The following is a 489590-nucleotide window of genomic DNA, read 5'->3' as shown; positions in this document are numbered from 1 at the left end:
AGTGAGACAGCTGTCACTCAGCGTGGGGACGTGTCTGACTGCAACCAATCACAGGAGCCGGTGGGCGGGAAAAGCATGGAATAACTAATTGAATAATGAAGCTGCAGCCATTTTCAAAAGAGGAAATGCCGCTGGAGATTTGTGACAGCTGTGCAGCGAAATGCCCGTGATCGGTGAGTAGGAAAGAGAGGTATTCTGCAGGGAGGATGCATGCAGATACGAAAGGTGTGCACATACTTACTGTGAAAAGCCATGCTTTTCATGCTCAAACCGTTCTTGAACGTAACTCGAACTCCCGAACTTTTAGCAAAAGGCTCGAGTTCGTCAAACGTCTCGAACACCCCCCAAAATCACTCGAACATGAAATTGGCGAACCTCGAGCCTTGAAGATTGCTCATCTCTAGTCATCATACTTACAGGTCCGATGACACGTCCTGTAGACTCTGTCTCCTGGCCGCTGCTTCCGAGTCTAATCATTGCTGTGCCACCGGTAACCAGCACTGACTTACAGGACCTTCAATGACGTCATAGCATGTGACCAGTCTGTTGTGAATGTTGATTGGCTTACAGACTGGTCACATGATTATGACATCATCAAAAGTCCTGGTAACTGAACTTTCATCGTCACTGTGCGAGTGTCACATCACAGTGCACAATCTCCCGACAGGAGTGTGTCAGCTGCGTCTATTTCCATGCAGCTGAAGCACTTCTGTCCTGAGAGCGTCAGGTGCGGGGTGATGCAATGCGAGACACAAGTGCAATCATACCGTCACTGTCGGGCTGCTTCTCGCTCTATACAGAGCGATGTAGCAGAGATGACATGTCTCTTTGTGCTTCTCACTGTGTATAGACTGTGTCAGGACAGCGTGATGAAGCTGACATTGCTGTCCCTGTGGATTATGTCAGACTAAGGTTTTTTTATAATAAAGATTGAGTCTCTAAATTTTTTTTTGTTTTATTTCTAATAAAAAAATGTTCTCTGTGTTGTGCTTTTTTCACTGTTTACTAGAAATTCATACTGGCCATGTCTAATTTGGCGTGACATCATGAATTTCGGGCTTAGTAACATCTGAGAATACAAAGCTGGTATTAACCACTTTATTACCCAGCGAGCCAACCACCACCAGGGCCGCTGGATGAGTCGGATAAAGTGCCTGGAAATGGCGCTAAGAAACAATGCGCCATTTCCAGGGGCGGCTGCGGGCTGCGGAGAATCCCAGCCCCCAGCTGCCTAGCTTAACCTGACTGGCAATCAAAATACGGTGGGAGGCCAGGCATTTCTTTTTAATTATTTTTTTAAATAAAAAAATTAATTGGCTTCCCTGTATTTTGATTATATATACAGTGTTTTGTGAAAGTATTCGGCCCCCTTGAATTTTTCAACCGTTTCCCACATTTCAGGCTTCAAACATAAAGTTAAAAAATTTAATTTTTTGGTGATGAATCAACAACAAGTGGGACAAAATTGTGAAGGTGAACAATATTTATTGCTTATTTTAAATTTTTGTAAAAAATAAAAAACTGAAAATTGGGGCGTGCAATATTATTCGGCCCCTTTACTTTCAGTGCAGCAAACTCACTCCAGTTAATTGAGGATCTCTGCATGATCCAATATTGTGCTAAATGACTGATGATGACAGATATAAGCCACCTGTGTGTAATCACGTCTCCATATAAATGCACCTGCTCTGTGATAGTCTCAGTGTTCTGTTTAAAGCACAGATAGCATCATGAAGACCAAGGAACACAACATGCAGGTCTGTGATACTGTTATGGAGAAGTTTAAAGCTGGATTTGGTTGCAAAAAGATCTCCAAAACTTTAAACATTCCAAGAAGCACTGTGCAAGCGATCATATTGAAATGGAAGGAGTATCATACCACTGCAAATCTACCAAGACCCGTCCATCCCTCAAAAATGTAATGTCAGACAAGGAGAAAGCTGATCAGAGATACAGCCAAGAATCCCATGATCACTCTGGATGTACTGCAGAGATCTACAGCTGAGGTGGGAGAGTCTGTCCATAGGATAACAATCAGTCGTACACTGCACAAATCTGGCCTTTATGGAAGAATGGCAAGAAGAAAGGCATTTCTCAAAGATATCCATAAAAAGTGTTGTTTAAAGTTTACCACAAGCCTCCTGGGAGACACACCAAACATGTGTAAGAAGGTGCTCTGGTCAGATAAAACCAAAATCAAACTATTTGGGCACAATGCCAAATAATATGTTTGGCGTAAAAGCAACACAGCTCATCACCCTGAAAACACCATGCCCACTGTCAAACATGGTGGTGGCAGCATCATGGTTTGGGCCTGCTTTGCTTCAGCAGGGACAAGTAAGATGGTTAAAATTGATGGGAAGATGGATGGAGCCAAACACAGGACTATTCTTGAAGAAAACCTGTTGGAGTCTGCAAAAGACCTGAGACTCGGATGGAGATTTGTCTTTCAACAAGAAAATGATCCCAAACATAAGGGTATGCTCACACGAGCATGAAAATCGGACGAGTGCAATACGAGAAAATCTCGCATTGCACTCGAACCTATGTTAGTCAATGAAGGAGAACAGTTAGTCAGATTTTCTCGCATCCAGATTCTGGATGCGAGAAAAGCGGCAGCATTGCTACGATTTTCTGCTAGAGCCATATCCCTCGCACCCATTCAAGTGAATGGGTGCGACAGATATATTGGACTGCACTCGGATGTTATCCCAGTGCAGTGCGATATACGCACAGGCTGACAATGCAGGGGATGGGGGGATAAACCCCTCCTTCTCCTCCGCAGCACCCCCCCTCAGCTTCACAGCTGTGACCTGATTGCAGGATCGGGTCACAGTCGCATGATACCTGGCTCACGCTCGCAGCAGAGCCTGAGCCGGGAGTCATTAGCATATTGCATCTGATGCTGTCGCATCGGATGCCATACGCTCGTCTGAGTCCAGCCTAAAGCAAAATCTACAATGGAATGGTTCACAAATAAACGTATCCAGGTGTTGGAATAGCCAAGTCAAAGCCCAGACCTGAATCCAATAGAGAATCTGTGGAAAGAGCTGAAAACTGCTATTCACAAACGCTCTCCATCCAACCTCACTCAGCTTGCACTATTTGCAATGGAAGAATGGGCAAGAATTTCAGTCTCTCGATGTGGAAAACTGAAAAAGACATACTACAAGCGACTTGCAGCTGTAATCGCAGCAAAAGGTGGCGCTACAAAGTATTAACTTAAAGGGGCCGAATAATATTGCACGCCCCAATTTTCCGTTTTTTATTTTTTATAGACATGTAAAATAAGCAATAAATATTGTTCACCTTCACAATTGTGTCCCACTCGTTGTTGATTCATCACCATAACATTAAAATTTTTATCTTTGTTTGAAGCCTGAAATGTGGGAAAAGGTTGAAAAATTCAAGGGGGCCAAATACTTTTGCAAGGCACTGTGTATATATGTGTATGTATGTATGTGTATGTGTAATCAGATTCTGGACCGTGAAGAAGGCGTATTTTACCGCTGAAACGCGTAGTCCTATCTGCGCTATTTTCCTGCGATAATGCTGTTCTGAATTGCTTGGAACATTATATTTTAATGAATTTATGAATAAAAAGAAGGAAAAATTTTTTTAACAGCATCCTGGATTGCTCACGTTATTGCTGGACTCTGCTTTGTCGTTGTTCATATATATATATATATATATATATATATATACACATATAAAATCTATTGTACACGATATGTAGTTGTATGAAAATAAATAATTAAAAAAATGATGTAGCGCTCCGCGGTATTTTTGACTCTCAGTGCACATAAAGCAGACGGCTACGGGCTGCCACCTCCATCTGCCTGGCTTTACCTTGGCTGGGAATCAAAATACAGGGAAGCCCAATTTTTTTTTCTGTTTTTTTAAAATAATTAAAAAAAAAATGCATGGGCTTACACTGCATTTTCCATTGCTAGCTAAGGGTAATCCAAGCAGCTACTGGCTTCTAAGCCCCACTGCTTGCTGTTATGTTCACTGGCAATTTTGTGCCAAAAAACTAAAAAAAAATATGTGGGCTTCACTTATTTTTTGTATGCTAGCCAGGTAAAGCAGGCAAGTACGGGCTGCCCCCAACCCACAACTCCCTATTTGTACCTGACTGGGAGTCAAAAATCTAGGGAAGCTTTTTTTTTTAATTATTTCATGAATTTCATGAAAATTATTTAAAAAAATATGACGTGTCTAGCCAGGTACAACTAAGCAAATGGGGATTGGAATCCGCAGTGCGTGGTGGTCCAAGCTTTCTGCCCCCCCCCCCCCCCCGCTGCGAATTGCAATTCGCAGCCGCCCCAGAAATTGGTGCTTTCATAGAAGCGCCATTTTCTGGCACTGTATCCAACGCTCCAACTCTTCCAGTAGCCCTGGTGCTGGGTGGCACGCTGGGTAATAAGGGGTTAATACCAGCTTTGTTTTACCAGTTGATATTAAGCCCGAGATTCTTAATGTCAGGCCAAGTTTGACTCTGCCATTAAGAATCTCCAATAAAGAGTTAAAAAAAACACCACAATGAGAAAAAATACTTTATTAGAAATAAATGCACACTTAGGGACTCCATCTTTATTACTCCCTCTCTTCCCTCTACCATCCTGGTCTTCTGTCACTGATCTAGCTCTGCTATATCACAAAGCATGGGGGGAGGAAGACACTTCTTCTCCCCGTGCTGTCTAATCCCTCAATGATTGAGCACAGAGTGTGGGTTGGTAAGCGGTGACATCCCCGCTGCCACCGTTGCCATAGTGACCTAACGAGCAGGTTACTATAGCAACAGTGATCTCCAACACCTGATTCCTGGCACCACTATATATTGGCTGTGGCATTAGTGTGTGGCAGCCAATCCCTGCATCTGGGCTGACCCTGTAAAGAGCCGAGCATGTGCCCGAGCATCTCGCCAATACTGAGATGCTCGTGCAAGCACCGAGTACTGGCGAGGATGCTCGTCCATAGCTATCCACTGACAGTACAGCACCTTGCATGATGTCATAGTCATGTGTGCAGTCTGTAGTCAATAAGATAATACAACATTCACATATGACTGGTCACATGGCTATGATGTCATGGAAGGTCCTTTAGTCAGCGGTGATTACCGGGAGAGCACATCGATGATCGACTCAGAAGGAGAAGTGGTAGGAGACAGTATGTGGGACCTGTAAGTATAATGACAATGTTTATTATTAACTATATTCTTTATTTTACAGCCCCCCTTGCCTCATCACATAACTGTAAAGTCAAAGATCAGTGATCGGGCGCAAGATCATGTCTCAATCCTTATCTTTACAAAACAATCGGGTGACTCTCCCCGATCCCTACCATCGAGGAGATCGCCCATCAACAATCAGAGGTCATCAGTTGACCTCCAGCTACCATGGCAACATCATAGTGCACCATGATTACATCACCGGGCCACTGATGGTAGCAAGGAATTGCTCAATCCCAACTGCGACCATTTAAATTGCACCATTTAAATTCAGATTCTGATCTAAGTGATAAGCAGGCGCAGGTGGATCTCTTATCCACCAGCGCCTGTTAGCCGCATATGTCTGCTGATGATCAGCTGACATGTGCGGTGATTACCGCAGGCTCACCACTAGAGCCTGTGGTTACCGGGGGCACGATCTAGTAATGATTATTAATCATGGTTTAGAGACAGTTGTGATTTTTCATGAATCACAGCTGTCATTAACCCTTTATATTACCCCAATTACCACTGTGCCATGGCAATTAGTATGAGCCAGGTAAAGTGCTGGAACTGTCACATGTAATGGATGCAACAATTCTGGGGTAGCTGTGGGCTGCTATTTAAGGCTGGGTGTGCCTAATATCTATGGGCCTCCCCAGCCTGAGAATACCAGACCCCAGCTGTTGGCTTTATCTTGGCTATCAAAATTGGAAGGGACTGCCCATCCTTTTTTAAAATTATTTATTTAAATAATAAAAAAGCCACATGGGGTCCCTCATATTTTGATACACAACCAAGATAACATGCACAGCTGGGGCTGCAGCCTGTAGCTGTCTACTTTATTTGCTCTGGTTACCACAATGTGGGGAACTCTACGCCATTTTTTAATTAATTTATTTATTAATTTATTTTACATCACAGACTGCATGTGTGATTCCAACCAATCATAAACACTGTCATAGAGGGTGGGGGCATGGTCTGACTGCAGCCAGTCACAGATGCCGAGACTGATGATGGGCAGGGGAAGCAATGAACATGAATGAGAGCTAATGATCAGACCCGGAAGTAGTGTTACAGCCGCGGGGAAGGTCGGTAAGTAAAACTGTCCTGCTTTATTCCATTTTCTTTCTTTCTCCTTTTAAGGCCTTTATTTTGTGGTAAAAATTACTCCCAATCATGACTCTCCAGAATACTATAACTATGATGATACCAAACTTGCATACATTTTCATAAAGTATGTAAAAAATATTTTTAAAGTTTGTGTCTTCATTTTTTAAGACACATTACATTTTTTATTTTACTATTGATTGAGCTGCATAAGATCTTGTGTTTTTGCATGATGAGCTGACTGTTTTATTGATACCAATTTTGAATCCTTATCTGTTTTTAATATTTTTTTCGAGATGCGTGCAGACCTCCCCTCCCACCTCCACTGCAATTTTGTTGTTTTGATGTAGCTTCTCATTATGTAACTTTATAATTGGGTTAGTTTATTTTACCATTAAGATAGATCACACTTTTACAGAGTTCAGGAATAAAGGGATGATTCAACTTTTTTATTTTTTTTTTTATAGATCTTTTAAAACTTTTTATAAATGTTTAAATTCCCTTAAGGAGTTTGAACCTGTGATATTCCTACATTTCATGATATAGTGTGGCGTCCCTGAGGCTTCTGTCGCCACAGGAACATTGCACCCCAGCCAGAGGTGTGATGTCCCATCCTGGGTAAGGAAAGGAGTAAATGCCGGTCCACAGGCAAATCTGCACTACACCCATTGTTAGGCATATTTTGGGACCGGGGATAGTGGCAGCCACCCCCATGCTGTATGATGGGGGGCATAAGACCCATCCCTTCTCCCATTGGGTGGGGCCTAGCAACTGGGTAGGTGGTAGGAGCCAGCTGAGAGTAGAGTAGAAAGAGGAAGGTCAAGTTTAGTCAGTCTGTGGGAGGCAGAGGAGAGAGAGAGAGTGACCTGAGAGGAGGGAGAAGAGTAGTGCTCTAGTCAGTCAGGAGCAAGAAGGAGAAAGTGACGCTTCCTGGTGAAGACCCTGGGACCCAGCTAGGTCCAGGGGACACCACAACCGAGAAATACAGAAAGGATTCCAGGGCCACTGAACCGCTTTCAAGCACAGGGCCTGTTCCACAGAAAGATCAGGTTGAGGGATCAAGCTGCAGACAGGGGACGGTCCCTAGAAACTGGAGGAAGAGAAGTCAATTCCAAAAGTAAAAACCGAGGTCCAGGGTGGCTGCAAGCGCCCAGGGCCACAGCCCACTGCAGAACCTCTGGGAAGAGGGTGAAGTTCCAGCTAGGCTAGCCCCTTATCTGGAGGCTGTAGTGGAGGCCAAGCCAGGTTCATCCAGCAAAGGCAAGGCTTAGAAGACAGCTGAAGAGAGGTACACAATAGAAGGGTGCACCGGCTTTTATTCCCAGATCTACCCGGGATTAGCGGAGGTCCCTGACAGGGGGGTTCCAGCCGTCCAAAGGCACAGAGCGCCATAAACCAGGAATTGTGAGTAAACAACTTAAAACTGCACCCTTGGTGTTGCCTCTGTTATTTCATCTGCACTGCATAGACTTCCATCATTGCCTAGACTTCCATCACTGCATAGACTCTTACAAGCACTAACGGTTGCCCCAGGGTACCGCTCCACCTGTGGGGAGCAGGACCATCCACGCTGCCATTCCACCAGCCCCGGAGGCCCCATACAGCAGCGGCGGCTTAATAGCCGCAAACCACAGGTGCGTCACGAATATTATAAACTTTAATCACCCCTACTGAAGCCATATTAATTGACTCCCACCAGGGTCACGGAGTCGGGCCCCGCCACCACTGACGACCCCCGGACTAGTCCGGCCCGGCACCGGGTGTCCCATAGCCCTGGGGTGGGCGAGTCATAAATCTTTGTCTCAGCCTCTTGTAAAGCTTCATTGAAGAAACAAGATAGTAAAATGAATCCCAGAAACGTATAAAGTCTCATTTACACATGTGATTTTTGAATGAATGAGAAAAACAGACTGAATATTCTAATCAGACTATAATCAGAGTGTGGGCCAAGATTGCTTCGAATTTCATCCATTTTTCTCATATATAAAGTTTCTTTACCTTCTCCATTCCAACAGCTTATGAAAATAAGACCACACTTAATGCCTCTGTCAGAGATTAACAATATTGATTAAAATGGGAACAGACAGATGCCGGCTATGAAATATAGCCAACATCTAACACGTGATGAAAGAGCTCAGCTTCTGAGTCTTCTCTACACATCTCCTCCCAAACATTTATATGTATGTGATTTTGTATTATTGGGTTAATTAACCAAATACTTGGTTTTGAAGTGGTTAACTATGATATCCCAATTAGATGCACACGGCACAATCCGTTTCTAACTCATTTCAATGTAATAAAGTATATAAAAACATTCTGCTTTACATTCCACATGGAATTTCTTATAACATAATAATGAGTACAGTTTTAGTCAAATGTAACCAGTGTGATATTTATTCAGTCTAATTTGTTTTCCCTTCTTTGACCTCAAGAGGAATACAAGATGCATTCCCTGAACATAATGGCAGCTTTATCCTACATCATCTGATCAATAAAAAGTAAATAGCCTACACTTTTTTTCACTCTGCTATATCGATCTTTCAGCTCTCGCAATCATTTTTTCCCAGAGTCTTGTATCTTTCAACCCCAGGGACAAAAACAATTGCCATAAATTGGACAAGTTAACAAGCTCATGAAAAAGGACTTTTTCATGGAACACAACAGTTGGTATAGTATATAAAGCTAGACTGTATTCAGTCCTGCTGCAGGAGAGACAAGACAGCCCGTATGAGGGAAACAAGAGCATTCCCAGTGCCCTGTTTAAAGAGATGTTGGATTTTATAATGTTCTCATCTATTTAGCCGCTGAAATACTTGAAGTTGACCATTCGGGATCTCTGTGGGACTAAAGCGTAATTGAAGAGTGATAGGTTTTTAAAGGGTACACTTAGGTAAGTTCCCCCTTAACATATTTTAGGTATGGAAAAAAAAAAAAAATATATATATATATGTGTGTGTGTATGTATGTGTCTGGGTGTATATATATATATATATATATATATATATATATATATATATATATATATATATATATATATATATATATATATATATATATATATATATAATATGTATATATATATAAAAAAGTATATACTGTATATATATATATGTATATAAATATACATGCAGTTCTAAACATATATGTGTGTTTATATGTATTTTTTTTGTTTGTTTGTCTTCTATTGCTTTTGGTTGATGATATAAAATAATATTTTTTTCCACATAAACAAGTACATTTTTTCTTGTTCTTTGAAATACCTGCTTCAAAAGGAGGATGGATAGCTTATTTTTATTTTAAAAATGTAAGGAATTGCTGGATGTGCATTTTAGTCTATCAATCTTAAAAGCTCTCTGCCCTCAAGTGCCATTCAGGTTAAGAAAAAAAAAAAATCTTCAAGTTTACTTTGCAGGCTTTTTGATGATCAAAGATCCAAGTGAAAGTGAAAATGGAGGACTGAATAATTTATATTTTATCACATGATTTAGAGGGAAGTATGTATCTACAGCAGGAGATCATATCCCACGTTTCAAAAATAGCTTTTGCTTTGTTTTATATTTCACATCTTTTATTACTACTTTGTGTGGATTTTCCTCTTTTGTTACAATGAAGTCAATGAGCTGCGATGAATAATGTACCGTACATACTGATCTTGTGAGATTTTACTCAGTGTACTGGTTTTATATGGATAGCTGGGTTCACATTGCATTTTCTCAATTAGACGTATACGGCTGAACATGATACATGACTGAAAACACCTTGACTCCGACTGTATCATTATAGACAATAGACCCATCATCGCATACAATAGAATCCTGTTTTGTGAGGGTCCAGATATAACCCCAGTGGAGCTACTGACCATATGAGAAAACACTATGCGAACCCAGCCTCATACTTTATTCAAGCCATAAAGGCATTTAGTAAATTTTTACGTACTATATATATATATTTATTTTACTCACTTATATAATGATATTAATACCACAGCACTTTACATTCATCATTATCATCATCATTACTGTCTCGATTGAGGCTCACAATCCAAGTTCCAGATCAGTATGTATTTAAAGTGTGGGAGGAAACCGGAGAACTCGGAGGAAACCCACACAAAACACAGGGAGAACATTCAAACCCCTAGCAGATATTATCCTTGGTGGGATTTGAACCCAGGACCCCAGCACTGCATGGCTAACCACTGAGCCATGTTGCTGCCCATTGTGATGCGATAAAGCAAACAAATTGTCCTTATTTGACCCTCTCTAGGTTTGCCAGTGCCCTGATTTCCATTGATATCACTTCAAAAACACGGCAGCCAATCACTGACCTCAGTAGTTCAATTATGTCGATGGCAAGAACTGCTGAGCTGAGTAATTGACTACATCAACATGATATTACCACTGCTGCCAAACATTGTTGTGTTTTCTTTTATAACCATGCATATCGCGAAAAGTTTTCTGAGAAGAAACTGTCCCTTTAAGCTATATGGTCATGTTATACGGCATTTTTTACTGAAAAATCTATTTTGAGTTTACAAGTTCTTGTGAAATAGTATAACACTTTAGTATTAGTGATGAGCGAGCATGCTTGTAACTACTCGGTACTCGCACGAGTATCGTTGTACTCGGGCTGCTCGGCGGGGACCGAGTAATCTCACGATACTCGTGCTGTACTCGTGGTCTTCATTTCTGCATGTTGGCGCTCTTTTGAGAGCCAGCCCTCATGCAGGGATTGGCTGGCAGACCACTGCAATGCCACAGCCCTGTTAGTTGTGGAATTGCAGTGATTGGCCGGCCTGCACAGCGTGACCGAGCCTTTATACCGGCCGGCGCGCTGTGCTCTGCTCACAGCTATCCAGACAGTCAGTGCAGGGAGAGTGTCGCTGATTCAGGGAAAGCTTTGCGGCCCTTTATAGTTAGTTCCGGAGCAGGGCTGCAAACAGTGTGACCAGAAGTCCTTCTCAGGACTATTCTAGTTGTATACAGGCAGGCAGGGTATAGCCAGGTCGGAGTACAGTAGCAGAGTCCTTCTCAGGACTATTGTTTCTATATACAGGCAGGGTATAGCCAGGTCGGAATACAGGCTAGTGACCAGAAGAGTCCTTGTCAGGACTATTGTAGCAGTATACAGGCAGGCAGGCAGGGTATATAGCCATTCCTAGTGGTGACCGTATACCAGCCTTCATCATATCTGGGGCTGGTGTACACAGTCTAAAACAGTCCAGATAGTGTCAGACTTCTCAGTAATTGTCGCTCCTAAAAACCAGTTAGGTTCTTATTGCGTCCGTGCTTGCATTTAAAAACAGCACGTGTGTGTCTGTCGGTGGCAGCGTACAGGTGCACGTTTTGCACAAACTATTATATAACGCACAAGTCTAGTGTATAATACACGTCAGTCAGCAGTGTCTGATAGTGTCAGACTTCTCAGTAATTGTCGCTCCTAAAAACCAGTTTAGTTCTTATTGCGTCCGTGCTTGCATTTAAAAACAGCACGTGTGTGTCTGTCGGTGGCAGCGTACAGGTGCGCGTTTTGCACAAACTATTATATAACGCACAAGTCTAGTGTATAATACACGTCAGTCAGCAGTGTCTGATAGTGTCAGACTTCTCAGTAATTGTCGCTCCTAAAAACCAGTTAGGTTCTTATTGCGTCCGTGCTTGCATTTAAAAACAGCACGTGTGTGTCTGTCGGTGGCAGCGTACAGGTGCGCGTTTTGCACAAACTATTATATAACGCACAAGTCTAGTGTATAATACACGTCAGTCAGCAGTGTCTGATAGTGTCAGACTTCTCAGTAATTGTCGCTCCTAAAAACCAGTTAGGTTCTTATTGCGTCCGTGCTTGCATTTAAAAACAGCACGTGTGTGTCTGTCGGTGGCAGCGTACAGGTGCGCGTTTTGCACAAACTATTATATAACGCACAAGTCTAGTGTATAATACACGTCAGTCAGCAGTGTCTGATAGTGTCAGACTTCTCAGTAATTGTCGCTCCTAAAAACCAGTTAGGTTCTTATTGCGTCCGTGCTTGCATTTAAAAACAGCACGTGTGTGTCTGTCGGTGGCAGCGTACAGGTGCGCGTTTTGCACAAACTATTATATAACGCACAAGTCTAGTGTATAATACACATCAGGCAGCAGTGTCTGATAGTGTCAGACTTCTCAGTAATTGTCGCTCCTAAAAACCAGTTAGGTTCTTATTGCGTCCGTGCTTGCATTTAAAAACGGCACGTGTGTGTCTGTCGGTGGCAGCGTACAGGTGCGCGTTTTGCACAAACTATTATATAACGCACAAGTCTAGTGTATAATACACGTCAGTCAGCAGTGTCTGATAGTGTCAGACTTCTCAGTAATTGTCGCTCCTAAAAATCAGTTAGGTTCTTATTGCGTCCGTGCTTGCATTTAAAAACAGCACGTGTGTGGCAGTCGGTGGCAGCGTCAGGCTCCATATTGTCCCTGGATAGAGACGTGCATGATGGCCTGTAAACATGAAGTGCCCATTGTAAGGAAGTCGGTCTATTGTAGTATAGCCCTTAGGCAGGGCAGCCAAAAATTTGGAGGCTCCACATTGTCCCTGGATAGAGATGTGCATGAGGGCCTCAAAACATTGTTCCCATTGCAAAGGAGCGGGTCTCCTGTCGTTGTAATGCCCATTCAGAAAGAATGGGCGAAAAAATTTACCACTGGGGGTATACCTGAAACAACGGCTTAACTATTGTAACGGTCACCATGATGGCGCATGAGGAGAAGGAGGAGCAGTCCAGCGATTAGCCAAAGTCCAGAAGTGTGTTACCATGGGTGAGTGGAGGTACATGGCAAATTCCCGTTACAAACTTTAAATTCCGCTGTCATTTGCTGTTGGTGTGTGGTGAAGTCTGGCCAAATCCAACCCTTGTTCATCTTGATCAGAGTCAGCCTGTCAGCATTTACAGTTGACAGGCGGGTGCGTTTATCTGTAATGATTCCACCTGCGGCACTAAAAACACGCTCTGACAAAACGCTAGCGGCAGGGCAGGCCAGGACTTCCAAGGCGTAGAGAGCCAATTCATGCCACGTGTCCAGCTTGGATACACATTAATTGTAAGGCACAGAGGAATGTCGGAGTACAGTTGTTTGATCTGCAAGGTACTCCTTGAGCATCTGGTCAAACTTAGGATTTCTTGTGGCACTACCCCTCACCTCAGGGGCTGTGGTATGTGAGGGGCTGAGAAAACTGTCCCACATCTTAAAGACTGTTCCCCTACCTCTGGCGGATTGGACTTGTGCCCCTCTCGGCTGTACGCCTTGGTTGTCCACTGATTCCTGACCTATGCCGCTAGCGTTTTGTGAGGGGAATGCTTTGCCTACTTCCGTGACTATGGCCTTCTGGAACTGCTGCATTTTGCCTGACCTCTCTGCCTCGGGAATAAGAGACATAAAGTTCTCCGCAACTTCACCATAGTGACAGACCACAACCCTCTCAGCTGGCTACATCGGGTGGCCGGCGACAATGGTAAGCTACTGCGGTGGAGCTTGGCACTACAGCAGTATGACTTTACCATTCAACACAGGAAGGGTGTTGAGCATGGCAACGCTGATGGGCTGTCCCGGCAGGGGGTTGCCAGCGAGGTAGGCTTAGGAGACGATTGGCAAATCAATCTCCCATGCTACCTCAAAAAGGGGGAGGTGTCATGTAGAACTATTGAAGGGTCTCCATCCCCCTCCTGTCCACCATCAGCCAGAGATCGTCATGACGATTATCTGATTGGCCTGGAAGCTTAAGGTATTTATGACTTTGGGTGATGGTAGAAGAAAAGCCAAAAGCTGCAGAGAAAGACAATTCTTTGTAATATTGGCGGGAAAACTCCCAAAGCAGGTTTTGAAGTGCAACTTTAATGCTAGAAAGATGAAAAACACATTGCCAGAATCCCTGCGTCGTGCGGAACCCAGCGCACCGTCTCACCTGACGGGGAGATCGTCAGAATCTTGACCAATTAGTATTGGCCACTAAAATTGTGCTAGAGGCGTTGTGTTTGGTATCAATGTAACTGTAAAATCGAGATATTAAATATGACGCTAATATCTTTCACCTGTGTGACCCAGGAGCAAAGATATGAAAAACCCTAGAATTATGGAACTCTGTGAACATCAGAGCACAGCCCACAAGAGACCATAAAATGATGTCACAGAGTAAGGGGGGCTACCTAATGTATAATAGGAACAGCTTCGTTCTGGGGGCAGTCAGCACGAGGAGGGCATCATGAAGGGTGATGCTGGCCGATTCTAACATCTCTTGGAGCCCCTCCCTCCATAAGCAGACGTCACTTCTATGGCAGAAGCTTAGTAAGTTTCACGTTTATACCTTTTATTTTAATGTAACTGTTATGCCGTAATGTGTATTGTTCCCTTTTGTAAATTCTTGTATATTCTTTAAACACTGCCTATTTTCGGATTAAATATATAAAAATTTAAGAGTTTCTTTCCTTATGCTTTATATACGAATCCAAAACCCCGAAGGGCCTTATGCTATCTGAACGGGTCCCCAGCTACCTGTAGAAAGTCTGGGTGGTGGCAGCGTAATTGTTATTGCATAGAATTATTGGAGTGCTATCATTAAGGGTACCGAGGTATATAAATATTCCATTAGCAGGAATCAGAGATATACATTTACCCTTGCTGTGAGACCTCCAATATTTGGCATTATCAGCTCAGCAGCCTCATCTTATGCATTGTCCTGCAGTACCAAAAGTGGCCTGCAGACAAGGGGGGCGCTAGAGAGTAGTCGTGTGTAACGAATCAGTGAACAGCTGCGGATTTCTGAGGGACTTCCCCGGCTGTTCGTGACACGTGGGTCTAACAGTGTTACCAACCAGTAATGATTGTCGGCCAAGATGTTCTTAACGCGAGGGTCACGAGACAGGCAGCTTACCATAAAGTCAGCCATGTGTGTCAGACTCTTAACAGCCATCACTTCAGTATCCTGACCAACACGATGACTGAACATGCTGTCCTCCTCCTCCTCCTCCTCATCATCTACCCTGTCCTCTGGCCAGCAACGCTGAACCGAGGATATGACTGCATGTCATATCCTCAATTTGGCCAGAGAGTTGCTCCATGTCTTCATCCTCCTCCTCGTCATAGTCCTCCACTGCACGTTGTGATGAGACGAGGCTGGGCTGTGTGTTATCACCCACACCCACTACTGTTTCTTGCTCAAACTCATCGCGCTCCGCCTGCAATGCATCATGGTTGTTTTTTGAGCAGAGACCATTTTAGAAGGCAGAGAAGCGGTATGGTGACGCTAATAATGTCGTCATCGCCGCTCACCATCTTGGTGGAGTCCTCAAAGTTTTGGCGGATGGTGCATAGGTCGGACATCCATCTCCACTCCTCAGGTGTTATGTGTGGAGTTTGACCCATTTCCCGACGGCTTAGGTGATGCAGGTACTCAACAACTGCCCTCTTCTGCTCACATATCCTGACCAACTTGTGCAGAGTTGAATTCCAACGCGTGGGGACATCACACACCAGTCTGTGTGCCGGAAGATGCAAACGGCGTCTTAAGCCGGCAAGGCCGGCTGAAGCAGTAGGTGACTTTCGAAAACGTGCAGACAGGCGGCGAACTTTTACCAGCAGATCAGACAGCTCTGAGTATGACTTTAGAAACCGCTGAACCACGAGGTTGAGCACATGGGCCACGCATGGAACATGTGTCAGCTGGCCTCGCCTCAAAGCCGCCACCAGGTTCCGGCCATTGTCACACACGACCTTTCCTGGCTTTAGGTTCAGAGTTGTGAGCCAGTGATCTGCCTGCTGTTTCAGAGCTGTCCACACCTCTTCTGCATTGTGGGGTTTGTCACCTATGCAGATTAGCTTCAGCACTGCCTGTTGCCGCTTCGCCGAGGCAGTGCTGCAGTGCTTCTGTGTTGCCCTGGACAAGCCAGGGGCCACAGAGCACAACACTTAAACACCCCACACTCCCTGCAGGCATATCATAGTCAAAACACAAAATCCTTGTTGCCTTCCCCAGGGGCTGTTGTCCACACCAGGGTGTGGAGCCAGGTGGTTGGTCTCCACCCACCGAGGAGGAGGGAAAACACAGGCAGTGAGAGTTAAGCTAAGGAAGTGGAAGGAGGAAAGTAGTAGAGAGGAGAAAAGTGACAGCAAAGAGCCTGAAGTTGGTCCGGGTGTGTGGCCCGGACAGGACAGCAAGGTTGGCAGGATGTGGTGACCGTCTGCAGTGGAGGCCGATTGGAGTCTGCCGCAAGGACCGTGGACGGGTGGTGACCCGGCCGTACCGGACCGGTATACAAAGAGAAGCCAGCACCATTGGCAGAGGACTTTCGGATCCCGGCAAGGCTTGGTGTCGCCATAAATTTGCCAAATCCGTTAGTGAAGGGGACCTCAGGGTTTCCAAACAGCCAAGTCCAGATAGAAGGCAACCGTCCAACCGTGAAGGGGAGACACCGCCACCGCCAAGGGCAAACGTCTCCCAGGGCCAGCGCCTGTGGGCAAAAGGGGCTCCTCCGGCCCATATCCAGGTCGGGGAGCGGGTTACCGTTGGGAAACCATCACTACCAACACTTAACTTAGGTGCAGGGAGAGACAGTCATCACTAACCTGCAGGGAGGAACAACCGCAGCCGTCCGAGTGACCCGTCCATCCAGCCACTTGTTTTACCGTGAACTGTGTCATCATCATTGGGCTGAGTGAGTACCTCCGTGCCGTGCGGCACAGCGCTGCCCCTGCGACCCTGCACCTCATCAGGCCCCGCAACCCGCCTGTCATCCATCTCTACCCCATCACCAGGCCCCGGGACAACCAACCCCCCTACCCACGGAGGGGAGAAATAACAACAAAGCTGCTCCCTGTCACAGGCTCCCGGGATCCCCGTCCAGAGCAGCGGTGGTGTCCACACAATCACCACAACCGTGGGTGGCGTCACGGACAATATCCCCAAAACCCAAACCACCCCTTTTCACTCACGGGCGAGTAGCGCCGCTCGAGTCCCCGGGATCCGGCCATCGCTCGAGCCAACGAGCAGCAGCAGCCGTAGAACAGCGTCAGCCGGACCCGAGCAGTGGGAGAGCGCACCGTCCCCTCCTCCGCCCGCGACACTTCCAGCTTGGGACTGGTGTGGAGGGTAAAGTGGATCAGGATGCGCAGGAGGAGGAGGAGGCTGAGGAGCATGACATTCCGGAGCTGTAGAGTGTGTGTGAAACCCTGACTGAGGTAGGGCCTGCAAAACTTGGTGTGTGAAGGACGTGTTCCGTCCCTCGCTCAGACTGGGTCTCAGCTTGCACAATATTAACCCAGTGTGACGTCAACGAGATGTAGCGGCCTTGCCCACATGCACTTGTCCACGTGTCTGTGATTAGGTGGACTTTGGCTGAAACAGCGTTGTTCAGGGCACGTGTGATGTTTTGTGACACGTGGTTATGCAATGCGGGGACGGCACACCGGGAGAAATAGTGGCGGCTGGGGACCGAGTAACGTGGGACAGCTGCCACCATCAGGTCGCGGAATGCTTCTGTCTCAACCAGCCTAAAAGGCAACATTTCCAGCGCAAGCAGTCGCGAAATGTTAGCATTTAGAACTGTGGCATGTGGGGTGTTGGCAGTGTATTTGCGCCTGCGTTCAAAGGTTTGCTGAATGGATAACTGAACGCTGCGCTGGGACAAGGACGTGCTTGATGATGGTGTTCTTTCTGCGTAGGCAACTGCAGGTGCAGGAGTGGAGGAGGCTTGTTCGCAGGCAGCATGGACAGGGGATTGGCTCGCATGCACAACCAGCGAAGACGTAGCAGTGACATCAGCAAGCACTGCTCCTCGACTCTGTTGTACTTCCCACAAAGTCGGGTGCTTGGCTGACATGTGCCTGATCATGCTGGTGGTGGTCAGGCTGCTAGTTTTGGTACCCCTGCTGATGCTGGCATGGCAGGTGTTGCAAATGGCCTTTTTAGAATCATCTGGAGCCAACTTAAAAAACTGCCAGTGTCAGAGTTCCGGGTTTTCCAGTTTTCTTTTGAAAGAGCTTGCCCTTTGTTAACATGGAGTTTTCTGTTCTGTTGCCCTACTTCCTGTCCATCTGTTTAAAAGCCGCCCCTAAAGCTTAGTCCAGTGCCTGAGTATACTGCTTCCTGTGTGCTCCTGCCCTGCTGCTTTTGGTTCCTGATTGTTATTCGGATCCTCTTGGAAAACAACCGACACCGACTCTGGACTTCATCTGGTATCATCTAGCTGTGCCCGGACTCCGTTTGCTGTCTTTGGTCGGCACTTCTGCCCGGTTCCTTCCGTTTAATACCACTCTGGACTCACATCACGTACGGACATTTTTGGACTTACCTATTGCCCTTTTGTGTCCCGGCTGCTGCGCATTTAGGGCTTCTGGGGTGATTGCCAGACAGTCCCTGTATATGGGTTCGCTCTTGGTGGTCTCCCTGGGGGAGTCCGGTGCGCGGTCCCGGGAATTCCCTTTCGCTCCGTCCCTGGAAGGTATTTCCTGTATTTATGTTCTACTGTGTTTTTGTTCTGTTTATGTACATATTTGCTGGTTGCATATTATAAACGTCTTGCACCAAGAACTCGTCTCTGGTTGTCATTGCCCTAACGCAATCGAAATCCTCAATACATACAATAGTATTACAGCCAGACTCGGGAAGACCTAACATTTGTACAGGCACCTTGTGTCGTGTTGTTCCGGGGAACAGTTGCCTGACGTCTGCCTGGGGCCACCACTCTGCTTCTTACTGCCTGTTGGGATGCTACGCCTCCCTCCCCCTGTGCACTGCTGTCCTCGCTCTGCATATCCTCCTGCCAGGTTGGGTCAGTTACTGGATCATCCACCACATCGTCTTCCTCTTCCACACCCTGCTCCTCCTCCTGACTTCCTGACAATTGTGTCTCATCATCGTCCACCCCTTGTTGAGACACGTTGCCAACTTCGTGAGAACGTGGCTGCTCAAATATTTGGGCATATGTACATACAATCTCGTCATGGCCCACTTCAACAGGAGCTGGCGAGAGGCCAGAATTTGTGAATGGAAACGTGAACGAACAGCTCTTCCGAGTGTCCAAGTGTGGGATCAGTAATGTCCGTGGACGTGTACTCGGCCTGGTGGTAGGAAGGAGGATCAGGTTCTGAAATGTGCGGTGCAGTATCACGGCTACTGACACTTGACCGTGTGGAAGACAGAGTGTTTGTGGTGGTGCCAATCTGACTGGAAGCATTATCCGCTATCCAACTAACAACCTGTTGACACTGGTCTTGGTTCAAGAGCGGTGTACTGCTGCGGTCCCCAAGAATTTGGGACAGGACGTGCGAGCGACTAGATGTGGCCCTTTGTTGTGGCGAAATTAGAGCTTGCACACAACCTCGGTCTCTGCCTGCACCACCATCACGTCCACTTCCTTGTTCGTTGACAACGCCCTTGCGCATTTTGCAATGCTGTGCTGATGTGTATTCACTAGACTTGTGCGTTATATCCAAGTTTTTGCAAAACTCACACAAATGCAGCGGAAAGCTGCCACCAACAGGCACACACATGCGGTTTTTAAATGCAAGCACGGAGGCACTAAGAACCTAACAGGTCTCTATCCAGGGACAACGTGGAGCCTCCCAATTTTTGGCTGCCCTGCCTAAGGGCTATACTATAATACACCCACTTCCTGACAATGGGCACTTCAGGTTTACAGGCCCTCATGCACGTCTCTATCCAGGGACAACGTGGAGCCTCCCAATTTTTGGCTGCCCTGCCTAAGGGCTATACTACAATAGACCCACTTCCTTCCAATGGGCACTTCAGGTTTACAGGCCCTCATGCACGTCTCTATCCAGGGACAACGTGGAGCCTCCCAATTTTTGGCTGCCCTGCCTAAGGGCTATACTACAATAGACCCACTTCCTTCCAATGGGCACTTCAGGTTTACAGGCCCTCATGCACGTCTCTATCCAGGGACAACGTGGAGCCTCCCAATTTTTGGCTGCCCTGCCTAAGGGCTATACTACAATAGACCCACTTCCTTCCAATGGGCACTTCAGGTTTACAGGCCCTCATGCACGTCTCTATCCAGGGACAACGTGGAGCCTCCCAATTTTTGGCTGCCCTGCCTAAGGGCTATACTACAATAGACCCACTTCCTTCCAATGGGCACTTCAGGTTTACAGGCCCTCATGCACGTCTCTATCCAGGGACAACGTGGAGCCTCCCAATTTTTGGCTGCCCTGCCTAAGGGCTATACTACAATAGACCCACTTCCTTCCAATGGGCTCTTCAGGTTTACAGGCCCTCATGCACGTCTCTATCCAGGGACAACGTGGACCCTCCCAATTTTTGTCTGCCCTGCCTAAGGGCTATACTACAATAGACCCACTTCCTTCCAATGGGCACTTCAGGTTTACAGGCCCTCATGCACGTCTCTATCCAGGGACAACGTGGAGCCTCCCAATTTTTGGCTGCCCTGCCTAAGGGCTATACTACAATAGACCCTCTTCCTTCCAATGGGCACTTCAGGTTTACAGGCCCTCATGCACGTCTCTATCCAGGGACAACGTGGAGCCTCCCAATTTTTGGCTGCCCTGCCTAAGGGCTATACTACAATAGACCCACTTCCTTCCAATGGGCACTTCAGGTTTACAGGCCCTCATGCACGTCTCTATCCAGGGACAACGTGGAGCCTCCCAATTTTTGGCTGCCCTGCCTAAGGGCTATACTACAATAGACCCACTTCCTTACAATGGGCACTTCAGGTTTACAGGCCATCATGCACGTCTCTATCCAGGGACAATGTGGAGCCTCCCAATTTTTGGCTGCCCTGCCTAAGGGCTATACTATAATAGACCCACTTCCTGACAATGGGCACTTCAGGTTTACAGGCCCTCATGCACGTCTCTATCCAGGGACAACGTGGAGCCTCCCAATTTTTGGCTGCCCTGCCTAAGGGCTATACTACAATAGACCCACTTCCTTACAATGGGCACTTCAGGTTTACAGGCCATCATGTACGTCTCTATCCAGGGACAATGTGGAGCCTCCCAAATTTTGGCTGCCCTGCCAAAGGGCTATACTATAATACACCCACTTCCTGACAATGGGCACTTCAGGTTTACAGGCCATCATGCACGTCTCTATCCAGGGACAATGTGGAGCCTCCCAATTTTTGGCTGCCCTGCCTAAGGGCTATACTACAATAGACCCACTTCCTTCCAATGGGCACTTCAGGTTTACAGGCCCTCATGCACGTCTCTATCCAGGGACAACGTGGAGCCTCCCAATTTTTGGCTGCCCTGCCTAAGGGCTATACTACAATAGACCCACTTCCTTCCAATGGGCACTTCAGGTTTACAGGCCCTCATGCACGTCTCTATCCAGGGACAACGTGGAGCCTCCCAATTTTTGGCTGCCCTGCCTAAGGGCTATACTACAATAGACCCACTTCCTTCCAATGGGCACTTCAGGTTTACAGGCCCTCATGCACGTCTCTATCCAGGGACAACGTGGAGCCTCCCAATTTTTGGCTGCCCTGCCTAAGGGCTATACTACAATAGACCCACTTCCTTCCAATGGGCACTTCAGGTTTACAGGCCCTCATGCACGTCTCTATCCAGGGACAACGTGGAGCCTCCCAATTTTTGGCTGCCCTGCCTAAGGGCTATACTACAATAGACCCACTTCCTTCCAATGGGCACTTCAGGTTTACAGGCCCTCATGCACGTCTCTATCCAGGGACAACGTGGAGCCTCCCAATTTTTGGCTGCCCTGCCTAAGGGCTATACTACAATAGACCCACTTCCTTCCAATGGGCACTTCAGGTTTACAGGCCCTCATGCACGTCTCTATCCAGGGACAACATGGAGCCTCCCAATTTTTGGCTGCCCTGCCTAAGGGCTATACTACAATAGACCCACTTCCTTACAATGGGCACTTCAGGTTTACAGGCCATCATGCACGTCTCTATCCAGGGACAATGTGGAGCCTCCCAATTTTTGGCTGCCCTGCCTAAGGGCTATACTATAATACACCCACTTCCTGACAATGGGCACTTCAGGTTTACAGGCCCTCATGCACGTCTCTATCCAGGGACAACGTGGAGCCTCCCAATTTTTGGCTGCCCTGCCTAAGGGCTATACTACAATAGACCCACTTCCTTCCAATGGGCACTTCAGGTTTACAGGCCCTCATGCACGTCTCTATCCAGGGACAACGTGGAGCCTCCCAATTTTTGGCTGCCCTGCCTAAGGGCTATACTACAATAGACCCACTTCCTTACAATGGGCACTTCAGGTTTACAGGCCATCATACACGTCTCTATCCAGGGACAATGTGGAGCCTCCCAATTTTTGGCTGCCCTGCCTAAGGGCTATACTATAATACACCCACTTCCTGACAATGGGCACTTCAGGTTTACAGGCCATCATGCACGTCTCTATCCAGGGACAATGTGGAGCCTCCCAATTTTTGGCTGCCCTGCCTAAGGGCTATACTACAATAGACCCACTTCCTTACAATGGGCACTTCAGGTTTACAGGCCCTCATGCACGTCTGTATGCAGGGGCATTGGTGGACCTCACAATTTTGGACTGCCCTGGCAAAGGAAAATACTACAAAGACTCACTTCCTCAAAATGGGCACATTAGACTCAAGAGGCCTTCATGTACGTCTCTTCTCAGGGACATCGGAGTGCCACACAATGTTTTCACGTAAAATCTTTCATGTATTAATCTCAAAAAGTAACATACACCAGCTCTATCTCACTATTGGGTATGTGCCCTTAACATTTCCGCCATGAAAAATCATTTTGGGGTCATTTTGGAAGGTTTTCTGGTGAGTCCGTAAAAATGGCGTAAAACGCGGACAAAATTGTTCACAGCTGTGACTTTTCAGTGATAAATGCTTCAAGGGGTCTTCCCCATGCTGTTGCCATGTCATTTGAGCACTCTTCTGAGACTTTTGTGACATTTTTAGGGTTTCTCCATGCTGCCGGGGGGTCATTTCACAAAAATACTCGGGTCTCCCATAGGATAACATTGGGCTCGTTGCTCGGGCCGAGTACACGAGTATCTTGGGAGGCTCGGCCCGAGCTTCGAGCACCCGAGCTTTTTAGTACTCGCTCATCACTATTTAGTATCAGTTTTAATAATTTTATCACTCTTATCTCAGTGAATTGAATATATGCTGGATAAGTTTGTTTCACTAGCATTGTCAGAAATCCCCAATATGGATACTAAAATACTGTACAGCAGTATTATGAAGTACATCTGCTCTCCAACCTCAGACATGCCAGGAGGGGAAGCGATGGAAGGACATCCAGTCCTACCTCCTGGATGGAAGTAGCCACGTGAGAAAAGGTAAGTAATCCAAAAAAGGTAAGGATCCAAAACTTAAAACAGCACGTTTTATTGGAGATTCTTTAAAAAGTAGAGGACAAATCAATTGTAGACGGTCTGGCAATTTTGAGCTTAGTACGCTCTTAAGCGGGCTTTACACACTACGATATCATTAATGAATTATCGTCGGGGTCACGGTGTTTGTGACGCACATCTGGCGTCATTAACGATATCACAGTGTGTTACACTTATGAGTGACCTTAAACGATCGAAAAAGCAGTCAAAATCGTTTGCTGCAGAGAGGTCGTCCTGAAACAAAAAATCGTTTTCTGTTTATTAGCAATGTTGTTCCTCGTTCCTGCGGCACCACATATCGCTGTGTGTGACACCGCAGGAGCGACAAACATCTCCCTACCTGCCTCCACCGGCAATGCAGAAGGAAGGAGGTGGACGCGATGTTACATTCCGCTCATCTCCGCCGCTCCGCTTCTATTGGACACCTGCCGTGTGACGTCGCTGTGACGCCGCACGAACCGCCCCCTTAAAAAGGAGGCGGTTCGCCGGTCACAGCGATGTCGCAGAGCAGGTATGCGCGTGTGACGCTGCCGTAGCGATAATGTTCACTACGGCAGTGATCACACAATATCGCACGTACAATGGGAGCGAGTGCTATCGCACTCGACATCGCTAGCTGATGCTAGCGATGTGGCAGCGTGTAAAGCCCGCTTTAGTCATGGTTAAGCTCGAAACGAATAGATCGATTCTACATTTGTTTTTTTTATCCATTCACTTTTAAAGAATCTCCAATAATACGTGATGTTTTAAATTTTGGATCCTGTCGCTTGCGGTTGCTGGACTACTTACCTTTTCTCATGTGGCTACAGCAGTATTAAGTCTATATAAAAGTCATACTAAGGAGTCCTGCACACAGTATGTTTGTTCCTAAACTGGGTTAAAAAAATGTAATAAATATATTCTTTAAAATCCTATAGAAACCTTCATGGTAATACGACAGAAACATTGCCATACCTGGGACATGCTACATTTTGAAAGAAAAAAAACAATGTAATTGACACCAAACACAGGAGAAATTTATCATCTACACTACAAAAAAAAGTTTTACAAAAAATATTCCTTTTTTTTAAATTGTCTCTCCAGTAAAGGAGACAAACTCTAGCACAGCGCCACCTATTGGAAGTAGCGATCCTAAAAGTCACAAGTGGATTTTCGACAATCCTTTGCAATATGACTCAGGATATATAAGCCAGATCAGAATCCCAATTTGCAGACACGGTGTTTCGGGGTGCTTGCCCCTCGTCAGTGCAAAGTATGGGGGTGTCTGATCTGGCTCATGAGAAAGCTATGTGGGGACCACGGGGGAACACTATTCTCCTTAAGGAGACTTTGCAAGCCAGTCTGGCTGCCAGGTAAGGGGACTTATAGCTGCAATGCCCCTCTGGGAAATATTCAAATTGTCTCTCCAGTAAAGGAGACAAACTCTAGCACAGCGCCACCTATTGGAAGTAGCGATCCTAAAAGTCACAAGTGGATTTTCGACAATCCTTTGCAATATGACTCAGGATATATAAGCCAGATCAGAATCCCAATTTGCAGACACGGTGTTTCGGGGTGCTTGCCCCTCGTCAGTGCAAAGTATGGGGGTGTCTGATCTGGCTCATGAGAAAGCTATGTGGGGACCACGGGGGAACACTATTCTCCTTAAGGAGACTTTGCAAGCCAGTCTGGCTGCCAGGTAAGGGGACTTATAGCTGCAATGCCCCTCTGGGAAATATTCAAATTGTCTCTCCAGTAAAGGAGACAAACTCTAGCACAGCGCCACCTATTGGAAGTAGCGATCCTAAAAGTCACAAGTGGATTTTCGACAATCCTTTGCAATATGACTCAGGATATATAAGCCAGATCAGAATCCCAATTTGCAGACACGGTGTTTCGGGGTGCTTGCCCCTCGTCAGTGCAAAGTATGGGGGTGTCTGATCTGGCTCATGAGAAAGCTATGTGGGGACCACGGGGGAACACTATTCTCCTTAAGGAGACTTTGCAAGCCAGTCTGGCTGCCAGGTAAGGGGACTTATAGCTGCAATGCCCCTCTGGGAAATATTCAAATTGTCTCTCCAGTAAAGGAGACAAACTCTAGCACAGCGCCACCTATTGGAAGTAGCGATCCTAAAAGTCACAAGTGGATTTTCGACAATCCTTTTTTTTAATCTTTTTGTACTTTTTGTTCAAATAAAAAAAAAAGGACCGCACTTCCACTGCTTGACAAATTAACTATAGAAAGCTGGCTAACCTTGTTGCTGACATCTTCTCCCGCTTATGACTAACACAGATTTAATTTTCCAAAATTTCAAAAATATTTACATAGTTACATAGGTTGAAAAAAGACCTAGGTCCATCTAGTTCAACCTTCCTCCACCCATTATATATTTTGTCATTAAGTCATTTATAACCAACAACGTTGTATGTACTGAGGAAATCATCCAGCCCTTTTTTAAAAGCTGTTTTAGTATCCGCCATTACTACCTCTTGTGGTAGTGTATTCCACAGTCTGACTGCTCTAACTGTAAAGAACCCTTTCCTATTTAGCTGCCGGAATCAATTTTCTTCCACTCGCAGTGTATGCCCCTGGTCCTTAGTATTGTCTTTGGAAGGAATAAGTCATCTGTCAGTCCTTTTATATTGACCACACATGTATTTATACATATAAATGAGATCTCCTCAGAGACGTCTTTTTTCTAAGCTTAATATATCTAACTTTTTCAACCTGTCATCATATGGGAGGCCTTCCATTCCTTGTAGTAGTCTAGTTGCCCGCCTTTGAACTGACTCTAACTTCTGAATGTCCTTTTTAAAATGTGGAACCCAAAACTGAATCCCATATTCCAGATGTGGCCTTACAAGTGATTTATAGACGGGTAACAATACATTGGGATCCCGGGATCTAATCTCTATTTTTATACACCCTAAAATCTTGTTTGCTTTAGCAGCTGCTGCCTGACATTGAGTACTGCTGCTCAGTCTTTTTTTAAGATACATTACTCCAGCTGGCTTTACGTTCAAGAGTGGCACATAAAATGGCAATGTTGATACGTTTCTCATTTGTATTTACTTGATTAATATTTCACTGTACCCTGTAAAAAAAAATAATATAAAAGAGCGTTATTTCTTCATTTTAAAATTTTAGTTAAAAACTCTGCGATTTAAAGGGTTAATTTAATTGGTTTCACAGCAGGGCTAACACAGGAAAAGCAATCCTTGCATTGTTCTGTCCTGCAAACATACTCTACTCCAATGAATTTTATTGGAAGTATTTCACTCTAAAAATGTTACCTTGTGTTTTTTTTTTATGTGAATAAAATTGCCAGCGCTGCTTACACAAATTACATTGACTGTTGAAGCTTTTTATTTCTTATTTTGTTCTATGACATTTTACACACATCTAAGCTAGGAAATTGTTCTGTCTTAGGTTATTATGTAATCCTTAGGGTAGAGCAACTACTGACTCGAACACTATTAATTTTCTATTATAGTGTGCTAAAGATGCTCGGCTGTGTGCAGCTCACCTGCATTATTGAGTCAGTTACCAATTCAAGACTTTCTCTGTAGTGCATTTGAGCTTAACACTGCCCTCTGGGATCTCATTTATTATTTGTAGATATTGATTTTGCAGAAACATGGAAAAATCAAAATGTGTGATTCTAATACTATCTCAATTTAAGCGAAATATTCCCTTCAACAAATTTTATTGATGGTTGATATAAATGTGAAATAAAGATAATTGTGATTTTTTTTTTTTATTACGCTCTATTTTTCAATCACTCTATAACAGTAATTGAAGCCCCCAAAACTTGATAGCTACAATACCCCATTATTCCCGCCGCTGTGGAGTTCCATAAAATAACATGTTCTGGGACTCCTTTACTTTAGGATCATTACAGACCTACAGTATATAGATCCAGCAGACTATATAAAAGGAATAAAAGTAAGTGAACTTTTTTGCTTTTTCAAAGTTATAATTTCTTTAAAATGGAAAGATTGTTTCTTACATCCAGTAATAGTCAGTGATTTTCAGTCATTTTCGTATATTTTAATACATTTGAGTAATCATTGTTTCCTAATTATTTTTACCTAATTACTTGGATATTTTGGGAACTGAAACCACAAATGGGACATGTTTACATTAAACGGCATGAGTTCCTTATACATATTTAAAGGGGAGAGAGGAAAAAGTCACTGCCATACTCCAGTGGCAGCAGGGTATTTCCACCAGGGGATGGTTGGATGGCTCTAAGACACATAAAGGGTTTGGTTGATTTCAATCTAATGTATATGGCCGTCTATAGTCTTTATAGTCTTTATAATGCTATGTAATAGACTCAACTAGAAGAAATAATTATTCTCTTATTGAGAATGCCAGTTTTATGAACATTGCTCTGTCAAAATTTAATGTCTTTTCATTGATATCAAAGTTAGAGAAATTATCCAGGGTTAGAAAACAGTTGCTATTTTCTTTCAGAATCAGCATTGCTCCTAATCAAGAGTTCTGTCTGGTATTGAAACTCAGCCCCGTTGTAGTGAATGGAGATGAGCAGCAGCACCTTGCATAACCTGTTGCCAGTGGTGGCACTGTTTATACAAATGTAGCCTTGTTTTTGAATCTTAGAAAACCCATTTTAACGTGCTTTGTGAACTACCCGATTGCCAAGTTGCTGGACTGCTGTGCTGCTGTGTCCTATAATCTGGCAGTAAGGTAATCTAGCAGCGGGTTTAACTGAGTTCATGATGGGCAACAGGGGAGCTCCAAAGTGTGAACTCTGGCGACCTGATTGCCAGGTTGCTGAACTGCTGTGCCAGTGTGTCCCACAATCCAGCAGTCCAGAAGTCCAGCAGCAGATTTACCAGCTATCACACTTGGCACCATGGGATGTCACCGCTTCTCACAGCCAAGGATTCCCCTCCTGCCCTCAGTGTGTCCTGGAGTCTTTAATGATCATTACATTTCCCATCACTGTAGCCTCTGGATGCAGCACAGCCGGAGATTATCGGGTGACATTGTGTGGATTATGTTGAACCTGCAGGGGTGTTTTGGGGTTTAATAAAGGGGTGAAAGAAGGTGTGTGTATTTTATTTCATATGAGGGGGAGTGTGTTTTTCTTATTCCAAATAAAGCATGACAGACAGAAAGTCTGTTTATTTCTTTTGACTTACAGGTTAATTATGGGGGTGTTTCAAAGATGCCTCCCCATTACTAACATTGAGCTTAATGGCAGCTGTGATTTTTGACAAATCACAACTGTCATACACCACATATATTAATCTAATTGCCACCGCACCAGGGCAATTGGGATAAGCAAAGTAAAGCACCAGAATTGATGTATCTAATGGATGTGCCACTTCTACGTCGGCTGCAGGCTAGTATTTTCAGGCTGGGTTGGGACAATAAGCATGGATCTCTTCCCAGCCTGATAATTCCAATCCCCAGCTGTCAGCTTTACCTTGGCTGGTTATTAAAAATGGGGAGATTCCACACCTTTTTTTAAATTACTTAAAAAAAGAAACGGGATCCCCTCTGTTTTGATAACCAGCCTTGGTCTGTTGGGGGTTGCAGCCTGTAGCAAACTGCTTTACCCCTGCTGGTTATCAAAAATAAGGCAGGAGCCCAAGTCATCTTTTTTTTCACCGTGGTTGCGCTTCCAAATCACAGCCATGCCAATACTTGACAAGGCTGGGATGGGATCCACATCAAAAAAGCTTGCTGTTTGGCTGCTCTGCAAACTTTCAAAAAGATTTATTTGGATGACAAACCCGAACAGGAACCAGACATACAGGTAAAAAGCCGTGAATGGGTTTCCTTATCCTAGAATAGATGTAAGTTTTTGTTTATGGAAGAAAGGGTCATAAATAACTCCAATGGGATGCTGTTTAAAATGCAATGAAAACAAGAATGCAATAATTTCAAAATCTCTTATAGCTATAGTACACAGATCAAAAGTTAACAGTTAGTCATTTTCCCTTTCATCTGAAAAAGTAACTGATTTAGAAATTGATTGCAGCAACACATCTCAAAAAGTTGTGAAAAGGCCATGTCTACAGGCCGCTATACATGCTGCAACATCGCTAGCAATCTACACATCGCTTTAGGGATTAGGGACCACTTGCAATTTCAGCCCTTTTCAGGGCTACATTACAGCCATTCATAGCCATTTTTGCTAGGTAGGTCTGTGCCACCGCTGTGCAGGGGTTTATATCACAGCATTTAGCTACATCAGCTCAGCCAAATCCTTGGGGCATTGTTTCCTTGACAGGGCTAGAAAGTGAGGCTTCCTTTGCTGACAAGCTAGCTACAGTACCTGTGCATTCTACACACCTGTCCATTTTTGCTTTGCAATTTTAATAGCAAAAATTGCTGACACTTTTAGGGGCATACTAAAATTTTCTGGGATACTAACTTAGGGTTCCTCTGCTGTCAAGCAAGGTACACCAACTGTGCATTCTGCACACCTGTCCATTTTTGCTACGCAATTTTATTTGCAAAAAGTGCTGACACTTTTAGGGGCATATTTTCATTGTCTGGGATAGTCAATGTTGGTTCTTCAGCTGTCAATAAAGCTAGACAACCTCTGCAATCTACACCACCTCTCCATTTTTGCTACGACATTTTAAGTGTCCAATTTGGTCACAAACAAAATGAGTGGCAAAAGGACAGATGCTGGTGGAAAGGGGAACAGGCATGTTGGAAAGGGAAAAAAAGTTTGTGTCCATGGGGTAGGTGGTAAAGCTACAGTAACATCTGCTGAAGAAAGGCCATCTTCCAGCAAAACTAAGATGTCTACTACTTTCCGTGGACAATCTGATGTCCTTTTTTACGGAACCGAATAACTCTAACAAAGGTAGATGATTCACAAAAAAAGAACATGCTTGAATGGATCTCAAGTGCTCCATCAAGTGACCTCTCGTCCACCTCAACTTCAACATCCAAAAAACTCCAGTCCTCTGAGTTGTCACCCCAATCGCACTTGCTTTCTACCAGCTCTCAAGTCTCCACCCGCCCTGCAGAATATGGGGTAACAGAGATGGGTGAGTCTGCATAGTTGTTCAGTCCCACTATAGCCTGGGAATCAGAGGTCTCCTCCAAAGCTACAGTGCGTACAGACCAGGAAATGATCTGCAGTGATGGCCAGAAGCTTTTTGAGTCAGATTCAGGCCATTCATTTACATGCTGGAGCACACTCTAAACAGTATTCGGAGTCAGGTGGTGGGACAAGAGGAAGGGGAGGAAGTACAGGAGGATTCTTATGCAGAAGGGATACCAAGATCTACCAGGTCCAGACGTTCAGCATCACCAAGGTGGCAGCCATGGAACGGTGGGGGGGAGAGGGATTAACAAGGGCACATGGTAGCAGCCAAACTGTTGAGGAAGGTGCAGGAGGCCAGGAAGAAATGGAGGACGAACTGGTGATGGGCATGGAAGACTCAGTAGATGAGGGAGACCTTGGTCAAATTTCGGTTGTTCAAGCTTGGAGGGAGATGTCAGAGGAAGGAAGCACGGTTATCACCTCGCCAACACAAACACAGCAAGGACTTGGTCCGCATGGATGCGTAAGACACATGAGCGCCTTCTTGCTGCACTACCTACAACATGGTCCTCTGATTGTCCGAATTAGAAGTAATGCTGATTACTGGGTTGCTACACTCTTAGATCCCCGGTACAAGTCAAAATTTGCAGAAATAATTCCAGCCATAGAAAGGGACGCATGCATGCAGGAGTATCAGCAGAAGCTGTTATGCAATCTTAGCTCAGCTTTTCCACCAAACACTAGTGGTGCACAGAGTGAATCTCCCAGTTGTAACTTGCCAACCAAGGGACTGTCGAGTCATCATCAGTCAAACCATACCAGCAACACCGTATGTGGTGGTAACAGCAATTTTATGAAATCATTTCTTGATTTTTTTAGACCATCCTTTGCAAGACCACAAGAGACAAGAAGTCTGAGACATAGTCAATGGCTCGAGAGGATGATACAGGAGAATCTCCAAGTGAATATAGATGCCATGACTCTGCAACTGGAGCCTTGCTCATTTTGGGCTTCCAATCTTGAAAAATGGCCTGTGCTCGCCACTTACACCTTCGAGATCTTGTCGTGTCCCTCAACTAGCGTTCTCTCGGAACGTGTCTTCACTGCTGCTGGGTGTGTGCTGACAGATAATCGCACGCGTCTGTCCAGTGACAATCTGGACAGACTAACGTTTATCAAGATGAACAAGTCATGGATCCACAAAGACTTTTCTACCCTTGTGTCATCCTGGGGAGAGAAAAGGCTGGCGTATTTTTGAATGTGCTTGATGCAAATCAACATGTCAAGTTTGCAACTGAGGACAGGTGATGCCACTTAAGTGGTGTCTGTGGCCCAATTTTTGGAGAAAAGGGAGACTCTGCTTGGAGTCCCCTTGCTGTTTTTTTTAAAAATGTTCCAAGATGAACAAGTAATGGTTCAGCAAGGACTTTGCTACCCCTGTGTCATCCTGGGGAGAGTAAAGGCTTGTGGATTTGGATTGTGCTTCATGCAAATCAACATGTCAAGTTTGCATCTGGGGGACAACTGATGCCACTTAAGTGGTGTCTGTGGCCCAATTTTTTGAAAAAACTGGGAGACTCTTGTTGGAGTCCCCTTGCTATATTTTACATGATGTTAGAACGACATAACATGCCTATATCTCTGTCTCCTCCTCCTTTCACTCGTCTAGCTCTTTTGTTTCCGCCTGAATATATGTACTTGTCACTTTTCCATGTTTGTGGTGTCTTGTGAGTTGTTTGCCACCTTTTGGACACCTTAGGTGTTTTCTATGTGTTTGTATGTGTTTGTGTTTGCCTGCCATTGTTTTCAATGGGGTTCGAAGGAGTTTGTCGGACGTTTGTCGAACGTTCGTCGAACGCGGACCCCGTTCGACGAACCGAATCGAACTCGAACACTAGGCGGGTGGCTCAACACAACTCCCCACATGCATTTATAGGGAACAACTTATCAGGTAAGCAGGGAAATGCTGCAGAGGATGTGCTTTTTAAACTAGTCACCCATGTGGCTTGATCCTATGCCGGCTCAGAAAATATATATTTTTCTCTGAATAATCACAGCTTTTTAAGGTCAATCATACATGATGGAAATCATACAGCCATTATCTGATTCATGCTGACTTTGGATGGGGCAGTTTGTATCAGCTGTCAGAAATTCCCTTTAACTTGCGTTTGTGAATTGCACAATGAACTTTATTGACAGATAGATAGTGATTTCTGAAAGTAATCCTGAGCCCATGCAGTTACTTGCACAATAAAAGTATGCCTGATTTTAATGTAGTGCAGCCTGAAGACCTGTAGATCACAAGCATTGAATATTGAGTGTCGACTTTGTAACTTGTATACCTGGATTTCTCCAGAATCTCTGAATCTTTTGATGACATTATGTTCTTTAAGTGGTGGGATATTCAAAGTCTTGCAATTTTATGTTGAAGAACATTTTTTTGAAATTATTGCACACATTTTAGACCCAGTTGTTCAAAGATTTGTGATCCTCTGACCATCTTTGCTTCTAAACGACTCTGCCTCTCTAACATGCACTTTTTATACAGCAATGTAACGTAATTGAAGATTGACGCTCCAACTGTTTTTTATTAGTACCACTTACTTATTCCAGCCATATGTTAATCCATGCCCAACTTTGAGATGTGTTTCTGTAGTCAACTTCTAAATTAACGTTTTTAAAATGAAAAAAATTGTCTAATGTTCAACTTCTGATTTGTGTTCTCTGTTCTGTTGCAAACAAAATATGGCTACAAGAGATTTTCAAATAATTACATTCTTATTTTCTTTACATTTTACACAGCGTCCCAACTTTTTTGGAATTGGGTTTTATGACAATTGCAATTGTCCAACCTATGTAATGTTAATTTAAGACAAAGTTCTAACATCAACCATAAATTATGCATGTTGAAGAATAGACTACAATGTTTCAGTTTTGTGAACGCAGATATCATTGGTACTATTCATTTGATTACTTTTGATGTCCATTACTGACTACATACAGGGTGAATCTCTCTCACACAAAGTACTAAAGAATCCTGCATTGGACTAGGGACTGGATAAAGTAATTATAGAACAATCTAATTTGTAGCTGACGATGGTACAAATAACTTGTTTCTATATTATAGTACTAATAATTTGATTTACAAATAACCTACTTAACTTTATTTAGGACATATTTTGTCAAAACTTTAAATAATATGATTAGGGATCATTGAAGCTGAAGTGTAAAGTTCAGGGTTCATACCGAATACTGGGTGTCCGGGTTTCGGACCTTAACCCCTTAGCAACCCATGACGTACTGGGTACGTCATGGATCGTGTGAGGTTAATCCCCGCCCCCTGCCGTGGGCAGGCCATGGCGATCCGCGCACGTATCAGCTAATTTCAACAGCTGACATGTGTGTCTGCTGGTCGCGAGTGGAATCGCTTTCACCTGCAACTATTAACTCCTTACATCTCGCTACCAAAATCTGGTAGCGAAATGTATATGCGCACAGCCATTATTATGACTTAGAAATGCCTGATCTATCAAAATATAAAAACAATTAATCTGATCGGTAAATGGTGTAGCGGTAAAAAAATCCAAACACCAAAATTACATTTTTTGGTTGCCGCAAATTTTGCGCAAATGCAATAACAGCGACCAAAACGTAGCATGTGCGCAAAAATGGTACAGTTAAAAATTTCAGCTCGAGATACAAAAAGTAAGCCATCATTGAGCCATTGTTCCAGATGAGAACGCTACGGGTTTCAGAAAATGGCACAAAACGTGCGCCACTTTTTTTGGAAAAACTTGTGATTTTTTTTAACCCCTTAGACACAAGTAAACCTATTCATGTTTGATGTCTACAAACTCGCACCGACCTCGAGCATCACAACGAAACATCAGTTTTACCATATAGTGAACATAGTGAAAAAAATATCCCAAAAACTATTGTGCGATCACACTTTTTTGCAGTTTTCCCACACTTGAAATTTGTTTGCTGTTTTCCAGTACACTATATGGTAAATTCTATAGTTTAATTTAAAACTACAACTCATCCCACAAAAAACAAGACCTTATATGGCAAAATTGACGGAAAAATAACAAAAGTTACAGCTCTCGGAAGAAAGAGAAGGGAAAAAAAAACGGAAAAATGCAAGTCGCCCGGGGGGCTTGAGGAGTTAACACGGGTTTTTAACTATACATCTGGTTCCTAATTGGATTTCCCACTTGAATAAAGCTTGATAAAAAGCTGCAGAGCAGCCAATCAGCAAGCTATTTTGGTATGGGCACTTCCGAAACCATTGCGGTTGATTGCTGTGATTGGCTGGCGTACCACATGACCTGGCTTATATAAAGGTCGGATCAAGGACTGCACAGCCATTTTGATGTGAATAGAGCAGGGATAGGATGCTGCTGGAGTAGAGACAGAGTTAGGTTTCAGTGTGGCGTACTGTTTCAAAAGGCTCTGTGTGGTGACTGTGCACATGTTTTTATGTGCTCAATATCTTAAAAAGCTTGTAGTGCACTCCAGCACGCCATGTGTCAAATATATAAAAAGCTCAATTTTGCCACTGTGCACCAGTTTCTATGGGCTTAATCTACAAAAAAAGCTCTGTGTGTACATTGTGCACCAGTTTTTGTGGGCTCAATGTCTGAAAAAGCTTGTAGTGTACTGCAGCAGGCCCTGTGTGGCACACCTAAAACAATGTCTATTTGACCACTGTGCACCATTCCTCCATGCAAATCTCCTTTAGAGCAGTGATGTTTTGGCCTGTCGCTGGGCAAAACACAGACTTTCAACTCCCAAAGGTTTTCAATTGGTTGAGATCTGGAAACTGACTAGGCCACTCCAGGACCTTCATATGATTCTTACTAAGCCACTCCTTCATTGCCCTGGCGTTGTGCTTGGGATCATTATCATGCTGAAAGACCTAGCCATGTTTCATCTTCAATGCCCTTGCTGATGGAAGGAGGTTTGCACTCAAAATCTCACGATACATGTCCCCACTCATTCTTTCATGTACACGGATTAGTCGCCCTAGTCCCTATGCAGAGAAATAGCCTCAAAACATGATGCTGCCACCCCATGATTCACAGTAGGTATGGTGTACTTTCGATGCAACTCTGCATTCTGTCTCCTCCAAACACAACGAGTTTTGTTTCTACCAAACTGTTCTACTTTGTTTTTTTTAGACCATATGGCATTCTCCCAATAGTCTTCTGGATAATCCAAATGCTCTCTAGCAAACTTCAGATGGGCCCAGACATGTACTGGCTTAAGCAGGGGAACACATCTGGCACTGCAAGATCTCAGTCCCCAGCGGTGTAAGGTGTTACTGATGGTAGCCTTTGTTATAGTGGTCCCAGCTCTATGCAGGTCATTCACTAGGTCCCCTTGTGTGGTTCTGGGATTTTTGCTCATCGTCCTTGTAACCATTTTCACCCGACGGGGTGAAATCTTGCATGGAGCCCCAGATCGTAAGGAGATTATCAATGGTCTTGTATGTCTTTCATTTTCTTATTATTGCTCCCACAGTTTATTTCATCACACCAATCTGCTTGCCTATTGCAGATTCAGTCTTTCCAGCCTGGTGCAGGACTATAATTTTGTTTCTGGTGTCCTTCAAGAGCTCTTTGGTCTTCACAATAGTTGAGTTGGAGTGTGACTGTTTGAGGTTGTGGACAGGTGTCTTTTATACTGATAAGTTCTAGCAGTTGCCATTATTACAGGTAATGAGTGGAGGACATAGAAGCCTCTGAAAGAAAAAAATTCAGGTTTGTGAGAGCCAGAAATCTTGCATGTTTTTTGATGACTAAATACTTAGGCTGGTTTCACACTACGTCTTTTTAACATCCGCTGAAAACGTTTTTTTAGCGGAAGTACGGATCCTGCTTTTACAGCAAATAACGTATGCAAACGCATATGTTATTTTGCAGGATCCTGCACTGGATATTTAGGGGCGGGCATTGGAGTCATGTGATCGGGAGTGAGGGGAGCTAGACTGGGAGGAGGCTTCTGACAGCTGCAGACGCTGGTAACCAAGGTAAACATCGGCCTTGGATACCCGATATTTATCTTGGTTACGAGTGTCTGCAGCTGCTAGGAGCAGGGCTGCCTGCACACGTAACCAACGTAAACATCGGGTAACTAAGAGAAGTGGTTACGCGATATTTACCTTGGTTACGAGTGTCCGCAGCTCTCAGGTGGGGGAGAGGGAGGGAGGGAGGAAGGGGGAAAGACAGAGATAGAGAGAGAGGGGGTGAGGGAGGGAGTAGAGAGATAGACAGATCACTGGAGACTGGTTCTGGGCATGCTCAGTACTTTCTGGGCATGCTCAGTACAAAAGCAGGATCCTGTTACAACGCAACTGAACGCATTCTGCTAGGCAGGATCCAGCACTCATTGAAATGCATTGCAGCTCGCGGCGCAATGTGAAGGATCCTGTGAGATGCGTTATTTTGACAAAGCAAAAAAACGCTACATGTTGCGTTTTTGAAACATGTCAAAATAACGCAAAAGGACGGATCCTGCGTCTAACGGACGCAAACGCATGCAAACGCAGGTGGACGCGAGTCCATTGAAAATGCATTGCAGTGAAAACGGATTTGCACAGGATCCGTACTTCCGTTAAAAAAACGTTTTTAACGGATGTTAAAAAGACGTAGTGTGAAACCAGCCTTATTTGCAAAAAAAAAAAAATCTTGCCAAATCAGACAAGGTGAGTTTCTGGATTTGTTTTCTCATTTGTCTCTCATAGTTGTGGTCTACCAATGATGTCAATTACATGCCTCTCTTATCTTTTTAAGTAGGAGAACTTGCAGAATTGGTGGCTGACTAAATACTTTTTTTCCCCACTGTACCACAGAAGTGGTGTGAACCTGAAGGTACATGCTGATACTGATAGTGTCACATGTTTTATTATAGTAATCACAGAGCCCATGATCACAGATGGTTGGAGAGATGGGTGGGATTGGCCATCCACATACCCCATGACTGTCTGATGTTTCACATGATACATGTAAAATGTAGTCAGTATGTTTGACATGTGGAGAGTCTACAGTCAGTATGAGAAGTGCTTGGCTGTGGGAAGGAACCTCTGGGAGAAGTTCTGTGTACACACTGGCAGGAGTCAGTGTCTAGAGGCTATACGGACCAGAAGTCCACATGTCCTAACACCACTGAGGATTAATGCACTTTTTTCTGTCCATGTTGCCTTCTGCTACAACTCCGCTTCCTCCTCCTCCGGTCAGCGTAACACCTGCACCACCAACCCCAGTACAGTCAGGGGGAAACAACAGGAGGCTGTTCTGAAATTAAGTTGTTTGGGGTTGAAATCTCCCACTGTGCCAGAGCTGTAGACAGACTCTATATCGGCCTTTTTGAAATTTTTGTTGTGTATGGGAAATATTTAAATTTTGGCTGTGGGGGGAACCCTGAAAATAAACTCTGTGGGGGCCTTTTAAATTAGTTTCTCTGTGGGGGAAGTCTTCAAATTTTGGCTGTGGGGGAAAACTCCGAAAAGAGGCTCTGTAGGTGCCTTTTAAAATTGTTTTTATATGGGGAAAAATCTTCAAAGTTTGGCTGTGGAGGTGAACTCTGACAAGAAGCTCTGTAGATTGGATTCAACTGCGGAAAGAGGCTCTGTTAGGGCCTATATTTAAAATTTGTGCTCTGTGACTAAATTCTGTCAATCTTGACTGTATGGATGAACTGTGGAAAGAGGTTATATTGAGGCCTATATTTAAAATTGTTGCTCTGTGGGAGAATTCTGCCAATCTTATCTGTCTGGGTGACCTCTGAAAACAAACTCTGTAGGGGCCTTTTTGAAAATTCTTGTTCTGTTAGAACTTTTCCAAGACTCACACTGGACCGCCAATTTGATCGCAAATTCAATTACCAGCTTTTTAATTGCTATAGCTATAGTGTAAGGTACTAGACCTGAAATTTTTAATCTGTAGGAGAACTGTGAAAACAGTGAGTTTAATGATCTGACGGGCTCTCTGTATACAGGCCATGTAATACTATGCACATTTTTGGGGTGCAAAGAATGTGGAGAGCATCAAATAGGAGACATGGCCATGGAGCTGCTGCTAGTGGTGGAATAGGAGCTGCTGCAAGGAGAGGATGTGGTCGATCTGTGCCTGCAATGTTCCTAAATGAGACACCTTTGTATGGTGCATCCAGGTGACAGGATGCTCCTCAGCATACCACAACATTCAGCACAACCTTCTGGTACACTCTGTATTAGCAGGATGCATTGTTTGAACAACATGGTGGAATAGTTTGTGCCCACACGTCTCCACGTACTGAGTGATGGGATTTCCACTTTTAGTTCCAATTCCTTTGCTCCGGTTTCCACCAACTCCTCTATATATCACGGCCTTTTGTTCTGACAACAAACAAAATAGAATCTGAGTCCTATTCCAACATTCCTTGCTGTATAATTCAGCCATGGCCGTTTCTTTTCTTTGAACAATAATTGTTTCAAACTAAATGCTTGCCCCCCCCCCCTCCCCAGGACACTCAGTCAACAGCATCGGGGAGACACTTAAAGTGGCTGGGACAGGCGATAGTAAAGCTAGCTGGCGGATCTCCACCTTATTTCCAAATCCAGCTATGAGCTTTTTAACTGCAGCAGCTATAGTGTACGCATCAGGAGCTGAAAATTAGGCTTTGTAGGGGTAACTTGGAAAACAGGCTCTTAGGAACCTTTTCTTAAACTTGTTTCTCTGTGGGGCAACTCTGACAATCTTGGTTGTGTGGATGAACTGGGAATACAGGCTATATAGGGGCCTTTTCTTATACTTGTTTCTTTGTGGGAGAACTATTTCAATCTTGTATGTGTGGATGAACTGGGAATACAGGTTATATAGGTGACATTTGTTAAACTTGTTGCTCTGTGGGGGAACTCTGGCAATCTTGGCAGTGGAGGTCACCTGTGAAAACAGGCTCTGTAAGAGCTTTTTCGTAAATTTTTGCTCTGTGCGTAAAGTCTGCCTAACTTAGCTGTGTGGGTCAATTGCGCAAACAGGCTTTTTAAAATTGTTGGTCTGTGGAGAAATTCTGAAATCCGTATATGTGGGGTCACTGTTTAGTAGTGATGGCGAGACCCAGACTATAAAAGTACGGACCCGCGCAGTTTCAAAGGTACCCAAGTGCCAGGAGATAAAAAAAAAAAAGGAAAAATAAAGAAAAAAATAATAAAGAACACGGGATTTACTTACCAAGGATCTAGCATGGCTCCTCACTGCTCCCGCAGCTGCTCATTCACTTCTGGGGTGGCTCATTACTTTCATTGCATATGCACTGCTTTCCTTGCCCACCGGCATCTGTGATTGGTCGCAATCAGGCACGCCCCCACGCTGAGTGACAGCATGTCTGACGTTTGCAATCACAGACCATGTGTGCATCTATATCATAATGAAAAAAAAATGAATAAAATATTTGGCATAGGGTCCCCCCATATTATGATACCCAGCACAGACAAAGCATATGGCTACAGGCTGCAGCCCCTAGCCATGCGCTTATCTTAGCTGTGTATCAAAATAAGAGGAAACCGCATGCAACTTTTTTAAAAATTATTGAAATAATTTTAAAAACCAGTGTGTGGTTCCCCCAACTTTTGATACCCATCCATGATAAAGCCTGACAGTGGGGGGCTCGTATTCGCAGGCTGGGGAGACCCATGCCTATAGGGTCCCTCAGCCTAAAAATAGCCTGCAGCTGCCTGGAATTGTTGGACCCATTAGCTGTGAGAATCCCAGCACTTTACCCGGTTCTTCCCGATGTTGTGGTGGCAATAGGGGTAATAAGGAGTTAATGGCAGTCCATAGCTATCGCTAAGTCTTAGATTAGTAATGGGAAGCGTCTATCAGACCCTCCCATTACTAATCTGTAAGTGAAAGTAAATAAACAGAAAGGCCAAAAATAACTTTATTTGAAATAAAATACAGAAAACACCCTCTTTCACCACTTTATTAACAACAAAAACATCAATCCACACAAGGCCCCAAGACAATTACAGCTCTGCTACATCTGAATCACAGCGCACAATTGTGGCTCATGACCGAATGATGCAGACTTCAGGCAGACACTGAGCAGCAATCAGTTAGCCATGGTCACAGCTGGTGGTTCCCTCGGTCCTTCACCTGTGACTGCAGGTAACTTGACATCAGTGGACCTCAATGAACTCAGTGACCCCATCTCAGAAGAGGTCACAGAGTTCATTGAGGTTCCCTGGGGTCAGGTTTTCTGAGGTCACAGGTAGAGGACCGTGGGAACCTCCAGCTGTTACTGCAACTTACATCACCGATGATTGTGCAGCTAACTCAGTCTCTGTTATAGTGTGCAGACATGATCCATGATCATGTGCTGTGAATTCAGTAATGTAGCAGATCTGGAATCATCGTGGGACCTCGTGTTTATTATGTCGGTCCTACAGGGGTATTTTGGGGGTTAATAAACTGGTGAAAGAGGGTGTTTTTTGTACTTTCTTTCAAATAAAGGATTTTTTTGGTGTTTGTGTTTATTTACTTTCACTGACAGATTAGTAATGGGGGAGTCTCATAGATGCCTCCCATTACTAATCTAGGGCTTAGTGGCAGTGTGAGCTGTGATTAACCCCTTATTACCCCGATTGACACCGCACCAGGGAATTCGGGAAGAGCCGGGTAAAGAGCTGGGATTGTCGCATCTAATGGATGCAACCATCTTTGGCGGCTGAAGGCTACTATTTTTAGGCAGGGGGACCCAATAAACATGGGTCTTCCCTATCTGAGAATGCCAGCCCCGTAATTGGAAGCAGTCATCTGACACTGATATGGTTTTAAATTTAGGTTGATGCCATTCACATGATACGCATCTATCTCTTTGACACCTGCACTCCAAATTAGTAATTAAAGACCTTTATCGCATGCGATCTATATCTCTACACAAATCAAAGACAGCCAGTCATGATCGATGCAGAATTCTGTTTTATTGAGGAAGTACAAGGAATAATATAAGAAGCCCCTGGCTGAGGGCCAGGGGAGCCTACTATAATCCTATTGGTTAAGTAGCAAAAAGAGCTTATGTTGAGTAATGTATATATGCATTTCATAATGTTATATTAAGCGAACTCAGCATGTATTAACAAAAGTAAAGGCCCCGTTACACACAACAACGTATCTAATGATATATGGTTATATTCAATATGTATTAAATGCCATTCATAACAACACCCTGCCACTCAGGGTGAGGCGCGTCTGACTGCAATTAATCACAGACACCGGTAGGTGGGGAAAGCAATGTATATGCAATTAAGGTACTGAGCTGTCGCTGAAAGACAATGATTTGCAGTGAGAGCAGATACAGCTATGCCGGTGACTCGGTAAGTATAACACGCTTGTTCCTATCCCCATCCATTACCAACATTTTTAATCACTGGATTCTGGTCCCCATAGACTTATATTGGGACTATCATTTGGCCAGATACCCAGGATTGTTCCTGGGCTGGAACCTTGTTTTTTTTTTACCCAGTTAGACCCGCCGGTCCCAGTTCGCCCATCACTACTGTTTAGTTTATTGATTTAGTTGCCTGGTAACCATGATAGCTATGGTGACAAAATCCCTTTAAGTAATTTCCTTATCCACATTTGTTTGTAGTGTAATTTACATGCTCTTACCCTCATATTGCTTTTGCAGCCCTCTAGCCCCTACTATGACCATTTTACAGCTATTTTTCATCACAGAAGTTTGGGTCCCAATTGATTTGTATGGGGTTTATTTTCCGGGGTCAAGTTCAGGTCAAGTCCAGTTACAAACTTTTTTTTCAAGTTCGGCTGAACCCAAACATCCATGGGTCCACTGATCTTTAATTTTGATGCAGTTAAAAGTAAACTTGTACAGTGGAACCTTACTTAACGAGAACAATCCGTTCTGGGACTGTGCTTGTTAACCAAGTTACTCGTTCAGCAAAGCAAGATTTCCCATAGGAAATCATTGCAATGCAGACGATTCGTTCCACGTGTTAAATGTCCCATCCTGGTCCCCTATTCTGTCATTCCACAAATGCACAAACACGTACAAACACACACAAACTCACACAAATACACAAGCACGCACATGCACATATTATATGCTCACCTTACTTTCCATTGCATCGCCGGTCTCCTGGGATTTGCTGTTCTTTGGTACGGGGCCGGGCTGTGTATCGGGTTACCATAATGATGAGGGAGGAACTTCCGCGGCCAAAGCACTGACGTCAAAGGCAGAGCCGCTTGCCTCTGATTGGCCAGCGTGCTGCCTTTGAGTAGCGTCTGACAGGAAGTTCCTGCTTCGTCGCTATGGATGCCGATGCACAGCCTGGAGTGGAGTGGAGCGGAGCGGCGAGCTACAGGACCCAGGAGGCCGGCGATGAAACGGAAGGTACACTATATTATATTATATTATATGCTCACCTTACCTTCCGTTCCATCGCGGGCCTCCTGGGTCTTGTAGTTCGCCGCAAGGACGTCGCGATGTACCCGGGAACTACAAGAACCATGAGGCTGGCGATGGAACGGAAGATAAGGTGAGCATAATACTGTATGTGTGTGTGTGTGCGTGTGTTTTTGTGTGTGTTTGTGCGTACATGTGTGTGTTTCTGTGGACTACAAGTGCGGGTTAGAGCACGGTGGATGTATGGAACCGGAAGTGTGTGCAGTGAGGATTTCGCTCGTACAGCAAAGCTTTCTCGTAAACAGAGTTACAAATTTACAGAAAGCTTTGCTTGTTAAGCGAAATTCTTGTTAAGTGGGTTACTCGTTAAGCGAGGTTCCACTGTACTTGTTTTGTAGAAATGAAGGGTAGATCCTTTGAAACTTTCTTGTGACTGGGCAAGACAGCCTAAGTCACTCACTAGCCATGTCTTGTTTAAGACTTCCAGATTTCCCTGAAATGCAGGGTTAAATATATTAGGTCTACTATTGTAAAATACATCCTTTGCAGTTCAGCTTATTTCTTCACTTTATTACCTCTGAAGGACAATGATCAAATAGCAAAAACTATCTTCAGTTACTTTGAAGGAATGCAGAAGTTTAAGATCAGCAGAAAATATTGTACTGTATATATGTTTCTGTTCCATATTAAGCTGCTCTATTCTGAAACATAAGAGCTGAATGGCAATTTTGTAAACATATTGCACTCTCACTATCTAGAGAAACAGATTGATTATTAGAGTGTAAGATTTATAACACATATCTATGCGTTAGCATCAATAGTTCAGTACCAAACTACGGAGTGATGTTTTCCTAACAATATCGGGGTGTAAAATATTGTTCTAGAACATCTCATTATTCAAGTGAAAGAGACAACCAGCGCTTAACAACAAGCTGGTTCTGTTGTACATCAAAAATACCGCAGAAATATGAGATCTCCGTGCTGACTACAATGCCTAATGCCTTCAGCTACTGTAAGCTGTAAGATAAGAATAATACAGCGCAAAATGATGAACAATACCATAGGCCATTTTGATGACTTTATAAGAAAACGTTCTTTCCGTTGCAAATAATAGATAACATGTGCCAGGATCTACAGCAGCACTAAAAGAAGACGAGGGCGATGCTGCAAAACGCAGAAAAGCTTTGTAATGTTTTGTCTTTTAAACTTAACATTTGTTTTAATACTCTAAATATTTACCCAGTAGCCACGAGCAGCGTAAATCAGAGCCTGGCTGTGCGATTGCAGGCAGACATGTTTTACTCTGAGGCATTTCAGAGAAAACATAGTTTGAAAAGATGTAATTGGACTAGTCATGTCTCTCCCTATAGTCCCTGGTAAGGTTCTCTGCCCTGCTGCAGTTGATTGATAGATTTCTTCCTATGTACACACAAGAGGGAAACTTGTCGATCAAGTGGAGCAGGGTGAAGAAATCATCGGACTGGTCAGATCTCTCCCTATAGTCCCTGGCAAGGTTCTCTGCCCTGCTGCAATTGATTGATAGATTTCTTCCTATGGCACACACAAGAGGGAAACTTGTCGATCAAGTGTAGCAAGGTGAAGAAATCATCGGACTGGTCAGATCTCTCCCTATAGTCCCTGGTAAGCTTTTCAAACTAAGTTTGCACTAACCTGTGGTAGGGAGTTCTAGAGATGAGCGAACTTATTCAAAAAAGGTTCACCAAAGTCACGAGCCTTGGCTCATCTCACTCTAGCTCAGATTCACAAGCAATTTTCTCAAAAATCAGAAAAGATCGGTTATGTTCGGTGACTAGAGTTGAGCGCGGTTCGTGGTTCGTGGTTCTCCAGTTCTAGGCTCGAGTGATTTTGGGGCCTGTTCTAGATCGAACTAGAACTCGAGCTTTTTGCAAAAGCTCGATAGTTCTAGAAACGTTCGAGAACGGTTCTAGCAGCAAAAAAACAGCAAATTCCTAGCTGGCTTTCCGCTGTAATAGTGTAAGTCACTCTGTGACTCACACTATTATGACATTTCAGTGTATAGTGTGCGTGAACAGCGCCTTCAGATCACTCCTGTTTGTATAATGGCGATCGCCATTTTTTTTTTTTTTCCTTGTCTTCCTTCCCTAAGCGCGCGCGTCTTGTGGGGCGGGCCAGCATGTCAGCCAATCCCAGACACACACACAGCTAAGTGGACTTTTAGCCAGAGAAGCAACGGCATGTGTGATAGGATGTCCATGTCACATGTCCCTGCATTATAAAACCGGACATTTTCCTCCAGGACGCCATTATCTCTTCTGCGTCTTTGGTGTCAGACATCACTTGGGCAGCTCCGTCCTGAGTAGAGTTGAGCGCGGTTCGTGGTTCTCCAGTTCTAGGCTCGAGTGATTTTGGGGCATGTTCTAGATCGAACTAGAACTCGAGCTTTTTGCAAAAGCTCGATAGTTCTAGAAACGTTCGAGAACGGTTCTAGCAGCAAAAAAACAGCTAAATCCTAGCTTGGTTTCTGCTGTAATAGTGTAAGTCACTCTGTGAATCACACTATTATGACATTTAAGTGTATACTGTGCGGGAACAGCGCCTTCAGATCACTGCTGTTTGTATAATGGCGATCGCCATTTTTTTTTTTTTTTTCTTGTCTTCCTTCCCTAAGCGCGCGCGTCTTGTGGGGCGGGCCAGCATGTCAGCCAATCCCAGACACACACACAGCTAAGTGGACTTTTAGCCAGAGAAGCAACGGCATGTGTGATAGGATGTCCATGTCACATGTCCCTGCATTATAAAAACGGACATTTTCCTCCAGGACGCCATTATCTCTTCTGCGTCTTTGGTGTCAGACATCACTGTCGCAGCTCCGTCCTCCTGAGTCCTATCGCCGATACAGCTGTATGCGCTCCATACACAGCGCTGGACAGCATAGGGATAGCACTTTCTAGCAGTCCTTTTAAGGGCTCAAACCGGCAGGGTCAGAGTTAAGGTGACAGGTCCTGAAAACAGCGCCAGCGTCTGTGTAGCCAAGGTAAGGGATTTCCTCCCTGCATTTCCCTATTAGGAGGGATAGAAAGGCAGGCTTCCATTCCTCTACCCAGAGCCCCAAAATCCTGGCACTGTACCCTCGTGTCCTCTGCATACTCCAACTCATTATAACTAAGCCATTATACTAGCAAACACTCAGTGTACCTAGTGGCATCCTATCTGTGGCTATTGGACTTTGCTATAGTCCCACTAGTGCAAAGACATTTGCAGAGCGCATCTGCCTGCATTGCACACTCCAACTCATTATAACTAAGCCATTATACTAGCAAACACTCAGTGTACCTAGTGGCATCCTATCTGTGGCTATTGGACTTTGCTATAGTCCCACTAGTGCAAAGACATTTGCAGAGCGCGTCTGCCTGCATTGCACACTCCAACTCATGATAACTAAGCCATTATACTAGCAAACACTCAGTGTACCTAGTGGCATCCTATACGTGGCTATTGGACTTTGCTATAGTCACACTAGTGCAAAGACGTTTGCAGAGCGCGTCTGCCTGCATTGCACACTCCAACTCATTATAACTAAGCCATTATACTAGCAAACACTCAGTGTACCTAGTGGCATCCTATACGTGGCTATTGGACTTTGCTATAGTCACACTAGTGCAAAGACATTTGCAGAGCGCGTCTGCCTGCATTGCACACTCCAACTCATTATAACTAAGCCATTATACTAGCAAACACTCAGTGTACCTAGTGGCATCCTATCTGTGGCTATTGGACTTTGCTATAGTCCCACTAGTGCAAAGACATTTGCAGAGCGCGTCTGCCTGCATTGCACACTCCAACTCATTATAACTAAGCCATTATACTAGCAAACACTCAGTGTACCTAGTGGCATCCTATACGTGGCTATTGGACTTTGCTATAGTCCCACTAGTGCAAAGACATTTGCAGAGCGCGTCTGCCTGCATTGCACACTCCAACTCATTATAACTAAGCCATTATACTAGCAAACACTCAGTGTACCTAGTGGCATCCTATCTGTGGCTATTGGACTTTGCTATAGTCCCACTAGTGCAAAGACATTTGCAGAGCGCGTCTGCCTGCATTGCACACTCCAACTCATTATAACTAAGCCATTATACTAGCAAACACTCAGTGTACCTAGTGGCATCCTATCTGTGGCTATTGGACTTTGCTATAGTCCCACTAGTGCAAAGACATTTGCAGAGCGCGTCTGCCTGCATTGCACACTCCAACTCATTATAACTAAGCCATTATACTAGCAAACACTCAGTGTACCTAGTGGCATCCTATCTGTGGCTATTGGACTTTGCTATAGTCCCACTAGTGCAAAGACATTTGCAGAGCGCGTCTGCCTGCATTGCACACTCCAACTCATTATAACTAAGCCATTATACTAGCAAACACTCAGTGTACCTAGTGGCATCCTATACGTGGCTATTGGACTTTGCTATAGTCCCACTAGTGCAAAGACATTTGCAGAGCGCATCTGCCTGCATTGCACACTCCAACTCATAACTAAGCCATTATACTAGCAAACACTCAGTGTACCTAATGGCATCCTATACGTGGCTATTGGACTTTGCTATAGTCACACTAGTGCAAAGAAATTTGCAGAGCGCGTCTGCCTGCATTGCACACTCCAACTCATTATAACTAAGCCATTATACTAGCAAACACTCAGTGTAGCTAGTGGCATCCTATCTGTGGCTATTGGACTTTGCTATAGTCCCACTAGTGCAAAGACATTTGCAGAGCGCGTCTGCCTGCATTGCACACTCCAACTCATTATAACTAAGCCATTATACTAGCAAACACTCAGTGTACCTAGTGGCATCCTATACGTGGCTATTGGACTTTGCTATAGTCCCACTAGTGCAAAGACATTTGCAGAGCGCATCTGCCTGCATTGCACACTCCAACTCATAACTAAGCCATTATACTAGCAAACACTCAGTGTACCTAGTGGCATCCTATACGTGGCTATTGGACTTTGCTATAGTCCCACTAGTGCAAAGACATTTGCAGAGCGCGTCTGCCTGCATTGCACACTCCAACTCATTATAACTAAGCCATTATACCAGCAAACACTCAGTGTACCTAGTGGCATCCTATCTGTGGCTATTGGACTTTGCTATAGTCCCACTAGTGCAAAGACATTTGCAGAGCGCGTCTGCCTGCATTGCACACTCCAACTCATTATAACTAAGCCATTATACTAGCAATTTTTGCTGCCAGTTTAAGGGCCGTAGTTGCATTGTCGGGGATATTTATTCTTTATTATTCTGCTGTTAATAAAGCTAGACCACCACTGCAATCTTCACCACCTCTCAATTTTTACTACCACATTTTCAGTCCACAATCTTGTCGCAATCAACATGAGTGGCAAAATGACAGATGCTGGTGGAAAGGGGAAGAGGCGTGGTGGAAAAGGCAAAAAAGGTTTTGTCTGTCGGGAAGGTGGCAAAGCTCCATTATCATCTGCTGAAGATAGACCATCTACCAGCAAAAGTAAGATGTCTACTACTTACCGTGGACAATCCGATGTGCTCCCTTTTTTACGGACACGAACAACAGGAAGAAAGGTAGATGATGGGCAAAAAAGGAAAATGCTTGAATGGATCTCAAGTGGTCCAACAAGTGCCCTCTCAGCCACTTCAAGTACCGCATCCAAAAAACACCAGTCCTCTGAGTTGTCATCCCAATCACACTTGATTTCTCCCAGCTCTGAAGTCTCCATCAGCCCTGCACAGTATGGTGGAACTGAGATGGCTGAGTCTGCAGAGCTGTTCAGTCACACTATAGCCTGGGAATCAGAGGTCTGCTCCCAAGCTACAGTGAGTACAGAACAGGAAATGGTCTGCAGTGATGCCCAGAACCTTTGTGAGTCTGATTCAGGCCGTGAGGATCAAGTTTCTGAGCATAATGTTGACCCTTTGTCACAAACTGTAACACCTGTGGTTATAGACAATGAGGAACATACTAATGAAGATGAGACGCAGATACCCGATTGGGATGACAACTTAAATATTCGGTCAGGGTAAGAAGAGGCTCGGTCTGAGGGGGAGGGGAGTGCAAACACAACAATTGATGATGAAGTTCTAGATCCCACCTACTGTCAACCCCCAGTCAGGCACTCGAGGAGGTCAACAGAGGCGGTGGAGGAGGATGCAACCGACGACGAAGTTACCTTGCACCTTCCTGGACAGAGTCGGAGCACTGGTAGCACGTCTACAACTGCATCCTCAGCCACCACTCTGCCTATGAGCATTATTCGGGGTGAATCAACAGGTCGCATGGCCTCTAAGCCTTGCCTAGCCTGGTCCTTTTTTGACATAGAAAAAGATCGCCCAAATTATGTGATCTGTAAACTTTGTCATGGTTCTCTTAGTAGAGGTCAAAACCTCAGCAGTTTGACAACTTCTTCCATGAATCGTCACATGAATAAATATCATAGGTCCCCGTGGGAAGCTCACTGTGCTGCAATGCGGCCTAGCAGGGCGAACCATCCACCGCCTGCCCCTTCCAGTGCATCCGCGCGCTCTTCATCTTCTAGGACTGTGGGGACAGCTGTCACACCTGTTTTTCCACGCCAAACGTCCACCACTGTAACCGCAACAGGCAGTTTGCTTGGTAGGTCGTCAGTTGGTTTGGAAGGGGAAACAAGTGAGTGTGTACAGCTCTCTCAGACATCGATAGCACCAACGTTGGATGAAGGCAACATCATGTCTCCGCCTGCACTTTCCTCACAAACCTGCATTTTTCCAGGGACACCCTACTCAACACCGTCTACACACAGCAGCCAGATCTCTGTCCCTCAGATGTGGTCAAATAAAAGGCCACTTCCTGCGACCCATGACAAAGCTAAGAGGTTGACTCTATCCCTCTGTAAGCTGTTGGCTACCGAAATGCTGCCTTTCCGCCTAGTGGACACACAGGATTTTAGAGACCTTATGTCTGTCGCTGTGCCCCAGTACCAGATGCCTAGTCGCCACTACTTCTCTAAGAAAGGTGTGCCCGCGCTACACCAGCATGTCGCACACAACATCACCGCTTCCTTGAGAAACTCTGTGTGTGAACGGGTGCATTTCACCACCGATACTTGGACCAGTAAGCATGGACAGGGACGTTACATGTCGCTGACTGGGCACTGGGTAACTATGGTGATAGATGGTGAAGGGTCTGCTGCACAAGTCTTGCCGTCCCCACGACTTGTGTGTCAATCCTCTGTCTGTCCAAGTTCCGCCACTGCTTCTGCATCCTCCACCTCATCTGGGTCCTCCACCTCCGCCCCAAGCCTGCCTGGTCAGGCCACCAGCGTTCTCACTGCGCAGAAGGAATCACGCACCCCTCATTACCATGCTGGCAGCAGAGCGCAACGGCATCAGGCGGTCTTTAGCTTGACATGTCTTGGGAATAAGAGTCACACAGCTGAGGAGTTGTGGTCAGCTCTGCGGTCCGAGTTTAATAAATGGTTGTCTCCACTCAACCTGCAGCCTGGTAAGGCCGTGTGCGACAATGCTGCAAACCTGGGTGCGGCCCTTCGCCTGGGCAAGGTGACACACGTACCTTGTATGGCTCACGTGTTGAACCTTGTCGTCCAGCAATTTTTAACACACTATCCCGGCCTAGATGGCCTTCTGAACAGGACACGAAAACTGTCTGCTCACTTCCGCCGTTCAAGCGCCGCAGCAGAGCGACTTGCATCGCTCCAGAAGTCTTTCGGCCTGCCGGTTCATCGCCTGAAATGCGATGTGGCGACACGCTGGAATTCAACTCTCCACATGTTACAGCGACTGTGGCAGAACCGCAGAGCCCTGGTGCAATACGTCATGACGTATAGCCTGGGCCAACGAGATGCAGAGGTGGGGCAGATCACCCTGATGGAGTGGTCTCAGATCAAGGACCTATGCACCCTTCTGCACAGTTTCGACATGGCGACGAATATGTTTAGCTCTGACAATGCCATTATCAGCATGACGATTCCAGTCATTTACATGCTGGAGCACACGCTAAACACTATTCGGAGTCAGGGGGTGGGACAACATAAAGGGGAGGAACTACAGGAGGATTCATATGCGCAAGGGACAACAACATCACCAAGGTCCAGACGTTCATCATCACCAATGCAGCAGGCATGGGACCATGGGGGACAGGGATCGACAAGGGCGCATAGTAGCAGGCGAAATGTTGAGCAAGGTGCAGGAGAACATGAAGAAATGGAGGACGAACTGTCCATGGACATGGAAGACTCAGCGGATGAGGGAGACCTTGGTCAAATTTCAGTTGAAAGAGGTTGGGGGGAGATGTCAGAGGAAGAAAGAACGGGTAGCACCTCTATGCCACAAACACAGCGTGGACTTGGTCCGCATGGCTGCGCAAGACACATGAGTGCCTTTTTGTTGCACTACCTCCAACATGACAGTCGTATTGTCAAAATTAGAAGTGATGATGACTACTGGATTGCCACACTATTAGATCCCCGGTACAAGTCCAAATTTTGTGACATAATTCCAGCCATAGAAAGGGACGCACGTATGCAGGAGTATCAGCAGAAGCTGTTACTCGATCTTAGCTCGGCTTTTCCACCAAACAACCGTGCAGGTGCAGGGAGGGAATCTCCCAGTTGTAACTTGACAAACATGGGACGGTCTCGTCATCTTCAACAGTCTACCCGTACCAGTAGGACCGTATCTGGTGCTGGTAACAGCAATTTTATGGAATCTTTTCATAATTTTTTTAGACCCTCTTTTGCAAGGCCACCAGAGACAACAAGTCTGACACATAGTCAACGGCTGGAGAGGATGATACAGGAGTATCTCCAAATGAACATCGATGCCATGACTGTGCAACTGGAGCCTTGCTCCTTTTTGGCTTCAAACCTAGAAAAATGGCCAGAGCTCTCCAGTTACGCCTTGGAGATTTTGTCATGTCCAGCTGCCAGCGTTGTCTCTGAACGTGTCTTCAGTGCTGCTGGGTGTGTGCTGACAGATAAGCGCACGCGTCTGTCCAGTGACAATGTGGACAGACTGACGATCATCAAAATGAACAAGTCATGGATCCAGAAGGAATTTACAACCCCTGTGTCATCCTGGGGAGAGTACATGCTTGTGGATTTGGAATGTGCTTGATGCAAATCTAGCTGTGAAGTGTACAACTAGGGCACAAGTGCTGCCACTGAATGGGTGGGTGTGTGTGGGGCACAATTTTTCGAAAAAAAGGGAGACTCCGCTTGGAGTAACCCTTGCTTACATTGTTTTTAAAAGAAGCCAAGATGAACAAGTCATGGTTCAGCAAAGACTTTATCTACCTACCCCGGTGTCACGCTGGGGACGGTTAATTATGGCGTATTTTTGAATGTGCTTGATGCAAATCAAAACATCCTGTTTGCAACTAGGGCCCAAGTGCTGCCACTGATGGGGTGGGTGTCTGTGTGGCCCAATTTTTGGAAACAAGGGAGACTCCGCTTGGAGTAACCCTTGCTTGCTGTGTTTTTAAAAGAAGCCAAGATGAACAGAGCTGGGATCAGGAAAGACTTTGCTACCTACCCCGGTGTCATCCTGGGGACGGATAAGAATGGCGTATTTTTGAATGTGCTTGATGCAAATGTAGCTGTGAAGTGTACAACTGGGGCACAACTGCTGCCACTGAAGGGGTGGGTGTGTGTGGGGCCCAATTTTTGGAAAAAAGGGAGACTCCGCTTGGAGTAACCCTTGCTTGCTGTGTTTTTAAAAGAAGCCAAGATGAACAGAGCTGGGATCAGGAAAGACTTTGCTACCTACCCCGGTGTCATCCTGGGGACGGATAAGAATGGCGTATTTTTGAATGTGCTTGATGCAAATGTAGCTGTGAAGTGTACAACTGGGGCACAACTGCTGCCACTGAAGGGGTGGGTGTGTGTGGGGCCCAATTTTTGGAAAAAAGGGAGACTCCGCTTGGAGTAACCCTTGCTTACATTGTTTTTAAAAGAAGCCAAGATGAACAAGTCATGGGTCAGCAAAGACTTTATCTACCTACCCCGGTGTCATGCTGGGGACGGTTAATTATGGTGTATTTTTGAATGTGCTTGATGCAAATCAAAACATCCTGTTTGCAACTAGGGCCCAAGTGCTGCCACTGATGGGGTGGGTGTCTGTGTGGCCCAATTTTTGGAAAAAAGGGAGACTCCGCTTGGAGTAACCCTTGCTTGCTGTGTTTTTAAAAGAAGCCAAGATGAACAGAGCTGGGATCAGGAAAGACTTTGCTACCTACCCCGGTGTCATCCTGGGGACGGATAAGAATGGCGTATTTTTGAATGTGCTTGATGCAAATGTAGCTGTGAAGTGTACAACTGGGGCACAACTGCTGCCACTGAAGGGGTGGGTGTGTGTGGGGCCCAATTTTTGGAAAAAAGGGAGACTCCGCTTGGAGTAACCCTTGCTTACATTGTTTTTAAAAGAAGCCAAGATGAACAAGTCATGGGTCAGCAAAGACTTTATCTACCTACCCCGGTGTCATGCTGGGGACGGTTAATTATGGCGTATTTTTGAATGTGCTTGATGCAAATCAAAACATCCTGTTTGCAACTAGGGCCCAAGTGCTGCCACTGATGGGGTGGGTGTCTGTGTGGCCCAATTTTTGGAAAAAAGGGAGACTCCGCTTGGAGTAACCCTTGCTTGCTGTGTTTTTAAAAGAAGCCAAGATAAACAGAGCTGGGATCAGGAAAGACTTTGCTACCTACCCCGGTGTCATCCTGGGGACGGATAAGAATGGCGTATTTTTGAATGTGCTTGATGCAAATGTAGCTGTGAAGTGTACAACTGGGGCACAACTGCTGCCACTGAAGGGGTGGGTGTGTGTGGGGCCCAATTTTTGGAAAAAAGGGAGACTCCGCTTGGAGTAACCCTTGCTTACATTGTTTTTAAAAGAAGCCAAGATGAGCAAGTCATGGGTCAGCAAAGACTTTATCTACCTACCCCGGATTCATGCTGGGGACGGTTAATTATGGCGTATTTTTGAATGTGCTTGATGCAAATCAAAACATCCTGTTTGCAACTAGGGCCCAAGTGCTGCCACTGATGGGGTGGGTGTCTGTGTGGCCCAATTTTTGGAAAAAAGGGAGACTCCGCTTGGAGTAACCCTTGCTTGCTGTGTTTTTAAAAGAAGCCAAGATGAACAGAGCTGGGATCAGGAAAGACTTTGCTACCTACCCCGGTGTCATCCTGGGGACGGATAAGAATGGCGTATTTTTGAATGTGCTTGATGCAAATGTAGCTGTGAAGTGTACAACTGGGGCACAACTGCTGCCACTGAAGGGGTGGGTGTGTGTGGGGCCCAATTTTTGGAAAAAAGGGAGACTCCGCTTGGAGTAACCCTTGCTTACATTGTTTTTAAAAGAAGCCAAGATGAACAAGTCATGGGTCAGCAAAGACTTTATCTACCTACCCCGGTGTCACGCTGGGGACGGTTAATTATGGCTTATTTTTGAATGTGCTTGATGCAAATCAAAACATCCTGTTTGCAACTAGGGCCCAAGTGCTGCCACTGATGGGGTGGGTGTCTGTGTGGCCCAATTTTTGGAAAAAAGGGAGACTCCGCTTGGAGTAACCCTTGCTTGCTGTGTTTTTAAAAGAAGCCAAGATGAACAGAGCTGGGATCAGGAAAGACTTTGCTACCTACCCCGGTGTCATCCTGGGGACGGATAAGAATGGCGTATTTTTGAATGTGCTTGATGCAAATGTAGCTGTGAAGTGTACAACTGGGGCACAACTGCTGCCACTGAAGGGGTGGGTGTGTGTGGGGCCCAATTTTTGGAAAAAAGGGAGACTCCGCTTGGAGTAACCCTTGCTTACATTGTTTTTAAAAGAAGCCAAGATGAACAAGTCATGGGTCAGCAAAGACTTTATCTACCTACCCCGGTGTCACGCTGGGGACGGTTAATTATGGCGTATTTTTGAATGTGCTTGATGCAAATCAAAACATCCTGTTTGCAACTAGGGCCCAAGTACTGCCACTGATGGGGTGGGTGTCTGTGTGGCCCAATTTTTGGAAAAAAGGGAGACTCCGCTTGGAGTAACCCTTGCTTGCTGTGTTTTTAAAAGAAGCCAAGATGAACAGAACTGGGATCAGGAAAGACTTTGCTACCTACCCCGGTGTCATCCTGGGGACGGATAAGAATGGCGTATTTTTGAATGTGCTTGATGCAAATGTAGCTGTGAAGTGTACAACTGGGGCACAACTGCTGCCACTGAAGGGGTGGGTGTGTGTGGGGCCCAATTTTTGGAAAAAAGGGAGACTCCACTTGGAGTAACCCTTGCTTACATTGTTTTTAAAAGAAGCCAAGATGAACAAGTCATGGGTCAGCAAAGACTTTATCTACCTACCCCGGTGTCATGCTGGGGACGGTTAATTATGGCGTATTTTTGAATGTGCTTGATGCAAATCAAAACATCCTGTTTGCAACTAGGGCCCAAGTGCTGCCACTGATGGGGTGGGTGTCTGTGTGGCCCAATTTTTGGAAAAAAGGGAGACTCCGCTTGGAGTAACCCTTGCTTGCTGTGTTTTTAAAAGAAGCCAAGATGAACAGAGCTGGGATCAGGAAAGACTTTGCTACCTACCCCGGTGTCATCCTGGGGACGGATAAGAATGGCGTATTTTTGAATGTGCTTGATGCAAATGTAGCTGTGAAGTGTACAACTGGGGCACAACTGCTGCCACTGAAGGGGTGGGTGTGTGTGGGGCCCAATTTTTGGAAAAAAGGGAGACTCCGCTTGGAGTAACCCTTGCTTACATTGTTTTTAAAAGAAGCCAAGATGAACAAGTCATGGGTCAGCAAAGACTTTATCTACCTACCCCGGTGTCATGCTGGGGACGGTTAATTATGGCGTATTTTTGAATGTGCTTGATGCAAATGTAGCTGTGAAGTGTACAACTGGGGCACAACTGCTGCCACTGAAGGGGTGGGTGTCTGTGTGGCCCAATTTTTGGAAAAAAGGGAGACTCCGCTTGGAGTCACCTTGCCGTGTTTTACATGACTTTATAAGGGCGTGCCATGCCTATATCTGTGTGTCCTCCTCTTTTTCCTTGTCCAGCTGTTTTGTTTTCGCATGAGTATATGTCCTTGTCACTTTCCCATGTGTTTGAGTTGTTTGTCACCTTTTGGACACCTTTGAGGGTGTTTTCTAGGTGTTTTTCTGTGTTTGTGATTGCCTGCAATTGTTTCCTATGCAGTTCGAGTTCGGTTCGTCGAACGTTCGACGAGCCGAGCTCGAACGGGACCTCCGTTCGGCGAACCGGCCATCTCTAGTCCTGAGTCCTATCGCTGATACAGCTTTATGCGCTCCATACACAGCGCTGGACAGCATAGGGATAGCACTTTCCATCAGTCCTTTTAAGGGCTCGTACGGGCAGGGTCAGAGTTAAGGTGACAGGTCCTGAAAACAGCGACAGCGTCTGTGTAGCAAAGGTCAGGGATTTCGTCGCTGCATTTCCCCATTAGGAGGGAATAGAAAGGCAGGCTTCCATTCCTCTACCCATACCCACAATCCTGGCACTGTACCCTCCTGTCCTCTGCACACTCCAACTCATTATAAGTAAGCCATTATACTAGCAAACACTCAGTGTACCTAGTGGCATCCTAAACGTGGCTATTGGACTTTGCTATAGTCCAACTAGTGCAAAGACATTTGCAGCACCTCTGCCTGCATTGCACACTCAAACTCATTATAACTAAGCCATTATACTAGCAAACACTCAGTGTACCTAGTGGCATCCTAAACGTGGCTATTGGACTTTGCTATAGTCCCAATAGTGCAAAGACATTTGCAGCACCTCTGCCTGCATTGCACACTCCAACTCATTATAAGTAAGCCATTATACTAGCAAACACTCAGTGTACCTAGTGGCATCCTAAACGTGGCTATTGGACTTTGCTATAGTCCCACTAGTGCAAAGACATTTGCAGCACCTCTACCTGCATTGCACACTCAAACTCTTTTTAACTAAGACATTATACTAGCAAACAGTCAGTGTACCTAGTGGCATCCTAAACGTGGCTATTGGACTTTTGTCTAGTCACACTAGTGCAAAGATATTTGCAGCACCTCTACCTGCATTGCACACTCAAACTCTTTTTAACTAAGCCATTATACTAGCAAACAGTCAGTGTACCTAGTGGCATCCTAAACGTGGCTATTGAACTTTTGTCTAGTCACACTAGTGCAAAGATATTTGCAGCACGTCTGCCTGCATTGCACACTCAAACTCATTGTTACTAATACATTATAATACCAAAAATTGTGTAAACTTAGTGTCATACAAGAAGTGGCTGTTGTACTCCATTAATGCCCCACTGGTGCAAATCTATGTGCAGCACCTCTGCAGGACACCCTCCTGCTCTGTTTTTAATAAGCTATTATGATAGCAAAAAATACTGCCATTTAGTGGCATCATAGAACTGGATGTTGTATTTCATTATTGTCCCACTGGTGACAAGCTATTTCTAGCACCTGTGCAGGACACCCTCATGCAGATTTTGCTACGCTAATGTTATAGCAAACTCAGGGAATTCATTGCTGCATTTGATAATTCGGAGGGATATAAAGTGAGGCTTTCTTTAGCTTTTCCTTCTGTTCATAGACAGCATCTCCAAGTCCACACCCGAAGAGCAATTTCTCCTCCACGTTTAAGTGTGGAGAGGCAGCTAGTGCGCATGCGTGTGCCGATTTACCCCAGCTGCAGCCTAACTACAGTGTTTCGCCTAGTGAGTATGCTCAGCCTGACCGTGCCATTCCTGACGCTAAGTCTTCATTTCGGGATACAGCGCATGCTCCCACACTTAGTGTGAAAACCCTCTTTGCACAGGTACTTGCATTCCGTGCCGGGTCTAAGTCCTGTTTTGTGCCTAGACACCATGCTAAAGCTGATAGTCTTTTTTCAGAGACTCTATTTCATGCAACTGACCATGCTCAGGCACTTACTGCATCAGAGACTAGGTCCGGTAATGAACTCTTTGGCCCTGCCCCTGATGTGGGGGGGCCCATATAGACCACAGGGCATCAGGTGTCCTGACGATGTGGCCAGGCCACTCCCAAATGGCTTGCAGAGGCCCGCCCCTATGACTTGTCACCTCATTATTGATGGTCAGACGATGACTGGTGAGGTGTTTGGGTCATGACAGCCATGAGGTCATCATTGAAGTTGCGGTTCCAAATAGGACGCTAGTTATGCCACTCATGACGTGTCACTCTGCTTTTGTCTCCAGGAGGTGCATTGTGGTCCACCCTGGTTTGGGGCGGACCCAGGTTATAGAAGGTGCTGGAGAGAACAAGGAGGTGCTTCTATTATGCTCCGAAAGAGCACACCTCCATGTGTTGAACCCATTGCGGCTTTAGGCCAGAGGTAGGCAGGGATAGGGCGTTGATGCAGGCCGCCACCACAGTTGGTAACGCAGAACGGTTAAGACCAGCTCCTGTCCTACAAGTCCTGCTTGTGCAGCCCAGTGACATTAACAGGCCTGCTGCTGCTGATGCGCCTGCTGTTCACAGGTGTGGCCCCAATGCACACGGTCAGCGTACTGAATGGCCCCTGTGATGTTAACAGGGTGTTCCTGGGCTGGGTGGGCGTGTGGACCCTGTGACGCTAACAGGGCTCCCAGTCTCAAGATCCGAGTGGTGTCAAACTTCGTTCAGGCTACTATTACTTTCATAGCCACACAGCTCTGTATCCTCCACCGAACCTTCCAGTTGCCAACCTCTCCTTTTCCATCTGGGAGCACGGTGGACACTGACTGCTGATGGGGATATATACCTTTCTCTTTCTTTTCTTATTAATTTTCGTTATATAGCGGTAACATAGTATATACCACCTTATCCAAATCTGCCAGTCCCACCGTAACAGATGGTGTTTCTTCATCAAATGTTACTTTTGCTTAACCACCAAACCCACGGACCAAAACTTTTTTCCCCTTTCCAACACACCTGTTCACCTTTTCACCCGCATCTGTCCTTTTTCAACTCATTTTGTATATGACCAAAAGTGCAACTCTGCAGGGACACCGTACTCAATGGCATCTCAGCACAACAGCCACCCCTCGGTCCCTCAGATGTGGACAAGTAAAAGACCATTTCCTCCTATCCATGACAAACCGTTGAGATTCACTCTGTGCAGCACTGGTGTTTAGTGGAAAAGCAGATCTAAGATTGCGTACCACATTCTGCAGATACTCCTGTATACGTGCGTCCATTTCTATGGCAGGAATTATTTCGCCAAATTTTGTCTTGTACCGGGGATCTAACAGTGTGGCAACCCAGTAGTCAGGATTACTTTGAATTCGTACAATCCGAGGGTCATGTTGTAGGTAGTGCAGCAAGAAGGCGCTCATGTGTCTTGTGCATCCAGGAGGACCAAGTCCTTGGTGTGTTGGTGGCAGAGAGGTGAGAATCGTGCCTCCTTCCTCTGCCCTCTCCCCACAACCTCGCACAACCGAAATGTGAGCAAGCTCTCACTCATCTGCTGAGTCTTCCATGCCCATCGCCAGTTCGTCCTACATTTCTTCATGGGCTCCTGCACCTTCCTCAACACTTTTGGCTGATACTATGCGCCCTTGTTAATCCCTCTCCCTCACCATGACTGCCGCATAGGTGCCACTGACCATCTGGACCTCGTAGATCTTGTTATCCCTTCCGCATATGACTCCTCCTGTACTTCCTCCCCTTCCTCTTGTCCCAACACCTGACTCCGATTAATAATTACAGTGTGCTCCATCATGTAGATGACCAGAATTGTCACGCTGAGAATGACATTGCCAGTGCTAAACATCTTCGTCGACATTTGTAAACTGTGTAGCAGGGTGCATAGGTCCTTGATCTGACACCACTCCAGCAGCGTGATCTGCACCACCTCTGGATCAAGTTATCCCAGGCTATATGTCATAACATATTGCAGCAGGGTTCGGCGGTGCTGCCACAAACGCTGCAACATGTGCAGATTCAAATTCCTGCGTGTGGGCACATCGCATTTCAGGCGTTTAACCACCAGACCTAAAGACTTCTGTAGCGACGAAAGTTGTTGAGCTGCTGTGTGCGCACGATGGAAGTGAGCACATAGCGAGCGTGCCCGCTGCACAAGGCCATGTAGGCCGTGATGGTGTTTTAGAAATTGCTGGAGAATTAGGTTCAACACGTGAGCCATACAAGGCACGTGTGTCACATTGCCCTGTCGATGGCCCGCAGCCAGGTTTGCATCATTGCCGCACACGGCTGTTAAGTCACCAACGGAGTACGCTCCGTCAATTTGTACTCCGGTCGCCAGGTGACAACGTGTTCCTTTCATGCATAGTGCTGATGATGGGAGAGGAGTCGATGCCAGCGGCGCAGGTGGACGCAGGTTATGCTCACCCACTGGGCTGCATTATCTTGACAGATGCAGAATCTCTGGCTGAATGTAGCTGGTGGGTATCTCACAGATGAAATACCATCATTCAGCTACAACCAATGGGAAGACACCACACCCTTTTTTATGCCCATCCTGTCTGCAGACCACTGCCAGACATAGCTCTGCTTTTACCCCCAGTTCAGTTTTATGATTTTGTGTGCTTGTTACCTGACTACTTTTCCTGCTTGCTGTTTATGTACCTTGTTGGCCGATCCGCATTTCACCTCTGCTTGTTTTCTGATTAAGTCCTGGCCGTCCCATTCTGTTCCTGTTGCTCAATTAATGTTTTGACCCTGCCTGACTACTATTCTCTGGAACTGCAGCCTTCCACAGGTATTAATCACCTTGGGCCCTGTGTAATTCCTAATCCCTGTATAGGGGTTAAAGGGTTTCAGGGTTCTAGGGGTCCTGCTTGGTGAGTGGCTTCCCTGTAGCCTATCATTTACAGCCCATCTGAGTGTGTGGATCAAGGAAGGCATTACACCGTGCTCTCTGCAGAAGGCCATGTGAGCCAGGATAGTGCTTTAAAAATTGCTGGACAACCAGGTTCAACACGTGAGCCACACAAGGCACGTGTGTCACATTGTCACAGCGAAGGGCCGCACCCATGTTTGCATCATTGTCGCACCCGGCCTTCCCTGGCTGCTGGTTGAGTGGAGACAACCATTGATGAAACTCGGTCTCCAGAGCTAACCGTCCACAACTTCTCAGCGGTGTGACTCACATTTCACATACATTTCAAAGTATACCTTTGACCGCCTGATGGCATTGAGCTCTGCTGCCAGCATAGTAAGGAGGTGTGTGGTATTCCTTGTGCGCAGTTACAAGGAAGGGTGGCCTGACCACACAGGGTTTGCGCCAAGGTGGAGGACCCACACGAGGTTGAAGAGGCAGAAGCAGTGTATTAACTTCTACATATAGAAGAAGGATTGAAACAACTCGTGGGGACGGCAAGACTTGTACAGCAGACCCTTCTACATCTCTCCCCACAGTAACCCATTGCCCAGTCAGCGACATGTAACGCCCCTGTCCATGCTTACTGGGCCAATTATCTGTGGTGAAATGCACCCTGTCACACAGAGTTTCTCAAGGAATCAGTGATGTTTAGTGCGACATGCTGGTGTAGCGCGTGCACGCCTTTGTTGGAGAAGGAGTGGCGCCTGGGCATCGGCTCTTGGGGCACTGCGATGGGCATAAGGTCTCGTAAATCCTCGGTTAAAAAGGTTGGAAAGGCAGCATTTTGGTAGCCAACAGTTTCCAGATGCTGAAAGTCAACCTCTAAGCCATGTCATGCCCTTCTAAAAGCATGTAAAACACAGCGAGGGGACTCCAACCACAGTCTCCCTCGTTGCCACTAACTGGGCCACACACACCCCACTTGACTGGCATGGGTTGACCCCCCTTTTGAATAAGAAACAGATGCTTTGCATGAAGCACTCTCAAAAATACGCGTGCCTTTGCCGTCCCCGGGCTGACCCCGGGGAAGAAAAGTCCTCTGAGAGCCATGACTTGTTCATCTTGGTTCTTTTAGAAACACAGCGAGGGGACTCCAACCACAGTCTCCCTCGTTGCCACTAACTGGGCACACACACCCCACTTGACTGGCATGGGTTGACCCCCCTTTTGAATAAGAAACAGATGCTTTGCATGAAGCACTCTCAAAAATACGCGTGCCTTTGCCGTCCCCTGGCTGACCCAGGGGAAGAAAAGTCCTCTGAGAGCCATTACTTGTTCATCTTGGTTCTTTTAGAAACACAGCGAGGGGACTCCAACCACAGTCTCCCTCGTTGCCACTAACTGGGCCACACACACCCCACTTGACTGGCATGGGTTGACCCCCTTTTGAATAAGAAACAGATGCTTTGCATGAAGCACTCTCAAAAATACGCGTGCCTTTGCCATCCCCTGGCTGACCCAGGGGAAGAAAAGTCCTCTGAGAGCCATGACTTGTTCATCTTGGTTCTTTTAGAAACACAGCGAGGGGACTCCAACCACAGTCTCCCTCGTTGCCACTAACTGGGCCACACACACCCCACTTGACTGGCATGGGTTGACCCCACTTTTGAATAAGAAACAGATGCTTTGCATGAAGCACTCTCAAAAATACGCGTGCCTTTGCCATCCCCTGGCTGACCCAGGGGAAGAAAAGTCCTCTGAGAGCCATGACTTGTTCATCTTGGTTCTTTTAGAAACACAGCGAGGGGACTCCAACCACAGTCTCCCTCGTTGCCACTAACTGGGCCACACACACCCCACTTGACTGGCATGGGTTGACCCCCCTTTTGAATAAGAAACAGATGCTTTGCATGAAGCACTCTCAAAAATACGCGTGCCTTTGCCGTCCCCTGGCTGACCCAGGGGAAGAAAAGTCCTCTGAGAGCCATGACTTGTTCATCTTGGTTCTTTTAGAAACACAGCGAGGGGACTCCAACCACAGTCTCCCTCGTTGCCACTAACTGGGCCACACACACCCCACTTGACTGGCATGGGTTGACCCCCTTTTGAATAAGAAACAGATGCTTTGCATGAAGCACTCTCAAAAATACGCGTGCCTTTGCCGTCCCCTTGCTGACCCAGGGGAAGAAAAGTCCTCTGAGAGCCATGACTTGTTCATCTTGGTTCTTTTAGAAACACAGCGAGGGGACTCCAACCACAGTCTCCCTCGTTGCCACTAACTGGGCCACACACACCCCACTTGACTGGCATGGGTTGACCCCCCTTTTGAATAAGAAACAGATGCTTTGCATGAAGCACTCTCAAAAATACGCGTGCCTTTGCCGTCCCCTGGCTGACCCAGGGGAAGAAAAGTCCTCTGAGAGCCATGACTTGTTCATCTTGGTTCTTTTAGAAACACAGCGAGGGGACTCCAACCACAATCTCCCTCGTTGCCACTAACTGGGCACACACACCCCACTTGACTGGCATGGGTTGACCCCCCTTTTGAATAAGAAACAGATGCTTTGCATGAAGCACTCTCAAAAATACGCGTGCCTTTGCCGTCCCCTGGCTGACCCAGGGGAAGAAAAGTCCTCTGAGAGCCATGACTTGTTCATCTTGGTTCTTTTAGAAACACAGCGAGGGGACTCCAACCACAGTCTCCCTCGTTGCCACTAACTGGGCCACACACACCCCACTTGACTGGCATGGGTTGACCCGCTTTTGAATAAGAAACAGATGCTTTGCATGAAGCACTCTCAAAAATACGCGTGCCTTTGCCGTCCCCTGGCTGACCCAGGGGAAGAAAAGTCCTCTGAGAGCCATGACTTGTTCATCTTGGTTCTTTTAGAAACACAGCGAGGGGACTCCAACCACAGTCTCCCTCGTTGCCACTAACTGGGCCACACACACCCCACTTGACTGGCATGGGTTGACCCCCCTTTTGAATAAGAAACAGATGCTTTGCATGAAGCACTCTCAAAAATACGCGTGCCTTTGCCGTCCCCTGGCTGACCCAGGGGAAGAAAAGTCCTCTGAGAGCCATGACTTGTTCATCTTGGTTCTTTTAGAAACACAGCGAGGGGACTCCAACCACAGTCTCCCTCTTTGCCACTAACTGGGCCACACACACCCCACTTGACTGGCATGGGTTGTCCCCCCTTTTGAATAAGAAACAGATGCTTTGCATGAAGCACTCTCAAAAATACGCGTGCCTTTGCCGTCCCCTGGCTGACCCAGGGGAAGAAAAGTCCTCTGAGAGCCATGACTTGTTCATCTTGGTTCTTTTAGAAACACAGCGAGGGGACTCCAACCACAGTCTCCCTCGTTGCCACTAACTGGGCCACACACACCCCACTTGACTGGCATGGGTTGACCCCCTTTTGAAAAAGAAACAGATGCTTTGCATGAAGCACTCTCAAAAATACGCGTGCCTTTGCCGTCCCCTGGCTGACCCAGGGGAAGAAAAGTCCTCTGAGAGCCATGACTTGTTCATCTTGGTTCTTTTAGAAACACAGCAAGGGGACTCCAACCACAGTCTTCCTCGTTGCCACTAACTGGGCCACACACACCCCACTTGACTGGCATGGGTTGACCCCCCTTTTGAATAAGAAACAGATGCTTTGCATGAAGCACTCTCAAAAATACGCGTGCCTTTGCCGTCCCCTGGCTGAGCCAGGGGAAGAAAAGTCCTCTGAGAGCCATGACTTGTTCATCTTGGTTCTTTTAGAAACACAGCGAGGGGACTCCAACCACAGTCTCCCTCGTTGCCACTAACTGGGCCACACACACCCCACTTGACTGGCATGGGTTGACCCCCCTTTTGAATAAGAAACAGATGCTTTGCATGAAGCACTCAAAAATACGCGTGCCTTTGCCGTCCCCTGGCTGAGCCAGGGGAAGAAAAGTCCTCTGAGAGCCATGTCCACATTGTCAGTGGACAGACACGTGTGCTTATCTGCCAGCAGACCCCCAGCAGCACTGAAGACAGGTTCCGAGAGAACGCTGGCTGCAGGACACGACAAGATCCCCAAGGCGTACGTGGCGAGCTCAGGCAATTTATCCATATTGGAAGCCTAAAATGAGCAGGGCTCAAGTTGCACAATAATGGAATCGATGTTTCCTTGCATATACTCATATATCTGTGTGTCCTCCTCTTTTTCCTTGTCCAGCTGTTTTGTTTTCGCATGATTATATGTCCTTGTCACTTTCCCATGTGTTTGTGTTGTGTTGTGAGTTGTTTGTCACCTTTTGGACACCTTTGAGGGTGTTTTCTAGGTGTTTTTATGTGTTTGTGATTGCCTGCCATTGTTTCCTATGCAGTTCGAGTTCGGTTCGTCGAACGTTCGACGAGCCGAACTCGAACGGGACCTCCGTTCGGCGAGCCGACCTCGAGCCGAACCGGGACCGGTTCGCTCATCTCTATCGGTGACTGATCGTGGTTACACTATTACTTTTCTTCTGCCTTACTACCACTTTGGCCAGAATAATGGTGCTGTGTGAGGAGGGTAGAGACATGTTTGATGATGATGAGAGGGGGTGGGGAGAGGTCGGAGGAGCTGCAGACTGTTTTTTTTTTCTTTCTTACCTTTATGTGTTGATGTTCTGGCAGCCAATCAGGGTGCAGAAAACATCTACAATGTTCAGACATAGGGGCTTGTGTCATTGGCTTCCCATGTCACATTTCCCTCTGCATATAAAATGTGGATTTTCGGCGTCTGCACCATTTTGTGATTGATACAGTTAACCGATGGTGCTGCCGCCACTACTACTGGACAGAACAGCTTAGCTAGTGGGATTAATTTTAGGTAGTTGAGATAGTTAGAAGGGCAATAGTGTAGAATAGGGAAATGCAGTGTAGGGAACGTTGTATGCCACAAATCGGCATGTCATCATCTAGTGATTGCTAATAGTGTGGTCCTTCCAAAAATTGCTATTTCAGCTTCTACATTGTTCAAAATCTGTTCTCCAGCTCCAAATTGCTCTTTCAGCATCTAAATAATACAAATCTGTTCTATGCTCCAAATTGCTATTTCAGCATCTAAATAGTGCCAAATCTGTTGTCCAGCTCAAAGTTGCTATTTCAGCTTCTAAGTAGTGATTGTTAATTTGGTGACAAGTTGACTAACAGGTGTAAGACTAGGATAGTGAAACAGCTGGGAAAAAAGTGAATGGGTACATCAAACATGAGTGGGATATCCCAAGGTCATGGTGGAAAGGGGAAAAAGCATGGTGTTCGAGGTGTATGTGAGGTAGGTGCTAATGTTCCTGAAAGCTCTACTTCACAAACAGCAGCTCGTCTTATATGAAGACTACTTACAACTTTTGTTACCGGACAGGCTACTCCACTCCCTTTCTTTGCCAGGCATACAGCTGTACATCATCACACACAGTATAGTCATGAGACGTGACAGCCCAATTACCCTTGTTTTCCCCTGCGACACAACTCTCCAATGACCCAACTGACAGTGGGGAACCACAGATGAGCGAGTCTGCAGAGGTTTTCACACATTCTATTCTGTGGGCATCAGAGGTCTGCTCCAAAGATTCACAGGCTCAAGTGAACGAAAGCATTTGCACTAATAACCAAACTCTTTGTGAGTTAGATACGGGGCTAGACGAAGTAGGGTCTGAGCAGAATTCAGACCGTGGTCACCAGATGTTAACCCTCAGGGGTAGAGGCCCCCTAAGTCACATTTAACAGTAAGATTCCCAGAATAACACATGTTGGTTGCACATGTGCCAGTTAATGCATGTAGATCACTATTCCGGTCAAGTATATGCTTGAGCACACTTTGAATAGTCTGCGAGAGTAGGTGGTAGTTCCAAAGGAAGAGGAGAAAGGATATGAGGAGAAGGAAGGGAGACTAGTATCTCTAAGATCCGGACTGTTGTCGCACAGGCGGGAGGCGGGAGGCATGGGAGGGTGGAGTACAGCAATCGAGGGGTGCTCATGATACCATACAAGTTGTTAGTGAAGGTGCTGGACCCGAGAACAATGGTGGGTAATGAGGAGCAAGAGGTGATGTGTGCACAACAGTCAGGAGATGAAGTAGATATGGATCCCCTCTCTGTTGTCCATGGTTGGAGGGGCGGGAAGGAGGAAGCAAGCTTGAGTGTTACCCAGCCATCAAGACACAATGAACTTGGACCTCAAGGAAAAATACAACATATGAGCAACTTCTTGCTGCACTATTTGCCACATGATTCCTGAATTATTGCTACTCTGTTAGATCAATGGTACAAGAGTAAATTTTGTAAAGGGACTTGCATATGCTGGAGTATCGATATCATCTTGTACTCAATCTTAATAGTTGTTTTCTCCAAGACCGTAATGAGGTACACAGTGTGCATCGCTAATTTAGACTTCCAACCCTGGGAACATCAAGTGATCATCACAGAAACATTAGCAGCAGCAGCAGTTTGAGTTGTGGCACACATTTTTTAGACCATCCAGTGCACCAGCAGAACAGAGCACAAGTCTGACACATAGTGAATGACTGGAAAGAATGGTGCTGGATTATCTACAGTGCTGGCCAAAAGTATTGGCACCCCTGCAATTCTGTCAGATAATACTCAGTTTCTTTTTGAAAATTATTGCAATCACAAATTCTTTGGTATTATTAACTTAATTTATTTTGCTTGCAATGAAAAAACACAAAAGAGAATGAAACAAAAATCAAATCATTGATCATTTCACACAAAACTCTAAAAATGGGCCAAACAGAAGTATTGGCACCCTTAGCCTAATACTTGGTTGTACAACCTTTAGCCAAAATAACTGGGAACAACCGCTTCTGGTAACCATCAATCAGTTTCTTACAATGCTCTCCTGGAATTTTAGACGATTCTTCTTTGGAAAACAGCTCCAGGTCCCTGATATTTGAAGGGTGCTTTCTCCAAACTGCCATTTTGAGATCTCTCCACAGGTGTTCTATGGGATTCAGGTCTGGACTCATTGCTGGCCACTTTAGTAGTCTCCAGTGCTTTCTTTCAAACCATTTTCTAGTGCTTTTTGAAGTGTGTTTTGGGTCATTGTCCTGCTGGAAGACCCATGACCTCAGAGGGAGACCCAGCTTTCTCACACTGGGCCCTACATTATGCTGCAAAATTTTTTATTAGTCTTCAGACTTCATAATTCCATGCACACAGGCAAGCAGTCCAGTGCCAGAGGCAGCAAAGCAACCCCAAAACATCAGGGAACCTCTGCCATGTTTGACTGTAGGGACTGTGTTCTTTTCTTTGAATGCCTCTTTTTTTTTCCTGTAAACTCTATGTTGATGGCTTTTCCCAAAAAGCTCTACTTTTGTCTTATCTGACCAGAGAACATTCTTCCAAAACGTTTTAGGCTTTCTCAGGTAAGTTTTGGTAAACTCCAGCCTGGCTTTTTTATGTCTCGGAGTAAGAAGTGGGGTCTTCCTGGGTATCTTACCATACAGTCCCTTTTTATTCAGATGCCGACGGATAGTACGGGTTGACACTGTGGTACCCTCGGACTGCAGGGCAGCTTGAACTTGTTTGGATGTTAGTCGAGGTTCTTTATCCACCATTCGCACAATCTTGCGTTGAAATCTCTCGTCAATTTTTCTTTTCTTTCCACATCTAGGGAAGTTAGTCACAGTGCCATGGGCTTTTAACTTCTTGATGACACTGCGCACCGTAGACACAGGAACTTTCAGGTCTTTGGAGATGGACTTGTAGCCTTGAGATTGCTCATGCTTCCTCACAATTTGGATTCTCAAGTCCTCAGACAGTTCTTTGGTCTTCTTTCTTTTCTCCATGCTCAATGTGGTACACACAAGGACACAGGGCAGAGGTTGAGTCAACTTTAATCCATGTCATCTGGCTGCAAGTGTGATTTAGTTATTGCCAACACCTGTTAGGTGCCACAGGTAAGTTACAGGGGCTGTTAATTACACAAATTAGAGAAGCATCACATGATTTTTCAAACAGTGCCAATACTTTTGTCCACCCCCTTTTTTATGTTTGGTGTGGAATTATATCCAATTTGGCTTTATGACAATTTTTTTTATTTTCTTCATTGAAGACAAATTAAATGAAGATAATAATACCAAAGAATTTGTGATTGCAATCATTTTCAAGAAGAAACTGAGTATTATCTGACAGAATTGCAAGGGTGCCAATACTTTTGGCCAGCACTGTAGCACTCAATATCCGACCCTTTTGCATGTTGATCTTCAAAAATGGAAAAGTGGCCTGAGCTCACTGGTGACGCCTTGGAGGGTTTGTCATGCCTCTCAGCCAGCATTCTCTCAATTTAGCTTTTTAATATGTATAAATACCTAATATTCCTCCTATTACTCCTCCATTTGCTTCCTCCTAAGTTCCAACCAGCCCTGTCTGGTGCATGGCCCATGCCTTACTGCTGTGCAAAGGCACTATGGGTTAAGTGGGTCAATTGATGCCACTGTCTTGGTGTATGCCCTTAATTTTTGGAAATGTGGAGAATCCAAGTTGGGTGTCCAAGTTGTTTCTCGTCTGTAGTTGCTAAAGTCTCAGAGGAACAGGCCTTCTCCCGTCACTCATCCACCTATTCACTTGAAAGCTGTAAATTCTGGGCTAGACCCTGTCTGGTGCATGGCCCATGCCTCACTAATGGGTCAAAACACTATGGATACTTTGGGGGAATTGATGCCACGGTCTTGGTTTCTGCCCCTAATTTTTGAAAATGTGCAGACTCCAAGGTAAGTGTCCAAATTATGTCTAGTTTGTAGTGGCTGGAGTCTAAGAGGAATAGGCCTACTTCTGTCACTCCTCCACCTCTTCATTTGAACGCTGTAAATTCTGGGCCAGACACTGTGTGGTGCATAGCCCATGCCTCACAGCTGGGGTAATACACTATGGGTACTCTGGGGCAATTGATCAAACTGTCCTGATGTCTTCCCTAATTTTGGGAAATGAGGATGGGACTCCTAGTTGGATTTCCTTGTTGTGTGTTTCCTGTAGCAGTAGGGCTCTCAGACTGGCAGGAATGCAGCTACCTTTAACCCATCAACCTCTCTTACTATCCTTAAATGTGTCTAGCAATACCAGTCTATGAAGCTAATATTGCGGCCATCCTCAGTGTGGCTGAGCGAAAAAGCAGTTTGAGCTGATGCATATTTCCTATGTTTATAGTCTCAGAAGCTAATGTCTGTGACACAACAGTGTGACTCCATTGTAAAACGGTTTGAGCTGTTTTGGCATAACATGTTTCCGGGAGGATCACACTGCAGTCAGAGTCTCTTCCAAGCCCACTAATTGAGGTTCATTAATATTAACTGCTTCCCCTTCCCCCCTCTTTGCCAGTGTCTATGATTGCTTGCAGACTGCTATACACACCCCCACCCTGTGTCCATGTCTGCGATTGGTTGTAGTAAGTTTTCTGTATAGTAGTGTGAAAAGAAATAAATCATAATTTAAAAAAAATGGGGAGTGAATATCAACCCTGACATTCCCTCCACATTATATTTATGAGATCAATTCAAGATGGTGAATGTTGTTTGACTTTGCTATTTCATCTTTTGCAATGGTCTATATCCTTAGGTTGACATACAGGATATTTTGACACTAACTTGTCCTAGGACTGTTCCTAGGAAAACGACTGGTTCTTGGTAGCCAACATGGTGTATTCATGGGATATTTGGATTTTTTATAGTGGTTGGTAACGGTATTACCTTGAGACTTCTATTTCCCTATAGGACCATTCTAGACCTTGACTGAAGATTAATCCCCTCTCATACATATCAGATAAAGGACATATCAAGTCAGGCTCCCTCATTTGGGTCCTTGTCTTTTATATGCACTTTTTAATTTAATATGTGGCCATTTTGTACTTTGTCACTCTGTCCCTCGTGTGAGGGCAGTCTCTCTTTTTTACCAATTACAATAAAGGAAGTGATTTTATGAGAATTTTTGTCTTTTTCTGTGATCTGGTCTGGTATCAAATTAACTCCTTTTGATATATGGTAACCTACATCCTGACTAAATACTAACACATTGGGGCCACCCAAGCACCTACTGGAGGCTGCACATCACCAGGGAATGTCCATTCAGCTAGTAAATCCTGTAACTCACCCAACAACTGCCCCACAAATCCATTACATCATTATTAGGGCCCTAATTATGCCTTGAAGCTGCTCCAACATTGCTAACCCGGATACCATTACCAAAACTCCCCAACAACACTTAAATTAAAACAATGTCTCCTCACCAAGCTGCCGCGAAGATAACCTCAGAAAAAACACGCCGTTGACCGCCGGAACTCGTTTATCTGCTGACACTCCTAGAGATATCTTGCTTTCCTCTCTGCTGGATTCTCGACTTTGTCGTCATCAGGTCCAAAGGAGACCACAGGAGGAACAGACCAATGACGAGTATGGTCAACCTCGCCTATCGCCATACTCTATTCTTCACCTTCAGCCACTGCATCCTACTTCCTGTTGCCCAATATGAAGATGCTTCTCTAGATGGTGGAGGCCCGCAAACCCTGATGGGATATCCTGATCTCCGACTTTCTGCACCCTCATGTGGCACATACGCGGTCCCTGACTCCCATGCAGACTGCTGGCTGGCTGTACACCTCTTCTCTTTTGCTGGGTTCAACCTCCAGATGGCACCACACAAGTCCGGGGCCTAGCAGGACGCAATCTAGTTTCGGGCCGCAAGCCTCCCTGGTGACCACAGGGAGGCTCATCCTCATCTGGCCTACATATTCAAAGCTATCACATCTTACTATTACATCACCAGAGCCCACCACTATATGAGTCTGAGGCCTAGCACACTGCAAACTGGAAGTTGGCCACGGGTCGGGACTATCCAATTTACGATTGGCTGTGGCTTTGACAAGGATTTCTCCTCAGTCCAGAGGAGAAGACACCAGCCGACGCTGCTAACCCAGCCCCAAAGGATCTCCAAGAAGGATTATGGAAGGCCTCTTGGTTCTCCTTTCTCCCTCCATAGAGTAACACTCTGGCGGCTGAGCTATGTGCATTACAGAAGTGGAGGAGGGACTCATCACAAACTGGGAGGGGATGCACATGCTTCACAACGCTGCTCCTGGATTTACTGGGCACCGTAGTCTGCTAGGTCCACCACCACCATCTCTAGCAAGGCCGCAAGGTCTGTCATGGCTATTCTACTGTAGATTCTTCCTTCTGTCCTGTTGGTTCCTGAGAAACCAGAGGAGATAACAAACACCTCGCTCACCTATTATCGTCCGCCATACCCTGCCCCCCTTTTCCCCCCTCTATTACAGAATCCTGCACATCCATCTCTACTGATCTCCATCTGACCTCTTATAATCTTTAATCCATTCACTCCCCCCAACTGTATGTTCTCATGTGGCCTGTACACCCGATTTTCTGTCTCCTTGGTTGTTCTGAACCGTCACATCCAGTAAACTAAAGCCTGCTTTACACACTACAATTTATCCGGCATCGTAAGATACTTTGTAGTGTGTAACAGCTACGTGCGATTGCGAATGAACGGTAAAACGTTCATCGCACGCACGTCATTCATTCCTCATGAATTGAACGTCAGGTTGTTCATCGTACCCAGGGTAGCACACATCGCAGTGTGTGACAACCCGGGAACGATGAACAGATCTTACCTGCGTCCTGCGGCTCCCGGCCACAATGCGGAAGGAAGGAGGTGGGCGGGATGTTTACGTCCCGCTCATCTCCACTTCTATTGGCCGGCTGCCGCGTGACGTCGATGTGACGCCGAACGTCCCTCCCACTCCAGGAAGTGGACGTTCGCCACCCACAGCAAGGTCGTATGGACGGGTAAGTACGTGTGACGGGGGTTAATCGTTTGTGCGGCACATTCAACAAAATTGAACGTGCCGCACATACGATGGGGCGGTTACGCTCGCATACGATATCGTATGCAGAATCGTAACATGTAAAGAAGGCTTAAGTGATATAGCATTGTATTCAGGGTCTCTTTGCCTATCTCATGCTGCTCTCAGATGAGGTAGCAAAAAACAGCTGACAGATTATAACTAAATGCAGATAAAGGTCAACCGCACTGAAAATGAATTCAAATGTGAAGCTGTTTATTGGAAACACTCAGGCTACAGAAAAGAATAATTTTCTTTAGACCACAAAATAAAGTAACGTTTCGACCCTCCTGCTGTTGAACAAAAGAACAAAAATAAATATTGTGATATGTTACATATGCATCAAGTGTAAAATAAGAAATGACAAATAATAAATTGTAATCATTACATTTACACTGAAAAGTAACTAATAGTATGTCTGACCACATAGTAATCATAATTTCCAGATGAAAGAAAAAAGACCTATATCCAGCTATATAGCCCCATCCTGCTATACACTGTGCAGAATTATTAGGCAAATGAGTATTTTGATCACATGATACTTTTTATACATGTTGTCCTACTCCATGCTGTATAGGCTTGAGAGCCAACTACCAATTAAGTAAATCAGGTGATGTGCATCTCTGTAATGAGGAGGGATGTGGTGTAATGACATCAACACCCTATATAAGGTGTGCTTAATTATTAGGCAACTTCCTTTCCTTTGGCAAAATGGGTCAGAAGAGAGATTTGTCAGGCTCTGAAAAGTCCAAAATTCTGAGATGTCTTGCAGAGGGATGCAGCAGTCTTGAAATTGCCAAACTTTTGAAGCGTGATCACCGAACAATCAAGCATTTCATGGCAAATAGCCAACAGGGTCGCAAGAAGTGTGCTGGGCAAAAAAGGTTCAAAATAACTGCCCATGAATTGAGGAAAATGAAGCATGAAGCTGCCAAGATGCCATTTGCCACCAGTTTGGCCATATTTCAGAGCTGCAATGTTACTGGTGTATCAAAAAGCTCAAGGTGTGCCATACTCAGGAACATGGCCAAGGTAAGGAAGGCTGAAAAATGACCACCTTTGAACAAGAAACATAAGATAAAACGTCAAGACTGGGCCAAGAAATATCTTAAGACTGATTTTCAAAGGTTTTATGGACTGATGAGATGAGAGTGACTCTTGATGGGCCAGATGGATTGGCCAGAGGCTGGATCAGTAAAGGGCATAGAGCTCCACTCCGACTCGGACGCCAGCATGGTGGAGGTGGGGTACTGGTATGGACTGGTATCATCAAAGATGAACTTGTGGGACCTTGTTGGGTTTAGGATGGAGTGAAGCTCAACTCCCAGACCTACTGCCAGTTTCTGGAAGACAACTTCTTCAAGCAGTGATACAGGAAGAAGTCGGTATCGTTCAAGAAAAATATGATTGTCATGCAGGACAATGCTCCATCACATGCATCCAACTACTCCACAGCGTGGCTGGCCAGTAAAGGTCTAAAAGATTAAAAAATAATGACATGGCCCCCTTGTTCACCTGATCTGAACCCCTTAAAGAACCTGTTGTCCCTCATAAAATGTAATATCTATAGGGAGGGAAAACAGTACACCTCTCGGAAGAGTGTCTGGGACGCTGTGGAATGTTGATCGTAAACAGATCAAGCAACTGACAGAATCTATAGATGGTAGGCTTTTGAATGTCATCATAAAGAAAGGTGGTTATATTGGTCACTAATTTTTTTGGGTCTTGTTTTTGCATGTCAGAAATGTTTAGTTCTAACTGTTGTGCAGTTATATTGGTTTACCTGGTGAAAATAAACAAGTGAGATGGGAATAGATTTGGTTTTTATTAAGTTGCTTAATAATTCAGCACAGTAATATTTACCTGCACAAACAGATATCCTCCTAAGATAGCCAAATCTAAAAAAAAAACCATTCCAACTTCCAAAAATATTAAGCTTTGATATTTGAGTCTTTTGGGTTGATTGAGAACTTAGTTGTTGATCAATAATGAAAAAAATCCTCAAAAATACAACTTGCCTAATTCTGCACACAGTGTATACCCCCATCCTGCTATATACCCCCTTCCTGTTATATAGCCCCATCCTGCTATATAGCACAATCTTTCTATATACCCCCATCCTGCTATATAGCCCCATCCTGCTATATAGCCCTATCTTGCTATATAGCACAATCTTGCTATATAACCCCATCTTGCTATATACCCTATCCTGCTATTTGGCCTGTATCCTATGGCAAAGAAACAAAAAAGAATGTTTATACTCACCTTTCCTTACTCCCTGCAGCATCGATCATCTTCCTCTCTGTGTCAGCAGCAGTGCCGCTGACCTGTGTGGAGCTGTTACCTTGCAGCATTGCGATGTCCTCCTGTCTGCTGGCTTCCTGATTTTGCGCACAGGGATGACGTCATCCCTGTGCTCACCGTTCTCTACACAGATCAGCTGGCTGGCAGACAGGAGGACATGGCGATGCTGCAGGGAACGGTGAGTATACTGTACTTATTCGATGGATGAATGAAGAAAATGAGGGACCACACTCTGTACCGCTGTGCAGGAACCTTTAGTTTATTAGACGGTGCAGGGTAAAAAGCAGGAGACGAGCTGTGAGCTGGCTCCCAGGTAGAGGACGACAGCTGTTTCGCCTAATTAATTAGGCTTCCACAGGTCACGGACCTATTTCGCCTAATTAATTAGGCGAAACAGCTGTCGTCCTCTACCTGGGAGCCAGCTCACAGCTCGTCTCCTGCTTTTTACCCTGCACCGTCTAATAAACTAAAGATTCCTGCACAGCGTTACGGAGTGCGGTCCCTCATTTTCTTCATTCATCCATCGGTACTTGGACTTTTCTTCTGGACGAGCACCCCCGCTAAGGATACGGTAATTCCCAGCCCTCGACGAGCACACATGCGTTATTGCTGAGTGACATACAGTGGTGCAGCACCCTCTCTATTTTGCTGGATTACTGTACTTATTCACTGCCCCCCGCGCTGATGATGATGCACGGAGCAGTGAATATAGCTGCAAATGATCACTCCAGGCTGTAGTTGCCAGGGGTGATCACGCGGGCCAGCTCTTTACTATGCATGGACCCCCCACCCATTATCCCACCCACCTGTCAGCGCCGGCTTCAGCACTAAGAGATGATGGGCGTGCATATGAAATGAGTGGGCCCACATGGTGACGGTAGGCGCTGCTACAGTCTGCACATGCTTCCAATAACCCGCCCCACCGCAGTACCCTCATTGCCCGCAGCCATGTCCTAAATTCAGACTATAAGATGCACCCCCCACTTTCCCCTAACATTTGGGGGGGGGGAAAGTGCATCTTATAGTCTGAAAAATACAATAGCTCCAGATTAATTCACCTCCTGTGCAGCTGGTACGTGACCATTTTCATCTCCTTTAAAAAGTCACATGATCCATCACCTGATGCTGGAAATAGAAAATCAATTCTGTTCTAGCCATGTTTGAAGGGAAGGAGCCTTTAGGAGCTGCTGGATCTTTTGCTGAGGTTGTTCTGCTGTTTGGAGTTGTTACCTGCAGCCTTGATGTCTGGTTGCTGCTGTGTAGTTCTGTAAATATACTTTTGTCCCCCCCCCCTGTCTATCTACCTGCCCTTGTGATTTATTATTGCAGTGGTGAGGCTAGTGCTCTTTCCGGCCTTCTCACTAGCCAGTGTGAGTTTAGGGCAACCAAGGGCCTAGGCCATGGATGGAACCCTGATAGTCAGAGTGTGACAAGGAAATGGTATATGAATTCACATACACCTGCTTCTTACAAAACAAATATTATGCCTGGGGTGATCTAAGATATTTTGTAGCCTCACAGTTTTGTTTAACTATCTAGTGACAGCTGCAGCTGATAAAGTCACATTCAACTTAATGCATTCCTTTGGACTACAGCTGTAATTCAATAGGTAAGATATCAATTGCATTACTGATCGAGTCCATGTAGTTAAGCCTTTAATAAGATAAGTAGAGATGAGCGAACCGGTCCCGGTTCGGCTCGAGGTCGGTTCGCCGAACGGAGCTCCCGTTCGAGTTCGGCTCGTCGAACGTTCGACGAACCGAACTCGAACTGCATAGGAAACAATGGCAGGCAATCACAAACACAGAAAAACACCTAGAAAACACCCTCAAAGGTGTCCAAAAGGTGACAAACAACTCACAACACATGGGAAAGTGACAAGGACATATACTCATGCGAAAACAAAACAGCTGGACAAGGAAAAAGAGGAGGACACATAGATATAGGCATGGCACGCCCTTCTAAAGTCATGTAAAACACCGCAAGGTGACTCCAAGCGGAGTCTCCCTTTTTTCCAAAAATTGGGCCCCACACACAACTACCCCTTCATTGGCAGCACTTGTGCCCCAGTTGTACACTTCACAGCTAGATTAGCATCAAGCACATTCAAAAATACGCCATAATTAACCGTCCCCAGGATGACAACGGGGTAGGTAGCAAAGTCTTTCCTGATCCCAGCTCTGTTCATCTTGGCTTCTTTTAAAAACAATGTAAGCAAGGGTTACTCCAAGTGGAGTCTCCCTTTTTTCCAAAAATTGTGCCCCACACACACCCACCCATTCAGTGGCAGCACTTGTGCCCTGGTTGTACACTTCACAGCTAGATTTGCATCAAGCACATTCAAAAATACGCCATAATTAACCGTCCCCAGGATGACAACGGGGTAGGTAACAAAGTCTTTCCTGATCCCAGCTCTGTTCATCTTGGCTTCTTTTAAAAACACAGCAAGCAAGGGTTACTCCAAGCGGAGTCTCCCTTTTTTCCAAAAATTGGGCCACACAGACACCCACCCCATCAGTGGCAGTACTTGGGCCCTAGTTGCAAACAGGATGTTTTGATTTGCATCAAGCACATTCAAAAATACGCCATAATTAACCGTCCCCAGGATGACACCGGGGTAGGTAGATAAAGTCTTTGCTGATCCCAGCTCTGTTCATCTTGGCTTCTTTTAAAAACACAGCAAGCAAGGGTTACTCCAAGCGGAGTCTCCCTTTTTTCCAAAAATTGGGCCACACAGACACCCACCCCATCAGTGGCAGCACTTGGGCCCTAGTTGCAAACAGGATGTTTTGATTTGCATCAAGCACATTCAAAAATACGCCATAATTAACCGTCCCCAGGATGACAACGGGGTAGGTAGCAAAGTCTTTGCTGATCCCAGCTCTGTTCATCTTGGCTTCTTTTAAAAACACAGCAAGCAAGGGTTACTCCAAGCGGAGTCTCCCTTTTTTCCAAAAATTGGGCCACACAGACACCCACCCCATCAGTGGCAGCACTTGGGCCCTAGTTGCAAACAGGATGTTTTGATTTGCATCAAGCACATTCAAAAATACGCCATAATTAACCGTCCCCAGGATGACAACGGGGTAGGTAGCAAAGTCTTTCCTGATCCCAGCTCTGTTCATCTTGGCTTCTTTTAAAAACAATGTAAGCAAGGGTTACTCCAAGTGGAGTCTCCCTTTTTTCCAAAAATTGTGCCCCACACACACCCACCCATTCAGTGGCAGCACTTGTGCCCTAGTTGTACACTTCAGAGCTAGATTTGCATCAAGCACATTCAAAAATACGCCATAATTAACCGTCCCCAGGATGACAACGGGGTAGGTAGCAAAGTGTTTCCTGATCCCAGCTCTGTTCATCTTGGCTTCTTTTAAAAACACAGCAAGCAAGAGTTACTCCAAGCGGAGTCTCCCTTTTTTCCAAAAATTGGGCCACACAGACACCCACCCCATCAGTGGCAGCACTTGGGCCCTAGTTGCAAACAGGATGTTTTGATTTGCATCAAGCACATTCAAAAATACGCCATAATTAACCGTCCCCAGGATGACAACGGGGTAGGTAGATAAAGTCTTTGCTGATCCCAGCTCTGTTCATCTTGGCTTCTTTTAAAAACACAGCAAGCAAGGGTTACTCCAAGCGGAGTCTCCCTTTTTCCCAAAAATTGGGCCACACAGACACCCACCCCATCAGTGGCAGCACTTGGGCCCTAGTTGCAAACAGGATGGTTTGATTTGCATCAAGCACATTCAAAAATACGCCATAATTAACCGTCCCCAGGATGACAACGGGGTAGGTAGATAAAGTCTTTGCTGATCCCAGCTCTGTTCATCTTGGCTTCTTTTAAAAACACAGCAAGCAAGGGTTACTCCAAGCGGAGTCTCCCTTTTTTCCAAAAATTGGGCCACACAGACACCCACCCCATCAGTGGCAGCACTTGGGCCCTAGTTGCAAACAGAATGTTTTGATTTGCATCAAGCACATTCAAAAATACGCCATAATTACCCGTCCCCAGGATGACAACGGGGTAGGTAGCAAAGTCTTTGCTGATCCCAGCTCTGTTCATCTTGGCTTCTTTTAAAAACACAGCAAGCAAGGGTTACTCCAAGCGGAGTCTCCCTTTTTTCCAAAAATTGGGCCACACAGACACCCACCCCATCAGTGGCAGCACTTGGGCCCTAGTTGCAAACAGGATGTTTTGATTTGCATCAAGCACATTCAAAAATACGCCATAATTAACCGTCCCCAGGATGACAACGGGGTAGGTAGCAAAGTCTTTCCTGATCCCAGCTCTATTCATCTTGGCTTCTTTTAAAAACACAGCAAGCAAGGGTTACTCCAAGCGGAGTCTCCCTTTTTTCCAAAAATTGGGCCACACAGACACCCACCCCATCAGTGGCAGCACTTGGGCCCTAGTTGCAAACAGGATGTTTTGATTTGCATCAAGCACATTCAAAAATACGCCATAATTAACCATCCCCAGTTTGACAACGGGGTAGGTAGCAAAGTCTTTCCTGATCCCAGCTCTGTTCATCTTGGCTTCTTTTAAAAACACAGCAAGCAAGGGTTACTCCAAGCGGAGTCTCCCTTTTTTCCAAAAATTGGGCCACACAGACACCCACCCCATCAGTGGCAGCACTTGGGCCCTAGTTGCAAACAGGATGTTTTGATTTGCATCAAGCACATTCAAAAATACGCCATAATTAACCGTCCCCAGGATGACAACGGGGTAGGTAGATAAAGTCTTTGCTGATCCCAGCTCTGTTCATCTTGGCTTCTTTTAAAAACACAGCAAGCAAGGGTTACTCCAAGCGGAGTCTCCCTTTTTTCCAAAAATTGGGCCACACAGACACCCACCCCATCAGTGGCAGCACTTGGGCCCTAGTTGCAAACAGGATGTTTTGATTTGCATCAAGCACATTCAAAAATACGCCATAATTAACCGTCCCCAGGATGACAACGGGGTAGGAAGCAAAGTCTTTCCTGATCCCAGCTCTGTTCATCTTGGCTTCTTTTAAAAACACAGCAAGCAAGGGTTACTCCAAGCGGAGTCTCCCTTTTTTCCAAAAATTGGGCCACACAGACACCCACCCCATCAGTGGCAGCACTTGGGCCCTAGTTGCAAACAGGATGTTTTGATTTGCATCAAGCACATTCAAAAATACGCCATAATTAACCGTCCCCAGGATGACAACGGGGTAGGTAGCAAAGTGTTTGCTGATCCCAGCTCTGTTCATCTTGGCTTCTTTTAAAAACACAGCAAGCAAGGGTTACTCCAAGCGGAGTCTCCCTTTTTTCCAAAAATTGGGCCACACAGACACCCACCCCATCAGTGGCAGCACTTGGGCCCTAGTTGCAAACAGGATGTTTTGATTTGCATCAAGCACATTCAAAAATACGCCATAATTAACCGTCCCCAGGATGACAACGGGGTAGGTAGCAAAGTCTTTCCTGATCCCAGCTCTATTCATCTTGGCTTCTTTTAAAAACACAGCAAGCAAGGGTTACTCCAAGCGGAGTCTCCCTTTTTTCCAAAAATTGGGCCACACAGACACCCACCCCATCAGTGGCAGCACTTGGGCCCTAGTTGCAAACAGGATGGTTTGATTTGCATCAAGCGCATTCAAAAATACGCCATAATTAACCGTCCCCAGGATGACAACGGGGTAGGTAGCAAAGTCTTTGCTGATCCCAGCTCTGTTCATCTTGGCTTCTTTTAAAAACACAGCAAGCAAGGGTTACTCCAAGCGGAGTCTCCCTTTTTTCCAAAAATTGGGCCACACAGACACCCACCCCATCAGTGGCAGCACTTGGGCCCTAGTTGCAAACAGGATGTTTTGATTTGCATCAAGCACATTCAAAAATACGCCATAATTAACCGTCCCCAGTTTGACAACGGGGTAGGTAGCAAAGTCTTTCCTGATCCCAGCTCTGTTCATCTTGGCTTCTTTTAAAAACACAGCAAGCAAGGGTTACTCCAAGCGGAGTCTCCCTTTTTTCCAAAAATTGGGCCACACAGACACCCACCCCATCAGTGGCAGCACTTGGGCCCTAGTTGCAAACAGGATGGTTTGATTTGCATCAAGCACATTCAAAAATACGCCATAATTAACCGTCCCCAGGATGACAACGGGGTAGGTAGATAAAGTCTTTGCTGACCCATGACTTGTTCATCTTGGCTTCTTTTAAAAACAATGTAAGCAAGGGTTACTCCAAGTGGAGTCTCCCTTTTTTCCAAAAATTGTGCCCCACACACACCCACCCATTCAGTGGCAGCACTTGTGCCCTAGTTGTACACTTCAGAGCTAGATTTGCATCAAGCACATTCAAAAATACGCCATAATTAACCGTCCCCAGGATGACAACGGGGTAGGTAGATAAAGTCTTTGCTGACCCATGACTTGTTCATCTTGGCTTCTTTCAAAAACAATGTAAGCAAGGGTTACTCCAAGCGGAGTCTCCCTTTTTTCCAAAAATTGGGCCCCACACACACCCACCCCTTCAGTGGCAGCAGTTGTGCCCCAGTTGTACACTTCACAGCTACATTTGCATCAAGCACATTCAAAAATACGCCATTCTTATCCGTCCCCAGGATGACACCGGGGTAGGTAGCAAAGTCTTTCCTGATCCCAGCTCTGTTCATCTTGGCTTCTTTTAAAAACACAGCAAGCAAGGGTTACTCCAAGCGGAGTCTCCCTTTTTTCCAAAAATTGGGCCACACAGACACCCACCCCATCAGTGGCAGCACTTGGGCCCTAGTTGCAAACAGGATGTTTTGATTTGCATCAAGCACATTCAAAAATACGCCATAATTAACCGTCCCCAGGATGACAACGGGGTAGGAAGCAAAGTCTTTCCTGATCCCAGCTCTGTTCATCTTGGCTTCTTTTAAAAACACAGCAAGCAAGGGTTACTCCAAGCGGAGTCTCCCTTTTTTCCAAAAATTGGGCCACACAGACACCCACCCCATCAGTGGCAGCACTTGGGCCCTAGTTGCAAACAGGATGTTTTGATTTGCATCAAGCACATTCAAAAATACGCCATAATTAACCGTCCCCAGGATGACAACGGGGTAGGTAGCAAAGTGTTTGCTGATCCCAGCTCTGTTCATCTTGGCTTCTTTTAAAAACACAGCAAGCAAGGGTTACTCCAAGCGGAGTCTCCCTTTTTTCCAAAAATTGGGCCACACAGACACCCACCCCATCAGTGGCAGCACTTGGGCCCTAGTTGCAAACAGGATGTTTTGATTTGCATCAAGCACATTCAAAAATACGCCATAATTAACCGTCCCCAGGATGACAACGGGGTAGGTAGCAAAGTCTTTCCTGATCCCAGCTCTATTCATCTTGGCTTCTTTTAAAAACACAGCAAGCAAGGGTTACTCCAAGCGGAGTCTCCCTTTTTTCCAAAAATTGGGCCACACAGACACCCACCCCATCAGTGGCAGCACTTGGGCCCTAGTTGCAAACAGGATGGTTTGATTTGCATCAAGCGCATTCAAAAATACGCCATAATTAACCGTCCCCAGGATGACAACGGGGTAGGTAGCAAAGTCTTTGCTGATCCCAGCTCTGTTCATCTTGGCTTCTTTTAAAAACACAGCAAGCAAGGGTTACTCCAAGCGGAGTCTCCCTTTTTTCCAAAAATTGGGCCACACAGACACCCACCCCATCAGTGGCAGCACTTGGGCCCTAGTTGCAAACAGGATGTTTTGATTTGCATCAAGCACATTCAAAAATACGCCATAATTAACCGTCCCCAGTTTGACAACGGGGTAGGTAGCAAAGTCTTTCCTGATCCCAGCTCTGTTCATCTAGGCTTCTTTTAAAAACACAGCAAGCAAGGGTTACTCCAAGCGGAGTCTCCCTTTTTTCCAAAAATTGGGCCACACAGACACCCACCCCATCAGTGGCAGCACTTGGGCCCTAGTTGCAAACAGGATGGTTTGATTTGCATCAAGCACATTCAAAAATACGCCATAATTAACCGTCCCCAGGATGACAACGGGGTAGGTAGATAAAGTCTTTGCTGACCCATGACTTGTTCATCTTGGCTTCTTTTAAAAACAATGTAAGCAAGGGTTACTCCAAGTGGAGTCTCCCTTTTTTCCAAAAATTGTGCCCCACACACACCCACCCATTCAGTGGCAGCACTTGTGCCCTAGTTGTACACTTCAGAGCTAGATTTGCATCAAGCACATTCAAAAATACGCCATAATTAACCGTCCCCAGGATGACAACGGGGTAGGTAGATAAAGTCTTTGCTGACCCATGACTTGTTCATCTTGGCTTCTTTCAAAAACAATGTAAGCAAGGGTTACTCCAAGCGGAGTCTCCCTTTTTTCCAAAAATTGGGCCCCACACACACCCACCCCTTCAGTGGCAGCACTTGTGCCCTAGTTGTACACTTAACAGCTAGATTTGCATCAAGCACATTCAAAAATACGCCATAATTAACCGTCCCCAGGATGACAACAGGGTAGGTAGCAAAGTCTTTCCTGATCCCAGCTCTGTTCATCTTGGCTTCTTTTAAAAACATAGCAAGCAAGGGTTACTCCAAGCGGAGTCTCCCTTTTTTCCAAAAATTGGGCCACACAGACACCCACCCCATCAGTGGCAGCACTTGGGCCCTAGTTGCAAACAGGATGTTTTGATTTGCATCAAGCACATTCAAAAATACGCCATAATTAACCGTCCCCAGGATGACAACGGGGTAGGTAGCAAAGTCTTTCCTGATCCCAGCTCTGTTCATCTTGGCTTCTTTTAAAAACAATGTAAGCAAGGGTTACTCCAAGTGGAGTCTCCCTTTTTTCCAAAAATTGTGCCCCACACACACCCACCCATTCAGTGGCAGCACTTGTGCCCTAGTTGTACACTTCACAGCTAGATTTGCATCAAGCACATTCCAAATCCACAAGCATTTACTCTCCCCAGGATGACAGAGGGGTTGTAAATTCCTTCTGGATCCATGACTTGTTCATTTTGATGAACGTCAGTCTGTCCACATTGTCACTGGAAAGACGCGTGCGCTTATCTGTCAGCACACACCCAGCAGCACTGAAGACACGTTCAGAGACAACGCTGGCAGCTGGACACGACAAAATCTCCAAGGCGTAAGTTGCGAGCTCTGGCCATTTTTCTAGGTTTGAAGCCCAAAAGGAGCAAGGCTCCAGTTGCACAGTCATGGCATCGATGTTCATTTGGAGATACTCCTGTATCATCCTCTCCAGCCGTTGACTATGTGTCAGACTTGTTGTCTCTGGTGGCCTTGCAAAAGAGGGTCTAAAAAAATTATGAAAAGATTCCATAAAATTGCTGTTACCAGCACCAGATACGGTCCTACTGGTACGGGTAGACTGTTGAAGATGACGAGACCGTCCCATGTTTGTCAAGTTACAACTGGGAGATTCCCTCCCTGCACCTGCACGGTTGTTTGGTGGAAAAGCGGATCTAAGATCGAGTAACAGCTTCTGCTGATACTCCTGCATACGTGCGTCCCTTTCTATGGCTGGAATTATGTCACAAAATTTGGACTTGTACCGGGGATCTAATAGTGTGGCAATCCAGTAGTCATCATCACTTCTAATTTTGACAATACGACTGTCATGTTGGAGGTAGTGCAACAAAAAGGCACTCATGTGTCTTGCGCAGCCATGCGGACCAAGTCCACGCTGTGTTTGTGGCATAGAGGTGCTACCCGTTCTTTCTTCCTCTGACATCTCCCCCCAACCTCTTTCAACTGAAATTTGACCAAGGTCTCCCTCATCCGCTGAGTCTTCCATGTCCATGGACAGTTCGTCCTCCATTTCTTCATGTTCTCCTGCACCTTGCTCAACATTTCGCCTGCTACTATGCGCCCTTGTCGATCCCTGTCCCCCATGGTCCCATGCCTGCTGCGTTGGTGATGATGAACGTCTGGACCTTGGTGATGTTGTTGTCCCTTGCGCATATGAATCCTCCTGTAGTTCCTCCCCTTCATGTTGTCCCACCCCCTGACTCCGAATAGTGTTTAGCGTGTGCTCCAGCATGTAAATGACTGGAATCGTCATGCTGATAATGGCATTGTCAGCGCTAAACATATTCGTCGCCATGTCGAAACTGTGCAGAAGGGTGCATAGGTCCTTGATCTGAGACCACTCCATCAGGGTGATCTGCCCCACCTCTGCATCTCGTTGGCCCAGGCTATACGTCATAACGTATTGCACCAGGGCTCTGCGGTGCTGCCACAGTCGCTGTAACATGTGGAGAGTTGAATTCCAGCGTGTCGCCACATCGCATTTCAGGCGATGAACCGGCAGGCCGAAAGACTTCTGGAGCGATGCAAGTCGCTCTGCTGCGGCGCTTGAACGGCGGAAGTGAGCAGACAGTTTTCGTGCCCTGTTCAGAAGGCCATCTAGGCCGGGATAGTGTGTTAAAAATTGCTGGACGACAAGGTTCAACACGTGAGCCATACAAGGTACGTGTGTCACCTTGCCCAGGCGAAGGGCCGCACCCTTGCAGCATTGTCGCACACGGCCTTACCAGGCTGCAGGTTGAGTGGAGACAACCATTTATTAAACTCGGACCGCAGAGCTGACCACAACTCCTCAGCTGTGTGACTCTTATTCCCAAGACATGTCAAGCTAAAGACCGCCTGATGCCGTTGCGCTCTGCTGCCAGCATAGTAATGAGGCGTGCGTGATTCCTTCTGCGCAGTGAGAACGCTGGTGGCCTGACCAGGCAGGCTTGGGGCGGAGGTGGAGGACCCAGATGAGGTGGAGGATGCAGAAGCAGTGGCGGAACTTGGACAGACAGAGGATTGACACACAAGTCGTGGGGACGGCAAGACTTGTGCAGCAGACCCTTCACCATCTATCACCATAGTTACCCAGTGCCCAGTGAGCGACATGTAACGTCCCTGTCCATGCTTACTGGTCCAAGTATCGGTGGTGAAATGCACCCGTTCACACACAGAGTTTCTCAATGAAGCGGTGATGTTGTGTGCGACATGCTGGTGTAGCGCGGGCACACCTTTCTTAGAGAAGTAGTGGCGACTAGGCATCTGGTACTGGGGCACAGCGACAGACATAAGGTCCCTAAAATCCTGTGTGTCCACTAGGCGGAAAGGCAGCATTTCGGTAGCCAACAGCTTACAGAGGGATAGAGTCAACCTCTTAGCTTTGTCATGGGTCGCAGGAAGTGGCCTTTTATTTGACCACATCTGAGGGACAGAAATCTGGCTGCTGTGTGTAGACGGTGTTGAGTAGGGTGTCCCTGGAAAAATGCAGGTTTGTGAGGAAAGTGCAGGCGGAGACATGATGTTGCCTTCATCCAACGTTGGTGCTATCGATGTCTGAGAGAGCTGTACACACTCACTTGTTTCCCCTTCCAAACCAACTGACGACCTACCAAGCAAACTGCCTGTTGCGGTTACAGTGGTGGAAGTTGTGGGTGGAAAAACAGGTGTGACAGCTGTCCCTACAGTCCTAGAAGATGACGAGCGCGCGGATGCACTGGAAGGGGCAGGCGGTGGATGGTTCGCTCCGCTAGGCCGCATTGCAGCACGGTGAGCTTCCCACCGGGCCATATGATATTTATTCATGTGACGATTCATGGAAGAAGTTGTCAAACTGCTGAGGTTTTGACCTCTACTAAGAGAACCATGACAAATTTTACAGATCACATAATTTGGGCGATCTTTTTCTATGTCAAAAAAGGACCAGGCTAGGCAAGGCTTAGAGGCCATGCGACCTGTTGATCCACCCCGAATAATGCTCAGAGGCAGAGTGGTGGCTGAGGATGCAGTTGTAGACGTGCTACCAGTACTCCGACTCTGTCCAGGAAGGCGCAAGGTAACTTCGTCATCAGTTGCATCCTCCTCCACCACCTCTGTTGACCTCCTCGAGTGCCTGACTGTGGGTTGACAGTAGGTGGGATCTAGAACTTCATCATCAATTGTTGTGTTTGCACTCCCCTCCCCCTCAGACTGAGCCTCTTCTTGCCCTGACCGAATATTTAAGTTGTCATCCCAATCGGGTATCTGCGTCTCATCTTCGTCAGTATGTTCCTCATTGTCTATAACCACAGGTGTTACAGTTTGTGACAAAGGGTCAACATTATGCTCAGAAACTTGGTCCTCACGGCCTGAATCAGAGTCACAAAGGTTCTGGGCATCACTGCAGACCATTTCCTGTTCTGTACTCACTGTAGCTTGGGAGCAGACCTCTGATTCCCAGGCTATAGTGTGACTGAACAGCTCTGCAGACTCAGCCATCTCAGTTCCACCATACTGTGCAGGGCTGATGGAGACTTCAGAGCTGGACGAAATCAAGTGTGATTGGGATGACAACTCAGAGGACTGGTGTTTTTTGGATGCGGTACTTGAAGTGGCTGAGAGGGCACTTGTTGGACCACTTGAGATCCATTCAAGCATTTTCCTTTTTTGCCCATCATCTACCTTTCTTCCTGTTGTTCGTGTCCGTAAAAAAGGGAGCACATCGGATTGTCCACGGTAAGTAGTAGACATCTTACTTTTGCTGGTAGATGGTCTATCTTCAGCAGATGATAATGGAGCTTTGCCACTTTCCCCACAGACAAAACCTTTTTTGCCTTTTCCACCACGCCTCTTCCCCTTTCCACCAACATCTGTCATTTTGCCACTCATGTTGATTGCGACAAGATTGTGGACTGAAAATGTGGTAGTAAAAATTGAGAGGTGGTGAAGATTGCAGTGGTGGTCTAGCTTTATTAACAGCAGAATAATAAAGAATAAATATCCCTGACAATGCAACTACAGGCCTTAAACTGGCAGCAAAAATTGCTAGTCTAATGGCTTAGTTATAATGAGTTGGAGTGTGCAATGCAGGCAGACGCGCTCTGCAAATGTCTTTGCACTAGTGGGACTATAGCAAAGTCCAATAGCCACGTATAGGATGCCACTAGGTACACTGAGTGTTTGCTAGTCTAATGGCTTAGTTATAATGAGTTGGAGTGTGCAACGCAGGCAGATGCGCTCTGCAAATGTCTTTGCACTAGTGGGACTATAGCAAAGTCCAATAGCCACGTATAGGATGCCACTAGGTACACTGAGTGTTTGCTAGTCTAATGGCTTAGTTATAATGAGTTGGAGTGTACAATGCAGGCAGACGCGCTCTGCAAATGTCTTTGCACTAGTGGGACTATAGCAAAGTCCAATAGCCACGTATAGGATGCCACTAGGTACACTGAGTGTTTGCTAGTCTAATGGCTTAGTTATAATGAGTTGGAGTGTGCAACGCAGGCAGATGCGCTCTGCAAATGTCTTTGCACTAGTGGGACTATAGCAAAGTCCAATAGCCACGTATAGGATGCCACTAGGTACACTGAGTGTTTGCTAGTCTAATGGCTTAGTTATAATGAGTTGGAGTGTGCAATGCAGGCAGACGCGCTCTGCAAATGTCTTTGCACTAGTGGGACTATAGCAAAGTCCAATAGCCACGTATAGGATGCCACTAGGTACACTGAGTGTTTGCTAGTCTAATGGCTTAGTTATAATGAGTTGGAGTGTGCAACGCAGGCAGATGCGCTCTGCAAATGTCTTTGCACTAGTGGGACTATAGCAAAGTCCAATAGCCACGTATAGGATGCCACTAGGTACACTGAGTGTTTGCTAGTCTAATGGCTTAGTTATAATGAGTTGGAGTGTGCAACGCAGGCAGATGCGCTCTGCAAATGTCTTTGCACTAGTGGGACTATAGCAAAGTCCAATAGCCACGTATAGGATGCCACTAGGTACACTGAGTGTTTGCTAGTCTAATGGCTTAGTTATAATGAGTTGGAGTGTGCAACGCAGGCAGATGCGCTCTGCAAATGTCTTTGCACTAGTGGTACTATAGCAAAGTCCAATAGCCACGTATAGGATGCCACTAGGTACACTGAGTGTTTGCTAGTCTAATGGCTTAGTTATAATGAGTTGGAGTGTGCAACGCAGGCAGATGCGCTCTGCAAATGTCTTTGCACTAGTGGGACTATAGCAAAGTCCAATAGCCACGTATAGGATGCCACTAGGTACACTGAGTGTTTGCTAGTCTAATGGCTTAGTTATAATGAGTTGGAGTGTGCAACGCAGGCAGATGCGCTCTGCAAATGTCTTTGCACTAGTGGGACTATAGCAAAGTCCAATAGCCACGTATAGGACGCCACTAGGTACACTGAGTGTTTGCTAGTCTAATGGCTTAGTTATAATGAGTTGGAGTGTGCAATGCAGGCAGACGCGCTCTGCAAATGTCTTTGCACTAGTGGGACTATAGCAAAGTCCAATAGCCACGTATAGGATGCCACTAGGTACACTGAGTGTTTGCTAGTCTAATGGCTTAGTTATAATGAGTTGGAGTGTGCAATGCAGGCAGACGCGCTCTGCAAATGTCTTTGCACTAGTGGGACTATAGCAAAGTCCAATAGCCACGTATAGGATGCCACTAGGTACACTGAGTGTTTGCTAGTCTAATGGCTTAGTTATAATGAGTTGGAGTGTGCAACGCAGGCAGACGCGCTCTGCAAATGTCTTTGCACTAGTGGGACTATAGCAAAGTCCAATAGCCACGTATAGGATGCCACTAGGTACACTGAGTGTTTGCTAGTCTAATGGCTTAGTTATAATGAGTTGGAGTGTGCAACGCATGCAGATGCGCTCTGCAAATGTCTTTGCACTAGTGGGACTATAGCAAAGTCCAATAGCCACGTATAGGATGCCACTAGGTACACTGAGTGTTTGCTAGTCTAATGGCTTAGTTATAATGAGTTGGAGTGTGCAATGCAGGCAGACGCGCTCTGCAAATGTCTTTGCACTAGTGGGACTATAGCAAAGTCCAATAGCCACGTATAGGATGCCACTAGGTACACTGAGTGTTTGCTAGTCTAATGGCTTAGTTATAATGAGTTGGAGTGTGCAATGCAGGCAGACGCGCTCTGCAAATGTCTTTGCACTAGTGGGACTATAGCAAAGTCCAATAGCCACAGATAGGATGCCACTAGGTACACTGAGTGTTTGCTAGTCTAATGGCTTAGTTATAATGAGTTGGAGTGTGCAGAGGACAGGAGGGTACAGTGGCAGGATTGTGGGTATGGGTAGAGGAATGGAAGCCTGCCTTTCTATCCCTCCTAATAGGGAAATGCAGGGAGGAAATCCCTGACCTTGGCTACACAGACGCTGGCGCTGTTTTCAGGACCTGTCACCTTAACTCTGACCCTGCCGGTTTGAGCCCTTAAAAGGACTGCTAGAAAGTGCTCTCCCTATGCTGTCCAGCGCTGTGTATGCAGCGCATACAGCTTTATCGGCGATAGGACTCAGGAGGACGGAGCTGCGACAGTGATGTCTGACACCAAAGACGCAGAAGGCAGATAATGGCGTCCTGGAGGAAAATGTCCGGTTTTATAATGCAGGGACATGTGACATGGACATCCTATCACACATGCCGTTGCTTCTCTGGCTCAAAGTCCACTTAGCTGTGTGTGTGTCTGGGATTGGCTGACATGCTGGCCCGCCCCACTACATGCGCGCGCTTAGGGAAGGAAGACAAGAAAAAAAAAAAAAATGGCGATCGCCATTATAGAAACAGCAGTGATCTGAAGGCGCTGTTCACGCACACTATACACTGAAATGTGATAATAGTGTGATTCACAGAGTGACTTACACTATTACAGCAGAAACCAAGCTATGATTTAGCTGTTTTTTTGCTGCTAGAACCGTTCTCGAGTTCTAGTTCGATCTAGAACATGCCCCAAAATCACTCGAGCCTAGAACTGGAGAACCACGAACCACGAACCGCGCTCAACTCTAAAGATAAGGCAGGTGTTAGGTATCAGTGAGGTTAGTTGTAAGCAGAATCAAGTGTTTCTATGCCAAAGTGGACTTTTCTGAGATGTAACTATATGCTGTAGCTTTGCTTGAATAAAGGATCAGATCCCAAACTATGATAAATAGCCAAAAGATTATTGTTCCTCTATTTAAGTTGGTACATTGCGGTTAGTAATCTAGGCTGCCTGATGGAAAGTGAGGTCCCTCACTCAATAAATTCATTCCAACGGCTCCACAGTCCAATCGTCCTGTGATTTACACCACCTCGGCTGACACTTGGCATTGCAAATATTAATCTCAGGCTTGTGTTCAGCCATTTGGCCATGGAGAGTGAATCAATGAAGCTTTTAATGATCAATTCTTGTAAAGACGTTCCTTCCAGAGACACTTAAGAATTTAGTAGCAAGTGATGTTACTAAAGATATAAAATAATTACAATGTACAAGATATCTGCTTCATCAGTTGGCAATTGTTTCACAACTGAATTGTTGTTACTCCCAGACAGTTACAGTTAATAAGTGTTATCATTTTTCTGTGGAAAAGCAGAGATTTTAATATTTTGGAAAGGTAGCATCCTACCATTGTGCCAGATTTAAGCTAGTGTTGCACCATCACATTTGAGATATTGAAAAATCTTCAGGATATTGATGGGAGATGTCATCATTTTCTGTTCAGTGAGGTCTGACTGCCAGAACTGCGACCGGATCTAGAGAATGAACATTTAAAAGTTTTTTTCTTGCTGCTGCCTACCAGGTGTGTACAGAGCTGCAGCACAGATTTCCCCTGTTCTCAGGGTGGTTCTGAGTCCGGTAAGACAGACCTTAACAAATATGAAACAAATAGTATTTTCTAGTTATATGCTTTTCTTTCTGCCATAAAAAACCTTTTAAAAGGAATCTGTCACCAGGTTTTTGCCACCTAATGTGAAAGAAGCATAGTGTAGAGACAGAGATCCTGATTCCAGCGATGTGTCACTTACTGCCTGCTTGCTGATGTTTTGATAAAATCACTGTTTTATCTCCAAGATGTTATCAGTAGAGCACTAGTCAAACTACTGCCATGTAGTCCTTCATATTCATGAGCTTTGTAAACCCCACTCAACCACTGTTTAGCATTTTTTTGCCTATACACACTATGTAGAGAAAGCTGCCAATCAGTGGTGTGGGTGGGCTTATACAGCTCAGCATTCAGAGAACTGTTAAATCTGCAACAGTTAAAACACTTATTTTATCAAAACACCAGCATGCAGCCTCATAAATGATACATTGCTAGTATCAGGGTCTCTGCCCCTACATCAAAGAAGAGCAAGAGAAAAGATGAAGTGCAGAAGAATTTGGGGATCACCAAAAATATCAAAATAAATATTTATTTTATTAAGAATACAACAAAGAAAGGCACACTTTTAAAAACATTTAAAAAAACAGAAAAGCTAATACAAAGACCACACAGTGTGTGTGAATATTAAAGAACAACTCCCATCCTCCATATCCCAAAAGTATGAAAAAAGAAAAAAAACCTCTGCCATGCCCTGGTGTAAGCACATCAACATCACAAAACCTGAGTATGTATACAATAACAGGCAAATCTTACACAAGGCAACACAGGAGAAGCAGGAACAAACCATGTGTGCACAAGATAGAATATACAGTGAAAATACACAGCATGTAATAAAAAAATAGCACATACAAAACCTGTGCACTCTCTGTCCCTGAGGAAGTCTCCTTGGTGTGGCGATACGTATGTGGTCTTCCTCTCCCTCCATCAGTCATGATTTTGTCAATCTAAACACTCTGCCCTTGCTGGAACAGGTTTTGTGTATGCTTTTTTTTTTATTACATGTGTCGCGGACGGCGGGGCGCTGCGCTCACCACGCTCGGGTCCGGCGCAGCTGCTGCTGCTGCACGGTGGCTCGAGCGGTGGGCCGTATCCGGGGACTCGAGCGGCGCTCCTCACCCGTGAGTGAAAGGGGGGTAGTTCGGTTTGGGGATTTAGTCCGTGACGCCACCCACGGGTTGTGGTGAGGTTGGGCACAACCGCTGCTATTGACAGGGATCCCGGGAGCGATGGTAGGGAGCAGCTGGGATGATTCTCTCCCCTCCGTGGGTAGGGGGTTGGTGGTCCCGGGGCCCGGTGAGGTGTCGGGGAGGCAGGGTTGGCAAGGTGCAGGGTTGCTTGGACTGCGCAGCGCGGTGCCGGATGGCACGGTAGTACTCACTCAGCCACAAATGGATGCAAAGTCTCAGGTAAACCAAACGGCTGGATGGACGGGTCCCACAGCCGGCTGCTGTGGTTGCTACCGGACGGTTGGTGGTGGCTGCCTTTCTCTGCACCTTTGTGTATGTTCGGTCCCGATGGCTTCCTACCAGTAACCCGCTCCCCAGCGTGTATATGTGCCGGAGGAGCCCTTTTGCCCGCAGGCTCTGGCCCTTGGAACTCTAGCTGTGGCGGTAGCTGTATTTCCTTTTGCTGGTTGGACGGTTGCCTTCAATCGGGTCTTGGCAGTTAGGAAACCCCTGGGGTTCCGGTCACTGACGGATTTGACCTATTTAACGGTGACTCCAAGCCTGGTCAGGGGTCTGCAGGCCCTGCCGGTTTGTGCTGGCTTCACTTCGCTACCCGGTTCGGTATCGGTGGGCCACCACCCGTCCTTGGTCCTACGGTTCCGCGTCGATCTGCCTCTCCTGCAGACGGCCACCACCGTCTGCCAACCTTGCTCTCGGTGCCGGGGCCACGTACCCGGACACAGTCAGTTTGCTCCTCTACTACCACTTTACTCCTCACTCTTCCACTTCCCTAACTGATCTGCTTTCCTTTTCCCGCCTCCAGGACTGTGAACTCCTCAGTGGGTGGGGCCAACCGCCTGGCTCCATCCCACCTGGTATGGACATCAGCCCCTGGAGGGAGGCAACAAGAATTTTGTGTCTGGCTGATGTGCCTATCTCGGGGTGGGGGTGCATGTTGTAGTACCTGTGATGACCTGGCTAGTCCAGGGCGCCACACATGCTGTGTATATAACACTGCATATTCTATCTGGTGCACACTTGGTTTGTTTCTCCTGTGTTGCCTTGTGTAAGATTTGTCTGTTATTGTATACATTACCATCTCAGGTTTATAGCATGTTCTCTTGTGTTGTTGATGTGCTTACACAAGGGCATGACAGAGGATTTTTCCTTTTTTCATACTTTTGGGATGGATACGTTTTGTCCTTTAATATTCACACCCATTATGTTTATGTGGTCTGGTATTAGCTTTTGTGCTTTGTAAGGCTACATGCGCACACTGCTTTTTTTGCTGCATTTTTGGTGCGTTTTTGGCTGCAGTTTATTTGTCATAACTTTCTGACATCTGACTTCCCAGCAAAGTCTATGAGAAGTCAGATTTGCTCTGCGCACATTGCAGTTTATTTGTCAGCGTTTTATTTGTCAAAAGTTTGTGACAAAAAAATGCAGCATGTTCATTCTTCCTGCGTATTTGTCAACATTTGTCACAAAAACGCAGCAAAAACGCAGGTTGTGAAAAACGCACCAAAAACGCACCGAAAACGCACCAAAAACGCACCTATAAATTACAAGCATTTTTTGTGACATTTCCAGGCTCTCTCTGACAAGGTGCAGTGTTGGCTGCAGTTTTGGCTGCAGTTTGTGAACACAAAAAGATGCAGCGTGCGCATGTAGCCTTAGGCTACATGCGCAAGCTGCGTTTTTGCTGCGTTTTTTTCTGCAGTATTGTTGTCAGAACTGTCTGACATCTGACTTCCCAGCAAAGTCTATGAGAAGTCAGATTTGTCATGCGCACATTGCAGTTTATTTGTCAGCGTTTTATTTGTCAAAAGCTTGTGACAAAAAAATGCAGCATGTTCATTCTTCCTGCGTTTTGTCAACATTTGTCACAAAACGCAGCAAAAATGCATGTTATGAAAAATGCACCAAAAGCGCACCGAAAACGCACTGAAAATGAAGCAAAAATGCACCTACAATTTCAAGCATTTTTTGTGACATTTCCAGGCTCTCTTTGACAAGGTGCAGTTTTGGCTGCATTTTGGCTGCAGTTTTGGCTGCATTTTGGCTGCAGTTTGTGAACACAAAAAGATGCAGCGTGCGCATGTCCCTTTCATTTGTTGCATACCTATTAAAATATTTATTTTGATATTTTGGTGATCTCCAAATTCATCTGCACATCATCTTTCTCTTGCTTTTCTTTCATATTTGTTTATTATGTGTATTTGGGATTGATCCCTTATACTGTGGTGCCCTCTATTCTTCATCGTTCTCATACTCTGCCCCTACATCATGCTGCTCTCAGATGGGGCAGAAAAAAAAAAAAAACACCTGATGACAGTTTACCCTTTAAGCTTCACTGAACATCATACTGTGGTGGTCTGAGATATACTGCAGTGTGGTGTAGCAGAAGTAACACTATATATCAATAGTTTGACCCCTCTTACAAGTGTTTGATCAAGGTTAAGCACTTTGTAAGGCCTCTTTCACACGTCCGTGTCTCCGGTATGTGTTTGGTCTGTTTCCTCACGTGCTGGAGACACAGGAACACGTAGACCCATTAAAATCAATGGGTCTGCGCGCACACGTGCATATTCTGCCATGGACCGTGTGTACATGTGGAGCATACGTGTGCCCGTGTACACCACACGTGAACATGTCCATTTTTCTCCGGCATCACAGGTGTCACACGGCCTGCATACGGACCACACAGAGGTGTTCCGTGTGACACGAACTGGAGAAAACACACGTCTGAAAAAAAATAACAAAACTTTACTCCCCTTCTCCAGCCCTGCTGTGTTTGCCGCTGCTGTCACTCGCTTTCGACCGCCGCTCATTATGCTCATTGCATATTCACTTCACTGCAGCCGGAAGCAGCAGCAACGGGGAGTCAGCAGGACCGGAGACCGAAGATCAGCACCTCGGACAGTGACGCCAGGGACAGGTGAGTAGAAAGTTCCCGTTCTCCGTGTGTTTTCACGGATAACACACGGAGAACACACATGTGCCATAAACACGTCTCACGGAGGGCAAAACGCACCTCTGACACGTCCGTTAAAAACGTGCGTGAATTTTACGGACATGTGAAAGAGGCCTAAAGCAAAGTCTGGTTGGCACCCCACCGTGCAGCAGTCACATGTGCAGCAGGTTCCTGTAATATTGAGGTATTACCTGTAAATTTTTGCACTCATTCACCCCTACAGGTACATATAGCCGTGCTACCATATGCAGTGGCGCCACAGTTTAGATGGACAATTGGATATAAATGAAATTTACTTAATTTCCATAACTTTATGAAGAAATGATGTCTAGTTTATGTTGATAGATTACATAACACACTTCACACCAAAGTTCCATAAGGTAATTTAATTATATACAAATCTCCTCTTATTCTACACTTAAAGGGGTCCACCTCTGACTCTCCACCTCATCTCTCAGTATAAATAAATCTTTATTTTTATATAGCGCTAACATATTCTGCAGCGCATTACATACATCAGGAACACTGTTCCGATTGCGGCTCACAATCTAAATTCCCTATCAGTATATCTTTAGAGTGTGGAAGAAAACCGGAGAACCCGGAGGAAACCAATGCAAACACGGGGAGAACATACAAACTCCTTGCAGATGTTGTCCTTGGCGGGATTTGAACCCAGGACCCCAGCGCTGCAAGACTGCAGTGCTAACCACTGAGCCACCGTGTTGCCCAAATCTGAGCCAGATGCTTAGCATGCAATTATTAGCAAACACTGGGAACAGTGGCAACTCTCTAAAGTTATTTTGTAATTCGAGAAGCATGAACATTTTCAAGTGGAACTGAATTTTACTTGATTATTACAATAAAATGCATTTCTTGTAATTTGCTTTCACACTAATCCAAAAACATTGAGCCCTTTTTTTGAACCATGAAATGCCATCAAAAGGTAAACAATTAAAAATGCTAATAATTATCTTATCACTGCAAAGAAAGCCCTCAAATGTGAGCTGAAGCATGAGTTGGTATACGTGCAACTTATAAGCACATGTTCACATAATGGCGTAAAGCCATCCCACCGCGACAAGGTCCACCCAAATTGGGACGGTACCTAACACTCTCTAGCATTAAAACCTCACCATGTGTCAAAACAGACCTCAATCTGAATAAGGGCAGAGTGACTGGGTCCCGACTATGGACACACAGCTGTGGGTTATCTTATCACTGCAGTAAATACTTAAATCCCCTCTGAAGTTAGGCTTTGAATTCTGGTCCTGGTGAGACCCGGAAGTGTTCTGCGAATGCGCATGCAATGCCAATGTGACCTTATGTGCGCTTACACAAAACTTTCCCCATCCTCAGAGCTGGAGGTCTCAGCCTTGTGTTAGAAGGACCTGAGATTCAGCAATTGGGACAGTGATAAGAAGATGGTGACTTCTAGACAGTTGACGATGAAGAGTGGAGCGACGCACATAGCAGTGACGTGTCTTAAAGGATATTTTTCGCTTTTCACATTATATGTACTATGATGTGAGGTCTGTAGAGTGCCAAGAGCATAAATAGGGAAATTAAATTCGCAGAGAATAACTTCTCTGCCAAAACATTTTCTGTGACAATTCGCCCAAACAGGTAAATTCGTTTTTTTTTCTGTAATATTTACATTAATGACATTTCTTTATAGTCACTAGGATAAATCTGTAGAAGCTATGCAATTTATATAATAATCTTCACGAAATAGCTCCATCCATATAATGAGGATCTTGAAGAAGAAGCTTTGTACAAATCATTTACAGATTAAATAACAATAAAGACAATAAGTTACTGTATTAGCCGTTACATTGTAAGACGCTGTTACAAATCTTAATCATACATTTGATATTCAAATGGTGCAATAAAGGGCATTCATCAGTGTACACAGAGTGAAATTGGTCATTAGTAGATCCATCTGTTTTTAATGCTGAACTTAACATGTGTGTGTCCATTTTATGTCATTTCGAGGAGAAAATGATGTGTGCAAAGTTATTAGAGGATGATTAAATTAAGAACATACTCACCCAGCACTGGTAGAATCTATTAGCTATAATGAGAGAGCAGAATTCTTCCGTACTCGGAAAAATTGAATGCACTAGTTCTCCAATTATAGTGATCACCTGGAAAGATTTGTCATTATCACCCAATTTTTTGGTCTCAGCCATTTTGAAATCATTAGTGTGGAACGTTGTTTCCACCAGCGGCGTCTAAGCCTATTGTTTGTAGTAGAGGGGGTCAAGGGAAGGGCACAACATTTAGATTGAACTCATTTGTCAAAAAGCATGTGTAAAATAAATGATTTTTACCAAGGTATAGGTTCTGTTTTATAGAAGTGGATCCAAATCTTTCAAAGTAACTTCTCATGCTCCTGCTAATAGTACCTTTACTCATCCGGGAATCACAGAACAGACGCGGAGAACATGAATAAAGATGCTAAAGCCAAAATATGCTGCATTTTGAGTTTAGAAATGATGTGTGGGGTTCTTTTCATCTTGACAGTTTAAAATTGCATCTTGAGCACTCGTGATAATCGCTATGCTTTTTAGGCTATGAAAGAAGAAAACAATTCAGTTGGGGACTCATTGTTTAACTGGTGTAACGGCCTAAAGTGTAGCAATTTAATATGGGATACTGGTTTTCCATGGTCAGCAGGAGCCTGCATGAACAATGGGTCATGCTGAGGTAGCATGTGGAAAATGACTTTAATACACTATATAGAATGGCTTATTGCTTTGGTCAATAGGCTGCATTGAAGATGGTGTACTTAACCACTTGGGAAGGTTAAAGCTGTCAAGATACATAGTGACTGATATGCAAGAGCTGCTTATGAGGTCTCTAATGGAAAAAATAGTGACAAGCAAAGTTACAAAGGTTATACCTGACACATACTTCAGCAATATATGTTTTATTAACCCAGTTTAACAGCTTTCTAGTTGTTTGGCTTTCGAAACTTTTCATATCAACACGTTTGTAGAATATAATATCTGGTAATGTCTGATTTTTAATATTTTGGACTACGAGCTGTTATTTTAAATCTTCCATATTTTCTTACAATTTCCAAATCTACGCATCAACTGTCATAACCCAGATAAATGTAAATCATTGAAAACACAATAAAATATTTTAACTATTTCCAGGCAGCTGTATGGGAAAATATAATTCAGAGGAACGGCAGCACTAGATAAGAAAGATATGAAATTTAATAGACTTTGCGCTATTTTACACTTAGGGTATGTGCATTATTTTCGCGTTTTATGATGTGTTGCTTTAGTGCAGTTTTGTCACAAAATTGCATACAAACCCTTATGCCAGCAGAATTAATGAGAATCCTAAAGTTTTGTGCACATGATGATTTTTTTTTCCCTTGCAGATTTGGTGTAGAAATAAATCTGCAGCATGTAAATTCTTTCAGAGTTTATGCAGTGTTTTCCACCCCAGAATGCATGGAAAATGTATGGAAAAAAGGCCTAAAAAAACACAAACAAATCAAGGCAAAAACTCACATTTTATTCACCTTGTGAGTTTCTAGTCTCCTCCCAGCATGTTTGGCGCCTGATTTTCAGCCAATAAACATGCAAGGATTGCGTGCCACAGTAATGCCATAGCTATTTTTGCTACTGGCATTACTGTGATTGGCAGGCACAGTGAAAAAAAAAATGATGCGCAGTCAATAAAGCAGGAAACTTACACTTACAGAGTTTGCCGCGGCTGTCATATTGCTAGCTGTCTGGGTCAGGAAGTGGCGTGTAAAAATGTAAACAACAAACCCAATACAAGTCAATAGGGTCAAGAAGTTCGGGTCTGTAAAATGACCGTAGGAAGCGCTAATGGAAGTTAACTGGTAGTAAGAGCAGGATACTTATACATACCATGCTTCCTGGAGGGTTATGCTGCAGTCAGACTCTCTTTCAGGCCCACTTATTAAGGTTCATCAAAATGCTCTGCTTCCCCTGCCAACCCTCTAGCCGGTCTCTGTGATTGGTTGCAGACTTGACTGTAGACTGAATGCAAATATAGGTGTGGTACACAGTTCAAGCACTATCTTAAATCCTGGTTTTTGGATATCTTCATATAACTCTTTATACTCATAATAGTTCATAATCTTGTCCATAACACAACCAATCACGTATAGGTACGTCATTGGTAGTGAAGGGGTTATATCCAGGGATCCATGTATTAGAGGCCAAACATTGTCCAAGAAAGAGATTGCCCTGAAATAGAAGTTCCATAATACATAGTGCCGTATGCCATAATACAAGGTGCCACGTGCCATAATACAAGTTTCAATGTGCCATTATCACGCCATAATACATTGTGGCCAAAATAGATTGTGTCATATGCCATTACACATCAAGCCATAATATATTGTGCCATATGCCATAATGCATAATGCCATACTACATCATGCCATAAAACACTGTGCCAAACCAGATTGTGCCATTTCACACCAGCCATAATACATTGTGCCATGTACCATAATACACGGTGCTATTATACATTGTGCCTTATGACATGCGTTTTTTTTTCAGCAGCTATTATTCAGTAATCACTTTCAGTACCATTTGCAGAGTTCTAAGCTATAGAATAAACATTTAAAATAGATCACTCTGTGTGTAATGACTTTATATAATATTTGTTTCCCTTTTTGTATTGAATTACTCAAAAAAATTAACTTTTTGATGATATTCTAATTTATTGAGATGCACCTGTATACAGCTTTTTTTCAACGCTACCCACAAGTGTTCGATTGGGTTGAGGTCTGAGGATCGTGGGAGTCAATCTAGAACCTCTACTTTATTGTTATTGAACCATTTCTGCACCATTCTCAACTTTTGCTTCAGGTTGTTGTCCTGCTGGAACACTATACACATAGTACCCAAGTACCAAAGTAACTCCTCTTGTAGGATGCTCACATATAACTCAGCATTAAGATCACTATCAATCCTTGTTAAAGATTCAATGACTTAAAGGTGATTTACACGTTGCGACATTGCTAGCGATGGCGCGACCGATAGCACCCGCCCCCGTCGGTTGCACGATATGTGGTGATCGCTGCCGTCACACACACATACCTGTGTAGCGACATTGCTGTGACCACCGAACAATCCCTCCTTCAAGGGGGAGGTGCGTTTGGCGTCATAGCGTCGTCACTGCAGCGTCACTGAGCAGCCGGCCAATAGAAGCGGAAGGGCGGAGATGAGTGGGACGTAAACATCCCGCCCACCTCTTTCCTTCCGCATTGCCGGTAAAGGCAGGTAAGGAGATGTTTGTCGCTCCTGCGGTGTCACACACAGCGATGTGTGGTGCCACAGGAATGACAAACAACATCGTATCTGTCGCAGCAGCGATATTAAGGAAATGAGCGACATGTCAACGAGCAACAATTTTTCACGTTTTTGTGCTCGTTGATCGTCGCACATTGGTGTTACATGCTGCGATGTCAGGAACTGCAACGGATGTGTGTCACTACCGACGCGACTCCGACGATATATCGTTACTGATATCGCAGGGTGTAAAGCACCCTTTAGGCTGTGAAACAACTCCATATCAGGGTTCCTCCACTGAACTTAACAGTTCCTTCAATATCTCGATCTGTTAGCCCTTTTTTCACTTTTTTCTTCCACTCGTTTGTACCTATCAAAGCCTAGTCTTTTGACTTTCTTTTCATCGCTCCAAATTACCATTTCCAATTTTTGACCATCCACTTGTCAGACTTTTTTTACAAACTCGAGCCACTGCTTCTTATGAAGATATTGAAATTCAGGCTTCATCACCTTTTTTGAGGCCACCATTCAAGGTTTATGTAACGTGCTTTCATGGATGTCTGTAATCTCACTATCAAGACGAATACACACCACATCCACTGCCATGTTTGTCGCACCAGAACCAATAAATGTGTGCAGTGACGGCCTGTCGACAATGCAGAGCAGAAAAGAAGGTGATGCTGTTTTGACAAGTGGTGAAATGAGTCAGGGAAATTGCCAGCTGAATCGGCAGAGATAATTCCTGTGCAAAGCAGGAGTGTGGTTATTAACTACCTGCCTGTTAGCTCTTATCCCGATGCATAACAATAATAAAAGTCCTGGATAACATTTTAAGCTACCAGTGTAAAGAAAAGGCAACACTCCGAAAAAATGAAACAAAAAAATACTTACTCATTTTGTGCTTACAATGTTTCAATTTCTCCACTCCTCCTTGTAAAGGTACCAGAGAGTCTAAATGTTTAAAATGGTAAGTTCTTAGGAATATTTTGTTTTATTTGAAATTTTAAGTAATTGTGTCATGTTGTGAGAAATATTTATCCCCAAACAGCAGCACAACCAGTCCTTAAAAATCTGATTTTTTTCACAAACATATAGGAACGATGAAGAAATATGTGACCCTTGAAATCACAGCAGAACCCCTATTATAGGGTTAATCTCTAGATTAATAGCGTTATATAGATACGTCGTTTCTGTGCTGAAAGTGTGGGACCTGGGAGAAAATTACATTTACAAGCGGCTGCTGATAAGTCTTTGGCTCTGTGATTTTTTTTGTTTCTATGGTAACAAATGTTACATCACATGAAAGCTTTATGTGTCTAATATAAGTTTTCAAATTTTTGTGGCTGTAGCTTATGGCAACAGTGTTCTACGCACGCGGGGAAAAAAATGGTGGAGTCTCATGCGATATTCACAGCAACTGAGAGCAGAGGAGAGATGAAATTCTTATTTCTGCAAGGAAAGTCCGCGAAGGATATTCATGGTGAAATGTCGCAGACAATGGGGGATCAATGCCCTTCATATTCCACAGTAAAGAAGTGGGTTGCCAAATTTAAAACAGGCCACTTCAGCACCAATGATGAGGAACGTCCTGGACGACCGAGAGTGGTTGTTGTTCCAGAGATCGTCGATGCTGTGCACAACCTCATACTGGAGAATCAACGAATTTCAGCTAAAGCAATAGCAGACATCATGGGGATTTCCAGTGAATGTGTATGTGTCATTATCCATGAATATTTGCACATGAGGAAACTATCTGCAAAGTGGGTCCCCAAATGTGTGACAACAGATCAGAGAAGCATGTGAGTGAAAACTTCCTGCTCCATTTGTCAGCGTTTCCAGACTTATAAGAACTTCCTGGATTGACTGATCACTATGGATGAGACCTGGATTTATTTGTATGACACTGAAAACAAGGAGAAGTCAAAACAGTGGAGGCACAGTGGTTCTCCTCATTCAAAGAAGTTCAGGGTGCAAAAATCAGCCACTAAGGTGATGGCATCTGTATTCTGGGATAAAGAGGGCATGCTGCTAGTAGACTACCTTCAAAAGGGTTCCACCATCGATGCAAGGTATTACATTGAACTTTTGGACCAATTGAAGGCAGCTCTGAAGGCCATAAGGCGTAGCAAGCTGTCCAAAGGAATCTTGTTTTTTTTTTTAATTTGGAATACCGATGTAAGAAGTGTGTTGACATCAGTGGAGAGTATGTGGAATAAATGTAAAGTTCCAGCATCCTATCTCGTTTCTTTCTAGGTAAAGCCAAAGACTTATCAGCAGCCCCTTGTATATCAGTCATGTAGGCGTGTCTGGAATAATTACAGTCACATCTCACAGCTCTGAAAGCAGCTTCTCCCAAAACTGACAGACAGCCGGTCCTGCTGTGTAACAGTAAATAGTTGGCTGTCAGTCAGTTCTGGGGCATGCTTACGGAAGCTGCTCTCAGTCCTGTGTGAGTGTAATTGCTCCGGCACACTTGTATGACTGAAAGCTGGCAGTCCCTGAGAGAAATAAAGTTATTTTTCTCCTGGGTGCCACACTTTCAGTACAGTGGCCGGGAACCTTCATAATGCTATTAACCTGCAGATTAACCCTATATTAGATTTATCTGACCTTACAGGTTCGCTTTAATTGGGTTGTCCAATGACAAAAAAGCTCTTTTGTGGTTTGATTAAATGATTACAATGTACAACATGTATATACTAAAAAACTATACAGATGGTGCAATTTTCCTCCTGTGTGGTTTCTCCTGTTTCTTTTGGCTATAATATAGTCTGGACCTTAACTAGTTAGTATAAATATTTTTTATGAAAATTTTAAAAATATTATATATATTTACATTGATTTTTCTGCATTTTAACATATAAGCAAATTATTATTCTAATTGTGACAAATAATTAGATTTAAAACTACTTCATATAATGAACCTTTAAAATTTGGAGCATATTTTTTAGTCAAGTGAAAGAACAGAATAGCGGGAGGGTTGTGATGTTTTATGAGGTTTAGTCTTATGTTTCTTCATTGTATACCAGGTTTTCAGATTATTATGATCTAAAATGTATACATAATTTTAATCTAAAACCTGATTTAAATTGGCAATGAGTTAATTTCTGTAGTTTTCCCCAGTGTGTTAATTTTCATTATATTCATTATGACTATCTATTCTTCAGGGAATTTTATGTAGACATTGAAAAGTTTATCTGGCTGTGGGGCAATAGTATAAATGGCAAACAACTTTTTTTTCTAAAAATAATATTAGATTTATGATTGTAATATTATTTTTAGTATCAAATTGATCATACTCTTAACAATAGCCATGTTTTTTCTAACATTTTTTAATGAAGACAAAAGAACATTTAACAATATGAAATTGAAATGACTTTCTTGGCTGGGTATTTTATGTCATTATTAGTTTCTGTATAATATCCATTCGGCACAAGATATTATCTGATTTATATTCTTTTATGTATATAGTGCTGACATGTTTCAGTGCATTTTTATCATTACACATTCTTCTCCGTGTAATATTATACAATATAACTAAATGTTGATAGCGCTGTTTTTGTTATTGGATCAATAGCCTCTGCATTAAGAGATAGCAACACTAACCACATTAATCTCTCAAAATTTCAATAACAAGTTTCTGGGGTTTGCTGGGTGTCTTGCTAATGATACTTTTGTTTTTTTGTGGTGGAATTACCTTAAATCCGATATTAAGAAATTCTTTTAATGTCAATACTTTTTATTATTATTATTATTATTATTATTATTTATTTTTTTAGCGCACCATAGATTTCATGGTGTTGTATGTAAGAAGCGGTTACATACAAAATACATATATAAATTACAATGAACAAACTAACAATGATAGACTGGTACAGAAAGGAGAGGGTCCAGCCCTTGCTGGCTTAAAGTCTACAGGATAATGGTGAAAGAGTGGGCTTGCAGCTGGATTTCACGACCCAAAACTATTTGTCTTTGAAAGACAAATCCAGCAATGCCTTAACATTGCCAGTCCATTTCTCCATTACTGAGAAATCAGCTTTTGAAGTAATATACAAATAAATATCCACCAAGACTAAGAGCAGGACTGCTCAAAACGCGTCTGGGGTCCCCATTTTTCCTCCATCTTTATTACATTTTTAATGGGAGAGGCACAATTTGTGATTTTAAGTATTATTCTCATTAAACAAGTGCTTTTCATCATTCAAGCCTACTGGAAGCTGGATTGTTCTTTTCCTCCACTGTGCAAAACACTGTGACAGCAGTGGAATCTCGTGCTTTGTGACATCGATCCTCACGATGTCTTCTGAGTATTGAGCTGGATCTCTACCTTTTTCTTCTCTGCTAAAATTCCTGCACAAATCTGCATTTTCTGGCAAAAAAGTATAAATTTCCGCACCAAATCTGCATCTCTTGGGGAAAAAACGCACAATAATGGTTTTGACGCCATTTCGGTGCAGTTTTCTGCCAGGAGATGCAGATTTAGTGCTGAAATGTCTGCACCAGATTTCTGGGCCAAATTTGCACCTCCTAGCAGAAAACCATGTTTTTTTGCCAAGAGATGTAGATATGGTGCTGAAATATACAGTGCCTACAAGTAGTCTTCAACCCCCTGCAGATTTAGCAGGTTTGATAAGATGCAAATAAGTTAGAGCCTGCAAACTTCAAACAAGAGCAGGATTTATTAACAGATGCATAAATCTTACAAACCAACAAGTTATGTTGCTCAGTTAAATTTTAATAAATTTTCAACATAAAAGTGTGGGTCAATTATTATTCAACCCCTAGGTTTAATATTTTGTGGAAAAACCCTTGTTTGCAATTACAGCTAATAATCGTCTTTTATAAGACCTGATCAGGCCGGCACAGGTCTCTGGAGTTATCTTGGCCCACTCCTCCATGCAGATCTTCTCCAAGTTATCTAGGTTCTTTGGGTGTCTCATATGGACTTTAATCTTGAGCTCCTTCCACAAGTTTTCAATTGGGTTAAGGTCAGGAGACTGACTAGGCCACTGCAACACCTTGATTTTTTCCCTCTTGAACCAGGCCTTGGTTTTCTTGGCTGTGTGCTTTGGGTCATTGTCTTGTTGGAAGATGAAATGACGACCCATCTTAAGATCCTTGATGGAGGAACGGAGGTTCTTGGCCAAAATCTCCAGGTAGGCCGTGCTATCCATCTTCCCATGGATGCGGACCAGATGGCCAGGCCCCTTGGATGAGAAACAGCCCCACAGCATGATGCTGCCACCACCATGCTTGACTGTAGGGATGGTATTCTTGGGGTCGTATGCAGTGCCATCCAGTCTCCAAACGTCACGTGTGTGGTTGGCACCAAAGATCTCGATCTTGGTCTCATCAGACCAGAGAACCTTGAACCAGTCTGTCTCAGAGTCCTCCAAGTGATCATGAGCAAACTGTAGACGAGCCTTGACATGACGCTTTGAAAGTAAAGGTACCTTACGGGCTCGTCTGGAACGGAGACCATTGCGGTGGAGTACGTTACTTATGGTATTGACTGAAACCAATGTCCCCACTGCCATGAGATCTTCCCGGAGCTCCTTCCTTGTTGTGCTTGGGTTAGCCTTGACTCTTCGGACAAGCCTGGCCTCGGCACGGGTGGAAACTTTCAAAGGCTGTCCAGGCCGTGGAAGGCTAACAGTAGTTCCATAAGCCTTCCACTTCCTGATGATGCTCCCAACAGTGGAGACAGGTAGACCCAACTCCTTGGAAAGGGTTTTGTACGCCTTGCCAGCCTTGTGACCCTCCACGATCTTGTCTCTGATGGCCTTGGAATGCTCCTTTGTCTTTCCCATGTTGACCAAGTATGAGTGCTGTTCACAAGTTTGGGGAGGGTCTTAATTAGTCAGAAAAGGCTGGAAAAAGAGATAATTAATCCAAACATGTGAAGCTCATTGTTCTTTGTACCTGAAATACTTCTTAATACTTTAGGGGAACCAAACAGAATTCTGGTGGTTTGAGGGGTTGAATAATAAATGACCCTCTGAATAAACTTTTCACAATTTAAAAAAAAAAAAAAAAAAAAAAAGAAATAATATTCTTTTTTGCTGCAGTGCATTTCACACTTCCAGGCTGATCTACAGTCCAAATGTCACAATGCCAAGTTAATTCCGAATGTGTAAACCTGCTAAATCTGCAGGGGGTTGAATACTACTTGTAGGCACTGTATATGGTACCCAAATATATACAAATACGGCAAAAATAGAAAAAACCTCTATAAAGCAGCGGTACAGTAAAAGGAGAAAAATAGTGGTATATATTATTATATTATTATATAGTCTATAGCAAATAATGATACAGGATAACCTCAAGAAGTGGTATAGTGAAAAGATGACAAATGGCTAAACCTGAATATATCCTATATTAGAATGCACCCACAGGGCACAACAATGTCACAATACCCTATTAGAAAGGAAAAAATCTTTAGCCACACATAGAATGAAAAATCAAAAAATCGATACTGTGCAAGGGAGAATATAAATCCCTGGATACTAATGGATACTACAATACCATGTCTGGACCCTGGTAACCCCTGCAAGAGAAATATGGGGACCCAAGGTAAGAGGGACAGTCAGGCAGTCTGCCCGACGCGTGTCGCCGCCTATTGTGGCTTTACCTTGGGTCCCCATATTTCTCTTGCAGCGGTTACTAGGGTCCAGACATGGTATTGTAGTATTCAGGGACACTTCCAGGCTGATCTACAGTCCAAATGTCACAATGCCAAGTTAATTCCGAATGTGTAAACCTGCTAAATCTGCAGGGGGTTGAATACTACTTGTAGGCATTGTATATACAAAATATCACTTCAAAACTGCATTGGGGTTTTTTTGCCTGAAGATGCAGTATTGGTGCAAGAATTTGGTGTATAAATTTCAGCACCATATCTGCATCTCTTGGTCAAAAAAACCCATTGTTTTCTGCAGGAGATGCAGATCTCATTGAACTGAATGACTTCATTTGAGTTCAGTGAGGTCACCTGAGGTCAGTTTACCTGCGGTCACAAATGGGGTATCGTGAAGACCACCAGCTGTGACTGCAGATAAACTGAGTGGCATCACCACTCACAGCTGCAACTTCAGTATGTAGCAGAGCTGGGATCCTCATGGGACCTTGTCTGGATAACGTCAGTACTATGTGTTTGGGGTTAATAAATTGGAGAAAGTATGTGCTTATTTCTTTTCATGTACATTATTAATAATGGGGGGGTGGGGTTCATAGATGTCTTCCATTATTAAGCTAGGGCTTAATGGCAACTGTGAGCTGTCATTAAACCCTTATATTACCCCAATTGCCACTGCATCAGGGCAATCGGAAAAAGCTAGGTAGAGTGCTGAAATTGTCACATCCAATCAATGCAACAATTTTGAACTGCTACAGGCTGCTATTTTTAGACTGGGAGGGCCCAATAACCATGGGTGTCGCTAGCCTGAGAATACCAACCCCCAGCTGTCGGCTTATCATGGCTGGGTATCTACATTAGGGGATCGCATGCTGTTTTTTAAATGATTTATTTAATTCATTTTAAAAAAGCCACATAGTCCCTCTTATTTTGACGCACAGCAAAGATAACAGCTGGTGGCTTCTGCCTGTAGGTATATGCTTTATCTACACTGGGTATCACAATATTGGGGGGAAACTACACCAATTTATTTATTTATGTTTATACTATAGGGATGCAGACAGATTGTGTGATTCCAACTAATCATAAACAAAGAAAAAAAGAAGACAAATGGCATGCACACATTTGGGATCTCCATATAAATTACAGTGTATTTATTATTAATATACAAAAGGAAAAACAACATCGGAAAAAATTAAAAACAATTCAAAATCACATACATAAGGACATGTGTGACGCCCTGGTGCCACCAGGTGGTCGCAGAGAAACAGTACACCCCACACAACACCATCCCACATCAGGTACCATCTGCCACAAAACCCTAGCCACCCCCCTCAGGGTAGGAAGGACACGTCAGTGGGCAGGACCACGCAGAATGGGAGCGCCCACCTAGGGGTCTTGAGGATCCGGGGGAGGGAACCAGAGAGTCTGAAAGTGAGAGTCAGAGAAGGAGTTGGAGTTGAAGTTCAAGGGAGAGTGGAAGTGAAGTCAAGTCTCAACCTAGTGAAGGGTAGCCAGGGTAGTGGCCCTGGTCTACTGGCTAGGTGGCAAGCAGTGAACCATGTCCAAAGGTGACAGGAGTCCAGTCATGGGAAATCCAAAGTGGACCGGGGCAGGGATGGAGCCCGCTGGTACCGACAGTGGAAATCCGGTCCGGAAACCGTGCATTGGCTGGGTACCTGGACCCTAGTTAGAAGACGGTTGCAAGCCTCTTCTCTAATTAACCAGGCTGGGGACAAGGTTCCAGACGTTGTTCCAGTGTATTAGCCCAGATAGAGCGACACGGCAGCCCACCGCGCGTGGATAGGGTGTCCGCAACAACCCACTGAGATCCCAAGGGTCAGTTTTCGCGGGCACAGCTCCCAACAAAAACAGAACTGGGAGAGGACTTCCCCGTTCCACATGAGGTTGTCCAAAAGAGGAGAAAAGTACATAGTGCCGGAGGAAGGGACTTTGGTACACCAGCTGGGTGTAGGAACAGTATACACCAGGAAGCGGCAGCCGGCCACTGACACCTTGGTCTACCAGCGGACTTGTGTACAATCATTTAAAGGAGTTGTCCGACATTAGCTTACCAAAAAATTTTGAGTTTATCTGTGCTGTATTGTTATATAAAACACCCCTACATTGTTATTTTTTGTTTTCTATCTTTTGTTCCTCTTGAATTATCCCTTTATTCTCTGCAACTCTTTGTTTACATTAGGCACAAGCAAACTGACCACTTCCTGTGCAAAACCTCAGTCAGAGATGGCACCGCCCAGCCTCAGTGTCCACCCTCGCCCCCTGCCCGCCCTCACTGTCCAGGCTCGCCCCCTGCCCGCCATCACTGTCCAGGCTCGCCCCCTGCTCACCCTCTGCCTGCCCCGTGCACACACATTCCCTGTCAGTATTCTGCCAAGCACACGACCTGTTATCACTCTAGCAATGGAAATAACAGCCCTACATCGGGCTCTGCGCCACACACACACACACGCACATTGAACTCTGCACCCCACATCACATCAGGCTCTGCAACCCTCCCCCCACCCACACACACAAACACACACATGGCGCTCTGTACTGACCCCCCCCTCACCATCGTTCTGTACCGACCCCTACCCCCATAGGGAACACATGTGGGCTACATTCACATGACCGTTCCGTTTTTGTGGTCTGCAAAAAACGGTCCATTTTTTCACGGATGTATCCGTGAGACATCAGTGTGCCTTCCTTTTTTTTTGCGGACCGCAAAAAAACGGAAGCAGCAAGAAAGATAAATAGATGAGTAGATATAGAGATGAATAGATAGATATAGAGACAGAGATAGAGGGATGAATGAATGAATGAATAGAGGGATAGATAGACAGATAGATAATGGATAGGTGAATAGATAGATGAGAAAGACATATAAATTGTCCCACCCCCCTGCATATTCTAAGCTGGCACCCTTTAGTGACTTTCATGTGGCACTAAAGAGTGCTTAGCCTTGTATTTAGCAAAAAAAATAAATAATTAAAAAAAAAAATGACATGGGATCCCCCCTATCTTTTGTAGCCAGCTAGGGTAAAGCAGATGGCTGCAGCCTGCAGACCACAGCTGGCAGCTTTACCTTGGCTGATAATCCAAAACAGAGGGCACCCCACGCTATTTTAAATTAAATAAATAATTTAAAACAAAAAACATACAGTTAGGTCCAGAAATATTTGGACAGTGACACAATTTTCGCGAGTTGGGCTCTGCATGCCACCACATTGGATTTGAAATGAAACCTCTACAACAGAATTCAAGTGCAGATTGTAACGTTTAATTTGAAGGTTTGAACAAAAATATCTGATAGAAATTGTAGGAATTGTACACATTTCTTTACAAACACTCCACATTTTAGGAGGTAATTGGACAAATAAACCAAACCCAAACAAAATATTTTTATTTTCAATATTTTGTTGCGAATCCTTTGGAGGCAATCACTGCCTTAAGTCTGGAACCCATGGACATCACCAAACGCTGGGTTTCCTCCTTCTTAATGCTTTGCCAGGCCTTTACAGCCGCAGCCTTCAGGTCTTGCTTGTTTGTGGGTCTTTTTGTCTTAAGTCTGGATTTGAGCAAGTGAAATGCATGCTCAATTGGGTTAAGATCTGGTGATTGACTTGGCCATTGCAGAATGTTCCACTTTTTTGCACTCATGAACTCCTGGGTAGCTTTGGCTGTATGCTTGGGGTCATTGTCCATCTGTACTATGAAGCGCCGTCCGATCAACTTTGTGGCATTTGGCTGAATCTGGGCTGAAAGTATATCCCGGTACACTTCAGAATTCATCCGGCTACTCTTGTCTGCTGTTATGTCATCAATAAACACAAGTGACCCAGTGCCATTGAAAGCCATGCATGCCCATGCCATCACGTTGCCTCCACCATGTTTTACATAGGATGTGGTGTATCTTGGATCATGTGCTGTTCCCTTTCTTCTCCAAACTTTTTTCTTCCCATCATTCTGGTACAGGTTGATCTTTGTCTCATCTGTCCATAGAATACTTTTCCAGAACTGAGCTGGCTTCATGAGGTGTTTTTCAGCAAATTTAACTCTGGCCTGTCTATTTTTGGAATTGATGAATGGTTTGCATCTAGATGTGAACCCTTTGTATTTACTTTCATGGAGTCTTCTCTTTACTGTTGACTTAGAGACAGATACACCTACTTCACTGAGAGTGTTCTGGACTTCAGTTGATGTTGTGAACGGGTTCTTCTTCACCAAAGAAAGTATGCGGCGATCATCCACCACTGTTGTCATCCGTGGACGCCCAGGCCTTTTTGAGTTCCCAAGCTCACCAGTCAATTCCTTTTTTCTCAAAATGTACCCGACTGTTGATTTTGCTACTCCAAGCATGTCTGCTATCTCTCTGATGGATTTTTTCTTTTTTTTCAGCCTCAGGATGTTCTGCTTCACCTCAATTGAGAGTTCCTTAGACCGCATGTTGTCTGGTCACAGCAACAGCTTCCAAATGCAAAACCACACACCTGTAATCAACCCCAGACCTTTTAACTACTTCATTGATTACAGGTTAACGATGGAGACGCCTTCAGAGTTAATTGCAGCCCTTAGAGTCCCTTGTCCAAATACTTTTGGTCCCTTGAAAAAGAGAAGGCTATGCATTACAGAGCTATGATTTCTAAACCCTTTCTCCGATTTGGATATGAAAACTCTCATATTGCAGCTGGGAGTGTGCACTTTCAGCCCATATTATATATATAATTGTATTTCTGAACATGTTTTTGTAAACAGCTAAAATAACAAAACTTGTGTCACTGTCCAAATATTTCTGGCCCTGACTGTAGGGTCCCCCCCAAATTGGATCACCAGCCGAGGTAAAGCAGACAGCTGGGGTCTGGTAATCTCAGACTAGGGAGGTCCACTGTTATTGGACACTCTCCAGCCTAAAAATAGCAGGCCGCAGCCACCCCAGAAGTGGCGCATCCATTAGATGTGCCAATCCTGGCGCTTTTCCCCAACTCGTCCCATTGCCCTGGGGCGGTGGCAAATGGGGTAATATATGGGGTTGATGCCAGATGTGTAATGTCACCTGGCATCAAGCCCTGAAGTTAGTGATGTCACGCGTCTATTAGATACCCAACACCACCAACCCAGTCACTAATAAAAAAAATAGACAACAAAAAAAGTTTTATTTGAAAAAACACTCCCCACATTCCCTCTTTTACCATTTTATTGAAAAGAATAATCAAATCCGGGTCCGGCGTAATCCAATAAGGGGGACACATGACTATCCATACCATAGACAATGTCCCCCCAGTCAATAAAGAACAGAATGTTCCCCATTGGCTGGGAGAGGAATGCAGTGACCTGAGCTAACATCAATAGGTCAGCCCAGGTCACTGCAGGGGATGACGAGCGCTGCCAGGAGGTTAGATGAGATCATTACCTGATGTGACGATCTCCTGCAGTCCTGCCATCAGAGCTGTCACTGCCTTCTATGCACGCCGCGTTCTCAGCAGTATCGCCTGTGACGTCACCGCTAGTGACGTCAGAATGCAGCGGGCATAGGCGGCAGTGACAGCGGTGACAGGACTGAAAAGGAGATCTTCACCGCAGGTAATGATGTCATCTAACCTCCTGGCAGCAGCGTTCGTCATCCCCGCGGCAGCCAGCACTGCAAGGTGAGAATCTGCATGCGGGCAGACACTAGAGATGAGCGCGGTTCGTGGTTCGTGGTTCTCCAGTTCGCGGCTCGAGTGATTTTGGGAGCAGTTCTAGATCGAACTAGAACTCGAGCTTTTTTGCAAAAGCTCGATAGTTCTAGATACATTCGAGAACGGTTCTAGCAGCAAAAAAAACAGCTAATTCCTAGCTGGCTTTCCGCTGTAATAGTGTAAGTCACTATGTGACTCACACTATTATGACATTTCAGTGTATAGTGTGCGGGAACAGCGCATTCAGATCACTGCTGTATGTATAATGGCGATCGCCATTTTTTTTTTTCCTTGTCTTCCTTCCCTAAGCGCGCGCGCGCGTGTAGTGGGGAGGGCCAGCATGTCAGCCAATCCCAGAAACACACACAGCTAAGTGGACGTTTAGCCAGAGAAGCAACGTCATGTGTGATAGGATGTCCATGTCACATGTCCCTGCATTAAAAAAACGAGTATCAACCCGTCCGGACGCCATTATCTCTTCTGCGTCCTTGGTGTCAGACATCACTGGCGCAGCTCCTATCGCCGATACTGCTGTGTACGCTCCATACACAGCGCTGTACAGCATAGGGATAGCACTTTCTATCAGTCCTTTTAAGGGCTCATACTGGCAGGGTCAGAGCCATAGGTGACAGGTCCTGAAAACAGAGTTTAACAGCTACACAAGATGACAGCGTCTGTGTAGCTAAGGTCAGGGATTTCCTCGCTGCATTTCCCCATTAGGAGGGATAGAAAGGCAGGCTTCCTTTCCTCTACCCAGAGACCCACAACCCTGTCACTGTACCCTCCTGCCCTTTGCACACTCCAACTCATTGTTACTAAGCCATTATACTAGCAAACACTGAGGAAACTTAGTGGCATCCTAAATGTGGCTATTGGACTTCTGTATAGTCCCAGTAGTTCACAGATATTTGCAGCACCTCTGCCTGCATTGCACACTCAAACTCATTGTTACTAAGCCATTATACTAGCAAACACTGAGGAAACATAGTGGCATCCTAAACGTGGCTATTGGACTTCTGTATAGTCCCACTAGTGCAAAGATATTTGCAGCACCTCTGCCTGCATTGCACACTCAAACTCATTGTTACTAAGCCATTATACTAGCAAACACTGAGGAAACTTAGTGGCATCCTAAACGTGGCTATTGGACTTCTGTATAGTCCCACTAGTGCAAAGATATTTGCAGCACCTCTGCCTGCATTGCACACTCAAACTCATTGTTACTAAGCCATTATACTAGCAAACACTGAGGAAACTTAGTGGCATCCTAAACGTGGCTATTGGACTTCTGTATAGTCCCACTAGTGCAAAGATATTTGCAGCACCTCTGCCTGCATTGCACACTCAAACTCATTGTTACTAAGCCATTATACTAGCAAACACTGAGTGAACTTAGTGGCATCATAAAAGTGGCTGTTTGACATCTGTATCATCCCACTAGTGCAAAGATATTTGCAGCACGTCTGCCTGCATTGCACACTCAAACTCATTGTTACTAAGCCATTATACAAGCAAACACTGAGTGAACTTAGTGGCATCCTAAACGTGGCTATTGGACTTCTGTATAGTCCCACTAGTGCAAAGATATTTGCAGCACCTCTGCCTGCATTGCACACGCAAACTCATTGTTACTAAGCCATTATACTAGCAAACACTGAGGAAACTTAGTGGCATCCTAAAAGTGGCTCTTGGACTTCTGTATAGTCGCAATTGTGCACAGATATTTGCAGCACCTCTGCCTGCATTGCACACTCAAACTCATTGTTACTAAGCCATTATACTAGCAAACACTGAGGAAACTTAGTGGCATCCTAAACGTGGCTATTGGACTTCTGAATAGTCCCACTAGTGCACAGATATTTGCAGCACCTCTGCCTGCATTGCACACTCAAACTCATTGTTACTAAGCCATTATACTAGCAAACACTGAGTGAACTTAGTGGCATCCTAAACGTGGTTATTGGACTTCTGTATAGTCCCAGTAGTGCACAGATATTTGCAGCACCTCTGCCTGCATTGCACACACAAACTCATTGTTACTAAGCCATTATACTAGCAAACACTGAGTGAACTTAGTGGCATCCTAAACGTGGCTATTGGACTTCTGTATAGTCCCAGTAGTGCACAGATATTTGCAGCACCTCTGCCTGCATTGCACACACAAACTCATTGTTACTAAGCCATTATACTAGCAAACACTGAGGACACTTAGTGGCATCCTAAAAGTGGCTCTTGGACTTCTGTATAGTCCCAATAGTGCACAGATATTTGCAGCACCTCTGCCTGCATTGCACACTCAAACTCATTGTTACTAAGCCATTATACTAGCAAACACTGAGGAAACTTAGTGGCATCCTAAACGTGGCTATTGGACTTCTGTATAGTCCCAGTAGTGCACAGATATTTGCAGCACCTCTGCCTGCATTGCACACACAAACTCATTGTTACTAAGCCATTATACTAGCAAACACTGAGTGAACTTAGTGGCATCCTAAACGTGGCTATTGGACTTCTGTATAGTCCCACTAGTGCAAAGATATTTGCAGCACGTCTGCCTGCATTGCACACTCAAACTCATTGTTACTAAGCCATTATACTAGCAAACACTGAGGAAACTTAGTGGCATCCTAAACGTGGCTATTGGACTTCTGTATAGTCCCACTAGTGCACAGATATTTGCAGCACCTCTGCCTGCATTGCACACTCAAACTCATTGTTACTAAGCCATTATACTAGCAAACACTGAGGAAACTTAGTGGCATCCTAAAAGTGGCTGTTGGACTTCTGTATAGTCCCACTAGTGCAAAGATATTTGCAGCACGTCTGCCTGCATTGCACACTCAAACTCATTGTTACTAAGCCATTATACTAGCAAACACTGAGTGAACTTAGTGGCATCCTAAACGTGGCTATTGGACTTCTGTATAGTCCCAGTAGTGCACAGATATTTGCAGCACGTCTGCCTGCATTGCACACCCAAACTCATTGTTACTAAGCCATTATACTAGCAAACACTGAGTGAACTTAGTGGCATCCTAAACGTGGCTGTTGGACTTCTGTATCGTCCCACGAGTGCAAAGATATTTGCAGCACCTCTGCCTGCATTGCACACTCAAACTCATTGTTACTAAGCCATTATACAAGCAAACACTGAGTGAACTTAGTGGCATCCTAAACGTGGCTATTGGACTTCTGTATAGTCCCACTAGTGCAAATATATTTGCAGCACGTCTGCCTACATTGCACACTCAAACTCATTGTTACTAAGCCATTATACTAGGAAACACTGAGGAAACTTAGTGGCATCCTAAACATGGCTATTGGACTTCTGTATAGTCCCACTAGTGCAAAGATATTTGCAGCACGTCTGCCTGCATTGCACACTCAAACTCATTGTTACTAAGCCATTATACTAGCAAACACTGAGGAAACTTAGTGGCATCATAAAAGTGGCTGTTGGACTTCTGTATAGTCCCACTAGTGCACAGATATTTGCAGCATGTCTGCCTGCATTGCACACTCAAACTCATTGTTACTAAGCCATTATACTAGCAAACACTGAGTGAACTTAGTGGCATCCTAAACGTGGCTATTGGACTTCTGTATAGTCCCAGTAGTGCACAGATATTTGCAGCACCTCTGCCTGCATTGCACACTCAAACTCATTGTTACTAAGCCATTATACTAGCAAACACTGAGGAAACTTAGTGGTATCTTAAACGTGGCTATTGGACTTCTGTATAGTCCCACTAGTGCACAGATATTTGCAGCACCTCTGCCTGCATTGCACACTCAAACTCATTGTTACTAAGACATTATAATACCAAAAATTGAGTAAACTTAGTGGCATACAAGAAGTGGCTGTTGTACCCCATTAGTGCCCCACTGGTGCCAAGCTATTTCTAGCACCTGTGCAGGACACCCTCCTGCTCTGTTTTTAACAAGCTATAATGATAGCAAAAAATACTGCCATTTAGTGGCATCATAGAACTGGCTGTTGTATTTCATTATTGTCCCACTGATGCCAAGCTATTTCTAGCACCTGTGCAGGACACCCTCCTGCTCTGTTTTTAATAAGCTATAATGATAGCAAAAAATACTACCATTTAGTGGCATCAGAGAACTGGCTGTTGTATTCCATTAGTGCCCCACTGGTGCCAAGCTATTTCTAGCACCTGTGCAGGACACCCTCATGCCCATTTTGCTACGCTAATGTTATAGCATACTCAGGGAATTCATTGTTGCATTTGATAATTCGGAGGGATAGAAAGTGAGGCTTTCTCTAGCTTTTCCTTCTGTTCATAGACAGCATCTCCAAGTCCACACCCGAAGAGCAATTTCTCCTCCACGTCTAAGTGTGGAGAGGCAGCTAGTGCGCATGCGTGTGCCGATTTACCCCAGCTGCAGCCTAACTACAGTGTTTCGCCTAGTGAGTATGCTCAGCCTGACTGTACCATTCCTGAGGCTAAGTCCTCATTTCCGGATACAGCGCATGCTCCCACACTTAGTATGAAAAGCCTCTTTGCACAGGTACTTGCATTCCGTGCCGGGTCTAAGTCCTGTTTTGTGCCGAGACACCATGCTAAAGCTGATAGTCTTTTTTCAGAGACTCTATTTCATGCAACTGACCATGCTCAGGCACTTACTGCATCAGAAACTAGGTCCGGTAATTAACTCTTTGGCCCTGCCCCTGATGTGGGGGGGCCCATATAGACCACAGGGCATCAGGTGTCCTGACGATGTGGCCAGGCCACTCCCAAATGGCTTGCAGAGGCCCGCCCCTATGACTTGTCACCTCATTATTGATGGTCAGACGATGACTGGTGAGGTGTTTGTGTCGTGGCAGCCATGAGGTCATTATTGAAGTTGCGGTTCCAAATAGGACGCTAGTTATGCCACTCATGACGTGTCACTCTGCTTTTGTCTCCAGGAGGTGCATTGTGGTCCACCCTGGTTTGGGGCGGACCCAGGTTATAAAACGGGCTGGAGCCAATAAGGAGGTGCGCAGTCTTCTATTATGCTCCGAAAGAGCACACCTCCATGTGTTGAACCCATTGCGGCTTTAGGCCAGAGGTAGGCAGGGATAGGGCGTCGATGCAGGCCGCCACCACAGTTGGTAACGCAGAACGGTTAAGACCAGCTCCTGTCCTACAAGTCCTGCTTGTGCAGCCCAGTGGCATTAACAGGCCTGCTGCTGCTGATGCGCCTGCTGTCCACAGGTGTGGCCCCAATGCACACGGTTAGCGTACTCAATGGCCCCTGTGATGTTAACAGGGAGTTCCTGGGCTGGGTGGGCGTGTGGACCCTGTGACGCTAACAGGGCTCCCAGTCTCAAGATCCGAATGGCGTCTAACTCGGTTCAGGCTACTATTAGTTTCATAGCCACACAGAGCTGTATCCTCCACCTAACCTTCCATTTGCCAACCTCTCCTTTTCCATCTGGGAGCACGGTGGACATTGACTGCTGATGGGGATATATACCTTTCTCTTTCTTTTCTTATTAATTGTCGTTATATACCGCTAACATAGTATATACCACCTTATCCAAATCTGCCAGTCCCACCGTAACAGATGGTGTTTCTTCATCAAATGTTACTTTTGCTTAACCACCAAACCCACGGACAAAAACTTTTTTCCCCTTTCCAACACACCTGTTCCCCTTTCCACCAGCATCTGTCCTTTTTCAACTCCTTTTGTATATGACCAAAAGTGCAACTCTGCAGGGACACCGTACTCAATGACATCTCAGCACAGCAGCCAGCCCTCGGTCCCTCAGATGTGGACAAGTAAAAGCCCATTTCCTCCTATCCATGACAAAGCGTTGAGATTCACTCTGTGCAGCACTGGTGTTTACTGGAAAAGCAGATCTAAGAATCCGTACCACCTTCTGCAGATACTCCTGTATACGTGCGTCCCTTTCTATGGCTGGAATTATTTCGCCAAATTTTGTCTTGTACCGGGGATCTAACAGTGTGGCAACCCAGTAGTTAGCATTACTTCGAATTCGTACAATCCGAGGGTCATGTTGTAGGTAGTGCAGCAAGAAGGCGCTCATGTGTCTTGTGCATCCAGGAGGACCAAGTCCTTGGTTTGTTGGTGGCAGAGAGGTGAGAATCGTGCCTCCTTCCTCTGCCCTCTCCCCCCAACCTCGCACAACCGAAATGTGAGCAAGCTCTCACTCATCTGCTGAGTCTTCCATGCCCATCGCAAGTTCGTCCTCCATTTCTTCATGGGCTCCTGCACCTTCCTCAACAATTTTTGCTGATACTATGCACCCTTGTTAATCCCTATCCCCCACCATGACTGCCGCCTACTGCTCAACGTATGGACCTTGTACATCTTATTATCCCTTCTGCATATGACTCCTCCTGTACTTCCTCCCCTTCCTCTTGGACCAACACCTGACTCCGAATAATGCTTACAGTGTGCTCCATCTTGTAGATGACCAGAATTGTCACGCTGAGAATGGCATCGCTAGTGCTAAACATCTTCGTCGACATTTGTAAACTGTGTAGAAGGGTGCAAAGGTCCTTGATCTGACACCACTCCAGCAGCGTGATCTGCACCACCTCTGGATCAAGTTAGCCCAGGGTATACATCATACCGTATTTCAGCAGGGCTCTGCGGTGCTGCCACAGACGCTGCAACATGTGCAGATTCCAATTCCTGCGTGTCGGAACATCGCATTTCCGGCGTTTAACCGCCAGACCCTAAGACTTCAGGAGCGATGAAAGTTGTTGAGCTGCTGGGTGCGAAGGATGAAAGTGAGCACATAGCAGCGTGCCCGCTGCACAAGGCCATGTAGGCCGGGATGGTATTTTAAAAATTGCTGGACAACCAGGTTCAACACGTGAGCCATACAAGGCACGTGTGCCACATTGCCCTGAAGAAGGTTCGCAGACTGGTTTGCATCATTGTCGCACCCGACCTTCCCTGGCTGCTGGTTGAGTGGAGACAACCATTGATGAAACTCGGTCTCACTCTCCAGAGCTAACCGTCCACAATTCCTCAGCGGTGTCTCACATTTCCCCTACATTTCAAAGTAAACATTTGACCGCCTGATGGCCTTGAGCTCTGCTGCCAGCATAGTAAGGAGGTGTGTGGGATTCCTTGGGCGCAGTTACAAGGAAGGGTGGACTAACCACACAGGGTTTGGGCCGAGGTGGAGGACCCACACGAGGTTGAGGAGGCAGAAGCAGTGGAGGAACTTGTACATACAGAGGAAGGATTGACACACAAGTTGTGGGGACGGCACGACTTGTACAGCAAACTCTTCTCCATCTCTCACCATAGTTACCCAGTGCCCAGTCAGCATCATGTAACTCCCCTGTCCATGCTTACTGGTCCAAGTATCTGTGGTGAAATGCACCCTGTCACACACACAGTTTCTCAAGGAATTGGTGAGGTTGTGTGCGACCTACTGTGGTAGCGCGGGCACGCCTTTCTTGGAGAAGGAGTGACGACTGGCCATCGGCTTTTGGGGCACTGCAATGGTCATAAAGTCTCGAAAATGCTCAGTCTCAAAAGGGTGTAAATAAGCAAGCATTGTTGACCTTAGGGAGATCAACATATCCACTGCGGAGACACCATCACGTGTTTCTCAACGCAGTGATTCTAGAGCATTGCCCCCTGGGAAGTATGCAAATAAGAAAGCCGCGGAGACACCATCACGTGTTTCTCAACGCTGCCAGGAAACTAGCCAGGTCTTTCACCGGGAAGGAACAACCACGGGAAGGGCAGTCTCCAGTCAAGGAGACCACCTATACCAAACATGGTATCCATCCACAGACAGCCATTTCGGGGTATTTGCCCCTCATCAGTGTGGAGTAGGAATCTGGCTAGTGGGGGCAATGCCTAGTAAAAGACTACTTAAGCAAGCATTGTTGACCTTAGGGAGATCAACATATCCACTGCGGAGACACCATCACGTGTTTCTCAACGCAGTGATTCTAGAGCATTGCCCCCTGGGAAGTATGCAAATAAGAAAGCCGCGGAGACACCATCACGTGTTTCTCAACGCTGCCAGGAAACTAGCCAGGTCTTTCACCGGGAAGGAACAACCACGGGAAGGGCAGTCTCCAGTCAAGGAGACCACCTATACCAAACATGGTATCCATCCACAGACAGCCATTTCGGGGTATTAGCCCCTCATCAGTGTGGAGTAGGAATCTGGCTAGTGGGGGCAATGCCTAGTAAAAGACTACTTAAGCAAGCATTGTTGACCTTAGGGAGATCAACATATCCACTGCGGAGACACCATCACGTGTTTCTCAACGCAGTGATTCTAGAGCATTGCCCCCTGGGAAGTATGCAAATAAGAAAGCCGCGGAGACACCATCTTCGTGTTTCTCAATGCTGCCAGGAAACTAGCCAGGTCTTTCACCGGGAAGGAACAACCACGGGAAGGGCAGTCTCCAGTCAAGGAGACCACCTATACCAAACATGGTATCCATCCACAGACAGCCATTTCAAAAGGGTGTAAAGGCAGCCTTTCTGTTGCCAACAAGTTGCAGATGATGTAACTCAACCTCTTAGGCATGTCATGCCCTTCGAAAATCATGTAAAACACAGCGAGGGGACTATAACCACAGTCTCCGTCGTTGCCACTAATTGGGCCACACACACCCCACTTGACTGGCATCAGTTGACCCCCCTTTTGAAAAAGAAAAAGATGTTTTGCATGAAGCACTCTCAAAAATACGCATGCCTTTCCCGTCCCCTGGCTGACCCAGGGGAAGAAAAGTCCTCTGAGAGTCATGACTTGTTCATCTTGGTTCTTTTAGAAACACAGCGAGGGGACTCCAACCACAGTCTCCCTCGTTGCCACTAATTGGGCCACACACACCCCACTTGACTGGCATCAGTTGACCCCCCTTTTGAAAAAGAAAAAGATGCTTTGCATGAAGCACTCTAAAAAATACGCGTGCCTTTCCCGTCCCCTGGCTGACCCAGGGGAAGAAAAGTCCTCTGAGAGCCATGACTTGTTCATCTTGGTTATTTTAGAAACACAGCGAGGGGACTCCAACCACAGTCTCCCTCGTTGCCACTAATTGGGCCACACACACCCCACTTGACTGGCATCAGTTTACCCCCCTTTTGAAAAAGAAAAAGATGCTTTGCATGAAGCACTCTCAAAAATACGCGTGCCTTTCCCGTCCCCTGGCTGACCCAGGGGAAGAAAAGTCCTCTGAGAGCCATGACTTGTTCATCTTGGTTCTTTTAGAAACACAGCGAGGGACTCCAACCACAGTCTCCCTCGTTGCCACTAATTGGGCCACACACACCCCACTTGACTGGCATCAGTTGACCCCCCTTTTGAAAAAGAAAAAGATGCTTTGCATGAAGCACTCTCAAAAATACGCGTGCCTTTCCCGTCCCCTGGCTGACCCAGGGGAAGAAAAGTCCTCTGAGAGCCATGACTTGTTCATCTTGGTTCTTTTAGAAACACAGCGAGGGGACTCCAACCACAGTCTCCCTCATTGCCACTAATTGGGCCACACACACCCCACTTGACTGGCATCAGATGACCCCCCTTTTGAAAAAGAAAAAGATGCTTTGCATGAAGCACTCTCAAAAATACGCATGCCTTTCCCGTCCCCTGGCTGACCCAGGGGAAGAAAAGTCCTCTGAGAGCCATGACTTGTTCATCTTGGTTCTTTTAGAAACACAGCGAGGGGACTCCAGCCACAGTCTCCATCGTTGCCACTAATTGGGCCACACACACCCCACTTGACTGGCATCAGTTGACCCCCCTTTTAAAAAAGAAAAAGATGCTTTGCATGAAGCACTCTCAAAAATACGCGTGCCTTTCCCATCCCCTGGCTGACCTAGGGGAAGAAAAGTCCTCTGAGAGCCATGACTTGTTCATCTTGGTTCTTTTACAAACACAGCGAGGGGACTCCAACCACAGTCTCCCTCGTTGCCACTAATTGGGCCACACACACCCCACTTGACTGGCATCAGTTGACCCCCCCTTTTGAAAAAGAAAAAGATGCTTTGCATGAAGCACTCTCAAAAATACGCGTGCCTTTCCCGTCCCCTGGCTGACCCAGGGGAAGAAAAGTCCTCTGAGAGCCATGACTTGTTCATCTTGGTTCTTTTAGAAACACAGCGAGGGACTCCAACCACAGTCTCCCTCGTTGCCACTAATTGGGCCACACACACCCCACTTGACTGGCATCAGTTGACCCCCCTTTTAAAAAAGAAAAAGATGCTTTGCATGAAGCACTCTCAAAAATACGCGTGCCTTTCCCGTCCCCTGGCTGACCCAGGGGAAGAAAAGTCCTCTGAGAGCCATGACTTGTTCATCTTGGTTCTTTTACAAACACAGCGAGGGGACTCCAACCACAGTCTCCCTCGTTGCCACTAATTGGGCCACATACACCCCACTTGACTGGCATCAGTTGACCCCCCCTTTTGAAAAAGAAAAAGATGCTTTGCATGAAGCACTCTCAAAAATACGCGTGCCTTTCTCGTCTCCTGGCTGACCCAGGGGAAGAAAGTCCTCTGAGAGCCATGACTTGTTCATCTTGGTTCTTTTAGAAACACAGCGAGGGGACTCCAACCACAGTCTCCCTCGTTGCCACTAATTGGGCCACACACACCCCACTTGACTGGCATCAGTTGACCCCCCTTTTGAAAAAGAAAAAGATGCTTTGCATGAAGCATTCTCAAAAATACGCGTGCCTTTCGCCTCCCCTGGCTGACCCAGGGGAAGAAAAGTCCTCTGAGAGCCATGACTTGTTCATCTTGGTTCTTTTAGAAACACAGCGAGGGGACTCCAACCACAGTCTCCTTCGTTGCCACTAATTGGGCCACACACACCCCACTTGACTGGCATCAGTTGACCCCCCCTTTTGAAAAAGAAAAAGATGCTTTGCATGAAGCACTCTCAAAAATACGCGTGCCTTTCGCCTCCCCTGGCTGACCCAGGGGAAGAAAAGTCCTCTGAGAGCCATGACTTGTTCATCTTGGTTCTTTTAGAAACACAGCGAGGGGACTCCAACCACAGTCTCCCTCGTTGCCACTAATTGGGCCACACACACCCCACTTGACTGGCATCAGTTGACCCCCCTTTTGAAAAAGAAAAAGATGCTTTGCATGAAGCACTCTCAAAAATACGCGTGCCTTTCCCGTCCCCTGGCTGACCCAGGGGAAGAAAAGTCCTCTGAGAGCCATGACTTGTTCATCTTGGTTCTTTTAGAAACACAGCGAGGGACTCCAACCACAGTCTCCCTCGTTGCCACTAATTGGGCCACACACACCCCACTTGACTGGCATCAGTTGACCCCCCTTTTAAAAAAGAAAAAGATGCTTTGCATGAAGCACTCTCAAAAATACGCGTGCCTTTCCCGTCCCCTGGCTGACCCAGGGGAAGAAAGTCCTCTTAGAGCCATGACTTGTTCATCTTGGTTCTTTTAGAAACACAGCGAGGGGACTCCAACCACAGTCTCCCTCGTTGCCACTAATTGGGCCACACACACCCCACTTGACTGGCATCAGTTGACCCCCCTTTTGAAAAAGAAAAAGATGCTTTGCATGAAGCATTCTCAAAAATACGCGTGCCTTTCGCCTCCCCTGGCTGACCCAGGGGAAGAAAAGTCATCTGAGAGCCATGACTTGTTCATCTTGGTTCTTTTAGAAACACAGCGAGGGGACTCCAACCACAGTCTCCCTCGTTGCCACTAATTGGGCCACACACACCCCACTTGACTGGCATCAGTTGACCCCCCCTTTTGAAAAAGAAAAAGATGCTTTGCATGAAGCACTCTCAAAAATACGCGTGCCTTTCGCCTCCCCTGGCTGACCCAGGGGAAGAAAAGCCCTCTGAGAGCCATGACTTGTTCATCTTGGTTCTTTTAGAAACACAGCGAGGGGACTCCAACCACAGGCTCCCTCGTTGCCACTAATTGGGCCACACACACCCCACTTGACTGGCATCACTTGACCCCCCTTTTGAAAAAGAAAAAGATGCTTTGCATGAAGCACTCTCAAAAATACACGTGCCTTTCGCCTCCCCTGGCTGACCCAGGGGAAGAAAAGTCCTCTGAGAGCCATGACTTGTTCATCTTGGTTCTTTTAGAAACACAGCGAGGGGACTCCAACCACAGTCTCCCTCGTTGCCACTAATTTGGCCACACACACCCCACTTGACTGGCATCACTTGACCCCCCTTTTGAAAAAGAAAAAGATGCTTTGCATGAAGCACTCTCAAAAATACACGTGCCTTTCGCCTCCCCTGGCTGACCCAGAGGAAGAAAAGTCCTCTGAGAGCCATGACTTTTTCATCTTGGTTCTTTTAGAAACACAGCGAGGGGACTCCAACCACAGTCTCCCTCGTTGCCACTAATTTGGCCACACACACCCCACTTGACTGGCATCAGTTGACCCCCCTTTTGAAAAAGAAAAAGATGCTTTGCATGAAGCACTCTCAAAAATACGCGTGCCTTTCCCGTCCCCTGGCTGACCCAGGGGAAGAAAAGTCCTCTGAGAGCCATGTCCACATTGTCAGTGGACAGACGCGTGTGCTTATCTTCCAGCAGACCACCTGCAGCACTGAAGACAGGTTCTGAGAGAACACTGGCTGCAGGACACGACAAGATCCCCAAGGCGTACGTGGCAATCTCAGGCAATTTATCCAGATTGGAAGCCTAAAATGAGCAGGTCTCAAGTTGCACAGTAATGGCATCGATGTTTCCTTGCATATACTCATATATCTTTGTGTCCTCCTCTTTTTCCTTGTCCAGCTCTTTTGTTTTCGCATGAGTATATGTCCTTGTCACTTTCCCATGTGTTTGTGTTGTGTTGTGTTGAGTTTTTTGTCACCTTTTGGACACCTTTGAGGGTGTTTTCTAGGTGTTTTTATGTTTGTGAATGCCTGCCATTGTTTCCTATGCAGTTCGAGTTCGGTTCGTCGAACGTTCGACGAACCGAACTCGAACGGGAGCTCCGTTCGGCAAACCGACCTCGAGCCGAACCGCGACCGGTTCGCTCATCTCTAGCAGACACACACTGCAATGAAGGCAGCCGCGGGGCTGGAGCGGGACACAGACTGCACGGGCACTCTTACTATCCTGAGCAGGGGGCCCAGTGCTGGCAGTGACACCGTTGGCGGTGAGAGTACGGGGTGCGGGGGAATGTGTGGGAGGGTGCAGGGAAGGGGGGCAGGGACTCACACATTGTACCCACCCAGCAGGGCGGCAACAAGCTTTTCCAAATTTGCATGTCAACATGGTCCAGCCCATCTTGACATGAAATGACCGGAAGCAGCAAAATCGCGGCAGGAGCAGTCACATGACCACTCTGAGCTGGGGGAGAGGGGCTGGCAGCAGGGGAGGTAAGTGGTCTCTGTCTACTTACCTGCCCCAATGTAGCCTAATAGTGTAATAATAAAAAAAGTCAAAATATGCCAGATAACCCCTTTAATCGTGAGTACACCAACACTCTCCGGTCCGGCCCGGTGCCCCGCCACCAGCAGCCATCACCTCCCGTGTTCTGGACACTGAGCCTCGGGGCATCCATCCATACCCACGGAGGGGTCAAACACCTAGCTGCCGCTCTATCGCCTACGGGTGCTCCCCAACAGCAGCGGTGATACTCTACCTTACCACACACCGTGGGTGGCATCACGAACTATCTACAACAATCCCCTGTACATATTGCATCCCCTTTTTTATTTGAGTGTCCGCAGGTAGTGTATAACACTCCTGCTTTAATTCCCCACCCCTATCCCTTTCTAACATCATTTTAAAGCACAATGTTTGGGTCTCTACAGTCTTGTATGGGATTTTGGATTTGGGCCGATGTTCAGGTTTAAGTCCGGTTCCAAACCATATTTTTTTTAATTTTTTTTTTTAAATACCCAAACATCTGTGGGTTCACCCATCTTTACTTATAACCCATATTATGGAACCCCTTTTTTAATTTTTGGCATGGTCCCCACTCCTGTATGCATAAAATAATGCCTATTTTCCCAATGCAGTTATATACTTAATGGATGAACCTGATAATATTATTATAACATATATGCTATATTATTGAACTTACTTTTTAATAACTATGGATGTCATAATAACTATACAGTAAAAAAAAATAAAAAACTCACCAGAAAAATCCAGTAGCCAACAATGGTCAAATAGCAAATGCACTTGCAGGATGCAGCAGGCCCCCTAAATTAAAGGTGGGGGTAACACAGGTGCAGAATACCAATGAGACATCCACTCTCAGATTACCATTTTATAGAGGAGGTGGTTGTGACGCACCCCAGGGCCTTGGGGTACTTGGTCCTGGGCCTTGAATCACGGGGATGTATCACGGATGGCTGGTGCCCGGTTCTATGAGCCTGGGGGTCGATTAAAAAAAAGAGCGAATAAATAAAAAGGAAAATAAAAATAAAATGTTTTTCGTAACGCCACTTGCGGTATGCGGCTATGTGGGGAAAGCAGTCGCTGCAAAGTCTCTCACTACTGGGGCTGGTGGTATGGAGCAGCTTGGATGTTATGGCCCTCTGCAGGTAGAACTAGGCCCCAGGGGAGGATGATGGTGGTTGTAGTATGGTGAAAGTTGGTGATGCAGAGGTGCAGTAAGAGTTCAGAGAACACAGGGGTTGAAGTTTTTGTTCTGTACTCAGTGGTTCCGTGAAGCTGCAACCCGGCTGGTGCTGGTCTCTACCAATCTGGGCCTCGGGTGACCCGGTAATCCCTTGATCCCAGTGCCGGTGTAGTGACCTGGTGAGCTTTACTTCCATGCACCTGTCGCGGGCGGAGGAGGGGACGCGGCGCTCTCCCACTGCTCGGGTCCGGCCGCTGCTGCCGCGGCTGCTGCTCGGTGGTGGCTCGAGCGGTGGGCCGGATCCCGGGTACTCGAGCGGCGCTCCTCGCCCGTGAGTGAAAAGGGGAGTTTGATTGTGGGAATTAGATATTGTCCGTGACGCCACCCATGGTTGTGGTGAGATTGGTGACACTACCGCTGCTCTGGATGGGGATCCCGGGAGCGATGACAGGGTGCAGCTTGGATGTTAGTCCTCCCCTCCGTGGGTAGGGGGATTGGTTGTCCCGGGGCCCGGTGATGGGGTAGGGATTGATTGCGGGCGGGTTACGGAGCCTGGCCAGGTGCAGGGTCGCGGGGGCAGCGCTGTGCCGCACGGCACGGTGGTACTCACTCAGCCAATGATGTACACCAAGTCTCCGATAAAACAAACAGCTGGATGGACGGGTCCCACAGATGGATGCGGTGTTTCTCCTCCCGGCAGGTTGATGGTGACTGCCTTTCCCTGCACCTGTGTAGTGTGTACGGTTCCGATGGGTTCCCACCGGTAACCCGCTCCCCAGCTTGAAGGATGCTGAAGGAGCTCCTTTTGTCCGCAGGCTCTGGCCCTGGGAACTTTAGCCTTGGCGGTGACTGTGTTTCCCTCTCTCGGTTGGACTGTTGCCTTCTGTCGGGATTTGGCTGCTGGGAAACCCAGGAGGTTCCCTTCGCTAACGGATTTGACAAATTCACGGCGACTCCTAGCCTTGTCGGGGTCCGTAAGCCCCTGCCGGATGGTGCTGGCTTCTCTTTGCCTACCGGTCCGGTACCGCCGGGCTACTGCCTGTCCACGGTCCTTACGGCTAGCTCCCATAGGCCACTCCTGCAGACGGTCACCACCGTCTGCCAACCTTGCTGTTCCGTCCGGGCCACACACCCGTACCAACTTCAGGCCTCTCAACTGCTACTTCTCTCCTTCCACTTTCACTTCCAAACTCTATCTGCCGACTTTTCCCGCCTCCAGGACTGTGAACTCCTCGGTGGGCGGGACTAACCGCCTGGCCCACCCCCTGGTGTGGACATCAGCCCCTAGAGGAAGGCAACAAGGATTTTTGTCTGACTTTGGTGTGCCTGACCGGGAGTGTGGGGTGTGTGGGTGCAGTGCTTGTGACGTCCTGGCTTGCCCAGGGCACCACATTCCCCCTTAGTAAAATGCAGACCGTTCGCGGTCACAAACTGAAAAAGATTTAAAACGGTAAACAGGTATTACAAGTATATTAACTTCTTCCCACATCGGGAGGCATATTTACTTAATCATTGCTAACGGTAACGGCTTCCGCTCTCTCCCACCCAAGTAACCTGGCCCTGATGCTGCCCCTAAGCAAATGGGCAGCACCCCTTGACCCCAGTCCAGCACCAGTTACCCGAGCGGGTTCTGTCCTTTTCAGGGGACCCACGTCCATGGGGAACCCCTGAAAACCCCAGAGGATCGCCACCGGTTGTGGTAGTGGCGGACCTGGGCCATCACTTCCCTCCAGGCCCATCCTTCAAATCAGCCTCTCCGGAGGCGGTAACGGTAAAGTCAACATTCTTATTTACATGCCACTTAGTTTGTGGTTGCCCTGCCAGTTCTCAGGCTTGTCCGTAGCAGTTTCTACGCATTGATTGCAAACAGTCCCCACGGGGACATCAGTGCTTCGTAGCCAACGGGCTACCACAAACAAAACTGTAGGGTCCTAACGGAGACTTGCCGTAGGGTCCTAACGGGGACTGCCAGCTGGGTCCCAGGGGCCATCCACAACACCTAGCTCCGGTACAGCTTCCTCCTGCAGCTTTCCCACAGTCCACCATCGAACAGCACGAGCCCCCAACGGCACCCTCACACAGGGGTGACACTGTCCCACAGGGCTCCATTTTCAGCTGCCGATGATGCGGGTATGACTGCTCCTCCAACCGGACTCCTTAGCCTTGAGGGCCGTCTGGAACGTCAGCAGAGTCCCAATGGGGACCGACAGCAAGGTAACCGGGAACCGCTACCATGCTCTAACTTTTCTTTCTTAATCAGCAATCCCGCGGCGCAGCTGCCTTTGCTGCCGCTCCCGGTGCGGAGCACTTTCGGCTTGCTCCGGTTCAGGCGGTGTGGGGGATGGGCCTAGCCAGAGTCCCTCCGTGCCGGCTACGACCGGTACCTTCGGTAATGAGGGAACCCGCTGTGACATGGCCTGCTCTGCCTCCTGGCAGCTGCATCCCCGCCGTGCCTCCGGTGCATCTTTGCTGACGGGCTCAGCCTTCGGCTTCTTCCATGGAAGCCGATTAGAGCGGTCACGAGCTTCTGCTGCAGGTTGGTCCGCCGGGGCGGATTGGCAAGGTACTGCTACCGGTGGTGATGGTAGCGGGCCTAGTGGCGGGGCAGCAGCAGCCAACACGGGTAGCGGGGGAGGTAGCATGGCGAGCGGGTGTGGACCGGGTCCCTCGGCCGCGATGACCGACCCACTAGGGGTACAGGGGCGTGGGTCACCTACCCTCCCTTCCAAGACTCCCTCCACCTCGCGTCTCCGTATGGCCGCCACCACTTCCGCCATGTCGGCCTCCCACTCCTCCAGGAGGAGCTGCATGCGGACCTGCAGACGGCTGCTTAGCTGGACGGTCCAGACTTCCACCCACGCTGCAGTGCCAGGCGCGGGGACCACGGTGTTGTGGGTCGGACTCAGCATCTTTAGCAGCTGCCTCTTCCAGGAACCAGTGAATGGCCGCAGGGTCCTGGCGTCCCTGCTTCCATAGCCGCGGGCTACATGCGGCCAGATGCCATCAGTCCCCCTTAGTCTCTTTCCGGCTTCTCCTCTACAGGGGCGGGGTTTAGGCCTTCGCACCTCCACTGCTCGAGGAGACGCTCGAGTGGGAATTTTTCGCGCCCAAGATGGCGGTTTCTCCAAATTTTTGGCCGGACACCTCCGGCAGTCACAAGGCGCACCTCCACCAGACGGCAGAGCGGTAAGATCCTGTTTGTGATGCCAAGTTGTCGCGGGTGGAGGAGGGGACGCGGCGCTCTCCCACTGCTCGGCTCCGGCCGCTGCTGCCGCGGCTGCTGCTCGGTGGTGGCTTGAGCGGTGGGCCAGATCCCGGGGACTCGAGCGGCGTTCCTCGCCCGTGAGTGAAAAGGGGAGTTTGATTGTGGGGATTAGATATTGTCCGTGACGCCACCCATGGTTGTGGTGAGATTGGTGACACCACCGCTGCTCTGGACGGGGATCCCGGGAGCGATGACAGGGAGCAGCTTGGATGTTAGTCCTCCCCTCCGTGGGTAGGGCAGGGCCGGCGTCAGCACCCGGCAAACCCGGGCAAATGCCGGGGCCCTGGAGAGCCGGGGGGGCCCACTCGGCCTCGTCAGTTCTCCTGTCCCTTGGCCGGGGCCCACTCGCCTTTACAGTTCTGCTGCCCCCGGCCGAGTTCCGGGGACCGCAGTCCTCGGCAGCAATCTGCGGCGCCGTCACTTTAAGGTGCGCAGACATCCTGGGTTGAACTTCATCTGTGGGCGGAGCTACCGCCTTCTCAGTCCCACAGATGAAGGAGGCGAGCTTCTGTCCGGCGCTGTGTGGGCCCCCTCTCCACCGTGACCTAATCGGGTAAGTGCCCTCCCCGCCTCCCCATTATGGGCCCCCGTGAGCTGCTTCTACCCCACCAGATGTATGCCCTGCCAATCCCCCCCGCCGATGCCGCAGGTGCTGTCCCCGCCGATGCCGCGGGTGCTGTCCCCGCCGATGCCGTGGGTGCTGTCCCCGCCGAGCCGCGGGTGCTGTCCCCGCCGAGCCTCGGGTGCTGTCCCCGCCGATGCCGCGGGTGCTGTCCCCGCCGATGCCGCGGGTGGTGTCCCCGCCGATGCCGCGGGTGCTGTCCCCGCCGATGCCGCGGGTGCTGTCCCCGCCGATGTTGCGGGTGCTGTCCCCGCCGATGCCGCGGGTGCTGTCCCCGCCGATGCCGCGGGTGTGGGCCCCCCAGAGCAGCAGAGTTGTGTGTGTTTGTCTGTATGTAGCAGAGTTGTGTGTGTGTGTGTGTGTGTGCTTGTCTGTCTGTATGTAGCAGAGTTGTGTGTGTTTGTCTGTATGTAGCAGAGTTGTGTGTGTGTGTGTGCTTGTCTGTCTCTATGTAGCAGAGTTGTGTGTTTGTCTGTCTGTATGTAGCAGAGTTGTGTGTGTTTGTATGTAGCAGAGTTGTGTGTGTTTGTCTGCCTGTATGTAGCAAAGTTGTGTGTGTTTGTCTGCCTGTATGTATAGCAAGGATTTAAAATATAACTTTTAATAAATATAATGATAAAATAGATCAAGGTGCAAAGTGAAGTATAATAAAAGGAAGGATCTCACCCAGTTCTTCTCCTGAGGGATCCACACCACTGTATAATCCAAGGCGGGCGGACACCAGACCAATGACGTAATTATTGTATTTGAATATCTGGCATGGCTGGTTTCTTGGCGTCAGCACCGGATACTACCTCATGGTTAACCGAGGCAAGAGACATTTTTTCTGAGAAAGAATTTGCTCAGAAGAAATTTCTGCCATCATATACGACGGCATTTAAAGAGATCACCAAGACCTATAAGGAACAAACACGAGCTGGTGGGAGGTGCAGAGCCTAGACAATTATATAAAAAACGGAATAGTACCAAGGGGCCTACGTATTTCGCTACTACCTGCACCGAGGTGCCGTACCCCTCAGTTGGTGAGTGCATGGGAAAAAGAAGCAACTGCTAGTTCCTTGAGGCTGATGAAAATTCTGCTGACAGAGGAGAGGGTTTGTCTTGAGGCTCTTGATAATAAACTGAAAGAACAGATTGAATACATTAAGACCTTTCAGGGAGAGGCTGATTTTGTAGCCAAAGAGAACCTTCTACAGAGTACAGTAGAGAAATACCAGTATCGAATTAAGGAGAGGAAGCACAAGCAATTTGTGCGGGATCTCCAAGATTTCAAAGAAAATAAGGTTTACCAGTTTGTTCCAACTGAGGGGACGACCACCAGGGAGCGGGAATCGGACCTCTCGTCTACGGAGACAGAGGCTTCTGACTCAGAGAGTAGACATCCCAATTCATTTAACCAACAGTGAGGGAGAAAGTTCCATAAGGGTAATTTTAGAGGGAATCGCCAATACCCTATTGGCTCAAATAACGGTTCTTTTTTAGAGAGACAACACTTTCTGAGGAGCCACAAAACAAAAAGCAAAGAGTAGATTCCCAAATTATTAATTTGTCTAGGCGACCTCTCACCAGCGCGGAAATGTCGGTCCTAAGCAAGGGACTTTCGTTTGTGCCCACTAGCGACCTGTCTATTTTTGACTTCATTGTTGACCTAAACTTGTTCATCAGGAAACTCCGTTGGAGAAAGTTCTTTAAACTGAAGGATAATCGATTGTGTGAGGAGTTAAATATACCCTCTGATATGTTGGGTGATGTTAGATTGGTGGCTGATCTGGATATGCCCATTACCACTGACACTGGAAGGGGTCCCTTCACCAACCTTAAGAATCCGAGCACCAAAATGCCTCCAAATACCACTGATGTTTCAGCCATAGACATCTTTTTGAATTTGGTGACTCGTGATGTGTGTGAATCATTTGGAAGCCCTTATGACCAACGGGCGTATTTGTCAAAATCCGTAGCCAGCAATCTTGTAACGCAGAGTAATAACCTTACTAAACTTGAGATGAAGGCTCTCTGTACGTTGGAGAAGGACAAGACAATTACCATTAAGCCCTCCGATAAGGGGGGCAATGTGGTTGTTTTGGATTCTCAAGACTATCGTAAAATTTGTCTGGATGGTCTAAAGGATATGGCTACATACAAGAGAGTCTCTATTAGTCCGCTGGAACTCTCCAAAAAAACATTGAGAGATCTGCTTGGTAAAGCAAAGGCAGATGGGCTGATTGGTGCTGATGAATTTTCCTTCTTATTCTCTGACTACCCGGTGATGCCCACGTTCTATGTCCTGCCTAAAATTCATAAGGGGACCACACCCCTAAGAGGTCGACCCATAGTTTCTGGTGTCGGCAGCATAGGACAGAACGTGGGCATCTATTTAGATGAAATCCTTAGTCCATTTGTGACATCACTACCCTCCTATATCCGTGATAGTATGGACTTCATGAAGAGGATAGAGGGGGTCACGGTGGACTCGGAGACTTTCCTGGCAAGTATTGATGTGGAGAGTTTGTACTCTTCAATACCACATGAACAAGGTATAAGGGCCGTGGAGTACTTTTTGTCAACAAGGGGTCAGCAGTTTGAGGCTCACAACCAGTTTGTTCTATCCCTGTTACACTTTGTCCTGTATAACAACTTTTTTACGTTTGACGGTTCGATTTACCACCAGCTCAGGGGCACTGCAATGGGGAGCCCCTGTGCTCCCTGTTATGCAAATCTGTTCCTGGGCTGGTGGGAGGACACGTGTGTGTTCTCCGAAAGAATGTCCAGGTATACGTCTATGATTGAAATTTGGACTAGATTTATAGACGATGTTTTTGTACTATGGAAGGGGCCCCGGGATGAGTTTACGAATTTTGTGAAAGACCTAAACTGTAATTCGATAGGCCTTAATTTCACGTTCGTCATCCATCCCAGCGAATTATCTTTTTTGGACTTAATGGTCTCGATAGACTCTCAGGGGGGCCTACAGACGACCATCTTCAGGAAACCCACTGCAACCAATTCTCTCCTAAATTGGAGAAGTCACCACCCATTCCCTCTGCGACGCGGTATTCCGAAAGGACAATACCTGCGTCTGAGACGGAATTGCTCCACGAGGGATGAATTTGTTGAGAAGGCCAAAGACCTGAGGGAGCGCTTCCTTGACAAGGGCTATCCGAACTATATTCTCAAGGATGCCTACCACCACTCTCTGAGCCAGGATCGGAACCAACTCCTTGTTCCAAAACCTAAAAAGGAGGAGAATGGTGGCCTGGTGAGATTCATCACGACCTTTACAAAGGGGGCAAACCAAGTGAGAGGAATATTGGAGCAGCATTGGGGGATCCTGAAGATGGACACTGATATTGCTGACACAATTGGTGCACAACCGTCTATAACGTTCCGAAAAAATCGTTCCTTACGTGACCGTCTGACGCACAGTCACTTTGTGGCCCCAGACAAACCAACAACGTGGCTCCCAAGTAAACCTACTGGGTGCTTTAGATGTGGGTCTTGTGTGGCCTGTAGTCACATCCAGACAGGCAAGACTTACACTAGCACGGTCACGGGAGAGTGTCTAAAATTGAAGGATTTTATAAATTGCAAGACGAAGGGGGTAGTGTATTTAGCTACGTGTCATTGCGGAAAGCAATATGTTGGAAAGACCACCAGGGAGTTTCGCCGACGGGTGGGTGAGCACCTAGGCGATATAAGGAATGAACGCGAAACTCCTATTTCCAGGCACATGAATACACGGCACTCTGGCAGCAGGGAGGCAATTACCTTCATGGGGATTTTGAGAGTGAATCCATCCCCAAGAGGGGGTAATTTGGATAGATTGCTCCTTCAAAAGGAAGCAAGGATGATCTTTAGACTGCGGACTTGTCGTCCTGAGGGTCTTAATGACCAGATTAATTATGGTAGCTTTATCTAAAATTTTGTGCTTAGGTGTACGTTGTGGTGGTTGATGGTGGTATTCGTCTTTTTAACCGTGCCAATTGATCAGTTATATAGAGCCTTTTTGTTAGCCTACACCGGACCGAGGTTTTTGAGATAGTAGGCTTGTGGGAGCTATTATGGGGGTTGTGGGGTGCAGTGAATTTGCCCCTACAGTTCTTCCAGTATTTGATATTTTGATGGGTTTTCCCATCATTTATGTTCTCCCATTATTGTGCAGTGTTAGTTTGGTCTATGCCGTCCCTATCTTTTTCGATCCCTTATTTCCTTATACACTAATGTGGACATTGTTCAAGTGGCTCTAAAGAATTTCACAATATAATCGATTCATGACTAAGAGACTGATGAATGTGTTATGCTCTATAGGTGCCATTATTCTTGTACCCCTACATATTAGGAGTTACCAGTGGTGGCAGTGATAGCTAACCGATTTAATTTATAATACTATTTCTCTGTGTTTAAAAATCTTTTTTTGGTTGTCCATTATGGTTTGCGCTTGTGCGGCTGGTGCGTTCCAGAGTGGTACGCGGAAGTATCGCCTATCAGTCAATAATATTAGGGTGTGACTCACGCATGCGCGGTAGGTGCGTTCCACCTTGGAACGCGGACGAACTTTGAACCAGCCGCGCGTGCGCACTAGTGGCCGCCCGGGCAACATACACGCGATAGACGGAGAGCGTGATCCCGCGCATGCGCGGTGTGTGCGTTCCACTCTGGAACGCGGAAGAACTATTATCCAGCCACGCGCACGAGTGGCCGCCGGGGCAACCTAGACCCGATAGATTGAGTGCGGATCGCACGGGCACAGCCATTTGAGTCCACTTGAATTGTAAGTTGGATGGGCAGGATGGGTGAAATCGTTCCGATCTGCCCTGCATGAACATGAGGATGTGCATATCTGCTCTGCCTGATAAGAATCTGGGCAGATCCTTCTATGTTTGTAGTTGGTGATCGATTAGTAAGGCTGCTGAAATATGTGCTCCCACTGATTGCAGGTGATACAGGAGTGCTGAGAGAGATATATAAGGTAGGGCTCTGGCAGTATACAGCGTCCCACTGGCCATTAGCACATACACTGAAAGCGGTGTGTGAACACACTGACTGAAAGCAAGTAGTGTAATGTATTGACCTGCCACTGCAGGCTTTACCTTCCTTTTCTCCCCTGAGGAACTCTCCGGTCACACGGAGAGGGAAACGCGTTGGGAGTGGTATTGTGTATTTACTGGGGTAGTTATCCTGACTTGGGTGCTGCCCTTGTAAGGGCGGAAGCTATTGCAGGGGCACGACAGGGGTAATGTAATTGTACTATTTACCCCCTGCTTTACGTCATTGGTCTGGTGTCCGCCCGCCTTGGATTATACAGTGGTGTGGATCCCTCAGGAGAAGAACTGGGTGAGATCCTTCCTTTTATTATACTTCACTTTGCACCTTGATCTATTTTATCATTATATTTATTAAAAGTTATATTTTAAATCCTTGCTATACAATATATCATATTTAGGATTTAGCCTACATCTCCCTGCCAGTTGGCAGGTCTGCTTTTCTGCCTGTATGTAGCAGAGTTGTGTGTGTTTGTCTGCCTGTAGCAGAGTTGTGTGTTTGTCTGCCTGTATGTAGCAGAGTTGTGTGTGTTTGTCTGCCTGTATTTAGCAGAGTTGTGTGTGTTTGTCTGCCTGTATGTAGCACAGTTGTGTGTGTGTGTTTGTCTGCCTGTATGTAGCAGAGTTGTGTGTGTTTGTCTGCCTGTAGCAGAGTTGTGTGTTTGTCTGCCTGTATGTAGCAGAGTTGTGTGTGTTTGTCTGTCTGTATGTAGCAGAGTTGTGTGTGTTTGTCTGTCTGTATCTATCAGAGTTGTGTGTGTTTGTCTGTCTGTATGTAGCAGAGTTGTGTGTGTTTGTCTGTCTGTATGTAGCAGAGTTGTGTGTGTTTGTCTGTATGTAGCAGAGTTGTGTGTATTTGTCTGTATGTAGCAGAGTTGTGTGTGTTTGTCTGTATGTAGCAGAGTTGCGTATGTTTGTCTGTCTGTATGTAGCAGAGTTGTGTGTGTGTGTGTGTGTCTGTAAGTGTATATGACTGTATAGATTTGTCTGTTTATATGTATTTTTGTGAGTTTGTCTTTAAATATGTATATGTACGTGTTCGTATTGGCGTCTGTGTGTGGATGGGGCCCACTGGGACTCTTCCGCCCGGGGCCCACAAAAACCTGGAGCTGGCCCTGGGGTAGGGGGTTGGTTGTCCCGGGGCCCGGTGATGGGGTAGGGATGGATTGCAGGCGGGTTACGGAGCCTGGCCAGGTGCAGGGTCGCGGGGGCAGCGCTGTGCCGCACGGCACGGTCGTGCTCACTCAGCCAATGATGTACACCAAGTCTCCGGTAAAACAAACGGCTGGATGGACGGGTCCCACAGACGGCTGCGGTGTTTCTCCTCCCGGCAGGTTGATGGTGACTGCCTTTCCCTGCACCTGTGTAGTGTGTATGATTCCGATGGGTTCCCACCGGTAACCCGCTCCCCAGCTTGAATGATGCTGAAGGAGCTCCTATTGCCCGCAGGCTCTGGCCCTGGGAACTTTAGCCTTGGCGGTGACTGTGTTTCCCTCTCTCGGTTGGACTGTTGCCTTCTGTCGGGACTTGGCTGCTGGGAAACCCAGGAGGTTCCCTTCGCTAAAGGATTAGACAAATTCACGGCGACTCCTAGCCTTGTCGGGGTCCGTAAGCCCCTGTCGGATGGTGCTGGCTTCTTTTTGCGTACCAGTCCGGTACCGCCGGGCCACCGCCCGTCCACGGTCCTTACGGCTAGCTCCAATAGGCCACTCCTGCAGACGGTCACCACCGTCTGCCAACCTTGCTGTTCCGTCCGGGCCACACACCCGTACCAACTTCAGGCCTCTCAACTGCTACTTCCCTCCTTCCACTTTCACTTCCAAACTCTATCTGCCGACTTTTCCCGCCTCCAGGACTGTGAACTCCTCGGTGGGCGGGACCAACCGCCTGGCCCACCCCCTGGTGTGGACATCAGCCCCTGGAGGAAGGCAACAAGGGTTTTTGTCTGACTTTGGTGTGCCTGACCGGGAGTGTGGGGTGTGTGGGTGTAGTGCTTGTGACGTCCTGGCTTGCCCAGGGCGCCACACACCCTTCTACAGTTGGTGGGTCCCCGTGGCCTGAAGCGTTCTGGGGTCTCCTCCTGTTGTCACAGTCCTGGCCTATATGGCAGGCAGCTTGAACCTCTCTTGGGTTTGACCTCTGTCCCAGTTCCCGGGTGCCCTCTTTGAGGCTGTGCCCCGAACACTAACATTGGTGAGGAACCCTGATAATTCCCTCACCGGTCAGATTTATCAGGTGAGCTTGAAGCACCTTCCTGAACTAGGGCTCTGCACCCCGCCGGTGCTCAGTCCCGTGAGTACTCACACCGTACTCTCCCTGGCCATCGTACACCTTTAGCCCAACAAGTCACTATACACTTTTTGTCTGCACGTCGACTTCTGACTGACTTAGGATGGACCGTCTGACTGACTTTGGACTCACTGTCTGTCAAGATGTCTGTCTCACATCAACTATCTGATTAGCCCCTCCTGCTCCCATGTGTCTGACTAGCGGATTGGATAAGTCCCGACCAATAGGTGGCCATCTATCAGATCCATCCCTAGCCTGTTACCCAGTCTGGGAAAAGGGGCATGGATGAGTGTGTTTGAATGGTATTTACCGGCACTGGTCTTCCAGGAACCCGGGGTTAGCACTGCACCTGTTACTGGATGCAATACCCTGTGGCACCTGATGCCTCAGGGGCATCATAGTTGCTGGTATTAAATATGCACACACATGAGGATTATATAGGGTGCCAGTCACACAGGTAAGTGTGATGCACATTGTCTGGCTTATTGCCTATTAATGACGCTCATATTATTAGATCAGGCGGGCTACCCAGCACTATATAAGTGTTAAGTGTATCCCACAGGACAGACACCCCAAAGGGCCCTGCTGCATCCTGCAGAAAATTGCGCAATAAAACATGATATAAATCATAATTAATAAAGTGAGGTATTGGTCCTATTTTGGCCAAAATATGTAAGCTCGTAATCTAACTTCACGGGTCCCCGGGTTTTGGAGTCCCTATACTATATAAGTAATTCACAGCAAAGGACATAAAATCAGAAAAACAATTGAAAAACTCCCCAGAAAAAGCCAGTAGCCAATAAGGGTCAAATAGCAAATGCACTGGCAGGATGCAGCAGGCCCCCTTAACCCCTTAACGACCCATGACGTACTGGGTACGTCATGGATCGTGTGCAGTTAATCCCCGACCCCAGCCGTTGGCAGGCCGCAGCGATCCATGCACATATCAGCTGATTTCAACAACTGACATGTGTGCCTGCTAGTCGATAGTGGAATCGCTTCCACCCGCAACTATTAACCCCTTACATCTCACTGCCAAAATCTGGCAGCGAGATGTATATGCGCGTTGCCATTATGCTGACTTACCCTGCCCCCATTGGAAGTCACGTGACATTATCACCTGACTTCCGGTGGTTGGCATGGTAGCACAGGGTCATGTGATGACACCTGTAGCTAATGTCGCAGGAAGAGGGGACGGATTCGCCACACTTGGGTCCGGGGCTTCTGCTGCTGCTCGGTGGCTCGGGCAGTGAGCCGGACCCGGGGACTCGAGCAGCGCTCCTCGTCCACGAGTGAAAAGGGGGTGATTTGTTTAGGGAGATAGTTCGTGACGCCATCCACGGGTTGTGGTGATTATTAGCACCACCGCTGCTGGTGAAGGGGATCCCGGGAAGGATGGCAGGGAGCAGCTAGGATGTTGTCCCCTCCGTGGGTAGGGGTTGGTGATTCCGGGGCCCGGTGGTGATACGGGGAGGCTGGATGGCTGGGGGTGCAGGGTTGCAGGGACAGCGCGGCGTGGTGCCGGATGGCACTGGTGTACTCACTCAGACAGTCATTGACAGAGTCCCTGGTAAACCAAACGGCTGGATGGACGGGTCCCGCAGCCAGCTGCAGTGTTGTGCTCTCCCCGGACGGCTGATGGTGGCTGTCTTTCCCTGCACCTGTTAGAATGTTCTGACTCCTGTGGTTGCCCACCGGTAGTCTGCTCCCTGGCATATAGGTGTCGTAGGAGCCCGTTTTGCCCGCAGGCGCTGGCCCTTGGATCTCTAGCCTATGGCGGTGGCTGTATATCCTCTCGGTGTGGACTGTTGCCTTCTGTCGGGTCTTGGTTGTTGGGAAACCCCTGGGATTCCGGTCACACTCGGATTTGACCGTTGTCGGCGGCTCCAAGCCTAGACGGAGGCCGATGGCCCTGCCTGTGTGCTTAGCTTCACTCCGCTCCCCGGTTCGGTACCGGCGGGCCAACGCCCGACCCCGGTCCTACGGCTCTGCAGAGATACACTAACTCCTGCAGATGGCCACCCCCATCTGCCAACCTTGTTGTTTGTGTCTGGGCCCCTACCCAGACACCGACAGTTTGTGACCTCTTACCTTCACTGTCTACACAAATCTCTGTCTCTTTTCCCACCTCCAGACCTGTGAACTCCTCGGTGGGTGGGGCCAACCGCCTGGCTCCGCCCCACCTAATGTGGATATCAGACCCTGGAGGGAAGCAACAACTGTTCTTGTTTGACTGGTGTGACTGTCTAGGGAAGGGAGTGTGTGTGGTGTTATGTCTGTGACTACCTGGCTAGTCCAGGGCGTCACACTAACATGAGCGGCTTCCTCTCAATGCCGGAATACAGACGGCATTGAAAGTAAAGCAGCACATCTGCAGATCTTAGCTCTGTAGCTGTGATCTGGAGATATGGCCAATGTCAATGTCCCCATTACAGCAAACAATAAGCTCTCTTTGCCCCCTGGATCTGCACCTTAGCACTCTAACCGCTTCTGGACTGGAGGATGGCGAACTGAGGAGCTTATTGTTTGCGGTAATGGGGACATTGGACCCGCTTTATACCTAGGGAGTCCTGTGGAGAATGTCCTTATCTGTCGTACACTGAGGCTAAGGCGGGCTTTGCACACTACGACATCGCAGGTGCGATGTCGGTGGGGTCAAATCGAAAGTGACGCACATCCGGCGTCACTTGCGATGTCGTAGTGTGTAAATCCTAGATGATACGATGAACGAGCGCAAAATCGTCGTCATCGTATCATCGCTGCAGCCTCCGACATTTCCATAATGCCGGGGGAGCGACAGGTACGATGTAGTTCCTCGCTCCTGCGGCAGCACACATCGCTGTTTATGAAGCCGCAGGAGCGAGGAACTTCACCTTACCTGCCTCCCGGCTGCAATGAGAAGGACGGAGGTGGGCGGGATGTTTACATCCTGCTCATCTCCGCCCCTCCACTTCAATTGGCCGCCTGCCGTGTGACGTCACTGTGACGCCGCACGACCCGCCCCCTAAGGAAGGAGGCGGGTCGCCGGCCAGAGGGACGTCGCACGGCAGGTATGTGCGTGTAAAGCTGCCGTAGCGATAATAATCGCTACGGCAGCTTTCACTATATATCGAACGTGCGACGGGGGCGGGACTATCGCTGCAGCATCGGTAACACATTGTTACCGATGTTGCAACGTGCAAAGCCCGCCTTAAGATAAGTGGCTATTGCCTTGTATTTTGAACAATTGTTGTTTGTTGCCCCTTTAAATTTGTCCCAACATTATATATACATAGACACCCTGGTTGACTTTTGTTACCCTGATGGGTGTTAGAGACCTGGTTCTTTATCTTGAGGCCGTTTAGGTGCTGAATATAGCCCCCCCCCTCTCTTTTTTTGTTGGGACTGGATATATTTGGGGATAACTGACTCTGTGTTACGTGGGACCACCAGCATTTATCAGTTATTTATTGACTTTTTGAACTAACTATATTTTCCACTCCTGAAGAACCTCAAATAGATGAGGGGAAACGCGTCGGGTGGTTTCCGGTTGGAACCGCTAGTTCATCATTGAGTGTTTTTTTCTGGGTCATTGTACCCCACTATGTCTCCAATCTAATTATATTGGCTATAGTGTATCTGCATTACATATTTGAGATCTGATTGTTGGTTCATTGTTGGAGATTAATTCCTTGTAGTACTATCACCTCATATTGTTAGGGTCACTCCAGTGCCCGAAGGGATAGTCTTCGTTGAGCGGGGGCGCCAAATGCGCAGGCTTTTAGGGTGCCAACCTCTGCGGCAAGGAAGGGCTGAGTCCAGGGCGAAATAAGGGTCAGGCCCCTCCCTTATACTCTTGGATATCTATTTTATTATAAATCTGATGTTGGGATTTTCTTCCCTTTTAAGACTGATTAATATTAAAAATTGTAATTTTAGGAGTTTTTGCTTTAATTTTTCACATTTGTACTTTTAAGCTATTTTTTCCAGAATAAAATAAAGGTGGGGGTAACAAAGACACAGAATACCGATGAGATATCCATTCTCAGCCCACCTTTATCATAGGGTCCTGCTGCATCCTGCGAGTGCATTTGCTATTTGACCATTGTTGGCTAATGGCTGTTTCTGGTGAATGTTTTGATTTTTTTCCTGAATTTATGTCCTTTGCTGTGAATTATTTTTAACTATACAGTTTACCTGCCTGTATGACTGTACGGCGATCATATACAATGATTTTATAGGGAAAAAATAAATATTAGAACAGAATTCAAATATGTATTTCTTGCTCATAATACCAAGTATAAAGAGTTAATATTTAATAAACAAATTTACTGCACGATACAGTGTAAAATATTAGGTTAGGCCAAACATGATTTACCATGCATGCACATGTCAGCGCATCGTGCCTGTAATGACATCATTTAATTTCTCTCACCTCCACAGATATGTTAATATTTGAGAGATACTCCTTTTCCCATTATCACTTTAATCTCTATAGTGCTAAAGCAATCTGCATCTCAATGTGGCAGAATATAGACACTGAATTAACTTCTTAATACTTCATTACAATATGTATTTATTGTTAACTACAATCATGAGTGTCACCAAGTTGTTATTTACAATTCAGTAAAGCAAACATATGTATACAGTATACTTAACACTGGTTGTGTTGGTGGTTGATATTTAACTTATATATATATATATATATATATATATATATATATATATACATTTAGCTGGGATGGTTTTGGAAAGCCTGCATTCACATGGGGTTGGACCCGATAGCCCTTAAGGTCCCTTCCAACTCTATCATTCTATGATTCTATGATTTTATGATTTATACACAGCGGGTAAAATAAGTATTGAACAAATCACCAATTTTCTAAGTAAATATATTTTTAAAAGTGCTATTGGCATGTGTCACCAGATTTCGGTATCAACCCATCCAATCCACACAGGCAAAGAAATCAAACCATAGGTGTCCATAAATTAAGTTATGTTTAATAATGAGAAATGCTACAGGGGAAAGTATTGAATGCATGAAGAAAGAGAGGTACAGATGTTCTGATTTCCTATCCTTGCTATCCTATCACTGTTATTGTTCCTCATGATTGGGTACACTAAACCATGTGATTTTTTTTTTTTTTTTAGCTTTAATTTCTCATTAGTGGAATTGAAAATTCTTCACGTTCACGGGGACATGAAAATTTCAGGAAATTCAAAACACAGTTGATTTGCAGCAGATTGATCTGCTCATCTCTGCTGGGTAACATAAACTTAGAGCACTAGGCAACAGGCACTGTCACCACCAGTGAAAAAAACCCAAATGTTCCATTTCCTCTGTAATTGTCACTTCGCACTGCAGAAGGAGCAGAAACTTATCTGAAAAGATTTCTCACAAACTTCCATCTATTTTAGTGTGGGGCTACCACCAGGAATTTCAGGGCCTCATACTGACAAAATTTGAGGCAACCTTGAGACTTCGCCCAGGTTCAACCCTAGCTTTGCTTTTATCCCTCAAACCTTACACAATCCCACTCAAACTCTTGTAAAAACTCCCCTTCTGCAACACGTTCTCACCAATCACAAATGAACCGTTGTTCAGCTCCGCTATGCAGTGCAATTGTCATTTTGACAGCTTGAAAAAAGCTGCATGCACTGTTTTTTCAGGCTGGAAAAATGACAAACCCAGAACGGAATAGTCTGCCATATGGTATACTGTATATAATACAGAAGATACAGGATACTAGCAGTATTTTAAGCTTATTTCATAAATTAAATTTATTGTAAAGCACATAATGAAAATGTAAAGAGAACACTTTCAGTTACCTGCAAATTATTGGTGTTAATTTGGCTCCTGGTGCTAATTTCCTTAATTATCTGACAAACCCTATGTAACTGGCAGCCTAACTTTCCAGTTTGCACTGAATTACAAAAATGGTGTGCCGTTCTAAAAGGACTGAAACCCTCCAGCAGCAGGTTGTCCAGATGAAGGCCAAAGGGGTGACTCTATCAGCCATAGCAAGTTGGTCGTTCCAAGTCTGTGATCTCGAGAATATTGCATCTTTACAACATCACAAACTCTTTCAAGTCCCCCAAGAAGGCTGGTCACCCTTGAAAGACAAATGTAAGAAAGGGCAGGATAATGCATTTTCATTAGATTAGACCCTTTAAGAGCCTTTTCTTCTTTGATGGTGAGACTAGACTTGGATGAGCTATTCCTCTGCTGAAGATGTTTTAATTCAGACTCAATAAGATGTTTAAAATCCTCCATGATTGGGCTCCTGGACTGTATCAGATAAAAATCCGGATTAGGAACTCTTTTAGAAAAAATATTATAATGTTAGGATGTCGGTTGGAGTCCACATCAGAGAGAGAATGGATAACAAAGACTAAAAGGGCTATACCATGCTAGTACTTAATAATTAATAGACCACTGTTTGAAAAAATTATATAAATTTTATTGCACAAAAATGCAACACTAGTATTACAAAACAGTGAGAATATAACAGTGAATGTTAAACGTAAAAACCAGAAAAAAGGCAATTGGAGGAGGAAAATCCCACAAGGAGGACGGGAGGCTGACCCCTACCATAGCCAAAAATCAGACAGGAGGCCAAGTGTTAGAAGTGACCACCAATGTAGATATGAATACATAGTAAAATATATCAACCCCTAGTACATTGGTGGTAAATAACATTAGCAAAGCCTACCTGTAAATAAATAAAGAAGGGCTGGAGGGGAAAGACTGACGTCCAAGGTGTGGGACCAGTCCCGACACATGTTTCAGTAGCTGCTTCAGGAGACCGGTCTCCTGAAGCAGTTACTGAAACACGTGTCGGGACCACAGAGCGTTGATCTCAACGTCATCTAGTCTGTGAATAATTACATGAAGAGACAGAATGATTGATGCAACCTTACATCACAGAAGATCTGTGGTTAATTCTCACCAAATATTAATTTGATTTACAGTCCCTGACAGAAGTTCTGTGGCTTATCCATGTTATGTAAATAAAAGCTTATAACCTGACTTTAAATTCATCTATTGGTTTCATAAATTACTCTTTTGAAAGCTGAAACCCTCCCAAATTTGGTTTAGATTATGAAAATAAAGTTGCTGCAAAGCTGAAATATTGATCATTTAATGAACACAGAAAGGTCAGATTTTGGCAAGACAAAAGTTTTGTCTCCTTGTCATATAATTCACCCAAACCTAGTTTACATCCTCACCTGTGCTCACTAAATGATCGGTCAATTAGTGGGTGTGTATAAAAAGAAACCCAGCACTCCAGACCTTCAGTTGAACTGCAACTTGACCTCTGACAACATGCCAAAAATCCACCCTACGACCAAAACTTTGATTATCAAGAGGCTGAAGACCAGATCCACTGCAGAGGTAGCTGGCACCTTTCATGAGTCTCAACGTCAAGTACAAAGAATTAAAAAAAGATTTGAAGAGACTGGAGATGGTTTTTGACAAGCCCAGGTCCCACAGACCCCGCAAGACAACTGCTCAGGAGGAACGTTTATTGCATAGAAAATCCAAAGCCAGCCCCTCTTCCACTGCAGCAGAGCTCCAAAAGGTCTTGTCAACTCAAGTCCCTGTGTCAACTAGAACAGTTTGCAGGATTCTGTCTCGAAATGGCCTCCATGGTCGAATCAGTGCCCAGAAGCCAGCACTAAACAAAAGGCAATTAAAAAACAGTGTGGCATTTGCCAAGACCCACAGCCTGCTAAACAGATGGATGCTGGAAAAGTGGCAGAAGGTGGATTTCTCTGATGAATCTTCAGTTGAATTACACCACAGCCTCCACAAATACTGAAGGAGACCTACTGGAGCCCATATGGATCCAGAAAACAGTTAAGTTTGGTGGTAGAACGATCATGGTCTCGGGTTACATTCAGTATGGGGGTGTGCGAAACATTTGCAAGGTGGAAGGCAATATCAATAGCCTAAAATATGAAGAAATATTAGCTACCTCTTACATTCCCAATCATAAAAGTGGTCAAATTCTGCAGCAGGATGGTGCTCCATCTCATACATCCATCTGTACAACAAAGTTCTTCCTGGCAAAGATCAAGATGCTCAAGGACTTGGCAGTCCAGTCACCAGACATGACCATTATTGAGCATGTTTGGGGTAGGATGAAAGAGGAAACTTGGAAGACAGAACCAAAGAATCTAGATGAACTCAGGGAGGCATGTAAGACTGCATGCTTTGCTATTCCTGATGACTTCATCAATAAATTGTATGAATCATTGTTGAACCACATGGATGCAGTCCTTCAAGCTCATGGAAGTCACACAAAATATTAAATATTGCTCTAATAGCACCACAACTTAATTCACCAATGTTATGCAACATATCTTTGTATTAGAAGTTAATTACTTGTTTGAATTTCACATTACATTCTGTGAGCGACAAAACTTTTGTCCTTTCTATGTTCATTAAATGATCAATATTTCAGCTTTGCAGCAACTTTATTTTCATAACCTAAACCAAATTTGGGAGGGTTTCAGCTTTCAAAAGAGTAATTTATGAAACCAATGGATGAATTTAAAGTCAGGTTATAAGCTTTTATTTACATAACATGGATAAGCGACAGAACTTCTGTCAGGGACTGTAGATTCCTCTATTGTTTATTCCCTTTGCATTTTGTTTATTGATAAAAATAAACTATTATCATTTCTATTTTAAAGCCCTTTTTTCACACCTGCCTAAAACTTTGCACAGTACTGCACACATATAATAGTCATGTAAATATATTCAGTTGTCAGCTTCCCCATAACTCAATAGGATAAGGTAGAAAATGAATAGCACTCACTGCTTACAATTATTTATCTGCCTAATGCTATTTAGTACACTGGCAGAATTTTCAATACAGAATCCAATTCAAAGATTATGAAGCGATCTACATTTGAATAACCTAAGGTTGTCAGTTTCCCTTATTAAACCTCTCAGACTTCTCCCATGCTGCACCTGTACTATGGAAAGCACTTTCTTTGTCAATTAGACTAACATTTCCTGTTTTAAACATATTCTGAATGCAACGTTTCTAGTGGTTATTGTATTTCTAAAGTAAATCATAACAACTTGATGATATACCATATAATACATAATTCATAATACTAATGTTTTTAGTAACTTTATACTTTGTCATATATTCCGCAAATTATACTGTCTATTACTTATTTATCTTTTTTTCTTCTTTTTTTATTAAGAGATAAATAGTTTATGGTTTAGCATTTATTTTAAAAAATATGTTAACATTTAATCCTTCTGTATGTCTTTTATTCTCTTATCCCAGTTTATAATGCTTATTATGTTGATAAACTGTATTACTGTTACATATATATATATATAGGTTAGAGCCTGGGGATGCCAAATAACTTGAGGGCAGGCTCAAACGAGTGTATTTTATGTTCTGTATATGGAGCTCAATTCCCAACCTTACACCCCTTTTGAGTCCAGGGATTGTTTTCCATATATGGCCCGTGTAATACATTTGTGTGAACCCAGCCTTATAGTTTGACTATATTCAGGATCCTATTTAAATAAAATGTATTAGTTGTATTTATGGATTTATTTATTCATGTATAGGTGTATCGCTCCTATGATATGATTGAAAGATACTGCAACTTTAAGAGACTGTGCTGCCCTGTAGTTCCTCATGTGATGGACTGGCCGGCTCAACCAGTGCTCTCCCTCTGAACTGTGAACTTGGACTAGCCTGGCCCAAAAAATTTGGGAAGAGAGATAAAGAGCGGGAGAAGAGTTTAGGTGTGAACTGGAGTGGTTGGGTTGCCTGAGAGAGGGAGAAGAACGTTTCCTGTGTTCTGTCTGAAAGCGGCCAATTGGGAAGAGGTACGGTGCCAGCTGCAAGAGCTACTGCAAGTCAGACTGTAAGAGAGCCCTGAAGACAGACGAGTGAGAACCGGACTGAGACATTTCCTGAGGATGGAGATCCCGAGGAAGAAGAGTTCTCCCCTGCCCTAAGGAGAATTGTGCACCGATGAGGATCAAAGATTTGGATCTTGGTAGTGGATGGTTCCTTCTCTATTGAGCCATGAGTCTTTATCATTGTGCGCACTTGGTAGGGTATAGCGTAGGCTTTGTAGCTAGATCGCAGTAGGGAAGGCCAGCTGTGTTGCTATTGAAATGTAGTTATTAATCTACAGTATTGTGCCTGCTAACTTGGATGTTGTACTAATTTTTGTAATAGCTGGGGTGACATACTATTGGCACATCCCAGCTAGGAGTTTCTATGTGTCAAAGCTTAACTGTTGCCAGTACTACTTTACCTGTTCACGTGCATAATGTTTAATTCCTGTTTGTTAATAAACCTAGCCTTGGTTCTGCAATCTCGACTTGAGTACCGTAATTGAATCCTGCACATCGGTGGTTCCTAAGTTACTGCTACACGTGCATGCCAAGATAACATACTGAAACCACATAACTGATTACTATTTTTTAAAGCAGATTTGCACCAGATTCAGATCTTCAGCAGGTAAATTCTTGCAGCCTTTTTGCAGCATATATCAGCTACACTAATGAGTGGGGAAAAAATGCATGTAAAAAATGTGCATTTTATGCAGTGTTCTTCCTTTTGACACATCAGGATTTGCAGTACAATTTTATGCTGCAAATCCTGAATGTGTGCACATAGCCTTAAGGCCGCTTTACACGCTATGACATCGCTAGCAATTGCTAGCGATGTCGAGCGGAATAACACCCACCCTCGTCGTTGTAACGATATGTGGTGATCGCTGCCATAGCGAACATTATCGCTATGGCAGCGTCAAACGCACATACCTGTTCAGCGATGTCGCTGTGACGGCGAACCACCTCCTTTCTAATGGGGCGGTTCGTTCAGTGTCACAGCAACGTCACAGCAGCGTCACTGAACCACCGCCCAACAGAAAAGGAGGGGAGGAGATGAGCGGCCGGAACATGCCGCCCACCTCCTTCCTTCCTCCTTTTCCGGTGGACGCAGGTAAGGAGATGTTTGTCGTTCCAGCGGTGTTACACATAGCGTTGTCTGCTGCCGCAGGAATGACAAACAACATCGCTACTGCAGGAGCAACGATAATTGGGAAGAGGGGGGCATGTGATCGATGAGCGATTTTGCGACGATTCAAAATCGCTCATAGGTGTCACACACAACGACATCGCTAAAGCAGCCGGATGTCCGTCACAAAATCCGTGACCCCAACGATATCGCTTTGGCGATCTTGTAGCGTGTAAAGCCACCTTTAATCCCTGTCCTGTGTCCTTCCCCCACAATTTATCATAAGTCCCTGATAGCTTCATAATGAATTGTAAGGAGAATGATAAGGCACATTCAGGGCCATATAGTGAATTGTAGAGTGGGAAGGACACTAAGGGCCATATAATGAATTGTGGGGTGGGGTGGATTCTATGAGGGCCATATAATGAATTGTGGGATCGGTAGGATGCTATGAGGGCTATATAATGAATTGTAGGGTTCGGGAAGACACTAATAGGGCTATATAATGATGGGGTGGGGAGGAGGCTCTGAGGAACTTAGCATCCTCTCCCACCATCCAATTCATTTTAAAGGGAACCTGTCAGGTTCCTTTTGTCCTCCAACCCAGCAACATTCACATCTGTATGTCAAAACTCTCTGCCTAACCAGCCCTGTGAAATGTTAAACTAAAAAATGAATGTTTAGAAAAGGATTTATAAAGTGTGCTGTACTTAGAGAGGCGCTCTAAGGGGTACTTTGCACACTACGACATCGCAGGTGCGATGTCGGTGAGGTCAAATCGAAAGTGACGCACATCTGGTGTCGCTGTTGATATCGGAGTGTGTAAATCGTTTTTAATACGATTAACGAGCGCAAAAGCGTCTAAATCGTATCATCGGTGTAGCATTGGTCATTTCCATAGTTTCGGAAGGACCGATGTTACGATGTTGTTCCTCGTTCCTGCGGCAGCACACATCGCTGTGTGTGAAGCCGCAGGGGCGAGGAACATCACCTTACCTGAGTCCCGGCTGCAATGAGGAAGGAAGGAGGTGGGCGGGATGTTTACGTCCCGCTCATCTCCGCCCCACTGCTTCTATTGGCCGCCTGCCGTGTGAAGTCGTTGTGACGCCGCATGACCCGCCCCCTTAGGAAGGAGGCGGGTCGCCGGCTAGAGGGACGTCGCAGGGCAGGTAAGTCCATGTGAAGCTGCCGTAGCAATAATGTTCGCTACGGCAGCTATCACAAGATATCGCAGCTGCGACGGGGGCGGGGACTATCGCGCTCGGCATCGCAAGCATCGGCTTGCGATGTCGTAGTGTGCAAAGTACCCCTAAGCATGATTAGATGTGCAGAGGTTGTTCTTTCAATTATGTGCATTTTACCTCTCTAAAGCTGGGGCGTGTACACCCGACTTCAGATAAGATTCAATGTGAGTGAACACAGCTGCACGAAAGAGCAACATTTTCAGGGGCTGGTGGTGATGTCTCGTGGCAATTATGTTATCACGCCCACAGGGCACAGCAACAGCGCATTTTAAAAGTTGTTTTTTTAAACATTCATTTTAGTGAACAACATTACACAGGGCAAGGAATTTTGACATGTATGTGTGCCGCCCCCGTGCCAGCAGCCGGGCTGCTCAGATCCGGATCCGCAGTGTAGCTCGAGGGACTCTACCGGACCCAGGGGACACTTCAAATAAAAGGGGACGTATTTGTATGGGATTTACCGTAAACTGTCTGTGACGCCACCCACGGTGTGTGGTGAAATGTGGCACCACCGCTGCTTTTGTGGGTCACCCGGGGGGTGATTTGATGGCAGCTGGATGTTAACCCCTCCGTGGGTAGGGATGGATGCCCCGGGGCCAAATGTCTCTTATGCTGAGGATAGTTACTCACGATTAAATGAATCACACAAGTCCAATGGTAAACCAAGGTGCTGGTGGCCGGCTACCGCGGTCAGGTGTATCTGGTCCCACACCCAGGCTGGTGGTCTATGTCACTTTCCTCTGCACTCTGTGTTTGGTGTGGTGGACTTCCCGGTGTAAAACACGGGAGTCCGCTCCCGGTCTTTTTGTTGGGAGCCGTGCCCGCTGACGTTGGCCCTTGGGATCTAACGGGCCCTGGCGGATGCCCTATCCCCCGCGGTGGGCTGTTATCTGCTTTTGGGACTTTGGTTGGGACAGGACCTATAATCCTGCCCTCAATTGGTTAATTAGCTAGGCCGTTGGTTCCGGTCCTGGCTTCAGCGTCCAAGTACCCCCTCTGTGCACGGTTTCCGGGTCGGTTCTCCGGTGTCGGTACTGGCGGGCTTCAACCCTGCCTTGGTCCACCTCGGATCTCTGGCAGCCGTCTTCCCGTCTCCTGACAGACACGGACCACCGTCTGCCACCTAGCCAGTACGCCTGGGCTCCAACCCCGATGCCTTTTTTTTCTGTCTCAGCCTTCACTTTCTCCTCCTCAACTACTCCATTCCTCTTCACTTGAACTTCAACTCAGGCTTCAGACTACTGCTTTTTACCACCCCGGGTTCTCCAGACCCCCTAGGTGGGCGTTCTCCATCTGCCTGGTCTCCCCCACTGGTGTGCGTTTCCTACCCTGAGGGAGGTGACTAGAGTTTCAGGTCGGCTGTGTGTAACCCTGTGTGGGATGGTGTTATGCGGGGGCCTAAACTGTGTGACTCCCTGGTTTTGCCAGGGCATTACTTATGTTGCTGGAGGGCATAGAGGGACCTGACAGGTTGCCTTGCCTTTAATTTCACATATAATGTCCCCCCCATTCATCAATAATGGCCTGAAGCCAAACTTCTACCAGTTACTCTGATTCCAAACCTTCCTCTCTTTATTTTCCCCTTCTTAGTAACAGTTTATTAAAAAAAAAAAGTCACCACTCACCTCTAGATACCGACCCTTAAGCGGGTTTTGCACGCTTCGATATATCTAACGAGATGTCAGCGGGGTCACGTCGTAAGTGACGCACATCCGGCATCGTTAGTGATATGATATAGCGTGTGACAGCTACGTGCGACGGTGAACGAGCAGAAATACTCACCTTCTCGTTCATCGTTGACACGTCGCTCATTTTCAAAAAAAACGAGTGTTCGGTTGTTCATTGTTCCCGAGGCAGCACACATCGCTCCGTGTGACACCCCGGGAATGATAAACTGCATCTCACCTGCTTCCCGCCGGCAATGCTGAAGGAAGGAGGTGGGCGGGATGTTTACGTCCCGCTCATCTTCGCCCCTCCTCTTCTATTGGCTGGCCACTGTGTGACGTCGCTGTGACGCCAAACGTCCCTCCCCCTTCAGGAAGTGGATGTTCGCCACCCACAGCGAGGTCGTTTGGAAGGTAAGTACGTGTGGGGTTACAGCATTGTGCGACACGGGCAACAAATTGCCCGTGCCGCACAAACCATGGGTGCGGGTGCGATGGCAAATGCGATCGCACGATTAATTGCACCATGTAAAGCAGGCTTTACAGCACCACTTAATCTCCTGCGAGGTTCTTTTCAAATGACACAGGCGCATGTGGCGTGATGACATTGTGGCGCCCCTGACCTGGTTAGGCACCACAGAGTACTGCACCCATGCTGGGACAGTACTTCCAGGTAATTCCAAAAGGCCAGAATGAGGTGTGTACACACAGACACAAAGCAACCAGGTCTCCAACACCATTAGACGGGACCCTTGGGCCATCCCCACAAGGGGGCAGGCTTAAAATTCTTGTCAAGGGGTGGAGTGGAGAGGCTGGGAACTAGGTTGCAGAGGCAGGCACAGAGGGGAGGAGTTAGCCAGTCTGCTAGTGAAGCTCAGCAGTGAAAGGAAGAGGAGTGGAGCGCAGAGAAGCTAGTGAGACCCTGCAAAAAGTGGTAGCTGTTGGCGGGGGAGAATGGGTACCTGTAAGTCAGCCTGAAAGAAACCTGCAGAGAGGTGGACGAGTACGGGGACTGCTGGTATCCAGGTTCACACGGGGAAACAGGTCCCCAGAGCAGAAATCTATTTACTGGAGCTGCTAAACCTGCCGCTGAGGGGACTAGAGGTACCTCACCAAACACACAGAGTCCGAGCCTCAGCAGCAACAAGGGGACCCATAAGGAGACAGTGCTAGAAGCCATCTCACCAAGGTTCACACTGCCGGCAAGCAGGCCAGAAAGGGAAGGAGAGGCAGTAGCAACTTTCCCTGGATAAATCCCACGAGACTGCAAGTCAGGGGTTTTCCGAAACAAAAGAAGTGCAAGGAAGGTGAGTTAATAGCTACCCTCAAAACGGCCTGCAGGAATTCCTGGTTCTACCTGGTATGATCTCAGCATCTCCCGGGTATCTCACCAACCAACTAAAAGTGAGTAAAAACCTTGAAAGACATTGCTGCCTGTGTGTGAGTTCTTCTGTGACCTGTAGTGCCACGCACTTACACTTGAGCTCCTGGGGCCAGCCTCACTCTCGGGAGGCCACACCATCTAACTGCACATACCAACAGCCCCAGACACTCGCTTAACTGCAGTGGCGGTCATCCCCTGGCCGCAATTACTGAGAGTTGTGTCACGATTCTTATTGGAGTTAACCTGACGTTGCCAGAAGGGTCCCTACAGAGAATTCCCCGCAGGCGACCGCTGCAGCGCTGTGGTGGGCGACTCAACATCATCAAGTTGCCTGTGTCACAGTGAAAGTGCTGGGCAGGGAGCAGAGGATTCCTGCATTCTGTTGCCTACAATGTGTGGTGCTGCGGGATTGCTCCCAGGCCAGCATGCTGCTTGTGGTGATGGCAATCTGGCCAAGAGCTGCCCAGAGCCTCGGGCTCCTGACAATGGGCCAGATTGCCCTCATCACTAACTGGCCAGCATGGGCCCTCTCAACCTCCGGGCCTCGGTGCTCCTGCACCGGCAGTATGTCCACCACTAATTCTGAGAATGCAGATATGTGTGCAGGTTGATCTCAGTTACTTTATATACCGAACAAAAATATAAATGCAACACTTTTGTTTTAGCTCCCATTTTTCAAGAGCTGAACTTAAAGATCTCAGACTTTTTATGTGCACACAAAGAACGCTTTTCTCTCATATTGTTCCCAAATTTGACTAAATCTGTGTTAGTGAGTAGAGATGATCGATCCCGAGGTCCGGTGTTAGTACCAAACACAGACTTCCCCCCAAAACCAGCATTCAATTTCGGATCTTGGGTGCTTTATGTATAAAAATCACTGATGCATGCATCGCTGTGCTAGGTTTCGCCTGGTACTCAGCCCAGTGCGAGCTGCTTGCAGTATTTGAATTATTTGCACTGAGGGTAACAACAGCAGATGTAGTGTGCACCAAACCCCAAAAATTGAAAACCGCACCCACCCCAGAAGTGATTTGTTTAAGTCTGGCTACATGTGGGCGGAGACCAGGACTGCTCAATTAGTGACTTCAATTGGGGTTCAGATCAAGTCCGGTGTAACACTCGTTGCTGGAGATGTTAAAGCGGCAATCTGACATGGAACCACTGAACCACAGGGAAACACCGGGCTTACTCTTTTGTAGGGTAGAGACCGGGACTGTGGCAGCTGACCCCCAGGATAGAGACAGACACAGGTGCAGACAGACTGAGTCTTTAGTATAGACAGGGACCACCAGAGTAGCTGAGGAAGACACTAGAGGCAGGTTTGACTGGCAGAGCCATTAGCAAGGCTGGGACCACAAGAATGGCAGATGCAGATGGCATGGAGAGGACAAATAGCCAGAATCGCTAGCAAGGCTGGGACCACCCGACTGGTTGAGGCTGATGGCACAACCAGGACGGACATAGTCACTAGTACAAACAGGGCATGACGGACAGGTAGCAGGAGCCAACAGAACATGATGAACTAGAAGCAGGTACCAACAGGATAGGATGGAAAGGTAGCTGGAACCTACAGGACAGGACAGACTGGTAGCAGATACCAAAAAGACAGGATGGACTGGCACCATGTGTCAACAGGACAAGACAGCACTGGAGCTAGATACAGGCAGGACAGGTTGGGCTGGGATCAGGTATAGACACGACAGGATGTACAAGGCAGACATGTGGACTTGACAACTAGCTAGCTAGACACATCACAACTAACTAACTGAACTCCAAGCATTGATCGGGCACCTCCCCTAGTGTGAGAGTGCCTTAAATACTCAGTGCCTCGCAGCAATAGGCTAAGAGACACTTCTCGGGAGTGACGTGCTGGTCCTTAAAGAAAAGGGCAGCGGTGTGTGCACACGCCCTCAGAGCAGTCCCGGAAAACCAGTGACTCGCGCACAGGCCCCAGGAGCCAGAAGCAGGAAGAAGCCATGTGGGAGACAGCGATGACACCAAGCAGTGTGGAGAATGGTAGTGAGAGAGAGTGCATCCCTGCAAGATGGAGAGAGAGGAGTCCAGGGACGCCATTCAGGTCCCAAAGAAACCGAATTTCCACAGGTCTGCTTTCCCCGGACGGCTGATGGTGGCTGTCTTTCCCTGAACCTTTTACAATGTTATGACTCCTGTGGTTGCCCACCGGTAGTCCGCTCCCCGGCGTATAGGTGCCGTAGGAGCCCGTTTTGCCCGCAGGCGCTGGCCCTTGGATCTCTAGCCTGTGGTGGTGGCTGTATATGCTCACGGTGTGGACTGTTGCCTTCTGTCGGGACTTGGTTGCTGGGGAACCCCTGGGGTTCCTGTCACACTCGGATTTGACTACTGACGGCGGCTCCAAGCCTGGTCGGGGTCCGATGGCCCTGCCTGTGTGCTTAGCTTCACTCCGCTCCCCAGTTCGGTACCGGCGGGCCAACGCCCGACCCCAGGTCCTTACGGCTTCACAGAGTTCCACCAACTCCTGCAGACGGCCACCACGGTCTGCCAACCTTGCTGTCAGTGCCTGGGCTCCTACCCGGACACAGAAGTGTTTACTCCTCTCACTTCCACCTCCTAAACTGATCTCACACTTTTACCGCCTTCAGGCCTGTGAACTCCTCGGTGGGTGGGGCCAACCGCCTGGCTCCATCCCACCTGGTGTGGACATCATACCTTGGAGGGAGGCAACAAGGGTTTTAGATTGACTGTTGTAACTGTCTAGGGTGGGGGGTGTGTATGTTGGTATGTATAGTCCAGGGCGTCACACAATACCGGTGGCTCCCTCCATGCTTCTGAGCTCCTGCACTTCCTGGTTCTCGGTGCCCGTCATGTGATTGGCACAGCAGAGTGATATCATCTCTGTATGCCTGATCACAGCGGCAGCAGAGAGACCGGGAGATCAGCGCTGGAGGAGGTAAATAAAGAGTTTTTTATTTTACTATGGGCAGCAGCATGGGGGCCATATCTAACACAGAGGGGGGCATGTACCATCAAAGGGGGCGCAGGCAGACATAATATGCGCCGCTGCCCCAGCCCATCACCGTGGTGTGGTTTCAGCACCACGGTGATGGACAGCGGCAGTGCATATTATATGAGCAGGAGATCTAACGCTGCCTCCTGCAGCTTTCACCAGCCCCCACCAGCACTCCAGAGCTGCCCCCACCTCCCTTGGACTCTGTAGTATATATATATATATATATATGCCTAGTAGTATGCATATCCCTGCCTAGTAGTCCCTGTATCTAGTAGCATAGATAAAGAGATCTTTAGAAAAAGTATTTCTAAAGATCCTGTATGATATGCTAATGAGTGCAGGGACTAGTCGAAAGGGCGTTAGTTCCTGCGGTAATTCCACCCTCTTAGCATGTTAGCACTCCCACAGGGACGTACCTGTGTCTCTTGCACTGTCTCAGAACGCCGGGCATAGGGTCAGTGCGCTTGTTAAGAAGACCCTGGAAACTTCTGGTCATGTGCATTACACCAGTTTGAAGCCGGGACGCAAGGGAGAATGTAAATCCCTGAATACTACAATACCATGTCTGGACCCTAGTAACCGCTGCAAGAGAAATATGGGGACCCAAGGTAAAGCCACAATAGGCGGCGACACGCGTCGGGCAGACTGCCTGACTGTCCCTCTTACCTTGGGTCCCCATATTTCTCTTGCAGGGGTTACCAGGGTCCAGACATGGTATTGTAGTATCCATTAGTATCTAGGGATTTATATTCTCCCTTGCACAGTATCGATTTTTTGATTTTTCATTCTATGTGTGGCTAAAGATTTTTTCCTTTCTAATAGGGTATTGTGACATTGTTGTGCCCTGTGGGTGCATTCTAATATAGGATATATTCAGGTTTAGCCATTTGTCATCTTTTCACTATACCACTTCTTGAGGTTATCCTGTATCATTATTTGCTATAGACTATATAATAATATAATAATATATACCACTATTTTTCTCCTTTTACTGTACCGCTGCTTTATAGAGGTTTTTTCTATTTTTGCCGTATTTGTATATATTTGGGTACCATATACAGTGCCTACAAGTAGTATTCAACCCCCTGCAGATTTAGCAAGTTTACACATTCGGAATTAACTTGGCATTGTGACATTTGGACTGTAGATCAGCCTGGAAGTGTGAAATGCACTGCAGCAAAAAAGAATGTTATTTCCTTTTTTTTTTTTAAATTGAGAAAAGTTTATTCAGAGGGTCATTTATTATTCAACCCCTCAAACCACCAGAATTCTGTTTGGTTCCCCTAAAGTATTAAGAAGTATTTCAGGCACAAAGAACAATGAGCTTCACATGTTTGGATTAATTATCTCTTTTTCCAGCCTTTTCTGACTAATTAAGACCCTCCCCAAACTTGTGAACAGCACTCCTACATGGTCAACATGGGAAAGACAAAGGAATATTCCAAGGCCATCAGAGACAAGATCGTGGAGGGTCACAAGGCTGGTAAGGGGTACAAAACCCTTTCCAAGGAGTTGGGCCTACCTGTCTCCACTGTTGGGAGCATCATCCGGAAGTGGAAGGCTTATGGAACTACTGTTAGCCTTCCACGGCCTGGACAGCCTTTAAAAGTTTCCTCCCGTGCCGAGGCCAGGCTTGTCCGAAGAGTCAAGGCTAACCCAAGGACAACAAGGAAGGAGCTCCGGGAAGATCTCATGGCAGTGGGGACATTGGTTTCAGTCAATACCATAAGTAACGTACTCCATCGCAATGGTCTCCGTTCCAGACGAGCCCGTAAGGTACCTTTACTTTCAAAGCGTCATGTCAAGGCTCGTCTACAGTTTGCTCATGATCACTTGGAGGACTCTGAGACAGACTGGTTCAAGGTTCTCTGGTCTGATGAGACCAAGATCGAGATCTTTGGTGCCAACCACACACGTGACGTTTGGAGACTGGATGGCACTGCATACGACCCCAAGAATACCATCCCTACAGTCAAGCATGGTGGTGGCAGCATCATGCTGTGGGGCTGTTTTTCAGCCAAGGGGCCTGGCCATCTGGTCCGCATCTATGGGAAGATGGATAGCACGGCCTACCTGGAGATTTTGGCCAAGAACCTCCGCTCCTCCATCAAGGATCTTAAGATGGGTCTTCATTTCATCTTCCAACAAGACAACGACCCAAAGCACACAGCCAAGAAAACCAAGGCCTGGTTCAAGAGGGAAAAAATCAAGGTGTTGCAGTGGCCTAGTCAGTCTCCTGACCTTAGCCCAATTGAAAACTTGTGGAAGGAGCTCAAGATTAAAGTCCACATGAGACACCCAAAGAACCTAGATAACTTGGAGAAGATCTGCATGGAGGAGTGGGCCAAGATAACTCCAGAGACCTGTGCCGGCCTGATCAGGTCTTATAAAAGACGATTATTAGCTGTAATTGCAAACAAGGGTTATTCCACAAAATATTAAACCTAGGGGTTGAATAATAATTGACCCACACTTTTATGTTGAAAATTTATTAAAATTTAACTGAGCAACATAACTTGTTGGTTTGTAAGATTTATGCATCTGTTAATAAATCCTGCTCTTGTTTGAAGTTTGCAGGCTCTAACTTATTTGCATCTTATCAAACCTGCTAAATCTGCAGGGGGTTGAATACTACTTGTAGGCACTGTATTTCAAATAATATTATATTTATCACAGAATTATATGTACTGTATGGGACAGATGGCTGCTTTGTTCTTAAATGATTTTAATCGTCTATTTGTGTCTTGTATGTTCCGGACATAAAATTTATATATCTTGTTTATACATTGGTGTGCACTTGTTTCTATTGAGGCCTTTTTTTTCCTTTGTTCTTAATTTATATATACATGAACAGAGTAATGAGTAGAGATGAGCGAACCGCTCGAACCCCATAGGAAACAAACACATAAAAACACATTATAAATGTACACATACAGTTAATAAACATTGCCATAACACTTACCTGTCCCCATGATCCGCCCTGCACTCTGTCTCCTGCCGCTATTCCTTCCAATGATCGCTGAATCCTCCCGGTAACCAGCACTGCCAGCAGTGATGCAGGACCTATCGTGACATCAAGTTAGCCATGTGACCAGTCACGTTTCTATTATCTCATTGGCTACAGACTGGTCACATGACTATGACGAGTCATGCTAGGACCTGTCATTGCATCTCTCTGGTACACGGTGCACGTTTGTGTATCGCCGTGTACCGGCGACATGCTCTTGCACACGGTCGACTCCCCACTCTGCTTCCCCGATCCCTTAAGGTACCGTCATACTAAGCGATGCTCTAGCGATCTCACCAGCAACCTGACCTGGCAGGGATCGCTGGAGCGTCGCTACACGGGTTTCTGGTGAGCTGTCAGGCAGATCTCACCAGCAACCAGTGACCAGCCCCCAGCCAGCAGCGACATGTGGAAGCGATGCTGCGCTTGGTAACTAAGGTAAATATCGGGTTACCAACCCGATATTTACCTTGGTTACCAGCGCACACCGCATAGCGCTGGCTCCCTGCACTCCTAGCCAGAGTACACATAGGGTTAATTTTACCCGATGTGTAGTCTGGCTATGTGTGCACGGAGCAGGGAGATGGCACTGACAGCGTGACAGCGGCGGACGCTGGTAACGAAGGTAAACATCGGGTAACCAAGGAAGGGCTTCTTGGTTACCTGATGTTTACCGTAGTTACCAGCATCTGCAGAAGCCAGCTCCTGACCGGTGACAAAGCCAGTCAATAACGGAGATCACCGTTGCCATAGCAACATGCTTGGTAGCGGTGACGGGGACGTCCCGCTACCAGCACGCAGCGGCACCGGATTCACGTGATCGGATAACCGTTGCTATGGCAACCCGTGCCACTGCTTAGAGCCGGGAGCCTGTGGTCACTCTCACAGAGTGATTTCTGCACGGAGCACAGCGTCTTCCCCCATGCAGCTGTGCTGTCTGATGGAGCAGACAGAGCTGCGTGTGTTGAAGGAGAAAGAAGACAGAAGAGCAGGATCGTGGAGGGGTGACAGGGGGTAATAAAGATGGAGTCTCTAAGTGTATCTGTGTATTTATTTCTATTAAAGTATTTTTTCTCTGTGTGGTGTTTTTTTTAACCCTTTATTGGAGATTCTTAATGGCTGGGTCAAACGTGCCTGACATTAAGAATCTCTGGCTTAATACTAGCTAGTAAAACAAAGCCAGGATTAACTCATTATTACCCAGTAAGCCACCCGGCTTCAGGGCTGCTGGAAGAGTTGGATACAGCGCCAGAAGATGGCGATTCTATGAGAGCGCCATTTTCTGGGGCGGCTGCGGACTGCAATTCGCAGCAGAGGGGCCCAGAAACCTCGGGCTAACCTGTGCTGCGGATCCAATCCCCAGCTGCCTAGTTGTACCCGGCTGGACACAAAAATGGGGCGAAGCCCACGTCGTTTCTTTTTTTTAATTATTTCATGAAATTCATGAAATAATTAAAAAAAGGGTTTCCCTATATTTTTAGTTCACAGCCAGGTACAAATAGGCAGCTGGGGGTTACGGGCAGCCCGTACCTGCCTGCTGTACCTGGCTAGCATACAAAAATATGGCGAAGCCCACGTCATTTTTTTTTTAGTTTTTTGGCAAAAAAAATGCTTCCCTGCATTTTCCATTGCGAGTGAAGGTAACACCAAGCAGTGGGGGTTAGCAGCCAGTAGCTGCTCGGATTACCCTCAGCTAGCAATACAAAAAATGCAGCGGGAGCCCATATATATTTTTTTTAATTATTTATTTAAATAACTAAAAAAAAAAAAGGGTTTCCCTGTATTTTGATTGCCTGACATGACAGTGCTGTAAAAATAAATCATTAAAAAAATTACATATTTTTGATTCTCAACGCAGATAAAGCAGACAGCTACGGGTTGCCACCTCCATCTGCCTGGCGTTACCTTGGCTGGCAATCAAAATACAGGGAAGCCCAATAATTTTTTTATTTAAAAAAATTGTTTAAAAAAAAATTACGTGGGGTCTCCCCATTTTTGATAGCCAGCTAGGGTAAAGCAGAAGGCTATAGGCTGAAAACCACAGCTGGCAGCTTTACCATGGTTGGGGATCCAATGTGGAGGTCACCCCAGGCTCTTTTTTATAATTATTTTATAAATAATAATAATTACAAAGAAAAAGTAGGGTCCCCCCCAAATTGGATCACCGGCCAAGGTAAAGCAGACAGCTGTGGTCTGGTATTCTCAGGGTGGGAAGGTCCATAGTTATTGGTCCTTCACAGCCTAAAAATAGCAGGCCGCAGGCGCCCCAGAATTGGCGCATCCACTAGATGCGCCAATCCTGGCGCTTCACCCCAGCTCATCCCGTGCCCTGGTGCAGTGGCAAAAGGGGTAATAAATGGGGTTGATACTAGCTGTAAAGTCACCTGACATCAAGCCCAGCAGTTTGTGATGTCATGGCGTCTATCAGATACCTGACATCCATTAGATGCGCCAATCCTGGTGCTTCGCCCCAGCTCATCCCGTGCCCTGGTGCGGTGGCAAACGGGTTAATATAGGGGGTTAATACCAGATGTGTAATGTCACCTGGCATCAAGCCCTGGGGTTCGTGAGGTCAGGCGTCTATCAAATATCCGACATCACCAACCCAGTCAGTAATAAAAAAAAAATAGACGACAAACACATTTTTATTTGAAAAAACACTGCCCAACACATTCCCTTTTTCACCAATTTATTAGAAAGAAAAACAAATCCAGGTCTGCTGTAATCCAAGGGGTTCCCATGACGATCCATACCATAGTCACTGTCCCAACCAATGAAGAACAGAATGTTCCCCGTTGGCTGGGAGAGCAATGCAGTGACCTGAGCTAACATCAGAAGGTCAGCCCAGGTCACTGCAGGACATGACAAGTGCTGCTGTCAGCGAGGTACATTACCTGCGCTGATCTCCTGCACTGCTGATACTGCACACTGACTTCAAACACCTTCACAGCCAAGTATCGTGAGAGGCCCGTGACATCACCGCTATTGACAGTCTCGGGCTGCAGTGACAGATGTGAAGCGGCAGCCATGGAGGACAGTGTCAGCGCTGAGGTTGGGAGGGCAAGACTTCATCACCGCAGGTAAGCCGAGCGGGGCCATGTGTGCGGTGCGAGGTGGGCGGAGCCTAGCGGGGCTATGTGTGCGGGTGCGAGGTGGGCGGAGCCTAGCGGGGTAATGTGTGTGCGTGCGAGGTGGGCGGAGCCAAGCGGGGCCATGTGTTTGGTGCAAGGTGGGCGGAGCCTAGCAAGGTAATGTGTGAGGGTGCAAGGTGGGCGGAACCTAGCGGTGTAATGTGTGTGGTGCGAGGTGGGCGGAGCCTAGCGGGGCTATGTGTGTGGTGTGAGGTGGGCGGAGCCTAGCGGGGTAATGTGTGCGGGTGAAAGGTGGGCGGAGCCTAGCGGGGTAATGTGTGCGCGTGCGAGGTAGGCGGAGCCAAGCGGGCCATGTGTGTGGTGCAAGGTGGGCGGAGCCTAGCAAGGTAATGTGTGCGGATGCGAGGAGGGCGGAGCCTAGCGAGGTAATGTGTTCGGTGCGAAGTGTGCAAAGCCTAGCGGGGTAATGTGTGCGGGTGCGAGGTGGGCGGAGCCAAGCGAGGGCCATGTGTGTGGTGTGAGATGGGCGGAGCCTAGCGGGGTAATGTGTGCCGGTGCGAGGTGGGTGGAGCCTAGCGAGGCTATGTGTGCGGGTGTGAGGTAGGCGGAGCCTAGCGGGGCTATGTGTGCAGGCGGCGGAGTGCGAAGTGGGTGGAGCCTAGCGGGGCTATGTGGCGCTGAGGACGTCAGTGTCGGGGACTGCATGGCTGCGGACAGGTGAGTGTGAGTGTGTGTGTGTGTGTGTGTGTACATGCTGAGTGCAGGAGGGGGCGGAGCTTAGCGGGGAAGTGTCGGCTCCCTGCACGCGTAACCAGGGTAAATATCGGGTTACTAACCAAAGCGCTTTGCTTAGATACCCGATGTTTATTTTGGTTACCAGCTTCTGGCAGGCTGCCAGCCATGGCTCCCTGCACAGTGTAGCTGTAAAAAGCCCTGCTTTTGCTTATAGAACCGTTCTCGAACGTAACTCGAACTGTCGAGCTTTTAGCAAAAAGCTCAAGTTCTAGTTCGATCTAGAACAGCCCCCAAAATCACTCGAACCGCAAACTGGAGAACCTCGAACCTCGCTCAACTCTAGTAATGAGTGGGGATGTGTCTATAGACAGGTCAAAGTTAGAAAAAAAATTCTGCGTGAGAACATGCAAAACCAAATCTATGTATCAAAGTCTGCCAGGTCTTTTTTCCGACATCTAACTGGCCTATTACCATTCAGAAATATTGATGTAGCTCATGGGAAGTGGTTGAAATCTACTAGCAATCTCTCTATTACATGTAGTTGCTAAATATCCAGGTAAAGAGAATTATTAAACAAAGAATATCCTCAGGAAATGAAAATAATTTTCCACAATGCACTCACTGAAATCCCACTGTGGAAATCTTTAAGTTAGTTAGATTGCTAGACAATTAAGGAAATGATTCATTTAGCATAGAAGTAGATAATGAAGACATTCCTGTACTACTAGAAAATTATCGAAGTACAAGGATTTATAGACATTTGTTAAAGACTAGATTATTTTAATATGAATGGCATTAAATTGTATAGTTTGATATCCATTCTTTAATTTTACTTTTACTATTAGAATTATTAATATATTTTCTATGTTTAACCAATTAAGGACTGGGAGATTTTTCTTTTTTTGTGCTTTAGTTTTTTCCTTCATTTCTTCAAGAGCCATAACATTTAGACTTTTACTTCAATATAGCCACCACTCATTTTAATACATAATATAGTAAAAAAAAAAATCCAAGTGTACTGGAATTGGAGAAAAATAGAAATGTGTCATTGTTTTTTGTTTTAAACAATGTCAACTTTTAGTATTCTGAAAGCCATCATTTTTTATTTTTTAGTAAATAGCATTGTATGAAGGTGAGATTTTATCACCACGAGCCGTAGCTTTTACTCATACAATTTTGGTGTCCATATGATTTTCTGATTTCTTTTTATTACATTTTTTGGGAGCGATAATGTAACAAAAGACCACTGATATGAGCTTTTCAATTATGTTTCCTGTTTTGGCACTCAACATACAGAATTATTATTTTAATATTTGATTGGTTAGCATAATTACATACAGCAATACTAAATATATTATTTTTTAGATTTTGACACCTATATCAGCCATATATGTAGCACCAAGGGGGCAGGGGGTAGTCAGGCATGGGTCTTGTTCCTGAGTTACTTGTCACCGGGCCGATGTGGTGGTCTGGGATTTCATGGTTGCCTGCCCGGCTTCATGCCCCGAGGTGTACACCAATAAAGAGGGAGGATGATGGAGGTTGTAATAGGATGATTATCGTGACATCACCTGTGGTAAGCGGCCAGAGATTAGCCGCCACTGCTGTTGCTGTCCTCCGGGGTAGATAGTAATAGCAGCCAAAGATGGTATCGCTCCCCAAAGGTGGAGCGGACTCCTGGGAAGGAAGATGAGGGGAGTAGTGATTTCGAAGGCAGGGCGGTGGCGCTGGTAATAAGAGTCCGAGTCAGATGCTGCGCTTCCAGGAGTCTTCACTCACTCTTTGTGCCACTCGCCCGGGTAGTACTGGTCACTCGCTGTGATGAGCCCCATCGACCTCGGATAAGTTAGAAGCAATCACCGGTGTTTGAAAGAAGTAAGTCCTTTGTCAGATTTGCCCTTCCAGCCATGAGGAACATGGGCTGAGCACTACGTTCCAAGCCGCAGGCCCCATGAAGAGATGAAAGTGGGGATGGTGTCGTGTCCCAGAACTAGTGTCCCGGGTAAACTGACTGAAGATTGTGTGAATTTGCTCCTACTTCTACCCCAAGTGGAACCCACCCCCCAGGTGGCTGGCTTCAGTGATCGGGAAAGTCCCATGCCTCGTGATGGCCACCACCCTGCCTACCCTGAGCCATCCCCCCGTGAGAAGGCCCCTAAGCTGTATGTAAAGTGTGACTGTGGAACACCGATTATTAACCCCCTCTTTACCCAAGGTGAATATCGCACCTTAAATAAGATGCAATACTCTGTGGCAACTGGAGCCCCAGGGGCGCCACATATACAGCTTCCATTACTTTAACCATGACCATCCTGGCTTGCCTTTAATACCTTGCAACTATCACTTAATAAAGCAAGTCTATCAGTAGGGTGTATCACATACTGTATAAAAGCCAAGGCAGGGAAAGCAGCACACATTTTAGGGATGACTTAGGATAGTGAAAGGGCATCAGCTCACAGGTCCGCAACAGAGATAGGAAGAAAAAAACATAAAACATTGAACAAATACTCAAGAGATTACTGTATTGCACAAGTGAAGCTGGGAAAAAGGTGAATATATTAGTCTGTGAATAGTACAGAGATTAATTTGATGGGAGAGGGATAGGAGAAGTATCAGCAGTTAAAGTGCCAAGCTCAGTGACTCGGTGTAGTTGACATAGTGTTCTGCTGTATTTGGACAATTAGACTATGTGCACACAGTGGGTTTTAACAGCATTTTTTTTAGTGCTTTTTAGTGCAATTTTGGCACAAAACTGCATGCAAAGCTTTCTACCAGCAAAGTCATTGAGAATTCTGACGTTTTGTGCACATGTTGCAGATTTGTAGCAGAAAAATCAACTGCAACATGCCAATTTTTTCAGCATTGTTGTGAGTATTTCTGGACTCCCAATGCATAAAAAATGCATTGGGGAAAAACGCATTGAAAATTCAGCAAAACTGCAGCAATATGCCGAAAGCACGTGTTTTTTTTCTGCCAAGTTATGCAGATTTGTTGCAGAAATTTCTGCCACCATAAACTCATTGTGCGCACATAGCCTTAAACAGTGCACGCAAAAGCAGAAAGTCAGTACAATATTTTTTTGCAGAAAAAAAAATGAAATTAGACGGAGTGTTGAGTGTTTATATATCTTGCGCAATCTTGTTTGTGAAGAGGGAATCATAGTTATTTTTAAATACAAAATAAAATTACACAAAAATCAGACATTTAACGGTTACTGTCTACCTCCGAAAATGTGATTGAAGACTTTGTAGTATTCCTATTCCCTGTAAAAAAATTAAATTAGCAAACTTGGATTATTTTCTGGATTATAAAACGGACATTTCCTCTCAAACGTTTAGGAGGAAAGTGAGGAATGCATCTTATAAGCCGAATGTAGATTACCGGGGGTCATGGTAGAGATCGTCACAGGAGGCTGGGGCAATGCTGCAGGCTGTGCGCACTCCGCTGTGGGAGGTGCGTCATGCTGCGGGCCATGCATTGTGCTGTGCTTCGGATGGTGTGCCATGCTGTGGGCGGTGTGCTGTGCTGAGGGCGGTGCGATTTGCTGCGGGAGGTGTGATGTAATTGGGGAGTTACGCTGTGTTGCGGGCAGTGTGCTCTGCTGCGAGTAGTGCACTATGCTGCAGGAGGTGCACTGTGCTGTGGGAGGTGTGCTGTGCTGTAGGTGGAGTGCTGTGCTGCAGGAGGTGAGGCAGGGGCCATCCTGAAAATGTCAACAGTGTGCAGATTGATCTCTCGGCTCAAGACCTCATCTGAGCATGCATCACCTCCGCCCATTGATCCCCAGCAGTTGACTTAGGGAAAATGACACCCAGAGGTGATGCATGTGCAGATGAGATCTCGGCTTGTCATTGAGCTGATAACTCAATCTATACACGTGCTAACTCCGGACACAATATCTTTGAAGTAGATGGCACTGCCGGTCAGAGTCGGATTGGCTACCGGAAGAATCTCCAGTAATGCCAGGCCTGGATTCAGGTATCTGCATTGCACGCCGGAGCTCTCAACTGAGCTCCGGAGTGCAGCCGAGACTGTACCGCGAGCGCCGAGTGATTGATTCCCCGGCGCTTGCAGTTCAGTTCATGTCAGCTGCAGACATCCCGGGCTGATCTCTGGTGCTCTCACCTGAACTCCAGAGATCAGCCCGACCTGTCTGCAGCTGTCATGAACTGAACCGCAAGCGCCAGGGAATTAATCACTCGTCGCTCACGGTAAAGTCTAGGCTGCACTCCGGAGCTCAGGTGAGAGCTCCGGAGTGCAATGCAAGTACCTGAATCCAGGCCTGGCATTACTGGAGATTTCTCCAGTAGCCAGTCCGACGCTGCCCCCAGTAGTTTCTGGATGTTCCTGCTTCACAGTGTCTGCAGTGAGCATCTGGGACACCCGCCGCACTGCCTGTAGCATTGCCCTACTTCAGCACCGTTCCTGCATCCTGTGACCCCACTCCACCACCACTCCTGCCCACCCCAATAAGACACCATCCGATTATAAGATAGACTCCATTTTTTTTTTTAACTAATCTGTCATTGAAAAACACTATTAACCTGAATATATGGGGCACTGAAAGCCCCACTGCCCGGAGGAATTTAACTTTATTCCTCCCCTCACCACTGTGCTTTCAGTCATAGGAATGGGTCTGCATTGCTTTGGTCACCGCTCAGTACATAGCGAGCGGCGCTGTGACTGCACCCCCAGCACTAACCGACAGCCAGCATTGCAGGTTTATAGTGTTTTTTTTAACCTAACAGGTTCCCTTTAATGAAATCGATAAAGTAAACTTTTATACTTCTCTTTCCTAAGGATACTTTTCTAGCTTTGCATCAGAAAATGCTTGTGCGTTTCCAGCCTTATTCTTTCACCAGGCTGACATTTTATTGTATTTGCATTTGTATTGCACACATAAGTGTGTTCATAATAATAAAACAATGCAATAAACACTGAAGAGAAGTCTAATTATAATCACTTTCAGGTTTATATGTTTTACATGTTTTTGGGCACTTCTTTGTAAAAATGATACAAATACATAATTATTTATGCAGTATTTATCTATGTGATTTCTTATAAAAATCCCTATCATTTAGAGAAAACAATCACAGAGAGAGTAATTGTGTCATCTTTATCTCTTTTATTGTTGTTGTTTTTTCTTTTACTTGGGTAGATTTATTGTAAATAGAATCGTTACTGCAGCACAACCGTAAATCTCTGCTTAAAAGCTAGTTTTGCATACACTGAAGGAATCATTATCGCTTTATGAATATTTTCATGCTGTTTAACAAATATGGCACCACACCAAGATTATGAGCACAGCATATGTAAGCCAGGAACTATCAGTAAAACAAGTCATTTTTGGATACTGTTTAATAATACTTTTTTTTTTTTTTTTTTTTTTTTTTTTTAGCAAAACATTTCAACACATGTAAACTGAAGTGGTAATACTAGTACTACTAATACATGCCATTTTTAAATAGAGATTTATTTTAGGAAGTGATGTTACCCAAATCCCAAATCAGTTATATCAGTTTAGGTGCACAAGTAGCATAGCTTTCATGTGGGCAGAGAGTGCGGTCAACGTGGCCCCGCGATCTGAGGGCCCCATCTGGAGCAATGCTACTTTCAACTGTACTATTCCTGTAACAGAGAGGTTGTTGCTACAGTAAAAAATGGATTTATATATCTAAAGATTAATGGAATTAATAATAATGCAAAAAATATATGTAAAAAAACTAATGCATGTGTATATTTTCAATAATGTAAAAATTATATATAAATTCATGTATAGAAGGAGCAACATCATATTTTGAACTTTAGTTTATAATTGTCCTCTGGCTGGTTTGCAATATTTTTTTAAAAGCAGTACATAATGTATTCATTTTGTTGAAGCATGGTATCTTTTATTGTATTATACACTTCACGTTTTGTGTTTTTTTATGTGCGGGGAGGTCACCTGGATGTACTCTCCTATTTAAGGAGAGTTGGTCTTACCCCACATGTGGAGCCGTAGAAGCCTAATTACAGGCGAAACGGCCGTCGTCCGCAGCGAGGGGCCGCATCCAGGTCTCCTCCACCCGCTTACAGCCCACACCTATTACCTTTAATATGGAATAAAGAATTACCGGATGAAATATTACAGCTTTGGTGCGGTCATATTCTTCTTTCTGTGGATCACTGCTACTTTCAACTATATTGGTGTGTGTAGCGCGCCTATACAGTTAAACTCTGCAGCAGAGCAGGGAGACTCAATCTCCATTCGGTAGCCTGTAGGTCACTTTAGTCTTGTAGCTTACAGAACTGCATCTCCAGAGCAGAAGGACACAATGACGTCATCACGACATGCACAGGACGTTAGTCCAGGTGTGATGATGACACCGCATTCGTCCGAGACCTGCCGCTATCTGCTGCTGCACACACTGGGATAATGTGAGTTTATGATCTTTATATTTATCATTTAAAATTGTGGTATGGAGCTAATGTGTGGGGGCTCCACGATAGTGTTGACTGCTATTTAGGCCTCTACGGAGAGACCCATAAATAGTAGGGTCTACAAAAGAGGCCCTCAAAAATAGTGGGGGCTACTAAGGCATGTACAATTTTTATATGATTGACTAAATAGTGAAATAAACAGGTGTATTCTCCAATTCCAGATCATAAATCAGAGCTTATGATCTTCAGTCAGGGGACTGATTGATCCTAAAAGGACAAGCGAGAAAGAGCCATGAGTCAAGACTAGATGAGTTGATCCAGCTTCTCCCAACCACAGAAATTTCGATGAAGTTTAATGGCAGGAAACATGGAGGGCCCTCTTACCTCTGTACTAGTCTGAAAAAGAAAGAACAGTACTGTACAACGACTCAATTGCAAAAACACTTCAATTTTATTTATATAGGAAAAAGTTTTTTCATACAAATAGCAAAAAGCGATAAAAAAGTAGAGACAGATGGTTTATGCCACCAGGTGGCGCTCTCACCACAACATACGGCAGGCAAAAGTACATGTGCAAAGATGATATTAGCGTGTACACAGCCTAGGGCTCACATATAAAGAAGTGGCCCATGGTAGGGTACATTACAAAGGTAAAGATGCAAAGAACCGCTGATCCAAGATACCAAAGAATCAATATGCCTAGTGGCTAGAAATATAACCCTCGATCAGCAGTTGTACCATTACCATACCTGGAGATGTGGTGGGAACCCTGAACCCCGACCTATAGGTTTCGTTAATAGTTCTTCTTCCGGGGGTGGTCTCTGGATAAAACAATGACCCTTTTAAATGGAAACTCACCAATCACAACCCATAAAAGGTCCACCACTTAGGTAGTAGGATATATAGTGTAGTCCCCTGATGGAAGTAACCAGAACCCTGATTGGAGGATAATCGCAAAGTAACCTCCCATCCATGCGTCATAACGAGGGATGCTAGACCGGAAGCGGAAGTGACGCGCCAAGCACGTCACTCCCATCATGCCCCACGTGTCACACACGCTACACCGGAAGTGGAAGTGACGCGTTAAACACGCCACTCCCATCATGCCTCGCGCATCCACATGCTGCACCGGAAGTGGAAGTGACGCGCAAAACACGTCACTCCCATCATACCTCACGCGTCCTCACACCAACGCTAAACCGGAAGTGGTAGTGACACGACCATCGCGTCACCCTAGGTGCACCAGGAAATAGAGGCGACGCGACCATCACGTCACACCCACCAGACCGTATACATCCAATTACAGGATGGGCATTAGTACCCGGAAAAAAGGGGGGGGATGTGGGGCTATGACATATTAATGTTAAACCCACCTATACTGGACCAAACATAAGGTGATGTGAACATCACCTCACCACTATAAGAACACATAAATCAGGGGTATGCGGCCAACAAGTCTGAATGGGGCATACGTGTCCCAAACACAGTAACCCTGTGTCTACAAGCGTACCAGAATATATATTCACTATGGTCATACCCCACTTGATGTCAGATCACAAATAGGAGGCAATAAAAATCGTATTACTGCCATCAAAGCGTATAAATATCGCTCACGAAATAAAAAACTGGCGAATATATACAACCTAGTCACAAGCAACCATGGCATCAAAACATATCTAAATGTGCCACAACCACCCTATATCTGTCCCAATGTGTCCAATATGTGTTCACAAAATTAAACCCCACAATATTAAAAACAGGGGTATATTTCCACCAGGAGAGCATCTAAGGAGAGAAAATGCTGTACAATAACAGAATACATAACACCATCCTCCCGCGGTTAACCACAATGGCGCGCGGATGAATGTCCAGAAAGCGCCGAACCACAGCGGGCACGTCCAGGCCACACACGCAGGCAACAAAGTTACCACAAGAGTAGCCCAAAAGGACGCGCCGGCGGCCGCACAGCGCAAACACGGCCAGACATCCGCGCGCACTGGTACCGCGAGGCGTGTTACACATATTTAAAAGGCCCACTAGGGACCCATACACAACACATCATGCATTTGATAAGACAAGACATATGGTATTACACAGTTTTCCCCAAATACATAACAATTGTGCGCTCGTATACAGCAGATGAACTCCATAGAATCTTCCAACAAATTCCAAGGGAAGTAGACCTCACAAGTTCCATATATGATAAACATCGGAATCAGGGTGCGATAAAGGTGAGTATAACTAAAAGGAATTAAAAACAATTAAAATCAAGACCAATATGGTGCAAAGCAGAATACATGGGACAAGGTATATCAAGTCATGTGAATCGGAGTCTATGTCACACATCCACTGAACAGAGGTCCAGATAGGGCGGCCACAATCAAGAGTGTATTAATATATATTGTTACAAAAAGGACACAAAACTTAAACACTCATTCAGCCCATTGGGCTGTATGGTCTTCAAGGTCCATATCCACTCTGTTTCCCGCTGTGCGAGGAGTCGACTGATATTACCCCCTCGAACATTTGTCGTAATCTGGTCGATCCCTCGTACTCGTAATAAAGTATGATCACAGCAATGATGTCTCTTGAAATGCCTGGGTATCGTCTTAAGACCCTCAATGTCCACTACATCTATTGCGGCCTGGATGTCCCGCACATGCTCTCTTACACGGACCTTAAGGGCCCGTGTAGTTAGGCCGACATAGACGAGCGGACAGGGACAAATAGCATAATATACGACAGCCTTAGACAGGCAGTTGATTTTTCTCCTAATGGGAAAAACTTTCCCATCCGACGATGTAAAGTCGGTAGCTGTGTCTATATTAGGGCACGCAACGCACGAACCACACGGTGAGCAGCCGAATCTGGACCCCCGAAGGGGAGTGGAAAGCTGTAGAAAAGGAAGGACACTCCCATCTTTTTTGTCTCTCTTATCATAGTGACTTGAAGTCAATATATCCCTCAAATTCTTGGCCTTACGGGCCGCAACCAATGGTCTATCAGGCAGATAGTTCTTTAGAATGGGATCGACAGTAAGGATAGACCAAAAATGGGACATCACATCAATCATCCTACCCCAATGTGAGTGATACTGGGTAATCATTCTCACATTGTTCGAGGTTTTCTTAATTTGATTGCCGTACAATCTAAGAAATTACCCCCTTGTCGGCCTGTCCTAATATTGACCTGTTCGTGCAGCTTGTTTCTAGTGAATTTTCTAAATTCCCCACTAATATTCATCATGATAATCTTACACGGGAAGAGAGGAGCTGCATTGACAGGATCAAAAAATTGGACGATATCGTTATTAAACCGGCCGACAAGGGCGGGAACATTGTGGTGTGGCCCTGTGCATTATACGAAAAGGAGGCATTCAGGCAGCTGAGAGTGAGTAATTGTTACCAACGTCTCACATTCAACCCTCTCAGCAAGTTTATGAAGGAGTTGGATCTTCTGCTGAAGGAGGCTTTGGATGGTGGGATTATAGAGAGGGGGGTTGTTGATTCTCTGCTTGTTTTTGAGCCTAAGGTACCGACACTGTATCTTCTACCGAAAGTGCACAAGGATGCGAATATGCCACCCGGGAGACCTATAGTATCAGGGGTGGGCAATTTTTTGGAGAAAGTATGTATTTATATTGATTCTATATTGAAATCCTTAGTGGAATCTCTTCCCTCGTATACACGGGATACGAGTAGCTTTCTCCAAAAGATTGACTCTCTGCATGTGGGTGAAGGTTCCCTGATGGTCTCTTGCGATGTCGAATCGCTCTATACGAGCATTCGACACCGCGACGGACTACGGGCGACCTCTTATTATCTGTCCATGACCAGCATGTCCGGAGCAGAGAGGGATTTCGTCGTGAGCCTTTTGAGTTTTGCTCTAACACATAATTTTTTCTTTTTTGGGGGGTCCCTGTACCTACAGCTCCAGGGCACAGCGATGGGGGCGGCATTTGCGCCCTCATACGCTAATTTATTCCTGGGGCTGTGGGAAAGGGACCTCTTCCTGTCAGATACGTTGTCGTCGGTGGACCGCATCCCATTTTGGACGCGGTACATCGACGACATCTTTTTTATCTGGCAGGGAGATGCCCATGATCTTAATTTATTCATTCAGAGGTTAAATACTAATGATATTAATCTAAAGCTGACTCATAGGTTCAGTGACGTCTCCCTCGAGTTTCTGGACGTGCTGGTCATACGAGACAATTCTGGCCAGTTACATACTGACCTTTATCGTAAAGACACTGCCGTTAATTCGGTTTTACACGCCACATCTGCCCATCCCGCCCATGTCATACGTGCGGTTCCCGTGGGGCAATTCCTCCGTCTGCGACGGATCTGTTCTTCGGATTCTGTTTTTGAATTGAGGGCTCTGGAACTTAAAGACAGGTTCCGCAAACGCGGATATAGTAATAGGTCTATTAAAAAGGCCTATAACAGAGCCAGGAATTCCCCACGGGTTGAAGTATTGTACGGCAATCAAATTAAGAAAACCTCGAACAATGTGAGAATGATTACCCAGTATCACTCACATTGGGGTAGGATGATTGATGTGATGTCCCATTTTTGGTCTATCCTTACTGTCGATCCCATTCTAAAGAACTATCTGCCTGATAGACCATTGGTTGCGGCCCGTAAGGCCAAGAATTTGAGGGATATATTGACTTCAAGTCACTATGATAAGAGAGACAAAAAAGATGGGAGTGTCCTTCCTTTTCTACAGCTTTCCACTCCCCTTCGGGGGTCCAGATTCGGCTGCTCACCGTGTGGTTCGTGCGTTGCGTGCCCTAATATAGACACAGCTACCGACTTTACATCGTCGGATGGGAAAGTTTTTCCCATTAGGAGAAAAATCAACTGCCTGTCTAAGGCTGTCGTATATTATGCTATTTGTCCCTGTCCGCTCGTCTATGTCGGCCTAACTACACGGGCCCTTAAGGTCCGTGTAAGAGAGCATGTGCGGGACATCCAGGCCGCAATAGATGTAGTGGACATTGAGGGTCTTAAGACGATACCCAGGCATTTCAAGAGACATCATTGCTGTGATCATACTTTATTACGGGTACGAGGGATCGACCAGATTACGACAAATGTTCGAGGGGGTAATATCAGTCGACTCCTCGCACAGCGGGAAACAGAGTGGATATGGACCTTGAAGACCATACAGCCCAATGGGCTGAATGAGTGTTTAAGTTTTGTGTCCTTTTTGTAACAATATATATTAATACACTCTTGATTGTGGCCGCCCTATCTGGACCTCTGTTCAGTGGATGTGTGACATAGACTCCGATTCACATGACTTGATATACCTTGTCCCATGTATTCTGCTTTGCACCATATTGGTCTTGATTTTAATTGTTTTTAATTTCTTTTAGTTATACTCACCTTTATCGCACCCTGATTCCGATGTTTATCATATATGGAACTTGTGAGGTCTACTTCCCTTGGAATTTGTTGGAAGATTCTATGGAGTTCATCTGCTGTATACGAGCGCACAATTGTTATGTATTTGGGGAAAACTGTGTAATACCATATGTCTTGTCTTATCAAATGCATGATGTGTTGTGTATGGGTCCCTAGTGGGCCTTTTAAATATGTGTAACACCCCTCGCGGTACCAGTGCGCGCGGATGTTTGGCCGTGTTTGCGCTGTGCGGCCGCCGGCGCGTCCTTTTGGGCTACTCTTGTGGTAACTTTGTTGCCTGCGTGTGTGGCCTGGACGTGCCCGCTGTGGTTCGGCGCTTTCTGGACATTCATCCGCGCGCCATTGTGGTTAACCGCGGGAGGATGGTGTTATGTATTCTGTTATTGTACAGCATTTTCTCTCCTTAGATGCTCTCCTGGTGGAAATATACCCCTGTTTTTAATATTGTGGGGTTTAATTTTGTGAACACATATTGGACACATTGGGACAGATATAGGGTGGTTGTGGCACATTTAGATATGTTTTGATGCCATGGTTGCTTGTGACTAGGTTGTATATATTCGCCAGTTTTTTATTTCGTGAGCGATATTTATACGCTTTGATGGCAGTAATACGATTTTTATTGCCTCCTATTTGTGATCTGACATCAAGTGGGGTATGACCATAGTGAATATATATTCTGGTACGCTTGTAGACACAGGGTTACTGTGTTTGGGACACGTATGCCCCATTCAGACTTGTTGGCCGCATACCCCTGATTTATGTGTTCTTATAGTGGTGAGGTGATGTTCACATCACCTTATGTTTGGTCCAGTATAGGTGGGTTTAACATTAATATGTCATAGCCCCACATCCCCCGCCTTTTTTCCGGGTACTAATGCCCATCCTGTAATTGGATGTATACGGTCTGGTGGGTGTGACGTGATGGTCGCGTCGCCTCTATTTCCTGGTGCACCTAGGGTGACGCGATGGTCGCGTCACTACCACTTCCGGTTTAGCGTTGGTGTGAGGACGCGTGAGGTATGATGGGAATGACGTGTTTTGCGCGTCACTTCCACTTCCGGTGCAGCATGTGGATGCGCGAGGCATGATGGGAGTGGCGTGTTTAACGCGTCACTTCCACTTCCGGTGTAGCGTGTGTGACACGTGGGGCATGATGGGAGTGACGTGCTTGGCACGTCACTTCCGCTTCCGGTCTAGCATACCTCGTTATGACGCATGGATGGGAGGTTACTTTGCGATTATCCTCCAATCAGGGTTCTGGTTACTTCCATCAGGGGACTACACTATATATCCTACTACCTAAGTGGTGGACCTTTTATGGGTTGTGATTGGTGAGTTTCCATTTAAAAGGGTCATTGTTTTATCCAGAGACCACCCCCGGAAGAAGAACTATTAACGAAACCTATAGGTCGGGGTTCAGGGTTCCCACCACATCTCCAGGTACGGTAATGGTACAACTGCTGATCGAGGGTTATCTTTCTAGACACTAGGCATATTGATTCTTTGGTATCTTGGATCAGCGGTTCTTTGCATCTTTACCTTTGTAATGTACCCTACCATGGGCCACTTCTTTATAGGTGAGCCCTAGGCTGTGTACACGCTAATATCATCTTTGCACATGTACTTTTGCCTGCCGTATGTTGTGGTGAGAGCGCCACCTGGTGGCATAAACCATCTGTCTCTACTTTTTTATCGCTTTTTGCTATTTGTATGAAAAAACTTTTTCCTATATAAATAAAATTGAAGTGTTTTTGCAATTGAGTCGTTGTACAGTACTGTTCTTTCTTGTTCAATCATTTATCTGTATATGGCTCTATCCATATTTAAAAGATGGCACGGGATTGGTCGTGTCTTTTGGTATTCTGTACCTCTGTACTAGTCTGTCTACTGTAACTTGTATATGTATTCTGTATGTAACCCCCTTCTCATGTACAGCACCATGTACAGCACCATGGAATCAATGGTGCTCTATAAATAAATAATAATAATAATAATAATTCATGCCTAGCATTGCAGAAGGGTCGACCCACCAGAGCTGCACTGAGCATCTTGCTTGTTTTTATCCTTTTCAAAAGACCTGTACAGTCTTAGGCCACCATTGCCAAAACAGTTAGAAGAGAGGACTTAGACATGGGAAAGTCCCACTACAAAGGGTAAGGACTCGCCTAGGAGTCCTTGGTCTCCAACCGGCGAAGAAAACCCTTTGCCCCTTCTGCCTATGCCTCAACGTTCAGTCAGGCAGGTTTTCCAAACAGATCTTTCTTCCTCTCTTCCTAAGGGAACACAGTACCTTAGTATTCGGAAATGACAGAAGTGAGTCTTTAGGGGGAACTGTTAAGGGTACGAATTGAGTAACCTGAAATACTTACAGTAATTCAGCTATTTCACAGACCCAAATATGTAGTTTAGTTGATGTAGCCTAACATACATATTTATGAATGCTTTTGTTTTCTACTAACACATATATGAATATATTCAGCGATTTTACTTAATACAAAATACCAACTGTAAACCCTCTAATCCCGGGAAAACTGTTGGGAAAGCCCATCCCACCTGGCTGATGTTTCCCCGGCCTAGTCTGCTGAGCACTGACAGTGACACGCGAGTTAACGTCTTGCCTCAGAAACCAATGGACCTGAAACAACTGAAGCAGAGTCAGCGCCTCAAACTGTTCACATGAAGCCTCACCACGCTTTGGCTCTTTATCAAGAGCAGATCACCAAGGTTCACGAGTTGGACCTGGATGGACTAGCACCGACCAAGTATCCTCCTTCTCATTTAACATCCGAAAAAGAACACCGGACAATCTGTAGCAGATTTTTTTTGGTTATGTGCTGACCTTAAAAAAAGATCTAGATTCAACCTTCCTTGGTCAGGACAATGTGCCCTAATGAAAGTAATAATGACAATCTTAATAGCCCCTGTAAATCATGGAGTTGCCTTTGAACAGATAAAATAGATATTCAAGGGTGGAGCCAGAGCCCGTAGAGCTGTGTCAAACAAGGACCTATTGGAAGACCCCCACGTATATATAGATGTAATTGGACTCCCAAGGGGGTCCCAGACGAGTATAGGGTCTAAGTATGTGACTAGCACGTACCTATATACTGTAGTTTGGGACGTAAAATTCCCTGGGAAACCCCTAGATTTAAGATGAAAGTAGACATATAATCTTATTAAGGGGGGGACCGTGAGGGCCTAGCTATGAATCAATTGTCCAAAATAATAAGATCATCTGTGTTTGTATAATTATTGTTCAGATGCTGATGTGCATACTATGATACTATGATACGCCTTGGAATGTGTTATTGAAAGAAATTATGCTAGGCTGAACAATGCAAGTATTCAGTAGCTGGATCAAACTGGTATTAGAAAGCCAGTAGCAGGCTGATGACATACTACATAAGGGTACCATCACACTTTAGCGACGCTCCAGCGATCCCACCAGCGATCTGACCAGGTCAGGATGGCTGGTGCGTCGCTACATGGTCGCTGGTGAGCTGTCAATCAGACAGATCTCACCAACGACCAGTGACCAGCCCGCAGCCACCAGTAACGCGTGAAAGCGATGCTGCGCTTGGTAACTAAGGTAAATATCGGGTAACCAAGCTTGTTTACCCGATATTTACCTTAGTTACCAGCGCACGCCGCTTAGCGCTGGCTCCCTGCTCTCGTAGCCAGAGTACACACCGGGTTAATAAGCAAACCGCTTTGCTTATTTACTCGATGTGTACTCTGACTACGTGTGCAGGCAGCAGGGAGCCGGCACTGGCAGCCTGAGAGCGGCGGACGCTAGTAACCAAGGTAAATATCGGGTAACCAAGTAAAGCGTTTCGCTTGGTTACCCGATGTGTACCTTGGTTACTAGCATCTGCAGCTTCCAGACGCCGGCTCCCTGCACATTCAGATCGTTGCTCTCTCTCTGTCAAACACAGCGATGAGTGCTTCACAGCGGGAGAGCAACGTCTAAAAAAATCAACCAGCACTGTGTGTAATGAGCAGCGAGCAGGGGCCAGATCGCTGCTCAGTGTCACACACAGCGAGATCGCTCGTGAGGTCACTGGTGCGTCACAAAAAACGTGACTCAGCAGCGATCTCGCTAGCGATCTCGCTGTGTGTGAAGTACCCCTAAGACTCGTCACTTATCTCTAACCAATCAAGGACAATGTTGAATTGTATAGCTGTGATTGTTTTACAATATACGGGTTAGAAGAGCAGTGAGCTTCTCCCGGATAGAGACACGTCTCTGTGTGGTCATTTTTCCTCACACATACATCTGCGCAGATCTAATCTGGAATCCGCCTCTGTGACCCTGAGATACCCCATTTGTGGTTTCCCCAAAATTCCCAACCTTGACAATCAAAGTGCAGGTATAGGGTTATGCACTCACCTCTGAGAGTTGTGCTGACAGGCACAACTCTGTATAACCGTATTGATGCGATCTCCTTGTCCGCGGTTTGCCCCCAGGTTAATACAGGTCAGAACTCCATTGTCCTAAGCTCCGATGAGCGATCCGCTGGCAGCTATAGTAGCCACAGTTGAAGCGATCACTGCTCCTGCAAAGCGCGGTTGGATGAATTCCGGGACAAGATTGCAAAAGTATGAAGTGTCTCTCCCACAGGTTAATACCTATGTTGCGCTGCTGCACCAGACACTGGCTCCCAACGGGAGCTGAATATAACAATAGTATATAGAAAATAAACAGCGGTGTACAGGCATTGCACAAAAACAGACTATACCAGGAGATTAATTATTTAATTAAACTAATTGCACAATGCGTTTCCGGGACCTTATGTCCCCTTCATCAGGTTTTAATTAGACAGTGTTTGATACACCTTATAAAGACAATCATAATTACAACAATTAAAACAATTGGAACAATAAAGTTACCATTTCAAATGACTTTAGTTTTGTGCCATGTCTGTGATCTGCCTTTTTTAAACAAAAGTAAACAACTGAATGAACATCCTCAGAGCCAGGTGAGTCCATAATTTTTGCCAGTGGTGTTTATATATATATATATATATATATATATATATATATATATATACACATATACATACATACAAGTAAGTGAAAGTCCAGCTCCAGCCCACAAGCGACCCGGGCCCACCAGACTCACCAGGCAAACAAAGCCCTGCACGGACATGGACCTGTACAGCACCGGTGTTTCCAAGTCTTTGCTGGATTTCCTTTATAGCTATATATATATATATATATATATATATATATATATATATATATATATAATATGTGTATATACAGTACAGACCAAAAGTTTGGACACACCACCTTATTCAAAGAGTTGTCTTTATTTTCATGACTCTAAAATTTGTAGATTCACATAGAAGGCATCAAAACTATGAATTAAAACATGTGGAATGAAATACTTAAAAAAGTGTGAAACAACTGAAAATATGTCTTATATTCTAGGGTTCTTCAAAGTAGCCATCTTTTGCTTTCATTACTACTTTGCACACTCTTGGCATTCTCTTGATGAGCTTCAAGAGGTAGTCACTGGAAATGGTCTTTCAACAGTCTTGAAGGAGTTCCCAGAGATGCTTAGCACTTGTTGGCCCTTTTGCCTTCACTCTGCGGTCCAGCTCACCCCAAACCATCTCGATTGGGTTCAGGTTTGGTGACTGTGGAGACCAGGTCATCTGGCGTAGCACCCCATCACTCTCCTTCTTAGTCAAATAGCCCTTACACAGCCTGGGGGTGTGTTTTGGGTCAATGTCCTGTTGAAAAATAAATTATGGTCCAACTAAAAGCAAACCGGATGGAATAGCATGCTGCTGCAAGATGCTGTGGTAACCATGCTGATTCAGCATGGCTTCAATTTTCAATAAATCCCCAACAGTGTCAGTAGCAAAGCACCCCCACACCATCACACCTCCTCCATGCTTCACGGTGGGAACCAGGCATGTAGAGTCCATCTGTTCACCTTTTCTACAAAGACACGGTGGTTGGATCCAAAGATCTCAAATTTGGACTTATCAGACCAAAGCACAGATTTACACTGGTCTAATGTCCATTCCTTGTGTTCTTTAGCCCAAACAAGTCTCTTCTGCTTGTTGTCTGTCCTTAGCAGTGGTTTCCTAGCAGCTATTTTACCATGAAGGCCTGCTGCACAAAGTCTCCTCTTAATAGTTGTTCTAGAGATGAGAAGGTGTGTCCAAACTTTTGGTCTGTACTGTATATATACAGTGTGTCCACCCATATACTGTCCACCGCCATTAACTTGAGAATGGCGTTAGCTATAGGAATAGAAGTGGTGTCTAGGTATAGTAAAGTAGCCATGCGCTACGCAATGAAACCACGTATAGCGCCACCTGGTGGAAAACAACGGAGTTCGCATTTTTATCTCGAAAACAGAACGAAGTAGAGAAAAAAAGTCAATTAAAAATTGTAGGGCATCATCAATTCAATATGAATCGACACCTTGCATACAGAAATGCTTTCATATGAAACCCAAGACCCCCCAAAACATTGAATGCTGGTCCCACATGTCTTCAACCACTGCCTTGTGCTGCTCACAAAGCTTTGCCGAAATGCGGAGTTCCAGCATGTGGGCATGTCACACACCAGTTCGTGAGCCACTGCAATACTGCCATACTGGCGGAGCTGTAGCTGACTTGCGGAAATGGGCACACACAAAGTACCTTCACAAGTAGTTCAGGGAAATTTGGGTAGGATTTCAGAAACTTCAGAACCACTAAGTTGAGAATGTGGGCCATGCATGGTACATGTGACAACCGAGGAGAAAATACACGACCAACATCCAAAGTGCAAAAGTGAGATCTTTATTAGAATAGGGGTAGGTGCGGGGCGGCACAGTACAAGTGAGGGCGCGGACAATAAAATACTGACCATAATATATAGACAATTAGTCAAATGAATGATATGTCCATATTAAAGATCATATAACCTTGATCATTATGCATATGATAGACCAAATGATAACTTGTATTATATAGATAAAGAAATACAAGTGTCAACAAGAATAATTACATCACCAGGAAGAAGAGGGGGTGGGTTATTTTTGGAATTACCCACATATCCCATACATCAGAATATCCAATTAATTGCAGTATTGCGTTCTAAAAATCTTTATGTAAAGGGGCTTTATTTAAGATTCAAGGGAACCCCAAAAAGTACATTTAATACTGGAATCTAGCGATGCATATAACTTATGTTGACACCAATTTACAGACTGACACAGTAAGTAATATAGACAGGTAGTAGCTGTGTCAGAAAAAGGCCAATAATGCACATAAGGAAATAAATGGACAAATATATACAACATCATCCAGGAGGAGCCATACCATTGTATGTGATAGAGAAACCTTTTCTACACATTAATCAATGTTAATCCCCAATCCAATATTGAATGGTGTGACAGTTGTAACTGTAACGCCCATATACAAGGGGAAACTTCCACAACCATATAGGTTGCCTGGTGTGGCACTATACCTGGAGGATAGAGTGGTCAATAGGTGTTGTCCGCGTCCTTCCCGACGGCCGTTTCGGCGAGAAGCCTTCGTCAGGGGGCGTGGACAAGTACTTTTATATTATCTCTATACTATTATGATGTCATGACATTTACATTCATATTGAGTAATTATATTGATATTTGTATGTATATGAGGAATGTGATTATATCATACTTTTGAAGCTTTTTATATGATAGTACTGGCGCTCCTTAGTTGTATGCAGGGTATTAATTCCTTTGATATATTATCACTTTGTGCATCTGCTGTCTATATACATAATGTATCATGCTTCCCTGTACGTCACGTCTACTATTAGCTTTGGGTAGTCTTGACTTTATATATGGAATATTTACATGTCTATGGCATGTATATATATTGGCTATATGCAGGCATAATAGCACTTTGTCCCTCTTATGACATCCTTTATCCTATAATTGTGGCAATCCTACATTCCATGGGATGCGGTTATGTGGTTGTGCGCAGGCGTCCTGGGAGCGGTGGGCGTTGCCGTGCTGCCGCGCCGGAATCCTGTAGTGACGTCTGCTTGCATGGCGGCCACGTGATGCGCACACGTGGCGGTCATGTGACCGGAACTGTCGGGCAGGAAGCGGCTCGGCTGACGGCGAGCGTCCTATGCTGCCTTGGTGACAGCCTGCGTCACCACTATGGTAGCGGAAGATGATTGGCTGACGCTGCCTTTTTAATCCACATGTTTCCCCCACTTGTCCACGCCCCCTGACGAAGGCTTCTCGCCGAAACGGCCGTCGGGAAGGACGCGGACAACACCTATTGACCACTCTATCCTCCAGGTATAGTGCCACACCAGGCAACCTATATGGTTGTGGAAGTTTCCCCTTGTATATGGGCGTTACAGTTACAACTGTCACACCATTCAATATTGGATTGGGGATTAACATTGATTAATGTGTAGAAAAGGTTTCTCTATCACATACAATGGTATGGCTCTTCCTGGATGATGTTGTATATATTTGTCCATTTATTTCCTTATGTGCATTATTGGCCTTTTTCTGACACAGCTACTACCTGTCTATATTACTTACTGTGTCAGTCTGTAAATTGGTGTCAACATAAGTTATATGCATCGCTAGATTCCAGTATTAAATGTACTTTTTGGGGTTCCCTTGAATCTTAAATAAAGCCCCTTTACATAAACATTTTTAGAACGCAATACTGCAATTAATTGGATATTCTGATGTATGGGATATGTGGGTAATTCCAAAAATAACCCACCCCCTCTTCTTCCTGGTGATGTAATTATTCTTGTTGACACTTGTATTTCTTTATCTATATAATACAAGTTATCATTTGGTCTATCATATGCATAATGATCAAGGTTATATGATCTTTAATATGGACATATCATTCATTTGACTAATTGTCTATATATTATGGTCAGTATTTTATTGTCCGCGCCCTCACTTGTACTGTGCCTCCCCGCACCTACCCCTATTCTAATAAAGATCTCACTTTTGCACTTTGGATGTTGGTCGTGTATTTTCTCCTCGGTTGCTATCAATTACAACTTATCCTCAGTCCCCATCCAGAACCTATACATATTATGATGGCTACCATTTATATATATGTCTGGTAAATCATGGTGTGGCTGTGGTTACTCTTGTATGGTACATGTGACAGTAAAGGCCCTGTCACACGCAGAGATAAATATTTGGCAGATCTGTGGTTGCAGTGAAATTGTGGACAATCAGTGCCAGGTTTGTGGCTGTGTACAAATGGAACAATATGTCCATGATTTCACTGCAACCACAGATCTGCCAAAGATTTATCTCTGCGTGTGACGGGGCCTTAAGGCTCTATTCCCTGCCTATATGCCTGCAATCCTAACCTATCCCTCCTCCAGCAGCTCTCCCTACACTGAATGCAGCAAACAGCAGAATTGTTAGGGAATAGCACAGATGTTGCCCTGAAAGGGAGTTTTTGTTTAAGGTTGCAGCAGCAAGGACTGTAAGGCTCTAAACCCTGCCTATGTGCTTGAAACCCTAACCTTTCTCTCCTCCAGCAAGTCTGCCTACACTGAGTGCCACAAACAGTGGTAATAATATAGAATAGAATAGATGCAGCCTTCACAAATTATTTTTGGTTTTAGGTTAGAGCAGCATGGACTGTAAGGCTCTAATTCTTGCCTATATGCTTGTAATCCTAAACTTTCCCTCCTTCAGCAGCGCTCCCTAAACTGAATGAAGCAAACAGCAGTATTAATAGGGAATAGAATAGATGTAGCCCTGTCAAATGATTTTTGGTTTTAGGTTGCAGCAGCAAGGACTGTAAGTATCATAGGGTATGATAAGGTAATGAGGAGTAGGGGCACCTAGACTGGCCCTCAGACTATGGACCCTAAACTGTTGCTTATTCCAGAGGTACCCAAGATGGCAGTGAGGTCTGGACTGTCAGCGTAGCCCTGACTCCTCAAATAACCTTGGTCTAACACCCCATATGTCCCCACCCCCAGGGAGGGCTGGGAGAGGAGTACTCAATGCCACAAATACTGACAAACAGGAAAACCAAGATTCATACATACATAGAGGAAAAACAATATGTGCTCAGGGAGAAATAAAGTACAAGGAGGAAATAAACAACTAACAAGGACATTTCCACTGCACACCTTATAGCATACAAAAGTTCACCAACAACTGGATCACCATGCAAAAAGACATAAAGGACCAGGTTCTACCATCTTTTAAAGGGCAGAGGAGGCTGTGTTAGGTCTTCAGAAACCTGTGACTCCAGCTGCAATTTTCCAACCAGCAGAAATTAACTCTTGCTAAACTGATCACCAGTGAGCACAAAACCAGTTGACGCCCGGCTCTGACATCAGCACCAGGTGTTGTATAAGACTCTGCAGTGTGAACAGAGTCTAAAGACTGATTTGATTAGAGTAAAACACTGCATGACAGTACCCCTCCCTCTATAAAGGGGGCTCTGGACCATCAGGATTTACTGACTCCGGCTTGTCAGGATGACGACAATGAAAAGACTTATCCAGATTGTCTGCATGGATCTCTGAAGCTGGCACCCAAGTCCTCTCCTCAGGACCATAACCCCACCAGTCCAACAGATACTGGAGATAACAATGAACGACCCTGCAATCATTATTTCTAGAGACTTCAAACTCCAAAGAACCATCCACGAATACTGGGGATGGAGGGGTGGGAAGTGAGGTTCCCAAACTCACAAATTTCTTCAAAAGAAATTTATAAAAGACATTTTAGATTTTATATACAGCAGGCAATGTCAAATGGAAGGCTAGCAGGTTGATGATAGCAGAAATTCTGAACGGACCAATAAAACAAGGTACTACCTTACATAAGGGTACCTTCAGCTTAATATTCTAAGTGAAGAACTACATCAAATCACCCATGCACAAGTCCGGACCAGGCATACGACCACAGTCAGCCACACATTTATACCTGGTACCCATGCTAAGCAAGTGCTGCTGAGCTTTTCTCCATATAGACGACAATGGTGAAACTAACTGGTCCTCTTATGGTACCCAGGAAGAGCAACCTTTATGCAAAGTACAGAATTGGGGATGTTGACCATAGACACAGAAAAAAGGAGACACCCCAGAGGACACATAACAGTGGCTATTAATAGTAAACTCGTCAAGAGGAAGGAGTGAGGGCCACTCCTCCTGCTTGTAAGAGAAAAAGCAGTGCAAATACTGCTTCAGGTTCTGCTTCATTATCTCAGTTTGCTCATTAGTCTGCGGATGGAAAGCCAATGGGTGAGACAATTTCCTCTCCAGGTGAGAGCAGTATGCCTTTCAAAAAGTAGCAATAAATTGAGTACCTCTATCAGAGACAATGTCAGATGGGATTCCATGGAGTTTGACAATTTCACATATAAAAACCTGGGTTAACGTCTTAGCATTAGGCAGACATGGTAAGGCAACAAAATGTGTCATTTTGGAAAACCTGTCAACCACAAAAATAGAATAACCATATTACCAGCAGAAGGAGGCAGATCTGTAATGAAATCCATGGAAATATCCATCCAAGGTCTATTAAGTACACTTAACGGCAGCAGAAACCCCGACCGGCGCAAGTGTAATGGCTTAGAATGCGCACAGGTGGTGCAAACGGACACATAGAAGACCACATCCCTCTGGATCTTGGGCCACCAAAAAACAATGTAACAGGAAATCCTGTGTGCCCTTCACCCCAGAGACACCACCCCCTTTTCTGCAGGATGGGCAATGGCTGCTTGTGCGGTTCTCCACCTGGAAAACTCCTGGACAACACATCTATCTTAATGTTTTTAGACCCAGGATGGTAGTTAAGAAAAAAAAAGACTCCTTTTAAACAATAATAACCACCGAGATTGTCTCGGGCAAAGGCAGACTCGAGAAACAAGAGATTTTTATGGTCTGTAATACCAGTAAAAGGGTGAATGGCTCCCTACAAGAAGTGTCGCCATTACTCAAATGCCAACTTGTTGGTGAGTAATTTCCTATTACCTAGGTCATAATTACAATCAGCTGGCGATAGCTTCTTAGGAAAGAAATCATATGGGTGAAATTTACAAACTGCTGCACCCTGAGACAATACAGCCCCCATCCCTACTTCAGAAGTGTCCACCTTCACCGTAGAAGGAAGCGACATATCGGGCTGTACCAGTGCGGACGCAAAGCATTTTTTTAGACAGTCAAACATGTGTAAAGCACTTTCAGAGCAGTCAGAAAAGTCCATACCCTTCTTTGTCATATCGATCAGAGGTTTCGCTATGGCAGAAAAACTCTTTATAAACTTATCCTGATTATCAAGTGGAAGTGCCAATTCTAATAAGGGTTAATGACAGCTCACATCTGCCACTCAGCTCTAGAATAGAACCCCCCATTACTAATCTAAAAATGAAAAGAAATAAGCACAAACACGAAAAAAACCCTTTTTTTTAAATAAAGTGTAAAAAAGTCCTTCTTTCATTCCTTTATTAACCCCAAACACCCAGTTCCAATGTAACCCACTCGAGGTCCCATGACGATTCCGGCTCTGCTACATACATACTGAATTCACAGCACACGGACACAGAATATGTCTGCATGCTATTGCTTCAGGCAGAGTTTGAGCCGCAGTAATGAGTGGTGACGTTTATTTGCGGTCACAGCTGGAGGTTCCAACAGTACACCAGCTTCGACCGCCGGTAAACTGACCCCAGGAGGCCTCATTAAACTCAGCGATTTGCACTTTCTGGCAGAAAACAGCATTTTTTGCCAAGAAATGCAGATTGAGTGTTTAAATTTATACACCATATTCCTGCACCTAACCTGCATCTTCTATCAAAAAAACACATCAAAACACCATACAGTTTTGATGCAATAGTGATGCGATTTTTTGCCAGGAGATGTAGATATGATAAAGGAATATGGTGTATAAATTTCAGCACCAAACTTGCATCTCTTGACAACAAAAAGAAGAAAAATGGTTTTGACACAATTTTGGTGCAATACTGCTGGTAGGTGCAAATTTCTTGCAGAAATCTGGTGCAGACATTTCAGTACCAAATTTGCATCTCCTGGCAGAATACCACACCGAGACGGCGTCAAAACCATTTTTGTGCATTTTTTTGCCAAGAGATGCAGATTTGGTACTGATGGGGGGATTATTACCTATTAGTCAGGCCAGAAATGTATAATATCACCGGTAGAATACTGGTGGTTTCACTGCCAGAGGCAACATCATCCTGCAGGGATGGAAATGAGTGATTGGATATACACTTCATTATGTTCTCCACTTCTTTCCCATTAATACACTTGCCACAAGCAAAGGAGGCAAAATATGACCTGTGTTGGTACTATTACTGCCAGGTTTGTTGACAATGCTGCTAGCAGCTAACACATTTTTATCCATGTTATTAGAGGTTTTTTCTATTGTCCTGTCTGAGTGACCTCCACCGAGCCGGGGCATCATGGCGACCAAGTGTCATGGTGGTCTTGCCAGCTGGTGGGCCATCGTCAGCAGAATTAAAAAAGAAAGGTTAAAGTTGTGGATGAAGTGCAGGATCAGCCGTCTCAGTAAGCAATGTCCAGATGATCTCAGGTGCAACAGAAAAACTCACTTTTACTGGAGTATTTGATGATAATAATGATTACAAAAGAGCCAATAGCCTCTCATGGTGTAATGAACCCAGTTTTTTTTCTGGCAATGCGTAGAAGCTCTCCTCATTCTCACTGGTTATAGAAGTATATATGCACTAAACTTCTCCTCTCAGCCTGGACTTTGCCATCCAAGGCACCTTAGGCTTACAGGAAAAGTATCTCGGCCCTCTTCTGGCAACTCCATATCAAGACGTCCCTCTTCTGATCCCCAATTGGCATTATCTGACAGTTGGGCTGTACTTGGACTGCTCAGGACACTATATTCCACGCAACTGTACAGATTTCACTGAAGTCCCTACAGCGACCACAGAGAAAGGACTTCCTTGATCTCCAACACCACTCAATCCCAGGGATACCATAGCCTTATTGTCCTTTGCGTATGCCACATTCGGGTTTAGCATACATTTTAAAGACAAGGATGATCTTTAATCCATTTTAAACCTCAGGAAAATGTGCCATCAGCCAAATATTCTGGGCACTGGCAAGGTATCCGAATCTAATTTATATTCTTCCAACCTAAATAGGTTTATTGTGATGGCAACCAACTATTTGTTGAAAATTTATTTTTTCAAATTTGATGATTCTTTTTTCTTTCAGATATGTGGCTGCCTACTGGGGCCACATTTTTGCTGTCTTTCCCCAATCTATACATGGCCAATTTTGGAAATGATATGTATACATACTGTAAATAATCCCTTTCTTTCCAGAGTTATAAGGTACAGGAGATACATAGATGATTCGAAAATGATCTGACCGATCTCACCCTATGTATTTCCTGGTCCCAAGATATCATCATTTGAGAACCATGTTAACTATGTTAACTATGTTGAGAAATATTTTAATATTTATTCCATGAATCTTAGATTCACCATCGATAATCATGGTCACGCTGCCCCATTTTTGGATCTTCTGCTTTTTGGCGATTATACCACAGGCACAACACACTGTCTTGTATAGAAAACCTGTAAGGGGGAATTCTATTTTGCATACTGATAGCTGTCAACCACCTCATGTGATAAGCAATCTACCAGTCGGAGACTTGACTAGAGCCAAAGAGCTTGCTCTTAAACTAAAAAAAAAATTCTGAAAACCAAAATATACAACAATGTATTTCTAAACAGGGTTACAAACCATGGACATTACAAAAAGCACACTCTATTGTCAATAAAAAAATCTCAGACATCTTTACTGTCTTGAAAAATCACTTACATAATCAGTAACTAGGGTAATAATGTTCCCACATATTCCACTCCTTTTAGTGTAGATTACAAAGGCATTTTCTCTTTATTACACTAATTTATACCAATGTTACATCAGGACGAGACCGTATTTAAAATTCTTTCCACAGGTTTTAGACGTGTTGCTAGGAAGTCCAGAAATATTAGTAGTTATATTTCCCCTAGTCTTTTTCAGTAACTCTACTAAACCAATTTGGATTAAATATAAAGAATGTTTCATATGTGGTGGGAACAAATGTAACATGTGTAAATATGTTGATAAAACAGATTTTTTTCAGAATAAAACGAGTAACAAAAAATATGCTATTAAACAGTCTACCAATTTCAACACCACATACATTGTCTATATGGCAACGTGTGGTTTGCAATAAATATTATATTGGCTATACCACACGTACCTTAAAGAAGATATTAGCAGAATATATTTTCACATCGGTTTCCAACGCCACATTGAATCAGCGATCTTCATCTGGTCTTTCTAGGCATTTCTCCTATATACATGGATGTAGTCTTATTTCATTGAGATTTAAAGGTATTGATCGGTTGAACAAATGCCCTAGGAGTGAAAACTGGGAACACACGCTTCTGAATAGAGAGGTGTTTTGGATTTTGGAACTTAATGCATGTTCTTCTGAAGGATTGAATTTCCTTAGCGATTTGGCATATTTTTTATTAATATAATGAACTTGTTTTAAAATGATATCATTACTGTTCATATGCTTTAACCATTAAATCTTCTAAAAAGAATTTCATATCATGAATTAATATTCATTGGATTTTAGTTCATTATAATGCATATGCCAATTTTATATTTTTTAAATATTAAGAAAACCATTTATCATTTCTTTTACACTTCACAAATACTTGCTACTTAGTGTTGGTATATCACATAATATTCAAATAAAATAATTTTACATAGAAGGAAATAATTATTTAATCCCTTTCTGATTTTGTAAGTTTTCTACTGACAAAGACATGAACAGACTATAATTTTAAGGGTAGGTTAATAACAGTGAGCGATAGAATATCCAAAATAAAATCGAGAAAATCACATTGTATAAATTATATAAATGTATTTGCATTTTGCAGAGAAAAATAAGTATTTGACCCCTCTGGCAAACGAGACTTAATTCTTGGTGGCAAAACTCTTGTTTTCAAGCACAGCAGTCAGACATTTTTTGTAGTTGATGATGAGGTTTGTGCTCACATCAGGAGGAATTTTGGTCCACTCCTCTTTGCAGATCATCTCTAAATCATTAAGATTTTGAGTCTGTCGCTTGGCAATTCGGAGCTTCAGCTCCTCCATAAGTTTCTATGGGATTAAGATCTGGAGACTGGCTACGCCACTCCATGACCTTAATTTGCTTCTTTTTGAGCCACCCCTTTGTTGCCTTGGCTGTACGTTTTGCGTGATTGTCCTGCTGGAAGACCCAACTATGACCTAATTTTAATATTCTGGTGGAGGGAAGGAGGTTGTCACTCAGGATTTTATGGTACATGACTCCATCCATTATCCCACTGATGCAGGGAAGTAGTCCTGTGCCCTAAGCAGAGAAAAGCACCCAAAACATATTGTTTCTACCTCCATGCTTGACAGTGGTGATGGTATTCTTTGGGTCATAGGCAGCATTTCTCTTCCTCCAAACATGGCAAGTTGAGATAAGGCCAAAGAGCTAATTTTTTATCTCATCTGACCACAGCACCTTCTCCCAATCACTCTCTTAATCATGCAGGTGTTCATTGGTAAACTTTAAATGGGCCCGCACATGTGCCTTCTTGAGCAGTGGGACTTTGTGGGCACTTCAGGATTTTAAGCCATTACGGATTTTGTATTTCTTCCATTTTCTTACTATTGCACCAACAGTTGTCTCCTTCTCACCCAGCGTCTTACTTATGGTATTGTAGCCCATCCCAGACTTGTGCAACTCTGTGGTCTTGTCCATGACATCCTAAGGCCGGCTTCACACTTGCAATTAACTCGCACGAGTGCAATGCGAGAAATTCTCGCATTGCACTCGGACCCATGTTAAATCAATGAGGCAGCTCCCATCTGCTATTTTTTTCTCAGTCCAAATCAGACTGAGAAAAAATCGCAGCATGCTGCGTTTTGGTGAGTTTCTCACGCGAGTCTCTCCAATGCAACTCTATGGGAGTGGTTAAATAAACGGATGTCACATGGACGGAACACACACCATCCTAGTGACATCCGTTTTTCTAAATACATTTATAGCATGTTTCAGAAAACACTGGAAATGAGTGAGGTCTGACAATGTCGATCAATCTCTATCTCTGTCAGTCGGTCTCTCCCTCTCGATCTCTATTCTCTCTCGGTCGGTCGGTCTGTCTCTCTCTCTGTCTCTATCTCTCTCTCTGTCCATGTCAGTCTATCCCTCTCCCCCCATCTTTCATACTCACCGATCCATGATCATCGGCGCGGCGCTGCATGGCGTTCACACTGTGGCGGCTTCTCCTCTTTTGAAAAAGCCGGCCACTCATTATTCCATCTAGTATTCACTGCTTTCCCCTCCCACCGGCGCCTATGATTGGTTGCAGTCAGACACGCCCCCACGCTGAGTGACAGCTGTCTCCCTGCAACCAATCACAGCTGTCGGTGGGTGTGTCTATATCATGTAGTAAAATAAATAAATAAATAATTAAAAAAAAAACAACGTGCGGTCCCCCCCAATTTTGATACCAGCCAGGGTAATGCCATACGGCTGGAGGCTGGTATTGTCAGGATGAGGACCCCACGTTATGGGGAGCCCCCACCCTAAAAATATCAGCCTGCAGCCGCCCAGAATTGCCGCATCCATTAGATGCGACAGTCCCAGGATTGTACCCGGCTCATCCCGAATTGCCCTGCTGCGGTGGCAATCGAGGTAATAAGGAGTTAATGGCAGCAGCCCATAGCTGCCACTAAGTCCTAGGTTAATCAGGGCAGGCGTCTACCCAATATACCTTCCATGATTAACCTGTTAGTTAAAGAAAATAAACACACACATCAAAAAAATCCTTTATTTGTAATAAATGGCAAAAAACAACAACCTCTTTCACCATCTTATTAAAGTCCCCAAATACCCCTCCATGTCTGACATAATCCACAGAGGTCCCACAACACTTTCAGCTCTGCTACATCGGAAGCTGACAGAGAGCGAACACAGACCACGACCGCTCTCTGTGAGCTCCCCGCAGTGACTGAAGTGAGCCGCGCTATCAGCGATGACATTACTCAGGTTACCTGCGGCCACAGATCTCAGGTGGAGGACTTCTGCTGTGGCCACGGGTAACCTGTGTGATGGCACCGCTGATAGCGCAGATCACTTCAGTCACTCAAGGGATTTGCGGTCACCAGTGAGACCGAAAATCAGGCCATGACACACAGACAGAGCCGCGGGATGACAGTGAAGTCGGGTGAAGTTCATCTGACTTAATTCTGATCGTGTGGCTCTGTCTGTGTCTGCTGTCAGCGGCCATTCAGCTCTGCTACATGGCTCTGTCTGTGTCTACTGTCAGCGGCCATGTAGCAGAGCTGAATGGCAGATGACATAGCTGCTGAGAATAAAAACGGATCCTATGCGGATCACACACGGATTGCACATGGACTACAATCAATTGAAAAATCACAGAAACGCATTGCTGTTGCATTGCACACTGATCAACACTTGAACAGAGCAAATGCTACTTTCTAGCATGAGACTCGGTCCGATTTTACATGCACAAGCGTGATTCCATCCTTAGAAAGCTCTTTGGTTTTGCCCATGTTGTAGAGGTTAGAGTCTGACTGATTAATTGAGTCTGTGGACAGGAGTCTTTTATACACGTGACAATTTAAGACAGCTGTCTTTAATGCAGGTTAAAAGCATGTAAGTGGTCTGTAGGAGCCGAAAGTCTTAATGGTTGGTAGGGGATCAAATACTTCTCTGTGCAAAAGGCAAAACATTTATATAATTTATACAATGTGATTTTCTGGATTTTATTTTGGATATTCTATCTCTCCCTGCTAAAATTAACCTACCCTTAAAATTATAGACTGTTCATGTCTTTGTCAGTGGGAAAACTTACAAAATCAAAAAGGGATCAAATAATTATTTCCTTCACTGTAAGTTTGTGAGTATAATGTGAAAATATGTTGATAAGGTCACGGGGTATGAATGCTCTTTCAAGGCACTGTAAATCACTTAAATCTTTGAATTATTATTTTCAAATTGACACTTTCACTTATGTGGCGCCCTGGACAAGCCAGGACGTCACAGGTACTACAGCAACACACCCCACACCCCGGCTAGGCACACCGAAGTCAAGCAAAAATCCTTGTTGCCTTCCTCCAGGGGTTGATGTCCACACCAGGGAATGGAGCCAGGCGGTTAGCCCCACCCAACGAGGAGTTCACAGTCCTGGAGGTGGGAACAGGAAGTGAGTTCAGGAGAGGCTGATTGGAGTAAACCGTAAGGACCGGGGATGGGCGGTGGCCCGCCGGTACCGGATCGGGGAGCGAAGAGAAGCCAGCACCATTCGGCAGGGTTTACGGACCCCGACCAGGCTAGGAGTCGCCGTAAAACTGGTCAAATCCGTTAGCGAAGGGAACCTCCGGGGTTTCCCAGCAGTCAAGACCCGATTGAAGGCAACAGCTCAAACCGTGAAAGGAAACACAGTCACCGCCAAGGCTACAGTTCCCAGGGCCAGAGCCTGCGGGCAAAAGGGGCTCCCTCAGCATCCATCCAAGCTGGGGAGCGGGTTACCGGTGGGAAGCCATTGGAACCGTGAACATAGCACAGGTGCAGGGAAAGGCAGTCACCACCAACCTACCGGGAGGAGAAACACCGCAGCCGTCTGTGGGACCCGTCCATCCAGCCGTTTGTTTTACCGGAGACTTTGCATTCATCATTGGCTGAGTGAGTACCACCGTGCCGTGCGGCACCGCGCTGCCCCCGCGACCCTGCACCTCACCAGGCCCCGTAACCCGCCTGCCATTCTTCCCTCACCGGGCCCCGGGACAACCAACCCCCCTACCCACGGAGGGGAGAAAACAACATCCAAGCTGCTCCCCGTCATCGCTCCCAGGATCCCCATCCAGAGCAGCGGTGGTGTCACAACCTCACCACAACCGTGGGTGGCGTCACGGACAATAAATCCCCAATACCATTTCCCCTTTTCACTCATGGGCGAGGAGCGCCGCTCGAGTCCCCGGGATCTGGCCCACCGCTCGAGCCACCGACCGAGCAGCAGCAGCAGCCGGACCCGAGCAGTGGGTGAGCGCAGCGTCCCCTCCCCCCCCGCAACACTTACATTTTCAATCTGGTACATCAGTACTGAAGTATTACACCACAATCACATTCTATCCCTATGCTGTGTGCAGTGAATTCCTTTCCCTACACCATACAAGCATAAAATAGTGTTCCTTGACTGCACTCTATCTTTTATACTGGCTGTGATATTCTCTCCTGATTTACTGGGTTCATCCATGTGAACTGATTGCTGCAGGGCATTATATCATGGGAAACCGTGTGTAGCACCCCTGTATACATCATGGTGCTACATGGAACTGTATCCTTCTCGCAGGGTGCAGGACCTACCCCCCCCCGGTTCCAGGTTCCCAGAAACCGGTGTCCGGTGTCACCTCCATCAGCGCCACAAATCCCAATCAACACCTCACATCATGACCTGTCAGACACACCAGTGGGTTGGTCTAGCTGGAACAGGGCCACCCACCTAGGGGTCAGGCAGGCTGGTAGGAGAGACAAAGAGTCTAGAGAGAGCCTTTAAAATGAGAAGAGCTGGGGAGTGTGAGCTCCCGGAGAGCTAGAAGAACCGAGGTTGGGTCGCAGACAGTGGTCCGGGACCAGATGAGTCGGGGACCGGTAGCAGTGACATTGAGCAAGGGTGTGACAGACATACTCTTGTAGGACTGTCGGCACCAGAAATCCAAAAAGAACTGACCGGTACCGAGCACAATGGGGAACAGGACCCTAGCTCAGGAGCCGATTTAACGTCCTGACAATTGACCTGCAGAGGAAGGGGACCTTCAGGGACCTTCCCAGAGAGCTCAGAGACTGAGGGCATCAGCACACTGCGGGGAACAGGGTTTTCCAGAGAAACTAACCCACTAAAGTCCCAAGTGCCAGCCCTTGGGAGCAAGTCTTCACTTAAAAAGCTGAAGAACGGGACCTTACAGCTTCAGGCGATAGGGACCTACACGGACACAAAACTGTGCACGGACGCAGGTTCCGGATTACTTTGTGACACCGGTGGGACCGGATACTTGGACGGGCTCCCCGCAGTGGCAGGGGCACACAGAGAATTTGGTTTACCTACAGCGTGTGTGTTTCCTTTATAAACCTCATCCAGCACCACGACTACCCACAGTGAGTACCCTGGTCCCTTGCACCCTTCTCTCCCAAATAACTACCAACACCCTGAGTCTGGGGCTTTCACTACCTGTGGAGGGACTAACATTTGGCTGCTTAACTCCATCTGTCCCGGTACTCCTTACAGCAGCGGAGGTACTCCCATTACCGCAACCCACAGGGGGCGTCACGAACTTATCCCCTGTAAATACCCCCCCTTTATATGGATCAAAGCAGCCCGACTAACACCTGGGTGGCACACCTCGAATCTTACCTGGCATCACGAACAGGATAAGGACTGGATCCAATGTGCGCCTTGCAGAACTGTTCCAAACTGTGCTGTGACTGTCCATTTGAATTGCCGCCATATTGCCCCATTTTTGGCGCCTATAAACAACAACTGCGCCATCATCCCCAGCAAAAGGGCGCGAAGCCGAAGCCCCGCCCCTCATCCAGAAAGCATGGCTGGAAACCGGTAGTGGCCGGACCCGGAAGTTCTCAGTGATCCCCTGTTCCAGAGAGGTTGGTGACGAAAACCAAGGGGAAAAAAAAAAGATGTCAGTGCCGGATGATGGAAGCATAGTTGTGCTTCTCCCAGCTGAGGAATCCGTGCCCCAGGCCGCTGACTGGGCCAAGATACCACCTTCTCCCACCACGAGGCCAGAAGTGGCCCCATCACCTTCCCCGCTGGAGAAGCACAATGAGGCTTCAACAATCCCGGCCAGATCAGACCCGGCCGCATCACCGGGACCTTACCCTGATGTGGAGCACCTGGCAGTAAGCTGCGCAGGCCCAGAGGAATCATCCGCAGCTGACCAAGTTGTCCCTGTTCCTCCTAATTTGACATCAGAGGAGACCGATTCGGGCTTCAGCATCCCGTAGGCAGCCTGGGTCCCGCGCTTTGGTGGGAACGGCTACCGAGTCTTCCCATCAGTACGGTCGGTGCCGGAGATGCTGGTGATAGAGCATGAGGAGGAGTCCGCATCAGATGAGGAGCCTCCAGCTGACACCCTTGAGGTCCTGGTAGCAATCTGTCGGTTGGCGATGCGAGCCTGTTAGATCGAAATCCCTCCTGAAGAGAGGGTAAGCAGTTACCCAGTTACCCAATCCCTGATGATTACCCTAATCCGGCCGATGAAGCTGTGACACGACAGCGGTCACCCTGACCCCGACCCGACCAGAACCGGCCGCATCACCGAGCCCGTCCTTAGAGGCAAAGCACCCGGACTCTGCAACCCCAGCTGCGGAGCCTTCGGTTCCTTTGTTCACAATGGCGGAGGTGGAGCCTGGAGAGCCGCCAGTTACACCACCGCGCGGCATCCCAAGGGCTGTTTGGACCGCAAAAGCATAACTAAAGCCTATGCCAGCTAGGGAGCCGAGACCGGACGCTGACACCCCCTACTGGGAATGACACTATCAAAAGCTGCGACCCAAGATCAGCAGCAATGAGAGATTGTTGCCCGTGTCCAGAGAGAGAAGGAGCATTTGAGGAAGGCCACCTTCCATGTCAGAGGGCCATGGCTCAAGGGCCATGTAAAGCGGTTTGACCTCAACAAAAGTTGGGGTTTCCTCTCAGAAGCGAGCCTCTCGAAGGAGGTGTTTGTCACTCAGAGAGATATAGAGCAACATCTCCTAATGGGAAACCCGGGCCGTAACCTGGAGCCGGGAAAGGTGGTTACCTACACTCGACATTGGCGTGAGCGGGGTTCGTATGCCCTAGATGTGAAGAGGCTCGCTATGGTTAACGAGCAGGTTCTACCAGCTGCCGCCTTTGATTACCAGCCTCCAAGTGAGCGGTACCTGTAATGTAAAAGTATAAACTGTTAGGTATCTGTGTTTTCTTTTATTGTATTACAAAGTTTGTTATTTTCCATATAGAGTAATGTTAGGAAACAACAGTGTTTTAGTCAACAAGGTTCAAATCAATAGAGAAAGTCTCCTTATTATGAAGATTATAGAATGTGTGCACCAGGTGCATGGACTTCGTATGTATGCACCAATGTGTTAGGTCCGGGTGATGGTGGATCCTCTGGGCCGTGTACCGGACTCCCCCAGTGAGGCAACCTGGAGCTAACCCCTATACAGGGACTGTCCAGGCACCCCACTAGAGGGCCTAGGTACACGGTAGCCGGAGTACTAGCGGAACCGGGGTAGCGTCCCACAGGGAACGGGTAAAACGGAGTCTTTAGAGCCACAGAGTCCTCGGAGATAATTACGGAAGTCCAGTACGGGTGACGGTTAGGAAGCTCAGGCGGGATCCGGGTTAGCTGGGTGTGATGGAAGGCAGCTGGGTGAAGTCGGAGATACCAGACAGGCACAGGCTGCCGAAACGGTGGTTGGATTCCCCGCCGACGGACACCGGAGGACCTCTTGGCAAGACTGGATTCAGGGACCGGTTACGGAGGCAGAGCAGGCTCTACGGAAGAGACAACGTTTTTAGTAAGAGTAAGACACAAGGGGACCTGGACTTCTAGCTTGCAGAACTCGACGAACAGGCGACGCCCTCCAGGCAGGGAGCTCCTAATATACCTGACCCTGACTGATGCAATATCCTGTTAGGGAGTGCAGGGCCTTTAAGAGGAGGTCAGTGACCGCGCGCGCACCCTAATGCACATGCGTGACGCCCGGGTGCCGGAGGCCAGAGCAGGGAGCGGTGCCGAGGGGGACGTGTGGCTGGAGGCAGGGGACCCGGGGCCCGGAGCGGTGAGTGAGAAACGACGTCGGGACCCGGGGAGCGTGACACAATGTTTAGTAGTAAAAATGGACCATGGTCAGGGGACTGGTTGTGACCAACACAGACTTGTGTATTGTAAACAGTTGCTCCTCCTGTGCCCATCAGAGTCGTCTTTTGCAACTCCTGGGACCTTAACCTGGTCATGGACCCACGAATAGGTATGCAGCGGATCAGGTTGTTTGGGTGGCGGGTTAACAGGATCCGGACATAGGGACTGGACTGTCACAGGAAGAGGCTGCAATGGAGCAGGTTGAGCTTCCGCTACTAACGTAACCGGTAGCATTCCATTGTTAATTTGCTGAACTCAAAATACTGTAACATTTAAGTGCAAAGCCTCCCTAATGTGGGATGAACCTTGTAAATAAAAATGTTCTTCTTTTCCACTTTGCAGTTTTGAAGAAAAAAAAAATCTGTGATGTCCTGTAGCTCGAGGACGAGCTACGTTTAACCAAGGGGGAATGTGACGCCCCTGGACAATCAGGTCATCACAGGGTATTGCACAACCTGCCCTCCCGTGCAGTATCCACCTCCTTCTTGGTTTAGGGTCCCTAACTATATGGTGTTGCCTACATCAGCTAATCAAATCCTAGATACATCCTGCACCACACGCACCAAACACACCAGTGGACGGCTTGAGTGGAATAGAGTCGCCAACCTCGGGGGTTGGACAGGAGAGGTCAGGAGTGTCAGAAGGAAAGAGTTGGGTCTGAGAAGTGAAAGTGATAGGCGGTCAGTAGAGTTGAGCGATGTTCGAGGTTCGAGGTTTGCCAATTTAATGTTTGAGTGATTTTGGGGGTGCTCGAGATCGAACTCGAGCTATTTGCTAAAAGCTCTACAGTTCGAGTTACGTTCCAGAACGGCTCGATCAGCAAAAGCAGGGCTTTTTACAGCTACAGTGTGCAGGGAGCCATCGCTGGCAGCCTGCGGTAAGCTGGTAACCAAGATAAATATCGGGTATTCAAGCAAAGTGCTTTGCTTGGTAACCCGATATTTACCTTAGTTACGTGTGCAGGGAGCCGACACTTCCCCGCTGGGCTCCGCCCCCTCCTGCACACGGCATGTACACACACACACACACTCACACTCACCTGTCCCCAGCCATGCAGTCCCGGCACTGACGTCCTCAGCGCCACATGGCCCCGCTAGGCTCCACCCATTTTGCACTCCGCCGCCCGCACACATGGCCCCGCTAGGCTCCACCCACTTTGCACTCCGCACACATTACCCCGCTTAGCTCCACCCATCTCGCACTCCGCACACATTACCTCGCTTGGCTCCACCCACCTGGCACTCTGCACACATTACCCCGCTTGGCTCTACCCACCTCGCACTCCGCACACATGGCCCCGCTTGGCTCCACCCACCTCGCACTCCGAACACATTACCCCCCTTAGCTCCACCCACCTCGCACTCCGCACACATTACCCCGCTTGGCTCCAACAACCTGGCACTCTGCACACATTACCCCGCTTGGCTCCACCCACCTCCCACTCCGCACACATGGCCCCGCTTGGCTCCACCCACCTCACACTCCGCACACATTACCCTGCTTAGCTCCACCCACCTCGCACTCCGCACACATTACCCCGCTAGGCTCCACCCACCTCGTACTCCGTACACATGGCCCCGCTCGGCTTACCTGCGGTGATGAAGTCCCACCCTCCCGACCTCAGCGCTGTCACTGTCCTCCATGGCTGCCGCTTCACATTTCCTCTCGCTGTAAACATGAGACTATGACTAGCGGTGACATCACAGGCTCCCGCGATACTTGGCTGTGAAGGCGGCGGTCATTGAAGTCAGTGACAGCTCTGCTATCAGCAGTGCAGGAGATCGTCTCTGCAGGTAATGTACCTCACTCCTGACAGCAGCACTTGTCATGCCCTGCAGTGACCTGGGCTGACCTATTGATGTTAGCTCAGGTCACTGCATTGCTCTCCCAGCCAATGGGGAACATTCTGTTCTTCATTGACTGGGACAGTGACTATGGTATGGATTGTCATGGGAACCCTTTGGATTACAGCAGACCTGAATTTGTTTTTCTTTCTAATAAATTGGTGAAAGAGGGAATGTTTTGGGCAGTGTTTTTTCAAATAAAAATGTGTTTGTTGTCTATTTTTTTTTATTACTGACTGGTTGGTGATGTCGGGTATCTGATAGATGCCTGACCTCACGAACCCCAGAGCTTGAAGCCAGGTGACATTACCCATCTGGTATTAACCACATATATTACCTCGCTTGCCCCCACACCAGGGCACGGGATGAGCTGGGGCGAAGCACCAGGATTGGCACGTCTAATGGATGCGTCACTTCTGGGGCAGCTGCAGCCTGCTATTTTTAGGCTGGGGAGAGTCCAATAACCATGGACCTCCCTAGTCTGAGAATATCAGACCCCAGCTGTCCGCTTTACCTTGGCTGGTGATCCAATTTTGGGGGGACCCCCACGTGTTTTTTTTTTTAAATTATTTATTTAATTTAAAATAACATTGTGGGGTGCCCTCAGTTTTGGATTACCAGCTAAGGTGAAGCTGCAAGGTGTGGTCTGCAAGCTGCAGCTGTCTGCTTTACCCTAGCTGGCAAAAAAATAGGGAGAATCCCACATCATTTTTTTTTTAAATTTATTTGTTTTTTTTTTGGTAAATACAACGCTAAGCACCCCTTAGTGCCACATGAAAGGCACCAAAGGGTGCAAAATTACAAAATGCAGGAGAGTGGGACATTATGTGTCTTTCTGCCATTATAATGACAGAAAAGACTGATATGAAGTGTACAAGCACAGGAAAATCACCAGAGCGCTCTATGCTGTGAAAAGCAGTAGAAAATGGCTCTGGAGTGAACATGTGACCGCTTCATGTAGGTTAAAGCTATGGATCCTGGGTAAATTTATGTATTTTCCGTCCTTCAGTTTTTTTGCAGTACGCAAAAAAAATGGAAGGCACACGGATGACAAACAGATGACATATGGACCGTATACGGAACGGAAATGGATGCCACACGGATGCACCCGTGAAAAAAGGAAAATTTTTTGCGGACGGCAAAAACGGATCGGTTGTGTGAATTTAGCCTTATTCTAATCTGCTGTTTATAAACAGCAGGCAGAAATAAGTGAATAGCGCCCCCCAGCGTCAAAAAATCTCTGGGGTTTCAGGGATAGCTGAGACCCTGGAGATCATGATTCAGGACGGTTTTTCCGGTCCCCGCTCACGTGATCACAGGTATACACCGTATACTGATGATCACATTACAGTGAATGACAGCGCCGGTAAAAAATTATTTATCTCCCATCTGGCATGAACAAACATGTCAGATGGGAGATAAATCTCCTCCCCGGTCCCCTCTGGTTTCCCGGTGTCTCCAAAGTGCCCCCCCGACCCCCTCCCGGAAATCCAAGATGGCCACGCGCTGGCCGCATTCACCCTACTCCTCTGATTTCTGTCGCATGTGCCATGACACATGCGACAGAAAACTCCTCCCCAGGCCCTGCCAGGTCACCCCCTATAACTCCACCGGTGTTCCCCGGTGACCCCCGTACCTGTGCAGCGTTGATCCCACGCGGACCCTTCCTTCAAAATAGATGCTGCCGCATGCACAGAGCGGCTGTCAGCTTCCTGTGTTCAGACACAGTGAGTGGCGGTAACCATGCATCTGTAAGCAACTGCAATGCCCTGCTCATGAGGTAAAGAACACAGTTGATCAGGAGAGCTATACTATATTTCCAAATGGAGGTATTTGATTTTATAGTTGCCCTGCTGAACGACTACCAAACATGAGAGTCCATTATATGCCACAAGAAAACATGTCTAAATAGCGAGCTCTGTTGTGTAGTATTCATTCAGCAAGATAACTGGATTTAAAGGGGTTTTCCATCTCCAAGATCCTATCCCCAATATATAGTAGGTGGAATAGCAATAATATCAGCAAATACAAAAGTTTGGAAATGTAGAATAGATCTCCTGATTAGGCATGGCCTTACCTCATGAGCAGGGCATTGCAGCTTTGGTAGCAACACTTACGACATGGACTCTGCTGCTGTGGACCCGGGGAGAGTGGGTGCAGATTCATTGCACCCACACTCCTCACATGGAGGGTCTGCACTCCTAGAAAATGGGGGATATGTTCCCTGAGCGTGTCCCCGCATATTCTAGATGGTCCAGAGTCATCGTGGGACCCCCTTATTTTTTTTCCTTACAATAAATTGGTGAAAGAAGGAATGTTTTTGGGAGTGTTTTTTCAAATACATTTTTTTTTGTCTATCTTTTTTGTTAGTACTGACATTTTGTGATGTCGGGTATCTGATAGACGCCATGACATCACAAACTGCTGGGCTTGATGTCAGGTGAGCTTACAGCTAGTATCAACCCCATTTATTACCCCGTTTGCCACTACACCAGGGCACGGGATGAGCTGGGGTGAAGCGCCAGGATTGGCGCATCTAGTGGATGCGCCACTCCTGGGGCGCCTGCGGCCTGCTATTTTTAGGCTGTGAAGTGCCAATAACTATGGACCTTCCCACCCTGAGAATACCAGACCAAAGCTGTCAGCTATACCTTGGCTGGAGATCCAATTTGGGGGGACCCTACTTTTTTTGTAATTATTATTATTTATAAAATAATTATAAAAAAAGAGCCTGGGGTGGCCTCCACATTGGATCCCCAACCACAGTAAAGCTGCCAGCTGTGGTTTTCAGGCTACAGCAGTCTGCTTTACCCTAGCTGGCTATCAAAAATGGGGGGACCCCATGTCATATTTTTTTTTTTAACTATTTTTTTAAATAGAAAAAATTAATGGGCTTCCCTGTATTTTGATTGCCAGCCAAGGTAACGCCAGGCAGATGGGGGTGGCAACCCGTAGCTGTCTGCTTTAACTGCGCTGAGAATCAAAAATACCGCGGGGCGCTACGTCATTTTTTTTAATGATTTATTTTTACAGCACTGTCATGTCAGGCAATCAAAATACAGGGAAGCCCATTTTTTTTTAGTTATTTAAATAAATAATAAAAAAAAATATATGGGCTCCCGCTGCATTTTTTGTATTGCTAGATAAGGGTAATCTAAGCAGCTACTGGCTGCTAATCCCCACTGCTTGGTGTTACCTTCATTGTCAATGGAAAATCTAGGGAAGCATTTTTTATTTTTTTTCCCAAAAAACTAAAAAAAACAACAAAAACAACGTGAGCTTCGCCATATTTTTGTATGCTAGCCAGGTACAGCAGGCAGGTACGGCTGCCCCCAACCCCCAGCTGCCTATTTGTAATGAATTTCAGGAAATGATTAAAAAAAAAAAACAAGTGGGCTTCACCCCACTTTTGTGTCCAGCCGGGTACAACTAGGCAGCTGGAGATAGGAATCCGCAGCACAGGTTAGTCCGAGCTTTCTGGGCGCCTCTGCTGCGAATTGCAGTCCACAGCCGCCCCAGAAAATGGCGCTCTCTTAGAAGCGTCATCATCTGGCGCTGTATCCAACTCTTCCAGCTGCCCTGAAGCCGGGTGGCTTGCTGGGTAATAATGAGTTAATATAAGCTTTGTTTTACTAGCTAGTATTAAGCCAGAGATTCTTAATGTCAGGCAAGTTTGATCCGGCCATTAAGAATCTCTAATAAAGGGATAAAAAAAAAAAGACACCACACAGAGAAAAAATACTTTAATAGAAATAAATACACAGACACATTGGAGACTCCATGTTTATTACTCCTTGTCAGCCCTCCACGATCCATGGTCTTCTGTCTTCTTTCTCCTTCAACACATGCAGCTCTGCTCCATCAGCAGCACTGCATGGGAGAAAGACGCTGCTCCCCGTGCAGGCTTTTCACTCCATGAGTGATCAGTGCTACTGGCTGTTAGCGGTACCATCACCGCTGACAGACGGGTTGCCATAGCAACGGAGCTCTGATCACGTGATTCCCGGTGCCGCTGTTAGTGGTGACGTCACCGCTAACAGGCGCATTGCTATGGCAATGGTGATCTCCATTATTTGCTGGCTGTGTCAGCCGGTCAATAATGGAATGGGGAAGCAGAACGGGGAGTTGACCGTGTGCCAGAGCATGTCGCCGGTACACGGCGATACATAAACATGCACCGTGTACCGGAGAGTGCAATGACAGGACCTAGGACAGGACATGACGTCAAAACCATGTGACCAGTCTGTAGCCAATGAGATAATAGACACGTGACTGGTCACATGGCTATTTTGACGTCACGATAGGTCCTGCATCACTGCTGGTTACCGGGAGGACGCAGCGATTACCGATGGAAAAGCGGCGGGAGACAGAGTGCAGGACGCCTCGCGGGTATCGGTAAGTGTTATGGCAATGTTTATTAACTGTATGTGTACATTTATAATGTGTTTTTATGTGTTTGTGATTGCCTTCCATTGTTTTCAATGGGGTTTGAGAGATTCGTCGATCGGCTCGTCGAACCGAACCGAACTCGAACTGCAGGGGGGTGGCTCATCTCTAGTCAGGAGCAGGGCTCCTGGGAAGCAATCTAGGTGGCAGACGGTGGTCTGGGCCTAGAGGTGCTGGATCCCCGGTTGCAGGGGATCGTGGCAAGGGGCACGGAACTGTCGAGGAGGACAGCCGGCGGCCTTGCACCATCACCAGGCTGGGACCCAGGTACGACGGGGTACGTGGAACCTAGATCGGGGTGTAGCTTCAGGCAACCTGACAATTTACCCGAGGAGAACGGAGCCTTCAATATCAGTTCCCAACCACTCTAAAATCGGGGTACTAGAGCAACGAGGGGGATAGGACTTTCCACTCAAAACGGTCCAGAAAATCCCAAGCCTGAACCCTGAGAGCAAGCTCCCACACTTATCCATAGTGGGGAACAGGACCCGGCAAGTTTCCCACTACTGCGACCACCAAAGAAGTAAACTTAGTGCCAGGAGGCAGGTCACGGATCACCAGGCAGCACCATTGGGGACCTGAACCAAGTTCCCCTCGCGGCAGCGGTATCCAGAACTTTGGTTTACCCAGTTGTCGGTGTCAGCTTAATGGACTGAATGAGTACGCAAGTGACCCATTTGCATCCAACAGCACTCCCCTTCAATCACCGAGCCCTGGGGTATTCCCCCTACCCGTGGAGGGTCACAACACCTGGCTGCCCCATTCCATCATCAGTGTTTCTCTCTCTTCGTGGGCCCGTGGCTTGGAGCAGGAGGCTCAGCCTGGGTTCCGGATAGCAACCAAGGGATACTTCATTAAATGGCTTTCACAACCACCGGCGGTTACCGCCGACTATCTGGGATCGGCTAGAGCCCATCGTGGCAGAGATCGGTTATGTAGGGAAGCGCCTGAACTACCTGTGAGTAAAAATACTTGGAACCGCAGCCCCTGCCTCTGCCTCTCCTTTACTGTCGCCTTCGCCTAGCGCTGCTGCACCAACAGGGACTACCATCACCCCCGCCATACTCCCGCTCGACCTGTGGGGAGAGACACCATCCTGGCTGCACCCAATATATGCCCCAGTGAGAGACCATGCAGCAGCAGCCCCCCATCCCTGGCCGCGTACCACAGGTGGTGTCATGATCATTTAATAGACTTTCCTAAACCGTCATTACCACCCCCATCCTCCATCCTGCCTCCCATACACCTCCTTCCCTCCCTCCTGTACGCTTCGGGGCAATGGAACCGGGCCAGGCCACCCCGTGACGACGCAGAGGATCTGCACCCCCGGCCCAGCAACGGGTAGGTTAAAACACCTGCCACATGGGGCGCTACATATGTATCACTATTGCCTCAGTATTACAACTGTACTTTATTAATTTTCAAAATTATATTTGCATTTATTGCTATTGTTTTCTATATAGAAAAATTGATCCGTTATCAAAAGCATTGAATACAAATACAGATGAAAACCCTGAACAATTGCCGAGGTAGTACTGATGCATCCTGTCTCACTGCACGCCGCTATTGTGAATCTGTATTACAGATGTAAAATATTATATGCTTGCGTGATAGAGATCTAAAAAGAAAAAGGGAGATTCAAGAAAACTATCTCACAAAAAACTCTTTGTTGCCCATAGAAAACCAACCAATAACACAATAGCTTTTTTTTTTTTTTTTTTTTTTTTTTAAGAATTATAGAAAATTAAAGCTTTGCTGTAATAGGTGTACAATTCTACTGTGACCCAGTATTCATAAATGTCATCAGTTTATAATTACATGTGACAGATTTGTTGCACTTGAAACCAGCTGTGTTCATCTGTATGCTGTCTTTTTGGCGACTATCAAATAATTCCATTTAGATTAATGGTCCAGTTGCAGAAATTTCTGAATATACCCTAATAGTAGCAAAACAAATCATTTAAATCATAGTAAACGTTCAGCAGTTATATACTGTACCATACTTAAATACTATAAAGATTTCAGTGGTGGCCATTTTTTAAACCGTGGCAATAGGAGGTGAATCTATATTTGCTGTCATCCTTAAATTAATGGCTAAAAACGTCAAACGTAAAAGTGTCACTTTATTATTGATTGAGAATACTGACAGAATGACATTTTTCCATCAGTGTCTGAAAAGCTAATTTTAAAGAGGCACACGGTTTTGGCATGCGCATGAGCCCATAGGGAACATATTTCAACTAAAAAAGGTTACATAGTCTGAGTTTCAAAGCACCTTATAGTTTTGACATTTGTGGCCATACAAGGGGTTAAACCACACAGGAGAAGTGGAATTATTATAAATAGTAAGACAGATCATTGAAATCAAAAAGCGTAAATTTAGAAAAATATTTTCATTTGTTTGGCAAGAACGGAAGAAAACAAGAATGCTTGCTGATGTAATTTTTGGTGCCACATTTTGAAACAAAGCTGGAAACACTGTATATCCAGCAGGAAGGAAAAATAGAAATCTATTCAATATGTTTCCCACTCCTAGAGATGAGTGAACCTGTTCGGTAAAGGTTCGCCATTTCAAATTTGGTACGAGCCTTAGCATGTTTGTTTGGGCTTTTTTAATCCTGAGCACTTTTCCCGAAAGTCGTCGAGCTTCTGTTTTGTTCATTTTCTGTCCCCGAACACTGGTCGCATTTCCAAAAATGCTTTTGTAATAGCATTTTCTGCTTTTTTTTATAGGATTGTGGTGCTGTCTGACGTGGGGATTTGAAAAATTAGTGGAGGGAAGTGGGGACTCGGGACCGGGAGAAGCCTTATGGCGCAGCTCCATTTTTTTTTTCGGCAATTTATTTCTGGATGTTACTGCAGCCAATCATGGTGCAGCAAACATCCACAAGGTTCACACAGAAGGGCTTCTGTGATTGGCTGCTTAAGTCACATGTTTGTGTGCATATAAATTGTGGAAATTTTGCATCAGCACCATTTTGTGAATGTTGCTCGTTAGGGATGGTCCTGCTTCCAGTGCTGCTAGACAGTGAGTTTTTGGAAGCAGACATCAAAATAGAAGAGATAACAACAGCCATCTAAGATTTGGCCAGGGGAAAGGCTCCCGACCCACATGGCTTTCCCATACAATTCTATGGTAAATACTGAGACGCCCTGGCCCCGGTCCTACTAGAGGTCTTTTTGCATTTTTCAATGGGTGAGACCCTACCTACGTCTCTGTATGAGGCGGATATTGTCATATTGAGAAAGGAAGGAAAAGACCTACTAGATTGCAGCTTTTACTGACCCATATAGTTAGTCAATGTTAACTATAAGATCTTCACTAAAATACTGGCATCCCGACTTAATTCCGTTATATTCGATATAGTGCATCCAGATCAAGCCGGGTTTAATCCTGGGAAAAACACCCCTATTAATATCAGACGGGTTCAATCCATAGTGCAATATAGTGCATTGGTCCTGGAAAACGAGTGGCCAGGCCTGGATTCCTGCTTCTCAGGGAAGTAATTCATCTTTTCTCCCTGTTATACTATATTATATAGAATATGATTGGAGCAACCTTTTCTATTTTACAGTAATTTGCAGGGGTGTTTGTATCCCATTTTTCTTTCAGCTCCTGGGGCATAATGGAGAAATTATCTGAGCCCCTTGTGATATGACTCTAGGTGACTGTAATATACTTTTGGGGTATACCACCCTGTAACATATGTGGTTGTAAATAACTCTTATGGATCACTATCTTGCATAAAGATAATTTATTAGGAATAGAAGTCTATACGTCTTGTACAGTGCTAGTATCATGAATAGGAATTCCTGGTTATAGATCAGTAAATTGATACCTTCTTAATCTAAGAAAAACAATACAGGGAGGAGTATTACCATTTGGGAACTCATATATATTGTACTGTGCAAGCACCACTATAGGGCTTTCCATCCCATCCCTATATCAGGGTCAGGGAGAGGAAGAGCCGACGTGGAACGGGGGCGCCCGGTAACTTATGGTGTCATACCCTCCGTTGTTAGGTAGGGATACACTACCCTTATAGGACTATATTAGTTTCCCTTCCCTTTCCTAAAGTGAGTGTATATATAAAACTCCTTGGTTATTTACAAGGATAACGTGATCCATTCTCATTTATATGTTTGTGTGTCTGTTTGTGGGTACATTTTAATGAATATTAATAAAAATTGCACATTTTAAAATAGGGTTGAGATTACATGTTAGTCCCTTTTTGAGCACTCTACCCATCTATTTAATTCTGTTAGTTCGCAGTATAATGATACTTTTATTTTTAAAGGTGCTGTGTGGAGAAGTGCTGCTGAAGAATAATGAGGGAGGGCTTCAGAGACGAGCAGTGGGCATGAAACTTCATCATGGCATCTGTACTGCGTGGAGACAAAAGGGGATGGAATCAACTCAGAAGATGTCCCCTATAAAGGTACCTGGATGTAAATGATTATTTGTGATATTGCCTGTGTCTTATCAGTATTGTGGTTCCTGTATGGTTCGGAGTCTGATAACAACAATTTCCAGCATCTCCTTACCATTGTTAAGGACAAGCTGGGAGTTGTAGATTCCGGGCATCTTCTGAGACTTCCCATTGATCTGCATTGTAGAGTACAGAGCGTTGTCCAAGTGGAAAACACCAGAAGAATGAAGCGGTCAGGTCTTTTAATCACTTGGTAGTTTTAGAAACCCGAAGTTGGTAAAAGATGCTCAAAAGCCTGAACCTCTGCACAGCAAGTAGATGCATATAGTCATTCCAGTATTTTTCATAGTAGTATCCATGGTGGGATCTTCCCCAAAAAATGTAATTGCACATTCACCAAGTGGTGTGTGTCCAAAATTATCACCAGTGAAAACTACAGCTTCCCTGATCACCTATCTGTAGAATAGGTCATCAATATTAGTTCAGGGGGATCTGATTTTGTATTCCTACCCATCAGCTATATAACAGCAGCATTATATGGAGAGTGGCATCCTCTTCATTATCTGAGACCCAGCTCTGTAGGGAAAATAGAGGCTTCACCAGGTCCTGCTACTGAGAGCAATAAATAGGCCTGAGATGTAATACTGGGCGCAGCCTTGACTACATGCTATATGGTCGTGTTACATAATCTACAAGTGCACAAAGATATTACACATTCCCCATGCAAAAAGTGGACCTGTGTACCCCCAAATGCCAGGGCTGAATTTTAGTCCCAGTCCGGTCCTGCCTTCAAGTAAATGTATTCCCACTCTTGGATCATGTCAAACTCAAATACAATTTATGGGTCAAACTGTCACTCTGTCACGGTAGGATAAACATGATCAAAATTATATTGCTTCCTAAACTGAGCTACACTTTACAGCATAGCGTGGTAGTGGTACCATGTCTTTCTTCTCCCCGCTTAACTCACTCACGTCCTCTCTTATCTAGGGAAAGTCAAAGCCTAAACTTCGTTTATCTACTGCAGAGATCCAATGGGCTAGGAGGGATGACCCTGTCGGAATTTTTCCTGTATTACCTGGTGGTACAACTTAAGACATTGGGCCCCTGGATGCCAGGCTGTTTATTGCCTAACTCAGAGGATCACTTGGCACATGGATCCGGTGCGGACTGTCTGTTCGGCTTCTTGGAGTCGGATGGGCCATGCGTACTGAGGCTGCCGCCTGTCCTCAAGTTGACATGATCAGTATTGCGACAGGTTAAGAAGGTAGCACACTTTGAGGAGGCGGTGGCGGAGCTCCCATTATGGAGGAATAATTTATCACCACCTTGATAGGTCATCCCTCAGTGCAGATGTGGGCTGCTCACAATGTTCTTATGTTGGGGGATTTTTTTACCCTGGGAACCAACACCTTCAAATTTTTTGGACAGGTTCAAACCGACTATAATGTCCCAAGATCTCAGTTTTTTAGGTACCTTCAGGTTCGGACGGCGATCCAATCCCACTTACAGAAAACGGGAGCCAGGAAATTAATATCGTCATTTCCAATGATAGTTATTTGAAATCACAAGGACCCCAGGCTTTGATATCGGTAATATACACTTAGCTGTTATTGGTGGGCGTGAAGTCAGTTTCCTTGCTGGTTCAGGAAAAATAGAAACTTTTGATTCCGTCTATGCAGGGTGAGGAGGAGGCATTGGGATTCCCAACTACTGTGTCCCCATCCGCTAGTAATAGGATGATCCAGTGCTATATTATTCATCAGGCATACCTCACCCCCACCTGGTTGTTTAATATGGGCCGTTTTCGAACGTCTGAGTGTCCTCAGTGTCACCTCTCAGGGGCAGACTTTACGCACATGATATGGAGCTGTCCAAATATATCTTTGTTCTGGCGGGAAGTGACTTCTCTACTCTCATCAATAGTGTCGATGCCTGTGTCATGTGACTCTTTACTGTGTCTATTTGGGATACTAGAGGAGTATTCATGGGACCACTATGTGAGAATATTCCTTAGGGAAACACTGTTTATGGCCAGGAAATTGATAGCCCTGAGGTGGATAAGCAGTTTAGATCCGACTGTAAGATCCTGGGTTGAATTAGTCAACCCAATCATACCTTATTACAACAGGGGGCTTCCAGAAAAATTCAGTAAAATCTGGGACCTGTTGAACTCCTCTCCCAGCACATTCACAGAGGATTGAGAGAGGTTAATATGCAACTAATAATCCCTCTCGTTGTTCGAATGCGGAACACTATCCAGCGGCAAATAGTGATAGTTTGTAGTTACTATTGTTGTATTTTCCTTTGGATTCACTTTATGTTATTTGGTTTTGATTAATTCAGACCATATTGAATAAGTTATCTGTGTGTTTATTGTATGAACCTGCTGAATGTGCAAATGTAAACGTGAGTAGACAACAATTTTGCTCCAGGTACTGTTGAGGTTATAGATTTCCTGAGATATTTTTTAATTCCCTTTTGTGCCTGGTTTGTATAATGTTATACACAATTGTGATGTGCCATGTCTGATTTAACTATGTTGTTAATAAAACGAAGTTAAAAAACAAAATATAGGATTTGGTACTTATTGTGCCTGCTAAAGAGTTACCAGTAAACCATCTAAATAGCTATTGCTATGTATTGCTGCCTGCTCCAAATTACACAGTCCAACACATTTATAGGTATTGTTAGGTTGTAGTGCCTGGCCTGCTGTAACAACTACAAGCTGTAGACAACAAGCTAAAAAGTTGTTCTTGGCAATTCTAATTACCTGCTCAAAATTCAAAATTCTGAAAACACAGTTAAGTATTGTTCTTATTAGTGCTTGGCCTAAAAACATTGCTTGGGAAGTATGTAAAAAGTGTTTCTTGGCAATGTAATTGCCTGTGCAAAATTCTGCATTCAGTTCTAAGTATTGTTACTTATTAGTGCCTGGCCTAAAAAAAAGTTGATAGGGAAGTATCTAAAAAGTGGTTCTTGCCAACTTTAATTTCCTGCTCAAAATTCCAAAGGGAAATACATTTACATTTTGTTAGTGGTGGCTGCTGAAAATTTGTTATTGAACAAGCTAAAAAGGGTCTTTGTAGTGCTTTTTCATGTCTGCTCCAAATTTCGCAGTGAACTGCATTTGTAAGCAGAGGTACTTTTTAGTGCCTTCACAATATTGATACAGGCAAAATATATCTTTGTACCATGTTAGCCAGTAGAGATAAAAAAAAGTTTGTTTAAAAGAACTGAGAGTCCTCAGTAGTTGATACCTTTTAATGGCTAACTGAAAAGATGGTAATAATAGCAAGCTTTCGAGACTACTCAGGTCTCTTCATCAGGCATGGTATAATACAAAATCTGAAGAGTCACATATTTATACACAACAGGTCATAGAATAGTGCAGTGAAAAAAAACAAACGAGTCATGTGAAGCAGAACTGTCACTATGGCAAGGGGGCAAACTATTGTGGCCATAAATATGTGACTCTTCAGATTTTGTGTTATACCATGCCTGATGAAGAGACCTGAGTAGTCTTGAATAGAGATGAGCGAACCGGTCGCGGTTCGGCTCGAGGTGGTTCGCCGAACGGAGGTCTCGTTCGAGTTCAGTTCGTCGAACGTTCGACGAACCGAACTCGAACGTATAGGCTATAATGGGAGGCAATCACAAACACATAAAAATGCATTATAAATGTACACAAACAGTTAATAAACATTGCCATAACACTTACCGGTCCTCGCGATCCCTTCTGCACTCTGTCTCCTGCCGCTATTCCATCCGATGATCGCTGAATCCTCCCGGTGACCTGCACTGCCAGCAGAGATGCAGGACCTATCGTGACGTCAAAATAGCCATGTGACCAGTCATGTGGCTATTATCTCATTGGCTACAGACTGGTCACATGACTATGACACGTCATGTAGGACCTGCGAGTGCATCTCTCCGGTACACGGTGCACATATGTGTATCGCCGTGTACCGGCGACATGCTCTAGCACACGGTCGACTCCCCGTTCCGTTAGGGACCGGCTGACACAGCCGGTCATTAACGGAGATCACCGTTGCCATAGCAACGCAGTTAGCGGTGACGTCACCGCTAACCGCGGCTCCGAGAGCACCGTTGCTATGGTAACGCGTCTGTCAGCGTTACCGCTAGCAGCCAGCAGTGATCACTCACGGAGTGAAGGCTGCACGCTGCTGCACGATTGTAGTGAGCATTGTAGTGAGGATGGAGGTTCCCCAGCCCCAAGTGATGAGCTGGTGAATCTCATCCTTCCTCACTACAATCGTCACTACTACTACACTAGAAAGAAAGAAGACAGAAGAGCAGGGTCGTGGAGGGCTGACAGGGGGTAATAAAGATGGAGTCTCTAATGTGTCTGTGTATTTATTTCTATTAAAGTATTTTTCCTCTGTGTGGTGTCTTTTTTTTAACCCTTTATTGGAGATTCTTAATGGCCGGGTCAAACGTGCCTGACATTAAGAATCTCTGGCTTAATACTGGCTAGTAAAACAAAGCCAGTATTAACTCATGATTACCCAACAAGCCACCCGGCTCCAGGGCTGTTGGAAGAGTTGGATACAGCGCCAGATGATGGCGCTTCTATGAGAGCGCCATTTTCTGGGACGGCTGCGGACTGAAATCCGCAGCAGAGGCGCCCACAAACCTCGGGCTAACCTGTGCTGCGTATTCCAATCCCCAGCTGCCTAGTTGTACCCGGCTGGACACAAAAATAGGGCGAAGCCCACGTCATTTGTTTTTTAATTATTTCATGAAATAAGTGAAATAATTAAAAAAAACGGGCTTCCCTATATTTTTGGTTCCCAGCCGGGTACAAATAGGCAACTGGGGGTTGGAGGCAGCCCGTGGCTGCCAGCTGTACCTGGCTAGCATACAAAAATATGGCGAAGCCCACGTCATTTTTTTGGTGGGCAAAAAACTTCTGCATACAGTCCTGGATGGAGTATGCTGAGCCTTGTAGTTCTGCAGCTGCTGTCTGCTCTTCTCCATACAGACAGACAGCAGCTGCAGAACTACAAGGCTCAGCATACTCCATCCAGGACTGTATGCAGAATTTTTTTGCCCCCTGAAAAAATTATGTGGGCTTCGCCATATTTTTGTATGCTAGCCAGGTACAGCAGGCAGGTACGGCTGCCCCCAACCCCCAGTTGCCTATTTGTACCCGTCTGGGAACCAAAAATAAAGGGAAGCCCTTTTTTTATTATTTCATGAATTTCATGAAATAATTAGAAAACAAATGACGTAGGCTTTGCCCCATTTTTGTGTCCAGCCAGGTACAACTAGGCAGCTGGGGATTGGAATCCGCACCACCGGTTGGCCTGAGCTTTCTGGGCCCCACTGCTGCGAATTGCAGTCTGCAGCCACCTCAGAAAATGGCATTTTCATAGAAGCGCCATCTTCTGGCGCTGTATCCAACTCTTCCAGCACCTGCCTGCTATACCTGGCTAGCATACAAAAATATGGCGAAGCTCACGTCCTTTTTTTGTAGTTTTTTGGCAAAAAAAATAAAAAATGCTTCCCTGGATTTTCCATTGCCAGTGAAGGTAACACCAAGCAGTGGGGGTTAGCAGCCAGTAGCTGCTTGGATTACCCTTAGCTAGCAATACAAAAAATGCAGCGGGAGCCCATATATATTTTTTTTAATTATTTATTTAAATAACTAAAAATAAAATGGGCTTCCCTGTATTTTGATTGCTGGACATCACAGTGCTGTAAAAATAAATCTTTAAAAAAATGACGTAGCGCTACGCGGTATTTTTGATTCTCAGCGCAGATAAAACAGACAGCTATGGGTTGCCACCCCCATCTGCCTGCCGTTACCTTGGTTGTCAATCAAAATACAGGGAAGCCCATTAATTTTTTCTATTTAAAAAATAGTTAAAAAAAAAAATTACGTTGGGTCCCCCCATTTTTGATAGCCAGCTAGGGTAAAGCAGACGGCTGTAGCCTGAAAACCACAGCTGGCAGCTTTACCGTGGTTGGGGATCCAATGTGGAGGTCCCCTCAGGCTCTTTTTTATAATTATTTTATAAATATTAATAATTACACAATAAAAGTAGGGTCCCCCCCAAATTGGATCACCAGCCAAGGTAAAGCGGACAGCTGTGGTCTGGTATTCTCAGGGTGGGAAGGTCCATAGTTATTGGGCCTTCACAGCCTAAAAATAGCAGGCCGCAGGCACCCCAGACGTGGCGCATCCACTAGATGCGCCAATCCTGGCGCTTCACCCCAGCTCATCCCGTGCCCTGGTGCAGTGGCAAACGGGGTAATAAATCGGGTTGATACTAGCTGTAAAGTCACCTGAGATCAAGCCCAGCAGTTTGTGATGTCATGGCGTCTATTAGATACCCAACATCATAAACTGTCAGTACTAACAAAAACAAAAAATCGACAAAAGAAATTTATTTGAAAAAACAGTCCCCAAAACATTTCCTCTTTCACCAATTTATTGTAAGAAAAAAAATAAAGGGGTCCCACGACGACTCTGGACCGTCTAGAATATGGGGGGGAGACACTCAGGGAACGTATCCCCCATTTTCTAGGAGTGCGGACCCTTCATGTGAGGAGTGTGGGTGCAATGAATCTGCACTCACTCTCCCCGGGTCCACAGCAGCAGAGTCCATGTCATAATGGTTGCTACCAAAGCTGCAATGCCCTGCTCATGAGGTAAGGGCATGCCTAATCAGGAGAACTACTGTAGAGGAAGCTCTGCTCACTGGTATATAGGTGCTCAGAGGTAATAATAGATAAAATTAGTGAGTAACCTCGGCACTCTAAATCTCCCAGACTAAGTCAGTAAGTCCCAATGGATAGTAATGCAAAATCACTCTTTATTGGTCCGTATTAAGAACATTTTTTTTTTCATAAGCATATATGTTTTTGTCCAAAACAAGTTACAAATGACGTTTCGGCCTGAGCCTTCGTCAGATTGGACTTATCTGCATGTAATCATGAAAAATGACAATAATCAGTATCACATAAGAGTGAGAGAACAATAACATAAACTCGAACAATGTAGAGGTACAATTGGGATGCAGCAAAAAAATTGCAACACAGCAAGAAATGAAACACATGATACAAATGTCATAATACAGTACAAGGACAATATAGTAATGACAAATATGGGGTCAGAGTAGGCTTAGACAGCTCTGGTACGAAAGAGATGTCAATCATAAAGTAACATGTGCAGTAGGTGTAGAGCTACAGTATGCATGGCAGAGCTAATGGGTAGACTGACCATAGAAAAAGAACGGTGAAAAAGTGGAGAAAAAGTGGAGAAAAAGTGGAGCATAAGAGGAGAAAAAGTGGAGAAAAAAGTGGAGAAAAAGTGGAGAACAAGTGGAGAAAAAGTGGAGAAAAAGTGGAGCATAAGAGGAGAAAAAGTGGAGAAAAAAGTGGAGAAAAAGTGGAGAAAAAGTGGAGCATAAGAGGAGAAAAAGTGGAGAAAAAAGTGGAGAAAAAGTGGAGAAAAAGTGGAGCATAAGAGGAGAAAAAGTGGAGAAAAAGTGGAGAAAAAGTGGAGCATAAGAGGAGAAAAAGTGGAGAAAAAAGTGGAGAAAAAGTGGAGAAAAAGTGGAGCATAAGAGGAGAAAAAGTGGAGATTAAGAGGAGAAAAAGTGGAGAAAAAGTGGAGCATAAGAGGAGAAAAAGTGGAGAAAAAGTGGAGCATAAGAGGAGAAAAAGTGGAGAAAAAGTGGAGAAAAAGTGGAGCATAAGAGGAGAAAAAGTGGAGAAAAAAGTGGAGAAAAAGTGGAGAAAAAGTGGAGCATAAGAGGAGAAAAAGTGGAGAAAAAGTGGAGAAAAAGTGGAGAAAAAGTGGAGAAAAAGTGGAGCATAAGAGGAGAAAAAGTGGAGATTAAGAGGAGAAAAAGTGGAGAAAAAGTGGAGCATAAGAGGAGAAAAAGTGGAGAAAAAGTGGAGCATAAGAGGAGAAAAAGAGGAGAAAAAGTGGAGAAAAAGTGGAGCATAAGAGGAGAAAAAGTGGAGAAAAAGTGGAGAAAAAGTGGAGAAAAAGTGGAGCATAAGAGGAGAAAAAGTGGAGAAAAAAGTGGAGAAAAAGTGGAGAAAAAGTGGAGCATAAGAGGAGAAAAAGTGGAGATTAAGAGGAGAAAAAGTGGAGCATAAGAGGAGAAAAAGTGGAGAAAAAGTGGAGCATAAGAGGAGAAAAAGTGGAGAAAAAGTGGAGAAAAAGTGGAGCATAAGAGGAGAAAAAGTGGAGAAAAAAGTGGAGAAAAAGTGGAGAAAAAGTGGAGAAAAAGTGGAGATTAAGAGGAGAAAAAGTGGAGAAAAAGTGGAGCATAAGAGGAGAAAAAGTGGAGAAAAAGTGGAGCATAAGAGGAGAAAAAGTGGAGAAAAAGTGGAGAAAAAAGTGGAGAAAAAAGTGGAGAAAAAGTGGAGCATAAGAGGAGAAAAAGTGGAGAAAAAGTGGAGAAAAAGTGGAGCATAAGAGGAGAAAAAGTGGAGAAAAAGTGGAGAAAAAGTGGAGAAAAAGTGGAGCATAAGAGGAGAAAAAGTGGAGAAAAAAGTGGAGAAAAAGTGGAGAAAAAGTGGAGCATAAGAGGAGAAAAAGTGGAGAAAAAGTGGAGCATAAGAGGAGAAAAAGTGGAGAAAAAGTGGAGAAAAAGTGGAGAAAAAGTGGAGAAAAAGTGGAGAAAAAAATGGAGAAAAAGTGGAGAAAAAGTGGAGAAAAAGTGGAGAATAAGAGGAGAAAAAGTGGAGAAAAAGTGGAGAATAAGAGGAGAAAAAGTGGAGAATAAGTGGAGAAAAAAATGGAGAAAAAGTGGAGAAAAAAATGGAGAAAAAGTGGAACACCCTTTGGTACCTTTCATGTGGCACTAAGGGATGCTTAGCTTTGTATTTAGCCAAAAAAATGAAAAAAAAATGACGTAGGGTTCCCCCTAGTTTTGTAGCCAGCTAGGGTAAAGCAGACGGCTGCAGCCTGCAGACCACAGCTGGCAACCTCACCTTGGCTGGTAATCCAAAACTGAGGGCACCCCACGCTGTTATTTTAAATTAAATAAATAATTAAAAAAAAAACCACGTAGGGGTCCCCCAAAATTGGATCACCAGCCAAGGTAAATCAGACAGCTGGGGCCTGATATTCTCAGACTAGGGAGGTCCATGGTTATTGGAATCTCCCCAGCCTAAAAATAGCAGGCCGCAGCCGCCCCAGAAGTGGCGCATCCATTAGATGCGCCAATCCTGGTGCTTCGCCCCAGCTCATCCCGCGCCCTGGTGCGGTGGCAAACGGGGTAATATATGGGGTTAATACCAGATGTGTAATGTCACCTGGCATCAAGCCCTGGGGTTGGTGAGGTCAGGCGTCTATCAGATACCCGACATCACCAACCCAGTCAGTAATAAAAAAAAATAGACGACAAACACATTTTTATTTGAAAAAACACTCCCCAAAACATTCCCTCTTTAACCAATTTATTAGAATGAAAAACAAATCCAGGTCTGGTGTAATCCAAGCGGTTGCCATGACGATCCACACTGTCCCAGTCAATGAAGAGCAGGATGTTCCCCATTGGCTGGGAGAGCAATGCAGTGACCTGAGCTAACATCAATGGGTCAGCCCAGGTCACTGCAGGGCATGACAAGTGCTGCTGTCAGCGAGGTACATTACCTGCGCTGATCTCCAGCACTGCCGACAGCCCCTGTCACTGAGGTCAATGACCGGCGCCTTCACATCAAGTATCGCGAGAGGTCCGTGACGTCTCGGGTGGGAAGCGAGAGGTGATGTGACAAGCGGCGGCCATGGAGGACAGTGACAGCGCTGAGGTCTGGATGGCGGGACTTCACCACCGCAGGTAAGCCGAGCGGGGGGGGGGGAGGGGGGGTGCGTGTGTGAGAGTGTGTGTGTGTGTGTGTGTATATGTATGTATACATGCCGCGGGCAGGAGGGGGCGGAGCGAGCTGAGCGGGAAGTGTGGGCTTCCTGCACGTAACTAAGATAAACATCGGGTTACTAACCAAGCGCTTTGCTTGGATACCCGATGTTTATCTTGGTTACCAGCTTCTGGCAGGCTGCCAGCGATGGCTCCTGCACACTGCAGCTGTAAAAAGCCCTGCTTTTTGCTGCTAGAACCGTTCTCGAACGTTTCTAGAACTATCGAGCTTTTAGCAAAAAGCTCGAGTTCTAGTTCGATCTCGAACAGCCCAAAAATCACTCGAGCCTAGAACTGGAGAACCACGAACCGCGAACCGCGCTCAACTCTAGTCTTGAAAGCTTGCTATTATTACCATCTTTTGAGTTAGCCATTTAAAGGTATCAACTACTGAGGACTCTCAGTTCTTTTAAACAAACTTTTTTCACAATATTGCTAACTCAGGCGGGAAATAAATAATTTATCTTTTGTGTCAGGTGTCTGACAGATGTGAGTGTAGGGTTACAAAACATCTGTTTGAAAGGAGAAGGGTACATTAACCATGAGTGGTAAATCATGACAAAGTTGTCATGGAAAGTGGAACAGGTGGGATGTTGAACATAGTGTTGAGCGACTAGTTAAACATTCATACTCGCTAAGATGTTACTGTCTGCTAGTCACATATTCGTTATGAGTGGTGGGCGCAATGTAAGTCAATGGGAAATACTCGCTAAGTAGCAAGTAATCCGAAAGCTGTACTTTTCGTGCGAGAAGTGAATACTACGGCTGTCGGGTTAGTGGCTACTTAGCGAGTATTTCCCCATGACTTACATTGCACCTGCTACTCATAACAAATATGTGAGTAGTGCACAGTGCTCGTTAACAGCTTGGCAAGTACAATTGTTGAACTACTCACTCAACACTAGTTGGAGGTGTACGTGTAGGAAGTTTTGTTAGTCAAAGGTCTAGTGAGCAGATGCTGGCTCATTCTATCCCAAGACAAATAAGAACAATATCCATTACTGGACAGCCCACTCCACTAGATTTCTTTGGCATCGGCACATCGCTTGAACTTTGAAATGAGGCTCATAAACAGCAGATGTTGGAGTGGATGGCAAGTGCTGCATCAAAAGGCCTCTCTTCCTCCTCCTGCACCTCTACATCACACACAGTTCATTCCTCGGAGGTGCCACCCCAATTACACTTGTTTGTGTCACAAATTGCCAACCGGCAAACTGACTGTGGGGAACCACACATGGGCAAGTCTCAAGAGCTGCTCACACATTCTATCCCAGACTGAAGAGGAGGAAAGCATCTGCATCGATGCCCAAAATCTTTGTGAGTTGGATCCTGGCCCAGACAAAGTAGGACATACTGTCCTGTAATATCAGGTCAGGAAGAGGAGGAGTGGGACAACATAGAGCCTGATGATGAAGTTGTAGATCCCACTTGGTGTGAACCCAGAGGCATGCAGCTGTGTATCTCTGCAGATAAGGAGGAGGAGGAAGATGAGGAGGTTACAATAGCAATTCCCAATATATAAAGCTAAAGGTGTGTATGTATGTATATATGTGTGTGTGTGTATATGTATATCCGAGATTGGCATCTGCACCGTCGCAGCTACAGCCACAAAATTTTGCACACTCACACATCTGGACCCCGAGAGCATCATAGGCTATGTTGTGAGGTGAAATTTTAACCCCGCGCGTTCCAAATCACCAATTAATTTTGCCCCTATCTACATAATGGGGAAAAAGTGAAACGAAAAGTGTATCCGCACCGTCGCATTTACAATCACGAATTTTTTTTATCCCCCAACTGTGACAGCAAGTCGCCTGAGTGACAGCGATGAAGTCACAGGTGAGTTGCGGTCACAGGTGGAGGATCCAGCGGTGGCCGCGAGTAACCTCAGTGACAGCTCAACTGATCGCGCAGCTTTCTTCATTTGCTGCGTGGAGCTGACAGGAGCGGCGGTGTTCCTCTGCAGCTCCTGCCACCTTCATGTAGCAGAGCTGGAAGCGACTCGGGACCTCCGTGGATTACGTCGGACATGGAGGGCTTTTTCGGCCTTAATAAATTGGTGAACGAGGGAATTTGTTAGTGTTTTTTATTTCTAATAAAGGATTTTTCGTGTGTGTGTGTTTATTTACTGTAATTTACAGATTACTCATGGAAGGTATCTCGGGGAGACGCCTGCCATGATTAATCTAGGATTTAGTGGCAGCTATGGGCTGCCATTAACTCCTTATTACCCCGATTGCCAATGCACCAGGGCAAATCGGGAAGAGTCGGGTACAGTCCCAGAACTGTTGCAGCAAATGGATGTGGCAATTCTAGGCGGCTGCTGGCTGATATTGTTAGGCTGGGGGGCTCCCCATAATGTGGGGCTCCCTATCCTGAGAATAGCAGCCTGCAGCCGTATGGCTTTATCTGGCTGGTATTAAAATTGGGGGACCGCACGCCGTTTTTTTAAATTATTTATTTATTTATTTCTCTGCTCCATAGTGTTGTAGCTGTTCTGTTTTATCACAAGTCAGCTTATGGGATCACCAGTGAGGTCCTCTGAATTAGGCCTCTTCAGACCTAATCAAGAGCGAGCGCTCGGAGAGAAAAGACCAGCATCCTTGTGGGCATGATCAATTTCTTCTGTTTATTTAACCAAAGTACAGTTTATTTATACCATTTACAGATCAATGTGATATTGCAAAATAAAGCTTCTAGCTGGACTTTACAAGTTGCTCATATGACCTTTAAGTTTTAGCAAAACAAAAATGTAGAGTCATGCATATGAGATAAGAAGAAGACAAGAAGAACATTTAGAGACAATAATAATCCTTGAGACTGTCTCTTATTCCGTAGGCTCCATGACTATAAACTACCATCAGATATACTTACTAATAACAATAAATCTTTAATGAAGAAATAGAGAAACTATTAACCCTTCTATATCAATTTCCCCCTTTTGTAAATGGTATAACCTTCACTACAGGGTCAGTAGGCGTCCAAACAGGAGCTGCTGGCTCATGGGCCTTGTACCCATGAGGGGTCTTCCTACCACTTCACCCATCCACCCTCAGTGTGGACACCTACTCCCGGTCAGCAGAGGCCATTTGGGGTCCGTAGTAAACTACAGAGGGTTCAATGTTGGGACTCTTAGAACATACATTATTCATTAGTTTAGGTAATGCATATATCAATGTTTTTACAGCTATATAAAGCAGTACACAGAACAACAATATTTGCATACAGGTTTGTATAATGCCAGAAACCCAACCTGCTATGCCCTTAAACCAATTGGCTGGATTCATAAAAGAAAATGTATTTCCCCACCAGGAGTCCTTGTTGGCATCGTGCTCTTTTAACCATTTATCCCTAAGTTCACTTGTTTTCTGTATATCTGCTCTAACCTGGAAGTTGCCTGCAGGGTCAATGTAATGGCAACAGGCAGGACCAATTATTTGACACATTCCGCCGTCTTTTGCTGTCACAAAGTCTAGCACTATAGTATGCTGGTTAGTGACTACAATTAATTGTTTTTGTATAGCATTGGTAGCATTTAGAATCTCAAGAACCCGAAAAATTTGATCATCCAGGTAGTCAGTGGACTCTACTAGCTTGTCCCACATTTGCATTAAGAAAGGGTGTATGAAAATAGCACTAAATACCTTATTTGCTTTTCCCATTTCTACTACATGAGGCCTACCATTTGGCCGGGGTTTATTATCTGCTGCTCGTTTATACAAGGTATGAATTGGGACAGCTACTACATCTACTTTACTATGAGGAACTATGAAAGTGGCTGGTGTAAGTCTGGCAAGTGTGCAGACCCCTCTCATGTCAGGGCTCACCCACTTGTGAGCACGATTCCCACAAACCAAAAACACTCCCTCTGGGAAAATACAAAAGTGAGTTTGACTTTGTACACAATAAAGCAGATTCAGAATCCCCTTCATGACTTTATGAGCACACCATGTATTGTTCATTTGTTTTCCGGTCATACCCGAGATACAGCTACCCCGCTCCCTCCTAAACGTCCGTCTAATAAATGATGATGTACAGCCCTCAATACCCTTCTGATATACTGTCTCATTGTCCTTGGTTAAGTTATGTGTATGTATATAGAAACAGTTATTGTCTTTTCCACAATTTCCAACACCATTGTATTGAAGACTGAACCATAATCCATCATGAGGAATGGGGCCCGAATGAGGAATCTTAGTCTTTATTTTGGCAATTATGCCCTTGTCTGAATCGTATTCCATCCACCACGAGTATCCATCGGGTCGTGTGATATTTAGCTGGAACCAGGGTTTAGTGACCCATCCAACTATAGTCAATGTAGCAGATACATCACGAGGTACATCTTCTCCCAAAAATCTAGATTGAGTCCAGGTTTCATTGTGTATACAGTCTGGTACCAACACCTCCTGTGGTTCCAGAGGTAAGGCTAAATAAGGCATAGTCTTTGAAGAAATAGGACTGTGTGTGCAGATCCAACAGTCTTTTGGCTTTTCTCCTTCCATGTCCTCAGTAAGAGAAATATGGTGGCGAATGAGTTTATTATCCCAGTCCGTATTTAAAAGTTCGCTCAGTGTCTTTGTTTGGCGCAGCAACCCTGCTACACCTAGCAGGATAATTAGCAAAACTGTCATTCTGCCGGTGGAGTGACCTTTTTACAGTGACTGGCGTTGATCCAGGTGGGTTTTCCCTCAAGTTTCACTGAGGTGGATGTGGTCAGCTGGACTTGGAATGGGCCATCAAAGCGTGGATCTAGGCTCCTTCTCACGTGTCTGCGCATGACCACCCAATCACCTGGATTCAGTTGATGCACATCTGCACTTGCATTGGGATCTGGAATGGATGAAAAGACATGTTTATGCACCACATTAAGTCTTTCCTGTAAGGCCTGGACGTAGGCTGTCATAGTGCCGTGTTGCATCTGTAACACTTGTGGAAAGTAGAGACCTGTTTTTGGGGCACTACCAAAAAGGACTTCAAAAGGAGACAAGCCTGTCTTTCTATTTGGAGTGTGTCTGACTGAAAAGAGTGCCAGGGATAAGCACTCTACCCAATTCTTTCCTGTCTCTGCCATGGCCTTTTGAATTTTTAGTTTAAGTGTCCCGTTTAATCTCTCTACTTTTCCACTGCTCTGTGGATGATAAGGGGTATGGAATGCCTGCTCTATTCCCAGAGCCTGCATAATGTCCCTCATTATTTCTCCAGTGAAGTGTGTACCCCTATCACTTTCTATGGCTTCTGGGATGCCATACCGACAGACTAGTTCCTTCATCAGTTTTTCTGCAGTTGTTTTAGCATTTGCACATTTTACTGGATAGGCCTCAACCCATCCTGAGAAGAGATCTACACATACCAGGACGTATTCATACACTCCTACCTTGGGTAGTTGTATGTAGTCTATTTGCAGTCGTTGAAACGGGTAGAGCGGTCTGGGTGTTGCTTTCTTAGGGACTTTTACTGTTTTACCTGGGTTGTGTTGTGCGCAGATAATGCAGGATTGTACGTGTTTGGAGGCTACGTAACTGAAGCCAGGAGCGATCCAGAAGGCATTCACCTGGTTACACATGTGACTTTTTGAGGCATGAGTGGGGCCATGTGTTGCTTGTGCCATCATAGGGAACAGGGACCTTGGTAAACACAACCTATCCTTACTTTCCCATACTCCATTCGAGTTCAGCCCAGCTCCCATTTTCTCCCAGTGTTCCTTCTCTGTTTGGGCAGCCTGATGCTGGAGGGATTTCAGGACATCCAGACTCACTGTGGCTGGGACTTGCTGGCTCCCTGCCACTATCCTCTGATCCCTAGGCCTCTTTGCCGCTGCTTTTGCAGCTGCATCCGCCCTTCTATTGCCCGCTACCTCCAGTGAGTCACCTTTTGTGTGTGCTTTCACCTTAATGATGCCAACCTGGACTGGTAACATTAGTGCCTCCATTAACCGTTTTACCAATTCTGCATTTTTAATAGGCTTACCAGCTGATGTAAGAAAAGCTCTACTTCTCCAGATAGGGCCAAAATCATGACAGATCCCAAATCCATACTTTGAGTCTGAATAAACATTAATTTTCCTACCTGATCCCGCTCTACACGCCTCAATGAGCGCTGTTAGCTCCGCCTCCTGCGCGGACATGTGCGGCGGGAGTGGTTCAGCTCGGATTACCTCATGCGAGGATACTACTGCATATCCAGTGTAGAATCTCCCATCCAGGTGGTATCTGGAGCCATCTCTAAAAAACTCAAAATCTGCATTAGTAATAGGTGTATCATAGACATGTGGAAAACCTGCTGTCTCCTGACTCATCAGCTCTATGCAGTCATGCTCGTGTGTCATGTCAAAGTATTCATCCTCACTTGCTACCATTGTCACCAATTCCCCCTTTTCTGAATCTACTGGCAAAAGGGTGGCTGGATTCAGAACATTACACCTCTTGAGGGTGACATACTCAGGAATCAGAAGGGCACATTCAAGTCTGAGCTGTCTGGCCATAGACAGGTGTTTCGGTTGGACTTGCACAAGTATAGCATGGATGTCATGCGGGGAGTAAATTGTTAAGGGAAATGTCAATGTGATCTCGCAAGCTTTCCCTAGCAGTACTGCAGCAGCCGCTACAGCACGGACACACGTGGGTGACCCTCTGACAACTGGGTCCAGTCGCGCTGAGTAGTAAGCTATCGGTCTTTGTTTGTCACCATGTTGCTGTGTGAGGACGGCTGTCGCATGCCCTCCCTGTTCTGTGCAAAACAAGAAAAATGGTTGATCGTAATTTGGAATACCCAGGGCCGGGGCAGATACAATGAGTAGTTTAAGGGAATGAAAGGAATCAATAGCTTCCTGAGTGAGGTCAAAGGGGTCAGATGACAGACAATCATAGAGGGGTTGCATCATTTGCGAGGCAGACCTTATCCAAGGCCTGCAGTATGACACTAAGCCCAAAAAGGTGCGCAGTTGCTGGTGGGACCTGGGTAGGGAGAGATTTTGGACTGCTTGTTTTCTCTCCTCAGTCAGGTGTCTTGTACCTTCAGAGATACAGTGACCCAAAAATGTTACCTTTTGCTTACAGTACTGTAATTTTTCACGTGAAACTTTGCAACCATTCTCTGCCAGAAAACACAGCAAAGAAATTGTGGCTTCCTTGCAGGACGTCTGGTCTGGACAGCAGAGCAAAAGGTCATCCACGTACTGCAATAGCGTAACCTGTGGATGAGGCGGTTGCCACTGTTCCAGAATTCCTGCCATAGCTGTAGAATAAATGGTAGGTGAATTCATTCCTCTTTGCGGGAGGACTGTCCACATGTACTGTTTCCCCTCATGTGTGAAGGCAAAAAGATACTGACAGTCAGGGTGTAGAGGCACAGAGAAAAATGCATTTGCCAAATCAATTACTGTAAAACATTTGGAGGTCCCTGGGATTTGTGACAGTAAGGTATGTGGGTTTGGAACAATTGGTGTTACACTCTCAGTGACAGCATTGACAGCTCTCAAATCATGCACCATTCTGTACGTGTCAGGGGAACCTTTGGGCCCTTTTTTCTTGATTGGATACAAGGGAGTGTTACAGGGGGAGGACCTTTGTACTAGAGCCCCTGCTTGCACATATTCTCTTATATCTCTGGTCAGGGCCATTGATTTGGCTGGGCTTAAGGGATACTGTTTTAAACAAGGAGGAGTGGAGCCTTCTTTTAATTTTATCATGACTGGGGGAATAGGAAGCCGACCAACATCAGTTTTTCCCTTTGCCCATACAATGTCTGGAACTTGTTGCATTGCTATGTCTTCACTAGTTCTGGTATCGGACACTCTCGCAGATTTGGACATGTACACCATTGCTGCAATCTTGCACAAGTGTTTGTCAGAGAGGGGACTTGTGACTGTAATACCTTCTGGGGTGTATTGTATGGTAGCCTGGATAGCACTTAACACATCAGCCCCCAGCAAATTCATAGGAGTATTTTCACTAACAAAAAGCTTTGTGAGAATTTCCTGGCTATCTTGTAATCTCAGCTTCATCTGTTTTGTCAAGGGAGTTTCAGACACCAATGCCTCCACCCCGACACACTCCACAGTCTCGTCAGTAATCATATCTGGCTTTATCAGGTCTTTATGTACCACAGTCCCGGCTGCCCCAGTGTCAATTAAAAATTCTGCCTCCTTCCCCCCTGGCATGGTTATGGTCGTAAGTAAGGTGGGACCAGGTCCTGAGGGAACGAAAACAGGGTACACATTGGTCACTGGGTTGCCAGTTTCCTAGGTCAGAGGCAAGGGAGGAGGGAAATCAGTCTGCTCACTCTCCTTTTTGGAGTTTTTGCACTGTCTGGCATAATGTCCATTCTGTCCACAATTCCAGCACTGTACGGTCGCTCGGTCACCTGGTGCCCCCCCTCTCTGCTTCCACTGTCTTCCTTGTGCTCTAGCATACATAACTGGTCGCTTGCATTTTGTCAGTTCAACCCCCTTAGCTACTTGCAGAAGGTCTGTTGGGTCCATGTTTCTCCACTCAGGTCTGGCTGTCTGTACTGCTTCTCGTAAAAACTTATTCATACCGTCAATGAATGCATTCACCAATATTTTGATATCAAGGTCGTTTCTTGCACTGTACCCCATGTCTGTCCACTTCAGCTGTAACCTCCCAAAGTACGTCTCTATACTCTCCCCTTTTTGCTGTGTCACGTCAGTTATCAGTACAGACTGCTCTGTTTGTTTCTTTGTAGCCCATCCTTTCAATGCCTCACAGTACGTCATTCCAGACCTCTCAGACTGAACATCCATGACCCATGATTGCTCCTTCATCATATCAGTATGTGATTTAATTATGTGTCCCAGCACGTCACCTGCCTTTGCAGTCACCAAACTCTCGAGGTCTGCCCAAGTGCATTTATAAGTCACCTGTATTGTCTGTATTTGCCTGTAAAATGGGAAAGGTTGGTTTTCAGGGTCAGGTAACTGTTTCAACATAGCTAGCTGGTCAGAGGGGCTCCAGGGGTAATATTCCTGTGTCTGTCTGATTCTTGTGACCTTCCTCGGTCGGGATGTATCTGATTTTTTTGTACTGGTCCCAGGGCGTTCTTTCCTTTCCTCACCGTCAGCTTCCTCCCCAAAACTCAATTCCTTCACTACCTCTGTCTCAGTGTCAGCGTCCTCTGTCATCACATGTGACCTGGTTCGAACAGGATTTAGTGCAATCTGCTTAGGGCGAGTAACATTACACGTAGCACAAGTACCTCTCCAGTCTGGGTTTTTCTGACTACAATGTTTACAAGTCCATTCATCTGGTCTGGGTTTCTGCTTATGTGAAGGGGGGGCGGTAGCAGTCACAATTCCTGCTTTTGGTGCATTAAAACATTCATAATACACCTTATCTCCCGCTGTGGTCTCTTTATATCCACAATGCTGCACCTCTTCAGCCACACGACACCATTTATTTACTTGTTGCTCTACCCTCTTATCTTTTATCCAACCTCTCTTTTCTTCCCTGAATCTGTGCCATTTCTCAACATCCAAACATCCGTACTCTGGCATGTCTGCCTTTTTGAGTATCGGTCTGACATTTTTCACTGCTTCTTTGCCTTCTCTTTCTTGCACTATCTGTTTGGCTGTTTTGGATCCTGCTGGAGCCCCACGCTGCACACTGAACAAGTTGCCCATGGCTTCAACTTATTCCCACACAGCCCACCTTTCTGCAAATGCCCTCTCAGTGTCCCTGAACCTTGTTAACAGGCCACACTTCTTCTGGCAAGTCAGAATGGGCTCTCAAGTGGTAGCAAGAAGGCTAAATCAGCATTCACTCTCACCTGCTACACTTGTAGGGCGTATTGGGAAGGGTTAAAAAACACCTCTCACCCAATAGACCAGATGACTAAAGCAGGAAGGACCAGGTGTGATAGTCCTCTCACCTGCTAGACCACCTCCATGTAAGTGGGAAGGCCACAATGCTCTCTAACCCACTTCAAACCTGATGTGCAGTTGGGTACTTCATGCTGGTCCTTTACAAAATATTCCAGCAACGAACGTAAACTAGAGTTAAACCAAAACAATTAACAGAGCTGACTTCTCACAGAGGGCAGAAAATCGCGCAGCTGTTCACTTGACCCCTCCCAACAGAATGACAGAATGGCAGCGCACAGTTTGTTTAGCAAGAGTGTTATCTCAAAAAGAATTCTTCGTCCAGATTCAGTTTTTCCAAAACATCCCTAATACCCACTGGTATAATACACAATCCCAGCAGAAAATTGAGACTACTTATATACCTTCACAGCACTTGATTCTAGAAACATATGTAACAATACACCTTCCAAGGGTCAGTGAACCTCACATGTAAATAAAATTATCTAAACCGCTCTTGACACTGATGGGAAAAAATACATATGTCAGGTATCCACTCAAATACTCTATATGGCTATGCCCTGTGACATTTCACAACCGGAACATCTTTTCACAGTCCACAGTATGACCTATAACCATTAGACTTATACATACATATTATTTCACCAAGTCTCTTATCTCAATTACTTGTCACTTTGTTATTCAGAGGCTTCTCATCAATATACAACAACCTATTGCCTGCCTACTTTATCTAGGCATTAATATGAAACCACTTATGAACACATATCCCTAGACCAGTGTATTGCCCATCAAAGATGCAAAGATGGCCAAAGCAAAACACAAAACACAGCAACACAGCAAATGCAATTATACAGAGACTGTCCCAAATTCCGTGCTATGCAATCTATGCAATCAGTTAATGGACGGACAACAGATTATCTTATTACTCTATATTTCAACTCTCATTCAGACATGCATGAAAAAACAATACTCACTGGTGATGCCAGAGTTCTTGAACCGTGTGTACAGCCTTACCCAGAATATTCGGGAAATCAGAGAGAGTGAAATAAAGTGTAAGAATAAAGCTTCTCACCTTGCTGCAGCTGAAATTTCACTGTCTCAAGAGTCCCCAAAACTTCTTCTGAATAGGCTGGTTGGCCACGGCTCCACGTTGGGCACCAAAAACTGTTGTAGCTGTTCTGTTTTGTCACAAGTCAGCTTATGGGATCACCAGTGAGGTCCTCTGAATTAGGCCTCTTCAGACCTAATCAAGATCGAGCGCTCGGAGAGAAAAGACCAGCATCCTTGTGGGCATGATCAATTTCTTCTGTTTATTTAACCAAAGTACAGTTTATTTATACCATTTACAGATCAATGTGATATTGCAAAATAAAGCTTCTAGCTGGACTTTACAAGTTTCTCATATGACCTTTAAGTTTTAGCAAAACAAAAATGTAGAGTCATGCATATGAGATAAGAAGAAGACAAGAAGAACATTTAGAGACAATAATAATCCTTGAGACTGTCTCTTATTCCGTAGGCTCCATGACTATAAACTACCATCAGATATACTTACTAATAACAATAAATCTTTAATGAAGAAATAGAGAAACTATTAACCCTTCTATATCAATAGTGACATGCCCACCGGCAGCTGTGATAGGTTGCAGTTAGATAGCTGTCACTCAGCGTGTGGGCGTGTCTTTCTGCAACCAATCATATTTGCCGGTAGGCGGGGAAAGCAGGGAATACGAGATTGTTTAATGAGCGGCCGGCTTTTTCAAAATAGTAAAAGCCGCCGGAGCTTTTATAACAGTAGTGCAGCGCCGCGCCGGAGATCGGGGAATGGTAAGTATGAGAGAGGGGGGGAACTGACCGACAGACAGCGAGAGGGACAGATAAGACAGAGAGACCGACCAACCAACGGACTGAGGGAGAGATCGACACAGAAAAAAAAAAAAAGACAGACATCACATGAAAAAAGCACAAAACGTACACGGAGCATACAGAGATGCGTCCGTGTCATTTAGGCGTGCGCACAGACCCATTGACTTTCATTGGGTCCATGTGTGCGTGTTACATAGTTACATAGTTACATAGTTACTAAGGTTGAAAAAAGACCTAGGTCCATCTAGTTCAACCTTCCTCCACCAGTTCTACATTTGGTCACAAAGTCATTTATAACCAACAATGTTGTGTGTACTGAGGAAATCATCCAGCCCTTTTTTGAAAGCTGTTATAGTATCTGCCATTACTACCTCTTGTGGTAGGGCATTCCACAATCTGACTGCTCTAACTGTAAAGAACCCTTTCCTATTTAGCTGTCGGAATAGCTTTTCTTGCACTCATAGTGAGTGCCCCCTGGTCCTTAGTATTGCCTTCGGAAGAAATAAGTCATGTGCCAGTCCTTTATATTGACCACACATGTATTTATACATATAAATGAGATCTCCTCTGAGACGTCTTTTTTCTAAGCTAAACATATCTAACTTTTTCAACCTGTCATCATATGGGAGGCCTTCCATTCCTTGTAGTAGTCTAGTTGCCTGCCTTTGAACTGACTCTAACTTCTGAATGTCCTTTTTAAAATGTGGAGCCCAAAACTGAATCCCATATTCCAGATGTGGCCTTACAAGTGATTTATAGAGGGGTAACAATACGTTGGGATCACGGGATCTAATCTCTCTTTTTATACACCCTAGAATCTTGTTTGCTTTTGCAGCTGCTGCTTGACATTGAGTGCTGCTGCTCAGCTTATTTGCAATGAGAATACCCAAGTCCTTCTCCTGTTCTGTAGTCCCGAGTTTACTTCCATTTAATGTATACGTAGTTATAGGATTACTCCGTCCTAGGTGCATTACTTTACATTTATCAACATTAAATCTCATTTGCCAAGTATCTGCCCATTCTGACATCTTATCCAGATCTTTTTGTAATATTATACTATCAAGGTCAGTTTTCAATATCCTACATAGTTTGGTGTCTTCAGCAAAGACTGACACTTTACTATCAATCCCATCCACAAGGTCATTAATAAAGAGATTAAAAAGAATTGGTCCTAGCACAGATCCCTGCGGCACCCCACTGCTGACTATAGCCCATTTAGAGAATGTTTAGTGTTCCGTGATGAAAACGGACATGCTTCCATGCAAAATGGAGACACAAACATAGCACACACACGGACCTTAATGAAAAACGCACATGTGTCCTCAAACATTAAATAACATTGGTGCACGTTTGTCCGTGTCTCCGGTATATACGGAAACGGACCAAACTCGAACGTGTTTGACGGATGTGCGTTGCAGGCCTGAAAGAGATACTCTTTCTTTCCACCTCACACGCAAACAGATTTTTATCTGTAGTGCCATTTTTCTGGGAGCAAGAAGCCTACACTGATCACTCAAGCATATCTTCATTTTTAAAATTTAAATGTCAGGCCACAGCCTGTGTGTTGCATGGACCGTACCTCCCAGCTATTTTAAGGCCCTATGGGGAGGGGGGCAATTGATGCGACTGTACTCTTGTCTGCCTGAAAGGTTTTTAAATGTTGAGGCTCCAAGATGAGTTTCAAAGATGTGTCTTGTCTCTACTGGAAGGTGTATGGAAGCACCAGCCCTACACCGGTCTCTCATTCACCTCTATATCTCTTATGTCAATAGTCTAGTAAGCTAATGGCTATGCCAAAACAGTGATACTGCACTGTAAAACATATTTCTGCTGGTTTGGAAGGATTTTGACACCCATAATGGCGTTTTCTCTGCCTTACGTTTGGCCTCCCATTGAATTCAATAGGGGTGGGAAAGGTTCAAAATTAGGTTCATCAAATGGTTTGAAGAACGCACTGTATGTTTGGTTAGGCTCGGCGAACCATGACCGTTCCAGGAGGGATTTGTCCGGTCGTTGATTCCTGCATTACTCCCAATTACCCCCTACCTTGTATAATTAACACTACCCCCTACCTTGTATAATTAACACACTGACACTGCTTATGACTTGGTTGAATTGGCCACAGCAGCCCTTTATTGCCTATTGTTTACACACTAACACAAGGGGGCACCGTCCAACGGGCGTCCCCAACATTTAACAATAGCTAATACCATAATAATACAGTACGTAATACAATACGTAACCCTGGGTAGGCCCGGTCCAGAAACCACCTTCCACCACCAAAACATGATCCCTGGCCGCAACACACACCGGGCCGGAGATGAGGTATTAATCACCTACGGATCAATACTCCAACCTTGCAGGACCTCATGCCTGCAAGATCCCTGTAACCAGAGCCACTATATCCTACAAGTGACTCTGCAATCAAATAACATTATCCGTTAAACCGCCTCTGGACCAGACCTACCCCCGCCATAAGTCCGGTCCAGAAGCCATACTCCACCACCAGAACACAATCCCTGGCTGCAACACACCGACCCAGATATACAAGGCATTAATCCCCTACAGATCAATACCCCAACCTTGCAGGACCCCATGTCTGCAAGATCCCTGTAACCAAAACCACTGTATTCCGCAAGTGACTCCTCCATCAAATAACATTATCCAGTAAACTGCCTCTGGACCAAACCTACTCCTGCCGCAAATCTGGTTCAGAAACCATATTCCACCACCAGAACATGATCCCTGGCTGCAACACACCGACCCAGAGATACGAGGCATTAATCACCGACGGATCAATATCCCAACCTTGCAGGACCCCATGCCTGCAAGATCCATGTAACCGGAACACACCAACCCAGAGATACGAGGCATTAATCACCTATCGATCAATACCCCAACCTTGCAGGACCCCATGCCTGCAAGATCCCTGTAACCGAAGCCACTGTATATATATTCCACCACCAGAACACGATCCCCGGCCGCAACACACCGACCCAGAGATCGGAGGTATTAATCACCTACGGATTAAACCCCCAAGTTGCATCAATTATAAACTGAGCCTCAAATCCGACACCTTACTCTTCACCTCCAACCCCATGTCATCCATGGCCGCAAACCTCCAGCCCAGAGATATGAGGCATCAATAACCTACGGATCAATCCCCCATGTGCGTAACAGTAACTATGAACTCAAAACTTAAATCCTGTTAGCGACTTTAATGTAACAACATCCCCGGCTGCAACCAGCCCAGAGATAAGAGGTATTAATCACCTACGGATCAAACCCCCCATGCCATGCAGAACCCCGTGCCTGCACTGCGCTTGGATCCAGAACCAGAAACCCAACTAGTGACTCCTCCTGCGATTACCATGTCATCAAAAGGATCACTGACCATAACAACGATCCCATATATATATGAGGTAATACTCATCAAAGGAGTAATCCCTTACCCCAACGAAAAAACCCTGTGCTTCCGATTACCTGTAACCTGAGCCACTGTACCCACCTATGACTCCCCGGCAACCATCAACTCTTTAATATATAACCCTTGGCAACAACCCTGACCCATATATGAGGCATTGATCACCAACGGAGCAATACATCCACCCTGCAGACAACCTTATACCTGCAAGTCACCAGTAACCGGAGCCATTGTACCTTTTCCAATAGCTCTCCATCCAAACACCAGTAACCATTAGAGCTCCTCTGGACCAGACCTACCCCGCTGCTGTGACAAAGGACATAAACACCATTATTCATATTGACCATTCACATATACATCATATAAATACACAAATACTCCCACTTTACATCACAATACACAAATAAATACTCTTTCCTTTTTCCTGTTTTGTTCTTTGTTTTGTTTTTTTTCCTTTTTTTTTTTTATATACAACACACTTTCCCCAATCCTTTCTTTTCACACTATTTTTTTTTTTTTTTACATAAAGCCTCTTTAAAAGTTACTAATTATACATGCATATAAACATAACAATAACAATACACAATAGAAGGGAGGGTGGGTGGGAAGCTGTCATCCAGGAAGTGCAAGAGAAGGTAACTGGCCCCCACCTCCTCCTATATATCCATGCAGCTCCTCCTTTTCCTTCCACCATACTCCCCTCCCTAACCAATCATCATCTTCTTCCACCTTCCTATGATATCACTATTTAACCCCATCAACTCCCTACCCTCCAGACTGTCATGTCACCCCCTACACCCTATGGGTTCCATGGGTTTCTAATCTTAGGGTGGTGTGTACAAGTCTAATATAAAACAAAAAAGAAGTGTGTAAAAATAATTTCAATTTTTTTTACAAAACACACACTTTGTGAGGTAGACAGTTGCTTTTGAATTTGTAGATTCTGGAAATTTGTCATTTGTACTGTATTTAAAAAAGAAAAAAAAACAATTATGACTTCCCTGCAGGTAATACACATGTAGGTGTCTATGTTTCAGGATCCTTTTTTAATAGCAAAATTAGTCACAGGCTGTTAAACTGCTCTCCTGGTTTACAATTGCAATGTGTGAAAATTAGAGACGTGAAGAATAAATTGGTCCTATCACTTTTACCGCATGATGAATAGCGCAAAAGAATAAATATAAACAATACGTGTACTTAACCATGATGTTTTGTTAGAATAAAATAAATTGCACTGCTAACCACGTTGGATCATGCAGTACGAGAACTAGATGGAGATCACCCCCATTGGGGTCTTATGGATCCGAAAATCCTTGATGGTGTATCACCCTGGTGATAGTTAAGATCCAATTTGACAGGTAGATTCTGAGCCCTGCAGTAGGTTAAAGATGGATGAGATGATAAATATAATTTTAAATGTTTAGACATCATTATAATGGGCCAATACTTCTATAGGGTGGAATTTAGATCTTGGTTACCCGAAGTATACTTGGTTTACTTACTAGGTTTACACTCGTTTCCTGAGGAAGGAGATGAAATGCGCGTTGGGTGGTGGCAGGAAACGTGTGCACAGGCTGACAATACAGTCATTACCAAGGAATTTGTTCTACTTGATTTAATGTTTATTGAACGACTATGGTTGCCTACATTTAGTTCATTGGGACTAAGGGTCATAGGGCTACTTTTTAACCTAGCTTTTGTTAGCTATACACCTGGCTAGGCATTTTGCTGTATATTGGTACATTTTTTGCACTATTCACAACTATGAATATTTTATAGTTATTATATTTATTTCACTAGACATTTTATGTAAGTTGTATTTATAGCTTTGGTTTCCAACGTTTGTATCATATACAGATATTATTGCTATTCTTATCCATTTTGGCCTATGCTACTGTCCCCTTCATTGGGTTTTATCCCTTTCTTTTTTATTTATATTTTATGTATATTTAATAAAATTTTGGATTTTATACTTCAGCATTGTCTCTATTCTTAACATGTTTCAGGATATTTTGATACAGACAATTTGGATTATGTTTTGATAAATAGTCTTACATTTTGTTCCAGGATCCAAAATTCTGATTTTAGTTTGGAGGGGTAGATTTCAATTATTATTTTTATCCTTGATGTAGGTCCATCTGATGGAACGTTTACAGTTTTCTCTTTCAAGAAGCATTGTTCATGATCCATTACTTGCTTCTCAAAGGCATGTTCTAAGGAACAGATTCATGATATGTGAGTCTGATGTTACAGTCACTGGCATTCAGTTGGTGCACGAAGGAGTCCATGTCATGTCTGTGGGCTTGCCAGATGAAAACAGTTTTACCTATTCAATGTTCCCAATTTAAAAACCTGTCAATTTATTGAAAAGGGTAAGTAGGAAAAATTCTTCTTTCATAATGGCCCAAAAATAGGTTGGCGCACAAGCCATCTTCATAGCTATACCCGGAGTAAATAGAAAGTCTCTCTAAAGATGGAAAAAAATGTGAGAGAAGGATATATGAGGGCCTCAAGGAGAAATTCACATAAACTGAGATCATGATTCTTCATGGAAAGAAAGTAATGGACTGGTATGTATCCATGATGGTGTTAGATAGACATGAACAGACTTGCAGATAACCATGACTGGTGGGTCCCTGTTCTTTTTCTTAAAATCCGGATCCTGTCCGGAATTTGGCCTCCTTATACCAAATTCTGATTCTATGGGGATCAGAATCCATAGATTAAAAATGGTGGTAGAAGGGAGAAGGAAATGGGAGCAAGCACGCTGTACTTAACAAGGCTCCAGCATGGCTGTACGCTGCTCCCTGGCCTCGCATTCACTTCCTGTGCTGTTAATTACTGCTAATACATATGCCCTACTTTCCCCACCTGCGCCTGTGATTGGTTGCAGTCAGACTCACCCCCACCTTGAGTGTCAGCGTGTCAGCTGACTGCATCCAATCACAGGTGCAAGGACAGCCGGTGGGTGGGGAAAGCAGTGTAACTGAAGCAGCCTATACATTCTATCTTCTACCGTGAGCCTAGAATGTACAGGCTCATTCCAGGTTAGTGGGCATGACTCACTTGGTTTGTGGGCGTTGCAATGTTTCCTCTTCTCCACCATAATTTTGCAAGGGGGGCTTCGCCCACCCTGCACCCTCCTATCTGGGGGTCTTACCCCAACACCCCCACTTCTATAATAAACAACTCCTTGCCCACGTGGAATTAGAAAAATAATATTTATTCTGGCTGGAAATGTCAGACGGCATTTTGGACATGCCTCTACCATGTGACAGGAGGCGTGTTGAAATGACATCATACCTGGAAGGAGCCTCTAGCATCTACCGTCAGTATTGTGGAATAAAAATAAATAAAAAAACTGGCACAGTGTCCCCCCGTATTCTGATACCCAGCTCCGATAAAGCCCATGGCTACAGGATGCAGCTGCCAAGCCTTGTGCTTATCTTGGCTGTGTATCAAAAGAAGAGGAACCGCATGCAACTTTTTTATTATTGTTATTATTATTATTATTATTTAAATAAATAATTAAAAAAACAATGTGCAGTCCCCCCCAAATTTGATACTCAGCTAAGATAAAGCCCATCAGCTGGGGCTGGTATTCTTATGCTGGAGAGGGCCATGAATATTGGCAACCCCTCAGCCTAACAATAGCGACCTGTAGCTGCCCGAGATTGTCGCATCCGTTAGATGCGACAACCTCCACGCTTTACCCGGCTCTTCCTTATTGCCCTGATGCTGTTGTAATCGGGGTAAGGAGGTTTATATCAGCCCACAGCTGCTACTAAGTCCTAGATTAGTGGTGGTAGTATCTATGAGATCACTAATCTGTAAGTGAAAGTAAATAAACACAGACACCAACAAAAATCCTATTTGGAATAAAATACAAGGTTGTGGGACCTCGTATGGATTACGTTGGAACTGCAGGGGTGTGTTGGGGTTAATAAAGTGGTGAAAGAGGGTGCTTTTTTGTATTTTATTGCAAATAAAGGATTTTTTTGGTGTTTGTGTTTATTTGCTTTCACTTATAGATTAGTGATGTGGGTGTCATAGACTAAGGGTGTAATAGACCATCACTAAGGACTTAGTAGCAGCTGTGGGCTGTTATTAACCCCTCATTACACCAATTGCCACCACATCAGGACAATGAGAAAGAGCCGGGTAAAGCGCCGAGCTTGTCGCGTCTAATGGATGCGACAATCTCGGGCAGCTAAAGTTTGTTATTTTTAGGCTGGAGGGACTAATAACTATAGGCCTCCCCAGTCTGAGAATATCAGCCCCAGCTTTTGGGCTTTATCGTGGCTGGGTATCAAAATTGGGGGGGACCACACGCCATTTTTTAAAAATATTTATTTAAACAGTTAAAAGAAAAAAAAGCCATATTCAGTTCCTCTTATTTTAATACACAACCTAGATAAGGGCTGGGGGCTGCACCATGTAGCCAAATGCTTTATCTGTTCTGAGTATCATAATATGGGGTGACCATTGGGGTGACAATTGTTTTATTTATTTATTTATTTTTACACCATGATACTAATCCACAGACAGTGCCTGTGAGTGGTTGCAGTCACACGCTGTTAAAAGGCTGGGGGCACGTCTGGCTGCAACCAATCATAAACGCCAGGACGGCCGGTGGGCGGAGAAAGCAATGCATATGGACGAGCAATGATGAACAGCCCAGGGATGCCGCAGGAGCAGTGTACAGCTGCGGGGGAACAGTTTACAGCCGCAATGGAGCCTTAATATATTATGAAGTGCTTGGTTCATTCTTATTTTCTTTATTTTTATTTCTCAAGTGTCAGATCCAGATCAAACACCCGGAATCACGGACCTGGGTCCGGTACCTTTGAAACTGCTCAGATCCGAAATTTTACAGTCCGGGTCCACCCATCCCTAATGTTGGATCGTGGTGTAAAGAGATTCAACATCAAAGGTTATGACAATCGTATTGTTGTCAAGGTAGACACCATCCAGTTTATGGAAAGAAATTAGATGTATTTGAGATTGGATGGTAGAGTTTCAACAACTGGTTTCAGGATGCTATTGATATATTTACAGGAGGGTTCAGAGAGGCTATTGGCTCAAGATACAATCAGTCATCCTGAAAATTTTGCAGAATTTTCAGCACTTTGGGGAGTGCCAAACCTGGAAATTCATTGTTTTAGAGGTTTGCACCAGCTCATGTCTACAGCTGTGAATATTTGTTTTTCCTTTTATTGTGAAGCAAACAACAATTAAGAAAAAATAGCTAAAAATTTTAGTGAGCATAATTATTCACCCCCAAGTCAGTACTTTTGCAGGAATTACAGTTGCAAGTCGCTTTGGATAAGTCTCTTAATGCTTTCCACATCTTACCACTGGTATTTTTGTCCATTCCTCAAGGCTAAACCATTCCAGCTTCTTCAAGCTAGATGGCTTCCTCTGGAGAACAGCAATCTACAAGTTTGACCACAGATTTCAATTGGATTAAGGTCTGTGCTTTGACTAGGCCCCTCTAATACATTTACATGTTTTCACTTTAATCCTTTGAGTGTTGCTTTAGCAGTAACTTTGGGTTAATGTCTTGTTGGGAGGTGAACACCTGTCCTAGTTTTAAATCACTGACAGATTGAAACATGTTTTGATCAATTTCTGTATTTCACACTATCCATGGTTCACCTCAATTTGGACCATTTTCCCTGTCCCTGCTGCGATAAAACATCATAGAATACTCACAGCAGGATAAACCAGTGGTGAACTGCTCAGGCCAAGAAAAACTAATGCACTAACAGGGTGCATCAAAACCTCCACTAGATGGAAATATCACAGGTGCAAAAGGAGCAAATCACTCACATAACTCCAGAATATACAGGGGGTGATCTCTGGATGGTAAAATTGCACACTAGTGGCTTGTGTCGTGGGCGGAGGAGGGGACGCCGCGCTCTCCCTCTGCTCGGGTCTGGCTGCCGCGGCTGCTGCGGCCTGCTGCTGCTCGGTGGCTCGAGCGATGGGCCGGCTCCCGGGGACTCGAGCAGCGCTCCTCGCCCGTGAGTGAAAGGGGATTGGGTTTTGGGATAGTTTATTGTCCGTGACGCCACCCACGGTTGTGGTGATTGTGTGGAACACCACCGCTGCTCTGGACGGGGATCCCGGGAGTGATGGTATGGAGCAGCTAGATGTTAATTCTCCCCTCCGTGGGTAGGGGGTTGGTTGTCCCGGGGCCCGGTGATGGGGTAAGCAGGGAGCAGGGCGCAGTGCTGCGGTGCGGTGCCCGAGGGCACGGGCGTACTCACAAGTAATTCACACGGAGTCACTGGTAAACTAGGAATTGCCGGTGTCCGCAGCCTTCGGTACGGGGGTGTTATTGTCCCAGACACGGTGCAGCAGCTCCTGTTCTTTCCCTGCAGCCAGGTGCCTTTCTCTCCACTCTCTTCCTCTTTCTCCTCAGCCGGGAACGGGGAATCCACTCCCCTGTAGTGATCCGGGTCACCCTAGGTACCGAGGGGCCACTACCCTGCTCCGGCTACCTCTGGCCCCTTCCTCACTACGGCCTGTCCCGGCCCTCTCGGAGCATGCTTCACTTTCAGCCTGGGAGCTACAACTCCAGACTTCTCTTCTATTTGTCTCTCCAAACACTCTGCTCCAGCCCCTCCCCTCTGCTCTGCTTTTCTCCTACCCTGGGGGATGTGGTTTGTCTTGCTGCACCGGTGTGAGATCAGATTACCAAGGAGGATTAACTCTTTCTGTGACAACCTGGCTTTGCCAGGGCGTCACACACCCCCTTGGTAAAACACGGCCCATCCTCGGGCCGTCTGGCCACCAACATTTATTAAAACTGGAAAAATCAACACATTACAATCATACATCTTCCCACATCGGGAGGTACGTTTTCTAAAACTTTAAACCGTTCTGCCACCCCACACCTGCGGAGCAGATGACCTCCTCCTGAATTTGAGGGTGTTCAACAGGGGTGACAGTCCATAAAACAGTCAACTTTTTAACTTGTGGGTAGCCGTCCATGCTCCACTACCACTGCCGCTGCCGCCACTCCCAGTACGGGGCACGGGTTCCGTGCTCTGCCTCCTGCTTAGAAGCCAGGCCCACTTGGATGCCCTCGGCGCCGGCTACAACCGGCCTCGCTAACTGCCGAGGACTCCATCTCTCACTGGCCTGCTCCTCCTCTCTGCAGGTGCACTCCGGCTGCTCCGCAGCCGTGACGGGGTATCTGGGAGCGGCTGGCGCCACATCTGGGGCAGACTTCCAATTGGTTTCCACCTCCGTTGCGGCCGGGCGGACTGCCGGAGCCGACGTCATCACCGTGGCGGCTGGGCGAACTGCCGGAGCCGGGTAAGATGTCATCGGGCTTGCGGCTACTGCTTGTCCAGGAACGGAATTAGGCAAAGTCCTGGCGTCCCTGCCTTTACAGTCCTGGTCACATGAACTGCAGTTCCTTCCTACTGCTCCCCCTTGGTACTTGGGAGCAGTCCTTCCAGCAACTTTTAAAGTTTTCCTTTCACTTCCGGTCCTCCGGAGCTTCACTTCCGCCCGCGTTCTCAGGGGGCGGAGCCTCTTTTTCACGCCCACCGCTTGGGGAAGAAGGCGCTGGGCGGGAGATTTTCGCGCCCAAAATGGCGGCAAAGATGGCGACTTTCAAAATTTTTGCAGCGTTACACCGCTGACAGTCCAAAACAAGGCGTACTTCCTCCAGGTAACTGGATGGGTTCGATCCTGTTCGTGACGCCAAGTTGTCGCGGGCGGAGGAGGGGACGCCGCGCTCTCCCTCTGCTTGGGTCCGGCTGCCGCAGCTGCTGCGGCCTGCTGCTGCTCGGTGGCTCGAGCGATGGGCCGGATCCCGGGGACTCGAGCAGCGCTCCTCGCCCGTGAGTGAAAAGGGGAATTGGTGTTTTGGGATAGTTTATTGTCCGTGACGCCACCCACGGTTGTGGTGATTGTGTGGAACACCACCGCTGCTCTGGACGGGGATCCCGGGAGTGATGGTATGGAGCAGCTAGATGTTAATTCTCCCCTCCGTGGGTAGGGGGTTGGTTGTCCCGGGGCCCGGTGATGGGGTAAGCAGGGCGCAGTGCTGCGGTGCGGTGCCCGAGGGCACGGGCGTACTCACAAGTAATTCACACGGAGTCACTGGTAAACTAGGAATTGCCGGTGTCCGCAGCCTTCGGTACGGGGGTGTTATTGTCCCAGACACGGTGCAGCAGCTCCTGTTCTTTCCCTGCAGCCAGGTGCCTTTCTCTCCACTCTCTTCCTCTTTCTCCTCAGCCGGGAACGGGGAATCCACTCCCCTGTAGTGATCAGGGTCACCCTAGGTACCGAGGGGCCACTACCCTGCTCCGGCTACCTCTGGCCCCTTCCTCACTACGGCCTGTCCCGGCCCTCTCGGAGCATGCTTCACTTTCAGCCTGGGAGCTACAACTCCAGACTTCTCTTCTATTTGTCTCTCCAAACACTCTGCTCCAGCCCCTCCCCTCTGCTCTGCTTTTCTCCTACCCTGGGGGATGTGGTTTGTCTTGCTGCACCGGTGTGAGATCAGATTACCAAGGAGGATTAACTCTTTCTGTGACAACCTGGCTTTGCCAGGGCGTCACACACCCCCTTGGTAAAACACGGCCCATCCTCGGGCCGTCTGGCCACCAACATTTATTAAAACTGGAAAAATCAACACATTACAATCATACATCTTCCCACATCGGGAGGTACGTTTTCTAAAACTTTAAACCGTTCTGCCACCCCACACCTGCGGAGCAGATGACCTCCTCCTGAATTTGAGGGTGTTCAACAGGGGTGACAGTCCATAAAACAGTCAACTTTTTAACTTGTGGGTAGCCGTCCATGCTCCACTACCACTGCCGCTGCCGCCACTCCCAGTACGGGGCACGGGTTCCGTGCTCTGCCTCCTGCTTAGAAGCCAGGCCCACTTGGATGCCCTCGGCGCCGGCTACAACCGGCCTCGCTAACTGCCGAGGACTCCATCTCTCACTGGCCTGCTCCTCCTCTCTGCAGGTGCACTCCGGCTGCTCCGCAGCCGTGACGGGGTACCTGGGAGCGGCTGGCGCCACATCTGGGGCAGACTTCCAATTGGTTGCCACCTCCGTTGCGGCCGGGCGGACTGCCGGAGCCGACGTCATCACCGTGGCGGCTGGGCGAACTGCCGGAGCCGGGTAAGATGTCATCGGGCTTGCGGCTACTGCTTGTCCAGGAACGGAATTAGGCAAAGTCCTGGCGTCCCTGCCTTTACAGTCCTGGTCACATGAACTGCAGTTCCTTCCTACTGCTCCCCCTTGGTACTTGGGAGCAGTCCTTCCAGCAACTTTTAATGTTTTCCTTTCACTTCCGGTCCTCCGGAGCTTCACTTCCGCCCGCGTTCTCAGGGGGCGGAGCCTCTTTTTCACGCCCACCGCTTGGGGAAGAAGGCGCTGGGCGGGAGATTTTCGCGCCCAAAATGGCGGCAAAGATGGCGACTTTCAAAATTTTTGCAGCGTTACACCGCTGACAGTCCAAAACAAGGCGTACTTCCTCCAGGTAACTGGATGGGTTCGATCCTGTTCGTGACGCCAAGTTGTCGCGGGCGGAGGAGGGGACGCCGTGCTCTCCCTCTGCTTGGGTCCGGCTGCCGCAGCTGCTGCGGCCTGCTGCTGCTCGGTGGCTCGAGCGATGGGCCGGATCCCGGGGACTCGAGCAGCGCTCCTCGCCTGTGAGTGAAAAGGGGAATTGGTGTTTTGGGATAGTTTATTGTCCGTGACGCCACCCACGGTTGTGGTGATTGTGTGGAACACCACCGCTGCTCTGGACGGGGATCCCGGGAGTGATGGTATGGAGCAGCTAGATGTTAATTCTCCCCTCCGTGGGTAGGGGGTTGGTTGTCCCGGGGCCCGGTGATGGGGTAAGCAGGGAGCAGGGCGCAGTGCTGCGGTGCGGTGCCCGAGGGCACGGGCGTACTCACACGTAATTCACACAGAGTCACTGGTAAACTAGGAATTGCCGGTGTCCGCAGCCTTCGGTACGGGGCTGTTAGTGTCCCACACACGGTGCAGCAGCTCCTGTTCTTTCCCTGCAGCCAGGTGCTTTTCTCTCCACTCTCTTCCTCTTTCTCCTCAGCCGGGAACGGGGAATCCACTCCCCTGTAGTGATCCGGGTCACCCTAGGTACCGAGGGGCCACTACCCTGCTCCGGCTACCTCTGGCCCCTTCCTCACTACGGCCTGTCCCGGCCCTCTCGGAGCACGCTTCACTTTCAGCCTGGGAGCTACAACTCCAGACTTCTCTTCTCTTTGTCTCTCTAAACACTCTGCTCCAGCCCCTCCCCTCTGCTCTGCTTTTCTCCTACCCTGGGGGATGTGGTTTGTCTTGCTGCACCGGTGTGAGATCTGATTACCAAGGAGGATTAACTCTTTCTGTGACAACCTGGCTTTGCCAGGGCGTCACACTTGCATAGGGCTCCATTCACACTTACAGGTGCATAGTATTCTAGTCAGCCTAATACACGCCAATACTATTCGATCAGGCGTAAAACATCCCCCCATTATTATGCTGCCATCCCCATATTTTACATTTTAGATTCATCTGACCACAGCACCTTCCTCCACACATTAGCAAAGTCTCCCACATGTCTTTTGGCAAACTCAAAATGAGTCTTCCAATTTTTGGCTGTAAATGAAGGCTTTTCCATTAAGGCCAGCTCAATGGAGTGTAAGGCTTATTGTGGTCGTATGGACAGATACTCCAGTCTCTGCTTGGGAACTCTGCAGCTCCTTCAGGGATACCTTTGGTCTCTGTGCTACATCTCTGATTAATGCCCTTCTTGCCCAGGCTAAGAGTTTTGGTGGTTGGCCCTCTCTTGGCAAGTTGGTTGTAGTACCATGTTTCATTTACTGATAATGGATTTGATGGTACTCCGGGGATCATCAGAGATTTTTTAGATCCCAACCTAGACTTGTACTTCTCAACAACTTTGTCTCGGACTTGCTTGGAGATCTCTTGGTCTTCATGGAGTTGTTTTGTTAGTGACCCCTCTTACTCATTGCTGTTTCAGCCTCTGTGGGCTTTCAGGAAAGGTGTGCGTATAATGACAGGCATTGTGACACTTAGATTGCACACAGGGGGACTTCATTTCACTAAGCATGTGACTTATGAAGGTAATTGCTTGAACCAGAAATTTTTTAGTGGCTTTATAGCAAAAGGGGTGAATATATATACACATGGCAAATTGTATTATTGTATCCCATAAATTTAGTGTTCGCCTATATTTTTCTCTCTTCACTTCTCCAACTTAGACTATTTGGTACTGATGCGCCACATAAAAAAAAAATGTAAAAACAGGTTGTAATGTAATAAAATAGGTAAAAAGCCAAGAGGGTGATTACTTTCACAAAGCAGTGTATGTGTATAGTAGCTACAATTTGATCAGATAATAAAACACTGTCCATTTCCTTTTGTGTTACAAATTCCATTGTCAAATGCACTGAATATGGTAGTCTGTAATTAACAATAACATTTGGAAATTAGATTAAAAGTCAGTATTTTGTAACATAGATAATTATGAAGTTGTTGCAACATTTCTCTTTTGTATATTTTTTGGGTCGTAGTACATTGCACCTCTTTTGTCAGATGATTTAATGTCTTCCAGACCTTCAAGTTCACGCAGGGACCATTGTTATTGTGGGCTAACATGATCATCCCTTCTATGTTCAGCAATAGTTTTAAGTTCAGATAATGCTACAAGAACAACCTGTCAGTCTCTGTATTGAGTGAGAGTGAGACATTTTTCTCCTTTCTCTAAATTTTTTGCACTCACATTTCTCCATACATTTAAATCTACCGCCCTGTGCTCGGCAGCCGAGCTGCTCAGATCCGGACCTTCAGTGGGTGGCTCGAGGGTCTCCGGACGCGGGGGTCCTGCGGTCACTTCAATCAAAAGGGGTTTGGTGGTTTGGGGACGTAGGTGTACGGCCGGGGCCGTGTTAAGTTCGTGACGCCACCCACGGGATGTGGTGAAGGTGGACACCACCGCTGCAGTTACGGGGTACCCGGGGGAGATGTTGCACAGCAAGTTGTTAACCCCTCCGTGGGCAGGGATGGTGGCCCCGGGACCCGTTGGGGGTGTTTGGCGGTGCAGGGAGATTTGCCGGCCGGAGGGCACTGATGTACTCACTATTAGTAAACACACGAGTCTCTAGTAAACCAAGGTGATGGTGGTCGGTGCCCGCAGCCAGTTGCAGTCTGGTCCCTGACCCGGTTGGGGGTTATTGTCTTTCTCCTGCACATGTTTGTGATGGTGGACTACCTGCGCTTGCAACTTCAGGAGTCCGCTTCCGGCTTTTGGTTGCCTGAGGAGCCCTTTGCCTGCGGATGCTGGCCCGTGGGATCTCTGAGCCGTGGCGGTGGCTTTCTATCCCCCTCGTTGGGCTGTTGCCTTCAGTCGGGACTTTGGGTGGGACAGGACCTCTAGTCCTGGCCGCAATCAGTGAATTAGCTAGCCCCCAGTAGCTTCTGGACCTAGCTTCAGGGTCTGAGTACCCCCCTTTGTGCTTTGGTTTCCGAGTCGGTTCCCCGGGTCGGTACCGGCGGGCCACTACCCTGTCCCGGTCCACCACGGTTCCACCGAGCCGTCTTCCCAGCTCCTGCAGACAGAGACCGCCGTCTGCCTCCTAGCCAGCAGTACCAGGGCTCTTACCCTGGCACCAGTTCAGTTTGGGTCCTTCCTCTGCTGGAGCTGCACACAGCTCCACCCCACACACCTCTCCACTTGACCTCTAGACTTGAACTCTAGAACAGAACTAATCTTTCCCTCCCCAGGCTGTCTGAAACTCCTCGGTAGGCATCTTCCAACTGCCTGGTTCCGCCCCCTGGTGTGTCCATCAAGCACTGAGGGAAGTGACTAGTGTTTTATGTGTTTGGCTGCTGTCACCTGTAAGGCAACGGTGTAGTGTGGGGCCCCATCTGTGACTACCTGGCCCGGCCAGGGCATCACACTCCCCCTTGGTTAACCACAGACCATCCGCGGGAATCTTCACGCCAAAAGATGGCGGCAAGATGGCGGATTTTGAAAATTCTACAACGGATCACCGCTGACTTCACTTCAAAGTGCACTTCCACAAGGTAAGTGGATGTGTAAGTATCTTGTACGTGACGCCAGAAATTGAGGTGCATCGCCCCGTGCTCGGCAGCCGAGCCGCTCGGATTCGGACCTTCAGTGGGTGGCTCGAGGGTCTCCGGACCCGGGGGTCCTGCGGTCTCTTCAATCAAAAGGGGTTTGGTGGTTTGGGGACGTAGGTGTACGGCCGGAGCCGTGTTAAGTTCGTGACACCACCTACGGGATGTGGTGAAGGTTGACACCACCGCTGCAGTTACGGGGCACCCGGGGGAGATGTTGCGCAGCAAGTTGTTAACCCCTCCGTGGGCAGGGATGGTGGCCCTGGGACCCGTTGGGGGTGTTTTTGCAGTGCAGGGAGATGGGCGGCCGGAGGGCACTGATGTACTCACTATTAGTAAACACACGAGTCTCTGGTAAACCAAGGTGGTGGTGGTCGGTACCCACAGCCGACTGCAGTCTGGTCCCCCACCCGGTTTGTGGTCTCTGTCTTTCTCCTGCACCTGTTTGTGATGGTGGACTACCTGCGCTTGCAACTTCAGGAGTCCGCTCCCGGCTTTTGGTTGCCTGAGGAGCCCTTTGCCCACAGACGCTGGCCCGTGGGATCTCTGAGCCGTGGCAGTGGCTTTCTATCTCCCTCGTTGGGCTATTGCCTTCAGTCAGGACTTTGGGTGGGACAGGACCTTTAGTCCTGGCCGCAATCAGTGAATTAGCTAGCCCCCTGTAGCTTCTGGACCTAGCTTCAGGGTCTGAGTACCCCCCTTTGTGCTCCAGTTTCCGAGTCGGTTCCCCGGGTCGGTACCGGCGGGCTACTACCCTGTTCCGGTCCACCACAGTTCCACCTAGCCGTCTTCCCGGCTCCTGCACACGGAGACCGCTGTCTGCCTCCTAGCCAGCAGTACCAGGGCTCCTACCCTGGCACCAGTTCAGTTTGGGTCCTTCCTCTGCTGGAGCTGCACACAGCTCCATCCCACACACCTCTCCACTTATATATATAAAATTAGAAAGATAAATAGATAGAAAAAAATAGATAATCAAAATAAAGAGTTCAATTGAAAAATTCCAGTTTCTTAACACAACTAATAGGATGGATTAAATGTTTACTCATCATAATTATACACATTATATGTTTTTTATACTACACAAAATCATAGTGGATAATTCCCCTTATTACTTTCTAGATCTTTTGGTATTCCAGCATACACCCCCAAGGAATTATTGTACTCTTTCACCATTAATCATGCAATAAATATTGGTGTCATTTTTGCAAAACAGCAATGAGCCAACATTACACTCAACATGATTTATGACATTAGGAAATCTGTAAATCACTTGTGTTGCACTTATTTTCGCCTTAAGCTTAATATTTCTCACCTCCTTTGAAATAGACTGGCTCAATATAAAAGATATCTTAATGCACTGAAGACATAACATGCAGCCTTTAAATATTTAGACTGTGTATAATACGGATAACATTAACCGTAGTCAGAATATGCAATGATGTGTTTTTTTCTGTTTATTGAGCAGTGTAAGTCCGCAGTTATGAGCAGCAGCACTACTGCTGGAGAGTCAGGACTTGAGGCAGAAGAGAGTCCTCTTACAGTGAGTTGGATGAGTTGGTTAAATGGGTTGTCCACTACTAGGACAACCTCTTCTGATTCCACATGTTTCCCCAGGTAAATTAATAAAGCCTATTCTCACCTCCTGTACCGGTATCCTTCCAGCATTGTCCGGGCTCGTGGTGTTGGGGCTTACATAGGGTTGTGATATGATTAGTGATGAGCGAGTACTAAAAAGCTCGGGTGCTCGAGGCTCGGGCCGAGCATCCCAAGATACTCGTGTACCTTCAAAAATGACACCAAAATGAATTTTCATGGCGAAAATGTTAAGGGCACATACCCAATAGTGAGATAGAGCTGGTGTATGTTACTTTTGGAGATTACATGAAAGATTTTACGTGAAAACATTGTGTGGCACTCCGATGTCCCTGAGAAGAGACGTACATGAAGGCCTCTTGAGTCTAATGTGCCCATTTTGAGGAAGTGAGTCTTTGTAGTATTTTTCTTTGCCATGGCAGTCCAAAATTGTTAGGTTCACCAATGCCCCTGCATACAGACATGCATGAGGGCCTGTAAACCTGAAGTGCCCATTGTAAGGAAGTGGGTCTATTGTAGTATAGCCCTTAGGCAGGGCAGCCAAAAATTGGGAGGCTCCACATTGTCCCTGGATAGAGACGCGCATGATGGCCTGTATACCTGAAGTGCCCATTGTAAGGAAGTGGGTCTATTGTAGTATAGCCCTTTGGCAGGACAGCCAAAAATTGGGAGGCTCCACATTGTCCCTGGATAGAGACGCGCATGATGACCTGTAAACCAGAAGTGCCCATTGTAAGGAAGTGGGTCTATTGTAGTATAGCCCTTTGGCAGGGCAGCCAAAAATTGGGAGGCTCCACATTGCCCCTGGATAGAGACGTGCATGATGGCCTGTAAACCAGAAGTGCCCATTGTAAGGAAGTGGGTCTATTGTAGTATAGCCAAAAATTGGGAGGCTCCACATTGTCCCTGGATAGACACCTGTTAGGTTCTTAGTGCGTCCGTGATTGCATTTAAAAACCGCACGTGTGTGCCTGTTGGTGGCAGCGTTCAGGTGCACTTGTGTGCGTTTTGCACACACTTGGATATAACGCACAAGTCTAGTGAATACACATCAGCACAGCATTGCAAAATGCGCAAGGGCGTTGGCAACGAACAAGGAAGTGGACGTGATGGTGGTGCAGGCAGAGACCGAGGTCGTGTGCAAGCTCTAATTTCGCCACAACAAAGGGCCACATCTACTCGCTCGCACATCCTGTCCCAAATTCTTGGGGACCGCAGCAGTACACCGCTCTTGAACCAAGACCAGTGTCAACAGGTTGTTAGTTGGATAGCGGATAATGCTTCCAGTCAGATTGGCACCACCACAAACACTCTGTCTTCCACACGGTCAAGTGTCAGTAGCCGGCCCGTGATACTGCACCGCACATTTCAGAACCTGATCCTCCTTCCTACCACCAGGCCGAGTACACGTCCACGGACACTCGGAAGAGCTGTTCACGTTTCCATTCACACATTCTGGCCTCTCGCCAGCTCCTGTTGAAGTGGGTCATGACGAGATTGTATGTACAAATGCCCAAATATTTCAGCAGCCACGTTCTCACGAAGTTGGCAATGTGTCTCAACAAGGGGTGGACGATGATGAGACACAATTGTCAGGAAGTCAGGAGGAGGAGCAGGGTGCGGAAGAGGAAGACAACGTGGTGGATGATCCAGTAACTGACCCAACCTGGCAGGAGGATATGCAGAGCGAGGACAGCAGTGCACAGGGGGAGGGAGGCATAGCATCCCAACAGGCAGTAAGAAGCAGGGTGGTGGCCCCAGGCAGAAGTCAGGCAACCGTTCCCTGGAACAACAACACGACACAAGGTGCCTGTACAAATGTTAGGTCTTCCCGAGTCTGGCAGTTTTTTAAGTTGGCTCCAGATGATTCTTAGAAGGCCATTTGCAACACCTGCCGTGCCAGCATAAGCAGGGGTACCAAAACTAGCAGCCTGACCACCACCAGCATGATCAGGCACATGTCAGCCAAGCACCCGACTTTGTGGGATGTACAACAGAGTCGAGGAGCAGTGCTTGATGATGTCACTGCTGCGTCTTCGCTTGTTGTACATGCGAGCCAATCCCCTGTCCATGCTGCCCGCGAACAAGCCTCCTCCGGCCCTGCACCTGCAGTTGCCCACGCAGAAATAACACCATCATCAAGCACGTCCTTGTCCCAGCGCAGCGTTCAGTTATCCATTCAGCAAACCTTTGAACGCAGGCGCAAATACACTGCCAACGCCCCACATGCCACACTTCTAAATGCTAACATTTCGCGACTGCTTGTGCTGGAAATGTTGCCTTTTAGGCTGGTGGAGACAGAAGCATTCTGCGACCTGATGGCGTCAGCTGTCCCACGTTACTCGGTCCCCAGCCACCACTATTTCTCCCGGTGTGCCGTCCCTGCATTGCATAACCACGTGTCACAAAACATCACACGTGCCCTGAACAATGCTGTTTCAGCCAAAGTCCACCTAACCACAGACACGTGGACAAGTTCTTGTGGGCAAGGCCGCTACATCTCGTTGACGGCACACTGGGTTAATATTGTGGAAGCTGGGACCCAGTCTGAGCGAGGGACGGAACACGTCCTTCCCACACCAAGGTTTGCAGGCCCTACCTCAGTCAGGGTTTCACCTACACTCTACAGCTCTGGAATGTCATGCTCCTCAGCCTCCTCCTCCACCTGCGCATCCTCATCCACTTTACCCTCCACACCAGTCCCAAGCTGGAAGCACTGCCTCGGCGAAGAGGCAACAGGCTGTGCTGAAGCTAATCTACATAGGTGACAAACCCCACAATGCAGAAGAGGTGTGGACAGCTCTGAAACAGCAGGCAGATCACTGGCTCACACCTCTGAACCTAAAGCCAGGAAAGGTCGTGTGTGACAATGGCCGGAACCTGGTGGCGGCTTTGAGGCGAGGCCAGCTGACACATGTTCCATGCGTGGCCCATGTGCTCAACCTCGTGGTTCAGCGGTTTCTAAAGTCATACCCAGAGCTGTCTGATCTGCTGGTAAAAGTTTGCCACCTGTCTGAACATTTTTGAAAGTCACCTACTGCTTCAGCCGGTCTTGCCGGCTTTCAGCACCATTTGCATCTTCCGGCTCACAGACTGGTGTGTGATGTCCCCACGCGTTGGAATTCAACTCTGCACATGTTGGTCAGGATATGTGAGCAGAAGAGGGCAGTTGTTGAGTACCTGCATCACCTAAGCCATCGGGAAATGGGTCAAACTCCACACATAACACCTGAGGAGTGGAGATGGATGTCCGACCTATGTACCATCCGCCAAAACTTTGAGGACTCCACCAAGATGGTGAGCGGCGATGACGACATTATTAGCATCACCATACCGCTTCTCTGCCTTCTAAAATGGTCTCTGCTCAAAAACAACCATGATGCATTGCAGGCGGAGCGCGATGAGTTGGAGCAAGAAACAGTAGTGGGTGTGGGTGATAACACACAGCCCAGCCTCGTCTCATCACAACGTGCAGTGGAGGACTATGACGAGGAGGAGGATGAAGACATGGAGCAACTCTCTGGCCAACTTGAGGATATGACATGCAGTCATATCCTCGGTTCAGCGTGGCTGGCCAGAGGACAGGGTAGATGATGAGGAGGAGGAGGACAGCATGTTCAGTCATCGTGTTGGTCATGATACTGAAGTGATGGCTGTTAAGAGTCTGGCGCACATGGCTGACTTTATGGTAAGCTGCCTGTCTCGTGACCCTTGCGTTAAGAACATCTTGGCCGACAATCATTACTGGTTGGTAACACTGTTAGACCAACGCTAAAAGGAGAACTTTATGTCTCTTATTCCCAAGGCGGAGAGGTCAGGCAAAATGCAGCACTTCCAGAAGGCCATAGTCACGGAAGTAGGCAAAGCATTCCCCTCACAAAACGCTAGCGGCATAGGTCAGGAATCAGTGGACAACCAAGGCGTACAGCCAAGAGGGGCACAAGTCCAATCCGCCAGAGGTAGGGGAACAGTCTTCAAGATGTGGGACAGTTTTCTCAGCCCCTCACATACCACAGCCCCTGAGGTGCGGGGTAGTGCCACAAGAAATTCTAAGTTTGCCCAGATGCTCAAGGAGTACCTTGCAGATCGAACAACTGTACTCCGACATTCCTCTGTGCCTTACAATTATTGGGTATCCAAGCTGGACACGTGGCATGAATTGGCTCTCTACGCCTTGGAAGTCCTGGCCTGCCCTGCAGCTAGCGTTTTGTCAGAGCGTGTTTTTAGTGCCGCAGGTGGAATCATTACAGATAAACGCACCCGCCTGTCAACTGAAAATGCTGACAGGCTGACTCTGATCAAGATGCACAAGGGTTGGATTGGGCCAGACTTCACCAGCAAATGACAGCGGAATTTAAAGTTTGTAACGGGAATTTGCCATGTACCTCCACTCACCCATGGGTACACACTTCTGGACTTTGGCTAATCGCTGGACTGCTCCTCCTTCTCCTCATGCGCCACCATGATGACAGTTACAATAGTTAGGCCATTGCTTCAGGTATACCCCCAGTGGTACATTTTTTCGCCCATTCTTTCAGAATGGGCATTACAACGACAGGAGACCCGCTCCTTTGCAATGGGAACAATGTTTTGAGGCCCTCATGCACGTCTCTATCCAGGGACAATGTGGAGCCTCCCAATTTTTGGCTGCCCTGCCAAAGGGCTATACTACAATAGACCCATTTCTTTACAATGGGCACTTCAGGTTTACAGGCTATCATGCACGTCTCTATCCAGGGACAATGTGGAGCCTGACACTGCCACCGACTGCCACACACGTGCGGTTTTTAAATGCAAGCACGGATGGAATAAGAACCTAACAGGTTTTTAGGAGAGACAATTACTGAGAAGTTTGACACTATCAGACACTGCTGACTGACGTGTATTATGCACTAGACTTGTGCGTTATATACTAGTTTGTGCAAAACGTGCACCTGTACGCTGCCACCGACAGGCACACATGTGAGGTTTTAAAATGCAAACACGGACGCACTAAGAACCTAACAGCTTTTTAGGAGCGACAATTACTGAGAAGTTTGACACTATCAGACACTGCTGACTGACGTGTATTATTCACTAGACTTGTGCGTTATATACTAGTTTGTGCAAAACGTGCACCTGTACGCTGCCACCGACAGGCACACACGTGCGGTTTTTAAATGCAAGCACGGATGCACTAAGAACCTAACAGGTTTTTAGGAGCGACAATTACTGAGAAGTTTGACACTATCAGACACTGCTGACTGACGTGTATTATTCACTAGACTTGTGCGTTATATACTAGTTTGTGCAAAACGCACACAAGTGCACCTGTACGCTGCCACCGACAGGCACACACGTGCGTTTTTTAAATGCACGCACGGACGCACTAAGAACCTAACAGCTTTTTAGGAGCGACAATTACTGAGAAGTCTGACACTATCAGGACTGTTTTAGATTGTGTACACCAGCCCCGATATGATGAAGGCTGGTATATGGTCACCACTAGGAATGGCTATATACCCTGCCTGCCTGCCTGTATATAGCTACAATAGTCCTGAGAAGGACTCTTCTGGTCACTAGCCTGTATTCCAACCTGGCTATACCCTGCCTGCCCTGCCTGTATACAGCAACAATAGTCCTGAGAAGGACTCTGCTCCTGTACTCCGACCTGGCTATACCCTGCCTGTATATAGCAACAATAGTCCTGAGAAGGACTCTGCTACTGTACTCCGACCTGGCTATACCCTGCCTGCCTATATACAACTACAATAGTCCTGAGAAGGACTTCTGGTCACACTGTTTGCAGCCCTGCTACGGAAATAATTATAAAGGGCCGCAAATCTTTCCCTGAAGCAGCAACACTCTCCCTGCACTGACTGTCTGGATGGCTGTGTGCAGAGCACAGCGCGCTCGCCGGTATAAAGGCTCGGTCACGCTGTGCAGGCCAGCCAATCACTGCAATTCCACAACTAACAGGGCTGTGGCATTGCAGTGGTCTGCCAGCCAATCCCTGCATGAGGGCTGGCTCTCAAAAGAGCGCCAACATGCAGGGATGAAGACCACGAGTATTGCGAGATTACTCGGTCCCAGCCGAGTAGCCCGAGTACAGTGATACTCGTGCGAGTACCGAGTAGTGACAAGCATACTCGCTCAACACTAGATATGATGCAAGCCCCTTATCCAATCAGCGCTGGTTACTGGACAACCTAGCAGTGAGCATTTGTAGTTTTTACATTTGTAGGTCCCCCTCTCTTTCTCCACACTGCGTTAATTAACCTCTTTCTGTCTCTACACAGTACACAACAATGCTGCTCACATTGTGCCTTCACATAGTACACACAGTAAGCGAGTACCTCAATGCAGTACTAATGCCTTTTTCTGTGTTTTATACAGTAATAGTTCCCCCTCTGTGCTCCCACACAGTATTTGTGCTTCCAATGTACCTCTTAATATTAATAGCTCCACCTCTGTGACTTCACACAGTAATAATACTCATGCCATTGTAGAAAAGTGGACACAACAGCCTGTTCATTGAAGCAGATCAAGGCAGGATTAGTGAAAGGACACTGCCCTCTGACGGCCAAAGATATTGCTTAGGAACAAAGAATTAGCAAGCAGGTTCCTGTAAGGCTATGTTCATCTTTTTTGTCAGTGCATCTTGAGTTCATCTTGCGTGCATCTTAACATGCACCAAAAATGCACTGTAGCAAAAACGCATTAAAAACGCAATGCGTTTTTTTTCGCTTTTTGAAGCATTTTGACCAATGTGTTTTTTAAGTCAAATCTATTGACTGAAAGGCTCAAAAATGCAGTAAAAATGCAAAAAGAATTGACATGCTGCATCTTGAGTGCATCTTAAAAAACGCAGCAAAGATGCAGTCAACAAAAGATGCCCAGTGTGGACAGCAAAATCGAAATCTCAGACTTTGCTGGGAGAAGGAAATGCATGCATTTTGGTGCATCTTAGTGACCAGAAAAATGCACCAAAAACACAGCAAAAGATGCCCTGTGTGAACATAGCCTAAAGACCGCTTTACACGCTACGACATCGCTAAAGCGATGTCGTTGGGGTAACGGAATTTATGACGCACATATGGCTGCGTTAGCGATGTCGTTGCGTGTGACACCTATGAGCGATTTTAAATTGGCGCAAAAAAGTGCACAATCGCTAATCGGTGACATGCCCCGTATTGCCAATTATCTTCGCTGCTGCAGGTACGATGTTGTTCGTCGTTCCTACGGCAGCACACATCGCTATGTGTGACACCGCAGGAACGAGGAACCTCACCTTACCTGCGGCCGCCCGCAATGAGGAAGGAAGGAGGTGGGCGGGATGTTCGTCCCGCTCATCTCTGCTCCTCCGCTTCTATTGGGTGGCCGCTTAGTGACGTTGCTGTGATGCCAAACGAACCGCCCTCTTAGAAAGGAGGTGGTTCGCCGGTCACAGCGACGTCGCTAGGCAGGTAAGTAGTGTGACGGGTCCGAGCGATTTTGTGCACCACGGGCAGCGATTTGCCCGTGATGCACAAACGATGGTGGCGGGTACGCACGCTAGCGATCTCGCTAGCGAGATCGCAGCATGTAAAGCGGCCTTTAGAGAGAAATTCAGTAAGACACTGGGTTAGGTGATTAGGAATGGTTCAACAGGAAGATATAAAAGAGGAGTACGTCGACAGAAAGGCGAGACTGGTGCCAAGAAGCAGAAAAAAGCAGACATATGCGCAGGGGTGGGGGATATTGCCCCCCCTGTTGAAGGATCAAATGAGTTGATTGCAGACTATGTGTGTGTGTGTGTGAGTGTGTGAGTCTAGCCACTCCTGTGAGCCATCTGTTGCCACTGCCTGTCAGTAGCCTGAGTTATGCTGCCCGAAGACACCTGTGATCAAAACCGTCATACTGAGCTACTTGGTTAAGCCACATATACCGCTGGTCAAAACCCCAAGCCTGAGCTATGTGGTCAAGCCGCAGACACCAACGGTCAAGATCGCAGTTACGAAGTGGCCTGGGCTTTTGTCTCTTGCTGGGTTATGTGGTATCTGAGGGCAGAGTATTCATTTAAGAGTGATGCTAGTTATTTTCAGCTATTCCATGTGCTCAAGGTGGTAGCTGAAGGGACTTAGGCCCCGATCTGCTTATAACTTCTCAAGTAAAGGTACCGTCACACTAAGCAACATCGCTAACAACATCGCTGCTGAGGCACAACTTGCTAGCGATGTTGCTGTGTGTGACATCCAGCAACAACCTGGCACCTGCTGTGAGGTCGCTGGTTGTTGCTGAATGTCCTGGACCATTTTTTAGTTGTTGCTCTCCCACTGTGAAGCACACATCGCTGTGTGTGACAGCGAGAGAGCAACAACTGAATGTGCAGGGAGCAGGGAGCCGGCTTCTGCGGACGCTAGTAACCAATGTAAATATCGGGTAACCAAGAAGCCCTTTCCTTGGTTACCCGATATTTACCTTCATTACCAGCGTCCGCCGCTCTCACACTGTCAGTGCCGGCTCCCTGCTCCCTGCACACGTAGCCAGACTACACATCGGGTAATAAACCCAATGTGTACTCTGCCTAGGAGTGCAGGGAGCCAGCTTTAAGTGGTGTGCGCTGGTAACCAAGGTAAATATCGGGTTGGTTACTTGATATACTTACTTTGATATACTTACTATGGTTACTTAGTTACCAAGCGCAGCATCGCTTCCACGCGTCGCTGCTGGCTGGGGGCCGGTCACTGGTTGCTGGTGAGATCTGCCTGTGTGACAGCTCACCAGCAACCCGTGTAGCGACGCTTCAGCGATCCCTGCCAGGTCAGGTTGCTGGTGGGATCTCTGGAGCATCGCTTAGTGTGACGGTACCTTTAGGTGACTGAATTAGTGGGTGACCTGATAGTGGTTAAATGGGTTACATCATCTTCTCAGGGTAACATGCTGATTAGAGTTACAGTCATTGTGCCTATTACCTAAATCCATGTTTATTGAATGTGTTTAAGCTAATAACTGTATCACCGGAAACTTATGCTGAGTTCCCACCCCCACTATATTTACCTATGTAAATAATAAATACAGTATAGAGTCACCACTGTGTTATCCCTTTCTGTGCATTTCATTCTGGACCTGTTTGTTACACAGTAGTGTTGAGCGCGGTTCTCGGTTCGAGGTTCTCCAGTTCGCGGCTCGAGTGATTTTGGGGGCTGTTCTAGATCGAACTAGAACTCGAGCTTTTTTGCTAAAGCTCGATAGTTCTAGATACGTTCGAGAACGGTTCTAGCAGCAAAAAAACCAGCTAATTCCTAGCTGGCTTTCCGCTGTAATACTGTAAGTCACTTTGTGACTCACACTATTATGACATTTCAGTGTATAGTGTGCGGGAACAGCGCATTCAGATCACTGCTGTTTGGATAATGGCGATCGCCATTTTTTTTTTTCCTTGTCTTCCTTCCCTAAGCGCGCGCGTGTAGTGGGGAGGGCCAGCATGTCAGCCAATCCCAGACACACACACAGCTAAGTGGACTTTTAGCCAGAGAAGCAACGGCATGTGTGATAGGATGTCCATGTCACATGTCCCTGCATTATAAAAACGAGTATCTGCCCGTCCGGACGCCATTATCTCTTCTGCGTCCTTGGTGTCAGACATCACTGGCGCAGCTCCTATTGCCGATACAGCTGTATACGCTCCATACACAGCGCTGGACAGCATAGGGATAGCACTTTCTATCAGTCCTTTTAAGGGCTCATACCGGCAGGGTCAGAGCCATAGGTGACAGGTCCTGAAAACAGAGTTTAACAGCTACACAAGATGACAGCGTCTGTGTAGCTAAGGTCAGGGATTTCCTCGCTGCATTTCGCCATTAGGAGGGATAGAAAGAGAGGCTTCCTTTCCTCTACCCAGAGACCCACCCTGCCACTGTACCCTCCTGCCCTTTGCACACTCCAACTCATTGTTACTAAGCCATTATACTAGCAAACACTGAGTGTACTTAGTGGCATCCTAAACGTGGCTATTGGACTTCTGTATAGTCCCAGTAGTGCAAAGATATTTGCAGCATGTCTGGCTGCATTGCACTCTCAAACTCATTATAACTAAGCCATTATACTAGCAAACACTGAGTGAACTTAGTGGCATCCTAAACGTGGCTATTGGACTTCTGTATAGTCCCAGTAGTGCAAAGATATTTTCAGCACGTCTGGCTGCATTGCACACTCAAACTCATTGTTACTAAGCCATTATACTAGCAAACACTGAGTGAACTTAGTGGCATCCTAAATGTGGCTATTGGACTTCTGTATAGTCCCAATAGTGCACAGATATTTGCAGCACGTCTGCCTGCATTGCACACTCAAACTCATAATAACTAAGCCATTATACTAGCAATTTATGCTGCCAGTTTAAGGGCCGTAGTTGCATTGTCAGGGATAATTATTCTTTATTTTTCTGCTGTTAATAAAGCTAGACCACCGCTGCAATCTACACCACCTCTCAATTTTTACTACCACATTTTCAGTGCACAATCTTGTCGCAATCAACATGAGTGGCAAAATGACAGATGCTGGTGGAAAGGGGAAGAGGCGTGGTGGAAAAGGAAAAAAAGGGTTTGTCCGTGGGGAAGGTTGCATAGCTCCATTATCATCTGCTGAAGATAGACCATCTACCCGCAAAAGTAAGATGTCTACTACTTACCGTGGACAATCCGATGTGCTCCCTTTTTTACGGACACGAACAACAGGAACAAAGGTAGATGATGGCCAAAAAAGGAAAATGCTTGAATGGATCTCAAGTGGTCCAACAAGTGCCCCCTCAGCCACCTCAAGTACTGCATCCAAAAAACACCAGTCCTCTGAGTTGTCATCCCAATCAAACTTGCTTTCTCCCAGCTCTGTAGTCTCCATCAGCCCTGCACAGTATAGTGGAACTGAGATGGCCGAGTCTGCAGAGCTGTGCAGTCACACTATAGCCTGGGAATCAGAGGTCTGCTCCCAAGCTACAGTGAGTACAGACCAGGAAATGGTCTGCAGTGATGCCCAGAACCTTTGTGACTCTGATTCAGGCCGTGGGGACCAAGTTTCTGAGCATAATGTTGACCCTTTGTCACAAACTGTAACACCTGTGGTTATAGACAATGAGGAACATACTGATGACGATGAGACGCAGATACCAGATTGGGATAACAACTTAAATATTCGGTCAGGGCAAGAAGAGGCTCGGTCTGAGGGAGAGGGGAGTGCAAACACAACAATTGATGATAAAGTTCTAGATCCCACCTACTGTCAACCCCCAGTCAGGCACTCGAGGAGGTCAACAGAGGCGGTGGAGGAGGATGCAACCGACGACGAAGTTACCTTGCGCCTTCCTGGACAGAGTCGGAGCACTGGTAGCACGTCTACAACTGCATCATCAGCCACCACTCTGCCTCTGAGCACTAGTCGGGGTGGCTCAGCAGGTCGCATGCCCTCTAAGCCTTGCCTAGCCTGGTCCTTTTTTGACATAGCAAAAGATCGCCCAAATTATGTGATCTGTAAAATTTGTCATGGTTCTCTTAGTAGAGGTCAAAACCTCAGCAGTTTGACAACTTCTTTCATGAATCGTCACATGAATAAATATCATATGTCCCAGTGGGAAGCTCACCGTGCTGCAATGCGGCCTAGCGGAGCGAACCATCCACCGCCTGTCCCTTCCAGTGCATCCGCGCGCTCTTCATCTTCTAGGACTGTGGGGACAGCTGTCACACCTGTTTTTCCACCACAACTTCCACCACTGTAACCGCAACAGGCAGTTTGCTTGGTAGGTCGTCAGTTGGTTTGGAAGGGGAAACAAGTGAGTGTGTACAGCTCTCTCAGACATTGATAGCACCAACGTTGGATGAAGGCAACATCATGTCTCCGCCTGCACTTTCCTCACAAACCTGCATTTTTCCAGGGACACCCTACTCAACACCGTCTACACACAGCAGCCAGATCTCTGTCCCTCAGATGTGGTCAAATAAAAGGCCATTTCCTGCGACCCATGACAAAGCTAAGAGCTTGACTCTATCCCTCTGTAAGCTCTTGGCTACCGAAATGCTGCTTTTCCGCCTAGTGGACACACAGGATTTTAGAGACCTTATGTCTGTCGCTGTGCCCCAGTACCAGATGCCTAGTCGCCACTACTTCTCTAAGAAAGGTGTGCCCGCGCTACACCACATCACCGCTTCCTTGAGAAACTCTGTGTGTGAACGGGTGCATTTCACCACCGATACTTGGACCAGTAAGCATGGACAGGGACGTTACATGTCGCTGACTGGGCACTGGGTAACTATGGTGATAGATGGTGAAGGGTCTGCTTCACAAGTCTTGCCGTCCCCACGACTTGTGTGTCAATCCTCTATCTGTCCAAATTCCGCCACTGCTTATGCCTCCTCCACCTTTTCTGGGTCCTCCACCTCCGCCCCAAGCCTGCCTGGTCAGGCCACCAGCGTTCTCACTGCGCAGAAGGAATCACGCACCCCTCATTACTATGCTGGCAGCGGAGCGCAACGGCATCAGGCGGTCTTTAGCTTGACATGTCTTGGTAATAGGAGTCACACAGCTGAGGAGTTGTGGTCAGCTCTGCGGTCCGATAAAATGATAAATAAATGGTATGTTAAATGGTAAATGGTTGTCTCCACTCAACCTGCAGCCTGGTAAGGCCGTGTGCGACAATGCTGCAAACCTGGGTGCGGCCCTTCGCCTGGACAAGGTGACACACGTGCCTTGTATGGCTCACGTGTTGAACCTTGTTGTCCAGCAATTTTTAACACACTATCCTGGCCTAGATGGCCTTCTGACCAGGGCACGAAAACTGTCTGCTCACTTCCGCCATTCAACCGCCGCAGCTGAGCGACTTGCATCGCTCCAGAAGTCTTTCGGCCTGCCGGTTCATCGCCTGAAATGCGATGTGCCGACACGCTGGAATTCGACTCTCCACATGTTACAGCGACTGTGGCAGCACCGCCGAGCCCTGGTGCAATACGTCATGACGTATAGCCTGGGCCAACGAGATGCAGAGGTGGGACAGATCACCCTGATGGAGTGGTCTCAGATCAAGGACCTATGTACCCTTCTGCACAGTTTCGACATGGCGACGAATATGTTTAGCACTGACAATGCCATTATCAGCATGACAATTCCAGTCATTTACATGCTGGAGCACACGCTAAACACTATTCGGAGTCAGGGGGTGAGACAACAGGAAGGGGAGGAACTACAGGAGGATTCATATGCGCAAGACACAACAACATCACCAAGGTCCAGACGTTCATCATCACCAACGCGGCAGGCATGGGACCATGGGAGACAGGGATCAACAAGGTCGCATATAGCAGGCGAAATGTTGAGGAAGGTGCAGGAGAACATGAAGAAATGGAGGACGAACTGTCCGTGGACATGGAAGACTCAGCGGATGAGGGAGACCTTGGTCAAATTTCAGTTGAAAGAGGTTGGGGGGAGATGTCAGAGGAAGAAAGAATGGGTAGCACCTCTATGCCACAAACACAGCGAGGACTTGGTCCGCATGGCTACGCAAGACACATGAGTGCCTTCTTGTTGCACTACCTCCAACATGACCCTCGTATTGTCAAAATTAGAAGTGATGATGACTACTGGCTTGCCACACTATTAGATCCCCGGTACAAGTCCAAATTTTGTGACATAATTCCAGCCATAGAAAGGGACGCACGTATGCAGGAGTATCAGCAGAAGCTGTTACTCGATCTTAGCTCGGCTTTTCCACCAAACAACCGTGCAGGTGCAGGGAGTGAATCTCCTAGTTGCAACTTGACAAACATGGGACGGTCTTGTCATCTTCAACAGTCTACCCGTACCAGTAGGACTGTATCTGGTGCTGGTAACAGCAATTTTATGGAATCTTTTCATAATGTTTTTAGACCCTCCTTTGCAAGGCCACCAGAGACAACAAGTTTGACACATAGTCAACGGCTGGAGAGGATGATACAGGAGTATCTCCAAATGAACATCGATGCCATGACTTTGCAAATGGAGCTTTGCTCATTTTGGGCTTCAAATCTAGAAAAATGGCCAGAGCTCTCCAGTTATGCCTTGGCGATTTTGTCGTGTCCAGCTGCCAGCGTTGTCTCTGAACGTGTCTTCAGTGCTGCTGGGTGTGTGCTGACAGATAAGCGCACGCGTCTGTCCAGTGACAATGTGGACAGACTCACATTCATCAAAATGAACAAGTCATGGATCCACCAGGAATTTACTACCCCTGTGTCATCCTGGGGAGAGTAAATGCTTGTGGATTTGGAATGTGCTTGATGCAAATCTAGCTGTGAAGTGTACAACTAGGGCACAAGTGCTGCCACTGAATGGGTGGGTGTGTGTGGGGCACAATTTTTGGAAAAAAAGGGAGACTCCGCTTGGAGTAACCCTTGCTTGCTGTGTTTTTTAAAAATGATCCAAGATGAACAGAGCTGGGATCAGGAAAGACTTTGCTACCTACCCCGGTGTCATCCTGGGGACGGTTAAGTATGGCGTATTTTTGAATGTGCTTCATGCAAATCTAGCTGTGAAGTGTACAACTAGGGCACAAGTGCTGCCACTGAATGGGTGGGTGTGTGTGGGGCACAATTTTTGGAAAAAAAGGGAGACTCCGCTTGGAGTAACCCTTGCTTGCTGTGTTTTTTAAAAATGATCCAAGATGAACAGAGCTGGGATCAGGAAAGAGTTTGCTACCTACCCCGGTGTCATCCTGGGGACGGTTAAGTATGGCGTATTTTTGAATGTGCTTGATGCAAATCTAGCTGTGAAGTGTACAACTAGGGCACAAGTGCTGCCACTGAATGGGTGGGTGTGTGCGGGGCACAATTTTTGGAAAAAAAGGGAAACTCCGCTTGGAGTAACCCTTGCTTGCTGTGTTTTTTAAAAATGATCCAAGATGAACAGAGCTGGGATCAGGAAAGAGTTTGCTACCTACCCCGGTGTCATCCTGGGGACGATTAAGTATGGCGTATTTTTGAATGTGCTTGTGTGACGCCCTGGGCAAGCCAGGGGTCACAGGTCATAACACCACCACACCCTACACCCCAGTTAGGAACACCAAGGCTAACCAAAAATCCTTTTTGCCTTCCTCCAGGGGCTGATGTCCACACCAGGGGGTGGGCCAGGTGGTTGGCTCCGCCCACCGAGGAGTTCACAGCCCTGGAGGCAGGAGAACCAGGCAGTGCAGTTTAGGAGGAGGAAGTAGAAGGAGGTGAAATGGAGAGTAAGAGTAGAGACAGTGCAAAGGAACAGTTTGTAAAGCCTGAAGCCGGTCCGGGTGTGTGCCCCGGACTGAGAGACAGCAAGGTCAGCAGACGGCGGTGACTGTCTGCAGGGGTGACTGCTTGGAGGTTGCTGGAAGGACCGCGGACGGGTGGTGGCCCGGCGGTACCGGAGCGGTATACGAAAAGCAGTCAGCACCAGTGGCAGGGGCCTTTCGGATCCCGGCAGGGCTAGGAGTCGCCGTGAATTTGCCAAATCCGTTAGTGAAGGGGACCTCTGGGTCTCCCAACAAGCAAGTCCCAATTGAAGGCAACAGTCCAACCGTTACAGAGAAACACTGCCACCGCCAGGGCACCAGTTTCTCAGGGCCAGCGCCTGCGGGCAAAGTAGGGCTCCTCTGGCCCATATCCAAGCCGGGGAGCGGGTTACCGGTGGGAACCCATCGCAACCATCATCATCTTAGGTGCAGGAAAAAGGGACCGTCACCGTCAACTTCTGGGGAAAGCAAGTGCAGCCGTCCGTGGGAACTGTCTTTCCAGCCGTGTGTTTTACCGAGAACTGTGTCATCGTCTCAGGCTGAGTGAGTACCACAGTGCCGCAAGGCACAGCGCTGCCCCCGCGTCCCTGCACCCCACCAAGCCCTGCATCACCCACCTCATCACTGGGCCCCGGGACAACCAACCCCCTACCCACGGAGGGGAGGACTAACATCTAGCTGCTCCATACCACCACTCCCGGGATTCCCATACAGAGCAGCGGTGGTGTCAACAAATCACCACAACCGTGGGTGGCGTCACGGACAATAAACTATCCCAAATCCCAATCCCCTTTCACTCACGGGCGAGGAGCGCCGCTCGAGTCCCCGGGATCCGGTCCATCGCTCGAGCCACCGAGCAGCAGCAGCAGGCCGCAGCAGCCGCAGCGGCAGCCGGAACCGAGCAGTGGGAGAGCGCGGCGTCCCCTCCTCCGCCCGCGACACTTGATGCAAATCTAGCTGTGAAGTGTACAACTAGGGCACAAGTGCTACCACTGAATGGGTGGGTGTGTGTGGGGCACAATTTTTTGAAAAAAAGGGAGACTCCGCTTGGAGTAACCCTTGCTTGCTGTGTTTTTTAAAAATGATCCAAGATGAACAGAGCTGGGATCAGGAAAGAGTTTGCTACCTACCCCGGTGTCATCCTGGGGACGGTTAAGTATGGCGTATTTTTGAATGTGCTTGATGCAAATCTAGCTGTGAAGTGTACAACTGGGGCACAACTGCTGCCACTGAAGGGGTTAGTGTCTGTGTGGCCCAATTTTTGGAAAAAAGGGAGACTCCGCTTGGAGTAACCCTTGCTTGCTGTGTGTTTTAAAAGGAGCCAAGATGAACAAGTCATGGTTCAGCAAAGACTTTGCTACCTACCCCGCTGTTATCCTGGGGACGGTTAAGAATGGCGTATTTTTGAATGTGCTTGATGCAAATCTAGCTGTGAAGTGTACAACTGGGGCACAACTGCTGCCACTGAAGGGGTGGGTGTGTGATGGGCCCAATTTTTGGAAAAAAGGGAGACTCCGCTTGGAGTAACCCTTGCTTACAGTGTTTTTAAAAAGGAGCCAAGATGAACAGAGCTGGGATCAGGAAAGACTTTGCTACCTACCTCGGTGTCATCCTGGGGACGGTTAAGTATGGTGTATTTTTGAATGTGCTTGATGCAAATCTAGCTGTGAAGTGTACAACTGGGGCACAAGTGCTGCCACTGAAGGGATGTCTGTGTGGCCCAATTTTTGGAAAAAAGGGAGACTCCGCTTGGAGTCACCTTGCGGTGTTTTACATGATTTTAGAAGGGCATGCCATGCCTATATCTGTGTCTCGTCCTCTTTTTCCTCGTTACGCTGTTTTGTTTTCACATGAGAATTTGTCCTTGTCACTTTCCCATGTGTTTGTGTTGTGTTGTGAGTTGTTTGTCACCTTTTGGACACCTTTGAGGGTGTTTTCTAGGTGTTTTTATGTGTTTGTGATTGCCTGCCATTGCTTCCTATGCAGTTCGTGTTCGGTTCGTCGAACGTTCGACGAACCGAACTCGAACGGGACCTCCGTTCGGCAAACCGACCTCGAGCCGAACCGCGACCGGTTCGCTCATCTCTATTACACAGTCATATACAATAGTGTACCCACAAATTTAAAATGTCTCCATTGTACCTCCATACAGTAATAGTGCACCAATTGTACCTTCAAATAGTAATAGCGTTCGCTTTGAGTTGTGCAAAGCCCTGTTTGTGTAATATAAGCAAAATGAGGAAACTTGACTAATTCCCCTACCATAACAAGCAATGATGTTTCCCTCTGCCTAGAATCTGCAGCAAACAGTACAATGAAGTGTTTGTCATAGGCATATACAGTTGAAACCAGAAGTTTACATACACTATCTAAAAAATACATATGCATGTTTTTCTCACTATCTGACATAAAATCAGAATTAACCTTTCCCGTTTTAGGTCAATTAGGAGCCAAAATTATTTATATTTGCCAAATGGCAGAATAATAAGAATTAGAATGTTTTAAGGCATTTTTATTACTTTCAGCAAAGTCAAAAGTTTGCATACACTAAGAGTACTATGCCTTTAAACAATATGGGACAGCCCTTATTATGCTGTCATGTTTATTGAAGCTTTTGATAGGCTTATTGACAAAATCTGAGTTGGAGACACACCTGTTGATGTATTTTAATCCACTCCAGAAACACACTTCATATAGCATCATGGGTAAGTCAAAATAAATCAGCCATGATCTCAGGAAGAGAATTGTGGACTTGCACAAGTCTGGATTATCCTTGGTTGCAATTTCCAGATACCTGAAGGTGCCTTGTTTATCTGTAAAAACAATTATACGCAATTACAAACAAGATGGGAATGTCCAGCTATCATGCCACTCAGGAAGGAGATGGGTTCTTTGTACCAGAGATGAATGTGCTTTGGTCAGACGTGCATATAAACCCAAGAACAAAAGCAAAAGACCTTGTGAAGATGCTGGCGGAAGCTGGTAAGATTGTGTCATTATCCACAGTGAAACGAGTACTGTATCAACATGGGATGAAAGGTCACTCAGCCAGGAAGAAGCCATTACTCTAAAAAAAAACCATAAAACAGTCACATTAATGCTTGCAAATGCACACAGAAACAAAGACCTCCATTTTTGGAGACATGCCCTGTGGCCTGACAAAACTAAAATTTAACTGTGTTTCTATAACAACCATAATTACTTTTGGAGAAAAAAGGGAGAAGCCTTGAAGCCTAAGAACAAAATCTCAATTAAGAAACATGGAGGTGGCAGCAATATGTTGTGAGGTTGTTTTACTGCAGGAGGGACTTGGTGCTTTCACAAAATAGATGGCATCATGACGAAAGAAGATTATGTAGCAATACTGAAGCAACATCTCAAGACATCAGCCAGGAACTTAAAGCTTGGGCAGAATTGGAGAATTATCTGAATCAAATCATACTGCCAAACTGGTTACAAAGTGGCTTAAGGTTAATAAAGTCAATGTTTTGGAGTGGCCATCACAAAACCTTGATCTTAATCCTATTGAAAATTTATGGGCAAGCTGAAAAGACAGGTGCGAGCAAGGCAACCTACAAACATGGCTCAGTTACACCAGTTCTGTCAGGAGGAATGGGCCCAAATTAATACCAACTATTTTGAGCAGCTTGTGGAAGAATATCCATAATGTTTCACCCAAGTCATACAGTTTAAGGGCAATGGTACCAAATACCAATGAAATGTATGTAAACCTTTGACTTTACAGAAAGTAACAAAAACGCCTTAAAACATTCTCTCTCTCTTTCTCTCTCTGTCTCGCTCTCTCTCTGTCTCTCTCTCTCTCTCTTTCTCTCTCTCTCTCTCTCACCCTCTTTCTCCCTCTCATTATTCTGGCATTTGGCAAATATAAATAATTTTGGTTCCTAATTGAAAATTCCTAATTGGGAAAGGGTTATTCTGATTTCATGTCAGATAGTGAGAAAATCATGCAGATGTATCTTTTTAGATAGTGTATGTAAACTTCTGGTTTCAAATGTACGTGTTCTTTTCTTGGGGCCCTGGAGAGGTGGATATATTAACCTGTAGATCAAGCTGAAGAGCAGGGAATAACGGCATTGAGCAGGCAAAATTGGATAGGTTAGACAAAACTAGGAACAGCAGTGCTGGAACAGCCTGGAATCACCTGGAGTGGCTTGGGACTGGGGAGCTGGTTTTATAGGAGAACAGGTGTAACAGAGAAAATCAATAGATCTGTATATGTGAGCAGGTACTTCGGAACAGCAGAGCCATTGTACACTGAACCCTTGAAGAACAGAGTTGTGTAGGTAGTCACCTTAAAGTAGCAGGGCAAACAGCACTTTGAAACAGCAGAGCTGAGATGGAAGACAAGCTTTTCGTTGTAGCAGAGCGAAATATGGTATCAGCACATTAGAATAGCAGAGCTGAGATGGTATACAGATAACTTGTAGCAAAGTAGAGTGTGCAGACAGCAGCTGGGGTAGAAGAGCTGGTGTTCAGGAACCAAGTTGTTCCAGAGCCCAGTGTGCAGACAGGAACTTGGTATAACATAGCCACATTTGTCAAAAAGCACACTAATATAGCCGCAGCCAAGCCAGGGTATATAAGTCCTTGGTAAATCAAGTGGTCAGAGTTAGAATGCACAAAGTAGTATTCAAAATTACCTGAAAATCCAGGCAACAGGAAGCCACCAGATTGAGCCTTAAGAGGCGTATGAAGATGATGTCTTTGTCTGTGTGTGTCTGTGTCTGTTTATTGGTGTCTCAGTGTGTGTCTTTGAATCTATGTCTCTGTCTCTTTGTGTCTGTCTCTGTGTGTCTATATATATTTGCTTCTGTGTGCATGTCTTTGTCTGTCTCTGTATGTCTCTGTATCTGTGTGTCTGTGTGTGTCTGTCTGTCTGTGTCCTTGTGTGTCTGTCTCTGTGTGTTTCTGTCTCTGTATGTGTCTATGTGTGTCTCTGTCTGTGTGTGTTTGTCTCTGTATCTGTGCATTTTTTTCTGTGTGTCTCTGTCTCAGTGTGTCTCTGTGTGTCTCTGCGTGTCTGTCTCTGTGTGTCTGTGTGTCTGTCTGTGTGTCACTGTCTGTCTTTACTGAGTCTGACTCTACTCTATCATATTAACTCAAACATAAATTGTCTTATACTAATGTCCTTCATTGCCTATAGCAGTCAGAGCTCCTATTAATGACCTGTAGCTCCTAGTTCAATTGACTTTAATGTAAACAGGGTTTTTGTTGAATAACTGTAAAGCGCAGCGTTAAATTTTCCCCACGAAACATAATCTATGATGTTCCCTGAGTCAAATGAGGTGTCTGCAAAATTTTGTGATTGTAAATGCGATGGTGCAGATTCCTTTAGCGGACATAAATACATAAATACATACATACATACATACATACATACATACATACATACACATAGCTTTATAAATTAGATGCAGCTAATAATAATAATAATTTTATTCATTTATATAGCACTATTAATTACACAGCACTTTACATTCATTGGCAACACTGTCCCCATTAGGGCTCACAATCTAGAGTCCCTATCAGTATGTCTTTGGAGTGTGGGAGGAAACCAGAGAATCCGGAGGAAATCCACACAAACACGGAGAGAATATACAAACTCCTTGCAGATAGTGTCCTTGGTGGGATTTGAACCCAGGACCCCAGCGCTGCAAGACTGCAGTGCTAACCACTGAGCCACCGTGCCGCTTACTAATGTTTTCATATGAAAATTATGAGCTTTAGACGTGTGCAGTCATGGCCGGAAATGTTTTGTTATAGACAAGTTTATTTCCTTTGCGTGTAGTGGAACAACACACAAACAAAACATAGAAAAAAAGGCAAATTGAAAATAATTTCCCACAAAACCCCCAAAATAGACCAGATCAAATTGTTAGCACAACATTGTAGATAAACAACTTTGTTTCAAGCATGTGATGCTTGTTGAAACTCAACTGTGGCTAGTAAAAGATGTGGGCAATATGAAGATCAAAGAGAACCAAAATTGTTGAAAAATATCAACAATCTCAAGGTTACCAATCTATTTCCAGAGATCTACAACCAATGGCACTGTAGCTATTCTCCATGGACGTGAAAGACAGAATAAAAAAAATATCAGAAATTGCAATGCAAGAGAGTATGGATGGTGGATTAGCAGCCCCAATAAAGTACCAAAGAAATTTAAGCTGTCCTGTAAGGGTGTATCAGTGTCAGTGCAATCTATCCCATTGACATTTTAATTAAATGAAAAGCTATGGCAGGAGACCTAGGAAGGCACCACTGCTGATGAAGAGAAATTAAAAAATCTAGACTACAATTTCAAAAATGTACATGAATAAGCCAAAATAATTCTGGGAAAGAATCTTGTGGACAGATTAGAGCAAGATAAAACTTTTTGGTAATGCACATCATTCTGTTTTTTACCAAAAACGTAAAAAAAAAAGTAAAGAACACAGTACCTGGTGAAGGTTCAGAGATGTTTTGGGGTTGTTTTGCTGCCTATGTCACTGGGTGTTTTGACTGAGTGCAAGGCAGCATGAATCCTGAAGATAACCAAAGAATTTTGGGTCCCAAAGTAGTGCCCAGTGTCAGAAAGCTGTGTTTGCATCCTAGGTCATGGGTCTTCTAGCAGGGCAACGGCCCCCAAACATACTTTAAGAAGCACATAGAAATGGATGGAAACAAAGCACTGGAGAGTTCTGAAGTGGCGAGCAATGAGTCCACATCTAAATCCTATTGAACAACTGTGAAGACATCTTAAAATTACTGTTGGGAGAAGGAGCCTTCAAATATGAGAGACCTGGAGCAGTGGGCAAAAGAAGAGTCCAAAATTCTAGTTGAGAGGTGTAAGAAGCTTGTTGATGGGTATAGGAAGCAACTGATTGCAGTTATTCTTCCAAAGGGTGTGCAACCAAATATTAAACAATTTTTGCGGCCCATTTCTGCAGTGTTGTGTGAAATTATGTCAAATTTGACTTATTTTCTGGTTTTTTTGTGTTCCAATAAACACAAAGAAAATAAAAATGTATATGACAAAACAAGTATTTGTGCAAAGACAGTCCAGACCTTAGTGATACTGATATCACTTCCACATCCTCCTCTGCTTCCTCCTCTTCCTCTGGGACCAACACCTCCTAACGCAGACTATTCAAAGTCTGATCCAGCATGTAGATGATTGGAATAGTGATGCTGATGATGGCATCGTCAGTGCTAACCATCTTAGTAGCCATATTGAAACTCTGCAGAAGGATGCAGAGGTCCTTCCTCCGTGCCCACTCTGCAACCGTAATTTACCTCATGACCACATTGCGTTGGCCCAGTGTATACCTCATGGCATTCTGCCACAGTCGCTGCAACATGTGAAGAGTGGAATTCCACCATGTTTATGTGGCACCCCTGAGGCTGTGGTTGCCACAGGGTACTGCGCCTCAATTAAGGTGCGGTATCTATCTCAGGTAAGGGGGGGTTAATCACGGTATTCCACATTTACACACTACATACAGCTTAGGAGCCTTCACATAGGGTGAGTTAGCTCAGGGTAGGCAGGGGGGTGTCATGGGACTTCCTGGTCACTGAAACCAGCCACCTGGAGGGCAGGTTCCACTTGGGGTAGAAATAGGCGCAACACACTCACATCGGGATCAGACTCGTCAGGACCATAGTTTTGGCAAGACATCTCTTGACAACTTGGACTTTATTGTGCCCGTGGCTTGGAGCGGGACGTCAGCCAGGGTATCTAACTGCAGAGGGGACACCCTAGAAATAGGACTCTCACTCCTTATCTCTCAAAACACCAGTGGTGACCCCTTACCAGATCTGGGATTGACCTGAGCCCATCACGGCAGTGACCAGTGTGACCGGGCTGGCAGCTGAAGTTGTGAGTAAACTACACCCTGAACCCGCAGATACTGTGTTGCCTCATCTTTACCGGCGCCACAATCCAGTGCTTAGGCGCCAATGGCCATTATAACCCTCATTGTCCACCCGGGGCCCGCTCCGCCTGGGGAGAGTGACACCATCCCAACTGCTGAAACACCTGCCCTGGTGAGGAATCCTGCAGCGGCGGCTACTCCTGGCCACATACCACAAGTGGTCTCACGACACACTCTCCCAAATACCGCGCTTCCCCCACCATTAACTGTACGCCTCAGGGCAATGGAACCGGGCAAGGCCACCCCGTGACAATGCCTGACCCGACCCGCGACTGCCCGGTGAGGAGCAGGTTAACTGCCTGCCCCGTGGGGTGCAACATTGGCACATTGCATATCAACCGGTTAACTGGTAGGTCTAAAGACCTTTGTAGCGATGGAAATCAATGAGCAAATGGCGGAAGTGGGCACATCAAGCGTGCCTTATGCAGCAGCTCTTCCAGGCTTTGATAGTGACCTAGAAATTGCAGTACATCCAGGTTGAAGACGTGAGCCATGGAAGGCACATGTAGGAGCAGCATAGTGTCAACACCAGGTTTGCACCGTTATTGCTCATGCACTTTCCCGGCTCTAGGTTCAGTGGAGGCAGGCCCTGCTGAAACTCGGCTTGGATAGCTGTCGACAATTCTTTATCTGTGTGACTGATTTCTTCCATGGATTCTAATTTCATCACTGCCTGATTGTGTTCAGCCCTGGCAACACTGTACAGAGGTGGTGGGATTATCTCTGCACTGCTGGAATGCGTGTTACATTAAAGGAGAGGTTTACGGCGCAGGTGGAGGCCCTAGAGTAGGTGCAGAAGGCAGAATGAATGAAGGAAGTGGTACATACAGAGGTTTGTCTAACAAGCCTTGGGGATTCCAAGACTTGTAGAGCTGTGCCTTCCCCACCTGCCCTGCAGCCACCAGAGTCACCCACTGTCCAGTGAGTGAGAGGTAACACTCTTTGTCACGCTTGCTCGTCTAGGTGTCAGTGGTTAAATTCATCCTGGGAGACACAAAATTTTTCAAGGAATGAGGGCTGTTGTCTGTGACATATTGGTGTAGCGCTGGTACAGCTTTATTAGCGATGTTATGGGAACTGGGCAACCAAAACTAACACAGCCAACAGGTTTCGAAAACAGTCTGTATCCACCAGATGGAAAGGCAGCATTTTCATGGCCAATAGTTTAGATATGGTGAAGTTCAACCTCTTAGCTTTGGCATGTGAAGGAGGAAATGATCTTTTATGTGACCGAGGGCTGGCTGCAGTGCTGAGAGAGTTTGGACTAGGGTGTACAGGACAAACTGGTGGACTGTGAGGGAGGTGTAGGCATAGATGTTAGGGTGGATTGAGAAACACGTGATGTGCTAGGTGTCTCAGGTGGGTCAACAGCACCAGGCATGTCCACTTCTGCAACAGCTGACAGTCTCCCACTCATCCTGACTGTAGTGGGTAAACAAATGGAGGTTCTGCGACTACAGACCTGTGTGAGAACACTTTCGACAGTGATGGATGAGGAAGAAGTAGACATGTTTGATGGATGACCGGTGGTTAGGGATGCCCGCTAGGCTGCGTTTTATCACAGTAAGATTCCCAGACTAACTTATGTTGGTAGACCAGGTGCCGGTTTATGCGTGTAGTATTCAAATTCTTTGAATTTTTTACTCTACTGAGTCGTTGTTTAAAAAATTTGCAGATAACAAAAGTTGGGTCATAGTTTGCGGTTTCAAAACAGGCTTAGACTAGGTAACCCTTCCTGTGAACTTCAGACCCGTGACTGCTGCTGGCCACAGCCAGTGTTGTGGCTGAGGATGCAGTGCTTGCTGTGGTTGCATCAATATGTGATTTTGTGGGAATCTCCATTGCAACCTCCTCATTTTCCTCCTCCCCTGCTGAGCTACTCAGCTGCGTGCCTTTGGGTTCCCACAGTGAGATTTCCAACCTCATTGTCATCCTCTCTGTCATTCCACTCATCACCCTGACAGTCAACCTCCTGTTCCTGCCCTGATACCACAGTACAGTACGTGCCTCAGGTATCTGAGTCTCATCATCATCACCACCACCCCCGGGGCTTAACATTTGGTGATGAGGACTGGATTCTGTCCTGACTCTTCTTTTGTCTGACCGTGGACCTAACTCACAAAGATTTTGGACATTGGTGCAGATGCTTTGCTCCTCTTGAGTCTGAGAATCTTTGGAGCAGACCTCTGATACCCATGGAATAGCATGTGTGAAAAGCTCTGCAGACTTGCTCATCTGTGGTTCCCCACAGTTAATTGGGCAATTGGAGAGTTGTGACGCGAGGGGAAACAAGGGTAATTGGGGTGCCACCTCTGAGGACTGTACCATGTGGGAAGTGGAGGATGAGAAAGAGAAGGAGAGGCCACTTGATGCAGCACTTGGCGGATACTAGACCACTTGCTCATTGTGGCACTCATCTCCAAGTCATACAGCTGTGTGGCTGACAAAAAAATATAGTGGAATAGCCTGTCCAGTAACAGGAGTTGTTAGTTTTGTTTAGCTAGGATGAGCCAGTGTTTGTTCAGTAGAGCTTTTAGGAACCTTAGCATCTACCCCACATACACCTTGACCATCATGCTTATCCCTCCTTCCACCACATCCTCGGGATTTCCCACTCATGTTTTTGTGCCCTATTGAAAAGCACAACTAGCACTTTGGACCGTGAGCAGTGCACTACAAAAAAAAACTCCACTCTCCCCACCCCCTCCTCTCATCAAACACATCCCCCCACTCATCATACACCAGTACAGTAGCCAAAGTAATATTAAAGTTTTAGAAAAGCCGTGAACATGTACCGATCCAAACCAAACATTGCTGACTTTTTGGTGAAATGTTCAGATTTTCAATCCCGAACCGATCCTGCCAAGGATCGTACGATTTTGAGGTTTTTCGATCTTTTCCAATCAAGTTTATTTATAATCATAATGATTCATTATGGTTTTTCAATGTGTCCATAAAAATGATTATCTGGAATACAAACTTATGATGACCTTTGACACATTCAGAGCAGGAATGAATGTGTCACATGGATTTATGTCTTTTTACATCAATTAAGAAAGGTGCTATTCAGACCATCTGGGGGCATCACAGCCCGGACCAGACCCCAATCAGAGGACAATAAAACTTTCACACTACTTATCTATGAACTGCTGCAATATTTATGGCCACAACAGTTTGTCCTCTTGCCATACTGATCGTTCTGCTTCACATAACTTGTTTTATTTACTTCTCCATTCTATGTCCTGTTGTGTATAAATATGTGACTCTTCAGATTTTGTGTTATACTGAGCCTGATGAAGAGACCTGAGTAGTCTTGAAAGCTTGCAATTATTACCATCTTTTCAGTTAGCCATTAAAAGGTATTAACCACTGAGGACTCTCAGTTCTTTTAAACAATTTTTTTTATCTGTCTATGATTATTTGATAAACCATCTGGAAAAAAATAAAAAGTCAAGTTGACAATCCTGGTCTTAGGACCTTCTCAGTTTGTAGTAGCGAAGAATAAATTAAATGATCAAGTAATCTATATCTATAATTGCCTTATTCTGTCTGTCTGTCTTGCTCCAAAATGACATAATTACAGTGACAACCGTCGCCACACCGCGCGCACTAAAGAGACTGCGACCAACGGCTCAGCTAACTGAACAGCCCGAATAGGGCCGACAGGACGACACCCGACACTTTTCCCCGCACCCACATGGAGGCCCGACTTCCCGGTGAGTGCTGCACCGCCAGGAGACCACCCTTGCAACCCAGCCGACACATAACCACCGCTTGCCTCCGCTCCCCGCACACATTACACCATTCGGCTCCACCCCCCGCACTCCGCCCTCTGCATGTATACATTGAACACACACACACGAATAGTCACCTGTCCCCAGCCATGCAGTCCCCAGCACTGACGTCCACAGCGCCATGGCCCCGCTCTGCTCCACACCCCCTCGCACTCTGCCCCCCACACAAATTACCTCGCTCAGTTCCGCCGCCCCCCGCACTCCGCCCTCCGCATGTATACACTGAACGAACACACACACACACACACACACACACACCACACACACACGCACACTTGGATAGTCATCTGTCCCCAGCCATGCAGTCACCGGCACTGATGTCCTCAGCGCCATGGCCCCGCTCGGCTCCACCCCCCCGCACTCCGCCCCCCACACACATTACACCACAGGATGGGGGCACATGTCAAGATGGTGGCTGCACAACGATGGAGGCACATACCAGCATTGCGCCAAATCACAGCATCAGCATATTTTTACTTAACTTTACACTGTTCATGGCCTTCTTTCATTACAAGCCATGGACATTATTAAACATTCGGCTCATCTATTAAAACTGCTCCTTCTGTTGTTTGTCATTTTAAAACCAATAAACAATTATAAGAATAATAAATTAAACCTAACCCATCCAGTCCATTCATTACCTTATTATTCAATCTGCTAACCTTCATACACATTCTAGACTACCTGATATGTTAGAATCGGGCCACCTTCTAGTTTCATATAACAAAATGACGAGATCATTTTCAGGACAACTTTCTCAAAAAAGTCCTATATCTAATACTTCATAATAGTTTGTGGTAATTTAAAACATGTAAAATACAGTATATCAGATCTTCTCAGTTTTGAATAAAACTGAAATATGTTTAGCATTCTATATTTAACTTACCTATAACTTGTCTAAATTGTACAGTATGTCCCACTTTGTCCGCCAATTTTTTTATTTAGTATCTAAAAAGAAAAAGATTCAACAAGCATCCCATTGAACATTTTTTTCTTTTGACTAGTCTTCCATTCATTGAAAAAACATGATGGAATAATTCATATTAAAATCACTTTTTATATATCTATCTACTCTATTTTATTATGCTTTAAGCTTTTGGATCATGAATGGCTTCATTTACGATTAGACATAATTATCTCTTAGAAAATACATTGTAGTTACCGTATACAAAAAATATGAATTAATCTTTCAGTACAAATGAATGTGTTAACTTGTTTTATACTCACACAAGAATATTCAATTAGTTGATAATAACACCTTCTAGAGATAATAACAGTAACATTAGGAAAAAAACACAAGGGCGATTCCCTTACTATTGTTTTATGCTGACTTAATAGTCAAAGTGTTAATACATGTAAAATTACCAATAATATCTGCTAGAACAATTCAATTGTTCTTACTCCAGTATATATGGACTTGGCTTTGTACGTTCATTATTAGGGATAACAGCATCATAGGGGCTATATAAGCCAGCGGCCATTTTGTGAACACGCAGTCATAGGGAGCTGGCAGTATAGATAGACTGTATTGTGTGCGGGGGAGCATTCATAAATCCAACTAATATATAGTCCTTCTAAGGGCTGAAGCCAGTAGTCAGAAGTTGCTAGCAGCTCCATAAATCGCAAGGCTGCAAAACAGTGAATGTGGACCCAGCTATAGGGCCAGTGTTAGTGCAGTGCTTTGTTAGTGCACTTGCACTGCATTTTTGTTGCGTTCTGCATGCTTTTTTGACAAACAGAACGCAGGTCTTTTGGTCTCTCACTCTCTGTCGGTCTCTCCCTCTCCACCCCTCTCTCATACTCACCGATCACTGACCGATCAGCGGCACGGCGCTGCACAGCTGAGTGGCAGCTGTCTCACTGCCACCAATCACAGCCGCCGGTGGGCGGGTCTATGTAGTGCAGTGAAATAAATAAATAAACAATTTAAAAAACGGTGTGTGGTTCCCCCAATTTTGATACCGGCCAAGGTAAAACCACATGGCTGAAGGGTGGTATTCTCAGGATGGGGAGCCCCACGTTATGGGGAGCCCCCCAGCCTAAAAATATGAGTCAGCATCCACCCAAAATTGCCGCATCCATTAGATGCGACAGTCCCGGGACTCTACCCGGCTTATCCCGAATTGCCCTGGTGCGGTTGCAATTGGGGTAATAAGGAATTAATGGCAGCCCATAGCTTCCACTAAGTCCTAGGTTAATAATGGCAGGTGTCTATGAGACAACCCTCATGATTAACCTGTAAGTTAAAGTAAATAAACACATACACCCGAAAAAATCCTTTATTTATATTATTATATTTATATTATTATAAATAATATAAATATAAATTATTATATATTATTATATTTATAAAAGACAAAAAAACCCACCACTCTCTTTCACCACTTTATTAAAATCCCCAAATACCCCTCCAGGTCCGGCGTAATCCAGACGAGGTCCTACGAAGCATCCAGCTCTGCTACATGAACCTGACAGGAGCGGCCACAGACCACGACCGCTCTCTGTCAGCTCCAACGCAGCAACTGAAGTGAGCCACGCGATCAGCGATGACGTCACTCAGGTTACCTGTGGCCACCGCTCTCAGGTGGAGGACTCCAGCTGGCCGCGGGTAACCTGAGTGACTGCACTGCTGATCACGTGGCTCACTTCAGTCGCTCAGGTGATTTCGGTCACCGGTGAGTCCTTCACCTGTGATCGCAAATCAGGCTGTGGCACACAGACACTGCTGCGCGATGACAATGAAGTCATGTGAAGTTCATCTGAGTTCATTCTGATCGCGCGGCTCTGTCTCGCAGCCAGCCATGCTTCTATGGGGATGTAGCAGAGCCAAGTGGGACCGCATTGTCAAAAATGCATCCAAAATGTATCCAAAATGCAGCATTTTGGATGCTTTTTGAAACGCACATGCAGTGACAAAACACTGCTTTTTAGTTGTCATGCCAGAACGCAACGTGCGCACATACCCTAACTTTGGTTGGAGAGCTGTTCTGTCGACTACGTAAAAGCCACGTGCTGCTCTGAGCACGTTATTCCAAGACACCATAAATGCAGTCATGCACCTTCTACAGGCTGTGCCCATACTGTTCCTGCCTTTTCCCATCCATTTCAGCCTTTTCCTCAGTCACCACAGCTCGCCGTTAGGTCCAACGTGAAATTATTCTGGTTTCCCAAAGACTTACATTGTGCATCGAATATTCGCGAATAGTCGAACAGTGGTGACCTATTCGTCGGATATTTGCGAAGTCTGACATTTTGGTATTCGATCATCCCTATTCATTATATTTATTTCTACCAAATTAGATAAATTCCTTCTGTAATGTTACGCAGCGGTGAGAGCAGGAGCGAGTACGAGTGTGGTGGACCCAATACGCCATGGGACCTAGGCTTATTTTGTGTGGAGGGACATGGCTAAGCAACTAACTGGCCTTCACTAGTACCTCTGGTGGTGAGATTTGGCTTGACCACAGAGTCATAAAGCAAAACCCAGACACAAGGGAAAACAAAACGAGGATGGGACGAGCAAAAAAGGCACAGGTAACACATGAGGGCTAAAGAGGAGAGGTCAGGACCAAACAGGAAAAAGGTAGGGCACAAAACAGACAAGAAAAACAAAGACAAAGAAGGACAAACTGAGGCAAACTGGCAAACAGAACAAAATGTAAAAGAGAACAGGTGGAAAAACAGAGCAAAGAGATGATCTTGCAAGCAAAACAGATAAACAGAGAAAATAGGCAGAACTTCCAAAGCAACAAGAAATAAGACAAACTAAACTAAACAAAGTCAGACTTAGAATGGAGGTAGGAGGAGTCTAATATAGTACCTGCTCATTGTAATGATGTAACTGTAGGATAGCGAGGGAGAAGGGGCTCATATGCTATCCCTCATGCTAGGGGACCCTAGGCTATTTCTAACCTCCAGATAACTTGTGATGATGAAGATGAAGAAGCCCCATGTCTTACTATTCTCCTGACCAGAATGTCATGGAAACAGAAATTAAGACAGACAGGGGAAAACCAAAACTCAGACACACTGCAAACTCTCAGGAATAAACAGTAATAGACACAGGATAAAAGCCAGAGTAGGAAGGCAGCAACAAGAAGACAAGAGTTAATACCACAACTACTCACAACAATAATGCACAACGGCTCCCAGTAAGTCTAGATCACAACACCTCACCAGACCAGAATCGGTTAGCTATAGCTGGTATTAATGGAATAGTCCAGCCAGCATATATAGGAGGGGAGTAAATGTGACTGGCTCCTCAACAGCATGTGATCAAAGGAGATTAATATGCAGCCTAGCAGAGATTAACTCTTGCTATCCTGCCTAAGTCTGTGGGCTGAAGAGTGCATCTCCATGCACTGAACAAAGACATCTAAGAAGTTAGCAGGCAGAGTGCCAGAATCTGTTGTTTCCACAGATCCTGAATGCTGCAATGATAGTTGGTGAGGTCTGCAAAACTCTCCTTGTGACACTCACAGGGGATTGGTCAGAGAAGCGGAAATCTGCTGTACACAATGATATACAGTTCAACAGACTCTGGCCATGCCTCCCTGTAGCCATTATGGAGAGTCTCCAAACAGAAGGATCCAGTAGAGCTGGAAATGCTACAACTTGAGCCCGCACAGGGTGACACCCGTAGTGAGAATGATAGTATGTGCAGGTTGCTGGCGTGACTTTATTCCCCCTCACACCCTCTCCAAATGTGGCTGAACATGGAGAGAACCCCAAGAACTGTCAAGATTGCAGAGATTCAAGCCTAAAAAGGTTACTGACAACAGTAAACCAGCAAACCTTATATGGAAGCTGCTGGCAACGAGCAAAAGAATCTTGAGAGCAAACGGAAGTCTGGCTTCCTCAAAAACTGTGTACAGCCAAACGTACATCTTAGAAACTCCCAAACAAAAGCAGACAGAAGAAAACTAAGACTAGGAATGGGAAGCCTCTGGAGACCCCAAGCACTGGAGACTAGTGGCTATAGGCAGAAAAAAGCTGCACACAACCAGTGAAGACTTGAGGCTTAAACAAGGAAAACACAGGGCACCAATACGAGGCTAAAACACGAAGTACAGACAAAAGGCAGAGCTCAAACATGGGGATAAAAGCAAAAAACCCAAAGCAAAAGAGCGTGTCAAAGGGGTCCATGTGCTGACCTAACTGTTACAGATGAGCAAGAGAGGGAGCGGAATGAGTCTGGTGGACCCACTGCAACAAGTCACCAATGCTTACCCTGTGTGGAGGACCGTGACTAATCAACTACCTGGTCCTCACTTGAGCCTCTGGCTGTAAAGTTAGGATTGAGTCACAGGTGTCTGCTAGGTATTCTGCAGCAGCTGACTGGAGCATCAGGGTGCAGGATACATAAGTTGGGACCCAGACACATGGGCAAACAGAATGAGGACTGGAAGAACAGAATGGTTATAGGTAACAGATGAGGAATAAAGAGAAGTAAGAAATAGAACTGAGTGACCTTTCAAGGTTCGGATAAGTTTGGTTTGCCGAATTTCTCTGTGCTTGCCGAACAGTTCCACAAACTTATCCAAACCCCATTGAATTCAATGGGAGACAAAACCAAAGGCATAGACAAAACCTTCAGTCTTCAGGAGGGCCCAAAAGCTACTAAAACAGTTCAAACCATTTTACAGTAGAACCCCACTATTGTGGCACAGACATTAGCTTCTTGGACTATTAACATAAGAAATATTAAGGTGGATAAGTGAAAGGTGTAGGCCTGCTGTGCTGGGAGCCCTCATACCTCAAGCAACAGCTCAAACTGCTTTTCTGCTCAACCACACTCAGGTGACACCAATATTAGCTTCATAGACTATTATTGCTAGACACATTTAAGGATTGTAAGAGAGGTAGATGACTGAAAGGTAGGTGCATGCCTGCAAGTTAGAGCTCTACTAATACAGGCAACACACAATAAGGAGACCAAACTAGGAGTCTTCATCTCCATTTCCCAAAATTAGAGGCAGAAACCACTAAATTGGCATCAATTGCCCCAAAGTACCAATAATGTTTGGGCGCAGCAGCCAGGCATAGGCTATGCATGAGACAGAGTCTGGGCCAGCCTTTATAGCTTTCAAATTAAGTTAAAGTTAAAAGGTGGGTGAGTGACTGGTGTAGACCTACTTTGCTGGGAGCCCTAATACCTCATGCAAAAGCTCAAACTGCGTTTCTGTTCAGTGACACTCAGATGGCACAAATGTTAGTTTCATAGACTGTTATTGCTAGAAAGATATAAGGATAGTAAGAGAGGTAGATGAATGAAAGTGATGTGCAGGCCTGCCAGCCTTGAAGCCATACTGCTACAGAAGATATTTTTATCTGGGGATAAATAATTTGTGGCTGAGCAAAGTGCCATAGCATTTATCTTGGAAAATAATATATTTATGTTTGAAGGATCCTACTACCGTCAGATTAGGGGCTGCACGATGGGGACGAGATTCACACCAAGTTATGCTAACATCTTCATGGGTGCCTTTGAGTTTGTCTCCATCGCACAGTCCAGATTTGCACAAGAGCATATTGTGCTATATCGTCGTTTCATTGATGACCTCTTTATTTTGTGGAGGAGGTCTTTACAAGAAGCTATGGAGTTCGTTAGGGAGCTTAATAATAATGTTTGGGGATTATCATTTACAGCATGCTATTCAGACAATACCCTCCAGTATTTGGACCTGCAGGTTCGAATTGACCAGCTGGGGAAGATAACCACATCGACCCACTTCAAGCCTGTGGATGTCAATAGCTACCTCAGGTTTGATAGTGGGCACCTACCCAGCTGGATCAGTAATGTCCCGTATGGCCAGTACTGGAGAGTCTGAAAGAATTGCAGTAGTAAAGCTGACTTCAGGGAGGAATCTAAAGTTCTTAGGAAACGGTTTCTTGAGAAGGGTTACCCCAAAAAATTACTCCATGATGCTTTCAGGATGACTGGCTCTCTATCTCAGAAATCCTGTATATGGGCTGAGTCAATAGTTTCTAAAGAGGAGGTGAAGAATAAGAAAGGTAAATTTGAACTGTCCAGGTGGAGTTTAGTGACTACTTTTTGCCAGCCTAGGGCACTCATTCAGAAACTATTAGAAAAATATTGGTTTATATTAAAATGGGACCCTGTATTATATGAACACTTACCCCAAAAACCCATTATCATTTTTAGGAAAAATAAATGTTTGCGGAATATTGTTGCACCGAGCAATATCCCACGGGAGAAGCTCACACTAAAGATGGTCAAGCAGAATGCGGGGGGGATATTATCCATGCTTGGCATCAAAATGCTTGTGCTGTCCAATTATCACAAAGGGCGCAAAGACTTTCCCTTCAAGGACTACAGGTGAAACTTTTGTGATAAAACATAGCTTAAATTGTCAGACCTCTTATGTGGTGTACTTATTGGAGTGCTCCTGTGGCCTCCAGTATGTAGGCCGCACTGTGCAAAAGATGCACCTAAGATCAAATAAGCACAGGCACAACATAAAAACAGGATACCAATTGCACAGTCTTTAAAGACACTTTAATGTTGTTCATCAGAGAGATCCAAGTAAAATGAGACTAACGATCATTGATCATATTAACAATAAAGATCCTGAACCATTAACAAGACTGATTAAACCTGTTAGGTCAAAAAAGCATTATAACCTACAAGCAGGAGCCTGTGTGAGCTAGTAACCCCTTCCTACCCATCTCTGTGTTGTAATAATGTGTAATATGAAAGTAATAAAAAACGTTTTATTACTTACATATTCCCTATGTAGAGTGCTGGCCAAAAGTATTGGCACCCCTGCAATTCTTTCAGATAATGCTCAGCTTCTTCTTGAAAATGATTTCAATCACAAATTCTTTGGTATTATTATCTCAATTTAATTTGTCTTCAATGGAAAAAAAAAAATTTGTCACAAAGCCAAATTGGATATAATTCCACACCAAACATAAAAAAGGGGGTGGACAAAAGTATTGGAGCTATTTGAAAAATCATGTGATGCTTCTCTAATTTGTGTAATTAACAGCACCTGTAACTTACCTGTGGCATCTAACAGGTGTTGGCAATAACTAAATCACACTTGCAGCCAGTTGACATGGATTAAAGTTGACTCAACTTCTGTCCTGTGTCCTTGTGTGTACCACATTGAGCATGGAGAAAAGAAAGAAGACCAAAGAACTGTCTGAGGACTTGAGAATCCAAATTGTGAGGAAGCATGAGCAATCTCAAGGCTACAAGTCCATCTCCAAAGACCTGAAAGTTCCTGTGTCTATGGTGCGCAGTGTCATCAAGAAGTTTAAAGCCCATGGCACTGTGGCTAACCTCACTAGATCTGGAAGGAAAAGAAAAATTGATGAGAGATTTCAATGCAAGATTGTGCAGATGGTGGATAAAGAACCTCAACTAACATCCAAACAAGTTCAAGCTGCCCTGCAGTCCGATGGTCCAACAGTGTCAACCCGTACTATCCGTCGGCGTCTGAATGAAAAGGGACTGTATGGTAGGATACACAGGAAGACCCCACATCTTACCCCGAGACATAAAAAAGTCAGGCTGGAGTTTGCCAAAACTTACCTGAGAAAGCCTAAAACATTTTGGAAGAATGTTCTCTGGTCAAATGAGAAAAAAGTAGAGCTTTTTGGGAAAAGCCATCAACATAGAGTTTACAGGAAAAAAAAGAGGCATTCAAATAAAAGAACACGGTCCCTACAGTCAAACATGGCGGAGGTTCCCTGATGTTTTGGGGTTACTTTGCTGCCTCTGGCACTGGACTGCTTGACCGTGTACATGGCATTATGAAGTCTGAAGGCTACCAACAAAATTTGCAGTATAATGTAGGGCCCAGTGTAAGAAAGCTGTGTCTTCCTCAGAGGTCATGGGTCTTCCAGCAGGACAATGACCCAAAGCACACTTCAAAAAGCACTAGAAAATAGTTTGATAGAAAGAACTGGAGACTACTAAAGTGGCCAGCAATGAGTCCAGACCTGAATCCCATAGAACACCTGTGGAGAGATCTCAAAATGGCAGTTTGGAGAAGGCACCCTTCAAATCTCAGGGACCTGGAGCCGTTTGCCAAATAAGAATGGTTTAAAATTCCACAGAGCATTGTTAGAAACTCATTGATGGTTACCGGAAGCGGTTGTTCGCAGTTATTTTGGCTAAAGGTTGTGCAACCAAGTATTAGGCTAAGGGTGCCAACACTTTGTCAAGCCCATTTTTGGAGTTTTGTGTGAAATGATCAATTATTTGATTTTTGTTTCTTTCTCTTTTGTGTTTATTCATTGCAAGCAAATTAAATGAAGATAATAATACAAAAGAATTTGTGATTGCAATCATTTTCAAGAAGAAACTTAGTACTATCTGACAGAATTGCAGGGGTGCCAATACTTTTGGCCAGCACTGTAAATGAGCAGGGGATCTAGCCCCCTGGGAGTCGCATCACACTATGGGCGTTTGCATGCTTTCCATGGTATCACACCCCTGTTCTCGCCTCTTTCTCATCCTGGTGTTTACATGTCAGCTTCTGACGGGCGCTGCACATTACAGGGGCCGCAGGAGTCTTCTGAGCATGTGCAGTGCGCGTCAGCAGCCTACATGTAAACACCAGGGTGAGAATTTTTATGATTTTTGACTTTTTTTTAAAAAAAAAGGAAGAAAAAGGAACAAAGAAAGAAGAAAAAGAAAAAAAAAATAAAGTTTTTTTGATGGGATTTTTTTTAAAGATTTTTTCTATAAAAAAGCTTATTCATGAAACTTATCCTAATCTAAAAGCATTCTAGATAGGATATATTTATATAAGTGTATGTTTAAAATTTGTGTGTATTAACGTTGATAATAATTTTGCTTTTTAATGTGTGCAATTTTTTTTATTATTAATGTGTAATTGATTGTATTTTGGAATGAATTGTTTTTATTGCGAACAATTTGTATGTATTTTATAACCATTGATTTAATATGGGCTAGGGTATGTAGGCTTAATCTTTTGACTAACGACACTCCCATTGTTTTGAATAGTTCTTCTATGTATACACCGTGTGCAGAATTATTAGGCAAGTTGTATTTTAGAGGATTATTTTTATTATTGATCAACAACTATGTTCTCAATCAACCCAAAAGACTCATAAATATCAAAACTTAATCTTTTTGGAAGTTGAAGTGGGTTTTTTTTTAGATTTGGCTATCTTAGGAGGATATCTGTTTGTGCAGGTAACTATTACTGTGCAGAATTATTAGGCAACTTAATAGTGACCAAATATATTCCCATCTCTATTGTTTATTTTAACCAGGTAAACGAATATAACTGCACAGAATTTAGAAATAAACATTTCTGACATGCAAAAACAAAACCCCAAAAAATTAGTGACCACTATAGCCACCTTTCTTTATGATGACACTCAACAGCCTACATCCATAGATTCTGTCAGTTCCTTGATCTGTTTACGATCAACATTGCGTGCAGCAGCCACCACAGCCTCCCAGACACTGTTCCGAGAGGTGTACTGTTTACAGGTTATCTATGGGGTTCAGATCAGGTGAACAATGGGGCCATGTCATTATTTTTTCATCTTTTTGACCTTTACTGGCAAGCCACGCTGTGGAGTAGTTGGATGCATGTGATGGAGCATTGTCCTGCATGAAAATCATGTTTTTCTTGAATGATACTGACTTCTTCCTGTACCATTGCTTGAAGAAGTTGTCTTCCAGAAACTGGCAGTAGGTCTGGGAGTTGAGCTTCACTCCATCCTCAAGCCAAAAAGGTCCCACAAGTTCATCTTTGATGATACCAGCCCATACCAGTACCCCACCTCCACCTTGCTGGCATCTGAGTCGGAGTGGAACTCTCTGTCATTTACTGATCCAGCCTCTGGCCCATCCATCTGGCCCATCAAGAGTCACTCTTATTTCATCAGTCCATAAAACCTTTGAAAAATCAGTCTTAAGATATTTCTTGGCCCAGTCTTGACATTTTATCTTATGTTTCTTGTTCAAAGGTGGTCGTTTTTCAGCTTTCCTTATCTTGGCCATGTCCCTGAGTGTGGCACATCTTGTGCTTTTTGATACTCCAATAACGTTGCAGCTCTGAAATATGGGCAAACTGGTGGCAAATGGCATCTTGGCAGCTTCACGCTTGATTTTCCTCAAATCATTGGCAGTTATTTTGCGTGTTTTTTTCCTAACACGCTTCTTGCAACCCTGTTGGCTATTTGCCATGAAACGTTTGATTGTTCGGTGATCACGCTTCAAAAGTTTGACAATTTCAAGACTGCATCCCTCTACAAGACATCTCACAATTTTGGACTTTTCAGAGCCCGTCAAATTTCTCTTCTGACCTATTTTGCCAAAAGAAAGGAAGTTGCCTAATAATTAAGCAGTCATACACAAGTGTGACTCTGGCCTTACACTGACTGTAGTCGGTAATCAAGTGGAGGTTCTGCTGCCAGAGACTTGTGTGAGAACAGCTGCCATGGTGATGGAGGAAGAAGAAGCAGTAAACGTGATTGATAGGGCAGCCAGTGGTTGACGTAGCCCGCTAGGATGCATTTTAGTACAGTAAGATTCCCAGTCTAACACATGTTACATGCGCATTTGCTGGTTCATACATGTAGTAGTCAACTTATTGGAATTTCTGCCTCTGCTGAGTTATTGTTTACAAAACTTACAGATAATGTGAGTTGGTTAATCCTTTACAGTTTTTAAAAAAAGCCCAGGCTAGACAACCTTTGCCGCCAATACAAACTGCAGACCCGTGACCACTGCTGGCCACAGCCAGAGTTGTAGCTGAAAATGCAGTGCTTGCTGTGGTTGCATCACTTCGTGTCTATGTGGAAAGTGGCAAAGTAATCTCCTCATCTTACTCCACCTCTGCTGGCTACTCAGCTGCTTGCCTCTGGGTTTACACCTAGTGGGATCCTAATCATCATCCTCTCTGATGTCTCACTCTTTGCCCTGAGAATCACTCTCCACCTCTTTCTACTCCGAAAGCATGGTACAGTACATGTGTGCCTCAGGTGTCTGAGTCTCATAATGATCCCCGCCAGCCCCAGGGGTCAACATATGGTGATGAGGGTCTGGATTCTGTTCAGACCCTTCTTTGTCCAGCACCGCATCCAACTGACAAAGGTTTGGGGTATCGGTGTAAATTCTTTCCTCCTCTTGAGTCTGTGAATCTTTGGAGCAGACCTCTGATGCCCATGGAATAGAACGTGTGAAAAAGCTCTGCAGACTCCCCCCTATGTGTTTCTCCACAGCCATTTGATCAGTTGGAGACTTGTGATGGAAGGAAAACAAGAGTAATTGGGGTACCACTTCTGAGGACTGTACTGTGTGTGATGTTGGGGGTGGAGGAAGAGGAGGAGTGGCCACTTGATGCACTGCTTGCCATCCACTGTAGCACATGCTCTTTCTGAGCCTCATCTACAAGTTGTACAGCTATGCAGCTGCCAAAGAGATATATTTGAGTAGACTTTCCATTGACAGAAGTTGTCAGTTATGTTTGGATAGTACAAGCTAGTGTTTGTTCAGTAGAGCTTTTAGGAACATTAACACACAACCCACATACACCTTGAACACCACGCCTATTACTCCTTCAACCAAAACCTCAGCATTTCCCACTCATGCTTGATGTACCCTTCCACTTTTTTAACCAGCTGTTTCACAACCCTAGGCCCACACCTGTCAGTCACCTGTTACTAAATTAACAATCAGTATTTATTTGCTGAGATTGTGTGGCTGAACCACAGAATTATAACTCAGTATTCATATGCTGAAATGTCTTTGTGGCAAGACCGCAGAATTATCAATCAGTATTTATATGCTAAAATGTCTATTTGTGGATGAACCGCAAAATTATTAATCAGTATTTATATCTATAGAGGTTCACCAGGCGGCCCTCACTCCATATCTTTAAGAGAGTCATCAGTGGACACTAGGTCCAAATCATTAGAGGGTCATCATGCAACCCTCACTCTTAATTTTTTCAGGTATGTGTATGAAGAATACCTCTTCATTTCTCTTACACATATAGATGTATACCTCCCAGGGGTAAATGTTTTTCAGCGCTTTCAATAAGTGCATAGATTTTACCAGTCTATGAGTCTGCAAAAGTGGTGTAAGACTCTAACAACATTGCTCCAACAGTGACCTGGGAGTCACAAATGTTTCCAGGTGTCTTCCAGATGTTGTTCCCATTACATTTGAGCACTGTTTCCATCTTCATCAGTGATTTTACTGCCTCCTGAGCCCTCCTGGTAGGGTCTTCCGGAAAAATGCTCAAGTTTCACATTGACTTCCGTTATATTCTTTACTCGAATCAAGCCATTCGAGAGTCCAACCTGTTCAATTCGACTACTGAATACTCGATCATTTTAGTGCTCACTCATCTTTCAAGCCAATATCTGCAAAATCCGCAAAACATATTCTTCTAGATCTACTGTGGCTAACTTTGTATTCTGTGTTACGTGAACACATTATACAGAACATTATATGTCAGCATATGCAATTAGCATTGGTATTGTGCCTCGAATTTAGAGCTGCAGTTTATTATGTAGTATAATTTAGCTATTTGCAATGTAAGCAAATTACTAGCAATTTAACACTATATACAATATGTTATTCTTCCAATTATTATTTATCCTCCTAAACCTCCATGTTATATATTCTTAGAAATAAAGGCTGTTTTTAGTTAGCAGTGCCCTAATAAGAAAATTAATCATTTTATGCCGCACAATATAAGAGTTACTTACTCTTGTATACATGTGTTGATATGAAGTACATGTAATTTACATGGGCAGATAATAGAAATATGATTAGTAAATTGTACTTGACAAATCTATGCAAAATGTAAGCTAATTACACAACTTTATCTTCTAGAACCTACATTTTCCATTCACTGATAAATGGTTCTCATTGTACTGTGCTTTGTGAATCTAATGACTGCAGGATGTACTATTAAGTATGCTATTTACATTATACTATTTTTTTGTCCTGAAAATCCATTACAGATTCTGAAGTCGCTTTCATTATTTGAAAATTAGGTATACTAACTTCCCTATTTATTCTTGTCCATTAATTGAAGACTAGTTCTACCATTAAAAGACTACTTTCACTAACGGAAGCAGTTTTAACAGTTTTTGTTTACAGAAAGTTGTAAAAATTGTTGCATGGTACAGGACGGCACGGTGGCTCAGTGGTTAGCACTGCAGTCTTGCAGCACTGGAGTCCTGGGTTCAAATCCCACCAAGGAAACTATCTGCAAGGAGTTTGTATGTTCTCTCCGTGTTTGCGTGGGTTTCCTCCAGGTACTCCGATTTCCTCCCATACTCTAAAAACATACTCATAGGGAACCTAGATTGTGAGCCCCAATAGGGACAGTGTTGCCAATGTATGTGGAATTAACAGCGCTATATAAATATGATTATATTATAGTACTGTATACTTTTGGAAATATTTATCGCATCTTTTTGTAAAATGTTCTTTTTTGAAGTAGACAAAAGGCAGGAATGGTTAGCTATGTGAATGAGACAGAAAAGGGAACCTGTCAGCAGATTTTAATAGCACTAACTGATCTAATCAGCATATGGGTACTGTAATATAGATTAAATCGTTATCTTTGTATTTTCAATCATTTCTTCCATTCCAAGTAATTAGTGATAAGTAGACCCACAGATACCCTGGATCGGCAGGTACAATCGGGTTTAAAACAAAAATGTTTCAGGGCCAGTTTACATCTTGGATATCTAGTTAGACGCCGCTCCCCATATAAGTCAATGAGGACCCAAATCAGGCTCTAAAGATTATATTAGAAGGGATAGGGGGATTAGAGAAAGTGCTTCATACTTACACTCCACACGGGTGTACACTACTTCTGAGGTAGCTCATTATCTTCATGCATATGCACTGCTTTCCCCGCCCACCGGCAGTCCCCCTTGTCTCTGATTGGTTGCAGTCAAATAGTGCCACCCCGCCTTCGTGACAGCATATCTGACTGCTTTCAATCACACACACTGTCTGCCTTTCTATTAGTGTAAAAATAAATAAATAAAAAAATTGGCATACACTTCCCCATATTATGAAACACAGCATATATAAAGCATATGGCTGCAGGTTGCAGCACCCAGCCATCTGCTTAAATAAATAATTTAAAAAATTGGCATGCATTCCCCCCAACTTTGTCACCCAGCCATGATAAACCCGACAGCTTAGAGCTGGTATTCTTAGGTTGGGGACACACTTGCTCATTGGGCCCCTCATAGGCCTATATCTAAAGACCCTGTGAGGTCTGAAACATGTAAGGGTATGCTATGTTTTTTATTCCACTTTTGCACACTCTTTTTAAAAATGAAGAAATAAAGAAAAGTTTTTTATTTTTGAGAATTTTGGTGCTGGCTGTTTTTCCTTTTTTCCTAAGAGTACTATGCATTTAAACAATATGGGACAGCCCATATGACCATGTCATGTCTTTGGAAGCTTCTGATAGGTAAAGATGAGCGAACCTATTTTATAAATGTTGACCAGTTTCAAATTTGGTACGTGCCTTAGCCTGTTCGGCTCGGGTTCGGTAATGTTCAATTTTGTTCGATAACTAATCTCGTTTTCCAAATATGCTATTATAATAATATACTATGCTTTTAGATAGGATTGCGGTGCTGTATGATAAACAGGGGATGTGTTTAATAAGTGGAGGGAGTAGGGAGTCAGGAGAAGCCAGACACGCGTGGTGCCTTATTTTTCTTAACTTTATTTGTTGATGTTCCTGCAGTCAATCACGGTGCAGCAAACATCCACAAGGTTCTGACACAGCTTGTGTCATTGGCTACTTAAGTCCCATGTCCCTCTGCATATAAAATGAGGGCATGTGGCGCCAGCGCCATTTTGTGAATTTTAAGCACTAGGGAAGGTGCTGCTGCTACCACTGGTGCTGCTGGACAGTTAGCTTAGCTAGGGGTTTAATGACAGTTGAAATAAATAGGAGAGATTGTTTAGAATAGGTACGGGCAGTGTAGGGAAAGGTAAATGCCTCAAATCAACATTTCATGTTAGAAATAAGGATTGCTACTTGTGAGTGCCTACTAGCTGAAGAGTTGCCAGTGAACCATCTAAATAGCTATTACTACGTATTACTGCTTGCTCCAAATTAGCCAGTGAACCACATTTTTAGTTATTGCTAGTTACTAGTGCCTGCTCTAAATTTGCTGGGGAACTAGCTAAATAGGTCTTGGCATTTTTCAGTGCCTGCTTTAAATTACACAGTGAACCAAATTTCTACTTATTGCTACTTATTACTGTTTGCTCCAAATTACCCTGTGAACCATATTTGTAGGTATTGTTACTTCATAATGCCTGCACTAAATTTACTAGTGAACTAGCTAAATAGGCACTTTTCATGGCCTGCTCCAAATTATGCAGTGAACCACATTTCTAGTTATTGGTGCTTTTTAGTGCCTTCACAATATTACCATCTCAGAAAAGAAATAAAGAATTTATGTTTTAGGTGTCTGACAGATGTGGGCGTAGGGTTGAAAAACATCTGTTTCAAGGGGGAAGGGTACATCAACCATGAGTGGTAAATCATGATGAAATTGTGGTGGAAGGGTGATTAGGCGAGGTGTTCAAGGTTTATGTGTGGGATGTTCTAATGTTAATCAAAGCTTTACTGAGCAAACACAGGCTTTACCTATCCAAAGAGAAATGACAACAACTTCAGTTACTGGACAGCCTACTTCACTAGATTTCTTTTGCAGCCGCACATTGCTTCAACTTCAACATAAGGCTGCTAAACAGCATGTGCTAGAGTGGATGGCAAGTGCTGGATCAAGTGGCCTTTCCTCCTCTTCCTGCACCTCATCACCAAACACAGTTCTTTCCTCAGAAATGCCACCCCAATTACACTTGTTTCTCCTTAAATCACAAAACACCAACTGGCAACCTGAATTGGGGAACCACACATGAGCGAGTCTGTAGAGCTATTCACTATTACTATTTTTGTAGTGCTATTTGAACTAGTCTATTACATCAGGGCCAGAGAGTATTGTGCTAAATAACTGTCACACACCTGTGCTGATGTGTGTCAAACTGTAAGGGGCTACTATTTGAATTTTCCCTTTTCACCGCCTCACGTCCCATTTCTTGATATCGGGTCTATTTTAACATGTTGTTTTCTATGTTAAATAAACTTGTTATATTGTTTATGATTATAGTACCCCATTTGTGTGTTCTTACACATAATTTCTAAAGTGCGCATTATAGTCCAAAAAATACAGTAGCCACATGAGGGCTTGTTTTTTTGCAGGGCAAATTGTACTTTTTAATGAAGACATTCATTTTACCATATAGCACACTGGAAAACAGGAAAAAATCCAAGTGCGGTGAAATTCCAAAAAATTTGAAACAAATAGTTTTGGGTTTTTTTTCATTCACCATGTTCACTATATGTTAAAACTAACCTGGCAATATGACTGTCTAGGTCAGTACGAGTACACAGATATCAAAGATGTATACTTTTTTGGGGTACATATAATGTTTTGATGGCCTCTTATTGCAGTTTATTTCACTGTTGCGGCGACCAAAAAAAATTTTATTCTGGAGTTTTTATTTTTTTTTCGTTATACTGTTTACCAAATTATTTATTTTATATTTTGATAGATCAGACATTTCTGAATGCTTTGATATCAAATATGTGATTTTGGAGGGCAAAGGGGGAGGGGTGATTTGAACTTTGATGGGGTTTTTTTCATATTTTATAATATTTTTTTTTACTTTTTATTGTGTTCACTAGTCTCCTCAGGGGCTTGAAGCTGCAATCATCTGATTACTTGAGCTATAAAGAGCACTGCATCAGCAATGCTCAGCATAGCAGAAATCATGATCTCCTATGAATACTGGCTCAGAGTCAGCATTCACAGTAGGATGATCATATTGACAGAAGCAGAGGTAATCAGCTGACCCCTAGTTGTCTAACAACTCCTCGACATCCCCTGATAATGTTACGGGTGCACCAATGGGAGCACGGAATGATGCACTCCCTGCCAGTGCATGTTAAATACCGCTGTCAGTGATTAACAGCAGGATTTAACTGTAGAGATGAGCAAACCTCAAGTTTGGTGTTCGGTACAAATTCAGATGTTTTCATAAAAACAAAGTTCGGGTTCAAAGTTTGGGTGCATTATGAATGCAAACCACTCGCGAGAGCATCACTGTGCTCGGGTACGCTCGGTGCTCAGCCCAGTGTGACCTGCTAGCAGTTTTTGAATGGCTCGCATTGGAGGTAACAAGAGTATGATCATATATAGTGTGAATCACCCTAAAAAATTTTTTAAAAAAACCCCTTCCATCCTTCCCCGGAAGTGTTCTTTTTATGGCTAGCTGCAAGTGACACAAAGAGACCCAAACTGCCAATCAGTGACTTTAAATGAAGTTAAGGTCAAGTCCTGGCCCAAAACCGAACTTTAAAAAAGTTCAACAGAAGCCAAACTTCCACAGGTCCGCTCATCTCTATTTAACTAGTTAACAGCTGTTGGAGGGTCTCCGATGAAGTCAGCCAACATGTCCAGGGAAAGATATGTGGTCTCAGTGTGTGAGCCCGTATCAAAGGCAGGGACATGACCTTTGACGTTGATGTACGTTAAAGGTCATGATGGGATTAAATACTACCACAGTTTTTGATGCAGATTGGTGAGCCACACCCCAAAAAAAGCTCCATCAAGAAGGATGAATAGAAGTACTTCCCAATGCTTTTGAACCTACTGATGGCTTTTTTTTTTCAATAAACACTGTATGAAACCACCCACATAATGTTCATATTGATTATTTTTAGCTAGCCAAAACAGATTTTATAGAGTACTGAGCACGACAAAACATCCCTTGTTATGCATTTTAGCATATTTAACTGTTGTTTTATTTATAGGTAAAATGTATGACAAATATCTTGGTTATCAGTTTACCTGTCTTCCGCGTCATCTCCTTGAGCATAACCGCTGAGCCCAGTGATTGGCTGCAGCCATGATATGCTGACAATGTGTCATGCTCAGGCCATATTGATAAAGGCCAGCAGGCAGCAGCAAGTAGGAGGTACTGGAATTGCAGTGGTTAATGATTATTTGTATATTTTGGTAAGATTAAGCCATTGCATAATTGCAGTTTGAAAGTGGAACCCCTTTTAAGATGTTTGCATAAATTAGGTGCTGTTCATATTTTTTCCAGTGCCTATAAGAGATGTAAAGAAATATTTAGTTCTGTAATTACTGGGGCAAATTTCCTTCAACTGTCTAATTTTTAATCAATGTAAAAGCCAGTGAGTCCTAAAATATGCCAAATTCATCACATCTTTTAAAAACTTTTATTTATCAGTACCACATATGATACCACGTATTAGTTGACTTACTTTGCTTAGACGACCAAAATAGTATAGCAGGATGCCTTTAGTTATTAGACCAAATTTTGTATATGCACCCATAAAAAAATAAACTTTATTTATGAATTATTAAATTCAGGGGAACCGTGTGCAATGGTGGAATATATTGATATACGCTTTTGCAAGCAGAGGACCTCGTGGGATATGACTCTCCCTCCACTCGGCCTTGCCTGGCAATGGGGCTTTAAGCACCCTAGATGTGCCCCTGTACTGCCCCCGGGTCAGCGGCCGAGCCGCTCGGATCCGGAACTGCGGTGGCTCGAGGGGTGCGCGGACACTCGAAGTGAAAAGGGGGATATGTACAGGTGATTTGTCTCCACCCACGGTGTGTGGTAAGATGGAGTACCACCACTGCTGTTGGGGCGCCCGGTGGTGATGATATGGCAGCAAGGTGTTTAACCCTTCCGTGGGTAGGGGGTTGTGCCCCGGGGCCCGGTAATGGTAGCGAAGGGATGCCGTTGGGGAGGAAAGGGTTTTCGCATACTCAATCAGTCCAAGAATACTGACACCGACAGCTTGTAAACCAGAATTCTGAGCACCGCTACAGCAAGGAGGGAGCACGCTTGGATCCGTGCCCTTGGTGTTGCTTGTTAACCTTTGACCTTTTCGGTGGCACCTTCATAACTGTTTGGACCTTGTAGTGTGGAACTAGTCAGGTCCCGCTCGCCCGTATGGCTAACGGAGTGAGCTTGCTCTCAGGGTTCATGCTTGGGATTTGATGGACTGTTTTGTGAAAAGTCCTATCCCCTCATTGCACGAGTACCCCGATTTTGGAGCGGGTGAGGGATGAATCTTGAAGACTTCACCCCCGTCGGGTAAATTAGCAGGTTGCTTGAAGCTGCTTCTCGGCCTAGGGTCCACGTACCCCGTCGTGCCCTGGCCCCTGCCCAGAAATGGCTCAAGGCCGCCGGCTACCATCCTCAGCAGATCCGTGCCCCTTGACACGATCCCCTGCGGCCGGGGTTCCTGCTCCTACCAGGCCCAGACCAATGTCTGCCACCTAGTAAACCAAGGAGCCCAGCTCCTGACCTCCTCTCACTGTCACCTCCAACACAACACTCCTCTTCTTCACGTTTCACTTTCCCCTACCAAACCCCCCAAGTGGGCAGCCCTATTACCTTCAGGCCCCCCAATGGTGTGTCTGGTGGGTATGGTGCAAAGTGTTCCTAGGATTTTGACTGGCTCTGATCTTAGCAACACCAAAGAACAGGGATCCGTAACCAAGGAGGATTGGATACTGTGCAGAAGGGCAGGTTGCACAATACCCTGTGACGACCTGATAGGTGCGGGCGTCACATTCCCCCTTGGTTAAACGTAGCTCGTCCCCGAGCTACTGGACACCAGAGGTTTATTTTTGTTTTAACTGTAGAAGGAAAAAGGAAAATGTAAACATTACACAGTATTTATTAACAGGTCCATCCCACATGGGGGAGGTATATTACTTAAACGTTACTAACTTTTAAGAGTTCACCGTCCAACTGTGGGACGCTACCGGTATAATTGGAAATGGAGGCTCAACCTACTCCATTGCAGCCCCTTCCTGCGACAGTCCAGTCCCAGTGTCGCGGACCCAATGACCCGCCACCCAAACAATCTGACACCCTGGAAACCTATCCGTAGGTCCGTGACCAGGTTAAGGTCCCGGGTGTTGTCTTTAGACGACTCTGGTTGGCACAGGAGGTGCAACTATGTACAATGCACAACTTCGTGTTGGTCACTCCAGTCCTGTGACCATGGTCCATGTTTTCTTATATATACCTATAAAATATAACGGAGTCCATGTACCGGGTGTACAAAATGGAAAGGAATTTGGTTGTTAATCAGTTAACCTCTTCGTTCATTCTCAATTATTCCCTCTAACTTTCATTAGCTAATATCTATATGAAAAATAACAAACTGTGAAAAACAATAAATGAAAGCACCGATACCTAACAGTTCTATGGCATCGTAAAAGTACTGGCATTGTAACATTTTTCAACATTCTTCTCTATAAAAACCCTGAGCAACCCGATAGCTGTTGCCCCTTGCGCTGACCCTCACCGGGGCCTCCTGGTGCTGTCTACCAGTACTGCACCGCACAAGGCCCTGATGGCCTTTTCCCTTGAACAAAGATTGGAAGAAAGGTTCAACAAGGAGGGCGCAACCTACTTAAAACTTTGAAACTTACATGTTCTGGTCCCCTTTTTAGTGTTGGTTACCTCCTGGGCACATTCTTGCAAAGTGCCCTGGTAGACCACAGCGACGGCATATAGGCACCACTTCCATTACATCCACTGAAATTTCCTCATCCGAAGAGGACTCTGCTTCCATTTCCATGAACTCCACTGCCAACTATGCCTGTGACGACAGGATCATCCTGCAGCCATTTCCTCCGTAACATGGTACCCACGCAGCTTCTGGGGTGCTGGAACCTGAATCGCCTTCCTCCATCGCCTCCGGTTCCGAGTCCACGGCAACCGGGTCAATTTGGTCGGATGTCTCAAACTGGTGATCTCTTTCAGAAGTTGCAAGATATGCTGCCGATGGTGCAGGCAGCGCCTCAGGGTCAGTCGCAGCGGAGGGTGGAGGCGACGGTGACTGAGTGCTTACATGGAGCGGGGGCGGCTCAGATCCCACAGCCGCAGCGGCCAGATTAAGGAAATCATCTGGGACTAGGTAACCGCTTACCTGCACTTCTCGGGGAACTTCAGTTTTACTGGTTTGCACTGCCATGGCCATCCTCCACGTCTCAATCCGCGGAGCTGCTCCCGGTGTCTCAGCTGAACAGCTGCGCCTTTCCGCCATCATTGACTCTGCGTCGTCCAGGAACGGTATGGCAAAGTTCTGGCGTCCCTGCTTCACCTCCACTGGGATTACATTCCGGCACGTCCGCTCGGTCTTTTCTCAGCACCCTTTTGTGCGCTGTGGCCCTCTGGGAACTTCCAGTTCCGGCCTCACACGCAAGATGAAGGGCGGGGCTTAGGTTTTGCACGCTGTTTTGGAGAAGACAGCGTTTTGGCGCAAAAAGATGGCGTAAAATGGCGGAATTGGCAGGAAAAAGACTCTTGACTCACGTTTTTTGGCTTTCAAGGCATCACCCAGGTAAGGGGGTCCTGCTCGTATCCTGTTCGTGATGCCAGACTTTTTAAGGTGTACCGCACCCGTGTCAGCGGCCGAGCCGTTCGGATCTGAGAGGGGTTGCGCGGACACTTGAAGTGAAAAGGGGGTATGTACAGGGGATTTGGAAGTTCGTGATGCCACCCATGGTGCGTGGTAAGATGGAGTACCACCCCTACTGTTGGGGCGCCCGGTGGTGGTGATATGGCAGCATGATGTTTAACCCCTCCATGAGTAGGGAGTGTAACTGTTTGGACCCTGTATGTGGAACTAATTGGGTTCCGCTCACCCGTATGGATGACGGAGTGAGCTTGCTCTCAGGGTTCACACTTGGGATTTGATGGACTGTGTTTTGGGAAAAGTCCTATCCCCTCGTTGCGCTAGTACCCCAATTTTTGAGCGGGTGAGGGATGAATCTTGAAAACTTCCCCCCTGTCGGGTAAATTACCAGGACGCTTGAAGCTACTTCCCGACCTAGCGTCCACGTACCCCGTCGTGCCCTGGCCCCTGCCCGGAGATGGCTCAAGGCCACCGGCTACCCTCCTCGGCAGATCCATGCCCCTTGACACGATCCCCTGCGACCGGGGTTCCAGCTCCTACCAGGCCCAGGCCACAACGTCTGCCACCTAGTAAACCAAGGAGCCAAGCTCCTGACATCCTCTCACTTTCACCTCCAACACAACACTGTTGTGAATGTTAGTTATGTCTTGGCTGCTGGGAGGCTCCCTCTGGTGGCCAGGAACGGTTTGGACAGAGACCAGGTGTGTTGTGCAGTGGGTGTTTCCTTTCCTAACTCTCTGCTTATTTAAGTCCTGGTCTGATTGCAGGCTGTTGCCGGATGTCAGTTGTTCTTTGTATCTCCAGCCTGCTTAATCCTGCTCTACATCACATCCACTCCAGATAAGTTCTTGCTCTTTATTTATTGCCTGGTTCTTTTGCTTATCTGGGTTTGTCATTTGTTGTAGTTGGTTTCAGTTTATTTCCTTCCAGGGATTTTCCCCCTCAGTGGATTGTTGAGGAACTCCCTGCAGTTCTGTGTGGAGTATAGCTCCTTTGGGTCCATGTGTTTATGGCTTGTTGAATTTGTTATAATTCTTGTTTTCTGTTCATTGGTATGACAAGGGCACCTGGTATAGGATGGAGTTCAGATCGAGCGATCTGAGGGCCTTTTTGTACTATCAGGAAGTTGGTATTTTGCAGGGTTTTTCTCTGGCTGCCATCAGTCCCTTTCCTGTCTTTTCCTATTTTAGTTAGCGGGGGCCTCACCTTTTGCTAATCCTGTCATCTACCTGTGTATTGTGTTTTTCCTATATCACCGCAGTCTTTGAATGTGGGGGGCTTGCTATTCTTGTCTATTTTCTGAGGCAGAGAGTTATTCATCTTTCCTACCTTTAGGATAGTTAGTTCTCCGGCTGGGTTCGCGGTGCACAGGATGTTAGTTCACCCCTCGGCTACTTCTAGTTGTGTTGGTTAGTAAGGGGATGGCGGCCAGATTAGTTGCCAATGCTCTTGTCACCTTTTTGCCAATGATTTGTGGTGATCTTCCATGGTTCCGGATCATAACACAACACTCCTCTTCTTCACTTTTCACTTTCCCCTACCAAACCCCAAAGTGGGCGGCCCTATTACCTTCAGGCTCCCCAATGGTGTGTCTGGTGGGTATGGTGCAAAGTGTTCCTAGGATTTTGACTGGCTCTGATCTTAGCAACACCAAAGAACAGGGATCCGTAACAAAGGAGGATTGGATACTGTGCAGAAGGGCAGGTTGCACAATACCCTGTGACGACCTGATAAGCCAGGGCGTCACACCCTCATTTCATGACAGCTACCCCTTTTACTCCCTAACTACCTTATTGATAACCACCACCAACCTCCATAAAGTGCAAAGTGCAAATAAACTCAGCACACATATGCATACACATCACTCAGGTGATGGATAGTAGTAGCCATTATAATGAAAAAAGATATGAAAAAATACCAAGCTTATATTATTGGGGTACTTTACAGTTAGATGTTATTCCTCCTGGGCTACAAGGAGAATCCTTATATAAGCTCGTATGTTCCCAAAGCTAGATCCCAATTATAAAAGAATCCCGGTGCTGTATAAGTTAGATGACCAAATCCCTTTCCGAATGCATTTTCCCCCACTTGTTATTGGGGTTCATCAGGGGAAAGGGACTTACTTTGCACCATAATTTTGAGGAAATATGCTGGCACAGTTTTGGTGTAGTTCCTATTTTTCACCACACCATCTCCGCCCCTCCGTTTCTATTGGACGCCTGCAGTGTGACGTCGCTGTGATGCCGCAGGAATCGCCCCCTTAGAAAGGAGGTGGTTCGCCGGCCAGAGCGACGTCGCAGAGCAGGTATGTGCGTGTGACGCTGCCGTAGCGATAATGTTCGCTACGGCAGCGATCACACAATATCGCATGTACGACGGGGCCGGGTGCTATCACGCTCGACATTGCTAGCCGATGCTAGTGATGTCGCAGCGTTTAAAGCCCGCTTTACTCTTATGAGCTAAAGGGTAACAATGTTCTAAACTTTTGAATTTCAGGCTCCATATCTCATCTTCTACTAAAGGTTTGAGCATGAGACATCCTTCATTTTATTGTCAATCACTTTGGCTACTTCATGTATAAATGTGTCTTGCAACTATTTAGCATATTATTAGTTATGCAGATTCATCTCATGTTACTACATTGTTACTGTTTAGCTACTAAACATCTACATTTTTATTTTTAATAATTTTTTATAAATTTTGTAATTCAACTTTGGCTTTCAACACTGCCTAATTCCTTTTCGACATCCTCTCAAGTGGATTCAAGCATGACTCAAATCTCTTCCACATGTTCCCAATGTTGGTGTATACTGGTTGACTCGCTTGGGTATGTATACAGTTTTTTCTTCAACTCTACCCACAAGTCAGAATTCAAATAAAGTGTGAGGATCCAGCTCAATACATGTGAAGTATTTTTTTTCCATTTACATTACAGTGCATCTAGCAGTAAAAGCGCATGTGCATAGCGTCTACGCTTTTTAAGTGTATATGGCAGTCTTAAGCCTACTTTACACGCTGCAATGTATCTTACAATGTGTCGGCGGGGTCACGTCGTAAGTGACGCACATCCGGCATCGTAAATTACATTGCAGTGTGTGACAGGTACGTGCGATTGCGATTGAACGTTAAAACGTTCATCGCATACACATCGTACCTTTCTCTAGAATTGCACGTCAGATTGTTCATCGTACCCGGGATAGCACACATCGCAGTGTGTGACACCCCGGGAACGATGAACAGATCTTACCTACGTCCTGCGGCTTCCGGCCCACAATGCGGAAGGAAGGAGGTGGGCGGGATGTTTACATCCCGCTCAGCTCCGCCCCTCTGCTTCTATTGGCCGGCTGTCATGTTACGTCGTTGTGATGCCCAACATCCCTCCCACTCCAGGAAGTGGATGTTCGACTCCTACATCGAGGTCGTATGGACAGGTAAGTACGTGTGAAGGGGGTTAATCGTTTGTGCGGCACGTTCAACAAATTGAACGTGCCACACATACGATGGGGGCATTGCAAATCGCATACGATATCATATGCGACATTGCAACGTGTAAAGCAGGCTTTAGTCATGATCATGTATACTTGTATATCCGAAAGACTCTTTTCTGGACCCACACAACACATCCTCCCTTGAGAAAGGCTAAGATGCTGAAACACGTGTTGGAAGAGGGGCTATACCAGTACTTTCAGATACAGTCAATAACTTACTAGTACACTATGCACACAGGAATTGTTGATGGGACATTTTATGCTCAGGTAGTCAGTGGCTACTCTGTGATTCCTTTTTGTTATTGTGTTGAGGGCTCAGTGTAGCTACATATTACCTTGTCTATAGTACTGACACATGAGCACTCAAGGGATGAGCTATATATTGGGCTGGTGAAATTTTCTTTTATATAATCTATGCACTTTCCAGATAGGTTTCACATAATTGCAAAAAGGTTTTTCCCATAACAAATATTTATTAAATATAAAACCTACAAGTGGTTGTCACACTTTGAACAAGACAAGGTGAAAAATATGAGTACCAATTTGTCCCAAATAGTGGGTTAGGATTGTCAAATATCCAGTACTCCTTGGCCCTGAATATCAGGGACAAGGTAGGATTGTATATAATATAACAAATTGATACAATTCAAAAATAGAAGCACTGTAACATATAGATGGACAAAGCGACCAAATTATCCAAAAGACAGGACTTGGCTTAATGACTGTAGGATGAATCCAATGCAGCACAATTTACACAAAATGTATAGAGCTGTGTAGGTAACGTTTGGTAAATATACAGTCCCTTATTCGTCCAAATATCGTAGTTATACAGATGTTGCATATCCAGGTAAGTCCGATTGTGAGCAGTAGCCATCTAAGATGAATGAAGTATGTCTCCGCCTCAACGCATTTCCCTAAGTGTATGGTTCATGTGGAGGTAATTAAAGATGATCCAAAGATGCATATCCATGATACAGTCCCATAAAAGATCAGTGGTGGTGCAGAGAATCCTGATGGTATGATCCACAGCAGTCAATAGGAGTGTAAGCTACTGTGGATCATACCATCAGGATTCTCTGTTCACAATCGGACTTACTTAGATATGCGACATCTGTAAAATACGATATTTAGATGAATAAGGGACAGTATATTTACCAAACTTTACCTACACAGCTCTATACCTTTTGTGTAAATTGTACTGCATTGGATTCATCCTACAGTCATTAAGTTAAGTCCTGTCCTTGGATATTTGGTCGCTTTGTCCATGTATATGTTACAGTGCCTTTATTTCTGAATTGTATCAATTTGTTATACTATATACAATCTTACCTTGTCCCTGATATACAGGGCCAAAGAGTACTGGATGTTAGACAATCCTAACCCATTATTTGGGACAAATTGGTACTCATATTTTGCCCCTTGTCTTGTCCAAAGTGTGACAACCACTTGTTTGTTTTATATTTAATAAATATTTGTTATGGGAAAAACCTTTTTGCTATTTTAACCTCGAACATTTCCCTAGATCTTGAGTCATATATGTTAGGTTTCACATAATTCAACGCAATTAATCTCTATTACTGCCTTATTTATGTATGTTATTTAGGGATTATCCATATTTTTGCAGATATTTACTATGGTTTAGTATCATTATTGGTTGCACCTTTTTGTGTACTATATATATGGATTTTTTTGCACTTAGTGGGGGTTACTTTATTGCGTCATACACATTAACTTAAATATTAATTTAATCCTTAACCTTAGTTCTACATTGCCCCACAGAATTTGACTGATTACTATTTTAATGGCCTTTTTGTATATACTACTGATTATTATGGTCTTCCCATTAAATTTTTGTATCTGTATTAGTGCTGGTATCCCCATATCTTTACCACACTGTGGGATATTGTAAATCCTTTTTAATGTTTAATGTTTTTTACTATAAAGGTTATTCCTTTGGTTTACCTAGTCATAATGCACTTAGTCATTAGACTTTCATCTCATTGCTCCAAATCACCCATTTTCAATCTTCTACTGTCCACTTTTTGTACATTTTTTCAAACTTTAGTCAACATTTCTTATGATGTTATTGGAGTCGAGGCGTCATCACCTTTTTTTGGGCCACCATTTTAGACTTATTTAACATGCGGCGCAGAGTACTTGCATGGACATCTTTGATCTCACTATTACGAAGCATATGAGCAGCTTCCACTGCCGTGTTTTACGTAGCAGAACTGATATATTTTGTGATGAGCTGACTTGTTGACTCCGATATTTTGCATGGACGTCCAGCTCTTGGCTTTTAAATGGATGGACGGATTTCATTTCGTATTCTTTCAGCTATCACGGCACTCATGGCAATTTTCTTGGCCGAGAGACCGCTATTGATCAGCTGGATGATGCTGTTTCTCTTTTCTTGAGAAATCTTCATGGCTGCTCCTCGATTTGAACCACTGAACTTTCATTTGGAAATCAACCTAATTGAATACTGAGCTAAGGGGAATTTGAGAACAGGTTGTAATTTGTAGTAAACAGGAAGAAAATTTTTTTTCTACCACAGGAGAAAAACATTAACAATTCAGTTACATGACAAGACTCTGCATCACTAATCAGATGCTAAATAGTTGCAAGTAACATTTATGTATGAAATAGCATAAATGACTGTCTATAAACTGAAGGCAGTCTCACATTTAAAGTTGTAGTGGATGGTGAGATATAGAGCCTGAAAGTCAATAAATCAAAACATTGTTACCATTTTGCTCATCAGAGTATGTGGTTTAGCAAACCTTTCCCATTGTGCATGAAAATTATGCCAATCCTTGAAGTGTGATGTGTGTGTGTGAGATAGAAAATCAGGATATGGAAATCATACAAATAATTAGGCAATTTGCTGTCTCAATGTCTAAAAAATAAATTCTGTTAGCACAGTGCAAGAGCATCACACAAACGTTTTATGATTCTCCAAGCTTAATTAATTTGCAAATAATAGCCCATCTAATTCAATCCCATCTGAAATAGCTGAAAAAGGTAACCTGGTCATGATATAAAGGTTTCAGAATACACATGGCAGTAGAAATTGCTCATTATGGTGCTGTGAAGCTGCATCCATTGCCAAAGCACCTACAATTTAAACACATGCATCAGAACTGGACCATGTATCAATTCAAGAAACTGGCTTGGGCTATCAATCACATTTTCTTTTACATTTTGGATGGCCTTGCTGCTTCACTGGGGTAAGATATGACAGAGACAGTGTAATGGGGCAAAACTCTGCTCGGAAAACTTAGGGCGACGTTACACGCAACAATTTATTGTACGATCGCATGAGCGATCGCACCCGCCCCGTCGTTAAACCCCTGTCACACGTACTTACCTCCCTAACGATGTTGCTGTAGGCGGCGAACATCCTCTTCCTGAAGGTGAAGGGACATTTGGCGTCACAGCGACGTCACACAGCAGCCGCCCAATAGAAGCGGAGGGGCCGAGATGAGCGGGACGTAACATCCTGCCCACCTCCTTCCCTCCTCATTGCCAGCGGGACGCAGGTAAGTTGTTGTTCGTCGTTCCCGGGATGTCACACATAGCGATGTGTGCTGCCATGGGAACGACGAACAACCGGCGCGCAGAAGGAGGAACGACATTATGGAAATGAACGACGTGTCAACGAGCAACGATAAGGTGAGTATTTTTGCTCGTTACCAGTCATTCGGAGATGTCACACGGTACGACATCTCTAATGATGCCGGATGTGCGTCACGAATTCCGTGACCCCGACGACATATCGCATGATATATCGTACCATGTAACGCCGCCCTTAGACCTTAGGTCGGTGTCACACTTGCAAGTGACTTGCTCAAGAATCGAGTCACATCAGCCATTATGGCCTGCTGCTCTCTGGAGAAGAACGTGCAGCTGCATGTATTTCTACGCAGCTACATGCTCCTGTCGAGAGAGTGGCAGGCCTTGCCGTGTGATGCGACTGGATTCTCGCATGAGTCACTCGCAAGTGTGACACCAGCATAACATGGAAACTGGATTTTCTAAGGCCGGAGTTACACAACAGTATAAAAACATCGGACTGATTTTCACCCAGAGAATTGGATGAGTGAAATCCATTTGGTATTCTATATGTTATGCGAGTGCTATGCGAGTGTGCGATCTTTTTTCTCGCCTTGCATCCGCATGCAGTGTGTTGTGTATTCTCAGCATCTATTATTCTACAATTATTAACAGGACCATTTACAGTGTTCTATGCTACAAAATGGTAAAGTAGCTGTAAAAATCGCACCGCATACAAATGGACCATGTGATGTCTTTTTTCCTAGCACCCATAGATGTGCAATGGCGAGTCTCATCAGATTTACGCATCCATGTGCAGTATGCTGCAAGTTTTTTCTCATCCCGATTACAAGTAACAAAGAATCGCAGATATGCTCTGCCTGTATGAATAACATTGGTCTGAGTGCAATGAAATTTTTTCTTGCATTACATTTGTCTGTTTTATACGTTCATGTGAGCGAGGGTTAACAGCAAAGACCTCATTCAGTAGAATAATGCGTCCTGCCACACTGCAGAAACTGTTCACGAATGAGTTAAGGAACTTGAAAAAGAGTTCATGGTCTCTAAATTCCCTAAGTCTCAGAATGATCAAGCTGGATGTGCTCAAAATTCAAGTCTGATCTAAGGAGGCTCCACTTGACAACTTACAGAACTTTTCAAATCATGACAGAATGATATGTGAGGGTCTGGATGCTGAGACCCCACAGATCACTAAAACTAGAGGTCAGAAGTGCTTTTCTTTGCTGGCACTAAAGACAGGCTCAATCAGAAGTCTGAGTGTGTTTTGTCCTTCTTATCATCTTTTTCGAGTCATATCCACAGGACATGGTCTTCTAAAGGGTCTTGTCCTTTTGGAGTCTATAGTCCATACCTCAATGAGTCAAATTTACTTTCATGGCATATTAGGTGGGTGTGTTTGTAACAACGGGCCCAGAATGTAAAGCACAGAGAAGGAAGACGCAGTGGTTACTCACAATTATATTTATTATGTCACAAACTGGAATAGGGCTGATACACGGAATTTGTATGGCAGTAAACTGTATTCAAAGTATGCATGCAATGAACATAACACTTGTCTCCACACGTCGAATATGGCTGGCCCTGGGATAAGCATCCCATTACTAGGCACTTAGTAAACCAAAATAACTACCGTAAAGGGCTTGTGTATGTTAGGTCCACAGACTCATGCAGTCATCTCTCTATAGCCCAGCAGTACCATACCCTAAAGGGCTATTTACACGCTGTGACATCACTAACGATATATCATCGGGGTCACGGTGTTTGTGACGCACATCCGGCGTCGTTAGCGACATCGCAGCGTGTGACACCTATGTGTAACCTTAAACGATCGCAAAAGAGGTAAAAATCGTTTCTCTGTGAGACGTCGTTCACTTACCAAAAATCATTGTCTGGTCAGCAACGAGGTTGTTAGCGATATGTGCTGCCACAGGAACGACTATGTGTGACACCGCAGGAATGAGGAACATCACCGTTCCTGCGGATGCCGGCAATGAGGAAGGAAGAAGGTGGGCGGGATGTTCGGCCCACTCATCTCTGCCCCTCCGCTTCTATTGGGCGGCCGCTTATTGACGTCGCTATGACGAGTTGCCCCCTTAGAAAGGAGGCGGTTCGCCGGTCACAGCGATGTTGCTAGGCAGGTAAGCATGTGTGACTGTTCCTAGCGATATTGTGCGCAACGGGCAGCGCTGTGCCCGTGACGCACAACTGACGGGGGCGGGTATGCTCGCTAGCGATCTCGCTAGCGTGTAAAGTACCCTTTAGTCTCTGAATGGCAGAAAATATATTGTATAGTGAATCAAGTTTGGGGCATTATAATCAGTCCCCACAGTAGGTACCGCACGGCCGACTCAGGTCACCCACAGTCAATGATCTTGACAGGTGGTATTTGCAGCTTGACCATATAGTCTGGACATGGGATTTTGACAGGCGATGTCTGCGACTTGATGATGTAGTCTGAGCTCGGCATCTTGATAGGCGGTGCCTGAGGCTTGACAGGCAGTGTCTGCGGCTTGACCACGTAGTGAGGGCTCGACATATTGACAAACAGATTCAGTGGCTTGACAGGCGGCGTCTGCTGCTTGAGTAGGGCAATGGAGCTCTGGGTTTTCTTTCAGCAAACTATCTGGCACAGGCTCTCTGGGTGCAGCAATCGGATTACTCAACTTCTCTGCAGGGGAGGCAATCATCCTCACCTCTGAATGCGTGTCTCTCTGATTCTTTTCTTTGGCTCAAAAACTTCTCTTCCGATCTCCTACAGGGCTTTTATCTCCTGCTGCTGCATCACTACCACCCCTTGACTTTGTCCTCCACTGAATAGCTTCCTCACAGGAACCTGCTTGCTGAATTTTTGGTCCTGGGAGATTCTTTATTCCTGAGTGATATCTTCGTCCAGAAGAGGGCAGTGTCCAGTCACTAATCCTGCCAGATCTGTGTGAATGGGTTGCTGTCATATCCACTTTCCTACAGGTTTAATGTTTAATTTCAACTCTTGCCATTTCTGATAACTCAGCACAGCACCAGAAATGACCTGGTAAACATTTTAAATGAGAAACGATGAGTACAATAGATAGATAGATAGATAGATAGATAGGATAGAAGATAGATAGATAGATAGATAGATATAGATTTATTTTTTACTTTATTTTTTTTTTTTCATTCATTTATTTTGGGAGGAGGTTTAATCAATCTGTGCTTCTTTAAAAAATATTTAACCCTAAGACAACTACTTTAATAACATATCTAAAAATTTAGAATTTCCATTTATCCTGGTTTGTGTTTTTTTTTTATTTTTTTCTTAAATTGTTTTTAAACAATGCAAACCTTATTGAAGTAATTTTTAACTTATACAATTGTAGCCTATGTTTGCAGCACTTCATTTTGACGTCATTTCCTTAATTTTATGTTACAGGACAATTATTGTCATTATAGACATTACTTTATCAGCTCTGCTGTAAATGAGATGTTTGGTTAACTGCATGATATTCCAATATATACCACAAGAGGGAGTTGCTTGATAACTGTTTGGACGCCAGAACAATTCTCACCTTTCAAAATCCAGACTTTCGTCATTCACTTTTCATTTTCTAAATTGAAATCCCAGAGATTTCGTCACCCACGTGTAAACAATTTGTCACAAATCACAATTGGTTATAACCATTGCTCTTTGAATTTTTTTTTTTTAGAGCGTTTCATATTATTTACATATAAAGTTTTTACATGATCTGTAATATTACTAGATACAGTAAATCACAAAAGTGAGTACAACCCTCAACGTTTTGTACCTTTTTTTTTATCTTTTCATGGGACAACACTGAAGATATGAGACTTTAATATAATGTAAAGTAGTCAGTGTCCAGCTTGTATAACTGGTAAATTTGGGGCCTTTTAAATAACTCAGCAAACATCCATTAATGTCTAAACCACTGGCAATAAAAGTTAGCACATCCCAAGTACAAATGACCAAATTGTGCCCAATTAGCCATTTTCCTCCTCAGTGTCATGTGACTCATTAGTGTTGCAAGATCCCAGATGTGAATTGGGAGCAGATGTGTTAAATTTGGTGTTATCGCTCATAAACTCTCTCCTACTCTTCACTGGAAGATCAGCATAGCACCTCATGGCAAATAATTCTCTCTCTGAGGATCTAAAAAAAGCATTATTATTCTACATAAAGATGGCCTAGGCTATAAGAAAATTGACAACACCCTGAAACTGAGCAGCAGCAGCATGGTGGCGAAAACCATAGAGCAGTATAACAAGACAGGCTCTAGTCAGAACAGGACTCGACATGGTCGACAAAAGAAGTTGAGTGCACGTGCTCAGCATCATATCCAGAGGTTGTCTTTTTAAAATAGACTTATGGGTGCTGCTAGCATTGAAGCAGAAGTTACAAAAGTGCAGGTCAACCTATCAGTGCTCAGAGCCTTCTCGACATGCTGCATCAAATTGGTCTGCATTACTGTCATCCCAGAAGGAGGCCTCTTACAAAGATACAGTAGTGCACAAGAAAGAATGCAAATCATGTGCTGAAGACAAATATGACTTGCCAAGTCAAGCATGGTGGTGGAAGTACCATGGTTTGGGGCTGCATGGCTACTGCCAGCTGTGGGGAGCTACAGTTCATTGAGGGAACTCTGAATGCTAACATAAACTGTGATATACTGAAGCAGAGAATGATTCCCTCCCTTTGGAAACTGGACGCCAGGGTAACATTCCAGCATAACGACTCCAAACACACCTCCAAAATGACCAATGCCTTGCTAAAGAAACTGAGGGTAAAGATTAGGGATGATCAAATACTAAAATATCCGCTTCGACGAATATCTGACGAATAGGTTATTCGCGAATATTCGATGCGCAATGTAAGTCTATGGAAAACTTGAATAATTTCACGTTGGACCTAACGTTGAGCTGTGGTGAGGAAAAGGCTGAAATGGATGGGAAAAGGCAGAAACAGCATGGCACAGCCTGTAGAAGGTGCGTGACTGCATTTCTGGTGTCTTTGAATAACGTGCTCTGAGCAGCATGCGGTGTTTACGTAGTCGCCAGAACAGCTCTCAAACCGAAGTAATTGCTTTTTTGACAAACAGAACGTAGGTCTTTTCGTCTCTCTCTCTGTCGGTCTCTACCGCTCTCCCCCTCTCTCATACTCACCAATCACGTACCGATCCCCAGTGCGGCGCTGCATGGCTGTCACACTGCTCTGGCGGCTTCTCCAGCTTTTCAAAATGCCAGCCGCTCATTATTCCATATCGTATTCCCTGCTTCCCCCGCCCACCGGAGCCTATGATTGATTGCATTCAGATGCACCCCAACGCTGAGTGACAGCTGGGTTGCTGCAACCAATCACAGCCACCGGTAGGCGGGTCTATGTAGTGCAGTAAATTTAAATAAATAATTTAAAAAAAACAGTGTGCTGTCCCCCCAAATATTGATACCAGCCAAGATAAAGACACATGGCTGAAGGCTGGTATTCTCAGGATGGGGAGCTCCACGTTATGGGGAGCCCCCCCAGCCTAAAAATATCAGCCAGCAGCCGCCTGGAATTACCACATCCATTAGATGCGACAGTCCCGGGACTCTACCCGGCTCATCCCGAATTACCCTTGTGCGGTGGCAATCGGGGTAATAAGGAGTTAATGGCAGTCCATAGCTGCCACTAAGTCCTAGGTTAATCATGACAGGCGTCTATGAGACACCCTCCATGATTAACCTGTAAGTGAGAGAAAATAAACACATACACCTGAAAAAATCCTTTATTTTGAATAAAAGACAAAAAAACCCCCACCCACCCTCTTTCACCACTTTATTAAAATCGCCTAATACCCCTCCAGGTCCGGTGTAATTCTCACAATTTCCCGCGATGCATCCAGCTCTGCTACATGAAGCTGACAGGAGTGGTCATTGAACACCGCCGCTCTCTGTCAGCTCCACACAGCAACTGAAGTGAGCTGTGCAATCAGCGGTGATGTCACTCACGTTGTCCTCGGCCACAGCTCTAAGGTGGAGGACTGCAGCTGGCCGCGGGTCACCTGAGTGACAGCACCGCTGATTGCGCGTCTCACTTCAGTCACTCAGGGGATTTGCAGTCACTGATGAGTCCTTCACCTGTGATCGCAAATCAGGCTGCAGTGCACAGACAGAGCCACGCGATGACAATGAAGTCCTGAGAAGTTCATCCAAGTTTATTCTGATCGTGTGGCACTATCTCGCAGCCAGCCATGTTGTATGGGGATGAAGCAGGCCGAATGGGACTGCACTGTCAAAAATGCATCCAACACGTGTTGGGGAATGTTTCCATTCAATGACAGCAAGCAGAGATGGTGGGGAATGTTTCCATTCACTGACAGCAAACAGAGATGATGGGAAATGTTTCCATTCAATGACAGCAACCTGACGTGTTGGGGAATGTTTTCATTCAATGGCAGCAAGCAGAGATTATGGGGAATGTTTCCACTTACTGACAGCAAGCAGAGATGATGAGGAATGTTTCCATTCACTGACAGCAAGCAGAGATGGTGGGGAATGTTTCCATTCAATGACAGCAAGCTGACATGTTGGGGAATGTTTCCCTATCATCGAAACTTGCTGTCTTTGAATGGAAACATTCCCCAACATGTCAGCTTGCTGTCATTAAATGGAAACATTCCTCACAATCTCTGCTTGCTGCCAGTGAATGGAAACATTCCCTATCATCTCTACTTGCTGTCTTTGAATGGAATGTTTCCATTCACTGACAGCAAGCAGAGATGGTGAGGAATGTTTCCATTTAATGACAGCAAGCTGACGTGTTAGGGAATGTTTCCATTCAATGACAGCAAGCAGAGATGTTGGAGAATGTTTTCACTTACTGACAGCAAGTAGAGATAGTGGGGAATGTTTCCATTCACTGACAGCAAGCAAACGTGTTGGGGAATGTTTCCATTTAATGACAGCAACCAGAGATGATGGGGAATGTTTCCACTTACTGACAGCAAGTAGAGATGGTGGGAAATGTTTCCATTCACTGACAGCAAGCAGACGTCTTGGGGCATGTTTCCATTCAATGACAGCAAGCAGACGTGTTGGGGAATGTTTCCCTTCAATGACAGCAAGCAGAGATGGTGGGGAATTTTTCCATTCAATGACAGCAATCTGATGATGGGAAATTTTTCCACTCACTGACAGCAAGCAAAAATGATGTGGAATGTTTCCATTCAATGACAGCAAGCTGATGTGTTGGGAAATGTTTTCATTCAATGACAGTAAGTAGAGATGAGGGGAATGTTTCTACGTACTGACAGCAAGTAAAAATGGTGGGGAATGTTTCCATTCACTGACAGCAAGCAGACGTGTTGGGGAATGTTTCCATTCAATGACATCAATCAGATGATGGGGAATGTTTCCACTTACTGACAGCAAGCAGAAACGATGGGGAATGCTTCCATTCACTGACAGCAAGCAGACATGTTTGGGAATGTTTCCATTCAATGACAGCAAGCAGAGATGGTGGGGAATGTTTCCATTCACTGACAGCAAGCAGAGATGGTGGGGAATGTTTACATTCACTGACAGCAAGAAGACATGTTGGAGAATGTTTCCATTCAATGACAGCAAGCAGACGTGTTGGGGAATGTTTACATTCAAGACAGCAAGCAGAGATGATGGGGAATTTTTTCCACTCACTGACAGCAAGCAGAGATTGTGAGGAATGTTTCCATTCAATGACAGCAAGCAGAGATGAAGGGGAATATTTCTATTTATTGACAGCAAGCGGAGCATAGAGCATGGCTGGCTGCGAGACACAGCCACACAATCAGAATGAACTCAGATGAACTTTACCCGATTTCATTTTTCGTTGTGAGGCTCTGTCTGTGCGCCGCAGCCTGATTTGTGATCACAGGTAAAGGACTCACCAGTGACCGCAAATCCCCTGAGTGACTGAAGTGAGCTGCGCGATCAGCGGTGCCGTTACTCAGGTGACCCGCGGTCAGCTGCAGTCTTCCACCTGAAAGCGGTGGCAGCGGGTCACCTGAGGGGTGAAAAAGGGTGGGTTTTTTTTTGTCTTTTATTCTAAATAAAAAGGATTTTTTCGGGTGTATGTGTTTATTTACTTTCACTTACAGGGTAATCATTAGGGGTGTCTCATAGATGCCTGCCATGATTAACCTAAGTAGAGTTGAGCGATGTTCGAGGTTTGCCAATTTCATGTTCGAGTGATTTTTTGAACTCGAGCTTTTTGCTATAAGCTCGACAGTTCGAGTTGCATTCGAGAATGGCTCGATCACCAAAAGCAGGGCTTTTTACAGCTACAGTGTGCAGAAAGCCATCGCTGGCTGCCTGTGTAAGCTGGTAACCAAGATAAATATCGGGTATCCAAGCAAAGCGCTTTGCTTGGTAACCCGATATTTACCCTAGTTACGTGTGCAGGGAGCCGACACTTCCCCGCTGGGCTCCGCCCCCTCTTGAACTCGGCATGTACACACACTCACCTGTCCCCAGCCATGCAGTCCCCGGCACTGACATCCTCAGCGCCACATGGCCCTGCTAGGCTCCACCCACTTTGCACTCCGCCGCACTCGCACTCTGCCACCCGCACACATGGCCCACTAGGCTCCACCCACTTCGCACTCAGCACACATTACCCCACTTAGCTCCACCCACCTGGCACTCTGCACACATTACCCCGCTTGGCTTCACCCACCTCGCACTCTGCACACATGGCCCGCTTGGCTCCACCCACCTCACACTCCACACACATTACCCCGCTTAGCTCCACCCACCTCGCACTCTGCACACATTACCCCACTAGGCTCCACCCACCTCACACTCTGCACACATTACCCTGCTCGGCTTACCTGCGGTGATGAAGTCCCGCCCTCCCGACCTCAGTGCTGTCACTGTCCTCCATGGCTGCTGCTTCACATCTCCTTTCTCTGCCGACCTGAGACTGTGACTAGTGGTGACGTCACAGGCTCCCGCGATACTTGGCTGTGAAGGCGGCGGTCATTGAAGTCAGTGACAGCTCTGCTATCAGCAGTGCAGGAGATCGTCACCGCAGGTAATGTACCTCGCTCCTGACAGCAGCACTTGTCATGCCCTGCAGGGACCTGGGCTGACCTATTGATGTTAGCTCAGGTCACTGCATTGCCCTCCCAGCCAATGGGGAACATTCTGTTCTTCATTGACTGGGACAGTGACTGGATCGTAATGGGAATGCCTTATTGGATTACAGCAGACTTGGATTTGTTTTTCTTTCTAATAAATTGGTGAAAGAGGGAATGTGTTGGGCAGTGTTTTTTTCAAATGTGTTTGTCGTCTATTTTTTTAATTAATGACTGGGTTGGTGATGTTGGGTATCTGATGGACGCCTGACATCACCAACCCCAGGGCTTGATGCCAGGTGACATTACACATCTGGTATTAACCCCATATATTACCCCGTTTGCCACCGCACCAGGGCACGGGATGAGCTGGGGCGAAGCACCAGGATTGGCTTGTCTAATGGATGCGCCACTTCTGGGGCAGCTGCAGCCTGCTATTTTTAGGCTGGGGAGAGTCCAATAACCATGGACCTCCCTAGTCTGAGAATATCAGACCCCAGCTGTCCGCTTTACCTTGGCTGGTGATCCAATTTTGGGGGGACATCCACGTGTTTATTTTTTTTTAAATTATTTATTTAATTTAAAATAACAGCGTGGGGTGCACTCAGTTTTGGATTACCAGCCAAGGTGAAGCTGCCAGCTGTGGTCTGCAGGCTGCAGCTGTCTGCTTTATCCTAGCTGGCTACAAAAATAGGGGGAACCCCACGTCATTTTTTTTTAAAATGTATTTGTTTTTTTTGGTAAATACAAGGCTTAGCACCTTTTAGTGCCACATGAAACACAAAGGGTGCAAAATTACAAAATGCAGGAAAATGGGACATTATGTGTCTTTCTGCCATTATAATGACAGAAAAGACTGATATGAAGTGAACAAGCACAGGAAAATCACCAGAGCGCTGTACGCTGTGAAAAGCAGTTGAACATGTGATCGCCTCATGTAGGTTGAAGCTATGGATCCTGGGCAAATTTATGTATTTCCCCTCCTTCACTTTTTTTGCAGTACATAAAAAAAACGGAAGGCGCACGGATGACAAACAGATGACATATGGACCGTATACGGATGCCACATGGATGCACCCGTGGAAAAAAGGACCGTTTTTTGCAGACCGCAAAAACGGATCAGTCGTGTGAAGGTAGCCTTATTCTGATCTGCCGTTTATAAACAGCAGGCAGAAAAAAGTGAATAGCGCCCCCCAGTGTCAGAAAATCTCCGGGGTTTCAGGGGTAACTGAGACCCCTGGAGATCATGATTCAGGTCGGTTTTTCCAGTCCCCGCTCACGTGATCACCGGTATACACTGTATACCGATGATCACGTTACAGTAAATGACAGCGCCGTTAAAAAATTATTTATCTCCCATCTGGCATGAACAAACATGTCATATGGGAGATAAATCTCCTCCCCGATCCACTCTGGTCCCCCGGTGTCGCCAAAGTGGCCCCCCCAACCCTCTCCCGGAAATCCAAGATGGCCGCGCACAGCAGCGTTCCGGCCACATTCACCCTACTCCTCTGATTTCTGTCGCATGTGCCATGACACATGCAACAGAAAACTCCTCGCCAGGCCCTGCCAGGTCACCCCTATAACCCCACCGGTGTTCCCCGGTGACCCCCGTACCTGTGCAACGTTGATCCCCCACTGCCCTTCCTTAACAATAGATGCTGCCGCACGCACAAGGCGGCTGTCAGCTCAGCTTCCTGTGTTCAGACACAGTAAGTGGCGGTAACCATGCATCTGTAAGCAACTGCAATGCCTTGCTCATGAGGTAAGGAACATAGTTGATCAGAAGAACTATACTACATTTACAAATGGAGGTATTTGATTTTATAGTTGCCCTGTTAAACGACTGCCAAACATGAGAGTCCGTTATACGCCACAAGAAAACATGTCTAAATAGCAAGCTCTGTTGTTTAGTATTCATTCAGCTGGATAACTGGACTTAAAGGGGTATTCCATCTCCAAGATCCTATCCCCAATATATAGTAGGTGGAATAGCAATAATATCAGCAAATACCAATATTTGGAAATGTAGAATAGTTCTCCTAATTAGGCATGCCCTTACCTCATGAGCAGGGCATTGCAGCTTTGGTAGCAGCAGATATGACATGGACTCTGCTGCTGTGGACCCGGGGAGAGTGGATGCAGATTCATTGCACCCACACTCCTCACATGGAGGGTCTGCACCCATAGAAAATGGGGGATACGTTCCCTGAGCGTGTCCCCCCATATTCTAGACGGTCCAGAGTCCTCGTGGGACCCCCTTATTTTTTTTCCTTACAATAAATTGGTGAAAGAGGGAATGTTTTGGGGAGTGTTTTTTTCAAATACATTTTTTGTTGTCTATTTGTTTTGTTCGTACTGACAGTTTTTGATGTCGGGTATCTGATAGAAGCCATGACATCACAAACTACTGGGCTTGATGTCAGGTGACCTTACAGCTAGTATCAACCCCATTTATTACCCGGTTTGCCACTACATCAGGGCACAGGATGAGCTGGGGTGAAGCGCCAGAATTGGCGCATCTAGTGGATGCGCCACTTCTGGGGCACCTGCGGACTGCTATTTTTAGGCTGTGAAGTGCCAATAACTATGGAACTTCCTACCCTGAGAATACCAGACCATAGCTGTCCGCTTTACCTTGGCTGGTGATCCAATTTGGGGGGGACCCTACTTTTTTTTGTAATTATTAATATTTATAAAATAATTATAAAAAAGAGCGTGGGGTGCCCTCCATATTGGATCCCCAACCACGGTAAAGCTGCCAGCTGTAGTTTTCAGGCTACAGCCGTCTGCTTTACCCTAGCTGGCTATCAAAAATGGGGGGACCCCACGTCATTTTTTTTTTAACTATTTTTTTAAATAAAAAAAATTAATGGGCTTCCCTGTATTTTGATTGCCAGCCAAGGTAACGCCAGGCAGATGGGAGTGGCAACCCGTAGCTATCTGCTTTATCTGTGCTGAGAATCAAAAAAACCGCGGAGCACTGCGTCATTTTTTTAGTGATTTATTTTTACAGCAATCAGGCAATCAAAATACAGGGAAGCCCATTTTTTTTTAGTTATTTAAATAAATAATAAAAAAAAATATATGGGCTCCCGCTGCATTTTTTGAATTGCTAGATAGGGGTAATCCAAGCAGGTACTGGCTGCTAACCCCCACTGCTTGGTGTTACCTTCACTGGCAATGGAAAATCTAGGGAAGCATTTTTTATTTTTTTTTCCCAAAAAAACAAAACAAAAAAAAAAGGACGTGAGCTTCGTTATATTTTTGTATGCTAGCCAGGTACAGCAGGCAGGTACGGCTGCCCTTAACCCCCAGCTGCCTATTTGTACCCAGCTGGGAGCTAAAAATATAGGGAAGCCCTATTTTTAATTATTTAATAAATTTCAGGAAATGGTTAAAAAAAAAAAAAAAAAAAAAAAACCACGTGGGCTTCGCCCCATTTTTGTGTCCAGCCGGGTACAACTCGGCAGCTGGGGATTGGAATCTTCAGCACAGGTTAGCCCGAGGTTTCTGGGCCCATCTGCTGCGAATTGCAGTCCGCAGCCACCCCAGAAAATGGCGCTGTCATAGAAGCGCCAACATCTGGCGCTGTATCCAACTCTTACAGCAGCCCTGGAGCCGGAATGCTTGCTGGGTAATAATGAGTTAATACAAGCTTTTTTTTACTAGCTAGTATTAAGCTAGAGATTCTTAATGTCAGGCAAGTTTGACCCGGCCATTAAGAAAATCCAATAAAAGGGTTAAAAAAAAGACACCACACAGAGAAAAAATACTTTAATAGAAATAAATACCCAGACACACTTAGGGACTCCATGTGTATTACTCCCTGTCACCCCTCCACAATCCATGGTCTTCTGTCTTCTTTCTCCTTCAACACATGCAGCTCTGCTCCATCAGCAGCGCTGCATGTGAGGAAGGACGCTGCTTCCCGTGCAGCCTTTTCACTCCGTGAGTGATTAGTGCTGCTGGCTGTTAGCGGTACCGTCTCTGTGAGACCCCCCCCCATTAATAAACATGTGAGTAAAAATAAAAATTCCTTTAAAAAAAAACAAAAAACCTCCATCTCCAATTTATTAACCCCTAAAATACTCTGCAGGTCAGAAGTAATCTACACAATGTCCCTCTATGATCCTGGCTCTGCTACATCTGAGGTTGCAGTGTGCGGTCAAATGAGAAAAATGTGTGCACAATGTGGGCACATTGAGTACTTGGGTGCAGACATTTCTGCACCAAATCTGCATATCCTAGCAAAAAAAACACACTGAAACCGCATCAAAACACATGTAGCTTTGGTGCATTTTTTTTCCAAGAGATGCAGATTTGATGTAGAAATGTCTGAACTAAATACTCAATGTGCACACATTGCCTAATCCGGTAATCCAGCATTGAGTTCACTGAATTCACTTCAGGTCAGTAACAGCTGTGGTACCATGGGAAATCCAGTTGTGACCTCAGGTAAACTCGCTGACATCACCGCTCACAACTTTGGCTCTGTCAGTGTGTCCCTGATGCCTCAATGATCGGTCATGTTTTCTAATGTACCCATTCACTGTGACCTCAAATGTAGCAGGGACAGGATCATTGTGGGACCTTGTGTAGATTAAATCAGACCTGCGTTGTATTTTGGGGTTACTAAATTGGAGAAAGAAGGGTTTTTTTTGCTTTTCTTCTTTACAATAAAGATTTTTCTGTGTGTTTTGCATTCAGTTCTTTTTACCTGCAGGGTTAGTAATGGAGAGGTCTCATTGACCTCTCCCCTTTACTAAACTCAGGCTTTATGACAGCTATGATTTTTTGACAAGCCACAGCTGTCATTACCCCTTATATTACTCTGATTGCCCCCAACTAGGGCAATCTGGATAAGCCAGGTAAAGTGCTGGAATTTTTCCTGTGGGCTGCTATTTTTAAGCAGGGGGACCAATAACCATGGACCCTCCCAGCCAAAGAGCACCAGCCCCAGCTGTTAGCTTTACCTTGGCTGGGTATCAAACTTGGTGGGACTGCACATTTGTGTAATTATTTATTGAAATAATAAAAAAAAGCCTCTTAGGGTCCCTTATATTTTGATACACGGCCAAGATAACGTAGACAGAAGGGGAATGCAGACTGTAGTCATCTACTTTATTTGTGCTTGGTGTTAATATACGGAAGACACCTATATCTACCCGTATTTACCCAGTGAGATAGATGCCCCCTTCTCCAAATGTCTGGACACCAACTGTGACTGAAAACCTAATCATTTTTTTTCTAACTGTCCCACAGATCCCTGTATTTGCAGCGTGGAGGGATTTGTGTAGGGCTATATCAGTATAGTAATTTGTCAGTCTACAAGTGGTAACCTTTATCTGAAAATGGTGCCATTAGTAGAGTTGAGCGCGGTTCGAGGTTCTCCAGTTCGCGGCTCGAGTGATTTTGGGGGCTGTTCTAGATCGAACTAGAACTCGAGCTTTTTGCTAAAGCTCGATAGTTCTAGATACGTTCGAGAACGGTTCTAGCAGCAAAAAGACCAGCTAATTACTAGCTGGCTTTCCACTGTAATAGTGTAAGTCACTCTGTGACTCACACTATTATGAAATTTCAGTGTATAGTGTGCGGGAACAGCGCATTCAGATCACTGCTGTTTGGATAATGGCGATCGCCATTTTTTTTTTTTTCCTTGTCTTCCTTCCCTAAGCGCGCGCGTGTAGTGGGGCGGGCCAGCATGTCAGCCAATCCCAGACACACACACAGCTAAGTGTACTTTTAGCCAGAGAAGCAACGGCATGTGTGATAGGATGTCCATGTCACATGTCCCTGCATTATAAAAACTGACATTTTCCTCCAGCACGCCATTATCTGCCTTCTGCGTCTTGGTGTCAGTCACCGCTGGCGTAGCTCCTGTCTCCGTTACTGCTGTGTACGCTCTATACACAGCGCTATACAGAATAGGGATAGAAGTTTCTTTCAGCCCTTGTAAGGGCTAACACCAGCAGGGTCAGAGCCATAGGTGACAGTCAGGTCCGTGAAAACAGATTTTAACAGCTACACAAGATGACAGCGTCTTTGTAGCTAAGGTCAGGGATTTCCTCGCTGCATTTCCCCATTAGGAGGGATAGAAAGGGAGGCTTCCTTTCCTCTACCCAGACCCACAACCCTGCCACTGTACCCTCCTGCCCTTTGCACACTCAAACTCATTGTTACTAAGCCATTATACTAGCAAACACTGAGGAAACTTAGTGGCATCCTAAAAGTGGCTGTTGGACTTCATTATTGTCCCACTGGTGCAAAGCTATTTCTAGCACCTCTGCATGACACCCTCCTGCTCTGTTTTTAATAAGCTATAATAATAGCAAAAAATGCGGCCATTTAGTGGCATCCTAAAAGTGGCTGTTGGACTTCATTATTGTCCCACTGGTGCAAAGCTATTTCTAGCACCTCTGCATGACACCCTCCTGCTCTGTTTTTAATAAGCTATAATAATAGCAAAAAATGCTGCCATTTAGTGGCATACAAGAAGTGACTGTTGGACTTCATTATTGTCCCACTGGTACAAAGCTATTTCTAGCACCTCTGCATGACACCCTCCTGCTCTGTTTTTAATAAGCTATAATAATAGCAAAAAATGCTGCCATTTAGTGGCATACAAGAAGAGGCTGTTGTACTCATTTAGTGTTCCACTGGTGCCAAACTATTTCTAGCACCTCTGCATGACACCCTCCTGCTCTGTTTTTAATAAGCTATAATAATAGCAAAAAATGCTGCCATTTAGTGGCATCCTAAAAGTGGTTGTTGGACTTCATTATTGTCCCACTGGTGCAAAGCTATTTCTAGCACCTCTGCATGACACCCTCCTGCTCTGTTTTTAATAAGCTATAATGATAGCAAAAAATGCTGCCATTTAGTGGCATACAAGAAGTGGCTGTTGGACTTCCATTAGTGTCCCACTATTGCAAATCTATTTCCAGCACCTCTGCATTGCAGACTCAAACTCATTGTTACTAAGCCATTATACTAGCAAACACTGAGTAAACTTAGTGGCATCCTAAAAGTGGCTGTTGGACTTCCATTAGTGTCCCACTGGTGCAAATCTATTTGCAGTACCTCTGCATGACACCCTCATGCACATTTTGCTATGCTAATTTTATAGCAAACTCAGGGAATTCCTTGCTGCATTTGATCATTCGGAGGGATAGAAAGTGAAGCTTTCTTTACTGTCCTGGTACCCACAGAACACGGCCACTGTACCCACCTGTCCACTTTTGCCACGCTATTTATTTTGCCCAAAGAGCTGACTCTTTTTCTGCCTTCCTAAAATTGTCTGTAATACTAAGTTAGTGTTCCTTTGCTGCCAAGCAAGGTACAACATATGTGCATTCTACACTCCTTTCCATTTCTGGAATGCAATTATTAAATGCAGGTAGTCCAGCCAATCTGTGACGAAGGTGCAGGTGTGGATATAATGTAGCCTGCATCCAATGTTGGTTTTCTCGATGTCTGACAGCTCAACAATACCATCTGTTTCCACTTCCAAAACAAGTGATGACCTGCCAATCACACTCCCTGTTGCGTGTAAAGGGGTGGAAGTTCAGTGTGAAAAACCATGTGAGACTGCTGTCCCCACAGTCACAGAGGATGAAGAGCACACAGATGCACTTGATGGGGCAGGCGGTGGTTGCACAGGCACGCTAGGCCGCATTGTAGCACAGTGAAATTTACATTGCGACTTATGCTTCATTTTAAGCCGTGTACAGGGTGGGCTCCCCAGTATGCAGCAAAACCAGGCAACAGGAAAAGGACTCTAGTCAGTTGGGTTGATAAATGATTGTTTAACTTTACCAAAACAAACAATAAGAACCATGCATACAATTTAAATAATTGAACAATCTATTATGTTGCCTACTGTTGATAACTGTTTTTGCGAACACCACTTACCAGTGGCGCATCACAAGAGCTTCCCAGTTATCTACCTAAACATAGACAAAACACATGACCCCCCCTGAATACCCTTGTTAGCTGAAGCCTCCCAGATAAGGCAGATGATAACAGTGTGAATGCAAACCACACAGCTCTGCAACACAGTCATGGAAATCTTGAAAATCAACAGTCAATGCAAACATGTGTTGCTGTCCCTCTATGATTTAAACTGTATGTGACAATTTGACAGTGCAGAGGCAGCAAGTCTTATTGTCTATAAATAGTCGGCCTACCCAGAACAGATATGTGTTTTGCTAATAAAACAAAGTGTTGCATGCCCGCATTATTGTCTGGGCACAGCCTACCGTACCCGGGTACTGTGATGTCCAGTTGCCAGAAATACAGACTTTATGCTCCTCTCATGGTAAGCAGTATAGACAGCACCGTAAGAATGTTGGTCTGTGGCACAGGATGCTGCTCACTGGCGTTACGGTACTCCTCACCAAACTCCAAAATGACTCCCCTCACAATTGAACGAAGTGTTTCCGCGGTGGCTCCTTGCTGTAACACACACCTTTAGCTTTTCCTTCTGTTCATAGACAGCATCTCCAAGTCCACACCCAAAGAGCAATTTCTCCTCCACGTCTAAGTGTGGAGAGGCAGCTAGTGCGCATGCGTGTGCCAATTTACCCCAGCCGCAGCCTAACTACAGTGTTTCGCCTAGTGAGTATGCTCAGCCTGACTGTGCCATTCCTGAGGCTAAGTCTTCATTTCGGGATACAGCGCATGCTCCCACACTTAGTGCGAAAAGCCTCTTTGCACAGGTACTTGCATTCCGTGCCGGGTCTAAGTCCTGTTTTGTGCCTAGACACCATGCTAAAGCTGATAGTCTTTTTTCAGAGACTGTATTTCATGCTACTGAGCATGGTCAGGCACTTACTGCATCAGAGACTAGGTCCGGTAATGAACTCTTTGGCCCTGCCCCTGATGTGGGGGGCCCATATAGACCACAGTTCATCAGGTGTCCTGACGATGTGGCCAGGCCACTCCCAAATGGCTTGCAGAGGCCCGCCCCTATGACTTGTCACCTCATTATTGATGGTCATACGATGACTGGTGAGGTGTTTGTGTCGTGGCAGCCATGAGGTCATGATTGAAGTTGCGGTTCCAAATAGGACGCTAGTTATGCCACTCATGACGTGTCACTCTGCTTTTGTCTCCAGGAGGTGCATTGTGGTCCACCCTGGTTTGGGGCGGACCCAGGTTATAAAACGGGCTGGAGCCAACAAGGAGGTGCGCAGTCTTCTATTATGCTCCGAAAGTGCACACCTCCATGTGTTGAACTCATTGCGGCTTTAGGCCAGAGGTAGGCAGGGATAGGACGTCGATGCAGGCCGCCACCACAGTTGGTAACGCAGAACGGTTAAGACCAGCTCCTGTCCTACAAGTCCTGCTTGTGCAGCCCAGTGGCATTAACAGGCCTGCTGCTGCTGATGCGGCTGCTGTCCACAGGTGTGGCCCCAATGCACACGGTCAGCGAACTCAATGGCCCCTGTGATGTTAACAGGGAGTTCCTGGGCTGGGTGGGCGTGTGGACCCTGTGACGCTAACAGGGCTCCCAGTCTCCAGATCCGAGTGGCGTCTTACTCGGTTCAGGCTACTATTAGTTTCCTAGCCACACAGCTCTGTATCCTCCACCTAACCTTCCAGTTGCCAACCCCTCCTTTTCCATCTGGGAGCACGGTGGACATTGACTGCTGATGGGGATATATACCTTTCTCTTTCTTTTCTTATTAATTTTCGTTATATAGCGGTAACATAGTATATACCACCTTATCCAAATCTGCCAGTCCCAGCGTAACAGATGGTGTTTCTTCATCAAATGTTACTTTTGCTTAACCACCAAACCCACGGACAAAAACTTTTTTCACCTTTCCAACACACCTTTTCCCCTTTCCACCAGCATCTGTCCTTTTTCAACTCATTTTGTATATGACCAAAAGTGCAACTCTGCAGGGACACCGTACTCAATGCCATCTCAGCACAGCAGCCAGCCCTCGGTCCCTCAGATGTGGACAAGTAAAAGACCATTTTCTCCTATCCATGACAAAGCATTGAGATTCACTCTGTGCAGCACTGGTGTTTAGTGGAAAAGCAGATCTAAGAATCCGTACCACCTTCTGCAGATACTCCTGTATACGTGCGTCCCTTTCTATGGCAGGAATTATTTCGCCAAATTTTGTCTTGTACCGGGGATCTAACAGTGTGGCAACCCAGTAGTTAGCATTACTTCGAATTCGTACAATCCAAGGGTCATGATGTAGGTAGTGCAGCAAGAAGGCGCTCATGTGTCTTCTGCATCCAGGAGGACCAAGTCCTTGGTGTGTTGGTGGCAGAGAGGTGAGAATCGTGCCTCCTTCCTCTGCCCTCTCCCCCCAACCTCGCACAACCGAAATGTGAGCAAGTTCTCACTCATCTGCTGAGTTTTCCATGCCCATCGCCAGTTCGTCCTCCATTTCTTCATGGACTCCTGCACCTTCCTCAACAATTTTTGCTGATACTATGCGCCCTTGTTAATCCCTCTCCCCCACCATGACTGCCGCCTAGGTGCCGCTGACCATCTGGACCTCGTAGATCTTGTTATCCCTTCCGCATATGACTCCTCCTGTACTTCCTCCCCTTCCTCTTGTCCCAACACCTGACTCCGAATAATGCTTACAGTGTGCTCCATCATGTAGATGACCAGAATTGTCACGCTGAGAATGGCATTGCCAGTGCTAAACATCTTCGTCGACATTTGTAAACTGTGTAAAAGGGTGCATAGGTCCTTGATCTGACACCACTCCAGCAGCGTGATCTGCACCACCTCTGGATCAAGTTATCCCAGGCTATATGTCATAACGTATTGCAGCAGGGTTCGGCGGTGCTGCCACAAACGCTGCAACATGTGCAGATTAAAATTCCTGCGTGTCGGCACATCGCATTTCAGGCGTTTAACCACCAGACCTAAAGACTTCTGGAGCGACGAAAGTTGTTGAGCTGCTGTGTGCGAACGATGGAAGTGAGCACATAGCGAGCGTACCCGCTGCACAAGGCTATGTAGGCCGGGATGGTGTTTTAAAAATTGCTGGAGAATTAGGTTCAACACGTGAGCCACACAAGGCACGTGTGTCACATTGTCACGGCGAAGGGCCGCACCCATGTTTGCATCATTGTCACACTCGGCCTTCCCTGGCTGCTGGTTGAGTGGAGACAACCATTGATGAAACTTGGTCTCTAGAGCTAACCGTCCACAACTTCTCAGCGGTGTGACTCACATTTCCCATACATTTCAAAGTAAACATTTGACCGCATGATGGCATTGAGCTCTGCTGCCAGCATAGTAAGAAGGAGGTGTGTGGTTTTCCTTGTGCGCAGTTACAAGGAAGGGTGCCCTGACCACACAGGGTTTGGGCCGAGGTGAAGGACCCACACGAGGTTGAGGAGGCAGAAGCAGTGTATTAACTTCTACATACAGAGGAAGGATTGATACAACTCGTGGGGACTGCAAGACTTGTACAGCAGACCCTTCTCCATCTCTCCCCATAGTAACCCATTGCCCAGTCAGCGACATGTAACGCCCCTGTCCATGCTTACTGGGCCAAGTATCTGTTGTGAAATGCACCCTGTCACACAGTTTCTCAAAGAAGCGGTGATGTTTGGTGCGACATGCTGGTGTAGCACGTGCACACCTTTGTTGGAGAAGGAGTGGCGCCTGGGCATCGGCTCTTGGGGCACTGCGATGGGCATAAGGTCTCGAAAATCCTTGGTTAAAAAGGTTGGAAAGGAAGCATTTTGGTAGCCAACAGTTTGCAGATGCTGAAAGTCAAGCTCTAAGCCATGTCATGCCCTTCTAAAAGCATGTAAAACACAGCAAGGGGACTCCAACCACAGTCTCCCTCTTTTCCACTAATTGGGTTACACACACCCCACTTGACTGGCATCAGTTGACCCCCATTTTCAAGATGAAAAAGATGCTTTGCATGAAGCACTCTCAAAAATACGTGTGCCTTTCACCTCCCCTGGATGACCCAGGGGAAGAAAAGTCCTCTGAGAGCCATGACTTGTTCATCTTGGTTCTTTTTTCAAAAGCGAGGGGACTCCAACCACAGTCTCCCTCGTTTCCACTAATTGGGCCACACACACCCCACTTGACTGGCATCAGTTGACCCCCATTTTCAAGATGAAAAAGATGCTTTGCATGAAGCACTCTCAAAAATACGCGTGCCTTTCACCTCCCCTGGATGACCCAGGGGAAGCAAAGTCCTCTAAGAGCCATGACTTGTTCATCTTGGTTCTTTTTTCAAAAGCGAGGGGACTCCAACCACAGTCTCCCTCGTTTCCACTAATTGGGCCACACACACCCCACTTGACTGGCATAAGTTGACCCCCATTTTCAAGATGAAAAAGATGCTTTGCATGAAGCACTCTCAAAAATACGCGTGCCTTTCACCTCCCCTGGATGACCCAGGGGAAGAAAAGTCCTCTGAGAGCCATGACTTGTTCATCTTGGTGAACGTTAGTCTGTCCAAATTGTCAGTGGACAGATGCATGTGCTTAGCTGTCAGCACACCCCCAGCAGCACTGAGGACACGTTCCGAGAAAACGCTGGCTGCGGGACACAACAAGATCCCCAAGGCGTATGTGGTGAGCTCAGGCAAATTATCCAGATTGGAAGCCTAAAATGAGCAGGGCTCAAGTTGCACAGTAATGGCATGGACGTTCCCTTGCATATACCCATATCTGTGTCTCCTCCTCTTTTTCCTTGTCCAGCTCCTTTGTTTTTGCATGAGTATATGTCCTTGTCACTTTCCCATGTGTTTGTGTTGTGTTGTGAGTTGTTTGTCACCTTTTGGACACCTTTGAGGGTGTTTTCTAGGTGTTTTTATGTGTTTGTGATTGCCTGCCATTGTTACTATGCGGTTCGAGTTCGGTTCATTGAACGTTCGCCGAACCGAACTCGAACGGGACCCCCGTTCGACGAACCGAACTCGAGCCGAACCACGGCCGGTTCGCTCATCTTTAGTCATTAGCTCCCAGAAAATTTTGCCAGGGATGCCAATTGTCTGATGGCACTTTGGTGAGTTGATTTGGTGGTCCTTACCTTCATCTATATAATCTATATATATAATTGCCTTATTCTGTCTGTCTGTCTGTCTGTCTTGCTCCAAAATGACGTCATTACAGTGACAACAGTCGCATTGGCTGCTCGGCTCGGCCCGGCCCCGTCCCCCGCACGCATTGGCTGCTCGGCTCGGCCCTGAACCCCTCCACATGCATTGGCCGCTCGCTCATGCATATGCCCCCCGCACACTGTGCCCGCTCGGCCACACACCCCACACATTGTGCCCGCTCGGCCACGCCCCCTGCACACTGTGCCCGCTTAGCCACGCCCCCCAGGATTACTCCTCCTATTATCCTCCTCTCCCCCCAGGACTACTCCACCTATTATCCTCCTCTCTTCCCAGGACTACTCCTCCTATTAGACTCCTTTCTCCCCAGGACTACTCCTATTATCCTCCTCTCCCCCCAGGACTAGTCGTCCTATTTTCCTCCTCTCTCCCTAGGACTACTCCTCCTATTATCCTCCTCTCTCCCAGGACTGCTCTTCCTTTTAGACTCCTCTCCCCCCAGGACTACTCCTCCTATTAGACTCCTCTCTCCCCAGGACTACTCCCATTATCCTCCTCCCCCCCCAGGACTACTCCTCCTATTTTCCTCCTCTCTCCCTAGGACTACTCCTCCTATTATCCTCCTCTCCCCCCAGGACTGCTCTTCCTATTAGACTCCTCTCCCCCCAGGACTACTCCTCCTATTATACTTCTCTCCCCCCAGGACTACTCCTCCTATTAGACTCCTCTCTCCCCAGGACTACTCCACCTATTATACTCCTCTCCCCCCAGGACTACTCCTCCTATTATCCTCCTCTCCCCCAGGACTGCTCTTCCTTTTAGACTCCTCTCCCCCCAGGACTACTCCTCCTATTAGACTCCTCTCTCCCCAGGACTACTCCCATTATCCTCCTCCCCCCCCAGGACTACTCCTCCTATTTTCCTCCTCTCTCCCTAGGACTACTCCTCCTATTATCCTCCTCTCCCCCCAGGACTGCTCTTCCTATTAGACTCCTCTCCCCCCAGGACTACTCCTCCTATTATACTTCTCTCCCCCCAGGACTACTCCTCCTATTAGACTCCTCTCTCCCCAGGACTACTCCACCTATTATACTCCTCTCCCCCCAGGACTACTCCTCCTATTATACTCCTCTCCCCCCAGGACTACTCCGACTACTCCTAATATACTCTTCTCCCCCCAGGACTACTCCTCCTAATATCCTCCTCACCCCCCAAGACTACTCCTCCTATTATACTCCTCTCTCCCCAGGACTACTCCTCCTATTATACTCCTTTCCCCCAGGACTACTCCTCCTATTATACTCCTCTCCCCCCAGGACTACTCCTCCTATTAGACTCCTCTCTCCCCAGGACTACTCCACCTATTATACTCCTCTCCCCCCAGGACTACTCCTCCTATTATACTCCTCTCCCCCCAGGACTACTCCGACTACTCCTCCTAATATACTCTTCTCCCCCCAGGACTACTCCTCCTAATATCCTCCTCACCCCCAAGACTACTCCTCCTATTATACTCCTCTCTCCCCAGGACTACTCCTCCTATTATACTCCTTTCCCCCAGGACTACTCCTCCTATTATACTCCTCTCGCCCCAGGACTACTCCTCCTATTATACTCCTCTCTCCCCAGGACTACTACTCCTATTATCCTCCTCTCTCCCCAGGACTACTCCTCCTATTATCCTTCTCTCTCCCCAGGACTACTCCTCCTAATATCCTCCTCACCCCCCAGGACTAATCCTGCTATTATACTCCTTTCCCCCCAGGACTACTCCTCCTATTATCCTCCTCTCCTCCAGGACTACTCCTCCTATTATACTCCTCTCCCCCAGGACTACTCCTCCTATTATACTCCTCTCTCCCCCCAGGACTATTCCACCTATTATACGCCTCTCCCCCCAGGACTACTCCTCCTATTATACTCCTCACCCCCAGGACTACTCCTCCTATTATACTCCTCTCCCCCCAGGACTACTCCTCCTATCATACTCCTTTCTCCCCAGGGCTACTCCTCCAAGACACACACAATGCACAAAACATACCTCCTCCCAAAACACACAAACGCACCCCACACACCCACACCCACACAAACCGCGCAACACACACCGCACCACACACACACACAGCGCTGCAGACACACAGCGCTCCACAAACAACGCAACACACACAACACACAAACAACACCGCTCTCACACACCCCCACACCCAGACAACACCCAGAACATTTACAGCGCCCTACACAAACACTTGGCAACTACACACAACAACATCTATATATATAACCAAAATCATACATTACCTACACAATAAATTCTAGAATACCCGATGCATTAGAATTGGGCCACCTTCTAGAATATTAGAAAGGTGTACGTGTACCCAGTTGTATTTTCGCACATTTTGTACAATTTGATAAAATATTTGGTGGCTTGGATTTGAAAAATTGGTGAAATGACAGACGGCCCTTGTAACTCTTCAATGGACTCGGCAACATCAACATTTTGCTTTGGGATATAGGAATTTAGAAATTCATTTTTTAGGACGGAAATTAAATGCCGCAATTTATTTAGGCAATCATAATTGGGTGGTATTAGGAATTGTCTGTAAAATTGAGAAATCGCATTAGGATTTCATATTGGGATTGGGCAATATGGTTGCAAATACAGGTGTGCTGTAGACAGATTTAGTTGTCCAGTAGGAATGCAGGGTTTTTCTTTTTTTATTATACCCATGTTCAGAGTAATGCCCCGACTATTTTTTTTTATTTCTGGGACAGTTGTGGGAATCAAGGAAAAGGGATAAATGGATGTTGGATTTTGGGAAATATATTGATAGACTTATACATTTATTTGTGGGTCAATAAGTTCTAGTACATCTTAGCTTACAAAGATTTTGAAAAATCAAAGGGGGCAAAATTAGTGACATCTAGTTTGATGCAAGTGTCACGGCTCTCTCTATGCTATAGAAGTTTAGTGACAGGTTTTTGGTTTGAGTCTCATTTTCCCCTGTGAGATTCTGCTATTTAAACGTGTTTTCCATTTTTTTGGCATTTGTAGTGTTAATGCCAGTATTCCTTGACAGCAAGCAGGCCAATTACCATTCCAGGTGTTACCTGTCTCTTTATATATCCTCTGCTGCCAGCAGAGGGTGCCAGTTATTCTTGATTCATTTTGATTCTGGTCTTGGAGGAAGAAGGAGCTGCTGTTACCCTCTGCCATAGTTGCTGTGGTGGCTGCAGTTTTGCTTCTAACTGCAGCATGCTGTTGTTGTTTTTCCCCCATCTGTCTTCCCTTCCCAGTGTGTTGTTTCAGTGCATTGGTGAGACTAGCATCCTTCACCTGCCCAGTCCTTAGCCAGGAACTATTGTAAGGTCATTTTAAGGCTTCAAGTTCCGATTCAGCGACAGATGAGAAACCTGTATAGGGGCTGACTAGGAGTGCAGGGTAAATGGAAAAGATGTCCATCTTCCCTCTCACTAGCGCTAGGGCCCACTGTTGTTAAAGTGTCCCTGGTGTACTCCTTGTTTTGTTGTGGTGTTTTCCACATTTAAAGTTGTGTGTTTGGTCTCAGCCTGGACTCTCCCCTATTATGTGTGTGACATAATAACCAGCCCATATCTTTTTGCTGAGCTATTATGGCTCAGATGGCTGCATTGACACACCTGCTACAGACTCTGTCAGAGAAGGTGGTCGAGATGAGGTGGCAGGTGGTGTATCATCTACAGTATGTAGCGGGTCTACTGGAAGTGGTCTAGTCACAGCCTGAACCTAAGGTTGCCCTCCCTGACAGGTTTTCTGGGGGGCACAACAGGTTCAGAATTTTTGAAGGAGCTTGCAAGTTATACTTTAAGCTGCTGAATCATTCCTCTGGGAGTGAGGAACAGTGAGTGGGTATTGTAGTCATCCCGGTTGCAGGGAGATACCCAGTCCTGTAACTTCTATCTGCTGACCAATTCTTTGGTGATGCGGTCGGTGGACGAGTTTTTTGCGGCTTTGACCTTGGTCTATTGTGATCTTAATGGCATCTCCCTTGCGGAATTTTATCTCCATAGTCTCCAGCAGGGGGTGTGGCCGGCTGAGGAGTACTGGTCTCTGTTCCAGAGATAGGCCACAGACACCCAAAGGATGATCTGGCCTTCAGAAATCAGTTCGTTCAGGGTTTGTCTGGTAGGCTGTGAGATTCTTGGGTGCAGTGTGCAGCTCTAAAGTTACTGAAGGCCACCATGTCTCTCACTATAAGGGTAGATAGACGCCTCAGGGAAAGACCATCCGTGACCAGGTTCAACGTTGTCCCTCCCTGGGAGGAGTTTTCCTTGGTTCAGTCTGATGAACCTGTGCTGGTGGGAGGTGCCTCCTCTCATTTTAAGTCATCTGCAGTTCATCATGGGTTAGGAGCCTTTTTCTATTGGAGTCAAAAGGGTCATTATATTGTGGTTTGTCCAAATAAATGCAAAATCGTAATTCCATCTAAAAGGCTACCTCCCCAAGGTCGTGTTGGTGAAGGCGACCTGGGTGTCTACATTTCCTCTGTTTTCCCCTCTTTTCTGGTTAAGGATTTTCACAAAGAGAGAATATCTCTCCCACTCTTCAGGATTATATTAGGTCTTGGTGTCCCCTCAATCCTAATCCTGAGTGTATGGTAACTAAGTCAATTTTTCAGTGTAAACCCCAACGTATGATTCCATCTGAAAAACCGCTTCCCTCAGACTGAGTGGAGGATGACGGTCTGAGTGTGTGTATCTCCTCTATTACACCTGTTTTGTCTTCCATGGTCTCTGAGCCCAAATTGGAGACAAGCAGTGTTAACCTTCCCACTCCTCAGGTCACTCTTAGGCCTCAGTGTCTCCCCTCGAGAGGTGGGATGAAGGACGTGGCCATGATTTTTGAATATAGGGCTATACAGTTGGGTGGTTATACTTCTGTAGTGGGTCCTTCGATGAGGTTGTCGTTACTAGTATCTGTGAGTCTGCTCACATGGAAAGTGTACAACAGTTGGTTGGGCCTCATCTTGAGAGTCCGGTGACCTTTCATTAAACGGGGATACTGTCATGGTTCTCTCTCTCTCTCTGCTATAGGAGTTTAGTGACAGGTTTTTGGTTTAAGTCTTATTTTCTGCTGTGAGACTGCAATTTAAACCTTTTTTTTCTTTCCTTTGGCACTTGTAGGCTTAATGGTGGTATTCATTGACAGCGAGCAGGTTAATTACAAGCCCAGGTGTTTCTGGTTTGGGACCACTCCCAGTCCCTTTATATACCTCTGCTACCAGCAGATGGTTCCAGTTATTCTTGATTCACTTGGATTCTGGTCTTGGAGGAAGAGGGAGCTGCTGTTACCCTCTGCCATAGTTGCTGTAGTGGCTGCAGTCTTGCTTCTTACTGCAGAATTCTGTTGTTTTCCCCTGTCTTCCTTTCCCAGTGTGCTGTTTCAGTGCAGCGGTGAGGCAAGCGTCCTTCACCTGTCCACTTCTTAGCCAGGGATTACTGTAGGGTCATTTAGGGCGTCAGTTTCTGGCTTGGCGACAGATGATGAACCTATGTAGGGAATGGCTAGGAGTGCAGGGTACAGTGGCAGGTAAGTGGAGGAGGTGTCCATCTTCCCTCTTACTAGAGCTAGGGCCCGCCATTGTTAAAGTGTCCCCGGTGTACCCCTTGTTTTGTTGTTGTTTTTTTCCATTTAAAGTTGTGTGTTTTATCTCATGACAGACTCTCCTCTAGTCCATGCGTGACAGCAAGGTGCTGCTACAAAAGGGGAAGTTGTGGGGAAAACGTCTGGATAGGAATACTACATGAGAGAGGTGACAGCAGAACTTGGTCCTGTTTGACATTTCAGCAGTGACGACTGACTCCGCTACCATCAGGCTGTGGGATCTCATGAAGGACACCAAGTCATCACTGTCAGAAAACAGTTCTGCTTCAGACAAAGATTCGGTAGCCATCCCATAACTGGTGGAACAAAGCAGCTTGCATGCCTGTTCCCTGTTCCGCAGAGAACATTCTGAGAACAATTTTATTTCATATACCTTTTTAATCCCCCCAAAAAATAAACCTAATCTAACACTAATATTTTTATATATATTTTTTTATTTCTAATCCTAACCCTAGTTTTTAACCCTAACGCTATTCTGTAACCCTAACCTTAGCTAAGAGAGAAAGAAAAAAGAATAATGAATAAGTAAAGTAATAAATCTGACTCTGGAGATGACATGGGTGGGGGCAATGATCAATGGAGTGACGTAATATTGAGAATATTAAGGAAGGATTTATTGCAAGAAGTTGCTAAATTAGACATTTTTGTTTTCTTCACTGAAGCACTTGTAGTGCATCTATCTTCTTTCCCAGAAAAGCTATGAGAGGGAGAGGAGAGAGGCACACCCACATGCTACAAATATTTATTAAATATTGTGGTTTTGAAAACTCTGATAGGGTCAATCACAGTGTTCACAATTCGAAAAACCAATAAATCTGGCCCCTGAGTGTTGCTGGGTGCCAGAGGCAAATCTTGGCAGGCACAGCTCATGTACCCTTAATTTTTGGGGTGCATGTCTCTAGAAGCACACGCTGGGCACTATATATGGGCACTCCAATTAACTGGGCATAACACAGGTTTTTATGCAAATTTTAATTCTGCAACATTCATTGCATTTGACTCCACGGGTGTTTTCCAGACAGTAAACTATCACTACACCCCTTTAGATGAACTCCCATAAGGGTGTAAATTCCAAAATGTGCTCTCTTAAGGGGGGGTCACTGCTGTTATGGCACTTAGGGGTTTTGCAAATGGAGTCCGCAAACTATTCTAGGAAAATTTGTGCTCCAAAAATAAAATGGCACTCTTTCCTTGCTGTACAGCTAAACAGTACTGTTCAGTAGAGATGAGCGAGCCTCTAGAGTTCGGTTCGTCGAATGGAGGCCGCGTTTGAGTTCGGTTTGATGAACCGTTCGACCCCCATTGAAAACAATGGCAGGCAAACACAAACACATAAAAACACATTATAAATGTCCACATATAATTAATAAACATTGCCATTACACTTACAGGTCCCCACGACGCATCCTGCACTCTGTCTCCCGCTGCTTTTCCTTCCGAAAATCGCTGCGTCCTCCCGATAACCAGCACTGATAATAGGACCTTTCGTGACGTCAAAAAAGCATGTGACCAGTCACGTGTCTATTATCTCATTGGCTACAGACTGGTCACATGGCTAGACGTCATTGTTAGGTCCTGTCAGTGCAGCTCTCCAGTACGCGGTGCTTGTTTGTGCATCCTCGTGTACCGGCGAGATGCTCTGGCACATGGTCAGCTCCCCGTTCTGCTTGCCCGTTCCGTTATTCACTGGCTGCCACAGCCGTTCAATAACGGAGATCACCGTTGCTATAGCAACGTGCCTGTCAGTGGTGACGTCACCGCTTACAGCACGCAGCTGCTGCTCACTCACTGAGTGACATAGACTGCATGGGAAGCAGCAGCGTCTTCCTCCCATGCAGTGCTGTCTGATGTAGCAGAGCTGCATGAGTTGAAGGAGAAAGAAGACAGAAGACCATGGAAACTCTAAGTGTGTCTGTGTATTTATTTCTATTAAAGTATTTTTTCTCTGTGTGGTGTCTTTTTTTTTTGTAACCCTTTATTGGAGATTCTTAATGGCCGGGTCAAACTTGCCTGACATTAAGAATCTCTGACTTAATACTAGCTAGTAAAACAAAGCTAATATTAACTCATTATTACCCAGCAAGCCACCCATCACCAGGGCAGCTGGAAGAGTTGGATACAGCGCCAGATGATGGCGTTTCTATGAAAGCACCATTTTATGGGGCGGCAGCGGACTGCAATTCACAGCAGAGGGGCCCAGAAAGCTCAGGCTAACCTGTGCTGCGGATTCCAATCCCCAGCTGATAAGTTGTACCTGGCTGGACACAAAAATGGAGCAAAGCTCATGTCGATTTTTTTTTAAATTTTTTCATGAAATTCATGAAATAATTAAAAAAAGGCTTCCCTATTTTTTTTGTTCCCAGATGTGTACAAATAGGCAGCTGGGAGTTGGGGGCAGCCGTACCTGCCTGGTGTACCTGGCTAGCATACAAAAATATGGCGACGCCCACGTACTTTTTTTGGTGGGCAAAAAACTCCTGCATACAGTCCTGGATAGAGTATGCTGAGCCTTGTAGTTCGGCAGCTGCTTTCTGCTCTCCTTTATACACTAGGGAATGGGGCATGCTGACCCTTGTTATTCTGCAGCTCCTGTCTGCTCTTCTCCATACAGACAGACAGCAGCTGCAGAACTACAAGGCTCAGCATACTCCATCCAGGACTGTATGCAGGAGTTTTTTGCCCCCAAAAAGTTATGTGGGCTTCGCCATGTTTTTGTATGTTAGCCAGATACAGCAGGCAGCTACGGGCTGCCCCCAACCCCCAGCTGGTTATTTGTACCCAGCTGGAAACCAAAAATATAGGGAAGCCCTTTTTTTAATTATTTCATGAATTTCATGAAATAATTTTTAAAAAAATTGACGTGGGCTTCGCTCTATTTTTGTGTCCAGCCAGGTACAACTAGGCAGCTGGAGATTGGAACCCGCAACTCAGGGTGCCAAAGCTTTCTGGGCACCCATGCTGCGAATTGCAGTCCGCAGCCGCCCCAGGAAATGGCGCTTTCATAGAAGCGCCATCTTCTGGTGCTGTATCCAACTCTTCCAGCTGCCATGGTGACGGGTGGCTCGCTGGGTAATAATGGGGATAGTGCTAGCTGTATATTATCAACTGGTCCTAAGCCCGAAGTTCATGGTGTCACGCCAATATTAGACATGGCCACCATGAATTTCTAGTACAGATAAAAAAAAACACAACACACAGAAAAAGTTTTATTAGAAATAAAAAACAACACAATTAGTGACTCCATCTTTATTGAAATAAAGACCCCCCTCCACAGTAATCCTGGGTCAAGGGTCCCGCGCCGTCCAATCCAGATCCAATTTCATCTGATCGGTTTGCTGGAAGGCAAAGCGATCAGATGGTGTGTCAGGTTCAAGGGCCTGAATCACATGACACAGCAGCTGATTGTATAAACGGCTTTTATACAATCAGCTGATGCATCAGTGCAAAAAAAAAAAAAACAAACAAACAAACTACACACTTCAGTGAAGACTCCTGTCCGACAGCATCAGCTGATAGTTTAGCCTCCCGGGCGGTAAAAAGCCGGCCACACTGCTCGACTTATAGTGTCAGCTGATCCCGTCAGGTGACCGCATCAGCTGATCATCGCCAGGTCTGAGAAAGAGATAGAGAGAAAGAAGATAGAGAGAAGATAGAGAAAAGAGAGAGAGGAGAGAAAGAGAAGAGAGAGGAGAGAGAAGAGAGTGGGAGAGAGAAAGAGAAGAGAGAAGAGAGAGTAGAGAGAGTAGAGAGAGATGAGAGAGAGAAGAGAGAGGAGAGAGCAAGAGAGAGAGAGAGGGAAAAAGAGAAAAAGAAAGACTGAGAAAAAGAGAGAAAAAGAGAGAAAAAGAGAGAGGGAGGGAGAGAGAGAAAGAGAGAGAGAGGAGAGAGAGGGAGAGAGACAGAGAGAGAGAGAAAAAGAGAAAGAAAGAGAAAGCGAGAGAGAGAGAGACAGAGAGAGAGACAAAGGGAGAGAGAGAGAGAGTGTGAGAGAGAGAGAGAGAAAAAAACGAGAGGAGAGAGCAATGCAGCTTCATTCCGTGAACTGCTCCGATTTTAGAGGTGTGTCCCACGGCTCACAGCTGATGTCCTGCTCCTCCCCTCAGTGCATAATTAAATTAAATTATAATTATAGATATATAATAATTATAATTTAAGATTAAAAATAAACAAAAAAAAAAATTAAATTCTTTACCGGGACCGGGCCTAGAACTCCTGAAGTTATGCTTCTTAGGCGATCGCTCTATCCACTGAGCTACTGCCTCTAAAGATGAAGACTTAGATTTAGTAATCTTGAAGTTTGTATTGCTGAAGTCTCTGTTGACCGTGCGATTCACTTCATTGCTACGTGGAGCTGATACAGAGCACTCGTGTTCTGTTTCAGAGCTGACAGTGTCTTGTGGATTACGTCGGACTTGGAGGGGTATTTGGAGACTTTAATAAAATGGTGAAACAGGGTGTTTTTTTGTCTTTTATTCCAAATAAAGGATTTTTCGCTGTGTGTGTTTCTTTACTTTCACTTTCAGTTTATTCACGGAATGTATCTTGGGGAGACGCCTGCCATGATTAACCTAGGACTTAGTGGCAGCTATGAGCTGCTGCCATTAACTCATTATTACCCCGATTGCCACCGCACCAGGGCAATTTGGGATGAGCCGGGTAAAGTCCCGGGACTGTCTAATGGATGCGGCAATTCTGGGCGGCTACTGGGTGATATTGTTAGGGTGGTGGGCTCCCCATAATGTGGTGCTTCCCATCCTGACAATACCAGCCTCCAGCCGTATGGCTTTTTCCTTGCTGGTATCAAATATGGGGAAAACCGCAGTTTTTGTTTTTTTTATTATTTATTTATTTTACTGCACGATATAATTTAAAATTAAAAAAAATAAATTAAATTCTTTACCGGGGGAGCGGGACTAGAACTTGCAAAGTTATGCTTCTTAAGCGAGCGCTCTACACACTGAACTACTGCCTTTAATGATAAAGATAGGCAGATTTGGTAATCTTGACGTCTGCATTGCAGAGTGAAGTCTCTGGTGACAGCGCGATTCACTTCATTGCTATGTGGAGAGGACACAGCGCGATCGTGTCCTATGGTGCTGCTGCATCTTCATGTAGCAGAGCTGACAGTGTTGTGTGGATTACGTCGGACCTGGATGTGTATTTGGAGATTAATAAACTGGTAATAGAGGGTGATTTTTTTGTCTTTTATTCCAAATAAAGGATTTTTTGCTGTGTGTGTTTCTTTACTTTCACTTTAATCATGGAAGGTATCTCGGGGAGACACCTGGCATGATTAAACTCATTATTACTGTTACGTCACCACCGGAGTCCGCCAAACCGACTTCTGCTCCGATCACCAGGCGACGCCGTGTTCCTGCCGTGGATGGTGCTGGTGATGGGAGAGGAGTCGATGCCAGCAGCACTGGTGGGCGTAGGCTCCGATCATCCACTGGGCTGGATTATCTTGGGATCTGCAGTACCACTGGCTGACTGTGGGTGGCGTGTGTCTTCCAGCTGAAGTTGCCAGCGTTCAGCTACAGTCAATCGGAAGACACCACACCCTTCTTAGCTCCCCTCCTGTCTGCCCACCTCTGCCAGAGACAGTTCTAATTCCCTGGCTCCTGATCCGCCCTATTCTGTTTTGTGATTCCTGTGTGCTGACTTCTGCGTGTTTTCTGACTACCCTTCTGCCTGCTAATTTTGTACCTCGCTGCCCGATCCAGATTTGACCTCTGCTACGTTTTCTGATTACGTCCTTGTCTGCCGATTCTGTCCCTGTTCTGCTATTCCTGGTTTGACCCTGCCTGATGACTGCTCTCATCGGACTGCAGCCTTCCACAGGTAGTGATCTCCAGGGCCCTGTGTGATTCCAAATCCCTGTATAGGGGTTAAAGGGTTTCAGTGTTCTGGGGGTCCTGCTTGGTGAGTGGCTTCCCTCTAGTGTGTCCATTACATCCCACCTGAGTCTGTTGATCCAGGCAGGCGTTACATTATTTCTGGCCCATCTACAAGGAGAGAAAAAAAAAATGGATTCTCTCCATACTGTGCTAAACCAGGTGCACACCCTTTCTGGCCTTGTTCATGGACTTAAACAGCAAGTGCAGAATCTCAGGTCTGCTCAGGTTGTAGCCCCTGCAGCACCTACCTCATCGTGTCCAGAGTCCCGTCGACTGCAAGGGAGCAGATCACATTTTGGAGCCAAACATGAAGTGCCTGGATCTCAGAGGCAATCGCTTCCAAGGCAGCAGCATCACCTCAGTGAGCCCCAGGATACCCACTCAGGGGCCCAGGTACTCCATGCAGACCCTATGAGGTTAATGCTACCTGTTTCATTGTCTCACCAGGGAAAATCTGTACGGCTGCAGGCCTTTGTTGATTGTGGCTCTGAAGCTAATTTCATACACACTATTGTAGCAAAAGAGCTGGGATTGACTTTGCTAAGGTTGAATGCACCTATTAGAATATCTGCCATTGATAGTACCCCTCTCACTCAGAGTGTGGTTACTTTTGTAACTCCAGAGATCTCCATGCTTTTTGGGGCTCTGCATGTAGAATCTGTGTCATTTTTTGTTCTTGAGAATCTGATGTCTGCAGTTGTATTGGGCATGCCATGGGTGCGCAAACATAATCCGGTCATAGACTGGCACCAGGGTGAGATTGTGCGCTGGAGCCCTGAGTGTCAGGAGACGTGTATGTCGTTATCTGTTAACCTGACAAGAGCCAAACCTATCTTCATACCTTATGCATTCAGGCAATTTGCTGATGTGTTTTCTGTATCTGAATCTGAAAAATTACCTCCGCACCGAGATTATGACTGCCCCATAGATTTGGTCCCCAATTCCCGACTCCCCAAGGTTAAAATGTATAATCTTTCTGGTCCGGAGCGTCAGGCCATGAAAGATTATATAGCAGACAGTCTGCAGAGAGGGTTTATCAGACCATCCAGGTCACCAGTCGGCGCTGGCTTCTTTTTTGTTGATAAAAAAGACAGCGGCCTTAGACCTTGTATTGACTACCGTGAACTTAATTCTCCCGATGCTACGTCACATGTCCAACATGTATGCACTGTACTCCGGAGACTCAGGGAGAACTCCCTATTTGCTAAATATGAGAAATGTGTTTTTTTTGAGGCAGAGGTTAATTTCCTGGGTTATATTTTGTCTGCAGTAGGCTTCCGCATGGATCCCTCTAAGCTTCAACCGATTAAGGAGTGGGTGCAACCCAAGTCTCTGAAAGCCTTGCAGCGTTTCCTTGGGTTTGCTAATTATTATTGCAAATTTATTAGAGATTTTTCCAAAATTGCCAAAACCCTCACCGATTGGACTGAAAAGGGTGCTGATTTGGTTAATTGGAAGCCAGAGGCGATCCATGCCTTCTCTACATTAGAAGAATGTTTTTCCTCAGACCCGATTCTGGTTCAACCTGACCTTATGCGTCCGCTTATTGTAGAAGTTGATCCATCTGAGGTCAGAGTGGGAGCGGTGCTATCACAAGGTACTCCGTCTCTCACTCAGCTTCGTCCTTGTGCCTTCTTTTCCCGCAAGTTTTCTCCCACAGAGAGAAACTATGACATTGGAAATCGTGAGCTGTTGGCAATTAAATGGGCCTTGGAGGAATGGCGCCACTTCCTCGATGGCGCCAAACATAAGGTCACAGTCATCACATACCATAAGAACCTCACTTATCTGGACTCTGCTAAGAGACTCAATCCTAGGCAAGCTAAGTGGGCATTGTTCTTCTCCAGATTTGATTTTGTGGTAACATTCCAGCCCGGTACCAAGAACACAAAAGCGGATGCACTTTCCCATAGCTTCTGTCCCTCTCAGTCTGAAAACTCTGAACCAGTGCATATTTTAGCTAAAGGCATTATTATGTCTTCTGTTTCCTTAGATTTTATAGAATAGGTCCATAATACCCAAGACCAAGCTCTTGAAACCACTCCTGTCCATAAACTTTTTGTCGCCCCCTCACTTCGCCTACGGGTTCTCCAGGAATCCCACGATTCTGTGCTTGCAGGCCACCCTGGTATAGGCAATACCCTCCGACTAGTAACCAGGAATTTTTGTTGGCCAACCGTAGCGAAAGATTGTAAGGAATATGTGCTCGAGCCAAGGCACCCCTTACCCGCCCTGACGGATTTCTCCAGTCCCTACCTACTCCAGTAAGCCCTTGGACACATCTATCCATGGACTTCATCACTGACCTTCCACCCTCAGAAGGGAAGACTTGTATCTGGGTAGTCGTGGATAGATTCAGCAAACAGTGTCATTTTGTTCCTCTGTCCGGATTACCCAATTCTGAAACTCTTAGCAAGTTGTTTATGAAGCATATTGTGCGGTTACATGGGGTTCCGGAAAATATTGTTTCTGACCGAGGAACACAGTTTGTCTTGAAATTCTGGAGGGCGTTTTGTAAAAAGATCAATATAGAGCTATCTTTTTCATCTGCTTACCACCCAGAGACCATTGGTCAGACTGAACGTTCCAATCAAACCTTTGAACAATATCTCCGGTGTTATGTGTCTGACCATCAGTCTGACTGGGTGGAATATCTGCCGCTAGCTGAGTTCGCCATCAATAAACAGTATCAGGAATCCATCAAGACTACCCCCTTTTTCTGCAATTTAGGGTTGCATCCACGTTTTGGTCCTTTTTGTTCCGCTGTGGTAGATACTCCTGAGGCTGAATCAACTGGTGACAAACTGAAGGGTATCTGGTCTGAAGTGAAAGAGAACTTGAAAAGGGCAAAGGTTGGTCAAGTCTCTTCTGCTAATAAGAGATGTTCCAAGGGCCCTAGCCTTGGAGTTGAGGACAAGGTATGGTTATCTACACGAAATATTAAACTCAAAGTCCCTCCTGCTAAGTTGGGTCCGAGATTTATTGGACCTTATGAGATAATCGAAGTAATTAATCCCACAGCTTGCCGCCTGCAACTCCCCCCATCCTTTAAGATATCGAATGTGTTCCATAAGTCCCTCTTCAAGTTTTATCATATCCCGGTCAGTGCCCCCCCTCCTCCTGTTTTGGTTGAAGGTAACTTGAAGTATGAGGTGCAGAGAATACTTGATTCCCATTTTGTCAGAGGGGCGGTACAGTATTTGGTGCATTGGAGGGGTTACGGCCCTGAGGAGAGGTTATGGGTCCCTGCGAGCGATATTCATGCTAAGGGTCTGGTCCGGCGGTTTCACCTCCGGTTTCCTGGCAAGCCGCGTTTTGAGGGTCCGGAGGCTCCTTGTGGAGGGGTGGAGGGGGGGTACTGTTACGTCACCACCGGAGTCCGCTCCAGGAACTTCTGCTCCGATCGCCAGGCGACACCGTGTTCCTGCACGTGGATGGTGCTGGTGATGGGAGAGGAGTCGATGCCAGGCTCCAATCATCCACTGGGCTGGGTTATCTTAGGATCTGCAGTACCACTGGCTGACTGTGGGTGGCGTGTGTCTTCCAGCTGAAGTTGCCATAGTTCAGCTACAGCCAATGGGAAGACACCACACCCTTCGTAGCTCCCCTCCTGTCTGCCCACCTCTGCCAGAGATAGTTCTGATTTCCTGGCTCCTGATCCTCCCTATTCTGTTTTGTGATTCCTGTGTGCTGACTTCTGCATGTTTTCTGACTACCCTTCTGCCTGCTGTTTTTGTACCTCGCTGCCCGATCCGGATTTGACCTCTGCTACGTTTTCTGATTACGTCCTTGTCTGCCGATTTTGTCCCTGTTCTGCTATTCCTGGTTTGACCCTGCCTGACAACTACTCTCATCAGACTGCAGCCTTCCACAGGTAGTGATCTCCAGGGCCCTGTGTAATTCCAAATCCCTGTATAGGGGTTAAAGGGTTTCAGGGTTCTGGGGGTCCTGCTTGGTGAGTGACTTCCCTCTAGTGTGTCCATTACATCCCACCTGAGTCTGTTGATGCAGGCAAGCGTTACAATTACCCCGATTGCCACCGTACCAAGGCAATTCGGGATGAGCTGGGTGGAGTCCCGGGACTGTCGCATATAATGGATGCGGCCATTTCCAGGCCAGCTGCTGGATGATATTGTTAGGCTGGAGGGCTCCGAATACCGTGGCGCTCTCCATTCTGACAATACCAGCCTCCAGCCATGTGGCTTTATCCTGGCTGGTATCAAATATGGGGGAACTGTATTTTTTTTTTTATTATTATTATTATTATTTATTTATTTATTTTACTGCATGGTATAGACCCGCCCGCCGGCAGCTGTGATTGGTTGTAGTGAGACAGCTGTCACTCATTGTGGGTGCTTGTCTGACTGCAACCAATTATGGGCGCCAGTGGACGGGGAAAGCACAGAATACCTGAATGAATAATGAAGCGGCAGCCATTTTCTAAAGAGGAAAAGATGCCGCAGATTTGTGACAGCCGTGCAGCGAGACGCCCGTGATCGGTGAGTAGGAAAGAGAGAGGGATTGTGTTGGGTATGCAGGACGCATGCAGATAGCAACGTGTGCACATAGCCTTACTGTGAAAAGACACGTTTTTGTTGATCAAACAGTTCTCGAACCTAACTCGAACTGTCGAGCTTTTAGCAAAAAGCTCGAGTTCGAGCTCGAACACCCCCCAAAATCACTCGAACATCGCTCATCTCTACTGTTCAGTCACATGTAGGGTATTACCACATTCAGGAGAATTTGTGTAACATATTATACAGCCTTTTGTACCTATTCCAATTGTTAAAATTAGAAATCTGGGGTTAAAATGACATTTTATTTGTAAAAATGTAATTATTTTTTCTTCCCTGTCAAATAGTATAAAACCTAGTGACACATCTGTAGTGTCCTTATGCTCACTGCACATCTAGATGAATATTTTGAGAGGTACAATTTGTAAAATGGGGTCACTTGTGGAGATATTCTGTTGTTCTGGAAACTTAGAGGCTTGGCCAATGTGACATAGCACCACCAAACTATTCCAAAAAATCTGAACTCAAATATGGCTCGCCTTCCCTTCTTGACTTTGTACTGTGCCTCAAAAGTAGTTTTCCATCACATATGGGATATTGGAAAAATTGCACAACAAATTGCATAGTCCATTATCACTTGTTATCCTAATGAAAATGAAAAACGTGGGGTTAAATCAACAATTTTGTAATTAAAAATGTATTTTTGTCATTTTCGCTGGTCAACGCTATAAAACTCTGTGAAGCACCTGAGGGTTTAAGGTGTTCAACAAACATGTACAGTAGAAAAATTCCTTGATTGTTCTGGTTTTTAAAATGGGTTCACTTGTTGGGGGGTTTCTACTTTTTAGGTACATCAGGGGTCTCCAAATGCAGCATGGCATCCGCTAAGGATTCCAGTCAATTTTGCGTTCAAAAAGTCAAATGATGCTTTTTCCCTTCTGAGCTCTGCCGTGCACCAAAATAAGTTTTGCACCACATATTGCGTATAGGCATACTTAAGAGAAATTTTAAAATAAACTATATAGTGCATTTTCTCCTGTTAGTCTTGTGAAAATGAAAGATTTAGGTTTAAAACAATATTTTTGTGGTAACATTTTTTATTATTATTTTCACTGCTCAACCTTATAAAATTGTTTGAAGTGCCTGGAGTTCCAAGATGATTACTAAACATCTAGATAAATTCCTTGAGGGGTCTAGTTTCCAAAATGGGATCACTTGTTGGAGAGTTTCCAATGTTTATGCACACCAGGGCCTCTCCAACCCAACGTGGTGTCCGTTAATGATTCCAGCCAATTTTGTGTTCAAAAAGTCAAATGGTTTTCCTTTCCTTTTGAGCCATGCTGTGTGCCCAAACAGTAGATTTACTCCATATGGTATCGGTGTACTGAGGAAAAATTGCTCAACAAATTGTACACTGCATTTTCTCTTGCTGCCCCAGTGAAAATGCAAAATTTGGGGCTAATGTAAAATTTTTCTGGGTAAAAGTTACATTTTCATTTCTTCCTTCCACATTGCTTTAGTTCCTGTGAAGCCTCTAAAGGGTCAATAAACTTATTGGATGTGGAGTGCAGTTTTAATAAGGGTGTCACTTTTTATTATTGTGTCCTAGACCTTTCAAAGTCACTTCAAATGTGACTTGGTCCGTAAAAAAATGGTTTTGTAAATTTTGTTGGGAAATATTAGAAATTGTTGATAAACTTTGAACTCTTCTAACTTCCTGACAAAAATAGATGTTTGAAAAATTTTGAAGATGTAAAGTAGACATGTGAGAAATATTATTTATTATCTATTTTGTGTGACATGCCTCTCTGATTTTAGAGCATACAAATCCAAAGTTTGAAAATTGCAAAAATTTCAAAATTTCCAATATTTTTACAAAAAAGCAAAAGATATAATCCTAAATTAGCACTATCATGAAGTACAATAAGTAAGAAAAAAAAATATCAATCACTGGGATCCGTTGAAATGTTCCTGAATTATTAACTCATAAAATTACACTGGTCAGAATTGAAAAAAAATGGCCTGGTTACAAGGGTCAAAACCAGGCTGGGGGGTGAAGAGTTTAAATAACCTAAATTTACACTGCAAAATTTAAATATGATAATTTTAAGTCTGAATCCAAATCCCTCCAAATGTAATAAGAAACAAAAGGTAGCCAAGAATGGACCCACAGAGGTATAACATGTCTCGATCGTCGCACATCTCAGCTGATTTTCCCAGGCGTTATCTGCTCATGCCGTTTAACCCCTTAAATGGCGGTATCAATATGTGACAGCGCCATTATAACGGCGTCGGCGATAAACATTTACTTACCGGCCGATACCAGAAGTCATGTGACGTGATTACATGACTTCTGGTGGTTGTCATGGTAGCACAGGGTCATGTGATAACTCCTGTAGCTCACATGAATTCCTTTCAGTTTCACTCGGCCTGGAGCTGAGTGAGGCAGAAAATTAGCATATCTGCTGTTTACAGCTGTATAGCTGTGATCAGCAGATATGGCAGAGCGATCGGATTGTTGATCCATATAGCCGCCTAGGGGGACTAGTAAAATAAATTAAAAAAAAGTAAAAAAAGTTTTAAAAAAATAAAAAAAAAAACAAAAAAAAAAAGTTCAAATCACCCCCCTTTCACCTCATTGAAAATTAAAGGGTTAAAAAAATAAAAAATATACACACATTTGTTATAGCCGTGTTCAGAAACGCCCGATCTATGAATATATAAAATCAATTAATCTGATCAGTAAACGGCGTAGCGGCAAAAAATTTCCAAACGCCAAAACTACGGTTTTTGGTCGCCACAAATTTTGCACATAATGAAATAACAAGTGATCAATAGTATCAAGTGATAGCATCTGGGCAAAAATGGTACCATTAAAAATGGCAGCCTGAGACACGAAAAATTAGCCATCACTGAGCCATAGATCCCAAAAAATGAGAACGCTACGGGTCACGGAATATGGCGTAAAATGTGCGCCACTTTTTTCAGACAAACTTCTGAGTTTTTTTAACCCCTTAAATAAAAGTAAACCTATACATGTTTGGTATCTACGAACTCGAACTGATCTGAGGCATCACACCCACACATCACTTTTACCACATAGTGAACACAGTGAATAAAATTGCTCAAAAACAATAGTGCTATTGCACTTTTTTTGCAATTTTTTTTGCTGTTTTCCAGTACACTATATGGTAAAATGTATGGTTTCATTTAAAAGTACAGCTCGTTCTGCAAAGAATGAGCCCTCACATGACCATGATGACTAAAAAATATAAAAGTTACGTCTCTCGGAAGAAGAATGGTGAAAAAAAGAACGGAAAGCGAAAAATCGGCCGGTCGTGAAGGGGTTAACAGTAAGAATAGATGTACATGAGAGCCAACTGAAGAGCCTTGACAGAGCTTAAGAAGCCACCCTCAGTCACTCAGTCACCCTACAGTGCTGCCTCGATGCTTATTGCACCTAACTGTCTAATGATCATTAAAGAACAACCAGGCTGCGGATTTCTATACTAAAGTACCTAATTAATCAGTAAAACAGTGCCTTTATGTCCACACCTTTTAGTTTAACATACCTGATCCTGATGAGTTTCTCTACAAATGGGAACTCCGGGGAGATAAAAAAAAAAAATCCTTCTACTGTCCCTGCCTCAAACTATAAAGATAAGATGCACATTGCAGTCCTATATCTTTACTATACCTTTAATTCAGTGTGACGCAGAACCTGCACTTCACTGCTCCCCCTTCCCTCTGGAAGTTACATCACACATGAAGACAACTGCTCCCTGCTATTAGTAAAAGCCAACCTGATAATAGCTGTTTCTCTACAGTCTATAGGGCATGATCAAAACCCCTGTTCTCAGACAGAAGTAGCTATTTTTAGGGGACTGGCTGTTACAGGATGGAGCATGTCCCCTGATGTGGGATGTAACCTTCCAGAAGGAAGGGGGAGCAGTGAAGAGCAGCTTCTGCGTCACACTGAATTACAGATATGAGTATATAGAACTGCACTGTGCTTTTCATCTGTATAGCTTATGAGAGTAGGGACAGTACAAGAATTTTCTCCTTGGAGTACACCTTTAAGCCAGTAGTTCTAAAATATTGCACAGAAAGTCTGAAAATAAAGAAATGGAGAAAAGTAATGACATCATTGCTGCTTATTACAAACATTACCATACTCACTGAAAGGTAACTTCACTACATTGTTTCCAGATTAACAATAGCTAGCTCAATGAGATAAGGAGATAAGGATGAAAGTAGCAGTATATGCTACAGAAATGAATGAGTAGCTCTTGCTTATTAATCATAAGGGAATGTATAAAATCTACAATATTATATTTTGTAGAACACGATAAAATAACTTCTATTGTCCTTATTTGAGACAGAAAGTGTTATAGAAGACTTCAAAGTGCAAACCCATTCAATTAAAAACCCAACCTGGTAGTTTTATGCAATGCAAAGTTAATGGACTGGTTTAAAATCCATAAAATAGTGGATTTCTCCTAATCTGAAATGGTTCATGTGTTTCATGTGAACATACCTAATGTTTCTCCGACATTACATCTTTCGAGGTGTAATCACAATGTGCATCAGTAGAGATTAAAAGATGAACGTTAGTGATCTGAAAAGAAAGAGATGGCTGAGTCACTGTAATTCCACTGATACTAAAAGCCTGCAAAGTAAAGGAATTTTGTGAAGTATGTTTTTATTTATCATGTACAATCATTTCTTTTAGCTGAATCTATTCAATAAGAGGCACATTGTGAAGTCTGAACACCTATTTTTATATTCTGTCATGATAGTTTTTTTATATTTTAAATAACAGTTTCTAGGCCCAACTTTTCTATGTCTAAATGGCCATTACTTATTATGTCCATTTATCAACTAGCCTGAAAAATGAGTATTTTTACTACAATATAGTAATATTGCACCATATGGACAAGGCTGTGCTTTTACAGTTAAGAGAATCTGAATCAGATGAACCAAGTAAAACTGTCCAGATAAGACAAAATTAATTTTCATATTAGCTATTAGGGTACGTGTCCACGATCAGAGCCCGCTGCATCTGGACGTGACGGGTCCTGACCTGCGGGGCCGCAAGTCTCGTCCACAGGAGACCGCAACTGCTCGTGCCCATGATCCGGGCTTGGGCAGTTGCAGTCTCTCTCTTCTGTTCTCCCTGCAGAGGACACTTCTGACTCTGCAGCAAACAATGGAAATGCTTGCGGCTTGGAAAGTCGCACCACAGGTCAGTTTACGCTGCGGGCCGTACACCCACAGTGGGCATGGGATGTCTAGAAATCCCCTTCATTTTGCTTGTACTGTACATCGCAGTGTTTTGGAAGAAGCTGAAGCTTGCTGCGTCCAAAACGCTGTGAACATTGATCGTGAGCACATACCCTTAGGGAATTTTGTGTTAATACAGGGAGATCTCCTTTACAGGATCCTCATAATTGAACAGAGTGGAGAGTGATTTCAAGGAACCCCTGGAGGATCTGCCCTGTCATATCATGTCTTATATTACATAGATGATGTTTCAATGATAAGCTCCCCAGTTTCAATCTATAGTTCAAAAAGTAAGTACAGCTTATGAAAATATGACCAAGATGCCTTACCTATAAAGCTCCATCCAACCCCCAATTCTTTAGAAATGCAAAAGAATTGGTTGATCCCTAGATTGATACATAAACATTGTTCAACCACTGTGATCTTTAGTTTAAACCCCTATCTGTCCTGTGGATTTGTATACTAAAATATGAAGATTATGATGTAGTATCCCCACTCCCCCTTCCCCTTACAGTAGGTTTGTAAGTTCCATTACAAATGTTAGGCTGAGTTCACATGTCAAGTAATCATCTATTAGAACAAATGTTACAGAGATACGTTAGCAAAAAATGTTCTGCAAACACAATTTTTTTGTCTATAGTTAAGTTAAAGAACTTATTTCTGCAACATCCGTTTTTTTTAACATTGAAGTCTATGGAAAACATCCATTAACAGATTGCTATTTACCCATCTAATTTGCTTGTATTTGTAACAAATCCGTTTTTTTTATGGTTTGTTTTTTTCTTCTACAGGAGCCGTTTCAAATAGAAGACAAATAGCAAACAGTTAACCCTAGAACGCATACCTGGGGCCTCACAGGCCTGCTAGGTCATTTGTTTTCTATGGTAGATTGAATTGCTTGCGCGTTCTAGGGTTAAGAGATCTGTTCTCCAGTTCATAGACTTAAATGTTAAAAAAAAATAAGCTGTCAGAATTCAGTTATTCAACACAACATTTTTGCCAAGGGATCCATTCTTATGGATGATTACTGAACATATGAACTCAGTCTTAAGGTTAAGGTGTTGTTTGAGGTCACTCATACAAAAAACAGCTGATCTCCGTGGGTTCCAGCAGAGGAACACTTTGTCAACAGCTAATTGTCATGGAACTCTGAAACAAGTAGGAGTTTGGTGTAAAAGTTGGCCAGTTGGCACTTTGTCTATGTTGTTACTATTGGCCGTGATGCAATTTTCTGCTGTATGAGCTGCTATTACTTCTTATTAACCATTTTATTATCTGCTAATTTCATTGCCACTATAACACTAGTGAGGATGTGTTTACTAGTTTACACTTATTTATATTTTCTTTCAATACAAAAATTACAATAAAAGACTAATAAATAAGAATACTAATTTGTATACCGGACTTACCACTTAACTATACTATCCAACTAGACTTCCCCATTTTTAGTTAAAGAAATTATTAATTTGCTTATCATTTTTTTTAAAAAAAACCCAAACAATTAACATTGACAGATAAAGACAGAACAGGAATAAAAGTTAAGTATAAACTATATGAATGATTTTTTTAGTACATATTTTTACTTATGTTCTCCAACTTGAGTATCCAATATTTAATGTATAGCTAGAGAAGATAATGACTTACAGTAAGCCCAAAACCTATAAATTTCATATTTCTATTAAATTCATATAATTTTTTGATTGTAAAAAATTATATATATTTTTTTTAACTTTATAAAATAACGGGCAAAGTGGTTAATTAATAAGAAGCAGAACTTCCAGAACTCTAATCTGTCCAAGGATTAGCCATCAATGTCAACTCTTGGGGGTCTTTGCATTTCAATCCTTTTTATAATTTTATAGCCAGCCACCCCTCAGAACATTTTAGAGCAGCTGTGCAAAGTATTGCAGTTTAGAAGTACACATCTGAATGAGCTGAGCTGCAATCCACACTTGTTGGATCTTTTTGCTGAGACCTCCATCAATCAATATTCTGATGTATTCTGCTGGCAAAACTGGCACTAAGTGCAAGGATTCAGAAAATGGATTTCCAGCAGATATTTACAGTGCACATTATACATTAAACTAACTATAAAATCACAAATAGTGCTAATAACTATGATTGTCTATAAGATGGTTCACATATCTGATTTTTCAGGGGTCCGTACAAAGCAAAGAGATTTGTTTGATATTGATCAAAGTATCAGACCAAACTGGCCAATGTAAAGGGTGCTTTACACGCTGCGACATCGCTAGCGATATATCGTCGGGGTCACGGTGTTTGTGACGCACATCTGGCGTCGCTAGCGACATCGCAGCGTGTAACACCTATGAGCAACCTTAAACAATCGCAAAAGAGGCAAAAATCGTTGGTCTGTGACACGTCGTTCACTTACCAAAAATCGTTGTCTGGTCAGTAGCGAGGTTGTTTGTCGTTCCTGCGGCAGCACACATAGCTATGTGTGACACCGCAGGAATGAGGAACAACCTCGTACCTGCGGCCGCCCGCAATGAGGAAGGAAGGAGGTGGGCGGGATGTTCGTCCCGCTCATCTCCTCCTCTCCGCTTCTATTGGATGGCTGCCGTGTGACGTCTCTGACGCCGCACAAACCGCCCCCTTAGAAAGGAGGCAGTTCGCCGGCCACAGCGACATCGCAGGGAAGGTAAGTCCGTGTGACGGGTGTAAGCGATGTTGTGCGCCACGGGCAGCGATTTGCCCATGACATCCAACTGACGGGGGCGGGTATGCTCGCTATCGATCTCGCTAGCGAGATCGCAGCGTGTATAGCACCCTTAAGACTTTGGATTCTGTGAAGAAAATCGGACAAAAATTTAATGTTATCCTTACACTGTCTATTTTTTATGGATTGTGATAGAAGACGCTAGATACTCTACCATAGTTTTTTTTTAATCCCTGAAAAACTGATGGAACTTTGATAGAGGTTATATTAAAACATGGGCTAAAGGGGTTTTCCCAAGAACAAAGTTCATTTTAATCAATAGATCTTACAATAATATGAATTTCCATAGTTGGATGTTTTTTAAAAAAAAAAATTTTACTGTGCGGAGATTATCTTACAAATGTGCCCCTGATGTGTACTGTGTAATGGTTGTTTCTGACCATACAGGAACATGGTCTGATAATACCACATATCTTGGGCAGGTTGAAAGTAAAAGTTATACAGATATTACAGTACCGAATTTCAAATTTTTCTTTCTTTGAGTTGAAACATTTTTTAAGAACAGGCAGGGAAATGCTTTACCTCACAAAAAGAATCATGTAGGATCCCATGTTGTAATGTCTGTATACTTTCTTTTGCAGGAGCTGGCTGGCACATATCAGCTATCACAGGACAGTGGCTCTTGAGTTGTAGTGGCCCATCTTCAGCCTGCTTATCTCTCGCCTGTGTATTAATATAGTAGTGCTAACAGGTGTTAAAAACAATGGTGGCTGCTAAATAGATACAGGAGCAGACCAAGCATACTGCCTACATGCATTTTGCAACAGAAGCAAACTGACAACAAAGATAAAGGAACTGACGCAACTGACTACATAGATTTGAGAACAGAACAAAGATTATTACACAGATATGTAAACTGAAAGGATCTTATTATATCAATAAGGGAAAAGAATCAAGCTTACTAAGGCTGGGTTCACACATAGCGACAGCGACAACGACGTCGCTGTTACGTCACCATTTTCTGTGACGTAACAGCGACCTTGTAAGTCGCTGTTATAATCGCTGCTTAGCTGTCAAACACAGCGACGCAACAGCGATCATAACGTCGCTACGTGTGCAGAGAGCAGGGAGCCGCACACACTGCTTAGCACTGGCTCCTTGCTCTCCTAGCTACAGTACACATCGGGTTAATTAACCCGATGTGTACTGCAGCTACATGTGCAGAGAGCAGGGAGCCGCGCACACTGCTTAGCGCTGGCTCCTTGCTCTCCTAGCTACAGTACACATCGGGTTAATTAACCCGATGTGAACTGCAGCTACATGTGCAGAGAGCAGGGAGCCGCGCACACTGCTTAGCGCTGGCTCCCTGCTCTCCTAGCTACAGTACACATCGGGTTAATTACCCGATGTGCACTGCAGCTACATGTGCACAGAGCAGGAGCCGGCACTTGCAGCGAGAGCGGCGGAGGCTGGTAACGAAGGTAAATATCGGGTAACCAGGGAAAGGGCTTCCCTTGGTTACCCGATGTTTATCTTAGTTACAGCTTACCGCAGCTGCCAGATGCCGGCTCCTGCTCCCTGCTCGCTTAATTTCGTCGCTCTCTCGCTGTCACACACAGCAATGTGTGCGTCACAGCGGGAGAGTGCCTTTGAAGAAAACGAACCAGGGCTGTGTGTAACGAGCAGAGATCTCACAGCAGGGGCCAGATTGTTGTTCAGTGTCACACACAGCGAGATCGCTAATGAGGTCACTGTTGCGTCACCAAAACCGTGACGCTGCAGCGATTTCGGTAGCGATCTTGCTATGTGTGAAGCACCCCTAAGTCTACTACATAGATACAGCAACAGATCCAAGTGTACTGCATACATATGGTATCAAAATACAGATTACTACATATATAGAGTGCCACAACTAAGCTTATTATATAGATAAGGGAACATAACCAAGCTTACTGCATAGATTCAGGAGCAAAACCAAGCTTGCTACATAGATACAGTACTATAACCCAGCTCAATACATATACAATAGTTACCTAGTAAGTCCCTTTTGAATACCATCTTTTTAAAAAAAATTCTTTTAGAAACTTTATTTTCATATGCCTCTCTCCGCTCTAGCTCTACCCGCCCCTGCTCTTTTCTGTTTTTCCCTGCCCAGAAAATGTGTCCATTACACAATACATAGCAGGGGCACATTTACAAGATTATCTCAACATAGTAAACTTTTTTTTTCAACACACTTGCCACTTGTGTAGGGAAATGTGTTATTGGCCGATGCAGTGATATGTCTTGCAACAATCACTGCCGTAATTTCTATCTGAAGAGCACTGTATTCATAAGACAACGCCCCTTTAATCAGGTCATGAATCCTTTTTCCCTCTTTTCTGACCAGGCACATTTTTGTGTTTTATCAGCTCTAAAAAATGTTCTTCTTTGGATTTTCATACAATGTCTGCCCTTTTTCCACTATTCTTGGGACATATTTTTTATGATTTTTTTGTCTATTTTTTATTTTTTTTTTATCACCACAACCACTAATAACATTTTTAAATGTTTTCTAGATATATTTTGAGGGGAGGAGGCAGGCCAGAAAGAGTGATTCAGACTTTTAGTGTCTCTTTTGTTGGATTTATTTATTTCTTTTAGTTTTTAATTTTATTTTTGCTTTTTTTTTATTTATTTAACACACTGTGCCCTACATCAGATATTAAAAGACCTTTGGAGGCTGTTTAACATATTAATAAATTATTTTTTTATCTCTGATTTTATTTGGAGCTGGTATATTAGCCCCAGTGACAGAGAAACGTCAGCTTCTTGTCTGCATAGTAGAACTAACAGGGTCTTCTAAGACCAAGAATCTCCTGGTCCCTCCATATATCCAGCAATCACATGATCATTGGGTCCTGATGAGGAAGCACAGTTAGGCTGTGTGCACACGTTGCGTTTTTTACCGCGGAAACGCTGCGTTTTGAACCGCAGCGTTTCAGTGGCAAATTGCATGCGTTCAGCTTTCCCAGCAAAGTGTATGGGAAAGCTGAAAAATCAGTGCACACGCTGCGTTTCTTTCCGCAGCGTTTTGGATGCCAAAAATCGGTGCGGAAAGAAAAGCAGCATGTCACTTCTTTTGTGCGTTGTGGCTGCGTTCTCTCCCCCATTGAAATCAATGATGTGGGGTCAGAACGCAGCTACACCGCATGGACCTGCTTTTTTGTTGCGGTCCGCGGCCTTTGTCGGCACGCCAGAACGCAGGCATTTACCTGGAAGTAAGGTCAAGAGGTTTCCTGTTGACCTCACTTCCTGGCAAAGCCCCCGGTGTCGCCAAAGTGCCCGCCCCGACCCCCGACTCCCCTCCCGAAATCCAACATGGCCGCGCGCACAGTAGCGCACCGGCCGCCCTGCTCCTATGATTTCTGTCGCATGTGCAATAACACATGCAACAGAAAACTGTTCCCCAGGCCCTGCCCAGTCACCCCCTATTCCCCCGGTGTCATACATACCTGTCCGGTCGCAGCGCTGATCCCCCGCGGCCCCCTCCTCCTTCACAGCAGACGCCGGCCAGTCACATGAGCAGAGCAGCTGACAGCCAGCACTGTGTTCAGTGTGAGCTGTGCTGGCTGCTCGGCAGTCTGCAGCTGTGACCCGGGGAGAGTGGGTGCAGATTTTTGCACCCACTCTCCTCAAATGGAGGGTCTGCCCTCCTAGAAAATGGGGGATACGTTCCCTGAACGTGCCCCCATATTCTAGAAGGTCCAGAGGCGACGTGGGACATCCAAATGGATTTCTGCGGACCCATTTTTTTTTTATTAAGTTGGAGAACAAGGGAATGTTTTGGGGAGTGTTTTTTCTAATAAAAATTTTTTTGTTGTCTTTTTTTGCTTTTGTTTACTGTCAATTAGTTATGTCGGGTGTCTGATAGACGCCGTGACATCACTAATTGCTGGGCTTGATGCCAGGTGACATTACACATCTGGTATCAACCCCATTTATTACCCCGTTAGCCAACGCACCAGGGCGCGGGATGAGTTGGGGCGAAGCGCCAGGATTGGCGCATCTAATGGATGCGCCACTTCTGGGGCGGCTGTGGCCTGCTATATTTAGGCTGGGAAGAGTCCAATAACCATGGCTCTTCCCACCCTGAGAATACCAGACCTCAGCTGTCAGCTTCACCTTGGCTGGTGATCTAATTTGGGGGGACCCCATGTTGTTTTTTTTTTATTATTTTTATTTATAAATAAAAAAAAAAAACCTGGGGAGCCCTCCAAATAGATCACCAGACAAGATGAAGCTGCCAGCTGTGGTTTGCAGGCTACAGCTGTCTGCTTTACCCTGACTGGCTATCAAAAATAGGGGGGACCCCACGCCATTTTTTTTTTGTTTTTGTGATAAAAACTAGGCTAGGCACCCTTTAGTGCCACATGAAAGGTACTAAAGGTGCCAGCTTAGAATATGCAGGGGGGGGTGGGACGTTGTATATATATTTGACCTCCATTGACGCTTTTTAAGCTGGATGCCCACAATCGGGGTTTGCAGCGTTTTGGGCGCAGATTGTTTTCCCTGCGTCCATGATGCTGCGTTGTGCAGTAGAAGCACAGTGGAAGGATTTTTAGAAATCTCATGCCCACTGTGCTTCTCTTCTCCGCAGCATAAACCGACCGGTGGCGCAGCTTCCCGAGCCTCAGCATGTCAATTTATGCTGCGTAGATGAGTGTTCTCTGCAGGTAGCATAGAGCTCCACAGCAGCCTGAACCCAAATCGTGGGCATGGGCAGCTGCGTTCTCCCGTGGACAACACTCACATCTCTGCAGGAAGGCTGACACTGTGTACTAGACGCCGTGTCGCTGGATCATGGCCACATAGCCTTAGGCCTCTTTCACACGTCAGTGATTCTGGTACGTTTGTGCTTTTTTTTAAACGTACCAGAATCACTGACATACGCAGACCCATTATAATGAATGGGTCTGCTCACACGTCAGTGATTTTTCACTGCACGTGTCTCCGTGCAGCGTACCCACGTGTGCGTGATTGCCGCACGGAGACATGTCCTTTTTTTTCTGGCATCACTGATGTTCCACGGACCACGCAGTGGTGTGGTCCGTGAAACACGTGCCAGAAAAAAACGTGCTTTTAAAATAAAAATCATTTTAACTCACCCGGCGTCCAGCGATGTCCTCTGCAGCCCGTTCTCCCTGCTGCTTCTGAGCCGGCTCATTATTGTCGCGCATATTCATGATGTGCGACACAGCCGACCTGGAAGCAGCTGCTGCGGGGGTCAGCGCCGGCCGGATGCTGCACCGTGGGAGCGATCAGCACCATGGAGAGCGGGAGCGGGCACAGGTGAGTTAATCTCTAAATGCAATCACGGGCCACGGAGAACGGAGCCCGTATTGCACTTAGACAACCCATGTGTGCCGTGATTCACGGCACACGGAGGGACATGTGCGTGTTTTACACGCCAGTGAAAAACGTCAGTGTTTTTCACTGACGTGTGAAATGGGCCTAAAAGTGAGAATATTGTTGCTACAGCAACATTTTGGGTGAAGTAGCTGTGGATTCAAAATGCTTAATATACTCCTGAATAAAATCCTTGAGGGGTGCAGATTCCAAAATGGAGTCACTTGTGGGGGTTTTCTGACATATAGGTACCCAAGGGGCTCTGCTAATGTGACATGGTGCGCAAAGTTTATTTCAACTTTTCCAAAATTCAAATGGTGCTCCTTCCATTCCAAGCCCTCCCATTTATCCAAACAGAATGTGGGGAAGGAAATGACATCACAGGTTTTTTTTTCCAAAGGTCTGTGTTCAACCAACTTTATTAACACTGACAAGTCTTAAAAAACGCACCTAAAAAAACGCATGAAAAACGCATGAAAAACGCATGAAAAACGCATGAAAAACGCATGCGTTATTGATGCGTTGTTTCTCAAAAAGCATTGTTTACTATTCTCCCCTCTGCCAGAGGGTGCGTTTTTTTCCGCACGGAAAAAAAAAGCAACGTGTGCACATACCCTTAGTGTTTCTGCTTCCTCATCAATATGCACAAGTGCCGCTTCCTAATCTATAAACAAAACTGCTTCCTAATCTATGCACACAAGTGGTAATAAACCATTTTTATCTTCTCTCAGGGTAGTCTTGTTGTGTCTGACAGCCACGTTCCCATCCCTAAACCTGCACCATCTTGTGCAAGCTGCTTTGACTGCATTGATATTTTAGAATGTGAGAGCAGAATAATGTGTGGACTTACCTGGTTTTTATAGTCAATGGACAGTTCAGAAGCAGTTAAGGTAATCTATACCATTGTAAAGAACAGAGTTTTGCAGTGCTTTGATGTTTCTCTCTGGGGTTTCAGTCTAAATACATAAACAATGAGATTCAGATGTGCACCTGATGGAGACACTGAATTAAATAAAGCAATGGGGAACAAAGTATGTATCTTTGTGTTCCTTTTTGTGCTCCTTTCTGGCAGTTTCCATCTTTTTAGATGGGCACAAGAACATAGGGCTGGTGGGAATTCTGAAGGAAGCATCAGACGGAAACATGAACACACTGCAAAACAAAGTGTGAACAGGTCGTCATTACACTAATTAAGAAAATAAATTATACAAAACAAGATGTGATATATTAGATTGGCTTTCTGCTTCCAGTAAAAGTCCTTGACTAATACTTTTAGTAGAATTTATATGCACATATAGTTATAAAGTTGCAAAAGAAGCACAGACTCGATGTTCATGGCATATGCCTTAGGGGTTGCTCTTTATAAACTTGTGGCTTGAGGCCTGTCATTTATTATGTGCTGATAAAACTGAAAGGGCATTAAATGTGTAACTTGTTTTTCGCATATTTCATATTTTACAGTGACCTGGATTTTCTGGCATTTTATATGTATATATTTATGCTTGTTGAAGAGACTAGATGGAGAGTTTGGAATAAAAAAGAGATTGCAGTTTTGTCTGTAACAGGTACTATATGAGGCCAAAGTCCTGTCTGCCAGGAACACACACAGAATGTCAGGTGTAATACATTTGAAGGAAGTATGGAACTATGGGACTGAGAAAGACAGCCTACAGCTAAAATGCAAGCAGAACATCTACAGCACTGTAATACTATAGTTTGCATTCTCCCTTTGCTAATATTTAATACATTTTAAAGTAGTCAAAGACACTTTGTAACTCATTTTGTCTTCAAACATCTGATTTAAGGGCTGTGCGAAGTTAAGCAACTTTTTGGTCTACCATTTTGCTGCTGCAGAGTGTCTGAAAGTCATTTATTTAAATCTATGTAGTGTAAAGGGGGCTTTACACGCAATGATATTGCTAACGATTAGAGTTGAGCGCGGTTCGTGGTTCGAGGTTCTCCAGTTCTAAGCTCGAGTGATTTTTGGGGCTGTTCGAGATCGAACTAGAACTCGAGCTTTTTGCAAAAGCTCGATAGTTCTAGATACGTTCGAGAACGGTTCTAGCAGCAAAAAGCAGGGCTTTTTACAGCTACAGTGAGCAGGAGCCATCGCTGGCAGCCTGCCACAAACTGGTAACCAAGATAAACATCGGGTATCCAAGCAAAGCGCTTTGGTTAGTAACCCGATGTTTATCTTAGTTACATGCAGGAAGCCCACACTTTCCCGCTCAGCTCGCTCCGCCCCCTCCTGCCCGCGGCATGTACACATACATACACACACACACACACACACACAACCCCCCCCCCGCCCCCCCGCCCGCTCGGCTTACCTGCGGTGATGAAGTCCCGCCATCCCGACCTCAGCGCTGTCACTGTCCTCCATGGCCGCCGCTTGTCACATCACCTCTCGCTTCCGACCCGAGACTGACTAGCGGTGACGTCACGGGCCTCTCGCGATACTTGGTGTGAAGGCGCCGGTCATTGAACTCAGTGACAGGGGCTGTCAGTGTGCAGGAGATCAGCGCAGGTAATGTACCTTGCTGACAGCAGCACTTGTCACCCCCCTGCAGTGACCTGGGCTGACCCATTGATGTTAGCTCAGGTCACTGCATTGCTCTCCCAGCCAATGGGGAACATCCTGCTCTTCATTGACTGGGACAGTGTGGATCGTCATGGCAACCCCTTGGATTACACCAGACCTGGATTTGTTTTTCAATCTAATAAATTGGTTAAAGAGGGAATGTTTTGGGGAGTGTTTTTTCAAATAAAAATGTGTTTGTCGTCTATTTTTTTTTATTACTGACTGGGTTGGTGATGTCGGGTATCTGATAGACGCCTGACCTCACCAACCCCAGGGCTTGATGCCAGATGACATTACACATCTGGTATTAACCCCATATATTACCCCGTTTGCCACCGCACCAGGGCACGGGATGAGCTGGGGCGAAGCACCAGGATTGGCGCATCTAATGGATGCGCCACTTCTGGGGCGGCTGCGGCCTGCTATTTTTAGGCTGGGGAGATTCCAATAACCATGGACCTCCCTGGTCTGAGAATATCAGGCCCCAGCTGTCTGCTTTACCTTGGCTGGTGATCCAATTTTGGGGGACCCCTACGTGTTTTTTTTTTTAATTATTTATTTAATTTAAAATAACAGCGTGGGGTGCCCTCAGTTTTGGATTACCAGCCAAGGTGAGGTTGCCAGCTGTGGTCTGCAGGCTGCAGCCGTCTGCTTTACCCTAGCTGGCTACAAAACTAGGGGGAACCCTACGTCATTTTTTTTTCATTTTTTTGGCTAAATGCAAAGCTAAGCACCCCTTAGTGCCACATGAAAGGTACCAAAGGGTGTTCCACTTTTTCTCCATTTTTTTCTCCACTTTTTCTCCACTTTTTCTCCATTTTTTTCTCCACTTATTCTCCACTTTTTCTCCTCTTATTCTCCACTTTTTCTCCACTTTTTCTCCTCTTATTCTCCACTTTTTCTCCACTTTTTCTCCATTTTTTTCTCCACTTTTTCTCCTCTTATGCTCCACTTTTTCTCCACTTTTTCTCCACTTTTTTCTCCACTTTTTCTCCTCTTATGCTCCACTTTTTCTCCACTTTTTCTCCACTTTTTCTCCTCTTATGCTCCACTTTTTCTCCTCTTAATCTTCACTTTTTCTCCACTTTTTCTCCACTTTTTCTCCACTTTTTTCTCCACTTTTTCTCCTCTTATGCTCCACTTTTTCTCCACTTTTTCTCCACTTTTTCTCCACTTTTTCTCCTCTTATGCTCCACTTTTTCTCCACTTTTTCTCCTCTTAATCTCCACTTTTTCTCCTCTTATGCTCCACTTTTTCTCCACTTTTTCTCCGTTCTTTTTCTATGGTCGGTCTACCCATTAGCTCTGCCATGCATACTGTAGCTCTACACCTACTGCACATGTTACTTTATGATTGACATCTCTTTCGTACCAGAGCTGTCTAAGCCTACTCTGACCCCATATTTGTCATTACTATATTGTCCTTGTACTGTATTATGACATTTGTATCATGTGTTTCATTTCTTGCTGTGTTGCAATTTTTTTGCTGCATCCCAATTGTACCTCTACATTGTTCGAGTTTATGTTATTGTTCTCTCACTCTTATGTGATACTGATTATTGTCATTTTTCATGATTACATGCAGATAAGTCCAATCTGACGAAGGCTCAGGCCGAAGCGTCATTTGTAACTTGTTTTGGACAAAAACTTATATGCTTATGAAAAAAAAATTTTAATACGGACCAATAAAGAGTGATTTTGCATTACTATCCGTTGTGACTTACTGACTTAGTCTGGGAGATTTAGAGTGCCGAGGTTACTCACTAATTTTATCTATTATTACCTCTGAGCACCTATATACCAGTGAGCAGAGCTTCCTCTACAGTAGTTCTCCTGATTAGGCATGCCCTTACCTCATGAGCAGGGCATTGCAGCTTTGGTAGCAACCATTACGACATGGACTCTGCTGCTGTGGACCCGGGGAGAGTGAGTGCAGATTCATTGCACCCACACTCCTCACATGAAGGGTCCGCACTCCTAGAAAATGGGGGATATGTTCCCTGAGTGTCTCCCCCCCCATATTCTAGACGGTCCAGAGTCGTCGTGGACCCCTTTATTTTTTTTCTTACAATAAATTGGTGAAAGAGGAAATGTTTTGGGGACTGTTTTTTCAAATAAATTTCTTTTGTCGATTTTTTGTTTTTGTTAGTACTGACAGTTTATGATGTTGGGTATCTAATAGACGCCATGACATCACAAACTGCTGGGCTTGATCTCAGGTGACTTTACAGCTAGTATCAACCCGATTTATTACCCCGTTTGCCACTGCACCAGGGCACGGGATGAGCTGGGGTGAAGCGCCAGGATTGGCGCATCTAGTGGATGCGCCACGTCTGGGGTGCCTGCGGCCTGCTATTTTTAGGCTGTGAAGGCCCAATAACTATGGACCTTCCCACCCTGAGAATACCAGACCAAAGCTGTCCGCTTTACCTTGGCTGGTGATCCAATTTGGGGGGGACCCTACTTTTATTGTGTAATTATTAATATTTATAAAATAATTATAAAAAAGAGCCTGAGGGGACCTCCACATTGGATCCCCAACCACGGTAAAGCTGCCAGCTGTGGTTTTCAGGCTACAGCCGTCTGCTTTACCCTAGCTGGCTATCAAAAATGGGGGGACCCAACGTAATTTTTTTTTTTTAACTATTTTTTAAATAGAAAAAATTAATGGGCTTCTGTGATGTCCAGCAATCAAAATACAGGGAAGCCCATTTTATTTTTAGTTATTTAAATAAATAATTAAAAAAAATATATATGGGCTCCCGCTGCATTTTTTGTATTGCTAGCTAAGGGTAATCCAAGCAGCTACTGGCTGCTAACCCCCACTGCTTGGTGTTACCTTCACTGGCAATGGAAAATCCAGGGAAGCATTTTTTATTTTTTTTGCCAAAAAACTACAAAAAAAGGACGTGAGCTTCGCCATATTTTTGTATGCTAGCCAGGTATAGCAGGCAGGTGCTGGAAGAGTTGGATACAGCGCCAGAAGATGGCGCTTCTATGAAAATGCCATTTTCTGAGGTGGCTGCAGACTGCAATTCGCAGCAGTGGGGCCCAGAAAGCTCAGGCCAACCGGTGGTGCGGATTCCAATCCCCAGCTGCCTAGTTGTACCTGGCTGGACACAAAAATGGGGCAAAGCCTACGTCATTTGTTTTCTAATTATTTCATGAAATTCATGAAATAATAAAAAAAGGGCTTCCCTTTATTTTTGGTTCCCAGCCGGGTACAAATAGGCAACTGAGGGTTGGGGGCAGCCGTACCTGCCTGCTGTACCTGGCTAGCATATAAAAATATGGCGAAGCCCACATAATTTTTTCAGGGGGCAAAAAACTTCTGCATACAGTCCTGGATGGAGTATGCTGAGCCTTGTAGTTCTGCAGCTGCTGTCTGCTCTTCTCCATACAGACAGACAGCAGCTGCAGAACTACAAGGCTCAGCATACTCCATCCAGGACTGTATGCAGAAGTTTTTTGCTCCCTGAAAAAATTATGTGGGCTTCGCCATATTTTTGTATGCTAGCCAGGTACAGCAGGCAGGTACGGCTGCCCCCAACCCCCAGTTGCCTATTTGTACCCGGCTGGGAACCAAAAATATAGGGAAGCCTGTTTTTTTTAATTATTTCACTTATTTCATGAAATAATTAAAAAACAAATGACGTGGGCTTCGCCCTATTTTTGTGTCCAGCCGGGTACAACTAGGCAGCTGGGGATTGGAATCCGCAGCACAGGTTAGCCCGAGGTTTGTGGGCTCCTCTGCTGTGGATTTCAGTCCGCAGCCGTCCCAGAAAATGGCGCTCTTATAGAAGCGCCATCATCTGGCGCTGTATCCAACTCTTCCAACAGCCCTGGAGCCGGGTGGCTTGTTGGGTAATCATGAGTTAATACTGGCTTTGTTTTACTAGCCAGTATTAAGCCAGAGATTCTTAATGTCAGGCACGTTTGACCCGGCCATTAAGAATCTCCAATAAAGGGTTAAAAAAAAGACACCACACAGAGAAAAAATACTTTAATAGAAATAAATACACAGACACATTAGAGACTCCATCTTTATTACCCCCTGTCAGCCCTCCACGATCCTGCTCTTCTGTCTTCTTTCTTTCTAGTGTAGTAGTAGTGACGATTGTAGTGAGGATGAGATTCACCAGCTCATCACTTTGGGCTGGGGAACCTCCATCCTCACTACAATCATCACTACAATCGGGAAGCAGCGTGCAGCCTTCACTCCGTGAGTGATTAGTGCTGGCTGCTAGCGGTAACGCTGACAGACGCGTTACCATAGCAACGGTGCTCTCGGAGCCGCGGTTAGCGGTGACGTCACCGCTAACTGCGTTGCTATGGCAACGGTGAGCTCCGTTAATGACCGGCTGTGTCAGCCGGTCCCTAACGGAACGGGGAGTCGACCGTGTGCTAGAGCATGTCGCCGGTACACGGCGATACACATATGTGCACCGTGTACCGGAGAGATGCACTCGCAGGTCCTACATGACGTGTCATAGTCATGTGACCAGTCTGTAGCCAATGAGATAATAGCCACGTGACTGGTCACATGGCTATTTTGACGTCACGATAGGTCCTGCTTCTCTGCTGGCAGTGCAGGTCACCGGGAGGATTCAGCGATCATCGGATGGAATAGCGGCAGGAGACAGAGTGCAGAAGGGATCGCGAGGACCGGTAAGTGTTATGGCAATGTTTATTAACTGTTTGTGTACATTTATAATGCATTTTTATGTGTTTGTGATTGCCTCCCATTATAGCCTATACGTTCGAGTTCGGTTCGTCGAACGTTCGACGAACCGAACTCGAACGGGACCCCCGTTCGGCGAACCGGCCTCGAGCCGAACCGGGACCAGTTCGCTCATCTCTACTAACGATATGTCGTCGGGGTCACAGAATTTGTGACGCACATCTGGCGTCGTTAGCGACGTCGTTGCGAGTAACACCTATGAGCGACTGTTAACGATCAAAATTACTCACCTAATCGTTGATCGTTAACACGTTGTTCATTTCCCAAATATCGTTGCTGGTGCTGGAAGCAGGTTGTTCGTTGTTCCTGAGGCAGCACACATCGCTACGAATGACACCCCGGGAATGACGAACAACAACGTACCTGCGTCCTGCCGGCAATGAGGTGGGCATGTTGTTAATGGGGCGCGTCTCCGCCCCTCCACTTCTATTAGCGGGCCGCTGTGTTATGTCATTGTGATGGCAAACGAACGTCCCCCTTAAAAAAGAGGTTGTTCACCGCCCACAGCGCCGTCGCTAGGAAGATATGTGTGATGGGAGCTTGCGATTTTGTCCGCCACAGGCAGCGATTTGCCCATGACGCACTAACGACGGGGGCGGGTGCTTTCACGAGCTACATCACTAGTGATGTCGCTACATGTAAAGCAGCCTTTAGTCCTGAGAACAAGGCTCCATATGTCGTGAGAAATTCTGAGTCTGATGCTGGCCAAGACTAACCTATGGAGCTTCATTCACAGAACGTTTTGAGAACAAATCTCCATATGTATCAATGTACTTCATGGGACATTACACCACTGGATTACGCTTGAACTTCGAGGATTTCTTTTTAATGAATAAATTGGTGAATGAGGGATTTTTTTTGGTAAACCTATCTAGCCAAACCCAGTACCCAACAAAGCATAACCAATCATGCATCGCCTCCTCTACTAGACCAGCACTAAAAGAACTCTACTTCGTGACACCAATTGTGTTATGTGGACAGACCTCCACTCAGAACTGCAGATGGTTATAGGACACAGGAGCAGGTAGCTGCAAATAAGTGCATCACAGTTCAACATGCTCAAGTTGACAGCAGAGTGATGGGGTAAATTTGAGCATAGCAATAGCAGTAAGATGTGAGAAACCATCCTGCTAAAATCTGGACAGTCAGAGCTATTGAAATGCAAATATAAATGAATTATTATAAGCCCTCCAAAAAGTATCATAAACTGATAGATTGACATACATTATGATGACTTGGTTGGCTAACACTAGAATGACACATGATATTACTCATTAAATAATTACATAGCAATAATTGTGCAAAAAAATCACACCTTTAAGGCTTCAAATAGGTTAGGAACCCACTCAGAGGTTCGCTGTGACGTGGCAGTGGGCTTCATACAGTTTGATTAGAATGTTAAAACAAGAACCTCTTGTTCAGGTATATCAATTTTTGCCTAACTGCATTAGATCAAGGTGTCACAATCTCACTGCCAGCGGATCCAGGAAGACGGCGAGCATCTGGGGTGTGGGAGTAGACCCACTGGACCGCAGGGAGAACCCAGACTTACCCTTTAGCAGAGTAAGGGACCTGACTAAGCGCCCACCGCAAGCCGGGACGCCAGGTGCCACTCCTAGGGCAAGTGACTGGGACTGTGGCAGCTGAGCAAGCCAGGGTGACAGCCGGACTGGGGAAGCAGAAACACAGAGCAGGGACCTGAACAGTAACAAGAAAGGTAAGCATCAGCAGACATCAGGCACGAGACACCAGAAGTAGGACCACAGGCATAGATGCTCAGGCATAGGTCATGGACATCGGGTCAGGCTCCAGACATCGGGTAGAAGTCGTCAGACACCGGACGTCGGGTACAGCAGGCACGGACCGCAACAGGGCAGTGCAGGCACAGGCATGGACCACAGCAGAGTGTTGTCAGAACAGCAGGTACATCCAGATTTCAGGTTACATAAAACATGACTTTATTCCCAGGACACGGAAATACTTCAGGTACATCACACAGGAGGATAACACGTAACACAGCAGGGCTTCGGGTACATCACACGACAGGATATCAGGGTACATCACTCAGCAGTATATCAGGGTACATCACACAGCAGGATATCAGGGTACATCACATGGCAGGATATCAGGGTACATCACAAAGCAGGATATCAGGGTACATCACACAGCAGGATATCAGGGTACATCACACAGCAGGATATCAGGGAACATCACACAGCAGGATATCAGGGTACATCACACAGCAGGATATCAGGGTATATCCCACAGCAGGATATCAGGGTACATCACACAGCAGGATATCAGGGTACATCACATGGCAGGATATCAGGGTATATCCCACAGCAGGATATCAGGGTTCATCACATGGCAGGATATTAGGGTACATCACACAGCAGGATATCAGGGTACATCACATGGCAGGATATCAGGGTACATCACATGGCAGGATATCAGGGTACATCACACAGCAGGATATCAGGGTTCATCACATGGCAGGATATCAGGGTACATCACATGGCAGGATATCAGGGTACATCACACAGCAGGATATTAGGGTACGTAATATGGCAGGAACACAAATACAGGACACAGTACCAGGCTGGAGTCCAGGGGGAATGCCAGCAACCAGATACGCTGGTCCGTGAATATAAGGGTACTAGCCGTAGTACCCGGGTGTTGCCCAGGATAGTAAATGTCTCTCTGTCTCTCTCCCACTCTCTGTCTGTCTGTCTGTGTCTATCTCTGTCTCTGTCTGTTTGTCTCTGTCTGTGTGTGTCTCTGTGTGTGTCTCTGTGTTTCTGTGAGTTTGTCTCTGTCTCTGTCTCTATCCATGTGTGTCTCTTTCTCTATTTATGTGTGTCTCTGTCTCTATCCATGTCTGTTTGTCTGTCTGTGTCTATCTCTCTCTTTGTCTCTTTGTATCTTTCTCTCTCTGTGTCTGTCTGTCTCTCTGTCTGTCTTTCTCTATCTCTGTATCTGTCTATCTCTATCTCTGTGTCAGTCTGTCAGTCTCTTTCCCTGCCTGTCTCATTCCAGGTCTTTCTCTTTCCCCATCTGTCTCTTTCCAGGTCTATCTTGTTCCCCATCTGTCTCTTTCTAGGTCTGTCTCATTCCAGGTCTGTCTCTTTCCCTGTCTGTCTCTTTCCCTGTCTGTCTCTTTCCCTGTCTGTCTCTTTCCCTGTCTGTCTCTTTCCCTGTCTGTCTCTTTCCCTGTCTGTCTGCCTTTTTGCCCTGACTGTCTCTGTCTGTCTCTATCTATCTCATTCTCTCTCTGTCTGTCTCTGTCTGTCTGCCTTTTTTCCCTGTCTATCTCTGTTTGTCTCTTTCCTTGTCTGCCTCTATCTGTCTGTCTGTCTGTCTCTTTCCCCGTGTGTCTTCTGTCTGTCTTTCTGTCTGTCTGTTTTTTTCCTATCTGTCTCTGTCTGTTTGCCTCTGTCTTTTTCACTGTCTGTCTGTGCAGGTATGTGCCTGTTTGTCTGTCTCTCAGTCTGTCTCTCTGTCTCTATCTGTCTCCCCACAGACATCATATTACCTTACACATAAGCTTCTTATACTAACAATGTCCTTTGTTCCTATAGCAAGCAATCACAGCTGCTAATAATAACCTGTAGCTTACAGCTCCATTCACTTTAATGAAGGCAGTTTTTTTTGGAGTGTAACTGTAAAGCGCGGGGTTAAATTTTCCTGTCAAAACATAGTCTATGATGTTCCCTGACTCACATGGGGCATCAGTGCACAATTTTGTGATTGTAACACCCACATACACTAAGCTTTATATATTAGATTCACAAACAGCCGACAAAAGGTCATAAAATACCATCAATCGAATTTAATTACCTAAAAAAATAAATACAAAACCAGGATTGGAAAAATAATCACACAAACGTGTAATAAAAGAAAGGGTGGTGTGATATATAATCTATACACAAGAATATATATAAAAAAAAAATTACTGTTTACAGAATATTAATGATGTAATGTCCAATGCAAAACTTGTCATATATATATATATAATATATATATATATATATATATATATATATATATATATATATTATATATATATATATATACATACATACATCTATATATATATTATATATATATATATATATATATATATATTATATAAAGCTGAGTATGTGTGTGTGTGTGTGTGTGTGTGTGTGCGTATGTCCGCTAAATGAATCCACATCGTCGCATTTACAATCACAAAATTTTACACAGCCGCCTCATGGGACTCAGGGAACATCATAAATAGGGATGAGCGAATGTATTCGCCACTATTTGGTATCCGATGAATAATGGGGTATTTGAGGTATTCGCTATCTGATGGCTAATATGGTATTCACTCCGATACTTTCATTTTCATTTCTGGACTTCCTAGTGCCTTTTTCCAACCAATGAACACATCTGACGTTGCTTGCCCTCACAGTAACAATGCAGCCATCTTTGTTGGGGTGTTACTGTGGCTTGGCCACACAGCATCATAGGGGCTATATAAGGCTGCCGCCATTTTGTGTGCACGCATTCATTGCTGAGCTGCCGGTGTAGCTAGACTGTACTGTGTGCAGTACAGCGTTTTTCCAGCCAACTAATACTAGTCCTTCTAAGGGCTGAAGATATTTAGCATTAGCTGCTAGCGACTGTGTAAATCATAGAAACAGGTATAGGGACAGTGCAGTGTGTTCTATGAGATAGTGTTCCTGCTGCAGAATCCAAAATAGTCCTAATAACGGCTGAAGACAGTGTCCACTGTGTGCTAGCAGCTATGTAAATCATAGAACAAGGTATAGGGACAGTGTTACTGCATTGCTTAGTCTGGTGACAGCCTTTCCTGTTTTGAACCTGAAAAAAAAAGAAATCCTCTTATTAGTGGTGCATATGGTCTGTTACTGCAGTGTGTGATATAGACCCGCAACACACATCCGTTTAATTTGTACGTGTGCGGTACGTATTTGCACGTACCGGAGACACGTACACACGGAGACCCATGTTATTCAATGGTAAATGGCACACACACGTAAAATCACACGGAACGTGTGACCATGTGGTAAGTACGTGTGTGCGCTTTTCTACACGGACAACATGTCCGTTTTTGGCCGGCAGCACGCAGGCACGGTCCCGCTTTAGTCTATGGGTCCGTGCCTGCACGTACCGCACATGGAGTATGTCCGTGTTCAGCACGTTTCGTGCGTGTACGTTTTTACACTAGCGATGTTATTTTTTGTTTTTTTTTAAATTAAAGTCAGTATACTTACCTTTTTTTTTGCTGTTCTCAGTCATACTTACATTGGCGCTCGGTTTTTTTCTTCCCCCGGCTCATACCACTCCCCGATCACCAGCGTGGCGAGGAACAGCTGTGCAGAGAATACGCGGCAACAATTACTGTGAATATGCCGGCCGCTCATTAATCAATCTCGTATTCCCTGCTTTTCCCACCCACAGATGCCTGTGATTGGTTGCAGTCAGACACGCCCCCCACGCTGAGTGACAGCTGTCTCACTGCACCCTATCACAGCAGCCGGTGGGCGTGTCTATACTGTGCAGGAAAATAAATAAATAAATAATTAAAAAAAAACGGCGTGCGGTCCCCCACAATTTTAATACCAGCCAGATAAAGCCATACGGCTGAAGGCTGGTATTCTCAGGATGGGGAGCCCCACGTTATGGGGAGCCCCCAAGTCTAACAATATCAGTCAGCAGCCGCGCAGAATTGCCGCATACATTATATGCGACAGTTCTGGGACTGTACCCGACTCTTCCCGATTTGCCCTGGTGCGTTGGCAAATCGGGGTAATAAGGAGTTTTTGGCAGCCCATAGCTGCCAAAAAGTCCTAGATTAATCATGTCAGGCGTCTCCCCGAGATACCTTCCATGATTAATCTGTAAATTACAGTAAATAAACACACACACCCGAACAATCCTTTATTAGAAAAAAAAACACTAACAAATTGCCTTGTTCACCAATCTAATAAGCCCGAAAAAGCCCTCCATGTCCGGCGTATTCCAGGATGGTCCAGCGTCGCTTCCAGCTGTGCTGCATGAAGGTGACCGAAGCTGCAGAAGACACATCCGCTCCTGTCAGCTCCACGCAGCAACTGAAGACAGCCGCGCGATCAGCTGAGCTGTCACTGAGGTTACTCGCAGCCAACGCTGAATACAGCTGATCGCGCTATTCCCTTCATTAGCTGCGGGGAGCTGACATGAGCGGCTATGTCTTCTGCAGCTCCGGTCACCTCCATGCAGCAGAGCATGAAGCGACGCTGGACCATCCTGGAGTACGCCGGACATGGAGGGCTTTTTCGGGCTTATTAAATTGGTGAACAAGGCAATTTGTTAGTGTTTTTTTTTCTAATAAAGGATTGTTCGGGTGTGTGTGTTTATTTACTGTAATTTACAGATTAATCATGGAAGGTATCTCGGGGAGACGCTTGACATGATTAATCTAGGACTTATTGGCAGCTATGGGCTTCCAATAACAGCCAATTGCAGCGGAAGGGCGGAGATGAGTAGGATGTAAACATCCCGCCCACCTTCTTCCTTCCTCATTGCAGCCGGGACGCAGGTAGGAGATGTTCCTCGCTCCTGCGGCTTCACACACAGCGATGTGTGCTGCCGCAGAAACGAGGAACTACATCGTACCTGTAGCTGCACCGGCATTATGGAAATGTCGCGCCCTACATCGATGATACAATAATGACGTTTTTGCGCTCGTTAAATCGTATCAAAAGGGATTTGCACACTACGATATCACCTGCAACGCCGGATGTGCGTCACTTTCGATTTGACCCCACCGACATCGCACCTGCGATGTCATAGTGTGCAAAGCCCGCCTTAGTGTAGCGCCCCTGAGACTGGTCGCTACAGGGTATATCATTATATCCTTCCCTGGCAAGTCAAGATACTAATATAGTAAGTTTCACACACACCACCATACAGCAGGGAGAAGCAGTCACTAGGAAAGAGTTAACAATGTTTCTACAAACACAGTCAGGAAGTGACTCATTCAGCTTCTAGCCGGCCAGGTTGCCATAGCAACTTGTGAAAGTGGTGGGGGTGAGCAGTCAGGAGTAGAAAAGAGATGGTTTCACTTTTAGCTAGACAGAACAGCTTAGACACGAGACAGAGCAGACGTGTGCAGCTCCCTGAAGGGAAGCTATCAGGCTTTCAGGGAGACAGAGCAGAGCTGTCTGGATATAACACTGAGCAGACAGCACCACCAAAATGGGGGCTAGTAATATCTATAGAGATGGGACCCAGCACCTGTAATCGTGGACCAGAAGAGAGTATTCTCCAGAAAATGGGACTGAGCACAAGAGAAAGGTACAGAGCCCTAGTCACGGTGGCCGCAGCGCGACAGCAGAGAGGAAGCCTGGGGAAAGGGATAGGAGTTCGACCCATGAGAGGCTCAGGCTGCTGGCCGTTCGGGCCAGGACCAGGGGAGAGTACAGAGTTGTGCATGGAGGAGAAAGGCCACAGATTACCAAACCGGATCCAGCCTCTGACCTTCCTGGGAAGCGACCAGAGTCTCTGATGGCGAGGACCAGCACCCAGGGTGCGATACTACCTGAGCCAGTAAATAAAGTGACTGGAACCCACACCTGGTGGTGACTCTGTGAGTAACTGCCGCTGCCCTGCACTCCGGCGCTCCCATAGACTGCTGCCCCCATTCTCACTAACCTCCCGGGGTACCCCACTCCACCCGTGGGGAGCAATACCATCCCGGCTGCACATAACACCTACCCCGGAGAGAGACTGTGCAGTGGCGACTAGTTCCTGACCGCATACCGCGGGTGGCGCTGCAAAGTATCCCTATTCCTCATCCAGTACTGCCCCTGGGAGAGGACTAGGCGCAGGAAGGCTCGGAGGTGGAGGAGGCCGAGACCCCTGTCACCGCTGCAACTGGTGACATGCTTTCCAGGGGCCCGTCACCCTCCTTTCATCCCCATCTGTATTGGACACTTGTCCGTTTGCTGTTTTTGTGTTTAACATGTATCCGACGGGGTCATGGAACTGGGTCAGGCCAGTCACAGCTACCCCAAGGAACCACTGGCCCGATGACGAGTACCCTAAGGCCCGTGGACGCTACATTAGTGTTACCCAATTTTTACTAATACTTGGTGTCAATGGCACTACTTATGCCTCAAGGCCAGTACCTTACTATTAGCCACCTAGTGTAATTTTGGAGGCTTCATATCTTACAGAACCTACATAGTGGCTTGCTCTTATTTAAACACAGTCTTAGCGGTACTTTACATGTTGCGACATCGCTACCACTATATCGTCGGGGTCACGTCGTTAGTGACACACATCCGGCGCCGGTAGCGACATAATAACGTGTAAATCCTTGATGGAACAATGAACGAGCACAGAAGCGTATAATCTCGCTGATCTGTGTAACGTCGTTCATTTCCATAATGTCGGATGGACCGCAGGTACGATGTTCTTTGTTGTTCCTGCAGCTCCACACATCGTTGTGTGTAAACCCGCAGGAGTGACAAACATCTCCTTACCTGCATCCCGACGGCAATGCGGAAGGGAGAAGGTGGGCGGGATGTTATGTCTCGCTCATCTCTGCCCCTCCGCTTCTATTGGCTGGCCGATTAGTGACGTCGCGGTGATGTCGCTGTAACGCAGAAAGCACCTCCCCCTTGAAGAAGGGATTGTTCGGCGGTCACAGCGACGTTGCAGAGCAGGTATGTGCGTGTACAGCTGCCGTAGCGATAATGTTCGCTATTGCAGCAATCAACACATATCGCATGTGCGACGGGGGCGGGTACTATCGCGCTGGACATCGCTAGCTGATGCTAGCGATGTCGCAATGTGTAAAGTATCCCTTAGTGTTACCCAATGATTATTAAAACTTGGTGTCAGTGGCACTACTTGTGCCTCAAGGCAAGTACCTTCCTAGCAGCCACCTAGTGTAATTTTGGAGGCTTCATATCTTACAGAACCTACATAGTGGCTTGCTGCAACTAACACAGTCTTAGTGTTACCCAATTTTTATTAATACTTGGTGTCACGTTCACTACTTGTGCCTCAAGGCCAGTACCTTCCTATCAGCCACCTAGTGTAATTTTGGGTTCTTCATATCTTATAGAACCTTCATAGTGGCTTGCTCTTACTAAAACACAGTCTGAGTGCCAAAAACCAATACTAAAATAAAAATGTTGCCAAACCCTGTTTTCTTTTGGGGCTGAAAAACATTCACAACATCTTTGTCGAATCCTCCAAGTGGTACTTTGTCCAATAAAGGTCCCTTGTGGTTTTTAGACTTACAAAAACAGCTATCGTGAGAAACTATTAACACAATTTTAACAACCCGGCATAAGTGTTGTTCCACTGCTTGTAGTAAAGGTCACGTTACAGTATTCACCTTCAAATAATCAAACCAAAAAAATGGGAAAAGAGTGGGTAAGGGCCGTGGATGAGGTGGTAGTGACAGTGGGTTATATGATTTGGACATGTAATTGACTTAGTCTACCCCCTGCTGTCAGATGAATGGAGCTATTTAGGGCTCCTTGGTTTTATTTTTCATCTATTTGTTATCTCCTTTCCTGCTGTGCTTTGTTGCCTCTTCATTCACTGTTATTGTACCTTGCCTTTTTTAATTTATTTCATAAAAAGTACGTTTAATTTTGGCTGTCTGCTTTGGTTTCCTTTTGGTGTTCCAATACTATGTTATAGTGTTATAGTACCTGCTGGTGCAACATTAAACCAACAGTCCTTTTTAGGGCTAATGCCATATTAGCATTGCTCCTAGCTGCAGTTAGCTGCCTTACAAACCTTGCTGTTGCTCAGTAAAAAACATATTCTATTTTATAATAATAGTACTTTTAGCTGTAGTTTGTGTAAGGCAAGCTTCTGGAAAAGGTATAATGTATTAGAGGCATGTCGGCAGGGATTCCAAGCTTAAAGACCTTGCTGCTATGTAAAAAAAATCTATTCTATTTTTCTATTTTTTATTAATACTGCTCTTATCTACATTTAGTGTTGGGCAAGCTGGTCAAGATGGGATATCGTATTAGAAGTAGGAAGGGATTCTAGCCTTACAGACCTTGCAGCTACAACTTTAAATCGGAAGTCTTTTTAAGGCCTACTTCTATTCTATTGCCTATTAATACCCGTATTAGCTGCATTCAGTGTAGAGATGGCTGCTGAAGGAGCGATATTTTTCGATTACAGGCATATAGTCAGACTATATTGCTTCACAGTCCTTCCATAAGTATAAGTACACTGCTGCTGCAGCCTAACTGCGTTGGTCAGGGCACAGGTGATGTTATGCAGGTTCATCAGGAGGCCATGAGTAGGCTGTAGATGTCCCAGGATGAGGTGGTATTGTGAAGCCCCACAGGTGTAGTGTCGGTGTCGGTGCATTACCTTCAGGGACTCCACGTTGCTGGATCTCCGTCACTGGTAGGAAATCTTCTTGTTTGATCGTGACGCCACTCTCAGTATTGCGGTCAGTGGGGACCGCCACTGCAGGTTAGGGGACGCCTGGGGCTGATGGTGGGTGCAGTTAGATGTAGGAGCCTCCTGAGAGTGAGGCAAGCCCCAGGGCCCTGTGTAGGTTTGTAGTACCACAAGTCGCAGAATAACCACACAGGCAGGAATGTCTTTCAAGGGCTTTACTCACAATTGATGGCAGGGTGAGTAGCCCGGGCGTAGCTGAGATGAACCAGATGGGAACCAGGTATCCTTCAGGCTGACTTTATGAGGGTGACTACCGACTCGCCTTCCTTAGCCCTTGGTGGTTTGGGGTGACCCCGACTTTGAGTCCCTATGGGGGTCACCCAGGGAAGATGCTCCAAGCCTCTCTCCCCTTCTTGTTTCGCCGTGTGCTTGTTCCCCGGACCAGGCCACTCCAGCCTCTTGCCTCCTATGACCTATGGGCCCAAACTTGTGGTTACGTGGCTGCGGCTTTTGTAGTGTTGTGGTGTGGGCTTTAAGAGCCCCACACCGGCAGGTTTAGCAGAAGAAAGTTGAATCTATCCTCGCTTCGGGATCTGCCGCCCGGTTGGGCCTGGTGCTCTCTAGCAGTCTCCTTACTTCCCACTCCGTGCACTCTCTAGCTGAAGCTGGCTTTCAGGCAGCACTCCTAGTTGACCGTTCTCCCCCGTCAATAGCCACTGCGCGGGCGCTGTTAGACAGCAACAGCCCCACAGGTCTGCTCCTCACTGAGCCCTATGGAGTTCTCTGCTCTAACTGACTCACTGCCCCTCCTCTCCTGTTCTTGCCTACGCCACCTAGCAACCAGACTCTCCACCACACCCCTTGAGAGGAGATGGAGGCTCTACCCCCTCCACTATTCCAGTGAAGGTGAAGGCTTGCCCCCTCCTGGGATCCCCAGGGGTCCTCTCATGGGTACATGTGTGAGACCTGATCACTATGCGCCTGTGTTCCACACCCCAGTCAGCCTTCTGGATTACCTGTATTGTACTGTCCCCAGCATGGGTGCAGTACTCAGTGGTGCCTGACCAGGTCAGGGGCGCCACATTCCCCCTTAGTTATCACCAGCACGTCCTCGGGCTGCAAGACAACATTTTAAAATGCATAAAACATTAAAACATGTAAAACATTTAAAAGCACCAGGTATTAGACATCACCACCCTCCACCCACAAGTCCGTTAACCCACCCAAAACCCTCTCAGGAGGCAGGTCACCGGTTTCTTTTTGGTAACCAGGTCTGGGCCATCCGTTTCCCCAGACCTTTCCTCCAATCTTCCTCTCCCGTTGGCCGCGACTTCAGCCACTTCTGGCAGGATGTAGAGGCGGCTTTCATGGGCTGGTGGTTTCAGGGTATACCTGGCCTGGTGGATCCGCGCCGTCAGCCTCTTCTGGCAGGATGCAGAGGCGGCCTCCACAGTTGGTGCTGGCCAGGTACCCTCTTTGTGGTGGCGAGCCAAGGCCCCATAAACAGGCGTGCTCTCTGATCGCAGGTGAGCCAAGGCCCTTTTCTACGGACGGGCCCCCTGGTCGCAGACGAGCCAAGCCCCTAAACAGGCTGGCCCTGGTGGTGGTGCCACTGGTGTAACTATTTACACTGCGAGAGTTTGTGGCTATAGCCAGTTCATAGCCTTAAGGTTTATGGTTTTCTCACAATAGTTTTTGTGGGCACATTTCTTAAACGTTGCAAACAAAACTTGTCAAAACTTCAACTGGTAACTTGCTGTATTTCTTTACTTTACTCCTCTTTTTCACTAGGGCGTGGGCATGTAGGGCACCGGCACCTGTGACTTTCTTGCTCTCCGTCGTCGTCCGTGGTTGTTTCATCTGTAGGATCTTTGTCTGTGGTTGTTTCATCTGTAGGATCTTTATCTTTCCTTTCTTGATCTTCGTCTGTTTCTGCATCTGGGTCTTTATCTCTGTCTTTTCTTTCTTGTCTTTCTTGTCTTTCTTGTCTTTCTTGTCTTGGACATGGTGCTACGTCTAAGGCATAGTAGCCCCTTTCTCCTTGATGCAAGGTGAACTGTACTAAGTCCCCAATTTTCAAATTTCTGCCTGAATGTCCTCTGGGCAGGTGGGCTTGAACATCTCTCCGATTTACAAATATGCCCTCTTTTATTCCTTTTACCACAATAAAGCCGTATCCGCTTTTCAAGTTGAAGTCTTCTACTATTCCTCTGTAAAGGGGTCCTCTAGCCTGGGCTTTGGACCTTCTTAGGCACCTTTTCTCCTCCAGGTCTCTGACCGTGACTTCCCTCTGCTCTGGAGACTGCGGTGTTGGAGCAACCTGTGTTCTGCTGCGCCGTGTCTTGCGGGCTGGGTTCATGCTTGCAGGCTTCCAGGTGAGGTCTTTAGGTTGATCTTCATCTGCTGACGGTGTCAAGTCTTCCTCCTCCCAGCGGGAATAGGGCAGCATCTCCGGCTCTGGGTAGGGGTCTGCTGCGGTTGGCGTCGGAGTCAGCCCTTCTGCTTCATGGTCTCCTCTCCCCCTTAGTTCTTCGCTGCACTCCTTTGGTGGCAGTGCTGGGGATGGGCTTTCTTCAGCTGGTCTGGGCGGTGGACTCTCTGGCGCAGCTGCAGGAGTTGTCTGAATCTCCTTGGGGGTATACGGAGGGAGCAGGTACCGATCCACCATCTCTTGTGGGAACTGGGCCTCTAGGTCAGCCTTCAGCTTCCAGTATTCGGGGTCCTCTCCTATCAGGGTCTTCCTAGCAGGGACCTCTGTGGACTGGGGAGCGGTGTCTGCTCTGGCCTTGCAGGCCGGGGAAAATGATGAGGTAGTCTTCTCTTCTTGGCGGGCCGCGCCCTGTATGGCGGCGGCCTGGTCTTGGCGGGCCGTGCCTTGTATGGCGGCGGCCTGGTCTTGGCGGGCCGCGCCTGGCATGGCGGCGGCCTGGTCTTGGCGGGCCGCGCCTGGCATGGCGGCGGCCTGAATTGGCGTTTCTGTCGCGGCCGGTTCCTGGCGGGCCGGACTGGACACTGCAGCCGCGGTCTCACTTGGCGTCGCAGCCTCGATGGGGTCCGTGCAGGCTGAGTCGGGCGTCGCTGCAGTGATCGGAGCTTGGCGGGCCGCACCCGGCGGGGCTGCGGCCTGGTTCAGCATATCACTTGCGGCGCGGACGAGCGTCGCTGCCGCGTTGGGGTCTTGGCGGACCGGGTTCAGCAGGGTGGCAGCCTGGGTCAGCGTCACACCTGCAGCACGGATGAGCACTGCCGTGGTGGTCGGAGCCCTGCGGGACAGGCGGGGCATCGCTCCAGCGGCCTGGGCTTGGCGGGCCGCTTCTAGCGTGGCTGCGGCCTGGTTCGGTGGCGCCGCGCCGGGCGCCTCTTCCGGGACCGCGGGCGTGGCAGCAGGGGTCGGGGCACTTGTGCTGGCCGGGGCATCATTCGACTCACCCATCTGTGGCTGCATCGGGGTCTGCGTCGTCGCCACTCGGTCTGACATGCGTCGCGCGGCTCCCTCCTCGTAGGTCCGCACCGCCGCAGCCATCTCCAGGAGCTCCGTGCGTTCTTCCCTAAGCTGTCGCACAATCCCGGCCTCCAGCCGGTCGCAGAAGATGGCAAGCTCTCTGCACCACCAGGCAGCAGTGCCTGGTCCTGGGTATCCGCGTCTGGACTCCATTTTCTCTAACAAGCTGCTGGCTTCTCTTCTGCTGCGCCGTCTCTGGACGCTTCCGCTCTCATAGCCGGCAAGGTCAGAACTCTGCAGAGGATCTCTGGGTAGCCACACCCCTTCGTGGGCGGTAACTTCTTCCAGCGCGGGCTGCTGTTGTTTTTCAGCGCGCTTTTCATGGTGGCAATATGGCGGCGCTTCCAATTTTTCAAGCGGACCGCCCAGGCACATGGTCACCTGTCTGAACAGGTCTAGTCCTTATCCTGTTCGTGACGCCAGATGTGAAGCCCCACAGGTGTAGTGTCGGTGTCGGTGCATTACCTTCAGGGACTCCACGTTGCTGGATCTCCGTCACTGGTAGGAAATCTTCTTGTTTGATCGTGACGCCACTCTCAGTATTGCGGTCAGTGGGGACCGCCACTGCAGGTTAGGGGACGCCTGGGGCTGATGGTGGGTGCAGTTAGATGTAGGAGCCTCCTGAGAGTGAGGCAAGCCCCAGGGCCCTGTGTAGGTTTGTAGTACCACAAGTCGCAGAATAACCACACAGGCAGGAATGTCTTTCAAGGGCTTTACTCACAATTGATGGCAGGGTGAGTAGCCCGGGCGTAGCTGAGATGAACCAGATGGGAACCAGGTATCCTTCAGGCTGACTTTATGAGGGTGACTACCGACTCGCCTTCCTTAGCCCTTGGTGGTTTGGGGTGACCCCGACTTTGAGTCCCTATGGGGGTCACCCAGGGAAGATGCTCCAAGCCTCTCTCCCCTTCTTGTTTCGCCGTGTGCTTGTTCCCCGGACCAGGCCACTCCAGCCTCTTGCCTCCTATGACCTATGGGCCCAAACTTGTGGTTACGTGGCTGCGGCTTTTGTAGTGTTGTGGTGTGGGCTTTAAGAGCCCCACACCGGCAGGTTTAGCAGAAGAAAGTTGAATCTATCCTCGCTTCGGGATCTGCCGCCCGGTTGGGCCTGGTGCTCTCTAGCAGTCTCCTTACTTCCCACTCCGTGCACTCTCTAGCTGAAGCTGGCTTTCAGGCAGCACTCCTAGTTGACCGTTCTCCCCCGTCAATAGCCACTGCGCGGGCGCTGTTAGACAGCAACAGCCCCACAGGTCTGCTCCTCACTGAGCCCTATGGAGTTCTCTGCTCTAACTGACTCACTGCCCCTCCTCTCCTGTTCTTGCCTACGCCACCTAGCAACCAGACTCTCCACCACACCCCTTGAGAGGAGATGGAGGCTCTACCCCCTCCACTATTCCAGTGAAGGTGAAGGCTTGCCCCCTCCTGGGATCCCCAGGGGTCCTCTCATGGGTACATGTGTGAGACCTGATCACTATGCGCCTGTGTTCCACACCCCAGTCAGCCTTCTGGATTACCTGTATTGTACTGTCCCCAGCATGGGTGCAGTACTCAGTGGTGCCTGACCAGGTCAGGGGCGCCACAGTATCTATTACTTCTTTAATAAAGCTGTGCCTGCTTTACACAATCATGTCGCAAACAACATTATCGTTTCCTTGAAAAACTCTGTCTCCCAGGGTACATTTCACCACTGACACCTGGACAAGCAAGCATGGCCAGTGGCATTACATCTCGCTTACTAGGTTATTCTGGTGGCTGCGGGGTCAAGAAGCGAAAGGGCTGCTTCCCATGTCTTGAAATCCCCAAGAATTGCAGGAAAAACCTTTGGATCTACCGCTTCCTCCACTGCTGCTACTCCCTCTAATTCCTCTAGGGCCTCCACTTACGCCCTCAACCCCTCCTTTAATATAACATGTGTTCCAAGAGTGCAGAGAAAATTTCCCCTACCTATTAATATGCATTGGAGAAGCAAGTACACAGCAGAAGAGTTGTGGAGCTCTATCCAGGCCGAGCTTAATAAATGGCCTTCTCCACTGAACCTGGAGCAAGGGAAGGCCATGTGAAGGTGTAAACCTGTTTGCAGCCCTACGCCTAGGCCACATCACACATAAGCCTTGCATGGCTTATGTCCTCAACCTGGTTATACAGAAGTTTCTAGCCCACTATCCCAGCATGATTGCAGAAGGCACGGTATGTGTGTGCTCACGTCCGCCGTTAACACTCCATGACTAATAGACTTGCAATGGTGCAAAGGTGTTTCGGCCTACCGGTTAACTGGTTGATATGCGATGTGCCGACATGGTGGAATTCCACGCTGCACATGTTGAAGCTCTGGTGCAAGCCTGGGAGTATACAGTGTGGATGTGGTGGAATTCACGATTGTGGAGTGTGCACAGATGATAGACCTCTGCACCCTCTTGCACAGTTTCAAAATGGCTAGAAAGATCGTTAGCACTGATGATGCTATCATCAGCATCACTCTTCCGCTCATATGCATGTTGGATCACACTTTGAATAGTCTGCGGGAGGAAGTGGGGGTCCCAGAGGAAGAGGAGGAAGCAGAGTAAGATGATAAAGACACATCATTTCCTGTAATGTCCAGACAGTCATCACACAGGCGGGTGTCATGGGAGGGTGGAGTACATCGCTGAAGGCAGGCTCATGGTAACAAAAAAACTGTTAGTGAAGGTGTAGGGGCTGAGGAACAAATAGAGGAGGAAAAGGTTATGTGTGCAGAAAACTCAGGAAATGAAGATCTTGATCACTTCTCTTTTGTTTGTAGTTCATGGGAAGGGACGGATGAGGCAAGCTTGCGTGTTACCCCACTACGAACACAACATGGAATTAGACCTCATGAAAGCATCCGACACATGAGCGCCTTCTTGCTGCACTATTTGTAACATGATGTCTGTATTGTTAGGATTCAAAATTGTGCTGACTACTAGTTTACCGCTCTGTTAGATCCCCGGTACAAGAGTGAAATTAGCAAGATGCTTCCCCATGGAAAGGGATGTGTTGATGCTAGAGTATTGAAGCAAGCTTGCAGACCAATTTAACAGTAGTTTTCCACAAGACAGCAATGAGGCACACAGCATGTATCGCAGTTCTACAATTCCAACCACGAGATCGTCGCATCGTCCATGCAGAAACATTAGCAGCAGTTCAAGTGGCAGAAGCAGTTTCTGTGAGGTTTGGCACACAATTTTTAGACCATCACATACACCAGCAGAACATAGTAGAAATCTGATTCATAGTAAATGACTGGACAGGATGGTGCTAGAGTATTTAGAGCTTAATATCAATGCTATAAGGGGGGGATTGGACCCTTTTACATTTTGATCTTCAAAAATAGAAGAGTAGCCTTAGCTCGCCTGTCACACCTTGGACGTTTTGATGGATAAGCGCACCTGGCTGTCCCCTGAAAACATAGACCACCAAACTTTCATAAAGATGAATAAGTCGTGACTGTCCATCGACTTTGCCACTCCAGTCTCAAACTGTGCAGACTAGGCAATTAATGCTGCTATACTATTGTCTGCCTGGAAGGAATTTAAATGTCGAGATTCAAAGATGGGTGTCCAAGTTGTGTCTTGTGTTTAGTGTGTCATGGTGGTTCAGGCCTTGTTCCTTGGCTGGTCCCACACTGCCATGTTACTTTGTTGGGCCATTTGTAGTGTTTGCCAATTGTTGTCACTTTTCCTGTTATCTGACCTTCATTTTTGGAAATGTGGAGACTCCAAATAGGGTGTCCAAATTGTCTTTTTTCTGTAGTGTCAGGTGTATGGGAGCACCAGCCCTATGCTTGTCTGTCATCTTGTCATCTCTGCAGATCAAAGTGGAGAAGGAGAAGGGGTTAAACCCGCGCAATCCGCCACTCAGAGTGAGTGTTGATTTACTGGTCCTGAAGAAGAGGTCACAGACCTTGAAACGCGTAGACCCATGGAATAAAAGAATGTTCTGAATTATCAACATCTCCTCTGAATTTATCTGGCGGATTGCGCGGGTTTAACCCCTTCTCCTTCTCCACTTTGATCTGCAAACACGTGGGGCCGCTGCAGCCGCCATTATCTGATGGTATCTATGGTGGTTGTGACCTCTCACAACCTGAATCGGTGAGTGTATTTTGATATATGCTAAACCGTATGTGTAATCTGGTAAAACCCTATCAGCGCTTCTCTTTTCTAGTTTCCATCTTGTCATCTCTGGTGAAGGTAGAAATGTTGGTTAAGGCCTTGTTACAGGGCTGGTTCCAAGCATCCAGGTTGCTTTGCTGAACTATTTTTGTATTTATTATGTGCCAATTGTTGCCACTTTTCCTGTTGCCTGATCTTAATTTTTTTAAATGTGGAGGCTTGAAGAAGGGTCTCCAAATTGTGGTGCTTTCTCTGCCTTATGTTTAGACTCTTATTAAATTCAGTGGGTTCAAAAAGGTTTAAAAAGGTTCGGAGTTCAGTTCGACGAAAGTAGAGTTTGTTCTGTAAGGCTCAGCGATCCGAACTTTTAAAGGTTTGCTCATCTCTTGTGAGAAAGGCCAAAATGCGCCTCTTGTGTGAATAACTGGACAAAATGTACACGTAAACATAGTCTATGCGGTGGAGGAGGTCTGTCGGAAAAATGCTTGTGATTCAAATTGACTTCTAATATACTCGTTACTCGAGACGAGCACCCGAGCATTTTATTGCTTGCCCATCACTAATTATAATTTGAACTCAATTCTTTTTTTAACTTTAAAATTTTAAATTATTGTAATTATTTATTTTTAAAGTACTATTAATTGCTCGGTATAGTTAATGTTAAGAAATTTTGCATACAAAGTACATATATATTACAGTGAATAAACTAACTGACCAATGGATACAGAAGAGGAGAGGACAGTTATAATTTTTTTCTTGTTTTGCTTATTTTTTATCATAAAAAGTATAGTCCCCAATTCTTTTTATAGGATTTGTTTGTCCACAAGGTCAGAACTTGGGATTTCTTTTGTTATTGCTGCCACCTACCGTATATTTTAAAGCCAATATGGTCTTCCTTGCTGTAAAGTTGTTTACAAAGGAAATATTAGAGACATTACAAGAAAGTGATCCCCCAAACAGCTGCGAATTTGTGAAATGATTTATACATTTAATCTTTTGTATATGCAATTCCCTTTAGAGCAACAGCCCAGCTGTAAATGCTGTAATGTCTTATATGTTATTGGTTAAGTCTTTGGAAATCAGATTTATTTTGCTGATATACTTTAGTTGTTACAGTCACTAAACTCACATTTGAAGTACTGTATTTATATTTTACTCGAGTTAGTTCTAGAAAAGGATGTAATGCATTTTTTAATCAGACATTTCTTTCTATCTTTTATCAATATTGTCAGTTTTCTTTTTATTGAAGTTGATCACTTTATTAAAATCTATTGTTGAGTAAACTGACAAATGTTCATAAATATTTTTGCTCTGTGTGAATAATAAAATTAAAAACAATACTAACTTCTCATTCAAGAAGTGGTGTAAACCATGCGGCATTGGGGGGACAACATACAACCTATGATGCCATTCTATGCGTTATAGACATACTATTACCTGCAGTTCTGCTGTATATACTGTAACATCACTCATAACATAGAGTGATAACTGGATAACTCTTAGTGTCGGACATGGGTCCCAAGGGCTCAATAGAAACTTTGACTCTTAGGGACAATGGTTAATTTATTTACAATAGTACCTGACCCTTATTCACAAATTTTGGTTTGCTTCTCTATAAAAATAAACTGGGTAGCTTACTAATTTAATTCTAAGTTAATTTTGCAAGCTACTACTCATATGGGTGAAGTTGAGGGTCTACACCTGCACACAGACCTCCTTATTCCCCTGTGGGCCAGTCTGAGCCTGTTCCGGTTACAAGTAATGAAATTGATACTGCAATGCCTTAGAAAAGCTCAGGTGGAGGTGTTGGTTTGCTGTTTTTAACAAATTGCTTTTGAGGTTATCCGTCCTGTACCCTCACTTATCTTCCCTTTATTTTGAGGTCCACACTGTTAGACTTTACAGGTGGTTGAGCATCGCCCCCCTCCTACTCACCCATCAGTTCCAGCTCACTTTGTCACCTGGCTTCCACACTCTGTAGCTGGTGACATTCGCACTCTCATCATGTGGGTTTTTAACCCTAGAACGCATACCTGGGGCCTCGCAGGTCTGCTAGGTAACTTGTTTTCTATGGTAGATTTCTATGGTTGCGCGTTCTAGGGTTAACATCCCTATTAATGATCTCTTCTCCCCATCTGCCACTCATCTTTAATTTCTAATCTCCTCGCTTGACCTTTCACAATTTACTAACTCTCCTACACATGAAGACAGGAATACCCTAGACTGGGTCTTTTCCCGGCACTGTTCAGAGCATGAATTTACTAACTCCCTTCTCCCGCTCTCTGATCACAACTTTCTTTCATTCATTGTTAAAATGGTGAACCCATTCAAGGCACCCCCATTTACCACACTAAGATAAATATATGTGCCATAATTACCAAGAAACATAAGATGATTTTGCAGTCATTATTGGCCCCAATCTCCTCCCTCACATCCTGACTCTGCTCTGAAACATTATAATTAAACACTGCAAAGAGCCCAGGATGAAGCTGCACGTCCTTCACACAGAACAAGTCAGAATAAGACAACATATAGATATTTTTTTTTAGAAATAAAACAAAAAAAACACTTAGAGACTACATCTTTATAAAAAAATCCTTTGTCCGATGTAGTCCACAGGGACAGCATGTCATCTCTGCTTCATCACTCTGTAAAGACAAGCGTCTAAACAGAGCGAGAAGCAGGGAGAGCCATGTCAGTTCTGCTTCATCACTCTGTACAGAGCAAGAAGCAGGCTGACATGGACAGTGATAGTCAAAGTTTAATCGGTATTCACTGCACTGCTTGTCACTTGGCAGTCTTTGGATGTTTTTGGGTGTGTTCCTCACGTCACCACGAACATGGCCGAAAACAGCCAAAGATTGCTGAGCGACGAGCAGTGGAGTGAATACCACCAGAAATCAACAGGACCTTACATGACATCATAGCCATTTGACCAGTCTGTAAGCCAATGTCTGTACAACATTCACACCAGAACGATCGCATGGCTATGACGTCATGGAACGTCCTGTCATCAGTCGTGGTTACCCGGGGGTACAGCAATGATCGGACGTGGAAGCAGAAGTGGCTGGGAGACAGTGGATAAGCGGCTCTGCAGGATGCGTTGCAGGACCTGTAAGTATAATGACAATGTTTTTAATTAAAGAAGTTGTCCAGTTACCAAAACTGATTTGTTTTTTTTCTCATAAATCTTGCAAATATGTGCCTCTCCACACATCTATTATGTTATTTCAGCAATATTACCTTTTATTGTGCTCTAGCAGCACATCCTCATTTCTTGCTCCAGCTCTGATGGGGTTAATCTCTCTCCTGGCTTCCTGTGTTCAGTTCCTACAACTCCCATAATTCTTAGGACTGTATCTAACACACCCACTCAGCTCTCCACCCAAAGACTCCTCCCTGCCTCTTCCCTGTGGAAGGACTGAGAGAAATCACAATAGAGACAGCAGAAGATCCCAGCTCTGCACAACCAGGGGAAGAAAGCATCTATCTTCTGCTTTTTCTCATATAGTTCAGTGTGTGTATGTGTGTGTGTGCACAGAAATTATGATTAGGCTGCTTTAACACATCAGTTTTTTGGCACAATCCGGTGTAAAAACTGAATGCAATGGATCAGGCGAAAAAACGGAGCAGATGCATCAGTTTCTTCCATCATTTCCATCAGTTTTTGGACGGATCCGTTGTGCTACTGAGCATGCTCAGTAGAAAAAAACAGAATCAGTTGCTGTGTGTTGTATGCCGCTTTATGATGGATCCGGCGCCCATAGGCTTTCATTGCACATTATGCCGGACCCGGCGTTGTCCGTTTTTTTTCCGCTGCCAAAAAACGTTGCACACTGCATCCTTTCCGGCAGCTGGACACATACATTTCTCAGAATCCGTGCACAACGAATGCAACGCAAGGGCATCAGGCACAATCCAGCACTAATACAAATCAATGCGGAAAAAAATGGATCCGGCTTTATCCGTTTTTCGACGGATTGTGCCTGATGGCAAAAAACTGATGTATGAAAGCAGCCTTTGCGGCGCAACATGTGAAAAAAATAAATAATTGGGGAGAAAAAAAATGATGGGGTCATGAGATTGCTTTTTCCCCTCTTGCCTAGTCTCTGTGTGCCGTCCATATCAGCTGTGTGGCATGCATTTTGCAGGCTACTTTCACATCAGCGGTTTTTTGCCTGTGGATTAAATATTCAGCGCATGCAACCGCAATTGTTATATTACCGGATCATTCTGCAGCGGGACACAGAATTTATCAGCCGACACTGGAATCAGCTGAACTCCTGATCTCACAACCCGCACACGCTGTGATGGATGCAGGTTAACAGCAGTCACTGCCTGCTGCCGATCACGTGTGACCATGTGCGGGCTGTATAGTCAGGAGTTCAGCTGAGTTCAGATCAGCTGACTCCAGTGTCGGCCGATTACTTGTTTTGTGTCCCCTTGCATCCATCGCAGCGTGTGTGGGCTGGAGTTCAGCTGAGTTCAGATCAGCTGACTACAGTGCCGGACTGAACTCAGCTGACCTCACAGCCCACACACGGTGCGATGGATGCAGAGAGACAGGGGGACACAGAACAAGTAATCAGCCGACACTGGAGTTATCTGATTACTTGTTCTGCTGGCTGTGTGGTCAGGGGTAGGGATGAGTGAACAGCAAAATGCTCTGGCGCTCGATGGGCGAAGGCCATGTCGATTTTTTTTTTTAAAAAATTCATTAAAAACACCCCAAAAAACAAACACATAACCCTAACCCTATGGTTAGGGGTAAAAAAAAAATGTGTGGGCTCCCGCTACATTTTCTATTGCGAAGGGTAACCCAAGCAGCTATTGGCTGCTAACCCCCACTGCTTGGTGTTACCTTCACTGGCAATGGAAAATCCAGGGAAGATCTTTTTTTTTTAAAGTTTTTTGCCTAAAAACTAAAAGAAAAAATGACGTGGGCTTCGCCATATTTTTTGTATGCTAGCCAGGTACAGCAGGCAGGTACGTGCTGCCCCCAAGCTTTGTACCCGGCTAAGAACCAAAAATATAGGGAAGCCCTTTTTTTAAATTATTTCATGAATTTCATGAAATAATTTTTAAAAAAAAATTACGTGGGCTTCGCCCATATTTTGTGTTCAGCCAGGTACAACTAGGCAGCTGGGGATTAGAATCCGCAACGCAGGGTGGCCCTAGCTTTCTGGGCCCCCCCGCTGCGGATTGCAGTCCCCAGCCACCCCAAAAGGTGCTTTCATCGAAGCTCCATCTTCTGGCACTGTATCCAACTCTTCCAGTGGCCCTGGTGCCAGGTGGCACACTGGGAAATAAGGAGGTTAATACCAGCTTTGTTTTACAAGCTGGTATAAAGCCCAAGATTCTTAATGTCAGGCCAAGTTTGACTCCGCCATTAAGAATCTCCAATAAAGGGTTAAAAAAAGACACCACACAGAGAAAAAATACTTTATTAGAAATAAATACACAGACACATTTGGAACTCCATCTTTTTTACTCCCTCTCACCCCTCCACGATAGAGAGATTTCTGTACTGACCATGCCAGGAGAGAGAGAGAGGGGAGAGAGAGAGAGAGGCAAGAGAGAGAGAGGGAAGAGAGAGAGAAGAGAGAGATGGAAGAGAGAGAGAGATGGAAGTGAGAGAGGGAGAGAGAGGCAAGAGAGAGAGAGAAAAGAGAGAGAAGCGAGAGAGGTGAGAGAGAGAAAGGCAAGAGAGAGAAGGAAGAGAGATGCTCTGTTACATGCTGTGCTGCATGTCACCACCTTGCTCCACTCTGTGACTTGTTGTGAAGGTGACAGAGTGGAGAAAGTTGGTCCCATGCAGCACAAGTCACAGTGTTCAGTAACTTGGTCCCATGCAGCATGGCAGGTGACAGAGCAGAGCAAGTGTGTGACATGCTCTGCACTGACACATGCGGTGCTGCATGTCACCAGCTTGTCAGTGTCTTGCTGCATCCTGTAGTGCTGGTGGGAGCACATGATCACACTGCCCGACACCACCCGCTCTCCTGACATCGGAGCAGAGCAGGCGGCTGGATAGTGAGATCACATACTTACATGACAGAGGGGTTTCAGCTGAAGAAACCACCCCTGTACTCCACACTGGCGCCCCGTGCCTCACTAATCTGCCGGACGCTTAGCCCACTTCACCGCTCCACACTGGCACCCTCCGGATCCTCCCCTCGATGCTGGGCTGTGACGTGTGGTAGTCACCGCCCACAGCTCAGTCAATCAGTCTGAGTGGCGCCAGCATCCCCCGACGTAACGTCAAGTCTGAGAGCCCGGAACTTGACGCGAGATCAGAGGATACTAGCGGCCACAGCACCAGGGGTCATGTGACCGGCGCTGAGCGTGCAGCATAGTGCCGCTCAGTGCCAGAACTGCAAATAGAAGCCAATGAAGAAAACACCTAAAATAGAAAGTTACACTCATAGAAAATAAAAAAATGGGTGAACTTGAAATTTACAAAAAGGTCGGGCTAGTCTCCCATCCCGAACATCAAGGGGTTCACCCATCACTACTGATGGGTTATCTTTATGACAGGTCAGGGATGTCTGATCGGTGGGGTGCGACACGCATTACCCCTGCAGATCAGCTGTTCTCAGTGTCAGTGGTAGCCAGAACTGCACAATTACAAAACTGCACAGCATAGCTGTCTACTGTATATTGGCCACGTCGAGTTGCAGCACATCCGTGACCTATTAATTGGAATAGGGAATGGATGTGCAGTATCCGGCAAAGACCACTGTACAGTAGACACAGCTGTGCTTTGCAGCTCCTAAATTGCAGATACTGGGAACAGCTGATCGGATGGGGGTGCCGGGATTTTCATCCACACTGATAGGCCATCTATGTTAAAGTAGTGGACCACCTCGATGAGAAATTGATAGACTCCCCATGGATGAAAGGCTTATGACTGTTATTGAAAAGAAGAGTGTCTGGCTACATTGGACTTATATTTTGCGGGAAATGTCAGAAATGCATTACCTTGTAAATTTTGAGATGTTAGTTATCATTCTAATCTCAACAGATGAAAACAAACAATTGAAATTGGAATTATTACATTTTTCATTTAGATGCATACTAATGGGTCTGGGCGCACGTCCGAGTTACACGGACGCATCTCTGTTTGCTCCCTGCACGTTTTGTGCTTTTTTCATGTGATGACGGTCTTTTTTCTTTTTCTGTTTCGTTCTCTCCCTCAGTTCGTCGGTCGGTCTCTCTGTCTTATCTGTCCCTCTAGCTGTCTGTCGGTCAGTTCCCCCCCTCTCTCATACTTACCGTTCCCCGATCTCCGGCGCGGCGCTGCACGGCTGTTATAAAAACTCCGGCCGCTCCGGAATATTTGCATGAGATGAGTAGCGTGATCAGCTGCTGTCAGTCAGGTTACCCGCGGCCACCGCTGGATCCAACGGTGGCCGCGGGTAACCTCAGTGACAGCAGCTGATCGCGCTACTCATCTCATTAGCTGCGTGGAGGTGACCGGAGCGGCGGTGTATTCTGCTGCTCCTGTCACCTCCATGCAGCAGAGCTAGAAGCGACGCTGGAGGTCCGTGGATTACGCCGGACATGGAGGGTTTGTCGGGGTTAATTGGTAATGAGGGAATTTGTTTGTTGTTTTTATTTCTAATAAAGGATTTTTCGGGTGTGTGTGTTTTTTAACTGTCACTTACAGATAAATCATGGAAGGTATCTCGGGGAGACGCCTGACATGATTAATCTAGGACTTATTGGCAGCTATGGGCTGCCAATAACTCCTTATTACCCCGATTTGCCAACGCACCAGGGTAAATCGGGAAGAGCCGGGTACAGCCCCAGAACTGTCGCATCTAATGTATGCGGCAATTATTGGCGGCTGCTGCTGATATTGTTAGGCTGGGGGGCTCCCCATAACGTGGAGCTCCCCATCCTGAGAATACCAGCCTTCAGCCGTATGGCTTTATCTGGCTGGTATTAAAATGGGGGGGGGACCGCACGCCGTTTTTTTTAATTATTTATTTATTTCACTGCACAGTATAGACACGCCCACCGGCTTCGGTGATTGGGTGCAGTGTGACACCTGTCACTCAGCGTGGGGGCGTGTCTCTCTGCAACCAATCATAGGCGCCTGTGGGCGGGGTAAGCAGGGAATACGAGATTGTTTAATGGGCGGCCGGCTTTTTCAAATTAGTAAAAGCCGCCGGAGCAGTGAGAAAGCCGTGCAGCGACGGAGATCGGGGATCGGTGAGTATGAGAGAGGGGGGGACACTTCAGTCACTCGGGGGATTAGCGGTCACCGGTGAATCCTTCACAGGTGACCGCTAATCAGTACACGGCACAAAGACAGAGCCGCGGCATGACTATGAAGTCGGGTGAAGTTCACCCGAGTTCATTCTCATCCCGCTACTCTGTCTTCCGACATGTAGTAATGATATTTTGCATCACACACGTACATTTCACACGGACAACGCATACACGTCAGTTATTTCACTCACGCACACACGGACATTCCACACGCACATACAGCTAGCATACGGGATACACACGCAGGCCACACATACCATAAAAACGGACCTAAAAAACGGAAAACGGACCCGAAAAACGGCCCGCTTTACACGGACGTGGTTTTCACGGATGTGTGGCGGAGCCCTAAGAAATACAAAATCTCACTTTTACTTTCTTGAAATATGCAGATTACAGGTTTATTAAAATGTTGGACTAGCTGACAGTGCTGTAACTGTTCAATAATAAAAATGAATTAGTAAAAATACTAATTGCCTAGTAATTGTGCAGTGATGCTACCATACCTGTCTTCCTCTGCATCAAGAAAATGTGTTAAGCACCCCTTCATTGCTCCTCCTTAAGACTTTTAAAACTTACTCTGGATACAAATTTATTGAGGATTGGTGATGGTGATGTGACGCCCTGGACTAGCCAGGTAGTCACAGAAATAACAACATACACCCCCCCCTAGACAGTTACACCAGTCAGACAAAAACCCTTGTTGCCTTCCTCCAGGGTCTGATGTCCACACCCGGTGGGGCGGAGCCAGGAAGTTGGCCCTACCCACCGAGGAGTTCACAGGCCTGGAGGTGGGAAAAGTAGCAGATTAGTTTGGGAGGTGAAAGTGAGAGGACACAAACTGCAAGTGTCTGGGTCGGAGCCCAGGCACTGACAGCAAGGTTGACAGATGGTGGTGGCCATCTGCAGGAGTTAGCAGAACTCTACAGAGCCGTAGGACTGGGGTCGGGCGTTGGCCCGCCGGTACCGAACCGGGGAGCTGAGTGAAGCTAAGCACACAGGCAGGGCCATCGGACCCCGACCAGGCTTGGAGCCGCCGACAACAGTCAAATCCGAGTGTGACAGGAACCCCAGGGGTTTCCCAACAACCAAGACCCGACAGAAGGCAACAGTCCACACCGAGAGGATATACAGCCACCGCCATAGGCTAGAGATCCAAGGGCCAGTGCCTGCAGGCAAAATGGGCTCCTACAGCACCTATACGCCGGGGAGCGGACTACCGGTGGGCAACCACAGGAGTCAGAACATTCTAATAGGTGCAGGGAAAGACAGCCACCATCAGTCATCCGGGGAGAGCACAGCAACACTGCAGCCAGCTGCAGGACCTGTCCATCCAGCCGTTTGGTTCACCAGAGACTCTGTCATTGATTGTCTGAGTGAGTACACCAGTGCCATCCGGCACCGCGCTGCGCTGCCCCTGCAACCCTGCATCTCAGCCATCCAACCTCCCCGTTACACCACCGGGCCCCGGGATCACCAACCCCTACCCACGGAGGGGAAAACATCCTAGCTGCTCCCTACCATCTCTCCCGGGATCCTCGTCACTAGCAGCAGTGGTGCCATCATCACCACGTCCCGTGGGTGGCGTCACAAACTCTCTCCCCAAACAAACCATCCCTTTTCACTCACAGGTGAGGAGCGCTGCTCGAGTCCCCGGGTCCGGCCCGCCGCTCGAGCCACTGAAGCCCCGGACCCGAGCGTGGTGAGCGCGTCCCCTCCTCCCGCGACAACTTGGCGTCATGCACAGGATAGAACCGATCTACCTACCGGTAGAGGTGCACCTTGCAGTCCCCGCCAGCAGCATCTGGCCGAAAAATTTGAAGTGCCGCCATCTTTTGGCGCGAAGATTTCCCGCTCGAGCGTCTTCCCTGAGCAGGGAAGGCACGAAAGTGAGGCCCTGGCCCCAAAGAGGAAGTGCTAGAAAGAACCAAGGGGGGGTGGGTGAAGGCCTGCCTCATGTAACTGAGAGTATAAAGAGCGGGGATGCCAGGACTCTGCGACATATCCGGTTCCTGGGAGCACAAGCGCTGACATGTCCGTCCCGTACAGCCACACAGAGATACCGGAGCCCACGCCAGGAACAGCGGCGTGGTTGGAGCCCCGGACCGCGCAAATGTGCTGCCGCCTGCAGGCCCAGGTCCGATTCTTCATGGAGCGGTGGGTGGACGAAATGGAGGAGGTGGCGGTGGCCATGCGGAGACGTGAGGTGGAGGCAGTGTTGGAGGAGCGGGTAAGCGACCCACGCCCCTGTGTCCCTGAAGGACCGGTTGCTGAGGCTGAGGGGCCCGGTCTGCGCCCGCTCACCCTGCTACCTCCCCCGCCACCTGCACCGCCTGTTGCTGCCTCGCCACTAGGCTCGCCGTCCCCGACACTGGCAGCGGAACCCAGTCCGTCCGCCCTGAAGGACCAGCCTATAGGCGTTATCCGTGAATGGCCCGCGTCCCTCCCGCTGCCATGGAAGATCCCACGGGAGGTGCCCGTCCGCGAAAAGAAGCTGTCGGCCCCGGAAGGGGCCGCACCCGAGACCGTCCCGGCCCCGGCAGTCCGTCCGGCTACTGGAGAGGTGGAAGCAGTGAACCGGAAGGCCCAGCAGGTGAGGCCTGCTGTCCCTGCACCCCACACCTTGGCTGAGGCTGTGCCGGGTTGTCGCTGCAAAGCAGCAGCCCAGGCCATGTCACCGCAGTACCCCCACAAGAGATTACCGGTTGTGGCCAGTGTGGGCGAAGTCCAGCGGGGCCCGCCCGTGCGCAGGGGCATACAAACGCCCCTTACTGGGACAGGGAGCCGAGCCAGCTGGGCCGTGAGATTGCCGCTAGGGAGCAGCAGAAGGCCGAAGTGCTGGCACGCGTCATGAAGGAGAAGGACAATCGCCGCAACGCCACCTTTCGGGTGCGGGGCCCGGTGTATGAAGGCCAGGTGAGGAGGTTTGATCCTCAGGGGGGATACGGCTTCATGTATGAACCGGACCTGGAGGCCAAGATATTCGTGGCCCGCCGAGATGTGAACTCTCACTTGCGAACCGGTCATCCCGGCGATCTACAACCGGGCGACTTAGTGACTTACACCCGACATTGTGGGGAGAGGGGCTGGTTTGCCCTAGATGTCAAGGAGAGGGTAGGCCGCAGTGCCCAGAGGCAGTCCCAGTCCCCTCCTCCCCCGTGTCATCTGGATGTGGAGTTGGAGGAGGCCTATGAGGAGGGCAACCTCAAGTAATGGCAGCGGCCCACCGTTGCAACCAAGTTGTCCCCGTTGGGACCCTCAGCACCCTGTTTTCCGTAGAATGAATGAACACTAAATCAATCCGAAGTCTCACCTGATCATCATCCAGTTGATTGCCGTCTGTTTTAAGACAAGTTGTCCCCGTTGAGACCATCAGTGTGTTTACCCAAAACAGCCCACATGAGAAACTGCTCATGAACATGGCTGAGAACTTGCAAGCCACCCACGAACTTGTGGGCTTGTAAATAGTTTGTGGGCCGTTTTCCGTTCCGTGCCGCCTCCGGAGAGGCAGATTGGAGGAAGGGCCCGCAGCAGAGTAGGCTGGGGCCCGGCCACCACCAGGACCGGTGGCCATCCTCCGGGGGTCAGGGGTCCCCCTGGACGTGGGGTCCCCTGAAGTGACAGCCGGGTGCGAGACACCGTACTCGTTCCCGCTCGGGTAACCTGGACCAGGACTCGGGAAGAGGGGTGCTGCCCGTTACTTAGGGGCAGCATCAAGGGCTAGGTTGCTTCGGTGGGGGAGTGGATGACCATGAACCCGTCCGTTTTAATAAAAATGTTTACCGTTTGCAACGTTAAAGTACCAAGCCTCCCGTAAGGGAAGAACTAAAGTATGCATATGTTGAATGTTTACATGTTAATTTATCTTTTACAGAAAATAAAACCGGTGATGGACAGGCAGCCCGTGTTCGGTCTGCATTTTACCAAGGGGGAATGTGACTGGCCCTGGACTGGCCAGGTAGTCACAGAAATAACAACGTTCACACACCCCCTAGACAGTTGCACCAGTCAGACAAAAACCCTTGTTGCCTCCCTCCAGGGTCTGATGTCCACACCCGGTGGGGCGGAGCCAGGCGGTTGGCCCCACCCACCGAGGAGTACACAGGCCTGGAGGCGGGAAAAGTAGCAGATTAGTTTTGGAGGTGAAAGTGAGAGGACACAAACTGCAAGTGTTTGGGTCGGAGCCCAGGAACTGACAGCAAGGTTGGCAGACGGTGGTGGCCATCTGCAGCAGTTAGCGGAACTCTGCAGAGCCGTAGGACTGGGGTCGGGCGTTGGCCCGCCGGTACCGAACCGGGGAGCTGAGTGAAGCTAAGCACACAGGCAGGGCCATCGGACCCCGACCAGGCTTGGAGCCGCCGACAACAGTCAAATCCGAGTGTGACAGGAACCCCAGGGGTTCCCAAGAACCAAGATCCGACAGAAGGCAACAGTCCACACCGAGAGGATATACAGCCACCGCTATAGGCTAGAGATGCAAGGGCCAGTGCCTAGAGGCAAAATGGGCTCCTACGGCATCTATATGCCGGGTAGTGGACTACCGGTGGGCAACCACAGGAATCAGAACATTCTAACAGGTGCAGGAAAAGACAGCCACCATTAGCCGTCCGGGGAGAGCACAACAACACTGCAGCCGGCTCTGTCATTGATTGTCTGAGTGAGTACACCAGTGCCATCCAGCACCACGCCGCGCTGCCCCTGCAACCCTGCATCTCAGCCATCCAGTCTCCCCGTTACACCACCGGGCCCCGGGATCACCAACACCTACCCACGGAGGGGACAACATCCTAGCTGCTCCCTACCATCTCTCCCGGGATCCCCGTCACTAGCAGCGGTGGTACCATCATCACCACGTCCCGTGGGTGGCGTCAAGAACTCTCTCCCCAAACAAATTATCTCTTTTCTCTCACGGGTGAGGAGCGCTGCTCGAGTCCCCGGGTCCAGCCCACCGCTCGAGCCACCGAGCAGCAGCAGCAGAAGCCCCGGACCCAAGCATGGCGAGCGCGACCCCTCCGCCCGCGCCAGTGACGTCGCAGATATCAGAGATCAGAGGGACTAAAGGCCCATTTACACACAACGATATCGCTAACGAGATATCGTCAGGGTGACGGTGTTGGTAACACACATCCGACCTAGTTAGCGATGTCGTTGTGTGTGACACCTTTTTGCGATCAGTAACGATCGCAAAAAGGTGTCAAATCGTTCATAGTGTACACGTCGTTCATTTTTAAAAAATCATTGCTCGATCTGTGCTGGGTCTCATAATATGGGAGAACCCTATGCCAATTTATCTATTTATGTTCACCCACACAGCGTCTGTGATCTCAAGCAGTCATACGCTGTCACACAGGCTGGGGTCGTATCTGCCTGCAACCAATCACAGATGACAGGACTGCCGGTGGGTGGGGGAAGCAGTGAAAACATATGAGGCTAATAAACGACCCCGGAAAAAGAGTGAATGGCCTGAAAGCAGTTAAAGCAGCGCTGGAGACTTGGTAAGTATAGCGCGCTTGCTTTAGTTTTTATTTTTCCTTTATTTTTTTTCTATTTCCTGAGTTGCCAGACATGATCATTAGTCGTAGTTTCCTGAGAACTCCGGGCCCTGGTTCGGCATCCGGATGCTTTTAAAACTGCACGGATGCAGACTTTGAAAGTATGGGTCCTCCCATCACTATTGGGATACAAACCTTTTGGGGCGTGGTGCAATGCTTTCCTTGGAGCAATGTTATAAGACCAGTTAGTGCTAAAATATAGTTTTTGGCTTTCTTAGTGAATTGTATACGTACAAATCAGTTTTTCACTGTTCTTATAACGGTCCTATAATCCTGAATGTTTTATAATCTGGCATCTGTAAAGTCCTATTGTTGGCAAATTAACGCCATTTCCATGTATGAATTCTTAGCTGACAAAACTAATTGAATATTAATATTTACTGCACATTTTAGCCTTTTTTGCGTATTATATGGTTGCTTATTCGTCCACAAGGCTGTGGAAAGTTTTCAGACCTGTAAAATCATTAAACACCTGGTAGGAATGTTACCTTGTATTAGTCATTTGATTAATGGACCGGATATCCTTTTTCTATTTGACATTATTAACACCTCGGCGATGCATGGTTTATTGCTGATTGTGTAAGGGTAGCGGAGTGGATTTTGAGAAGTTCTATGGAACATTTTCCTAAAGTTCAGGCACTCTATCTGTGATTACATGACAGTAGTTTAGGGACTCTCTTTCAGGTAGATATTGCATCACAGAACTGACAGAATGGATAGAGAATGGCCCTTGTGCCTGATCCATAACAGTCATTGCCTGTTACATACATTTCAAGATTCATTCCAACTATGAAGATAATCGAAGCAGCCGACAGTTACCCTGCAGCTGCATGGATTTATGATGCCACTGTCAAGGAAATGAGCCGAAATGACACAGTAGCTGGCTTTAGCTGCAAATAATGTGATAGGCTGTACAGAAGTACTGTAGCAGCTGCTGTCATTGCAGGTAATAGGCTATAAAGAAAGCTGATAGCAATACCTGTCATTTTTTAATGGCTGACTTCACTGAAGAGCTTTTGTGGCCTTTAACATGGAGATAATATAAGATACAACAAATTTTACAGCTTTCATGTTGCATTCATAATTTATCTTTAGAGTACAACCCAACAAGGACAGTATTTGCCAACACAAGAAAGTGTTCTGCTTCTCTATAACTGTCTTTTCTGAATATATGCTTAGTGGTTATTAAATCTTTATCTTGCTATTACTTAACAAGAATCATAAATCCCTAATATGTGTTGCATGGGTTTTATAGAACACATTACTGAACGGTTCCATGCAAGGCTGGAGCTTGATGAGCTAGATTGAGCTAGAAGTAATGAAATGGTCAAGCTCAAAATTGTAGGTGTTTGGAATAAAAGATGGCATTGGCATAGGAGGATATAACTGTGGATGGCACATTTAATTGTGAATATATTTAGGTTTGGATATCATATACATAAAATGTCTTTCTATTCTGCTGATGTCTAATAAGTGGGTAAGAGGTGTGTGCAGAAGCTTGTAGTGGTGCAGGGGTGGAAGTTGCACCCTACCCCTAAAAACTAGATAGTTTATGGGAATAAACATCCCATATGAAAAGATCAATACTATTAGAGACCCTTCATATTTTGGGGCACACAAACTTCAAGTTGCACCACTGGTTGTATGATATCTACCTTGTGCCTGTTCACTTATAAGAGTTCATAGAGTCCATTGTCATAGATAGTGAAGATATAGTTACTTGGTATAAACTAAGTTCATCAATTGTCTAGTCAGTGAATCACTTATTTTTTTAGCTATATAAAAGGGAATCTGTCAGTAGGTTTTTGCTACCTCATCCGAGCGCAGCCTGATGTAGGCAAGTAGATTCTGAATCAAATAATGTATCACTTATATTACTGGATGCAGCCGTTCTGACTCAATTTGAATTTTTAGGTTTAGTCATGTAGCTGAGCTCAGACAGCTGTCTCGCTCACCCAGGCTCTCAATAGAGATTGTACATTAATAGCGAGGTGTCAATCAGAAGAGGGGGCATTTTGGACTTCTCTGAATGTGAGTTTCTAGTCTTGTAATAAGGGTCCTGCTGCTTAAACAAACATAGGAAATAAACAAAAGATTGGATTGTCACAAAATAGGCATGCCTGAACTTTCTGTGTTAAGCCTTGCAGCATGCTGGCTTCAGCTTACATAGTAAAAACCTGCTGACAGATATCAGATGTCCTTTAAATAGTAACCATACTTACAAGTAACTTTTCAGAATAATCTGGAAAGTGAATACACACCCCACATTTTTGTAAATATTTTATTACATATTTTCATGGGACAACACTCAAGGTATGTCACTTTGATACAATGGTACAATATAAAGTGGTCAGTGTTCAGCTTGTATTACTCCTTTGGTAGAGCGACAGCTTAATTTAGCGGGTCCCCCTTAGCTCCACCTAACAACTATATTTAACCATCTGACTGGAGACTGTAGCCTAGTCAGGAACCAATTATCTAACGCTACTGTTTGTTTTTTGTTTGGTTCGTCCTTGCTTTTACTCACCTGGATCTCTTGGTGGTGGACAACTGTTGGCCAGAGATAGGGACAGAGAGGGTCAGCAAACTGGAACGGGGGGTGCCCTGAAACTTACGACACCCTCCATTGTCAGGAAGGGTGAGCAGAGGCTGCCAGACTAGTAATATTGATAATCTGTGGCAACCTATCGATCGCTATTATTTCCTCACACTGAGCTATCTCTTGCTAACAATCACGAGCACTGTTTTGTCCTCTATGTTATTTGGAGAGAGACACTGTGTGTCATTTTTTAGATTGCAAAATTAAAGACTTATTTTAGAGGTATTGTTTTGTGGTTTTTAGCTGACACTATACCTCACTACTTTATTTACTGTGGTTTCATCTATGAGTGTGTCCCCCCCGGGGGAGACCTCAGGTGTGTCTGGTATCAGAAGGTCACAGTGACTTGCTTCTGGCAGATCCACTGCTCTAACTTGAATAACATCTTTTTGGTAGTTGTGCTGTAAGGGTTAAGCACCCTTTCATGCCTGGCTGCTCGCTGTAGTTTTCAATCTCAGCTGTGACTCTTTGAGCTCACTCCCATTCACGATTTAAGGTCATATGCCTGATTAGCTGATGCGTGCATCTCTATGTAGTACACTTTGGAAGGAGCCTGCTCTGGAAGAAATTTGTTGTGTTGTGTGCAGCGATGGTTTTTGCTACACTGAAGCTGCCTGGGGTGTTTTCCCCTTTCATGTCTATTTAACCTGTCTGTTTTCCTACTTTTGTGTTTCTGTATTATAGAGGTGAGACTAGTGATCTTGTCTGCCTGCTCACTAGCTAGGATGAGTTTAGGGCAAACAAGGGCTTAGGAACATGGTCAGTGATGGGGTGAAAGAACCCATATACAGATGTCAGAGTGCAGGGTTCAGCCGCAGGTGAGTGCAGGTGGTGATCCCACTCCCCTCTCCTTAGTGTCAGGGACCTCCATTGTATCGTGACCTTTGAGTACCCTGTGTGTAGTGACACCTACTGGGGGGTTTTGGTATCTGGTTTAATACTGTGTAAGATGACTTTGATATGTTTTTCAGAGTTGATGAGAAGTTCAGGAGGCAGGGGGAAGGAGAAGTGTATTTTAAGTGGTGAATGAGGCAGATTTCTCTGATATTAATATTTAATCTAATATATAAAGCTGAGTATGTATGAGTGTATGTATGTATGTCTGATAAAGGAATTCACACCGTCGCACTTAAAATCACGAAATTTTGCACAGCCACCTCACTTGACTAAGGGAAAATCACAGACTGTGTTTTGAAGGGAAAATTTAATCCCATGCTTTACAGTTATTTGCCAAAAAATCTGCTTACATTAAAGTCAATGGAGCTGGGAGCTGCAGGTGTGGCAGCCCTGAGGCTCCAGTCATCACAGGGTACTGTATCTCACTTAAGGTGTAGTACTCAAACCGGGTAAGGAGAGGTTAATCGCTGCTGTTTCTCATATTCACAAACCACACATTTAGGGGCTTTCCCACCGGGGGGATGGCCTGGGGTAGATAGGGGGGTTGCCATCACAAAGCATGGAACTTTCCCGGTCACTAGGACAACCACCTGGGTGGCAGGCACCACTTGGGGAAAAGGAAGGAGCATCTCCACACATAGTTAATTAGCCCCAGGCACAGCTTAAGGTGAGGAGCACAGTCGTGACTTCGGTCCAGGCATATTCTCTTTACCTTCAAACTTCTGGGAGCGCCATAGGACCCGCGGCTTGGAGCAAGGAGCTCAGCCCAGGTTCAGGAAACACCAGCAGCCCGTTCCAAATTCCACATACACCGGGATTGGAGGGACTTCGACCAGAAAGGACTCACAGTGGAAACACCAGTGATTACCTCGAATGGCTTGGGATCGACTGGGGCCCAGCACAGGGGAGACCGGTACTCCAGGAGTGGCAACCGGGACTGTGAGTAAAGAAACCTTGAAACCGCGCCGGTGCCCCACGCTTCGGTGCCAATGGCCACTATTCCCCTCATCATCCTCCCCGGGGCCCACTCCACCTGTGAGGAGCAGAAACATTTTAGCTGCTACAACCATCCGCCCCAGAGGACAGCGACAGCAGTGGCTAATCCCTGGCCGAGTACCGCAGGTGGCATCATGAGACAAACTATCCCCATCATCATGTCCTCACCATCATCATCCTCCCTTTTATTGTACACCTCGGGGCCACAAAGCCGGGCAGAGACACCCGTGACATCCTGAGACCCGACATCACCAGGCCTGGTGACGAGTAAACATTTAACCCCTTGCCCTCTGGGTGCTACACAGGTAATTAATAGGAGCTCTGATTGGTTGCCATAGGCAACGAAGGACATTCTTAGCACAAGAAGCTTATGTATGAGGTAATATGATATCGGAAGAGACAGACACACAGAGACATTCACAAACACACAGAGGCACACAGAGAGAGACACACAGAGACAGATACACAGACAGACACACAGAGACAGAGACAGACATGCACAGACAGACACACACAGATACACAGACACACAGAGACAGAAATACAAATAGACAGAGACAGACACACACAAAGACAGAAACACACAGGGACAGAGACACACAGAGACAGAGGCACAGAGACAAAAACACACACAGAGACACACACACAGACATAGATACAGAGACACACAGACACACAGAGACAGACACCCACAGAGACAGACACACTCAGAAACACATAGAGACAGACATACATAGAGACAGATAGAAACACAGACACAAAGAGAGAGACACACAGAGAAAGACACACAGACACACACAGAGAGACACACAAATAGAGACAGAAATACAGACACACACAGAGACAGACACACACACAGACAGACACAGACACACAGATAGACACAGAGGCAGAAACACACATATACAGACACACAAACAGACACAGTGACAGAGACACACAGAAACAGACTCACAGACACAGAGACAGACAAACACAGACACACACAGAGACACACAGATACAAAGACACATAGAGACAGATAGACAAAGACACACAGAGACAGACACACACACACACACACACACACACAGAGACAGAGGTACACAGACACAAAGAGACAGATAGCTACACACATAGACAGATACACAGAGACACAGAGAGAAACACAGAGACACATAGAGAAAGACACAGAGACAGACACACACAGAGAGACAGAAACACATACAGAGACACCCACACAGAGACACAGACACACAGAGACTGACACAGAGAGAGAGACACACAGAGACAAAGATACACAGAGACAGATGCAGAGACAAATGCAGAGATAAAGACACACACACAGAGACACACACAAGACAGAGACACAGACACACACAGAGGCAGAGAGAGGGAGACAGAGACAGAGAGAGAGACAGAAAGTCAGAGAGGGAGGGAGAGAGAGAGACAGAAAGTCACTTAGTTACTATCCCGGGCAATGCTGGATACTACAGCTAGTAAATAATATAGTAGATCCTTATATTCACCTGTACAACTAATCCATGCAAAGTTTGTAAGCATTTAATAATGTCTCCTTAATAAAGATTAATAATCATGGTTGGCTCATCTGAATGGATTTTTCATACCAAAACATGGACTGACCCCTGCAATGGTGGCCTCAATTAACAGTTACCAGTGATTGACTAAACTAGCAATTTCATTCATTTTTTTTATTGAAGACAGGGTCTGGAATTGCAGTGTTCCCTGAATTGTTAAAGAGCAGGAATGGGACCTGAGAGGCATTCGTGATGGAGAGTATTTTTTAATGGTCTAATTTTTAGAACAGCTCTTTCAAGTTAAAGGGTTGTCCATTCTATATGCAATTTTTACTAATGTGCTGGGAAGGGGAAAACATCTATTTTAAGAATATTCTGTCATTAGCTGTTCATACTATTTATACTGTGAAAGCATGCCCCACATTAACCAAGTATTTTCTGACAGCCTAATCTAAAGCCTGCTTTACACGGGACGACCGATTGTGCGATTTCACAATCGATTGTACCTGCCCCTGTCGTTTTAGCGTCAAGGGCAAATCGCTGCCTGTGGCGCATAAACTCGTTTAACTCCCATCACACGCACTTACCTTCCATACGACCTCACTGTAGGGAAGGGATATTCGGCGTCACAGTGACGTCACACAGCCGTCAATAGAAGCGGAGGGGCGAAGATGAGCAGGATGTAAACATCTCGCCCACCTCCTTCCTTCCGCATAGCCGGCGGGTGCCGCGGGACGGAGGTAAGATGCTGTTCATCGTTCCCGGGGTGTCACACGGAGCGGCGTGTGCTACCCCGGGAACGATGCGCAACCGGCGCCATTTTAATTAAACGAGATTATGAAATCGAGCGACGAGTACACGACTCACGATTTGTGAGTGATACTGTGTCGCTCGGAGGTGTCACACAGCCCGATGTCGCAAGCGATGCCGGATGTGCGTCACAAAAACCGTGACCCCAACGATCTATTGCACGATAGATTGTCTCGTGTAAAGCACCCATTGTTCCGAAAATGGCCAGGACTTATGTTATATGGCCTGCACATCAATAATCATGCTTGTGTGGGAGAGATTAATGGTCATTTTATGTCCATAAGTGGCAGTACTATATGATGAGAACACTTTTTACAGTACGTTTATAGTGTGAGTACAGACCTGCTAATGTCAGTATATTAGTAAGTTGCATGTATGCTTATTACCAACACAGTCAATTATGCTTTAGATAGAATAGCAAACCCCTTCAACTAAGAATGATTTGACAGGAAAGGGACCAAAAACTATGAAGGTTTATTTATTAGTTACCGTTATAAAAAAAACCCTGATTAAATGAAGTCAACTGTTTTAGAAATCAACACAGGACTTATTAATATATATACAAGGATATATATTAATTATATATATATATACAAGGATATCACAACTGTAAACTTCTCACATCTGAAACATTGCCCAGTTTTGAACTTGTCTGATGTAATGAAATCTAAAGATTTTAAGAACTAGAGAAAGATATCGTGCCTTAAAATGTGTATATTTGCTCAGTACACGCACCATAAATCTTTGAATCCTTTTTTATTAATGCAAATTTGTTTTTAAATGCTGTTTCAACATTTTTGTAAATAAAGAACATATCAAGATAAAATGAGCTAGTTAGCTGGGAGAGTAGCTTAGTGTTTCCTCAATTTGAGCTTTACGTATGGCAGTTTTCATTCTCTTTAATCGTTTTCTCAAGTCGTTCTTTATAATCACATTTTTATAAAATGCTATAACTTTAACTTTCTCATTACTTTTTCTACGATTTGCACTATAATGTTCACTTTGTCAAGATTTAAAGTATGTGTGTTCAGCTTTGGAAAAGTGGCAAAATAAAAATGCAAGAAATTCAAGGCATCTTCCAAACGATTGCACTGCGGTGGTTTATTACTGCATGTTCTAGTGTGCTACTAAAAGATATGTGCTAGCAAGACGCAATAATTATTCAGCTGAAGAACCAAGTAATGAAAAAAAAAAGTGATTTTAACATTAGCAGAATGGCTATCCAACCCTAATTTACACTTTTTTCTCATTTAAAAGTGAGTTTACTATGCGACTTTTGGTAAATTCAGAATATTTGGATGAAATTGATCTCAAAAACGAAAGTTTACAAAAGCTTTGAAACTCAGTTAAAGGAAATCTGTCACCAGGATTTTGCAATGTAAGCTGAGGACAGCATGCTGCGATGGTTAAAAAAGTAAAGACATCTGTTTTTCTCTTACCTGTGTCAGAGATATTGTTTACTTATGCTAAAGGATTTATTGCTCTGTGGTTAACATTGTTATGATTCCTTGTCTCTTACAGACCAGACCACCATGTCCCCTGCTGTGACTGACACCTCAGAGTCCATGCACTATATCTATTCAGGGCCTGTGTACTCTATTATGTATTGGGATAAATTGGTGTGGTAACCAGCAGGTTCCCCAATACACCATTCCCCTTAATACCCTGCTGTAACTCACTTTGTGCTTATGCACTGATGCAGTCTTGTGTATTTCCATATATATATTTGGTAAATAGTGTTCTCCTCTGGTGATTTTGGGCAATTTTGCTCTTGTGGATATAGATGATACACCTTTTGCAGCCTTGAGTGATCCCTTGGTGATGGTCAGTTTTAACCTTCTGTATTGTGTTTTCCTGGGTTGTATATACCTTTTTCACCCCTGCTGCTTTATGCACTGCTCACTTTATCTATTTTTTCAATAGAGTTTTGATATATTTAGCATAACACTGGTCCTTACCTTGTTTGGTTTCTTCCTTACTATTTATGCTATATTCTTTATGGGAGAAACCCTCTTTGGTTTTGGTTTCTGTACAGGACCCTCTTCTCAAGAGAAGCTTTTTTAGGTTGATAACATTGGGTCCTTAGTTGCCATTTCAAGTCCATCTATGTTTTGTGATTTGTACTCAGACCTTAATACATGTATTTATCACAGGTCTCCTGACTAATCGCTACAGCTTCATTTATGCCCATGAAGTTGTGAAGTTTAGTTTAGGAGATCAATTGCCAAGGGTCCTGTTGCATTTGTTTTTAGAATGTATGTGACTGAAAATGTGTTCCATTCATCTGAATAGAGTTGTTTCAAAGAAATAGGACAGTTAGGCTGGAGCCACACGAGCATTAATGCGAGTGCATCACACGACACTCAGCTCCGGCTCTGCTGGAGTGTAAGCTGAGTATAATGCCACTGTAATGTGATCCTGCAATAGGGTCACAGCCGCAGAGGAGAAGGTGAGCACTGCGGAGGAGAGGGCGGGACTAATCTCCACATCTCCTCCATTGTCAGGTGATGCGTATATCGCACTGCACTCTGCTGTAATACAAGTGCAATGAGATGTTTCTCTCCCACCCATAGACTTGTATGGGTGTGAGAAAAAAGAAAAAAAAATCAGATTCCACCCACAGCATGCTACGATTGTTTTCTTGGTCCGATTAGAGCGGAGAAAAAAATTGCTAGAGTAACAGTGGTCCGAGTGGAATGTGATTTTTTTATTTTGTTTTACTCGCCGTGTGTCCTTAGCCTTATCAAACTTTCTATAAAGGCTTGGTTCCACTTGTGTTTTGCACAAACAAGTGCAATCTGATAAAACATAGGACTGCACTTGCACCAGTGCAAAACTGTGGGGCAGTGTCAATCTGCGATTGATTTCTCATGGCATATCGGCCTGATAATTGAATCACAGCACGCTGTGCTTGGCAGTGATTCTCGGCTTACGCACTTCCATACAAGTCTATGGGCGGGGGTGAAAAATCTCACTGCATTCGCATGTCATCTGACTGCAGTGTGATGTACGCAGAGACAGGCAGCGGAGGAGATGGGGAGAAAGTGCTCCCTCCATCTTCTCCACTCCTATGATATGATTGCATGATCACATCAAAGTAGCATGACCTTCAGCTGATGCTCACAGCAGAGGGTCATTAGAATATAGTAACAAAAAAACAAGTTCCAGCTCACCACTCCTCTGCATAGAATTACATTTGGCTCAGTGCATGGTATCTGCAGTTGGCATCCACAGCTGACATAATTATTAGAAGGAGAGAAAGGGAGGGAAACAAATCCAGCACCGTTGTCTTTAAAAATCTTGAAGTTTATTGGGTCACATTAAAAAAATGTTAGTGGATCAACAAAATATCTCCATATGCATTTCCACGCCTATGCAAATACAAAGAAATGAAGTGTATAGTGGCTTTAAATAGATCACATTGACAACCGGATCTATATAGAAAATAGTACCATCAGATGGATATTCATACACAATAGATTGAGAAATACACCAAAAAGGAAATACAAAAAATATCATAGAATATGCAAAAAAATGTTATAAAAATATACAAAGAGCATACAAAAAAGATTTTTACTACATGAAAGCATTATTTTCAGATAAGCAATATTTGCAAAAAAAAAAAACAAAAACAAAAAGACAAAAAAACTCCGACTATTAATAGCAACTTAGGCATGGAAAGGCATATGGAGAGATTTTGTTGATCCACTAACATTTTTTTAATGTAAACTTCAAGATTTTTAAAGACAACGGTGCTGGATTTGTTTCCCTCCCTGTTTTTCCTTCTAATGATTATATCATTAGCATATAGTTTTCGATGCTCTTGCATCGGAAGCTATACGCAAGTGGAACTGTACCCTCACACATGTGAACATATCCTAAGGACAAATGCTGAAGGTATTCCACTGATTTCTTCTCTGAAAATCCAAAGAGCAATACAATAGTAGAAAAGTGGATGAAGTAAAAAAATGTCTCATTCTTGTGCTGTTAAATTTTTCTCCATGGAAGTTTGCAAATTGACCTATTATGCTGATTTTTTAGTTTCCATCTTTGGAATCTGGAATTTTCTCCATAGTTCTATATTTAAGTTAGTGGGTAACATAATAGTTCATCATGAATTATATGAGCTGTGGTGTCACTCCCCCATGACACCCAACATCGCCGATTTTTTATTTGGAGCTGCGCAAAACCGGTAAGAAAAATCACCAAAAGTCACTACATTTTTGCACACCTCGGTGTTGTGCAAAAAACTAGTGACTTTTCAAGGCACTTTATACCAGCATAATCACTTTAATGAATAGATGCCCTAGTGTCAATGATTTTACTGTGGATTACCTAAAGATCTCCAACAAAATGTCCTGTGTCAAAGCTTCTTTGGTCCTTCAGTCACTCTGTTTACTGGCCTTCAACTATTATGTGTCATGTCAACACCTGACCACTGCAGCGATTCGTAAGGTCTCATGAGTTGACAGATTATCGCTTGAAAAATGGGGGCTAGCAGGGCACGAGGGAAGTCTTAGCATGGAAGTAGCATAAAGGCCCTGTCACACACAGAGATAAATCAGCTGCAGATCTGTGGTTGCAGTGAAATTGTGGACAATCAGTGCCAGGTTTGTGGCTGTGTACAAATGGAACAATATGTCCATGATTTCACTGCAACCACAGATCTGCCAAAGATTTATCTCTGCGTGTGACGGGGCCTTAAGATTAGTAAAGTGAGATTGATAAAGTAAATATTCTCATTTATTTTATTTTAGATAATCAGCTTTTGGAGTCCTCATTGGCAAAACTGCCTTAAAATCTACACAAGGATCTACACATTTTGGTACAAATTTGCTGCGTCACATTATGGGGAATTTGCTGTGGAAAATCTATGACAAAAAATCTGACCCTTGTAGACTCGGCCTGAAACATCAACTCTAATAAGGCATTATGTAAAAATGGAGTCCCCTCTGAGAGTTCATGTTCTGAGATTTTACAGTTGGTATAGACATCTGAGGGTATGGGCACGCAGAGTATATTTTAGATTTTTTTGGAGCAGGTCTGCTTTAGAAAGCACTAAACAAAAATGCTTAAAAACTTTTCCTTACTCAATTGTATTTTAAAACCATTTTGCTGTTCATATGTTCATTCTTTTGAGCTTATTTGTAGACCTCAAGTTTGGAAATGTCTAGTGAGAAAAAAAATGTATGTCACGGTTTTTCAAGAGGCTAGTGATGGAATTCACTCCAAACTACTACTGTACATTCAAAAAGTGGAAATGTTAAAAATAAAAAACAACAACTTTTTAAGTTTTAAGTTACCACAATGAGTTTTTGCTGAATTTTTAGTTACAAGTGAAAAGGTTTTGGTACCGTTGCCAGTTGAAAAAGTATTAATGTTGTCAGTGAGAGGAACAAAATTATAATCTTGTGATACCTTTTAATTACTAACTAAAATAAAGTGATGTTACAAAGCAAGCTTTCGAGACATCTCAGGTCCATTCATCAGGCATGAATAATGCCTGATGAATGGACCTGAGATGTCTCAAAAGCTTGCTTTGTAAAATCACTTTATTTTATTTTAGTTAGCAATTAAAAGGTATCACAAGATTATAATTTTGTTCCTCTCACTGAGAACATTGAATACTTGGTGAATTTTTGTCACTGTGTATTCTGGCTATTCAAAAAACTCAGCATCTTATAGTTTCAGCAAAGTGAATGGGATTTATAGAAATCTCATTCCCACCATTGATTTTTTTATACAGTATAAACTGACCCATATTGTATTTTTTAAATCCGCATCATATCAATTTATCTTGCAAATACTCTGAGTTTTATGTAAAGATGTTCTCCATATAATTGCATAACATGCAGAAAATAGGCAGGTAAAAATTCATACAATCCACACATGTTTGTATTAATAAAGTTTTGTCATTTGCCAAAGTATCAAAAACAAAGTAGTTTTATTTATGGCTTGAGAATCCAAAAGGAGACACCTAATTTACATAATAGGTGCAGAAATACTGTAGAAATTCTGCAACATCAAAAACTCATCAAAAGCTCATTGTAGGAACATTGACTAAGGGGGGCTTTACACGTTACGACATCGCTTCTGAAATATGGTCGGGGTCACGTCGTTAGTGACGCACATCCGGCGCCGGTAGCAACATCGCAACGTGTAAATCCTAGGTGCGACAATAAACGATCGCAAAAGCGTCAAAAAATTGGTGATCTGTGTAGCGTCGTTCATTTCCACGATGTTGTTTGTCGTTCCTGCAGCACACATTGCTGTGTGTAAACCCGCAGGAGCGACAACGATCTTCTTACCTGTGTCCCGACGGCAATGCGGAAGGGAGAAGGTGGGCGGGATGTTATGTCCCGCTCATCTCCGCCCCTCCGTTTCTATTGGCCGGCCGATTAGTGACGTTGCAGTGACGTCGCTGTGACGCCGAACGCATCTCCCCCTTGATGGAGGGATAGTTCGACAGTCACAGCGACATCGCCGAGCAGGTATGTGCGTGAGAAGCTGCCGTAGCGATAATGTTCACTACGGCAGCAATCACCACATATCGCATGTGCAACAGGGGCGGATACTATTGCACTCGGCATCGGTAGCCGATGCTAGCGATGTCGCAACGTGTAAAGTACCCCTAAATCTGCTTCAGTAAATGGTTCAGAAAACTAAAAAATATCTCCAAAAATTCCCTAAAGAAAGTATATTTCCTGAAATGGTTTCCACTGAAAAATTCATTATTTTTGAATACATCAAAAAGTTGTGTACACATACCCTAAAGAGGTTCAACAGCCAGTGTAGCTAGAAAATAGATACATAATACGATATCACTAAATTACATTATTAATAGTGATGGGCGAACCCGAACTGTAAAGTAGGGACCCCAAATATGGAATTTTCAGAGAAGTCTATGTTACTGTTTGGGTTTGGCCACCCGGATTAAAATAAATAAGTTTAAAAATGGAAGCAAAATTGAGATTAAAGCAGGACAATTATACTTACCGAGTTTCCATGCGGCTGTCACACTTCTTTCGAGTCCACTAATTAAAAGTTATGCATGTTCACTGCTTCCCCCACCCATCATCTGTGACAGCTTCTGTAATTGGTTGCAGTCAGACTAACGGCATACCGGCTTCTGTAATTGAGATAATGTATTCCTAAGGTCACAGCTGGGGTACCATGGGATCCAAAAGCTGTGACCTCAGGTGAGATAGCAGACGTCACCGCTCACAGCTGCTGCTCTGACAGTGTCTTCTGCAGTGATTGGTCACATTTCTAAAGTGGTTGTGCACTGTGACCTCAGATGTAGAAGAGCCAGAATTGTATCATAGTATCATAGTTTTTAAGGTTGAAGGGAGACTCTAAGTCCATCTAGTTCAACCCGTAGCCTAACATGTTGATCCAGAGGAAGGCAAAAAACCCCAATGTGGCAAACAAGTTCCAATGGGGAAAAAATTTCCTTCCTGACTCCACATCCGGCAATCAGACTGGTTCCCTGGATCAATACCCTGTCATAAAATCTAATATACATAACTGGTAATATTAAATTTTTCAAGAAAGGCGTCCAGGCTCTGCTTAAATGTTAGTAGTGAATCACTCATTACAACATCATGCGGCAGAGAGTTCCATAGTCTCACTGCTCGTACAGTAAAGAATCCTCGTCTGTGATTATGATTAAACCTTCTTTCCTCAAGACGTAGCGGATGCCCCCGTGTTCCAGTCGCAGGCCTAGGTGTAAAAAGATCTTTGGAAAGGTCTCTGTACTGTCCCCTCATATATTTATACATTGTGATTAGATCCCCCCTAAGCCTTCGTTTTTCCAAACTAAATAACCCCAAGTTTAATAACCTGTCTTCGTATTGCAGCCCACCCATTCCTCTAATAATCTTGGTGGCTCTTCTCTGCACCCTCTCCAGTTCAGCTATGTTCTCCTTATATATCGGTGACCAGAATTGTACACAGTATTCTAAGTGCGGTCGCACTAGTGACTTGTACAGAGGTAGAACTATATTTTTTTCATGAACACTTATACCTCTTTTAATACATCCCATTATTTTATTAGCCCTGGCAGCAGTTGCCTGACACTGTCCACTAAAGTGAAGTTTACCATCCACCCATACACCCAAGTCTTTTTCTGTGTCTGTTTTACCCAGTGTTCTACAATTAAGTACATAATCATAAATGTTATTTCCTCTACCCAAGTGCATGACCTTACATTTATCTACATTAAACTTCAATTGCCACTTCTCAGCCCAATCCTCCAATTTACATAAATCTCCCTGTAATATAAAATTATCCTCCTCTGTATTGATTACCCTGCAGAGTTTAGTATCATCTGCAAATATTGAAATTCTACTCCGCATGCCCCCAACAAGGTCATTTATAAATATGTTGAAAAGAAGCGGGCCCAATACTGACCCCTGTGGTACCCCACTATGAACTGAGACCCAGTCCGAGTACATACCATTAATAACCACCCTTTGTCTCCTATCACTGAGCCAGTTTTTAACCCAGTTACACATATTTTCCCCTATCCCCATTATTCTCATTTTATGTACCAACATTTTGTGTGGCACCGTATCAAAAGCTTTTGAAAAGTCCATATACACAACATCCACTGCTTTTCCCTGGTCCAGGCTTGAACTTACCTCTTCATAGAAGCTGATGAAATTAGTTTGACAGGATCGATCCCTCATAAACCCATGTTGATACTCTGTCATAAGGTTATTTTTCTTGAGATACTCCAGTATAGCATCTCTCAAGAAACCCTCAAGGATTTTACCAACCGTAGAGGTTAAACTTACCGGCCTATAATTTCCCGGCTCAGTTTTTGTCCCCTTTTTGAATATTGGCACCACATTTGCTATGCACCAGTCCTGCGGTACCGACCCTGTTATTAAGGAATCTGAGAAGATTAAAAATAATGGTCTATCTATCACAGAACTCAATTCCTGTAGTACTCTGGGGTGTATGCCATCCGGACCCGGAGATTTGTCAACCTTAGTGATTTTGAGGCGGCGTACTTCCTGCTGGGTTAAGCAGGTAATATTCAAGGGTGAATTTATGGTATCACTGGTCATGTCATCTGCCATGGCATTTTCTTGTATAAAAACCGTAGAAAAAAAGTCATTCAGCAGGTTGGCTTTACCCTCATCCCCTTCCACCATTTCACCAAGACTATTTTTAAGGGGGCCAACACTATCGCTTTTCAGTTTTTTACTGTTTATGTAGTTAAAGAATATTTTAGGATTATTTTTACTTTCTCTCGCAATGAGTCTCTCTGTCTCAAACTTAGCTAACTTAATTTGCTTTTTACATATTTTATTTAATTTTCTATAATTATATAATGCCTCATCACTACCTACCCTCTTTAATTCTTTTAAGGCTTTCTGTTTTTCTTTTATTGCTTCCCTTACAGCTCTATTTAGCCATAGGGGTTTCCTCCTATTTCTAGCATGTTTGTTCCCATAGGGTATATTTTCTGCACAAGCCCTATTCAGGATGCTCATAAAAGTCTCCCATTTGCTTTGTGTACTTTTATTACTTAGTACATCATCCCAGATTATTGCACTAAGATCATCTCTCAACCGTTTAAAATTTGCTTTCCTGAAGTTTAGTGTCCTTGTAGCCCCTCTACTATACATCTTACTAAAGAATACATGAAAACTTATTATTTTGTGATCACTATTGTCGTGGTGTGGATTCTGTTGGAGCTGTAGAGGTGTTTTGAGGATTGATAAATTGGAGAAAGAGGGGGTTTTTGAGGGTTTTTTTTAATAAAGAACTTTTCTGTTTTGTGTTTTTCTTTTTATTTAAACAATTAGTAATTGGGGGGTCTTATAGACCTCTTCCCATTACTAACTGCGGACTTGATGACAGCTGGGATTTTTAGATATATCACCGCAGTCAATAACTCCTTATATCACCCCAATTGATACCCCAGGTGTCTGCGTTATCTTGGCTAGGTATGAAAATTGGGGAGAGAATGAATGCTGTTTTTTCAATTATCTATTTAAATAATTTAAAAAAAGACTCCTGGGGTACCTTGTATTTGAATACACAGCCAAGATAACGCACACAGCTGGGGACTGCAGCCTCCAGCTGTCTGCTTTATCTGCGCTGGGCATGAAAATACAGGGGACCATAAACTATTCCTACAAATATTTTTTTTATTTTTACACTCCACTTTGGGGACTCAGACAGCCACGCAGAAACTAAGTATGTATAACTGTTCTACTTTAATCCCCATTTTCCTTCCTTTTGCATCTTTCTACCCATTTTACAGCATACAACTTTGGGTTCCCATAGACTTATATAGGGGTCAGGGGCCAAGCTCAGGTGCAAGTCCGGTAATGAACAGGTCTTTTTTTTTTCAAGTCTGGCCAGACCAGCTAAACCTGAACATTTGCGAGTTCGCCCATCTCTAATGATTAGTGGAATAATGTCCAATAATTGGAGTTGTCAGTTAGATTAATTTCTACTTTTTTAATTGTATTTGAAGAATTGAAGGGTTGAAAATAGACAAAGAGCTGAAGAAGTACAGTCTTAGGTATCAGGAATAGATTGGGGAGGGAAAGAAGAATGTAATACTAGGATGAAATGAGCAAAGTACAGTTTTCATATAGATAATATCTGGGGATTAGTGAAGCAATGTATTTGAATTGACTAAATTATTTTTCCTAATACAAGATCAATAATGTAAATCAATGAAACTACTAAATTGTTTAAGTCCAGCATATTTTATGAATAACCTATTTATCTATGATGTATAAAATTCAACATTTTCTGCATATTTTCCAAAGAGAATGTATTCAATTATATCAGTTTTTATTCCAGTGGAGCTCACTGTCTGATTCCCTTTTGTCTGCCATAGACTAGGCCCATTAACGTGTAATTTAATTGACCTCTTTGAATAATTTAGGATTTGAAGAGAAAGTTAAGCTTCCTTTGATGAATTTCGATGTGTACACATAAAGACATACAAGTTCCATCAGATATGATTCATTTTAAAAGATCAAAATCCTGCAGCCTCCAATGCTACACCAGTGAATCCCTACTTGAAGGAATTTCTTAAAGCCCATGCACAAAAACATCCCACCTACAATTTGCCAGGGCCCATTTTTAATAATTTGAAGACCACTGGGACTCTGTACTCTGGAATAATGAAGCCATGAAAAGTATTTTCTGAACTGATGGCTTCAAAACTGGTGGTATCGCAAAAGGTGAAGGGTAGTGATGAATGAACCCAATGAAATTAGAGGTCACCAAACCAGCATAGACTCCCCCCTTAAAAAAATATATATACTGTATATTTTGGCAAGCGAACGTGACCTCAAACAATGAACCTCGTACAAGTCAGTGGGGAGCCCAAGTTCAGGGCTGTAAAATGGTTGTAGTAAGGGCTAAGGGGCTGCAAAATGAACCTAAATGGGGGTAAGATCATGCCAATATCCCTGCAAACAAATGTGGATAGGTAAATGACTTAAAGGGTTTCTGTCACCATATGAATTTTGGTTACATAGCAAGTAAAAGAAGAAACTGAAAACGTTAACAGGGACCCCACAGAGATAAATGTAAGAGATTCTCCACAGATCAACAACTTAAAAAAGAGCCTTTACAGGACCTGTATTTTCAGTTCCCCGACACAGTCAAGAATGTTAGACTTTCCCCACAGAGCAAAAAGTTTAACAAATTCCCCCTATGTAGTCTGTACTCCCGGTTCACCCACACAGTCAAGATAAGCAAAGTTGACCCACAGAGCAACAATTTTAAAACAGCTCATACGGAGTCTGTCATGGGGTCCATCTCCCATATCACACAATCAACAGAGCGAGAGATGGTGGTACAATCCAAAGAGCATTTATTCCAAGCAAAGCAAATGGTCCATAACATAATCCACAAAACAGAAGGTAAAATTGTCCAGTAGTAGCATAAATGTCCACATCTCTCTGAGAAGTCCCAGCTTCTCCCAGAGGATCAATCCTTCCTTCAAGTTCTCAAACAGACTGCCTATGCCCCACCTCCTCCCACACTCAAGGACGGAAGCGCCTCAAGAGGCTATAACCTTGCAATATAGGGGATGATTATTTAGAAACAATAGAAATGTACACAGAAGCAGTACAAATAATGGACAGTGAACCAGGCTAAAATAGGAATCTGTACAGCAAAATACACCTCCCCCATGTCCCACCATCCCAACCTCTCCCTGCTTCTGAATAAGTGAGTATGCCATGAGGTCTACACAGACATCTGGCCATCTCACTTAAGTCCATGTTGCTCAGCTGTGGATAGTCTATGGTCCTTCTTGCTGGGACAGTCCATTAGCAGTCTGGTGTTGGCTTACACGCTTGTATTGGATGGAGAAGCTGTAGGTAGTCCCTTGTACAGCAATAGGGTTGAAAGGACAAGCTTCCCTTTTGGTCCTCCCTCACTCAAACTGTGTTTCCTGCGCCCACAAATCGGCATTGTAGATCTCCCACATCATTTCCTAGGAGAATATCTGCAGGCAGGCCGCTCATCACCCTAACCACACATTACTTGACTCCAAAGCCAAAGTCCAGATTCACAGTCACCTTTGTGATATTCCTTTTTTGTCCTCTAGCCAATTCAATAACAATCCCTGGTCCACGATGTATTGCCTCTGGCCGAACCACCCGGGAATCAGCTATTGTGAGAAATGCCCCAGAATCACAAAATCCAATGACTCTCTGTCCATCCAGCGCAACCTCCTGTAAGTGCTTGCTTTGATGGTAAGAGGAACTCGGGGCTGTGGCTTGCACCCCATAAACCCCTAGTGGCTGACCATGAGTGTCTGAATCATTAGGCAAGTCAACTTGAAAGGGTGAGAACTCTTCCCCCATTGTGTTCGGCTGTAGAGAATGAACAGGTCGATTTGGTGCAAGGTCATTCCTCAATCGACCAACGGGGCAAGTGTTTTGCAAGTGCCCAGGTCGCCCACATTGATAACATCTGATCCGCGTCATACTCCTTCCACTGTGCTTTCTGAAGAAGGCAGTAGGAGAAACTGGTGACAAAGGCCGGAGGCCATACACTTCAACAGGGGCATCTATGGTGCAGGGGTCAATGGTACACTCCGGTAGAGATGGTGGTAACTCTTCCTCAGGCGGAATGGAATGCACAAAATGCACCTGATGAGATAGAGGTGCACGGAGGTCCCTCAGAATCCTTGCGGGACAACTGGATTGCAGGTTGTCCACACCCATTAGATCTCCTCTCTGTGATTGTCGAGCAGCCTGCTCCTTATATTCCTGAGGTACATCAGGGCCAAAAGCTGCCATCTCTTCTTCGAACCACACCACCCACTGGCTTTTTGGGGCAGGGATTCCCGTCCCCAGTGTTTGTCCGTCAGACATCTGGGAGGAGGTGGACTGGCTCTCACCCATAAGTAGATCAAGTAAGGCTTCTTTACTCAGTCCCTGGTAGCTCAGGCCCAGATCTTTGTCTCTCTCCTTTAGACTGTATGGGGTCCAGTTTTTGCACTCACTCTGTTGGTGGATCTCCATTAGGCTGCGCTCTGTTGATCCCACCGCTGCTACCAGTTGTAACGGGGTTCTTCTCCCATATCACACAATCAGCAGAGTGAGAGATGGCGGTACAATCCAAAGAGCATTTATTCCAAGCAAAGCAAATGGTCCATAACATAATCCACAAAACAGAGGGTAAAATTGTCCAGTAGTAGCATAAATGTCCCCATCTCTCTGAGAAGTCCCCGCTTCTCCTAGAGGATCAATCCTTCTTCCTTCAAGTTCTCAAACAGACTGCCTATGCCCCAGGTAAGCAAAAATTTTACAGTAGGTGGACTCTAGACCCACCTCCTCCCACACACGAGGACGAAAGCGCCTCAAGAGGCTATAACCTTGCACTATTACTTAGAAACAATAGAAATGTACACAGAAGCAGTACAAATGATGGACAGTGAACCAGGCTAAAATAGGAATCTGTACAGCAAGATACACCTCCCCCCATATCCCACCATCACAGAGTCCATCCACAATTCCTGCTTGGTGGGGAATTTCAACCCCAAAAAGCTGAGTCTCAGAACAGCTTGCTGTTATTTATCCGTGGCTGTGCTGAGTTGAGGTTGGTCATACAGGTATTACGCTGACCAGATGAGGAGGAGGTGGTTGATGAAGCAGACTAGTAGTAGGAGGAAACATGGATGGAAAAATGTGTACCAATCCTCGGTGGTGTTAGGTCATACACTAAAACTGTTTCCATCTCTGCTTTCATATTTCACCATCACAGCTAAGATTGGATGGGTACCCTCACAGAACAATATTTTTTAAAAAAGGCCCTGAGAGAGCATGTTTTCCAAGTTCCCTCTACAGAGCCCAATTTTCAGCTCCTGATTAGGGCTGAGCGGATCCGAACTGTAAAAGGCCAGATCCGAGCGGTTTCAAAGATGCCCAGGTGCCGGACCCGGATCAAGGATTCGTCACTGGGGAAAATAATTGAAAAATAAAGAAACAGAAAAAAAACAGCGTTTCATATTTACGAGACTCGATGTCATGGCGGCACACTGCTTCCGGGTCACGCATTCACTTCCTGTACTGTGCATCTTATACACACAGCTTTCTGTGTTTTCCCCACCCACCGGCTGTCCTCTCGTCTGTGATTGGTTCCAGACAGACATGCCCCCAGTGTGAAAGTATCTGCCTGCCGTGCAGTCATCGCAGCTCAGTCATAATATCCACAGCCAGTAGTCATGCTCTATGGCCGCTGGCTGTGTTATGTAGCAGAGCTGAAGCAGCGTGGGACCTTGTGTGGATTACACTGGACCTGCAAGGTGTTGGGGACTAATAAACAGGTGAAGGAGGGTGTGTGTTTTGTACTTTATTCCAAATAAATGATTTTTCTCTTTGTCTGTGTTTATTTACTTTCATGTACAGGTTAGTGTGATGCAGGTATCTCATAGATGCCTGTGCTATCACTAACCTAGGGTTTAGTAGCAGCTGTGTGCTGCTATTAACCCCTTATTATCCTGATTGCCACCGCACCAGAGCAATTGAGAAGAGTCGGTAAAGTACTGGGATTGCCCCATCTAATAAGTGCGGCAATACCGGGCGTCTGCGGGCTGAGAATACCAGCCCCCATCCGGCTTTATCTTGGCTGGGGATGAAAATTAGGGGAGACCACATGTCATTTTTTTTTTTTTTTTTTTACATAGTTACAAATAACAATAAAAAAGCCACAGCACACTTCTGACAGGAACGTGCGTGTGTTTATGAAACACATGCACGTTCACCATACTGACCCGCAGACACTTGCACTGCTTTCCCCACCCACAGGCTGTCCTGCCACCTGTGATTGGTTGCAGTCAGCTGACACACTGCCACTCAGGGTGGGGGTGCATCTAACTGCAACCAATTACACATGACATTGGGCAGGCCAAACAATGAATATTGAATTGTCGGCTCCAGAAGGAAAAAGTGTGACCGGGAAAGAGTTTGCTGCCATGTTACAGCCTCGGGTGAGTACACTGTGCGTGCTTCTACATCCCAATCCCTTCCACAAACATTTTTAATCTCTGGATTCTGGTCCCCATAGACTTATATGGGCACCGGAATCCGGAGTGGATGCAGATTTGTTTTTCAATCCAACAGTTTTCCGCCGGTCCCGGATTTTGGTGGGTTCGATCAACTCTGCTCTGATGCTTATAGTACAGCTCTTCCAGTTAAAATTGTAGTTTTATTTGTGATCTAGCTGGCTGTCCACCAGCTAGACTTGCTACTGCCATTCTCAGCCATTTAGACTTGAAGCGGCTCACTCATGCTGCTCAGTGTCTAGATGAGGAAATTAAAGCATTTTTTTCCCCAAAAAATATTGTTCAAATCAGGCAGCTCTGTCTGAAAACAACAGCTTTGAAATATGGAATAAGACTCTTTCCATTTTTAGGTTTGGTAGTACTGTGGCAACTAACAGATTACACTTCCTGTATGCTGCAGTGTTGGACTGCTACGCAAAGCTGCTTGATGCAAAGCAGTATGAGCTTTCAGAAATATTCACCCAGCAAGGCATGCTGTACACACACTGTTTTGTTTTTTTAGACTTGAAGCCGCTCACCCGTGCTGCTAAGTATCTGTCCCGAAAATAGACATGAGTGAACCTTTCAAAGTTTGGTTAGCCAAGCCTTAATGAACAAATACTATCTTCCCCAAACTGTTCGCCGAACTGAAATGCCAAACTTATTGGAGCCCCACTGGATTAAATTGGAGACCAAACCTAAGGCATAGAAAACACCTTTGGGGGGTTGAAAAGCTTCAAATACAGCAAAAATACATTTTACAGTGCAGTCCCACTGTTTTGACATAGCCTTTAGCTTCCTAGACTATTGAAATAAGAAATATTGAGGTGGATGAGAGACAGATGTAGGGCTGATGCCCCCCTACACAACTTGAAGACCCATCTTGGTGTCTTGATATTAAAAAACTTTTCAGGTAAACAGCAGGAAATTGCCATCAATTGCCCCCTCCCCCATTTTGCCATAGTGTTTTTGCACAGAAGGGAGGTATAGTCCATGCAACACACAGGATGTGACCTAGCATTTCCATTTTAAAAATCAAGAGGTGGATGAGTGACAGGCCACTTGTTTCCACATCCATGCCAGTACAGGCAAGACACAGCTTGGGGACCCATCTTGGGGTCTTGATATTGAAAAGTATTTTGGGCAGACAGCAGGACAGTGACATCTATTGCCTCACACACACCATTTCCCCATAGTGTCTTTGCACAGCAGGGATGTATGGTCCATGCAACACACAGGATGTGCCCTGGCATTTCTATTTTAAAAATCAAGAGGTGGATGAGTGACAGGATTAAGCCACTTGCTCCCATACCCCTACCAATACAGGCACGACACAACTTGGAGACACCTCTTGGACTCTTTTTATTTAAAAGCAGTTCAGGCAGACAGCAGGACAGTGGCATCAATTGTCCCCTCCCCATTTCCCTATACTGTTTTTGCACAGCAGTGAGGTATGGTCCACGCAACACACAGGATGGGGCCTGGCATTTCAATTTTAAAAATCAAGAGGTGTATGAGTGACAAGATTAGGCCTTTTGCTCCCACGACCCTGCCAGTACAGGCAAGACACATTTTGGAGACCCATCTTGGAAGCTTGAGCTTTATAAACATTTTGTGCAGACAACAGGACAGTGGCATCAATTGCCTCCCCCCATTTCTCCATAGTCTTTGCACAGCAGTGAGGTATTCTCCATGCAACATACAGGATGTGGCCTCAGTGTCTCACATGGGTCAAAAAAAAATTCATGGTCACTTCCATAACAGCCGATGGGCTCTCACTCTCCCTGACTGTAGTGGATAAACAAGTGGAGGTTCTGCATGAGAATAGTTTGATGGTGACGCAGGAGGAGTAAGAAGCAGCAAACGTGATTGATTTATCTGTCTGTGGTTGGGTATGCCCAGTAGTCCGCATTTTAGCACAGTAAAAAAAAGTGCCAAGACCTATTCAGCTAGTTCCCTAGCAAATTTAGAGCAGGCACTACTAACTAACAATACCTATAAATGTATTTCACTGCTTAATTTGGAGTAAGCAGTAATAAGTAGCAATATCTATTTATATTGTTTACTGGCAATTCTTTAGCAGGCTCTCACAAGTGGCAATGCCTATTTTTATCATTAAATGCTGATTTGTGGCAAACACCTTTCCCTACATTGCACATCCCTATTCTACACTAGTGCTCTCCTATCTATCTCAACTACCTATCATTAAACACCTAGCTAAGCAGCACTAGCGGCAGCAGCACCTTCCTTAATATTTAACATTCACAAAATGGCACCCACGCCGCATGTCCTCATTTTTTATGCAGAAAGAGATGTGACTTAGGCAGCCAATGACACAAGCCCTTGTTTCAGAACCTTGTGGATGTTTGCTGCACCGTGATTGTCTGCAGGAGCATCCGCAAATAAAGTTATTCAGTCATTAACACCCCCTCCACTCAATAAATACATCTCCCTGTTGGGGGTGTGGCCTAGCGCGGTATGTGAGTGGACACAGATCCTATAGCTCCAAGCATCTAGAAAATCCCTAGGGAAGAAACCCGTGCAACCAACCAAGAAGGCACAGACCCCCCTGACCTGCTTACTGTGCTTACCGCTGCAGATATGACATAGAGGGGGGCGAAAAAGCCGGAGGAAGATGTGGAGCAGCAGAATCAAGATGGCGCAATGGGTAGCATGAAGCAGAGGAGAAATGGCGATGCAGACTCAGAGGAGATCCGGAGGCAGGCTACAAGATGGTTAGAACGCTTTGCCAGGCAGGAGAGCGGTGGCCATTACGGGGAGGTGGGAGGAGGCAAGCTGGAGGTGAATCCGGGGCATGGAGGCAGCATGGCGCTGAGTGAAGAAGGAGGGAAGGGTGATAGCAGTGAGGGAGCTGCTGGAGCCCAAGCCTACACAGGAGGAACAGATCCCAGATCCCAGGCAGCACAGCCATGGGAGCTGATAGACACACAGAGTATCCTTGAAGAGCCCACATTGAGAGACATCCTTAAAGCAGTAATGCAGTCAGAACGTCTATTATTTAGGTGACCCAGCAGTTAGGGAGCCTAAAAGAAGATATGACTACCATGCGGCACAAGCTTCATTAAGTGAAGGAAAGAACAGGAGAAGTTGAGCAAAGAGTCAGTATCATGGAGGACCGCATGGCAGGATCTGACAGGGATGGACAGCGTGTAGCACAGCAAATAGCAGTACTCCTGGCAAAAATGGACGACCTGGAAAATAGATCGAGATGTAATATCCTGTGATTAATTGGCATCCCAGAGAAAGTGGAAGGTTCATCTCCAACTGAATTCTTTGAACAATGGCTAAAAAGTAAAATTGGATCTGAGCATCTCCCTCCTCTGTATGTGGTGGGAAGAACCCATAGGGTTCCCACCCGCCACCTGTCTCCTGGACACTCGCCATGACCTGTCCTGGCCAAAATAATGCACTACAGGGACAGGGATAATATCCTTAAGCATGCCAGAGGACAATCGGACCTGACCATTAATGGCTCCAAGATATCCATTTTTCTGGACTACTCCATAAAAGTGCGAACGCAAAGAGCTAAGTTTATTGACATCAAGAGAAGGCTGAGACAGCTAAAACTGGTATATTCCATGATGTACCCGGCAAAGCTTAGAGTGGTGGTGGGAGCGACAGTGCACTTTTTCCTGGATCTTAAAGAAGCATTAAGACGGCTGTATGGAAACGAACAACGTCTGCGGCGAGAAGGCTGTGATGGGGAAGCTGGAGACTGACTTTTGGGGACACCCTACCTCCCATCTTCTACAGTGGTGTAAAGGAAAAATCTTATGTTGAGGTTGCTGGGGAAGAGTTCCTGTTTGAATTTCTTTTCCCCTCCCTTTTTTTTTACACCAGCAGTTTAAATCTAAATTTAATGGACTCCAGAGGAAAAGGGTCTGCAAACACCGAGGATGGGAGGAAATTGAATCCTGGCTCTGGAAAGGGACTTTCTAACTTACACTGGACTCGCAATGCATAATCATGAGTTTTTTGGGGTTTTTTTTCTTTCCCCTTACTTAAAAGGGGTATTGCGAAAATATGGCAGGACTGCAGTACAGATCAGATGGACAGCCGGATACCGTGCAAGACAAACAGGCGGGGTTCAACCCCCTTCTAGAGGCCCTGGTTCTGGTTTTATTGATGGTTGATTGGGCCCTGTCCATGGTAGAAGAGAAAAAATGTCAAAAGATGGACAACGTATCTGGCGGAATAGCCAAGGCAAAAATATGCCCTCCATCTCTGCTGCAAAGGGGACTGGTGGCAACGATGTGTGTTTATTGTTTGGGGTGTGTGTATATTGGGGGGTAGGGGGTGGGTGGGCCGGTTGACAATCTCATTTGGCCTAATAAGGAGCTCTGTGAAGGCTAGAATTTTTTGGCTAATCATATGGTGGGTTGCATTAAGCTAATTAGCTGCAATGTTAGGGGCTTAGCTTCTGTTAAATAAATTCACAAAAATGGTAATATTAAGAAAAGGAGCATGTATAAAATCTATTCTGTTACCAGTACTAGTGCTTCAGGTGATTGTTCCCTTCCAGAAAATGTTCTGCCTTAGCTGTAGTTTGTTAAAAAATTACAATTCTGGCTATACTCACCTTAATAGATTTTGAAAATTGCCCAGCTTCTTCACATTGAACCTCACTGCCAGGGGGAAGTCCACTTTAATCTTCCCAGAAAAATCGGCTTCAGTCACGGGGAGGCATCAGTATGTGTTTATGCAATGCTCTGTGTATTGTGTAATTGCTGTAATTGTGCCTCCTGCATTGACTTACAGTCAGTCAGCGGTAGAGGAGGCTGTTAGACAGTGTGAGGGGCATGGTTACAGCTACGGCTCTCAATACACAGAGCAGCGACCAAAACCCAGATGCTGCCTTTAGTAGTCCCAGTCACTCTGATATTTATTTCCACTTGCTGACCATTCTACCCTCAACTCACTCACCTGATCACCTGACCAGCTGACACTGAGTTAACGTTCATATTTTAGCAGGGGTAAGGGGCTCTATAATTATAATTAGTTGGACATATAGGGTTATCTGCTGCCAAGATCACCAATGCCAAACAGTGCTGTCTGCAGGAGGCTCAGATTCAGCATATTGCAGATCAGATAGACAGATTGCTGAGTGAGGCTGGAGAAAACCCAGCTGTCATGGTGCACATTGATACTAATAAAAAAGTAAGAGGGAGGAAGAAGGCCTTAAAATGATTACAGGGAACTAAGAGAGAAGTTGAAGTCCAGGACCTCCAAGGTGGTGTTTTCAGAAATACTGTCGGTGCCGTGAGTGTCACTAGAAAGACAGCGGGAGCTTAGAAAAATAAATAAATGCCTTAGAAATTGGTGCAGGAAGAAAGGATTTGGGTTCATGGAGAACTGGTACGACTTCTCTGTTGGCTACTGACTCTACAGTAGAGATGGGCTGCACCTCAATGGGGAGATTGCAGCTGTATTGAAGGCTAAAAAAGGTTCAGATGGATGGAGGAGGTTTAAAACTAGTATCAAGTGGAGGGAAGGTAGTTGTTCAAATAAGGAAATATTCAGAGTAGACACAGTCAGTGAAGACAGTAAGGGTCAATGAGGATTTAGGGTGGGAGCTTTTGAGATGCAACGACCAGATAAGTTTCAATGTACTTATCAATAAAACATTTCAAAGGTAAACTGCAAAAACCTGGACATTTAGGAAAGTCGATTTCAACAAATTAAGGGTAGAGCTTAATTGTGTAGAATTGGAACATGTCATGGTAACTGGGGATACCAAATATACATGGGGAATGTTTAAGGATATACTGCTAGAGTCCTGTAGAAAACGTATACACTCTGGTAATAAAATGTGCAGGAATAAAAAGGAGCCACTATGGATAAATAAGATAACACAAAGATAGACAAGACAAAAACAAAAAAGTGTTCAATATGAAGGCCGGGAATACAGAAATAGCATTTCAGAAGTATAAAGATCCAAATAGTAATTATAAAAGCATTATCAGAGTAGCAAAGATAGCTACTTAAACACCTATCGTCAGCAACATTAAAATAAATCCGAAAAATTGTTAAATATACATCAATGCCCCCAAAAAACAATGGATGATATTGGCCCCTTAAAAGATGATAATAAGAGAATGATAAAGGACAAAGAAAAGGATGAGATATTAAACTTGCACTTTTCATCCATGTTCACCGATGAACTGACTGCTCCAGGGATCATTCAACAAGGCAAAAATCAATGTTAACCATCTGATATTCTGATATCACTAGTTTAACACATGAAAAAGTGTTACATCTGAGCAAATTAAACACTGACAAATCTCTCAGGCCACATGGCATTCATCCATGGATGGTGAGGGAATTGAACTCCGTCATTGACAGACAGCAATATTTCATCACAATTTTAATAAGATATTCCAAAATTAAATTCAGTTCAAAGGCGGACAACTAGATTATTACAAAGTATGAAAGGGCTCCCATATGATTAGCTGTTCGAAAAGTTGGACTTGTTTAGCTTAGTAAAAAGACATCTCAGAGGAGATATCATTTATATGTATAAATACAAGTGTGACTGGTACATATCATATTTTTCTTTCCAAATACCATACTAGGGACCAGGGGGAACTCATTATGGGTGGTATAAAAGGTGATCCTGGCAACTAAATAGAAAAGAGTTCTTTATTTTTAGAACAATTAGACTGTGGAATGCCCCACTGCAAGAGGTAGTTGTCATGATTTACTCCTGGCTCAGCTGCAGCTGAGCCTTTTTTTTTAGTTTCACATCTCTGATACAGGTCACATTAGGAGTTAATCATTCCTGCCTCGTTCTGGAGATCAGGCCACTATATTAGGGCACTGCTTCTCTGGAACTATGCCAGTGATATTTCTGGCTCTGCTGTCTTCTGCTTGTTAGTGACCTTTATGTCTGCCCTGCCTTCCATCTTCACCTGACCTGTTGTTGACCTCTGTTCTCTGTTCCTGTCCTGCTAGTGTCTCTCCTGCTGTCTCCCTGTTCGTTCCTCGTCTGCTTACCTTAATTCCGTTCCTGTCCTTTTCCCATTTCTCCCTGATTCTGAGTTCTGATTTCCCAGCTACCGACTGCTTGCTTCCACCTGACTACGTTTATACTTTGCCCCTGTGTATTTACAAGATCTCGTGCTGTGATTCGATGTTCTGACAATTCTACTGCCATCTGGTGGGCTTGACTAGTATTACCTCTGCAAGGGAATACTCTGCTCATATGTTTTCTCCACTCTACCGCCCTCTAGTGATTTACCTGCTAACTACCTTCTCAGGTAGTTTCAGGAATCTTCTCTGTACCACATTACTGTGCTGTACTGCTATAGGACATCTTAGAGTACAGTGTGACAGTAGTAATGCCATTATAACAGCTTTTAAAAAAGGGCTGAATGATTTTCTCAGTAGACATAAGATTTTGGGGTGTAAAAATTTTGTGACAAAAAATGTATAATTTTTGAAAAAAGGTTGAACTTGGTGGACCTAGGTCATTGTATGATAATAACAGAAAGAAGGTATCACCATTTTCACTTGTTTCATGTAATTCTAATATACTATAAAAATATATGTTGTTTGGAACGAAGAAGATATGATCTGTGTACAAAACCAAAAGAATGCATGTATTGGTAATTCAGTTGTTACCAAGGTCTTTAAATGTCTCAATTTTTCTCAGGTCTGAATATAAACTGGGTGTAACCTAGGAATAGTATTTCTAGAAACATCAACAAAAATGAATGGTTTTGCATAACTCTCGTTAGCAATCCAGATGTCATTGAAGCCCATTTTTTGAACTTGGCTGTCTGTCCCTCAGATATGAAATATATTCTATGTGATTATGTAAACTTGAATGCAAAACATGTCTTCTCCAATGACAAATCCTTCCCATTTCATTCTAATGAGTAAATGTTTCAAATTCAGCATTAGTTCCGAGAATGCTCACTCTGTAACCTTTACATTCATTTCTATTTGAAATATGTCTTATCAAGAGCAGTACACCATAGGTAGGCTTTGTAATGTGAATGTAAAGGAAGACCCATTATTCTTAACTAATTAACACCAAAGTGATGCATAGAGCCATATGAACAGTACTGTAAAAGAGGAAGCAAAAACATTTATGTTTCTAATAGTTTCCTTTCAATGACCTTAAATATGTTAATTTGCCTTTGATGAAGTGAGACTGTCAAGCAAAATGGTCAACATCCTCATTATTTATGGGATTGCATTTTTCTTGTAACAATCCTTAATCTAGATGAGGCATAACCTTGTCTACAGCCGTTCTCTGCTTAGTATGTCTAAAATAATGTTGATGCTGTTGTGCTCTGCATGTCATTATAGTTGAGTTTAAGTAGCATCTTACATAGTTGATATTATTTAATAAAAATATAATAAAAATAATAATAATTAATTTGATAATGATAGTTAATTTTGCATTTTATAATGAATAGGGAAAAAACCCAAACACCAGCAATTCGTAATCAAACAGTAAATATCCAAGGTTCTCACGGCTTTACAAGTGTAAAATCAAAATGTATATCGACTCAAATCTAGTCTTTAAGTCTATCTAGTTAGAAAAAAATGAAGATTTTTAGATAGTGAAGAAAGCACACTGCATTGTAATCATGCACAATTAAGCTACATCAGCAACACCCCCCCCCCAAAATAAACCATTTTATTTTGTTCTAATCTTTATTATGTCTAGATTGAATGCACAGTAGTCATCTTTCGATGTGCTTGCATGTGAAATCATTTGTTTTTTGTAACATAGGAAGGTTCAGCTCAAATAAACAATTTCTTCTTTATTTTTTGATAAATTTAAGTACACAGGACATCAAACACTCACAAGAAAATCGCTACAGTAGCATATGAATCATTAGACATACGTACGCATATGCATACGCTACTGTAACGGTTTTCTGGTGTTTGATGTCCCGTGTACTTGAATTTATAAGAAGTGAAGAAGAAATTGTTAATTTGAGCTGTCCCTTCTTATTTTACTCATTCAATAATTGGGCCGTGGCAAGGCCCTTGTCTGGGCTCTGAACAAAAAGTGGGAACCGATAATGATGAGCTGGATTTATTGCTACTACTATATTTGGTTTTAGGTTGGAGGACCTTGGTAGAGCTTTTGGACCCATGCCTAAGACATTCATTCTACAGTTTTACAAATGTTGCAGAATAGAGAAGCTAAACAGAGAATCACAACAGTAACAACTTCCATCTCAGTAACTGGATAAAGCCTTCATTGAATATAGATTTTACTGTAGAATTAAGAATTTTGATAACGACTGATCAATTTTGGCAGATGATGCAAACCTTTCAGATAAGATATATTTCATAATTGCTTATTTTCATGTGTACTATTGATTTATGAAATAAAAATAAATATGACAGTTATTTATGAAGTTATGGAACAGGTCAATCATGGAAAATTTTATAATTTGGAATAGGGGGAGCTGTATAAGTTGCCAACTTTGGGAGGACTGGTCGTTAGCAGATAGACATGGAGACAGGACAACCCCAACACATGTTTTTCACTAGCTTTTTTCCACAACACAAAACATGCATTGGAGTTGGTCTGTCTCCACTCAGGCTTTTTTGATCCCCTACTCCTTATCACCATTTGAGCCACTTGTTTTGTATATATACTTATTAATATATTATTCAATATTTGTTCTATCAGGTGTTTTGACACTTGTCCCTATGTGTACAAGTTATGGTGCAGCAAAATAGCTTTGGGCATTGTTGATTTGTTATGATTTGGGTCAAATCAGGGTGGAAGAATCTTTTTGTTTTACACTCTCTTATCAAATGTTTTTATTTATGTCTCTCCATGAATTAAAAAATGCGTTGAAAAATATAATCATGAAGATATTTCCCTAGAGTGATCTCCTCATTGCTACATGGCAGCATGGGTTCACCCTTTCCTTCTACTCGACATATGCTGATTCATCCTCAAGGGTCTGCAGCGGCCATCATGGTAATCATTTCTGCACATATCTTAGTTGTGACCCTCACAACTACCCTAGGTGAGTGCTTCCTTGTTATATAAACTGGTCCCACCAGGATAAGATACCATCTGCGCCTTTTGTCTTTTGTAGAAAGACTTTTGATGAATTAAAAATGAACTTTTACTTTTATTGGGCATATCCTTCTATTATTTGGAGGTACTTTTGATTTTTGTGACCACTCTGTAAACATTTTGGCCTTATGCAGGTGTTTATTTTTTTTCTTATTTAAAGAATCTCCATGTCTTGTAGCAATTAACCATTTTTTTATGTTTTCTAAAACATAATGAAAAAATATTGATAAAAATCCTGATAATTTGAGAGTACAAGTATATCTTAAGAGCAAAAATATTTTATTTTCAGCTACTTTATTTATTTATTTGTTCTGTATTTTTTCTCTCTCTACATTGCAAATGGTCTACTTGTAAGGTAAGTTACGACTGAACGGCTGAGTCATAGAATGAAGTAAAAAGTGCCAGAGTACGTTTTAAAAGGATTTATGTCTAATTCTTAGAAATTATTTATTCTTTAAAGTATATGGAAAATAAATGGAACCAGGTATATGGAAAATACATGAAACCTAAGAGTGGGACATCTTCTATTATTGAAATGTTAGCGTCAAAGTGAGCCATAAAATGGCTAAGACTGGGAACACATTGTCCCAGCAGAGGAAATGGTTTAGTTTTCCATCATTTAATGAAACATCTTCAATGACTGGGCATGGAACAGTTTATATACAGTATGTGTAAGAGGTCAGAATAAACCTGGTCATTCCTCTTGTGACATAGGACCTAGCCAACTCTCCGAATGCCTGAGGCATAAAGAAGCTGGTCATCCCTCCAGTGATTATAGGCTGGTCACAAGTCTGGATGTGCCCTAGGCATTATATATTAGATTGGAAGCTTCAAGGGGCAGATATTCCCTGGGAATGAATAATTCCGTATACTGATCTGCTTCGCCTGTCACTGCTATATAAAGACATAACAGTCATTTTTCGGTCTCCAAGGCTTTTTATTCTACTTGACAAATTGTTTCTAATTATTACTTAACAAAAAAAAACCTCTCCAGGATTTTATTTTCCATTCAGTGATTCCTCTATAAAAGTAAGTTAATTTTCAGAAAATTTTAAAACTGAAGAAGATGATTGGTCATAAAAAGAATGATTTGCACCACTGATAAGTTAAAGGCAATCATAAATTTAAAGGTCTTATTAAGTGTAATAATTACATATTTATAGCAGACGTTAATAATATTTGCCATCTGTGAAAGGTAAATTTAAACTTCTAGGTAAAGGGTTAATATATGGTAAAATTCTTAAATCATATATTTAATTTCTAGAAAGACTATTTTTTTTCCTGGAGAACTAATCATGCCATTGAGTTCAAAATCGACCATGTAATGTTTAATTATCCTTGTGGTGGTGTTATATTGGAATTATGTATTTTAATAAAAAAAAAAAAAAACAACTTGGGGAAAACTTGCAATAAGCCTTTTTTGGGGACCTAGTTTAACAAAAAGTGATAAAAAAACCATACAAACTCTGTAACAAATTTCACAAAAAAAAACTAAAAGATGGACTTGAAAAATGTCACGCTCACTGGATGTAGCAAGCAAGGCGAGGTGCGTTCATACCTACATACATCTGATTCACAACAAAAGCACACAAAAAGGGGGCAAAGGGGACACAAAAACAATGGGAGCCCCTAGAACTAGTGAGAGGGGTAGGTGGGCACCTCCTAACCTCACCTGCAACTATACCTACTCTCCTAACCAGTCCCTATACAGTTCCTATACAACTGTCGCCGAACAGGAACCTGAGACCCTCGGCAGACCCTATAGTAACCCTGACTAGTGAGGGGCAGGTGGGGTTCACTAGACCTCACTGCTGCACTAACAATACACTAGAGATGTAAAGACAAACAGAGGGAAAATTAACAACCAAAAGGGTATAGCCTGAGCACAGAAACTTGACATGCAGAACCTACCTCAAAGTCGGCCAGGACACATGACTTTGTATCTTCAACAGGGAATGCTGGGATACACTACTATTTAAAGCTGAAGGGCATGACTACTTAGTAAGTGCAGCTGATCACTCAGCAAGGACCTGCTTTAGAAAAGCTGCAACAGCAAAACTGGCACTTAACTACTTGAGTGCCAAGAGAAATGAAACCATTTAAATGAAGTGAGCTAGATGAGAGGTTCCAGACCAAATTCTGTCACTGGTCTCAACATGCAGGGAGACAATCGTGATAAAAAGACCTGAATTGAAACAAAAATTGAAGTTATTTTTTCCACCCCACTTTTAAAAAAGGCCAAACAATGATGCCTCAACCATATAGTTCCCTTATTCTTGAGGTGTATGAAATGACATGCATCAACTTTAATGGGTTGATATCCCGTCCATCATTCAACTGACACTACAGTCAATTATTGGCCTCAGTGTTCTGAAGAACCTGAAAGTCATAATTTCCAGTCCCGATGCAATCCACTGTTTTGGTGTTGCTTGAGCAGTACAGAAGCTGAGTTTTAAATAATGCTTCTTTATTTTATAATGGTCCCTTTTCTCCGGACAGTTTTGAAAAAAATGTTTCATTGGATTTTAGCTTTTTATACAACAAATATTGAATGAATCTATTTCAAATTAAATCTTTTTTTTTATTTCACACATTCTAATTTTAACTTTGAAAATGAAAAGCATCCAATATTCCCGTATGGCTTGGCTTCTGTTTTTACCTATTTTCGCCTTAGATATTATTTCTTCTATCAAAGACCTAACAAGAAAGTATGGAGGTTTTATGGCAAGGCGTCCTGGGAAAGTATGTAATTTACCTCTCCTAAAAGTAAGTTAACTGCCTCTCTAATATCTTATTCTAATTTTTCTCTCCTCCTCCACAATCACTTGAGCTTATTCCTAGATTCTAATTGTCCACAAATCCCCAAAGTGCCTAAATAATTTCCAGTTTTCCATAATGGTAATTTATATCTAGATTTATAATTGACTAATAGCATTTGGGCTGACAGTAACATATTTTACATCACTGATGGGAAAATGTAGTCACATTGGTCACTTTTCCCAGTGGGCTCACAGTCATATATTCTTACGATATGTTATTTCACACACACATTTTTAGGAAAGCTGAATTATGCACAATAGGATGTTCCCAGAGCTTGGCAAAATACACAAATACAAATTTATGTAACACTTCCATTATGTAGGGGATATCTGAATATAGTGAACACCAACCGCTACACCTAAAGAACACAGTTGCACTCAATCCTAAAATAAACATCACTCATATTCAATCAGACATTTACATTTAAAGCAGGTAGAATATCTGGATTCAAACAAACTATTAGCTAGGAAAACAACAAACATTAACATCATGAACAGAGCTGGAGTGACAGAGGCTTCAGATGTACATAACTCCTTCAGCATCATTTGCATATAAAATCACTTGCTGATTTCTAAGTAATGGAGGAAGGGACTAGTCAAGATATTAGTAGATATGTCTTTCAAAGACCTAAAGGGTGCTTTACACGAGACGATCTATCGTGCGATAGATCGTCGGGGTCACGGTTTTTGTGATGCACATCCGGCATCGCTTGCGATGTCGGGCTGTGTGACACCTCCGAGCGACACAGTATTATTCACAAATCGTGAGTCGTGTACTCGTCGCTCGGTTTCATAATCTCGTTTAATTAAAATGGCGCCGGTTGCTCATCGTTCCCGGGGTAGCACATGCCGCTCCGTGTGACACCCCGGGAACGATGAACAGCAGCTTACCTCTGTCCCGCGGCACCCGCCGTCTATGCTGAAGGAAGGAGGTGGGCGGGATGTTTACGTCCTGGTCATCTCCGACCCTCCGCTTCTACTGGCCGGTGGCTGTGTGACGTCGCTGTGACGCCGAACGTGCCTTCCACTTCAGGAAGTGGACGTTCGTCGCCCACAGCGAGGTCATCCAGAAGGTAAGTACGTGTGACTGGGGTTAAACGAGTTTGTACGCCATGGGCAGCGATTTTCCCGTCACGCAAAAATGATGGGGGCGCGTATGATCGATTGTGATATCGCACAATCGGTCGTCCCGAGAAAAGCAGGCTTAAATGTGCATATAAATAGTCTTGTCTTGATGGGGGAAGGGGTTGATATCCTGCCGACAGATTCCCTTGAAGTCTACAAAAACATTTTCTAATCCTAGTGTATATGGATTTTGGTCCTACAACTTTTGTCTAAAAGTTTGACTGTCATTGTCGGTAAAAGGGGATAATAAATTAGATTATTATGATTTCTATTCAGCTAATAGTCAAGGCTTCTTGTTATATCTTATATGAATGAATGAAGATGTAATTTGCTAAACCTCCCATCCGTGTGGATCATAACACATTCTGCAGCCTTTTTACTGTGTAAACCCTACATTAAAGCACAGCGAAGCTCTTATATGGCGAAAAAAAAACCAAAAAACCCAAAACATTAACATCATGCAAACAAAAGAAAAAACTACTGTGACGACATGGACTCTCATGGGTTAAAGTTTCTTAAAATCCAGCCAGACAGCATGATAGATTGTCTATAGATGGGGGAGAAGTCCCTCATTGTTTTTACAAGACTCTTGTTGACTCAATGTAATTGTGTTGGCCACTGAAAGCTAGACGTATTGTTCTCCAGACATTTCCAGTAACCATTGTATTGTAGTGGTGTATTGATAATGTAATTACCTTAGTAGCCATTGTCTAGGCGGTGACTCCCAGTTTACATGTACACCCTCAGTCTTTCTATGCACATAATTTAAATGAACATTGTCCATGCAGCTTGAAATTCCTCCAATGGGAGAAGCAATCTTGTCCAACCAATCGATGAGGACGCAGTGTATCCAAGTGGAAGGTTGTGGCTATAAAAAGGATTTCTTTAAGCCACCAGGGGTTGTTGATGGTTGATGGATTCAGTCTAAGCTCTTTGGAGCTGACTGGAGGATCAGGACATCTTATGGCTTCAATCTAGGGACTCCGGATCCGGTTGGAGACCATATCCACAGCCTAGGGATTTCGACTCCGGCTGCCAGGATTGTAACATCAAACCAGGACTACCTAAGGAGGACACGCAGGTTGGGACAGTTCAGTCACGTGTTACAGACTTTGCAGACCTCAGACAGCTTGGAACCTGTGAGGCATGGACATTCTAAATCCCTGGTGAGCCAGCGGAAGGGTGAGACTCTGTTGCCTGTTACATTTGTGTGTTTTGCTGGTTATGTGTTATGTGCTGTTAATTGTTTGGGGATCCAATAAAGTCTAATTATTGTGGTTCCCTCACCCTGTGTTGTCTGAGTAGTGTTACGCCCACGGTTAGGGAGGCCGGCGTTCAGTTGGGATGAGCCCTGAGCCACGCTGTCTTTCTAAAGGCGGCGGGTTTTAGTGGACGAGAGCGCCCACTGAGCCCCGTGTCTCCACAATTGGTGGCAGCAGTGGGATACTACTCAGCCTGGTTTACCCAGGGGAGCTGCAGTGGACTGGTGTTTTCGGACACCGTCCAGGGCTCAACAACCAGGGAGGCACATAAGCATACCCAGCAGGCCATAGGGGAGGCATTCAGGTTTCGGACGCTGCCATGTCCAACCCCACCAGCTCAGCCATGGGACAAGGACAAGAGAGGAGTTACGATCGCTGCAGTTAATGGATGCTGCAGGATCTTTGCCGGAGGCGAGAGATTGTCTGCTGGAGCGCTGAGACTCGGTCGGACTTGATCCGGAAATTAGTCCGTTGGGATGCCCAGAATGATGCAGAGGACGATGAGGATCCCGCCGATATTGACCCAGATGATTTAGACTATGTGCCACATCATGGAACTAGTGACAATCGGGAATCAACTTTGTCCAAGATGGCCCAAGCCACAGCGTTGTTGGATGCATTGGGGCCTAGATCCTCAAGAGAAGAGAGGGCTTATGTTCTGGAATATGTTTATGGGATTCCAGCTGCAGTACTGCTAACACCAGCCGGTCGAGAAGGATGGTCCCGCTACCCAGCAGAAGCTGCGCCAAAACAAAGGACTACAGACAGGGCCTGTGACTCTCCCAATCTATGGCGCTGTTATACATGTGGGCGCAATGGACATATAGATAAGGATTGTCTCCAAAACCGAGGCCGCATGCTTGGAGCCCGTCTGCCACTCCAACCAGTCAACATGTGCCGAGATGAACCAACGAGACCTGGGGAATGCTGCTCCCAAGAAACACCAATAGCTGAGGAAGTGGTTTATCCAGTCCACACCCTACGGCAGGCCGGACACCGTACACCAGCCAACCTCCATCCCCACATCCAGATGGTCAAGGTCAGTGATATACAGGCTCACGGACTTCGAGACATTGGATCTTCCATCACTCTGGTAAGCCCAGTTGCTGTTTCTCCGGAAGACCCTTTACCGGATTCCCAATTGTCCGTCTCCCTGGCTGAGGGCCAGCGCTCAGACGTCCCTCTGGCATGTGTGCAGGTGGACCTAAGGACCGACCAGGGAGAGGTCGAGGTGGAGATTGTGAACAGCCTCCTCATACCTGTCATTGTGGAGTCTGACCAGAGCAAGGCTGATGTGGAGCTTATGGACACCGTCCCCACACCAGTTATTTCGGGAAAGGACCAGGGAGAAGTTGATGTGAGACTTGTGAACAGCCTCCCCACACCTGTCATTGTGGAGGCTAATCAGAGCAAGGCTGATGTGGAGCTTATGGACAGCCTCCCCACACCTGTTGTTTCGGGGACTAGCCAGGAGGAAGTTGAAGTGGGGTTCATGGATGGCCCCACCAAGCCTGTTGTTTCGGATACCACTCAAAGGGAAGTGAAAGTGGGGCTTGTGAATTACCTGCTCACACCAGTCATTTTGGAGAATGACCTAGTACAAGGACTATCCAGTCAGTTTGAAGAAGCCATCACCCACCTCCAAGCCAAGCAGGACCCTGATGTGGATCTTTCTAACATCTTTTCCAGGGATGGTTTGCATTCCCGGTCTCCATCATCCACTTCTGAGCCAAGAACCGTGAGTAAGCCTAACCATACTGTGGCTATTGACTGGGGGAGGATTGATAGTGGGAGATTTGTGCAGGCCCAACTCATGGACCCCACCTTAGTGCTTGTCCACAATATGGCTGCTCAACTTGGGGGAGGTAATCAGGGGGAGGTGAATAGATGCGACCCTCTGTTGCTGACCTCACCATTAAAAAGAGCAATGCCGTCAAGAGGAGAAGGATGATCGGAAGCCTATCATGTCTGGCTAATATTAAGAAGGGGGAGGAATGTGACGACATGGACTCTCATGGGTTAAAGTTTCTTAAAATCCAGCCAGACAGCATGATAGATTGTCTATAGATGGTGGAGAAGTCCCTCATTGTTTTTACAAGACTCTTGTTGACTCAATGTAATTGTGTTGGCCACTGAAAGCTAGACGTATTGTTCTCCAGACATTTCCAGTAACCATTGTATTGTAGTGGTGTATTGATAATGTAATTACCTTAGTAGCCATTGTCTAGGCGGTGACTCCCAGTTTACATGTACACCCTCAGTCTTTCTATGCACATAATTTAAATGAACATTGTCCATGCAGCTTGAAATTCCTCCAATGGGAGAAGCAATCTTGTCCAACCAATCGATGAGGACGCAGTGTATCCAAGTGGAAGGTTGTGGCTATAAAAAGGATTTCTTTAAGCCACCAGGGGTTGTTGATGGTTGATGGATTCAGTCTAAGCTCTTTGGAGCTGACTGGAGGATCAGGACATCTTATGGCTTCAATCTAGGGACTCCGGATCCGGTTGGAGACCATATCCACAGCCTAGGGATTTCGACTCCGGCTGCCAGGATTGTAACATCAAACCAGGACTACCTAAGGAGGACACGCAGGTTGGGACAGTTCAGTCACCTGTTACAGACTTTGCAGACCTCAGACAGCTTGGAACCTGTGAGGCATGGACATTCTAAATCCCTGGTGAGCCAGCGGAAGGGTGAGACTCTGTTGCCTGTTACATTTGTGTGTTTTGCTGGTTATGTGTTATGTGCTGTTAATTGTTTGGGGATCCAATAAAGTCTAATTATTGTGGTTCCCTCACCCTGTGTTGTCTGAGTAGTGTTACGCCCACGGTTAGGGAGGCCGGCGTTCAGTTGGGATGAGCCCTGAGCCACGCTGTCTTTCTAAAGGCGGCGGGTTTTAGTGGACGAGAGCGCCCACTGAGCCCCGTGTCTCCACAACTACCAAGATTAAACTATCACTGTCCTCACCTATTGTATCATCACCCATTCCCTATAGACTGTGAGCCCTCGCGGGCAGGGTCCTCTCTCTTCCTATATTAGTCTGTTTTGTACTGTTAATGATTGTTGTATGTACACCCTCTTTCACTTGTAAAGCGCCATGGAATAAATGGCGCTATAATAATAAATAATAATAATAATCACACATAAGTATCATGCACTGGTACTTAATTCACTGTGTGGAGGCAAAGGTATTTAATTAACCCTGTACAAATTAAAGTCATGAAACTTTGTTAATTATTTGGTGATGTTTTAATTCTTGGGAAAAACAATATTGCATGTAAGTGGCTTCCATACCCTTGCATTTCCTTCCTTGTCTAGTCTCCCTTCAGCTGCATTGATATCAGAACATACTCTTTTGGAGTACAGATAATGACAGTGAAAGATCCCTCCTTCCATTAAAGTAAAAGGGGGGCAGTAAAGGACAGCTTACTGAAACACCTTACAGACATTATTATGGAATATAGTGAGATAGAGTTGTGTATTAGCCCAACAGTGAATCAATAACAGATAGATACTAGATACTATATCTACCATATGAGAAGTTCCAGAACTTCATACATATGTACAGTTGAAACCAAAATTTTACATTCAAGAAAGACACATCTGCAGGATTTTCTGACTATCTGACATGAAATTGGAATAAACCTTTCCTGTTTTAGGTCAATTAGGAACCAAAATTATTTGTATTTGCCAAATGCCAGAAAAAATGAGAGAGAGAATGTATTAAGGCCTTTTTTTATTATATTCTGCAAAGTCAAAACTTTACATACATTTCATTAGTAGTGATGAGCGAGTACTAAAAAGCTCGGGTGCTCGAAGCTCGGGCCGAGCCTCCCAAGATACTCGTGTACTCGGCCCGAGCAACGAGCCCAATGTTATCCTATGGGAGACCCGAGTATTTTTGTGAAATGACCACCGGCAGCATGTAGAAACCCTAAAAATGTCACAAAAGTCTCAGAAGAGTGCTCAAATGACATGGCAACAGCATGGGGAAGACCCCTTGAAGCATTTATCACTCAAAAGTCACAGCTGTGAACAAATTTTGTCCGCGTTTCACGCCATTTTTACGGACTCACCAGAAAACCTTCCAAAATGACCCCAAAATGATTTTTCATGGCAGAAATGTTAAGGGCACATACCCAATAGTAAGATAGAGCTGGTGTATGTTACTTTTTGAGATTAATACATGAAAGATTTTACGTGAAAACATTGTGTGGCACTCCGATGTCCCTGAGAAGAGACGTACATGAAGGCCTCTTGAGTCTAATGTGCCCATTTTGAGGAAGTGAGTCTTTGTAGTATTTTCCTTTGCCAGGGCAGTCCAAAATTGTGAGGTTCACCAATGCCCCTGCATAGAGACGTGCATGAGGGCCTGTAAACCTGAAGTGCCCATTGGAAGGAAGTGGGTGTATTATAGTATAGCCCTTTGGCAGGGCAGCCAAAAATTGGGAGGCTCCACGTTGTCCCTGGGTAGAGACGTGCATGAGGGCCTCAAAACATTAAGTGTCCATTGTCAGGAAGTGGGTGTATTATAGTATAGCCCTTAGGCAGGGCAGCCAAAAATTGGGAGGCTCCACGTTGTCCCTGGGTAGAGACGTGCATGAGAGCCTCAAAACATTAAGTGTCCATTGTCAGGAAGTGGGTGTATTATAGTATAGCCCTTAGGCAGGGCAGCCAAAAATTGGGAGGCTCCACGTTGTCCCTGGGTAGAGACGTGCATGAGGGCCTCAAAACATTAAGTGTCCATTGTCAGGAAGTGGGTATATTATAGTATAGCCCTTAGGCAGGGCAGCCAAAAATTGGGAGGCTCCACGTTGTCCCTGGATAGAGACGTGCATGAGGGCCTCAAAACATTGTTCCCATTGCAAAGGAGCGGGTCTCCTGTCGTTGTAATGTCCATTCTGCAAAGAATGGGCGAAAAAATTTACCACTGGGGGTATACCTGAAACAAAGGCCTAAGTATTGCAATTTGTAATGGTCATCATCATGGTGGCGCATGAGGAGAAGGAGGAGCAGTCCAGCGATTATCCAAAGTCCAGAAGTGTGTACCCATGGGTGAGTGGAGGTACATGGCAAACTTTAAATTCCGCTCTCATTTGCTGGTGGTGTGGTGAAGTCTGGCCCAATCCAACCCTTGTTCATCTTGATCAGAGTCAGCCTGTCAGCATTTTCAGTTGACAGGCGGGTGCGTTTATCTGTAATGATTCCACCTGCGGCACTAAAAACACGCTCTAACAAAACGCTAGCAGCAGGGCAGGCCAGGACTTCCAAGGCATAGAGAGCCAATTCATGCCACGTGTCCAGCTTGGATACCCAATAATTGTAAGGCACAGAGGAATGTCGGAGTGCGGTTGTTCGATCTGCAAGGTACTCCTTCAGCATCTGGGCAAACTTAGGATTTCTTGTGGCACTACCCCGCACCTCAGGGGCTGTGGTACGTGAGGGGCTGAGAAAACTGTCCCACATCTTAAAGACTGTTCCCCTACCTCTGGCGGATTGGACTTGTGCCTCTCTCGGCTGTACGCCTCGGTTGTCCACTGATTCCTGACCTATGCCGCTAGCGTTTTGTGAGGGGAATGCTTTGCCTACTTCCGTGACTATGGCCTTCCGGAACTGCTGCATTTTGGTTGACCTCTCCTCCACGGGAATAAGAGACAAAAAGTTCTCTTTGTAGCGTGGGTCTAACAGTGTTACCAACCAGTAATGATTGTCGGCGAAGATGTTCTTAACGCGAGGGTCACGAGACAGGCAGCTTACCATAAAGTCAGCCATGTGCGCCAGACTCTTAACAGCCAGGACTTCAGTAGCCTGACCAACAAGATGACTGAACATGCTGTCCTCCTCCTCCTCCTCCTCCTCCTCATCTACCCTGTCCTCTGGCCAGCCACGCTGAACCGAGGATATGACTGGTGTGCATGTCATATCCTCAATTTGGCCGGAGAGTTGCTCCATGTCTTCATCCTCCTCCTCGTCATAGTCCTCCACTGCACGTTGTGATGAGACGAGGCTGGGCTGTGTGTTATCATCACCCACACCCACTACTGTTTCTTGCTGCAACTCATCGCGCTCCGCCTGCAATGCATCATGTTTGTTTTTCAGCAGAGACCGTTTTAGAAGGCAGAGTAGCGGTATGGTGACGCTAATAATGGCGTCATCACCACTCACCATCTTGGTGGAGTCCTCAAAGTTTTGGAGGATGGTACATAGGTCTGACATCCATCTCCACTCCTCAGGTGTTATGTGTGGAGTTTGACCCATTTCCCGACGGCTTAGGTGATGCAGGTACTCAACAACTGCCCTCTTCTGCTCACATATCCTGACCAACATGTGCAGAGTTGAATTCCAACGCGTGGGGACATCACACACCAGTCTGTGAGCCGGAAAATGCAAACTGCGCTGAAAGCCGGCAAGGCCGGCTGAAGCAGTAGGTGACTTTCGAAAATGTGCAGACAGGCGGCGAACTTTTACCAGCAGATCAGACAGCTCTGGGTATGACTTTAGAAACCGCTGAACCACGAGGTTGAGCACATGGGCCACGCATGGAACATGTGTCAGCTGGCCTCGCCTCAAAGCCGCCACCAGGTTCCGGCCATTGTCACACACGACCTTTCCTGGCTTTAGGTTCAGAGGTGTGAGCCAGTGATCTGCCTGCTGTTTCAGAGCTGTCCACAGCTCTTCTGCATTGTGGGGTTTGTCACCTATGCAGATTAGCTTCAGCACAGCCTGTTGCCGCTTCGCCGAGGCAGTGCTGCAGTGCTTCCAGCTTGTGACTGGTGTGGAGGGTACAGTGGATGAGGATGCGCAGGAGGAGGAGGAGGCTGAAGAGCATGACATTCCAGAGCTGTAGAGTGTGGGTGAAACACTGACTGAGGTAGGGCCTGCAAACCTTGGTGTGGGAAGGACGTGTTCCGTCCCTCGCTCAGACTGGGTCCCAGCTTCCACAATATTAACCCAGTGTGCCGTCAACGAGATGTAGCGGCCTTGCCCACAAGCACTTGTCCACGTGTCTGTGGTTAGGTGGACCTTGGGTGAAACAGCGTTGTTCAGGGAACGTGTGATGTTTTGTGAAACGTGGTTATGCAACGCGGGGACGGCACACCGGGAGAAATAGTGGCGGCTGGGGACCGAGTAACGTGGGACAGCTGCCGCCATCAGGTCACGGAATGCTTCTGTCTCCACCAGCCTAAAAGGCAACATTTCCAGCGCAAGCAGTCGCGAAATGTTAGCATTTAGAACTGTGGCATGTGGGGTGTTGGCAGTGTATTTGCGCCTGCGTTCAAAGGTTTGCTGAATGGATAACTGAACGCTGCGCTGGGACAAGGACGTGCTTGATGATCGTTTTCTTTCTGCGTAGGCAACTGCAGGTGCAGGAGTGGAGGAGGCTTGTTCGCAGGCAGCATGGACAGGGGATTGGCTCGCATGCACAACCAGCGAAGACGTAGCAGTGACATCAGCAAGCACTGCTCCTCGACTCTGTTGTACTTCCCACAAAGTCGGGTGCTTGGCTGACATGTGCCTGATCATGCTGGTGGTGGTCAGGCTGCTAGTTTTGGTACCCCTGCTGATGCTGGCACGGCAGGTGTTGCAAATGGCCTTTTTTGAATCATCTGGATCTAACTTAAAAAACTGCCAGACTCGGGAAGACCTAACATTTGTACAGGCACCTTGTGTCGTTGTGTTGTTCCGGGGAACAGTTGCCTGACTTCTGCCTGGGGCCACCACCCTGCTTCTTACTGCCTGTTGTGATGCTATGCCTCCCTCCCCCTGTGCACTGCTGTCCTCGCTCTGCATATCCTCCTGCCAGGTTGGGTCAGTTACTGGATCATCCACCACGTCGTCTTCCTCTTCCGCACCCTGCTCCTCCTCCTGACTTCCTGACAATTGTGTCTCATCATCGTCCACCCCTTGTTGAGACACGTTGCCAACTTCGTGAGAACGTGGCTGCTCAAATATTTGGCCATCTGTACAGACGATCTCCTCATGACCCACTTCAATATGAGCTGGCGAGAGGCCAGAATGTGTGAATGGAAACGTGAACAGCTCTTCCGAGTGTCCAAGTGTGGGATCATTAATGTCCGAGGAGGACGTGTACTCAGCCTGGTGGTAGGAAGGAGGATCAGGTTCAGAAATGTGCGGTGCAGTATCACGGCTACTGACACTTGACCGTGTGGAAGACAGAGTGTTTGTGGTGGTGCCAATCTGACTGGAAGCATTATCTGCTATCCAACTAACAACCTGTTGACACTGGTCTTGGTTCAAGAGCGGTGTACTGCTGCGGTCCCCAAGAATTTGGGACAGGACGTGCGAGCGACTAGATGTGGCCCTTTGTTGTGGCGAAATTAGAGCTTGCCCACGACCTCGGCCTCTGCCTGCACCACCATCACGTCCACTTCCTTGTTCCTTGCCAATGCCCTTGCGCATTTTGCAATGCTGTGCACTGCTGACGTGTATATTCACTACTTGTGCGTTATATCAAAGTTTGTGGAAATTGCACACAAGTGCACCTGTACGCTGCCACCGACAGGCACACACGTGCGGTTTTAAAAACCAAGCACGGACGCAATAAGAACCTAACAGGTTTTTTTGGGTAGCGACAATTACAGACAAGTCAGACACTATCTGGACTGTTTTACACTGTGTACACCAGCCCCAGATATGATGAAGGCTGGTATACGGTCACCACTAGGAATGGCTATATATACCCTGCCTGCCTGCCTGCCTGTATACTGGTACAATAGTCCTGACAAGGACTCTTCTGGTCACTAGCCTGTATTCAGACCTGGCTATACCCTGCCTGTATATAGCAACAATAGTCCTGAGAAGGACTCTGCTACTGTACTCCGACCTGGCTATACCCTGCCTGCCTGTATACAACTAGAATAGTCCTGAGAAGGACTTTTGGTCACACTGTTTGCAGCCCTGCAACTGAAAAAGCTATAAAGGGCCGCAAAGCTTTCCCTGAATCAGCGACACTCTCCCTGCACTCACTGTCTGGATAGCTGTGAGCAGAGCACAGCGCGCCGGCCGGTATAAAGGCTCGGTCACGCTGTGCAGGCCGGCCAATCACTGCAATTCCACAACTAACAGGGCTGTGGCATTGCAGTGGTCTGCCAGCCAATCCCTGCATGAGGGCTGGCTCTCAAAAGAGCGCCAACATGCAGGGATGAAGACCACGAGTACAGCACGAGTATCGCGAGATTACTCGGTCCCCGCCGAGCAGCCCGAGTACAGCGATACTCGTGCGAGTACCGAGTAGTTACAAGCATGCTCGCTCATCACTATTCATTAGTATTTGGTACCATTGCCCTTATACTGTATGGCTTGGGTAAAATGTTTTGGATATCCTTCCACAAGCTTCTCCCAATAGTTGGTAGAATATAGAATAATACAGATACTGAAAACTACACCCAGTATACAGGACAGGAGAAGTGTATGGGGCAGTGCATATATTTACACAATAATACAGATACTGTGAATTACACATAAACAAGAAAAATATCCAGCTCACCAGATCCCGTGGCTGCTTACATTCATCAGATGATGCAAAGACACAGTGAAATCAGCCACATAGTCACAAGAATTGTAGAAGGGGTATCCAGCAATGATATCCCCCCCCAAAAAAATGTGTTTATCCAATCCATTAAAAATAGCACTAGTATGAAAGACGTGAGAACACATTTCTTACAAACAGTCCTTATTCTGAGTCTCAGAATAAGGACTGTTTGTTCGAAATGCATTCTCATGTCTTTAATACTAGCACTATTTTTAATGGATTGAATAAACACAATTTTTATGAATTTTTTGGAATGTCGTTGCTGGATACCCCTACCGCATTCCTTGTGAATTACACATTGTATACAGGACAGGAGAAGTGGTACTGCTCACTGTATGTATACAGAATAATACAGACACTGAGAATTTCACCTAGTATACAGGACAGGGGTAGTGGTGCTATGCAGTGTATATATACAGAATACTACAGGTATTGAGAATTACACCCAGTATACAGGACAGGAGAAAGGGTACTGTGCAGTGTGTGTATATATACACTTTATATACAGAATAATACAGATACTGAGAATTACACCCAGTATAAAGGACAGGAGAAGTGGTACTGTGCAGTGTACATATAAAGAATAATACAGATATTGTAAATTACTGATAGTATACTGGACAGGAGAAGTGGAACTGTTCATCGCATGTATACAAAATACAAGTATTGAGAATTACAAACAGTGTATAGGACAAGAGAAGTGGTACTGTGCAGTGAATCTATAGAGATTCACGACCAAGTGCTAGCCGATGTTTTGTTGTATAGCACTAGGCCCAATGTTATACTATGGGACACGTCCGACCAGCACTATTTTCTCATGACAATTATATTATTTGGTATTGATTATCTTTCTGATGAAGGCCAAACAGGACGAAATGTCAAATTAGATATATTCAACGTATTCAAATTTTGAAATAAAATTGTTATTGTATCGCATAACAGGGAAGTGCCAGGTTCTCATGAATTTTTGCTCCTGAATTATTTGTCACATTCAACACCAAGTGTATGCACAGGATCCATGCTGACGAAAATAAGAAAAAAGTTACAGCCAGTTTTGCTGTGCTGCTAGTCATTACCTGGACAAGTCATGAGGCAGGATAGTCAAATGTTTCAGGGTCAGGTCAGGTACCAGGAGATCACGTCAAGATTAAGAACATAGGCAGAGGAGAAGTCAGGTAACAGTCTTGAGTCAGAATACCTGAAGGGTAGAGGATCAGAGCTGAATGACTAGGCAAAAGGATGGTCAAAGAAAGTCAAAGATTAGGCAGCAAAAGATCAATTTCCAGAGAACAGATGCAAGAGGCCAAGTAGCACAAATTAGCAGAAGACTAAAGGCCACATCTCACTAAGTGACATCGCTAGCGACATCGCTGCTGAGTCATGGTTTTTGTGATGCAACAGCGATCTTGCTAGCGATGTTGCTGTGTGTGACATCCAGCAACAACCTGGCCCCTACTGTGAGGTCGCCGGTCATTGCTGAATGTCCTGGACCATTTTTTTTTTCGTTGCTCTCCCGCTGTGAAGCACACATCGCTGTGTTTGACAGCAGGAGCCAACGATCTGAATGTGCAGGGAGCTGGCTTCTGGCAGCCTGCGGTAAGCTGGTAACTAAGGTACTTATCACGTATCCAAGCAAGGTGCTTTGCTTAGTAACCCAATGTGTACCATGGTTACGTGTGCAGGGAGCCAGCTTCTGGCAGCTGCGGACGCTAGTAACCAAGGTACATATCGGGTATCCAAGCAAAGCGCTTTGCTTAGTAACCCAATGTGTACCATGGTTACCAAGCACAGCGTCGTTACACAGGTCGCTGGTGGCTGATCTCTGATCGCTGTGGAGATCTGCCTGATTGACAGCTCACCAGCGACCATGTAGCGATGAAGCAACGATTCCTGCCAGGTCAGATCGCTGGTGGGATCTCTGGTTGCGTCACTTAGTGTGACGGTACCCTAAGAATTGCAGTGTTCTGGGAAAAACTGCTGAGCTAAAAAGCTGTGCAATTACAAGAAACAGGAAACATATGCAATACTGCAGCACCTCCCAGAATGAGATTGGATGAATGAGCTGTCACTCCAATCCCTGATAGCATGCCCCGGCTCTAGATTGGACAACTGAACTCACCCATCTGACAATCCAGCACAAACTGAACACAACTGAGGAATCATGACATAAACATTACCTACTACCACTTCTCTTGTCCTTGTGCTTCTCACAATCTGTATTAGGGTATGCTCACATGTGAGAGAATCGGTTGCTATATGCAAATGACACTCGGCTCAAACTCTGCTGTGTGCGCTAATCGAGTGTTATTTCCTGTTTTCACATTCTCTCACATGCAACAATTGGACCACAGGTGCAGAGAAGAAGGAGAACTTAATTTCTCCATCTTCTCCAATGTTCTGCACGCACCCATTGACTTGAATGGTTGCACATAGTCAGATGTATGCTGACAATCGCAGCATGAAGCAGTAGAATGCAATTAATTGATTAAATGACAATAAATATAAAAAAAATGAAAAAAGAAAATAAAAAATAAAGAAAAAAGAAAAAAATGGGGGAAATAAAAATAAAAAAAATATATGAAAATAAAAATAAAAATGAATATAAAAAATGAAAATAAATAAAGAATAAAAATAGAAAAGGAAATATAAAATATAATAAAAATAAAAAAAGTAAAAAGAAAGAAAAACAACAAATAACAATTGATAAATAGAGTGAAAATGTGAGGCTAAAAGAATAAGAGAAGAGAAGAACCAATAAAATACTCGTCACAGGACTTGATGCTGAGGATTCACTCATGTTCATAGACATACATACTATATAAATGTATTCCCATAAAGCTAAAAATGTTCACACATGACTCCATGAATCTATATACATTAATTGTGTTGATTATGAATAACATGCATGTGCACTGTGTCTCTTGTATACTTTTCTCTGTATTACACGTTTGCTGTGATTATGGTTTTCTTGACAACAGTGACCATAATAAGTAAATCTTTTTCTTTCATGTAACAACATGTTACGTTTGCATTTAGTAATATCTTTTTTTTCTCTATTTATATATGTACATTTATTTGTATTTTTGAGCCTGACTATATATTTTGTATTAATTATAGTTTGGATGAAGGCCAAATAGGCAGAAACTTCAAATTAGATATATGCAACAGATTACAATTTTTAAATAAAATCATTATTATACTGCATAACAAGGGAGTGTCAAGTTCTTACGATAATTTGCTTCTAGACTGGAATACTACTCGAGCACCCCTTTTCTCCCTTTTTGAAAAGTGTCACATGTCTCTTACTTCTGTACAAATAATTCAGAATTTGACGATGGACTATCATAATCTTGAATAATTGCAATCACAGGTGCAGAACAGGTTTCTAGCTTTATGAAGACTTCCTAGAGCGCCCCGCTTCTGGCTGTGACTGTGATACCTGCATCCCCTGATGTGCAGATGGACTGTCCCGAATTTGTAATGGCCCTTCATGACAAATGTTCAGGGGAGAAAGACCATTTTAGGGTGTTCATGGAGAGCTGCAGGTTTTTTTTTTTTACCCTGCAACCCCTTTCATCAAAGAATGAGTCTGAGCAGTTGGCAATAATGTCTCCATTGTGAGGTGGCCCTCAAACTTGAGCATTTTCTTTGTCTCTAATAGGCCCAGAACGATCTTTTGTTGACTACTTTTTTGATGCACTAGGGATGGTTTAGGACAATCCTGACGATACTGACGTGGTCCAGATGTCAGAGGCAAAGATCATGGTCCGGACACAGCGTTGCCATACTGCTGCGGACTACATTTCCTAGTTCCTGCAATGGTCCTCTGAAGTTTTGGGGAATGATGCTGCTCTCAAGTACCAGTTCTACAAAGACCTCTCAGATACTTATTAGGACAATCTGGCTCTGCATACGCCACCTTGTTCCTTTGGGAAGACAATGTCTCATGCTATTCGTATGGATCATTGGATCATAGAATTCAGGAGGGATGTGATGAGCGACAGACAGGGAGTCTCATTCACTTTTCCCAAACCAATCCACTTACCTGAGTTTGAACCTATGGAGGTAGGAGCAGCCAGCTCTAGGGCTGTTGAGAAGAGACAACATGATTTTGGACTCTGCCACTATTGTGTATGTGCTGAACATTTCTACAAGGACTACTTTGCACATCATCATGCAAGCAAGTTGTTGGGAAAACCCTTTAGTCTGGGTGATTATCGAGGAGGTCACCCGGACTTCCAGGTACCTTTTTACTCCTCAGATAAAGTACTGTGAAACATGGAATTTTTATTCCAAAATCAGTCTTTTCCAGCATTCACTTTCATTAACTGTGGGTCTGTAGCAACTTTATTGATTCAGGACTGGTTTTGAGACTAGTATTAGGGACAGTTAGGTTGGAAGAACCCATTCAAATTTTTGCCATTTAATTAATTGAAAAAGTATTTTATGTATGTTCCATATCTTATCGAGTTAGATATCCAGAAGCCATTCATTGTGGAGGTGGATGCTTCTACAATCAGGGTAGGAGTTTTATTGTCTCAAGGTTCCAAAACGTTGACCAACTTGTCATGTGCCATTTTCTCTAAGAAATTCTCATCTGCTTAAAAAAATTATGATGTTGGGAGTTGCGAATTGCTTGCTTTCAAATTAGCTTTTGAAGAATGTATATATTTATTGGAGAGAACTATTCTTCAAAACACAGTTGTAACAGATCATAAAAATTTACCTTATATTGAATGTGCCAAGTAGTTGACTGACCCAAGGCAGACCAGATAGACAAATTGAATCTACAGAAAAATAAGGACTATCACTTTTAGGCCGGGGTCTAAAAACATAAGGGCTGACGCTTTGTCATGCAGCCTTGATTTTGTTTCTACTTCAGAACCTGCATCCTCCATTCTTCCTCAGTATACTATGGTTTCTATGGTATCCTTGGAGTAGGACAGTCTTTAGATCCTTCCGCTTCTCCAGGGTCCAAATGGTTTGTTCCTCTGTACCAGACATTACATCTGTTGCAGGAATTCCATGGCTCCATTTTTAGCAGTCCCATGCAGCTCACAGCTACCCAAAAAGTTATTCCTAGACTCTTTTGGTGATCATCTATGCATAACAATGAAAACTGTAAAACTTGCACACGCGCTAAAGTCTGTCATAGCCAGACGGCCAGGGAACTGACTCCATTGCCAATTCTAGAAAGACCGTGGACACATTTGTCCATGGATTTCATTAGTGGTTTGCCTTTGGTGGGAAAACTGTTATTTGGGTGGTAGTCGACCAATTCAGTAAACAAGCCCACTTTGTTCTGTTTTCAGGGTCACCTAATGCCGAGATGCTTTCCAGGTTATTTATGAATGATGTGGCAAGAGTGCATGGAATCCCTTTGAACATGGCTGACACGGAGGCTCAGCTCCTCTCATTGTCTTGTTCCCAATTTTGCTTTTCAGGAGAATGAAATAAATGCACTTTTAAACCATATTCCTGAAGGACGTGTAGCTGGATTTAACTCTCTTTGCTACAAGCTTACCCCAAAGCCTTGTCCGTGCACCGCCCTGGAACCACTTCCTCCAACATAACATGGTGAGCTGAAAAAACTTTCTTCAATGAGAATGACACCCAGTATACAGGACTGGAGAAGTCATACTGTGAAGTGTAGATATACATAATAATTAATAATGAGCAAAACCGTGGATATTCGGGTTTGCCAAACCAGCATTGAGGGGGAGAAATCGGGATCGTCAAGCTAACTTGACACAAAAGTTAACCCAGAATAACGAACCCCATACAAGTCAATAGGGAGGCCAAGTTCAAGGCTGTATAATGGTTGTAGTAAGGGCTATAAAGGGAACCTGAATGGGAGTAAGAGTATGCCAATTGCCTTGTAAACAAATTAGGATAGGTAAATGACTTAAACGGCTTCTGTCACCCTAGTAATTTTGGTTACATACCAAGTAAATGAAGAAACTCTAAATTTTCACAGATACCCCCCAGAGATGGATTTCAGAGATTCTCCACAGACAATTTAAAGAAGGGCCCTTACAGAGCCTGTATTCCCAGTTCACCTACAAAATCAAGATTGCCAGTTTAACTAAAGAGTGTAAATTTCAAATTGAGGCCACAGTAGAGCCTTTTTAAACAGTTGCCTTACTCACACAAGATTACCAGAGTTTCCGCACAGAGCAAGATGCTTAACAAATTTGCCCAATGTAGCCTATATTCCAAGTTCCTCACAGTGCAAGATTGACAGAGTTCCACAACAGACCACAAAATTGTAAAAAGGCCCCTATACAGCATGACAGAGATCCACAAGACAGCATGCAATGTTTAAAAAGGCCCCAAAACAGGCTGTTTACCCAGTTAACCATCACATTGCTCATTGCCCGAGATCCACCACACAGCATCCAATTAAAACAGATATGAACACCATCCAACAAAGTGCTCAAAAACCAGTGCCAGGTGCCTGACTTGTTTAAGTTTACAATGTTTTGCTTGTTTTCAAAGGGGTGATGTTGATGAAAGATGGCTGTGCTCCTTAGGTGCCCACTCAGCGCTTCCACCGGGCACTGATTCTTTGACTGACTGTTATAACAGTTCCCACACAGGAGCTAATTTTCTGCTCCAGTGGTAGACAATCTAGATGCTGCATTTAAAAAGCTCATAGTTGGATTTGGAATCGAGTTGGAGGTATGCCAGCTAGACTTGCTACTGCCAGTTCCAGCCATTTACACTTGAAGCAGCTCACCCATACTGTTCAGTGTCTATCCTGGGAATCCGAAGCATTTATTTTGAAAAAAAATGTTGTTCAAAGCAGGCAGCTCTGTCTGAATACAATAGCTTTGAATAATGGACTAACACTCTGTTTCCATTTTTAGGTTTGGTGGTACTGTAGCTGTGATGAAGAGGGGACTCGGCCACACTTCGGTGATGGAAGTAACCATGGCACCTTGACGTAGTAGCAAGCATCCACCAGGGTGGCCACCCAGTGAACAGCACTGGTAACAGTCAGGGGAACTTGGCGGTCACTTGACTGTCACTGCAGCAAGGATTTGCTCACGTTAGCAAAGCTGCCTATAGGCAACAACAAGCTGTCATCAGTTGGAGTATTGTAGTTTAAAATTGACAGATTCCCCCCCTCCAGAAATCCTATTTTTAAAAAGCCCCTAAACAGCCTCTTCACCTGGTTGACCCTCACATCCAAAATTATCTGAGATCCAACACTCTTGCACAGGTCTGTAATATAGATGATTTCCAAGCTCTGCAATACTGTGCCTGCTGGAGCAAAGTTATAAGTTTGTGACAGATAAAGCCTGCATACCTGATGCACAGTAGTTAAGTTTTATTTGTTTATCAGCTAAGGTAACAAAGGTGCATCATAACACTAATCTAAGAATGAGGGGATGAACTTTAGTCAGTTGGTGGGGGAAAATACATCTTTCTTACCTGGCACTTCATTTGCTCTCATTTCTGCTGGGCTTAAAAAGCCCGAAATCTGGACATACTCTCTCTGACCACCGACACCATCACAAGAGGATACATACCATGCAGAAGCTGTCCTCCGACAAGACATGCAACTGTAGACCTTTCTTGAATTTTCTCCTCTTCCTTGCAGGGATAGTTCTGCATAGTCATTTGGTACAAGTAGGGATGTAGGGATGTATGTCTGTATATATGTGTATGTGTGTATTGGGACATTAATACATGAGTCACTGTTGTGTTTTTCTGTGCCTTCATAGCCTTGATAGTCCAAACAGGTGACATATTTTTCATTCTGAGTTTTACACTGGACAAAGTTAACAACAAAGTAACTTAATATTTTGTTTTTCTCCAGACAATTTTTAATATTTTTACGCTCCCTGCAACTTGTACGATAACCGGCAAGTAAGATCGTTGGGAGACATTGTTCAAAGACGATTGATGTTCTGGTTGATCTACAAAGTGAGATGGATCAGGGAAAAAAGGTTTTCCGGGAAAAAAAGAACATTTTCGAAGCAATACAGAAAGAATGAAGGAACAGACAGTACTTTGTGAGATACCCACCAAACGAGTAAGTATGAACTTCTCCACACTGCAATATCTAAGTAAAAATAGCAGAGTCAACCCCATGTGTCCTACCACATTCAAGTCCACAGAGATGCTTTTGTCCATTTTGCTGGACCAGGCATACACACATGACAAACTACAAGTGCAACTCAATAAATTAAAATATCCTCAAAAAGTTAATTTATTTCAGTCATTCAATACAAACAGGGAAATGTATGTATTATATAGAGTCATTACACACAGAATGATCTATTTCAAATGTTTATTTCTGTTAATGTTGATGATTATGGTTTGCAGCCAATGAAAACTCAAAAGTCAGCGTGACATGGAGGCGATCAGCCTGTGGCACTGCTGAGGTGTTATGAAAGCCTGGGTTACTTTGATAGCAGCCTTCAGCTCATCTGCATTGTTGGGTCTGGTATCTCTCATGTTCATCTTGACAATACCCTATAGATTCTCTATGGGGTTTAGGTCAGGCGAGTTTACTGGCCAATCAAGCTCAGTGATACTGTAGTTATTAAACCAGGTAATAGTACTTTTGGCAGTGTGGATAGGTGCCAAGTTCTACTGGAAAATAAAATTTCCATCTCCATAAAGCTTGTCAGCAGAGGGAAGCATGAAGTGCTCTAAAATTACCTGGTAGATGGCTGCGCTGAATTTGGTCTTGATAAAACACAGTGGACCTACACCAGCAGATGACATGGCTCCCCAAACCATCACTGATTGTGGAAACTTCACAGTAGACCTCAAGCAGCTTGGATTGTGGCCTCTCCACTCTTCCTCCAGACTCTGGGACCTTTTTCCCAAAAATTGGGCCACAGACACCAATTAAGTTGCAAACTTGACAGGTAGATTTTCATGAAGCACAATCCAAATCCACAAGCCTTTACTCTCCCCAGGATGACACCGGGGTAGGCAGCAAAGTCCTTGCTGATCCATGACTTGTTCATCTTGGCTCATTTTTAAAAACACCGCAAGGGGACTCCAAGCAGAGTCTCCCTTTTTTCCAAAAATTGGGCCACACACACCATTTCAGTGGAATCACTTGTGCCCCAGTTGAAAACTGGATGTGTTGATTTGCATCAAGCACATTAACCCCTTCACGACCCTGGACGGATCTATCCGTCCAGGATCGTGTCCCGTTAAGCCCCGCCCCCTGCCGCGGGCAGGCGGCGTGGATCGGCACACATATCAGCTGTTTTCAACAGCTGACATGTGTGCCTGCTAGCCGCGGGTGGAATCACTTCCACCCGCGGCCATTAACCCCTTAAATCTTGCTGCCAAAGTCTGGCAGCAAGATTTAAATGCGCGCGGCCATGTTTGTTACTCACCGCCGCCCCCACCGGAAGTCACGTGTGTTATCACGTGACTATCGGTGGTTGCCATCGTAGCACAGGGTCATGTGATGACGCCTGCTGCTACGATGTTTCACTTTCATTTTCCCTCGGCCGAGAGCAGAGGGAAAACCAAAGTGACTGAATCTGCTGATTACAGCGGTATAGCTGTGATCAGCAGATAGCGATCAGCAATCGGATTGCTGATCGCTATAGCCCCCTAGGGGGACTAGTAAAATAAAAAAAAAAGTAAAAAAAAAAGTTTTAAAAAATAAAAAAAAAAACAAAAAACCTAAAAGTTCAAATCACCCTCCTTTCCCCCCATTGAAAATTAAAGGGTTAAAAAATAAATAAATATACACATATTTGGTATCGCCGCGTTCAGAAATGCCCGATCTATCAAAATATAAAATCAATTAATCTGATTGGTAAATGGCGTAGTCGCAAAAAAATTCCAAACGCCAAAATTACGTTTTTTGGTCGCCGCAAGTTTTACGCAAAATGCAATAACAGGCGATCAAAACGTAGCATCTGCGCAAAAATGGTACCATTATAAACGTCAGCTCGAGACTCAAAAAATAAGCCATCACTGAGCCATAGATCCTTAAAAATAAGAACGCTACGTGTTTCGGAAAATGGCGCAAAACGTGCGCCACTTTTATTGGACAAACTTGTGAATTTTTTTTAACCCCTTAGATACAAGTAAACCTATACATGTTTGGTGTCTACAAACTCGCACCGACCTGAGGCATCACATAGATACCTCAGTTTTACCATATAGTGAACACAGTGAATAAAATATCCCAAAAACTATTGTACGATCACACTTTTTTTGCAATTTTTCCGCACTTGGAATTTTTTTGCCGTTTTCTAGTATACTATATGGTAAAACTTATGGTTTCATTTAAAAGTACAACTCGTCCCGCAAAAAACAAGCCCTCATATGGCAAGATTGATGGAAAAATAAAAATATTACGCCTCTCAGAAGAAGGGGAGCAAAAAACAAAAACGCAAAAACGGAAAGTGCCCGGGGGCTGAAGGGGTTAAAAAATACGCCAGCCTTAACTGTCCCCAGGATGACCCAGGTGTAGCAAAGTCCTTGCTGATCCATGACTTGTTCATCTTGATGAACGTTAGTCTGTCCACATTGTCACTGAACAGACGTGTGCGCTTATCTGTCAGCACACAGCCAGCAGCACTGAAGACACGTTCAGAGACAACGCTGGCTGCGGGACATGACATGATCTCCAAGGCGTAACTGGAGAACTCTGGCCATTTTTCAAGATTGGAAGCCCAAAATGAGCAAGGCTCCAGTTGCACAGTCATGGCATCGATGTTCATTTGGAGATACTCCTGTATCATCCTTTCCAGCCGTTAACTATGTGTCAGACTTCTTGTCTCTTGTGGCCTTACAAAGGATGGTCTAAAAAAATTATGAAACGATTGCATAAAATTGCTGTTACCACCAGATACAGTGTTGCTGGTACGGTTTGACTGATGATGACGAGACAGTCCCATGTTTGTCAAGTTACAACTGGGAGATTCACTCTGCACCACTGGTGTTTGGTGGATAAGCCGAGCTAAGATTGCATAACAACTTCTGCTGAACTTCTGGAATTATTTCGCCAAATTTGGACTTGTACGGGTGATCTAACAGTGTGGCAATCCAGTAGTCATCATTACTTCTAATTCGGACAATCCGAGGGTCATGTTGTAGGTAGTGAAGCAAGAAAGCGCTCATGTGTCTTGCGCATCCCTGCGGACCAAGTCCTTGCTGTGTTTGTGGCAGCGAGGTGATAACCGTGCTTCCTTCCTCTGACATCTCCCCCCAACCTCGAACAACCGAAATTTGACCAAGGTCTCCCTCATCTGCTGAGTCTTCCATGCCCATTGCCAGTTCGTCCTCCATTTCTTCCTGGGCTCCTGCACCTTCCTCAACATTTTGGCTGCTACCATGCACCCTTATTAATCCCTCTCCCCCACCGTCAGGAGCCAGGTTTGCAGCACTGTCGCACACGGCCTTCCCTGGCTGCAGGTGGAGTGGAGACAACCATTTACTAAACTCGCTCTCCAGAGATGACCACAACTCCTCAGCTGTGTGACTCTTATTTCCCAGACATTTCAACGTAAAGACTGCCTGATGCCGTTGAGCTCTGCTGCCAGCATAGTAAGGAGGTGTGATTCATTTGACTGTGAGTACACTGACATCCCCTGGTCTGACCGGGTGCGCCAGCCCCTGCGATCAAGTTCCTCAGCACAGAGACACTGGGCCCTGGGGCATCCATCGCTATCCACGGAGGGGTTAATATCCGGCTGCTATCCCATCGCCGAAGGGTGCTCCCCCACAGCTGCGGTGGTGCTACATCTCATCACACACCATGGGTGGCGTCACCAAGTGATTACAGCAATCTCCATATATATAAGTTCCTTTTATTTGAAGTGTCCGTGAGACCCAAGGGTCCGGAGGATCCCTCGAGCCACACTGCGGATTCGGATCCGAGCAGCCCGACTGCTGGCGTGGGGTCGGCACACTAACACTTTGGAGCAATGTCTGGAACCTTGCTCCCAGCCTGGTTAATTAGAGAAGGGGCTTGCAACCATCTTCTAACTAGGATCCAGGTACCCCGCCTGTGCACGGCTTCCGGACTGGATCTCTGCTGTCGGTACCGGCGGGCTCCAACCCTGTCCCAGTCCACTCTGGATTTCCCGCCACCGGACTCCCGTCGCCTTTGCTCACGGTCCACTGCTTGCCACCTAGCCAATAGACCAGGGCCACTTCCCTGGCTACCTGCACTAGGCACAGACTTGACTCTCTGACACAGCCTGTCACTGTCACTGACTCCAACTCCAACTTCAACTGAACTTCAACTACTTGGTTTCCTCCCCTGGATCCTCAAGATCCCTAGGTGGGCGCTCCCAATCTGCCTGGTCCTGCCCACTGGTGTGTCCTTCTTACTAGAGTTGAGCGCGGTTCGCGGTTCGAGGTTCTCCAGTTCGCGGCTCGAGTGATTTTGGGGCCTGTTCTAGATAGAACTAGAACTCGAGCTTTTTGCTAAAGCTCGATAGTTCTAGATACGTTCGAGAACGGTTCTAGCAGCAAAAAGACCAGCTAATTACTAGCTGGCTTTCCGCTGTAATAGTGTAAGTCACTCTGTGACTCATACTATTATGAAATTTCAGTGTATAGTGTGCGGGAACAGCGCCTTCAGATCACTGCTGTATGGATAATGGCGATCGCCATTTTTTTTTTTTTTTTTCTTGTCTTCCTTCCCTAAGCGCGCGCGTGCAGTGGGGCGGGCCAGCATGTCAGCCAATCCCAGACACACACACAGCTAAGTGGACTTTTAGCCAGAGAAGCAACGGCATGTGTGATAGGATGTCCATGTCACATGTCCCTGCATTATAAAAACTGACATTTTCCTCCAGCACGCCATTATCTACCTTCTGCGTCCTTGGTGTCAGACATCACTGGCGCAGCTCCTATCTCCGATACTGCTGTGTACGCTCCATACACAGCGCTGTACAGAATAGGGATAGAAGTTTCTATCAGTCCTTTTAAGGGCTAATACCGGCAGGGTCAGAGCCATAGGTGACAGGTCCGTGAAAACAGATTTTAACAGCTACACAAGATGACAGCGTCCGTGTAGCTAAGGTTAGGGATTTCCTCGCTGCATTTCCCCATTAGGAGGGATAGAAGGCATGCTTCCTTTCCTCTACCCAGAGACCCACAACCCTGCCACTGTACCCTCCTGCCCTTTGCACACTCAAACTCATTGTTACTAAGCCATTATACTAGCAAGCACTGAGTGAACTTAGTGGCATCCTAAACGTGGGTGTTGGACTTCTGTATTGTCCCACTAGTGCAAAGATATTTGCAGCACGTCTGCCTGCATTGCACACTCAAACTTGTTGTTACTAAGACATTATAATACCAAAAATTGAGTAAACTTAGTGGCATACAAGAAGTGGCTGTTGTACTCCATTAGTGCCCCACTGGTGCTAAGCTATTTCTAGCACCTGTGCAGGACACCCTCCTGCTCTGTTTTTAATAAGCTATAATGATAGGAATAAATACTGCCATTTAGTGGCATCATAGAACTGGCTGTTGTACTCCATTAGTGCCCCACTGGTGCCAAGCTATTTCTAGCACCTCTGCATGACACCCTCATGCACATTTTGCTACGCTAATGTTATAGCAAACTCAGGGAATTCATTGCTGCATTTGATAATTCAGAGGGATAGAAAGTGAGGCTTCCTTTATCTTTTCCTTCTGTTCATAGACAGCATCTCCAAGTCCACACCCGAAGAGCAATTTCTCCTCCACGTGTAAGTGTGGAGAGGCAGCTAGTGCGCATGCGTGTGCCGATTTACCCCAGCTACAGCCTAACTACAGTGTTTCGCCTAGTGAGTATGCTCAGCCTGACTGTGCCATTCCTGAGGCTAAGTCTTCATTTCGGGATACAGCGCATGCTCCCACACTTAGTGTGAAAAGCCTCTTTGCACAGGTACTTGCATTCCGTGCCAGGTCTAAGTCCTGTTTTGTGCCTAGACACCATGCTAAAGCTGATAGTCTTTTTTCAGAGACTGTATTTCATGCAACTGACCATGTTCAGGCACTTACTGTATCAGAGACTAGGTCCGGTAATGAACTCTTTGGCCCTGCCCCTGATGTGGGGGGGCCCATATAGACCACAGGGCATCAGGTGTCCTGACGATGTGGCCAGGGCACTCCCAAATGGCTTGCAGAGGCCCGCCCCTATGACTTGTCACCTCATTATTGATGGTCAGACGATGACTGGTGAGGTGTTTGTGTCGTGACAGCCATGAGGTCATTATTGAAGTTGCGGTTCCAAATAGGACGCTAGTTATGCCACTCATGACGTGTCACTCTGCTTTTGTCTCCAGGAGGTGCATTGTGGTCCACCCTGGTTTGGGGCGGACCCAGGTTATAAAACGGGCTGGAGCCAACAAGGAGGTGCGCAGTCTTCTATTATGCTCCGAAAGAGCACACCTCCATGTGTTGAACTCATTGCGGCTTTAGGCCAGAGGTAGGCAGGGATAGGGCGTCGATGCAGGCCGCCACCACAGTTGGTAACGCAGAACGGTTAAGACCAGCTCCTGTCCTACAAGTCCTGCTTGTGCAGCCCAGTGGCATTAACAGGCCTGCTGATGCGCCTGCTGTCCACAGGTGTGGCCCCAATGCACACGGTCAGCGTACTGAATGGCCCCTGTGATGTTAACAGGGAGTTCCTGGGCTGGGTGGGCGTGTGGACCCTGTGACGCTAACAGGGCTCCCAGTCTCAAGATCCGAGTGGCGTCTAACTCGGTTCAGGCAACTATTAGTTTCCACACAGATCTGTATCCTCCACCTAACCTTCCAGTTGCCAACCTCTCCTTTTCCATCTGGGAGCACGGTGGACATTGACTGCTGATGGGGATATATACCTTTCTCTTTCTTTTCTTATTAATTTTCGTTATATAGCGGTAACATATTATATACCACCTAATCCAAATCTGCCAGTCCCACCGTAACAGATGGTGTTTCTTCATCAAATGTTACTTTTGCTTAACCAACAAACCCACGGACAAAAACTTTTTTCCCCTTTCCAACACACCTGTTCCCCTTTCCACCAGCATCTGTCCTTTTTCAACTCATTTGGTATATGACCAAAAGTGCCACTCTGCAGGGACACCGTACTCAATACCATCTCAGCACAGCAGACAGCCCTCGGTCCCTCAGATGTGGACAAGTAAAAGACCATTTCCTCCTATCCATGACAAAGCGTTGATATTCACTCTGTGCAGCACTGGTGTTTACTGGAAAAGCAGATCTAAGAATCCGTACCACCTTCTGCAGATACTCCTGTATACGTGCGTCCCTTTCTATGGCAGGAATTATTTCGCCAAATTTTGTCTTGTACCGGAGATCTAACAGTGTGGCAACCCAGTAGTTAGCATTACTTCGAATTCGTACAATCCGAGGGTCATGTTGTAGGTAGTGCAGCAAGAAGACGCTCATGTGTCTTGTGCATCCAGGAGGACCAAGTCCTTGGTGTGTTGGTGGCAGAGAGGTGAGAATCGTGCCTCCTTCCTGTGCCCTCTCCCCCCAACCTCGCACAACCGAAATGTGAGCAAGCTCTCACTCATCTGCTGAGTCTTACATGCCCATCACAAGTTCGTCCTCCATTTCTTCATGGGCTCCTGCACCTTCCTCAACAATTTTTGCTGATACTATGTGCCCTTGTTAATCCCTATCCCCCACCATGACTGCCGCCTAGGTGCCGCTCACTGTATGGACCTTGTAGATCTTATTATCCCTTCTGCATATGACTCCTCCTGTACTTCCTCACCTTCCTCTTGGACCAACGCCTGACTCCGAATAATGCTTACAGTGTGCTCCATCTTGTAGATGACCAGAATTATCACGCTGAGAATGGCATTGCCAGTGCTAAACATCTTCGTCGACATTTGTAAACTGTGTAGAAGGGTGCATAGGTCCTTGATCTGACACCACTCCAGCAGCGTGATCTGCACCACCTTTGGATCAAGTTAGCCCAGGGTATACGTCATACCGTATTTCAGCAGGGCTCTGCGGTGCTGCCACACACGCTGCAACATGTGCAGATTCCAATTCCTACGTGTCGGAACATCGCATTTCCGGCGTTTAACCGCCAGACCCTAAGACTTTAGGAGCGATGAAAGTTGTTGAGCTGCTGGGTGCGAAGGATGAAAGTGAGCACATAGCAGCGTGCCCGCTGCACAAGGCCATGTAGGCCGGGATGGTATTTTAAAAATTGCTGGAGAATCAGATTCAACACGTGAGCCATACAAGGCACGTATGTCACATTGTCCTGACGAAGGGCTGCAGACAAGTTTGCATCATTGCCGCACACGGCTGTTAAGTCACCAACGTAGTCCACTCAATCAATTTGTACTCCGGTCACCAGGTGACAACAAGTTCCTTTCGTGCATAGTGCTGATGATGGGAAAGGAGTCGATGCCAGCGGCGCAGGTGGACGCACGTTATGCTCACCCACTGGGTTGCGTTACCTTGACAGATGCAGAACCACAGGCTGAATGTAGGTGGTGGGTATCTCACAGATGAAGTACCATCATTCAGCTACAACCAAGGGGAAGACACCCCACCCTTTTTTAGGCCCCTCCTGTCTGCAGACCACTGCCAGAAAAAGCTATGAACCTCTTGTTACTGTTACCCCCAGTTCAGTTTTATGAGTTTGTGTGCTTGTTACCTGACTACTTTTCCTGCTTGCTGTTTATGTACCTCGTTGGCCGATCCGCATTTCACCTCTACTTGTTTTCTGATTAAGTCCTGGCCATCCCATTCTGTTCCTCTTCCTCAATTAATGTTTTTGACCCTGCATGACTACTATTCTCTGGAACTGCAGCCTTCCACAGGTATTGATCAACTTGGGCCCTGTGTAATTCCAAATCACTGTATAGGGGTTAAAGGGTTTCAGGGTTCTGGGTGTCCAGCTTGGTAAGTGGCTTGCCTTTAGCCTATCCTTTACAGCCCATCTGAGTGTGTCGATCCAGGCAGGAATTACACCGTGCCCTCTGCAGAAGGCCATGTAGGCCGGGATAGTGTTTTAAAAATTGCTGGACAACCAGGTTCAACACGTGAGCCATACAAGGCACGTGTGTCACATTGCCCTGAAGAAGGGTCGCAGACTGGTTTGCATCATTGTCGCACCCGACCTTCCCTGACTGCTGGTTGAGTGGAGACAACCATTGATGAAACTCTGTCTCACTCTCCAGAGCTTACCGTCCACAACTCCTCAGCGGTGTGACTCACATTTCCCAGACATTTCTAAGTAAAGAGTCGACCGCATCATGCTGTTGAGCTGTGCTGCGAGCATAGTAAGGAGGTGTGTGGGATTCCTTGGGCGCAGTTACAAGGAAGGGTGGCCTTACCACACAGGGTTTGGGCCGAGGTGGAGGACCCACACGAGGTTGAGGAGGCAGAAGCAGTGGAGGAACTTGTACATACAGAGGAAGGATTGACACACAAGTCGTGGGGACGGCAAGACTTGTACAGCAAACCCTTCTCCGTCTCTCACCATAGTTACCCAGTGCCCAGTCAGCAACATGTAACTCTCCTGTCCATGCTTACTGGTCCAAGTATCTGTGGTGAAATGCACCCTGTCACACACAGAGTTTCTCAAGGAATCGGTGAGGTTGTGTTCGACCTGCTGTGGTAGCGCGGGCACGCCTTTCTTGGAGAAGGAGTGACGACTGGCCATCGGCTCTTGGGGCACTGCAATGGGCATAAGGTCTCGAAAATCCTCGGTCTCAAAAGGGTGTAAAGGCAGCCTTTCTGTTACAAACAAGTTGCAGATGATGAAACTCAACCTCTTAGGCATGTCATGCCCTTCGAAAATCATGGCAAACACAGCGAGGGGACTCCAACCACAGTCTCCCTCGTTTCCACTAATTGGGCCACACACACCCCACTTGACTGGCATCACTTGACCCCCCTTTTCAAAATGAAAAAGATGCTTTGCATGAAGCACTCTCAAAAATACGCATGCCTTACACCTCCCCTGGATGACCCAGGGGAAGAAAAGTCCCCTGAGAGCCATGACTTGTTCATCTTGGTTCTTTTTTCAAAAGCGAGGGGACTCCAACCACAGTCTCCCTCGTTTCCACTAATTGGGCCACACACAGCCCACTTGACTGGCATCACTTGATCCCCCTTTTCAAAATGAAACAGATGCTTTGCATGAAGCACTCTCAAAAATACGCGTGCCTTTCACCTCCCCTGGATGAGCCAGGGGAAGAAAAGTCCTCTGAGAGCCATGTCCACATTGTCAGTGGACAGATACGTGTGCTTATCTGCCAGCAGACCCCCAGCAGCACTGAAGACAGGTTCCGAGAGAACGCTGGCTGCAGGACACGACAAGATCCCCAAGGCGTACGTGGCAAGCTCAGGCAATTTGTCCAGATTGGAAGCCTAAAATGAGCAGGGCTCAAGTTGCACAATAATGGCATTGACGTTTCCTTGCATATACTCATATATCTGTGTCTCCTCCTCTTTTTCCTTGTCCAGCTCTTTTGTTTTCACATGAGTATATGTCCTTGTCACTTTCCCATGTGTTTGTGTTGTGTTGTGAGTTGTTTGTCACCTTTTGGACACCTTTGAGGGTGTTTTCTAGGTGTTTTTATGTGTTTGTGAATGCCTGCCATTGTTTCCTATGCGGTTCGAGTTCGGTTCGTCGAACGTTCGACGAACTGAACTCGAACGGGACCTCCGTTCGACGAACCGAACTCGAGCCGAACCACGACCGGTTCGCTCATCTCTACTTCTTACCCTGAGGGGGGTGGCTAGGGTTTTGTAGCTGATGGAACCCATTATAGGATGGTGTTGTGTGGAGTGTAGTGTTCTTCTGTGACCACCTGGCGGCGCCATGGCATCACATACTCACAGGATAGACCATTAATGCCCAAGAGATGTGGGTCTGTTATAAATAAATGGAGTGAGCCGCACATGTGCAGCCACTGTATACAAAGGGGCCATTGTTCTCGATGTAGATTCTGTAGCTGGGATATCCCATAAATGTCCCTGATGGGACAAAACTTTAAATTGTAATGGTGGTGCTAGTAACAAAATAAAAATTGATATGACTAAGTGGGAGGGCAATTGTTGACACATTGTTTATTTACACTATTATATATTTATATTATAAACTTCTTATGTACATGTGTTATGGCAATCAGACAAACAATGTGGCCAGAGAATTGCATCAATAGAGGGAAGAATGAAAGACAGCTCTGCAGTGATTTGATGCCCTACTGGGCAATGGCCAGAGGTTATATTTATTGAAATGCTTTAACATACAAGCCAATACACTCCAACATTATTGGTTACTTTTCAATCTTCACATAACGATTGGTTACACCCTTGTTCGTGCTTTATGCTGATTGGTTCTTTGGAGTATTAAATAAATCTAAAGTGACATGACATAAATGAATGCTAAAATAATGTTCTTGTCGTGGTGTATGTTCTTTACGGTCCTTATCTTATTTCGGTATATGTTTTAGGGGCTTTTTAATATTGTTTAAGTAACTGTAGAGTCATGTTCTTCTTATTTTTAGATGGAGCTAACCATGTGGTAATGTCTCATACACATACTCTAATGTGCTATTATTATAAGATGGTGTATTCATATACCGGTAATCAGAATGTCAGGTGGATCATTATACCAAAGCAGATTCAAATAATAATAATAATAATAATAATAATAATAATAATAATAATAATAATAATCTGAGGATTTTCTTAACACATGTAATTAGTATTATTATTATTATTATAGCACCATTTATTCCATGGTGGTTTACATGTGAAAAAGGGGCATACATAGACAAGTACATACCTTTATGATACTTTTACGGAGATGTAACATTACAGGTATTTAGTATGAGTTTTACAAATGACTCTGAATAATTGTGCAATAAGCTTGAGAATATAAATTTGCTGATCGCTCTGTCCTGCACCTGAATTCGACTTGTCGAGCTCAACTATCTCTTTCCTTTTTTAAACTCTATATTACATTACATTTTTTGTAGATACACTGTTTTGAGAACTTCAAGTATTTCTTTGGTTTTGACTGAAAAATTAGCACTTATATTGTCAGATAAAAACCTGCAGTTACTGAGCTAGAAAGTGATTTTCTTCTCCTGCAGCTGCAAAATCTAGTGCCTTAGCTGAGTTAATGCTTTTCATTTCTTTTGCATGTGTCAGCATTAATAGAGGGAAGCTTCAATACAGACTACCATGTGAAGATGGTGCTGAGTAGTCTAGATTCTATTCTGTTGAAAGCATTTTGCATTTTTTGGAATACCTCACAAAGGGAGACTTCAAATCAGGCTGAACTTCAAGCAAAGGTTAATGCTATTCTCTTTTGGGTTCAACCACCCACTTTGCTTTAGGTCACTGGTTGAGGCTAATGCATCACACAAGGGCTACTGCAAACTTGGCATCTACTTGATTAGGCTCCCTGCTGATCTTATACACATACCAGCTCCCTTGCCAAGTCAAATAACACATTTAGTGAATTGGAAATAAGATTTAAGTGGGCTAGCACAATGCAGCTTACCCTCTTATCTTTTACTGAATTCTTTCTTTTGAATTGAAGACTGTGAAAACTGCTCTTGTTAGAGGACTTAATCTTCATTTTTGCTCTACATTATTTGGAAACAGGTCAATTGAATGTTGGATCTACTAACTCCACCTACTCATAGAAAATGCAGTGAGTGACAGGCAGATTTTGGAGGCTTAGTAAAATTAAATGTGTTTTTAGAAATAAACTTGTATTTTATATACCAAGCAATTTATTGCACTACTTCTGGTGCTGCATAAAATGCACGTACATATTACACATAAGATAGGAATGCTGCATATTGAGAGTGTCGACATTGTGGGCCATGTGAACATCTATGCTTCAAACTAAGCAAGATTGACAGTTTTGTGCCTTAAGGTAATGTAGCACCCCAAAGGGCAGGTGTTTTAACCTACTCGTCATCGGGCCGGGGAAAAAGATCCTCTGCGATGTCACGGGGTGGCCTGGCCTGGTTCCATTACCCCAAGGCGTGCAGGAAGGAGGGTTGGAGGGGGGCAGGGAGGATGGAGGTGGTAGTTGGAGGTTAGGAAAGTCTTTTTAAGGATCGTGATGCCACCTGTGGTATGCGGCCGGGGATGGGCCGCTGCTGCAGGGTCTCTCACTGAGGCAGATGTCAGGTGCAGCCGGGATGGTATCGCTTCCCACAGGTGGAGTGGGCCCCGAGAGGATGGCGGGGATAGTGGTAGTCCCCGTTGGTGCCGCAGCGCTGGGCGCCGGCGCCGGTAAAGGAGAGGCAGAGACACGGGCTGTGGTTCCACGTCTTTTACTCACAAGTCATTCAAGCACTGCCCCAGAGTACCGGTCTCCACCACAATGGGCTCCAGCCAATCCTGCATCCGTGAAAGGTCAAGTCCGGTGTGTGTCAGCCTATTAGTCCTTTCCTCATCCAATGTGCTAAGTATCGGACCCCCGTGGCGTGAAGCACTTGGGGATCCCGGTGGCAGTAAAGTGTCCAGTTCTGTACGCTGATAGCATGGTTCCATTGTGGGGCCGATCCTCAAACCAGGATTCTATATGCGATTTGGCTGCAGACTCGAAGCGACGGGTCCGGTGACTGTTCTAGCCGTTCCCCGCGACCCTTGGAGAGTTGGTAGATAAAGTGAAATATATCTGCCCTAGGATTCTGTATCCCATCAGCGCTGGTCCTGTGGAAGCTGCTGCCTGCTTCTCCCCAGCGAACAAGTTGAACGCCTTGGCCCACAGAGCCGCTTGCGAGAGATCCTCTCTGCTCTGTGTCTGAAGCTGTTCTCTCCTTGTTTTAGTTGTGTTATGTGTTCTGAGCTGTTGCCCCCAGCTGCTGCCACTGGCTGGTTCACTACTCTCACTAGATCAACCTGCTCTTCCCACTGTGTGCTCCTTACTCCCCCTGGTGGTTGCTTCTCCATGACCCTGAGTCCCCGGTTCCAGTGGATCGGGGAGCCTCAGGTGCGGTGGTGTCCTGTAAACCCACCGCTGTAGTGACCCCTTACTGTTATCCGACCCTGGCCTGGTCCCCATTGGAGAAGGAAACCTAGTGTTACTGCATGTGGTGTAAGTGGAAACTGGCACCGACCTTCCAGTACTACACCCTAACGGAGGTGCAGTACCCTGTGGCGCCTGAAGCCTCACGGGCGCCACAGTAACATAGGATTGCTCTCACTCTAGTGTAAAAACATAGGGCAGTGTCCATCTGTGATTGATTTCTCATGCTATAACGGCATGTCAAACGAATCGCAGCATGCTGCGCTTGTCAACGAGTCCCGACTCACGTACCCCCATACAAGTCTAATCCGACTGCAGGGTGATGTACGCAGAGAAAGACAGCAGCAGAGATGGGGAAAAAGTGCTCCCCCCTCTTCTCTGCAGCTGTAATCCAATTGTAAGATCGCATCACAGTCGCAAGACCCTCGACTGACGCTTGCAGCAAAGGAGTATTAGCATATCGCTTCCGATGCTCTCGCATTGGAGGCTATATGCAAGTGGAACCATACCCTTATATAGAGAGTAAACCAGCACCAAGAGCAGAAATACACCAATATTTAGGATGCAGAGTTAACATTTTTTATTTCTTGATAATTATTTGCCGCAATGTAACAAGAAGAAACACATTCAACTTTTTGGGTGGCAGGTTGAATAGGTGTAAAACTCGAAGTAGACAGTGTCTGAAAACACTGTGTGACAGCTGCGCACAACAACCAAGGGACACAACATACAAGTGACACAAGGGAACACTTTTACAATGGTGGGCCCTGCAGCTAGGGAGTGGGGTGAGGGGACACGTCCTGGACTCACCTCAAGCTGTTACCTGAGCTCACTAATGTCCCTATATGGGTTGTTTCAACACGTTGGCAATCCAGATAACTAATTCCTCACTAGCCTTTCAAACACCCTGGCAACTGAAATGGTCGGCAGGAGACATTAGACACACTACTGTACTAATAAACAGGCAGGGAAAGGAAGATGGACTGGGGGATACAACACAAAATTGATAGCTGCAACAGAATGACTCCAACAACAGGAAAGGCAGCAGTAGTCCAGCAGCGTCTAGAGATGTGCAGTCACCTAAGTGGTCAGGCATAGAAAATTCTATTTCTGGCAGAAGATGAAAGATGGAGAGGTTACTTAAAGAAGATAAGTGGACTTTTAACCAGAGAAGCAACGGCATGTGTGATAGGATGTCCATGTCACATGTCCCTGCATTATAAAAACTGACATTTTCCTCCAGCACGCCATTATCTGCCTTCTGCGTCCTTGGTGTCAGTCACCGCTGGCGCAGCTCCTATCTCCGATACTGCTGTGTACGCTCTATACACAGCGCTGTACAGAATAGGGATAGAAGTTTCTATCAGTCCTTTTAAGGGCTAATACCGGCAGGGTCAGAGCCATAGGTGACAGTCAGGGCCGTGAAAACAGATTTTAACAACTACACAAGATGACAGCGTCTGTGTAGTAGAGTTGAGCGCGGTTCGTGGTTCGTGGTTCTCCAGTTCTAGGCTCGAGTGATTTTGGGGCATGTTCTAGATCGAACTAGAACTCGAGCTTTTTTGCAAAAGCTCGATAGTTCTAGAAACGTTCGAGAACGGTTCTAGCAGCAAAAAACCAGCTAAATCCTAGCTTGGTTTCTGCTGTAATAGTGTAAGTCACTCTGTGAATCACACTATTATGACATTTCAGTGTATAGTGTGCGTGAACAGCGCCTTCAGATCACTGCTGTTTCTATAATGGCGATCGCCATTTTTTTTTTTTTTTCTTGTCTTCCTTCCCTAAGCGCGCGTGTGTAGTGGGGCGGGCCAGCATGTCAGCCAATCCCAGACACACACACAGCTAAGTGGACTTTGAGCCAGAGAAGCAACGGCATGTGTGATAGGATGTCCATGTCACATGTCCCTGCATTATAAAAACGGACATTTTCCTCCCAGGACGCCATTATCTGCCTTCTGCGTCTTTGGTGTCAGACATCACTGTCGCAGCCCCGTCCTCCTGAGTCCTATCGCCGATACAGCTGTATGCGCTGCATACACAGCGTTAGACAGCTTAGGGATAGCACTTTCTAGCAGTCCTTTTAAGGGCTCAAACCGGCAGGGTCAGAGTTAAGTTGACAGGTCCTGAAAACAGCGCCAGCGTCTGTGTAGCCAAGGTCAGGGATTTCCTCCCTGCATTTCCCTATTAGGAGGGATAGAAAGGCAGGCTTCCATTCCTCTACCCAGAGCCCCAAAATCCTGGCACTGTACCCTCGTGTCCTCTGCATACTCCAACACATTATAACTAAGCCATTATACTAGCAAACACTCAGTGTACCTAGTGGCATCCTATCTGTGGCTATTGGACTTTGCTATAGTCCCACTAGTGCAAAGACATTTGCAGAGCGCGTCTGCCTGCATTGCACACTCCAACTCATTATAACTAAGCCATTATACTAGCAAACACTCAGTGTACCTAGTGGCATCCTATCTGTGGCTATTGGACTTTGCTATAGTCCCACTAGTGCAAAGACATTTGCAGAGCGCGTCTGCCTGCATTGCACACTCCAACTCATTATAACTAAGCCATTATACTAGCAAACACTCAGTGTACCTAGTGGCATCCTATCTGTGGCTATTGGACTTTGCTATAGTCCCACTAGTGCAAAGACATTTGCAGAGCGCGTCTGCCTGCATTGCACACTCCAACTCATTATAACTAAGCCATTATACTAGCAAACACTCAGTGTACCTAGTGGCATCCTATCTGTGGCTATTGGACTTTGCTATAGTCCCACTAGTGCAAAGACATTTGCAGAGCGCGTCTGCCTGCATTGCACACTCCAACTCATTATAACTAAGCCATTATACTAGCAAACACTCAGTGTACCTAGTGGCATCCTATCTGTGGCTATTGGACTTTGCTATAGTCCCACTAGTGCAAAGACATTTGCAGAGCGCGTCTGCCTGCATTGCACACTCCAACTCATTATAACTAAGCCATTATACTAGCAAACACTCAGTGTACCTAGTGGCATCCTATCTGTGGCTATTGGACTTTGCTATAGTCCCACTAGTGCAAAGACATTTGCAGAGCGCGTCTGCCTGCATTGCACACTACAACTCTTTATAACTAAGCCATTATACTAGCAAACACTCAGTGTACCTAGTGGCATCCTATCTGTGGCTATTGGACTTTGCTATAGTCCCACTAGTGCAAAGACATTTGCAGAGCGCATCTGCCTGCATTGCACACTCCAACTCATTATAACTAAGCCATTATACTAGCAAACACTCAGTGTACCTAGTGGCATCCTATCTGTGGCTATTGGACTTTGCTATAGTCCCACTAGTGCAAAGACATTTGCAGAGCGCGTCTGCCTGCATTGCACACTCCAACTCATTATAACTAAGCCATTATACTAGCAAACACTCAGTGTACCTAGTGGCATCCTATCTGTGGCTATTGGACTTTGCTATAGTCCCACTAGTGCAAAGACATTTGCAGAGCGCGTCTGCCTGCATTGCACACTCCAACTCATTATAACTAAGCCATTATACTAGCAATTTTTGCTGCCAGTTTAAGGGCCGTAGTTGCATTGTCAGGGATATTTATTCTTTATTATTCTGCTGTTAATAAAGCTAGACCACCACTGCAATCTTCACCACCTCTCAATTTTTACTACCACATTTTCAGTCCACAATCTTGTCGCAATCAACATGAGTGGCAAAATGACAGATGCTGGTGGAAAGGGGAAGAGGCGTGGTGGAAAAGGCAAAAAAGGTTTTGTCTGTGGGGAAGGTGGCAAAGCTCCATTATCATCTGCTGAAGATAGACCATCTACCAGCAAAAGTAAGATGTCTACTACTTACCGTGGACAATCCGATGTGCTCCCTTTTTTACGGACACGAACAACAGGAAGAAAGGTAGATGATGGGCAAAAAAGGAAAATGCTTGAATGGATCTCAAGTGGTCCAACAAGTGCCCTCTCAGCCACTTCAAGTACCGCATCCAAAAAACACCAGTCCTCTGAGTTGTCATCCCAATCACACTTGATTTCTCCCAGCTCTGAAGTCTCCATCAGCCCTGCACAGTATGGTGGAACTGAGATGGCTGAGTCTGCAGAGCTGTTCAGTCACACTATAGCCTGGGAATCAGAGGTCTGCTCCCAAGCTACAGTGAGTACAGAAAAGGAAATGGTCTGCAGTGATGCCCAGAACCTTTGTGAGTCTGATTCAGGCCGTGAGGACCAAGTTTCTGAGCATAATGTTGAAACTTGTCACAAACTGTAACACCTGTGGTTATAGACAATGAGGAACATACTGATGAAGATGAGACGCAGATACCCGATTGGGATGACAACTTAAATATTCGGTCAGGGCAAGAAGAGGCTCGGTCTGAGGGGGAGGGGAGTGCAAACACAACAATTGATGATGAAGTTCTAGATCCCACCTACTGTCAACCCCCAGTCAGGCACTTGTGGCGCCCCTGACCTGGTCAGGCACCACTGAGTACTGCGCCCATGCTGGGGACAGTACAAAACAGGTAATCCAGAAGGCTGACCGAGGTGTGACTACACAGGCGCATAGTGATCAGTTCTCACACATTTACCTTTGAGAGGACCCCTGGGGATCCCAGGAGGGGGCGAAGCCTCCATCTCCACTCGAGGGGTGTGGTAGAGAGCCTGGTTGCTAGGTGACGTAGGCAAGAACAGGAGAGGAGGGAAGAGTGAGCCGAAGACAATTGAGTGGTGAAGTTCAGGGAGGGCAGAAGCAGACCCTGTAGCTCTACACAATTCTGACAACGTACGCGCAGTGACTACCGACGGGGGAGAACGGTCACCTGGTAGTGCTGCCCGAAATCCACACACGGCTAAAGAGAGAGCAACGGAGTGGAAAGTAAGGAGACTGTCAGGGAGATACCAGGCCCAAACGGGTAACAGGTCCCGGGGCAGGGATAGATCCACCTGTCCTTTGCCAAACCTGCATGAGGGGGCACTTTACACCCCCAAGACAACACCACAGAGTCCGCAGCCACGTAGCAAAGTGAGGGCCCATAGCTCACAGGAGGCAAGCAGCCGGAGTGACCTGGTCCAGGCTACAAGCAAACGGGCCAAAAGAAGGGGAGAGAGGCACCAGCAACTTCCCTGGGCGACCCCAGCAGGGCTTCAAGCAGGGGTTACCCCAAAACACAACGGGCTAAGGAAGGCGAGTTGGTAGCCACCCTCATAAGTCAGCCTGAAGGACACCTGGTTCCAGCCTGGTTCATCCCAGCTACGCCCGGGTTACTCACCCTGCCACCATCAGTGAGTAAAATCCCTGAAAGACATCCTGCTTGTGCGTGTGAGTCATTCTGCGACTTGTAGTTCCACACACCTACACGGGACCCTGGGGCATGCCTCACTCTCAGGAGGCTATTACAACTGACTGCACCTACTATCAGCCCCAGGCACCCCTAACCTGCAGTGGCGGTCCCCACTGACCGCAATTCTGAGAGTGGCGTCACGACAATCAAAATAGAGGATTTCCTACCTGTGACAAGATCCAGCCGCGTGGAGTCCCTGAAGGTAATGCACCGCTGCACCGACACCGAACCTCGGGGCCCCACACATCTGGCGTCACGAACAGGATAAGGACTAGACCTGTTCAGACAGGTGACCATGTGCCTGGGCGGTCCGCTTGGAGAATTGGAGGCGCCGCCATATTGCCACCATGAAAGGCGCGCTGAAAAACAACAGCAGCCCGCGCTGGGAGAAGTTGCCGCCCACGAAGAGGTGTGGCTACCCAGAGATCCCCTGGAGGGTCCTGGCCTCGCGAGTGATGAGAGCGGAGGCGTTCAGAGACGTCGGGAAAGAAAGGGAGCCAGAAGCCTGCTACTAGAAGAAGGAGACGCAGAGGAAATGGCGTCTGAACGCAGAGACCCAGAACCAGGCTCCGCTGCCTGGTGGTATCGGGAACTTGCCCAGTTTTGCGACCAACTGGAGGCCAGGGTCGTATGGCAGATCAGCGAGGGACGTACGGAGCTTCTGGAGATGGCTGCAGCGGTTCAGGCCTATGAGAGGGGAACCGCACGACGAGTGCCAGACCGAGCGGCGACGACTCAGACCCCGATGATGTTACCGATGGGTGAGTCCTGTGTTGCCCCTGTCAGCGCGAGTGCCCCGACCCCTGCAGCCATGCCCGCGGTCCCTGGAGAGATGCCCGGCGCGGCGACGCTGAATCAGGCCGCAGCCACGCCAGGTGCGGCCCGCCGAGCCCAGGCCGCCGCAACGATGCCCAGCCCGGCCCGCAAAGATCCGGCTGCCACCGCGACCCTCCTCCACGCCGCAGTTGCGGCCCGCAAAGGACCGGCTGCAGCTGCGACGCCAATCCAGGCCGCAGAAGCGCCCAGCCCGGCCCGCACAGATCCCATCGCAGCTGCGACGCCAATCCAGGCCGCAGAAGCGCCCAGCCCGGCCCGCACAGATTCCATCGCAGCTGCGACGCCAATCCAGGCCGCAGAAGCGCCCAGCCCGGCCCGCACAGATCCCATCGCAGCTGCGACGCCAATCCAGGCCGCCGCAGCGATGCCCTGCTCGGCCCGCCAAGACCAGGCCGCTGCCACGCCAGGCTCGGCCCGCCAACACCAGGCCGCTGCCACGCCAGGCTCGGCCCGCCAAGACCAGGCCGCTGCCACGCCGGGCTCGGCCCGCCAAGACCAGGCCGCTGCCACGCCAGGCTCGGCCCGCCAAGACCAGGCCGCTGCCACGCCAGGCTCGGCCCGCCAAGGCAAGACTGTACAATTATTTACCCCGGCCTGCCAGGTCAGAGCAGACACCGCTCCCCAGCCCAAGGAAGTCCCTGCTAGGAAGTCCCTGCTGGGGGAGGACCCCGAATACTGGAGGCTGAAGGCTGATCTAGAGGCCCACTTCCCAAAGGAGATGGTGGACCGGTATCTGCTCCCTCCGCATACTCACAGGAAGACTCCTGCAACATTCATGCCAAAGGGTCCCCCGCCCTGGCCTGCTGATGAAAATCCATCCCTAGCGCTGCCACAAGAGGAGTGCCCAGAAGAACTAAGGGGGAGGGGAGGCCAGGAAGCTGAGAAGCTGACCCCAGAGCCATCAGCAGTGGATGCAGCACCAGTCCAAGAGCCAGAGATGCTGCCGTACTCCCGCTGGGATGAAGAGGGCCCGACATCCTCCGCTGAGGAAGATTTGTCCAGATACCTCACCTGGGAGCCTGCAAGCGGTGAGGTGGCAGCCAGGCGGGACCCAGCCCGCAGGACACGGCGCCGCAGCAGGACAAGGAATCCACCTGCACAGCAGTCTCCCGAGGAGAAGGACGAGGTCACGGCCAGAGACTTAGAGGAAAAGCGGTCCTTGAGAAGAGCCAAATCGCAGGTCAGAGGCCCACTTTGTCGAGGAGTTGTAGAAGACTTCAGTCTAAGGTCTGGATATGGCTTTATAGTAGCACCTGGTGTAAAAGAGGGCATCTTTGTGAACAGAAGGGATGTTAGAGCACATTTACCTAGAGGACATCCAGGAAGAAACCTACAGATAGGAGACCCAGTAGAATTTACAAAGCACCAAGGAGAACGCGGATGGTACGCACTAGATGTCACACCCTTCCCCAGAAATCCCTACAGTAAACCTGCTATCTCAACACTACAAGATAAAGAAAGAGAAAAAGAAACAGACACAGAAGAAGAGGAAAGAAAATACAAAGAACTCATTGATGAAACCACTACAGATGATGACGACAGGTGCCACAGCCCTACAGGCCCAAGCCCTGGTGAGGAGGAAGAAGGAGCAAAGTCCATGTAAAGTAAAGTAAGAAGTACAGCAAGTTAAAGTACAGTTTTGCAACGTTTACAAGTTCAAGCATGTGCCCACATGAACTTATGTGAGAAACCTTTTTGCACTTTAACCCATGAACCTTAAGGCTATGAACTGGCTATAGCCACAAACTCTCGCAGTGTTTATAGTTACCCCAGAGGTACAACCACTACCAGGGAGCACGCCTGTTTATGGGGCCTGGCTCTCCACCACAAGAGGGTACCTGGTCAGCACCAACTGTGGAGGCCGCCTCTACATCCTGCCAGAAGAGGCTGAAGGTGCGGCTCCACCAGGCCAGGTATACCCTGAAACCACCAGACCATGAAAGCCGCCTTTACATCCTGCTAGAAGTGGCTGAAGGCGCGGCCAACGGGAGAGGCAGATGGGAAGAAAGGTCTGGGGAAGCTGATGGCCCAGACCTGGTTACCAAAAGAAACCGGTGACCTGCCGCCTGAGAGGGTTTAGGGTGGGTTAACGGACTTGTGGGTGGAGGGTGGTGATGTATGGTACCTGATGGTTTTAAAACGTTTTACCATGTTTTACTGTTTTACGCATTTTAAAATGTTGTCTTGCAGCCCGAGGACGTGCTGGTGATAACTAAGGGGGAATGTGGCGCCCCTGACCTGGTCAGGCACCACTGAGTACTGCACCCATGCTGGGGACAGTACAAAACAGGTAATCCAGAAGGCTGACCGAGGTGTGACTACACAGGCGCATAGTGATCAGGTCTCACACATTTACCTTTGAGAGGACCCCTGGGGATCCCAGGAGGGGGCGAAGCCTCCATCTCCACTCGAGGGGTGTGGTAGAGAGCCTGGTTGCTAGGTGACGTAGGCAAGAACAGGAGAGGAGGGAAGAGTGAGCCGAAGACAGTTGAGTGGTGAAGTTCAGGGAGGGCAGAAGCAGACCCTGTAGCTCTACACAATTCTGACAACGTACGCGCAGTGACTACCGACGGGGGAGAACGGTCACCTGGTAGTGCTGCCCGAAATCCACACACGGCTAAAGAGAGAGCAACGGAGTGGAAAGTAAGGAGACTGTCAGGGAGATACCAGGCTCAAACGGGTAACAGGTCCCGGGGCAGGGATAGATCCACCTGTCCTTTGCCAAACCTGCATGAGGGGGCACTTTACACCCCCAAGACAACACCACAGAGTCCGCAGCCACGTAGCAAAGTGAGGGCCCATAGCTCACAGGAGGCAAGCAGCCGGAGTGACCTGGTCCAGGCTACCAGCAAACGGGCCAAAAGAAGGGGAGAGAGGCACCAGCAACTTCCCTGGGCGACCCCAGCAGGGCTTCAAGCAGGGGTTACCCCAAAACACAACGGGCTAAGGAAGGCGAGTTGGTAGCCACCCTCATAAGTCAGCCTGAAGGACACCTGGTTCCAGCCTGGTTCATCCCAGCTACGCCCGGGTTACTCACCCTGCCACCATCAGTGAGTAAAATCCCTGAAAGACATCCTGCTTGTGCGTGTGAGTCATTCTGCGACTTGTAGTTCCACACACCTACACGGGACCCTGGGGCATGCCTCACTCTCAGGAGGCTATTACAACTGACTGCACCTACTATCAGCCCCAGGCACCCCTAACCTGCAGTGGCGGTCCCCACTGACCGCAATTCTGAGAGTGGCGTCACGACAATCAAAATAGAGGATTTCCTACCTGTGACAAGATCCAGCCGCGTGGAGTCCCTGAAGGTAATGCACCCCGCTGCACCGACACCGAGCCTCGGGGCCCCACAGCATCATAGAACTGGCTGTTGTACTCCATTAGTGCCCCACTGGTGCCAAGCTATTTCTAGCACCTGTGCAGGACACCCTCCCGCTCTATTTTTAATAAGCTATAATGATAGCAAAAAATACTGCCATTTAGTGGCATCATAGAACTGGCTGTTGTACTCCATTAGTGCCCCACTGGTGCCAAGCTATTTCTAGCACCTGTGCAGGACACCCTCATGCTCTGTTTTTAACAAGCTATAATGATAGCAAAAAATACTGCCATTTAGTGGCATCATAGAACTGGCTGTTGTATTTCATTATTGTCCCACTGGTGCCAAGCTATTTCTAGCACCTCTGCATGACACCTTCATGCACATTTTGCTACGCTAATGTTATAGCAAACTCAGGGAATTCATTGCTGCATTTGATAATTCGGATGGATAGAAAGTGAGGCTTCCTTTAGCTTTTCTTTCTGTTCATAGACAGCATCTCCAAGTCCACACCCGAAGAGCATTTCTCCTCCACGTGTAAGTGTGGAGAGGCAGCTAGTGCGCATGCGTGTGCCGATTTACCCCAGCTGCAGCCTAACTACAGTGTTTCGCCTAGTGAGTATGCTCAGCCTGACTGTGCCATTCCTGAGGCTAAGTCTTCATTTCGGGATACAGCACATGCTCCCACACTTAGTGCGAAAAGCCTCTTTGCACAGGTACTTGCATTCCGTGCCGGGTCTAAGTCCTGTTTTGTGCCTAAACACCATGCTAAAGCTGATAGTCTTTTTTCAGAGACTGTATTTCATGCAACTGACCATGCTCAGGCACTTACTGCATCATTGACTAGGTCCGGTAATGAACTTTTTGGCCCTGCTCCTGATGTGGGGGGCCCATATAGACCACAGGGCATCAGGTGTCCTGATGATGTGGCCAGGCCACTCCCAAATGGCTTGCAGAGGCCCACCCCTATGACTTGTCACCTCATTATTGATGGTCAGACGATGACTGGTGAGGTGTTTGTGTCGTGGCAGCCATGAGGTCATTATTGAAGTTGTGGTTCCAAATAGGACGCTAGTTATGCCACTCATGACGTGTCACTCTCCTTTTGTCTCCAGGAGGTGCATTGTGGTCCACCCTGGTTTGGGGCGGACCCAAGTTATAAAATGGGCTGGAGCCAACAAGGAGGTGCGCAGTCTTCTATTATGCTCCGAAAGAGCACACCTCCATGTGTTGAACCCATTGCGGCTTTAGGCCAGAGGTAGGCAGGGATAGGGCATCGATGCAGGCCGCCACCACAGTTGGTAACGCAGAACGGTTAAGACCAGCTCCTGTCCTACCAGTCCTGCTTGTGCAGCCCAGTGGCATTAACAGGCCTGCTGCTGCTGATGCGCCTGCTGTCCACAGGTGTGGCCCCAATGCACACGGTCAGCGTACTCAATGGCCCCTGTGATGTTAACAGGGAGTTCCTGGGCTGGGTGGGCGTGTGGACCCTGTGACGCTAACAGGGCTCCCAGTCTCAAGATCCGAGTGGCGTCTAACTCGGTTCAGGCAACTATTAGTTTCATAGCCACACAGATCTGTATCCTCCACCTAACCTTCCAGTTGCCAACCTCTCTTTTTCCATCTGGGAGGACGGTGGACATTGACTGCTGATGGGGATATATACCTTTCTCTTTCTTTTCTTGTTAATTTTCGTTATATAGCGGTAACATAGTATATACCACCTTATCCAAATCTGCCAGTCCCACTGTAACAGATGGTGTTTCTTCATCAAATGTTACTTTTGCTTAACCAACAAACCCACGGACAAAAACGTTTTTCCCCTTTCCAACACACCTGTTCCCCTTTCCACCAGCATTTGTCCTTTTTCAACTCATTTTGTATATGACCAAAAGTGCAACTCTGCAGGGACACCGTACTCAATGCCATCTCAGCACAGCAGCCAGCCCTCGGTCCTTCAGATGTGGACAAGTAAAAGACCATTTCCTCCTATCCATGAGAAAGCATTGAGATTCACTCTGTGCAGCACTGGTGTTTACTGGAAAAGCAGATCTAAGAATCCGTACCACCTTCTGCAGATACTCCTGTATACGTGCATCCCTTTCTATGGCAGGAATTATTTCGCCAAATTTTGTCTTGTACCGGGGATCTAACAGTGTGGCAACCCAGTAGTTAGCATTACTTCGAATTCGTACAATCCGAGGGTCATGTTGTAGGTAGTGCAGCAAGAAGGCGCTCATGTGTCTTGTGCATCCAGGAGGACCAAGTCCTTGGTGTGTTGGTGGCAGAGAGGTGAGAATCGTGCCTCCTTCCTCTGCCCTCTCCCCCCAACCTCGCACAACCGAAATGTGAGCAAGCTCTCACTCATCTGCTGAGTCTTCCATGCCCATCGCAAGTTCGTCCTCCATTTCTTCATGGGCTCCTGCACCTTCCTCAACAATTTTTGCTGATACTATGCGCCCTTGTTAATCCCTATCCCCCACCATGACTGCCGCCTAGGTGCCGCTCACCGTATGGACCTTGTAGATCTTATTATCCCTTCTGCATATGACTCCTCCTGTACTTCCTCACCTTCCTCTTGGACCAACACCTGACTCCGAATAATGCTTACAGTGTGTTCCATCTTGTAGATGACCAGAATTGTCACGCTGAGAATGGCATCGCCAGTGCTAAACATCTTCGTCGACATTTGTAAACTGTGTAGAAGGGTGCATAGGTCCTTGATCTGACACCACTCCAGCAGCGTGATCTGCACCACCTTTGGATCAAGTTAGCCCAGGGTATACGTCATACCGTATTTCAGCAGGGCTCTGCGGTGCTGCCACACACGCTGCAACATGTGCAGATTCCAATTCCTGCGTGTCGGAACATCGCATTTCCGGTGTTTAACCGCTAGACCCTAAGACTTCAGGAGCGATGAAAGTTGTTGAGCTGCTGGGTGCGAAGGATGAAAGTGAGCACATAGCAGCGTGCCCGCTGCACAAGGCCATGTAGGCCGGGATGGTATTTTAAAAATTGCTGGAGAATCAGATTCAACACGTGAGCCATACAAGGCACGTGTGTCACATTTCCCTGACGAAAGGCCGCAGACAGGTTTGCATCATTGCCGCACACGGCTGTTAAGTCACCAACGTAGTCCACTCAATCAATTTGTACTCCGGTCGCCAGGTGACAACGTGTTCCTTTCGTGCATAGTGCTGATGATGGGAAAGGAGTCGATGCCTGCGGCGCAGGTGGACGCAGGTTATGGTCACCCACTGGGTTGCGTTACCTTGACAGATACAGAACCACAGGCTGAATGTAGGTGGTGGGTATCTCACAGATGAAGTACCATCATTCAGCTACAACCAATGGGAAGACACCCTTTTTTAGGCCCCTCCTGTCTGCAGACCACTGCCAGACAAAGCTATGAACCTCTTGTTACTGTTACCCCCAGTTCATTTTTATGAGTTTGTGTGCTTGTTACCTGACTACTTTTCCTGCTTGCTGTTTATGTACCTCGTTGGCGATCCGCATTTCACCTCTGCTTGTTTTCTGATTAAGTCCTGGCCATCCCATTCTGTTCCTCTTCCTCAATTAATGTTTTTGACCCTGCATGACAACTATTCTCTGGAACTGCAGCTTTCCACAGGTATTGATCAACTTGGGCCCTGTGTAATTCCAAATCACTGTATAGGGGTTAAAGGGTTTCAGGGTTCTGGGTGTCCAGCTTGGTGAGTGGCTTGCCTCTAGCCTATCCTTTACAGCCCATCTGAGTGTGTCGATCCAGGCAGGCGTTACACCGTGCCCTCTGCAGAAGGCCATGTGGGCCGGGATAGTGTTTTAAAAATTGCTGGACAACCAGGTTCAACACGTGAGCCATACAAGGCACGTGTGTCACATTGCCCTGAAGAAGGGTCGCAGACTAGTTTGCATCATTGTCGCACCCGACCTTCCCTGACTGCTGGTTGAGTGGAGACAACCATTGATGAAACTCGGTCTCACTCTCCAGAGCTAACCGTCCACAATTCCTCAGCGGTGTCTCACATTTCCCCTACATTTCAAAGTAAACATTTGACCGCCTGATGGCCTTGAGCTCTGCTGCCAGCATAGTAAGGAGGTGTGTGGGATTCCTTGGGCGCAGTTACAAGGAAGGGTGGCCTGACCACACAGGGTTTGGGCTGAGGTGGAGGACCCACACGAGGTTGAGGAGGCAGAAGCAGTGGAGGAACTTGTACATACAGAGGAAGGATTGACACACAAGTCGTGGGGACGGCAAGACTTGTACGGCAAACCCTTCTCCATCTCTCACCATAGTTACCCAGTGCCCAGTCAGCAACATGTAACTCCCATGGCCATGCTTACTGGTCCAAGTATCTGTGGTGAAATGCACCCTGTCACACACAGAGTTTCTCAAGGAATCGGTGAGGTTGTGTGCAACCTGCTGTGGTAACGCGGGCACGCCTTTCTTGGAGAAGAAGTGACGACTGGCCATCGGCTCTTGGGGCACTGCAATGGGCATAAGGTCTCGAAAATCCTCGGTCTCAAAAGGGTGTAAAGGCAGCCTTTCTGTTGCCAACAAGTTGCAGATGATGAAGCTCAACCTCTTAGGCATGTCATGCCCTTCGAAAATCATGTAAAACACAGCGAGGGGACTCCAACCACAGTCTCCCTCGTTTCCACTAATTGGGCCACACACACCCCACTTGACTGGCATCAGTTGACCCCCCTTTTGAAAAAGAAAAAGATGGTTGGCATGAAGCACTCTCAAAAATACGCATGCCTTTATCCTCCCCTGGATGACCCAGGGGAAGAAAAGTCCTCTGAGAGCCATGACTTGTTCATCTTGGTTCTTTTACAAACACAGCGAGGGGACTCCAACCACAGTCTCCCTCGTTTCCACTAATTGGGCCACACACACCCCACTTGACTGGCATCAGTTGACCCCCCTTTTCAAAAAGAAAAAGATGCTTGGCATGAAGCACTCTCAAAAATACGCGTGCCTTTCACCTCCCCTGGATGACCCAGGGGAAGAAAAGTCCTCTGAGAGCCATGACTTGTTCATCTTGGTTCTTTTAGAAACACAGCGAGGGGACTCCAACCACAGTCTCCCTCGTTTCCACTAATTGGGCCACACACACCCCACTTGACTGGCATCACTTGATCCCCCTTTTCAAAATGAAACAGATGCTTTGCATGAAGCACTCTCAAAAATACGCGTGCCTTTCGCCTCCCCTGGCTGACCCAGGGGAAGAAAAGTCCTCTGAGAGCCATGTCCACATTGTCAGTGGACAGACGCGTGTGCTTATCTGCCAGCAGACCCCCAGCAGCACTGAAGACAGGTTCCGAGAGAATGCTGGCTGCAGGACACGACAAGATCCCCAAGGCGTACGTGGCAAGCTCAGGCAATTTATCCAGATTGGAAGCCTAAAATGAGCAGGGCTCAAGTTGCACAATAATGGCATCGACGTTTCCTTGCATATACTCATATATCTGTGTGTCCTCCTCTTTTTCCTTGTCCAGCTCTTTTGTTTTCACATGAGTATATGTCCTTGTCACTTTCCCATGTGTTTGTGTTGTGTTGTGAGTTGTTTGTCACCTTTTGGACACCTTTGAGGGTGTTTTCTAGGTGTTTTTATGTGTTTGTGAATGCCTGCCATTGTTTCCTATGCGGTTCGAGTTCGGTTCGTCGAACGTTCGACGAACTGAACTCGAACGGGTCCTCCGTTCGACGAACCGAACTCGAGGCGAACCACGACCAGTTTGATCATCTCTAGTTATGAGTACTGAGCACCTGAGCATGGTAGTGCTCGCTAATCACTAGTTATGAGTGTTGAGTACTCGAGCATGGTAGTGCTCGCTCATCACTAGTTACGTGTGCTGAGAACCTGAGCATGGTAGTGCTCGCTCATCACTAGTTATGAGTACAGAGCACCTGAGCATGGTAGTGTTCACTCATCACTAGTTACGAGTACCGAGCACTTGAGCATGGTAGTGCTCACTCATCACTGGTTACGAGTACCTGAGCATGATAGTGCTCGCTCATCACTAGTAACGAGTACTCCGCACCTGAGCATAGTAGTGCTCGCTCATCACTAGTTACGAGTACTGAGCACCCGAGCATGGTAGTGCTCACTCATCACTAGTTACGAGTACTGAGCACCCGAGCATGGTAGTGCTCGCTCATCACTAGTTATGAGTACAGAGCACCTGAGCATGGTAGTGTTCACTCATCACTAGTTACGAGTACCGAGCACTTGAGCATGGTAGTGCTCACTCATCACTGGTTACGAGTACCTGAGCATGATAGTGCTCGCTCATCACTAGTAACGAGTACTCCGCACCTGAGCATAGTAGTGCTCGCTCATCACTAGTTACGAGTACTGAGCACCCGAGCATGGTAGTGCTCACTCATCACTAGTTACGAGTACTGAGCACCCGAGCATGGTAGTGCTCGCTCATCACTAGTTATGAGTACAGAGCACCTGAGCATGGTAGTGTTCACTCATCACTAGTTACGAGTACCGAGCACTTGAGCATGGTAGTGCTCACTCATCACTGGTTACGAGTACCTGAGCATGATAGTGCTCGCTCATCACTAGTAACGAGTACTCCGCACCTGAGCATAGTAGTGCTCGCTCATCACTAGTTACGAGTACTGAGCACCCGAGCATGGTAGTGCTCACTCATCACTAGTTACGAGTACTGAGCACCTACACATGGTAGTATCTTTTCATATAGGCCAAAAGGACTTTTTGGGCCCCTCTGGCTCCAAGGCTCAGTTGCAATTTAAACTTTATGTGATTTATTGCGTAATAACTGAGCTGCTGGAGTTGCTAAATGCTTTCATTTTTCAATAATGCCATTCACAGGTGATGGTGAAATATTTAGGGGGAAACATTTTCACAACCTTCCTGGGTACACTGGTGATGTCCTATTACAGGACTGCCCTGGTATCAGTGAGCTCATTTGAATACACCATTCTTTCACAAACGTTAATAAAGTCAGATAGCATGGCGAGGGAATGGACTTAACACACTTGTGGCAAATGGACTGTATGAAAAAGAGGTGTGTGTACACACTTTTACTCTTATATGATATGTAAAAAGCAGAAATATATACTCAATGATTTTTTTTTTTTACAATAGTGGCTTATTGGTCATGTATGCAACTGAGTAGTATTAATGTACATAAATCAGATTAGATCTACTCTTTATTTGAATGGTTGGCCTCTTTCTCTGTATGATTTATTCTGACTGAGACATCTATATATATCAATTCCACTGTTACAGTATATAGATTTATATAAAATTGACACAAAGTCGTTGAATAATTTGTTATATCGACTCAATGTGAGTTAGGCTGAGTCGACATATCCCGTAATCATCCATTAGAATGGATCCTGTAGAGATCCATTGGGAAAAAAGTTCTGCAAACACAACTTTTTGTCCATTGTTAAATAACTGATGTCTTCCGGATCCGTTTTTTTTTAACATTGGAGTCTAAGGAGAACGGATCCGTTAACGGACTGCTATTTAGCCATAATTTTTTTTTAGAAAGTACAATAGTAAAAAAAATACAAAACTTTTAAATAGATCATGTACACACAATAGATTTAATATGAATTTTCTGAAATGTATGACATTTGATTTCTATTAAAATATAATTACATTTGTGACTGATTTAATTGCATTGCATTTTTTTTTAACTATTTGAATTTTAAATTTTAATTTATTTACTTTTTAAGTAAAAAAATGAAATTAGTTGGTCTAACTGCATAACAACCTGAAGAGATTTTTGTAACCACCGTGAAGTCTCTTTTCTCACCCTCTTCCCAAGGTCTCCCTTTAGCACTGTTTAGCATTCCCATGAAAGGTGCTATGTGTTTTAGTAGTAAAAAAAACACCAAAAAAACAACAAACAGAATAGACATTTGTTTATTAGGTTAAATGAAGCCTAAGTATGGTTTACATTTAAATATGAGGCATGAATATGTTAAATTAAATAAATGTGTATTGAGCTGCCTCTAAAAACAACCACATAAGTATAGTAAATGGTGGATTGTGCGATCCTTTAGGTATAACATTTCTCACCACGTTTTTGTTAAGTAGTTGTAAAACCTCAATTACCTGAACAAACCAACACCAGTAGGTGAGAGCTGGAAATGGTGTAAAAACTGTTGATTTTTCTCAGAATGCCTGCACCTAAAACATGTTCTTACGGTAATGAGCACCAACCTGTAAGAAGACTAATGATTGCAATGAGCTAAAATGATTGAAGTCACATTACTTAGTCTTTTTCGACGGGCGATCATATGCTGCCGCATGGGACATTCTTGTGCCACAATCCCAATAAAATTACATTGTTTTATCAAACAACATTGCATTAGTTCATCTTGTTCAATATATTTGTACGTCGTTAGACACTTTTGTTCTTCTTTCAACCACGAATTAGGTGGTTTACTTTATGATTGTAAACTGTGCCCAGATTTTGTCACATTTGGGTCATTCCCCTTTCCTCACAAAGTTATACTGCCTTTCTGCTCAGTGAAACCAAATTGTTTGTCTATTGTCTAAAGCATAAAATAAAGATGAAGCAAAACATAAACAGCTGATTTTGGTGCAACTTGTGTCCCCACCGACTCTCGGGTGGCATGAAATCTGGCTTAAGGCCATCACAGACTCTAAAGAGAATGCATGCTAAAATAAATATGAGCAAATTGCTTAGTAAGGTATTGGCTGAGGACTGCCAGATTCAAGAAGGGAGGCGTGTAGGAGGTAGTCGGTTCACCCCACTCCTACAATCTACATATAATGTATATTAAAGCTGATGTTTTATTGCTGCTGCTAAATGGGTATGGCTAGAGATGTTGCACATTTGGAGCAGTGCAGCGATCGGAGCCCTCTAACGACCGACAGATTTAAGTGTTTTATTGCATATTGTATTTTACTGTATTTTAGTATATAATGTGTATTTCATATATGACTAATGCATAACTGTATAATGTAGAGCAAAGGAACGTTAGCAAATAGATATTAGAGTAAGGTCAGAATGCAAAGTGGGATATAATATAGGATAGAGTTTGTTAATAATAGGGAGAGTAATGAGCAGGGCCAGATATAGATACTTTTGGTAGAAGACTTAGAGCACAGAGAAAGGAGTGATAGAGAGTTCGTTAGCCAGATAGGCCAGGAAGAAAGGTACTTCAGCAGAGAGGTTCCTGGAGTAAATGTGCCCTGGTGTGGGGTCGGTCTAGGAACTGGGAGGTCTCCTCCATTGTGTCCTGAGCCTAAGGCTCCCCTCATGTTGGGCAACCTAAACATCACCCAAGGTGGTAAAGGACATGGGAAGCCGCAAAGCTAAGAAACAGGGGAAAGCAGAAGTCAGAATCAGCTGCTAGAAGGATAATACAACCACATATACCACATTTTTGTTGTCTCCTAGGATCACAACTTAGCCCGAGTGGAGAAACGCGTTAAGGCGCAGTGGGAGTGGGATCCGCAATCATCTGGTTCAGGTATGTAAGACATGCTATGGAATTTTGATTCATTCTTGACTTTGGCACTATGTTGTGCTGTGGACTTTTATGTGCAGTCAGCAGGTCATTAATTGTCTGTAGGACATGCTATGGTCATTTTTCTGATACACTCTTGATTTTGCACTAGGCTGTACTGCGGACTTTATGTGTAGCCAGCAGGTCATAAGTTGTATCAATGGTAATTGGTAGAGTAGAGGTACTATAACTATAACCCTGCAGTGCATTGTTAAAGGAGTTCCTATATAGGTGTGACACAGTGAGTATACATCTTGCATACGCTGGGTGGTGTATTTGTTTGAGGTATATATGGTTAATTAACCCCTGAGGAACCTGCAGATGCAAATTCCTTCACTCTATGTGCACCATGTAGGTTAATAGTGCTGTCAGGTTGTTACTGTAATCTCCCATATGATCCTTGGCCATAACAGATTTTTACATTCTTTACATTCTTTCACCTGATAAATAAATATATACACTAGTCCTGGATAAAAGTGACCTGTATTACAGACCAGTAATTTTGATTGAGTAATTAGAGGGACCCAGCGGACCCCCCCACCCTCCCCCAATCTGTGGGAGTCACTGTTTTACCTTTCTCTGCCCTGTTGTGCCTTTCTGTATGTATTTGTGTTTTTATTCTGTGTTTAAATAAAAGTGTTACATTTTAAGGAACAGAAGCATCATATATATTCTTGTCTTAAGGATATAAGTGGCATTAGAAGGATAATACCCAGGGCAAGGACTAGATAGGAAAGTACCCAACAGAACAGCAGCAGCAGAACAGAAGCGTAGAAACAAAGTGGCCATGTTTGTCCAGAAGATGCCTGTTTTGAACATTGTATGTAAGACAAAGTGTTTGTTGTTGTGTTGCAAAGACTTTGCCTGTGCGATGTGTTATCCAGCTACATCGCCAACGGTGACCAGCAGTGAGGTGGCAGACGTACCCCTGAAGACTCAAGTAAGTGTTGCACCCTCAAGCCGGGACAGAACACATGCACAAGTTGAAACTAATGTAGGGGAGTGGAGCCCAGTCAACCATCACCTGGCTCCCTTTTAAAAATGGCGCTGTGAACAGGGTCGGTCCTCGCATAATCTGTCAAAACGGACTGTGGGGTCGACGCTCAAAGAAAACAAGATTTACAACCATGAAAAAAACAAAGCACACAACAATGAAGAAAAACGGCACAGACATGGTCGAAATTTGAGCATGGGCAATGCTCACTGTGAGTGCCCCCCAAAGGAAAAGACCGCAAAGCTCTGTATCATATGTTCAGAAGCTGAGGATTAAGGAACACCCCACGGAGGGACACATGCGAGAGTTCAAACTAATGTAGGGAAGTGGAGCCCTGTCGGCCATCTCCTGTCTCTCTTACACCTGTCAAAGTTCTGGCACATTTAGCTTACTGAGTATCCTTTACTGCCAAACAACATAGAAACACATACCATAATACTAGTAAAAAATGTTCTTTTGCTCTGAAAAATAAGAATATGAGAAATTTAGCCTAGCTACATCTGATTATTAAGAATGATTGCAAGAAATATTTGATTGTACATTGTGCTCTTTCCCACATTTTGACCCAGGGATATGTTTAAACATCTGTGTGTATTTAATGAATAAGAAGCAAATAGTCGATCACGGTCAGTGTGAAGAGAGCAAATATTAGCCGTATCGTCGTAGAGCTTATGCACATTTAACAGATGGAAATTGGTGGTGTGTTATAGGCTGCAGAGTCAACCTTTTAATGGACACTTACAAATGGAAATTATGGTTTATTACGGTCATTTGCTCAATAATTGTAGAGTGGACATTGATGATGGCTAATCAGAGAATGAGCAGCCACCAGCGGGTAGGATTGTGGTGAAACATCAGAAAAAGCTTTTGAAGACCGCAGGACATCTGCTTTCAGAAAACTGGTCCATTCCAATGGTTTCCCTCTCAGTATGGAGGATTAGGCTATAGAGGACACTGGAATTGCAAAGAAAATATTAAACTTAAGCAATCATTGCTGTAAGATTAAAGGGCTTTTCCAAGGAATATAAAATGTGGTATTGAAAAAAAAAATTATCTTTGCCTTTTACATGCATTAAAAATTCCGAAGGATTGGAACCTTGATCCTTATTAGAGGATTGGAAATCTTTCAATTTTCAGTGCCAACACTGCAGGAAACAAATTTGTATTAAGACATCACCGAAGCGTGTGCCCCCAGTTGGAACTCTTCACTGTGGAGAAACAGTACTCTGTACGAGAATAATTAGAATGTGAAATGTAGATACATTGGAGAAAGTTTAGTTAGTCCACGTGTTACCACTCAGGGGTATATGTAGTTTTATACACCAACATTACTGGAATTAGGGGCACTTTGCACGTTGCGACATCGCAAGCCGATGCTGCGATGTCGCACGCGATAGTCCCCGCCCCCGTCGCAGCAGCGATATCCTTGTGATAGCTGCCGTAGCGAACATTATCGCTACGGCAGCTTCACATGGACTCACCTGTCCTGGGACGTCGCTCTGGCCGGCGACCCGCCTCCTTATTAAGGGGGCGGGTCGTGTGGCGTCACTGCGACGTCACACGGCAGGCGGCCAATAGGAGCGGAGGGGCGGAGATGAGCGGGATGTAAACATCCCGCCCACCTCCTTCCTTCCGCATATCCTATGGAAGCCGCGGTGACGCCGGTAGGAGATGTTCCTTGCTCCTGCGGCTTCACACACAGCGATGTGTGCTGCCGCAGGAGCGAGGAACAACATCGGACCGTCGCGTCAGCATAATTATGAATTACGCCGACGCTGCACCGATGATACGATTACGACGCTTTTGCGCTCGTTAATCGTATCATCTAGGCTTTATACACTACGATGTCGCATGCGATGCCGGAAGTACGTCATTTTCAATTTGACCCCACCGACATCGCACCTGCGGTGTCGTAGTGTGCAAAGCCCCCCTTACTCCCGCTACACATGCACACTTGAGATCAGTAGGGAGCGCGGAGTAAGCTCCTGCCACACTTTTCTTGGAGTGGCTTTGTTCAAATTAGAATAAATAGATTTGGCATGTTGAAATTAATTATGCCAATTCTTTTTTATTGGACAGTCAGGACATCTGTATACACATAAGATGGTCCACAGGTTGTTACGGGAGTGTAGGGATAACTGGAGCAGGGACTTGTAAACTGCACCTCAGACTAGGGACCCTGCTCTGTCCCTTATCCCAGAGGTAGGTTTCATGGTAGCCAGTATAAACCTATAATCAGAAGGATAATTCACCACCATATGTCAGTAAACAGCTGAGGAATATAGCCAAATATATGATCCCAAAGAATATTCCATCAGAAAAGAACAAATATGCAAAACAACTTGTATTAATTAAAA

General features: G+C 45.6%; 1 long non-coding RNA gene across 1 annotated transcript; it reads left to right on the top strand.

Moving 5' to 3' along the window:
* Window positions 1-8994: 8994 nt before the first annotated feature.
* On the top strand, window positions 8995-453265 carry LOC142300891 (uncharacterized). The gene is made up of 6 exons (XR_012752680.1): window positions 8995-9209; window positions 210808-210948; window positions 430260-430417; window positions 450677-450809; window positions 452102-452224; window positions 453058-453265. It is a non-coding gene; the product is annotated as an uncharacterized LOC142300891 (long non-coding RNA).
* The last annotated feature ends 36325 nt before the right edge of the window (window positions 453266-489590 follow it).

This window comes from Anomaloglossus baeobatrachus, chromosome 1 (genome assembly GCF_048569485.1).
Source record: "Anomaloglossus baeobatrachus isolate aAnoBae1 chromosome 1, aAnoBae1.hap1, whole genome shotgun sequence".
Lineage (NCBI taxonomy): Eukaryota > Metazoa > Chordata > Amphibia > Anura > Aromobatidae > Anomaloglossus > Anomaloglossus baeobatrachus.
The sequence above is the reverse complement of the archived record's forward strand: the minus strand, read 5'-3'. Positions and strand labels throughout refer to the sequence as shown.